This window comes from Malaclemys terrapin, chromosome 17, assembly GCF_027887155.1.
Source record: "Malaclemys terrapin pileata isolate rMalTer1 chromosome 17, rMalTer1.hap1, whole genome shotgun sequence".
Taxonomy (NCBI): domain Eukaryota; kingdom Metazoa; phylum Chordata; order Testudines; family Emydidae; genus Malaclemys; species Malaclemys terrapin.
Genome location: NC_071521.1, coordinates 25,413,944 through 25,985,925, shown reverse-complemented (window position 1 = coordinate 25,985,925; position 571,982 = coordinate 25,413,944). Strand labels below are relative to the sequence as shown.

At 46.7% G+C, this 571,982-nt stretch overlaps 4 protein-coding genes across 16 annotated transcripts; 3 read left to right on the top strand and 1 right to left on the bottom strand.

Moving 5' to 3' along the window:
- The first annotated feature begins 63,572 nt into the window (after positions 1 to 63,572).
- Positions 63,573 to 83,709, top strand: ZMYND19 (zinc finger MYND-type containing 19). 2 transcript variants are annotated; one of them, XM_054007972.1, is made up of 6 exons: positions 63,573 to 63,707; positions 65,857 to 65,916; positions 66,977 to 67,083; positions 79,034 to 79,174; positions 81,384 to 81,564; positions 83,030 to 83,709. In XM_054007972.1, the coding sequence occupies exons 1-6, from the start codon at positions 63,657 to 63,659 to the stop codon at positions 83,171 to 83,173; spliced, it is 684 nt and encodes a 227-aa protein (XP_053863947.1). In that variant the 5' UTR covers positions 63,573 to 63,656; the 3' UTR covers positions 83,174 to 83,709. The 2 variants fall into 2 exon arrangements, with proteins under 2 accessions (XP_053863947.1, XP_053863948.1); XM_054007973.1 differs by lacking the exon at positions 63,573 to 63,707 and adding an exon at positions 66,404 to 66,482.
- Positions 83,710 to 106,827: 23,118 nt separating this feature from the next.
- DPH7 (diphthamide biosynthesis 7) lies at positions 106,828 to 142,975 on the top strand. 4 transcript variants are annotated; one of them, XM_054007698.1, is made up of 10 exons: positions 106,828 to 107,013; positions 107,569 to 107,730; positions 116,991 to 117,133; positions 117,780 to 117,867; positions 118,780 to 118,874; positions 121,258 to 121,424; positions 122,228 to 122,300; positions 134,858 to 134,923; positions 135,131 to 135,303; positions 139,656 to 142,975. In XM_054007698.1, the coding sequence occupies exons 2-10, from the start codon at positions 107,590 to 107,592 to the stop codon at positions 139,658 to 139,660; spliced, it is 951 nt and encodes a 316-aa protein (XP_053863673.1). In that variant the 5' UTR covers positions 106,828 to 107,013; positions 107,569 to 107,589; the 3' UTR covers positions 139,661 to 142,975. The 4 variants fall into 4 exon arrangements, with proteins under 4 accessions (XP_053863673.1, XP_053863671.1, XP_053863672.1 ...); XM_054007696.1 differs by lacking the exon at positions 139,656 to 142,975 and adding an exon at positions 137,036 to 139,097 and having other exon boundaries at positions 106,831 to 107,013; positions 107,573 to 107,730; XM_054007697.1 differs by lacking the exon at positions 139,656 to 142,975 and adding an exon at positions 137,039 to 139,097 and having other exon boundaries at positions 106,831 to 107,013.
- A 2,240-nt stretch (positions 142,976 to 145,215) lies between these two features.
- Positions 145,216 to 146,453, bottom strand: MRPL41 (mitochondrial ribosomal protein L41). 6 transcript variants are annotated; one of them, XM_054007699.1, is made up of 2 exons: positions 146,430 to 146,453; positions 145,216 to 145,796 (listed from the first exon to the last, which is right to left on the bottom strand). In XM_054007699.1, the coding sequence occupies exon 2, from the start codon at positions 145,785 to 145,787 to the stop codon at positions 145,380 to 145,382; it is 408 nt and encodes a 135-aa protein (XP_053863674.1). In that variant the 5' UTR covers positions 145,788 to 145,796; positions 146,430 to 146,453; the 3' UTR covers positions 145,216 to 145,379. The 6 variants fall into 6 exon arrangements, with proteins under 6 accessions (XP_053863674.1, XP_053863677.1, XP_053863675.1 ...); XM_054007702.1 differs by lacking the exon at positions 146,430 to 146,453 and adding an exon at positions 146,337 to 146,423; XM_054007700.1 differs by lacking the exon at positions 146,430 to 146,453 and adding an exon at positions 146,383 to 146,406.
- A 92-nt stretch (positions 146,454 to 146,545) lies between these two features.
- Positions 146,546 to 554,557, top strand: PNPLA7 (patatin like phospholipase domain containing 7). 4 transcript variants are annotated; one of them, XM_054007690.1, is made up of 36 exons: positions 146,546 to 146,686; positions 150,753 to 150,787; positions 164,040 to 164,114; positions 165,576 to 165,663; positions 181,972 to 182,054; positions 186,697 to 186,785; positions 187,773 to 187,913; positions 190,566 to 190,725; positions 194,687 to 194,767; positions 240,946 to 241,074; positions 243,509 to 243,589; positions 257,725 to 257,869; positions 270,800 to 270,892; positions 274,611 to 274,711; positions 275,322 to 275,480; positions 293,930 to 294,007; positions 295,694 to 295,899; positions 336,286 to 336,417; positions 337,747 to 337,870; positions 358,440 to 358,553; positions 377,043 to 377,103; positions 399,750 to 399,899; positions 421,357 to 421,420; positions 422,948 to 423,116; positions 424,106 to 424,288; positions 435,167 to 435,285; positions 489,573 to 489,729; positions 502,811 to 502,927; positions 505,858 to 505,927; positions 513,204 to 513,320; positions 516,776 to 516,924; positions 518,313 to 518,465; positions 529,444 to 529,554; positions 540,077 to 540,161; positions 552,073 to 552,176; positions 553,252 to 554,557. In XM_054007690.1, exons 2-36 carry the CDS (start codon positions 150,755 to 150,757, stop codon positions 553,330 to 553,332), a joined length of 4,002 nt encoding a protein of 1,333 aa, XP_053863665.1. In that variant the 5' UTR covers positions 146,546 to 146,686; positions 150,753 to 150,754; the 3' UTR covers positions 553,333 to 554,557. The 4 variants fall into 4 exon arrangements, with proteins under 4 accessions (XP_053863665.1, XP_053863668.1, XP_053863669.1 ...); XM_054007692.1 differs by lacking the exon at positions 146,546 to 146,686 and adding an exon at positions 146,710 to 146,962; XM_054007693.1 differs by lacking the exon at positions 529,444 to 529,554.
- Positions 554,558 to 571,982: the final 17,425 nt, after the last annotated feature.

Genomic DNA, 571,982 nt, shown 5'->3' with positions numbered 1-571,982 from the left:
CCACCTCCCTAGGTAACCAATTCCAGTGCTTCACCATCCTCCTAGTGAAATAGTGTTTCCTAATATCCAACCTAGACCTCCCCCTCTGCAACTTGAGATCATTGCTCCTTGCTCTGTCATCTGCCACCACTGAGAACAGCCTAGCTCCATCCTCTTTGGACCCCCCTTTCAGGTAGTTGAAGGCTGCTATCAAATCCCCCCTCACTCTTCTCTTCTGCAGACTAAATAACCCCCATTCCCTCAGCCTCTCCTCATAAATCATGTGCCCCAGCCCTCTAATCATTTTTGTTGCCCTCCGCTGGACTCTCTCCAATTTGTCCACATCTTTTCGGGGACCGGGGGGTGGAACTGGATGCAATACTCCAGATGTGGCCTCACCAGTGCCGAATAGAGGGGAATAATCACTTCCCTCGATCTGCTGGCAATGCTCCTCCTAATACAGCCTAATATGCCGTTGGCCTTCTTGACAACAAAGGCACACTGCTGACTCATATCCAGCTTCTCATCCACTGTAATCCTCAAGTCCTTTTCTTCAGAACTGCCACTTAGCCAGTCGGTCCCCAGCCTGAAGCAGTGCATGAGATTCTTCTGTCCTTCGTGCAGGACTCTGCACTTGTCCTTGTTGAACCTCATCAGATTTCTTTTGGCCTAATCCTCCAATTTGTCTAGCTCACCCTGGACCCTATCCCTACCCTGCAGTGTATCTATCTCTCCCCTCAGCTTAGTGTCATCTGCGAACTTGCTGAGGGTGCAAGCCATCTCATCAGAGTCAAATACAAGCCAATGGTTGGAGCATTAGAAATCAGGAGTTTGGAGGCAGGCAGGGACTGACTCTGTAGAGGACAGAGAAGGACGGGAGCAAGGGCTGGACAGGAAGCAGGTCTGGTGCAGCTGTGGGTGTGGAATGCATTTGTAAGGGGACTGTTGCCCCCGTACTAACACTCAGTGGGGGTGTTTTGGTTGGCTGCTCCCAGCACTAAAAGGGGAGGGGTCGATGGCAAATCAGGAGCCTGAGACGGACAGTCCCCAGGAACAATGGGGAGAGGCCAATGCTCCAGATCAGCCTGATTGACAGGGCAGGCAGCTAATCAGAGAATCAGGAGGCTGGGGCGTCCCATCCTCCGTGTGAACTGGAATTGCCTGGGTCAGACAGAGTGGGGCCGAGCTAAGGAGAGCGCAGGGGCCCGAGCTGAGCTGCTGGGAGCAGAGCTGCAGCCCCAAAGCCAGAGCACAGCCCAGAGAGAGCAGAGCTGCCCTGGGAGCAGAGCTGCAGCAACCAGAGCCAGACAAGCAGCCCAGGGAGCTGAAGGCAGAGCAGCAGCAGCAGCCGTGCTGAGACCGAGTGGGGCTGGGGCTGGGGCTGGAGCTGGAGCTGGGGCTGGAGCCGTCCAGAGCTGGGTGCGGTGAGCAGCTGGGGAGAGGAGGGGGACCCTGGGCAGTGGGCCCAGCACAAGGAGACGCCTCAGCCAAGAGGCTCTGCAGGCCAGACTTGGAGGGGGATCGTAACCCCGACTGGGCAGGGGCGATGCTGGAAAAAAGGGTCCTGCCACCTAGAGCCTGAGAGCGTGTGGCCACCACCAGAGCAAGTGTCCGACCCGCAGCGTCTCTGCAGCACAGCCAGGGCCTGAGAACGAGCCTGGGACCTACAAGGAACAGACTGAACTGCCCTGACGTTCCAGAGACACTGTTTGTGATGTTCCCTGCCACAGAGTGGGGTGATGTGTTTTCCTTTAACCTTTCCCATTTTTCCTTATTCTTTTTTAAAATTAATTGTTAATTAAACAACTTGTATTTGCTTTAAATTGTATGAAATGATCAGTGGGTCAGGGAGGTGCCCAGTGCAAAGATAGTACCCCAGAGTGGGGACACCCTAGCCCCTGTTCTGGGTGACCACAGCAGGGTTGGGGGTCGAGCCCCCCAGGAATCCTGGGCCCAGCCTTGTCGGGGTTTATGAGGACTCTGCCAGACAGAAGAGTGGAAGGGGAGTCCTGAAGGGCGGGGAGGCCTCTGGGTAAAGGAAGTGGGAGCGAGGACTCAGATCCTTTCGCTAGCCCACTTCACCGGGGTAGTGCAGAAGCCAGGAAAGTTCCCCACAATAGTGGGACCATTCCCCCGCTTACACATTGAGCAGCCATCAGGGTGTTGTTACTACCAGGCTTAAATAGTGATCTGTTGGCCCTGCTGTCCAATCAGGGAGCACAGTCATTGTGGCCATGTCTACCCTACAAACTCATCTCGATGCAAGTTATGTTGGCATAAAGCCACCACAGTTACTATGCGTGCATACTTGGCTCTGTGTGTGTATGTGTGTGCGTGCGTGCGCTCACCAGGAGTCTCTGTCAATGCACAGTGCAGTGAACCATGACAAGGTATCCCACTGTGCAACCCACCACCATCCAGCACACTGCCTTTTGGGAAGTTTTGGCAATGCATGGTGGGAACAAAATGAGTCACCTGAGTGACTGGAAGTGTTGGTGTCAACTTCCCAGTTTTCAACTGTTGCCATCCCATAATGTCATCTGTATCCCATAATTTTTGTATCTTTTTAAAAAATCCCACAAACCTGTGCAGCCCTCTTTGCTGTCTGCCAGCTCTAACAAAAGCATGGAGCCTGCACAGCTCTGCAATATTGTCATAAGCGTTGCAAGAACTGGGTGCAAGATCCTGGAGTATTTGCAGAGCGGCAAGAAGAACCAGATTAGTGGAGGACATGACAATTTCTTGCAGAACAAATTGCTGTGGGACAGCGAAAACCAATTCATGGTTGTTTGTGGCATTCATGGAGCAGCTGCAGATGGTGGAGCGCCACTTCTAAACCTGAGAAAAGAGCACTGACTGTTGGGATTGCATGGTAATGAAGACTTGGGATGACAAGCAGTAGCTGCAGAACTTTTGGATGTGCAAGGCAACATTTCTGGATCTGTGAACTGAGCTGGCTGCAACCCTCCAGCACAGGGATACCAAAAGGAGATCTGTACTGACAGTGGACAAGTGAGTGGTGATTGCACTGTGGAAACTTGCAACACCAGATTGCTACTGGTCAGTCAGAAATCAATTGGGAGTTAGGAAATCCACAGTGGGGGCCATTAATCATCTCCTGTGCAGGACTGTGACTGGGCAATGTGCAAGACAGCGGATGGATTTGCAGCAATGGTGTTTCCAAACTGCGGTGGAGCAATAGCCACCATGCATAGGGTGACCAGATATCCCGATTTTATAGGGACAGTCCCGATTTTGGGGTCTTTTTCTTATATAGGCTCCTATTACCCCCCACCCCATCCCGATTTTTCACATTTGCTGTCTAATCACCCTAACCATGCATATCCTGAGTTTGACACCAGTCCACCTTGCTGCAGAGTACATCAACAGAAAGGGCTACATTTCTATGGTTATGCAAGCATTGGTGGATCAGCAGGGACGCTTCACCAACATCCGTGTAGTCAGGGAAGGTGCATGATACTCACATCTTTAAGAACACAGGACTGTTCAGAAAGCTACAAACAGGGACTTTTCCAACCAGCAGATTGGGAATGTTGAAATGCCAATAGAGATCCTGGGGGACCCAGCCTACCCCATGCTCCCCTGGCTAATGAAACTGTACATCAGCCACCTCAGCAGCACCAAGGAATGATTCAACTACCAGCTCAGCAGGTGCAGAATGACAGTCAAATATGCTTTTGGTCATCTGAGTATTGTTTACTCATGGCATTGGACCGCAATGAGAAAAATATCCCCATGATTATAGCTGCCTGCTTTGCCCTGCATAATATCTGTGAAGCAAAGGAGGGGGAAACTTTCTGCCAGGGGGTGGAGGTGGCACAGCTGTCTGCTGAGTTTGAACAGCCAGACACAAGGGCAATTAGAAGAGCTCAATGCGGAGCTATATGGCTCAGGGAGGCTTTGAAAGGCCATTTTAACAGTGAGCCATAGTAATGCATTTTGTTATACTGTGCTCTACCTGGTCCTGCTCTTTTGTGGCCTCTTAGGAATTGTGTAGTGATTGCTGTACATGTAGGCGTATAAGATTACACTGCTATACAGCCAAAATGCTTCTGAAATAAATGTAGTCAAACTTTACTAATTCTGGGTCACTGAGAACGAAAATGATGCTTAAAATTATTGATTGTCTCTAGTTTTCAAGATATGCTATTGGGTCAGTATATACGACCCTTGACTTGGGAATGGCGGAGGATAAGTGAGTTATAAAGGGAAGGGATCTCAATTTAAACCAGAAATGACTAAAATACATCTTTGACTGGATCTATGAATAAATCTATGACTGGGTTTGGACAGTACTTGCTTTTTAGGCAAAACAATGAATGATGCAATCTGAAGCTGGTATTGCGACATACATGATATGAATTGCATCATGTTATTCCTAGAAGTCATGGATGATGCAATCATAACGAAGCTTACATCACTCTGCTGAACAAATTGCCCTATATCAGCTCTAGAAATCATACAGTGTCGTGCTCTCTTATTTGTCAGTGTTTGATTTTGCAAAGGGACACATTTCTGTTTAGCCAAAGTGAGCAGAGATGCCTCGTACTTGTGTGAACAGTGCAGATAACTTCTGCTATGTTTGTGGTGAAGTGACTTTTGCATCACATAAGCGCAGTATAACCACTATGGTTAAGAAAGCCTATCACCTTTATTTTGGCTGCAAAATTGGAGATCAGGACAAGAGGTGGTTCCCACACATATGCTGCAACACTTGTGCAACAAATCTTCGCCAGTGGTTGAACAGGAGAAGGCAATCTATGCCTTTTGCAGTGCCAATGATTTGGAGAGAGCCAACAGATCATACCAGCAATTGTTACTTCTGCATGGTGCCTCCAGTTGGGAAAGGTGTGTCAAAGAAGAAAAAGTGGACCGTGCATTATCCCACCATTCCATCAGCTATACGCCCAGTACCCCACGGAGAAGGACTGCCGGTTCCTGATGCACCAGAATCATTCTCACTTGAGTCAGACGAGGAAGAGGATGAAACTTCTGGTCCTGAACCATCAATGTCACAGGACCCACATTTTCTCCCATCCTCCTCCTCTGAACCACACCTCATAATGCAAGGTGAACTGAATGACTTTGTCAGGGATTTGGAACTACCCAAGAGTAAGGCAGAGCTGTTGGGCTCCAGACTACAGCAGTGGGATCTCCTGGCAGGGGTTGTTAGGGTTTCCATGTTCCGTTACCGTCAGAAGGATCCTGTCCCATTCTTCTTCATGGAAGGTGAGCTTGTAGCCTGCAACAACATCAATGGTGTGATGGCAGCCCTCAACATCGTTCACGTTCCAGATAAGTGGAGACTGTTCATTGATTCATCGAAGACGAGTCTTAAAGCTGTTTTACTGCATAATGGCAATGTTTTGCCATCAATTCCAGTTGGTCATGCAGTCCATATGAAGGAAACCTAGGACAACATGAAACGACTTTTGAGGTGCATAAACTATGACCAACATCAGTGGCAGCTTTATGGTGATTTGAAGGTTGTTGCTCTCTTGCTTGGTCTGCAGACTGGATACACAAAGTACTGCTGTTTTCTCTGCGAATGGGATAGTCGTGCAAGAGATTCCCACTACATCAAGAAAGATTGGCCACTCCAACAGTCATTGGAGCCTTGGAGAAAAAGTGTTCAGCATCTTCCACTTGTTGAATCAAGGAAGATTTTGTTACCACCCTTACACATCAAGCTGGGTCTGATGAAGAACTCTGTCAAGGCCATTGACAAAACACAAGCAGCTTTCAAGTACCTCCGTAGAAAATTTCCAAGGTTAAGTGAAACTAAGATAAAGGAAGATGTCTTTGTTGGTCCTCAGATTTGTGAACTTCTTCGAGATGATGCATTTGACCATGCACTGCTTGGCAAGGAAAAGGCGGCATGGAAAGCCTTCCAGTTAGGGGCAATAAATTTTCTCAGAAACAACAAGGCAGACAACTACAGGTTGTTGGTGGAAAACCTCCTCAAGGCATACAAAAGCCTTGGTTGCAACATGTCACTAAAGATATATTTTTTGCTCTCTCATCTAGATTTTTTTTTCCACTGAACTGCGGAGCAGTGAGCGACGAGCACGGCGAGCGATTTCACCAGGACATTGCAACAATGGAGAAACGCTATCAGGGCAAATGGAGCCCATCAATGCTTGCAGACTATTGCTGGACAGTGACAAGAGATGCTCCATTTAATGAATACAAGAGACAAGCCAAGAAGCGCCGAGTAGACACTGAATAGGACTAAACTATGTACATAATAGTTTTTTGCCTTTTGTTTCATAATAAATTTTATTTATATAACCCTTTTGCTGATTTTTAAAGTGTTACATAAACAGGACAGGTGAAATATTATCATGTAAAGCAACCATAAACACATGAAAAGACCTAGGTTTACAATTTATGATTAAAACTCTACTACACAATATATATAGACATAAAATGTAAAAACTTAAATATCTTAGAAACAGTAGCCAATCAGTTGTTTTAATTGTCATATTTGAATTCAGCACATCAAAATACATAATAAATAGCACATTTTATCTCTGAAGAAGACGACTTCTCAAAAATTGTAGACCAGTGTTATCAATCAATACAGCTGTTACTTTTGTTTATGAATGAGCCTATGAATTGTGTGACACTGTGCAATAACAAGTACATGGTTGCTTTCAGACCTGTTAAGCACTTGATAGCAGTTGGTGCAAACTAAAAGATGAGTTAAGTTTTAAATAGACATTTCCTAACAAAGTTCAGGTTTCAGAGTAGCAGCCGTGTTAGTCTGTATCCGCAAAAAGAACAGGAGTACTTGTGGCACCTTAGAGACTAACAAATTTATCAGAGCATAAGCTTTCATGGACTACAGCCCACTTCTTCGGATGCATATAGAGTGGAATAAATATTGAGGAGAGATATATATACACACATACAGAAAGCATAAACAGGTGGGAGTTGTCTTACTAACTCTGAGAGGCCAATTAAGTAAGAGAAAAAAAACTTTTGAAGTGATAATCAAGATAGCCCAGTACAAACAGTTTGATAAGAAGTGTGAGAATACTTACAAGGGGAGATAGATTCAATGTTTGTAATGGCTCAGCCATTCCCAGTCCTTATTCAATCCTGAGTTGATTGTAAGATCTTATAACAGAAAAACTTCAAAAACAGACTCCAACGAGAGACTGCTGAGCTGGAATTGATATGCAAACTAGATACAATCAACTCAGGATTGAATAAGGACTGGGAATGGCTGAGCCATTACAAACATTGAATCTATCTCCCCTTGTAAGTATTCTCACACTTCTTATCAAACTGTCTGTACTGGGCTATCTTGATTATCACTTCAAAAGTTTTTTTTCTCTTACTTAATTGGCCTCTCAGAGTTGGTAAGACAACTCCCACCTGTTTATGTGCTCTGTATGTGTGTATATATATCTCCTCAATATTTATTCAACTCTATATGTATCCGAAGAAGTGGGCTGTAGTCCATGAAAGCTTATGCTCTAATAAATTTGTTAGTCTCTAAAGTGCCAAAAGTACTCCTGTTCTTTTAACAAAATTCAGTGCAAAAAAGAAACCGTGACACTACATTTTAAAACAAATATATTTTAAACTTACTAAAATTTAATAAATAAAAATAACAGAACCTATGAAGGGGAAAGAACATTCCTGTCCATTTTAGCTATACCTACACCATCCATGGCTTTCACAGGTCAGTGTATTTGAGGCTGTGATAGTCTTTAATGTCCCCCAGGATGGAATTGTAGGGATAGTGCAACGGGCCCTGATGCCACGTGGAAGGTTGGAGGGGATAAAGGGAGGTCCCGATATTGAGCTCTCAATGGGCTGCAGAGGGATGGGAGCCTGTGAGTTTTGAACTTGCAGGTCAAGCAGAGTCTACAGTATCTGTGTTTGCTGCCTGAGAAGTGCCGTTATGTTGTGTTGCATCTCCCTCTCCTTTTCCTTCTGGGCATCCTGGGCCTCTCTCCTTTCTGCCCTTTCCTTCTCCATGCTGTCCACTCTCCAGGCCCTGTGCTCAAAGTTCAGACTTGCAGTATTTCATTGAACATGTCAACCCAAGTCCTCTTTCTCCACCTTATCTGGCTCAGGCATTCCACACGTGTAGAGGGGAAGACCCTGAAGGCCGTAATGGCAGAAGTTGCAGATAAAACACACAGGTATCATTGTCAGCATATTCACTATGACCAGTGAAACTGGAGTATGGCCCACCAGTGGTTGGGGAAATGAGAAGGGAATTGCTTGGGTGCATGAAAACTAGTAGCACAGGGCATTGGCACTGAAGACTGGTGCCATTTTCCACAGGTGGTTGTGATTTCAGCTGAGATCTCACTCCTGAGGCCTACACAGGCAGAGAGAGCACAGCTGCTGCTGGCATCCCAAAGCCGTCCTGGCCAGTATGCTGCTGTCCTGGTTATTGTAATGGTGCCCGCCAAAGTTATCGCTGACTGGCATGGGAAAGTGTCCTACCACAAAGGAAGAAATAAGGCAGCCCTCCCTAGAAACCTTCGGCAAAAGCAGGTACCTCCATGAAAGTTTCATTGAGATCAAGGGACATCCCTGTGTACATAAATAAACTGCTCCGCATGGCCCCCACCTCCTGCCTCACTCTTGGGGGGGGGAGGAATGAAAAGCATAGCACCCTCCCTCTTCTAGCACAAGTAAATTGATGAAAAATCAAAAGCTGTATCCTGCTATTCTGGGGGGGAGGGGGGCACCCTTGTAATGGTAAATTTATGTACACTCTTACACTCTTCCTCTCCATTGGGCTCACCTGTGCTTGAGTGGCTGGACTGTGGTGGAGTCAAAAACAGATCCTAGCTCGCTGCACATCTGGATCCCCCCCGCCCATTACCTTCCCCTATACCCCTGCTCCTCATCTGCCTCCTACTCCTCCTTGCTGTACATGGCAGAGGCCTGTAACTTGGGCTTCTCAGAAGTATCAATAGTGTGATGTGTGCGCAAAGTATGGCATGCAACTCATTGTAAAAGCAGCAGGTCCCACACTCGTCCCCAGATCAATTGCTGGCCTTCTAATATTCCTGCTGCAGCTCCTTGGCTTTCATGTGGCACTGCTGGTGGCCCCTGATGTGCCCCTTTTCCTGCATCCCCCAAACAAGCTGCTCATAGATATCCTCATTTCTACAGCTGGTTGGAGCTGTGCCTGCACAGCCTGTTCTCCCCATAGGCCCAGGAGATCCAATACCTCTTGTCTACCTCAGGCAGGAGCACGTCTGGAACACATAGCTGGCATCATTAGCTGGGCAGTTGCACTCAACAGTGGAGAGCTGGTAAGTGTGCTCACCAAACCAGGCAATCAGGAACAGGAATTTCAACAATTTACAGGGCTTTAAAGTGGGGTGGGACAAGGGGGCTTCCAGTCTCTGTGACCCCTGGGCAGTGGAGTTCATAATGGTCACCCTGGAGAAGTCAGTGTGGGGCATTGTAGGACAGCTGCTGGAGAACTGTTAGAATTGACATAGGTACTGAGTCAATCTCCATACATCAACCTTGGCTCAGTGCCTCTCAGGGAAGTGGTGTTACTATGCTAGCGTAACAGGCCACTTACATAGGTGGGAGACAAATTTACATGTAGACACATGCACAACTAGGTCAATACAAGGTGGTGACGTAACTTTGTAGTGAGGACCAGGTCTTCAAAAGGGTTTATTGGGCCCAGCTAAGTACATTAGGTTGCTGGGCAGCCAGGCCTAGAGTTAACTGACTTCCTGACAGCATCCCCCTTGAGGGCTCCTCCTGGGGCCCTTGGCTCTGGCTTGTCAGGGTATATTTGGTGAAATTCCCTCAGGAGATCAGGAATGTGAACGTTTTCTTCTGGTTCCCAGAACTGTTCCTCTGCCTCGCACCCCTTAGGGTTGCCAACCCTTAGGGTTTCACTGGGAGCCTCCTGGAAACAGGCCCTATCTCCCAGAGACTACTGAAGCCAAACTGGGAGATTTTAGATGCTTAAAGTCCAGTGGTGTAGCAGGATTACCTACCTGCCTTGGCCCTGCCCCGCTCCCAGAAGTGGCCAGCACATCTCTGCAGCTCCTGGGAGGGGCCGGGGGTCTCCGCGCACTGCCACCACCCCCAACGCCGACTCCGCAGCTCCCATTGGCCTGGAATTTATGGGGACAGGAGCCAACTCTGAGCATGCCACAGGGGCAGGGAGGGGGCGCTCTGGCTCGCTCGGCCTCTGGCCCCAGAAGCTGAGCCTGGGTGGGGGGCAGCCTGCTACTGCTGCAGCCAGGTGCTCTCCAAGGCAGCTGCTGCGCTGCACCAGGCAGTGTCCCAGTGTGGCTGGAAGAGGTTCTGACCCTTCCATTCTGGCTCTAGCCCTGCTGCTTCCGCTCCCTGCCTGGGCCAGCTGCTTGTGGGGCACTTCACCCTTCCCTTCCACCCCACCCCCCTGACGAGTTGCCTTTGTGAGTATGACCATCAGTCTGTAGATGGTAGGCTGTCAAGGAGAGGAGATTTGTGCCTAGAAGGTGAGGAAATTCCTGCCAGAAATGAAAAATGAATTGTGGGCCTCGATCTGAAATGATGCATGTCTGCATGCCATGGTACTGAAAGACATGCCAGGAAAGCTTGTGTGGTTTCATGGGCAGAGTGTACAGTGTGGCAGGGAATAAAATGGGCTATCTTGTCCAGGAAGTCCATACAGTCAGGATAAATGGGTGCCCTTGAGAGCATGGTAACTCCACAATAAAGTCCATTGAGAGGGTGCAACCAAGGAAGCGGAGGTGTGGGGAAGGGCTGAAGGAGTCCCACAAGCTTGGCTCATGGGTTCTTTGTATGGGCAGAGGAATCACAGGACTGAGCAGTTTTTAATAGCAGTTCTTCGGGTCATCCGCCAGCAGTATCTCGTGATCAGTTACCAGGTTTTAAATTGGCCAAAATGTCCTGCTATGGGTAGGTCATGGCACAACCTTAGCACCTAAAGGCAGGAGCTGCCCTCAGGAATGTAGAGGCGATCCCTCTGATAAAGGAGGTCTTGTTGCAGGTGAAACCTTGAATCCGGGGAAGCACTGTTGGTTCTTGGGCTGGCATATTGGGGCCACAAATGGGTTGCTTGGCAGCAAAGATTGGAAAGTGGTCGTCAAGTGACCAGAGAAATTCCCCAGATTGCATTTTGCATCCCTGACCTCCATTTTGAGTAAGCAAGAGTCACTCCACCATTGGAAGCTGCAGGTCACATGCTATTTACTGAGCATGTACAGTCAAAAGTAGGGGAAAGGTCAGCAGATCATAACTCTGAGGAAAATGATGGCAGTGAGCATGTGTGGAATGTTGGTACTGGGCATGTGCAAGCATGTGTAGTAAAACAAAAATAAAGATCTGATAGAAAGATATTATCAAAAGCATCTAGAATGTTTTGACAGAACTGTATAAAGGTCATTGTGCCAGTGGGCAGCCTTATTGAGGTTGCAGGAACAAACCATCCCGATGTGTAGAAAGAATAGTAAATATGGCAGGCGACCAGCTTGGCTAAACAGTGAAATCCTTGCTGATCTTAAACGCAAAAAAGAAGCTTACAAGAAGTGGAAGACTGGACAAATGACCGGGGAGGAGTATAAAAATATTGCTCAGGCGTGCAGGAGTGAAATCAGGAAGGCCAAATCACACTTGGAGTTGCAGTTAGCAAGAGATGTTAAGAGTAACAAGAAGGGTTTCTTCAGGTATGTTGGCAACAAGAAGAAAATCAAGGAAAGTGTGGGCCCCTTACTGAATGAGGGAGGCAACCTAGTGACCGAGGATGTGGAAAAAGCTAATGTACTCAATGATTTTTTTGCCTCTGTCTTCACGCACAAGGTCAGCTCCCAGATTGCTGCACTGGGCAGTACAGCATGGGAGAAGGTGACCAACCCTCTGTGGAGAAAGAAGTGGTTCGGGACTATTTAGAAAAACTGGACGTGCACAAGTCCATGGGGCCGGATGCGCTGCATCCGAGGGTGCTAAAGGAGTTGGCGGGTGAGATTGCAGAGCCATTAGCCATTATTTTTGAAAACTCATGGCGATCGGGGGAGGTCCCAGATGACTGGAAAAAGGCTAATGTAGTGCCCATCTTTAAAAAAGGGAAGGAGGAGGATCCGGGGAACTACAGGCCAGTCAGCCTCACTTCAGTCCCTGGAAAAATCATGGAGCAGGTCCTCAAGGAATCAATTATGAAACATTTAGAGGAGAGGAAAGTGATCAGGAACAGTCAGCATGGATTCACGAAGGGGAAGTCGTGCCTGACTAACCTAATTGCCTTCTATGATGAGATAACTGGCTCTGTGGATGAGGGGAAAGCAGTGGATGTGTTATTCCTTGACTTTAGCAAAGCTTTTGATACGGTCTCCCACAGTATTCTTGCCGCCAAGTTAAAGAAGTATGGGCTGGATGAATGGACTGTAAGGTGGATAGAAAGCTGGCTAGATCGTCGGGCTCAACGGGTAGTGATCAATGGCTCCATGTCTAGTTGGCAGCCAGTTTCAAGCGGAGTGCCCCAAGGGTCGGTCCTGGGGCCGGTTTTGTTTAATATTTTATTAATGATCTGGAGGATGGTGTGGACTGCACTCTCAGCAAGTTTGCAGATGACACTAAACTAGGAGGCGTGGTAGATACACTAGAGGGTAGGGATCGGATACAGAGGGACCTAGACAAATTAGAGGATTGGGCCGAAAAAAACCTGATGAGGTTCAACAAGGACAAGTGCAGAGTCCTGCACTTAGGACGGAAGAATCCCATGCACTGCTACAGACTAGGGACCGAATGGCTAGGTAGCAGTTCTGCAGAAAAGGACCTAGGGGTCACAGTGGACGAGAAGCTGGATATGAGTCAACAGTGTGCTCTTGTTGTCAAGAAGGCTAACGGCATCTTGGGCTGTATAAGTAGGGGCATTGCCAGCAGATCGAGGAACGTGATCATTCCCCTTTATTCGACATTGGTGAGGCCTCATCTGGAATACTGTGTCCAGTTTTGGGCCCCACACTACAAGAAGGATGTGGAAAACTTGGAAACAGTCCAGCGGAGGGCAACAAAAATGATTAGGGGTCTGGAGCACATGACTTATGAGGAGAGGCTGAGGGAACTGGGATTGTTTAGTCTCCAGAAGAGAAGAATGAGGGGGGATTTGATAGCAGCCTTCAACTACCTGAAGGGGGGTTCCAAAGAGGATGGAGCTCGGCTGTTCTCAGTGGTGGCAGATGACAGAACAAGGAGCAATGGTCTCAAGTTGCAGTGGGGGAGGTCCAGGTTGGATATCAGGAAAAACTATTTCACTAGGAGGGTGGTGAAACACTGGAATGCGTTACCTAGGGAGGTGGTGGAGTCTCCTTCCTTGGAGGTTTTTAAGGCCCGGCTTGACAAAGCCCTGGCTGGGATGATTTAGCTGGGAATTGGTCCTGCTTTGAGCAGGGGGTTGGACTAGATGACCTCTTGAGGTCCCTTCCAACTCTGATATTCTATGATTCTATGACAAGGAGTAGGAGCTGAGGACAGCAGAATGAAGATGAGTGGATGAGAGTGAAGCAAGGCAAAGAAAGAAAGGAGACCTGAAAGAAGCAAACAAGAAGGCAGCAGCACCAGAAGGAGTCCTGTGTCAGCAGACAGTCAGCTTGTCAGTTAATCCTATAGTATAGTGTGTGTATTAATAAAGATGTATATATGTGTGTTGATAGTGAAAGAAATGTATAAGATTCAAAGCGTTTCGCAATTAAAATTAATTACTGTCAACAACCTGTGACAGATTGTCCATCTGTGACAAGGTGCAACCACTTAGAATCATTTCAACTGTTTGGAATACTCTAACTTGTTATAAGGGAATTTCTGTTCTAGATTATTGTTGCGTTAGGCATTATTATTATTATTAACAGCACCAATAAAGAGGTGCCTTGTTTTGGAAGGAACACTGTCTTTGTGTCAATCATTTATCAGAAGGCTGAACCCATGTCCTCTGGGCATTTCCTGAGCCACCCTAGAGACCCATACCTGAAGGAAACAGTTTGGTAGTAAAAAGTGGTGTTTTGAGGGAACTCCTTGTAAACCCAGGAGGAGGCAATAGATTAGTTATATTCTGGGGGTACCCTAAATCTGCTTTCAAAGTAGCAGCCCCCAAACAAAGTGGGAAGGTTTAAGAACAGTGGTGAGGGCTGCCTGCTCCACTTCATGATAGTCATCCTTGCAGGTTCTTAGTCCCAGGATAGTACATAAGCATAAAGTCAAATCTGAAGAGGAAAGAGAATCTGATGTTGGTTGAGTCATCATGTTGTCTGTAGATGCTCCAAATTCTTGTGATCTATCCAGATTTAGGAAGTTTTTCCTAATGTCCAACCTAAACCTGCCTTGCTGCAATTTAAGCCCACTGCTTCTTGACCTATCCTCAGAGGATAAGAACAACAATTCTTCTCCCTCCTCCTTGTAACAACCTTTTATGTACTTGAAAACTTTTATCATGTCCCTCTCAGTCTTCTCTTCTCCGGACTGAACCAACCCAATTTTTTCAATCTTCCCTCATAGGTCATGTTTTCTAGACCTTTAATCATTTTTGTTGCTCTGCTCTGGACTTTCTCCAGTTTGTCCACATCTTTCCTGAATGTGGCACCCAGAACTGGACAAAATACTCCAGTTGAGACCTAATCAGCAAGGAGTAGAGCGGAAGAATTACTTCTTATGTCTTGCTTACAACACTCCTGCTAAAACATCCTAGAATGATGTTCATTTTTTTTGCAACAGTGTTACACTATTGACTCATATTTAACTTATGGTCCACTATAACCCCCAGATCACTTTCTGCACTACTCTTTCCTAGGCAGTCATTTCCTATTTTGTATGTGTGCAACTGATTGTTCCTTCCTAAGTGGAGTACTTTGCATTTGTCTTTCATCCTATTTACTTTAGACCATTTCTCCAATTTGTCCAGATCAATTATAATCCCATCCAAAGCACTTGCAACCCCTCCCAGCTTAGTATCAGCCACAAACTTTATCAGTGTACTCTCTGCCATTATCTAAATAATTGACCAAGATATTGAACAGAACCAGACCCAGACCTGATCCTTGCAGGACCCCACTTATTATGCCTTTCCAGCATGACTGTGAACCACTGATAACTGCTCTATGGGAACAGTTTTCCAACCAGTTATGCACCCACCTTATAGTAGCTCCAGCTAACTTGTATTTCCCTAGTTTATGAGAAGGTCATGCGAGACAGTATCAAAAGCTTTAGTAAAGTCAAGATATACAACATCTACTGCTCCTCCCTCCCACCCCCCATCCACAGTGCTTGTTACCCTGTCAAAAAGAGAGCTACTAGGTTTGTTCTTGACAAATCCATGCAGGCTGTTATTTTTCCACCTTCTAGGTGTTTGCAAATTGACTGCTTAATTATTTGCTCCATTGTCTTTCTAGGTACAGAAGTTAAGATGACTGGTCAGTAATTCCTCGGGTTGTCCTTATTTCCCTTTTTATAGATGGGCACTATATTTGTCATTATCCCATATGTCATAATTTCTCTCAGCAGAAGTCAGTTTTCGAGAGAAGAAGGCATAGGGATGAAACAATTGGCGAGGGCCTGTACATTGTGAGAGGATCACACCTATCAAAGTCTGAGGTGCTGGTCTCAACTATGAAGACCTCTGTAGAGTCTGGATGAGTCAAAACAGGGGCAGAAATAAATGCCCTTTTCAAGAAGTCGAAAGCCACCTATGTGTCAGAGGACCAGTAAACTTAGCCCCATAACAACCCCCCTCAAGAAGGGGGTTAACAGGTCAGAGAATCCTTGGATAAATTACTAGTAAAAATATGTGAATCCAATAAACTGCTGCACTCCGCATGTATTGAAGACTGCCTTCTAGTTGGCGATAGCTGTAATCTTGCATGGGTCCATGAGATGACATAGCCAAGAAACTCCACAGTTTATCAAATTCACATTTCTTGGGTTTCATGTGAAGTTGGATTTTGGTGAAGCCGATCAAGAATGGTGTGCTTGTGGTGGTCATGGAGTTATTGGCTTTCTTGGGGAAGGAGGGGAAAAAAATATCTAAGACAATTATTAAGAATGGGTCGAAGATTTTTCTGAAGACATTGTTCATGAAATGCTGGAGAGTAGTGGGGGTTTACATTGATCAAATAGCATGATCAAGTATTCAAAATGGCAGCATCTGGTTTGAAATGCTGTCTTCCAACTTATCCCCTTGTCAGATTCTGACCAGGTTGTATGCTCCATGCAGATCCAGGAACTAGGGGTTACAGTGGACAAGAAGCTGGATATGAGTTGACAGCATGCCCTTGTTGCGAAGAAGATTAATGGCATTTTGGGCTGTATAAGTAGGAGCATTGCCAGCGGATAGAGGAATGTAATCATCCCCCTCTATTTGGCATTGGTGAGGCCTCATCTGGAGTACTGTGTCCAGGTTTGGGTCTCACACTACAAGAAGGATGTGGAAAAACTGGAAAGAGTCCAGTGGAGGGCAACAAAAATGATTAGGGGTCTGGAGCACATGACTTATGAGGAGAGGCTGAGGAAACTGTGATTGTTTAGTCTGCAGAAGAGAAGAATGAGGGGGGGGGGATTTGATAGCTGCTTTCAACTACCTGAAAGGGGGTTCCAAAGAGTATGGATCTAGACTGAACAAGGAGTAATGGTCTCAAGTTGCAGTGGGGGAGGTTTAGATTGGATATTAGGAAACACTTTTTCACTAGGAGGGTGGTGAAGCACTGGAATGGGTTACCTAGGGAGGTGGTGGAATCTCCTTCCTTAGAGGTTTTTAAGGTCAGGCTTGACAAAGTCCTGGCTGGGATGATTTAGTTGGGGATTGGTCCTACTTTGAGCAGGGGGATTGGACTAGATGACCTCCTGAGATCCCTTCCAACCCTGATATTCTATGATTCTATGACCCTGACAGAGGGCATGGAGAGCAGCTTTTGTGGTACGATCTTGATTAGGGTTGTCAAAGATGCCAACCATTGCCTGTACAAAGTTCTCAAAGTGTGCAAGGAGAGGTCTGGACTCCTCCAGGAGTGGGATGCCCACTTCAGGACCTCTCTGCTGGGCAGACTAAGTACTAATCCCACTTGGGACCGATCCAAAAGGTATGACTGTGGTTGGTTAAGGAACCAATAAAACTTGGCACGATCCCTGTTGAACTCACTAGATAGAGGCATCCCGGGCTTGCATAAAGTGGATGCGAGTGTTGGGGGAAGAGAAGATGCAGCCTGGGGCTGGAGGATTGGATTTGGGTCACATAGTGGGGTGACTTGAGCCTGTGGGACCCAACAATGTCTGAGAATATGAGTTGGGCTCCTGCTGGGACTCTTCCAGAGGGGAGCCCCATGCGATAGGGTGAAGTCACCCCTTATCTTCTAGTGGGCTGCTCAAACGGTCACATACTGATGTGTAAGCAGTGTGACCTACTAGTCAGAGCAAAACCAGAGGGCAGCACTGGAGGCAAGGTCAGGAGGCAAACAATGGTCAGTAACAGGGGTTAGGAGCCAGAACAGAACCAACAGGCAGATCTAGAGCTGTGGCCAGGAGACAAGCCTAGATCTGCCTGTTGGTTCTGTTCTGGCTCCTAACCCCTGTTACTGACCATTGTGGTGCCACTGCACCCCATATTCATTATGGTGATATAATTATGATACGTTTTGTACAAAGTATGCCTTCTGGAGTATCATTTTAAGTCTTAAATCTGTTGACAAATTAACAGGATATTAATTGTATGTGCTATCATTGTATATGAAGTTTTGCTGTGTATGTGCCACTGAAACATTGGGAACAAGGAGGGAGGTTGCTAGATAATTAAGTGGGGAGGTGGTCCCTCTGTGTGGCTTTGCAGAGAGCGGCAGAAGAGGGCACCGGAGGGGTTTGTTGCGGGAAAGTTCACTGGCGCTGAAGATGACCAGGAGCACCCAAGACTCACCACTGGACTGGAACTTTGCTCAGGACCCCTGACCTCTGTGTGCAGACACATTGCTCAGTGTCTGCCCTTTCAGACTGCGCTACCAGTGGGCCCGTGGGGCCTTGGTTTTAATGCAACCCTGTTTTACTGCTCCCCCTATATTTCCCCTTGTTGTTTTTCTCCTCTCATCCCTCTGTAAATAAATATCTCCCTTTCTTATATCCATTGTACTTTTCGTGTGTGTGTGTGTTCACTCTGTGGGGTTTGGAACAGGTGCCCCTGGGGTGGAGGGGATTTTTCCTGCTGCATTCCTGTGTGCACTTTCTCTTGGCCAGAGCTGCCTGCAGAGCAGACTCCATCTTGGCCACGAGGGCACTAAAGTTACACTTGGTGGCCCGTACGGGGACTTTGCAGTACACACACGCACCCTGGGTTCTCCTTCACAGAGCAAAGAAACTCCTAAGTGACTTCCATCTCAGTTTAAAAAAAAAAAAAAAGAAAAATGGAGAGAGGATTACTAGAAGACCTGTGCCAAGGGGCATGAATCCCAGTAACCAAAGCTGTGCTGGTGGTGGTGTTCCCAGAAGAGATGGAACCAAACAAAATTGAGGAGAGCCTAGATACAGCTGAAATACTGGGGAGGGTAAAGGTCCACACCCATATTTACAACCACAAAGTGAAGGACATGGTAGCACTATGTGCTCACTCCAAGGAAGCAGATCTTGATAAAGCGCCCAAAGAGGTACAAGTAGAAGGTATCCCCTGGACAATTCTGGGGGCAGAGCAGTCCCCTCCTAGTGTGCCCCTGTCACTTGAGGTGGATTCTTTGGGCCCACCCATTCTTTAGCGCAGAAATTGCAAGCTCTGATGGTAGATGAGAAGTGGACAAGAGAAGAATTAATTTTGGCATTAGGAGGGGCTCCAACACCTGCAGCACCCAGCCTGGTGGGATGGGCCAAAGAGTTGGGAAACGCTCTCAAAGATGCATTGAAGCCGGCATATGAAAGTGCTCCATACAAGCGGTTACGTTCTTTCTCGGGGGTGTCACCTGTACCCTAAGGGGAGGATAATTACGAGACCTGGAGGGATTTTACGGTGCCACTTGTCCAAGAAGTTCTGATGCTGAGAAGCGGAAACGTGTGCTTGAGAGTCTGAGGGAACCTGCCATGAGAATTGTCCGAGCCCTGAAAGATTCCCAATCAGCTGCCACAGTGCAAGACTATTTAACCACTCTTGAGAGTGTCTACGGTACTACTGATAGCAGTGAAGACCTGTATTATCGTTTCCACCATACCTATCAGGAGCCCCACGAACGATTGTTGGATTTCATCAGGAGACTAGAGGATTTGCTACAGCAGGTAGTGCGGAAGGAGGGCATCCCCACCAAGCGCATTGATTCCGCTAGGTTGGACCAAATCCTTTGGGGCACCCGACAAGATGGGTTAATGTTGTGGCAACTGCAGCTGACAGAGTGGGCCCAAAACCCACCCCCATTCCACAAGCTCATTTGAGAGATAAGTGAAGAGGAGGAGGGATTGTTGCAAGTGGATGCAGTGGTGCAGCCGAAGAAGACAGGGAGTCGCACCACCACAGTGCTTGGAGAGATGGAAGAGGCCCCACCAGTGGCAGCAGCACTGAGAGATTTGACCAGAGAAGTGACCATGATGAAGGCTCAGGGACATACTGTGCAATCCTCAAGAGGGGAGAGTAGCAGGAGGGGTGATAGCCGGCGAGAAGGTTTCCATTCTGTGGAAGATGGTCACTATGCCTTGGACTGCTAAAACAAGACAGATCATGCAAGGGTATCTCAGAGATTGCAGCAAACCATTAGGAAGCTTCAGGGAAACACCAACAGGGCTTGGGGAAGGAGGAACCCAAAGACCCTGAAATTCCAAGGCTCCCCAGAAAAAAAACATAAACAGGGGTTACCTGGATGGGGACACTATTAAGGGCCCAAAAGCAAGCTATTCCGCTGGTTAGGAAAGATAGAAAATGTGGCAAAAGACCACCTTGGCTTAACCACGAGATCTTGCATGATCTAAAAAATAAAAAGGAGTCATATAAAAAATGGAAACTGGGACAGATTACAAAGGATGAATATAGGCAAACAACACAGGATTGCAGGGGCAAGATTAGAAAGGCAAAGGCACAAAATGAGCTCAAACTAGCTACAGGAATACAGGGAAACAAGAAGACTTTTTATCAATACATTAGAAGCAAGAGGAAGACCAAAGACAGGGTAGGCCCACTGCTTAGTGAAGAGGGAGAAACAGTATCAGGAAACTTGGAAATGGCAGAGATTCTTAATGACTTCTTTGTTTCAGTCTTCACTGAGAAGTCTGAAGGAATGCCTAACATAGTGAATGCTAATGGGAAGGGGGTAGGTTTAGCAGATAAAATAAAAAAAGAACAAGTTAAAAATCACTTAGAAAAGTTAGATGCCTGCAAGTCACCAGGGCCTGATGAAATGCATCCTAGAATACTCAAGGAGCTAATAGAGGAGGCATCTGAGCCTCTAGCTATTATCTTTGGAAAATCATGGGAGACGGGAGAGATTCCAGAAGACTGGAAAAGGGCAAATATAGTGCCCATCTATAAAAAGGGAAATAAAAACAACCCAGGAAATTACAGACCAGTTAGTTTAACTTCTGTGCCAGGGAAGATAATGGAGCAAGTAATTAAGGAAATCATCTGCAAACACTTGGAAGGTGGTAAGGTGATAGGGAACAGCCAGCATGGATTTGTGAAGAACAAATCATGTCAAACCAATCTGATAGCTTTCTTTGATAGGATAACGAGCCTTGTGGATAAGGGTGAAGCTGTGGATGTGGTATACCTAGACTTTAGTAAGGCATTTGATACGGTCTCGCATGATATTCTTATCGATAAACTAGGCAAATACAATTTAGATGGGGCTACTATAAGGTGGGTGCATAACTGGCTGGATAACCGTACTCAGAGAGTTGTTATTAATGGTTCCCAATCCTGCTGGAAAGGCATAACGAGTGGGGTACCGCAGGGGTCTGTTTTGGGACCGGCTCTGTTCAATATCTTCATCAACGACTTAGATATTGGCATAGAAAGTACGCTTATTAAGTTTGTGGATGATACCAAACTGGGAGGGATTGCAACTGCTTTGGAGGACAGGGTCATAATTCAAAATGATCTGGACAAATTGGAGAAATGGTCTGAGTTAAACAGGATGAAGTTTAACAAAGACAAATGCAAAGTGCTCCACTTAGGAAGAAAAAATCAGTTTCACACATACAGAATGGGAAGAGACTGTCTAGGAAGGAGTACGGCAGAAAGGGATCTAGGGGTTATAGTGGACCACAATCTAAATATGAGTCAACAGTGTGATGCTGTTGCAAAAAAAGCAAACATGATTCTGGGATGTATTAACAGGTGTATTGTGAGCAAGACACGAGAAGTCATTCTTCCGCTCTACTCTGCTCTGGTTAGGCCTCAGCTGGAGTATTGTGTCCAGTTCTGGGCACCGCATTTTAAAAAAGATGTGGAAAAATTGGAAAGGGTCCAGAGAAGAGCAACAAGAATGATTAAAGGTCTTGAGAACATGACCTATGAAGGAAGGCTGAAAGAACTGGGTTTGTTTAGTTTGGAAAAGAGAAGACTGAGAGGGGACATGATAGCAGTTTTCAGGTATTTAAAAGGGTATCATAAGGAGGAGGGAGAAAACTTGTTCACCTTAGCCTCTAAGGATAGAACAAGAAGCAATGGGTTTAAACTGCAGCAAGGGAGGTCTAGGTTGGACATTAGGAAAAAAGTTCCTAACTGTCAAGGTGGTTAAACACTGGAATAAATTGCCTAGGGAGGTTGTGGAATCTCCATCTCTGGAGATATTTAAGAGTAGGTTAGATAAATGTCTATCAGGGATGGTCTAGACAGTATTTGGTCCTGCCATGTGGGCAGGGGACTGGACTCGATGACCTCTTGAGGTCTCTTCCAGTCCTAGAATCTATGAATCTATGGGCTGATAGGCCCCCAGGCTATAGTACCCGTTTGTATAGAAGGACGATTGTGTGAGGCATTGCTGGACAGTGGATCACAGGTCACCATACTTTATGAATCTTACTACCGAGAACACTTGCAGCATTTACCCTTGCGTCACCTGTCTGGCCTGACAGTCTGGGGAATTGGCTGTGACTCCTGCCCCTATCGGGGATATATCCTGTTAAATGTCCAATTTCCAAAGAACGTTGCGGGGGTAAACCAGGAAATAGGAACATTGGCACTGGTCTGCCCAGATCCAAAGGGAAGAGAGTATGCACCTTTAATCCTCGGGACAAACCTGTTCCAGAGATTGGCATGGAAATGCCGTGAGATGGCAGGGACCAAACTATCTGCAGGAGCTGCCAATGCACGCTTTATGTAAAGCCACATACCAGCGAGCGAGGGAGGCCACATCCCAAGAGGAGACCAAGGTTAGACCTTTTGGGTGGGATAGTTTCCAGTTTGGGGATTCCCCCATTCCTGCTGAGAGGAAGGACCACCTGTGTGAGAAGTTAGTCAAGAAGAAGGCTGTTTTCTCTATGCACGAATGCACATGGCCTTTTCGAGAGAGATCAAGACCATTATGCCCCGCTGATATTAAAGATGTGAGGCAGCACCTACAGAAACTGGCTCAAGCAGGTATCATTGGGGAATCCAGGGAATCTACACATTGCCAATTGTTGTAGTATGAAAGAAAAGTGGAAAGGTGCGCATGTGCATCGACTATTGCACTCTGAATTGGCGGCCAATCCCTGACCAATACACAGTGCCCCGGGTAGATGACGTCTTGGATAGCCTGAATGGTAGCTGCTGGTTCTCTGTCCTTGACCTCCGCAGTGGATACTATCAAGTGCCCATGGCACCAGAGGACCAGGAGAAGACAGTGTTCATCTGCCCTTTAGGGTTTTACCAATTTAATCGCATGCCCCAGGGAGTATCTGGAGCTCCAGCCACGTTTCAGCGACTCATGGAGCGGGTGTAGGGTGACCAGACGGCCCGATAAAATCGGGACCGTCCCGATATTTAGGTATTTGTCCCGCGTCCCGATTGATCTTCGGTCGGGACGCTGCACTCCGCTTTTTTTTTTTTTTTCCCTCCGCCGGCAGCACTCAACTGTTCTCTGTTGGTTTTTTTCCCCCGCTCCTAAAAACCAGAGGCTGAAGGTATGCATACCTAAGGAAGGGTGCATAATCTCCTCTGACTGCCCGCAGCCCTGTGCTGTTCTCAGCTCCCGCCCCCGACTGCCGGCAGCACTGGGTCACAGTAGGGAATTGGGAGAGGGAGCTGTTTGTGTCCTTACACCGGCAGCACTCGGTTTTTTGTTTTTTTTTGCTCCTCGTGTCCCGATATTTTCTTCCTGTCATCTGGTCACCCTAAGCGGGTGGTAGGGGACATGCATCTGTTGGAGTGTCTGGTGTACTTGGATGACATTATAGTGTTCGGGCGCACTTTAGAAGAACATGAGACTCGGCTGTGCAAAGTCCTGGATCGTTTGGTACAGGCTGGCCTCAAGTTATCCTTAGACAAGTGCATCTTCTGCCAGACATCCGTGCGGTATGTGGGACACATAGTGTCTGCAGATGGTATAGCTACAGACCCAGAGAAGGTGAAGGCGGTGACCACCTGGCCGAGGCCCAGAACTCTCAAGGAATTAAAGTTGTTTCTGGGATTCTGTGGCTATTACCGCAGGTTTATCAAGAATTTTTCGCACATCATACATGCACTCACAGAGCTCTCCAAGGGATACCCCCCCACAAATAATAAGAAGGGGAACTCACCTTGGCATCAATACTTTAATGTGAGTACACCTTTTGGAAAATGGTGGACTGCTGAGTGTGAAGAAGCTTTCTGTAAAATCATTCAACAGCTCACGCAAGCACCTGTTTTGATGTACGCTGATCCCACCCAGCCATATGAACTTCATGTCAATGCAAGCTACACCGGTTTAGGCTCTGTCCTTTACCAAGAGCATGAGGGCAAACTCTGACCGGTAGCATTTGCAAGTCGAGGTCTCACACCACCTGAGAGAAACTACCCTGCTCATCAAGTGGAGTTCCTGGCATTGAAATGGGCCATCACAGAGAGGTTCCATGACTACCTCTATGGGGCCAAGTTCACTGTAAAAACCGATAATAACCCTTTGACATACATCAAGACAACAGCAAAATTATCCGTAGCAGGGCACCGGTGGTTAGCGGCACTCTCTGCCTATGATTTCACTCTGCAGTATCAACCAAACATGGATGCAGATGCCTTGTCTCGGTAGCCTCACTCTAAGGATTTATCACCCAATGATCAGATGAATGTGGGGACCCCTGAATTGAGAGCTTTATGCCAACGGGTATCCGTTGTGGAGGAAAAAATCCACAGCCAATGGAGAATGAGAAATTGAATGTCTGGGTGCACCACCAGAAGCCATACCCATAGTCTACTCAAGTTTTACTAGAGTACAGGACCCTCAGCTGCCCAAACTAAAAGATCGAGAGGTGGAGCATGCCCAACGAGCTGATCCACGGATGAAGGACATCCTTTATGCATTGGAAAGGATCCCCGGGCTATTCAACTGAGTCACCCAGAGGAGGCCCTTTTGCTGAAAGAATGGGATCGCCTATTGGTTCGGGATGGACGACTTTACTGAGGGCAGAAGCATCCCCAGAGGCCTCACCATAAGCAATTGGTGCTACCGCAGAAGTACCAGCGAGGCGTGTTAGAGGCCTGCCACGATCAAATGGGGCATCTGGGAGTCGAACGATTGGAGGCCCTAGTTAAGGCAAGATTCTATTGGCCCCGGATGGGAACTGACATCGCCCACCATATTCGCACCTGCACCAGATGTATCCAACGAAAGACTCTGCCTAAGCAGGTGGCTCCTCTTGTCAGTATCACAAGTTCTGCACCCATGGAGCTTGTCTTTATGGACTTTCTGTCATTAGAGCCTGACCACCGGGATACTGCAAATATCTTGGTGGTCACTGGCCATTTTACTTGTTATGCCCAGGCTTATCCCACCTGTGATAATGTTGGGACTCACCACCGCGGCGCCTCCTACTGGTCGTCTCGGGGAATTGGTTCGATCCAGTAGAGCACCCCCTTCTGGTGGGTGTCCTGTCTGTTGTCCCGCCTTTGGTTGGCGCATGGACCCGCGTTGCTCCCGACGCACGGTGTCCTCTTCTGGACCACAGCATGCTTTTGTCCATTCACACCCCCTTCTGGCGACTGGATGATCAACAGTCCTACACCTCCAAGTCCGATCCCTACAGTCCAGGATCTGGTATAGTTTTGGCTGGCCGCTCCCTGCAGCCTATGGCTGGGTGTACTGCCAAGGGGGATAAAGGAGGGGGGGACCCAGGCCCGCCCACTACTCTGAGTCCCGGTCCAGAGGCCCTCTAGCGACAGCCTCGCTGTCCTCCTTCTCCTTCCTCCTCTGTCTGTTCCTCTGGACCGCTTCCCCAACGGCCCTTCTTCCTGCTAAGCCCTTTCCTTTAAGGCCTGCCGCCTGGCAGGCTACGGAGTAGGACCTTCTCCCGCTCTCCAAGGTTGGCCTGCACTGCGCTGTCCATGGTGCTGGCCTCCCAGCTCTGGAGACAGACCTTCCCCTCTGAAGGCCTGGGACAGACTGCTCGCTCCCTGAGCAGTCTTTTATATGGTTGAACTTGGCCCTGATTGGCTTGCAACAAGCCCTTCTCTTATTGGCTGCCAGGATACACCGGCACCCGGGCCTGCCGCAGCCCACACTCTCTGGGCGTGGGGCAGCCGCCCCACCACACCACCAAAGATCAAAAAGCTTCCACGGTTGCCAAGATCTTGTGGGAAAAGTTCTTCGTTCACTATGGGTTGCCCACCAGACTACACTCAGATCAGGGACGGGATTTTGAAAGTTGGTTAATAAAATAACTTTGTAGGATCATGGGGATCAAGAAATCACACACAACCCCTTACTATCCCCAAGGGGATCCACTACCAGAACGATTCAACTGCACACTACTGAACATGCTGGGAACTCTGAAGCCTCAGCAGAAAAAATACTGGAGCCAGCACGTGGAGCATTTGGTACATGCGTATAACCGCACTCGACACGATGCAACTGGGTTCACACCATACATGTTAATGTTCGGTCAAGAGGCCCAGTTGCCGGTCGATCTCTGTTTTGGAGTGTCTTCAGATGGAGCACTCCCAGAAACATACTTGGGGTATATGACTCGCTTAAGAGATCAACTGAAGGAGGCATATTGGATAGCGACGCAAGCAGCTGGTCACCAGAATCAAAAAAATAAAACCCGATAAGATCAGTGAGTGAGGCAACAGGAGATTCAGGTTGGTGACCGAGTTTTGGCCCGAAATCTCAGACTACAGGGAAAACACAAAATTGCAGATCGTTGGGAGTCACACCCATACATTATAGAGAAGAAACTTGGGGATCTACCAGTGTATTGCATACATCCTGAGGGCAGTCTCGGCCCCACCAAAACCAAAAGTATTGTTTCCCCATAAGGATGTTTCCACATGTTGCCCGCCCTAAAGAGCTCGAGGGGACAACAATGGTCCGTCGTCCGGTGTGCTTGGCACCAATAAAGACACCGAGGGGAGAAAGCAAGCCAAGTTTATTTCAGAGCTCTGAAATGGCACTAGGAGACCAGCATGTCTCAAATCTAGTGCAACAAATACAAACAAATTTTACCTTTTATACTCCAAACTATTTGCATACATCTCTTTGTCTGGCTGTTCCCCCTTACCCCTCCCTTCCAGACAACTGTTACAATAAGCTCTACATAAGCTTGTGAGAAAACTTTCCCAGTCTTTGCGACCTTGTCAGGGGCCGCACGGCTGGTGAAGATACCCTTTATAATTGCCTCAGTTGCCTGATCATCTGGGTTTGCACTAGTAGTTTGCCTGATGGTATCCCGAATTCGCTGCAGGAAAACCCCTGGACTTTCTTTCGAGTCCTGGATTAGTTCATAAGGCTGTCCAGTTCTGGGTGCCACATTTCAGGAAAGATGTGGACAAATTGGAGAAAATCCAGAGAAGAGCAACACAAATGATTAAAGGTCCAGAAAACATGACCTATGAGGGAAGATTGAAAAAACTTGGTTTGTTGAGTCTGAAGAAGAGAAGACGGAGAGGAGACATAATGATAGCTTTCAAGTAAGTAAAAGGTTGTTACAAAGAGGAGGGAGAAAAGTTGCTCTCCTTAACCTCTGAGGATAGGACAAGAAGCAATGTGCTAAAATTTCAGGAAGGACGGTTTAGGTTGGACATTAGGAAAAACTTCCTGACTGACAGGGTGGTTAAGCACTGGAATAAATTGCCCAGGGAGGTTGTGGAATCTTCGTCATTGGAGATTTTTAAAGGCTAGTTAGACAAACACCTGTCAGGGATGGTCTAGATAAGTGGTGCACGTAAAACTCATGTCTTACCAGTACAGGGGTGGGAGCACCAGCTAAGGGGGGCATGTGACCTCCCCATGTGACCCTCCATGTGACTCCTCACCGCCTAGCCTGGGGCCCTCACGCTCTTTCCGTCCCCTCCCCACATCCATCCCATGTTACCTGGGGTGGGAGGGGGCTCTGTCCTCCTCCTGCTGCACAGGAGACAGGGCTGGGAGGGGCGAGTCTGGCAGGGCAGTACAGCCACTGGAGGAGCTGCTGGCATTCTGCTCCTTTCCCCGCTGCTGCCCCTGCCAGCGGGAAAGGAGCAGAACTCCCAGCCCTCTCCTCCAGACAGGCTGCTGCTGTATCTTTCTGGTACGCTGTACTGGCTATAAATAGCTTGCTGGTACGGCATACTGGAGTGTACTGGCCTACTTGCACTGCTGATCTAGATAATATTTTGTCCTGCCATGAGTGCAGGGGACTGGACTAGATGACCTCTCGAGGTTCCCTCCAGTTCTATGATCCTATGATTCTCTGAAGCAGGAAGCAGGTATGATGCAGCTTCAGATGTGGAGCACATTGAGCAGCCACTGTGCTGATGTTGGTACCAGGCTTAAATAGGGATCTATTGGCCCTTCTGTCCAATCAGAGAACACGGTCACTTACCGTGATTTATGAACCAATGCAAATGTTATTACCAGCTGCAGGTAGCAGCGTGCATCTGCTAATGGCAGATTGCATGCCATTGGCTTAGCATCCCCCTGCTCCCACCCTCCCCACACGGAATTCAAAATGGAGACTGGGAAGTGCAAACCATGAAACAAGCATTTAAAAATGAAGTTTTAGTAGAAACTTGAACGTTCTTGCTACAATGTGCTGGCGTGTTAAAAATATGAACTCTATATTGCCCTCCCTGTCACTAAGCCTCTCCATACCAGCCCAACAATTTCCTGAGCCACCTGTGAACAGGAGATATGTGTGAAATGTAGTCCATTTACAAAGGTAGTGCATTTAAGCTAACTGTAGTCCATGTAGCCCACGAGTGACAAAATCATTTATCCAAATTGTACTGGAGGAGGGGGGCAGCTGTGGAGGTCTTGTCAAGTCCTTATTAGCTTGTGTATTTGCATGCAGTCATAACAGGCTGTATCAGAAGCCATGTGTGGCATTGCACTCCATAGGCTTTATGGAAATATGATTATGAATATGACATAACTGGAATATGCTTTATGCTAAATACCCCTTGTATGGTGTCATTAGAAAGCTTGTAATCTACTAAGTGTATTCATCCTATTTGTTTGCTTGTATTATTTCTATATCTGGAGTTAGGAGGATAAGATATAAACTTGTATCCCTGATGTAAACGTATTAAGTGGGGGCCATTAAGGGTGCTCCAGAAACAATCAGTTGTAAATATCCTTAGTTACTTGAAAGCCTTCCTGTGAACGAGTGGGCCAGCCCATGGGGAATGGAGACTAGGGGTCTCACAGTGACATGTGACCATGTCACCTGATAATGAAATCCATCTTAAATCTGGTACTTTTCCATTTAGAAGAAGGGGTGGGGACCCAGAGAGACAAAAGATTCCCGCTTTGTGCCAAAGCTATAAAAGAGGGTGGAGCAGTACAAAAGGGGCGGCTAGTCCTGAGAAAACCCCTGCTTACCACCTGAGATGTCTGTTGGAACTAACAAGGACTGTACTGGGGAAAGGATTGGGCCCAGACTAGGAAGGAGTCTAGTTTGTGAAAGAAGCTTATTGGAACATCTCTGAGGGTGAGATATTACCTGTAGTCAGTTTCTTAATGTATTAGGCTTAGACTTGCGTGTTTATGCTTTATTTTGCTTGGTGACTTACTTTGTTCTTTCTGTTGTAACTTAAAGCCACTTAAATCCTACTTTTATACTTAATAAAATCACTTTTGTTTGTTAATAAACCTAGAGTAAGTGATTAATACCTGGGGGAGCAAACAGCTGTGCATATCTCTCTATCAGTGTTATAGAGGGTGAACAATTTACGAATTTACCCTCTATAAGCTTTATACAGAATAAAATGGATTTATTAGGGTTTGGATCCCATTGGGAGCTGGGTTTCTGGAGATAGGTAACCTGCTGAGCTGTTTTTAGTTAAAGTCTGCAGCTTTGGAGGCGTGAACCAGACCTGGGTCTGTGTTGCAGCAGGCTAGCATGTCTGGCTCAACAGGCAGGTTTCTGAAGTCCCAAGCTGGCAGGGAAAATGGGCTCAGAGGTAATTCCAGCACATCAGGTGACAGTCCCAAGGGGATCTCTGTGACCGAACTTGTCACACCATGGAGAGGCATGCTGTTGATTACCCCACAAATTTTGACCCAATCCTGGGTGCTGATAGCCGCAAACTTTTCCTGTAGCAGGAACTCTAGCTAGATAGTCACATTTCAGGGAAGGGCATATTTTGGGGTGCCACCTAGGTATGTGACCAGCTCACACCATTCAATCACCATAAACTTAAAAACTTCTGTGGAATATATGGCTGGCTTGCCACTGAGCTTGGAATAAAATATCCCTTTGCCATTCTAGAACCACAAAAATTGTTATATCCTCCAAAATGTGGAATGCTTGAAATGATAGAGAAGGCTTATGTAAGGCACGCTCCCCCACTACCCCCCAAAGCCCAAAGTGGTCTGCCATTTCTAAACAAAACCAATTGTGATTTTTAACTTACCATTCTTTGTACACTCTTTTCAGCTCCTGGGGTCTGAGGCGTTCCACTCACAATATACTGAAATTCAGTTTTACAAAGTATCATTTTTTGGTCTTGAGATTCCAGAGATGTTTCCTGTGCTTACACACTGAACCATCTGTGAATTACTACAACAATAATGTTCTCTTTTATGTCTGCTTTCAGGTCCCTCAACCTCAACTGGACTTTGTACCCTCGGCAGCCTATGCACACTCTAGCAGAACCCTGGGTCTCCACACCATCACGGACCAGTCCAAGAGGAAGTAATTCCTTAATTAACTCATTGACACTCTGGACAGGACCAACAAGCAGATCCAATACCAATAGGGTGACCAGATGTCCCGATATAATGTACAAATGCCTAAGTGTCAACGATATGAATTTATTTTGGTTATGGTATGTTTATTTTCTGGTTGGATTGAAATCTTTCCTTGTCGCAAGGCTGACTCACTGTTTGTTGCCAAATGTTTGTTAAATCATATTATGCCTGCCAAGGGAATTCCTGCCACTCTGTCCAGTGACCAGGGAACACATTTTACCGGACAACTTGTTCAGCACCTGTATTACATATCACACACCTATTGTACTGTCCCTACCACCCACAGAGCGCAGGTGTAGTTGAAAGACGAAATGGTGTACTTGCTAAAATTTGTGACTCTACAGGGTTAAGCTGGCCAGCACCCTTACCGTTGGCCCTTATGGAAATGCGGTCCACTCCATGCCAAAGGCATAAATTGAGTCCTTTTGAAATTGTTATGGGACGCCCTATGCGAGCTATGGCTACCATTACTCCAGTCCCAGATTTGAACTTGACTCACAGTACGCTCCTTCAATATTGCAAGGGACTAATGCAAACTGTAAGACACTTCCATTCACAGGTTCGAGCCACCTGGCCGATGGAACCCACCTCTGACGCTTGCCACGACCTCGAGTCAGGTGATTGGGTACAACACCACCATTGAAAACACGCCTTGGAGCCCCGGTTGAAGGGTCCTCATCAGGTACTGCTTACTACCCAGACAGCTGTTAAACTATCTGGCATCGCAACGTGGATACATGCTTCGCAGTGTAAAAAGGCACCACCCCCAGCGAACCAATCATCACCTCAGGACCAAGCAGAGTCAATTTTGACTCCAGAAGAAGACGTAGAGGAACAGCCTGCAATCTACCTTACAATCTATGCTCTCGTAAAGGTTGCCAGAAGCAGACGACGACCTAAAGCAAGGCCCAAGAAGGAGCAGTAGTGAGCTAGCGCCTGCTGCCTGGTGGACATAAAACCGTGACTGCGGTTCCCTCAGTTGAGATTGTCAGAACCAGAAGGGCCTTGCCTCCAACATGCGCCTCTGGTGGCGCCTGTTCCTCGGCTGCTGGTGTCTTAAGGTCTGAGGAGTCCACAATGACAATTCTTTTATCCAGCAGCAAGTGTTGATACCTCAGACCCTTAATATCTCTAATTGCTGGGTCTGCAGCCACATCCCAGCCCACTCTCAAGCTGATGTTCCTGTCCTGGCAATCCCACTCAATTCCCCAGACCTCACTGGAGGACCTCGTCTGTTTAACAAAACATGGAACAGCAATGACAATTGGGAAGCAGTGGGAATAAATGTATCTAAATGGATAAGTGTGGTGGAGGGAAAAGGTCATTGGGTGTTGGGTGTATAATGGGACAGGTGACCTGGGAAGGAGCAGTTGCCTTCAGCATATTGTGACCAATGGTGTATAGGATTATTCGAACAAAACTAAAAAGTGGCGGTCCGGGTATGGGGATATGACTTTTTTCTCAACTTGGATCAAATAGAGAAAACAATCTCATGTTCCCACAACAGTAACCTTAGTGAGAACAATACAGTCTTTCAATGTCATGCAAATAACACCACTCCTTGTAAGGAGAATTACCATGTGCCCTTTGGGAGATATTATTCCTCTTTTGCAAGCACCTACATGGCAAATGGGTGCAACCGACCCTTTCTGGCCTTGATAGGGCATCATTGGGTTTGTGGGACCAAAGCTTATACCGTGTTACCAGCTAACTGGTCAGGTATCTGTTATCCTGCCCGACTCTTCCCACAATTCCGAGTGCTAGAGTCCTTCCCATGAGAACGCCTCCGTAATGTCAGGCGGAAAAGAAGGGACTTATCAGATGCCCAATGGTATGTAAATAACATAAGCCCCTTAACCTGGGAAGAGGCTATTGGCAGTTCCTTTATCCCATTTGGGGGAGTAATACACCATGCAAAAAGGCTCCTGAGGTTACAAGCAGTAGTCGAAATAATGGCAAATGAAACTGGAGAACGTTTAAGAGCCCTGGCCAAAGAAACAGGGGCAATCCAACAGATGGCCCTCCAAAACCGTCAGGCATTGGACATAGTGCTGGCAGCCAAAGGAGGGACCTGTGCTCTCATTGGAAAAGAATGTTGTGTGTTCATACCTGAAAACACCAATGAGGTAATAGATCATGCTAGCCACTTAGAACAGATTGCATATCTTCCCCATGAAGAGCCGAGTTCTTTATGGAAGTGGCTAAGTAACCTGTTTAATTTCTCTGGCATAGGAGGCTGGTTGTTTCAGGGAGCCTTAACTATCCTGTTTGGAATCCTAATGATTTTTATATGTTTTCAGTTAATCTCCTGTTGTATCCAAAATTGTGTAAGACATGCCACGCAGGTAGCTGCCCCAAACCAGGATTTGATTATTCTAAATATCGCTGATGAACAAAGAGACAAAGAACGGTTGATATGTGGAACCCAGTCATTGTTGGTCATTGCATAGCTTGACCAAAAGGAGGGATTGTGAAAGAATGAATTATATTGTAGAAGTAGAATGAATTAAAGAAATGCTGTATGTTCCTTTAAGCGGAATGAGGAATGTTGAGATAAAGTTGTCAGGAAGAGGAACATTAAGATATTGAACAATGGGTCCACTTAAGCTGATGGTGGGACATTAACAGGAGATTGGTGAGAGTTAATAAGGACATGAGATATGTGTCTAGCCCCAGGTAAACTTGTCAGTTCTGCTCCCTTTGTAATCTTGTTAATTTCGTGCCCTTTTATCTGTATAAATAAGGTGGTTTGAGCCTTGTATGGCGCTCACATTTTCTGTGTGTATTAGCAGAGCACTTTTGCTAATAAACAGAGTGGTCTGACAAATTGTGAGTCCTGAATCTGACTTTGACACTTGCTAAGCAGGAGGTAGGGATGCCAAATCCCAGTGACAGAAAGAGAGGGGGTGAGGACAGGTGATGCTACCTGGTGTTGTGGACTCTGCCCAAAGAGTCCAAACACCTTTTGACTTTCCCCTCTCTGGTGTTTAAAACAGAGCTAGTTAAACTCAAATGTGAATCATTGTTTCTGTTCAGGGGTTACCAGAGCTGCATCACTGATAAGCAGGTCTAGGGGCTATGTTGGGACAGTGGTAAAAGGAGAGACAACACAGAGGCTGAACTGGCAGTGAGGTTCCCTGCCACCCAGTGAAATCACTAAGAGCAGAAATCACTAAATACCTAGGTTAAATGGTGGAACCTCAGAACATCGTATCGCGAAAGTCGCAGTCTTGTAACCAGTTACTGATTCATCAGAGAACTTTCCCTCTTATCCCATGACTGCTTATTTTGCTTAAGAGCCTTTGATGAGAGAGCTTTTCGAAGGCTTTCTGAAAATCCAAGTTCACTATATCCACCTTTGTCCACGTTTGTTGATCCCCTCAAAGAATTCTAGTAGATTGGTAAGGCATAATTTCCCTTTACAAAAGCTGTGTTGACTCTTCCCCAACACATCATGTTCATGTATTTATCTGATAATTCTGTTCTTTACTATAGTTTCAACCAATTTGCCTGGTAATGAAGTTAGGCTCACCAGCCTGTAATTGCCTCTGGAGCCTTTTTTAAAAAATTGGCGTCACATTAGCCATCCTCCAGGGCTACCTGGGGCCCTGCAAGTCCCCTGAGGGCACTCTCTCTTCATGTGCCCAGGCTCCTTACAGGACCAACATGTTTGGGGCCCCGCTGTTACCCTCACAGGGGGCACTCCCTCAGTTCTTTCCTTGTCAAGGTGGGGTCTCTGTGCCTCCACCCGGTAGGGGCACTCCCGTTGGTAGTGTCCTGGATGCCCATAAGCAAAACAGTCTTTAGGCCCCAGCACTGGCCTCCAGCCCCAGATGCCTGGCCTCTGATGAGGTCCATGTGCCCTCCCCTGCAGCACCTGAAGCAGTCCCACTTGCTGCTCGGCGAGCCAGCCCACACAGGCTTTCCAGTACCAGTCCATCTTCTCCACTCTTGGTCGCTCAAGTTCTGGATCTGAGCAATAGTCCCACAGTTCTTGTCCTGCCCCTTGTATCAGGGGTGGACCACATATGCTCACGTTCTCCACCACATCTAGCGAGGCAACGACTCGCTGGCACAGCACCTCCTGCTGGTTGTCCTGGGAATTAGCTCATCACCAGCTCCAGAGCGCCCTCTGCAGGCCGGTGGCTCGCCTGTCGCTGGCCGCTCCATGTCCCTCCCAGACCGGTAAGTCTAATGTCAGTACCGGGCAAATTAGTTGAAACAATAGTAAAGAATAAAATTGTCAGACACCTAGAAGAACATAAATTGTTGGGCAAAAGTCAACATGGTTTCTGTAAAGGGAAATCATGTCGTACTAATCTATTAGAGTTCTTTGAAGGGGTGAACAAACATGTGGACAAGGGGGATCCAGTGGACATAGTGTACTTAGATTTCCAGAAAGCCTTTGACAAAGTCCCTCGCCAAAGGCTCTTACATAAATTAAGTTGTCATGGGATGAGAGGGAAGATCCTTTCATGGATTGAGAACTGGTTAAAAGACAGGGAACAAAGGGTAGGAATAAATGGTAAATTTTCAGAATGGAGAGGGGTAACTAGTGGTATTCCCCAAGTGTCAGTCCTATTCAACTTATTCATAAATGATCTGGAGAAAGGGGTAAACAGTGAGGTGGCAAAATTTGCAGACGATACTAAACTGCTCAAGACAGTTAAGACCAAAGCAGACTGTGAAGAAGTTCAAAAACATCTCACAAAACTAAGTGATTGGGCAACAAAATGGCAAATAAAATTTAATGTGGATAAATGTAAAGTAATGCACTTTGGAAAAAATAACCCCAACTATACATACAATATGATGGGGGCTAATTTAGCTACAACTAATCAGGAAAGAGATCTTGGAGTCATCGTGGATAGTTCTCTGAAGACATCCACGCAGTGTGCAGCGGCAGTCAAAAAAGCAAACTGGATGTTAGGAATCATTCAAAAAGGGACAGAGAATAGATGGAGAATATCTTACTGCCCTAATATGAATCCATGGTATGCCCACATCTTGAATACTGCGTACAGATGTGGTCTCCTCATCTCAAAAAAGCTATACTGGCATTAGAAAAAGTTCAGAGAAGGGCAACTAAAATGATTCGGGGTTTGGAACGGGTCCCATATGAGGAGAGATTAAAGAGGCTAGGACTTTTCAGTTTGGAAAAGAAGAGACTAAGGGGGGATATGATAGAGTTATATAAAATCAGGAGTGGTGTGGAGATAGTGAATAAGGAAAAGTTATTTACTTGTTCCCATAATATAAGAACTAGGGGCCACCAAATGAAATTAATGGGCAGCAGGTTTAAAACAAATAAAAGGAAGTTCTTCAGACAATGCATAGTCAACCTGTGGAACTCCTTGCCTGAGGAGGTTGTGAAGGCTAGGACTATAATGGGGTTTAAAAGAGAACTAGATACATTCATGGAGGTTAAGTCCATTAATGGCTATTAGCCAGGATGGGTAAGGAATGGTGTCCCTAGCCTCTGTTTGTCAGAGGGTGGAGATGGAGGGCAGGAGAGAGATTGCTTGATCATTACCTGTTAGGTTTACTCCCTCTGGGGCACCTGGCATTGGCCACTGTCGGCAGACAGGATACTGGGCTGGATGGACCTTTGGTCTGACCCAGTATGGCCATTCTTATGTTCTTATGTTCTCTAATCTCCCAGAGCATTTCACAACCACTGTCACCATCCTGGTCAGGTGGCCAGGGCCGCCCAGAGGGGATGGGGCAATTTGCCCCAGGCCCCAGGCCTCACAGGGGCCCCACGAGCCCTGGCCAAGAATCCCTTCCCTGGCTACTCATCTGGCGGTGGTCTGGGTCTTCAGCGGCACTTCGGCGGCGGGCCCTTCAGTCACTCCGGGTCTTTGGCGGCATTTTGGCGGCGGGTCCTTCAGTGCTGCCGAAGACGTGGAGCGAGTGAAGGACCTGCCGCCGCAGACTCAAAGCGCCGCCCGGTGAGTACAAGTGCCACAGCGGGTGGCACCTTTTTTTATGTCCGCTCCCCCACTTTGCCTCAGGCCCCCTGAATCCTCTGGGCGGCCCTGCAGGTCGCCGGTAGTATATTCCTACTGCTAGACTTATGGAATTTCTATCTATAAAGATTCTCTGATACTGTTTGATTCATTTAAGATTTTTACTCTATTTGACTCTAATAAAGATAACAGGGACATTGTAGCACAAGCACTGTATCTATGTAGAACAATCCATAATACAAATGCACAGCACCCCCTACATAAACCATCCACAAGAAAAATTCATAATACGCAACTGCCTATTCACGTCACACTTTCATTGTGTGATGGGACAGTACCTCATGTACTGTAAGCCCTACTGTACAAAAGCTTTCATAAACTTACTATACTCCCTCTTCCATTGGCCCATACAAGTCCATAATGTGGAAGAACAGAGCACCCTGATTTCTGTTGCCCAGGTGCATCCTGGCCCAGGTGCGACAGGTACACTCTCTGGCTGAGTGCACTGGTTAAGCAGTCCATTGCTGTCATGGCCCCAGTCAGGTTGACTGGCTCACCCTGGGCTTCACAAAGATTATGAAGAGCACAGCAGGCCACAATACTGCGGTCATCATTGATGACACAGGTGTCCAAATGTGTCTATAAACAGCACCCAGAAGATTCATTCAGTGGCAATCATCAGCAAACCCTGGCATCCTGAAATTTTCCAACACACCACATGTTGGCATCAATAAATTGGCTTCTGTTGTCCACAAGGGCCTGCTTAACAGTGGAGTAATACCCTTTGTGGTTTATGTACTCATGTGCTTCTTGAGGATTGTAAACTATGGGCACATGAGGTCTGTCAATGGTCACAACAGATTTTGGAAAGCCTACTCTCTCCAAACTGGCAATTACTTCAGCAATATTGTGTATGCCCACCACCACTGGGTAAAGCACACACCTGAGTGCCTCAGAAATCTCTGGCACCATTTTACCCACCATTGATTTTCCAACACCAAACTGTTTAACAATGGACCAGTCCCCACTTCAGGACCAATATGGCCACCCCCATGTGTGTTCTGTGAGACTGGGTGGTCAGGGAAAAGTTCTTACAAAGTTCCACAAATGTAACTTTCTTCATGTGAGAGTTCTGAACCCACTGTCCATCCCAGGTCCATATGATGATGTGATCCCATCAGTCTGTATTTATGCCTTTGCTCCAGAAGCGCCAGTCAATGAAGAGGGCATCAGCAGCTACACCGAGAGCCATGGGCAGTGTCAGCAAATTCAAGTCTCCCATGTTTATACTTGCATGGTGTCAAGTATCAGGGGTAGTCATGTTAGTCTGTAACCACAAAAACAACAAGGAGTCCGGTGTCACCTTAAAGACTAACCAATTTATTTGGGCATAAACTTTCGTGGGTAAAAAAACTCATCTTCTTCAGATGCATGGAGTGAAAATTACAGATGCAGGCATTATTATACTGACACATGAAGAGAAGGGAGTTACCTTACCAGTGTTGATGGGGGCAATTCAATCAGGGTGGATGTAGTCCACTCTCAATAATTGATGAGGAGGTGTCAGTGCCAGGAGAGGGAAAGTTACTTTTGTAGTGAGCCAGCCACTCCCAATCCCTATTCAAGCCCAAATTAATGGTGTCAAATTTGCAAATGAATTTTAGTTCTGCAGTTTCTCTTTGAAGTCTGTTTTTGAAGTTTTTTGTTGAAGGATGGCTACTTTTAAATCTGTTATAGAATGTCCAGGGAGACTGAAGTGTTCTCCTACTGGCTTTTCTATGTTACCATTCCTGATGTCCGATTTGTGTCCATTTATTCTTTTATGTTGAGACTGTCCGGTTGGGCCAATGTACATGGCAGAGGGGCATTGCTGGCACATGATGGCATATATCACATTAGTAGATGTGCAGGTGAATGAGTTCCTGATGGTGTGGCTGATGTGGTTGGGTCCTCTGATGGTGTCGCAATGGACTGCTGAACCAGTGCACTCAGCCAGAGAGTGCACCTGTCGCACCTGGGCCAGAATGCACCCGGGCAACAGAAATCAGGGTGCTCTGTACTTCCGCATTATGGACTTGTATGGGCCAATGGAAGAGGGAGTATAGTAATCTAGATGACCCCTCAGTTTCTCTATCTGTAGAAGATAATACTATTTATCTATCTGACAAGGGCAATGGGAGTAAGTCCTAAAGCTAAATGCTAATGTCCGAAATCCTTAGGCAGCGAGTCCTATTAAAATACAAAGTGCGTGTCACCAAGACTGGAGCTCACATGTACTGAACTACTGAGGACAAGGGCTATTTTTCAGCATTCAACAGCGTTAGTCACTCTTTTCAGTTGCTGTTTCTTTTTCTATTCAAAACACCTGGTCAGTGGAATCTTAACAACTGGAGATAGAGAAGCCCTTGGAGGGCATCTCGTCCTTCCCCCAGCCGGCCAATGCAGAATTATTAGACTACAATATATTCTTGACTACTTTGTCTGGTCTAGTTTTATAGATGGGGCTTTCACCTCTGTCCTGTGGAAATTATCTTGAAGTCAAATGGATTATTAGGGACTGTTTCCTGAGATTCATCCTAGATTTACCTTTGCTCCTGGTTAGATGCTTCTGGTACCACCTTAAACAATTTTTCCTCATTGTTCATAACCTTCATATACACAGTTGTCATATTCACACCTTAGTCGTTGCTTAGCCAATTTATTCAAAGGTAGCTCTTTTGATCTTTCCTTATTAATCGGTCCCTTTAGCCTCTTAACACATTTGTTTGCAATTTGAAGTCTGTTTTCTCTGTCTGTTTCAAATGTTATTTCAAGATGCTACTGCAGTCAACATTTTAATCAAGAAAACAAGTTTTGAGGATTTTTTTTTTCTTTTTCAGGGGCACTCTGGCTTTATATTCTTTATTGAATGTAACATCAGCATCTTTGGTAGTCAACATTTTCCAATTAAATTTTACTGATTTTTGTGGAATAAAAGACAGACTTTTTGCTCTTGTGGTTTTGATTGTAGCATTTTGTCAGATTCATTCATTTCCATGACCTAATTGTGAATAAAATCTAAATGATAATGTTTGGCTTATCTAAATGATAAGTTTGGGTTTTTGTAGTATTTTGGTTGCCCCCTGGAAGAAGTCAAGCATTGAGCCTTGGAAGAGCAATGCTTCCTTGCTGAAATTAAGGAGGTCAAGTGTATGTTGCTTGTCTAACTGCATTAGTGCCCCACATTACGTCTTTGTGTGTATTTGTGTTTATTACCAACTGCTGCCTGTCCCACTAAATAAAGCAACTGCTAGGGATGACTGGAGTGACTCGAGGTTGACACTATACTGTAATGTGTCATTATTCTTACTTTGATATAAATCATCATTAATTGTGTTTGTCTCGGCCTCTGCAGTAACCACTTACAAATGCACGTCGGCAGTGGGGTTGCTTCTGATCCAGAAGGGGTTTTGCCATTTACTTCCTTGGGAGTAGAATTGGGCCGAATGTTTATGATCCCACAGCAACAGAATCTAGGTGAAAACTTAAACACTCACAGATTGTGAAACATAGCTGTGGCCACCTAGCACTTCACAATTGTCACTCTGCTGCAGCCCATCACCTGAGAGAGCTTCACAGTGACAGCAAGGATTCTCCTGCTCCAAAAACATGGGGCATTATTATTTGACCTAAAGGAAAATCTTCATTAGGCATTGGCATTTGTGCCACACTGTACCTCAGAATGACACCTTGTAACCCCCATATTCATCATTCATATATGGTTGTGATATTTCATACAAAGCATGCCATGTAAGATATTATATGAAAGGTCATGGTCTGCTGAAACCCGTGATTCTGTCCAAATATATATATCGTTAGTATGCATAAAGTTATGAGACTGTGCTGTATGGTTGTTTCTGAAATGTGCTGTAAGTTTGCTGGTGGCATACAAAAGATCTCTGCCCAGATGGATGTTGACCACCCACTAATCAACTGTGTGACTCAACTATGCAAGTACCACATAATGGGATTTGGGGGCTGCTTGTTCACTATGACTCAGCAAAGCTCACCAAGACATGCCCGGGCTAGTGTCTGCCAGACACATGGGCCAAGGGTATAAAATAAGGAACAGTTGCAACATGAGGGGACCTTTCTCCTCCCCCACATATGCCAGAAACAACTGGGACGCCAAGAAGATGAAGATCATCAGAGGAGACTGGTCCAGGCTTCAGGGGGAAAGTCTATGCATTAAGGACTGCAACATCCAGTGGGGTGAGAACTTTGCTTGATCTAAATATAATCTAGTGTGATAAGGTTTAAAATTTAGATTGTGCACTTATTTATATTTTCTTTGGTAATCATCTCTGTCCTTCTATGTCTCCCACTTATAATCACTTAAAATCTCGCTCTCTGTAGGTAATAACCTGTTTTATATTTTACCTAAAACAGTGTATTTTGCTTGAAGTGCTTGGGAAACCTCTGCTCAGTGTACAAAGGCTGGTGTGTGTCGTCTCCACATCAAGGGAGGGGCAGACTGGGTAATAAACTTACACTGGTCAGGCTTCTAACCAGGGCAGGACGGTATAGCTCTGGGGTCCTAGGCTGAGGAGGTGGGGGAACTAGCTGGTGCCTTTCTCCATGTGATTCATGAGAGGCTTTGGGAGCCTTCAGGCAATCTGGCTAGGTGTGGGGCTCCACCTGCTGTTGTGCTGAGTGATAATAGCTCCCGAAGGGATTTGCTGCTTGTCACTAGCAAAGCATTGTGAGAGACAGCCCAGGCTGGAGAGTTAAAGGGACACAGCGGTACCCCAGTTCCAGGTTGCACCCCAGGGATCCTGTTACAGCATATAGGGCAAATGACACACAGCTGAGTAGTTGCTAATATCTGCACTCTACAGCACACTTACAAAGATATATTGCAGCCTCTCTATACTACAAGGGTAGATGCAGAACCATTCCAAGGTCAGAAAGACTATGTAGCAGTGGGGAACAGAAAAATAAACGATGAAAGACTAAGTATAAGGCTGTATTTGAGGCATTCAGTAACTACACTATATCCACACATTTCCAACGTGTGCTCAGCACAAAAAATCCCATTTGCTTTGATTCATAAATTCAGACAAGAACTCAGGTGTATAAAAAACATAGGCGTGATCACAAAGGTGGATTGACCTATGGAATGGGTCAGGTCTACGATAATTGTTGAAAAACTGAACTGTAGGTTTGCCAACTTTCTAGTCGCAGAAAACTGAACACCCTAGCCCCGCCCCTGCCTCGAGGCCCCGCCCCTGCCCTGCCGCTTCCCTGAGGCCCCATCCCCTGCTCACTACATTCCCCCACCCTCACTCACTTTCACTGTGCTGGGGCAGGGAGTTGGAGTGCGGGAATGGGGAGGGCTCCAGCTGGGGGTGTGGGCTCTGGGAGTTGGGGTGCGGGAGTGGGGAGGGCTCCAGCTGGGGGTGCGGGCTCTGGGGTGGGGCTGGGGATGACAGGTTTGAGGTGTAGGATGGGGATCTAGGATGGGGGGGTGGGACCGAGGGATTCGGAGTGCAGGAGGGGGCTGCGGGTTGAGGTGGGGATTGGGGTGTGGGAAGGGTTGAGGGCTCTGGGCTTGGGGTGCTGATTCTGGGATGGGGCCGAGGATGAGGGGTTTGGGTTGCTGGAGAGGGAGCTCCAGGCTGGGGGTGGGGCCAAGGGATTTGGAGTGCAGGAGGGGGCCGTGGGTTGAGGCAGGGAGTGGAGGTGCAGGATGGAGTGAGGGGCTCTGGGGTGGGGCCGGGGATGAGGGGTTCAGGTGTGGGAGGGGGCTCAGGGCTGGGGCAGGGGGTTGGGGCACGAGTTTACCTCAGGCAGCTCCCAGTCAGCGCACAGCAGGGGGGACTAAGGCAGGCTGCCTGTCTGTCCTGGCACCGCGCTGCGCACACCCCGGAAACAGCCAGCAGGTCCAGGTCCTAGGCAAGGGGGCCAGGAGGCTCCACAAGCCACTCTTGCCCACAGTCACCACCACCCCCAGCTCCCATTGGCCAGTTTCCAGCCAATGGGATTGTGGAGACAGTGCTTGGGGCGGGGGCAGCATGCAGAGCCCCATGCCCCCCCACCCCCACCCCCGCCTAGGAGCCAGACCTGCTGGCCGCTTCTGGGGCACAGTGTGGTGCCAGCCAGGAGAAGTAGGGACTTGCCTGCCTTAGCACCGCAGCATCGCTGACCGGACTTTTAATGGCCCGGTTGGCGGTGCTGACCAGAGCCACCAGAGTCCCTTTTCGACCAAGTGTTCCGGTTGAAAACCGGACACCTGGTCACCCTACTGAATGACAGCCGATATATCTGTCTAGATGCCCCGAATCTTCACCATGCAGTGTCCAGAGAGTGTTTTCAGGCATTCAGACCAGACGGACTCACTAGCAAGGGCTCTACTCTGCAGCATTTCTTGACAACATTCTATACTCGCTATGGCAGATACAAGTATTTTAGGCTATGCCTACACTACAGAGCCTATGCCAGCACAGCTAGTCTCCTAGTGTAGATGTACCCTACATCAACAGGAGTTGCTGTCAGTGTAGGAACATCGCCACCCCGAATGACGTTAGCTATGCTGGAAGAAGAGCTCTTCTGGTGACACAGCTATGCCTGCAGTGGGGCTTTGTGGGCACAGCTATGGAGCTGAGGAGGATGCTGACCAATGGAGCTATGCCAATATAAGTTTTAAGTGTAGACCAAGCCTCAGGCAGGGCCAACGTCAGGGGTAAGCCATGGAAGGCACAGAAGCTCAGAGGGCATTACGTGCCTAACTTCCATTGAAATCAATGTGCATTAGGTGCCTACATACTTTTCAGGGTCTGGGCTTGAATTATTAGGAGGGCATCGTAGTAGGAAGAGGTCCTGAAACATAAGCCCTGTATCAGAGGCCTGGTATGAGGCATGAACCTGGGCTAAAGTAGTGGTCAAAATTTTGCTGCTATAAAGCGAAGTTAAGCTGTGAACAAGAGGCAGGCTCTGCTCACAGACTCTGGCAAGAACAGGGGTGGTATTGAAGAAACACACATTCCTAAGTAATGTTAGGCCCAAGAAAGAGTGGTACCAGAAAGGTGGTACCAGAACATGTCAATACCAACACATTCCCTAAAGATAACAGCCAGGAACACGCTGACCCATCCTAAAGATAAGGTCAAAATAACACTGTTATGAATAGAGATGTACAAGATGATGGGTGGTAACTGGCTACGTCCGAGGGTGTCAACTAACTACGTCAGTGGGGCAGTATGTTGCTTGTTTGCATTGATGTATAAAATGGAGTCTCAGAGGGCGTGTCTTTGGCCAGCCTAGTGGGAAATGGAAAGTCCTGCAATTCACTGAGCTGTGTCCATTGTAACGGGCATACATGTGTTAGTGGTCCTGTAGAGTCTGTGGAGTACTAGGATTGTGCCTCGTTGACAATAAACCTGGCTGGATGCCTTCGTACCTTTATGGATCTTGTGGTTACTAGGTGGTTTGCTTGAGGTCTGCTGTGCCAGTGTCTGCACAGAGCTGGGATGACATACAGAGCCAAACATCTGATGACAGGCAGTAAGGGAGATGGAGAGAGCCTTCCTTATGAAAATACTCTTTGGCCTAGGGAAGATGCACAGGGTTGGGAGCCCGAAGTCCAAGGCTAGGTCAACATTACAATGTTATGTCAACTCAAGTTACATCAGCATACAGCCATTGCAGTTAATACATCGCTTGTGCGCATGTATACCTTGCTCCTTGTGTTGGCAGTGTGCATACTCACCAGGAGTGCCTGTAACAAAACTTGATTGCCTCAATGGGGCTAAGTCGGGAGGACCGGACGATCTTCATCCGAGAATATTGAAGGAATTGGCGCGGGAAATAGCAGGCCCGTTAGCGATAATATTTAATGAATCTGTAAACTCGGGGGTGGTCCCGTTAGACTGGAGAATAGCTAATGTGGTTCCTATTTTCAAGAAAGGGAAAAAAAGTGATCCGGGTAACTACAGGCCTGTTAGTTTAACATCTGTAGTGTGCAAGGTGTTAGAGAAAATTCTGAAAGAGAAACTAGTTGAGGACCTGGAGGTTAGTGGCAATTGCGATAAATTACAACATGGTTTTACGAAGGGCAGATCGTGCCAAACGAATCTGATCTCCTTCTTTGAGAAAGTAACGGATTTATTAGATAAGGGAAATGCGGTGGACCTAATATACCTGGATTTCAGTAAAGCGTTTGATACTGTACCCCATGAGGAATTATTGGTTAAACTGAAAAACATGGGGATCGATATGAAAATCCAGAGGTGGATAGGGAATTGGTTAATGGGGAGAATGCAGCGGGTCGTATTAAAGGGTGAACTGTCGGGTTGGAGGGAGGTTACTAGTGGAGTGCCTCAAGGTTCGGTTTTGGGACCCATTTTATTTAATCTATTTATAACTGACCTCGGGACCGATTGCAGGAGTGGGCTGATAAAGTTTGCGGATGATACGAAGGTGGGAGGCGTTGTAAATTCGGAGGAGGATAGGGATATCCTGCAGGGAGACTTGAATGAGCTTGTGAATTGGAGTATCAGAAATAGGATGAAATTTAATAGTAAAAAGTGTAAGGTAATGCATTTGGGGATGACTAATAACAATTTTAGTTACAAGATGGGGACGCATTGGTTAGAAGTAACGGAAGAGGAGAAGGACCTAGGGGTCCTCGTAGACCGCAGGATGACTATGAGTCGACAATGCGACGTGGCGGTGAAAAAAGCCAATGCGGTCTTGGGATGCATTAGGCGAGGTATATCTAGTAGGGATAAGGAGGTCCTGCTCCCGTTGTACAAGGCGCTGGTGAGACCTCACTTGGAGTACTGTGTGCAGTTCTGGTCTCCCATGTTTAAAAAAGATGAACTCAAACTGGAACGGGTGCAGAGAAGGGCCACTAGGATGATCAGAGGAATGGAAAACCTGTCGTATGAAAAGAGACTAGAGGAGCTTGGGTTGTTTAGTCTGACAAAGCGAAGGCTGAGGGGGGATATGATTGCTATCTTTAAATATATTAGAGGGATTAATACAAGGGAGGGAGAAGAATTATTCCAGCTTAGTACTAATGTGGATACGAGAACGAATGGATATAAACTGGCCGTGGGGAAGTTCAGGCTTGAAATTAGACGAAGGTTTTTGACCGTCAGAGGGGTGAAATATTGGAACGGCCTTCCGAGGGAAACGGTGGGGGCGACGGACCTGTCTGGTTTTAAGATTAAGTTAGATAAATTTATGGAGGGAATGGTTTAATGGTAAAACATAGTAGTCAAGGAAAACCAAACAATGGTAGGTAAATCGTATAATGGCTGACAGGGGTCAGGCTGGTGACTCTTGCCTATATGCTCGGGGTCTGACTGATCGCCATTTTTGGGGTCGGGAAGGAATTTTCCTCCAGGGCAGATTGGCCGAGCCTCTGGAGGTTTTTCGCCTTCCTCCGCAGCATGGGGCAGGGATCTCTAGCAGGAGGGTCTCTGCCGATTGAAGTCACCTAAAACAGGATTGGGGACTTCAACAGCAGAGTCCAGGGAAGGGGTAGGGACGGTTTTATGGCCTGCAGCATGCAGGGGGTCAGACTAGATGATCATAATGGTCCCTTCTGACCTTAAAGTCTATGAGTCTATGAGTAATGATGCACAGCACGGTGCACCATGGGTAGGTATCCCACTGTGCAACTCACCACCATCCAGAGCATTGTCTTTTGGGAAGTTTTGGCAATGCACGATGGGACTGAAACGAGTTGCACATGGGTGATTGGGAGCATGGAGTCAACTTCCCATAATGTCATCTGTATCCCATAATTTTCATGCCTTTTTTCTCAAAATCCCACAAAACCGCATGGCCCCCTTTGTTGTCCATCAGCTTCGACAGAAGCATGGATTCTGCACAGCTCTGCACTATTGTCGTGAGCATTGCAAGTACTGGGTGCACGATCCTGGAGTATGTGCAGAGCTGCAAGAAGAATGGAATGAGTGGAGAACATGATGATTCCTTGAGGACAGATTGTTGTGGGACAGCGAGAATCAGTTCAAAGTTGTTGGTAGCATTCACAGAACAGCTGCAGATGGTGGAGTGCTGCTTCTGGGCCTAAGAAACAAGCATTGACTGGTGGGATCGCATTGTAATGCATGCTTGGGATGATAAGCAGCAGCTTCAGAACTTTTGGATGCACAAGGCCACATTTTTGGATCTGTGTGCCAAGCTTGCCACAACCCTGCAGTGCAGGGGGACCAAACAAGACCTGCACTGAAAATGGAGAAGTTAGTGGTGATCGCACTGTGGAACCTTGCACCACCAGATTGCTACCGGTCAGTTGGGAATGAATTTGGAGTTAGGAAATCCACCACAGTGACTGTTATGATGCAAATGAGCAGGGCCATTAATTGTCTTCTTCTATGCAGGACTGTGATTCTTGGCAATGTACAGGCCATAGTGGATGGTTTTACAGCAATGGGGTTCCCAAACAGTAATGGAGTGACAGACAGCACTATCCCTATTTTGGCACCAGACCACCTTACCACTGAGTACATCAACAGAAAGGGCTACTTTTCTACGGTTATGCTAGCATTGGTGGATCACTGGGGACACTTCAGCGACACCAATGTGGGCTGGTCAGGGAAGGTGCATGACACTCACATCATTAAGAACACAGGACTGTTCAGAAAGCTGCAAGCAGGGACTTTCTTTCCTGACCAGAGGATTACCATTGGGAATGTTGAAATACCAATAGTGATCCTAGAGACCCAGCCTACCCCATGCTCTCTTGGCTCATGAAGCCCTACACCAGCCACTTTGACAGCAGCAAGGAATTATTCAGCTACTGGCTCAGCAGGTGCAGAAGGAGAGTTGAATGTGCTTTTGGTCATTTAAAGGATCACTGGAGTTGTTTATTCATGAGATTGGACCTCAGTGAGAAAAATATCCCAGTGGTTATAGCTGCCTTCTGTGCCCTGCATAAAATATGTGGAGCTAAGGTGTCTGCAGAGGTTGAACAACCAGAGACAAGGGCTATTAGAAGAACTCAACGCGGAGCTATATGGCTGAGCGAGGCTTTGAAAGAGCACTTTAACAGTGAGCCACAATAACACATTCTTTTGTACTGCTCCTGCTTTTTTGTAGCCAGGTAGGGATCATGTGGTGATAGCTGTACAAGTAGGAATATAACATTATCAATGCACCTATTAATTTTGATTGTGAATAGTCCTATGAGTTGTGTGACACTTAGGGTGACCAGATAGCAAGTGTGAAAAATCGGGACAGGGGATGGGGGGTAATAGGCGCCTATATAAGACAAAGTCCTATATATCGGGACTGTTCCTATAAAATCAGGACACCTGGTCAACCTAGTGACACTGTGCAGTAATAAGTAATTGGTTGCTTTCAGACCTACTAAGCATTTGATTGCAGAGATTGCAAATGAATGGAGAGGAGTTCAGTTTTAAATAGATATTTATTCTGAAACAGAATTCAGTGCAAAAAAAAAAAAGAAATTGTAAAATGAAAAAATATATATATTTAAAACTTACTACAATTTACAGACCTTATGAAGGAGAAGGAACATTCATGTCCATTTCAGCTACTCCTACACCATTCGTTGCTTTCACAGGTCAGTGTATGTTAAGCTGTGATAGGCTTTAATGTCCCTGGGGTGTAGTGGCAGGAGTAGTGCGACATGATGCCATGTGGAATGTTGGGAAGAGATAGAGGGATGTCCCAATATTGTGCTCTCCATGGGCTGCAGAGGGAGGAGACCCTGGGAGTGTTGAACCTGCAGGTCAAGCAGAGTCTGCAGTATCTGTGTTTGCTGCCTAAGAAGTGCAGTTATGTCCTGTTGCATCTCCCTCTCCTTTTCCTGCTGGGATCCTGGGTCTTTCTCGTCTCCACTCTTTTCTTCTCCAGGCTCTCCACAATGTTCAGTCTGCAGGCCCTTCACTCATGGCTTGCAGTATCTCACTGAATGTGTCAACCCCAGTCCTCTTCTTTCTCTACCTTCTCTGCTCTGGTGTTCCACAGGTATGGAGGGGGAGACTCAAGGCTGCAATGGAAGCAGCTGCAGATAAAACACACAGAGGTGCCATTGTCAGCATATTCACTATGGGAAGCAATCTTAAGATGCTGAATTCACTCCCGTTGCTCCCCTAAAGTTTTAAACACTACATTCTCACTTCTGATTGGGATTGTTTGGGCACAGCACCAGTCACTATACCAGCTGTGGTGAGCATGGCCTGTCAGGGGTTGAGGGAATTGCTTGGTTGCACAAAACTAGTAGCACAGCTGCCGCAGCGGGGAAAGGTGCTTCTCCCGCCAATCCAGGTGCTGCTGCAGGGAGAGAGAGCTGGGGGGGAGTCCTCTCTCCCCGCCATAGCCCCGGAGCATCCTCCTGCACCATCCTCTCTTCCCGCCATAACCCCTGAACCCTCACCTCCTGCCCCGAACCCTCTGCCTGAGCCCTGAGCCCCCTCCCACACTCCGAACCCCTCAGCTCCACCCCCACCACATACATTTTGTCACATATCACCTCCGTAGTGGTGCACATAACAAAATGCATTCTGCACATGGTTGGGAAAAATTAGAGGGAACACTGCTCCTGAGGGCAAAAAAGGCAGAGAGAGTATAACACTGACAGGTTGTCACCAGGCGGGACCTTTGGAAGTTTGGTGTATGAGCTTCTAGTACATGAGCTAAAAGCCATGTGGCTATTAGCTAAGGCTGTAGCGCCCCAACCCCGAGCCCCAACCCCCTGCCCCAGCCCTGAGCCCCCCCAAACCTAGAGCCCCCTCCTGGACCCCTAACCCCTCAACCCTGGCCCAACCCCAGAGCCAGCACCCCCTGCCTCAGCCCACAGCCTCCTCCCGCACTCTGAATCCCTAGGCCCCACCCCCAAACCTGGATCCCCCTCCTGCACCCCAAACCCCTCATCCCTGTCCCAGACCCTGTACCCACTCCCATACCCCAACTCCCTGCCCCAGCCTGGAGCCACCTCCCGCACCCTGAACCCCTCATTTCTGGCCACACCCCAGAGCCTGCACCCCCAGTTAGAGCCCTCACCCCCTCCCACACCCCAACCTCCTGCCCCAGCCCAGTGAAAGTGAGTGAGGATGGGGGAAAGCAAGCCACGGAGGGTGGGGGAATGTAGTGAGCAGGGGGCGGGGCCTCAGGGAAGGGGTGGAGAAGGGGCAGAGCCTCGGGGAGGGGGTGGGGTTAGCGTGTTCAGTTTTGTGCAATTAGAAAGAAAACATGTTAACAAACAACCCATAGCCCCTGAGCCTCCAAGTTCAGACCAATAACAATTGGAGTCTAATGGTGAACGATGAAAGAGACTTATATGCTAGAGGAAAGATATTCCAAATCCAAATTTTATAATACGACTGTGCCACTCAACCCTACTGAGTGCCTTTCCTGCCTCAGTTAAAATGGCAATTGTGTGATTCCTCATCTAAGCTTAGTGCAAGGTAAGCACTTTCCTCCACCCATTTTCCCCCTCCAGGGCTGGCTTTAGGCTGATTCCCCCGATTCCCCAGAATCGGGCCCCACGCCTAAGAGGGCCCCAGTGGCAGTCCACTCCGGGTCTTCGGCAGCACTTTGGCAGCAGGGGGTCCACTCCGGGTCTTCGGCGGCATTTCAGTGGCGGGGGTCCTTCAGAGCCGCGGAAGACCCAGAGCGTACCCCCGGCCGCCGCCGAAGACCCGGACCACTGCCAGGTATTCGAATCGGGCCCCACAGTTCATGAAGCCGGCCCTGTCCCCCTCCTTTCTTGAAACATGCCCCTCCCACCCCAGTCACGGTGTACAAGGATGGGGCTGACCTGACTTTTCTAAGTCAATCACTATAGCACAACGGTTCTCAAACTTTTGTACTGGTGACCCCTTTCACACAGCAAGCCTCTGAGTGCGACCCCCCCCCCCTTATAAATTAAAAACACCTTTTTTTTAAATATTTAACACCATTATAAATGCTAGAGGCGAAGCGGGGTTTGGGGTGGAGGCTGAAAGCTCACGACCCTCCCATATAATAACCTTGCGACCTCCTGAGGGGTCACGACTCCCAGTTTGAGAACCCCCTGCTCTAGCACTACCTTCCCACCAGATCACCCCAGCAGGCCTTCCTCCTGAGAAAAGAGGTATGAGAACAACTCCACAAAGCCTAGACATCAGGGACAGAATCATAGAAATGTAGGGCTGGTCTAGTCCAGGCTCCTGCACTGAGGCAGGACTAAGGGCTTGTACACACTAGTGCTTACTTCACTATAACTTAAGTCACTCAGGGATGTGAAACACCCCCGCCCCCCGCAAAAGCTGTAAGTTACCCCAACCTAAGCATCGGTGTGGACAGCGCTGTGCTGGGGGGAGAAGCTCTCCCACTGCCATAGCTACTGCCACTCAGGGAGGTGCACTAGCAGCGCTACAGCAATGCAGCTACATCAGTACAGCTGCGCCACAGTAGCAATTCTAATGTAGATTAGCTCTGCATTATCTAAACCAGTGTTTCTCAACCTTTTTGATACCAGGGACTGGCTTGCTGCCTTCCTAAACTGTGTCAGGGAGATCTCAGGGACTGGTCATTGAGAAACACTGATCTAGACCATCCCTGACAGGTGTTTGTCTAACCTGTTATTTAAAAGCTTCAATGACAGAGATTCCACAACTCTACATGATTTGTTCCGGTGTCCCCGAGCGCAGTGCAAACGGAGAAGGCCCGGGCCCCTTAAGAGCATGGGCCCAGCTCCATGGCACCATTGTAAATCCGGCACTGTCCCCAGGTCCTTTTCTGCAGAACTGCTGCTTAGCCAGTCAGTCCCCCAGCCTGTAACGGTACATGGGATTTTTCCTTCCTAACTGTAGGACTCTGCACTTCTCCTTGTTGAAACTCATCAGATTTCTTTTGGCCTAATCCTCTCATTTGTCTAGGTCACTCTGGGCCCTATCCCTACCCTCCAGTGTCTCTACCTCTCCCTACAGCTTAGTGTCATTGCGAAATTGCTGAGGGTCAATTAATCCCATCATCCAGATCATTAATAAAGATGTTGAACAAAACTGGCCCCAGGACCGACCCCTGGGGCACTCCGCTCGATACTGGCTGCCAACTAGACATCTAGCCGTTGATCACTACCCTTTGAGCCCGACAATTTAGCCAGCTTTCTATCCACCTTATGGTCCATTCATCCAATCCATACTTTTTTAACTTGCTGGCAAGAACACTGTGGGAGACCTTATCAAAAGCTTTGCTAAAGTCAAGATATATCATATTCACCGAGCCAGTTATCTCATCATAGAAGGCAATCAGGTTGGTCAGGCATGACTTGCCCTTAGTGAATCCAAGTTGACTGTTCCTGATCACCCTCCTTTCCTCCAAGTGCTTCAAAATGGATTCCTTGAGTACCTGCTCCATGATTTTGCCAGGGACTGGCAAGTGAGGCTGTAGTTCCCCGGGGTTCTCTTTCTTCCCTTTTTAAAATATGGGCATTATTTTTGCCTTTTTCCAATCATCTGGGATCTCCCCTGATCGCCACGAGTTTTCAGAGTTAATGGCCAATGGCTCTGCAATCACATCAGCCAAATCCCTCAGCAACCTTGGATGCATTAGATCTGGACCCAAGGACTTGTGCACATCCATCTTTTCTAAATAGTCCTTAACCTGTTCTTTCACCACTGAGGGCTGCTCACCTCCTCTCCATACTGTGTTGCCCAGTGCAGCAGTCTGGGAGCTGATCTTGTCTGTGAAGACTGAGGCAAAAAAAGCATTGAGTACTTCAGCTTTTTCCACATCATCTGTCACTATGTTGCCTCCCTCATTCAGTAAGGGTCCCACACTTTCCCTGACCTTCTTCTTGTTGCTAACATTCCTGTAGAAACTCTTCTTGTTACCCTTCACATCCCTTGCTAGCTGCAACTCCAATTGTGCCTTGGCCTTCCTGATTACACCCCTGCATGCTCTAGCAATATTTTTATACTCCTTCCTAGTCATCTGTCCAAATTTCCACTTCTTGTAAGCTTCCTGTTTGAGTTTAAGCTCTCCGAAGATTTCACTGTTAAGCCAAGGTGATCGCCTGCCATATTTGCTATTCTTTCTGCACTTCGGGATGGTTTGTTCCTGCGTCCTCAATAAGGCTTCTTTAAAATACAGCCAGCTCTCCTGGATTCCTTTCCCCCTCATATTAGCTTCCCAGGGGATCCTGCCCATCAGTTCCCTAAGGGAGTCAAAGTCTGCTTTTCTGAAGTCCAGGTATTTTGCGTATTTTGTTACTCTCCTTTCTTCCTTTTGTCAGGCTCCTGAACACATCCATCTCATGGTCACTGCTGCCTAGGTTGCCACCCACTTCTATTTCCAAGTAAGATTTAAGTGGTTCTAAGTAATAACAGACAGAACAAAGTAAATTACCAAACAAAATTAAATAAAACACGCAGTTAAATCTCACCCTCAGAGATGTTCCAATAAACTTCTTTGACAGACTAGCCTCCTTCTAGTCTGGGTCCAGCAATCACTCACACCCCTGGAGTTACTGTCCTTTGTTCCAGTTTCTTTCAGGCATCTCTTTGGGGTGGAGAGGCTATCTCTTGAGCCAGCTGAAGACAAAATGGAGGAGTTTCCAGGTGCTTAAATAGACTTTCTCTTGTGGGTGGAAACCCCTTCTCCTCTCCTATGCAGAATCTAGCTACGAGATGGAGTTTTGGAGTCACACGGGCAAGTCACATGTCCATGTATGACTTAGTTCTCTACAGGACATTCCCAGGAAAGCTCAGATGTGGATTGGCATCTATCAAGGTCCATTGTTAGCCACGTACTCCCAATTACTTGAATAACCCCTTCATACTATGTTGACCAAATCTGCCTTAGGTGCTTCCTACAGCAATACAAAGCATAGAGCTTATGCTCATAACTTCAGATATAAAAATGATACATGCATACGAAATAGGATGAATACATTCAATAGAACATAATCTTTGCAAAGATATGTTACATGGCATATATAGCATAAAACATATCCCAGTTATGTCATATTTACATTCATAAGCATATTTTTATAAAGCATTATGGGGTACAATATCACACTGTCACAGTACTATCCACAAACTATGTAAGTGCACTCTCTATGCCATTATCCAAATCGCTTATGAAGATATTGAATAGAATCAGACCTAGGACAGATCCCGGCAGGATCCCATTCGATACGCCCTTCCAGCTCAATTGTGAGCCATTGGTGGAGTCTCCTTCCTTGGAGGTTTTTAAGGCCCGGCTTGACAAAGCCCTGGCTGGGATGATTTAGCTGGGAATTGGTCCTGCTTTGAGCAGGGGGTTGGACTAGATGACCTCTTGAGGTCCCTTCCAACTCTGATATTCTATGATTCTATGATAACTACTCTCTGAGTACAGTTTTTGTAGCCAGTTGTGCACCCACATTATGGTAGGTTTGTCTAGGTAGTATTTCCCTAGTTTGCTGATGAGACAGTCATGTGAGACTGTCAAGGCTGCTTCCCCACTCTGAACTTTAGGGTACAAATGTGGAGGCCTGCATGAAAACTTCTAAGCTTAACTACCAGCTTAGATCTGGTCCGCTGCCACCACTCCCAAATGTGCTAATTCCCTTCCCTGGGTAGCCTTGAGAGACTCTTCACCAATTTCCTGGTGGATCAAGATCCAACCCCCTTGGATCTAAAAACAAGGAAAAATCAAGCAGGTTCTTAAAAAGAAGGCTTTTAATTAAAGAAAAAGGTAAAAATCATCTCTGTAAAATCAGGATGGAAACTAACTTTACAGGGTAATCAAACTTAAAGAGCCCAGAGGAATCCCCTCTAGCCTTAGGTTCAAAGTTACAGCAAACAGAGATAAACACTCTAGCAAAAAGGTACATTTACAAGTTGAGAAAACAAAGATAAAAACTAACATGCCTTGCCTGGCTGTTTACTTACAAGTTGGAAATATGAGAGACTTGTTCAGAAAGATTTGGAGATCCTAGATTGATGTCTGGTCCCTCTCAGTCCCAAGAGCGAACAACCCCCAAAACAAAGAGCACAAACAAAAGCCTTCCCCCCACCAAGATTTGAAAGTATCTTGTCTCCTTATTGGTCCTTTGGGTCAGATGTCAGCCAGGTTACCTGAGCTTCTTAACCCTTTACAGGTAAAAGGATTTTGGAGTCTCTAGCCAGGAGGGATTTTATAGTACTGTACACAGGAGGGCTGTTACCCTTCCCTTTATAACTACTCTCTGAGTACAGATTTTGCAGCCAGTTGTGCACTCACGTTATGGTAGGTTTGTCTAGGTAGTATTTCCCTAGTTTGCTGATGAGACAGTCATGTGAGACAGTAGGCAAGGCCATACAGGGCAGCACTGTCCCCATTTTCTAAATGCAACAATCCCTTCACCTGGGGAAACACATCCAGCACTGACTGCAGGAAGGTCTTCCTCAGATTCAACTGTCCACCTTCCAGGGGGCAGGGCTGGTACATGAGGGCTGTGGCCAGGGGGATGATGGTAGTGCAGAGGAACCCAGGGGAACAAGGGTAGTGTGGGGGACCCACGGCAGTGCTTTCCCCAGGAATTGAAATTAGGGAGGAGTGTCCGAATTTACAGGGGTGTGTGTCAGGACCGATGAGATATATAAAAGAGATATGAATAAAGTAAATGTTTTGTTAGAATAATGCAAATTTAACATAAGGATAATGCAAGTTACACCAAAACACATAACAGGTCTAGATTTCTAAAAAAATATAAATTTAAAAAAATGTATTTAATTTAAATTGACTTTTGAAAAGTAAGCCATCTTGGGATAAGAGGGAAGTCCTCTCATGGATCAGTAACTGGTTAAAAGATGGGAAACAAAGAGTAGGAATTAGTTTTCAGAATGGAGAGAGATACATAATGGTATCCCTGAGGGGTCAGTACTGGGACCATTACTGTTCAACATACTCATAAATGATCTGGAAAAATGGGTAAACAGTGAGGTGGCAAAATTTGCTGATGATACAAAACTATTCAAGATAGTTAAGTCCCAGGCAGACTGCGAAGAGTTACAAAGGAATCTCACAAAACTGGGTACCTGGGCAACAAAAATGGCAGATGAAATTCAATGTTGATAAATGCAAAGTAATGCACCTTGGAAAACAATTTCAACTATACATACAAAATGAAGGAGTCTGAATTAGCTGTTAACACTCAAGAAAGAGATCTTGGCATCATTGTGGATAGTTCTCTGAAAACATCCACTCAATGTGCAGCGGCAGTCAATGATTCCCAACATTCTGTTTGCTTTTTTAAAAAGAACAGGAGTACCCGTGGCACCTTAGAGACTAACACATTTATTTGAGCATAAACTTTCGTGGGCTACAGCCCACTTCATCGGATGTAGTCCACGAAAGCTTATGCTCAAATAAATTTGTTAGTCTCTAAGGTGCCACAAGTACTCCTGTTCTTTTTGCGGATACAGACTAACATGGCTGCTACTCTGAAACCTTTGTTTTTTAAAGAAAGGGATAGATAATAAGACAGAATATATCATATTGCCTCTATATAAATCCATGGTACATGTACACCTTGAATACTGTGTGCAGATCTGGTCACCCCATCCCAAAAAAGGTATATTGGAAATGGAAAAGGTACAGAGATGAGCAACTAAAATGATTAGGGGTATGAAACAGGAGGAAAAATTAAAATGACTGGGAATTTTCAGCTTAGAAAAGACATGACTAAGGGGGGATATGATAGAGGTCTATAAAATCTTGACTGGTGTGAAGAGTGAATAAGGAAATGTTATTTAATCCTTCACATAACACAAGAACTAGGGGTCACCCAATGAAATTAATAGGCAGCAGGTTTAAAAAAAAAATGGAAGTACTTCTTCACACAACATAAAGTTAACCCGTGGAACTCTTTGCCAGGGGATGCTGTGAAGACCAAAACTATAACAGGATTAAAAAAATAACTAGATAAATTCCTGGAGAATAGGTCCATCAGTGGCTATTAGCCAGGATGGGAAGGGATGCAACACCTTGCTCTGAGTGTACCAAGCGTGTTTGCCAGAAGCTGGGAATGGGCAACAGGGGATGGATCACTTGATGATTACCTGTTCTGTTCATTCCCTCTGAAGCACCTGGCCTTGACCACTGTTGGAAGACAGGATACTGGGCTATTTGGACCATTGGTCTGACCCAGTATGACCATTTCTTATGTAAAAATTAATTATAATAATAAAAATGTTTAGTACAGACACTCCCCAACATAATGACCTCTCAAGATAGCAACAATGTGAGACAACAACTTTGACAAATAATGCATTTTAAAAATCTTGGCCTACTAGGAAACAAATTTATATAAGTTTCATTCCCAGTCACAAAGCTAACATTCTGGAGCAAAGTCACTAAAATATAATCCAACAAACAAATGTTTTTTTAACGTGCCCCTCACTTTTCCCTCCACTGCACCCCACTCACCGGGGTTGTCCTTGGTCAGTGGAGACTCAGAGTTCAGAGGTGCTTTCACGTGAGTACACCTCCCAGGTGGGGGGCAAAAAGGCACCTTGCTCGTTCCTCCAGCTGCTCACTGTTTGCTCTGGCCACGGCTGTTCATTGTGGCACCGTTCACTCCACCACTCTGTTGCCAATGGCCCTGCGCAGTCACCTTCTGCTGCCATCTGCCACTCTGACCTCTGCTAGTTGGTCTCTTGAGGTTCCACCAGCTCTCAGTGATTTCAGCTGAGCAATCAGAGGGGGAACCTCGCTGTTATTGCAGTCTGGGCCGTCTCTTCCACAAAAACACTGTACCCACAGGAACACTGTCCCCCTAGCAGAACTAAGCACTTAGACCTGATTACACTGCTCCCCAGCCAAAATGCTTCTGAAATAAATGTAGTCAAACTTTACTAATTCTGGGTCACTGAGAACGTTAAAACTGTTGATTGGCTCTAGTTTTCAAGATATGCTATTGGGTCAGTATATACAACCCTTGACTTGGGAAGGGATCTCAATTTAAACCAGAAATGACTAAAATACATCTTTGACTGGATCTATGAATAAATCTATGACTGGGTTTGGACAGTACTTGCTTTTTAGGCAAAACAATGAATGATGCAATCTGAAGCTGGTATTGCGTCATACATGATATGAATTGCATCATGTTATTCCTAGAAGTCATGGATGATGCAATCATAACGAAGCTTACATCACTCTGCTGAACAAATTGCCCTATATCAGCTCTAGAAATCATACAGTGTCATGCTCTCTTATTTGTCAGTGTTTGATTTTGCAAAGGGACACATTTCTGTTTCGCCAAAGTGAGCAGAGATGCCTCGTACTTGTGTGAACAGTGCAGATAACTTCTGCTATGTTTGTGGTGAAGTGACTTTTGCATCACAAAAGTGCAGTATAACCACTATGGTTAAGAAAGCCTATCACCTTTATTTTGGCTGCAAAATTGGAGATCAGGACAAGAGGTGGGCCCCACACATATGCTGCAACACTTGTGCAACAAATCTTCGCCAGTGGTTGAACAGGAAAAGGAAATCTATGCCTTTTGCAGTGCCAATGATTTGGAGAGAGCCAACAGATCATACCAGCAATTGTTACTTCTGCATGGTGCCTCCAGTTGGGAAAGGTGTGTCAAAGAAGAAAAAGTGGACTGTGCATTATCCAAACATTCCATCAGCTATATGCCCAGTACCCCCACAGAGAAGGACTGCTGGTTCCTGATGCACCAGAATCATTCTCACTTGAGTCAGACGAGCAAGAGGAAGAGGATGAAACTTCTGGTCCTGAATCATCAATGTCACAGGACCACATTTTCTCCCATCCTCCTCCTCTGAACCACACCTCATAACACAAGGTGAACTGAATGACCTCGTCAGGGATTTGGAACCACCCAAGAGTAAGGCAGAGCTGTTGGGCTCCAGACTACAGCAGTGGAATCTCCTGGCAGGTGATGTTAGGGTTTCCATGTTCCGTGACCGTCACAAGGATCTTGTCCCATTCTTCTTCATGAAAGGTGATCTTGTAGCCTGCAACAACATCGATGGTGTGATGGCAGCCCTCAACATCGTTCACAATCCAGATGAGTGGAGACTGTTCATTGATTCATCGAAGACGAGTCTTAAAGCTGTTTTACTGCATAATGGCAATGTTTTGCCATCAATTCCAGTTGGTCATGCAGTACATATGAAGGAAACCTAGGACAACATGAAACAACTTTTGAGGTGCATAAACTATGACCAACATCAGTGCCAGCGTTGTGGCGATTTGAAGGTTGTTGCTCTCTTGCTTGGTCTGCAGACTGGATACACAAAGTACTGCTGTTTTCTCTGCGAATGGGATAGTCCTGCAAGAGATTCCCACTACATCAAGAAAGATTGGCCACTCCGACAGTCATTGGAGCCTGGGAGGAAAAGTGTTCTGCGTCTTCCACTTGTTGAATCAAGGAAGATTTTGTTACCACCCTTACACATCAAGCTGGGTCTGATGAAGAACTTTGTCAAGGCCATTGACAAAACACAAGCAGCTTTCAAGTACCTCCGTGAAAAATTTCCAAGGTTAAGTGAAGCTAAGATAAAGGAAGGTGTCTTTGTTGGTCCTCAGATTCGTGAACTTCTTCGAGATGATGCATTTGACCATGCACTGTGTGGCAAGGAAAAGACAGCATGGAAAGCCTTTCAGTTAGTGGCAATAAATTTTCTTGGAAACAACAAGGCAGACAACTACAGGTTGTTGGTGGAAAACCTCCTCAAGGCATACAAAAGCCTTGGTTGCAACATGTCACTAAAGATACATTTTTTGCACTCTCATCTAGATTTTTTTCCACCGAACTGCAGAGCAGTAAGCGACGAGCATGGTGAGCGTTTTCAACAATGGAGAAATGCTATCAGGGCAAATGGAGCCCATCAATGCTTGCAGACTATTGCTGGACAGTTACAAGAGATGCTCCATTTAATGAATACAAGAGACAAGCCAAGAAGTAGACACTGAATAGGACTAAACTATGTACATAATAGTTTTTGCCTTTTGTTTCATAATAAAATTTATTTATATAACCCTTTTGCTGATTTTTAAAGTGTTACATAAACAGGACAGGTGAAATATTATCATGTAAAGCAACCATAAACACATGAAAAGAGCTAGGTTTACAATTTATGATTAAAACTCTACCATCTACACAATATACATAGACATAAAATGTAAAAACTTAAATATCTTAGAAACAGTAGCCAGTCAATTGTTTTAATTGTCATATTTGAATTCAGCACATCAAAATACATAATAAATAGCACATTTTATCTCTGAAGCAGACGACTTCTCAAAAATTGTAGACCAGTGATTTCAGCTGCAGTGGTCACTTAACAGAAGAAAATACTATCTATGGAGTCTAATCAGCTCTATCTTTAAACAGTGGAGAGGGACAGGTCAATCAGCACAGGCTAAGTACAGTTCTACTGCCCTTTACTCATACAATAAGAACAACATTTCATTCCCACCCCTCATTCAAGTGATTTGTAACCCAACCCCAGCTAAAATCTATCATTTGGGCAACACAGCTCTGTTTGCTGGATACCTAGGTAGATTAGGTGTGAATGTAAATACAATCTGTTCCTGAAGCCTTTTCCCCCCAGCTCATCATTAGCTGTCAGGGAGAGTTCATTTAGACTTTGCTTACAAATCATCATTTGAAATTATTACGTTGGCCAACATCACCGAAATGAATGCACTGACACTGTCATAAAAAAAACAGCCGTATAAGGAACCTAGTCTATGTTCATACTTTTCAAATCTATTATACTTTCAGATACACATATTTTATCATACACTGTATATGCTTTTAAAGTGTGTACTAATGTTTCAATTTCAATTCAAATTTCCAAACAGGCACTAAATTGGCATGTTTCAGAATAGCAGCCGTGTTAGTCTGTATCTGCAAAAAGAACAGGAGTACTTGTGGCACCTTAGAGACTAACAAATGTATTTGAGCATAAGCTTTCGTGGGCCCACTTCATCGGATGCACAGAATGGAACATATAGTGAGGAGATATATATACATACAGAAAACATGAAAAGGTGGGAGTTGCCCAACCAACTCTAAGAGGCTAATTAATTAAGATGAGCTATTGTCAGCAGGAGAAAAAAAACTTTTGTAGTGATAATCAAGACGGCCCATTTAAGACAGTTTGACAAGAAGCTGTCAGGATACTTAACATGGGGAAATAGATTCAATGTGTATAATGGCTTAGCCATTCCCAGTCTCTATTTAACCCTAAGTTGACTGTACCTAGTTTGCATATTAATTCAGGTTCAGCAGTTTCTAGTTGGAGTCTGTTTTCGAAGCTTTTCTGTTGCAAAATTGCCACCTTTAAATCTGTTACTGAATGGCCAGAGAGGTTGAAGTGTTCTCCTACTGGTTTTTGAATGTTATGATTCCTGATGTCAGATTTGTGTCCTTTTATTCTTTTGCGTAGAGACTGTCCGGTTTGGCCAATGTACATGGCAGAGGGGCATTGCTGGCACATGATGGCATATATCACATTGGTAGATGTGCAAGTGAACAAGCCCCTGATGGTATGGCTGATGTGATTGGGTCCTATTATGGTGTCATTTGAACAGATATGTGGACAGAGTTGGCATCGGGCTTTGTTGCAAGGATAGGTTCCTGGGTTAGTGTTTTTGTTCTGTGGTGTGTGGTTGCTGGTGAGTATTTGCTTCAAGTTTGGGGGCTGTCTGTAAGCGAGGACTGGCCTGTCTCCCAAGGTCTGTGAGAATGAGGGATCGTTTTCCAGGATAGGTTGTAGATCGAGGATGATGCGCTGGAGAAGTTTTAGCTGGAGGCTGTACGTGATGGCCAGTGATATTCTGTTATATTCCTTGTTGGGCCTGTCCTGTAGTAGGTGACTTCTGGGTACCCGTCTCGCTCTGTCACTCTGTTTCCTCACTTCCCCAGGTGGGTATTGTAGTTTTAAGAATGCTTGATAAAGATCTTGTAGGTGTTTGTCTCTGTCTGTGGGATTGGAGCAAATGTGGTTGTATCTCAGGAAGTCGGTGGTGTCTCAAAGATAGCTAGGAGTTCTGGTAGTGTAGGGTCTGAGGAGAGAGTCCACATAGCCAGATAAGACTGCTGTAAGAGTGGCAATGCCTGAGATGATGGGGCGTCCAGGATTTCCAGGTTTATGGATTTTGGGTAGCAGATAGAATACGCCTGATTGGGGCTCTAGGGGTGTGACTGTGCTATAGCAGGGAGTTTCTTGAGCAGTTGGTGTAGTTGCTTTTGGTACTCCTCAGTGGAATCGGAGGATAGTGGCCTGTAGAATGTGGTGTTGGAGAGTTGCCTGGCAGCCTCCTGGTCATAATCTGACCTGTAAGTGAGGACATGCCTGTCTCCCAAGATCTGGGAGAGTGAGGGATCATCTTTTAGGATAGGTTGTAGATCTTTGATGATGCGCTGGAGAGGTTTTAGTTGGGGGCTGAAGGTAACAGCTAGTGGTGTTTCTTTGTTGGGCCTGTCTTGTAGTAGGTGACTTCTGGGTACTCGTCTGGCTCTGTAAATCTGTTTTTTCACTTCAGCAGATGGGTATTGTAGTTTTAAGAATACTTCATAGAGATCTTGTAGGTATTTGTCTCTGTCTGAGGGATTGGAGCAAATGCGGTTGTATCTTAGAGCTTGGCTGTAGACAATGGATCGTGTGGTGTGTCCTGGATTAAAGCTAGAGGCATGTAGGTAAGTATAGCGGTCAGTAGGTTTCTGGTGTAGGATGGTGTTTATGTGACCATCACTTATTAGCACAGTAGTGTCAAGGAAATGGACGCTTATGTGGATTGGTCTAGGCTGAGGTTGATGGTGGGATGGAAATAGGTGAAATCATGGTGGAATTACTCAAGGGCTTCTTTTCCATGGGTCCAGATGATGAAGATGTCATCAATGTAGCACAAGTAGAGTAGGGGCATTAGGGGATGATTGCTAAGGAAGTGTTGTTCTAAGTCAACCATAAAAATGTTGGCATACTATGGGGCCATGCGGGTACCCATAGCAGTGCCGCTGACTTGAAGGTATATATTGTCCCCAAATGTGAAATAGTTGTGGGTAAGGACAAAGTTGCAAAGTTCAGCCACCAGGTTTGGCATGTAACTAGTTCACAAAACTGGGGGAGGGGAGTGTTGGGGAAATTCGGGGGGGTGTACACCCCCCCAGTGTAGGAAATTACTGACCCATGGGAATGGGGCTGGTGCTGAGGGCTGCAGGCCAGGGGAACCCATGGGGATGGGAATGGCGCATGAGGCCTGCAGGCCAGGCGAACCCATGGGAATGGGAATGCGCATGAGGGTTGCAGGCCAGCGGAACCCATAGGGATGGGAATGCGCATGAGGGTTGCAGGCCAGCGGAACCCATAGGGATGGGAATGGTGCATGAGGACTGCAGGCCAGGAGTAGGGCAGGGGAACCCATGGAGATGGGAATGGCACATGAGGGCTGCAGGCCAGGGGTAGGGCAGGGGAACCCATGGAGATGGGAATGGCGCATAAGGGTTGCAGGCCAGGGGTAGGGCAGGGGAACCCATGGGGCCGGTGCATGAGGGCTGCAGGCCAGGGGAACCCATGGGGATGGGGATGGCGCATGAGGGCTGCAGGCCAGGGGTAGGGCAGGGGAACCCATGGGGCCGGTGCATGAGGGCTGCAGGCCAGGGGAACTCATGGGGCCGGTGCATGAGGGCTGCAGGCCAGGGGAACTCATGGGGCCGGTGCATGAGGGCTGCAGGCCAGGGGAACCCATGGGGCCGGTGCATGAGGGCTGCAGGCCAGGGGAACCCATGGGGATGGGGCTGGTGCATGAGGGCTGCAGGCCAGGGGTAGGGCAGGGGAACCCATGGGGCCGGTGCATGAGGGCTGCAGGCCAGGGGAACCCATGGGGATGGGGCTGGTGCATGAGGGCTGCAGGCCAAGGGTAGTGCAGGGGGGCTCAGGGGAATGTGGCTCCAGGCCGAGGCGGCCCATGGGAACGGGGCTGGTGCACAAGGCTGGAGGCCAGGGGTAGTGCGAAGGGCTTCCAGGGGGCCAGGGCTACCGTCTGGGGCTGGGGAACAGGGACTCCGGGCTCGCGACGGGCGCAGGGCGCAACAAGAGGGCGGCAGCGGCCCCTTTAATTCCCCCCCCCGTTGCGTTGCTCCGCTTCAGTGTTGGCGGCACAAAGCTTCCCGCGAGTGTGACGTCATCGTGTGTGGCCGCTGCCCCACGTAACCCCGCCTAGCACCGCCTCCCGATTGGGTGTAAGGGCCGTGTAGGAGGGTGACGCGAGGCACGACGCGTGCCGTGATTGGCTGAGCGCTGAAGGCTGGGAGGTGGTGTGCTGCCCCGCCCCCCGGGTGTGCGCGAGGCGGCGGCGCGTGGCAGTGGCGGCTCCCGGGCTCAGAGTCCCAAGCGCAGGCGGCGGCGCCGAGCCCGGCCCGGCCATGACCGACTTCAAGCTGGGGATCGTGCGGCTCGGCCGGGTGGCCGGCAAGGTGAGGGGCCGCGAGCCGCCCTGGGCGGGGGCCGGGCCGGCGGGAGCGCCCGGCTGGGCCCGAGGGCGGCGGGGACGGGTCGGGGGCGCGGCCGTGGCCGTGGCGGGGGCCGGGCTGCGGGGGGCTCACCGGGGACTGCAGCGGCGAGCCGCTGTTCCCGGCACATGGGCGGCAGAGCTGCGGCGGGCGTGGGAAGCTCGGCCCTTGCAGCTCGGCCCTTGCCTGGCGCGTGGCTCGGCCTCTCGCGTGCAGTTCCCGGCTCGGGCTGGGCGGGGGGCGGGGAGCCGGCGCTCGCGCTGGTGTGTCGCTGGGTGAAGCCGCAGTTGCGCATGGAGCTGGGAGTGCGGGAGCTTTGGGGCCGTGTGGTGAGGGGCAGGGTTGTGCGCTGAGCTGGGAGGTGCATGCGATGGCCCCAGAAGGCATTCATATCCCAGTCGCTTTCCAAGCGGTGTAGTCCGAGGCAGGAGGGTAAGAGTTGGGGTTCCACCCTGGGGTGCTAAAAATCTTAGTCCAGATAATAAATGCAATACGGGCATTGGTGACACCAGCTCGGGCTCAGGTCTCTGGCTTTTGTTGTCTATCTGAGATTGCCTGTAAGGCTGCCATTGGTCTTTGGCTGTGTCCATTGGATCTGTCCATTGGTATCTTGGTCCAGCTTCCGAAGAAGTGGGCTGTAGTCCACGAAAGCTTATGCTCTAATAAATTTGTTAGTCTCTAAGGTGCCACAAGTACTCCTGTTCTTCTTTTTGCGGATACAGACTAACACGGCTGCTACTCTGAAACTTGTTAAGTTTGTTTCACAGAGGCACCTGAATGGTACTAATATTTAATCTGCAATGGATATAGACTGGTGATGACTTAACACATTAGTGTTTTAGTTCGTTAGAGCTATAGTGAATTCAGTAAACTTGTTTATTTTTTTTAGTAGAGTTCTTTCTAAAAGGAAACTAAATTCCCAATTCAGTGTATGACAATTCTATGTACAGCGAACTTTGTAGTAAATTGAGATGCATCTTTGGCATGGTACATGATGGTGATACAGTACTGCATTCTGCTTAGCTAAGTATGTTATACTAAACTGGCCAATGTGGTTTTTTTTCAGGGTTCACCCAGATTTTCGGAAAAGATGTGGGTGGTAGCCCTTAAGTGGTCTCAACTTTGTTCTTCCCTTTGTCTAAGTTAGTGCTGGGGTAATGGAGATTTGAAAGGAATAAGTGTAGATAGAGAATACATAGAATAACTGTCCTAGAATATTTTAGCAGGGAATTGAATAAGCATAGGAACAGTGAAGAAAAGCTCTGTGGAGCTCAAAAGCTTCTCTCTTTTCACCAGTGGAAGTTGGTCCAATTAAAGATATTCTCTCACCCACCTTGTGTGTCTCATAGAAACACTAAGGCATTTTTCTTCACTAAACTGTTGGTGAGCTCTGGAATGTAGACCTTCTGTGAAGGTTCTTAATTCTACAGGGTTGAACATATTTTGTCTAGGTTAGGTAATGAGTAAATAACTTGCTACATCACTAATATTTTAATAACTTCTACAATTCTAGTGGATCCTGTAGTAAGCCTAGGGTCTGGGTGCTTTGCCATCCCACTTCACATGGCAAGTCATGGTTGTGTAAGGCAGTGGTTCTTGACCAGGATTCTGAAGTCCCCTGGGGGGCTGCAAGCAGGTTTCAGGGGGTCTGCCAAAGTAAACTAGAGAGCAGGGCCGGTGTTAGACTCACTGGGGCTCAGGGCAGAAAGCCAAAGCTGCGCAGGGCTGAAGCAAAAGCCCGAGCAACTTAGCTTTGCAGGGGCCCCCCGTCATGTGAGCTACATGCAGTTACCCTGCTTGCCACCCCCTAATGCCAGCCCTGGCTTTTAATCTACTGGATATGCAGAAAAACAGTTGTGGCACAGATGGGCCATGGAGGTTTTTATAGCAAGTTGGGAGGAGCTCAGAAAGAAAAAGGTTGAGAACCCCTGGTGTAAAGAATATAGCTAAAAAATCTGTTCCCAGTAAAGTGATGTCATCAGGAACTGGTTGTGCAGAAGCTGCTTACCTGCGGTGTTAAAATATTGCTAGTTAAATCATACATTGCAGAATAATTTCAGTAATAAAGTTACAGCTGTTCTTAACTGCCTTTAACATGTTTGGTATATTTTAGACAAAGTACACGCTGATAGATGAACAAGACATCCCATTAGTGGAGAGTTACTCTTTTGAGGTAAGTGTTTTGAGCTTTGTTTAAGTTCTCTGAGCCAATGTGGTTATTAGACTCTTGACATACTGTGGCTAGAATAGTGCTAGCAAATCACAATTCCCCTCTCTGGAGAGGATATATAGCTATTAACATTACTACTAGCCTCTAAGTCTACAGCATGACTTCTGAACATGGATATTAACATGTAAGACATACATAGCTACAATTGTTAGGCTGCAACCTTGTTTAAAAAGGTTAAGTTATAGGGTAAATCTATAGAGGCAGAAAAGGTGTATTTTCAATCAAGTTAGCTTAACTCAATTGAAACCCCCTCCCCACACCTGGGTAGACACAACCTTTAAGACTGTGGTGTTCACAGACCAGCTAAACTGTCCTTAAAGGTATTAAACTGTGTATGTGGGTGTTAAGGTGGGTGGGGTTGTTTAAAAAACACACCCTTTTTTGTCTGTGTAGAGAAAGATCATGTTTCCCTTTTCCTTCTCCATTCCAGTCCCATTAGCAGCTGCTGTGGTGTGGTGAGGAAAACATAAATTCTGAAGCAACAAGTGTGGGCACTACATGACTCAATGGTGAATTCTGTCTGTCTTTCAAAAGTACTTCTAAGGCCCCTGTACCATTATATCTGAGTCATTACAATTTTTAATGTACTTAGCCTACCAGCATACCTGTGCGATTGGGAAGTGCTGTTATCTCCATTTTACAAACGGTGACCCGAGGCAGAGAGAGACCAGGTGACTTGTCCATTGTCTGTAGCAGAGCAAAGAACCTAGGCTGGCACCTTAACCACAGGACCATCTATCCTCTTTGCCCATAGCATTTCTGCTGTGTCCAGTCCACCTCTTCCTTCTCCCCAGAACCTTTTGTTCTCTGTCTAATGCAGAAGTATTAAATAACTAAAATCCCATTAAGATGAAGTGGCATATAATCAGTTTCCTGCAGTTGCAGGGGGCAGATGATGTCGGGTGTTGGTCTTTCCTGTCTCCCATTTCCCAAAGGGAATGTTAAGCAATGCTGCTGACAGTTGGATGCCCTTGGTCACAGAATACTCTTTTCTTCTCTCCAGGCTCGGATGGAGGTAGATGCTGATGGAAATGGAGCTAAAATATTTGCTTATGCTTTTGACAAAAACAGAGGAAGGGGATCTGGGCGTCTGCTGCACGAGCTACTGTGGTAGGTGTTGTACAAAGAATTAATATATTAAAGGTTTCAGTCAAGGATGTAGCTTGCAATCTTCAGCTTGTTTGTACGTTAAATAATGCATTATGAACACTAACAGTGGGTGTAATTAGAGATCTTGCTGTGTTAAAAGGCTTAATGCAGAACAAAACCAGTCTCTCTGTAAGAAATGTTGGTCACGGGAAACTAATTGTTTGCCCATCTATACCTATAGGTTAAATCTAGGAGTTACTAAATTCCTAGAAGCTTTGGGTTCTGTTCACCCCATGATATGCAAGTATAACTCCCAGTAGTACCAGTGAGATGTGAAGGTTTTGTGTTTGCTCAGTCTTCTGAATGATTGATTGGGATAGGACAATGCTAAAGGTTCAACAGACTGTTTCAACATAGTGGTGCTTTGTTTGCTGCTGACTTTAAATTTTGCACACTTTATTGAATGCTAGTCAGTGCTTTAGATTCTCTGTCAGGCAAGTCACCTGTGCCTATCTAAACACTTCAGAGGCTGACTTGATATATTCAGTACTTTACAAAGTTAAATAACCAGTTTAAAGTGTGTGTTCTCCTGTCTAGCTATCTTGTAGGAAATTATTTTGCTCCCTTTCATGCACAGAGTAAATCCTTGACTATCATTGGTGACTAAAAACTGAACTTAAAAGTTTGTAGAAAAGGTGAGAGAATCCTGGTGAGAGAATCGTGAAGTAGTCACCGAAAGCCCTTTATTTTGAGACATAAACCTAGGGATATTGTTTGCTGGTCACCTCAATGAGTTTGTATATTGTTGTTCTAAATTGGAGTTGCCCAGAAATTATCCACTCAAACCTATTGCTTAGTGAATTTTCTGGCTAAATATTCATGCAACTGTGGGACCTCCTGAGGCCCTCCCCAATAATGTTTTCACATACTGCCCCTCACTGGTGTCTAAGGCCTGATCTACACTGAAATGTTAGGTCAACCCACCTGTGTCGCTCAGGGGTGTGACATAGCACTGTCTACACCAGAGGTTTATTGTTTAACTATGTCAATAGAAGAGTTCTGCAGTCGACCTAGCTACCCACCTCTCAGGGAGGTGGATTACCTATACTGACAGAAGAAATCCTCCTGTCAGCGTAAGGAGTATCTATGCTGAAGCGTTGCTGCTGTATTGTTTCAAGTGTAGACAAGTCCTTAGCACTCTGCACCAGTTAGGTTTAGTGCCTCTGGCAATGCTGCTAATCTTGTTGCAAAGGTAATTGACTATAATTGTTTGGTAAATCAGATTGCCCACTGCGGTGGACACAAACCTAATGCTGTAATAATTAAAGTCCACAAATAGAATTAATAATTCCATAAAAGGATGCAGCCTCTGTTCAAATGACTGATATTGAAAGTTATCCACATCGTGGTGGTCCAGCTGTTTGCATATTGAGCAGCCCATTCATTCCCTCCTTCAGTAACATGACTACTTTACTGTTTGAATCAATTATAATGAATTCAGTTGAATTGTGTACAAAAAATAGCATCTCTTTATGCTCCCTCCCCATGCATGTGTGCATTATGATTAAGGCTACGTTTTAGTCACGGGCATTTTTAGTAAAAGTCACGGACAGGTTACGGGCAGTAAACAAAAATTCATGGCCCATGACCTGTCTGTGACTTTTACTAAAAACACCTGTGAATAAAACTTGGGGTGGAGGATGCTGGGGGAGGGTGGCCCAGCTGCTTGGGGCAGGGAGTGGGGGGCGCGGGCAGCGGCCCGGGATCTGGGACCCCTGCTTGTGCTTGGGGGAGGGAGGGGCTGCGTGTGGCTGGTGCTGGGGGGTTGGGTTGCTGGGGCCAGCAGGCTCCCTACCTGGCTCCATGCCTCTCCACCCCCCCACCCCCAGTGGCAGAGTTTGGGTGTGGGAGGGGGCAGTGGGTTGGAGAACGGGACGGGGTGAGGCAGGCTCTGGGCAGCAGCGACATCCCCCTCGTTCAGCTGCTAGGCAGAGGCATGCAGGCACCACCACCGCAGCTCCCGTAGGCCATGGTTCCCGGCCAATGGGAGCTGTGAAGCCAGTGCTCTGGGCGGAGGCAGCATGCAGAACTGCCTGGCCATGACTCCGCCTAGCAGGTGAGCCTAATTACTCACACAATGTGGTTGCAGGCACCGTCCAGCTACAGCCTGGTCAGTGGCCTCTAGGGTGACCAGACAGCAAGTGTGAAAAATCGGGACAGGTGGTGTGTGTGTGGGGGGGTAATAGAAACCTATATAAGAAAAAGACCCAAAAATCGGGACTGTCCCTATAAAATCGGGACATCTGGTCACCCTAGTGGCCTCAGTCTTTTTCCTGCCCCAGTAATCCAAGTTCCAGTGTCATTCAGATTGATTTACATGAATTTGGAGTCATTTAAAAAAAAAAAAAAGTGTGTGTGTGTGGGGACACACACGACAAAACCCCATGTTTTCCTTGGCAGGCCAAGCCTGACGTTCTGCCCCCCCTCCAAGTGGGCTGTGAGGCTAAAGCACTTTGAGGTCTTTAAATGAAACAATGAAGTGTTATTGCCCTCATCCAATACCCAGTCACTGTTCCCAACTCCAAGCCTTACCTCTTGTCTAAACCTAATCTCAGAACTGGAGTAAACTGCAGCTGGTAGAAAAATTTAAGTCAGTTGGCATTTTCTGCAAAAATGCAGCTTGCACTGCAAGAGCTAAGCTTGTCTGCCTGATGTTACTGATGAGTTGTTGCCGTATTAAGGGTTGTCTACTTACAATCTTGAGTTAGTACAGCATATTGCGGTTTCAAAATAAGTGTTTGCACTGCCTTTGACACCAGTTTAAATAAATTAGTTTAAAATCAGAGCTCAGCCCTCAGCACAGGAAACTAGCTACTCCCAGAATGCAAAGAGGAAGCTTGTTTCTCTCTATCCTAATTACTTCAATGGAGTGTGATTCGCAGCACTTAGTTGGGACTAAATGGTGACAGCAGCCTAACACTGCCATTGTCCTTTGCAAAAAGGCTCCATACTCTTCCCTGTTGTACTTGACCATGTCCTCAGGACAGGCCCTTTGTCCGTTCATTCCCCAAAGCAGGATTTTCATGTCTCTCTGGCTAGTCTGCCCACAAGATGAGTTTTCCTTCCCCATTCATCCTTTTTATTCTTGGAGGCACGAGGAGTCCTGTGGAAAAAATAGCCTGATCATGTAATTAAAGACTCTCCTAGACACGGGGGCCCACATTAAGGTTGCATGTGCAACTTTAATTCAGGCATTTCCTAACGTTTGGCTGCTTGACTTTGCAACTGTAGTGTTTTTCTAACATATGTATTATTTCATAGGGTTTTTAAAAAAGCAAACTGGAAAAAAAAAAACAAATTCCATCATGTGGCATCCTACTGACATCCATGTACATTAACAGCAGGGTTGGAATATTTAGATCCACGTCACAGGCCTCTACGACTTGAGCTACTGGGGTAACTGATAGAAGTAATAGGTTGTCATCTTATGTGGACCTGCACTCGAAGAGGATGAGCTGCACACTTTCCTAATGGGTTTCACAGATATTTGTTGACAGGAGAGGAATGGAGAGACTCTGGAATCTTGGTCTCTATTCCAGGCTCTGGGCTACCCTAGTAGGCACACGCTCGTCTGCCCATTCTCCCAGGCTTGACTGCTTCTGCCCCATCACTGGCTCCTTGTCCCAGTCTCCACTCCTCAGTCTTCTCATCCCAGTCTGACTCCCCCAACTCTCCCTGGCTCCATCAGATGCCACCAGTTAAGTCATAGAGAGCACAGGAGGGACAGGCTCTTTGCTCTTGGTTCTAGTGCAGGGGTGGCCAACCTGTGGCTCCAGAGCCACATGCGGCTCTTCAGAAGTTAATATGCGGCTCCTTGTATAGGCATCGACTCCAGGGCTGGAGCGACAGGCACCAACTTTCCAATGTTCCGGGGGTGCTCACTGCTCAACCCCTGGCTCTGCCACTGGCCCTGCCCCCACTCCACCCCTTCCCGCCCCTTCCCCATAGCCTGCCATGCCCTCCCTCCTCCCCTCCAGAGCCTCCTGCATGCCACGAAACAGCTTATTGGGAGGTGCGGGGAGGGAGGTAAATTCTGGTTCCTTCTCAGGCTCAGGTTGGCCACCCCTGTTCTAGTGCCTGGCTCCTCTGGACCTGCGTGGGACAATTAAAAGGAAAATCCAGCTTTTGCCCTCTGCAGCCTGGGCTGGAGCATGCTTAGTGGCTGTATGAGGATGACGCATTGCAGTCTGGTCAGCACTGAGAGCAGTGAGGGGCATGTTCATGCTTAGTATGTATGGAATTATCAGAGATCTTTACTGCTAAGTTCTGATGTCTTCATTGAGCATGTGAAAACTGCCATTTTTGAAAGGCTTGTGACCACATTTGGGTGGATTTTCACGGGGAAGGCAAAAGGCACATTGTTGATGCAAAGGCTATCCCTGGTCTAAAGCACGGAGGTGCTAGAGCATTTCAAAGAAAAGGACTCAAGAATTTTTTAACATGGACAAAATATTTTTCCTGATCCCTGTTCTCAGGAACAGTTGAACCTTTTTGGCTGAAATTTTCCAAAAATATCCAGCCTGAGGCAGACACTCAGTGTGGAAAATTTTAGCTCAAACTGTTAAAATTTGGCAAAGTTTTATAAGCAACTGAAAACAGGGACTTATAATGGGAAGTGTGGGGCAACCTGAATAAGCTGTGCCACCATCCCCACATGTAATACCTTTTATGTTCATTGCTCCTACTGTTAAAATTCTCTTATAGTGCTGTAAATTACTCATTACTTTACAAAGCACATAGCCGGATCCAGCTCCCTGCCCTGCAAACTTGCACTCTAAGATGTAAGACATGAAGGAATAATTCAGGACAGGGATGATTTAGTGAGAAAGATTGCTACAATAAATGAGTTGGGAATGGAAAAGGAGGATGGGCCAGGAATAACACTTGCACATGGACAAGGAATAGATTGATGGGGTGAAAGAGAGAAGATGAAAGAAACAGTAATGGGGGGAGGCATGTAGGGAATGAAATGAGTAGGAGGAAATAAATGTTAGTTGCGGGGGGGGAATTTATATAGCAGGGCCTGTACATGCTAATTATCCAACCTCTTTGTTTAAGCAAGTCTCTATTTGTACCTGCTGGTCACGAAAGCCCACAATGCCTCCAAAAAGACGGTTACTCACCGTTGTAACTGTTGTTCTTCGAGATGTGTTGCTCATATCCATTCCATTAGGTGTGTGCGCGCCGCGTGCACGATCGTCGGAAGATTTTCTACCCTAGCAACACCGGCGGGTCGGCTGTGGAGCCCCCTAGAGTGGCGCCTTCATGGCGCTGAATATATACCCCAGCCGACCCGGCGCCCCCTCAGTTCCTTCTTGCCGGCTACTCCGACAGTGGGGACGGGGGGCGGGTTTGGAATGGATATGAGCAACACATCTCGAAGAACAACAGTTACAACGGTGAGTAACCGTCTTTTCTTCTTCGAGTGCTTGCTCATATCCATTCCATTAGGTGACTCCCAAGCCCAACTTAGGTGGTGGGGTCGGAGTGAGACATTGCTGTGTGCAAAACTGCTGATCCGAAAGCAGCATCGTCTCTGGACTGCTGCACTAGTGCATAGTGAGCTGTAAATGTGTGGACTGATGACCAAACCGCTGCTCTACAAATGTCCTGGATCGGAACTTGTGCCAGGAAAGCCGTCGAGGAAGCCTGGGCCCTCGTGGAGTGAGCGGTGAGGTGCGGTGCTGAGACACCTGCCAGGTCATAGCAAGTCCGGATGCAAGACGTAATCCAGGAGGATAGGCGTTGTGAGGAGACCGGTGAGCCTTTCATTCGGTCGGCCACTGCAACGAAGAGTTGCGTCGTCTTTCTAAAGTGCTTTGTGCGGTCAATATAGAAGGCCAGGGCCCTTCGTACGTCCAGGGAATGCAAACGTTGATCCTGGCGAGTGGCATGTGGTTTGGGATGAAAGACCGGGAGAAAGATGTCCTGGTTGATATGAAAAGGAGAAACCACCTTAGGGAGAAAGGCAGGATGTGGACGAAGCTGCACTTTATCCTTATGGAAAACTGTATAAGGGGGCTCGGATGTAAGCGCCCTGAGTTCAGAAACGCGCCTTGCTGAGGTGATGGCTACAAGGAAGGCTGTCTTCCAGGATAGGTACAAAAGAGAACAGGTGGCCAGTGGCTCGAATGGAGGACCTGTGAGCTTGGAGAGAACCAGGTTGAGGTCCCACGTCTGAACGGGCTGACGTTGTTGTGGGTACATCCGGTCTAAGCCCTTGAGGAATCTAACGACCATCGCGTTAGAGAATACCGAGGACGCGAGTTCCCCTGGGTGAAAGGCCGATATAGCAGCCAGGTGAACTCTAATTGAAGATATCGCCAACCCCTGCTGTTTTAGGGAGAGGAGATATTCCAAAATGAGAGGAATGGGTGCCTGCAACGGGGACATGGCTCGTTGTTCGCACCAACAGGAGAACCGCTTCCACTTGGCCAGGTACGTGGTGCGTGTTGAGGGCTTCCTACTGCTCAGCAGAATCTGTTGGACAGAGTGCGAGCATTGCTGCTCTGCCTGGGTGAACCATGGAGCAGCCACGCCGTGAGGTGGAGTGATTGCAGGTCGGGGTGACGCAGCCGGCCGTGGTCCTGAGAGATGAGATCCGGACACAACGGAAGCGGGATCGGTGTCTGAACCGAGAGTTCCAACAGTGTGGTGTACCAATGTTGTCTCGGCCACGCTGGAGCGACCAGAATTACCTGTGCCTGGTCTCTGCGCAATTTGAGCAGTACCTTGTGGACCAGAGGAAACGGAGGGAAGGCATAAAACAGGTGGTCTTTCCAGGGAAGGAGAAACGCATCCGAGAGGGAGCCCGGAGCTCGACCTTGTAGGGAGCAGAACACGTGGCACTTCCTGTTGTCTCGAGATGCAAACAGGTCTATCTGGGGAAACCCCCACTTTTGGAAGATGGAATGTATGATGTCCGGACGGATAGACCACTCGTGCGTCTGGAAGGACCTGCTGAGTCGGTCCGCTAGAGTGTTCTGGACTCCAGGGAGGAACGACGCCGTGAGATGGATTGAGTGGGCGATGCAGAAGTCCCACAGGCGAATGGCCTCTTGGCATAGAATTGACGAACGTGCTCCTCCTTGCTTGTTGATGTAAAACATGGCCGTGGTGTTGTCGATGAGAACTAACACACATCGGCCACGTAGGAGGTTGAGAAATGCCTGGCACGCCAGGCGCACCGCCATCAGTTCCCGAACATTGATGTGCAGGGCTAGCTGGGGTGCAGTCCACAGGCCCTGGGTATGGTGTTCGTTGAGATGGGCGCCCCAACCCAGAGATGAAGCGTCTGTGACCAGGTGCAGAGAGGGTTGTGGGGCGTGAAATGGCATCCCCTCGCAGACCACATTGTGATCTAGCCACCAGGTGAGGGAGGTCAGGACCGAGATCGGGACCGTGACCACCATGTTCAGGCTGTCCCGATGTGGTCGATATATTGACGACACCCAGGTCTGGAGTGGGCGAAGCCGAAGTCTGGCATGCCTGGTTACGTACGTGCAGGAAGCCATGTGACCCAGCAGGGTAAGGCACGACCTCACCGTGGTAGTTGGGAACGTCTGGAGCCCTTGAATGAGGCTCGTGATGGTGCCAAATCGGTTGTCTGGCAGGATGGCTTGTGCACGTCTGGAGTCTAGAACTGCGCCTATGAATTCTATTCTCTGGGTAGGTTCTAGAGTGGATTTGTCCTTGTTGAGTAGGATGCCCAACTCGTTGAATGTGTGCACTATTATGTGGACGTGAGCTTGAACTTGCTCCTTGGTGCGACCACGTACCAGCCAGTCGTCTAGGTACGGGAACACCTGTATCCCTTGCCGACGAAGGTACGCTGCCACGACAGCCATACATTTCGTGAACACTCTTGGGGCCGAGGATAGGCTGAAGGGAAGGACTGCAAATTGGTAGTGCACCGCGTTTACCACGAATCGCAGGAAGCGTCTGTGAGGTGGGTAAATTGAGATGTGAAAGTATGCGTCTTTCATGTCGAGGGCGGCGAACCAGTCTCCAGGATCGAGGGAAGGGATAATGGCCCCCAGAGAGACCATGCGGAACTTCAACTTTACTACGAATTTGTTGAGTCCGCGCAAGTCCAAGATGGGCCGCAGACCTCCTTTGGACTTGGGGATCAGGAAGTAACGGGAATAAAATCCCCTGCCCCTTAACTCTATCGGAACCTTCTCTATGGCCCCCATGGCCAGGAGCGTAGAAACCTCCTGTATAAGAAGTTGCTCGTGAGAAGGGTCCCTGAAGAGGGACGGGGAAGGGGGGTGGGAGGGGGGGATAGAAGAAAACTGGATAGCGTATCCCCTCTCCACCGTGCGGAGGACCCAACAGTCCGAAGTTATAAGGGACCAAGCGCGGTGGAAGTGGGAGAGACGATCCTGAAAGGAGGGGGCTGGATCCTGGGGGATGACTGGGGCGCCGTCCTCGACCGCACCTTCAAAAGTTCTGTCTAGGACCTGAAGGTGGTCTTGGTGGCCCCTGGTTCTGACCGGGTTGAGGGCCAGCCCATCTTCTCCTACCACCTCGCCCTCGCCTCCGGGCCGAGTCTTGTCTCTGACGAGGCGGGGGGGGGTAGAAGTGCTGAGGCTGCGGCCTAAATGGTCTGCGCTGAGGGCCCACAACATGCATCCCCAGGGAGCGCATGATTGTTCTCGAGTCCTTGAGGCTCTGCAGGCGAGAGTCCGTCTTGTCCGAGAACAATCCATGTCCCTCAAAGGGCAGATCCTGTAGGGTTTGCTGCAGCTCCGGAGGCAAACCCGAAACCTGAAGCCAGGAGATCCTGCGCATAGCGATACCCGAAGCCAGGGTCCTCGCAGCTGAGTCTGCTATGTCCAAGGAGGCCTGCAAGGAGGTCCGAGCCACCTTCTTGCCCTCCTCTACCATGGCCCCAAACTCTTCCCTGGACTCTTGGGGAATCAACTCCTTAAACTTTCCCATAGAGTTCCAGGAGTTGAAATTGTAGCGGCTCAGTAGCGCCTGTTGGTTTGCCGCTCTAAGTTGCAGCCCTCCGGCTGAGTATACCTTACGGCCAAACAAATCGAGCCGCTTAGCCTCGTTTGATTTAGGCGCTGCAGCCTGCTGGCCGTGGCGCTCTCGTGCGTTCACTGATTCCACCACCAGTGAACACGGTTGGGGGTGGGTATACAAGTACCCATAGTCCTTAGATGGGACAAAGTACTTCCTTTCCACCCCTCTCGCTGTGGGTGGGATAGAGGCAGGAGTTTGCCATATCGTATCCGCATTGATTTGTATCGTGCGGATCAGGGGTAACGCTACCCTCGATGGGGCATCCGCTCCAAGGATATTCACGATCGGGTCGTGCACCTCCACTATCTCCTCCACCTGCAGGTCCATATTACGGGCCATCCTGCGCAGAAGATCCTGGTGAGCCCGAAGATCTATTGGAGGTGGGCCTGTGCACGATGTGCCCGCCACTGCCTCATCCGGAGAAGAAGAGGAAGATGCCTCCGGTGGAACAGGATCCAAGGGCTGGTCCTGGTCTCTCTGTTCCTGGGCTGGAGCATCACCTGCGCCTGGGTCCAGGGCGTCAGGTGGTGCGGACACAGAAGCCTCCATGCCCCCTGGCGGAGGCCGCGAAATGGTGGACTCCGGGGCCCCTCTGATGGAGTGACGGGAGCGAGAGGTCGAAGCAATTGGAGCCCCTTGCGCCTGATGGTACGCCCACGGGGTCCAAAACGACCAGTGAGATGGGCCATGAGAATGGTCCTCTGCCATCTCCTGCCAATGGCCCAAGTCCTGTTCCTCGGCTTGCCCCTGAGGGGGGTATGCCGATCTCGAGAGGTCCTCCGAGGAGTGGGACTCCGATCTCGATGGCCACGGCGGTGCCGAGAGCGTCGAGACGATTCCGATTGGCTGCGGTGCCGCACGGTGCCGGTCCGGAGATGATCTATCTCTACGCGGTGCCGGCGATCGGTGCCGGGACCGCGACCGGTGCCGGGAGTCGGATCTGGACCTCGACGAGGACCTGGAGTATGCCCGGTGCCGGGAGCGGCCTCTCGACGTCGAGCGTCGACCGTAGCGGTGCCGAGAACTACGTCTCGACGTTGATCGGTGCCGACGATCATAGCGGTGCCGAGACGTAGAGCGGTGCCGCGAAGAAGATCTTGGCCGCGAGTACGACCGGTGCCGAGGCGATATTCGGTGCCGGGACTGCGAGCGGCGTGGGGACCTGCTTCGGGACCTGGATCGGTGCCGAGGTGCCAGCCCTTGCGATGGAGGGCGCATCAAGGCAGGTTTCCCCCTCGACTGGACCGGGCGAGTCAACGGTGCAGTCGGTGCCGGTGGTTGAGGCGGTGCCGGCTCCGTGAGAGCTATTAAGTCTCTCGCCGCCGCGAAGGTCTCTGGAGTCGACGGGAGGCACTGTATCACCGCCGGTCTCGGTGGAGACGCTATCTGCACCGGACTCAACGGCCTCGGCGCCGGAGTCGACGGTGCTGGAGGCACCTGTTTCCGGTGCTCCACCGGCGGACGCGGCTCTACCCCCGGCACTGGGGGAGCCGGCGTCTTCGGCACGGATGTCCCCGTCTTATGGGCTTTTTTATGCCCCGGGGATAATGACCGGCGCCGAGGCACTGCTTGCGGTGCCGACGAGGTCCGGTGCCGGGGAGGCTTGTCTGACGCCACTCGCGTGGTCGTCATAGCCGGTGCCGCCGGGGCACTGCGCACCGAGGTGCTAGGTGCCGGGGCCTGACTTGTAGATGGAGCGTCCGGACTAAGTGCCGCCTCCATCAGGAGTTGCCGGAGCCGAAAGTCCCGCTCCTTCTTGGTCCTTGGTCTGAAGGCCTTACAGATCTTGCACTTGTCTGTTTGATGGGACTCTCCCAGGCACTTCAGACAGGAGTCGTGCGGGTCGCTCGTGGGCATAGGCTTAGCGCAGGAGGCGCACTGCTTGAAGCCGGGAGCGTTGGGCATGAGCCCGGCCCCGCGGCCGGGGGAGAAAGGGGGAGACGACCCCCTTAATCCCCTGAACTACTTAGAACAACTAGAACAACTTTTAAACTATTTAACTATTTAACTATAAACACTATAACTATAACTATAACTATAACTGTGATACAACAAACTAAGCTAGGGAGAGTGGAGAACAGCTAAGCAGCGCTCCACAGTTCCAACGACCGTCAGGGGCGGTAAGAAGGAACTGAGGGGGCGCCGGGTCGGCTGGGGTATATATTCAGCGCCATGAAGGCGCCACTCTAGGGGGCTCCACAGCCGACCCGCCGGTGTTGCTAGGGTAGAAAATCTTCCGACGATCGTGCACGCGGCGCGCACACACCTAATGGAATGGATATGAGCAAGCACTCGAAGAAGAAGGAGTCTTTATAGTGTATACTGTATACAATTACAGGCACTAAAATGGTGCTTGCTGGTCACTGGTGAAGCTCTGGAGCCTTTAAGTCTTTGCTTAGAGACTTCCTAATAAAGAAGAACAGGAGTACTTGTGGCACCTTAGAGACTAACAAATTTATTAGAGCATAAGCTTTCGTGGACTACAGCCCACTTCTAGAAGTGGGCTGTAGTCCACGAAAGCTTATGCTCTAATAAATTTGTTAGTCTCTAAGGTGCCACAAGTACTCCTGTTCTTCTTTTTGCGGATACAGACTAACACGGCTGTTACTCTGAGACTTCCTAATGGAGCTCTAGCTGTAGTGTTGCATGTGCATGTCACAGGTGCACCTAAGTGTAGCTGATCTAATCCATCTCTTGACTGTCCTATCTTCTTGCAGAAGTGCTATAACATTTATTTTGTAATTTTATTTTTCAATTAAGGGAGTAGACTGTGGCCTTACAATGATACACTACTCCTTCTGTCAAGAAACACACCACTTATAGTCTATGGAGAACTGTTCTTTGCTGTGAACTGCAAATTGTATTTAATCTCTTCCAGGGAGAGGCACCGGGGAGGGATTGCCCCAGGATTTCAAGTGGTGCATCTGAACGCAGTGACGGTGGACAACCGACTGGACAATTTGCGTTTAGTCCCGTGGGGATGGAGACCCAAAGCTGAAGACATTTCTAGTAAACAAAGGTATATCAACACAATATTTATGGGTGAGATGTAATGGAGCTCAGGAGTAAGCTGCATCCAACAAATTAACTTGGAACTATCTTCAAAATTCACTTGCCTCTTCCAGACTATTTTCTAACAAAAACCTAAACAAACGAACCTTGATCTAACACCAAGCTATTTGATCTTGAATAGCTCACAATTTCTGTCCCTGCATTTCCCCATCTGAAATGGAGAGAACAATTTATTGTGGTTTATAGATAAAACAGAGCCTGTTATCACTGTGACCAAATGTCTCCCCTCCTTTTCTGTTCTTTGTCTTTTAGAATCGTGGCAGGGACACACAAACCAACAAAATTTCCATTGATGATGATCAGAATTTAGATTGTGTTTTTTTTTTAAACTTTGCCAAACCAAAAAAAAAGGCTTGACCTTATTAGTTTGACTTGCGCATAATTACTTTGTCTATTTTGATGTGACATTGACAATATGTGGTTTAATTATTATAAAGCTTTACCTTTTTGGAGTTTTAATGTGTTCTTTTATTAAATAATTGTCTAACCCTTCCCCCTATAATTTTCCGCAACTGTGAAAACATAGATTAAAATTTAAAAAAAATTAAAATACATCGATATCTACTGAAACAACAAAAAATTGAATTCTCCCAAGACTATATCATAATTGTTTTCTTCTTTCAACAATCAAAATCTTATTGGCTACAAATGTACCTTTTTATTAAACTTGCATACATTCCATTCCACTTGGATTATGGCATTTGGGCATCATAAAACTAAGTCTGCAGTTTTAACTGGATTAAGGATTTCAGTTCCTGTCCTAAACAGTTAACGCTACCCAGCAGCCTCCTAACGTTCCAGAAGTTGCTACAGTGCAGTTGATGAAGTGTTCCCTGTGTGTAGCTTGTAAAGTGCTTACGATCAGGAGTTATGTGACTTGAAGTAGATGGCTTAGGCCATCAGGAGTGCTTATTTGGAGTCATAGTTTGACATCACAATAGTTTTGCAGTAACTACCTGTGATATCAGGATTTCTCAGGTCAAGTAGAAGCATCAGCTGATGCAACAACTATCTAGCAGATGTTTCTGTAATGTCCATCACTATAGTGTCTAATGTTGAAACAATCCTTTCACTTGTGTTGCACTACTAGTAATAAAGATCACTCAATCCCCATAATATGTATTAAAGTGTTGAGTCGTATAACAAGCCAAGCATGACAATATTGGAACTGGCCAATATCAAGCAATAAAAGACAAAAACGTACCTCCTGCAACTTGAGGAAACTAAAATTAAATCAAAAACATCAAGGGAGACGATATCTGAGCCTCAAGTGCAAACTATTTTGGGGGTCTTTCTAACATAGTTTAGTGCAGAGAAAAATCTTGCCACATACCATTAGGTCTGAGAAATCCAGTGCTTGATGTGCAAATATTGTGTTGAAGCCTGTGGCATGTCCTTTAGTCATCTGGCATTTAGCTGCTTATAGGGCACTTGTGGCTCTTATCCTGGGGCACCAAAATACCAGCAAAGCTCATATGAGCCAACAAATGCAGTGGGATTCAAACTTAATATGTATTCAGATTAAACACGAAGTGAGTTACTGGAATCAGATTCCATCCTACTGTGCTAGCATATTATGAGAGCCTGAGACTGTACTCCGCTGCATAGACTATGGCCCAATAAGTTTCAGACCTCACTCATCTCCCTGGGTGATGTTTTGTTTTAATTGTATGGTGCAGCCTGAATAACATTAGAACAGTGTTCGTGTTATGTTAGTGGAGACCTATGGGCTTCAATCCCATTGTAGCACCTTAATTTCTTCTTTGTCTACTAAATTGAAATAGCTGCAGCACCAGTAAGATGATGGTGTTCAGAGCATTGGTCAATTTAAGAAACTTCCTTTCAGAAGCCGGTGAATGGCAAGAGTTTCTACATTAGAGCAGGCCAGAAGAGCTCAAACAGGGGAATAAGCCCTTTGATCGACCCTTATTTAAATACAATGTCCTCAATTAAACATGTTTTGGTGGTGGCTTTTGCATCAGGCCTGAAACAGGAATCCTGAAAAGAGGCCGGTTAAGGGAGGAATGCAAATGGACCCTTAACTCTAATGGGGTTAAAGACGGTGTCTGCACTACCTACTTCACAACTTGAATCAGTTTTAATTTCCATAAATGTCTATTCTAAACCCATGAAATAAACATGTTTTTCCATTAAAGGGAACAAAGTCTGTACTGGCTGGCGATCCAGCAGCTTCCCACAGATCCAATAGAAGAGCAGTTTCCTGTGTTGAATGTAACGCGGTATTACAACGCTAATGGGGACGTTGTGGAGGAAGAGGAAAATTCATGCACATACTATGAATGTCACTACCCCCCATGCACAATGATTGAAAAACAGGTGTGTTCAAAGTGCATTGAAAGTAGCGATGGAAGAGACCCATTAGGCCACTTTGTGTCCAAGAATTGTTCCCTGCAGTGTATTCTCCAGTGCTTTGCCTTGTCTAGTTTTAAGTGTCTCAAGCCATCACTAATGATCTTCATCTGAATCCCTATAGAAGAAAATTCCCTGCCCTAATTAACTGCAAGGTATTTTTTCTAGTAGCGTTAATTTTCTTTTTCATTTGAATTTCATTACTCCCCATTAGATCGCCTTAACAATTCCTTGGGCTTCGGGGTGTTTATACTCTGAGTAATTGGCTGTATACCACAGTTACATGTATAATCCATGCAGACTGAATATCAAAATGCTTTAGCAAGTATGCATGGTGGGAGATACACAAAGTGGGCTATTCCAGATGATGAGCTGCAAAGAAGGCTCTTCTGCTATCAGTGGCAAGGTTGTGAAGGGACAGCAAGGCAGCCAGTGATGGGGAAGGGTTGAGCAAATCCACTGAGGGTTTTAAAAATAGGAAATCTTGAACTGGAACCTGAACTGATCTGATAGAACTTGCTGAGAGGGTGTTAATTCTGCTTTGTATGTCAGAAGATGGGCAGTAGCATTCTGTGCCTGCTGGAGAGCTGCTGAATACTGAAAAGAGGGGAGTTGCATTAGACGAGGTGATAAAGCTGTGGATGAAGATCTGAGCAGTAGAGGAGTCAAAGTAGTAGCATGCCTGGCCATTGCTAGGAAGGAGGTGATAGGCAGCCTTTAGACAAGGGAGTTTTGGAAAGAGAAACTGGCAGAGAGTAGATTGGGTGAGGGGTGGTCTGAGGGCTGAGCCTCGTCTCAATGAAGCAGATGTGTCCTTGTCTGAGCAAGGAGGGATTTTTTTCCTTTTGATAGTGAATGCTGAGCAGGATAATCTTCAAGAGATGCAGGTTACCCCCTGGATCCTCCCAAATTAAGTGCTTTAAAAAAAAAAAAAAAAAAAAGCTTTAAACATGGTGAACCTTTAAGCAAACACATACCTTAATGTATGAGTCTTAAATGTGCTAACTCCCGAACAGGGATCTCCATCTCTTTTTCTCCCTTCCCCCTTTGGGACCAATATCGCAAAGCCCCCTGATGATCCACAAGTTTGAGGGCTGAGCCTCTGCAGTACTTCTAGTCTCTCTTTCCTGATCTGGGAACACTTGGACTGTCTGGCAGAACTATAACACTGTAAGAACAAATGTGAAACTGTGGTCTCAGCTCATTACACCTGTTAACTTCTCAGTGCTGCAATTGCCCTTAGAGCATAAACTAGTGCAATGGTTGCACATCCTGCTGAGTCAGGGAAATCTAATTGTTGGATGTTCATATTTCCCAAATGCTGATAGATTTATGGTGGGGCTTGTCCATGTGTCGGGCTTCTTGGGGAATGGCTTACCTGGACTCTTGGGGCTGAGCTGGCTAACTGATAGTTGTTCTATGTTTTTTCTAGTTACGTGAATTCAATATATGTGGCCGATGCCAGGTAGCGAGGTACTGTGGGTCTCAGTGCCAGCAGAAGGACTGGCCTGCTCACAAGAAGCACTGTCGGGAGAAGAAACGAACCTTCCAGCAAGAGCTCGGACCAGAACGATGACCAGGTGGCACAGGCCTCTCAGCAGCAGGATTCCTTCTCAAAGGCATTGGACTCTTGCTTTTGCACAGTAATGACAGACTGCTTATTGAAGCCAGAGGCACTGAAGAAGACAAACCCTGTGATGCTTGAGTAGAACAGCTGACTGGACTAAGCCAGTTCTGACTGGTGCTGTGGAAAGGGATTGGGTCTTCCCTTCCAGTATTGTATTCTCAAGCAAAAAGACTACTGTGGAGGCTCCAGGCAGGAAGCTTCTCATTATTTATATGTTAATATGTTTGTAAACTCATGTACAGATTTTTGTTAGAAATTCTCAATAGGACTCATTTACTGTAATGTTCAGATGAGAACACATTGTTGGTCTACAAGTAAAAAAACTGTCATGTAGCAAAAGCTTTTCCTCCCATGTGACTAAACAGTATCTGTGGCTGTGCCAAGGCCAGGAGACTGGCTCAGACATCAGCAGTTACTCTGGAGAACTCTGCATGGAAGTTATATTTTAAAAAAGCAAAACAAACAAAGTAAAGGGTTGGAATGAATTGTTGTCTGCTCTGTAGTTTTCTCCTGTTCCCTTTTAGCCATTTCTGAAGCTCAGTAACACTTGGTCTTTACATCTCTTACTAAGCATTTTCTTTCTAGTACACCAAGCCTTGACACTGGGCCAGAATTCAGGGTATCATCAACAAGGAGACTGGAAGGGCATGGAGCTAGTTGATTCCACTTGCACTGGAGAAGGGCTGCTAGAGATCATGCTTTGGGTTTGCAGAAAGTTTAAATCTGGTTTTCTGCTGTCAAACCTTTGCATGCTCATGAATGTGTACCTTTAGCCAAAGGATCTTCTCTTGCTTTTCCAGATGTTTGTAACTGATCTGGTAGGTATAGTGGTTGCTTTGGGATACTCCTTACTTTAAAGAGATGCTATCAATATGAAAATCATATATTTCTGAATTTTTTTACTTAATAGTGCAAATTAACACCAAAAATGTGGGAGGAAATTTTTTTTGACCTGCTTTGGAAAAGAATTATTTTGGGCCCTCTTGCTTTATTATGTATAACAGATACCTGAACATTATGCTTACTTTTCCTTAGAAATACCAGAAACGTCAAATTTGGGTGCTCTCTATTGTTTTTGAGGGTCTAAATGGATGACTCAAATATGCAGTGTAAATGTTCAGTCCTTAATAGAAAGGAGTGAGGTATTGAATTCTTAAATAGCTTTTCTGCAAGTTTTTAGTGAAATAAGTGTTACCCTGAAGAACCTGAAAAAAATCACTTCAGTTGGGTTTCACTTCTTTGGTACATGGGTCAGTCCTCCTAGTTCATTTGTCTCAAGAGTCTGCAATGAAAAACCCAGTAGTTTTACCAGTCATACTTGAATAGATATAAGGGCCTTTTATTCTTGTAGCTTAAACCCCCTTCTCAAGCAACATAAACTAAGCCCAAGAAAAAGCCCTCTCATGGGAATGTGTGTACCTGGAGTTATACCAGTATAACTATACTGGTTTTAATTAACACCTTAGCATATAAAATCGCACATAATTAGTTACTTTAAATGAACCAGTAGACGTTCCTGTGAATGCAAAAAGGGACATAGATACATATGATGCTGGTCCTGTTTTCTGCTTGTTTAAATAGGCAGGTAATTAGCATGACTGACTTTTTTTTTTTTCATGGCACTATCTCAGTGCACTGGCACTAAGGACCACAGTCCCTTTCCACAGCACTTGATTACAAAGGATTTTTAATCACTGTACGGAACAGTCTGTTAGAAATAATGTTTAACTTTTTGCTATAGTGGTAGGTTTTATTTGTAAAAAAAACAAGGTGAGCATAGATGACTTACCTGGATACTGTTAGGGGCTAACTATGAATGTCAGATAACTTTAATTTCAGGATTGCAAAGTTTTGAGAAACGCTAATGAAGAAGATGAGTCTATTAAGTACAGAAAGCTGTGAAGCCATTGGCTCACAGCTAAGAATTAGGAGAGAAAGCCACTTATCTCAAAAATTAAACTCTGCTGTGGAATGGAGAGAGAAGATACTAGAAATAGGAAGAGGCAGTGGCAGGAGTTGTTGGAAAAGGGTAACGGTGGAGTGGTTTCCAGCTCTGGCCCAGTTTCATGGAAGGAACCAGTGAATATGGAGGCTGCTCTGGTGAGTTAGGTAGCAGGAAGGAAGAAAACCTGCTCTGTTAGAAGTGGGGCTGGTAGAACTCCATATTAAAGTGGTCCAATGCTTCTCATTACAAGACTGTTTTCAGTTGCTTATAACTGCCAAGCTGTAGCTGGGTTGACGTTTTTCCATGTTGTGTCTGCCTCAGGCTGAATTTTCTTGGAAAATTTCAGCCAAAATGGTTCAGCTGTTTCTGAGAATAAGGTTAGTGAAAATGTTTTTCACATGTTAAATCCTTTTGAAATACTCTAGCACTCCCTTGCTTTGGAGCAGAGAAGTAAAGTTTGTCAGGGTAGTGGCCTTTGGCAGGGATGTGCCTTTTGTCATCCCTGTGGCAATCCGCTCATTTTTGGCCAAATTAGCCTTTGAGCATGTGTGGACTGATTCCCCCCACGTCTGAGACTTGCTGCATTTTCACAGCTAAAATCTCCACAGATTCTGTCCTCATTGAGCATGCTCAAGCCTCCCACCATGCCTATTGCTGATCACACTGAGTATGTGCCAGCCCAGGGCTACCATGGAGGCAAAGCCAGAGTTTCTCTGTAATGGCTGCTGCTGGCCTGGGTGGGGCTGAGCACTGGAACTGAGACCGGAGGCCTTTCTCTTCTATGCTTTTCAGTGATCCCATCACTGGTGCCCAGGCAGCATAAAGGAAGAAGCTGCATAACTTGAATGCAAAGGGGACAAAAAATGGACCCTGGGCCCAGTGGAGGTAAAGTAGATTTGGACAAGGAGTCTAGTGAGACAAGGACTGTAATGCATGGGGGTGGACAAGGAGAGGGAGGAATGGCCATTTGAGACTATTGTGCAAGGAGAAGGTTATGGAGACTGGGACTGGTTGGGTAAGGAGAGGGACTGAAGCTGATGGGGGAAATGGGCCTGGGAGCCGAGGTTTGAGACTGAGCAAACAGATTGGGATTAGAAACCGGTAGGGGTGAAGGGAGTGAAGGAGAGATAGAGAAAGGAGCTGGGCTGTGGGGTGAGAACAGGCTGGCTGGTCAGAGACTGGGATTAGACTAGATGACCTCCTGAGGTCCCTTCCAACCCTAATATTCTATGATTAGGTGTTGGAAGAGGGAGAGACTTGGGTTTTGTGGGGTGGGGAGATTCTGTCTCAGAGACACGGCAGCTAGGACTGGCTGGGTGAGGAGAGAAGGTAGGATGAGAAGCCTGAGGAGAGGGGACTGGGAAGGTGAAAAGACTGAGACTGGGACAAAGCCAGGGGAAGGGGAAATACAGGACTGGAACAGGTTGAAGGGAATGGGGAAGGAGGAATCAACCTTGTGGGAAACTGGCAAAAAGTTCATTTGGGCAGACTTCTCTTCAGAATCTGGAATGGGACCCAGGATTCCTGAGTCTCCCCATTCCCCTGCTGTCGGAAAACATATGTGATCCCACAGGCAAAGTGCAGGTCTCATCCCCTTCTGGTGCAAAGAGGGTGACTGTAGTGAGTCGGTGTGGCTCCCCTCCTGTCCAGAAGAGGGAGCCCACGTGCCGGCACCGGAGTGGGTGGAACCACCACCGCCTGTCCCCGCCCCCCGGAAGTCAAGGGGCGGGACAGGAAGTATAAAGGCCAGCCGCCAGAGCTCAGTTGGGTCTCAGCCACCACAGGGAGCAGACGTGCGGCCGGTAGCTCCTGGCCAGGAGACCGTCGAAGACCGGGGCTTGGACCCTGGCTGGCCTGAGCTACCCCGGGCCCACTACGAGGAGGAGCCGCCGGAGCCCGTTCACGCCCGCCACTGGGAGAACCCCTGGGAACCGGACCCCACTAACCCTGAGGGTGAGACTGGACCCGAACCCCTTCACCCCTGCTGCTATCCAGAGGAGCCGCCTGAGGACCATTGGCCGGACTTCCCGGCAGAGCTACCAGACTTGCCGCCGAGCCCGGGCAGAGAGGAGCCCATGGAGATGGACTGGCCCGATCCCGGCGTAACGAACGAGGTAGGCTGTGAGGGGGATCACGGAAGTAGCCCAGGGGTAGCGGACCCCGGTCCGGCTGCAACTGAGTGTGAGCCTATGTCAGTGTGTTGCGGTCTGGATACCCCACTGACCAGCAGCGGCAGCAACCGCTGTTAGGGCCCCGGGCTGGAACGCAGTGGAGTGGGTGGGCCTGCGTTCCCCCCTGCCACCCCCTGCACGGGTGGCAGGCTTCCCCCTCACCCAACGCTCGGCTACAGCAAGCCTAGGCGTACCTTTGAACTATTTGCTCGCTCAGCCCCTGCAACAAGGGCCTGAGCCTTACTGTGTTTGCCCCGCCCTGATCCAGGGCCTGGGCTCTGAACTATTTGCTCGCTCAGCCCCTGCAGTCAAGGGCCTGAGCTTTAACTGTGTTTGCCCCGCCCTGATCCAGGGCCTGGGCTCTGAACTATTTGCTCGCTCAGCCCCTGCAACAAGGGCCTGAGCCTTACTGTGTTTGCCCCGCCCTGATCCAGGGCCTGGGCTCTGAACTATTTGCTCGCTCAGCCCCTGCAGTCAAGGGCCTGAGCTTTAACTGTGTTTGCCCCGCCCTGATCCAGGGCCTGGGCTCTGAACTATTTGCTCGCTCAGCCCCTGCAAACAAGGGCCTGAGCCTAACTGTGTTTGCCCCGCCCTGATCCAGGGCCTGGGCTCTGAACTATTTGCTTGCTCAGCCCCTGCAGTCAAGGGCCTGAGCTTTAACTGTGGTTGCTCCGACTCTGCACTAAAGAGCCGGAGTTTCGGGACTAACTGACTACTTGTTCCCACAGTAGTGAGTCGGTGTGGCTCCCCTCCTGTCCGGAAGGGTCGAGCCCCGGCTAGGACCTACTACAGTGACCCATGTGGGTGTCAAGATGCCATATGATGGAATATCATTTTTGTTTGTTTTTTAAAAATGTAGGAAATTACAAAACACATTTACAGAAAATTACTGCTGTAAAATCAAATACTCAAAAGTTAGGAAATGCCAGAACTAAGGTTGCCTGTGCAACTTTAATTTGGCCCCCTGGGTGTATGCATTACAATAGTTTTCTTTACATAACATCAATTTTTTCCCACAGGCTTCCGTCTCATTTTGTGCACATACTAGATCATCTCTGGGGATGAAGCAAGGGTGTGTAGCGAAGGATGCTACTGTTTGTAAGATCCTTCCCTTGTTTGTTGTGGAAGTTGGAAGGTATGCAGGGAATGAGGCAGGGGACTTCAGGAAGACTGTCCCTATGGGTGCTCCGCTGTAGCAGTGCCTCCTGCACCTGGGATAGGCGATCTTCCTCAGCAGTGCCTGTCAGACCACATGTGCACCTCGCGCTGGAAGTGGGATGTATATATAGTGCTGTGCAGTCTGGCCACCTCGCAATTCCTTCTCTGCCACAGAGTCTGTGTTGGCTCCGAAGCAGAACTCCAGGTGTTGTACCAGCGTTAAAGTAGACTTCTTTAGGTTCATGCAGAAGCCTAGATTCATAAACAGGTCCATTGTCACCCAGATGGCCCGGAGAATGTCTGTTTCAGATGGGGTCTTGAGGAGACAGTTGTCTAAGTATGGAAAGATGATGCCTTGTTTCCTTAGGTAGGCAACGACTACTGCAAGAACTTTGGAGAATACCCAAGGAGCTATAGACAGTCTGAAAGGCAGTACCTTGTACTGATAGTGGTTGGCACCCATGGCAAATTGGAGAAATTGCCTGTGGGCAGGGTGTACTGTGATAAGTAAGTATGCATCTTGGAGGTTGAGGGCTGAGAACCAGTGCTGGAATAATAGTGAAGAGGGCAACCATCTTGAAGTGTTGCAGTTTGACAAACTTGTTTAGATTTTGAAGGTCCAGGACGGGTTGCCAGCTGCTGGATTTCTTCTGGATGAGAAAATGGGAGTAAAAACCATACTCTGTGTTCGAAAGGGACTGGTTCTATGGTGCCCAGTTGCAGAAGCTTTATTTCTCCCCATAGAATGGATTAGTGAAAGGGGTCCCTGAAGAGGGAAGGGGGGTGGGATAGATAGGAAGGGGATGGAGTATCCTTCCCTGACTATTTCTAGAACCCACTTGTCTGAGGTGATTAGTCTCCCTGATGGAAAAAATGGAGCTACTCAATCGCCAAACTGGTGGGATATCGAAGATGATTGGAATGACTGGAAGAGGGAGAGGCTTCTTGGGGCCTTGACCACACCTTCAAAATTGTTGCTTGGCTGCAGGTGTGTGAGGTAGCACCTTGAGGAGTGGGCTGTCTCTTTGGCAGGGGGCCTTTGTCTTAGGCGCTGGGTGCCATAGTACCATTGAGGAGTGTACTGCAGTGGTCAGGATTGCAGAGGGAGATGAGACTTCTCTGGGCATCTCTTTGGCACTGGTGTGTAAATGCCAAGAGTGGAGCAGTGGTCCCCAACCTTTTCTGTGGGGCGGGCGCCGGACGACTAGCCGCCGAAGGACTGTGGCCGCCGGACAAGCGGCCGCCGAAATGCTGCCATGAAGTGGCAACGTCAAGAGGCATCATTGAGAGGCGTCGCTGCTGAAATTTGGTGGCATTTCGGCGGTAGTGCTTCTCAACGTTGCCGCTTCTCAATGGCATTTCGGTGGCTGCTTGTCCAGCGGCCAGTAGGCGGGTGCACATGGATGCCCCGGCGGGCACCGCGTTGGGGACCCCTGGAGTGGAGAGTAACTCAGAAGTCTTTAAGGGAGTGCAGGGAATTGTTTGCACGCTCCATGAATAGTTTGAGGCCCTCAAAGGGTAAGTTTTCAACTGAGAACAGGAAAGCCTGAGAGGTGCAGCCATGGAGTTGCAATGGAGCGGGAAGCTGTATCTGCAGAGTCTAAGGAGGCTTGTAGGGCTGTTTGGGCCAAGAAGTGTCCCCCAAATATTAGCATCTGAAATTGTTCTTTCTTGGCCTCCGGAAGGTCATGGCAGAGATCCATAGATTCATAGATTATAGGACTGGAAGGGACCTCGAGAGGTCATCGAGTCCAGTCCCCTGCCCGCATGGCAGGACCAAATACTGTCTAGACCATCCCTGATAGACATTTATCTAACCTACTCTTAAATATCTCCAGAGACGGAGATTCCACAACCTCCCTAGGCAATTTGTTCCAGTGTTTAACCACCCTGACAGTTAGGAACTTTTTCCTAATGTCCAACCTAGACCTCCCTTGCTGCAGTTTAAACCCATTGTTTCTGGTTCTATCCTTAGAGGCTAAGGTGAACAAGTTCTCTCCCTCCTCCTTATGACACCCTTTTAGATACCTGAAAACTGCTATCATGTCCCCTCTCAGTCTTCTCTTTTCCAAACTAAACAAACCCAGTTCTTTCAGCCTTCCTTCATAGGTCATGTTCTCAAGACCTTTAATCATTCTTGTTGCTCTTCTTTGGACCCTTTCCAATTTCTCCACATCTTTTTTAAAATGCGGCGCCCAGAACTGGACACAATACTCCAGCTGAGGCCTAACCAGAGCAGAGTAGAGCGGAAGAATGACTTCTCGTGTCTTGCTCACAACACACCTGTTAATGCATCCCAGAATCATGTTTGCTTTTTTTGCAACAGCATCACACTGTTGACTCATATTTAGCTTGTGGTCCACTATAACCCCTAGATCCCTTTCTGCCGTACTCCTTCCTAGACAGTCTTTTCCCATTCTGTATGTGTGAAATTGATTTTTCCTTCCTAAGTGGAGCACTTTGCATTTGTCTTTGTTAAACTTCATCCTGTTTAACTCAGACCATTTCTCCAATTTGTCCAGATCATTTTGAATTATGACCCTGTCCTCCAAAGTAGTTGCAATCCCTCCCAGTTTGGTATCATCCGCAAACTTAATAAGCGTACTTTCTATGCCAATATCTAAGTCGTTGATGAAGATATTGAACAGAGCCGGTCCCAAAACAGACCCCTGCGGTACCCCACTCGTTACGCCTTTCCAGCAGGATTGGGAACCATTAATAACAACTCTCCGAGTACGGTTATCCAGCCAGTTATGCACCCACCTTATAGTAGCCCCATCTAATTTGTATTTGCCTAGTTTATCGATAAGAATATCATGCGAGACCGTATCAAATGCCTTACTAAAGTCTAGGTATACCACATCCACCGCTTCACCCTTATCCACAAGGCTCGTTATCCTATCAAAGAAAGCTATCAGATTGGTTTGACATGATTTGTTCTTCACAAATCCATGCTGGCTGTTCCCTATCACCTTACCACCTTCCAAGTGTTTGCAGATGATTTCCTTAATTACTTGCTCCATTATCTTCCCTGGCACAGAAGTTAAACTAACTGGTCTGTAGTTACCTGGGTTGTTTTTATTTCCCTTTTTATAGATGGGCACTATATTTGCCCTTTTCCAGTCTTCTGGAATCTCTCCCGTCTCCCATGACTTTCCAAAGATAATAGCTAGAGGCTCAGAAACCTTCTCTATTAGCTCCTTGAGTATTCTAGGAGGCATTTCATCAGGCCCGGGTGACTTGCAGGCATCTAACTTTTCTAAGTGATTTTTAACTTGTTCTTTTTTTATTTTATCCGCTAAACCTACCCCCTTCCCATTAGCATTCACTATGTTAGGCATTCCTTCAGACTTCTCGGTGAAGACCGAAACAAAGACGTCATTAAGCATCTCTGCCATTTCCAAGTTTCCTGTTACTGTTTCTCCCTCTTCACTAAGCAGTGGGCCTACCCTGTCTTTGGTCTTCCTCTTGCTTCTAATGTATTGATAAAAAGTCTTCTTGTTTCCTTTTATTCCCGTAGCTAGTTTGAGCTCATTTTGTGCCTTTGCCTTTCTAATCTTGCCCCTGCATTCCTGTGTTGTTTGCCTATATTCATCCTTTGTAATCTGTCCCAGTTTCCATTTTTTATATGACTCCTTTTTATTTTTTAGATCGTGCAAGATCTCGTGGTTAAGCCAAGGTGGTCTTTTGCCACATTTTCTATCTTTCCTAACCAGTGGAATAGCTTGCTTTTGGGCCCTTAATAGTGTCCCTTTGAAAAACTGCCAACTCTCCTCAGTTGTTTTTCCCCTCAGTCTTGATTCCCATGGGACCTTACCTATCAGCTCTCTGAGCTTCCCAAAATCTGCCTTCCTGAAATCCATTGTCTCTATTTTGCTGTTCTCCCTTCTACCCTTCCTTAGAATTGCAAACTCTATGATTTCATGATCACTTTCACCCAGGCTGCCTTCTACTTTCACATTCTCAACGAGTTCCTCCCTATTGGTTAAAATCAAGTCTAGAACAGCTTCCCCCCTAGTAGCTTTTTCAACCTTCTGAAATAAAAAGTTGTCTCCAATGCAGTCCAAGAATTTGTTGGATAGTCTGTGCCCCGCTGTGTTATTTTCCCAACATATATCCGGATAGTTGAAGTCCCCCATCACCACCAAATCTTGGGCTTTGGATGATTTTGTTAGTTGCTTGAAAAAAGCCTCATCCACCTCTTCCACCTGGTTAGGTGGCCTGTAGTAGACTCCTAGCATGACATCTCCCTTGTTTTTTGCCCCTTTAAGCCTAACCCAGAGACTCTCAACACTTCCGTCTCCTATGTCCATCTCTACCTCAGTCCAAGTGTGTACATTTTTAATATATAAGGCAACACCTCCTCCCTTTTTCCCCTGTCTATCCTTCCTGAGCAAGCTGTACCCATCCACACCAACATTCCAATCATGTGTATTATCCCACCAAGTTTCAGTGATGCCAACAATGTCATAGTTGTATTTATTTATTAGCACTTCCAGTTCTTCCTGCTTATTCCCCATACTTCTCGCATTTGTATATAGGCATCTAAGATACTGGTTTGATCTTTCCTCCCAGTTTTGTCCTGACTCTCCTTTCTCTCTGCCAATATAGCCCACACTCCCTCTCGTTTCCGACCCATCTCCCCGGTCTCCATGTTCCCCACTTACCTGTGGGCTTTGCTCACCTGTCCCCGTCGAACCTAGTTTAAAGCCCTCCTCACTAGGTTAGCCAGTCTGTGTCCGAATAGGGTCTTTCCTCTCCTCGAAAGGTGAACGCCATCTCTGCCTAGCAGTCCTTCCTCGAATAGCATTCCGTGGTCTAGGAAGCCAAAGCCCTCCTGGCGACACCATCTTCGCAGCCAGGCATTCACCTCCATGATGCATCTGTCTCGGCCCGGGCCCCTACCTTTGACAGGAAGAATTGAAGAGAATACCACCTGCGCTCCAAACTCCTTCACCCGTACTCCCAGAGCCCTGTAGTCACTCTTGATCCGCTCAGTGTCACACCGCGCAGTATCATTTGTGCCCACATGGATGAGTAGCATGGGGTAGTAGTCAGAGGGCTGGATAATCCTCGACAATGCCTCCGTAACGTCTTGGATACGGGCCCCCGGCAGGCAGCATACCTCCCGAGATGAAATGTCAGGGCGACAGATGGGCGCCTCCGTCCCCCTCAGCAGAGAGTCTCCGACCACCACTACCCTACGTTTCCTATTCGCAGTGGTGGCAGCAGACTTTCCAGCCTTAGGGGTACGAGGCTTCTCCTCCTTTACTGTAGGGAGTGATTCCTTCTTTCCTGTGTCAAGAAGAGCATAACGGTTACCTATAACCACGGCAGGAGGGTTCGGAGCAAGGGTGGAGCACTGCCTGCTGCCAGAAGTAACCAGCTGCCAGTGTCCACCCTGAGCCATCTCCTCCTCCACCAGTGGTGTATCAGCAGTCCTGTGTACTGGGACAGCTACCTCAGCTGTCTCCACATGGACACTGTCGAGGAATTGCTCATGGATACGGATGCTCCTCAACCTAGCCACCTCCTCCTGTAGCTCTCCCACCTGGTGCCTGACAGATTCCACCAGCAGGCACCTCTCACATTGGATGTTCCCCCCAGCCTGGATATCAGTAAGTGGAAAATGCAAGTTACAGTCTTTGCAAAACCACACCAGGATCTGGGTAGAGGCATCCATGCTTAGGCACTCTGGCTACAGGCACAGGTGGAGGAGACAGTAGCAGTGCTGGCACAGGTGTTGCGGGTCTTCCTAACCATCGTAAGCCTCCCTCTGTCAAACTCCCGTCTGCAGCCCCCTGTCAGCTGAAAGGGTTGTTTAAGCGAAAAGTTATGAATGTAGTTGCTTTATAGGTATTAAGGGGAATCAAGAGAAAACAGATGGAACTGGCAAGGGACCCTCGCCCCCTTCCTGCTCCCCTTCCAAACTCCCTTGCGAAACTCCCTGTTAGCAGCCCCTGGTCGCTTGTGCGCTGCTTTATAAAGCCCTGGCCTGTATGAATGCCCCGCCCACTGATGAAGGCTCAGCCACTTACCAGAGGCTTCTAGCTTTCAAACCTTCCAACTGCCAGCCACAGCTCACGGTCCTTCAAACAACCAAAACAAACAAACAGACTGACAAACACAAGCTCAGCTCACAGCAAGTAACCCTCAAACACAAACAAACACACACATCCTATAACTTGGAGTAGTTAAGGTAGTTATACTTAGTCATAAAAGCCTCGTAATTCAATATTTGAGATTGGAGCATGGCTGATTAATAAATTTAATCATTTCCAGTTTGTGCTGATGGTTAGAATGAGATTGGTATTGTCGGCCTTTCTCTTGACTACCAGAGAATTTGAGGCGGGATGTGAGAACAGAAATTCCTCATCCTTTGCTGGAACATATTTCTTGTTGGTGGGTGTGCAGGTCGAAGGGATGGATGCTGGGGTCTGCCAGAGCACTGTTGTGGGATCAAGGAGAGCCTCATTGATAGGTAGTGAAATTTTGGAAGAAGAGGATGTGTGCAGGATATCAAGCAGCTTATGCTACTGATCTTTCCCTTCCTCCAAAGGAATCTGGAGGGAGTTTGCAATCCTGCGGAATAACTCCTGAAGGTGCCTGAAGTAATCAGCAGTCATAGGAGGTGGGGCATGATAGCTTCATCAGGGGAAGAAGAGCAGAAATATAGTGTTGGTGGAGCTTCCTCCTCCTGTTCATCCTCCTCAGCCAGTACCAGCGGAGGTTCGGTCTCTGGTGGGCGACAGACCGATGGAGAAGGGAGAGGTGTAGGGCTCTGGCTTTGTTCCATGGGAGGTTTCCCGAATTGTGCCCTATGTATGGCCCAAGGGTCCCAATATGGTCTGTGTAGAGGGAGTGGAATGTGTAGTTGCATCCATGGTGGTCCATACTGTGATGAAACATGAAACTGGGGTACAACTGAGCCCTCTAGCTCACCAGCCTGGGCACCCTCTAGCACTGTGCTGCTGTGACAAGCTGCAGACTGCTCCCAGTCCTGCACTCACATAAACTTTTACACAGGCAGGGACACACCCAACTGCAGTTTTATGAATGCTGCTTCTTAGCTACTCATGAATTAACAATAGAGAGATTCCAGCCAGCTCACCCCCCCAGCTCCACAACCTAGGATGCCAAAGCTGTACCCTCTTGCCCTGGTCAAAAGCCTGACCGGTATAAGTTTATTACCCAGTCCGCCCCTCCTTCAAAGTGGAAAGGACCATGCACCAGTTTTTGTTCCTGAGCAGATTTCCCAAGCACTTCTAGCAAAACACCGTTTTAGGTAACAAAACAAATGTATTAACTACAGAAAGATAGATTTTTAAGTGAGTATAAGTAGTAAGAGTATAGATTACCTAAGAAATAAACAAAAACACAATCTAAGCTTTATAAACTAGACAGGATTTGAATCAAGCAGTGTTAGATAGTACAAACAGTCCACCAAGCTTCTGTAGACAGGCAGGCTTTCTTTTTTCCTGTCTGGGACCTCCTTCCCCAGTTCAGTCTTTGTTCCTAAGGTGTTTCCAGGTGTTGTGGTGTTTGGGGAGTGAGGCCAAGTGATGATGTCACTTCCCCCTTTTTATATATTCTTCCAGCTTGCTAGAAAGATCTTTTGCTCTGACATGGGTCAAACAGTCTCGTGCTATCTCTGAGAGGTTTTCATTGTACACAGTTCCTGGGGTAATCCTTGTGAGTGTTTGTATTCTCCTCAATGGGCCATCAGTGTTTTTTGGTCTTTTTATTGTTATACCAGAAAGGCTGCTTGTGGATATTACCAACCGCACAACATGTTTCAGTGGCACATACATCGCAAAACTTCATATACAATGATAGCACATACAACTTAACAGGATATTAATGTTCAACAGATTTAAGATTTTAAAATATCTTACTAAGCATACTTTGTACAAAACATAATTATATCACCATGGTGAATATGGGGTGCAGAGTGTTACTTTGGGGCACTGAGTGCCACACATACCAGGATTGTGCTCCAAATGTGGATTGTAAATAGTGAGGATGTGTAGATAGTTGTTGGAGCATCTTGAATAAGAGGGTGCGATGGAATCGTCGTCATCCTCCTCTTCTTCCTCCTTGTCACTGGAGAAGGGAGGGGCCGTCCTTGGAGGAGAAAAGGAAGAGTGTCGTGAGAAGTGGGGGGAAGTCCTGTCTGAGGAGAGGTGATCAGGAGTGTCAGATACCCTAAAGACCTGCTTGTTTCTGAATTCCTGTGGAGGAGGAAGGAGCATCCTCGATGCCGGTGTATGACTCTGTGCCAAAGGAGAGATGCATTCCCCTGAGCAGCCAGCAGGTGGAGCTAGAGACTTGCCCAGTGCTAACAATTTTGACGGTGCAGAGGACTTGCTTGGCTTCATCGGTGCTATAAAGGACACCGGTGACGGTGGTTTTGTGGGTGTTGTAGCTCCTGCAGCTGGTCTGTCTCCAAAGCCGAGAGTTGGTACCAAGGGCTGTAGGTCTGACCAGTTAGGGTCTTTAGATCATTGTTTTATGTTGGTGCTGAAGGTACTCAAGTGAGTCGTGGAGCCATGTCCCCTGTCAGAGGATGTTGAGGTAACTGACTTCGCAGGGGATGGAGTCCTGGCTGGCTGTGCCTCAGAGTGTAAGGAGGAAGCTTGTTTTTTTTCATCAGAATGAGAAAGATGACTTTCTCTTAGCAGGAGGCAGAGAATGAGGATTGGCGGATGACCTGGCAGATTGTGAAGGCTGCACAAGAGAAGAGTCCAGGCCTGGGTTTTGATGCTGGATGCAGTGATTTCTCCATGAGGATAAGTTTTAACTGAATGTCCCGTTTTTTTCTGGCCCCTGGCAGTCAAGTCATGGCAGTGGGAACACTTTTGTGGTATGCATCCCTCTCCCTGACAGCAAATGCACTGTGGGTGGCTGTCTGTCGAGAAGGCAGCCCCACAAGAGATGCACCTCTTAAACCTGAGAGATCTGGGCATAACAGTGAGGGAAAAAGCTTCCTGGTCAGGAAGGGCAGGAAGTGGGGAAACAAAAACCCTAAGCTATGGAATAACTAAAAAGGTAAAGCTAAAGCAAAAACAAAACCAAAAAAATTCCTTTGATGGAGAAAAGAAGTACTAACTACACTAAACTGACAGGTAAGGCACTATCTACTGAGGGAAAAGGGAGAAGCTGGCTCTGCTGTGGATTCTGTCCCAGACCAAAGGCGATAGATAAGGAACTGGGGGGAGGAGGGGTGGTCAGACCATCCAGCACTGCTGATGATCTCCAATCCCAGGCACAGGGAGCGCTGCTGCACCTGCAATGAAGCATCCATAGGGACATCACTTGAAGAAGAATGGAAAGTTGACTGCTACTCTGGAGAATGAATTTCTATCCCTACCTCTCTCACAGAGTTCATGTGTGATGCTAAGCAAACATTTGTGGTCACTAATTGTGTGTTCCTCATTTTCTGGGTCCCCAACTTCATAGATGCTCAGGCCAGAATGGACCATTGGGATTTAATTTGACTTCCTGTATAACAGAGGCTACGTTTCCCCAAAATAATTCCCAGAGCATAGATGAGAAAAACATCCAATCTTGATTTAAAAATTGCCAGTGATGGAGAATCCACCATAACGCTTGGTGAATTGTTCCAACAGTTAATAACCCTCACTGTTAAAATGTATGCCTTTTTTTCCAGTCTGAATATGTTTAGTTTCAACTGCCAGGCAGTGAATCCTGTTATAACTTTCTCTGCTAGAATTATCACTTGAGACCATAAAAGCTGATTTGCAGAAGTGCTGAGTGCTTTTGACTGCAACTGAAGTCAATGGGAGCTGTGCTTGAATATAGACTCAGCTTCATATCTGTAAAATGGGAATAATGCCATCCATTTGCCTCACAGGGGTTTTGTGAAGATTGATTAAATGGTTGTGAAGCATTGGAATACTATAGTGATGAACACTATACAACAGCCCATGAGAAAATAATTCTGTCATCAGAGCAGGGTTTGAATTGCACACATTATCTAAAGCCACACATTGAACAGGGAGGAGGAAACAAAATATTGAATTACTGCTCATTAATTGAACACTATCCATCTTTTAGTAACCATAATTCTAGCATTTCCTAAATTTAGAGTGCTTGACTTGGCGACCTTATTAATGCAGATTAATGCCCAAATAACAGGCCAAAGCTAGCTGCCTATCTAACCTACCCCCGCTAGGCTCATCAGGATACTAACACCAAACTGCTAATTCCCCAATACTAGGCTGAGATCCTGATGATGTAGTGAGGCGATGTGGCCTCCCTCTGACCCAGACGGGGAAGGACAACCACCACCACCCGCCTACAAGGCCAAATAACCAGAGTGTGATCAAGCAACTGACCATACAATTTATAGTCAATTCTGCATCCAGGCTGCTCTGCTCCTCACTCCCTTTCCACCTGTTAGACAGTGCAGATACTACTGCTGCTTTAAATCTCTGTTCTCCTCTCCTGTGCTGGCTGGAAGGTGAGGATTTTGATGAAACTGGGACTATAGCTCTCAACTTCAAACTTGACAGTGTGTGACAGCAGCAATCAGAATGTGTGACAAATTTTTGTTCTGTGTTGTATCAGTGTTGCATCATCATTTAGAGTCCAGTGGTTTTTAATTATAAAAACCTATTTTGAAGGATATTGTGACAGGGGGGGGACTAGGTCCAGATGCCCCCTGCTGGAGGCCTTGTGGCCCTGCCTCACCTCACCCCAGAAAAGTGCAGAAGAGCATTCCTTCAGTCAGCCTAAAGTGGCTGCAGGGGAGCAGCCAATCAGGGGCCAGAAGGGCCATATAAAAGGAAGCAGCAGAGGCAGAACAGTCAGTTGCTGCCTGGAGCTTGAAGAGGGAGGACTGGGTGCCTGCCTGGCCAGAAGAAAGAATGGCAGGACTGTGGACAGCTCACTGCAGGTAGGACTGAGCCCAGAGAAGGCTGCTAAATACCAGGTGCTTGGCTAGCTGGAAGAACAGCAGTGCAGGCAGGCTGAACCCAGGGGACTGAGCCCAGAACCTAACCAGACTGGGCAAGTGTACTGTGATGGGCCATGCTGGTCTGGTTGAACGTTGAGCCCAGGGAGGGTTCCCAAAAGGACACCAACTGAGGGTATCAATATGGGCTCCTGTTGGGCTGTTAAAGAAAGCGGTGTCTCTAGGAAGGAAGTCGTAGTGCTACGGCCGCATACCAGTGCCGTAAGAAAACTAGAGACTGTATACGCCGGAGGGAGGGACAGTGTGTGAGACTCGGCTGGAGGGCTGAGTCACTGAAGACCTGTTGAAAGAACAATCAGGCATGGTGGGCACTCGAGAGGCAGGGACCACCCCGTTGTAAGAACTGAAAGCAGGCTCACACTTGACCAGAAAAGGGGTGCCCGTAAGAGGTGGGTGCCATGCAGTTCAGAACTGCATGATTGCAGACACGTATTGGGAAGAGAGGGGGCACTCATAAAAGGCAGGTGCCGACGTCATTTCAAGATATTTTCTCATTTGTGTAAATTAAGTAAACCATTTTTTTTTTTAAAGAAAAAATTGGAAAAGCAAATTGCCAACACACATCACCAGCAGTCTGGACCTTAGGGGTATAACTAGGGCCCTACCAAATTTACAGCTATGAAAAATGCATCACGGACCATGAAATCTGGTCTTTTGTGAGCTTTTATTCTATACTATACAGATTTCACAGGGGAAACCAGCATTTCTCAAATTGAGCATCCTGATCCAAAAAGAGTTGCAGAGGGGTCACAAGGTTATTTTAGGGGGGGTTGTGGTATTGCCACCCTTACTTCTGCACTGCCTTCAAAGCTGGATAGCTGGAGAGTAGTGGTTATTCCCTGGGCACCCAGCTCTCAAGGTAGCGCCATGCCAGCGGCAGCACAGAAGTAATGGTGGCAATACCATACCATGCCATCCTTACTTCTGTGCTGGCAGTGGCTCTGCCTTCAGAGCTGGGCTCCTGGCCAGCAGTGGCCACTTTCCAGTAGCCTGTACTGCTCTGAAGGCAGTACCACTGCCAGCAGTAGTGCAGAAATAAGGGTAGCAGTACCACAACCCTTCCTCCCCTCCCCCCCGCCTGGCACAACTCCTTTTTGGATCGGGACCCCTACAATTACAACACTGTGAAATTTCAGATTTAAATAGTTGAAATAATGAAATTTATTATTTTTAAAATCCTATGACCGTGAAATTGACCAACTTGGACTGAATTTGGTAGGGCCCTAGGTATGACTGCACTGTAATATATGACCTGTGGTTGGCCTGGGTCAGCTGACTCCAGCTTGCAGGGCTCAAGCTGTGGGACTATAAAATTGCAGTGTAGACATTTGGGCTCAGGTTGGAGCCTACACTCTGAGACCCCACAAAGGGAGAGGATCCAACAGCCTGGCCTCCAGCTCAAGCCTGAACATCTACGCTGCAATTGTATAGCCTCGCAGCCTAAGTCAGGTGATCTGGACCAGCTGCAGTTGTATCAGAGGTCTTCTATTGCAGCATAGATGTACCCTTTGAATCCCAGCAGACCACCACCACATGAGCTACAACAGTAATTGTTAACCTCTGTACAGACAAGGCACTAGATGAGGTCTTGACACACACTTTATCAGTGGGCATCACAGTGGGGTACACAATTGTCTGCTGGACATGAAAAATTGCAGATAAGGAATCCTGGGTTAAATCCCCATCTCTAGGACAGAAGGTTGATCTAGTGATTGGAGATAGACTAACCAAAGCATATATGGCACATTTAATTTGAAAGGCAAGTTGGTCAGTGGATAAAATTTAGGTCTGCCATTAGAGACCTGGATTCTATTCCTAGCTCTTCCTCTAGTGGTTTTGTGCAACCTCTGTTAACCTGTATGTAAAATAGGGCTAATATCTGACTGTCTTCTAGGTTTGGAGTGTTAGGCCTTTCTCAATAAGGGTTGTATAATGTATGGGAAATATAAGCACCAATTAATGGAGGTGAGATTTGAATTCGTGGTCTTCTGGCTCCGTGCACTTTCCTGTAGGCTACTGTGTCTATGCATACTTTTTTGGTGCAGTACTGCTGTCCCATTTAATCAGAAATGCAGAACATCCTGCAAAATCCAGTACACTTGAAAGCTCTGACTGGGACAAAACCCTCAGACCAACTTATTCCATGCCTCTCAAGTATCCCTCATTTTGTCCCAAAGTTCCTTACATTTGGTGTCGTCTTTTTGTTTCTGATGTGAATAATTTTCATCAATAAGAGTTTTGAAGCTAAGATTACTCATTGACACTAAGGGAAAGAATTCCACTGCATTTTAAGTCCACATGAATAATTTATTTGTCTTGCATATTTAGGTCTTTGTCATATCTTGCATCCCACATTTGGCTGTGGCAGATTAACAGGTATGACTCTGTAAATTGGGACAACTTGTTGGTCTGACTCCTCAGCTGCCATGAGAATTCCTCTCTGCCACACCACTCTTCAGCCAGCTGGTTCTGCTGACTCTCATGTGGCATCAGCTCGGCAACCTGCCCCCATTCTCATGTTCTTGCTTCCATCCTTGTCTGTCTCTTTCCCTTCTTCCCTTTCTTTGCCTCTAGCTGTCCCTCATTACTTTATTTCTCTTCCACACACACACACGGAAATTGTGGAAGAGGAATGACCAGGAGTGGTAGTGATCAGGGCTAGCCTTAGGGAAAATGGCACTGTGGGCAAACTCGTATGTTGGTACTGCTTAATTTGTAATGAAAGAGGTGCCAAAGCCCTGGCACAAACTAAGCACTGTCTAGACAGCTGGAGAGTGGCCTATTGAAAAGGGTGGGAAAGTTTAGAATATTGTCCCTAGACCACTGCACCACAACCATTTATATGGATTTTCTCCTCAAATACAACGCTCCCCCCCCCCAGGGGAAATTCACGATGCCTGGGGTGTTTGCTGGCATGTGGGCTTGCGAAGGTTCCGTGTGAAAGTGATTGCTATGTTAGTAGAGGTGTATTTTACTGCCCTGTTTCAATGCTGTCCATGTACTTAACAATCATGGCTCTGTGTATTGTTCTTTGTTTTGTGCTTCTGCAGATGTGGCCTTGACAGGCACCCCCTATATACCTGCAGAGTGCCTCCAACGGCTAAGAAAGTGCCCGAGATGAAGCAAGGAAGACGTGTTCCTGGCAGTGATGGAATGCTTGGATGCCGAAACGGAATGCAGGCACTGGAGAGAAAGTCAGGAAAGACCAGAAAATGAGGCCTAATCTAGGGCTACAATGGAGATGATGATTAAAGTGATGGAGAAGCAAAACAGGCTCTTATAACGCTCCAGAGTGAGCAGATGCATGCCCACCCTCCCCTTCAGCACTCTCTCCCATGCCCTTCCCAAAATTCACCCACAAATTCCTTTCTGTTGTCTGGCATTTCTCACTCCACCCCCATGGAAACCTTTTTAAATGAGAGCTGGATTTAAAGCACAGCTGTGAAAGTTGGCCCTCCCCCCAAGCATTTGTGTATGTGTGGGGTGAGAAGATTTTTTTTTTTTTTTTTGGGTGCAATAAATGCAAAGTTTTTTTTGAATGATAAGAACTCTTTATTTTCCCCCCAGCAAATTGTGATATCAGATGCCAGCAACAAATAAACAAGCAATAAAATCATTTGCTTACATTGAATCCTAGGCCACAAAAATCACAAGTGCTGCCTTGCAAACATTGATTTCATTAAGCATTGTAGTCCATAGCATAGCAACATTAATTACCGATTCTTATCTTCAAAGTGTTGCCTCAAAGTGTCCTTGAGTTGAATAGCGCCCCCTCCAATGTCCCTCTAATAGCCCTGGTATCTGACTGCTGAAAAGCAGCTGTCAGGTGTTCTGCCTCAGCAGTCCACTCCTGAGCAAACTTTTCACCCTTAACTTCACAAATATTGTGCAACGCGTGACTCTGATCGTGGGAATATTATCCTCATTTAGGTCTAACCTGCCATAAAGGCATCACTAGCACACCTTTAGCTTGCCAAATGCATATTCCACAGTCATCCTGCATCCACTCAGCCTGTTGCTGAACTGCTTCTTACTGCTATCTAGGTTTCCCGTGTAAGGCTTCATGAGCCATGGCATTAAGGGGTACACCGGGTCTCCCAAGATCACAATATCCCCTACTGTAATTTTCTGGTTTGGGGAAAAAAGCTCCTGCTTTCAGCTTTCTGTACAGGCCTGTGTGCCTGAAGATACAAGAGTCATGCACCTTTCCCAACCACACTGCATTGCTGTCAATGAAATGCTTGTGGTGATCCACAAGTGTCTGCAACACCATGGAAAAGTACCGCTTCCTATTGATGTACTATGTCACAAGGTGGTCTGGTGCCAAAATTGGAATAGACATGCCATCTATCACCCTTCTATAGTTAGGGAAAACCATTGCTGCAAAGCAGTCCACTATTTCACACACATTGCCAAGAGTCACGGTCCTTTGCAGCACAATGCAATTAATGGCCCAGCACGCTTGCGTTAACACAGCCCAAAAGGTCAACTTCCTGACTCCAAACTGATTTGTGACAGAACAGTAGCAGTCTGGAGTTGCCGGCTTCCATGCTGTGATCGCCACATGCTTCTCCAGTGAGAGGGCAGCTCTCATTTGAGTGTCCTTGCGCCAGGGTTGGGGCGAGCTCAGCACACAGTTCCAGAAAAGTAGCTTTCCTCATTTGAAAGTTCTGCAGCCACTGCTTGTCATCCCAGACCTGCATAACTACATGATCTCACCACTCAGTGCTTGTTTCATGGGCCCAAAAGCAACGGTCCATCATGTGCAGCTGCTCTGTGAATGCCAAAAGCAATCTAATGTTGATCCTATCAGTGTCAGACAGCATGTCAGGCAACTGTGACTCCTGTTGACTTCAGAACTTCAATATTAACTGCATTGCCATTCGCAATGTAGTACTGACAGCTAGCAGAGCATGGAAAGCAGCGCTGGATCCAGGGCGGGCAAGCAGAAAACAAAGGATGTTGAAAAATGTTGCGAACCGAAGATGGAAGCACATAGAATGCTGGGACGGAAAGCAATGCATCATGGAACAGTAAGCGTGGACCCATGATACGCTGTGATCCACTCCGCCTTCCCACAAGACCTAGCAGCAGAAAGTGGAGAGTTGAACTGTGGGATAGCTTCCCACAATGCATTGCTCTCACTGTTGATGCTACTGACCCACGTGTGGATGTGCTATGATGACAGAGCAAGACAGTGTGAACATGCAACAACAGTTTTCTTTTAGCACTTTTGGATCGTTGAGAAAACTTTTGGCAAAAAAACTCATACAGCCTAAATGTACTACTGGAAGGTGCTCAGAAACTATGGTGATGGGCACAGTATAAGAACTGGTATTGGACAGAAAAATGTGAACTAGTCTTCCACCATGCAGAATTCTTAAGAGTGTCAGCTCAGGAAAGGGAGCTGGGCTTAAGTGTAGACAGCTCAATAAAGACCTCTGCTCAACATGCAGCTGTAATTACAAAAATAAGGAATAGGATAAAGAGAATAATAGAGAAAATATTATTATACCATTGTATGAATCAATGGTTCAGCCTCATCTCAGAATACTGTGTCCAGTATTTGTTACTCCATCTCAGAAATATATATTAAAGAATTGGGGAGGCTCAGAGGAAGGTGATGAGAATGACATGGAAAAACTTTCATAAGAGAAATTCAAAGACTGGGATTGTTTATCATAAACAAGGGATGAATGAGACGATAGGATAAAAAATCCATAAAGTAATGAACAGCATAGAAATGGGAGATTGGGAACTTCTGTTTGCCCCTCTCATAACACAACAAGGAAGTGTTCAATGACACTGAAAGTGAGCAAATTCAAAGCGCAGACAGTAGAACTCCTATTTTATGAACTAGTTGGAGATTGAAGAGTTCATCAAACTGAACATCTCAAAATTACAATATGGTACATAAGTTGCAGTATGGCGCACTGCATCACTTTCTTCTTGTCCTTCAAACCACTGCAAAGCCATTTTCCATGCATCAAAATCATAAGAACATGAAGGGACGTTGACTTACTCTTCATCAACAGCACTTTCACTATATGACTGACGTTCATAAAATGGAGATTATACTGTAAAAGAAAATACAACACAATTAGCATACAGAATTCACTGCCACAGGACATCACTGAGGTCAAGTACCTAGCAGGATTCAAAGAGGGATTGGATGCTTATATGGATAATAAGAATATCCAATAGTTATGCGAAGAAAGAAAAGATCGGGAAAGGATATAAACCCTCCTGCTTCAGGGGGTAAGCCAAACTATTAGAGACCAGGCTGAGGTGTTCATGGGGGCAGACTGTCTCACAGCTGCTACTGCACCGTTCTTATACCTCCCTCCGCACTAGCTGGTGCTGGCAGCTGTCAGAGACCCCATACTGCCTAGAATGGATTTCGGGTTAGACCCAGTCTGGCAATTCCTACGTTCCAGTAGACGGAAAGGGAAAATAAAGGGGTAAGGATTGAGGGAGAGAGGCTGAACTCAGGATGGGGAGCCAGAGAGGTTCCACTTGCGATGAGGAAGGGAGACAGGCTGCGGGTCTCGAGATGGGGAAAGGGCAGGAGGTGGAGGCCGCGAGTCGCTATGCTTGTGGAGGGGAGCAGTACAGCCGTGATCACGGTCCTGCTGGTGATGGGGGGGGAGAAGAGCCGCTGCTTAGCAGCAGGCTGGGCCGAGCCCGCCCGCGCAGGGCCATGGGACCAGCCGTCAGTGCCTGGTGCCGCCAGCTCTCTCACTCGCGCTGGTTTTCTCCAGGCCCCAGCACTGGAGGAGGACGGCAGCCACCGTCTGACCCGGCCACCTGAGGCCTGGGGGTGGAGGACAGAAGCAGGATGAAGAATTGCTTTGTGTTCATCTTTAAAATCTCCGGCCTGGGGCCTGGCCCCCAAGGGCTGGTCGCGGGGCCAGGGTGCTGCAGGTGAGCTGCGAAGAGCCAGCCTCACGCTGTACGCCGCCCCGCCTCCCCGCGGGCCTGCGCTCGCCCCGCCCCGCCTCCCCGCGGGCCTGCGCTCGCCCCGCCCCGCCTCCCCGCGGGCCTGCGCTCGCCCCGCCCCGCCTCCCCCGCCTCCCCGCGGGCCTGCGCTCGCCCCGCCCCGCCTCCCCGCGGGCCTGCGCTCGCCCCGCCCCGCCTCCCCCGCCTCCCCGCGGGCCTGCGCTCACCCCGCCCCGCCTCCCCGCGGGCCTGCGCTCGCCCCGCCCCGCCTCCCCCGCCTCCCCGCGGGCCTGCGCTCGCCCCGCCCCGCCTCACCTCCCCCGCCTCCCCGCGGGCCTGCGCTCGCCCCGCCCCGCTTCACCTCCCCCGCCTCCCCGCGGGCCTGCGCTCGCCCCGTCCCGCCTCCCCCATCAGCCCCGCCTCCCGCTAGCTGAGCGCTCAGGCTGACCTGGAAGCAGATGGGTGGAGCCGAGCTCTCCCCGCCGGTTACTCGGTGTGGGGGTCCCTGAGCGCTGCAAGGCCAAACTGCGGCGCTGTCCCAGCTCGGGGGAGCGGCCCGGGTCTCCCGCTGCGCGCTGAGGTGAACAGCGAGGGGGGTGGGCGCTGCGGGGGAGAGTCTGGCATGTTAGGACTGGGCAGCCCCAGGGTCTGGGATCGTGTTAGTGAATGAACAGATTGTCACTGGGGGCCGTGATTGATCTGCCTGTCTTTGCTCTCCCCCCAAGCACTGATGCCTGTTTCTGGATCCCTTGTGTAACGAGAGAGGGATAGATGTGGGCCTGGTACTCACTGTTCTTTTCTCTTGGGGAGGGACTTTATCCAGCGGAGTTTGATTTCCCTTGTGCCCTTTGCATTGAGCTGCTTAGCTAATGTACTGTGCGGTCTAGGGAGAGACCCTAGCATCTCTGTGGGCCTAAGAGAGTCTTTGTACGGCAGAACTGCCTGGAGCTTGCTGGGCTTGCTTCTCCCAGGATAGTAGCTGTGCTGCAGATGTAGTTTCTCAGGAGATAGGCCACCCTGGGACAGCTTAGCTGTGCTCTGCTCTGTACGCCCCAGTCAGGGTCACTGTGTCTTTCCCCCTGCTTCCTTTCGCTGTTTCTCTTACCTTTGTTTTTTCTGTGCTGTTCTTTTCTAGGCAGGATGAGCATGTGCTGACATGACATTGCAGTGCAAGTCTCAGACTCTTCAAGTGGTAGACACTGAATACAGTGCAGATGCTGTGGAGTGGTGCCCTGTGGAAGGCTGGCACAGCATCCTGGTTTGTGGCACCTACCAGCTAAAGAAACCTGATAGAAAGGTAAGTGATAGAAATAATAGTATCAGGAGGGCTGATTGAACAGCAGTGACATAGGCCAGTCCGGACCTCTCATGCATTGTGTGAACTGAGTTCAGCTTCCTTGAGTTTTCAGATTGCTGCTACCCTATTCTCAGCAGTAAACGGCACAGATGTGAAATCTTGTTAAGACACAACATAAGAGAATAAGAGCCTGAATTCAGGGAAATATCTTCCCGGATTGAAACTGCTTAGCTCACAACCATTTCTGACTTGCATTGTGCATTTGTCTGCACTGGGAGGTGGGGTAGTTCCCTTGAAACGTTTCTCATCTTCTGATTTCTCAGGGACTCTGGGTGCATGTCACACTCACCCTGCCAAGGCCTACGTGTGGGGAAAAAGACTCAAAATTGAGTGAGACAGGCGAACTATCAAAGTTGGCAACTGTAGAGAATGTGGAAGGCATTTCTGTAGCCTCAGTAAAAAGCACACAAAAAAACAAACCCCCAGTTGTGGAAGGATAGTTGTGCTCTAAAGCTAGGCTTATGCCCTGTAATGAGGGACAGTGAAGAGACTGATTAAGTATATCTCTGGTTGTAGTTTTGGGATTTTGTGTTGGTCTTTTCTTTGTTGCTACTTTTTCTGAAAATAGAAAATCAAAAATAAAAAGAACTCTGGACTTGTTAGAAGAAGTCCTCTGTGTTTGCTACTTGCTTCCAGTATGTGAATAACTGTGTAAATACAGTGTTGTGTTGGTCATGGGGTTGATGCATTAGGGCTGGAACTGTAGTGAGGGGTCCACCCATGGGAATTCAGTACAGGATCTGGCCCTTTATATTGTGCTGATCTCTGGTAATTTGGGGATGTTTAATTGTGTGTGTGACGATGTATCCCATAGTGCTTTATGGGAATATGACATAACTGGAGTATGTTTTATGCTACATGTGCCATGTAACATATCTCTGTAAAGGTTATGGTTTACTGAATCTATTCATCCTGTTTGTACACATATATCATTTTTGTACTTGAAGTTATGAATATTGGCTGTATACTTGTTTGATTTCTAAGGCCTTGGCTACACTTGCGCGTTATAGCGCAATAAAGCCGCCAACAGTGCTCTACCTCACTCCCCGTCCATACTGGCAAGGCACATAGAGCGCTCTGACTCCGCGGCTGGAGTGCTCCTGGTACTCCACCTCCCTGAGAGGAATAATGTTTGTTGCACTCTCGCTGGAGTGCCGTGGCGCCAGTGTGGACACCTAATGCGCTCTGATTGGCCTCCAGAAGTGTCCTACAATGCCTGTTCTAGCCACTTGGTTATCACTTTTGAACTATGCTGCCCTGTCCTCAGGTGACCAGCGTCCCTGGGAATTTTGAAAATCCCCTTCCTGTTTGCTTAGCCAGGTGTGGAGTGCTCTCAGCGCATCTTTCCAGGTAGCTATGCCTCCACGCGCCAGGCGATCCCCAGTATGGAGCAATGGCGAGGTGCTGGACCTCATCAGTGTTTGGGGGGAAGAAGCTGTGCAGTCCCAGCTGCGCTCCAGCCATAGTAATTATGATACCTTCGGGCACATATCAAGGGCCATGATGGACAGTGGCCATGACCAGGATGCGGTGCAGTGTTGGGTTAAAGTAAAGGAGCTGCGGAATGCCTACTGCAAAGCCCATGAGGCAAACGGCTGCTCCGGTGCTGCCCCCACAGCCTGCAAATTCTACAAAGAGCTGGACGCAATACTTGGGGGCGATCCCACCTCCACTGCAATGACCACCATGGACACTTCCGAGCCCAGCACAGCAAGGGGGGGGGAGGAGGAAAGCATGAGCGATGGCGCTGAGGCGGGGGGAGACACCCCGGAATCCCTAGCTGCATGCAGCCAGGAGCTCTTCTCAAGCCAGGAGGAAGGCAGCCAGTCGCGGTGTCCGGTGCTTGGGGAAGGACAAATAACAGAGGAGGTTCCTGGTAAGCGGCTTTCATTTTGGGAAGGAAGTTTTTAGGTATGGGCACTTTGGGCGAGGAGGGGGGACCATTCCTGCACACAGGCAAGCTGCGTATGGGCCAGGGCAGAAGCCGCATTGAGGGGGAGACCATCCCTTGCTTCCCTGGTCACCCTCAGCAGCGAGATATCTTCCAGGACGAACTCCTGTGAAGAATTTGGGACAGTGTTCAGTGTAGGTGCCCCCGGCAGCAGTTGGCTCTCCCCAAGACACACAAACCCAGAGGACGGTACAGCCATGAAATAATCAGTCCCCAGGGACCCAGCGCTTACTCACCATTTCTGGGGCTCCCGTGGGCTGTGCGCGCTCGCTTTGGGACAGGCAAAGTATGGTTTTTGTGATTGCCCTCCTTAAGTGTGGGGGAATCGCTGCCTCTGTTAAGTGTTGCATTTTCCTGTATAGGTGCAACCTTGAGATCTCAGCCGTAATTCTTATCGCCGGCTGACAGGCTGAGAAGACTCAGGAAGAGGCCGCGTAAAAGCAAAGAAGACATGCTGCATGAAGTCATGCAGCAGTCTGTAAACGAGAATCGAAAGGCACAGAAGTGGAGGGAGAGTGAAAGGAGAATCCGCCAGGAAAATGCGACGCACTGGCGGCAAAACATGGAACGGCTGATTAGCATAATGGAGCACCAAGCAGACTTTATCCAGGCGCTCGCCGCCATGCAGGCGGAACACTACCGCGCTTGCCCCCTCTGCAGCCCTTGTCCCAAAACTCTTCCCCTTGTGCCCCCATGTCCCCTCCAACCCTCTTTTTCCAACATCCGGGTTCTTAACCGCCCCCAGCTGCCTGCTACACTTGTAGCTTCACCACCCACCCACGAAAACTATGACCCTTATCCACTGCACTCAACCCCCCTCAACATGCCTTATAGCCATCCTAAAGTGCATCACTAAGTGCACAGCACTCCAGACAGGATTCAAGAGTATGAAATCACGACATACACAAGCCTATGAGTGAACTGGTCCCCAACCCACCCCCTTGCCCTTTTGGTATTTCTGTTACTTTTTTTTTTTTTTTCAAGAGAGAGTTTTTTTTACTTTACTTTATTAGTGCATAAAGCAACATATACCTTAGTCCAGGAAAGCAACAAGCACTGCAAGTCAGTGTACCAAACACAGCCACTGCACTTAACTCCAGTGCAGAGCACCAGACATTACTCATGGCTTTCAGCCTCAAATACCTCAAGGCATCCCTAATCCTGCAGCCCTACGCTGGGCCCCTCTAATAGCCCTGCTCTCTGGCTGTGCAAATTCAGCCTCCAGGTGTTGAACCTCCGAGGCCCATGCTTGAGTGAAGCTTTCACCCTTCCCTTCACAAATATGGAGGGTACAGCACGCGGATATAACCGTGGGGATGCTCTGTTCGGCCAAGTCCAGCTTTCCATAAAGAGAGTGTCAGCGGCCCTTCAGACGGCCAAAAACACACGCCACAGTCATTCGGCACCGGCTCAGTCTGTAGTTGAATCGTTCCTGGCTGCTGTCCAGGCTCCCTGTGAAGGGTTTCATGAGCCACGGCATTAAAGGGTAAACGGGGTCTCCAAGGATCACAATGGGCATTTCGACTTCCCCTACAGTGATCCTCTGCTCTGGGGAAAAAAGTCCCAGCTTGCTGCTTCTTGAACAGGCCAGTGTTCTGAAAGATGCGTGTGTCATGCACCCTTCCGGGCCAGCCTGCGTTAATGTCAATGAAATGACCACAGTGATCCACAAGCGCCTGGAGAACCATGGAGAAATACCCCTTTCGGTTAACGTACTCGGACACTAGGTGGGCTGGTGCCAGAATAGGAATATGTGTCCCCTCTATTGCCCCTCCGCAGTTAGGGAAACCCATTTGTTCAAAGCCATCCGCAATGTCATGCACGTTACCTGGAGTCTCGGTTCTTCTGAGCAGGATGCGATTAATGGCCCTGCGAACTTACATCAACACAATTCCAACTATCGACTTTCCCACTCCAAACTGGTTAGCGACCGATCAGTAGCTGTCTGGAGTTGCCAGCTTCCAGATGGCAATAGCCACCCGCTTCTCCACCGGCAGGGCAGCTCTCAATTTCGTGTCCTTGCGCCATAGGGTGGGGGCGAGCTCAGCACACAGTCCCATGAAAATGGCTTTTCTCATCCGAAAGTTTTGCAGTCACTGCTCATCATCCCAGACTTGCAGGACAATGTGATCCCACCATTCAGTGCTTGTTTCCCGAGCCCAAAAGCGGCGTTCCACAGTGGAGAGCATGTCCGTGAATGAGACAAGCAATTTTGTGTCGTATGCATTATGTGACTCAATATCATTGTCATATTTCTCACTGTCACTTTGGATCTTAAGCAGTAACTCAACTGCCAAACGAGACGTGCTGGCTAGACTCGTCAGCATGTTCCACAGCAGTTCGGGCTCCATTTCCGCTGACCGAAAGGGAAGACAAAGTGCGCTCTGCACAGAAACCGTTGAAAGATGGCGCCAAATGTGGATGGAAACACAAGGATTGCTGGGTTGCGAAGCGATGCATCACGGGGCGTTGGGACAGGATCCAGAATGCCCGCACCGCACGCCCCCTTCCCACAAGCCATAGCGCCAGAATGGGAAGAGGTGCTCTGTGGGATAGCTGCCCATAATGCACTGCTCCAAATGCTGCTTCAAGTGCCACGAATGTGGCCACGACAGCACGCTTGCAGCTGTCAGTGTGGACAGACTGGAGTGCTTTCCCTGGTGCGCTCTCTGAAGGCTGGTTTAACCCAAAGCGCTCTACATCTGCAAGTGTAGCCATGGCCTAAGTAAGCTTTGTAAAGCATTTGATCAGCTTCTTTAGAAAGGAATTTGCAAAGTTAAGTGCCCAATCAAAAAGCACTTAAGGAACAATGCATCTTGGAATGCTCCAGTCCACATAAGAAGTCTTCCTGGAGACATACAAAATACCATGTGGGCAATGGCATCTGCCTGTAAAAACTGAGTCATGCATGGACATGTGACTTGCCCAGGTGACTCCAGAACTCCATCTTGGAGCTGGACTTTGCATAGGAGAGAGGAGGGTGTCTACACCCACAAGAGAGAGTCTATTTTAGCCCATGGGAGACCCCTCCATGTGGTCTTCAACTGGCAAAAGAGAGAGCCTCCCCACCCTCAAGGATACCTGAAAGAAACTGGAACAAGGACAGTCCCTACAGGGGGTGGGAGTGATTGCTGGACCCAGACTAGCAGGAGACTAGTCTGTAAAAGGAAGCTTACTGGAACTGGTGAGGTGTTATTTGAATTCAGTTTCATAGGCATAGACTTGCGTGTTTTATTTTATTTTACTTGATAATTCACTTTGTTCTGTCTGTTACTACTTGGAATCACTTAAATCCTACTTTCTGTATTTAATAAAATAACTTTTTACTTATTAATTTACCCAGAGTATGTATTAATACCTGGGAGGGTGGGGGGGCAAACAGCTGTGCATATCTCTCTATCAGTGTTATAGAGGGCGAACAATTTATGAGTTTACCCTGTATAAGCGTTATACAGGGTAAAACGGATTTATTTGGGTTTAGACCCCACTGCGAGTTGGGCATCTGAGTGTTAAAGATAAGAACACTTCTGTAGCTGCTTTCAATTAAGCCTACAGCTGTTAGGGGACGTGGTTCAGACCCTGAGTCTGGGTTTGCAGCATGCATGTGGGTCGGGCTCAAACCAGGCAGGGCACTGAAGTCCTAAGCTGCCAGGGCAGGAAAGCAGGGGTAGAAGTAGTCTTGGCGCATCAGTTGGCAGCCCCAAGGGGGTTTCTGTGATCCAACCCATCACAGTGTGTCTGATATTTTCATGTAAAGTGTGGTTCTACTCTGAAAATCACTGTAAAATTGGCACTGTGACTTTCACATTTGCTGTCTCCTAGTGACTTCAGATACAAGGTGCTTGGTTAATATGTAAAAAGGTGTGTGGTGGTTGTTTGGCTGCTTTCCCCGGCTAGCTGTACAAATTCACTCTGAGAGCTGACATGACCACCAGTAATAAAAATCCTTTGGGCCAAATTATACCTTCAGCGACACCTGTGTGGTCTCATTGGCCTTCAATGGGTTACTCCGGTGTAGCTAATTAAACTTGGTTAATGATTTTGGTGATTATGTCCAACATGGAATAGATAGATCCCAATTCCCCCCCTTTTATAGTTATGTTAGTTGTGCAAGATTATTAGAAGTAAAACACAACTAAAAAAACTACACTTAAAATAAGCAGCTCTGAATCCTTGGAGCTGGCAAAACTGCTGAGTAAGTAGTGACCAATTTTACAGTCACTTTTTTTCAGAGCGGAACAGCACTTTGAATTGCTTCCATCAAGTGGCAGGGCATTACCCTCTTCACTTGCATACTCCCATATTGAAAACCACTTCCACTGCACCCTCAACATAAACTGTGTTCCTGTCTGATCTTGAGAACTAAGCAGTGTACTTGGGTGGGAGACTTCCAAGGAATGCCTGGGTGATGTGTGATGCTCATTCAATAGGTGGTATGCTTTTTTCTGAGTCAGTCTTGAATCAGTGCTCCAACATGGTGTTAAGAGGAGCTGAGCTGTGGGAGGGTTGCCTTTCTGAAAGGTGCAATACAAAGGTATTGAACAGCAGGTACAATACTGCTCATGGACTGGTTATTGCTAAAGAGCCCAGGGCCCTTTTCATAAGCTCTTATTTCCTAGCCAAATATCAGCTTACTCTGTCTCCCTAAATTCCTTCTCAGTTAACTAAATATGGGAATCTAATACTCCTTCCTGCCCTAAATCATTGTCGAGTGTTGCAGAGTCCCATCCCAATGCTGGGTGAAGTGATACAGTTATCCCTTACCTGCCTCCTAACAGAGCTTGGGGCCTGATTTTTTAGAGTTGCTGAGGATGTGTAGATATCATTGGCTTTTCCAGGAATGGTGGCTGCTGGGCATCTCTGAAAAATGACATTCTTAATGACTTTCCAAAGGTCCTACAGCAAATGATTGGACAAATGACCAGGGAGGAGTATAAAAATATTTCTCAGGCATGCAGGAGTGAAATCAGGAAGGCCAAATCACACTTGGAGTTGCAGCTAGCAAGGGATGTTAAGAGTAACAAGAAGGGTTTCTTCAGGTATGTTAGCAACAAGAAGAAAGTCAAGGAAAGCGTGGGCCCCTTACTGAATGAGGGAGGCAACCTAGTGACAGAGGATGTGGAAAAAGCTAATGTTCTCAATGCTTTTTTTGCCTCTGTCTTCACGAACAAGGTCAGCTCCCAGACCGCTGCACTGGGCAGCACAGCATGGGGAGGAGATGACCAGCCCTCTGTGGAGAAAAAGAATTGGTTCAGAAAAGCTGGATGAGCACAAGTCCATGGGGCTGGATGCGCTGCATCCGAGGGTGCTAAAGGAGTTGGCGGATGTGATTGCAGAGCCATTGGCCATTATCTTTGAAAACGCATGGCGATTGGGCAGGGGCGGCTCAGTGTTTTGCCACCCCAAGCACGGCAGTCAGGCGGCTTTCGGCGGCGTGCCTGCGGGCGGTCCGTTGGTCACGCTGATTCGGCAGCATGCCTGCTGGAGGTTCACCAGTCCCATGGCCTCCGCGTAACCGCTGCCAAAGCTGCGGGACCGGCGGACCTCCTGCAGGCATGCCGCCAAAGGCAGCCTGACTGCCGCCCTCATAGCGACCAGCAGGCCGCCCCCCGCGGCTTGCTGCCCCAGGCACACGCTTGCTGTGCTGGTGCCTGGAGCCGCCCCTGCGATCAGGGGAGGTCAGGGATGACTGGAAAAAGGCTAACGTAGTGCCCATCTTGGGAAAAAAAGGGAAGGAGGAGGATCCGGGGAACTACAGGCCAGTCAGCCTCACCTCAGTCCCTGGAAAAGTAATGGAGCAGGTCCTCAAGGAATCAATTCTGAAGCACTTAGAGGAGAGGAAAGTGATCAGGAACAGTCAGCATGGATTCACCAAGGGCAAGTCATGCCTGACTAACCTAATTGCCTTCTTTGTCGAGATAACTGGCTCTGAGAATGAGGGGAAAGCAGTGGATGTGTTATTCCTTGACTTTAGCAAAGCTTTTGATACGGTCTCCCACAGTATTCTTGCCAGCAAGTTAAAGAAGTATGGGCTGGATGAATGGACTATAAGGTGGATAGAAAGCTGGCTAGATCGTCGGGCTCAACGGGTAGTGATCAATGGCTCCATGTCTAATTGGCAGCCAGTATCAAGTGGAGTGCCCCAAGGGTTGGTCCTGGGGCTGGTTTTGTTCAATATCTTCATTAATGATCTGGAGGATGGGGTGGACTGCACCCTCAGTAAGTTTGTAGATGACACTAAACTGCGAGGAGTGGTAGATATGCTGGAGGGTAGGGATCGGATACAGAGGTACCTAGACAAATTAGAGGATTGGGCCAGAAGAAATCTGATGAGGTTCAACAAGGACAAGTGCAGAATCCCATGCACTGCTACAGACTAGGGACCGAATGGCTAGGCAGCAGTTCTGCAGAAAAGGACCTGGGGTTACAGTGGATGAGAAACTGGATATGAGTCGACCGTGTGCTCTTGTTGCCAAGAAGGCTAACGGCATTTTGGGCTGTATAAGTAGGGGCATTGCCAGCAGATCGAGGGAAGTGATCGTTCCCCTCTATTCAACATTGGAGTACTGTGTCCAGTTTTGGGCCCCACACTACAAGAAGGATGTGGAAAAATTTGAAAGAGTCCAGCGGAGGACAACAAAAATGATTAGGGGGCTAGAGCACATGACTTATGAGGAGAGGCTGAGGGAACTGGGATTGTTTAGTCTGCAGAAGAGAAGAATGAGGGGGGATTTCATAGCTGCTTTCAACTACCTGAAAGGGGGTTCCAAAGAGGATGGATCTAGACTGTTCTCAGTGGTACCAGATTACAGAACAAGGAGTAATGGTCTCAAGTTGCAGTGGAGGAGGTTTAGGTTGGATATTAGGAAAAACTTTTTCACTAGGAGGGTGGTGAAGCACTGGAATGGGTTACCGAGGGAGGTGGTGGAATCTCCTTCCTTAGAGGTTTTTAAGGTCAGGCTTGACAAAGCCCTGGCTGAGATGATTTAGTTGGGAATTGGAACTGCTTTGAGCAGGGGGTTGGACTAGATGACCTCCAGAGGTCCCTTCCAACCCTGATATTCTATGATTCTATGTTGGTAGAGCTGGGAACTCAACACAGTGAGTACTGACTCTATCCCCTGCTCTGATTAGTAGAGCTTGGTTCGCTTTCTGACAGGGTCTTTGAGGGAGGAATGTTACAATATATGAAGGAGATGAGAAAATAGCCCCTAAGCTTACAGACATCCTTTTCCCTTGTTTGATGCAGCCTGGTGTAAACCCCAGTGAGAGTGATGAGCCCCACACACGGCTGGGTCGCCTCTACATGTATCACTACAGTGAAGAGCAGCCTTTCATCCCACTGACTGAAATTCAAAGGATTGAAACTGCCGCCATCCTAGACATCAAATGGTAATGCTGGCTATTGAGGGGGGGACATCAGGCTCCTTTGGCACTTGTGGCCAAGGGTTACCTGTGCCTGAGCTGCTGCTGTAGGTATTCTTTCTCTCCGACTGCCAATAGCTTCTACTGCAGTAATGAATAAGCAGCTTCTGGTTATCACAGTGCTGTACAAGGTTTCTGGCTTTTAGTTTAATAACATTTGTATTATTATTCTGTTCTAGGATGAAAAATACCAGTAAGCTACTGCTAGCTCTCAGTGTGGGCATCCCACACTTGAACTGTGCCTGCTGCTTATCCAGCCTGGGGGCAGTTCTTCTGTGCTTGTGGAGCCAGGGGAAGCAGCAGGATAGACAGTAGCAGCTGGGGGTGCTAGCTCTTCATTGGCTTTGAAAACTAGTTTTAAAGCTATGATTCTTTTTAAATTAATTCCTTCCTCTCTCCCCTCCTGCCCCCCCACACAAAAGGGCAGCTGAGGGGAACAGGAGCTATGCAAGTTAAGGTAGTTACAGTTAGAGAGTATGCTGCCTGGCTGAGACTTGTCAAAGAACTTGAGAAAAAAAAAAACAATATAGCTCCTCCTTCGGGACTGTTTTCTGTTCCTCTAATGCAAGACATGGACTTGAGTTCAAGACCTCGTTGTCAATTACTCTTCCAGGTGCCACGTTCCCGTTGCAGAACATCCCATGTTGGGCATTGCAAATGCCAAGGGAACTGTGGAGCTCTGCCACCTGACTGGAAGTGAGGTAGGTGACTGGGATGCAAGTCATTAATGTAAATTCCTCTAGCTTCATTGGTAATGTTCAAAGGCTGTGGTGTTACTGAAAATGTTGTCGGAGGCTCCATGGTGCTTTCAGTGACTCCAGGGCAAATGTGTTCAGTTTACAAGTGAGATTTTGTGTGTGTGTGTGGCATTTTTCCTAAATGCAAATGCCAAAAATTTGTCCCTGATATCTGGGAGTCAAGCTTGCCTCTGTCCATCTGTGAAGAGTGGACGACAGTGAGGGGAGAAATGGGGAAGAGGTAGGGAAATTAGGACAGACAGAGAGCCTGGGGCTCTTCAGTCGCTGGGGAGAAGAAACAACCGTTGAAAGCAGTTGGCAAGATAGAACTGTCATAGAAGTCATAGAAGCCCAAGTATCAGGAGGCCCAACAAAGAAAGTTTTGAGGAGGCGGCATGGGGCATTGTTAAAGGCAGCATAGAGATTGTGTGTGAAGGAGGGGCTCTGTGAGGAAGAGGTTATTGATGACTAGATGGCAATTTCAATGGAGTGGAGAGAGCAGAAGCCAGCATAGGGGTAAGTTAGGACACTGTGGCTAGATGGTCCTCTAGCCACAATGAGGTTTGAAATAGAGGAGCTGCTGGGATGGATAGTTGGGGAGGGAGGGAGGAGTCAGTGAGTTTAAGGACAGGAAATGGGAGGCACCCTATATGGATAGTAGTCCTTGTATCTAGCACTTCAGTGGCTTATATGTTAGGATTTTTCTCTTCTGTAATGCCAAGGATCCTAAAATTCTCCAGGGTATGAACCTACAGCATCCATGGAATGCAGCCACCTGTGGGGTCCCTCAGTGAGGGGTGAAAGAGCAATTAGATACTATCTGTGTGGTTGTTTCTGTCTCCCTGATTTTGATCGATTTCCTTTTCTTTTCAGTAGAAGAACAGCTGCATGTTGGAGCCACTCTGCGGTGTTGATTTAGGAGCACAATGCATTGCCTTGTCTCTGGACTGGTCCACAGGACGGGAGCAGTGGTGAGGAGGGGAATAACTATGGCACTCTGTTGTAGGGGTGTGTGTGTGAGAGAGAGAGTTCATTGTCACTTCCACAGTCCCTGCTCTCAAGAGGCTTAGAATTGCCTTTGAGGCTTCTTCATGTGGAAATGTTTACTGTGGGGTCTCTGTATATGAACCATTAACAAGGAAATGGCTTGGCAGCTTTAGTGCTTATGTAAAATCTAAACTCAACTTAGTCTGAGCCCCAGTAGTCTCCTGTAGTGGGGAAGCTGAGAAACTCAGTCTAGAAGTGGCTGCTCTCCTATCTGCTCCCAGAGTTGATTCCAGGAATGTCATCACCATGTAAAATTAGTTAGATGTCACCCTCAGGCTGAAGGGGACTGTTTGTTTTCAAAGTTGTGGGAGAGAGAAGTGTGGATTGAGCACAGGGCTGGGAACCAGGGGGAGTTCTATAGTTGACATTGTTTAACTTAATTTGGAATCTTTTTTTTTTTAATTGCTTGTGCCCATTATACTGTGTCTATGCACGCTGTTTAATGAATTGACAAAACTTCTGGCCTTGGGCAAGTCCCTTTGTGTATATCTTTTCTTCTCCATCTTTAAGAAGGGATAACCACTATCTGTGTTGATTCAGAGGGGCATCGCTGTAAAGTCTGTCGCTGCTGCCTAATCACTTGGGAAGCAAAAGGCCTTCTATCTCCCATGGGGCTGAATGTGCAGCATCTGCAGCATTCCCAGCCCCTGCAGACCCAGTGAGTGGGAGAGTGTGATGGGTTGGATCACGGAAACCCCCTTGGGAGCTGCTACCCGATGTGCAAAGACTACCCCTGCTTCTGTTTTCCCTGCCAGCTCAGGACTCCAGCACCCTGTCTTGCTGAGCCAGACACTCCAGTCTGCTCCAATACAGACCCAGGGTCTGAATCACTTGTCCAAAGCTGCAAGTTTACCTGAAAACAGCTCACAGAAGTGTACTTGTCTTTAGCACTCAGATGCCCAACTCCCAATGGGGTCTAAACCCAAATAAATCCGTTTTACCCTGCATAAAGCTTATGCAGGGCAAACTCATAAATTGTTCGCCCTCTATAACACTGATAGAGAGAGATGCACAGTTGTTTGCTCCCTCAGGTATTAATACATACTCTGAGTAAATTACTAAATAAAAAGTGATTTTATTAAATACAGGCAGTAGGATTTAAGTGGTTCCAAGTACTAACAGACAGAACAAAGTAAGTCACCAAGTAAAATAAAATAAAATGCACAAATCTATGTCTAATCAAACTAAATACAGATAATCTCACCCTCAGAGATGCTTCAGTAAATTTTTCTCAGACTGGACACCTTCCAGGCCTGGGCACAATTCTTTCCCCTGGTACAGCTCTTGTTCCAGCTCAGGTGATAGCTAGGGGATTCTTCATGATGGCTCCTCTCTCCCTCTGTTCTCTTCCACCCCTTTATATATCTTTTGCATAAGGCGGGAACCCTTTGTCCCTCTGGGTTTCCACCCTCCTCCCCAACCCTCCCCCGGAAAAGCACCAGGTTAAAGATGGATTCCAGTTCAGGTGACATGATCACATGTCACTGCAAGACTTCATTGCCCACTTGCCAGCACACACATATACAGGAAGACTAACAGGTAAACACAGCCATCTGCAGACAATTTTCCTTGTTAATGGGAGTCATCAAGATTCCAAACCATCATTAATGGCCCACACTTTACATAATTACAATAGGCCCTCAGAGTTATATTTCATATTTCTAGTTTTAGATACAAGAGTGGTACCTTTATACAAATGGGATGATCATACTCAGTAGATTATAAGCTTTGTAATGATACCTTACAAGAGACCTTTTGCATGAAGCATATTCCAGTTACATTATATTCACTTATCATATTTTTATAAAACTATTCCAATTACATTATATTCACTTCTTATTATGTTTTTATAAATCCATATAGACTGCACAACGTCACAGAGAGCAGTGTGGGAACATCTTAATGGGTGTTTCAATGGTGTTTTGGACCTTACAGGAGACCAAAGACCTTATTTCAATTAATTGTCCCAAATCACTATGAGCTGATCATTTCCTGTTTGAGAGCAGGGAGCTGGGATTGTGAATATTACCATGCTTCCTGTGCAGTGTAGACTGAAGATGAAATCCAGCTCTTAAGAACAGGGGACTGGTGCACTCTACAGATGCCCAGCATTGGTGTCTGCTTGGAAGCTTTGCTCCCCTAATGTCCCTCCACGTCTGTTAATAGACAGATACTTATCATTTGTGTGTTAACTAGTCTTTTCAGGCTGTAACATGGCTGCAGGTGTGAAGAAGAAAGTCACTGGATTAAATGCTGGGACATGAGTTGTCTTAAACTCTAACATGTTGTCTGTCTTTCCTGCTGTAGTGGGCACCCACTGAGAGTAATCAGCAGTGATTCAAAGGGGAAGCTGAACCTACTGTCAATAGATGAGTCTGCTCCTTCTGTGCACATCCTCAGCCAGTGGAAGGCTCACAACTTTGAGGCCTGGATTGCTGCTTTTAATTACTGGGACACAGACATTGTGTATTCAGGTGTGAACACCAAAAGCCTTTTCTTGGGGGGGGAAGGGGGAGGAGGAGGAGGAGGGGCGGGGCAGGAAAATATCCTAGAGATATGTGGCTATCAAAATAACCATTTCCATGGTGGCTATTTCTCTTTCCCCTCCTACCCTTTGCATGTGGATCATGATGACACTTCTTGCTGCTGCACCAGCCAGCTGACACCTTCTCAGTGTTTGTGCCGTTGCTTGGAAAAATAATCCTTGAAGGAGTGACTGTAGGAAGTTGTGGATATTGAAATGCCCACCCTGACTGTTCATTAGCCAAGCGGGAGTAGTACATTGTAGTCAGAACAGGAGACCAAAGTGAGGGCTCTGGGATTCTAGTTCCAGCTCAGCTGTTGACTTAGAGTTTGATCTTGGCAAATCACTTCACTTCTCTGAGTGTTGATATCCCCACTGTGAAGTGGAGATACCTCCATAGACGGTTTGTGAGATTCAACTTATGTTTGTGAAGTGCTCTGAAATGCTTGGAAGAAAGGTGCCAAATAAATGTTGACTACTATTTACTTCCGTTTAGGTAGGGTTCTTTCTAACCCTTTCCCCTGATCCTACCTCACACTTTTGGATGAAGTGAAATCTTTGTGGTACATGAAACAGCTCTGCCCTTCATTCCATTGAAAAACGCAAGTCCTGCTATGATCTTCTGAGTGCAACAGCAGTAAGGGCATTGTCCCCAACTCTAGTCATGCTCCAGAGCTGTCAAATCTCAGTTTTGTCTATGGTATACTGATTTCCCAACTAGTGTTAATACAGAGACAATCTCTCCTTGTACAGGTGGAGATGACTGCATGCTGAGGGGCTGGGACACCAGGCGCTGCCCAGAAATGCCTATCTTCACCAGCGAGAGGTAACTAAGCCACTCAGACAGATGGTCATAGAATGATGATGCATGACTGACTATGACTAAGTGTGTTCTCTCCCAGAATTCCAGTTAAATTTAAATTTCAGCTTTTAACCATTCAGGGCATGTCATGATCTTGTCCATCTGTGCCCTTTGTTCTCTTAGAGACTTCTCTTAGAGGAGAGTCTATTGATAGAGATTCTCTAGGTTTTAATCAGGAGGAGAGGATAAAGTAGGGGCCAGATCAGACAAGAAACATTCACATAAAAAAGAATCTGACACATCAGAAAAGGTCAGACAAATAAACAGTGACACATTTTTAAAGTGTTTGTACACAAATGCTAGAAGTCTAAATAATAAAATGGGTAAACTAGAGTGCCTCGTGTTAAAGGAGGATATTGATATAATTGGCATCAAAGAAACCTGGTGGAGTGAGGACAATCAATGGGGCACAATCATTCTGGGGTACAAAATATATTGGAAGGAAAGAACAGATCGTGTGGGGGGAGGGGTTAAGTGGCACTATATGTGAAAGAAAATATAGAATCGAAGTAAAAATCTTAAATGAATCCACATGTTCCATAGAATCTCTATGGATAGTAATTCCATCCTCTAATAAGAATATAACCGTAGGGATCTATTATCAACCACCTGACCAGGACAGTGATAGTGACTATGAAATGCTAAGGGAGATTAGAGAGGCTATCAAAATAAAGAATTCAATAATAGTGGGGGAATACAATTATCCCCATATTGACTGGTTACATGTCACCTCAGGATGAAATGCAGAGTCAAAATTTCTCAATACTTTAAATGACTGCTTCTTGGAGCAGCTGGTACAGGAACCCACAAGGGGAGAGGCAATTCTCGATTTCGTCCTGAGTGGAGCACAGGATCTGGAAATAGTGACCATAATATAATAACATTTAACATCCATGTGGTGGGAGGAACACCTCAACAGACCAACACTGTGGCATTTAATTTCAGAAAGGGGAACTATGCAAAAATGAGGAGGTTAGTTAAACAGAAATTAAAAGGTACAGTGACTAGAGTGAAATCCCTGCAAGCTGCCTGGACACTTTTCAAAGATACCATAATAGAGGCCCAACTTAAATGTATACCCCAAATTAAAAAAACACAGTAAAAGAACTAAAAAAGAGCCACCGTGGCTTAACAACCATGTAAAAGAAGCAATGAGAGATAAAAAGGCATCTTTTAAAAAGTGGAAGTCAAATCCTAGTGAGGTAAATAGAAAGGAGCATAAACACTGCCAAAATAAGTGTAAATATGTAGGAAGAAAAGCCAAAAAGGAGTTTGAAGAACAGCTAGCCAAAAACTCAAAAGGTAATAACAAAATGTTTTTTAAGTACATCAGAAGCAGGAAGCCTGCTAAGCAACCAGTGGGTCCTCTGGACGATTGAGATACAAAAGGAGCACTTAAAGATGATAGTCATTGCGGAGAAACTAAATGAATTCTTTGCTTCAGTCTTCACGGCTGAGGATGTTAGGGAGATTCCCAAATCCGAGCCGTCCTTTGTAGGTGACAAATCTGAGGAATTGTCACAGATTGAAGTGCCATTAGAGGAGGTTTTGGAATTAATTGATAAACCTAACAGTAACAAGTCACCAGGACCAGATGGCATTCACCCAAGAGTTCTGAAAGAACTCAAATGTGAAATTGGGGAACTATTAACTATGGTTTGTAATCTGTCCTTTAAATCAGCTTCTGTACCCAGTGACTGGAAGATAGCTAATGTAATGCCAATATTTAAAAAAGGCTCTAGAGGTGATCCTGGCAATTACATAACTCAGTAATGGGCAAATTAGTTGAAACAATAGTAAAGAATAAAATTGTCAGACACCTAGAAGAACATAAATTGTTGGGCAAAAGTCAACATGGTTTCTGCAAAGGGGAAATTGTGTAGTACTAATCTATTAGAGTTCTTTGAAGGGGTCAACAAACATGTGGACAAGGGGGATCCAGAGGACATAATGTACTTAGATTTCCAGAAAGCCTTTGATAAGGTCCCTCACCAAAGGCTCTTACGTAAATTAAGTTGTCATGGGATAAGAGGGAAGATCCTTTCATGGATTGAGAACTGGTTAAAAGGCAGAGAACAAAGGGTAGGAATAAATGGTAAATTTTCAGAATGGAGAGGGGTGTCCCCAAGGGTCAGTCCTAGGACCAATCCTATTCAACTTATTCATAAATGATCTGGAGAAAGGGGTAAACAGTGAGGTAGCAAAGTTTGCAGACAATACTAAAACTGCTCAAGACCGTTAAGACCAAAGCAGACTGTGAAGAACTTCAAAAAGATATCACAAAACTAAAAAGAACAGGAGTACTTGTGGCACCTTAGAGACTAACAAATTTATTTGAGCATAAGCTTTCGTGGGCTACATCCCACTTCTTCGGATGCATAGAATCATCCGAAGTGCGAAGAAGTGGGATATAGCCCACGAAAGTTTATGCTCAAATAAATTTGTTAGTCTCTAAGGTGCCACAAGTACTCCTGTTCTTTTTGCGGATACAGACTAACACGGCTGCTACTCTGAAACCTCACAAAACTAAGTGATTGGGCAACCAAATGGCAAATGAAATTTAATGTGGATAAATGTAAAATAATGCACATTGGAAAAAATATCCCCAACTATACATTTAGTGGTTTGAGCATTGGCCTGTGTCAAAGTTAGAATCAGGACTCACAATTTTGTCAAGACCACTCTGTTTATTAGCACAGCGCTCTGCTAATACATTCAGATAATGTGAGCCTCTATACAAGATTCAAACAGTCTTATTTATACAGATAAAAGGGTGCGAACTAAACAAAGGGACAGAGAGCAAATTGTAAAATTTGCATGGGGCACAATATGCATATCCTGCTTCCTTATTTCAGAGTAGCAGCCGTGTTAGTCTGTATCCGCAAAAAGAAGAATAGGAGTACTTGTGGCACCTTAGAGACTAACAAATTTATTAGAGCATAAGCTTTCGTGGACTACAGCCCACTTCTTCGGATGCATATAGAATGGAACATATATTGAGGAGATATATATACACACGTACAGAGAGCATAAACAGGTGGGAGTTGTCTTACCAACTCTGAGAGGCCAATTAATTAAGAGAAAAAAAACTTTTGAAGTGATAATCAAGATAGCCCAGTACAGACAGTTTGATAAGAAGTGTGAGCATACTTACAAGGGGAGATAGAATCAATGTTTGTAATGGCTCAGCCATTCCCAGTCCTTATTCAAACCGGAGTTGATTGTGTCTAGTTTGCATATCAATTCTAGCTCAGCAGTCTCTCGTTGGAGTCTGTTTTTGAAGTTTTTCTGTTGTAATATAGCCACCCGCAGGTCTGTCACTGAATGACCAGACAGGTTAAAGTGTTCTCCCACTGGTTTTTGAGTATTTAACTCTTATCGATCTAAGGCTAATGCTTCACCAATTGCCCTTAAGTGGGGCAATTCATTAAGCAGTTAATGTCTGCTTTCCTGCACCCTGGCTTGCAGCATTTCTCATTTCTACTTAAAGGTACATACAGCATTCTTTAATTCATTCTATTTCTTTAATATAATTCATTTCATTTTCACACCTGCTAAACCCAGGGTTGTGAGTTCAGTCCTTAAGGGGGCCACTTGGGGATCTGGGGCAAAATCAGTACTTGGTCCTGCTAGTGAAGGCAGGGGGCTGGACTCGATGACTTTTCCAAGGTCCCTTCCAGTTCTAGGAGTTTGGATATCTCAATTACATAAATTAAATTAAAATTAAATTAAATTAAATATACATACAATATGACGTGGGGCTAATTTAGCTACAATTAATCAGGAAAGAGATGTTGGAGTCATCGTTTAGAGCAGTGGTTCTCAAACTAGGGACGCCGCTAGTTCAGGGAAAGCCCCTGGCGGGCGGGCTGGTTTGTTTACCTGGCGTGTCCGCAGGTTCAGCCGATCGTGGCTCCCATTGGCCGCGGTTCGCCGCTCTAGGCCAATGGGGGCTGCAGGAAGGGCGGCCAGTACGTCCCTCGGCCCGTGATGCTTCCTGCAGCTCCCATTGGCCTAGAGCAGCGACCCGCGGCCAGTGGGAGCCGCGATTGGCCAAACTTGCGGATGCGGCAGGTAAACAAACCGGCCTGGCCCGCCAGGGGCTTTCCCTGAACAATTGGCGGCCCTAGTTTGAGAACCACTGGTGTAGAGTTCTCTGAAGACGTCCACGCAGTGGGCAGTGGCAGTCAAAAAAGCAAACTGGATGTTAGGAATCATTAAAAAGGGATAGAGAATAAGATGGAGAATATCTTATTGCCCTTACATAAACCCGCGGTACGCCCACATCTTGAATACTGTGTACAGATGTGGTCTCATCTCGAAAAAGCTATACTGGCATTAGAAAAGGTTCGGCGAAGGGCAGCTAAAATGATTAGTGGTTTGGAACGGGTCCCACATGAGGAGAGATTAAAGAGGCTAGGACTTTTCAGCTTGGAAAAGAGAAGACTAAGGCCTTGGCTACACTTTCGAGTTGCGCTGTAACTCACTCCCCGTCCACACTGGCAAGGCATTTGCAGCGCTGTATCTCCTTGGTTGCAGCGCTGCATGTACTCCACCTCTCCGAGAGGAATAGTGAGTGCAGCACTGCCGCTGCAGCGCTGCGGCGCCAGTGTGGCCACCCAATGCGCTGTGAATGGCCTCCAGAATTATTCAACAGTATCCCACAATGCCTGTTCTAGCCACTCTGGTCATCAGTTCAAACTCTACTGCCCTGGCCTCAGGTAACCAACCATGTGACCGACCCTTTACATTCCCCGGGAATTTTAAAAATCCCCTTCCTGTTTGCTCAGCCCGGCGTGACGTGGAGTGCTATCAGCAAATCTTTCCAGGTGACCATGCCTCCACGCGTCAAGCGAGCCCCAGCATGGAGCAATGGCGAGTTGCTGGACCTCATCAGTGTTTGGGGGGAGGAAGCTGTCCAGTCCCAGCTGCGCTCCAGCGTAGGAATTACGATACCTTCGGGAAGGTATCAAAGGACATGATGGAAAGGGGCCATGACTGGGACGCCCTGCAGTGCAGTATTAAAGTGAAGGAGCTGCGGAGTGCCTACCGCAAAGCCCGTGACGCAAACGGCCGCTCGGGTGCTCCCTCTGCGACCTGCAGATTCTACAAGGAGCTGGATGCAATACTTGGGGTTAACTCCACCTCCACTCCGAGCACCACCATGGACACTTCAGAGCCGGTGTGGCGGGGAGAGGAGGAGGAGGAAAACGGGAGTGATGGTGGTGGGCACACCGGATGGAGACACCCCGGAATCCCTGGAGCCATGCAGCCAGGAGCTCTTCTCGAGCCAGGAGGATGGTAACCAGTCGCAGTGGCCGGTACTTGGTGGAGGACAAACAGAAGAGCAGGTTCCCGGTAAGCGTTATTTTTTTTTTTCGGGAAGGAATTTTTTCAGTGCGGGCTCTTTGGGAGAGGAGGGTTAAGCATGCATGCCTAGATGCGGAATAGTGCATTGATGTGGTTTATCACATCGCGGTAATCAGCCTCGGTAATCTCTTTGAGTGTCTCATCCAGAACATGTGCAATGCAATATTTTTCTTTTCAATAAATGGATTCTTTGGCTTTGAAAACATTCTTTATTATTGCATAATAATAATGCACTCCTTAGCCCAGGAAATAAACAGGCACTGCAAGTCTGCTTAGCAAACACTGATTCCTAAAGATTGGAACTACTGCACTTCACTCCCGTGCAGGGCACCAGATATCACTGATGGTTTTCAGCCTCAAATTGCTCCCTCAAGGCATCCCTAATCCTTGCAGCCCCGCGCTGGGCCCCTGTAATAGCCCTGCTCTCTGGCTGTGCAAATTCAGCCTCCAGGTGTTGAACCTCGGAGGTCTATGCCTGAGTGAAGCTTTCACCCCTCCCTTCACAAATATTATGGAGGGCACAGCACGCGGATATAACCGCGGGGATGCTGCTTTCGGCCAAGTCCAGCTTCCCATACATAGATCGCCAGCGGGCCTTTAAACGGCCAAAGGCACACTCCACAGTCATTCGGCACCAGCTCAGCCTGTAGTTGAACCGTTCCTTGCTGCTGTCAAGGCTCCCTGTGTAGTGTTTCATGAGCCACGGCATTAACGGGTAAGTGGGATCTCCAAGGATCACAATGGGCATTTCAACCTCCCCTACCGTGATCTTCCGCTCTGGGAAAAAAGTCCTGGCCTGCATCTTCCTGAACAGCCAAGTGTTCCGAAAGATGCGTGCGTCATGCACCTTTCCAGGCCAGCCTGTGTTAATGTCAATGAAACGCCCATGGTGATCCACAAGTGCCTGGAGAACCATAGAGAAATACCCCTTCTGATTAACGTACTCAGATCCTATGTGGGGTGGTGTCAGAATAGGAATGTGTGTCCCATCTATCGCCCCTCCACAGTTAGGGAACCCCATTTGTGCAAAGCCATCCACTATTTCCTGCACGTTACCCAGAGTCACGGTTCTTCTGAGTAGGATGCGATTAATGGCCTTCCAAACTTGCATCAACACGATTCCAACGGTCGACTTTCCCACTCCAAACTGGTTTGCGACCGACTGGTAGCTGTCTGGAGTTGCCAGCTTCCAGATTGCAATAGACATATTTACTCTCTGGATTACAGTGGTCTACAATTTTTGAGAAGTCGTCTGCTTCAGAGATAAAATGTGCTATTTATTATGTATTTTGATGTGCTGAATTCAAATATGACAATTAAAACAACTGATTGGCTACTATTTCTAAGATATTTAAGTTTTTACATTTTATGTCTATGTATATTGTGTAGAAAGTAGAGTTTTAATCATAAATTGTAAACCTAGGTCTTTTCATGTGTTTATGGTTGCTTTACATGATAATATTTCACCTGTCCTGTCAGCAAAAGGGTTATATAAATAAAATTTATTATGAAACAAAAGGCAAAAACCTATTATGTACATAGTTTAGTCCTATTCAGTGTCTACTCGGCGCTTCTTGGCTTGTCTCTTGTATTCATTAAATGGAGCATCTCTTGTCACTGTCCAGCAATAGTCTGCAAGCATTGATGGGCTCCATTTGCCCTGATAGCGTTTCTCCATTGTTGCAATGTCCTGGTGAAATCACTCGCCGTGCTCGTCGCGCACTGCTCTGCAGTTCGGTGGAAAAAAATCTAGATGAGAGTGCAAAAAATGTATCTTTAGTGACATGTTGCAATCAAGGCTTTTGTATGCCTTGAGGAGGTTTTCCACCAACAACCTGTAGTTGTCTGTCTTGTTGTTTCCGAGAAAATTTATTGCCACTAACTGAAAGGCTTTCCATGCCGTCTTTTCCTTGCCATGCAGTGCATGGTCAAATGCATCATCTCGAAGAAGTTCACGAATCTGAGGACCAACAAAGACACCTTCCTTTATCTTAGCTTCACTTAACCTTGGAAATTTTCCACGGAGGTACTTGAAAGTTGCTTGTGTTTTGTCAATGGCCTTGACAAAGTTCTTCATCAGACCCAGCTTGATGTGTAAGGGTGGTAACAAAATCTTCCTTGATTCAACAAGTGGTGGATGCTGAACACTTTTCCTCCCAGGCTCCAATGATGGTCGGAGTGGCCAATCTTTCTTGATGTAGTGGGAATCTCTTGCACGACTATCCCATTCGCAGAGAAAACAGCAGTACTTTGTGTATCCAATCTGCAGACCAAGCAAGAGAGCAACAACCTTCAAATCGCCACAACACTGGCACTGATATTGGTCATAGTTTATGCACCTCAAAAGTTGTTTCATGTTGTCCTAGGTTTCCTTCATATGTACTGCATGACCAACTGGAATTGATGGCAAAACATTGCCATTATGCAGTAAAACAGCTTTAAGACTAGTCTTCGATGAATCAATGAACAGTCTCCACTCATCTGGATCGTGAACGATGTTGAGGGCTGCCATCACACCATCGATGTTGTTGCAGGCTACAAGCTCACCTTCCATGAAGAAGAATGGGACAAGATCCTTTTGACGGTCAGGGAACATGGAAACCCTAACATCACCTGCCAGGAGATTCCACTGCTGTAGTTTGGAGCCCAACAGCTCTGCCTTACTCTTGGGTAGTTCCAAATCCCTGACAAGGTCATTCAGTTCACCTTGTGTTATGAGGTGTGGTTCAGAGGAGGAGGATGGGAGAAAATGTGGGTCCTGTGACATGGATGGTTCAGGACCAGAAGTTTCATCCTCTTCCTTTTCCTCGTCTGACTCAAGTGAGAATGATTCTGGTGCATCAGGAACCGGCAGTCCTCCTCCGTGGGGTACTGGGCGTATAGCTGATGCAATGTTTGGATAATGCACAGTCCACTTTTTCTTCTTTGACACACCTTTCCCAACTGGAGGCACCATGCAGAAGTAACAATTGCTGGTATGATCTGTTGGCTCTCTCCAAATCATTGGCACTGCAAAAGGCATAGATTTTCCTTTTCCTGTTCAACCACTGGCGAAGATTTGTTGCACAAGTGTTGCAGCATATGTGTGGGGCCCACCTCTTGTCCTGATCTCCAATTTTGCAGCCAAAATAAAGGTGATAGGCTTTCTTAACCATAGTGGTTATACTGCGCTTATGTGATGCAAAAGTCACTTCACCACAAACATAGCAGAAGTTATCTGCACTGTTCACACAAGTACGAGGCATCTCTGCTCACTTTGGCTAAACAGAAATGTGTCCCTTTGCAAAATCAAACATTGACAAATAAGAGAGCACGACACTGTATGATTTCTAGAGCTGATATAGGGCAATTTGTTCAGCAGAGTGATGTAAGCTTCGTTATGATTGCATCATCCATGACTTCTAGGAATAACATGATGCAATTCATATCATGTATGATGCAATACCAGCTTCAGATTGCATCATTCATTGTTTTGCCTAAAAAGCAAATACTGTCCAAACCCAGTCATAGATTTATTCATAGATCCAGTCAAAGATGTATTTTAGTCATTTCTGGTTTAAATTGAGATCCGTTCCCTTTATAACTCACTTATCCTCCGCCATTCCCAAGTCAAGGGTCATATATACTGACCCAATAGTCTTGAAAACTAGAGACAATCAACAATTTTAAGCATCATTTTCGTTCTCAGTGACCCAGAATTAGTAAAGTTTGACTACATTTATTTCAGAAGCATTTTGGCTGTAGAGCAGTGTAACCAAACGTGACGTGCTGGCGAGACTCGTCAGCATACGCCTCAGCAGTTCGGACTCCATTTCCCGCAGACAGATCGCGCTGCACAGAAACCGTTGAAAGATGGTGCCAAAGATGGACGGAAACAAAGGGATTTCTGGGATGCGAAGCGATGTATCACGGGGCATTGGAACAGGACCCAGAATCCCCCGCACCCACGCCCCCTTCCCACAACCCACAGCGCCAGAATGGGAAAAGGTGCTCTGTGGGATAGCTGCCCATAATGCAGCGCTCCCATAGCGCTGCAATTGCCGCAAATGTGGCCACGATAGTGCGCTGGGCAGCTGTCAGTATAGACAGACTGCAGCACTCTCACTACTCAGCTGCGCAAAGTCAGGTTTAACTCACAGCGCTGTACATCTACAAGTGTAGCCAAGGCCTTAGAGGGGATATGATAGAGGTATATAAAATCATGAGTGGTGTGGAGAAAGTGAATAAGGAAAAGTTATTTACTTGTTCCCATAATATAAGAACTAGGGGCCACCAAATGAAATTAATGGGCAGCAGGTTTAAAACAAATAAAAGGAAGTTCTTCACACAGCGCACAGTCAACCTGTGGAACTCCTTGCCTGAGGAGGTAGTGAAGGCTAGGACTATAACATGACTTAAAAGAGAATTAGATAAATTCATGGAGGTTAAGTCCATTAATGGCTGTTAGCCAGGATGGGTAAGGAATGGTGTCCCTAGCCTCTGTTTGTCAGGGGGTGGAGATGGATGGCAGGAGAGAGATCACTTGATCATTGCCTGGTAGATTCTCTCCCTTTGGGGCATCTGGCATTGGCCACTGTCGGCAGACAGGATGCTGGGCTGGATGGACCCTTGGTCTGACCCAGTAAGGCCATTCTTATGTTCTTTGTTCTGCTGCCTTTGGTTGGTTAGCTGCCACTTTGGGTGCTAGGTCATTTGGATTCAAGTTGTGGTATTTGGGGGAGGTGGTGGGGAAGGGATCTTGCCTCTTTTCCAAGACTTTGGAGTGGAGGTGGAGCAACTTCCTAATCTCTGTGGTATCCTTGTGACTGGAGTAGTCTCCAGCCTCTGTGCAGGGAGGATTGGCTGGTGGATGTCCTGGCTCATCCATGTCCCAAACAATATCATTGCTACATGGTAGCATGTGTGGATTCCTGTGGAGCTGGAGCCCATGGAAACATGGGAGTGCATGGCTTCCAAGATCCCTCCCGTCTCTCTGCCAGTTCTCTTCCCCACCCCCCACTTTAGGCAGAGTTTTCTATACCTGTGGTGCTGGGGCCAAGAGTTCCCCCAGTCATAACTTGTAGATAATGCTTAGTCTTCTGGATGTTAAATCAAGTCAGTTGTTGCCTCCAACTCTGGAAGAATTTGAATGCATCTCATTTGATGTGTAAAAACTAATGTGCCAAAGGGCTCTGTAATGGGTGGGACACCTAGGGTTGAGAAGGGGACATAGGTTTGAAGTACAAAATGACAGAAAAGGGGTCCACCATGCAACTCTGGGCTGCGTATGCAAAGGCCTCACAGAACAGGGAGGGGATAGTCCCTCTCAGCACAGCTGATGATCAGATGATGGTCAACACCTGGGCCTTTCCAGTACCAGAAAGATATTGATACATTGGAGAGAACTTGGAGAGGAGCAATAAAAATTGATCAGGGAGCTGAAGGGACTGACTTGTGCCAGGAAAAATAAGAGCTATAGGAAACATGTTCGGTTTTCCTAAGAAATGTGGGGGGGATATAAAGCTACTAAGATTTGAAAGGTGTAAATGCTAAGTATGGAGTAGAATTAGTATGGTACAAGGAACTGGGATAAAAAGATGTGCCTATCCATAATGGAAAGGAAACTGCTCTTAAGAAAGCTCAAGACATACACGGGCACTGGCAGAGTTTATATTTTCTAAGGCTGGAAGGAACCAATGTGATCATGTAGTGTGACCTTCTGTGTAACACAGGCCATATAAATTTACTGGAATTAATTCCTGTTTGAACTAGAGCATATCTTCCAGAAAAACATGAATCTGGATTAAAAATTGCCAGTGATAGAGAATCAACCACAACCTTTGGTAAATTGTTCCAATGGCTAATTACCCTCACTGTAAAAATGTATGCCTTATTTGCAGTCTGAATTTGTCTATTTTCAACTTCCAGCCACTGGAGTTTGTTATACACCTTTCTCTGCTAGACTGAAGAATCCATTATTAAAAAAAAAAAATTGTTCCCCAGTTAGGTACTCATTGACTGTGATTAACTCACCCCTTAGCCTTCTCTTTGTTAAGCTAAATAGATTGAGCTCCATAAGGCATGTTTTCTAGTCCTTTAATCATGCTCATGGTGGTTCTTTGCATCCTCTCCAACTGATTAACATCCTTCTTGAATTGTGGACACCAGAACCGGACACAGTATTCCAATAGCAGTTGCACCAGTGCTAAATATAGAGGTAATATAACTTTCCTACTCAAGATTTGCCTGTTTATACATCCAATAATCGCTTAAGCCCTTTTGCCCACAGCGTTGCACTTGGAGCTCATGTTCAGTTGATTATCCACCATAACCACAAGTCTTTTTTCACAGTCACTGCTTCTCAGGATAGAGTCCCTCAGCCTGTCAATATGGCCTAGATATAGGACATTACATTTGGCTATATTAAAATGCATATTGTTTGCTTGCGCTTAGCTTACCAAGCGATCCAGATCGCTCTGTGTTAGTGACCATCTTGTTCAGTATTTATCACTCCCCCAACTTTGTCATCTGCAAACTTCATCAGTATTGATTTCAGTTTCTTTCAGATCATTGATTAAAATATGTTAAATAGTATAGGGCCAAGAACTGATTCCTACAGGACCACAGTAGACACACAACTGCTCAGTGATGATTCCCTGTTTACATTTATATTTTGAGACCTGTCAGTTAGGCAGCTTTTAATTCATTTAATATGTGCCATGTTAATTTTGCATTGTTCTAGTTTTTAATCAAAATATCATGTGGTACCAAGTCAAACACCTTACAGAAGTCTATTACATCAATGCTATTATCTTTATCAACCTAACTTGTAATCTCATTAAAAAAAATTAAGTTAGTTTTACAAGGTCTATTTTCCATACCCCATGTTGCTGGGTATGAATTATATTACAGGACTCAATAAATTTAAAAAGGGTATCAATTGTTCCATTATTTTATCTTGAATTGGCAAAAGGACTACTCTCTTCCTGTGTACAGCATTACAATCACTATCCCAGGGTTTAAGGCTGTCCTTAACTCCTTATTATAAGAAGCTTTGTTGCAATGAAGGTTGCCGTAGAACTCTGCAATTTTGAGAACAAAAGAAACTATCTTCTTACTTTGTGCACTCTTTCTTGGTCTCCATTCTCCCGATGCATGTTGTTCCTTTGAAGACATTCAATGGGCGTGTGCAGCATTCAGTGCAGTCCACACCGGGAGTATCTTCTGGCTACAGGAAGGTGAGTTATCTTTAGATATTCTTACCCGATATCCCCCACCTGCCTCATTATTTGCAGTCCATGGCTGCTTCCCCAAAAGCTCTTGTGGGAAGAGCTGACATCAGTGGAGTGTGGTGGAAAGTGCATTGCATCCTCATTCCTTCTGTGCCCTATGCACTAAAATTCCTTTTCTGTCTGTGCATGTTTATTTGTGGTGTGTGTTTCCAGCTATGACGAACATGTTCTCCTGTGGGACACCAGGAATATGAAGCAGCCATTGGCAGACACCCACGTTGAGGGTGGAGTTTGGAGGCTGAAGTGGCACCCAACACGTGAGCACTTGCTGTTGGCTGCTTGCATGCATAATGGATTCAAAATCCTTGACTGCCAAGGAAGTATGGGTGAGTGTTCAATAGAGCGGGAAAGGATGTTCTTCCCTCTCCTCCACACACTGCAGTTCATCTTCCCTGACTACAGATGGAAGGGAAGGCCAGTGGATGCTACTGCACTGAATAAATGGTAGAAATATACTGTCAAGAAGCCTAGGTGTTCAATTCACTTGTAAGAACTCCTTGCTTGACATGTGTACTCCTCTGTACTTCCCCTGATGGACCAACAATTTTATTGTACCATTTTGGAGTGGTCTCGCCAATCATAGTGCAGGGACACTGTAACTACTGATTTGTAACCATTGACTAGTTTTCAGTCATATTATGCAAGCCCGTGCATTCTGGCATGAGGGTAGTAGCCGTTCATGTGGCCACTTCAGTTTATTGCTTTATCCAAACGATAGGAGGACGAGACACTTCTGAATGTGGGGGAGGGATAGCTCAGTGGTTTGAGCATTGGCCTGCTAAACCCAGGGTTGTGAGTTCAATCTTTGAGGGGGCCACTTAGGAATCTGGGGCATAATCAGTACTTGGTCCTGCTAGTGAAGGCAGGGGGCTGGACTCAATGACCTTTCAAGGTCCCTTTCAGTTCTAGGAGATAGGATATCTCCATTAAAAAAATAAAAATGTGTGATTACCTGTTAGATGCTTTGTATTAACTTGGTAATAACTGTATCCTGAGCTAACAGGTCTGCTTTTGAGAAGGCTGGTTGTTGCCTCAAACACCTCCAAACCAGCCCAAGCACAGTTACTGCCCAGTGTTTAGGTCAGGGGTCGGCAACCTTTCAGAAGTGGTGTGCCGAGTCTTCATTTATTCACTCTAATGTAAGGTTTCACGTGCCAGTAATACATTTTAATGTTTTTAGAAGGTCTCTTTCTATAAGTCTATAATATATAACTAAACTATTGTTGTATGTAAAGTAAATAAGGTTTTTAAAATGTTTAAGAAGCTTCATGTAAAATTAAATTAAAATGCAGAGCCCCCCAGACCGGTGGCCAGGACCCAGGCAGTGTGAGTGCCACTGAAAATCAGCTCGCGTGCCGCAGGTTGCCTACCCCTGGTTTAGGTGTTTGTTATAGCCTGCACTTGTGTTCAGGCCATGCTACACAGGACTGCAGTCAGATTCTTGGTTCTGCCAGTGTCTGGCTGTATGACCTTGGGCAAGTCACCTAACCTCTCTGTGAAAAGGGGATAATACTTAATGTTGGAAGGGGTAATGAGGATGAACTGGTTCATATCTGTGCAGCACTTTGAAGTTGAAAAGTGCTATGATTGGTTAGTGCTAAACACCTGATCACTTAAAATGTGCTCTCCACCTCATAGAATGGAAGGTCAGAGGTTCAGTGGGGACAACAACCTGCCATAAAAGAACATAGTGCATAGGTCTTGGCAATTGTAGCATTTTCAGTTTCTGTGTGAGACTACTTTCATGGTGCTTCTCCTCTGAGCCCTTTAAGAGCTGCATGGGCATGCTGATCCTCTTCTCCCCTCCAATGAGCTGAGTGAAGATGAGGCCATAAAGAGGCTGTAGAAAGTCGATGGGGAGAACTTCCTTTTTACCATTGCCTCATATCTCCTTGAAGGTGTCTGATTCTTTTTGTCGTGTGAAGGAGAATGGTAACCAGTAACACTTGGGGTGGAATAGGGGAATTCTTCTTGACTAAATTGTCAGCACTGGAAAAGCTAGTAGACAAGCTACCTGAAACTGGGCTTTGCAGCTTGATTTCCACTTATTCTTTTTAGCAGAAAACACTGAGGAATGCACTGTTGTGTCATCCTACATCTTGCATAACTCCTTGGCTTATGGAGCTGATTGGTCAAGACTCTCCCCAAGGGATTGCGTGGCTGTAAAACAGGACCCACTTTCTGCACCCGACTCGTCTGAGGGACCAGTGGCAAGTTCGGATCAAGGAGGCAAGAAACTGGATCTGCAAATCCAGAACCTGAAGATAGTTTATGAATCTCCTACAGCTACCTTTGATGTATTGTTAGACGAGGAGGGTGAAGGCACTGTCTCCCAGGTCAGACCAGAGAGTGGCCCTGATCCTCAGGCTCAGTGTCTTGATGGAAGGGGATTGGACATCAGGCGTGATCAAACTGAATTAGCAAAGGCTCAGCGAGAGATCAGCATCCTAGCGACTTGTTCATTTTATGATAACATCCTACATGTTTGGAAATGGGAAACAAGTCAAACCAACCCTTCAGAGTAAATTATTAAATATTATTCCTAGTCTGAAAGCACAATTTCACTCGAACAACCTTGAAAAAGTCCCTCTCTTTCAAATGTCCCAGAGGGAAAGTATAGGAGACTTTTTGTATTGAGAACTGTATCTGCAGCCTATACCCAGTGTAACTACAACTGGGGTTTTTCCAGTTTTATTGCCTGGGAGCTCATGGCTCCTGAATTTCTGAAGACCTATACTGTTAAATTAAGGCAACTACATTCTTAGTGTTTTGTGTCTAACTCTGACTAAACCAAAATGAATAGTCTCCTGCCTTTGCTGAGGGACATAGTAAAACATGGGTGTTTCTACTTGGCTGTCCTTTACTGTTGTGATGCAGAGTGATAGTGGTGCATTTCAGGGGATGCTTCTTTAGGCATGAAATGTACCTCCCTTGACAACTAGTCTGTTTGTAAGTCTTGCCTCCAGTTCCAGAGATGTGGGTGGGTGCCACCTTTCCTTGTCCCTCTCTCCCAGCAGAATCCACCCCACCCCCCTCAACCAAACCTTGCTGCAGTACTAAATTATATAAGTCCATTGTTACATAATAGCCACAAAATTTGGATTTAAATGTTCAAGGGAGTTTATATGGGTGTTTGAATACAAGCATAGGTCACTGGCTTGTTTTGTAAACTGCCATATGCTGTGAGGACATGCTGCACAGGGAACCTGTTTATAGTGACCTTAGATACAGAGAGATTCCTTTTAGAATGAAATCCCAGATTGTCTCAATGTACATGATAGAACAGATTGCAAGTGAAGTTGTGTACTGAAAAGTGTCTTAATCATGAGGATTCTGCTGTGGCTGCATATGTGTAATTTTATACCTAATTTACTGCATGAGTACAAGTTGATTTTCAGGTTATCACTTGTCAACAAGCACCACTTGGTTTTGCATGATCACGCAGTGAATCTCATTGTATATTAGTGCTTGCAGCAAAGAAACCTTTTAAGAAAGCAAACTCTGCAACAAACCCATATCCCTCTTATCCAGAGAGTGAGACCTATAATATGAGACTAGGGTCAAATCAGGTTTAAAAAAAAGATGAGCAGCTTTTTCAGCTTAAATCTCAAAACCCTCAAACACTGTTGGTAGCACTTCTTGATGTTCTTTAAAAATATAAAATTATTAATAATGCAGTCCTAAATAGGATGTCTCCAGAATTCCTTGAGGTTGCCCCGTTGGATTCTTACTATGAAATACCAGTAAGGCACTACATTAATGGGACACTACCCTGGTGTTCCTGATTATCATCAACCAAAAACCAGCTTAAAATATTTAAGTAACTTCTAGCTTGTATGGTTTTTCTTTGAGAATCTTAATCCTTAGCCTAGAAGGGAAGAAACACCAGCAGCAACTATAGTTTTTGTAACAGTAAATACATACAGCTATTAAAACACAGTACAGAAATAACTAAGCTTCTTAAGGCGCAAAACCTTGTTTGAAGGTACCATGTGTATTTTGGAACACCTCTTATTTTGAGTGCTGTTTTATGGAGATGCATATCAGCATTGTAAACAAAAGGTTTTGTTAAAATTAAAAAACTATTTTTGGATGTTTCTAAAATAAAAAATTTAAGTGAGTTACATCTCTCTTCTTATTTATCAGTTGAAAAGTTCCAAGGAAACTCAAATATATTGGTCCTGTTCTGTGGTATCTGCTGCTGGATTTCAGAGACAGTTTAGATTATTGTTACAGGTACCCACCAAGCAACACACACACTGGTGCTTTTATTTTGCATGTGGGATAATGCTGCTGAGAACGAAGATTGAAGAACAAGAAAGCGTCTGGGATTAGTCTACCAAATGTGAAATGATGCTGAGAGGTAGTGAGAAGAAATGAGGAATAGAATTGGAGGGATGAGAGATTTTTGGATGCAAATGTGCTATAGAAGGGAGAAGTATTTATTATGCAGACTAGCTTTGATTCTTGACCAGAAGATGATGACTTTTAGATGAGATTAACACAGTGTGTACATTTTTAAAGCTATGGAGTAAGCTATATTCTTGTTATGTGAAATCCAGCTATACCAGTGCGAGTTTGTTCCGTACACTTGTGTTAGCAAGTCTACAGTTAGGTGGCCCAACTGCCAAGTTTCTGACTATTACCCTCATTTACAGTATTAACATTTTGTGTTTAGTGTAGCTACCAGAAAGACATTCCCTTGCTTGAAGAGTTCACTGCCTGACTGACAACGATCAAGACAGGACCCTGAGGAGAACAACATCTGGAAAGAAAGGGATGCAAAAGGTGACTTAGCATACATTGTTCAGTTTAACAGAGATTTGCTGTTGGGGAAACTTCCCCTTTCTCCATCCCTGCTAATAATGATATCCCTTTCTACTACCCAAAATAATCTGAGTCAACTACTGCACCATGCTCTCTAGTGGGTTGCTGAAAGTGCACTGATAGTGATCCTCCTCAGATGGTGGACATTCTGCTCAGCAGCTAGCTCACTCTGTCTGTAGCTTCAATGATGAGTTTAACAGTCTAACCCCTACTTTGATTGGCTCCTATATTCAGCCTTTCAGTTTTTTGCCCAATATGCCCTCCTCATCCTTAAGTTGCTGTATAGCCTGTGATGGCTTTGTCTTCCAAGAGCTGCAGCATTGTCTGAATTCCTACTGTCCTTAGTGCACTGAATAATATCAGTTAAATCCAATGACACTATTCTTGTAGGGCTAGAAGGATTCTGTCCTTAATCTAATTTGAAAGGACTTTAATACTTTTTCATTGGCATGTCAGTGACTTAAGAGCTTGTAGCACATTTGGAGCTTGTGAAGCTTTGCATAGTGTTCACAGAATGTGCTCACATCTATGTAATTTGCTAGAATGGAAAGTGCTTTGTATTGTTCGGTCTTACAAAAACCACTTGATGAATCCATAACAGATGTCCAACCATTTCAAGCTTATAGCAGGATAGCTGTGAGCTGAAAAACCATTCTAGATAACATTTATTTCCCAGGACCCTTGTGCTTCAGAACTCCTGAGTGGAGCTGGGTGATTGGATTTTTTTGTTACTGGCTATTCTGAAAACATTATTTCAGGTTGAACCACAAACAAAGTGTTTCAAAACTTTTGCTGAATCAAAAATTCCAATATTGGGCATTTTGACATGTAAAGGAGTATTAGATTTATAAAATGGCCAGGGCAGGACTCCCCCCATTATAACCTTTACCCTACTGGTTGCAGTGTTTCCCCAATACTGGGTCTGAACAATGGGACGTAGGAAGGGTCAAGATGGTGCCCCACAGGTGCTTCCTGTGACGAAGTGGGGGATTTTCTGGGTTTTTCCTTGTTTTCCAATGGTTTGCATGCAAAGAGGGTGGGACTCAGTTTCCCTGGGTGTTACTGGTTTAACGAAGGAGGGGAGAGGGACTTTGTTGTGACAGAGGACTGGAGAGGGAACTTGAGACCCCAGCCAATGGCCTGGAGGATGGATACCCCAGCGACTGGTGACCCGGAGACCCAGCAGCTGGTTCTGGCCAGTAGGAGGACAATGGGCTATGAAGAGAGGACCACATAACCTAACCAGTTGCTTCCAGCCAGAGGGGGCCAGAGGACAGGAGGCCGAGGCGACCCTGTTTCCTGGAGAGAAGACAATGGACAGAGGCGGGGCTTGGGGCCGGTGATCTTAGATGCCCAGCTGGGAAGCAGGGGGGCTCTGGGCTGGAGATGGGGAGCAGGCAGAGCCCACCTGGATGCAGGGAGAGACTGGAATGTGCTGTGCGGAGAGAGGCCAGGCTTGAGGGTCAGAGTTTCCTGTGCTGTGTTCAATGCTCAATAAACCCTCCTGTTTTACACTGGCTGAGAGTCACTGTGCTCTAGAGAACAGGGTTGCATCAACCCCTTCGGGGGTGGAGGCCTGAGGGGTCCAGAGCGAGTGGACTCCCTGAGGGGGCCCACGGCAGAGACAGACGTGCTAAGGCTCAGAGAGGTGCGGCTCCAGGAGACGGAGGGGCTTAACTCCCGAGAAGGGCTGTCTCACTGAAAGGGGCACCCCCCACGGACCGCACGGGGCCAAGAGTGGGCATGATCTGTGAGTCTGACACTCCCCACCTTTCCAATAGGCAGCAGCAGCATGAAGGAAAGCCTCTGAGACACACATGTGAAACAGGAACAGCTACTGACTATTTGGCTCAAGTCACTTCCTCTGTGCTGCTGCCTAGATCCTGCTCTGGGCAGCAGGCAGTGGGGTGGGAAGAGGTATCTGGGTACTAGCCACACAGAAGGAATGGCAAGAGCCAGCAAGTGGACAGTCAGCAGCCTGGAAGCAATTGCAGTCCAGCTGTGAGGGGAGAGGAGCTGACCAGGGCTGCAGGGAGAGCAAGAGCAAAGGAGAGCCAAGCAGGAGGTTTGGGGGCCAGAGGGCTGCAGGACTCAGTAGGAGGGACAGGACTAGGGGACTGAGGAGAGGGGGAGTAGTAGTAATAATGGTGGGTCCCCCAAAAAGACACAATGCAGATGGTTGGTCACTTTAGTAAAAAGTTTGGGAAATACTGGATTCAGGGTACTCACCTGGGTTCTGTTCCTCTCTCTGCCTGTTGTGGAGAAGAAATTTGAATTTGGGTGTCCCACATTGCAGGAGGATGCCCTAGCCAGAGACTTGGTGGGATAACTCACATGACTGGAGTACTGTCATGGATGGATATAAATTGTTCAGGAAGGACAGGCAGGGCAGAAAAGGTGGGGGAGTTGCGTTGTATGTAAGAGAGGAGTATGACTGCTCAGAGCTCCGGTATGAAACTGCAGAAAAACCTGAGAGTCTCTGGATAAAGTTGACAGGCCAAACCGGACAGTCTTTACGCAAAAGAATTAATGGACACAAATCTGACATCAGGAATCAAAATACTCAAAAACCAGTGGGAGAACACTTTAACCTGTCTGGTCATTCAGTGACAGACCTGCGGGTGGCTATATTACAACAGAAAAACTTCAAAAACAGACTCCAAAGAGACACTGCTGAGCTAGAATTGATATGCAAACTAGACACAATCAACTCCGGTTTGAATAAGGACTGGGAATGGCTGAGCCATTACAAACATTGACTCTATCTCCCCTTGTAAGTACTCTCACACTTATTATCAAACTGTCTGTACTGGGCTAGCTTGATTATCACTTCAAAAGTTTTTTTTCTCTTAATTAATTGGCCTCTCAGAGTTGGTAAGACAACTCCCACCTGTTTATGCTCTCTGTACGTGTGTATATATATCTCCTCAATATATGTTCCATTCTATATGCATCCGAAGAAGTGGGCTGTAGTCCACGAAAGCTTATGCTCTAATAAATTTGTTAGTCTCTAAGGTGCCACAAGTACTCCTGTTCTTCTTTTTGTGGATAAAGTTGAGAAGTGTGAGCAACAAGGGTGATGTCGTGGTGGGAGTCTGCTATAGACCACCAGACCAGGGGGATGAGGTGGATGAGACTTTCAACTAATAGAAGTAAAAAAAAAAAAAACCTGATGAGGTTCAACAAGGACAAGTGCAGAGTCCTGCACTTAGGACGGAAGAATCCTATGCACTGCTAGACTAGGGACCGAATGGCTAGGTAGCAGTTCTGCAGAAAAGGACCTAGGGGTCACAGTGGACGAGAAGCTGGATATGAGTCAACAGTGTGCTCTTGTTGCCAAGAAGGCTAACGGCATTTTGGGCTGTATAAGTAGGGGCATTGCCAGCAGATCGAGGAACGTGATCGTTCCCCTCTATTCGACATTGGTGAGGCCTCATCTGAAGTACTGTGTCCAGTTTTGGGCCCCACGCTACAAGAAGGATGTGGAAAAATTGGAAAGAGTCCAGCAGAGAGCAACAAAAATGATTAGGGGGCTGGAGCACATGACTTATGAGGAGAGGCTGAGGGAACTGGGATTGTTTAGTCTCCAGAAGAGAAGAATGAGGGGGGATTTGATAGCTGCTTTCAACTACCTGAAAGTGGGTTCCGAAGGGGATGGAACTCAGCTGTTCTCAGTGGTGGGAGATGACAGAACAAGGAGCAATGGTCTCAAGTTGCAGTGGGGGAGGTCTAGGTTGCATATTAGGAAACACTATTTCACTAGGAGGGTAGTGAAGCACTGGAATGCGTTACCTAGGGAGGTGGTGGAATCTCCTTCCTTGGAGGTTTTTAAGGCCCGGCTTGACAAAGCCCTGGTTGGGATGATTTAGTTGGGAATTGGTCCTGCTTTGAGCAGGGGATTGGACTAGATGACCTCCTGAGGTCCCTTCCAACCCTGATATTCTATGATTCTATGACTATGGGATATTCTGGTATTGGGCTTTCTCAGTGTCTCCTCTTGAAACTGTTCTGCTTTTTATAAATAAAAAGTCACTGGTGCAGGGACTTAAAGTTTGATCTCCCAAAACCTAGGTGAGCATCTGACCCATCAGGCTATAGTCATTCTGTCTTTCCCTGGCTCAGTGACTATTCATTCTCATGCAACAACGAACAACTAATTTCAGCAGAGTAAGATCCCACTATTTTCATGACATTAAAATAGGTAGTTGATGGAAAAAACCTCTCAGATCTAGAAAAACCAGATGCCCTCTGAAAAAGACTGGACTAGAACTTGCTGCAGTGGGCACTAGTTAACTGCTCCTGCCTACTCCCCCACCTTCCTCAAGCTCCTTTGCTTTTTAAAAAAAATAGAAACAAAAGCTTAGGCACCCAGTTTTCATCATAAGTGAGATGCTGGCAAAGAGTACATTAAAGTTGCCTTCTTCTCCACACAAGAGGACATAGGAACTACATCCTTGTGCTTAATCGATATTTTACATTTGCTTGTACAAACAAACCACAACTAGACATTGGGAGTGAAAGGTTCCCATAAAAGCCATAAAACTGGATAAAGGATTAATTTTTTATAGCAAACTTGCTGTGGGACCTTGAGCAGAGCTAGGAATTCCTGCTTTCTAACACTGTCCATTAAACAATGAAACATCTTGATTTATTACTCCTGCTCATGTCATTGTATATATTTACACATGGAGATGCCTTTTGCATCGCCAATAAAATGAGAAAAACAAAGGTACTTTAATATTAAATCAATTTTTAAAATTCTTAGGATAGAAGTACTGCTAGCTCAGATAAGTTGGGAAGATGCATAGCTGCTAGTAGTGCTTGTTGTGGTTGAGAGAGATAATAACAAAGTTAATTTGATTCCTTACACAAGAGGCTTTAAAAAGTGCAATGTCTGACATTCAATTGCCTGACTCAGGAGCAGGCCTCAGTTGTACATAAATACTAGGGATACTGCTTGCATCCAAAAGAAAGTTGCCTTAAAACTGGGAATAGCCTCAGACTGGTTACAAGTTTAGGTTTAACAGGACAGTCCCAACCTTTGAGACCGCTTATAGCTTAGGCCAAGGATTCCTAGCATTCTTTTTTGAAGTTTCCCCTTGCTCTTGTGCAATACTCCATTTTATATAGGATTGATCTTTGGTGACCTAAGAGCAGGAAGATGGGAATTGCCCCAGGTACTTAGTGGTTGGCTTAATACCCTGAAGGATGAGTGCTTGTATCCCTATCTCATCTAACAATGGAAGCAGATGGCTGACTGCTTTTGACCACAGGCCACAACATGAAAAGCCACAGGTGAGGCCCAGGCAGTAGCTGGTTATATTCAATGCTCTGTTCTCACCCATTTGTAAGTTACAAATCTGGTTACCTTTTTAAAAAGTTTGAGATATCTAAAAGTTACACAAGTCAAGTCGGTAGGATTTTCCTTTAATAGGTACTGAAAAAGGGCAGGATGTTTTCCCCTCTATAGCTGAAATCTCCATATTCAACATTATATCAGATTTAAAAACAATATTTTTGTAAGTTTACTGTGTTGCTGCAGAAACTTTCCAGGGAAGGCTATAATCTTTACTTCTTAACGTACATAGTTCTTGGGAAACAACTGGAAGAGCTTGCCTTCTTGAGTAGGTTCATATCCATATTTCTCAAGGTTATGGGGGTCAAAAGTCCCATCTTTAATATCCTTCTCAATCTGTGGGGCAACAACATCCATGAAAAGCTGTTTGGCCGTTAGTGGTGGTTCTGTCCCTTTAGGAGTCTTATAGGAAACGTAGGGCTTGAGCTTAAACCCTGTCAAATCTGGAACCACAAATTCAGGGACCATTTCCTTAATTTTGATAAATTTCCCACCTAAGGTGACATAACCCAATTTCTTGGCTCCTCTGCCTTTGTTATGGCTTCTGGGTCCACGTTTGCTGGTAAATTCAGCCATTCTGTCTGCACCTCGGACCAGGCCTCGAGCGAGGTTGGTAAGCAATCCCATGCTGAATATCTGCAAGAGGGGAAAAAAAAAGTCACGTAAGAAAAGAGTATGAACAATTGTTCTTCGCATGGCAGTTTAGGTAGGACTCTGACCTACGCTCCACTGAGTTATGGAAGAGCCCGTGAGCTCCCCATCTAGCTGTTATTCACAGCACATGCTTCATGTTCACAGCACCTTCTGAGAACGGGAGCTCCCACTGCAAACAGCACTCTCAGCTCCAGGCGGCAGCCCAGACCCCGAGCACGGCCCGGGGGCACTTTCCTCCCGGGCAGCTGCAGGCTCTACGGGAGCCCTCGGGCTGTTTCTCTCACAGCAGTGGTGCCGCAGGAGCCGGCTCCAGGCGCAGGTGGGGACAAGCCCGCCCTGCCCGGCCGGCACATCCAGCCTAGGGGCGCCCGAACCGCGGGTGGGCGGGCGGGCGGGGCCCTGCGGGTCGCTGAACAGCCCGCCGGGACGAGGGGGTGGCCTGACCCGTCTCTCGGTCGCAGCCCCCGCGTCCCCTGGGACGGGACCCGACCCTAACGGGGCCCTTGGACGAGAGACCCTCACGTGTCCCGGCGCCGCGCTCTGTCCGCAGCACCCAGCCCTCACTCGCCAACATACAGCAGCGGCCCCTCGCTCGCGGCGCAACTACCAACCAACCCGCGGCCGCTGTAACTGCACGTGGCAATGCTCTGGCCAATCAGCGCGGAGAGTCTGGCAGGCGCTAGGACTGAGGGAGGAAAGAAACGTCATTGCGTAGCGCGTGCGTACCCGGCGTGTTTTCCTGGGGGAAGACGAGGAAAACACGGTCCCGTTTTTCGTATGACCTCTGCGCTGACTTTTAACCTCTGACGTCATTTGCACGTTTCTCGCCTCGTGTCAAGAAGAGACACTTTCGAGCCGCCTGGAGCCACTCGGTGAGTCACCGCTTCCCCGGGGGCTGCAGGCACCGGCCTTCTCCCCAGACCTGCTCCCCTGCGAGCAGCGTCTGGCTGGGGGCCTGCCCGCGGCGCTGGACAGCGAGCACCCCCTCTTCGGCTCAGCTCTGAGTATCTCCGTCTGAGCGGTGCTGAGGCCTTGCCTCCCATTCGACTCGCCTCTGCCTACACCCGAAGTCACTGTGGAGCCTGGATACTGCGGCCGTGGGGGGTGCCTCAATGCAGCGTGTCTGAAATTGTTTGGACCCCTTCCCAGTACGTGGCTGCCCTGGGGTTTCACTAGAGTTTTGTGCCAGTTCTGGCCATGGCAGGAGAAGTGAATGACAGTGACACTGATACGTGATGGAGCCTCCTGTTTACTCTCTTTGCTTCTGAAAAGGGTCAGATCTCATGCTGTGTGTCTCATCTTGGATGCAGGATTATTATAGTGAACTCTGGATATCATAGGAGTAGCACTACACTAACCTGCTTAAATGTTTAGTTGGGGTAGAGTGAGAATTATTATTGCTGTTTGCAGTGTGGTTTTCGCTGGTCCTAGGACATTAGAGAGACAAGGTGGGTGGGGTAATATATTTTATTGGACCAACTTCTGTTGGTGAGGGAGACAAACTTTTGAGCTTGTACAGAGCTCTTCGTCAGGTCTGGGAAAGGTACTCCGTGTGTTTGAGTACCTTTCTCAGATCCGAAGAAGATCTCTGTGTAAGCTTAAAAGCTTATCTCACTCACCAACAGAAGTGGGTCCAATAAAAGATATTACCACATCCACTTTGTATCTCTAATTATTATTGTTATTTATTTATATTGCAGTAGCTATTCAAGACCACAGTCAGGATTGAGCATTGTGCTCAGTGCTGTACAAACAGAAAGGAGATGGAGTCTTCTTAGAGAGTTCTCAGTCTAAAGTACAGAGATTTACCTGCTTGCTTAATTTAACTTGATTTACCTGTTTACACATAGTGAATATTCCCATTGATTGTGCCTCAGTAGCCCTTCAGTGTGAGTACTCATAATGCAAAAATTTAAGTCTTTGGAAGATCAGGGCCTAAATAGATAAGAAAAAAACATAAACAAAATGTCAAACTATATTGTGAATCAATTTCCCTCCTCCCCAGCCTTGCAAAATTGTCATGAAAGTGTACCAGCCCAGGCACAAAATCTATTTACCTACACTTTATGATGTTAATAATGAAAGGAAAAGGATTTTTTTAAAAATAAAACTGACTAGCCTTTTAAGTGAATAAACAATAAAACAAAGATGCTGCATCACAAAATGTCCTTCATTTTGACAGCTATAGTTTACTGCAGTGGTTTTCAACCTTTTTTCATTTGTGGACCCCTAACAAATTTTACATGATGGTGCGGACCCCTTTGGAAATCTTAGACCTGGTCTCTGGACCCCAGAAGTCTGCAAACCACAGGTTGACAATCACTGGTTTAGTGCACTACTTAGGATGCTTCATAGTGTACTACTAAACGTAACATTGTGTATTCTGTCAAAAATCAAATAAAATCATAATCATATACAATATCCCAAAGGTGGCAAGAATGCACTACATTTTTGTACAGGATGAAAAGTGTGTAGATTAATGGAATTCACATTTAAATTAATACAAAATCCTATACATCCATTATACTAATAGGGGATGGTTCCTCATATTTAAATAATAAGACATGCATGATAGGGTGAATACTGTGGGTTTTTTTCCTTTTTTTTTCCAGATTTTTAAAATTGAGTTTCATTAGATCTCTGTGTATTTAATATTTTTATCTATTTCAATTTGTACACTGGCAGAAAATGTTTTTTTCATAATTTGAGCAGAAAAACTAAGATTAATAAGACTCAGAATACAATATTATATGTTATACTTTTAAATATTTTACTTTTTCATTGTGGAATATGGAATTATTTGCTAGAGATACTGAAATACTTTAAAAATGTCCCTCAAGATATTTAATTAAACCTTTTTCTGTAAATATTGACTAAAAGGCACAGAGTCAGCTTGAAATCTAGTCTATTTAAAAGAGATATAAGAAATTTAGTTTAAGGCACTTATTGCTGCCTTTGAGTCCCCATCCTAATTTCTGTGGTTTTATTTTTGTTTTGTTTAGTTTTTAATAAATTTGTCTTCCCTGGTGCTGTGTGAAAGACTGACAATATAGGAAATTGACTAACTGTGTGGCTCTTTGGATTAGTCACTGTTACCTTCAACTCAGTCTTTCGGGAAGAGAATTTGTTGGGGTACAAAATAGAGCTGCTGTTTTTTAAGGCTTTGGGAAGAATGTTAGGCTATGTCTATACTAGGCTATGTCTACAATTTTGTCATTTGTGGGTGTGAAAAAAACACACCTCTGACTGACATAAGTTTCACTGACAAAAGTGCTGGTCTGGACAGCGCTATGTCGGCAGGAGACGGTCTCCTGCTGACATAGCTACCCCCGCTCATTGGGGATGGTTTAATTATGCTGACGGGAGAGCTCTCTCCTGCCAGCATAGAGTGGCTACACCGGAGACCTTACAGTGATGCAGCTGCAGCAGTACAGCTGTGCTGCTGTAAGGTCTGCAGTGTAGACATAGTCTTAGTTTCATTTAATTACTAATTGGGTAATTATGAACTGTGCTAAAAAAGCAATCATCTTGCAATGGGATAAGCCAGGCTAATGTTCATTGCAGAAGCAGTATTTTTGGCACATATGTAGTACTTTGAGTTTTTTTGGGAAAAATCCTATAAACTGTTTGCGTAAAGGCATTATGTAGGTCGGATATGGTGACACTGTGTATTAAAACTTCCTAGGTAGACCTGGCTACTGATCGGCAGTTCAGGTCTATGCTTTGAATTGTGTTAAATATTATGTCAGGTCTTGGTTTTCTAATGGTTCTACAAGTGGTAACGATATGGCTATGAAAGTATAAGGGAAAAGAAGCCTGTAACAGCTGATGGTCTTTGCCTGAACACTGCATCATGTTAACAGTGGGGACCTTGCTGGAAAATATTTGTTTTGCTGATTCAATGGTACAATTAACTTGTTATGCCCACCTGGATATAAGGAAAGTGGATATAGCCCTCAAGGATTGAGAGAGCACACACTGCACTGTAGGGTTTGGAGCAAAAAATGAAACCTAAGCCTAGCCTTATGCTCTGGTGAGGTAAGCATAGTGGTAGTTAAGCTTGAAGAGAAGGCTTGGGCTGGGTTTTCAGTTGGAAGTAGTGAGTAAATACATTAAAACCTTAGGAGGGATGACTTTTAATTTTGTTGCCTTGTATATATTACAGAGCCTTGACTTCTCTCTAGGGAAAAAGGTGTATTTTTTAATCTGTATTAAACTAACCAATATTAAAATCTTAAGGTTGACAAGGCAGTTGCAGTTTTAACCTGAGTTAGTTGTTTGAGATGAACGCTCTAGGGTTTACCTTGAGCAGCTAACGCAGATTAAAATTACAACTACTTTATCCATAACTAGGATTTTAACATGGGTTAGCATAACACCAGTAAAACACATCTTTTTTTCTCAGTGAAGATACAGGCCAAATGTTTAAAAACAAATCTCCTTGCTAATAGCAATTCAGTTGCACTGGTATTAGAAACAGTGGGAGCCCTAACATGGAAGGCTCTCTGGCTCCAGCAGACATTTTCAGTATTATGGTTGAGACTTTCTTTGAGCAGGTTTAATTAATTTGGTGGGATGGGGGTGCCGACTTGTTTTCTGTTTGTGCTGTATATGAGACCCTTGATTGAAACCCATAAACACAGCTTGGTTACCATGTAGAGAGCTTCATTAATTATCATTGTTGTACTAGAATATCAGAACAGCAAATCATCACCCTGTTTGCTTTATTTCTTCCTGTATTTTCTCTCAGGAAGAAAAAGGAAGATGGGGGAAAAAAAATGCAATATTTCTATTAACTTGCCTTCTAATGATAAATAACGAAGCTTGGAGGATTAGTTCTCAACCACTTTGCATTATGGTTGTTAACGCTAACTATGGGAATGATGAATGTCACTTATTAACGAGGTTTTCTTCTCTCATTTATTCCCCCCCCAAAAGACATGGGTGATGAGGACAGCAACTCCAGCCTCGAGGTACAGTATGCTGGGTTTTTATATTTATACTCTGACTTATTCAAGCACTTATGGTGTTTCCAGAATCTGGAACTTAACTTGCCCAGTTTAGTAACATCTGGCTAATTTGTTAAAGAATACAAAAATATTGGCTTTAAATAAGAGCTGTTCCACATGTGAGATGTTGAGTTTTTTGTTTTCTCCCTCCAAAATCTTAAAAAGATTGGCCCTGGCTTGCTGTCATTTTTCTAACCCTCTTCGTCCAGTTGCCTTTCTTACCTCCTCCAGCCTTCATTTTAGTCGAAGATATTACCAGAGTAACACAACGTAAGCTGCATATAATATGCTCCCACACTTCTTTGGTTGCCCTGTAGCTTTTAGGTCCCAATCCTGGGTATACTTATGGATGCGCTTAACTTTGCTCAGGTGAGTTGTCCCATTCATTTCAATAATACAGCCACAGACTGAAGAGCTGGAAAGAGGTATAGTCCCATGGCAGCTGTCTTTTACTATAGCTATACCTTGGTGTACTAAAGTATATGATTTAATAGAGCCTTAAGGCAAGGCTCTGTGTTGGGAATTACTTATTCCTAGGGAAGAAAGATAACACACATTAAATGCCCAAACATATGCCATGCAAGCTTTATTCAAATCACAGTTTCAGCGATCAAAGCATAACCACATGGAAACAAATGTACTTGACAAGCCAGGAGGATATCTGGTAATTTGAGTGGTAATAACAGCAAGACAAGGCTCTCTTTACTGGCAACAGCCCAGATTGGACATGCATCACTGTTTGAGAGCACAAGGTAAAATTTGTAAAATTAGTTGTCAAGATAGAATTGTTGATCTGCAGTCCCCGATGGGCCCATAGTCTTTTACAGCTTGAACCCCGAATAACATTCAGGGCACATTACCATATGAATTGTTATGATTTAGTAATTATTGGCAACAGAAGCTTGTGTATATTTGCCAGACATCTAAAGGGTATTGTCCTGGGAAGTAAATCATCTGGACTAATTCCCACAGAAAAGAGACTAGTGGGAAAGAATAAGCAGGGATTTGTCTACTCACAAAACAGAGCTCCCTCTTTCCCAGTCACTACAGTATCATTGGAAAGAGATCGCACTGGGTACAAAAGAGCACAAGTTGTGGTGGGAGAAGAATTTGGGACTGGAACTACTCTTTGAATGAACAGGAAGGAAGGAGACTAGAAATAGCAGTGTAAGGATTAAGCTAACAGTTGTAAGAATTTTTTACCGGTTTCTTTTCTCTTATAATCAATGGTGGATTAATAGATGGGCCCTGTGCCCAGGGGCCCCGGCCAATTTGGGGGCCGCTGCAGGTGTGCGAGAACCAGAACTGTGGCCTCACCCTCTGCTCCTCCTCTTTCCCCGAGGCTCCGCTTTCAGCCAGGCTGGAAGCCAGAGGTGAGCCATGGTAAGAGCTGCTGTGGGGAGCCCTGGACCCTCCACCTGTCCTGGGCAGTTGGCCGGGTGACCAGAGAGCAGCCCTCAGTCTGTGTCCCTGCCTCCTGGGGTGCGCCGTCCATGGTAGGCGGAGAGTCTGGGGCTCCACCTGGTGGCCAAGGTTCCCTGGACAGCTCTTTCCATGGCCCGGCATGCACGGACGTCGGAAACTTTTTCCCTCAGCGGCTCCCATTGAGCCGGCAGGGTCCCCCCTCCCGCCAGAGCTGTGCCCCGCTCTAGAGTATATATATCCCTGCGGGCCCGACCCTCCCTCAGTTCCTTCTTACCGTCCGTGGCGGCGTTGGAACAACTCTGTCTTTCGCCTGAGAGTGTCCCTTAGCATAGTAGTTAGTGTTATCTTTACAGTTATCAGTTCTTTAGTAGCTAGTGTTAAGCTTAGCAGTTATCAGTTCTTTAGAAATACTCAAACTTCTTTGTGTTAGGTGTTTGGTCAACCCCGGCACTGGCCCTGGGCGGCGGGGCATGCCGCACGCCCAAGGCTTCAAGGCTTGTGCCACGTGCCGCAAGCCTATGCCATTAAGCGATCCACACGACTCATGTCTCCGTTGCCTGGGGGAAGCACACCAAAAGGGCGCTGCAAGATCTGTAAAGCTTTCAAGCCCAGGACTAAGAAAGAGAGAGACTTTCGCCTTAAGCAGCTGCTCATGGAGACAGCGTTACAGCCCTCTACTTCGACGGCACCGTCAACCTTGGTGCGGAGTGCCCCGGCATCGGTCCATGATCCGGCGCCGGCCGGGCACACTAAGCCCACGGCACCGAATCAGCGGGAACACCTCCGGCATCGGTCGTCTTTGCCGGCAAAATCGAAGGGCCAACCCAAGGCCTGAGGACGCTCCCCGCAAAAGAGGGTAGCGCCCGCAAAGACCTCAAGTGTGCCTAAGGCCGTTGTGGCCCCGGCACAGATCCCAGTGACAGTGGCTCCGGCGCCAAAAGGCCCGTTCAGCCCCGGGATAGGCGCGTCGAGTGAGGAGGAAGGGCTGGAGGAGCTTTTGGTACAGCCCTCCACCCCGGACACATTTGAGGCAGCAAAGGACCTCATTGCATTGTTCGCTGAGGGCCCCCTCCAAACTAAAGACAATCTGCCGAGACTGCCATCCAGAGGCAAGCCGGCAATGGTGGGTCCATCACGGTCACCATCTCGGCACTGTTCACGGCGCCGGTCCTGGTCGAGCTCCGCCTCGGTGGACTCCCGGCTTCCCTCCGCGCAGAGAGCCGCACAGCCGTCAGGCCCCAATAAGCGCCCGGCACCGACCCAGCAGCCCTACTCGAGTAGGCACCGGGATGTGTCAGTTACGCGATCCCCGAGACCGACCACCTGTAGTCGTTCCCGGGTCCCGTGGTCACCGGTACTGATCCAGGTCCAGGTCGGCAAGACACTACTCCCGGTCCTGGTCACGGAGGCACTACTCTCCAACCCCAGACTGGCACCGCCGTGGCCTTCCAGATCACTGTCCATGGTTTCGGAGGCAGACTCGGGCCAGTCCAGCAGATGTGCCCACAGGGCACAGGCCAGTAGGGAACACGAAGTCGCTTGGCACCCACAATGGGGCCAGCCAGGACAATGGCCATTCTGGACCCCTTGGGCCTACCACCAGCAAGGCCCCCCCGTCCAGGACCTCAAGATCTGGGCCCTCAGGACACCGGTCCCGCTCTCTGCAGTGGCGCCTGCCCTCTCGCAAGGAGGCCACGGTCTCCAGACCACTGGAGCGAGAAAGGGCGGACTCGGCACCGAGCCCGGTACCGTCTCAGACCCACGTCATAGAACGGGGCCCAGAGGAGCGCCCAGTTGGTGAGGAGTTGCAGGAAGAGGAAGACGCGCAAAAGGCCCTGACCTCTTCCTCCTCACCAGACGAAGCCGTGGCGGGCACAACAGCGTCCAGCCCTCCCCCGATTGACCATCGGGCACACCAGGAATTGCTCCGCTGAGTAGCCCTCAATCTGGGGTTGCAGGTGGAGGAGATGGTAGAGCAGGAGGACCCCATGGTCGACATCCTAAGCCCGGAGGGTCCCTCCAGGATCGCGCTCCCGCTCATAAAAACGGTCCAGTCCAACTACAAAACAGTATGGCAAACACCAGCCTCCAGTGCACCAACTGCGAAAGGCGTGGAGAAGAAATACTTCACCCCATCTAAAGGGTTTGACTTCCTCTTCTCTCACCCAACACCCTGTTTGCTGGTCGGCTCTGCGGTCAACGAATGAGAGCGACATGGCCAGCAAGCCCCGGCCCCCAAAGCCAAGGAGGCAAAACGCTTGGACTTATTTGAGAGAAAGGTCTACTCATCCGGGGGCCTCCAGTTGAGGATCGCTAACCAACAAGCGATTCTAAACAGACACAACTTCAATTCTTGGGCATCAGTCTCCAAGTTTAAGGAATCCCTGCCTCAGGGCTCACAACCCGAGTTTACGGCTATAGTGGACGAAGGGAAGGCAGTAGCCGAAACCTCCCTACAGGCCTCCCTTGACTCCGCGGACGCAGATGCTAGGACAGTCACGTCAGGAGTAGTATTGAGACGCTTGGCATGGCTACAGGCTTCCGGCCTTCCCCCAGAGGTGCAAAACACCCTCCAAGACGTTCCGTTCGAGGGGTCAGGCTTGTTTTCGGACCAGACGGATGCCAGACTACATAGCCTCAAAGACTCTCGAGCAACCCTCAAGTCGTTGGGAATGCACACCCCAGTGACACAGAGGAAACCCTTTAAGCCCCAACCACCGCAGAGGCAGTACCACCCTCATCCTCGACAGCAACCGTTCCGCAGAAGGGGCAGGGATAACAGGCGTAGACGTAACAACATGCCTAACCAGGACCAAAATCATGGCCAGGGCAAGCCACAGCCGGGAAATAAGCCAGGGTTTTGAAGCTGCGATCGAGGACAGCGTACCAAACTCTATTCCGGATCCCCCTCTATGTTTCAGGGACCGCCTGTCCCGTTTTTACCGTGCTTGGTCACATATAACATCGGACCGCTGGGTCCTGCGCACGGTTGACTACACCCTTCAGTTCTCCTTGCCCCCTCCCTCTCACCCACCATCCCCGTCCCTCTTCAGGGACCCCTTGTGACGTTATTGACATAAACTGGGACCGTATAGATCATTGTTGCAACCAAGGTCCTGTAGTGGCACCCAAATCTTGTATAAAGGGGGTCAAATGGGGTGTCTAGGACAAGGTTATGGTTTACTGGTTATGATTATGCTGTCTATATGTGTGTATCAGTTTTGTAGTTGAAGTTATGAATATTGGCTCTGTACTGTCTGTATGGCAAACTTATGCTATGCTTCTGGGTGACATCCCAGACAAGCTGAGATTAGCTCTGCCTAGCCTGCTTGATGGCCCATTAAGGACCATCAGCTATACAATGGACTCATTGAGAGAAGGCAGATAAGCCTTGTAACTCAGCAAAGTATGCAGGGACTGGCCCATGTGACTCCAGACTCCATTTTGCTGTAATTTTCCACAGTAAGAACAAAGAGGTGTTCTTACACCTGGAAAAGACTATATAAGGCTGATGCCTCATCTCCATGTTGTCTTTAATCCTGCTTCTTACTTCTGGAGGAACTTTGCTACAAACTGAATCTCTGAACAAAGGACTGAGGACCCATCCCAGCGGGGGATGTATTCCAGAGACTTGATTTGAACCTGCAGTTTATTCCATCGCTGCTGCAAGCCTGAACCAAGAACTTTGCCATTACTGTATATTGATTCCATTTAACCAATTCTAACTCTCATCTCTATCTTTTTCCTTTTATGAATAAACCTTTAGATTTTGATTCTAAAGGATTGGCAGCAGCGTGATTTGTGGGTAAGATCTGACTTGTATATTGACCTGGGTCTGGGGCTTGTTCCTTTGGGATCAGGAGAACCTTTTTCTTTTACTGGGGTATTGGTTTTCATAACCGTTTGTCCCCATAAGATGTGGCACTGGTGGTAATACTGGGAAACTGGAGTGTCTAAGGAGATTGCTTGTGAGACTTGCGGTTAGCCAGTGGGATGAGACCGAAGTCCTCCTAGTCTGGCTGGTTTGGTTTGCCTTAGAGGTGGAAAAACCCCAGCCTTGGGCTGTAACTGCCCTGTTTTAGCAATTTGTCCTGAGTTGGCACTCTCAGTTGGGTTCTGCCAGAACCGCATTGTCACACCCCTCTCAAGAGCAACTCCTCATGCAGGAGGTGCGGACCCTCCTCACAGTAGGAGCAGTGGTAGAGGTTCCTCCGGACCTAAAGGGGAAAGGATTCTACCCCAAATATTTCCTGATTCCCAAAGCAAAAGGGGGCCTCCGTCCCATTTTGGACCTACACGAACTAAACAAATTTTTGGTCAAGGCACGTTTCCGTATGATCTCCCTTGGCGCTATTATCCCATCCATGGATCTGGGGGATTGGTACGCTGCCCTCGATATGAAAGATGCATATTTTCACATCGCCATCCGCCCCGCCCACTGGCGGTTCCTGCACTTCACCATCAACCAGCACCATTTTCAATTTACGGTCTTGCCCTTCGGCCTGGCAACGGCCCTGCGAGTGTTCACAAAATGCATGTCCGTGGTGGCAGCTTTTCTTGGACGACTGGCTCCTCGTGGGCAGGTCGGAGGCCGAGGTCCGCTCCCACGTGACGCTGGCACTACAGGTGTTCCGCAAGCTCGGTCTACTGGTCAATGTGCCCAAGTCCTCATTGATCCCCATGCAGAGACTGGACTGCGGGTCTTGAGGAGGACCTTGTGGATGAGCGGGAATGGAGGGAAGGCGTACCTCAGGCTCCCGCCCCACGTAATCACTAAGGCATCTGCCAACGAGCCCGGGCTGAGGTTCTGGAATGAACAAAACTGAGGGCATTGGCTGTTGCCCTTGGTGGCGAAGAGATCCACCTGGGGAAACCCCCACCTCTGGAAAATTGAATGCAGGACGTCCTGTCTCAACGTCCATTCGTGCATGTGGTAGGATCAGCTGAGGCGGTCTGCTAACCTGTTTTGGACCCCTGGGAGATATGTTCAGAATTATTTATGTAACCTTAAATTGTGATTTCCATAGTCTGAGTTTTTCTGTGCCTGTGTATAATGGTACACCTTTTCTTGAATTGGTTGCTTTACATGATAATATTTCCCCTGTCCTGTTTATGTAACACTTTAAAATCAGCAAAAGGGTTATATAAATAAAATTTATTATGAAACAAAAGGCAAAAACCTATTATGTACATAGTTTAGTCCTATTCAGTGTCTACTTGGCACTTCCTGGCTTGTCTCTTGTATTCATTAAATGGAGCATCTCTTGTCACTATCCAGCAATAGTTTGCAAGCATTGATGGGCTCCATTTGCCCTGATAGCGTTTCTCCATTGTTGCAATGTCCTGGTGAAATCGCTCGCCGTGCTCGTCGCGCACTGCTCTGCAGTTCGGTGGAAAAAAATCTAGATGAGAGTGCAAAAAATGTATCTTTAGTGACCTGTTGCAACCAAGGCTTTTGTATGCCTTGAGGAGGTTTTCCACCAATAACCTGTAGTTGTCTGCCTTGTTGTTTCCGAGAAAATTTATTGCCACTAACTGGAAGGCTTTCCATGCTGTCTTTTCCTTGCCACGCAGTGCATGGTCAAATGCATCATCTCGAAGAAGTTCACGAATCTGAGGACCAACAAAGACACCTTCCTTTATCTTAGCTTCACTTAACCTTGGAAATTTTCCATGGAGGTACTTGAAAGCTGCTTGTGTTTTGTCAATGGCCTTGACAAAGTTCTTCATCAGACCCAGCTTGATGTGTAAGTGTGGTAACAAAATCTTCCTTGATTCAACAAGTGGTGGATGCTGAACACTTTTGCTCCCAGGCTCCAATGACTGTCGGAGTGACCAATCTTTCTTGATGTAGTGGGAATTCTATATGCATCCGAAGAAGTGGGCTGTAGTCCACGAAAGCTTATGCTCTAATAAATTTGTTAGTCTCTAAGGTGCCACAAGTACTCCTGTTCTTCTTTTTGGTACGATCTGTTGGCTCTCTCCAAATCATTGGCACTGCAAAAGGCATAGATTTCCTTTTCCTGTTCAACCACTGGCGAAGATTTGTTGCACAAGTGTTGCAGCATATGTGTGGGGCCCACCTCTTGTCCTGATCTCCAATTTTGCAGCCAAAATAAAGGTGATAGGCTTTCTTAACCATAGTGGTTATACTGCGCTTTTGTGATGCAAAAGTCACTTCACCACAAACATAGCAGAAGTTCTCTGCACTGTTCACACAAGTACGAGGCATCTCTGCTCACTTTGGCTAAACAGAAATGTGTCCCTTTGCAAAATCAAACACTGACAAATAAGAGAGCACGACACTGTATGATTTCTAGAGCTGATATAGGGCAATTTGTTCAGCAGAGTGATGTAAGCTTCGTTATGATTGCATCATCCATGACTTCTAGGAATAACATGATGCAATTCAGATCATGTATGGCGCAATACCAGCTTCAGATTGCATCATTCATTGTTTTACCTAAAAAGCAAGTACTGTCCAAACCCAGTCATAGATTTATTCATAGATCCAGTCAAAGATGTGTTTTAGTCATTTCTGGTTTAAATTGAGATCCCTTCCCAAGTCAAGGGTCGTATATACTGACCCAATAGCATATCTTGAAAACTAGAGCCAATCAACAATTTTAAGCATCATTTTCGTTCTCAGTGACCCAGAATTAGTAAAGTTTGACTACATTTATTTCAGAAGCATTTTGGCTGTAGAGCAGTGTAATTGAAATATTTTTAAAAATTTGAAATAGCTAGCAAAGTAAATAATCACAGCAAGGCATTGAAATATACATATGTATGAATTTTTAAACTTCTGCAATGAATGAGTGGTCAATTGTAAATGGACAAAATTTTTTTACCCCCTCTGTGAAAAATCAGATTTTTGTTTTGAGTCCTCATATAAGTAGTTCTGAAAATCTAAGAATACTGTGTGTTTCTATAACTAAAAAGTTAATGAAGAAAGTAAGCTTTATAATGGAACATAGATTGCCACTCAATAGATAAAATTATACAGTAACTCCTCACTTAAAGTCATCCTGGTTAACATTGTTTCGTTATGTTGCTGATCAATTAGGGAACATGCTCGTTTAAAGTTGTGCAATGCTCCCTTCTAATGTCGTTTGGCAGCCGCCAGCTTTGTCCATTGCTTGCAGGAAGAACAGCTCGTTGAAGCTAGCTGGTGGGGGCTTGGAACCAGCAGGGCCAGTGCAACCTATTAGGCGACCTAGGCGGTCGCCTAGGGCGCTAGCATTTGGGGGGCGGCATTTTCTTCGGTGGCGATCGCGGAGGCTGGATCTTTGGCCACCCCGGTCGTCGTTGGCATTTAGGCGGAGGGAGCTGGGGCAGGGGGGCGCGGGGAGGGCCGCATGCAGCAAGTAAAGGGTGGGATGGCACACAGGGGAACTCCCCGCCCCAGCTCACTTCTGCTCCGCCTCCTCCCCTGAGCACACCGCCCCGCTCTGCTTCTCTCCCTCCCAGGCTTGCGGCGCCAAACAGCTGATTGGCGCCGCAAGCCTGGGAGGCGGGAGATGTGGAGCAGCAATAGCGTGCTCAGGGAGGAGGCGGAGCAGAGGTGAGCTGGGCAGGAGCTGCCGCACGGCTCCCTGGGCTGGTGGGGGAGCTACTGTGCGGAGGGGTGTGCCTCAGGGTGGAGGGGGGGTGGGGAAGTGCCGTGGGGGAGGTGCCTCGGGCAGAGCAGGGTGGGGAGCTGCTGCAGGGCTTGGGGAGGGGGCGGAGCAGAGGTGAGCTGGGGTGGGGAACTGCCGCGTGGGGGGGTGTGTGTCTCAGGGCGGAGGGGGGGTGGGGAGCTGGTGGGGGGTGGGGAGCGCGCAAGGTGGAAGTTTCGCCTAGGGCGCGAAACATCCTTGCACCGTCCCTGGGAACCAAGGTGGACTGGCAGCCCCGCAGCAGCTGCCCTAAGTTCCCTGTGCAGCAGCTGCCCAGCAGGCTAGCAATTGCAGTTCTCCCTCTCCCCACTGCCTTGTGCTGCTCCTGCCCTCTGCCTTGGAGCTGCTCCCCGAGACTCCTGCTTGCTGTGCTGGGGTGGGGGAGGAAGATTGGGGTTAATGTCAGGGTGTCCCCCTCCCCCCTGCTTCTGCACCATGCTTACCCCATCTTCCATAGAGCGGGGGGCGGGTGGGGACACGACAGGGCTCAGGACAGAGGGATCTTGCGGGCAGCAGCAGCTGCGGTCTCAGCAAGCTGATCTAATAAACAAGGCAGTGTACTTAAAGGGGTAATGTGCATCTCTCTCTCACACCCACACACACAATATGTGTCTCTGTCTGCGATGCTCTCTCCCCTCCCTCCATTCCTGCTGCCTTGTAGACTGTGAGAGTTAACCCTTGAGGGCTCAGCCAATTGCTAGTTCATCATTTAGCAGTAAGGCATTCTCTGGAAAATATCCCACCCTCTGACTCCTCCACTTCAACCAAGCTTCACAGTCATCATCACTGTGTACCAGTATTAAATTATTTGTTTAAAACTTACACTGTGTGTGTGTGTGTGTGTGTGTGTGTGTATGTGTGTATATATATATAAATGTCTTTTGTCTGGTGAAAAAAAATTCCCTGGAACCTAATCCCCGTCATTTACATTAATTCTTATGGGGAATTTGGATTCACTTAACATTGTTTCGCTTAAAGTCGCATTTTTCAGGAACATAACTACAACGTTAAGTGAGGAGTTACTGTAATATAATTATAAACCACAGTTTCCGGCCAATGGGAGCTACGGAGTTGGTGCTCGGGGCAGGGGCAGTGCACGGAGATCCCCTTCCCCCTCCCAGAGGCTGCAGGGATATGCCAACCGCTTCCGGGAGTGGCCCAGGGCCATGGCAGTCTGGAAGCCTGCCTTAGCCCCGCTGCACTGCTGGACTTTTAGTGGCCTAAAATCTCCCTTTTTGGCTTCAGTAGCTTCTGGGAGATAGAGCCCGATTCCATGAGACTCCCGGCGAAACTGGGAGGGTTGGCAACCCTTCGTCTAGCTGTAGCATTTCAAGTGTAGACAAGCCCTGAGTCCCTCATTTCTGCCCAGGATGCCTGTCTGTTAGAGACCAATGGAGTTTTTGTGTTCTCCCCTCCTCTTTACTTGACTCAGCCCTTTTATGTTTTAATGGTATATCATACAAGGCATTTCTTCCCGTCCCTCAAGTGGTGTGCCCGGGTGCCTTATGCCATGTCCACTCTCTGCACCCCAAATACCAACAGCTAGAAAAAGATAGAGCTTCAAGCTTATCAGAAACCTACCACTAGCCAGAGGCTGACTTACCCTTCAAGTAGGGTCCTGGGGAAGCAATCTGGTTAGAATCAGAGAAAGTGGGAGGCCTGGGCTTCTTATCAGTGCCTATGTAATAGCTTGCTATTGTGTGTGCCCCTCCTACTTCGCTCATCTGCCACATTTACCTGTGCCTAGAGTAGGGGACTAGTCCATTTTTGATAAATCCAGTGATGCTGCTATTCAAAGAGGGCTCTCCAGGAGCTATTTCTACCTCCCTGAGTAGGACCTGAGGACAGCCTCCTAAAGTTGCAGGAGTGTAATTATGTACATCTACACAGCCTGCGGCAACAAGCCTCTGAATGTGGGTTGACAGACTTGGGCTTTTGGGGCTTGCACTACCATGCTAAAAATAGCTGTGTAGAAGTTGTAGCTCGGGCTCTGAAGCCTAGGCATGCAGGAGAGATTCAGCCTGAGCTGCAGCTTAAAAGCACTGTCTACACTGTTGTTTGTAGTGTGAGCTCCACAAGCCCAAGTCAGTTGACCTGAGCTCAGAGGCCGAGCTGCTAGCTGTGTAGATCAGTGGTGCCCAAACTTTTCCTCTCATGCCTCCCCCTACCAATAATGGAATGTGTCTGCGCCCTTCTTGTCTGAGAGCAGAGTTGTGGCCTGGGGCTGGCGGCCGAGAGCAGGGGCCGACGGCCAAGCCATGGCTGGGGCAGGGACAGGGTAGCGGCCGGCTACTGGGAGTGGAGCTGGGTCACAGCTGGGGTTGGAGTGGAGCTGGGGGCAGAGCGGGGCTGGGTGATGCTCCCTCCACACCCTTCCATGGGGGCTGTCCTGAGCCTCACTGGACGGGGCGCGCCCCACAGTTTGGGGACCACTGGTGTAGATGTATACTATGTGAGATCAGCAGCTAGTAAGGCTGCAGCTGGGATAGGGACAGGAAACAGTTTTCTTATCCCCTGAGGAGGCCCCCTAGAGAGTGGGCTCATAGCTGGAGTTGGATTGGTGATCCCTACAAAATAATAACTTATCCTACCTCTCCTGGAGCATGCTGACAATTATCTGACCCTAACTGAAACCTGTTCACCCCAGAGGTGGCTGCATTTCAGTGGTAGGTATTTGTACAAGGTTTGATCCCAGAGTCCCTGGGTACCCAGATCTCCTATTGACTATAGCTGGAGTGTCAATTGTGCTGTTAGTTACTAGAGTCTGCCATCTCAGGGTATTGTTGGATCACCAGGAAAGCACTTCTTCATCTATATCTGTCCCAGAGCTTGCTATTGTGGGTTTTGGATGTGGGCAAGTCTACCCTTATCTGAGCTTCTGCCATGTTAAGATTTGATTACTGCACTGTACTGCCCTTTATATACAGATGCATCTTAAACTGATCTGGATACTGAAGTTGTTGCTTATTAAGGAGCATATCTTGCTGGGAGCACGAGACATCAGTGACTCTGCATGTCACCTGTTGGTTCTGGAGTAGAGTTTAAGGTGTTTGCTGTCAACTATAAACCCCTAAATGGCTTGGTTCCTGCTTATAGGGCCTTGCAAGTTTCCTCTCCTGGGCCACAGCTGTGGTTAGTGAAGGTGCCTGAATTGAGGTCCCCTTGGTTTAAAAAAGGAGGAGATGCTGACAAGACATTTTCTTTGAGGGTCCTTGACTTTGGAACTCGTTCCTTGTGATGCTTCTTGGGGATACCCAGGGTTCTGAGGCATCACCCGCCCTTAGAGATAAGTTACGCTGTCTGCTCATCTCTGTGAAAGATCCAGGGTGTCTGTTTGTACCCATAGAGATCTCAGAGCAAACCATTGTCCTTATTCATAGGCAGGACATCCTCCTGTTTGTTCTTTTTGTTTTCTGTATACTCCTTTCTTGTAGATTTTGTCATCTCTTAATCGATATCTGGCTCAGTATGCAAATAGGCCTCCATTGTGGAGCAGACACTACAGATATGACCAGACAGGGAGGTCTAAGCATCTGTTACCTTCTGCCTGAAAGGAACCTGTCTGCGGCAGGTCAAGGTTCTTACCTTAAGAACATAATATTCAGTATCGATACATAATTTCTTAACTATTATACTTGCATACATTTTGCAATGATTATGATGACCGTTAGTAGAGACCTTACATGCCACCTTTGGTGAAGTACTATGTATGTCCCTGACCCAAGGGATCCCTGTAAAACCTCATGTGCCCTCTGCCAGTTGGCATCAAGAGGTCCCTGAGTCACACTCCTTCTCCACCTTGGCCTGAAATAGCCCAGGTCTTTTGACCATCAGGGTACCCAGACTTTTGGGGAGGGAGGAACATAAGGGCTGGTATTTGTGGATGAGACTGTTTATTTTATCCCTGGTTGTTTTGAAGTTACTTCACACAATCTGATAGATCCTTAAGCGCCTTACTGTGTGGTTGAAAGGAGGACACTATATAAATGTAAGAAAATTACTTTGGATGCATGAGACCAGATATGGAGAAACTGTTACTGAGATTTCTTGCTATGTGTACAGAGAGTCTTTTAAAGAACCTTCAGTTTTTGCAAGCTTTTTCCTTAATTGTTCCCTTTCCGTTCTTGCTTTAGGCTGGAATCCCAGTGGGCATAGATCTACGAACACGAGTTCTTCAGTTCGTAGAAGACAGAATGCAAACTACTATGGTAATATACAACTTTAATTGATTGGATGCAAGATAAAATGTATGTATAAATAGCCTCCTGTGTATCATTCCTCAGGTACAGTCAGTACTCCTGGGGGAATTCTGTGCCAAAAAATAAAAAATTCTGTGCACAATATTTTAAAATACTGCAAAATTCTGTGTATTTTATTTGTCAAAATAACACAATATAATCATACCGGTTTCAATTATTTTGGTAATTTATTTCCAAAATACCTGTCAAGAACTATGTCTTTAACAGTACAGACAACAAAAAAGATTCAAGAAATGTTTTTGACAAATAGATTCCTTACTAGGCATATTAATACAGAACTTTGAGTAATAATTCATTTAAACGACAATTCAGAAATGTATCTTCTGTACCCCTCAGAAGCAGTGCAAAGGCTTGGGGGAGTCAGGGGTAACGGAGGAGCTGAGGGATAGGGAAGTAATTGCTCAGAAGCAGCCTGGGAGTGAACCTGGAGGGTTGTTGGGTGTGGGTGGGAGAAGTATGGAACAGAGGTTTTTTGGGGAGAGAGATTGTTAGGGAGTTGGGGAGCCTCCCCCATGCTGACCCTGGCTGACCACTAGCCTCTCCCATTCAGTCAGGCACATCTGCCCCTGTTCCCATGTGTCCCTGCACTGCCCCTCAATCACCCTTCCACCACCTGTCCCCATGTGTCCCTGCACTTTCCTTCCCCTGTTCCCATGCTCCCCCTCCCTTGGTCCCCATTTGGCCCTGCACACCCCCACCCCCAGTGTCCCTGCACCCCCACTTCCATTTAGTCTCCACTTTAGTCTACTCCCCTCACTAGCCCCTTTGACCCTCTGTGACCCCCCCCCCCAACAGCCCCGTATGCTCTGCTCTGTCTGTCCCCCCATATCCCATTTTCCTCACTTGACCTCACAGCCAGGTCTCTATGAGAAAATCAGTCTCTGCTTTCTCCCTGTCAGCTGCTGGCTGCTACAGTGAGCTGGCTGCCCTCTGTTTTGGTGCCACAGCAGCCCCTGTTGAGTGAAAGGTGCAACTGCAGTGCTTCTCCGGCAGAATGTATTTTCTGTGGAGAAAAAAAATAAAATCTGTGCAGTGGTGCAGAATTCCCCCAGGAGTAAGTCAGAGCTTGAGTGGATTATGTGATCTCACATTACTGCAATGCATGAAGTGGAGTTTCAATTTCTGGTTTTCACCCCATGTGCTACCTACTTACTCAATTCATAAGTCCTTCAAATAGAAGCAGAGGATCCCTGGTGTATGTGTGTGGGAGGGAGACTGTGAAATTGTTTAAATGCTTCAGTACTTAGTTATATCACAGTTGAGTCACTTTTTTTTCTTTTCCAAAATGAGGATTTCTGAACATGCCCTGAGTTTCCACATTCATACCTTGCTGAGTGTTTGCTGTAGGATTTACCAAAATTTTAAGGAATATTTTAATTATTCACTCTTTTTCCTAACCTCTCCCCACAGCTAACTGGAATAATAATTGGAGCTGCAGTGGCATTGCCCCTTATAGGGATTTTTGTGTTTGTCGTTTACAGAAAGGTGAAGCAATCTAGTAAGTACTCAACTTGCTACACATGTTTTAAAACAGAATCTTCTCAGTGGTTTCTTTTGCCCTACTATTTCCTTAATCTAATATGATAGAGCCAGTGCTTGTTCTGGAGGTAATGATTCAAGCAGGAAAATAGCCTTAAAAGGACACAGAATTTGTGTTGCATTGCTGATTGTGCTAACTGTCCAAGTGCATACAGTGTTCAGGAAGCTTAAAATTAGGTGGGTTTAGTTCCTTTAGCATATAATAAACTCCATGGCATCACAATCAATATGTAAATAACTTGGTGTAATCAGGAAATGTCACTGAGTTTGAGTGGGACAGAGGTGAAAATTGGGGGCATCCTTGTGAGGGACAACTGACAGATCCAGTGCACAGCTATAGAAGGAGTTCTGATCTTTGGGAGAGAGGTGAAAGGCCCTGCATGGCCTTTTAAAAAAATTAAATTTATAATAACTGTTTCTTGTGCTCTGGTATTGGAGACATGTTAAGTTCCTTCTTCAGCTGTCTGTTCTCTGGCCTGGCCTGTCGGAGCAGAAATGGCATAAATGAGACAACATGTGGTGGATCAGAGTCCAAATTCTAGACATTGTATCTCCGTGGCCATCAGGGACTGAAAGTTCTATGGAGGCAGTATCCCTGGTGGCTGGGAGGAGGGCCCTTAGTATGGTTCTTGGGCCAACTTGCGGGCTGTTTTCAGGCTCCACAGAAAGTCTGCTGGCGGGATTCTTAGCCCTTCTCTCTCTTGACAGATCTAGAACTCATTCTCCTTCTCAACTTGCAAACATTCCTGAACTTTGCCGTGCATTTCCCTTCTCTGCTCTCCCTGCTTTGTGTTGAAACTTAGCCCTGGTCTACACTACGAGTTTAGGTCGAATTTAGCAGTGTTAGATTGATTTAACCCTGCACCCGTCCACACGACGAAGCCATTTTTGTTGACTTAAAGGGCTCTTAAAATCGATTTCTGTACTCCTCCCCAATGAGGGGATTAGTTCTGAAATCGACATCTCCAGGTCGAATTTAGGGTAGTGTGGATGCAAATCGACAGTATTGGCTTCCGGGAGCTATCCCAGAGTGCTCCATTGTGACCGCTCTGCACAGCACTTTCAACTCAGATGCACTAGCCAGGTACACAGCAAAAGCCCTGGGAACTTTTGAATTTCATTTCCTGTTTGGCCAGCGTGGCGAGCTCAACAGCACAGGTGACCATGCAGTCCCAGAATTGCAAAAGAGCTCCAGCATGGACCAAATGGGAGGTACTGGATCTGATCACTGTTTGGGGAGACGAATCCGTGCTATCAGAACTCGGTTCCAAAAGACAAAATGCCAAAATATTTGAAAAAATCTGCAAGGGCATGATGGACAGATGCCACAACAAAGACCCGCAGCAATGCCACGTGAAAATTAAGGTGCTCAGGCAAGCATACCAAAGAGGCAAACGGCCGCTCCGGGTCAGAGCCCCAGATGTGCCACTTCTGTGATGAGCTACATGCAATTCTAGGGGGGACCCCTACCACTGCCCCACCCCTGTCCATGGACACCTGCAAGGGGGGAGTCTCATGCAACAGGGATGATGATTTTGGGGACGAGGAAGATAACGCACAGCACGCAAGTGGAGAAACCATTCTCCCTGACAGCCAGGAACTGGTTATCACTCTGGAGCCAATACCCTCCCAACCCTCACAAGGTGGGCTCACGGACCATGAAGCCAGAGAAGGCACCTCTGGTGAGTGCACCTTTGTAAATATAATGCATGGTTTAAAAGCAAGTGTATTTAATGATTAATTTGCCCTGAAGACTTGGGATGCATTCGCAGCCAGTACAGCCCCTCCTTTTAAATGGCCAGCCCAACAGGTGCTTGGTATGGGAAAGGAGGGTGCTGCTGTTTGAAACCATTCCCACATGTTATGAAGGTTGAAGAAGCCGAGAGACTGTGGTTTACCATGGCTGCCTGCAAGCCAAATTCTTCTTCGAGTGCTTGCTCATATCCATTCCATTAGGTGTGTGCGCGCCGCGTGCACGATCGTCGGAAGATTTTCTACCCTAGCAACACCGGCGGGTCGGCTGTGGAGCCCCCTAGAGTGGCGCCTTCATGGCGCTGAATATATACCCCAGCCGACCTGGCGCCCCCTCAGTTCCTTCTTACCGCCCCTGACGGTCGTTGGAACTGTGGAGCGCTGCTTAGCTGTTCTCCACTCTCCCTAGCTTAGTTTGTTGTATCACAGTTATAGTTCTAGTTCTAGTTCTAGTGTTTATAGTTAAATAGTTAAATAGTTTAAAAGTTGTTCTAGTTGTTCTAAGTAGTTCAGGGGATTAAGGGGGTCGTCTCCCCCTTTCTCCCCCGGCCGTGGGGCCGGGCTCATGCCCAACGCTCCCGGCTTCAAGCAGTGCGCCTCCTGCGCTAAGCCTATGCCCACGAGCGACCCGCACGACTCCTGTCTGAAGTGCCTGGGAGAGTCCCATCAAACAGACAAGTGCAAGATCTGTAAGGCCTTTAGACCAAGGACCAAGAAGGAGCGGGACTTTCGGCTCCGGCAACTCCTGATGGAGGCGGCACTTAGTCCGGACGCTCCATCTACAAGTCAGGCCCCGGCAACTAGCACCTCGGTGCGCAGTGCCCCGGCGGCACCGGCTATGACGACCACGCGAGTGGCGTCAGACAAGCCTCCCCGGCACCGGACCTCGTCGGCACCGCAAGCAGTGCCTCGGCTCCGGTCATTATCCCCGGGGCATAAAAAAGCCCATAAGACGGGGACATCCGTGCCGAAGACGCCGGCTCCCCCAGTGCCGGGGGTAGAGCCGCGTCCGCCGGTGGAGCACCGGAAACAGGTGCCTCCAGCACCGTCGACTCCGGCGCCGAGGCCGTTGAGTCCGGTGCAGATAGCGTCTCCACCGAGACCGGCGGTGATACAGTGCCTCCCGTCGACTCCAGAGACCTTCGCGGTGGCGAGAGACTTAATAGCTCTCACGGAGCCGGCACCGCCTCAACCACCGGCACCGACTGCACCGTTGACTCGCCCGGTCCAGTCGAGGGGGAAACCTGCCTTGATGCGCCCTCCATCGCAAGGGCTGGAACCTCGGCACCGATCCAGGTCCCGAACCAGGTCCCCACGCCGCTCGCAGTCCTGGCACCGAATATCGCCTCGGCACCGGTCGTACTCGCGGCCAAGATCTTCTTCGCGGCACCGCTCTACGTCTCGGCACCGCTATGATCGTCGGCACCGATCAACGTCGAGACGTAGTTCTCGGCACCGCTACGGTCGACGCTCGACGTCGAGAGGCCGCTCCCGGCACCGGGCATACTCCAGGTCCTCGTCGAGGTCCAGATCCGACTCCCGGCACCGACGAGGTCATCGGCACCGATCGCCGGCACCGTGTAGAGATAGATCATCTCCGGACCGGCACCGTGCGGCACCGCAGCCAATGGGAATCGTCTCGACGCTCTCGGCACCGCCGTGGCCATCGAGATCGGTGTCCCACTCCTCGGAGGACCTCTCGAGATCGGCATACCCCCCTCAGGGGCAAGCCGAGGAACAGGACTTGGGACATTGGCAGGACACGACAGGGGACCATTCTCATGGCCCATCTCACTGGTCGTTTTGGACCCCGTGGGCGTACCATCAGGCGCAAGGGGCTCCAATTGCTTCGACCTCTCGCTCCGGTCACTCCATCAGAGGGGCCCCGGAGTCCACCATTTCTCGGCCTCCGCCAGGGGGCATGGAGGCTTCTGGGTCCGCACCACCTGACGCCCTGGACCCAGGCACAGGTGATGCTCCAGCCCAGGAACAGGGAGACCAGGACCAGCCCTTGGATCCTGTTCCACCGGAGGCATCTTCCTCTTCTTCTCCGGATGAGGCAGTGGCGGGCACATCGTGCACAGGCCCACCTCCAATAGATCTTCGGGCTCACCAGGATCTTCTGCGCAGGATGGCCCGTAATATGGACCTGCAGGCGGAGGAGATAGTGGAGGTGCACGACCCGATCGTGAATATCCTTGGAGCGGATGCCCCATCGAGGGTGGCGTTACCCCTGATCCGCACGATTCAAACGAATGCGGATACGATATGGCAAACTCCTGCCTCTATCCCACCCACAGCGAGAGGGGTGGAAAGGAAATACTTTGTCCCGTCTAAGGACTACGGGTACTTGTATACCCACCCCCAACCGTGTTCACTGGTGGTGGAATCAGTGAACGCACGAGAGCGCCACGGCCAGCAGGCTGCAGCGCCTAAATCAAAAGAGGCTAAGCGGCTCGATTTGTTTGGCCGTAAGGTTTACTCAGCCGGAGGGCTGCAACTTAGAGCGGCGAACCAACAGGCGCTACTGAGCCGCTACAATTTTAACTCCTGGAACTCTATGGGGAAGTTTAAGGAGTTGATTCCCCAGGAGTCCAGGGAAGAGTTTGGAGCCATGGTAGAGGAGGGCAAGAAGGTGGCTCGGACCTCCTTGCAGGCCTCCTTGGACATAGCAGACTCAGCTGCGAGGACCCTGGCTTCGGGTATCGCTATGCGCAGGATCTCCTGGCTTCAGGTTTCGGGTTTGCCTCCGGAGCTGCAGCAAACCCTACAGGATCTGCCCTTTGAGGGACATGGATTGTTCTCAGACAAGACGGACTCTCGCCTGCAGAGCCTCAAGGACTCGAGAACAATCATGCGCTCCCTGGGGATGCATGTTGTGGGCCCTCAGCGCAGACCATTTAGGCCGCAGCCGCAGCCTCAGCGCTTCTACCCCCCCCCCCCCCGCCTCGTCAGAGACAAGACTCGGCCCGGAGGCGAGGGCGAGGTGGTAGGAGAAGATGGGCTGGCCCTCAACCCGGTCAGAACCAGGGGCCACCAAGACCACCTTCAGGTCCTAGACAGAACTTTTGAAGGTGCGGTCGAGGACGGCGCCCCAGTCATCCCCCAGGATCCAGCCCCCTCCTTTCAGGATCGTCTCTCCCACTTCCACCGCGCTTGGTCCCTTATAACTTCGGACTGTTGGGTCCTCCGCACGGTGGAGAGGGGATACGCTATCCAGTTTTCTTCTATCCCCCCCCTCCGACCCCCCTTCCCCGTCCCTCTTCAGGGACCCTTCTCACGAGCAACTTCTTATACAGGAGGTTTCTACGCTCCTGGCCATGGGGGCCATAGAGGAGGTTCCAATAGAGTTAAGGGGCAGGGGATTTTATTCCCGTTACTTCCTGATCCCCAAGTCCAAAGGAGGTCTGCGGCCCATCTTGGACTTGCGCGGACTCAACAAATTCGTAGTAAAGTTGAAGTTCCGCATGGTCTCTTTGGGGGCCATTATCCCTTCCCTCGATCCTGGAGACTGGTTCGCCGCCCTCGACATGAAAGACGCATACTTTCACATCTCAATTTACCCACCTCACAGACGCTTCCTGCGATTCGTGGTAAACGCGGTGCACTACCAATTTGCAGTCCTTCCCTTCGGCCTATCCTCGGCCCCAAGAGTGTTCACGAAATGTATGGCTGTCGTGGCAGCGTACCTTCGTCGGCAAGGGATACAGGTGTTCCCGTACCTAGACGACTGGCTGGTACGCGGTCGCACCAAGGAGCAAGTTCAAGCTCACGTCCACATAATAGTGCACACATTCAACGAGTTGGGCATCCTACTCAACAAGGACAAATCCACTCTAGAACCTACCCAGAGAATAGAATTCATAGGCGCAGTTCTAGACTCCAGACGTGCACAAGCCATCCTACCAGACAACCGATTTGGCACCATCACGAGCCTCATTCAAGGGCTCCAGGCGTTCCCAACTACCACGGTGAGGTCGTGCCTTACCCTGCTGGGTCACATGGCTTCCTGCACGTACGTAACCAGGCATGCCAGACTTCGGCTTCGCCCACTCCAGACCTGGGTGTCGTCAATATATCGACCACATCGGGACAGCCTGAACATGGTGGTCACAGTCCCGATCTCGGTCCTGACCTCCCTCACCTGGTGGCTAGATCACAATGTGGTCTGCGAGGGGATGCCATTTCACGCCCCACAACCCTCTCTGCACCTGGTCACAGACGCTTCATCTCTGGGTTGGGGCGCCCATCTCAACGAACACCATACCCAGGGCCTGTGGACTGCACCCCAGCTAGCCCTGCACATCAATGTTCGGGAACTGATGGCGGTGCACCTGGCGTGCCAGGCATTTCTCAACCTCCTACGTGGCCGATGTGTGTTAGTTCTCATCGACAACACCACGGCCATGTTTTACATCAACAAGCAAGGAGGAGCACGTTCGTCAATTCTATGCCAAGAGGCCATTCGCCTGTGGGACTTCTGCATCGCCCACTCAATCCATCTCACGGCATCGTTCCTCCCTGGAGTCCAGAACACTCTAGCGGACCGACTCAGCAGGTCCTTCCAGACACACGAGTGGTCTATCCGTCCGGACATCATACATTCCATCTTCCAAAAGTGGGGGTTTCCCCAGATAGACCTGTTTGCATCTCGAGACAACAGGAAGTGCCACGTGTTCTGCTCCCTACAAGGTCGAGCTCCGGGCTCCCTCTCGGATGCGTTTCTCCTTCCCTGGAAAGACCACCTGTTTTATGCCTTCCCTCCGTTTCCTCTGGTCCACAAGGTACTGCTCAAATTGCGCAGAGACCAGGCACAGGTAATTCTGATCGCTCCAGCGTGGCCGAGACAACATTGGTACACCACACTGTTGGAACTCTCGGTTCAGACACCGATCCCGCTTCCGTTGTGTCCGGATCTCATCTCTCAGGACCACGGCCGGCTGCGTCACCCCGACCTGCAATCACTCCACCTCACGGCGTGGCTGCTCCATGGTTCACCCAGGCAGAGCAGCAATGCTCGCACTCTGTCCAACAGATTCTGCTGAGCAGTAGGAAGCCCTCAACACGCACCACGTACCTGGCCAAGTGGAAGCGGTTCTCCTGTTGGTGCGAACAACGAGCCATGTCCCCGTTGCAGGCACCCATTCCTCTCATTTTGGAATATCTCCTCTCCCTAAAACAGCAGGGGTTGGCGATATCTTCAATTAGAGTTCACCTGGCCGCTATATCGGCCTTTCACCCAGGGGAACTCGCGTCCTCGGTATTCTCTAACCCGATGGTCGTTAGATTCCTCAAGGGCTTAGACCGGATGTACCCACAACAACGTCAGCCCGTTCAGACGTGGGACCTCAACCTGGTTCTCTCCAAGCTCACAGGTCCTCCATTCGAGCCACTGGCCACCTGTTCACTTTTGTACCTATCCTGGAAGACAGCCTTCCTTGTAGCCATCACCTCAGCAAGGCGCGTTTCTGAACTCAGGGCGCTTACATCCGAGCCCCCTTATACAGTTTTCCATAAGGATAAAGTGCAGCTTCGTCCACATCCTGCCTTTCTCCCTAAGGTGGTTTCTCCTTTTCATATCAACCAGGACATCTTTCTCCCGGTCTTTCATCCCAAACCACATGCCACTCGCCAGGATCAACGTTTGCATTCCCTGGACGTACGAAGGGCCCTGGCCTTCTATATTGACCGCACAAAGCACTTTAGAAAGACGACGCAACTCTTCGTTGCAGTGGCCGACCGAATGAAAGGCTCACCGGTCTCCTCACAACGCCTATCCTCCTGGATTACGTCTTGCATCCGGACTTGCTATGACCTGGCAGGTGTCTCAGCACCGCACCTCACCGCTCACTCCACGAGGGCCCAGGCTTCCTCGACGGCTTTCCTGGCACAAGTTCCGATCCAGGACATTTGTAGAGCAGCGGTTTGGTCATCAGTCCACACATTTACAGCTCACTATGCACTAGTGCAGCAGTCCAGAGACGATGCTGTTTTCGGATCAGCGGTTTTGCACACAGCAATGTCTCACTCCGACCCCACCACCTAAGTTGGGCTTGGGAGTCACCTAATGGAATGGATATGAGCAAGCACTCGAAGAAGAAAAGACGGTTACTCACCGTTGTAACTGTTGTTCTTCGAGATGTGTTGCTCATATCCATTCCAAACCCGCCCCCCGTCCCCACTGTCGGAGTAGCCGGCAAGAAGGAACTGAGGGGGCGCCGGGTCGGCTGGGGTATATATTCAGCGCCATGAAGGCGCCACTCTAGGGGGCTCCACAGCCGACCCGCCGGTGTTGCTAGGGTAGAAAATCTTCCGACGATCGTGCACGCGGCGCGCACACACCTAATGGAATGGATATGAGCAACACATCTCGAAGAACAACAGTTACAACGGTGAGTAACCGTCTTTTCTGTTGCCCGGCCCTGCGTGTGTGATCTCTCACACCAAACCGGCAGGTCCTCAATATAAGAGGCAAAATGCGACCTTGTACTGAAAGCATCTGTGCTATGTAATGTTAACAGCTTGGTTCACCGTGAAAGAGTCTACCCATTGTTCTCTAAAATGTGTCTTTTTAAATACTACTCTCCCTTTTTTTTCCTCCTGCAGCTGCAAATGTTTCAACGCTCCCCCATCATCTCCGTTCCAGATGCTAGCGCAGATAAGAAGGCGAAAAAAACGCACTCACGATGAAATGTTCTCTGAGCTCATGCAGTCCTACTGCACTGAAATAGCTCAGCAGAATGTGTGGAGGCAAACAATGTCAGAGTCCAGGAAAGCAGAAAATGAATGAGAGGACAGGAGGGACAAGCAAGATGAAAGATGGCGGCAGCGCGATGAGAGGAGGCAGGATGCAATGCTGAGGCTACTGGGGGATCAAACTGATCATAGAATCATAGACTATCAGGGTTGGAAGGGACCTCAGGAGGTCATCTAGTCCAACCCCCTCCTCAAAGCAGGACCAATCTCCAACTAAATCATCCCAGCCAGAGCTTTGTCAAGCCTGACCTTAAAAAGCTCTAAGGAAGGTGTCAAGGCTCCTTCCCCATTCTGAACTTTAGGGTACAGATGTGGGGGCCTGCATGAAAACTTCTAAGCTTAACTACCAGCTTAGATCTGGTCTGGTGCCACCACTCCAATGTGCTAATTCCCTTCCCTGGGTAGCCTTGAGAGACTCTTCACCAATTCCCTGGTGAATACAGATCCAAACCCCTTGGATCTTAAAACAAGGAGAAATTAACCATCCCCCCTCCTCTCTCCCACCAACTCCTGGTGGATCAAGATCCAACCCCCTTGGATCTAAAAAGATAAAATCAAGCAGGTTCTTAAAAAGAAGGCTTTTAATTAAAGAAAAAGGTCAACATCATCTCTGTAAAATCAGGATGGAAAATAACTTTACAGGGTAATCAAACTTAGAGCCCAGAGGACCCCCCTCTAGCCTTAGGTTCAAAGTTACAGCAAACAGAGGTAAACACCCTAGTAAAAGGTACATTTACAAGTTGAGAAAACAAAGATAAATCTAACACGCCTTCCCTGGCTGTTTACTTACAAGTTGGAAATATGAGAGACTTGTTCAGAAAGATTTGGAGAGCCTGGATTGATGTCTGGTCCTTCTTAGTCCCAAGAGCGAACTCTCCCCAAAACAAAGAGCACAAACAAAAGCCTTCCCCCCACCAAGATTTGAAAGTATCTTGTCCCCTTTTTGGTCCTTTGGGTCAGGTGTCAGCCAGGTTACCTGAGTTTCTTAACCCTTTACAGGTAAAAGGATTCTGGAGTCTCTGGCTAGGAGGGATTTTATAGTATTGTACACAGGAGGGCTGTTACCCTTCCCTTTATAGTTATGACAGAAGGAGATTCCACCACCTCCCTAGGTACCCATTCCAGTGCTTCACCACCCTCCTAGTGAAAAAGTGTTTCCTAATATCCAACCTAAACCTCCCCCACTGCAACTTGAGACCATTGCTCCTTGTTCTGTCATCTGGTACCACTGAGAACAGTCTATATCCATCCTCTTTGGAACCCCCTTTCAGGTAGTTGAAAGCGGCTATCAAATCCCCCCTCATTCTTCTCTTCTGCAGACTAAACAATCCCAGTTCCCTCAACCGCTTCTCATAAGTCATGTGTTCCAGCCCCCTAATCATTTTTGTTGCTCTCTGCTGGACTCTTTCCAATTTTTCCACATCCTTCTTGTAGCGTGGGGCCCAAAACTGGACACAGTACTTCAGATGAGGCCTCACCAATGTCGAATAGAGGGGAACGATCACATCCCTTGATCTGCTGGCAATGCCCCTACTTATACAACCCACAATGCTGTTAACCTTCTTGGCAACAAGGGCACACTGTCGACTCATATCCAGCTTCTCGTCCACTGTGACCCCTAGGTCCTTTTCTGCAGAACTGCTGCCTAGGCATTCAGTACCTAGTCTGTAGCAGTGCATGGGATTCTTCCGTCTTAAGTGCAGGACTCTGCACTTGTCCTTGTTGAACCTCATCAGATTTCTTTTGGCCCAATCCTCTAATTTGTCTAGATCCCTCTGTATCCTATCTCTATCCTCCAGTGTATCTACCACTCCTCCCAGTTTAGTGACATCTGCAAACTTCCTGAGAGTGCAATCCATGCCATCCTCCAGATCATTAATGAAGATATTGAACAAAACCGGCCCAAGGACCGACCCTTGGGGCATTCTGCTTGATACCGGCTGTCAGCTAGACATGGAGCCATTGATCACTACCCGTTGAGCCTGACGACCTAGCCAGCTTTCTATCCACCTTATAGTCCATTCATCCCTCCCATATTTCCTTAGCTTGCTGGCAAGAATACTGTGGGAGACCGTAGCAAAAGCTTTGCTAAAGTCAAGGAATAACGCATCCACTGCTTTCCCCTTATTCTCAGAGCCAGTTTTCTCCTCATAGAAGGCAATTAGGTTAGTCAGGCATGACTTGCCCTTGGTGAATTCATGCTGACTGTTCCTGATCACTTTCCTCCCTCTAAGTGCTTCAGATTTGATTCCTTGAGGACCTGCTCCATGATTTTTCCAGGGACTGAGGTGAGGATGACTGGCCTGTAGTTCCCCGGATTCTCCTCCTTCCTTTTTTTAAAGATGGGCACTACATTAGTCTTTTTCCAGTCATCAGGCGATTGCCATGAGTTTGCAGAGCCATTGACCATTATCTTTGAAATCACATCCACCAACTCCTTTAGCACCCTCGGATGCAGCTAGGCAGAAACCCCATGGATTCGTGTTCATCCAGCTTTTCTAAATAGTCCCGAACCACTTCTTTCTCCACGGAGGGCTGGTCACCTCCTCCCCATGCTGTGCCGCTCAGTGCAGCGGTCTGGGAGGTGACCTTGTTCGTGAAGACAGAGGCAAAAAAAGCATGGAGTACATTAGCTTTTTCCACATCCTCTGTCACTAGGTTGCCTCCCTCATTCAGTAAGGGGCCCACGCTTTCCTTGACTTTCTTCTTGTTGCTAACATTCCTGAAGAAACCCTTCTTGTTTCTCTTAACATCTCTTGCTAGCTACAACTCCAAGTGTGATTTGGCCTTCCTGATTTCACTCCTGCATACCCGAGCAATATTTTTATACTCCTTCCTGGTCATTTGTCCAATCTTCCAATTCTTGTAAGCTTCTTTTTTGTGTTTAAGATCAGCAAGGATTTCACTGTTAAGCCAAGCAGGTCACCTGCCATATTTACTATTCTTTCTACACGTCGGAATGGTTTGTTCCTGCAACCTTAATAAGGATTCTTTAAAATACAGCCAGCTGTCCTGGACTCCTTTCCCCTTCATGTTGTTCTCCCAGGGGATCCTGCCCATCAGTTCCCTGAGGGAGTCAAAGTCTGCTTTTCTGAAGTCCAGGGTCCGTATTCTGCTGCTCTCTTTTCTTCCTTGTGTCAGGATCTTGAACTCGACCATCTCATGGTCACTGCCTCCCAGGTTCCCATCCACTTTTGCTTCCCCTACTAATTCTTCCCTGTTTGTGAGCAGCATGTCAAGAACAGCTCTGCCCCTAGTTGGTTCCTCCAGCACTTGCACCAGGAAATTGTCCCCTACACTTTCCAAAATCTTCCTGGATTGTCTGTGCACCGCTGTATTGCTCTCCCAGCAGATAACATGGTGATTAAAGTCTCCCATGAGAACCAGGGCCTGCGATCTAGCAACTTCTGTTAGTTGCTGGAAGAAAGCCTTGTGCACCTCATCCCCCTGGTCTGGTGGTCTATAGCAGACTCCACCACGACATCACCCTTGTTGCTTACACTTCTAAACTTAATCCAGAGACTTTAAGGTTTTTCTGCAGTTTCATACTGGAGCTCTGAGGAGTCATACTACCCTTTTACATACAAGGTAACTCACACACCTTTTCTGCCCTGTCTGTCGTTCCTGAACAGTTTATATCCATCCATGACAGTACTCCAGTCATGTGAGTTATCCCACCAAGTCTCTGTTATTCCAATCACGTCATAGTTCCTTGACTGTGCCAGGACTTCCAGTTCACCCTGCTTTTTTCCCAGGCTTCTTGCATTTGTATATGGGCTCTTAAGATAACTCGCCGATCGTCCCATTTTCTCAGTATGAGACGGGAGTCCTCCCCTCTTGCGCTCTCCTGCTTCTGCTTCCTCCCGGTATCCCATTTCCCCATTTACCTCAGGGCTTTGGTCTCCTTCCCCCGGTGAACCTAGTTTAAAGTCCTCCTCACTTCATTGCCTCTGCAAGTGGTGATCGAAGTGGGGAGGGCGGTTGGCTTACAGGGAAGTAGAGTGAACCAACGGGGTGGGTTTTCATCAAGGAGAAACAAACAGAACTGTCCCACCGTAGCCTGGCCAGTCATGAAACTGGTTTTCAAAGCTTCTCTGATGCGTAGCGCACCCTGCTGTGCTCTTCTAATCGCCCTGGTGTCTGGCTTCGCGTAATCAGTGGCGAGGCGATTTGCTTCAACCTCCCATCCCACCATAAACATCTCCCCCATACTCTCACAGATATTGCTGCTTGGTGTGTGCTCCACAATACTTGTTACGCTGAGGTGTAACCGAGTCAGGAAACTGCGCCAGCACGCTTTTAAACGTCCAAATGCACATTCTACTACCATTCTGCACTTGCTCAGCCTATAGTTGAACAGCTCCTTACCACTGTCCAGGGTGCCTGTGTTTGGCTTCATGAGCCATGGCATTAAGGTGTAGGCTGGATCCCCAAGGATAACTATAGGCATTTCAACATCCCCAACAGTTATTTTCTGGTCTGGGAAGTAAGTCCCTTCCTGCAGCTGTTCAAACAGACCAGAGTTCCTGAAGATGCAAGTGTCATGTACCTTTCCCGGCCATCCCACGTTGATGTCGGTGAAACGTCCTTTGTGATCCACCAGTGCTTACAGCACCATTGAAAAGTACCCCTTGCGGTTTATGTACCGGTGGTCCGGTGCCAAGATAGGGATATGCGTTTCGGCTATCGCCCCACCATAGTTAGGGAATCCCATTGCAGCAAAGCCATCCACTATGACCTGCACATTTCCCGGAGTCACTACCCTTGATAGCAACAGCTCAGTGATTGCGTTGGCTTCTTGGATCACAGCAGCGCCCACAGTAGATTTACCACTCCAAATTGTTTCCCGACTAACTGGTAGCTGTCTGGCGTTGCAAGCTTCTAGAGGGCTATTGCCACTTGCTTCTCAACTGTGAGGGCTGCTCTCATCTTGGTATTCTTGTGCTTCAGGGCAGGGGAAAGCAAGTCACAAAGTTCCATGAAAGTGCCCTTACGCGTGCGAAAGTTTCACAGCCACTGGGAATCCTCCCAGACCTGCAACACTATGCGGTCGCACCAGTCTGTGCTTGTTTCCTAGGCCCAGAATTGGCTTTCCACGGCATGAACCTGCCCCATTAGCACCATGATGTCCAAATTGCCAGGGCCCGTGCTTTGAGAGAAGTCTGTGTCCACGTCCTCATTGCTATCGTGATCGCACTGTCGTCGCCTCCTCGTCTGCTTTTGTAGGTTCTGCACATACTGCAGGATAATGTGCAAGATGTTTACAATGCTCACAACAGCAGTGGTGATCTGAGCCGGCTCCATGCTTGCTGTGGTATGGCGTCTGCAGGAGAGCAGTGTTGCAGCGGAAACGGTGGATGATGACAGATGCCACGAGAATATATATTTATACTGAACGACGAGAGGACCTGCAAGGTGGATTCATGGCACCAGGAGAGCAGAATTGCAGAGGAAGCAGTGGATGACTGAATTCATTTACTCTATTGAGCTCAGTCATCATTTACTCAACTGAGTTCATTTACAACAGCAGGAGAGCAGAGTTGAAGCAGAAGCGGTGGATGACGATGGTTTGCAGACCTACTGCACCGTCTGTTGCCAGCAGCACCCAGGACACAACAGCAGCAGTGATGGTGAGCTGAGCTGAGTGGGCTCCATGCTTGCCGTGGTATGGGGAAAAAAGGTGTGAAACGATTGTCGTCTGTTGCTTTCATGGAGGGAGGGGCGACTGATGACATGTACCCAAAAGCACCCGCGACAATGTTTTTGCCCCATCAGGAGCTTAACCCAGAATTTCAATGGGCAGCAGAGACTGCGGGAACTGTGGTATAGCTACCCACAGTGCACCACTCCGTGAGTCGACGCTAGCCACAGTATTGAGGACGTACTCCGCTGACCTACTGCGCTTAGTGGGGACATACACGATCGACTGTATAAAATTGCTTTCTAAAGATCGACTTCTATAAATTCGACCTAATTTCCTGGTGTAGACATACCGTTAGTGCATTTATAAATCTTATTGCACAAGTGAGGGGTGCCTATATCAAAGGGAAAAGCAGACAAACAGCATAGATTACTGCTGTTCTGTATTTCCAATATCAGGCAGTGCTAACAGCCCTTGGTTTCTTTTAATCCTTTTTTCGATTTCCCTCCTGTGCGTCTCCCGCTCCCAAGAGCTGTCTGAGCTCATCAGAGCTTCTCAAAGTATCACAAATGCTTTTTCAAGAGAGTTAAAAACAAAAAACAAGCCTTTTATCACCTCAATCACGAGGGTGAATGTGAACTGGTCAAACAAAGCTTTAACATCTGACTTTAGGTGAGTGTTTTTGACTGTTTGAAAATAAGACAGAGCTGAGAATAATTTTGGGGGCTTGATAGTTCAGGGGCTACATGGGAAATTTGAATTTCCCTTCAGTGAACTTCAGCTGTTTTATTTTCCTGCATCTCCTTCTGGGCTGCACCCTGTTATGGATAGGTGACTGTCATTGCACATCCTTTATGCTTCAGTAGTAGCCATGTAACCAACATAGGCGCCGACTCTGTGAGTGCTCCAGACCCACGGGAAAAAAAAGGTGGGTGCTCAGCACCTACCGGCCGCACCCCCACCCCCCGATCAGGTCCTCCCCCTAGTGCCTTCTGCCTGCTGGTGGCCCTGCTGATCAGCACATTCCCCTCCCCGCCCAGCACCTTCCGCCTGCTGGTGATCAGCTGTCCAGTGGCGTGCTGGAGGGAAGGGGGGCGGAGCGCGGGCAGGGTGCGCTCAAGGGCTGAGTTGGGGCAGGAAGAGGCAGGACGGAGCCTTGGGGGAATGGGTGGGGTGGGGTCTGGGGCAGAGCCGAGGGGGCACATTAGGAATTTGGCACCTCTGGTGACCAGCGTTGATCTGCCATAGCTGAGAGTTTTCTCTAGGATCTAACCATAGTCTGCTACAGGACTCAGAGAGCATAATTGCAGTCAGCATCTTTCTCACAGACTCTGTGCCTTCCTATGAGAGCAGGCCCTGCTCTAGATAAAGAGAAGCTTTGGAAATGGGAATGGTTCCTAAAATCGCCTGCTGCAGACAGCACGACTGGCAGTTATTCAGCACTATAGGGATTCTGCACCTATGACGTTAAAGCTGCTTGGAAAGTATGAATGAAACATCCTGCAAGGAGTAATACTTAAAAATCCTAATGTGTTTAGAGATCTACCTCTCTGTGGGGAGGGGATGGTGGGAAGAGACTTCTGGTACTGTCCTTATTTTCTCTTCCTCTCCTCACTAAGTATTATGATGACCTTCTCTTCTGAGAAGTAAGCACTGAACTTGGCTCCCTTTGGTCAGTGCTGCTTCCAGGACTGACTAGAAGTCTCACACTCTGGCTTCCCTACCATTTGTATTTTTGCTACCTCCTTAGTAGTTTTTGACCCCATGATATCTACAATCAAGGTTCCTTGGAATATATCCCATAATCAACTACATTGTGAGGCAAAAGTAACACAGGGTTAAATTAGTCTGTCAACTTGAACATAGGTAGTTCATCATCCCAAAAGAATGTTTGGACAGAATAGGTTTCTTTCTTGTCATTCATTTGAAATTGTACTGACAAAGAGGCGTGGGTTTTTGGTCTAGTCTCCAACAGGAACAGTTGAGAGTTTCACGTGAATTTCTATTAGTAATGTAAGTTGGATTCCAACTAGTGAGCAAGGTCAATGCATCTGCATGCTCCTCTTTCCCCTTGTTACAAACTATCTGCAGTTATTTGATGATCCTTTTGTGTTTCAGAACAACCTCAGCCGCAAGTGCCTCAGTACAGATTTCGCAAGAGAGACAAAGTAATGTTTTATGGGCGCAAGATCATGAGAAAGGTAAGTACATCTAATGGAGAGGGAAGGGAGGATGGAAAATAAAGATTAAAATTCAGGAAGATAAATGTGAATCCCCAGATGCCTGACCTGCTTACCATGGTTATTAGACCCAGCCCCACTGCATATTTTCAGAAGAGAAGTCTCTAATACGTTGGGATTGTCCTCCTGGATCAGACCATAAGTTTTGTAGTTAGTATCCTGTTAACAGGTAGTGGGTAATGCCTGATGTTTCAGAGCAAGTTCCTCTTTCCCCTAGGAAAGAATGCACTTTTCTAGTTTTGCAGGGCTGTGTGTGGAAGGGAAAGATTCCTTCCTAACTCTTATGGTTACCAGTTTTATAACCTGAGAGATGAGACATGATTGTCCCTGTCTTAGCATGCATAAGTATAAAACTTCACTAATAGTTCCTAAACTATCCAAAGTCCCCCTTTCTGTCCCTACTTTTTAAAATCAATTTCAAGTGTATGACTTGGTGACCTCCTAAAACCAATCTGTGTGTGAAGTTTTTTTTTTAAAACTAACTTATATGTTAAATGCTGAAAGAGCGAGAGAGACTTTAAAATGAACAATTCAGTTTCTTAGAAAAATGCTCCATCCTTGTTTCTATTTTTAGGGTTCTCTCTGTGTTTGTGGTCTTTTATTTTAAGCTGCTTAGATGGCATGGTGATCTAGAGAGCCAGAAAACTAGTTGACAGGTTTCAGAGTGGTAGCCATGTTAGTCTGTATCAGCAAAAAGAACAGGAGTTCTTGTGGCACCTGTATTTGAGCATAAGCTTTCGTGGGCTAAAACCCACTTCATCGGATGCATGCAGTGGAAAATACAGTAGGAAGATATATACACACACACAGAGGACATGAAAAAATGTGTGTTGCCATACTAACTATAACGAGAGTAATCAGTTAAGGTGGGCTATTATCAGCAGGAGAAAAAAAACGTTTGTAGTGATAATCAGGATGGCCCATTTCCAACAGTTGACAAGAAGGTGTGAGTAACAGTAGGGGAAAAAATTAGCATGGGGAAATAGGTTTTACTTTGTGTAATGACCCATCCACTCCCAGTCTTTATTTAAGCCTAATTTAATGGTGTCCAGTTTGCAAATTAATTCCAATTCTGCAGAGTCTGTTTTTGAAGTTTTTTTGTTGGAGTATTGCGACTTTGAGGTCTGTAATCGAGTGACCAGAGAGGTTGAAGTATTCTCTGACTGGTTTTTGAAGGTTGTAATTCTTGACGTCTGATTTGTGTCCATTTATTCTTGAAAGTTTAGTAAGGTAAATGGGGATTTGCATTTAAAATACTTTTACACTTATCAAAAAAACAAGCTTTTATGTTGCCCTTAAGATTCAAGCTCCTTAATGGGGCATGCATTTGAACTTGAAACTTACCGGTACTGTTACATTTGGAAATAAGATAATTAAAATGACTTCATCCTTCATATGAAAAAAACTGCTAAGACCTTGGTGTGATGGTTTATTCTTGATGTCTATTTAAACCAATAAACCTCATTAATACCCACAACAGCTCCTTACCCTTTAAGCGTAAGTGATGGCAGAGACTCTTGCTATCTTATCTTGCCAGGTAAAGTGTTCTTTATTTTTTAGTTTTAATCTGAATAACGTCATGGTAAAAACGGCATGGATAGGGTTCCTTGATTGTTTTATTTCTAGGACTATGTAATCAGTGCATGAGGTATAAGATAAATCAGGAAATGGAGAAATTAAGATTCTAACAGATGTGTTACACAGGCTGTCTTGTATTTGTGTGTATTATGGTTTTTCATGTAATGACATAAGGGATAATATATTGCGATAGCCATTTAACAAGGAATAGAAAATGTGACATGGGCATTGTGGCTGAGATCCCATTACTGTAGGAATCTTGGAGTTCTGACTTCTTCTTTTAACTGTGCTATCTAATGATCCTGTATCCAAAAAGTCTGTATATGTGGGAGAGAATAAGTATCTGGAGACCTGACCAGGAGGCTGTTCCATGTTCCCTATTTATTATTTATATTACCATAGTGCCTGGGTGGCCCACTCATGGACCAGGACCCCATTATGGTAGGTGCTGTACAAACCCAGAACGAAAAGACAGTTAACAATAAATTGAAAAGTGTGTGTGTCTGGGCAAACAGCATGTGTGTGCAGTGCATCTCTAGATAGGCAAAACGCTCAGGCTTGGTGCTGATTTCTACTGCTCATGCCCACTGTGCAATTTTCAAAAGTTCCTGAATCTTAAGTTCCAGACAGACTTTATTCAAGCTGAATTGTGAATAGACTCTTCAGTGACTTTTTGAGTCTGCATGCTGTGTTTCAAGTTTAAAAATTCACCTGTTTCCTGTATGGGAAAAATTATGACTGTAAGGTTTTACATCACAAACAGAATATGCATTCAACCATACCAAATTCCAGAATGGCGGACTGGATTGTCCTCAAACTTTTCACACAAAGATCAGACACCTTTGGGCAGGATAGACATGAGCACTTCCATCACAGAAGGATTTAAAAATAAAAAAAAAAACACGTGAATGATGAAAACAAGATAATAGTGGAACTGTTTTTCAAGCAGAATGGTAGAACTTGTTATTAAGTGACTCCTGTTATATTTGCAAACAAATTGCCTATTTTCGTATGGAAGCTTTCAGTAGCAGCAACGTCCTACTATTACTGTGACAGGCTCTGGGGTAAATCTTAACATCTCTCTGTGTGTTTTCTGCATCAGTGCTGTTTCCATAGACTTTGCCATTTTGAGACACTTTGCCAGGATTTGCCTTAGAGCTGCTTAACTGTCTGTCTTTGGCAGCTGTTCTATTTCTGGTGAAATGTCTGTCTGCCATGACATGCCTCTCTTGATCTTTGCAGTATTGTTTGTTGCAAATGCCAGTTCTTGCTATCTCACCATGCAGGACTTCTCAAGAGACTGGAGCAATTTCTTGCTTTGTTTGTGGGGAGAGTCCAGATTTCTAAGCCTTATGCCATTCCTGAAAGGACATCCTTAGCCAATTTGGCAAATATAGGTGTTCATTCTGAGTTCAGTCTTCCTAAATTCACTTTGATCCCAATTTTGTTCTTCTGCTGATTTCTTCAAACTGGCCACTCTTTCTCCAGAATGTGTGGTGGCTTTTTTTTTTTTTTTCTTTTTTCTCCCCCTACACTGGGATGGAGTGAATGTCCTATTGTTTCATATTGACATATTTTTGTAAAGAGGACATCTTGATTTTGAAGAAACAGTTTCCTCTCTTAGTAAAGAATGCAATTCAGTTTCCCATTTTTGGCTCACATTTCGCTTAATTGTGTGGTCTTCAACAGGCAAGAGAAAGCTTAACATCCGTATAACTCTATGCAAGGGGACATGGGAGGTATGGAGAAACAATCAGAATAAATACACGAGAAATAACTGTTTGTAAAAAATAAATGTATTATAGGTGGTCTAGTAGTGCTGTCTGACTAACACTTCCCATTGTAAGATCTGCTTTTGCAGTTGCTTTTAACTTTACCATACTTGAATTGTTTGGGCTGAAGTTTTGGATGCTGGGTATTCAGTCATTTCTGGGTAGGCATCTGGGGAAAATGTGTTGTTTTGCCCTTGTTTTTTTTTTTTTAAAGGCCAAAAAAAAAACCCCACAAACAAACCCCTTACAGCCCTTTCACTGAGATGCTCATATTGGAAAGCACTTTGTATTCCATATGGTAAAATCACCTTTTCTTTTTCTTCTGGGAATTTAGACCTGTGTTTATTTTTATTATTTGTCTGAAGGTATAAAGCAGGTGAAAGATAGTAGTTTCTGTCTGCTGTACTTCTGGTAAAGTTAAATTGCTGCATTTCTGATTTTATGATGCTTGGAGATATTGATGGCCCAGAGACCCACTTGTCTGTTGATACAAGAGATGAGACAGAGTCTGAAAATTCTCATTACAGAAGCATATAATGGAATTGAATTTCCTGAGGGATAAACAGGATATTTAAAAAATAAAAACTAGGAAGTTTTCTTGATCTTGCAATGTTTGCGTTCCTCCACTAAGTGGCACTCCAGTTACTGCATTTATTGTGCTATTTCAGTATTAGGACAGGTGTCCTCATTTATATATTTCACTAAAATGTATGAGTCTGTTCTTGGCATTGATTAAGTGTATCAGGTCTCAGTGCATCAGCATTAGTGATTGCCAGACTAATATTTACACTTTAAAAGAAGAACAGGAGTACTTGTGGCACCTTAGAGACTAACAAATTTATTAGAGCATAAGCTTTCGTGGACTACAGCCCACTTCTTCGGATGCATCCGAAGAAGTGGGCTGTAGTCCACGAAAGCTTATGCTCTAATAAATTTGTTAGTCTCTAAGGTGCCACAAGTACTCCTGTTCTTCTTTTTGTGGATACAGACTAACACGGCTGCTACTCTGAACACTTTAAAAGATTACTTCTATGTTTCTGGTGCTTGCAATTCTTGGACAGAAATGGTCTAAGTTTTTTCTGTATTTCCCATCACCATTATATTAATTGCTCACTAAAAAGTACGCATGCACTTAACTTTACATGGATTCCAGTGGTGCCACATGTGTGTGTGACTTTGCAGGATCAGGACCTTTAGCGGTTGTTGGAATTCTCTTGAAACAGATTTTTGTTTTGTTTTGTTGTTTCCTGTAGGTGACAACTCTCCCAAACTCTCTGGTTGGGAACATGGTGCCTCGTCAAAGAATGCGGAAAAGAGCAAAGGTTTTGTCTTTGGCTAAGAGGTACAGTTATGTGGTAATGGAGGTCCTGTGAATTGCTGTGGCCATGTACAGATGCAATTAACTTTATACTACAATTGTAGGAGTTCTAGTTTGGCTTCTGTGGCTCTAAGGGTGAAGGACTTCTATTTGTTTTGTAAACTTAGATTTCCAAGAGGCTCAGTCCGTCTCTGTTCATGTTGGGCTTTTGGATGACCAGCTTTTCTCATAAAGTAGTGAAGGTCTCATGGTTTCCAATGCATTTGCCCACTTTTCTGGCAAACACTGGATTAAAATGGAATAAATTCTACTCTACCCCAATAATGAAAGTTGCACTGGAAGTGGAAAGTGGGGAGGTTTGCAGTAGTTCTTAGCTGCTGTGCAGGTTTGTTCCATAGTCTCTAGAATGCACAGTGGCTCAAGGAGGAGTGCAGGGATAGAGCTGGTGATGAGCTATGAGGCATCAACTCTACCCAGAACTGTTGTGTGCTGTAGTGTCAGGCTTGTGTCTACCTCATTCTGGCTGGGCCCCCACACAGACTCCCTTTATTTGACCCTGGGTTGTGTCTAAGCCCTGAATCTGGATATGCCCTAGGAAATGTTCACTATTTTTTGCATAATGACAGGTTTCAGAGTAGCAGCCGTGTTAGTCTATATCCGCAAAAAGAACAGGAGTACTTGTGGCACCTTAGAGACTAACAAATTTATTAGAGCATAAGCTTATGCTCTAATAAATTTGTTAGTCTCTAAGGTGCCACAAGTACTCCTGTTCTTTTTACTATTTTTTGTGGGGTGGGGGAGGGAAAGGGAGATCTGTTAGAATTTTTTTTTTTTTTAAGTCTGTTGTTGGATTAGAAAAGGGAGGAACTGCATTGGAAATTGAGACCCTCACTGCTTTATAATAATAATAATAAATAATTAATTTTAAAAAAGCTTGTAATTCAAAAGCCTAGCATGAACAAAAGCTGACTGAGCACCTGAATTCTGTTCATTTTGCTTTTTCACTTGTAGGATTTTGCGTTTTAAGAAGGAGTCTCCAACTCTGCAACCAAAGGAGCCACCTCCCTCCCTGCTGGAAGCAGATCTAACTGAATTTGATGTGAAGAATTCCCACTTGCCATCAGAAGTTCTGTACATGCTTAAAAATGTCAGGTAAGGTTGAAGTGAAAGATCGAGGCTTGATCTTGATATGTGCTAAACTGGTGTAAATCAGCAGTAACTCCAGTGAAGTCACCAAGCTTTACCAGTGTGAAATCAGAATCAGACTCTTTAATGAATTTAAGTAGGTGGCGTAAGACTTTTCAAGTGGGGAAAAATAATACTGATTTGCAGTTGCCAAGAAGCGTTAGGTAAGGAAAGGAAGAGGGTGGTCAGATGGACTAGGTTTGGGAGTAAAAATGCTGAGCTCTGCTAGATTGAATAGATTTCTGTTAATGCTCTTTCTGTGCCTTTTGAAACTCTTTTTGGACTTTTTTCTATATTGCTACGGATATGTGTAACAAAGGGCAGTAGGACCATTTTGGTATATTCAGTGTCAGACTGACAGCTCTGCAGATTTGCCACGAGCAGAAGCAGCAGTAGTACAAACTTACACACCTTGCTCCTAGAGGGACCAGCTTCAGGGAAGGAGAGTTCACTTTTCATGTTCATTCAGTCTGGCATCTGCATCTCTTTGCGGAGATAGTTAAAGGAGCCAGTCACCTCGATTATTTTGCTTGTTATATTTTTTTGAGAAGTGATCATAGAATCATAGAAGATTAGGGTTGGAAGAGACCTCAGGAGGTCACGAAGTCCGACCCTCTGCTCAAAGCAAGACTAACCCCAACTAAATCATCCCAGCCAGGGCTTTGTCAAGCCGGGCCTTAAAAACCTCTAAGGATGGAGATTCCACCACCTGCCTAGGGAACCCATTCTTGTGCTTCACCATCCTCCTAGTGAAATAGTTTTCCCTAGTATTCAACCTAGACCTCCCCCACTGTAACTTGAGACCATTACTTCTTGCTCTGTCATCTACCACCACTGAGAGCAGTGGACTTCTGTCCATTAAGAGCTAACCTGAGATAATTCTTTCACTTTATGTAGGTGACTAAACAACCTCTGCATCTTTCCTCTCCTCTCTGTAGGTTTGTGGATGTTTTCATGCCATGACCTTGAAGACTAAATTATAGCATAGTCTTTGTCTTCCTTGGCCATCTAATAGAGTTACTGTTAGTCATCTAGGCTTTTATCTATGGGCTGATGGCACAATTAATATGTGTTATTCTTCACACATTTTATGGGTCAGTTAAATTCCACTGCAACTTGAATTTGTCACAGGAGAATTTTTTTTTTTTAAATCTACATTCTAGATGCTTAGAGAGCCCTTTTCAGTGCTGTGTACTGACAGGAAATGAGGGTAGAGACTGGTGTTGCTGCTTTTGCCTGTGTGAGTGCATGATTTGATTGTGGTGAGAGAGCCTGCTTGCATGTTCCCTGAGAGGGGTGGCTTATCACAAACTCCCAAATACTCCTGTGAAACTGGCATTTTCCTCCTCCTCAGTTCTGACATTTTTTCTGGTGAGTTCGCTGTTCTAGTTACATTAGTGAACAGAGAAGTTCTCTGGGTGATTTTCTTCATCAAGTGTGTGGGTATGTTTCAGGCTTCTAGGGTCACCCAATGAAATAAATAGGCAGCCGGTTTAAAACAAACAAAAGGAAGTACTTTTTCACACAATGCACAGTCAACCTGTGGAACTCCTTGCCAGCGGATGTTGTGAAGGCCAGGACTATAACAGGGTTCAAAAAAGAGCTAGATATATTCATGGAGGATAAGCCTATTAGGCAGGGATGAAAAACAATGCTCTGAAGTGTCCCTAGCCTCTGTTTGCCAGAAGCTGGGAATGGGCAACAGGGGATGGATCACTTGATGACTACCTCTTCTGTTCATTCCCTCTGAAGCACCTGGCATCGGTCACTGTAGGAAGATAGTATCAGAGGGGTAGCCGTGTTAGTCTGGATCTGTAAAAAGCAACAGAGTCCTGTGGCACCTTTAAGACTAACAGATGTATTGGAGCATAAGCTTTCGTGGGTGAATGCCCACTTCGTCGGATGCATGTGACATGCATCTGACAAAGTGGGCATTCACCCACGAAAGCTTATGCTCCAATACATCTGTTAGTCTTAAAGGTGCCACAGGACTCTGTTGCTTTTTGTAGGAAGATAGGATACTGGGCTAGATGGACCATTGATCTGACCCAGTATGACCTTTCTGACATTCTTCTCCACATTCCCACCTTCAAAGGCCACACATCAACTTTTGGCTGAGGAGGGCAGGTTGTGGATGCCTTTAGTAGTTAGTAGTTAATGGAGATATCCCATCTCCTAGAACTAGAAGGGACCTTGAAAGGTCATCAAGTCCAGCCCCCTGCCTTCACTAGCAGGACCAAGTACTGATTTTGCTTCAGATCCCCAAGTGGCCCCCTCAAGGATTGAACTCACAATCCTGGGTTTAACAGGCCAGTGCTCAAACCACTGAGCTATCCCTCCCCCATCAGGCAGAGTGCTGACCAGAGGGCCTTGCTTGAAAGCAATCCCAAATCTTTCCATCCCTGCAAGGGTCACACAGTGCTCCTGCTCTTCTGACTCAGAAAGTTCTGTCCTTCATGTGGCTGCATATGGCATGGGACTGCCAGGTTACCTCATGGATTCCCACAGTATTGGTACCATGAGGCTTTGCTAGTTTAGGGAGGACTGTCATGCACCATGGCATCTGCATGCTTCCTTTTGCAGCAGAGAAGGTGTCACTAATCCTTTGCTTTCCTGCAGGGTTCTTGGCCATTTTGAGAAACCTCTCTTCCTGGAGCTGTGCAAGCACATGTTTTTTGTGCAACTGCATGAAGGTGAATACATCTTCCGTCCTGGGCAGCTGGATAACAGTATCTACGTCGTGCAGGATGGCAAGCTAGAAGTTTGCATTCAAGAAAGTGTAAGGATAAGCCCATCCACTGACTCTTTTGATAAATCTCTTATTAGTATAGCATATGGCTAGAGATAAACATCTCCATCATGTAATAACTTGGAATAGGCTGTATTAGCTCCTGTAAGGCAAGCGTTAAGCTTTCTGGCAGCCTATAATTCATTAGGCCAGTGGTTCTCAATCAGGGATATATGTACCCTTGGGGGTACTCAGAGGTCTTCCAGAAGATACCGGGGGAGAGGAGGGGGTCTACCGGGGGGGAGGGGTAGCTCAGTGGTTTGAGCCTGCTAAACCCAGGGTTGTGAGTTCAATCCTTGAGGGGGTACTTAGGGATCTGGGGCAAAATCAGTACTTGGTCCTGCTAGTGAAGGCAGGGCGCTGAACTCGATGACCTTTCGAGGTCCCTTCCAGTTCTACGAGATAAGATATCTCCATATATTAAAAAAAATGATACATCAACTCATCTAGATATTTGCCTAGTTTTACAACAGGCTACATAAAAAGCACTAGTGAAGTCAGTACAAACTAACATTTCATACAGACAATGACTTGTTTATCCTGCTCTAGAGACTATACACTGAAATGTAAGATATATATTCCAATCAATTTATTTTATAATTGTATGGTAAAAATGAGAAAGTAAGCAATTTTCAGTAGTAGTGTGCTGTGACACTTTTGCATTTTTATGTCTGATTTTTGTAAGCAAGTAGTTTTTATGTGAGGTGTAACTTGGGCGTACGGAAGACAAATCAGACTCATAAGTACATAAGAATGGCCATACTGGGTCAGACCAAAGGTCCATCTAGCCCAGTATCCTGTCTTCTGACAGTAGCCAATGCCAGGTGTCCCAGGGGGAATGAACAGAGCAGGTAATCAAGTGATCCATCCCCTGTCGCCCATTCCCAGCTTCTGGTAAACAGAAGCTAGGGACAACATCCCTGCCCATCCTGGCTAATAGCCAATGACCATCCTGGCTAATAGCAATACTCCTGAAAGGGGTACAGTAATCTGGAAAGATTGAGAGCCAGTGCATTCGGCAACATGGTCATCAACAATGAGGAGTCCGGTGGCACCTTAAAGACTAACAGATTTATTTGGGCATAAGCTTTCATGGGTAAAAACCCCCATTTCTTCAGATGCATGGAGTGAAAATTACAGATACAGGTTGGTGTTTTCAGGATGATCACCAATGCATTGTAGTTTCCTCAGGAAGTCAGTGATGTCTCAAAGATAGCTAGGTACTTGGCACCATGCAAGGCACTGAATTTAGCCGTATGAAGTGGAAATCCATCAACTTAATGAAAAAACTCGCACAGATACAGACAGACATCATCTTCCTCTCCAAGTGCAAACAGATGGACATCATACCAGATGGACTGAAGGCAAAAGATCCATTGCAATCGACATACTACATGGACTGTGGTGAGAGATTGTGCCACACACTCTCAAAGAAACTGAGGAACCACCTGATCAGCATTCTGTACAGCAACCAGGAGAAGATCAAGAATGAGCTCTCAAAACTGGAGACTCTCATACAAAAGACCACCATGGATGTAAAAGATCTTTACACCAATATTCCACACGAGGATGGACTACAAGCTGTCAGGAACAGTATCCCTGATGAGGCCATGGCATACCTTGTGGCTGAGCTTTGTGACTTTGTCCTCACCCACAACCATTTCAGATTTGGGGACAACTTATGCCTTCAAGTCAGTGGCACTGTTACGTGTACCCACACGGCCCCACAGTCTGCCAACATTTTTATGGCTGACTTAGAACAACACTTCCTCAGCTGTCGTCCCGTAGCGCCCCTCCTCTACTTGCGCTACATTGATGACATCTTCATCATATGGACCCACGGGAAGGAGGCCCTTGAAGAATTCACCCGGATTTCAACAATTTCCACCCCACCATCTACCTCAGCCTGTACCAGTCTACACAAGAGATCCACTTCTTGGACTCTACAGTGCAAATAAGTGATGGTCACATAAACACCACCCTATACCGGAAATCTACTGGCCGCTATACTTACCTACGTGCCTCCAGCTTCCATCCAGGACATATCACATGATCCATTGTCTACAGCCAAGCCTTAAGATACAACCGCATTTGCTCCAATCCCTCAGACAAACACCTACAAGATCTTTATCAAGCATTCTTAAAACTACAATATCCACCTGGGGAAATAAGGAAACAGAGTGACAGAGTGAGGCGGGTACCCAGAAATCACCTACAACACGACAGGCCCAACAAGAAAAATAACAGAACATCACATACAGCCCCCAGCTCTCCAGCACATCATCAACTATCTACAACCAATCCTGGAAAATGATCCCTCACTCTCACAGACCTTGGGAGACAGGCCAGTCCTTGCTTACAGACAGCCCCCCAACCCGAAGAAGCAAATACTCACCAGCAACTACACACCACACCACAGAAACACTAACCCAGGAACCAATCCCTGTAACAAACCGCGTTGCCTATTCTGTCCCCATATCTACTCTAGCGACACCATCAGAGGACCCAACCACATCAGCCACACCACCTGCACATCTACTAATGTGATATATGCCATCATGTGCCAGCAATGCCCCTCTACCATGTACATTGGCTAAACCGGACAGTCTCTACATAAAAGAATAAATAGACACAAATCAGACATCAGGAATGGTAACATAGAAAAGCCAGTAGGAGAACACTTCAATCTCCCTAGACATTCAATAACAGATTTAAAAGTAGCCATCCTTCAACAAAAAAACTTCAAAAACAGACTTCAAAAAGAAACTGCAGAGCTACAATTCATTTGCAAACTTAATATCATTAATTTGGGTTTGAATAGAGACTGGGCGTGGCTGGCTCACTACAAAAGCAATTTTCTGTCTGTTGGTATTGACACTTCCTCATCAATTACTGGGAGTGTACTACATCCACCCTGACTGAATTGGCCTTGTCCACACTGGTTCTCCACTTGTAAGGTAACTCCCTTCTCTTCATGTGTCAGTATATCTATGCCTGTATCTGTAATTTTCACTCCATGCATCTGAAGAAGTGGGTTTTTTACCCACGAAAGCTTATGCCCAAATAAATCTGTTAGTCTTTACGCTGCCACCAGACTCCTCGTTGTTTTTGTGGATACAGACTAACACGGCTACCCCTCTGATACATGGTCATCAACAGTAATTTATTTTTCAGTTTATAAAATGAACTTATTGGCATATCAAAGTGTATGCACAAAAATAAAATCCCATGCGTTACAGCCTAGTGTGACATAATGTCATCTCAATCTCCAATTTAAAAGAAGTTAATTATACTTGGTGTAGTTTGCCAGCCTTGTGACTTCCACGTCTGCATTTCTAGTGAGAGAGGTACTGTTAATGACAATCTCTTTCCCTTCATGTGTTAAAACAAATTAAAAGGTATCAGACCTGTGAAGTAACAGCAATGAAACTAAAACAGGTTACCTTTACTGTTTAGCTGTTCTGTGTGTTGCAATGCTCAGCAACATCACAGCCTTTCAAAGAGGGTGGCAAAGTTTCTGCAAAGTGAAGGATAGAAGAGATGATGGGATACAGGGAAAGCAGGGCTGTCACTTGCATCTCACCCCATGTAAATCTGAAATGAATTAAAGTAAATAGTGTTGGTGTTTTTAAATCCTCTGCTAGGTGCCTTTGCTACCATCTGCTGGGTTCCAGTGCCACAGGTGACCTTTGCTTCTATCACTCAAAGTGAAAGTGGTGTTCAAAACCTCAGAATGGATCAGTACAATTCCAGGGGGCACAAGGAGAATCACCCTTGGGTCTAGTTCTGCTGGGTGAATTCCACTGTTAGGTGGTACTTAGGTTATCTTGCAAAATTAGAATGCGAGAGTTGAACAGCCATTTTTTTTGAAGCATGGGCCTGCCTGTATTGGCCCATTTAAACTTGGTGATGGAATACGAGCCGTTAATCTTCTCCCTCTGTCCATCTGTAGGATGGCACTGAAGTGGTCGTTAAAGAAGTGCTGGCAGGGGATAGTGTTCACAGCCTCCTCAGCATTCTTGATGTTATCACAGTAAGTTCCTATGTGCGGGTGATTTTTCTGAGACCTTGCCATATATCAGTGCACCTGTCAGAGCTATGCAGCTTTGGCACATTAGCATTACATTTGTCATCTTGATTCTTTCCTGGCATCTCTTTGGGTAGTGCTCCTCTCCAGGTCTGGTGCAACCTATTAGGCGATGTAGGTGGTCGCCTAGGGCACTAGCATTTTCCTTGGTGGCGGCCGGATCTTTGGCCGCCCCGGTCGTCGTTGGCATTTAGGCGGAGGGAGCTGGGGCAGGGGGGTGCGGGGAGGGCCGTCTGCAGCAAGTAAGGTGGGAGGGGTGGCACACAGAGGAACTCCCCGCCCCAGCTCACCTCTGCTCCGCCTCCTCCCCTGAGCATGCCACCCCGCTCTGCTTCTCTCCCTTCCAGGCTTGCGGCGCCAAACAGCTGATTGGCGCCGCAAGCCTGGGAGGCGGGAGAAGTGGAGCAGCGACAGCGTGCTCGGGGAGGAAGGCAGAGCAGAGGTGAGCTGGGGTGGGGATTTGCCGCACGGCTCCCTGGGGGGAGTGGGTGGGGAGTTGCTGTGGAGGGGGTGCCTCAGGGCGGAGGGGGGGGTGGGAGCTGCTGCGGGGTGGGGGGGCACCTCGGGGCGGGGAGCTGCCGCAGGTCTCGGGGAGGGCGCAAGGTGGAAGTTTCACCTAGGGCGCTAAACATTCTTGCACCGGCCCTGCTCCTCTCACTAATTAACAAGGTACATGCCATAATTGAAAAGCTCTCTGAGTGTACATTTGAATTGACTGTTTACCTGTGATTATTTCCTCACATTTCAGCTGGTTGGCCTTTGAACCCCTCCCTGGGTTTCTTACTTCTAGTTTGTTTAAAGCAAACAGACTGAATTTTGTTTTTCTTTAAGATGTTTGGTTATGTTTCCAGCACTTTAACTCTGGGGGGAGGTAGCTATGGGACAGCTATTGACACCAGGGTGGCACCCCGCTCCCCCACCACTGCTGTAAACTTAGTTCCATGGTATATCAGTGACTGGGGAAACATGCATTTCCCTATGTTGGAGGCTCAAATATGCCCAAGTTCTATATTGGCAACGTGTTGAAAGTTACGAGTACCTAATTGGCATGGAGCAAATAGCAGCTACCTTTATTTTTAATAAGAAGGGGTGGTCTGTGGAGATGACAAGTCCCAGCATGCAGTGCTCCATCTGTAGCAGAGCTGCTTTCTGTGTAGGGCAAGCTGAAGCATTGCATGCTGCATCCTGTAATACCAGCAGGGTGAGTGAATCCCACAAATGCTGAAGAAGGTGGTGGACATTGTCCTGGGCTCATGTAGCCTACAGGCTGCACTTTGACCACCCCATCCTCTCTTACACTTGCCATCATCAGTAGGACACCTGAATAAAACCCCACATCTTGCCATTTTAGGATGTGGGTGCTGTCTACTGTGTATGCATCCTGAAATACCTAGGAAGAGCACACATAGTACCAATGATTGTACTGTAGTTGCAGGCTGCTCGTAAGAACCTACAACTGGAATATAAATTGTTATTGCTATGTTAAATCAAAGAAGTGTGGGGGATTATCATGAAGAATAAATAACCTGTTTTCTGAGACACATTTTTCTGGCTTAATACTTTTGTATTAGAGCTTTTTAGCTATGAGTGTGCTGGTTCAGAGTCCTCTGCTTTTTGGTTTGCTTGTTAAGACTGTGCTATTAAATTCCTTTTATTTGTAATTTATGCCAGTTTCCTGCTGTTTTCCATTATCACTATGCTGTTTGCTGGATTTGACCAATCCACCAACTTTTGCCCATTCTGCATTGTTTAACATCAGGGTCATCTTGTGATTTGAGGTCTATTTTCTAGCCTTTACAGCATTGGTATGTTAATATTTATTATGTTTAATCTAGGGTTACCATACGTCCAGATTTTCCCAGACATGTCCGGCTTTTTGGGCTCCAAATCCCCTTCCGGGGGGAAATCCCAAAAAGCCGGACATGTCCGGGAAAATCGGGACATGCGGGGCCGGCGGTGCGGGTGCTCGGGGGCCGGGCCGGCGGTGCGGTGCGGGTGCTCGGGGGCCGGGCCGGCGGTGCGGTGCCGGGCCGGGGGCTGGGCCGGCGGTGCGGTGCCGGGCCGGGGGTGCCGGGCCGGCGGTGCGGGGCCGGGGGCTGGGCTGGGGGCCGGGGGTGCTCGGCCAGGCCCGGGGCTGGCACCCCAGGGCCCAAGCCGACCCAGGCTGGAAACGCCGGGGGGGCCAGCCTGGGCCGAGCCTCCTCCCCCCCACACCCCCACTTACCTGCTTCAGGCTTCCCGCGAATCAAATGTTCGCGGGAAGCAGGGGAGGGGGGCGGAGATTTTGGAGAGGGCGCGGAGTTGGAGCGGGGGGGCGTGGGCGGGGCTGGGGGCGGGGCCGGGGCCCCGTGGAGTGTCCTCCTTTCGGAGGCACTAAATATGGTAACCCTATTTAATCTAGTACTAGTTAAGGCTGGGTTTATGACAGAATGTTAATTAGAAAGTGTGCTGGTAGAATGACTAGTAAGAATGACATTAGGTTTGGAACTATGCTTTGCTCATTCACTTTTGTATGGAAAATGTCTGTAATTATTAAAACAATATTTTACCTCTGCCCCGTAATCTTTTCTTTTGTTCCTTTGCACAGTCAGTAATAAGGTTACATAGTGACTGTGTAGTTCTTACATCTTCAGAGCTCTGTGAAACATTAACTAGTTTTCAGTTGCTTGTGTGAGTAAGTCAGTGTAATCCTTCTTTTAAAAATGGGGAAACGAAGGCATGAGGTGACTTGCTGAAGGTCATACAGGCAATGGTGGCAAAGCTAGGATTAGGATCCACGAGCTCCTGGCCTTAGACAGTGTGGCCTATAGTTAATTATTTTTACGTACTCTAATTAAAAATAAATCTTTCAGTTGATAACATAGCAATTATACTGTGAAACAAGCTAATGACTTTCATCCTTCTTAATGTTGCTCATACTGCCAGTGACCATATATGGGTTGTGCCCTTTAACTTGTTTTGCTTATATGCCGATGGACTGGCTGGTGAGATACTTTATGCTGATTGAAACAAAATACATGCTACTAGCTAGAATTCCAGGGGGGATTTTCTGGACTATTATTACTACTGCACCTATTTAGGATTTGTTAAATACAAGGTGGTGGCTTTGCCTCTTCCAATAGTAAACAGGCATGTGAGTGTTCATTGGAGGGTGTTGGAAGAAGAGGTGGAAACAGAGTCCAGTCAACGAGCTCTGCTATTAATCATACTAGACCCTGTACCCTGTGTCACGGACTCACAGATCGTGCCCACTCTTGGCCCCGTGCGATCTGTGTGGGGGTACCCCTTTCAGTGAGACAGCCCTTCTTGGGGGTCCACTCTCGGGGTTAGGCCCCTCCACCTCCTAGAGCCGCACCTCTCTGAGACTTAGCACACCCATTTATTGCCGTGGGACCCCTCAGGGAGTCCACTCGCTCTGGACCCCCGGGGCCTCCACCCCCCCCGAAGGGGTTGATGCAACCCTGTTCTCTAGACTGGAGTGACTCTTAGCCAGCGTAAAACAGGAGGGTTTATTGAGCATTGAACACAGCACAGGAAACTCTCAGGGCCTCAGGCCTGGCCTCCCTCAGCACAGCACATCCCAGTCTCCCCTGCATCCAGGTGGGCTCTGCCTGCTCCCTCTCTCCAGTCCCGAGCCCCCCTGCTTCCCAGCTGGGCATCTGATATCACGGGCCCCAAGCCCCATCTCTGTCCATTGTCTTCTCTCCAGGTAAACAGGGTTGTAAACAGGGTGGCCTGGGCCTCCTCTCCTCTCTTCTGTCCTCTGGCCCCCTCTGGCTAGAACCGGCTGGTTAGGTCCCCGGGGTCGTCTCTTTACAGCCCATTGTCCTCCCACTGGCCAGAACTGGCTGTGACTCCTGAGCTGGGCCTCCGGGTCACCAGGTCGTCAGGTCACCAGTCGCTGAGGTATCCGTTCTCCAGACCATTGGCTGGGGTCCCAAGTTCCCTTTCCGGTCCTCTGTAACAACAAACTCCCTCTCCCCTCACCTCGTTAAACCAATTACACCCAGGGAAACTGAGTCCCACCCCCTCTGTATGCAAACCATTGGAAAGACCAGGAAAAAACAAGAAAATCCCCCACTTCGTCACATCTTTATTCCCCCCTTCGAGGCTGAACGGAGCAGGGTAACTTAGCCAGTGACCTGGGGAAGTTCAGGGCCCCCCCACCCCGTGATAAAGCATCGGCTATAACATTGGCACTCCCCCTCACATGGACCACCATGTCATAACTCTGGAGGAGAAGGTTCCATCTCAGCAGCTTGGCATTAGTTCCTTCATTTGGTGCAGCCATGGTCAGTGTACATGGTGAAGCGCCGCCCAAATAGATACGGCTGCAGTTTTTTAAGTGCCCACACCATGGCCAGGCATTCCTTCTCTATGGCCACATAGTGCTGCTCCCGGGGCAGCAGCTTCTTGCTCAGGTACACAATGGGGTGTCTCTCCCCCATAGTATCAGTTTGCATCCGCACCGCACCCAGCCCTGTGTCTGGGGCGTCGGTGAACACCAGGAAGGGTTTGTTAAAATCCGGGTTTACCAGCACCAGGCCTTGGATAAGTGCCCCCTTCAGCACACAGAGAGCCCTCTGGCACTGCTTGGTCCAGACTACCTTGTCCGGCTTTCCCTTCCTACAAAGCTCTGTGAGGGTAGCTACCAGGGAGCAAAAGTGGGACACAAACCTCCAATAGTACCTCGCCATCCCAATGAAATCATGGACCTGCTTCTTAGTCTGGGGAGCGGGCCAATCCCTGATTGCCTCCACTTTGGCCAGCTCCGGCTTCAGGTGGCCACCCCCCACCTTGTGGTCCAGATATGAAACCTCTGCCATCCCCACCTTGCACTTTTCAGCTTTTATGGTCAGTTCTGCATCTTGGAGGTGACCCAGCACCCTCTTCACCTGGGACACATGTTCTTCCCAGGTGTGGCTAAAGACACAGATATCATCAGTATACGATAGAGCAAAGTCCTCCATCCCCCTTAGCAACTGATCCACCAGGTGCTGGAAGGTGGCAGGTGCCCCCTTGAGGCCGAAAGGCAGGACCAGGAACTCGAAGAGCCCTACTGGGGTGGTGAAGGCAGACTTCGCCCTGGCTTCTGGGTCCAAAGGCACCTGCCAGTAGCCTTTGGTAAGATCCATGGTAGTGAGGTACCAGGCACCCCACAACTTGTCTAGGATCTCATCGGTCCTAGGCATGGGGTAGGCATCGGACACGGTGATGGCATTGAGCTTCCGATAGTCCACACAGAACCGGATCAACCTGTCCTTCTTGGGGGCCAGCACCACGGGTGAGGCCCAGGGGCTGGCAGACGGCTGGATCACCCCTAAAGCCAGCATATCCCTGACCTCTCTCTCCAGGTCTTGGGCTGTTTTCCTAAGTGACCCTGAATGGGGAACACCTCATGGGAGGGTTGGCTCCCGTCTCCCCCCCCCGGGGGACAGCCAGGTTAGTGAGCCCAGGCCAGTTGGAGAACAGCTGCCGGTATGAATGCAGCACCTCTCTGATCTCTGCTTGCTGGGCAGGGGTTAGCTGGTCTGAGAGGGGAATTGATTCCAGCGAGGGGTTAGTCCCAGCCTCAGGAAGGAGTCCCAGCAGGGGATCCTCTCCCTTCTCCTCCCACTGCCCACACACAGCCAGCACCAACTTCTCCCTGTCCCAGTACGGCTTCATCATGTTGACATGGTACACCCGGTGGCTGTGTGCCCGGTTGGACAGTTCCACTACATAGTTCGCCTCGTTTACCTGTCTGATGACTTTGAAGGGGCTGTCCCAGGCAGCTTGCAGCTTGTTCTTCCTCACGAGGATGAGGAGCATCACCAGGTCTCCGGTAGCATATGAGTGGGCACGTGCTGAGTGGTCATACCAGACCTTCTGCTTCCTCTGTGCCCTTGCTAGGTTTCCCCTAGCCAAGCCCATGAACTCCACGAGCTTTTCCCGGAAAGTCAGTACATACACACTGATTCCCCATTGGGAGAGGCCTTTCCCTCTCACTCGGCCCTCATCAAGTCCAGGGGCCCCCTCACTCTCCTCCCATACAGCAACTTGAAAGGGGAAAACCCTGTGGATTCCTGGGGCACTTCCCTGTAGGCGAACAGCAAGTGGGGTAAATATTTGTCCCAGGCTTGCGAGTGCTGGTCCATAAAGGTTTTCTGCATCATCTTTAAGGTCCCATTGAACCTCTCCACCAGCCCGTTGGACTGAGGGTGGTATGCTGAGGTCCAGGTGTGTCGGACCCCACACTTCTCCCACAGGCACTGGAGCAGGGTTGACATGAAGTTAGTCCCCTTGTCTGTAAGGACCTCCTTGGGGAACCCCACTCTACTGAAAATGCTCAGCACCGCGTCTGCCATGGCATCTGCCTCGATAGAGGACAAGGCCACTGCCTCGGGGTAGCGCGTAGCGAAATCTACCACCACCAGGATGTATTTCTTCCCTGACTGGGTCACCCTGCTGAGGGGCCCCACTGTGTCCACGGCCACCTTCTGGAAAGGCTCCTCTATGATGGGCAAAGGTCTCAGTGGTGCTTAACACTTATCCCGGGCCTTCCCCACCCTCTGGCAGGAGTCACAGGACCTGCAATACTGTCGGACAGCATCAAAGACCGCAGGCCAGGAAAAATTCTGCAGCAGCCTTTGCCTGGTGTGCCGGATGTTCTGATGCCCCGAAAGGGGGATATCAGGGACCAAGTACAACAGTTTGCGGCGGAACCTCTGGGGAGCCACCAACTGCCTCCTGACTTTCCAAGGTTCAGTTTGCCCTGAACCAGCCCATTCCCGGTACAGGAATCCCTTCTCCCACAGGAATCTCTCCCGGCGGTCCTCCCCCTGGGACCCTGCACCGCCGTGGCCAGCCAGGGCCCTCAGTTTCTCCAAGGAGGGGTCCTCCTGCAGCTCCGTCTGGAATTCAGCTGCTGGGTTTGAGGATACAGCCCTGGCTGGTGGTGCCTCAGTTTCCCCACCTTGGGACGGAGGCTCCGGCCCAGCCCTGTTGAGCCCTACCCTTGGTACTTCGGTCCTCGCCTTGGGAGGTCCTACATTCCTCACCGGCTCTGGCTCTGGATAAGGACCAGGGTGCTCTGAGTGCCATCCGGCCAGTTCTCCAAGTCATTACCCATTAGCACCTCAGTAGGCAGGTTATTGTGCACCCCAACCTCTTTGGGTCCCTCCTTAGCCCCCATTTCAGGGTATCCTCACTACAGGCACCTTGATGGGGGGCCCGAACACTCCCCTCAGGGGCATGTAGGTATTGGGCACTAACGGGTCTGGGTCCACCACCTCGGACCACGCCAGCGTCACCTCTGCACCCGTGTCTCAGAACCCCTGGACGCATCTTCCCCCCCACCTTAATGGGGATGATGTGGCGATTGTCCCCTGAGGCCTGTCCACGCTCACCCGGCGGATTGAGTACGGGTGCTCTGGACCTGGGACCCCACCTTCCCCTGCTGGCCTGGCCTGGCCTGGCGGTCCCCTCCCCCTGGCACAGCCCTCTCAACTGCAGCCCCAGGCCTGGCGGTGTCCCCTCTCGGTGGGCTTCCACCCAGTTGACACCCTGCGGGTTCTGCTTGGCTGCCATTTCCTTCATCTTCAGGCATTTGTGCCACCTTGTGTCCCTTTTGGCCACAGTAATTACAGGGGGGGAGGGATAGCTCAGTGGTTTGTGCATTAGCCTGCTAAACCTAGGGTTGTGAGTTCAATCCTTGAGGGGGCCATTTAGGGAACAGGGGTAAAAATCTGTCTGGGGATTGATCCTGCTTTGAGCAGCGGGTTGGACTAGATGACCTGAGGTCCCTTCCAACCCTGATATTCTATTAGATATTCTATATTTCAGGTCCCTTGAGTTCTACGAAGGGAGTTGGCCTGCCTCGGCATTCCTGGGCACCCCTGAGTTGGGCTTCCTGGAGTCCCACCTTTGAGAGGTCTCTGGGTGACTCCCCTTCTGAATCCCTGATGTGGGTCTCCCTCCTGCTCCCAATCTGCTGTCCACAAACTCATCTGCCAGTGCACCTGCACTGCGCAGATCTTTGGGCTTCTGGTCCACTAGCCACATCTTAAGGTCCGGAGGGCAGATGTCATACAGCTGCTCCAACCCCACCAGGTTATACACGTCCTCTGTGGTAGTGTTTCTTGCGCCCTTCCCCCCCTTGCGGAGATATTCCCCCAGTAGGTTGGCGACTTCCTTGTGACACCTGAGCTCTCGCATACACCCTGGAATCATTTCCTGTACGCCTGGGGGTCAGTTCAAACTTCAGCAGCAAAGCCTGTTTGAACAGGTCATAGTCCCCTGTCTCAATACCATCCATTTGACTGAACTCCTCTATGGCCTTGGGACCCAGCACGGGGGTCAGATAGCGCAGCCTCTCTGTAGGGTCAATCTGGTTCAGATCACAAGTCTTCTCAAAGGCTGTGAGGTAGGCATCAATATTCTCCCCCCCACCCCCCCTCACCCCTTGAACTGGGCAGCAGTTTGGTGGCTAGAATCTCTTGCACGACTATCCCATTCGCAGAGAAAACAGCAGTACTTTGTGTATCCAGTCTACAGACCAAGCAAGAGAGCAACAACCTTCAAATCGCCACAAAGCTGCCACTGATTTTGGTCATAGTTTATGCACCTCAAAAGTCGTTTCATGTTGTCCTAGGTTTCCTTCATATGGACTGCATGACCAACTGGAATTGATGGCAAAACATTGCCATTATGCAGTAAAACAGCTTTAAGACTCGTCTTCGATGAATCAATGAACAGTCTCCACTCATCTGGTTCGTGAACGATATTGAGGGCTGCCATCACACCATCGATGTTGTTGCAGGCTACAAGCTCACCTTCCATGAAGAAGAATGGGACAAGATCCTTTTGACGGTCAGGGAACATGGAAACCCTAACATCACCTGCCAGGAGATCCCACTGCTGTAGTCTGGAGCCCAACAGCTCTGCCTTACTCTTGGGTAGTTCCAAATCCCTGACAAGGTCATTCAGTTCACCTTGTGTTATGAGGTGTGGTTCATAGGAGGAGGATGGGAGAAAATGTGGGTCCTGTGACATTGATGGTTCAGGACCAGAAGTTTCATCCTCTTCCTCGTCTGACTCAAGTGAGAATGATTCTGGTGCATGAGGAACTGGCAGTCCTTCTCCGTGGGGTACTGGGCATATAGCTGATGGAATGTTTGGATAATGCACAGTCCACCTTTTCTTCTTTGACACACCTTTCCCAACTGGAGGCACCATGCAGAAGTAACAATTGCTGGTATGATCTGTTGGCTCTCTGCAAATCATTGGCACTGCAAAAGGCATAGATTTCCTTTTTCTGTTCAACCATGGCGAAGATTTGTTACACAAGTGTTGCAGCATATGTGTGGGGCCCACCTCTTGTCCTGATCTCCAGTTTTGCAGCCAAAATAAAGGTGATAGGCTTTCTTAATCATAGTGGTTATACTGCGCTTTTGTGATGCAAAAGTCACTTCACCCCAAACATAGCAGAAGTTATCTGCACTGTTCACACAAGTACGAGGCATCTCTGCTCACTTTGGCTAAACAGAAACGTGTCCCTTTGCAAAATCAAACACTGACAAATAAGAGAGCACGACACTATGATTTCTAGAGCTGATATAGGGCAATTTGTTCAGCAGAGTGATGTAAGCTTCGTTATGATTGCATCATCCATGACTTCTAGGAATAACATGATGCAATTCATATGTATGATGCAATACCAGCTTCAGATTGCATCATTCATTGTTTTGCCTAAAAAGCAAGTACTGTCCAAACCCAGTCATAGATTTATTCATAGATCCAGTCAAAGATGTATTTTAGTCATTTCTGGTTTAAATTGAGATCCCTTCCCTTTATAACTCATTTATCCTCCGCCATTCCCAAGTCAAGGGTCGTATATACTGACCCAATAGCATATCTTGAAAACTAGAGCCAATCAACAATTTTAAGCATCATTTTCGTTCTCAGTGACCCAGAATTAGTAAAGTTTGACTACATTTATTTCAGAACCATTTTGGCTGTAAAGCAGTGTTATTAGTGATTTATTTATAGTACTGTTGGGCTGCAAGTGTGCCAGTGGTGCCACACAAACATATAGGAAGGCTTAGTCCTTATCTAGAAGAGCTTATAACTGAAGCAGATTTTCCACTGGAAAAGTGGCAGATTCTCTGCTGAACTCACCTGTATGTCTGTCTTTTACAGACTAGATCCAACCCCTTTGAATTGAGTGGCTGATTTTTGTTGTGTTCTTCCTCTTTGTTTTGTTCCTTGTTAATTTCACCAAAAGGAGCGGTATGAAACTGGCATTAAAAGACAAGAAGAGAGGAAATGACATTAATTGAGTTAGAAAAGTACAAAGAGGAAGGACTGATTTATGGCATCCAAAAAAAGTGTTGAATACTACTTGTCAAATTTTTTTCTTAAAATGAAAATCTGAAGTAGGATTCGCAACAATGTCAGACATTTTCCAGCTAATGCATGTCAACAGGGAGATTTCTTAATGATAGAATATTGGCTAATGCTATAGTAGATTCAGCTGTGATCTCTCTTGTTTAAGTACGAGCTAACTCGGGTAACTAAACAAGGTTGGGCCTGGTCACTGATTGGATGGGAGACCTGCAAGGAAAGCTCAGGGTGTTGCAGGGAGTGGTGATGCTTGTGGCTGTTGTGGAAAAGGTGATGAGAAGGTAGAGGGAATGGTTCCAGCTAAATTGTATTAACAAACTCAGCTAATGCCTCTGCTGTGGAAGATAGGCACAATCTGAATCTGACAAACTACATGTGTTTGGTTGGGAAGGGGAATGCTAATGCTTCCCTGCAATGTTCCCTCTAATTTTTTCCATCCATGTGTGGAATGAATTTTGTTGTGTGCACCATATCGAGGTAATGTGCAGATGAACCAGTAGAAACAAAAAAAACTAGCTATAGTATATATTTTTAAAAAGTTACCATAGGGATAATTGTTCCAGCCAGGACAGGTTGGACAATTGAGAACTCCCCACTCAAAGAATTAAATTTAAGCGTAAGAGTGAAATAAAAATTACGAAATACCTAGACGAGTCAAAAAACTAAAATAACACACTTTGAAAGAAGTATCAAGAAGTAACAACAATAATAATAAAACAAGTACGTGTTGGGAGACACACACACACACACACACACACACACACACACACACACACACACACACACACACACACACACACACACACACACACACACACACACACACACACACACTGTATGTGTGGGTGAGACAAGTTGGCCCTTTAAGTTCGCTGCCCTTTTAAGTAGATTGGCACTCATTAGTCTGAAGCCTCCTTGTTCAGACACAGCAGCAGCCTCTCCCTCCGTCCCACTCCTGAGCCCCATTGTATTCCCCCCTCCCCACTCTGTGAGATGGGCCACAGGGGAAGGAGGGGGACACCCTGACATCAGCGTCCCTCTTCCCCACCGTTCTGTGCACCTGAAGTGCACAGCCCTTGATAGAGTGCTGGGCGGCTGCGCAACTTGGAGGGAACTTAGCTTCCCTGCCTGTTCCATCCACCGGAGCCACTATGGCTTGTCCGAGTGGAGAGTTGCTCTAATCTGAGCTGTAATGGGAGCACTGCAAGTGTTCTCTTCCACCGTATGTTGTACACCAGGCAGCCTAGGGACCAGCCAGTACATGGGAGCCTTGGGTCCTGGCCCCTGTCCTATCTGGCGTGCTAGAGGCAGAGGAGAGCTGCTGCCTGGAGCATTGACTCCCCTCGCTGGTGAGCTGCAGCAGGTCTGATGGTGGAGAAGGCAAGGCAGCTACTGCTTCCCTGCCTTCTCCTACCTCTTTCCCCTCCCTTCATATTCCCACCCACTCACACCTACATCGCTCTGCTCACAGCCTTCCTTCCCTCCAGTAATGGGGCAGCCTTCTGGTGCTTAACAGAGTGTGGCTGACAATATTTCCCATGTCCACTGTCTTTCTTTGATATTCAATTGGGCTATGAGAAGTTGTAGCAATAACATTAAAGCTTCAAAATGTCCAGCTTGACTGCTTGGCCTGTGTCTGAGAGACACTATAGCTGAGCTGCTGGGTGAAACTTGAAGGCTGTGTTACACTTATGCTTCAGGTTAGAGGAACTTAAGGAAATCTGAGGAAAATATTGAAGGGTTTCAAAACAGGAACATCTTAAAGTGTTTCCTCCGTAGAACCAACTATTTCTCTTCTTTAAAAAACCAAAAACAAAAAAACCAATTGTCCCATGAAGCATTAAATATCTGGTCACTAATAATGCCTCCAGGGTTAGTAATACTATAATCCAAGCCATTTCGTTCAGAGGTAGCTGGAGCATTTTTCAGGGTTGGTTGTATTTTGAAGGATTTTGTGGTTCTCTTTAAGTGGATTTGCACAACTGGTTCCCAATGATATTGCTGACTAAAGTAGTTTTGATTTTCTAGGGAAAAAAGCAAATCCCTAAACAGTTTCCAGCTCACAAAGAGGAAAACTGCTAGCAAGGGCCCCCATATAAGGGTGGTGGTGGTAGTGGGAGCCTTGGAAAGTGAAGTGCGGTGGGAATCACTCATTCCAGCAGCATAGAAGTAAGGTAAGACTTTCTCTGTAATGTGGTATGAATCCAAAGTTAACATTTGAGGTTTTGTGTTGGAAGCACAACATGGTCCAGTATAATCCACACTGACTTGTGTAAAAAGTACAAGGTACCTCTGAATTGTGAAGTGAGCCAGGCTCCATGGCCTGCTGATGCTTATGCACATTCCAAGCATATTGCCTTCAGTTTGTATTTTGAATCATTTAAACAACCCAGTAATGTTTAAACCTCACTTTGGAAACCAGCAAAACTAAGCGGGATCAGTGGAAAATGGGTGGCCCTCACACCCTGGGCCAGCACTGATTTGTGGCATTAGGAACTGAGATAGAGCTCCGCCTAGTGGCGTCAGCTGCCTTGATTTAATTCTACACGTGGCTTGGGATGGGATATCAAGGGGAGAGTTAAACTCCATCCTAATTCAGCCATCCCCTTCCCACCCGCAGTCCCGATTGCCTCCCTTGATGGAGCAGGCCCCCCTTCTGGCTGGGATGGAAGTGGGAGAGATGCTGGATACCCAGAAAAGGGAAACATTCTGATCCCAGCAATTCAGCAAACAATAATAAACTTCTCCTTACAGTGATAGTTTTGTGTCTGCTCTCCAGGGAAGGTGCTTATGGATTTATTGATCTTTTTTGTTAATTATGGAATATTTTCTCAGTCCTGCATTAGTCCTCTTGTAAACCTTTCCCTAGCAACACAGACTTATCGTGTGCTTCTTGTTAACTTTGCTACTAATTACCCAATAACCATCAAAGAACAGAATGTTTCCTGGGAACTGATGTCTCAAAGGGAAGCCAGATGGTCATTAAACCCAGTGAAATGTCTTGTCAAGGTGGCTGTTGCCATTGCAAGCTCCAGTTTTTGGTTTTGTTTCTGGTTTTTGTGTGTGTGTGTGCATAGTACCATGTCTGATACCACTTCAGCCAGTTATCAAGGCATTTATAGTTGTGATAGACGCAGACCAGTTGGGAACAGCAGAGTAGCAGAAGGGAGATATACTGGCCACTGGATAAGTAGTTTTCTGTTCCCTGAGTGACCAGAGCAGGGGCTGCTCCAGGCTAATAGACCACTTGACTCCAATTAACCTGCTAAGAGTCAGGTGAGGCAGTTAAGCACCTGACTCTAATTAAGGCCCCTCTGATGCTATAAAAGGGCTCACTCAAGTCAAGCCAGGGGGAGCAAGGGAGCCAGAGGAGAGGAAGTGTGTGTGAGGAACTGGGAGCAAGAGGTGTGCAAGAAGCTGAGAGTGAGTAGGCGTACTGCTGGAGGACGGAGAAGTAGAAGCGTTATCAGACATCAGGAGGAAGGTCCGGTGGTGAGGACAAAGAAGGTGTTGGGAGGAGGCCATGGGGAAGTAGCCCAGGGAGTTGTAGGTGTCATGCAACTGTACCAGGAGGCACTCTAAACAGCTGCAGTCCACAGGGCCCTGGGCTGGAACCCGGAGTAGAGGGTGGGCCTGGGTTCCCCCCATACCTCCCAACTCCTGATCAAACACAGGAGGAATTGACCTGGACTATAGCTTCTACCAGAGGGGAAGGTCTCTGGACTATTTCCTGACCCACAGGGTGAATCTGTGAAGCGAGCAAATCCACCAATAAGCGCAGGACCCACCAAGGTAGAGGAGGAACTTTGTCACATAGTGTTAATGCCCAGTACAGTAACCAATAACGAATTTTAGTTATTGATAGGCTCCTGCTACCAGGGAAGAATGGGCTCTCTAGATCCAGCTGAACGGATGATCATGAATGGGAATCAAGCTGTGATTAGGGAAATTCCTGTTGGAGCATTGATTTAGTATTCGCTTAACTAGCGAGAGAGACTGTCTGTGTGAACTTCTGTGGGGACTAGAACCTGGATCTGCAAGGTGTGGGACGACTGATATTGTCACGCCACTATCCGACACCTGTGATAGGGCTGTATGCATTATTGTGTAGACCCTATGGAAATAAACATCACAGAATGTACCACCGCAGAAGGCCAGACGGACAGCTTCTCTTGTGGATGCCGTTTGGTCCAGGTGTGCTATTTAAGCCCATGAGGAGATCCAGGAAGCATCCATCCAACGAGGTGGACACCCAAGCAGTTATAGCAATGGACCTGTCTCTTGGCTTGCCCTTGGACTCATGGCTTCTGACCCCAGCTTTAACTCTTGATTCTGACTCCTGGTCCCTGACTCCAGCTCTGGCCTTCAGCACTGTTTCTGGCCTCTGAGTGCCAGTTCTGTGTCCACTAGGCATGACTGCCCAAGCCCCAGTCATAACAGTCTGTGGCTGTGTGGATATGTGTCTTTCTGTGGGGTTCTTTGTTTCCTAGCTGCTCTTACTCTTACTGTGGCATCTTTCATGTAACTTGACTTGTATGTGTCATAATGGCTGATGATTGATCACGCTGTTGAGTCGCTCACTGTATCATATGAACAAAACCCTTAATTTAATGCCAAGCTCTAGCAATCAGTCTCTTTTGATCTGCTCATTAATTTTACAGCATGTGAGATGAGGCCCTATCATAATGTCAGCAGATTTACTAATAGTTAAATGGTGATAAGAATAGATTTTTATTAACTAAGTGAAGTAGGAATGGAAAAATTGAGTAATGATTCTTGAGCTGAAAATGTATTATGTACTGAGCATTTCATGAATAACTGACTGTTTTCTAGAGTCTATCTAAGTAACCTTTTCTCTTGCTAATCAAATATTAACTCTTAGATGGGTGGCATTTTCCAGACTGCTAGTCCAATGCATATTTTACATAGTGCCACATTTGACCTGAGTGATCCCAATGGGCTTGACAAACTACATACCAAAATGTAGCTGGCTCTGGGGGAGAGGACAGACCGCATTGGGCAAGAGAGGAATTACTAGCCAGGGGCAAATCCTTACTGTAATCAAAAAGTGCTATGGGATTGCTACTGTTCACACTGGATACAAGGATTATCTTTTCAGGTCTCTCTGAAAGATTCTCTCTTGCCTGCCCCCTCCTACTCAACTTATGCTCACTAAACTGCATGACACTCATTTTATCTAAGAAGGTTGAAAAGATGAGTCAACCCTGCTGAGGTTTGAACCTGTGGTTTCAAATAATTGTTCTGGGTACTTTTTGAAGTCTCAGGTTTATACTGCAAAATTGCCTATTTTTCATACGCACAAATAAATCCTATTAGGTTGGGATATGGCAGCAGAAAAGTTATTGACAAAGATAGGAGTAGTTAACATTCCACAAGAATGACTTGGAGAAGGGTGAGAAATCTGATGAGGGTTGGAGCTGTAAAGTTGGAATCTGAAGCTATGACTGGAATGTCAATTTTTCATATGACAGAGACTTAATGAAATAGATTTAGCAAGGTGATGAGCAAATTAGTCATTCGTAGGGACGTAGCTATTATACTGGTGCAGACCAGCAGTGATCCATCTAATCTAGGCCTTGGCTACACTTGCAGCTGTACAACGCTGTGAGTTAAACCTGTCTTCATACAGCTGAGTAGGGAAAGTGCTGCAGTCTGTCCACGTTGACAGGTGCCAGCGCACTGTCATGGCCACATTTGCGGCAGTTGTAGCGCCATTGGGAGCAGTGCATTATGGGCAGCTATCCCACAGAGCACCTCTTCCCATTCTGGCGCCGTGGGTTGTGGGAAGGGGGCATGGGTGCGGGGGATTCTGGGTCCTGTCCCAACGCCCCATGATGCATCGCTTTGCATCCCAGAAATCCCTTTGTTTCCGTCCACCTTTGGCGCCATTTTTCAGCGGTTTCTGTGCAGCTCGATCTGTCTGTGGGAAATGGAGTCCGAACTGCTGAGGCGTATGCTGACGAGTCTTGCCAGCATGTCACGTTTGGCTGTCGAACTATTCCTTAAGATCCAAAGTGATAGTGAGGAGTCAGACGATGCTATTGAGCCGCATAACGCGTACGACACGAAATTGCTTGTGGCATTCACGGACATGCTCAGCACTGTGGAACACCGCTTTTGGGCTTAGGAAACAAGCACTGAGTGGTGGGATCACATCGTCATGGAAGTCTGGGATGACGAGCAGTGGCTGCAGAACTTTTGGATGAGCAAAGCCACTTTCATGGGACTGTGTGAGGAGCTCGCCCCACCCTGCGGCTCAAGCACACGAGATTGAGAGCTGCCCTGCCAGTGGAGAAGCGGGTGGCTATTGCAATCTGGAAGCTGGCAACTCCAGACAGCTACCAGTCGGTCGCAAACCAGTTTGGAGTGGGAAAGTCGACCGTTGGAATCGTGTTGATGCAAGTTTGCAAGGCCATTAATCACATCCTACTCAGAAGAACCGTGACTCTGGGTAACATGCAGGACATAGTGGATGGCTTTGCACAAATGGGTTTTCCTAACTGTGGATAGATGGGATAGATAGATGGGATGCACATTCCTATTCTGGCACCACCCCACCTAGCATCCGAGTACGTTAATCGGTAGGGGTATTTCTCTATGGTTCTCCAGGCGCTTGTGGATCACCGTGGGTGTTTCATTGACATTAACACAAGCTGGCCAGGAAAGGTGCACGACGCACGCATCTTTCGGAACACTTGGCTGTTCAGGAAGCTGCAGGTTGGGACTTTTTTCCCAGAGCGGAAGATCACGGTAGGGGAAATTGAAATGCCCATTGTGATCTTTGGAGATCCCGCTTACCCGTTAATGCCGTGGCTCATGAAACACTACACAGGGAGCCTTGACAGCAGCAAGGAACGGTTCAACTACAGGCTGAGCCGGTGCCGAATGACTGTGGAGTGTGCCTTTGGCCGTTTAAAGGGCCGCTGGCGATCTCTGTATGGGAAGCTGGACTTGGCCGAACACAGCAACCCCGCAGTTATATCTGCGTGCTGTACCCTCCATAATATTTGTGAAGGGAGTGGTGAAAGCTTCACTCAGTCATCGACCTCCGAGGTTCAACACCTGGAGGCTGAATTTGCACAGCCAGAGAGCAGGGCTATTACAGGGGCCCAGCGCGGGGCTGCAAGGATTAGGGATGCCTTGAGGGAGCAATTTGAGGCTGAAAACCAGCAGTGATATCTGGTGCCCTGCACGGGAGTGAAGTGCAGTAGTTCCAATCTTTAGGAATCAGTGTCTGCTAAGCAGACTTGCAGTGCCTGTTTATTTCCTGGGCTAAGGAGTCTTTTACTTTATGCAATAAAAAAAAAAAGTTTTCAAAGCCAAAAAATCCATTTATTGAAAAGAAAATCCATTTATTGAAAAGGAAATTTATTTATTGAAAAGAAACACAACCGCTTGGGAATCAGAAAGGGCACGGGGGTGGAGTGGGGAACGGTACAATCACAGATTTGCGTATGTCCTGTCTGGTGTGCTGTGCAGTGAGTGCTGCACTTCAGGATAGCTATACTGCATAGTGATGGGGGTTGAGTGGAGAGGGTAAGGGTCGTGGTTTTCAGGTCTGGGTGGTGAAGATACTGGTGTTGGAGGCAGCGGGTGGCGTGAAGAACCTGGAAATTGGGGAAAGTGAGTTGGAGGTAACTGGGGCACAAGGGAAAGAGTTTTGGGACAAGGGCTGTAGGGGGAGGGGGGGGGAGTTGGCGTTTGCAGTACTGCTCCTTCTGCATGGCTATGAGCTCCTGGATAGCGTCTGCTTGGTGCTCCAGGATGCTTATGAGCCGATCCGTGCTTTGCTGCTGGTGCTCCGTGCTTTGCTGCCGGTGTGCTGCGTTTTCCTGGCGGATCCTGCTTTCTCTCTCCCTCCAGTTCTGTGCTTTTTCGTTCTCTTTAATAGATTTCTGCATCACTTCTTGCAGTATGTCTTCTTTGGTTTTTCGTTGTCTCTCCCTGAGTCTTTGCAGTCTCTGAGCAGGCGATAAGAGGGACGGCTGAGGTCTCAAGGTTGATGCAGCTGTATAGGCAAAATGAAACATTTAACAGAGGCAGCATTGTTTATACCAGACAGAGTAATGATTTCCCCCGCACTTAGGGTCTACACAATAGCATAATTTTCCCGTCCCAAACAGAGTACACACAACCCACGGGAGCCTCAAAATGGTGAGTAAGGGGGACTGATTGTTTCAGGGCTGTACTGTCCTCTGGGTTTCTGTGCCTTGGGGAGAGCCAACAGCTGCAGGGGGCACCTACACTGAACATTGTCCCAACATTTTCCACAGGAGTTCATCCTGAATGACATCTCGCTGCTGAGGGTGACCTGGGAAGCAAGGGAGGGTCTTCTACTGCAATGCGGCTTCCGCCCTGGCCCATATGCAGCTTGCCTTTGTGCAGCAATGGTCCCCTCCGCCTCTCGCGGCACAGTGGCACAGTGGCGCGGACACGTTAGCCTGGCTGGGACAAGGACCACGGTGGCTCTCCCTATAAACCTGCGCAAGCGCATTGCACACATTCTGGATGAGACATTCGAAGAGATTACTGAGGCTGATTACCGCGATGTGATAAACCACATCAATGCACTATTCCGCATCTAGGCATGCATGCTTAACCCTCCTCTCCCAAAGAGCCCGCACTGAAAAGATTCCTTCCCGAAAAAAAAAAAACGCTTACCGAGGGGGGGGATAGCTCAGTGGTTTGAGCATTGGCCTGCTAAACCCAGGGTTGTGAGTTCAATCCTTGAGGGGGCCACTTGGGGATCTGGGGCAAAATCAGTACTTGGTCCTGCTAGTGAAGGCAGGGGGCTGGACTCGATGACCTTTCAAGGTCCCTTCCAGTTCTAGGAGATGGGATATCTCCATTAATTTAAAAAAAAAAAATTTAATTTAATTTAATTTAACCTGCTCTTTTGTTTGTTCTCCACCAAGTACCGGCCACTGTGACTGGTTACCATCCTCCTGGCTTGAGAAGAGCTCCTGGCTGCATGGCTCCAGGGATTCCGGGGTGTCTCCATCCTCCCCACCACCCTCACTCCCATTTTCCTCCTCCTGCTCTCCTCCTCCCATCCCGGCTCTGAAGTGTCCATGGTGGTGCTCGGAGTGGAGGTGGGGTTAACCCCAAGTATCGCATCCAGCTCTTTGTAGAATCGGCAGGTTGTGGGGGGAGCACCTGAGCAGCCATTTGCGTCGCGGGCTCTGCAGTAGGCACTCCGCAGCTCCTTCACTTTAATACGGCACTGCAGGGCATCCCAGTCATGGTCCCTTTCCATCATGTCCTTTGATACCTTCCTGCAGGTATCGTAATGCCTACGGCTGGAGTGCAGCTGGGACTGGACAGCTTCCCCCCTTCCCCCCAAACACTGATGAGGTCCAGCAACTCGCCATTGCTCCATGCTGGAGCTCGCTTGGCGCGTGGAGGCATGGTCACCTGGAAAGATTCGCTGATAGCACTCCACGCCATGCCGGGCTGAGCAAACAGGAAGGGGATTTTTAAAATTCCCGGGGAATTTTAAGGGAGGGTCACATGGTTTGGAGGATGGTGTTTAATGATCTGGAGGATGGTGTGGACTGCACTCTCAGCAAGTTTGCAGATGACACTAAACTAGGAGGCGTGGTAGATACACTAGAGGGTAGGGATCGGATACAGAGGGACCTAGACAAATTAGAGGATTGGGCCAAAAAAAAACCTGATGAGGTTCAACAAGGACAAGTGCAGAGTCCTGCACTTAGGACGGAAGAATCCCATGCACTGCTACAGACTAGGGACCAAATGGCTAGGTAGCAGTTCTGCAGAAAAGGACCTAGGGGTCACAGTGGACGAGAAGCTGGATATGAGTCAACAGTGTGCTCTTGTTGCCAAGAAGGCTAACGGCATTTTGGGCTGTATAAGTAGGGGCATTGCCAGCAGATCGAGGAACGTGATCGTTCCCCTTTATTCGACATTGGTGAGGCCTCATCTGGAGTACTGTGTCCAGTTTTGGGCCCCACACTACAAGAAGGATGTGGAAAAATTGGAAAGAGTCCAACGGAGGGCAACAAAAATGATTAGGGGTCTGGAGCACATGACTTATGAGGAGAGGCTGAGGGAACTGGGATTGTTTAGTCTGCAGAAGAGAAGAATGAGGGGGGATTTGATAGCAGCCTTCAACTACCTGAAGGGGGGTTCCAAAGAGGATGGAGCTCGGCTGTTCTCAGTGGTGGCAGATGACAGAACAAGGAGCAATGGTCTCAAGTTGCAGTGGGGGAGGTCCAGGTTGGATATTAGGAAAAACTATTTCACTAGGAAGGTGGTGAAACACTGGAATGTGCTACCTAGGGAGGTGGTGGAGTTTCCTTCCTTGGAGGTTTTTAAGGCCTGGCTTGACAAAGCCCTGGCTGGGATGATTTAGTTGGGAATTGGTCCTGCTTTGAGCAGGGGGTTGGACTAGATGACCTATTGAGGTTCCTTCCAACCCTGATATTCTATGATTCTATGATTCTGTGGTTGGTTACCTGAGGTCAGGGCAGTAGAGTTTGAACTGATCACCAGAGTGGCTGGAACAGGCATTGTGGGATACTGCCGAATACTTCTGGAGGCCATTCAGAGTGCATTGGGCGGCCACACTGGCGCCGCAGCGCTGCAGCAGCGGCGTAATACACGGTATTCCTCTCGGGGAAGTGGAGTACATGCAGCGCTTCAGCTACGGAGATACAGCGCTGTAAGTGCCCTGCCAGTGTGGACGGGGAGTGAGTTACAGCGGTGGGGGAGGCTTTACAGCGCTGTAACTCGCAAGTGTAGCCAAGGCCCTAGTGTCCATTTCTTCATTGGCCAGTACCTGATGTTTCAGAGCCTAGAGGCAGATGCAAGACGCCCATAATGGGTAATTGTAGGCAGCTATTCCCCAAGGGAAATTTTCTTCCTAAACCTCATCATTGTTGGTGTTATAAATCCTCTAGAGGAAACATCTTCCGGAGTCTGGACGGACTCTGAACACAGAAAAGGTTCTTAGCTTGTTCATAATTACCTGTGACAGTGCAGGGAGTGCAGAGGTGAGCCTGCACTCTGATTTCTTGGTGGCAAATTAGTGCCCCAGGAGAAACTGATTGAAGCAATGATCTAATCAGGCTAGTGGTCTGGGTGGGGTAAAAACTTAATGATTGCCTCCAGCACAATACATATGCTAACAAACTTAAAACCTATGCTGTTAAAGCCATATAAAGAATGAATGCTCTCCCAACCCATTTTGTGGTTAAAGCACTGGACTGGAACTCTGGGTATGATTCCTGTGTTTTTTGCCAACTTTCTGTGTGACCTTGGGCATGTCATTTAGTCTCTTGATGCCTCAGTTCCCAATCTGTAAATTGGGGACAAGAATGCTTCCATTCTCCCACCCTTTTTCCATCTCTTCTATTTAGATGCTGAATCCTCTGGAGCAGCGATGGTCTCTAGAATGTGTTTGTACAGTACCTAGCACAGTGGGGCCCTGATCTGGCGTGGGGCCTGTAGGTGCCTCCATATTACAGATAATAAATAATATCCCTTAAATCTATTCTAGGGGTGTATATACCAAAAACATAAGATGATTCCTTTGCTTAAGTGACCTTAATAGCTTATAATACTGTATAAAGGGAAACTAGTGAGGGTAGCTTTTTCTTCTGATCCATCCGTTGTGTGTATGTGCTGGGGATGGAGAATCCCAGTGGGAGAGCATCCACTTGTAGCTTCGCCTCTTGAGGTGCAAAGGACTGCTCCCCTACCACTATTGGAGAGGCTGTCATTGCTGCAATGTGTCTCTGCACATCATGAACCTATCAGGAGATTTCTGTACTCTTTTGTTTTAAAGGCAAATCATTGCCACAAAACACAGCACTAATAACTAATGGGATAAAGAGAGACCCAGGGAAAAAATCTGCATAACTTGAGATGCCAGTGCTGACTTTCTCCCCTTCAGGGGCCCCACTTTCCCTTCTGCATCGAAGACGGCAGTAGCCGGAGCTCTGCATATGTGTTGCCAACAAGAAATATTTTAGTATTTTTTTTGTTGCAGCACGTTCAATCTTTCTTTCTGATGACTGTTCTAATAGTCTAACCCAGGGATGGGCAAACTACAGCCTGTGGGCCACATCTGGTCCACCAGCCATTTTAATCCGATCCTTGAGCGAGGTCTGGGGCTTGCCCTGTTCTGGCGCTCCAGCTGGGGAGCAGGGTCAGGGGCCACTCTGCGCGGCTCCCGGAAGCAGCGGCATGTCCCTCCTCCAGCCCCTACATGTAGGGGCAGCCAGGGGGCTCCACCCCGCATGCTGCCACCTCCCCAAGCGCCGCTCCCGCAGCTCTCATTGGCCATGTAGGAGCTGGAGCGGGACATGCTGCTGCTTTTGGGAGCAGCTTGAGGTAAGTGCTGCCCTGAGCCTGCGCCCCAACCCCCTGCCCTAGCCCCGATTCCCCTCCTGCCCTCCGAACCCCTTTGTCCCAGCCTCCTACACCCCAAACTCCTCATCCCCAGCCCCACCCCAGAGCCCACATACCCAGCTGGAGCTTTCATCTTCCTTTCCCTGCACCCCACCCTCCCTGCCCCAGTCCAGAGCCCCCTCCTGCACCCTGAACTCCTCATTTCTGGCCCCACCCCTAGGCTGACCAGATAGAAAGTGTGAAAAATCAGGACAGAAGGTGGGGGGGTAATAGACGCCTATATAAGAAACCCCCCCGAATATCGGGACTGTCCCTATAAAATCGGGACATCTGATCACCCTATGCACCCCCAAGCCAGAGCCCTCACCCCCTCCTACACCCCAACCCCAATTTCGTGAGCATTCATGGCCTGCCATACAATTTCTATACCCAGATGTGGCCCTCTGGCCAAAAAGTTTGCCCACCCCGATCTAATCTACTTTTGTTGCAGTTTTAATAGTGTAGAAATTTGTTAGCTGCTAAATGTGAAGTTTTGTATGACGCTTTTTGTTGATTGAAACATACTTTGCAAGTCTGAAAAAAAAAGCAAAAAAAAAATTTTTTTTTGAGTGGGGGAGGAAGGGAGAGAAGGAACAAGGAAGCAAAACCATTTCTATGCTCAGGAATTTGGTATTTGCACTGTGTGCCTGCAAATTCTGCCAGCTTGCTGGAAAAGTGTTTTTGAAGGTACTTTCTCCATACACACAATGTGTATAGTACTAGGGCTTCAGATCTTGTTATAATTTTCCAATTTGGAATGTGAGCTATGCTGGTCTTTATTTTGCTCTTTCTTCTGTCACTATTATTTATCTGTATTATCATAGTGCCTGGGAGCCTCAGTCTTGGCCTAGGACCCTATTATCCCAGGCAGTCCCCGCCCCAAAGAGTTTACAATCAAAGTATATGACGAGAGACAATAGATAGAGAAGACGGACTGGAAAGGTACAAGGAAACAATGAGACAGTATTAATCAGGATGATGGGCAGTAGTCTCACACCAGCAGCCTGACGGTTGACTAGGTTTTTTTTTAGGTATTTCAGTCTGTCATTTTTGAAGTCTTTTTTTAATAAAATTATAGCCTGTCACTGTGGGGCCCTTCAATGCATAATCCTTGCATCTGAAAATCAGCTGTGAATTAGTTCTCAGAGAAATACCCTAAAATAAAAGGGCCTCACTGCCTGTACCCAAGGAAGCAACAGGGTGAGGAGGGCTGAGCACAGGTCTTGGTCCGAAGGTTTTGTTCTATCTTGGGGCCTCTCATGGATTCACTCTGTGGCTGTGGGTGGGCAAGTCACTTCATCTCTCTGTGCTGCTGTTTTCTCATCTGTATAATTCTGACCTGCCTTGCACAGGGGTGTATAGTGGTCAGTGAATGGCTGGAAAGCACTTAGCACTTATATGGGGTTTGATGCGTTCCAAGGAGTATCGTCTGCCATCAGTCATCGGAGAAGATGACCAATAACTCTTGCAGCCCTTCCATTTCTAGTGGAGGAGAGTCCTTTCTCAGAAGTGTGCCCCCATTTTGGATCACTACAACATGCAAACCCAGAAAGTCTGATTTTTTGAATTAATGCTTTTTTTAAAAAAAAGTTAAAATAAAGCTAAATATAAAAGTACTAGAACTTTTTCCAGAAGAGAAAGGTGAGCCTGTGAGGGGACATACAGGGACTGGTGCACTTTTCCAGACTCCAACCCCAATTGAACCTTTCTGAAGATTCTGAAAGTTTGGTTAATTAGTTTTAATTTTCTGTTGTGTTCTAGCCCTCATGGGCTCCAACTGGGAATGGAGCTTCCAAAATACCATGCAAGACTCTGTTGTGGGGGTATGTATGACCTTACCGGGGGTATGAAGTGCCATAGATCTCTTGACAGAGCCCTGGATGAACAGCCATATGTTTTGGGTGCTTTTCCAGCCGTCAAAATTATGTCCACTAGTAGTTTTATAATTGTAATAATAATGTTTACTTACAGAGTTACAAGAAGGAGCTTTTAAGTTTACACAGTATCTTACAAACACATACACGCACATTCTCTGTCCTGGGGAATTTGCAATATTAGGGTATGTCTACACTACGAGAGTAGTTCGATTGTACTTAAATCGAATATGTGGAATCGATATTACAGAGTCGAACGTGTGTATCCACACTAAGGACAGTAATTCGACTTTGTGAGTCCACACTAACGGGGCAAGCGTCGACATTGGAAGCGGTGCACTGTGGGCAGCTATCCCACAGTTCACGCAGTCCCCGCTGCCCATTGGAATTCTGGTTCAAGCCCCCAGTGCCTGCTGGGGAAAAAAATGTGTCGAGGGTGGTTTTGGGTAACTCGTCATCCAACCGTCACTCCTGCCCTCCCTCCCTGAAAGTGCCGGCGGGCAATCAGTTCGCGCACTTTTCTGGTGAGTGATAGTGCGGACGCCACAGCACTGCGAGCATGGAGCCCGCTGCGACCATCGCTGCAGTTATGGCCGTTGTCAACACCTTGCACCTTATCATCCACCTTTTCCAGAGGCAGATGCTGAGAAATCAGGCGAGGAGGCTACGGCAGCGTGGTGAGGGCATGAAGTCTGAGAGTGGCACAGACCTCTCACAAAGCACGGGACCCCGCGCTGTGAACATCATGGTGGCAATGGGTCATGCTGATACTGTGGAACGGCAATTCTGAGCCCGGGAAACAAGCACGGACTGGTGGGCCCGCATAGTGCTGCAGGTCTGGGATGAATCACAGTGGCTGCGAAACTTTCGGATGCGTAAGGGAACTTTCCTGGAACTTTGTGAGTTGCCGTCCCCTGCCCTGAAGCGCAAGGACACCCGGATGCGAGCAGCCCTGACTGTCCAGAAGCGAGTGGCCATAGCCCTCTGGAAGCTTGCAACGCCAGACAGCTACCGGTCAGTCGCGAACCAATTTGGAGTGGGCAAATCTACCGTGGGGGTTGCTGTGATGCAAGTAGCCAACACAATCATTGAGCTACTGCTGTCAAAGGTAGTGACCCTTGGAAACGTCCAGGTCATCATAGATGGCTTCGCCGCGATGGGATTCCCAAACTGCGGTGGGGCTATCGATGGAACTCACATTCCTATCCTGGGACCGGACCACCAGGCCAGCCAGTACATTAACCGAAAGGGCTACTTTTCAATGGTGCTGCAAGCACTGGTGGACCATAGGGGATGTTTTACAAACATCAACGTAGGATGGCCGGGGAAGGTTCATGATGCTCGTGTTTTCAGGAACTCTGGTCTGTTTAGACGGCTGCAGGAAGGCATTTACTTCCCGGACCAGAAAATAACTCTTGGGGATGTGGAGATGCCTACAGTTATCCTCGGGGACCCAGCCTACCCGCTAATGCCCTGGCTCATGAAGCCTTATACAGGTGCCCTGGACAGTGAAAAAGAACTCTTCAACTACTGTCTGAGCAAGTGCGGAATGGTGGTGGAGTGTGCTTTTGGACGTCTCAAGGGGAGATGGAGAAGCTTACTGACTCGCTCTGATCTCAGCGAAACCAATATCCCCATTGTTATTGCAGCTTGTTGTGTGCTCCACAGTCTCTGTGAGAGCAAGGGGGAGACGTATATGGCGGGGTGGGAGGTTGAGGCGAATAGCCTGGCTGCTGATTACGCCCAGCCAGACAGCCGTGCGATTAGAAGAGCCCAACGGGACGCGCTGTGCATCTGGGAGGCTTTGAAAGCTAGGTTCCTCAGTGAGCACGGTAACCTGTGACTATTAAGTTTGTTTAAAGAGAAGCTGAATCTGCCCCCGTTTCTTTACCCACTTACTGTTGACTATCCTCTCCAGCTACATACCCCATTCACCCCGTCCCCCCCCTTCCAACACACCTTTAAAAATAAAATAAATGAAACTTTGTTCATGAACACCGTTTTCTTTATTACGGATTTCGCGGTAAAGTGTTGAAACTGGAACGCAGACTGTGGTGGGGAGCAGGCGTAGTGATGGAAAGAACGCTTCTAAACTCGAGGAATGACCGGCTCCTGCTCCTAGAGAGGTCCGCAGTGGTGGACTGGTTGTTTCAACGGAGCCTGCCACCCCTCCTTTTCAGGACTCTGTGTGTGGGGGCTATGTGACTTTGTGGCGGGGGAGGGCAGTTACAGATCCCCTGCTGCGTGGCTCTGTGATCCAGGATAAGGACCGCAGCATAAGATCTCTATCCGCCCTCCCCCCCCACAAAGTCACATGCCCCCCCCCCCACAGAACATGAAAACCACCTCCCAGACTGACCAGGGTGCCTAGTGACTGCAATGTGTGGGTGACCTTCTGCTGAACCTGCCCCCGTGTCTGTACCCTGGTAAAGGTGACTGTCCTCTCCAATTACCAACCTCCTTCTCCCCCTTCAAACACGCTCTCCCCTAAAAGAACATGATGGAAACATTAATTAACAGAAACGTATCTTTTATTAGCAACTACACAGTTAGGGGATGAAACTGGGACGGAGGCTTGGGTGAGGCGGGAAGGAAAGGACTTATCAAATTTTTGGGAATGAGAGCCTTCTGGTACTTGAGCAGTCTGCCGAGGTGGAGTGACAGTTTTCACGGCCCCTGCTGCCCCTCCTTCTTGGGACTTTGGGTGATGGGGGTATGGGAGTTTGTGGCGGGGGAGGGCGGTTAGAGATAGAATGCAGCGGGGCTCTGTCCTCCTGCCTCCGGTCCTGCAGAACATCCACAAGGCGCCGGAGCGTGTCCGTTTGCTCCCTCATTAGTCCAAGCAGTGTTTGAGTCACCTGCTGGTCTTCCTGCCGCCACCTCTCCTCCCGTTCACTCTGTGCTCGCTGGTATTGTGACATGTTCTCCCTCTACTGGGTCTGCTGGGCTGCATCGGCTCGGGAGCAGCCCATAAGTTCTGAGAACATGTCGTCCCGTGTTGTTTTCTTTCTCCACCTAATCTGTGCCAGCCTCTGCGAGGGGGATGCCAGGGTAGGTCGGGAGACACTCGCAGCTGTGGGATGGGAAAAAGGGAGTGAATTCCTCACAAAGATCATTTTGTGAACAATGAACATAGTCTTTCTCTGTGAACAAGACCACGCACAGCACCTATCACATGCGCACTCAGGACAAGGTCGAATTTTCGGCCTTCGCATTCAGTGCCTGGGGTCTTGCAGTGGAGATCAGACAAGCAGGGCAGGACAGCGGAATTCGGGTAGAAGGCTAACCTGGTAAGCTGTAGACTTTTGGCTGCTTAAAACTTAAATTAGAGCAGTGCCCTCCTTTCATGTTCAAAGCAATGCTCCTATCGTTGGGCAGTTCCTGCTGCCGGCAATCCGGCAAGCATGAACTCTGCCCCTGTCCCACCCCCTCTGCCCCTGTCCCCGGGAAAGATCCCTGTATGCTGCGCCTCTCCCGCCTCCACCGCGTGGCGGTAAACCGCCGGTGACAGTTATGTAAAGGAACAGGCAAGCAGTCCCAGTAGTAACATTCCCCTAATTCTAAGCAGGTCACCATGAGCGACATCACTCTGCTGAGAATTTCTGAGACCGAGAAAGAACGCATGCTGCGTGAATCCAGCAAAAACCAGGGCCGTATGCCGCCATGCTCTGCAAGGCAATGATCCCAGAGTACTTGATGATAGCCCGGAGAGGAAAAGATTCCTACCACATAGGACACAATAAGGCCGCTCTCTCCAGGAACCTCATGCAAAGGCTTTCCAATTACGTCCAGGAGAGCTTCGTGGAGATGTCCCATGAGGATTTCAGCTCTATCCCCGGACATATAGACTTCTTTTCCAGTAGCTGCACTGGCAAGGACTAAAAAGTAGAGCGCCTAGGGCAAACAAATCATGAAAAACCCATTGTTAATATTCCTGTTCTGTTCAAAATAAATGTTTACATGTTTAAAACACTTACCGACTGATCCTTCCCCTGATTCAGGGTCTGGGTTAATGCCTGGGGACGGTTGGTAGGGGATCTCTGTGAAGGTGATGAAGAGATCCTGGCTGTCTGGGAAATCAGCGTTGTAAGCGCTGTCGACTGCCTCGTCGTCCTCCTCCTCACCTTCCTCATCTTCCCCGTCCGCTAACATCTCCGAGGAAGCGGCCGTCGACAATATCCCATCGTCAGAGTCCACGGTCAGTGGTGGGGTAGTGGTGGCGGCCGCAACTAGAATGGAATGCAGTGCCTCATAGAAACGGCATGTCTGGGGCTGGGATCCGGAGCGTCCGTTTGACTCTTTGGTCTTCTGGTACCCTTGTCTCAGCTCCTCGATTTTCACACGGCACTGCGTTGCATCCCAGCTGTATCCTCTCTCCGTCATGGCTTTTGAGATCTTCTCATAGATCTTCGCATTCCGTGTTTTCGATTGCAGCTCCGAAAGCACAGACTCATCGCCCCACACAGCGATCAGATCCAAGACTTCCCGATCAGTCCATGCTGGGGCCCTCTTTCTATTCTGAGATTGCATGGTCACCTCTGCTGGAGAACTCTGCATCGTTGCCAGTGCTGCTGAGCTCGCCACGATGTCCAAACAGGAAATGAGATTCAAACTGGCCAGACAGGAAAAGGAATTCAAATTTTCCCGGGGCTTTTCCTGTGTGGCTGGTCAGAGCATCCGAGCTCGGACTGCTGTCCAGAGCATCAACAGAGTGGTGCACTGTGAGATAGCTCCCGGAGCTATTAGTGTCGATTTCCATCCACCCCTACCCTAATTCGACATGGCGATGTCGAATTTAGCGCTACTCCCCTCATCGGGGAGGAGTACAGAAATTGAATTTAAGAGACCTCTATGTCGAACTAAATAGCTTCGTTGTGTGGACGGGTGCAGGGTTAATTAGATTTAACGCTGCTAAATTCGACATAACCTCCTAGTGTAGACCAGGCCTCAGTTAGATAAGGGAAATAAAAGGAATAAGCAATGACTTGCCTATATGGCCATTTAGTGCATGGAAAGCTGGGGTGTAAATCTACAGTGCACTAGCTTGTCATAAGAACGGCTATACTGGGTCAGATGAAAGGTATATCTAGCCCAGTATCCTGTCTTCTGACAGTGGCCGGTGTCAGGTGCCCCAGAGGGAATGAACAGAACAGGTAATCATCATCTGATCCATCCCTTGTCACCCATTCCAAGCTTCTGGCAAACAGAGGCTAGGGACACCATCCCTGCCATCCTGGATAATAGCCATTGGTGGACCTATCCTCCATGAACTTTATAGTCTTGGCCTTCACAACATCCTCTGGCAATGAGTTCCACAGGTTAACTGCATTGTGTGGAAAAAATACTTTTGTTTGTTTTAAACCTGCTGCCTATTAATTTCCCTTAGTGACCCATAGTTCTTCTGTTATGAGACGAGGTAAATAACACTTCCTTATTTACTTTCTTCACACCAGTCATGATCTTATAGACCTCTATCTTAATCGTCTTTTTTCTAAGCTGTAAAGTACAAGTCTTATTAATCTCTACTCAGACAGAAGCCGTTTCATACCCCTAATCATTTTTGTTGCCCTTTTCTGAATCTTTTACAATTCCAATATATCTTTTTTGAGACAGGGCAACCACATCTGCATGCAGTATTCAAGGTGTGTGCGCGCCATGGATTTATATAGAGGCAATATGATATTTTCTGTCTTATCTATCCCTTTCTTAATGATTCCCAACATTCTATTCGCTTTTTTGACTGCTGCTGCACATTGAGTAGATGTTTTCAGAGAACTATTCACAATGACTCCAAGATCTTTCTTGAGTGGTAATAGCTAATTTAGACCCCATCATTTTATATGTATAGTTGGGATTATGTTTTCCAATGTGCATTAATTTGCATTTATCAATATTGAATTTCATCTGCCATTTTGTTGTCCAGTCACCCTGTGAACCAAATAGCCATATAGGCAAGCCTGGCGTTAGTTTTTGGAGAGATTAAGTTTGAGATGGCACAGAGCCATCCAAGACCGGACAAAAAGTGAGAGGTTGAGGCTACAAGGGTTCTTGTGTCCTTCATATAAGGGTAGTGGTTGGAAGAGTGGGAGCAGCTGAAGTCTGACAATGCTGAGGAACACCAGTGGATAATGAAAGAAGAGAGTTTGATGAACTGTTAAAAATGATGTGGAAAGAATGAGCTCTCCCAATTCTCTGTCCACCTACTAACCAACGTCCCAGAAACCAGGAGAGAATAGAAAAGGAGAAATGTGATCAGCAGACAGATAAAAAAATTAGGGGATAGAGAAATGACCCTTTGAGTTAGCTTAGAGGTCCTTTGTGCTCTTGGTTAGGATGGTTGTGGTGGGGTGGAGAGGGTGGAAGCCAGACTGGAGAGAAGGCAATCCCAGCAGAAAGAATAGAAAGCATACTCCAGGATTTTGAAGATGGAAGGGGGGGAAGAGTTACCACTCCAAATGAGAGAAACAAAATATCCCACCACTCCACTAAGTGAACAGTTTATTCAAATCCATTTCAGAAACGTTTGACCGCAACCAGGTCCACTTGGGAGGCCTCCACTACTTGTGTTTTGCTGCACATTTGTAACTACAACAAATACTTCCTGTCAACAGTGCTTCAGGGAATGTGCAATTACTCTGCGGGTGACAGAACAATATGGAGAGAAACTCTCATCTCCAACTAGAACAAATAGTTCCCCTTTGTGTGTTTTTTTTTTTTTTTTTTTTTTTTTTTTTTTTAAAGGGGGGGGGGAAATCATAGAATATCAGGGTTGGAAGGGACCTCAGGAGGTCATCTAGTCCACCCCCCTGCTCAAAGCAGGACCAATTCCCAACTAAATCATCCCAGCTAGGGCTTTGTCAAGCCTGACCTTAAAAACCTCTAAGGAAAGAGATTCCACCAACTCCCTAGGTAACCCATTCCAGTGCTTCATCACCCTCCTAGTGAAAAAGTTTTTCCTAATATCCGACCTAAACCTCCCCAACTGCAACTTGAGACCACTATTCCTTGTTCTGTCATCAAGTACCACTGAGAACAGTCTAGATCCATCCTCTTTGGAACCCCCTTTCAGGTAGTTGAAAGCAGCTATCAAATACCCCTAATTCTTCTCTTCTGCAGACTAAACAATCCCAGTTCCCTCAGCCTCTCCTCATAAGTCATGTGCTCCAGCCCCCTAATCATTTTTGTTGCCCTCCGCTGGACTCTTCCCAATTTTTCCACATCCTTCTTGTAGTGTGGGGCCCAAAACTGGACACAGTACTCCAGATGAGGCCTCACCAATGTCGAATAAAGGGGAACGATCACGTCCCTCGATCTGCTGGCAATGCCCCTACTTATGCAGCCCAAAATGCCGTTACCCTTCTTGGCAACAAGGGCACACTGTCGACTCATATTCAGCTTCTCATCCACTGTAACCCCTAGGTCCTTTTCTGCAGAACTTCTTCCTAGCCATTCGTTCCCTAGTCTGTAACAGTGCATGGGATTCTTCCGTCCTAAGTCCAGGACTCTGCACTTGTCCTTGTTGAACCTCATCAGGTTTCTTTTGGCCCAATCCTCTAATTTGTCTAGGTCCCTCTGTATCCTGTCCCTACTCTCCAGCGTATGTACCACTCCTCCCAGTTTAGTGTCATCTGCAAACTTGCTGAGAGTGCAGTCCACGCCATCCTCCAGATCATTAATGAAGATTCTGAACAAAACCGGCCCCAGGACTGACCCCTGGGGCACTCCACTTGAAACTGGCTGCCAACTAGACATGGAGCCGTTGATCACTACCTGTTGAGCCCAACAATCTAGCCAGCTTTCTATCCACCTTATAGTCCATTCATCCAGCCCATACTTCTTTAAGTTGCCGGAAAGAATACTGTGGGAGACCGTATCAAAAGCTTTGCTAAAGTCAAGGAATAACGCATCCACTGCTTTCCCCTCATCCACAGAGTCAGTTATCTCCTCATAGAAGGCAATTAGGTTAGTCCGGCATGACTTGCCCTTGGTGAATCCATGCTGACTGTTCTTGATCACTTTCCCCTCCTCTAAGTGCTTCAGAATTGATACCTTGAGGACCTGCTTCATGATTTTTCCAGGGACTGAGGTGAGGCTGACTGGCCTGCAGTTCCCCGGATCCTCCTTCTTCCCTTTTTTAAAAATGGGCACTACATTAGCCTTTTTCCAGTAATCCGGGACCTCCTCCGATCGCCATGAGTTTTCAAAGATAATGGCCAATGGCTCTGCAATCACATCCGCCAACTCCTTTAGCACCCTCGGATGCAGCACATTCGGCCCCATGGACTTGTGCTCGTCCAGTTTTTCTAAATAGTCCCAAACCACTTCTTTCCCCACAGAGAGCTAGTCATCTCCTCCCCATACTGTGCTGCCCAGTGCAGCAGTCTGGGAGCTGACCTTGTTTGTGAAGACAGAGGCAAAAAAATCATTGAATACATTAGCTTTTTCCACATCCTCTGTTACTAGGTTGCCTCCCTCATTCAGTAAGGTGCCCACACTTTCTTTGACTTTCTTCTTGTTTCTAAAATACCTGAAGAAACCCTTCTTGTTACTCTTAACATCTCTTGCTAACTGCAACTCCAAGTGTGATTTGGCCTTCCTGATTTCACTCCTGCATGCCTGAGCAATATTTTTATACTCCTCCCTGGTCATTTGTCCAATCTTCCACTTCTGATAAGCTTCTGTTTTGCATTTAAGGTCTGCAAGGATTTCATTGTTAAGCCAAGCTGGTCGCCTGCCATATTTACTGTTCTTTCTACACATTGGGATGGCTTTTTCCTGCAACCTCAATAAGGATTCTTTAAAATACAGCCAGCTCTCCTGGACTCCTTTCCCCCTCATGTTATGCTCCATGGGGATCCTGCCCATCAATGAGGTGCTCACTGCTGAATCTGTCCTGAAAGGCAGTCCCTAAAGAGTTCCCTGTGTGTAATTATAATAAACTGATTGAAGTTGCAATTTAAACAGTGTTCTCAGTGCTGTTGATTACAATGTGCTAGAGAGAACTGAGAACATTTTCCTCTGTTCTTCCTTTGTAGCAGCTTTTAGTACGTTCCGGCCCATTACACAGTACAGCCTGCTTTTGTGCTTTTCAAAAAACAAGCTCCTCTCATCATGCTGATTAGTGTTTAAAAAGGAAAATTGCACCCAGGATAAATGGGAGGATGGAAATGTTACAGTTATTCTTCTCTTAAGTGCCCTGCTGGATTAAGAGTCCTCTGCTTCTTTTTGTGTTGTAATCTTTAGAGTATGATTTTCTCAGAGGTCCTTGAATTCTGTTCTGAAAGACTAAGTCTGCACAGCAAAGGGGAAAAAAAAAAAAAAAAAGACACATGCCAGTGAGTCTCAGAGTCCAGGTCAACTGTCTTTAGTTTGCAGGCCTGATGCTGTGGTGTTAAAAATAACAAGTATAGATGTTCAGGCTCAGGCTGGAGCCTGGGTTCTGAAACCCAGTGGGGAGGGAGAGTCTCTGGGTATGTCTACACTGCAGTTAGACACCCACGGCTGGCCCATGCTAGCTCACTCCGCTCGCTGGGCTCGGGCTAAGGGGCTCCTTAATTGCAGAGTAGATATTCAGGCTTGGGCTGCAGCCTGAGCTCTGAGACCCTCCCACCTTGCAGGGTACTAGAGCCTGGACTCCAGCCAATGCATGAGGGTCTACACTGCCATTTTCAGAGCAAACCCAGCCAGCTCGGTTTGTAGTTCAGAGTTGAACATCTGAAGGTGATCTGTAACCCACTCCTTGGTCTTTTGAATTACTTCTGTGTAACATTTTATAAAGTTAATTATAAATCTTTATTGAAGAGAGTTATTTTTATCCAGCAACTAATTTTCCCCACCCATTTGCTTTAGAATCTGGTGGAAAATACACAGATTCTAGACAGTACAGGGACCAGTATCTTTAAAAAGCAAAGAGTGTAATTTTACTTTTTTCTAAAGCAGTTTGGGTGGGAGTAGATGAAAAGCAGAATAATCTCATTAGGTAGGAGCAGGCTTTTAGAGGTTGGCTTTAAGGTGACCTATAAAAGGAAGGGACATTGAGCCCTTTTTGTTTTATGTGAAAAGCCCCGAAAGGCTATGTGTGGTGTCCTTGAAGTACTTTTTATTAAGTGTCGAAATAGTGAAGAAGCCAGGCAATTCCAGGGCACAGACTGAGTAGATATTCAGAATTACAGACTGCACTCAAAACTGTCCACAGCTTTTTTACTCTTTAAATATCATACAGTAGAACACCAGAGTTACGAACTGACTGGTCAACCACACACCTCATTTGGAATCAGAAGTATGCAATCAGGCAGCAGAGACACATACACACACAAAACAAATACTGTACAGAACAGTACTGTGTTAAACGTAAACTACCAGAAAAAAAAAAAGCGGGGAAAGTTAAAACAAACAAACAAAAAAAAAGGTTTGACAAGGTAAGTTAACTGTTTCTGTGCTTGTTTCTTTTAAATTAAGATAGTTAAAAGCAGCATTTTTCTTCTGCATGGTAAAGTTTCAAAGTCAATGTTCAGCTTTTGAAAGAACAAGCAGAACGTTTTGTTCAGCATTACGAACATTTCAGAGTTGCAAACAGCATCCATTCCTGAGGTGTTCGTAACTCTGGGATTCTGCTATACAACTTTAGTATAATCCAGAGATACAGTTTCCAGTTAATTTGATCTTGCTGTCCAAGTCCTGTGCTTTTCTTCATCCAGGCTTCCAGCTGGGCTGATTTTACTAAGAATCCTTCAACTTTCTTTTCCAGAGAGGTGATAGCAGTGCAGAAAGTAACTTGTTTAGTGTTTTTATTCCTCATTCCTTGGGCAGAAAATTCCTCTGAGGCAGTGTCAGTGGGTGCATCTGACTCCATAGTGCTGTGGGAGGCCCTGGTGGTATCTCCACGTTCAGTGTCCTGCGGATTTTATGTAGTTGCTTTATATTGCACAATGGAAGAAAACGTAAACCCTTATGATGACTGAATAAGCAAGAACTCCAGTTTGTTCTTGCACTCAGCTTCCTGCTCAGGCTCCATCCCATAAAAAATCCTCCCCATCCCCCCAATTTTTTTTCTGCTAGTTTTTTTTTTTTTTTTAATCTTGGAAATAGCTAAACCAGGTCTTCATTTTCCTGGATTTTTAGGAGGAATCCACAGAGGACTGACATGCGCTTTCTCAGAACTCAGGGAAGAGGGGGCACTGAATCTTTTGCAATGAGCGTTTTTCTCCCAAGTGTTTAGCAGGAGTTTGAGTTAAACAGACATTAAGAAAAAAATACCCAAACAAAAAAGAACATAAAAATCTGTACCCCCATTTCCTGTCTTGTGATGTCATTCTGCTGGTTCTCCAGTCCTCCAGCAAAAACAGGGACATCTAGACCTTACATTTCTCATGTAAAAAGCTGGATTTTTTAAAAAGTGTTTCACACCTTACTTTTATTGAAGATAAAAAGTGTAAAAAGGAACAGTCCTACAATTAATAATACAAGCCTATCTTCAGAATTTCTCCCCTCCTTCAAGATATGCAGGCAGGTCTTTGTCTTCCCTATCTTTTACAACTTGGTTCCAGAAGGGTAAAAGTTCTCCACACATCTTGAAGGTCTTTTGGTCACTATTGTTTCCCATCCACTGCTCCTGTAGCTCTTAGGATCTAGCCACATCTGGAATAGTGGAACTAGCAGATTCTTCTTTATCTGCAGACTGGGCGAATCCATAGATTGCCATGGCAGCAAATATGCTAAGTGGAGGTTGTGACCCTAAACTCCCTGAATTCACACCCTACTATTATTGTAGCAATATTTGCTCAAAATATGCCTTGTGAGATACCATTTAAAAACTAACACACTGATTGTTAAAATTCTTGTTTAAAGTATGTATAATAGTGTATTGAGTTATGAACACGAGCTGAAATTATGACTAAAATGTGTTTGCAAGGCAAGTCTGAGGAGGGGGTAAACCTGTTTCTCAGAGATACAGGACAAGCTGATGCCTCTAGCCAGGTGTCCTCAAAGTTGATTGGCTATCACCTGTCAACTAGCCATTCTTTTGCAAAGAAGGAGGCAGGAAGAGATTGATCTGCATTTTAGCAAACAACAGCATGGAACCCGATGTGTAGAAAGAATAGTAAATAGGGCAGGCGACCAGCTTGGCTTAACAGTGAAATCCGTGCTGATCTTAACTAGAAAAAAGAAGCTTATTAGAAGTGGAAGATTGGACAAATGACCAGGGAGGAGTATAAAAATATTGCTCAGGCGTGCAGGAGTGAAATCAGGAAGGCTAAATCACACTTGGAGTTGCAGTTAGCAAGAGATGTTAAGAGTAACAAGAAGGGTTTCTTCAGGTATGTTAGCAACAAGAAGAAAGTCAAAGAAAGTGTGGGCACCTTACTAAATGAGAGAGGCAACCTAGTAACAGAGGATGTGGAAAAAGCTAATGTATTCAATGATTTTTTTGCCTCTGTCTTCACAAACAAGGTCAGCTCCCAGACTGCTGCACTGGGCAGCACAATATGGGGAGAGAGTGACCAGCCCTCTGTGGAGAAATAAGTGGTTCGGGACTATTTAGAAAAACTGGACGAGCACAAGTCCATGGGGCCGGATGGGCTGCATCCGAGGGTGCTAAAGGAGTTGGCGGATGTGGTTGCAGAGCCATTGGCCATTATCTTTGAAAACTCATGGCGATCGGGGGAGGTCCCAGATGACTGGAAAAAGGCTAATGTAGTGCCCATTTTTAAAAAAGGGAAGGAGGAGGATCCGGGGAACTACAGGCCAGTCAGCTTCACCTCAGTCCCTCGGAAAATCATGGAGCAGGTCCTCAAGAAATCAATTCTGAAGCACTTAGAGGAGGGGAAAGTGATCCAGAACAGTCAGCATGGATTCCCCAAGGGCAAGACATGCCTGACTAACCTAATTGCCTTCTATGAGGAGATAACTGACTCTGTGGATGAGGGTAAAGCAGTGGATGTGTTATTCCTTGACTTTAGCAAACCTTTTGATATGATCTCCCACAGTATTCTTGCCGGCAAGTTAAAAAAGTATGTGATGGATGAATGGACTATAAGGTGGATAGAAAGCTGGCTAGATCATCGGGCTCAACATGTCTAGTTGGCAGCCGATATCAAGCGGAGTGCCCCAAAGGTTGGTCCTGGGGCCAGCTTTGTTCAATATCTTCATTAATGATTTGGAGGATGGCGTGGACCGCACCCTCAGCAAGTTTGCAGATAACACTAAACTGGGAGGAGTGGTAGATACGTTGGAGGGTAGAGATAGGATACAGAGGGATCTAGACAAATTTAGAGGATTGGGCCAAAAGAAATCTGATGAGGTTCAACAAGGACAAGTGCAGAGTCCTGCACTTAGGACAGAAGAATCCCATGCACTGCTACAGACTAGGTACTGAATGCCTAGGTAGCAGTTCTGCAGAAAAGGACCTAGGGGTTACAGTGGACGAGAAGCTGGATATGAGTCGACAATGTGCCCTTGTTGCCAAGAAGGCTAACGGCATTTTGGGCTGTATAAGTAGGGGCATTACCAGCAGATTGAGGGACGTGATCATTCCCCTCTATTCGACATTGGTGAGGCCTCATCTGGAGTACTGTGTCTAGTTGTGGGCCCCACACTACAAGAAGCATGTGGAAAAATTGGAAAGAGTCCAGTGGAGGGCAACAAGAATGATTAGGAGGCTGGAGCACATGACTTAGGAGGAGAGGCTGAGGGAACTGGGATTGTTTAGTCTGCAGAAGAGAAGAATGAGGGGGGATTTGATAGCTGCTTTCAACTACCTGAAAGGGGGCTCCAAAGAGGATGGATCTAGATCAGGGGTCGGCAACCTTTCAGAAGTGGTGTGCCAAGTCTTCATCTATTCACTCTAATTGAAGGTTTCGCGTGCCAGTAATACATTTTAACGTTTTTAGAAGGTCTCTTTCTCTAAGTCTATAATATATAACTAAACTATTGTTGTATGTAAAGTAAATAAGGGTTTTTAAATTGTTTAAGAAGCTTCATTTTAAAATTAAATTAAAACGTAGAGCCCCCGGACCGGTGGCCAGGACCTGGCAGTGTGAGTGCCACTGAATATCAGCTTGTGTGCCGCCTTTGGCACGCGTGCCATAGGTTGCCTACCCCTGTTCTAGACTGTTCTCAGTGGTAGCAGATGACAGAACAAGGAGTAATGGTCTCAAGTTTCAGTGGGGGAGGTTTAGGTTGGATATTAAGAAAAACTTTTTCACTAGGAGGGTGGTGAAGCACTAGAATGGGTTACCTAGGGAGGTGGTGGAATCTCCTTCCTTTGAGGTTTTTAAGGTCAGGCTTGACGAAGCTCTGGCTGGGATGATTTAGTTGGGGATTGACCCTGCTTTGAGCAGGGGGTTGGACTAGATGACCTCCTGAGGTCCCTTCCAACCCTGTTATTCTATGGTTCTAGGAACTTCCTCACAGCTGGAATGAACTATGTCCCAGGGTAACCCTCAGGAAAATGCATTTAATCTCTCTTTTACCTAAGAAAAAGAACCAGCCCTTTGACTATGGGGGGAGATTCTAACATGGGAATTTGGTCAGCTGTATTGGAATGTGTGATAAGGATTTTATCTTGAACCTAGCTTGTTAAGTTTTAGCTACTAGGAAACGTTTTATCTTTATTTTTCTTGTAACCATTTCGGACTTTCATACCTTATACCTGTACTCACTTGAAACCTATTTCTTTGTAGTTAAAGAAACTTGTTTTGTTTTTTAAGCTAAACAAATTCAGTGTTGTGTTTACACTGAATTATTTGTTAACTCCAGTTAAAGTAGCAAACTGTTGAACGTTGACCCTTTATAGACCTTTAATATCTAAACTGCCCAGGAGAGAGCTGAATGGTGCAGAACACACATTTTTTTGGGAAAACTCAGGACTGGGAGTGCATTGGTGTCACCCTGCAGGTTGTAACTAAGGGTATGTCTAAACTACGAGAGTAGTTCGATTTTACTTAAAGCGAATTTGTGGAACCGATATTACAAAGTCGAACGTGTGTATCCACACTAAGGACAGTAATTCGACTTTGTGAGTCCACACTAACAGGGCAAGCGTCGACATTGGAAGCGGTGCACTGTGGGCAGCTATCCCACAGTTCCCGCAGTCGCCGCTGCCCACTGGAATTCTGGGTCGAGCCCCCAATGCCTGCTGGGGCAAAAAATGTGTCGAGGGTGGTTTTGGGTAACTGTCGTCATTCAACCCTCACTCCCACCCTCCCTCCGTGAAAGCGCCGGCGGGTAATCAGTTCGCGCACTTTTCTGGTGATTTGACATCACGGACGCCACAGCACTGCGAGCATGGATCCCGCTGCGATCATTGCTGCAGTTATGGCCGTTGTCAACACCTCACACCTTATCATCCACCGTTTCCAGAGGCAGATGCTGAGAAATCGGGCGAGGAGGCTACGGCAGCGCGGTGAGGACATTAAGTCTGAGAGTGGCACAGACCTCTCACAAAGCACGGGACCCTGTGCCGTGGACATCATGGTGGCAATGGGTCTTGTTGATGCTGTGGAACGGCGATTCTGGGCCTGGGAAACAAGCACGGACTGGTGGGCCCACATAGTGCTGCAGGTCTGGGATGAATCACAGTGGCTGCGAAACTTTTGGATGCGTAAGGGAACTTTCCTGGAACTTTGTGAGTTGCCGTCCCCTGCCCTGAAGCGCAAGGACACCCGGATGCGAGCAGCCCTGACTGTCCAGAAGCGAGTGGCCATAGCCCTCTGGAAGCTTGCAACGCCAGACAGCTACCGGTCAGTCGCGAACCAATTTGGAGTGGGCAAATCTACCGTGGGGGTTGCTGTGATGCAAGTAGCCAACACAATCATTGAGCTACTGCTGTCAGAGGTAGTGACCCTTGGAAACGTCCAAGTCATCATAGATGGCTTCGCCGCGATGGGATTCCCAAACTGCGGTGGGGCTATAGATGGAACTCACATCCTTATCCTGGGACCGGACCACTAGGCCAGCCAGTACGTTAACCGAAAGGGCTACTTTTCAATGGTGCTGCAAGCACTGGTGGACCATAGGGGACATTTTACCAACATCAACGTCGGATGGCCGGGGAAGGTTCATGATGCTCGCGTTTTCAGGAACTCTGGTCTGTTTAGACGGCTGCAGGAAGGCATTTACTTCCCGGACCACAAAATAACTCTTGGGGATGTGGAGATGCCTATAGTTATCCTCGGGGACCCAGCCTACCCGCTAGAAGCCCTATACAGGCACCCTGGACAGTGAAAAAGAACTCTTCAACTACCGGCTGAGCAAGTGCAGAATGGTGGTGGAGTGTGCTTTTGGATGTCTGAAGGGGAGATGGAGAAGCTTACTGACTCGCTCTGATCTCAGCAAAACCAATATGCCTATTGTTATTGCAGCTTGCTGTGTGCTCCACAATCTCTGTGAGAGCAAGGGGGAGACGTATATGGCGGGGTGAGAGGTTGAGGCAAATCGCCTGGCTGCTGATTACGCCCAGCCAGACAGCCGTGCGATTAGAAGAGCCCAACGGGACACGCTGTGCATCTGGGAGGCTTTGAAAGCTAGGTTCCAGAGTGAGCAGGGTAACCTGTGACTATTAAGTTTGTTTAAAGAGAAGCTGAACCTGCCCCCGTTTCTTTACCCAGTGAATGCTGACTATCCTCTCCAGTTACCAACTCCCTTTTCCCCCCTTCCAACACACCTTTAAAAATAAAATAAATGAAACTTTGTTCATGAACACCGTTTTCTTTATTAAGGATTTCGTGGTAAAGTGTTGAAACTGGGATGCAGACTGTGGTGGGGAGCGGGCGTAGTGATGGAAAGGACGCTTCTAAGCTCGAGGAATGACAGGTTCCTGCTCCTAGAGTGGTCCGCAGTGGTGGACTGGTTGTTTCAATGGAGCCTGCCACCTCTCCTTTTCGGGACTGTGTGTGTGGGGGCTATGTGACTTTGTGGCGGAGGAGGGCGGTTACAGATCCCCTGCTGCGTGACTCTGTCATCCAGGCTAAGGACCGCTGCATAAGATCTGTAACCACCCTCCCCGCCACAAACTCACATAGCCCCCCCCACAGAACATGAAAACCACCTCCCAGACTGACCAGGGTGCCTAGTGACTGCAATGTGTGGGTGACCTTCTGCTGAACCTGCCCCCGTGTCTGTACCCTGGTAAAGGTGACTGTCCTCTCCAATTACCAACCTCCTTCTCCCCCTTCAAACACGCTCTCCCCTAAAAGAACATGACGGAAACAGTAATTAGCAGAAACGTATTTTTTATTAACAACTACACAGTTAGGGGATGAAACTGGGACTGGGGCTTGGGTGAGGTGCTTTTGGAGTGAAGGAAAGGACTTATCAAATCTTTGGGAATGAGAGCCTTCTGCTACTTGAGCAGTCTGCAGGGGTGGAGTGACTGTTTTCACGGCCCCTGCCGCCCCTCCTTCTTGGGGCTTTGGGTGAGGGGGGGATGGGACTTTGTGGCGGTGGAGGGCGGTTAGAGAGAGAATGCATCGGGGCTCTGTCCTCCTGCCTCCAGTCCTGCAGAACATCTACAAGGCGCCGGAGCGTGTCCGTTTGCTCTCTTATTAGTCCAAGCAGCGTTTGAGTCGCCTGCTGGTCTTCCTGCCGCCACTTGTCCTCCTGTTCACTGTGTGATCACTGGTATTGTGACATGTTCTCCCTCCACTGGGTCTGCTGTGCCGCCTCGGCTCGGGAGCAGCCCATAAGTTCTGAGAACCTCTCGTCCCATGTCCTTCTCTTTCGTCGCCTGATCTGCGCCTGCCTCTGGGAGGGGGATGCCGGGGTAGCTCGGGAGACACTCGCAGCTGTGGGATGGGAAAAAGGGAGTGAATTCCTCACAAAGATACAGTTTTGCAAACAATGAATATAGTCTTTCTCTGTGAACAAGACCATGCACATTACCTATCACATGCACACTCAGTACAAGGTCGAATTTTCGGCCTTCGCATTCAGTGCCTGGGGTCTTGCTTTACAGATCACACAAGTGGGGCCGGACAACGGAATTCAGCTAGCAGGCGGACATGGTAAGCCGTAGACTTTTGGCTGCTTAAAGCTTAATTTATAGCAGTGCCCTCCTTTCACGTTCCAAGCAATGCTCCTAGCTTTGACCAGTTCCTGTTGCCGGCAATCCAGCCAGCATGAACTCTGCCTCTGTCCCACCCGCCTCACCGCTGTCCCCGGGAAAGATCCCTGCATGCTGCCTCTGTCCTGCCTCCACGCATGGCTGTAAACCGCCGGTTACAGTTATGTAAAGGAACAGGCAATCAGTCCCAATACTAACATTCCCCTAATTCAAAGCAGGTCACCATGAGTGATATGACTCTGATGAGGATTTCGGAGACAGAGAAAGAGCGCATGCTGCGTGAATGCCAGCAAACACCAGAGCCATATGCCGCCATGCTTTGCGAGGCAATGATCCCGGAGTACTTGCTGCTAGCCTGGCGCAGAAAAGTTTCCTACCATGGAGGACGCAATAAGGCCGCTCTTCCCAGGAACCTCATGCAAAGGCTTTCACAATATCTCCAGGAGAGCTTCCTGGAGATGTCCCAGGAGGATTTCTGCTCTATCCCCGGACATGTTGACAGAATTTTCCAGTAGCTGCACTGGCAAGGACTAAAAACTAAAGCACCTAGGGCAAACTAATCATGAAAAACCTATTGTTAAGATACCATTCCTATTCTGTTCAAAATAAATGTTTAAAACACATACCCTACTGATCCTTCCCCTGATTCACGGTCCGGGTTATGGCCTTGGGAGGGTTGGTGGGGGATCTCCGTGAGGGTGATGAAGAGATCCTGGCTGTCGGGGAAATAAGCGTTGTTGACTGCCTCGTCCTCCTCATCTCCTTCCTCGTCTTCCCCGTCCGCGAACAGCTCTGAGGAAGCGGCCGTCGACAATATCCCATCGTCAGAGTCCACGGACAGTGGTGGGGTAGTGGTGGCGGCCGCACCTAGAATGGAATGCAGTGCCTCGTAGAAACGGCATGTCTGGGGCTGGGATCCGGAGCGTCCGTTTGACTCTTTGGTCTTCTGGTACCCTTGTCTCAGCTCCTCGATTTTCAGATGGCACTGCGTTGCATCCCGGCTGTATCCTCTCTCCGTCATGGCTTTTGAGATCTTCTCATAGATCTTCGCATTCTGTGTTTTCGATCGCAGCTCCGAAAGCACGGACTCATCGCCCCACACAGCGATCAGGTCCAAGACTTCCCGATCAGTCCATGCTGGGGCCCTCTTTCTATTCTGAGATTGCATGGTCACCTCTGCTGGAGAACTCTGCATCGTTGCCAGTGCTGCTGAGCTCGCCACGATGTCCAAACAGGAAATGAGATTCAAACTGGCCAGACAGGAAAAGGAATTCAAATTTTCCCGGGGCTTTTCCTGTGTGGCTGGTCAGAGCATCCGAGCTCGGACTGCTGTCCAGAGCGTCAGAGTGGTGCACTGTGGGATAGCTCCCGGAGCTATTAGCGTCGAATTCCATCCACCCCTACCCTAATTTGACATGGCCATGTCAAATTTAGCGCTACTCCCCTCATCGGGGAGGAGTACAGAAATCGATTTAAAGAGACCTCTATGTCTTTTGATACAGTCTCCCACAGTATTCTTGCCGCCAAGTTAAAGAAGTATGGGCTGGATGAATGGACTGTAAGGTGGATAGAAAGCTGGCTAGATCGTCAGGCTCAACGGGTAGTGATCAATGGCTCCATGTCTAGTTGGCAGCCGGTTTCAAGCGGAGTGCCCCAAGGGTCGGTCTTGGGGCCGGTTTTGTTTAATATCTTTATTAATGATCTGGAGGATGGTGTGGACTACGCTCTCAGCAAGTTTGCAGATGACACTAAACTAGGAGGCGTGGTAGATAGACTAGAGGTAGGGATCGGATACAGAGGGACCTAGACAAATTAGAGGATTGGGCCAAAAAAAAACCTGATGAGGTTCAACAAGGAGAAGTGCAGAGTCCTGCACTTAGGACAGAAGAATCCCATGCACTGCTACAGACTAGGGACCGAATGGCTAGGTAGCAGTTCTGCAGAAAAGGACCTAGGGGTCACAGTGGACTAGAAGTTGGATATGAGTCAACAGTGTGCTCTTGTTGTCAAGAAGGCTAACGGCATTTTGGGCTGTATAAGTAGGCCAGCAGATCGAGGAACGTGATCGTTCCCCTTTATTCGACATTGGTGAGGCCTCATCTGGAATACTGTGTCCAGTTTTGGGCCCCACACTACAAGAAGGATGTGGAAAAATTGGAAAGAGTCCAGCGGAGGGCAACAAAAATGATTAGGGGTCTGGAGCACATGACTTATGAGGAGAGGCTGAGGGAACTGGGATTGTTTAGTCTCCAGAAGAGAAGAATGAGGGGGGATTTGATAGCAGCCTTCAACCCCCTGAAGGGGGGTTCCAAAGAGGATGGAGCTTGGCTGTTGTCAGTGGTGGCAGATGACAGAACAAGGAGCAATGGTCACAAGTTGCAGTGGGGGAGGTCCAGGTTGGATATTAGGGAAAAACTATTTCACTAGGAGGGTGGTGAAACACTGGAATGCGTTACCTAAGGAGGTGGTGGAGTCTCCTTCCTTGGAGGTTTTTAAGGCCTGGCTTGACAAAGCCCTGGCTGGGATGATTTAGTTGGGAATTGGTCCTGCTTTGAGCAGGGAGTTGGACTAGATGACCTCTTGAGGTCCCTTCCAACCCTGATATTCTATGATTCTATGAAATAAATAGCTTCGTTGTGTGGACTGATGGAGGGTTAATTCGAGTTAATGCTGCTAAATTCGACATAACCTCCTAGTGTAGACCAGGCGTAAGACTGGTGGATGCCAGAGGCGGGCTGGAGTGTTGCTGACAGGCTGCTGAGGTCAGAGTTGTTGGACCAGGGCTGCAGCTATACACAGACACTCGGGGTGACCTGCATGCTGGCAGGCTGTTTGTGAGTGGCCCAAGTTGGGAGCTACCACAGCAAAGCATTGTGTGGCATGCAGGTTTGTGGTGCAGGTGGTGACGCAATCTCTCACTGATCTGGAACGCACCCCAGAATGTGACCGAGGGCAGCATAGGTTAATAGACTTGCCAAAAGGCCTTTTCTCAACCTCTTTGGAGAGCTGGAGTATCAATTTGACACTAATTCTGAAGCCTGGCTTTCTCTGTAGCATTACAGAATCAGTAAGCCAGCAGATTCATCTACTTGATGATGAGCTACACTGTGGGGATTTCTCATTTTGCCTACCCCCTTCCTAGGCAAATGGAGTTGACCCTGTGAATGCTGTTGACCATCTTGACCTCTTATATCCCCGACTGGACAATTCACGGAGCATAGGAGCACATCTTTCTCTTGTGGCCGGAGAATTAGGATGGTGTGCATCAAAGGAAAAAGTGGTGTAATGTCATTAGGAAGAATTGAGGCAGGTGGGCAGTGGTACAAGAGGGAGCAAATAGTAAACTTGTTTCTCTATTGCTTTTTTAATAGGGTCACCCTGCTCCATATAAAACCGTTTCAGCCCGAGCAGGAACACCATCCACTATATTGCGACTTCCAGCTAGTGTTTTTCAGGATGTTTTCCAGAAGTATCCTGAAACTCTTGTCAGAATGGTACAGGTAAGACTGATCTGTAGTTTGTTTTTATTATGTATTCCTTATGCCACCTGATCTTATACCAAATTTTGCACCCTTGACAATCTGTACATTATTCCCTGATAACCAGAAACTTCTATGCTCAAACTCTGTTCACTTTTTTTTTTTAACATCATCTTAATAAAATTTTTATATCCATCTTTCCTTTAAAAGGTTTTTCCCTATCCGGCCAGCTAGTCCATCCTTCTGCTGGTGCAGAATTGTTCTCCTTAGCATATTTTCAGGGTTTTGTCCAATATTTAAGTATCCCAAGTGTTGGGGTTGCCATCACATATCCAAGGAGATTATCGCACAGTCTGATTGATCTTTGTTAGGCGGGGATGAGGGAAATCTTTCCTAAATGTGTCTCGGCTTAATTTCATCACATTATACCCTTCCTTGGACCAACATGCCGAAGTTTTCTTCCCCCTTGAGGCCAGATTCTGCCTTCAGAAATATGCAGCTCCTGTTACTGTCCGTGGGGGCTGCCTCTGCTCATCAAAGAGCAGAATTTGGCCCTAGATATTTACTTCCCAAACATCTGCAAACTCTGAACTGCTGTAGCAGTGGGTACTTGGAATAAGTTCTAATCTTTGCTCTTGAATAATGCTACCACTTAATTAATTTGTGTTATTGTGACACTTAAGAATGATATATGACTAACTATTGGACTCTTAAGAATGATATATGACTAACTTTCCCCTGGATATGTGCTGGGCAAAGAATGGCAGAGGGAAATCTAATGGCGATGAAGACAGCTTATTGCCCCTCTGTAAGTTTCCAATGTCTCTAGTTCAAGACATAGTGTCTTTCTTTGGGGCTGGTCATAAGTCATTCCCTCGCTAACCCCCAATACGCTGTCCTTTTTTGAAGATCTTGAAAAAATGGGGACTTAGAATCTGAGCATCTGGGTGCTCAGCACTTCTGGAAATCAGTTTGTTTTTTTTCATTGGTATAGACATAGATCAGCCTCTTGGTGAATAAGCAACCTTATCCATATGCCAGACAAGATGTTGGGAGATAGGGAGAGGTGGGGAAGGAAAGAGGAGTCTAGTTAAAGAGGAGAGTGACAAAGGGGAGATGCCAAGTGAGAACTGATTGCCGTAGAGAATATATATCTCCTCAATATATGTTCCATTCTATGCATCCGAAGAAGTGGACTGTAGCCCACAAAAGCTTATGCTCTAATAAATTTGTTAGTCTCTAAGGTGCCACAAGTACTCCTGTTCTTTTTGCGGATACAGACTAACACGGCTGCTACTCTGAAACCTTCTGTAGAGAACTGTAGATTTTGAATCATATGCTCTTATGAAGGGTGTTTATGACATCAAGATGTCATGATCAATATTATAAATATCATCATTACTTGTTTATTGCCAGCAGTGTATAGGCCCTTTATAGTTCTTGCAAGAGCCTCTAAAATTGGGACACCAGACCCAACTTGCCCCTTGAGATTGTAATTTTATTAAAACAAAACAAAAACACCCCCTCCCCCCAAGTTGGGATTTTGAGGTCTTCATACCAAAGAGGGGTGCCAGACACTGCATCTGCTTAGCTGGCTGCCTGTCTTCCCCGCCCCCAGCCCTAGCCCCCTGCAGCCAGCTGAGAAGCTGCCGGCCTCCCCAGGCTGTCTCCCCCCAGCCCCTGGGGTCAGCCCAGAAGCTGCCTGTGTCCCTGCTTGCCCCAGCCCGGCTCTCTCTGCCCTGGAAAAAGACTCACCTGCTTGCTGAAGTCAGAGCTGGGCTGGGAACTGCTGCCACCACACACGCTGGGAACCTGGCTTCTGGCCAAAACAGCTGAAGATAACTTTTTGGCATGAAGCCGCCTGATTGGCCAGATGGGGAGAGCTGATTGGCTGCAGGGGAGCAAACACCTGATGCGGTCTGCCCATGCAATAGCTGATTCTCTGGTTTGTGCTAAGCACCCACTATTTTTTTCTCCTGGGTGCTCCAATCCCAGAGCACCCACAGAGTTGACACCTATGGTGTCAATTCTTTTGGGTGGCGTCTAGGGTGACCAGATGTCCTGATTTTATAGGGACAGTCCCGATTTTTGGGTCTTTTTCTTATATAGACTCCTATTACCCCCCACCCCTTGTCCCGATTTTTCACATTTGCTGTTTGGTCACCCTAGTGGCGTCTCTGGCTCAGCCACCTACTGTGTCTCTTGGTGAGAGACCCAAGCTTTCAAGCCACACAGCGCTCTTCTTCAGCTGTGTGGAAAGCTATTCCCAGCATCACAGCAAAATGCAAAGTGGAACAGAATGTTTAGCATAAGTAGTTAGCACAAATTGTAAGGGAATATTCAAGGTAGAGTGGCCTGTTAACACTTCTGCAGTCATAGGACAAAAAGAGTGGGTTAGTGGATGTTGGTGTATTTAGTATTCACCTGCTCCCTGTGTTTGATCTCCCGCTCCTAGATCATCATGGTGAGGCTCCAAAGAGTGACATTCTTGGCTTTGCACAACTATCTTGGCCTGACCACCGAGCTCTTCAATTCCGTAAGTGTACAATGAAAGCAATTTACTCTTATCACACTGTATGTATCTGATTCTAACCCTGGCTGTAGGAGTGTCTCTTCTACTCCAGTAGCTCGCAAGCATAATCTCTGTATAAAACTAGCATTAATTTATTGTTTGCAACAATATTAATACCATCATGCTTGAGAGTGAAGCTCTCATGCTATAAAATCTGCTCAGTGCTGAAGCCTGCTGAATAACATTTCATTTGGGCATTTTTATTATGGAGGCTATCATGGCTACCAGGCTAGCTGCATCTCTGTCCCCTTTCTGGTCCCTCTGAGTGCACCCCCTCAGGTGTAGGCTCTTGTGTCTTTACCTATTGTGATGCTCTTCTCCAGTGCTCCCAGAACCATAAGCCAATGTGCAGGGCTCTACCAAATTCACGGTCCATTTTGGTCAATTTCATGGTCCTAGGATTTTAAAAATCATAAATTTCATGATTTCAGATATTTCAATCTGAAATTTCACAGTGTTGTAACTGTTGGGGTCCTGACCCAAAAGGGGGTTGGGGGGGGGTCACAAGTTTATTGTAGGGGGTTGTAGTATTGCCACTCTTACTTCTGCGCTGCCTTCAGAGCTGGGGCCTTGGCCAGCAGCCGCCACGCTCTGGCCACCCAGATCTGAAGGCAGCAGCACAGAAGTAAGGGTGGCATAGCATGGTATAGCCCCACCAGCAGCAGCACAGAAATAAGGGTGATGTTGCCTTCAGAGCTGGGTGCCCAGCCAACAGCCATCATTCTCTGGCCACCCAGTTCTGAAGGCAGCACTGAAGTAAGGGTGACAAACCGTGACCCCCCTACAAATACCTTACAATATCCCCCCCTCCACAGCCCCCTTTTGGGTCGGGACTCCCAGTTTGAGAAATACTGGTCTCCCCCTTGAAATCTGTATAGTACAGGGTAAAAGTATACCAGATTTCATGGTCCGTGACGCATTGTTCATGGCTGTGAATTTGGTAGGGCCCTACCAATGTGTTACTCCACTTGGCCTCAGCAAGAAAGCTTTGCTGGAACTTCAACTGTGTGTCAACTCCCTGCCACACCGCTGTCTGCCTTCCCAGCAAACTCCTCAAGACTCTGCCCGTCTTAATCTAGCCTTGCAGGTAACATTCAGTGAGACCTAGTTTCGCAGACATACCTCTCTGCAGTGTCCAGTCCCTCTCACTGGACACTCGCAGGAATTATGAAGTCTGCAGTCTCCAAAGTAACAGTGCACACACACCAGCATGTTGACTCACTGTGGACACACTCTTCAACTTAATACACAGTACTGAGGTCATTTATAGTAAAATTAAGCATATGTTTATTAATAAAGAACAGAGATTTAAGTAATACTAAGCAAGAGAAAAAGACATATATGGTTACAAACAAAACAAAAGGAAAAATGTGCTTTCTGATGTCTAAAAGCTTGACAGTTCACAATCTGGTCTCAGGCAGTTTCTCACCTACAGTCAGTTCTCCGCATCTTCAGCCCAGATGGTTGAAGGATTCATCTTGTATGGATTCCAAGACCACAGGCCTCATTTGTCCAATTTAAGTGATGATTAGCAAAGGGCCTCCCTCCCCTTCTTTTTATAGTCCAATAAACCTTTGAGATGTATTCTTCTGAAGGGATAAAGTTTTTCTCAACTACTTGTCCCCCAAGAAACTGATGCCATCCTGGCTTCCTTGCCCTCCTCTCAGTTTGCTTTTCAAGTGGACTCAGATGCAAATGAACTTACACTGTCTCTGGTGTCACCTTGCTCAATTTACAATGGCGAAACAGGCAAAACAACATTCCTTGTCTAGGACAAACTTGTTTATCAGATGCTTCCACAGATTATTTTAAGAATATCTTACTGGCCTATATACATAACTCTTTATATGCAACCCGTCCAGTGTTTTACCCAGGAATTGATATTAGGGGTGTGTGTTTGAATTTACGGGGAGGTGGGGTATCAGGGCCAAGAGGGGTGAGACAGTGAGAGTGAAGGTGGGCTGTATGGCACCATAGTAAAAACTGAAAAATGTTTCATGACCATTTTATTAGATTTAACTCATGTTTTAAAATCATCACACAAATTAAAGTTGGCTACTCAATCCTTCTATGAAGCACTACGTCTACATCCTTCTTGATTTCTTGTTATAATTTTGCACAACTCTGTTAATCAACCTCTTGAATGCAATGCGTTCATCTTTGGTGGCTTCTTGTGTGTCCGGTACTTCCATTCCTTCAATTGATATGCTCATTAGTTCATTCACATGATCAGGCAGAAGGCGACTTCTTTCAGAACACAAAATTCTATTCAGTGATGAAAAAGAACGCTCAACTGTAGCTGTTGTGACTGGGAGTAGCAAGAGATGAATTCTTACTTCTTTCATCCCAGGAAACAGAACACAAAGATCGGGTCGAGCCACGAGTGATGATAAAAAAGTTGAAGTCAAATCTTCATTCATTCGTCGTATGATATTCCACTGTGTTCAAATTCTCTATTCTGTCCTGATCACATGGCAGCCCCATTGCTGGTAGTGCCTCACTCCACTCAACTGTTCGTGTTTTATAGGACAGGCATCTGTAAAAGCTACGTAGAGGTTGAGTAGAATCTAGAAGTCACTGTTGTAGATTTTTAAGAATCAAGTCTGTGTACTTTTTCAGTTGTCTTAACAAATACTTCTTGTCTTCTTCACTTAAGGATTCAATATAAATGCCTTCATTAGTCAACTTCTGGACTGAAATCTTTGCTTCTTCCAGTACTTTTTCAATGGATAGCTCTCTGATTTGATCCAAATGTAGCTTCTATTGCTGGACAAAGATCTACTACTGTTGTAGCATTGTTCTTATGTATGTATCAGATGCATAGAATGGAACATATATTGAGGAGATATATATTCTCTACAGCAATCAGTTCTCACTTGGCATCTCCCCTTTGTCACTCTCCTCTTTAACTAGACCCCTTTTTCCTTCCCCACCTCTCCCTATCTCCCAACATCTTGTCTGGCATATGGATAAGGTTGCTTATTCACCAAGAGGTTGATCTATGTCTATACCAATGAAAAAAACAAACTGATTTCCATTCAGATGGCATTGTTTAATGACCCAAGTGGTTTCAACAGTAGACTTACGAGAGAGAGAATGGCAATAGTCTTCTCTGAACGTAGTAGCAAAAGTAATGCACCAGCCTCACTACTTAGATCCATCCCATCATGGTAGATACTTTCCAAAGCCAGTAATAACAGCTGGAGTAATTTTAAGACAACAGCCAAGGATCGCTCATGAGAAAGCCAGCAGGTTTTCACAGTTTGGACTAATCTGAACTTCAGTCCCATTATACCTTCTAGGCCAGCCACGCCTTGGCAGGCCGCCTGGATCGAGGAGCTCCAAGCGGCTGCTTCCTTCGCGGAATTCGACTCGCTCGTCGACAGGCTCACCCGCGAGCTGTCCGCGGAGATTGCCTTCAGGCGGACACCGAACCAGGAGACCACCCAGCCTGCCCCCAGACGGCCCGCCCCACACCCTGACAACAACACCAGGGGAGCTGGAAGGAGGAACACCGGCCGCTGTTTCGACCCGGCAGCGGCGTCAAGGATCCAGAAGCTGTACCGTACGAACTGCCTCAAGGCCGTAAGAGAGATCCTCGACGGGCCCCCGTCATACTGCACGATCCCGCCCGAGCGCCTCTACAACTACTTCCTCGGAGTGTTCGGCGGTGTGCCCAGGAACGACGCGCAGCGCCCGGAGTGCCTCCGCCCCCTGCCCCGCATTCCCGAAGCGGATGGTCTGGAGGCCGACTTCACCCCTAAAGAGGTGACGGCCAGGCTCTCCAGAACCAAGAACACTGCACCCGGAAAAGACAGCATCCCCTACAGCCTCCTCAAGAAGCGGGACCCCGGCTGCCTCCTGCTCTCCAACATCTTTAACTTGTGCAAGCGATTTGGCCGATCCCCCACCTCCTGGAAGAAGGCCATGACCGTCTTGATTCACAAGAAGGGCGAGCGGGATGACCTCAGCAACTGGAGACCCATCTCCCTCTGCTCCACCATGTACAAACTGTACGCCAGCTGCCTGGCAGCCAGGATCACGGAATGGGCGACGACCGGGGGAGCCATCAGCCCCGCCCAGAAGGGCTTCATGCTGTCGGAGGGGTGCTACGAGCACAACTTCCTGCTCCAGACCGTCCTCCAGACGGCCAGGAGAACGCAGAAGCAGTGCTCGATAGCGTGGCTCGACCTGGCCAACGCCTTCGGGTCCATCCCCCACCATTACATCTTCGACACCCTACAGGAGTTTGGGATGCCAGAGACCTTCCTCCACCTGATCCGGGAGCTATATGAGGGCTGCAGCACCACCATCCGCTCGGTAGAAGGGGAGACCACAGAGATACCGATCCACAGCGGCGTGAAGCAGGGTTGCCCCCTCAGCCCCATCGTCTTCAACCTCGCCATGGAGCCGCTCCCAGTCTTTTTGGACTCTTTCTGAAAAAGGAATACAATGAAGACATTAAATTTATAGCTTTTTAAATGTCTTTTGAAGATTCTGCAGCTCATACTAGTGCTAGTTGGAGTAGATGGCCTCTGCAGTGTTTATAGGAGAGATTAGGGTTACAGTTTTCTCTGTCTACACTACGGGATTAATCCGAATTTATATAATTCGGATTTGAAAAACAGGTTGTATAAAGTCGAAATGAATGCGGCCACACTAAGCACATTAATTCGGTGGTGTGCGTCCAAGTACCGGGGCTAGCGTCGATTTCTGCACCGTTGCACTGTGGGTAGCTATCCCATAGCTATCCCATAGTTCCCGCAGTCTCCCGCGCCCATTGGGATTGTGGGTTAAAATCCCAGTGCCTGATGGGACAAAAAACATTGTCGCAGGTGGTTCTGGGTACAGCCTCACCTCCTCCCTCCCTCCCTCCCTGCATGAAAGCAACGGACGGCAGACAACCATTTTCGCGCCTTTTTTCCTGGGTGGGTGAACACTGCAGACTCCATACCATGGCAAGCATGGAGCCCGCTGAGCTCAAGACAGCAGTCATGAATATTGTAAACACCTCGCGCGTTCTCGTGGAGTTTATGCTCAGCCAGGACCAGAAAAACGAGGCGAGGAGGCAGCGGCGGCGGCAGCACAGCGACAAGCATGATGAGGACATTGACATGGACATGGACACGGACACGGATACAGAATTCTGTGAAACCACGGGCCCCGGTGCTTTGGAGATCATGTTGTTAATGGGGCAGATTCTATCCATGGAACGCCGATTCTGGGCAAGGGAAACAAGCACAGACTGGTGGGACCCGCATAGTGTTGCAGGTCTGGGACGATTCCCAGTGGCTGCGGAACTTTCGCATGCGTAAGGGCACTTTCATGGAACTTTGTGACTTGCTGTCCCCTGCCCTGAAACGCCAGAATACCAAGATGAGAGCAGCCCTCACAGTTGAGAAGCGCGTGGCGATAGCCCTGTGGAAGCTTGCAACGCCAGACAGCTACCGGTCAGTCGGGAATCAATTTGGAGTGGGCAAATCTACTGTGGGGGCTGCTGTGATGCAAGTAGCCAAAGCAATCACTCAGGTGCTGCTACGAAAGTTAGTGACTCTGGGAAATGTGCAGGCTATAGTGGTTGGTTTTGCTGCAATGGGATTCCCTAACTGTGGTGGGGCGATAGACGGAACCCATATCCCTATCTTGGCACCGGAGCACCAAGCCACCGAGTACATAAACCGCAAGGGGTACTTTTTAATGGTGCTGCAAGCACTTGTGGATCACAAGGGACGTTTCACCAACATCAACGCGGGCTGGGCGGGAAGGGTTCATGACGCTCGCGTCTTCAGGAACACTACTCTGTTTAAAGGGCTGCAGCAAGGGACTTAGTTTCCGGACCAGAAAATAACCGTTGGGGATGTTGAAATGCCAATAGTTATTCTTGGGGACCCAGCCTACCCCTTAATGCCATGGCTTATGAAGCCATACACAGGCAGCCTGGACAGGAGTCAGGAGCTGTTCAACTACAGGCTAAGCAAGTGCAGAATGGTGGTAGAATGTGCATTTGGCCGTTTAAAAGGTCGCTGGTGATCATTATTGACTCGCTCTGACCTCAGCCAAAGAAATCTCCCCATTGTTATTTCTGCTTGCTGTGTGCTCCACAATCTCTGTGAAAGTAAGGGGGAGACCTTTATGGCGGGGTGGGAGGCTGAGGCAAATCGCCTGGCTGCTGATTACGCGCAGCCAGACACCAGGGCGATTAGAAGAGCACACCAGGAAGCGCTGTGCATCAGAGAAGCTTTAAAAACCAGTTTCATGACTGGCCAGGCTACAGTGTGAAATATCTGTTTGTTTCTCCTTCATGAAAACCCGCCCCCTTTATTGACTGATTTTCTGTAAGGAACCCACCCTCCCCCTTCCCCCAGCTTTCTTTCAAACCAAATAAAGTCACTATCATTTAAAAATCATTTATTCTTTATTAATAGATTATAAAAAGAGGGAGGGAACCCGGGTGGTATTTGGGAGGAGGATTGCTGGGAAGGAAAAAGCCACAAAGAAAAGGTTAAAAAAAATGACAGCCTTTTGCTTGGGCTGTCTACTGGGGTGGAATGGGAAGGTGTACGGAGCCTCCCCGCCCCGCGTTCTTACACGTCTGGGTGAGGAGGATACGGAACATGGGGAGGGGGGAGGGTGGAACAGGGGCTGAAGCGGCAGTCTGTTTTCCAGCAGCCGTTCCTGAAGCTCCACCAGACGCCGGAGCATGTCTGTTTGCTCACGCAGCAGCCCCAGCGTTGCATCCTGCCTCCTCTCATCTTCCTGCCGCCACCTCTCATCTCGAGCGTCCCTCCTGTCCTCACGTTCACTGTCTTCTTTCCTATACTTTGAAACTGTTTCCTTCCACTCATTCAGATGAGCTCTGTCACTGCGGCTGGATTCCATAATTTCAGAAAACATCTCGTCTCGCGTTCTCTTCTTACGACGCCTTATCTGTGATAACCTTCGGGATGGAGGAGGGAGGCTTGAGGAATTTGCAGCTGCTGTAGGGAGGGGAAAAAAGAGAGAATTGTTTAAAAAGCTACATTTTGCAGAACAATGCTTATACTCTTTCACGGTGACCAACACTATTCACATTACATAGCACATGTGATTTCTGTGCAAGGTCGCATTTTGCCTCTTAATGCTGAGTGCCTGTGGCTTTGCTGCTAGAGATCACAGGTCTGGGCAACAGAATTCGGCTTGCATGCGGCCATGGTAAGCCATTGTCTTACAGCTTCTGCGCCCTCCTTTCCCACATACCAAGCATAGCCTGTAGAGTGCTGCGGTTTTTCTGTTAACATTCAGCAGCACCAGAAAACAAACTAACCACCCCCCCCCTCTCGCCATGAATTCTCTGGGATGATCGCTGTACCCCTCCCCCCCACCGCGTGGCTGGTATCAGGGAAGATCCCTGCAGGCACCAAACTAACCACCCCCCCCGCCGCCGCCCCCCTCCCGCCATGAATTCTCTGGGATGATCACGGTACCCCTCCCCCCACCGCGTGGCTGGTATCAGGGAAGATCCCTGCAGGCACCAAACTAACCACCCCCCCCGCCGCCGCCCCCCTCCCGCCATGAATTCTCTGGGATGATCACGGTACCCCTCCCCCCACCGCGTGGCTGGTAACAGGGAAGATCCCTGCTAGCCAAACGCAAAAAGCTCAGGGCCAATTTCCCATCTGCGCTTGGCTAACTGCAGGGAAGGATTTATTTTCCGCCACAGGCAAACAGCCCAGTAGGAACGGCCACCTCTGTCCCCTTAATTAAGTTCCCGTATTTCAACCAGGTTACCAGGAGTTATATCACTCTCCTGAGGATTACACAACAAGATATAGAACGGATGTTGCTTGAATGCCAGCAAACACCGGGACCATACGCTGCCAGGCTTTGTCAGGCAATGATACCAGATTACTTGCTGCAAGCATGGCGTGGTCAAGTGTCCTACCATGGAGGAGGGAATAAGGATGCACTGCCCAGAAACCTTCTGGCAAGGCTTTCGGAGTACCTCCAGGAATGCTTCATGGAGATGTCCCTGGAGGATTTCCGCTCCATCCCCAGACACGTTAACAGACTTTTCCAGTAGCTGAACTGACCGCGAATGCAAAGTCAGGCAAAGTAATCATTAAAAACCGTTTGCTTTTAAAACAAGTTTTATATTTTAAAAGGTAAACTCACCTGAGGTCCCTTCCATGGGGTCAGAGTCTTGGGTACTGGCTTGGGAGGGTACTTCAGTCAGGGTGAGAAAAAGATCCTGGCTGTTGGGGAGAACGGAGTGCTGTGTGCTGTCTGCAAGCTCATCCTCATCCTCCTCCTCCTCCTCTCCCCCATCGGCAGAATCCTCAGGTGTAGCTGATGAGACTATCCCCGACCCAGAATCCACGATCACAGGTGGGGTAGTGGTGGCAGCCCCCCCTAGAATTGCATGCAGCTCGGCGTAGAAGCGGCATGTCCGCGGCTCTGACCCGGAGCGACCGTTTGCCTCCTTTGTTTTTTGATAGGCTTGTCTGAGCTCCTTGACTTTCACGCGGCACTGCTCAGAGTCCCTATTGTGGCCTCTCTCCATCATGCCCTTGGAGATTTTTTCAAAAGTTTTTGCATTTCGTCTTTTAGAACGAAGTTCTGCAAGCACTGAATCCTCTCCCCATACAGCGATCAGATCCAGTACCTCCCTCACGGTCCATGCTGGTGCTCTTTTTCGATTATCAGCCTGCATGGTTACCTGTGCTGATGAGCTATCTGTGGTCACCTGTGCTCTCCACGGTGGGCAAACAGGAAATGAAATTCAAATGTTCGCGGGGCTTTTCCTGTCTACCTGGCCAGTGCATCCGAGTTTAGATTGCTGTCCAGAGCGGTCACAATGATGCACTGTGGGATAGCTCCCGGAGGCCAATACCATCGAATTGCGGCCACACTATCCCTAATTCGAAATGTTAAAATCGATTTTGGCACTACTCCGCTCGTCGGGGTGGAGTACAGAAATCAATTTAAAGGGCCCTTTACATTGAAATAAATAGCGTCGTTGTGTGGACGGTTGCAGGGTTAATTCGAATTAAAGCTGATAAAACCGAATTAAAGTCGTAGTGTAGACCAGGCCTGAGCAAAGCTTGTACTCCACCATGTCTTCCAGAGAAGTTTGCAGCTTCATCAAATGCACAAGCAGCCATCTGTTTGAGGTCCAATTGACAAGCATTTAACTCTTCTAAGATGTGGGTTGTCACAGATGCAGCCAATGTGTCTTCTATAACTTGAACATCTAGAAATGCATCTACTGGCCGACCACTGACATCAAGATCACATACACAGTTACTTGATGCTCATTTGCATCGGTGCTTTCATCAGCCATATATGCAAATTTTTTTAATATGGTGAGAGAGTTCGTCACTTTTTCAACTGTTGAGTCTTTCACTGTTGCACCGCATGCTTCTAGCCAGTCAGTTGAGTTTCTTGCAGAAAGATAGTGAGCATTTGTTGGTCTTGTTCGGAACCAGTGTTCAGCTTGAGGATGAACAGGTGACAATGCACTTAACATTGGCCTCCAGTTTGTAGTGTGTGGTGTCTCTTGCTTAAATAGAAAGTAGGATGCCACAGCCATGTTTATTCACATGAACTGTGTTGTGTCTCCAGCATTCTTAACAGCCTCATTAAGTACTTCTAAAATTGGCTTTGAAAGTGGGCTTATAAGGCTTTCTGCATGTTGATGCTCTCCAGAGGCTGGGTGTTTTGCAGCCTTTTCACGTAGTTTGTCAGCATTGGCTTTGCTGATCGGTTTGACAAACCAAGCTCCTCCACTTTTACCAGTTATAGCATTGGGAAGCTTTCCTTCTTCGTAAGCTTTTTTGCAAGAGGTGCACCAGTAGCCATCTTTTGTAACTTCAATAAATGGGAACACTTTGACCGACAAACATCAGGAACTGCCTTTAGGTTTTGGAGGCACTGTTTCTTCAGTAGGTAGCTGTATTTGTGCTTCGGGCTGGTCGGCTGTAGATATACCACTTGAGCCTTCAGATGACATGTTGATATATTCTTGGTTCTTGATGTGTTCTTCACCTTGGTTAGTTTTTGAGGCCTTTGAGTGGAAAAATTGTTGTATTGTTTTTTGTCTTTTCGTTTTTACTTTGACCTGCAACATATAAAAGAGATATGCATAAAGTAAATGTTTTGTTAGGATAATGCAAATTTAACATAATGATAATGCAAGTTACACCAAAATACATAACAGGTCTAGATTTCTAAAAAATATAATTTAAAAAAAATATGTATTTAATTTAAATTGACTTTTGAAAAGTTAGCCATCATGGTATAAGAGGGAAGTCCTCTCATGGATCAGTAACTGGTTAAAAGATGGGAAACAAAGGGTAGGAATAAATTATCAGTTTTCAGAATGGAGAGCGATAAATAGTGGTATCCCTGAGGAGTCGGTACTAACACCATTACTGTTCAATGTATTTGTAAATGATCTGGAAAAATGGGTAAACAGTGAAGTGGCAAAATTTGCAGATGATACAAAACTATTTAAGATAGTTAAGTCCCAGGCAGACTGCGAAGAGTTACAAAGGGATCTCACAAAACTGGGTGACTGGGAAACAAAATGGCAGATGAAATTTAATGTTGATAAATGCAAAGTAATGCACATTGGAAAACAATCTCAACAATACATACAAAATGATGGAGTCTGAATTAGCTGTTAACATTCAAAAGAGATCTTGGAGGGTGACGCGGGGGAGCGGGGCAAAAAAAAAAAACCTTCCTCCACAAGCATTGGAGGGAGGCCCGGAAGACGCAGGGGAAGCGCGGGGCTGGGGTGAGTAAGAGTCCGGCCTGGCCTCGAGCAGGCAGGACTCAGTTGGGTGGTAGGGAGAGGAGGGGGGTGGCCTGCGGGGCCAGGCGGCGGCTGTTCTCCCCCCCCCCCCCTCGGGGGGAGGAAGCGGCCATGGTGCTCGGCGGCTGCGGCTCTGGCGCCCCCGAACCCCCCCAGCCGGGGGCCTGCTGCGGGGACCCAGCAGTGCGCACGCTGCGCGCGCCCAGCCCCTGGCCAGTCGCGTCTGGGCTGCTGCCCAGCTGGTATTATCCCGCGGCGGCCCCGGAGTGGGGGCAGCAGGCCCCAGCCCCCCTGTCCCGCTCGGGTCCCACAGGGGAACGAACTGGGCTGGGCTGCCTTGCCTCCGCCCCGGGGCCGCCGCGGGATAGCACCACCTGGGCAGCAGCCCAGACACGACTGGCCAGGGGGTGGGCGCAGCGTGCGCGCTGCTGTGTCCCCGCACATCTAAAATCGGGACGTCTGGTCACCCTAACCTGGGCAGGCCTACTTCTTCAGATATCCTCAGAGGGGTCCTGTGTCTCAGCTTGGTTCCCCTGAACAGTTACTCCCCATCTCTGCGGAGAGGGTCCTTTTTAATTCTGCCAGAGCTTCCTTGTTCTTCCATGTTCCCATGCTTCTGCCTGTCCTTGTGCAAACCAGGGCTGTACGTGGGCTGGATAGGAGGCAAAATCATGAAGGCTAATAGTTCAGGTGTTGTCTCTTAACAACTCTTACATGTTTCTGGAAGGTGGCTTATCTTGAGCCATTCTTTTCCTTCCTGCCTGTTGCAGTTCTGGGGCATATTTATGTCTCTGTTACTAAAAAGCACTTTCCTTTAAGTAGTATATTTTATTCTTATTCTGGAATATGAATTAGATATTTTGAATTTTAAAATAAATGGGATTGAAGATGTGATGGAGTGTAGCGGGGTGGTCACCCCGCTCCTGCCCTGAAGGGCTTAAAACAGCCCTGCGAGAGGGCTGTGGCAGGGGAAAAGCTGAGCTGATTGGGGGAAGCAGCCACAGGTGGGGCCATGCCCCAATCAGACCACAGCTGGCCCTATAAGAGGGCTGAGGGCCAGAGACTGAACAAGTGTCTCTCTCTAGCAGTGGAGAGAGAAGGGCTGGCTGCCTGGTAGCTGAGCAGGGTACCTAACTAAACTGTTGCAGGGAATCTCTGCCCTGGAAGGGTTAGGACCTGCTTCAGTTAACTCTGTGTGGACTTTTGCACCCTACTCAAGTCTGCCTTGTGGCTTATCTTGGGCCCTGAAGAGCATGGTCAGAATGTGCATTGACTCATTTTCTCATTAACTTGGGGATCTTACTAAACATTTGATAGTATGGTGTGATGGGTTCGGTCACATAGACACCCTTGGGACTGTCACCTGACATGCTGGAATTACCTCTGAGACCATTTTCCCTGCCAGCTTGATACTCAAGAACCCTGCCTTGTTGAGCCAGACACGCTAGCTTGCTGTAACACAGACCCAGGTCTGGTCCACGCCCCCAAAGCTGCAGACTTTAACCAAAAACTGCTCAGCAGGTCACCTATCGCCAGCACCCAGACCCCAATGGGATCCAAACCCCAAATAAATCTGTTTTACTCTGTATATAGCTTATATAGGGTAAACTCATAAATTGTCTGCCCTCTATAACACTGATAGAGGGAGATGCACAGCTGTTTGCTACCCCAGGTATTAATCACTTACTGTGGGTTAATTAATAAACAAAAGTGATTTTATTAAGTTTAAAAAGTAGGATTTAAGTGGCTTCAAGTAATAACAAGCAGAACAAAGTAAGTTATCAAGCAAAATAAAATAAAACATGCCAGTCTGAGCCTAATACATTAAGAAACTGTTTACAGGTAAATCTCACCCTTAGAGATGTTCCAATAAGCTTCTTTCACAGACTAGACTCCTTCCTAGTCTGGGCCCAATCCTTTCCCCTGGTACAGTCCTTGTTAGTTACAGCAGGCATCTTAGGTGAAAAACAGGGGTGTTCTCATGACTGCCGCCGCCTTGTTCTGCTCTACGCCCTTTTATAGCTTTGGCACAAGGACAAGAATCTTTTGTCTCTCTGGATTCCCACCCCTCCTAAATGGAAAATTAGCAGGTTTAAGATGGTTTCCACTATTCTTCCTGAGCTGGCTTACATGAACACAGGAAGGCTTGCAAGTAAACAGCCATTTACAACCAATTGTCCTAATCAATGGGAGTCATCAAGGTTCTAAATGATCATCAATGGCCCACACTTTGCATAATTGAGTTAGAATCTCTTTCTCATAAATTCAGAGGCTCTGCAGAGCTAATGGGACTGTCACAGGTTAGCCTGAACCAGTGGAGTGTCTCACACAGCAAGCTCACTCTAATTTTAGTTTTTTGTCTTGCCTGTTGGGACCTGATTAGCTTTGGCCTGCACCTGGCCCTACTAGCCACTGGAGGCAGTACCAGATTTACCATGGCACCAGTAGCGCCATGGCATCGGGCCCATGCTCCGAAGGGGCCCTGGCCTGGCTGCTCTTCTCCTCCCCCCACTCTCTCCTGGGGGCAGAAGCTTGGTGCTGCCGGCTCCTAGGGCTCTGTCCTGCTGCAGCAGGGCAGGCTCCGCCGGCATCCAAGCTCCCCTCTCCCCCGACTCTTGTCCCAGCGTGCTGCGTTCCTGCCCTTCCCCCTCTCCCTGCCGCCGATCAGCTGTTTGCCGGAGTGAGGAGGGGAGGAGGTGGAGAAGAGGCAGGGGCGGGGCCTTGGGGAAGGGGGTGGAATTAGGGCAGCCCCCCTCCAGCCCTCTGCTGTGAGATGTTCAGGGCAGGGGGCTGGGAGCACCCCCACGACCCCAGCAGTCTGCCCTGACTCCTGCACCCCCTTCACACACATCCAGCCCCCTGCCCTGACTCCTGCACCCCCCTCACACACACCCAGCCCTCTCCCCTGACTCCTGCACCCCACCCCACCCCGACCCCAGCCCCACCTTTGGATGGGGTGTGCCAAGGCGGTAGGGCCTCCAGCAGGGGGCATCGAATGCCTGCTACACTCCATCAGAGAGAGTACAAATACATTGTGTGTAAGGTGAGACTGAGAAAAGAAAGAAGAGGTATGTCTGGCTAATGATGTTATGTTGGCTGCAGAGTACGTGTGAACCTAGGTTTTGCTACACAAAGATGACACTGAATAATGCATCCAAAGCTGGAAAGCCCAAAGAGACTACAGTTATCTACCCCTTGTTTAAAGATCCTAACATGTAATCTCTCCCATATGCAGCACTGCAAGACACAGGAAACTGTGTACACATGTGAATCTGTGTAAATCTTAATCTCCCATTTCCCTCAGGAGAGCCAGGCCATCCCATTGATATCTGTGGCAAGTGTAACATCTGGAGGAAGTTCATACAAAGAGGTGAAAAGACAGCTGTCTAATGTATCGGAGGAGGAACGAGGAGAAAAGTTGGAGAAAGCAGGGGATACCTCAGAAACAGGTAACGTTTGTGTTCGTGCGTACAGAGCGCCCTTGATGATGCTCTGGGCAGCACAGTATTGTGCTGTGTATCAGCAGCCTTTTGTTTGATTTAGGTAGATGGGAAATGTCTTTACATTTTGGATACAGATTCCAAGTCTTTGGAGAATCCTAAACTTCTTTAATATGAACCAATATTTCATCTTGATTTAAGATCTTGAAAAAGAAAAAAACAAGCCTAATTTTAAAAAATTTAAGGCTAGAAAAAATTAATATTTCATGAATATATTTGCAAGACCAGAGTACTCTTTAATTTTAATTGAATATGCTGTGAGACTATAAGAGAATTACCTGACTTAAGTAGTAGCAGGAGAAACCCTACAAATATGAAGGGGTTTGAGCTAAGAGACCTCCCTAGAATTTACCTAGAATAAATGAAATTAAGGCAGCTAAGTAGTGAGCAGCATCACATGGCTATGATGTAGCTATGGTGGCATGTAGAATGAAGCAGGCTTCCATCTTGAATGGTTGTGCAAGTCATCTTCCTTTGGCAAGACTCAGTAAGGGAGCATTTAGGCTTTTTAAATCCCTCAAAATTGCATCTTCCAACCTTATTTGGGTCGATTTTTTGTGTTCTTCTTCCTTCGACCTCCGCTCTAAGAAGGGAATGTGTCTGAATCTTCCTTACAGAACGAAATGTTCTTCTTTGAGAGATGTCCCTGTGAATACTCCATTCCAGGTTTTGGTGCACCCCTGTGCCTTCGCTTGGAGATTTTTACAGCAGTACTTGTACGGGCCGCTCGTGCGCGTTCCTGCCTCACGCGCTGAATGTGCCTCAATAAGGCACACGCGCGGCCCGAGCTCCTCGGTTACTGCTTTACTGTCCCCAGCCTGAGATGGAGCTCAACAGTCTCACTCAATTATTTCTCGCTTTAGATAGATAGATAGTTAGTTGTTTATACAGTTTATCTAGGGTGGTTTTTTTTTTTTTTAGTTAGATAAGTTTCATTTCCCCCCTCCCAGTTTTTTTCTGTCAGTTAGATAGTTTATACTATGCCTGGCTTATCAGGTTTTAAGAGATGCACTACGTGCAGAGAGACCATCCCTATCTCTGATGGCTATTCTCAATGTGTTCGCTGTTTGGGGGTGTCTCACGTCCCCCAAATATGTTCCCTCTGCACTAAACTGAAGGCTAGGGCACAAAAGGACAAAGACCTGAGATTCAAGTTAATTCTAATGGAGAAGTCCCTCAGACCTGCCTCTGACCTAGGTCAGGAGTCCTACTTGAGACAGAGATCTCCTAAGTTCACCAAGGACAAGAAAACAACAAAAAAAGGCCAGCTTCATCACCTCACAGAGACCAGCCTGTATCCAAATGGTCTCCAACCAGGTCTGTCTCATTGGTGCTGACCGCTCCACGGCTCAGCACATACGATGCTCCAGCATCCGTACACCAGCTGCTGCCAGTACATACCGCTCCGGTGCCGAGGCTACAGGCTTAAAGTTGCCTGCCTCTTCTAATACGGTGCAGCACAGCACCGCAAAGGACTCGGTGCCTATTCAGCTGAGCCTGCCTGTGCCGCACACACTTATAGTTGCTGTCCTGGCACTGACACCTCAACCACCTATGACTCCGCATATGGCGCCATGCCAATCGGCACCGGCCGAACCTATGGCACTGCCACCACACCCAGCGCCATATATTCCAGCTCCTTCTACCTCGTCACCACAATTTATTCATTCCAGCCATTTGCTAATCTCGCCAACTCCAGATTCCCCATTACTTGGTACCAATCTCTGGCACCGACAGATACCCCTTATTCCCTCTCACTTTTCTAGTGATGAGGATGATGAAGTGGAGGGAGTTTTTTTCACCATACCATTCCTCCCCCCCTTCACATTCCCACTAGCATGGGACCAAGGAGACCAAGGGGTTCATATTCCAAGGACTTACCACCCTGGCATGGACACCCGTGGATGGAACCACCTATGCCCTTCCCCGGACAATGGCATTATTGGAACCCATGGGGGTCCTACAGCAGGCACCTCAGTAGCTGGTATAGCCCACTCAGAGGCGACATTAGATCTACTCCTGTACCTGTCCACACTTCTGTGACGGACAGACAGGAGCAACCTGCAATGGTGCATGCAGATGAGGAGGCACCTGAACCCTCTCCAAATAATAATAATAATAATTCATCCACCTCACCAGAAGAGGCTATCATGCCTCCACCCCCAACAGTGGATGATTTTACTCATTTTCAGGACCTCTTCAAAAGAGTGGCTAATGAGCTCAAGATCACTCTGGAGGAGGTATCGGAGACTCAGCGTGAGCTGACTGACATATTACAACCTTCGACCTCCAAGATTGCCCTGCCTGTTAATGGAGCCATTATGGACCCTGCCAAGAATATCTGGCAAACCCCAGCTACCATGCTCCCTACCTGCAAAAGGGTAGACCGGAATACTATGTCCCCTCCAGGGGGCCAGAATTCCTTTTCATGCACCCAGCACTAAATTCACTGGTGGTAGAAGCAGCCAACCAAAAGAACAAACAGCAGCAATTCCAGTCCACTCCCTTTGACAAGGACAGCAAAAGAATGGACCTACTCGGCCGCAAAGTTTATGCATTATCCATGCTACAATTTAGAGTGGCAAACTACGCAGCCCTACCGGCCAAATATGATCACAGAAATTACGGAAAACTCGTGGACTTTATTAATGACATCCCAGAGGACAAGAGGCAACAATTCAAAACAGCAGTTTCTGAAGGACAGATTATTTCCTGCACAACACTGCAGGCTGCTGCAGACACAGCTGCCAGGTCCACCGTGATTGCCGTAGTGATGCGTTGGGCTTCATGGTTTACCGCTTATACTTTCCCATTCAGGATAAAAACACCAGGGAGGATCTCCCCTTCGATGGCAAGAAGTTATTTGCAGCAAAAATCAACAAGGTGCTGCACACCATAAAGTATTCCAGAGCGACGCTCAGATCCCTAGGCATCCATACGCTGGCAACTAGAAGAAGACAATACAGGTACAGTAACTCCTCACTTAACATTGTAGTTCTGTTCCTGAAAAATGCGACTTTAAGTGAAACAATGTTAAGCGAATTCAATTTCCCCATAAGAATGAATGTAAATGGGGGGGTTAGGTTCCAGGGAAATGTTTTTTGCCATACAATACAGTACTATAGTTGGGAGATGCCCTCGCCTTACTCCACGTAGGCACAGCCCACTGGCACTGGAGATAATGAGGCAGGGAAGGAGGCTGAAGGTGCTGTAGGCTAGGAGAAGCATGTTGCGCAGCAGCAGCGGCAGCTTCCCCTACTCGGCAAGCACGAGGGGCGGGGCTCAACCCTCGGCCCGCCCATGCCACCTCTTTCCCCCCCCCTCCCCTTTTACTCCACACGCTACGTCCTCCCTCCTGCCCACAGCAATCAGCTGGCTTGCGATGTTCAGGGGACAGGAGGGAGGGAGGAGGAGCGCAGACTCTGCCGCGGGTAGGAGGCAGGGGAGCCTGCGTGCCATCAGCTGGCTTGCGGCGTTCAGGAGGCACGGGAGGGATGGGGAGCCTCCACGCCGAGTCCTCGCTCCTTCCCCCTCCCTCCTGAAAACCGCAAGCCGGCTGATTGCCGTGGGCAGGAGGCAGGGGGAGGAGGGGGAAGGCGCTGATTCGCGGGGTCTGCCGACGGGCGGGAAGCGCTATGGGGAGCTGATGGGGGGCTGCCAGCTGTGGACAAAGCAGGCAGCAAAACGATGTTATAGTGAAGCATTGCACAACTTTAAATGGAGCATGTTCTGTAATTGAGCAGGGATGTAAGATCGAAACAACGTTAAGCGAGAGGATGTTAAGTGGGGAGTTACTGAATCAACCTTACCAGTGCCCACAATACCTGGCCTACATAACAATAACAGAGGCCGTATGACCAGCAACACCGCCAGAGACCCAGGCATCAACAACGATACCCCACAATATCAGCACCATCCCAACCCCCTCTATCTAATAAGCAGATCTGAAGCCTTGGTCAAGGGTATAGAAAACCTCCCACACACTTCAGGGCTTATACTTCCCATCAAACTTTTTGGTCACCATTTACTCCCATTCTACCGCAACTGGCGAGCCCTCACTATGGACAGATGGGCCCTAGAGGTCATCTGATTGGGCTATTCCATCCCCATCCTGTCCATACCCACCCCCACCACGTCCCTCTTCAGGGACCCCCTCATGACCACTTGCTCCACCAAGAGGTGCAACATCATCTACAAATAGGAGCAGTCGAGACGGTGCCTGGTCAGCACAGGGGAAAGAATTTTTATTCCCACTACTTTTTGACAGAAAAGTGGGGGATGGCGACCCATCCTTGACCTCAGGTGATTCAACAAGTTCATCAAAAGGCAAAAATTCAAAATGGTTACCCTCACAACCATAATTCCAGCACTGGAGCAGGGAGATTGGTTTTCAGCCCTCCACCTGCAGGATGCTTATTTTCATGTAACTATACACCCCGCCCACAGGCATTTTCTCAGATTTGTTATGGGATCAAATCACTACCAGTACAGGGTTCTGCCCTTTGGCCTCTCTACAGCACCCCGCGTCTTTTCCAAGATTCTCGTGGTGGCAACGGCGCACCTATGGAAAAAAGGAGTCATAATTTTTCCTTACCTGGACGATTGCCTGCTCAAGGCACAGACTCTCGAGGAGGCCATCCAAGCCACACCGATAACCATCGACTTCTCCCAGGGTCTTTGCCTACAAATGAACAAAAACAAATCCACATTAACTTCTACTCAACGTCTAGAGTTCGTAGGCACTCACCTCGATTTCACAACCGGACTTGCATCTCTCCCATCCAATAGATTCAACACCATAAAGAATCTTGTCACCAAGTTGCAAAACAGCCCGTAGGTGACTGTCTGCAACTTCTTGGCCATATGACCTCTTGCACTTTTGTGGTCAAGAATGCACGCCTCTACATGCGGTGCCTGCAGGTTGGATGACCACTGTCTACAGACCGAATATGCACAGCCTAAACAGACTTCTGTCCATACCTACCAAAGTCAAGGATTCACTCACATGGTGGACTCTTCCACACAACCTCTGTTCTGGAGTTCTGTTCGTACAGAAGTCCCCCCTCCATTATAATTACCACAGATGCTTCCCTCACGGGCTGGGGAGCACACATGGCCAAGCTATGCTGTCTACAGCTTTCTTACCGGATCTGAAGTCCCTACCTCCTTAAGAGATGCTGCTTTTCAGTCACCTGGAGTGGAGCACCCACAGGGACCTCTCTCTCAAAGAAGAGGAGGTTACTCACCTGATGATTGTCCCTGTAGGTGCTCCACTACCCACCCTTCTCCGCTCTACTTCAGAGTTTGGAGCGGTTTCCGTTGTAGAGAAGGAACTGGGGAGCCTGGGCCACATGCACGCATTATTGAGGCACATTCGGCGTGTGAGGTAGGCACCCCGAGAGTACTGCTGTAAAAATCTCCAAGTGAAGGCGCAGGGGCACAGCAACACCTGGAGTGGAGCACTCACAGGGACACTCATCTCGAAGAACGTCCGTAGTTCTTCGAGTGCTTATATCAATTCCAGTTAGGTGTGTGTGCATGCCATGTGCACAGCTGTCGGAAACTTTTCCGTAACAGCTATCTGTCGGGCCGGCTGTGGAGCCCCCTGGAGTGGCACTGGTATAGTGCTCTATATACGACCCTGCCGGGCCGACACCCCTTCAGTTCCTTCTTACCGCCAGTGATGGTTGTTGGAACAGTGGTCTCTTGCTTGCAAGTGCTCCACTAATCCCTAGCTCTTCTGCTTATCTTTGTGTATAGTTACCCATTGTTAGTTAATCATTCTTTTCTAGTTGTTAATTGTAATCTTTAGTGGTTGGGGAGTTTTCCCCTTCAACGAGTGCCCCATGGGGCTCCGGGGCATGCCATTCCAGGGCTTCAAACCCTGTAGCTCCTGCACCAAGCCTATGCCCACGGGTGACCCCCACGACTCCTGTCTCCGGTGTCTGGGAGAAGCCCATCAGGCAGATTAGTGCGAGATCTGCACAGCCTTCAAGTCTTGCACTAGAGGAGAGGGACATTTGTTTAAAACAACTTCTCATGGAGTCTGCTCTCCGTCCACAGCAGGACCCGGCCCCGAGCGCCTCAGTGCGGAGCGCTCCTCCGGCGGTGCCATCTGCGACACCGAAAAAGGACTCGATACGCCCTCCCAGGGGTTGGCGGTCTCCCGAGACCCAGAAGCGTTCCCCCTCAGCACCGCTCCCACTTGCCAGCTGCCCACAAGAAGCAGGACAAGCCTCCACAATGTCATGATTCAGAAACCGCAGTCTCGGCAGGGCATGCTGCGGAGCATGGCCTACGGCCGACAGACCCTCCGGTCGGGCTCAACCCCCACGAGCTCCCTGTCTCCCCAGGAAGTCCTGTGCTCCTGGACTACACACGGCTGCAGGTGGAGGAGGTCACGCTACGCTCACACTGGACACTTTTGAGGCGGCTAGGGGGCTTATCGAAATGATGGCGCCCAAGTCTCCAGTCTTGGGGCCTCCGCTACCCTGAGGCCCGGCACCTTCAAGAGGCAAACCGGCTATGTTCAGGCCGTCTGCACCCTGACCAGGATCTCTGTGTCGCTCTGAGTCCTGATACCATACATATGCCCCACGCTGGTCTGACTCGCGGCAAAGGTCCGACTCGCGGCACTGGTCTTGCAGCCCTGATCCTCGGAGCCGTTCCCGCTCAAGGTGGTCGTCGGCTGATAGGTCATAGTCCCGCTCGAAGTCCAGATCCCAGTCTGTGACCTCGCAGCACCGCTCCCCAGCACAGCACCGGTCCCGTTCGCGGTGCCATTCCAGATCCTGTTCTAGACAACAGTCCCCCCTTCAGCAAGGGCCTCGATTGTGGTACCGCACCCCATCAAGGCACTGCTTCACCTCGTGGCAGCGCTCCGCATCTCGTCGCCGTTCCCCACAGTGACACTGCCTGTCACTGACCAGCCCTCATTATTCCTCACGGCACTCATCCCGCCCATTCAAGGAAGAGAAAGTTGCCATGGGGCAGTCCCGCACCACTCCCCCTTGGCCGTCCTGCTCAAGGTCCGCCTCCTTCAGCTCAGGCAGAGCATCGGGGACATCGGAAGCGCCCAGATCCGGGCCGGGTGTACCATCAGGCCCAATGTGGCCCCCCGGCGCTCCCCCACTGTCCCGCTCGGGGTCTCGCCTTCCTGAAGCAACCATCAGCCGCCAGCCTCAGGATCCCTCGCAAAACCCGGATCCAACCCCACCTCCAGTGAAGGCTACACTTGGGACTCGGGATGAGCTGGTCCCAGAGGATCAGGAGGCCGCTATGGAACCAGTCCTGCTGGTGGCTTGCTCTGAATCTTCAGAACATTGTGGTCGTAGAAGCATCTCCTGACGTCTGTCCAGGAAATCTTCATTTTCCCTTATGCAACGCAGAGTCGACCCTCGTTTCTCCAGCCCTCGAACCTTCTCTTCCAATATGGAGACCAGCTTGCACTTTGTACAGACAAAGTCGCTTCTGTCCTGTGGAAGAAAGACAAACATGGCACAACCTGTGCAGGTGACAACAGCTGATCGCTCACCTTCCATATCACCGTCCTCTTAAGAACTTCCTCAACTGTTGCAGGAACTACTCAGAGAAACCTGCAGATGAAAGCCTCAGTGCGCTCTCCCCAAGCAAACTCCCAGGCAAACTCCCGCTGTTAGCCTCTGCTGTTCGCCGCTCCTAATAATAGTGGGGGATTTCTATTATCCCCATATTCACTGGAACATGACACCTCAGGATGAAATGCAGAGACAAAATTTCTCCATACTTTAAATGACTGCTTCTTGGAGCAGCTGGTACAGGAACCCACAGGGGGAGAGGCAACTCTCGATTTAGTCCTGAGTGGAGCGCAGGATCTGGTCCATGAGATAACTATAACAGGACCGCTTGGAAATAGTGACCATAATATAACAACATTTAACATCCATGTGGTGGGAGGAACACCTCAACAGCCCAACACTGTGGCATTTAATTTCAGAAACGGGAACTATGCAAAAATGAGGTTAGTTAAACAGAAATCAAAAGGTAGAGTGAAATCCCGGCAAGCTGCATGGACACTTTTCAAAGACACCATAATAGAGGCCCAACTTAAATGTATACCCCAAATGAAAAAAAACACAGTAAAAGAACTAAAAAAGAGCCACTGTGGCTTAACAACCAGGTAAAAGAAGCAGTGAGAGATAAAAAGGCATCTTTTTAAAAGTGAAAGTCAAATCCTAGTGAGGTAAATAGAAAGGAAAATAAACACTGCCTAATTAAGTGTAAAAATTTAATAAGAAAAGCCAAAGAGGAGTTTGAAGAACAGCTAGCCAAAAATTCAAAAGGTAATAACAAAATGTTTAAGTACATCAGAAGCAGGAAGCCTGCTAAACAGCCAGTGGGGCCCCTGGACGATCGAGATACAAAAGGAGCGCTTAAAGACGATAAAGTCATTGCGGAGAAACTAAATGGATTCTTTGCTTCAGTCTTCATGGCTGAGGATGTTAGGGAGATTCCCAAACCTGAGCCGGCTTCTGTAGGTGACAAATCGGAGGAATTGTCACAGATTGAGGTGTCACTAGAGGAGATTTTAGAATTAATTGATAAACTTAACATTAACAAGTCACCGGGACCAGATGGCATTCACCCAAGAGTTCTGAAAGAACTCAAATGTGAAGTTGCGGAACTATTAACTAGGGTTTGTAACCTGTCCTGTAAATCGGCTTCTGTACCCAATGACTAGAAGATAGCTAATATAATGCCAGTATTTAAAAAGGGCTCTAGAGGTGATCCCGGCAATTACAGACTGGTAAGTCTAACGTCAGTACCGGGCAAATTAGTTGAAACAATAGTAAAGAATAAAATTGTCAGACACCTAGAACATAAATTATTGGGCAAAAGTCAACATGGTTTCTGTAAAGGGAAATCATGTTGTACTGATCTATTAGAGTTCCTTGAAGGGGTCAACAAACGTGGAGAAGGGGGATCCAGTGGACATAGTGTACTTAGATTTCCAGAAAGCCTTTGACAAGGTCCCTCACCAAAGGCTCTTACGTAAATTAAGTTGTCATGGGATAAGAGGGAAGATCCTTTCATGGATTGAGAACTGGTTAAAAGACAGGGAACAAAGGGTAGGAATAAATGGTAAATTTTCAGAATGGAGAGGGGTAACAAGTGGTGTCCCCCAAGGGTCAGTTCTAGGACCAATCCTATTCAACTTATTCATAAATGCTCTAGAGAAAGGGGTAAAAAGTGAGGTAGCAAAGTTTGCTGATGATACTAAACTGCTCAAGATAGTTAGGACCAAAGCAGACTGTGAAGAACTTCAAAAAGATCTCACAAAACTAAGTGATTGGGCAACAAAATGGCAAATGAAATGTGATGTGGATAAATGTAAAGTAATGCACATTGGAAGAAATAACCCCAACTATACATACAATATGATTGGGGCTAATTTAGCTACAACAAATCAGGAAAAAAGATCTCGGAGTCATCATGGATAGTTTGCTGAAGACGTCCACGCAGTGTGTAGCAGTGATCAAAAAAGCAAACAGGATGTTAGGAAACATTAAAAAGGGGATAGAAAATAAGATGGAGAGTATCTTATTGCCCTTATATAAATCCATGGTACGCCCACATCTTGAATACTGCGTACAGATGTGGTCTCCTCATCTCAAAAAAGATATCCTGACATTAGAAAAGGTTCTGAGAAGGGCAACTAAAAGGATTAGGGGTTTGGAACGGGTCCCATGTGAGGAGAGATTAAAGAGGCTAGGACTTTTCAGCTTGGAAAAGAGGAGACTAAGGGGGGATATGATAGAGGTATATAAAATCATGAGTGATGTAGAGAAAGTAAATAAGGAAAAGTTATTTACTTATTCCCATAATACAAGAACTAGGGGAGACCAAATGAAATTAATAGGCAGCAGGTTTAAAACAAATAAAAGGAAGTTCTTCTTCACACAGCACACAGTCAACTTGTGGAACTCCTTACCTGAGGAGGTTGTGAAGGCTAGGACTATAACAGCATTTAAAAGAGAACTGGATAAATTCATGGAGGTTAAGTCCGTTAATGGATATTAGCCAGGATGAGTAAGGAAGGATGTCCCTAGCCTCTGTTTGTCAGAGGGTGGAGATGGATGGCAGGAGAGAGATCACTTGATCATTGCCTGCTGGGTTCACTCCCTCTGGGGCACCTGGCATTGGCCACTGTCAGTAGACAGGATACTGGGCTAGATGGACCTTTGGCCTGACCCAGTATGGCCATTCTTATGTTCTTATGTTATGTTCTACTGTGCATGGTCCCTTATTACATCATACCGATGTACACTACAAGCGGGATATTCTATCCACTCCTGCTCCTTCCCATCCCCCTTGCCCGTCCCTCTTCAGTGACCCCTCTCATGAGCAACTTCTCATCCAGGAGGTTCAAACCCTCCTTGCTCTAGGAGCAATGGAGGAGGTGCCCCAGGAGCTCCAAGGCAAGGGTTTCTACTCCCGTTACTTTCTCGTCCCCAAAGCAAAGGGAGGCCTGAGGCCAATTCTGGACCTAAGGGAACTCAACAAGTTCATCGACAGTCTGAAGTTCTGCATGGTCTCCTTGAGCACAATCATTCCCTCTCTGGATCCAGGAGACTGGTATGCCACCCTCGATATGGAGAACACCTATTTTCACATGTCTATCACCCGATCTCACAGACGATTCCTCCACTTCGTGATAAACAAGGTGCATTATCAATTCATGGCTCTCCCATTCAGTCTATGCACGGCTCCTTGCGTCTTCACCAAGTGCATGGCGGCCATGGCAGCCTTCCTTCTCCGCCATCATGGGCATATCTACCCTTACCTGGATGACTGGCTCCTCTGAGGCCGCTCTTGTCAGCAGGTAGAATTGCAGCTGCAAATGGTGAGAGACACGTTTGAACGTCTAAGCATCATTGTCGACGTCAGCAAATCCGTCCTCACCCCGACTCAGAGACTAGAGTTCATCGGGGCAGTTCTCTGTGCCAATCAAGCCAGAGCATTCCTCCCAGAGGTGCAGCGTCTGGCCCTCTCACTGATAATCAGCAGCCTTTGCAGTTTTCTCACCACCACGGCGAGGCAGTGCCTCAGACTGCTTGGCCACATGGTGTTCATCCCAGTGTTTCCAGGCGCTTAGTGTTTGCGCACCCCATCGTGGGACGTTTCGTGAAAGGTTTGGAAAAGATTCATCCCCCGATGAAGCCCCCTGTTCCGGCCTGGGACCTTAATTTAGTCTTTTCTCGCCTCATGGGTCCTTCCTTTGAACAGTTAGCTTCCTGTTCGCTCCTCTACCTTTCTTGGAAGGTTGCTTTTTTGGTGGCCATCACCTTGGCATGACACGTGTCTGAGTTGCGGGCCCTCACGACTGAGCCTCCATACACGATTTTTCATAAGGACAAGGTGTAGCTTAGACCTCACCCGGCCTTTCTTCCCAAGGTCGTGTCCTGCTTTCATGTTAGTCATGTCTAACCAAAAGCGCACAGTAGCTGCATTCGCTGGATGTTAGAAGGGTTCTCGCCTTCTATATAGACTGAACTAAGCAGTTCCGCAAAACAACCCAGTTGTTCGTCACTTTAGCAAAGCGGATGAAAAGTTTGCCAGTATCTTCCTAGCGGATATCATTGCACTTGTTATGACTTGGTGACAGTTCTTCCGCCTACTATTACGGCTCACTCCATGAGGGCTCAAGCCTCGTCGACAGCCTTCCAGGCCCACGTACCTCTTCAGGAAATCTGCAGGGCTGCCACGTGGTCTTCAGTGCACACCTTTATATCGCACTATGCCATCATCCACCAATCTCGGGACGATGCAGCCTTCGGCAGAGTGGTTCTTCTATCTGCAATACCTTGACTCCGACCCCACCTCCACGGTAAGGCTTGGAGGTCACCTGTCTGGAATTGATATGAGCAAGCACTCTAAGAAGAAAAAATGGTTATTCACCATTTTTGTAACTCTTGTTCTTTGAGATGTGTTGCTCATATCTATTCCATTCCCCCCCACCTTCCCCTCTGTCGGAGTAGCCGGCAAGAAGGAACTGAAGGGGGGTCATGCCGGCAGGGTCGTATATAGAGCGTCATACTGGTGCCACTCCAGGGGGCTCCACAGCCGGCCCAACAGGTAGCTGCAAGGGAAAAGTTTCTGACAGCCGTGCACGCGTTGCGCGCACACACCTAACTGGAATAGATATGAGCAACACATCTCAAAGAACAACAGTTACAAAAAAGGGTGAGTAACCATTTTTTACTGTACAGATGAGTAACCTCCTCTTAATTTCTATATTCTTCAGCGCCTGAAACAGCTTGCCCAATTAGCAGGTAATATTGAATGGGGTTCTGCCATTTGTCGCTGTACTTTTGTGACCCCCATCATTATAGTATTTGAGTGTAACACAAACATTGCTGAATTTATCCTCAGTGCCCTCTCTGAGGTATGGCAGTGGTATTGTTCTCCTTTCACAGATGGGGGAATTGAGGCCCAAGCAGACTTGCCCATAGTTACACTGGAGGGCTGTGCCAAGAATTGAACTCAGGTTCCCCGAGTTCCAATTTAATACCTAAAATCCAGGGCTGTCACTGGGGCAGGTCGTTGATTAACTCACCAAAATATGAGGGAAGTGGAATTGACTCTCCAAATTGAGGAAGGATCTAGAGTGTGGATGCTGCAGTCTGGAAGGAATAACCTTCAGAGGAGATGGTTTGAGCTGAATTTTGTTCTTCCTTTTGACTTAGTTGTTAATAAAATCAAATCCTAAGGTGATATGTTTAGACATTGCACAGTATGTACATTGTGTGGGTGAAGGCACCTGTTCTTCGTACTTCGTTTTGTTGGGGTGTACTACATGTTTAAATCTGTGATAACCTTTATTCTGTTCTTAAATGTCAGACACAGTGAAGACTTCAGGTACAGAGAATTCTGAGAACCTTCTCAAAAGAAGAGTTTCTTTGACATCCTCTTCTGGATCAGCAGAGGCTCTTGGTGAGCAGGGGCTGGGGAAAATTGCAGGAAATACAAAATATCTAATTATTATGGAGGGGGACGATGTAAGGTAACCCACTTCCCTTAGTTCCACACCCTTATTGATCTGAAATAACACTCTAATATTTGTCTGCAGAGGAAATAAGAGCTCTTTTCTCAGAGAGCATCCACTGTCACTTTATATGGCATGGACTTTCTCTGCTGCATTATGGGAATGAGTGAAGGGAAAATATTTAAAAGCACTTTATACAAGACCTGGGTTCATTTCCCTATGATTCTGTCTTAGTTGTCTTTTCACTGTGCTCTGTAAAATATACTATCAAAATGAAATTCTGTGGCAAATCAAAGGAATACTTAGCTGCGTTTCAGAATGCAGTATTTATCTTGTGCAAAATCCCAGTGGACCAGTGAGAACAGTCAGTCTAGCCCTGCAGCATATTATTAGTGCCCTTACATTTCTCTAGTGCCTTGTTTTGAAAATTTAATCCGTGGGCGAATGAGAGATGATAGGTAGGGTTGGGACAGGTTGGGAAGATGACAAGTAGCTTATGTTTGATACAATAGACAAGAGGGAGCTAGTGAAGGGATGCAAAGAAAATGGTAACATGAGCTTGGAAAATGATCTTTGCAGTAGCATTCTCAATGGATATGAGCGAGGCAAAATTGTATTTGTGAAGACCAGAGAAAAGGATGTTGCAGTAATCAAGATGCAAGATGATGAGAGCCTGGAGAGAGTTTTAGCTGCGCAGATGGGTAGGAAAGGCTGTATTTTAAAGATGTTATGCAAAAAGAATCTGCAAGACATAGGCATAGCTTGGATGTGAGGACCTACAGAGAGGTCTGAGTCAAAGAGGAGACCCAGATTACAGGCTTGAGGATGGTGGTGTGCTCCACAGGGATCAAGAAAAGAGGTGGGGAAGGGGGGTGAATTTATTTTTGGGGGAGTGGAGAGAGACAATTAAGAGCTGTGTTTTTAGCCATGTTGAGGTTGAGCTGACAGCTAGCCAGGCCATGAGGAGATGTCAGAGACAGACTGAGATTTTAATGTGGACAGAAGGAGACAGGTCTGGAGTAGACAGGTAGATCTGTGAGTCATTTGCATAAAGATGGTAGTTGAATTTGTATGGGGATGAGATTACCCAGAGATAAGCTGTAGAGGGAGAAGAGGATCCTTTGGTCCTATGGAACCACCACAGAAAGCTGGAGGGAGGGATGAGAAAGATCCTCTGAAGCATATGCTGAAGGAGTGATTAGGGAGTTAGGAGGAGAATCAAGAGAGAACAGAGTCATAAAAGCCAAGGTGGGGCAAGATTTCAAGGACAGGAGAATGGTCGACTGTGTCCAAGACATCTGAAAGGTCAAGGAGGATGAGGATGGATTACTGGTTCTGAGAGTTGGCTGCGAGGTCATTGGAGACTTTGAGAGCGGTTTCAGTTGAGTGCAGGAACAGAAGCCAGTTTAGAGAGGATCTAGGATGGAATTGGAGAAGAGGAACTCTAGACAGTGACTGGAAACTGAGTGAGCAGAATGTAATAAGTGTAGTTGCTCTTTGCCCATGGTACTGTGGCTACTGTCATTGCTTTACTCACACAAAAAGTGCCATGAGATCTTTAATAATGACAAGTGATCAAGACCTTGGATTTTACATTTTATCCCAGCAGCATATTGACCACTCAGACCATGTTGGGATGTCAATTGGTGATTCAGAGAAAAGACTGGTGCCTATTAGATGATCAGTATCACACAAAGGGTTTCCCACCATCCTTTATCTTGCTTAGCTGGTGAGAATTGACAAGGTCTCAGCAATCTGTGGGAATAACTTTAGAAGCAGCCAAATCTGTGAAAACCATTTTTCTTTTCGCTACCCCAGTTCCCTGTATTTCTGGGGTGCAGAGCATACTCTGCTCCCAATTCTCAAATTAGGTCATGTACAAAGAACATAGCAAAATGGATTGACACATATATGTATCATCTCCCCGCCCCCCCCCAACCTGTTGTTGAAAGTCAGATTCACATCCTTAATCCTCTCCAGAGGACAGACAGGCAAGTATGTCATATAGAGGATCTGGATTTAAGGACAACAGAAACAGGTGAACCACTTGAGATCCCATGATGGATGGAGCTGTCAAAGTACAAAGTATTATCATCACTTTTCAGTAACTAGTGTCCTTATTCTAAGTGTTTTATAGAATAAGCAATTGTGAAAGTAAAATAGCAACTCTCTGCTTGCGGGTGACAAAATGAAGACTAGATTTTCCTTCCTCAAAACAAACTATGTGTTGTACAGAAGTGCAATCCTACTGATGAGCGAGGCTGCATGGTTGTAAGTGATGGCTTTGCTCTTGTGAATAAGTGTTCAGGAAGGGAGAAGCAGTGAGATATTGTCAGAAGTGTGCCCGTATCCTGACACTTGCACAGTGACTTTCATACCAGAACTGTGTGGGTCAGCAGTGAGCAAGTATTGACCAATAAGGATGAAGCTCCAGTCAGTTGCCTATGTCCTTCTGTTCCTTTGCTTTAAGTTTTCTAGGTAACATTTGCTTCCTTTCTGATTCCCACTTTGGCAGCAAGATGGTTTAATTTAAGAGAGGGGGTGTTCCCAGGCACAAAAAAGGGTTGTGGGAAGATGTGACTTGTAGAATTGTAGTAGAGTAGTACTTTCATCCATGGGCTGCCTTTTCTTTGTGCTCTATGATTTTAATAGAAAGAGCCAAGTATGAGATGCTTCTCATGGCTGTGTGATAAGATGTGCCACATTGCTGGATTCCTTTTTTAGGCCTTGTCTGGCAAAGCACTTAAACACGTGCTTAGATTTACGCATGAGTTTAAATCCTGTGCAGGATCAGAGCCTTAATGTATGCAGTTCAGCTGGTGGCATAACACAAGCATGTAGGTGATCGTGTTCTCTTTGAGGTGCTCTTCTAATGCTCTTATAGAAGTTTTGCTGGAGTGACTGTTTTTGGGGTAGCTAATACTAGTCTTTCATGGGGGTTAATAACTGAATACCATATGGCCCCATTGGAGCTTGGTGGCTTCCAGAACCGCCAAGTTTGCGTCATTGTTAGAGGCAGAATGAAAGAGATGGAAAAGATGTGCCAGAGAGAAAGGGGAGATAACCCATGCCCCTGCCTTGGATGGGCTGGAGTTCCTCAGCGTGGTGGGAGACCATTATGGACTTGGGGGCAGTCCAAGCTTTCACATAGCTCCTCACCCTCAGAAATAAATATATATATATATTTTTTTTAAATGTTGTCTTCAATTGCTCAGAATGATAAAAAATTAAATGAAGTTCTCTCCACATGTCAATTTCTGGCAGTTGTTTTGCAGGTCACTTTGTGTTCCGTTATGGAACCACACAGTCTGTGCAGAAGGCACCAGATAGCCTGGTGAGAAAATGCTGCTCTAGTAAAGGCAAAATTGACAGAGAGAGTAAAAAGTTAATGCTATTTTCCTTGTCTTGCTGTCTGTGAAGCCTTCCCATAGCAGCCCTTGTGGATATATTAATTTCTAGAAGCTGCAAGATGATCCAGCTACATTGCAACATCAGGCCGCATTTTCTTTGCTGTCTGTGCAATTCTTAACTTTAAGAATAAAAAAAGAAAAGTGGCCTATGGTGTCTGCCGTACTTGAGAAGACTGACCAAGGTGCTATAGGGAAGGCTAACCGAGCCATGGTGGTGGGACTGCTTTGAAAAAAACCTCTTTCCTGGTCTTTGCAGGTAGCTCCAGTGGCACTAAATCAGACTTGGATATGGCGTATGAGAGAGCCAGGGTGCATTTCACACCAGATGAATCTCCGACCAGTCCTGTTGTGAGCAAGGTAGATATTCTCTGCATGAGGTCAGAGATACACTTCCCTCCTTGCCCCTTAATGTGGTTCCTCCTCATGCACCTGAATAAGAAATTCGATTGTGCTTATGGATTGCGTGGTCACATAAAATATTCTGCAACCATGCACTTATACATATGTGGATGGAGCTCTGGCCCTCTCCATGAGGGTTGTGTCAGCATCCAGTCTTCATGTAAAGCCAGATGTTTGCAGAAGCAGATCAGTTGTCTTGTGTAAGTGTATTTAAAACTTGTAATTACTCAATAGAATTTAATGGCTCTTTTGGCTCATTAGTCCCAACAAGGACTCTGGTACTGAGGCATGGGATAAAAGTCCTTATGAGACTGCTTTGACAAGTAATAGTGCATATGCTGTAGCTATTTTAGCTTGGATGTTACCCGCATATCAAAAGGGATTACTCTAATAGGTGAATCTTCTACCAGATCATGTTTTATCTGTCAAAACTGGTTCACAGCAACAGGAGTTTAAAAGCCACATGCAGCCTGTGAGATTTCGACAGATGATAATACAATTTCTTTTTCCCAGGTAGATGCTAATTGTAGCATGAAAAATAACATTTGGCATCTCTGCTTTTTTAAAGTCTATATTGAAGAAGACTGTGACCGTGACAGAAACTCCCTCTGCGGTTTTCCATTACATAGAGGGTGACTTAGCTGTGCCAGACTCCTGTGCCGGCAAACAAGTTGATGCCATCTTCGAAGCTGCTAAGAAAGACCTTTTAACATTGATGAAACTCGATGTAAGTTATTAAAGGAGAAATGACCTTGCTGTGCCTTTCATCCCATTCTGCACAATCAGTAAAAAGTAAATCACCTCCCTGATGTACTGCAAACTCTTTAGAAGGGAAATGGACTGGTTGAGTGGATGTTCTTCTATTCCTCAGCCTGTTAAAGTTGAAAGCAGGATTGAAATAGATGTAACTTTACATCTGTAATGCTTAATGTGTGACTGTCGGCCATTTGAGTTTATTTTTGCCTTTGAAGTTGCAGTTGTTTACCTTGCTGGTAGGAATCACAAAGGTTTTTACTGCAGGTAAGTGAGAAACAACTTCTCATTTTTATCTAATCTTACACTTTTTGTTGTCAACAACCCATGTTGACAGTCCTCCTCAGACTGCCTATAGGTGGCAGTGTGATACTCAATTTCCACAAGTGCAAATATCAGTACCTTTGGAAAGTGCTTGCCAGTAGCGGATTTACCATGGAGCCACTGGCGCCATGGAGCCAGGCCCACACTCCAGGGGGGCCCCGACCAGGCCCACTCTTCTCTGCCCCCCACTCTCTCCTGCGGGGGGCAGAAGCTTGGTGCTCCTGGCAGTGAGGCTCCTGCTGCAGTAGGGCAGCCAAGCTCCCCCTCCCCTGCCTCTTCTCACAGCTTGCTCCCTTCCCGCCCTCCCCCTCTCTGCCGCCGATCAGCTGTTTGCCAGCAGGAGGGTGGGGGAGGAGCACAGCCACAGCATGCTCACCTGGGGAGAGGAGGCAGAGAAAAGGCGGGGCTGGGGTCTTGGGGAGGGGGTGGAACGAGCATACCTACTCTGACTACAGAGCTGCACAGCCAGGCTGAAAAAAGAAGGTGCTGCTCAGCTCCCAGGACTTCAGTTGGACACCACCTTCTGGGTGCTAGTGCTGGTTGAGCTCCCTTCTGTGTGCTGGGAGCCATCCTTCATCTTGTACAACAGTGATTGCCCATGGTGGGGCAGGCAGGGGATGGGGACAGAGGCAGTGAGGAAGGAAGGAGGTGGGATGGGGAGGAGATGGAGTGGTGGGGAAGGGGCATGGGATGGGGACGAGAAGGGGATAGGGCAGGGATTGGCAACCTTCGGCATGCGGCACGCCAGGGTAAGCCCCTTGGTGGGCTGGGCCAGTTTACCTGCCGTGTCTGCAGGTTTGGCCGATCGCGGCTCCAGGCAAATGGGGAGCTGCAGGACGAGGGATGTGCTGGTCGCAGCTTCTCGCAGCCCCCATTGGCCTGGAGCGGCAAACCATTGCCAGTGGGAGCCGCAATCGGCCGAACCTGTGGACGCAGCAAGTAAACAAACCGGCCCGGCTCACCAGGGGCTTACCCTGGTGGGCCACGTGCCGAAGGTTACCAATCCCTGGGATAGGGGAAACGGGGGCCCAGCATGCGGATCCCCTTGGCAGCAGCTGGGGCTCCCCTGTTAAGCAGGCCCATCAAACCCTCACCCTGACAAGCCCCACCTCCCCTGCATCTGTACCACCCCAATGAGCCCCCCCCGACACCCTTCCCACTGAGCCCAACCACCTACACCCCCACCCAAATGAACCCTGTAGATAAATCTCTGTATTAAGCACCTTCACATAACTTTCATATGACTTTGTATTATGCCTCTTCATATAACCCTGTGTTAAGCTATTTTCATACAACGTTGTATCAAGTCCTTTGATATAGGAACTTTGTATCAGATCCCTATGTAGAAAAACTTATAGAAAACTTTGTGTTAAGCCTTGGTGTAATGTTATAGCCCCTAAGGATAGTTAAAGTAGAAGAAAAATGTCTTTTTGCTAGGAGTAGAATAAGATTCCCCCTCCCCACATTCCCTTAATCAATTGCCCTGTTGAATGAATGAGGTGTGAATGAGCAAGGCATGGAAGGCAAGCACCTCCAGACAGCTAGTTGGAGAGGGGATGGAAGCCAGACCCAAGGACAATCAAACTTGTCAAGTGGGCTCACTAAAGAAGAGCAGACATATTGACAGCCTCGTGGAGGGGCGGGGGGGTTAGAATCAAGCACCTTCTTTTGGAAACACCCTCTTTGAACAGTATTGGGACAACACTCAGAAGGAAGCAGCACAAAGGACCAACGGACACAGATTTTGAATCTGGTAAATGTGAGGTGTCTTGCAGAGGACCCTGGGTCTTGTCAACATCGGAGCATTGATCCAGATCGGCAGATGCCCGGCTCCACCCCTCCCCATCTAACTCACCTGGCCAGTGAAACTAAGGGGAGCAGCTAGTTGGTAACAACAAGACGGAGTGTGTTTGTGTGTGTGTGTATGTGAGTGCATGAGTGTAATATAGATCATATGCATATGATACAGTGTTGATTGATGCATGTATTACCAATGAATGTGGCGTTTGCCTTATTTCCCCTGAAAAGATCCTGTGCAGTACTTTAAGTACAACAACCCCACCTCCCCTGCACCCAGACTCTCCCCCCCTGCAGATTCCCATTGCCCCTGCACCTGGCACCTCCCTGTGCATCCAGATCCCCCACTGAGCTGCCTGCACCCAGACTGCCCCCCCCCCGAACCCTCTTACCCCCATCTGGATACCCCCACACTAAGTCCCTCTGCACTTGGATTCTGCTGCTGGGCTGAGCCTCCCTGCCCACATCTGGTGTGCCTGGTGCAAAAGGGGCAGGGCCCCAGGGTGTTTCTGTGGCAGGCCTGGCCCTTGTGCTGTGTCAGGGTCAGGTTCAGTCTCACTGTCAAGTCCCTGTCCCAGGGAGGTAGGGGAGGCTGCAGGGTGATCTCCCACCTCCAGGCAGCCAGTGGCCTGTGCTCCCCACTGCTATGGTGGAGCTTCCACATTTATTTATTATAAAAAAAAAAATCAGAATTTTAAAATATTATGCACAGAATTTGATGCAGAATTCCCTCAGGAATATGGGGCACTATACAGCTGTGATGGTGGGACTGTGAAGGGGGTGCTGGACAGTAGGGGATCTGTGGGTGGGGGAGCTGGACAGGGGGTATGGTGTGCAGGGTTGTAGTTGTGGTGGGATGTCAGTGGGAGGGGTCTCTAGGCAGGGGGTGCTAGGCATAGGGATCTGTGAGGGAAGTCTCTGGGTAAGGGGGCACTGGCATAAGAGCAGGGCACTGGGCAGGGGGCAGTGTGGAAGGGGCACGCTGGCACCGCAGGGCTGGGCAGGCCAGTGTGTGTCTAACAGTTTGGGGTTTGTAAATAGTGCCCTTGTGCTGGGCTGAGTGGGACAACTCCTGCTGTGCTGCGTCTCATTGCCCCCAACCGGCCCCTCGCTCTGCGGACCATCCCCCCATCACATGCCCTATTTCCCCAATGGGGGCCCACAAATATGTTTGGCGCCCGGCCCACAAAAAGTTAATCCGGCCCTGGTGCTTGTGTGCAGCTTTTGTGTTCATATAAAGAGAGGAGGCTGCCAGTGGAGCAGATGGCTTTTGACAGTGTATAGACTTCTTGAAATGATACCTGATATATGAATATTAATATGTAAAAACTGATCATGGTATAAGATTGGAAACGGAGGTTCTTGAAATGACAGTAACTGGGGCACACTCCAGAGCCTTTCTTTTTAGTGATATGTGTTGAACCCTGAATACATTAAGATGCACATTTTTTTAAAAAAAAAAAAAGGGTACTAATACAAGCTGTGTCCAACATGCCTGAGCTAACTTTGTTCTGGGGCTTAACTTTTTAATATCCTGATGTTTGAAGGTTTATATTTGTGGCTGAAAATCTAAATAATGTATTCGTGTAACAATTTATGGGGCCCCCATTGTGTTCGGTGCGGGACAACATTACGTAAGCTTTTGTGTTCTGCTTCTGTGTCTCCAAGAGCAAAAGAAAACCTCCAGAACTACTATTTTGTTCAGCATACAAAGTCCTTCCTTGAGTCAGAGTTTTCAGGGCTTGCTGAGTTTATAGCCGTGCTGCTGTGGTACCTGAACATCTCTCACTTGATTTACAAATGGATCCATTCAAATAAATGAGTCATCCACTTGCGTAGCTTCATAAAAGGCAGTAGAGTCCCCTTGCTGCAGTGGCAGGTGGCTAGCTAAAAGCCTGAATGAATAGGTAAGCGGTGCCATGAAGGTGCCAAACTCTGGCAGATTGACAGAAACTGCAAGAGCCCTCAACTGAGGAGGACTGGCACTGTCCTGGATACTTGAATTCCAAGATCTAATAGCAGGAGCAACCCAGTTATCTGTGCCATTTGTTTAAAAAAGTTTATTTTCTGTTAGATCAAATGAGTTCCAAAAGAGGGTCTAAATTGTGTGTGTGTGTGACCGTCCAGATGAAACAGATGTCCTGCACCCCGACCCCATGCCCTGAGCCCCCTCCTGCATATCTGCACCCCTCCTGCACCTTGTCCTGAGCCCCTTTCTGCACACCGCACCCCCCACCGCACTCCCTCCCGCACCCCAACCCCCTGCCCCAGCCCTACATTCATGGCCCTGCATGCAATTTCCCCACCCAGATGTGGCCCTTGGGCCAAAAAGTTTGCCCACCCCCCACTACAGTGTTGGGAGGGTTCTCCTATCACTATAGTTAATGCTCCTCCCCAAGAGGCAGTAGCTAGAATTCTTCTGTTGACCTAGCACTTTCCACACCAGGTTAGCTTACCTGTGTCACTCAGGGATGTGGATTTTTCATGTCCCTGAGGAAGGTAGCTGGGTTGCCTTACCTTAATTAAGGCCAGGTCTACACTAAGACGTTAACTTGATATGAGGTACTCTTAAACCTGTTTATGAATTTCCACATAAGGGAGATGCACTAATTCAATTAACTCTGTTTCTAAATTGATGTAGTTAAATCAATGCAATTTTTGTGTGTTGACAAGTCATGTAGTATATTGACGTTAGAGTTCCGAGTTATATTCTCCTGCCACCCTAAAATATTCAGAGGTTCACCATAAGGGCTTGGTATCTACCAAAAATAGTTTAAGCTAAGGAGTGATTTTGATTTCTAATAGAAAAGGAAAAAATTCTTGCCCTCTACATATATCTTAGGGAGAGAGGCAGCAGGATCCTCTGGCTGTAGCAGGGAATAGGAATTGGAAAAGCTGACTCTTAGCCCTAGAGCTGATCCTGTCTCAAGATGTGGCATCAGGGAAGTCACTTTGCCTTTCTGTGCTTTGGTTTCCCCTTGTTCCGAATGGAGTTAATACTTTCCCCACCTCACCGGGTGTTGTGAAGCGTAATCATTTAGTGTATGTGAAGCACTTTGAAATTTTCCGAAGGAAGGTGCTTTGAAAGTAATTATCTTACCAGCACAAAAATAAATGGCTGTTGCAGTTGATTTTTAAACCAAGAGCTCTGGGTCACCTGTCTTTCCACCCTAACTGGGGGTCAAACTTGGGGTGCAAATGGCATAGCTCAAAGGCAGAAAATAATTCAGTTGAGCAGCTAATCATCAAGTGAGCTCTTGCAGTCTAGCACAGCATAGGGGTAGGGATAGCTCAGTGGTTTGAGCATTGGCCTGCTAAACCCAGGGTTGTGAGCTCAATCCTTGAGGGGGCCACTTAGGGAAGTGGGGTAAAAATCTGTCTGGGGTTGGTCCTGCTTTGAGCAGCGGGTTGGACTAGATGACCTCCTGAGGTCCCTTCCAACCCTGATCTTCTATGATATTGTAAACTATAGCTGGGCCTTAGACATTCTGGGCTCTAAAATTAATGCACATCGTAACACCCCAGTGTCTGAAAGAAGGAGAGAAAGAAAGCTCATTTGAATAGTTCAGGCCTTGTAGCCTTGTGCACTATTATTTATGGAGGGCTTAATTTAGCTCTGCAGAGCGGCATTGACTTCTCTTTTGGGACTCTTAACGTGCCCTATCATTTTGCTTTCAAGGCAAAACAAAAGTCGGTTTCAATGTTTCAAATAGTTATAATAGCCTGGAAGTTGAATGCACCCATTGTTCTCATGATGTCTGATAGAGGCTATCTAGTCTAATTATACCCGTTAATTAGTGTGTTTAAAACAATAGCCTCTCTCCTAATCTATAATTTAAAGAGTGAATCTGCCAGGTGACTTCAGCTGTGCTCAAAACATAGGGCCTGACTCATAGCAGAGAAAATGGCTAGTTTCCAGGCTGCCCATATGGGCTTAGTGAAACAAATGCCAGGCGACTTTATTTCCCTTTTAACTGAATATTGCTCTTAGCTGGGGACTTTGAAAGAACTGGTACTTCCACCTCTTTAACCAGAATGGAGAGTGACTTATCAAGAATGGAATTTGTGACACTGTGGTTATGACCGCAGCTGTGGGTTACGCGTGTAGTGTCTGTTAAGACCATATACCTGGCCAGATTAATAATCTCAAGTTAGTATCTTCTAATTTTTGCTGTAGAGCTTGCTATAGAATATTTAATACTTCATTTGTCTTGGAGACTATCTGCCCGCTGGGAAATGGGTTGGTGGTGTCAGCCCAGCTTGTTGTGGATGTCACAGAAGCACTTCACAGTTGTAGTAATTGGTACTTGCTGGTACTCTTAATAGAGAGGCCAAAGGCAGATTGGGCTATGGACAATAAACTGTTTGCTCTCACCCTTTGTGGCTACCCTACAGGCTCAACAGAGGCATGCTGGTGGGACAGTGTGTGAGTGAAATCCTGCTGTACCTGTTCTGTGATTAGATAGAGACAGTGAGCATTCAAGGCTGTCGGTCTGACATCAGTCTCCTGCATGAAAACTCATTTTTTGAAAAGTAATTTATTACCCCTGCATCCTCCACTGGCATCCAGTTCACTTCCATTACCAGTTCAAGCCTCTGGTCACTGACTTCAAGCCATCAGTAGGTCAGGACCCAGGTACATTAGTGACCATATCTCCTAGATAACTGCTTTCCTCTAGGACATTGCAGTTGCAAAACTCTGGACAAAACATGTGAGAGCTGGAGTTGATGTTCTTGATGAGGAGGATCTCTTGTAAGAATGAGCTACTATAAGAAGTAGGCTGATCTGAAGTCTGGCAACTGCCTTTAGAGTATGCTGCAGAATGCACCATGACTAGAATAGGGAAGAGAAGGAAGGAAAAAAATCTCCCAATAAGAACTTAGAATGCAGTGAGAGACGAGCAGAAGACTCCACTAAGCCCACTGTGTTGACCCTTGTGTTCCAGATGTAATCAACCTGTGCAGTGCTCTCCTACTATGGGGATGACCACTATTGACAACTCTAAGACAGGTAGAATTTGAAAATTACAAGGTGATCAAAACAACCCTTCTTCAATAAGTTACATAGCAGAAATAGTAGTTACATGAAGAAATGCCCCAAACTTTATACTGATAGGAGATGTGACACTTATGCATGTAATAGAAGGGCTAATCATGGTTGCATAGGATAAGCAGAGCTTTGCAATTAAATTAGTTTCAATTACAATGAAATAAAAATGGGTCCTTTAAAAACGTAGCACTGAGTATCAAGATTTTTTTTGGTCCTGAATTATCTTAATAATGGAATAATGCAGACTCTTCAAACTCCTGTGTAGCAGAAACTTGCTGCAATCTGGTGTATTGGCTATATTTGAAAACTTTTTTTAAGGATTAATGGTATTTTTTTTGCCATTGTTCTTCATAACTGAAAGTTTATTTCAACATGGTTTGAAGAAAAATGTTCTCTAAAAAGAATTCCATAAAGACCTGTCTTTTTTGAAAATGGTTACCATCTCCTATAGTCGCAAATAAGACTGAGGTTACACATGTCCTCATTTTAAGATGCTCTCTTTTAAAATAGGCACCCAATGGGAGTAAGCTAAGCTGCCCTGAGATCAGCTTATGGTTTATGACATCATGAGGAAAAAAGAAGAATATGGGGCAGAGTTGAGGTTGCTTGGGTACCTTAACTGTGCAGTTCCAGATCTTAACATGTTTGGATTTCTTTTAAATTAACCTTGACTCTGCTTGTTTTGGGGTAATTACAATACCTATACTGGGTTTTATCCTTAAGTTGCTGGTATGTATTCTCAACCATACACCCACACTGATGTAGCTTTTATCCAGGAGTTACATAGAAAACGGTACACAATGCCTCTGATTCTGACATCCCCCAAGGCACTTTACAAACGTAGGCCTGATCCTGCAACTGCCTCGCATACATGGAGCACCATTTAAGTCAATGGGTCCCTAACTTGAAATGCAAATTATACACACAGGTCATGTCATCTACCACTGAAGCAGAGAAGTTGTTTGATAGCACACAGCCATCATATACAATAGTTAAGGTCCAAAAGGGACTCCAGATGCAGTTGGCGTGTAGCTAGAAGTGGACATTTGGGTGGGCCCCAGGTTACAGTGGATGAGCAATGATTTGTCCCTGGGGCATGGAATACCAAAGCCCTAGCTGGGCTGTGCCCTGCACTTTGCTGCTAAGTGGATGCTGAACCTTCTCATCCATGAGCTGGTCATAGGATCTGTCCAGGTCACTGAAGTTGGACAACTCTCTTTCTCGCCTTGCTCTGCATCTTTCCCACCAGCTGCACTCTGGAGCTGCCCACAAGCCCAGGCAGGCACATCTGCCAAGGTGGGGAGTCTGGCACTGGGATGGGATGGGAGCCCTGGGGCATGTCTACACTGCATTTGGGAGCATGCTTCGGTTTTTCAGCTGGAATAGACACACACTAATTCTGCAGGCTGAAAATAACATGGTAGCTAAGAGTAGCTGAGTACCCTGCTCCTAGCTCCAGTGTAGGCATACATTTACATTTTAACTGAGGATGTGATTCCCAGCTTATGCAGATGTACCCATGTTAGCTCTGCTTTATCTAATGCCTAAAAATGAACGTGTAGCTGCGGCAGCATGCGCAGCAGGAGGGAGTATCCGCCTTGAATATGTACCTGGCATCTCTGATGGGATGTACTCTGTGGCGAGGCTCCCACCCCCACCGCTACATTCTGTTTTCGTGTGCTAGCTCTCATTGAGTAAGCTCAAGTACACTTTGACGTCCCCTCAGGCTCAAATTTGGGTGGGCCTGCGTGCTAATTGGGTGGGCTGTGGCTCACCCAGGCCCACTCATGGCTATGCCCCTCATATGTAGTATGCTGTTGAAAACTAGGGGGGAGGGATAGCTCAGTGATTTGAGCATTGGCCCGCTAAACCCAGGGTTGTGAGTTCAATCCTTGAGGGGGCCATTTAGGGATCTGGGGCAAAAATCTGTCTGGGGATTGGTCCTGCTTTGAGCAGGGGGTTGGACTAGATGACCTCCTGAGGTCCCTTTCAACCCTGATATTCTATGAAACTGCAGGGGGAACTAAGGTAGGTAGGCTGTAATCACTGGAGACTGGGTTTGAGCAGGATACATATAACTATTATGATAAGATATTAATGTGTTTTGTTTCTTCTTGGGGGCAGGTGGAGTGAGATGAAACCAAAAATGTACATAAAATGAGAGATGTGGCACAAGTTGTCTGTTGCTCAGATCTCATTTAGTGTAGATCTCTGTATAATTCACTTTTTCCATGGACTGAAGTTAAGTGGCATCTAAATATGACCTTTTATACATGTCCAAGAATAATTGGCACAGTGTATTTCGGTGCCCAGCTGTGATTCAGAAAACCATCAAATGAATGGCGTCAGAAGGAAGCCAGCAGACCGCATGGAGCCCTCAATCCAAGGCAAGGTGTGGGCTTGCAACCAGAGCTGTGAGGGAGTTTGGTGATTTTATCTCTTTGACTCAGGAATACATTGGTTTGTATAGTCCTGTTCTATTGAAGGGCAACTGGAAAAGCTTTTGAAAATTAAATTTAGGAAGATTTTTAAGATCTCAGTTGGATATTGGGGTATGTGCAGGCTTAAATATGACACACAACCAAATCTGTTTGAAGGAAGAATTTCTTTTCCAGCTGCCTGCCAAGAGCTGCATATGCTTTTCTGTGTTCCCCTCCTCTAAGTGCAGTTGGTATTTGACCTCTAGGGAGAAATGGACCCCAGTGCAGAGGACAACTTGACAGCCTTGCATTAAGGGCTTATATGGGATTTATGTGGTGCTTTGTATGGATGCTCTTGGTGGATCACACCCCTAATGCCGAACTGGATGTTCAAGAAACTACTCTGCTTTGGAGAGTGGTGTCAGCTTTTGGTAGAGGAGTGGAGAACTCAGAACCTGACCTGGGGTTTAGGCAGATGGGTGACTCCTGGATACCATAATACATCTTAGAAACACCTAGATTGATTCTTTTTCTGATAATTCTGTCTTCCAGATATCAGTAAATGTAAAGTCTGCACTTACAGGTAGTGAATTGAGGTCTTTAAAAATGAAGTGAAAAGCTTTTAAAATTAATTCTGAAAAAAACTTTGCATGTGCAAACACACTCCAGCTAACAGTGGTTATCATTAAAAAGTTATTTCCTGTCTAACATCCAGTAGAAGGTTCTAGTAGGAATGGTGACTAAACAGAGCTTTGCTGAGCTTTGCACGAGCCCTTCGAGAAAGTGATCAGCTCCTCTTCCAGTGAGGTTCCTTCCACCCCACCAGGGTTTGCAAATGAGTCATCAGTATTATTGATGCATCCATGGCTGACCTCCGGTATTGGTCTTCTTTCTTGCTTAACACTAGGAGGCTGAGTAAATTACATGCATGGGCCTCATTGACCGTTCTTTTCCCAGGTCCTTGTAATGGTTTGACTTGAGCCAGTTTTCCTTTACTCAGTAGTATTTGTTCCCAAATGGCGGGACATTCTCAGCATTCTTTGGGAGTTCTCACCCTTACTGTGATATGGCTAGCCCTGGATGGCAGACTCCTGTTCTCTTTATTTGGGCCACAGAGATATTTACCCATGTTCCTCACTGTGGAGTCAATGATCAGGATTGCTTACTGTGATGGTTCTTGGGGTACCCAGGGCTGTTACCCTTGAGAGTCATGCCTCTCTGATAGCTGGGTGTTAGTTCCCTAACACCACCAGCCTTTCAGTCACTCAAGCACTCTCCCCGGGGCTATGCCAGCCTTGTCTTTTATTTTGCAAGTTAACAATAGGTGCAAACAAATCCGCTTGAAGTATTCCCCTGTGATATACAGCCCCTGACACTGGCTACTCACAGAAATCCTGGATCCTCTGCTCCCAAACGAACAGTGTACCCCAATTTACTTGTGTTAACTTATATCACTCCTCCTGTACTGTGCTCAGCACTTCTGAGCACTTATAATAAAATGAGAGTTTATTTAAGAAAAAATAGAGGATCCATTACAAACGAGAGAGTGATGGAAACAGATGGTTATAATACAAAATAAAACCGTAAAAGGCAAACTAGGGCTTGCACTTAATAGTTGCCTTTCCTATCTAATAAAGTAGGTTTTTCACCCCGGTTCAGTGTGTTGCAGAGCTGGCTGGCTTCCCAGGAACCAGGGTCCATTCGTTCATGAAACACTCATGCTCAACAAGATGTCTCCTTAGTGAATGGATGCAGAATGTCTGTTTCCAATCTGTGATACTCTTTTGTCTTTTTAACCGATAGTGTGATCCCTATCTGATATAATGTTCCTTTTTACCTCCAAGTGGTTTTGATGTTTATAGCTTACCTTTAATGGTTTTCCATTGACATTTCTGTTGCAACAATGGTCCCAGATTGCTGCATTGGGCAGCACAATATGGGGAGAAGTTGACCAGCCCTCTGTGGAGAAAGAAGTGTTCGGGACTATTTAGAAAAACTGGACGTGCACAAGTCCATGGGGCCGGATGCGCTGCATCCGAGGGTGCTAAAGGAGTTGGCGGGTGAGATTGCAGAGCCATTAGCCATTATTTTTGAAAACTCATGGCGATCGGGGGAGGTCCCAGATGACTGGAAAAAGGCTAATGTAGTGCCCATCTTTAAAAAAAGGGAAGAAGGAGGATCCCGGGAACTACAGGCCAGTGAGCCTCACCTCAGTCCCTGGAAAAATCATGGAGCAGGTCCTCAAGGAATCAATTATGAAACATTTAGAGGAGAGGAAAGTGATCAGGAACAGTCAGCATGGATTCATGAAGGGGAAGTCGTGCCTGACTAACCTAATTGCCTTCTTTGAGGCGATAACTGGCTCTGTGGATGAGGGGAAAGCAGTGGATGTGTTATTCCTTGACTTTAGCAAAGCTTTTGATACGGTCTCCCACAGTATTCTTGCCGCCAAGTTAAATAAGTATGGGCTGGATGAATGGACTGTAAGGTGGATAGAAAGCTGGCTAGATCGTCGGGCTCAACGGGTAGTGATCAATGGCTCCATGTCTAGTTGGCAGCCGGTTTCAAGCGGAGTGCCCCAAGGGTCGGTCCTGGGGCCGGTTTTGTTTAATATCTTTATTAATGATCTGGAGGATGGTGTGGACTGCACTCTCAGCAAGTTTGCAGATGACACTAAACTAGGAGGCGTGGTAGATAGACTAGAGGGTAGGGATCGGATACAGAGGGACCTAGACAAATTAGAGGATTGGGCCAAAAAAACCCTGATGAGGTTCAACAAGGACAAGTGCAGAGTCCTGCACTTAAGACGGAAGAATCCCATGCACTGCTACAGACTAGGGACCGAATGGCTAGGTAGCAGTTCTGCAGAAAAGGACCTAGAGGTCACAGTGGACGAGAAGCTGGACATGAGTCAACAGTGTGCTCTTGTTGTCAAGAAGGTTAACGGCATTTTGGGCTGTATAAGTAGGGGCATTGCCAGCAGATCAAGGAATGTGATCGTTCCCCTTTATTCGACATTGGTGAGGCCTCATCTGGAATACTGTGTCCAGTTTTGGGCCCCACACTACAAGAAGGATGTGGAAAAATTGGAAAGAGTCCAACGGAGGGCAACAAAAATGATTAGGGGTCTGAAGCACGTGACTTATGAGGAGAGGCCGAGCGAACTGGGATTGTTTAGTCTGCAGAAGAGAAGAATGAGGGGGGATTTGATAGCAGCCTTCAACTACCTGAAGGGGGGTTCCAAAGAGGATGGAGCTCGGCTGTTCTCAGTGGTGGCAGATGACAGAACAAGGAGCAATGGTCTCAAGTTGCAGTGGGGGAGGTCCAGGTTGGATATTAGGAAACACTGTTTCACTAGGAAGGTGGTGAAGTACTGGAATGCGTTACCTAGGGAGGTGGTGGAGTCTCCTTCCTTGGAGGTTTTTAAGGCCCGGCTTGACAAAGCCCTGGCTGGGATGATTTAGTTGGGAATTGGTCCTACTTTGAGCAGGGGGTTGGACTAGATGACCTCTTGAGGTCCCTTCCAACCCTGATATTGTATGATTCTATGATAATTGAGCAATACATTATATTATTGGCTAGCCAGGGAGGGTTGACAACTCCCTACCACTTGAAAGGGCCATCTCTGAGGCATATAATTCCTTGGTGACTTACTTTCCCTCCAAGACCATAAGGCATAGTTTTCATTGGATAAGGCAAAAGTTACCTTAAATATTACCTGTAAACATATCTTTCAATGAAAATGAGTATTGTTTAAGTTACATGCTTCCAGTAGAGACTTCACATTGCTACCTTTATGGATAAATACCATGAAAGTGGTGTATTAGGTGTAGTGAGTTTGTCAGGTCTGAGACAGGAGTTGCTTGTAAAGAACAATGAACCCTTTGCCAGTTGATGCCAATGGGCCTGTGTTACATTTCTCTTTTTTCTCTTTTTGTGAAGGCTTCATGTTACTTCTTGCTTCTGGTCAAGCCACTGGCCTGCTCTTAGTCACTGCCTTTTCCTTCCAGGCAGAAATACTCCTTGTTGGCCAGCAGGCTGGCTGAAAAGTTTTATATATGTTTCCCTTCTGCTCCTCTTGCTAGTTGCCACATTCTTTTGCTCCTCCATAACTATCTCACCCGTTGTCAGAAGCTGCTTTTTCTGATGTTTCCTGCCTCGCTGCTTCATCGAGTTTCTCACAGTCACTTTTTGAGTCCCAAAACCTCTTCCTCCAGAAAGAAAGAAGTTTGCAATTGATGCAACTGTAACTGAGAATATATTATTGCCCTTATATAAATCAATGGTACGTCCACATCTCGAATACTACGTACAGATGTGGTCTCCTCATCTCAAAAAAGATATACTGGCACTAGAAAAGGTTCAGAAAAGGGCAACTAAAATGATTAGGGGTTTGGAACAGATCCCATATGAGGAGAGATTAAAGAGGCTAGGACTCTTCAGTTTAGAAAAGAGGAGATTAAGGGGGGATATGATAGAGATATATAAAATCATGAGTGATGTTGAGAAAGTGGATAAGGGGAAGTTATTTACTTATTCCCATAATACAAGAACTAGGGGTCACCAAATGAAATTAATAGGCAGCAGGTTTAAAACAAATAAAAGGAAGTTCTCCTTCACGCAGCGCACAGTCAACTTGTGGAACTCCTTACCTGAGGAGGTTGTGAAGGCTAGGACTAGAACAGCGTTAAAAGATAAATTCATGGTGGTTAAGTCCATTAATGGCTATTAGCCAGGATGGGTAAGGAATGGTGTCCCTGGCCTCCGTTTGTCAGATGGCAGGAGAGAGATCACTTGATAATTGCCTGTTAGGTTCACTCCCTCTGGGGCACCTGGCATTGGCCATTGTCGGTAGACAGGATACTGTGCTAGATGGACCTTTGGTCTGACCCGGTATGGCCGTTCTTATGTTCTTAACCTTTTTGTTTTTTGTTCATCACACAATTCCAACATCTGCTTCCCTTGGCTCTCTCAGTATCCATTCTGTATCCTAATTGGGTTATTTCTAGGAAGGTTGGGACTAGCCTAGTGACCTTGTCTGAGAACTTTTTGGAGAACTCCTTTCTTTGTTGCCATCCCTGCCTATTTTCTCCTCATAGTTTGCTGAACCCCAGGCCTTCATATTCAGCCTCCTCTTTGCCAGCAATAGCTCACAAGACAATAGATGTTCGCTCATCCATCATGTGGAATTTTCAAAGAAAAATATGTAGTAATGTTGCCAGTCACTGGCCAATCTCATTCCAGAATTTGTTGTTCCTTCTGTTATTGCATTGGAGTGAGCTCCTCTTTGGAAACATTGCCCTTGTCTGAGCTAAGTGATAATATAATTATCTAACCATTTAAAATGAAAAAAAATCCTATTAGGGCACTGAGAAATAATATGCCTTTCTCTGTTCCCATCCAGAGTTTGGGGTTCAGTCAGTAAATCAGTAATTAAATTATTCACTTCCTCCAAGCAGATTAGAATATTGAGATTAGTGGAAATCTTGAAACACAAACTGTCAGTTTGCTTCTCCCTCTTTTGGTGGCTTCTTTTATCTAGACAGACCTACTACGGTCCAGTTTGGGCAACACTGGCTTATTTTATTTAGAAGCAGATCTTGCTTTCTCCTCTGCAGCATGAACCGCTAACACGTAATTGATTATTATTTGTTGTTTATATTACTGTAGCACTTAGGAGGTATAGTCATGGACCCCATTGTGCTAGGCACTGTACAAACAGAACAGGGTTTTTTTTTGTTTTTTGTTTTTTTAATTTTTTATTTCGAAAGTACCATTTTTAGTGCAAAAAACTTTATTTAGGACAGATTTCACATCTTCCTACTGCTGAGTTTCTTGCATCTTCTTCTGGAGCAGCTGGTCTGGCCACTGCCAGAGACAGGACACCGTGTGAGATGGTCCGCTGATTGGATCCAGTCTGTGTAGCCCAGAGGGGTGGCTTGCCTTCACTACATCAGCTGTAATGCAAGGAACCTACAGCTCTGTATCTTGAAAGACATTACCTTAAGCAAGTTAGCATAAGTGTAGTCAAGTAAAGTAGGCCTGCGACCTTTGGCATAGATAAATAGTCTGACTGTTACCCCTTAGGTTTTGGGGAACTAGGAATGGCTTGCTCAAAGGTAGGAGTTGAAACCTAACGGTAAATGGCAACCACAGGAATATGGAAGTGATAACCGTAATGTAGCTTGAGCAAGAAGTGACTGGTGTGATAATGAGTTAAATGGCATTAATATGCTAACTTGTAGGATAAGTGTACCCTAATATGATGGGGTGAGGAAGCTATATTTGGGCATGGATGGCTGAGCATAAGCATGAATATTCATGATGGTGCTCAGGCCCTATAATGGGAGAAACAACCATGTAGAGGCTAGGCTTTTTCCATCATTGTTAGCTATCCATCATTTAACCCTTCAGCTCTATCGTTATCTACCATCAATCTTGGGATTGAGGAACCTGAACCATTGGGCTCATTTGGCATGCCAGAGACAGGCTGGTCCTTTATCTCTTACCACCAGGTCCTCAAGAAAGGGTATAAGTATGCAAATCTAAGAGCTTATACAAAGAATGATACAACGGATATCCCCAATACTGTATTACTCCTGTCTTTTTATGGGGCTTGGAGCTTTTCTGGCTTTATTCCTTATTTTAATAAAAATCTCAAAGGCTTTACTTTGCCAACAGTATAAGTATCCTTGCCCTGATGGTCCCTGAGGGTCACTGCAAGATATTAAACTTATTGGTTATAGTTTTGGGTAGCCTGATTCTGGGATTAGAAACTTCTGACAAATTGGCAATTAATATAAATATTATTAACCTTCAAAAAAGATCAGGCAACATCTGGCAATATGTTCCTAAATAGCAGTAGTAATAGTGCTAACGTAATCAAAAATCAAAAAGCCAAATAAAGATGGGTTATAAAAACGGTTTGTCAGGAACTGGAATTTCTGTTCATGGGAAGTTCAGACATTTCAAAAACATCCCATCCCCCCCCCCCCCCCAATTTGGAACAAAAAGCCGAAATTCCAAAATTTCCTATGAAATGAAAATTTGAAAAAATTTCAATTCTGGACCATCAAAATGTTTTGTTTCAATAGTGCTATTTTAATTAATTTCATTTTGACTTTTATATATTAAATATAAAATAATCGAAATGAAATGAATTGAAACACTGTTGAAATTAAGTGTTTAAACATTTCCCCCCCTTGAAAATCTTTCCACAAGCTCTAGTTATAGGGAGCAACCTAGCTCTCTCTGCTTTAATTCGGTAAAATAGAAGTAACCAAACTTTCATGTATCACCCTCCTTCTTCAGGTAATGGAAATGCAAAGCAAGTTAGAGTAACAGAGTTGGCTCAGTCAGTGGTGCCTCCTACAGTTTTGTTGCTAGTTTCTGTATTTTTTGGGTGCTTTAATAATGGCACCTGGCTTGGCATGTTCCTACAGGGAAAAGAACATGATATGGGAGCAGCTGCTTTTCATGATTGAGTCTAATAGGAAATGCACAGGAGAGAGATTGGAGGATTCTGTTTATACATCTTTTTAGGGAAGAGGGGAACCAATCTAATTTGAAAGATTGATCTTTGATCTTTGCACTCAACCTGCGAAGTCTGCTGCTATGCGTGCAGAGATATTTAGAACAGCACCTATGATTGTTCCATCAGTGGAGAGAGGGAGAGAAGAAAAATCTCCCCTCCCATCCCACTGTGCTGTTGCAGTAGGAGGCATAGGAATATTTCTTATGATTCATCAAGATGTTTTATGTAAGGTTACTGAGAAACTTTTCGGCAAAGAAGGAGGAGAGAGGCATTTGGAGAAGAGAGAGAGGCCACCTTTCAATTCAGTTATAGCAGCACATGTAGATGACATTTCAAGATAGGTTGAGAGAATTAATATTGAGAAAGGCAAAGTTAACCTGAATCCAGAGCATTTGAATAAGTAATTCTGATTATCAGCTTTTTCTATTGTGTATTTCATTGGCAGATTTCAGTGTTTTACAATGAAGGTGAGTATCACTATCCCAATTTTATCACTGGAAAACTGAGGAACAGGGAAGTGAAGTGAACAGGGTTGCACAATGGGCCTTTGACAGAACTGGAAATAGAATGCAGGTCTCCTGGGTGCCAGTTCAGTGCTCTGTACACAACCACAAGCAGAAACATAGAAATCAGTGCAGACTTCTTGCTAGCATTCCCCAACTTTTTTTTTTTAAATCATGCACTTACCCTGTGTATTGTTCTCTGTGCTTTGAGACCTGTGGGAGGAAATTTTAAAGGGTGCCTGTAATCCATAGTAAAACTTGCTACAGTTTTTTTGCTTGCTGTTTACTAGCCAAAAGTACTGAAACTGACTACTATTAATATTAATGTTGTGTTAAATGCATATTCGTAGAAGTGGGTGTGGTATGGGAGAAATATACTTAAGTTATAGTGCCTAGAATGCATATATTTAGTGATGTGTTACAAAACAAAATCCCACAATATAGGTATCCTTGAGGGTTGAAATGTTAACCATGTTTTCATTGATGAGATCAACCAATCTGTTCGTTTCATCAGGACATGGAAGGTTTATAGTCTGTTAGGAGTCGAGGCAAAAATGGAGTTAAATAAAGCGCTTAAATGTCTGAATCTATGATGTGAAGACCGAGAGCTACATTATTCCTATGAAGATGTAGATTGGCAGGGAAATGTTAAGGTGTGAACTTGAATTATAGCTTCAAGGTCAAGAGATTTATAACCTTCCTGTTCAGTAGATTGCTTACTCCCTTACATTTTCACCTCTGTTTACATCTGCACAGATGTTTAAATTGTGTGTGTGGATATCTTTTTTCCCTCAGGACCCCTTGTTGCTGAAGGGTAAAGTAACACTGCATCAAGTTACGGCTGGGACTGTGGTATCAAGGCAGGGAGACCAGGTGAGTGCCCTCCAGGAAGGGAAAAGTGAACCTGTAGTTTAAAAACTGTTTGATATTATTACTACTCTCCAGTCATTCAAATAGCGGGTGTCCTGTCAAGACCTTAGTGTATGACTAAAGATGGACTAGAGTTGAGGTGAGTCGCCCTGGACTGGGTTTGGGGAGTTCTGGGATAAGTTCCTCTGACACAGGCTTCCTGTACAAGTTACTTTCACCTCTCTTTGCCTCATGCCCCCACCCTGCAAAATGAGAATGATAGGTACCAACCTAACAGGGGTATTCTGAGGATAAACTCATTAAAACATTTCTGAAGCACCCAGATACTATGGTGACAAGGGCCATATAATGTTCTGGATAAAAACAGGTTGGGTTGAAGAGTGCACGTCAGACAATATGTGGTCTAGAATATGACCTATAAGGAAATATTAAACAATTGGGTTTGTTTAGTCTGTAGAAGTGAAGACTGAGGGGGGACATAACAGATTTAAGTTTATAAAAGAGGAGGGTGATAAATTGTTCTCCATATTCACTGAGGAGAGGACAAGAAGTAATGCGCTTAAATTGCAGGAAGGGAGATTTGGGTCAGACATTAGAAAAATCTTCCTAACTATAAGAGTGGAACCAATTACCTAGAGGGGTTCTGGAATCTCTGTCTAACCTCTTCTTAAAAACCTCCAATGATGAACACCTGTCAGGGATGGTCCAGATCCTTAGTCCTGCCTCAGTGCAGAGGACTGGACTAGATGACCTATTGAGATCCCTTCCACTCCTACATTTCTGTGATTCTGTTGCCTCTTGAATGGAGAGCTGAACAAGATTGAGAGGAATTGGTAGGTGCTTATCCATCTGGGTGCAGAGGCTCAGAATTGCAATCCATACACAGACAGCAGGGAAACCCACCCCCCTCTTTCTCCCTTGCATCTTGTTGAGTTTTTCCTTTGTAATTAAAGAGAAGAGGGGCTCATTTAATAGCAACAGCAATTTTAGCTGCAGATTATGGGTTTTGTTTTGTACGGAAGAGTGCGTAGCTAAAGTTGCAATGTGAATTTAGCATCCTTCTCTATGAGGTTTCAAGTTTATACATATATTGCTTATTTTCCCATGAAATGATGTGCATTACAAATGCCCAGATAACCTGCTTACAAAAACCCAACCCTCAATGCATGATGTATGTCACTCAGTTTTATTAGAATGCCTTCTTCTATTAATACACAATTGGACTTTTTTGTATATTAGTGCATTTTGCAACAGGCATATCATTCAGGGCATAATATTGTTCTGTAATAGCACTAGGAGATTGTTTGTTTGAAAATACCTAACTGTGTGCAATGCAAATTAAGGGAATACATCTTTGCTAATTTCCAGTACTAATATATTCTGTTTTGTCACAATACAGTATTATTCACAGAGTTTTGCTATTAATTCTGTGTCCTCTCCACCTCTTGAGGTCTCCCAGTTATGGTCCCAGTCAGAAAGCTCCATTTTCAATATTGTAACTGGAACAGTTTACAACATTAATAAATGCTTTTAATTATTCATGAATGTGCCTTATTGTATTGTCTAAGTGATTAACGCTACATAGAGCCCCACAGCAAACACATCAGTCGTTGCAGTTCTGTTACAGTTAATGTTGGTTTAAAATCCAGGAGGGTTTATAATGAGGGATTCTCTCTCCATCCTTTTCAGGATGTCAACATCCGGTTTGTGATCTCAGGTTTGCTTCATGTGTACCAGTGGAAGATAGACTCTGAGGAGGAGACCTGTCTATTCATCACCCATCCGGGGGAAATAGTAGGCCAACTAGCTGTCCTTACTGGGGAACCTCTCATTTTCACCATCAAGGCCAATCGAGACTGCACGTTCCTGTCCATTTCCAAATCCCATTTCTATGAGTGAGTTCCCCCATTGAGTGGTGCATTGCTTTCCATTTTTACACCCACCTATAAATCACAGTTATTTTGGACACATTTCAGTGACAGAGGGGGTGAGTATGATGTGCTTTTGCTAGAGCACATCATATAGCAAACTAGATGTTCTGGAGTAGGAATTTAGGAAGTGCCACACTGTATTAGACCCCAGATCTAATTTATTACATCTATTACAAATTCCTGTCTCCAGCAGGGTAAGTACCAATTACTTCAGCGAAAGGTGCAAGAAACTCTGTAATGTTAAGTGATGGAATAATCTGCTGTAAGCAAATTAAATTTCCACTTCGCTCTGAACAGCATTTTAACACCCTGTATTTAGTCCAGACATTCCCTAGACCTGGAATTTGGCTTTATTGATAACTCAGATAATAAGGAAAATGCCACCCTCAGCCCATGTTAACATGTTGGTAGTGTTTCTCTAAAGAGACCTCTCTGTCCTAGACCTTTCACCAGAGTATCACTCCCACTTCTTTTTAAACCAAAGTGGAGTTAATGAGCCTCCACTGCTACATGATTCATAGGGTATAAGTCAGTATCTCCCTGCAGGATTACAGCACTTACTAATAGGGTAGGTCAAAAGAAGAACCCTGCTACACCTGCCCATAGGGCAGGTTTCTTCCTGACCCCTGTTAATTGGTGGTTATCATGAGCTGTGAAGCATGAAGGTGAATATATCTTAGTGTTTTATCCTGTTTAAACATCCTGTAAATGTTCTCATTATTTCATATAAACAACAATCCTGCTATGATCTTATCATCAAGGTTTTGTGACAGAGTTCACACTCATAGTTTATACTAAAAAAAATTATTTCATTTGTTTAAAATGAGTTGCCTTTTATTTATTTTATTATTATTTGTATTGTTGTAGTGACCAGGACTCCATTGTGGTAGGCACTGTACAAACACAAACCCATAACAGCTCCTGCCCCAAAGAACTTACAATCTAAGTAAAGTCAAGAGACAGCAGATGGGTACAGACAGACCAGCAGGGAGCACAAAGAAACAATGAGACTTGGTCAGCAGGACAGGCTGTTGTCTCAGCACACCAGCAGCCTAACCGTTGTCAAGCATTTTGTAGGCGTCATAGTAAAGGACAGTTTTGAGGAGGGTTTTGAAGGGGATAATGAATTAGTTTTGCTGGTGTTTATGGGGAGCCCCTCTTGAGTGTGAGAGGCAGCATGGGAGAAAGCATGAAGGGGCTCATTTGAAAATTTAACAAGTGGGTGATGGAGGCTGGCTTCAGGGGCCAACTGGAGGTGGGAGTCTAACAGAATGAGAGCTGATAGATAGGGTGGGAATAGGCCGGGAAGGGCCTTGGAAGTTAAGGCCAGTAGCTTATGTTTGCTATGATGGAGGAAAAGGGAATGCAAAGAGAAGGGTAACATAGAATCATAGAATATCAGAGTTGGAAGGGACCTCAGGTGGTCATCTAGTTCAACCCCCTGCTCAAAGCAGGACCAATCCCCAACTAAATCATCCCAGCCAGGGCTTTGTCAAGCCTGACCTTAAAAACCTCTAAAGAAGGAGATTCCACCACCTCCCTAGGTAACCCATTCCAGTGCTTCACCACCCTCCTAGTGAAAAAGTTTTTCCTAATATCCAACCTAGACCTCCCCCACTGCATCTTGAGACCATTACTCCTTGTTCTGTCATCTGGTACCACTGAGAACAGTCTAGATCCATCCTCTTTGGAACCTACTTTCAGGTAGTTGAAAGCAGCTATCAGATCCCCCCTCATTCTTCTCTTTAACATGGTTAAAGCAATGAGCTAGGAATATTATTTTTGCAGCAGAATTCTGAATGGGTATGAGCGAGGCAAGATTGCATTTGTCAAGGCCAGAGGAAAGGATGGTGCAGTTATCAAGATGCAAGACTATGAGATTTTTAGCCATGTGGATGATGAGAGAGGCTGTATCTCAGAAATGTTTTGCATAAAGAATCAGCAAATTTAGATATAGCCTGGATGTGAGGACCTAAAGAAAGGTTTGAGTCAGAGATGAACCCCAAGTATGGGCCTGAGTGACAGGCAGGATGGTGGTTTTTTCCACAGTGATTGAGAATGGCGTTAGTGGAGAGGACTTGGTGGTGGGGAGATTGAGAGCTGTTTTAGCCATGATAAACTTGAGCTGAGCTTGAACTTTGCAGTTGAGTCTTGGTGAGCTTGAGCTTTCAGTTTTTAGTGGAATGTCCCCTTGTTATTGACTATGAGCGTGTAAGTAGGAGTTTTTCTGGCTTTTGTTCTCTAAACCATTCATTATTTTGCATAGCTCTGCTGCCTCTTTTTATCTCCTCTCTAAACGCTCCCTATCTTTAGTTTCTCCAGGCTTCTAATCAATTTTGTCTCCAGGCTCCCTATTTCTACGATATCTTTTTTGGAGGTAAGGTAACGAGAACTGAACACAATGTCCTCGGTGATAGTGCACCATCAATGTACATAATAGCTTTCCAACAGATGTCGTATTTTCTACCCCGTTCTTTATACTATATCTCTTTGTTCAAATCACATTCAATTATATACTCCTCTGCTGTCCCTCTCCAGATAGCTGTCATCTACATCTCCCCTACCCTTCCTGATTTTGAAACCTGACTTTTTTTTTTTATTCCTCTTCCCACAGTCCTCCCTTATCATACTTGGTGACTTCAAATTTCACACTGATGCCCACTCTGACCCATGAGCTGTTCCTGCCTCTTTGCCTTCATTTTCTCTTTTGACTTTCAACCTTGGATCATCTCTCCTGTTTGCCAAAGTGGCCACTTGCTTGACCTTGTCTCTGCTCGTCTTTGCTCAAGTGTTCCTTTTCTGATCTCTCAGGAGTGGTGACACTCTCCAAACGCTACCCCATCACTTCTTCCTTATTGCCTATTTCCCCTCTACCAGTGATCTAAGTTCTTATTCTCCACCACTCTCAACTCCTTTATTGTTCCCTCTCCTCCTCCTCTGTAGACTCCATTGTTAGTTCACTGCACTCTGCTCTCGCTACACTTGATTCTTTCACCTCTCCTTCCCACCAAAAGTCTGTTCCAAAACCCTAAACCTGGCTCATTCCCAGCTTCAGCTTTCTCCACACCTGCTCTCATGTCAGTGACTGTTACTGGAGAGAGTCTCAAGACAACATGGATATCCTCTGCTGCAAAATTGATCTTTCCTTCTTTAGTTCTACTGTATCGCTAGCTGAACAACACTGCCTCTCCACTGTCATTGAATCCCCAGCTCGCAATCCCTGTCACATGTGCAATCTCTGATTCCTTCCTGTGCCCTCCATGCAAGATTTTGCTTGATTTCCCTCCCCCACACTCCAGGAAGAGATGGATAAGGGCCACCACAAGTCCACAACTCTCCTTCCTCCCTCTCCCTTTCACTGGCAGATTGCACACTTGTTTTTCTCTTTGAAACCTCTCCATGTGCCCTGTGACCCCAATCCTCTCCTGGCATCCCTATTCCCCACTCACACCCTCTTCCTTGTCCTCCTCCTTTTACCTTTCCTTGTCCTCTTGCTTCTTTTCCTCCAGTATACAAATACATTTGCTTCCACTGTCCCTAAAACAACAGTCCTCAATCCCACCTGCCACGCTAGCTATTGCCCATTGCCACCAAACTTGCTGAATGCTCCATCTACAACCATTGCCTTAAGTTCTTCAAGTGATTCCACATGTGCATTTCACGCTGGGTGTCGGACCCATTGGAGAGGCTCAAGTGCCCTTTACCATAGTGTGCCATCACAAGCCAGTATAAATGGCACAACCGCCCCAGAGCTTCTTCAGTTCTAATGACTGTCACGGGTAGTAAGAAGGAATTGCGTGGCTTGCGTTAGCACATGCTGTCAGTGTGCTCATGGAAATTTCTTGTAAATAGTTTTCTAATTGATTAGTACTTAGAGTAGATAGAATTAGTTTCCTTTTTGGTCGCCACTTCTGGGGTTTCTGTTACATGGTCACTGGGCTTCAAGCTCTGCGTCTCTTGTGCTAGGCCAATGCCCATGAGCAACCCACAATCAAGCTGCTTGAAGCATTTGGGGGAAGCTCATATTTGGGTTTGTTGTCAAATTTGCAAATATTTTAAGCCAAGGACAAAAAAAGCCAGAGAAGCCAGGCTAAAGGTTTTACTCACAGAGGCGGCCCTGAGACTCTAGCCTTCCTGACTTGGCACAGAGTGCTTTGGCATCAGTTAGGAGTGTACCTCCTGTGCTGCCTGAGACCTAGCACCAATTGCTTTCCCCAATGTCTAAGAAGAGACATAAGACCTCTTGTAGCGGGGTGGACACCCGCTCCTGCCTGGGAGGGCTGGAAAGCAGCCCTGGAGAGGGCTGCAGCTCGAAAAGCTGGGCCACACCCCAATCAGGCCACAGCTGGCCTGTATAAAAAGGCTGTGAGCCAGAGGCCCAGAAGAAGTCTCTCTGTGTTCAGAGAGAGCGAGAGAGAGAAGGGCCTGGCTGCAGGGAGATAGAGCCAGGGTACCTGAGTGGAGCAGGGCTGGGGAAAGGCAGAGGAGCTGGGGAGCCCCAGCCTGGAAAGCTCCAGACTGCAGCCTAGCATTGCGCTAATAGATACTGGGGGTTTCAGAGGGCAGCCCAGGGGTAGGCAAAGGCAGCAGGTCCAAACCCAACCTTGCCAGTGATGAGTAGGCTGATACTGCAGTCTGCCCCAGGCGTGGGGGCTAGATGAGGACTGACAGTAGCCTTATACTGAGGCGAGGTGGGGATAGTGGGTGGGGGGTTCCTGGGGAGGGGAGACCCTGAGAGAAAGGGGCTACTGCCAGGGGGCAGCACCCCAGCTAACAGGGCACAGGAGTCCAGGGAGGGACACCGGGGCCAAGCAGTAGTGGATCACTGGTCTGCAGAGGGCGCTCCGGGCTGGAAATTGAGCTAATTCCCTGAGAGACCAGCAGGAGGCGCTGCAGGGGTGAGTCCGCCCAGCTTACACCTCTAGACAGGAAAGTTGCTGGCTCCAGAATCTTCTAAGCATGGGGAGAACAGTAGAGTGCAGCCGAAACCAAAGCACTTCTCGTCACTGGTAGCACTGAAATGGGCACCATTGACTCTGGTACCCGGGCATGTACCATCAAGTCTGATACCTGGAGGGGTGCCTTCTATGTCTGCAATATTGCAACGACCATCTCGGTACTGACCATGTCGGAAGTGTTTGTGTCAGCAAGAGATATGCTGAGCCTATTGGTACTGATGTCCCTGGTAGTGCAGGAGTCTGTGCTCCTGTACCAGCAGACAGAGGGTCGCCAATATTGTCCATGCAGAACTCAGTGCAGTGACAGTCTCCTGTGCCTTGGATTTCATGCCCATCGGTGCATTGAAGGGGAAGCCTGCAACATTGGCTGTTCTACACTCTTCGCCAACTAGGCACTAGTCTCTGGTACCATTGGGAGCAGCCCCTGCTTGGTCAGCAGAGTGTGATTCAGACTCCTCTGCATCAGAGATGGCCTCCTATGTTTCCCAGCCTCGGAGCCTGTCATGCTACCCCCACCTAGGCATTACTACTCTGGGTTGCTTCGAGATCCTACGGCTGGAATGGGATAGGGCTTGGGGCCTGGGAATCACTGGGGCTCACCATTGGCCCTTTTGGAACTTGTGGAGATTTCCCCAGTTTTCAGGTCCTGCTCTGTGTCCTTGGAGAGGCATGGGGAATCTACTCGCTGGGCACTGCCTGTTTCTGAGCCTGGTACAGGTCCTGATGCTGAGCAGGAAGAGGTAGTTCAGGAAGAGCCTACTGGACAGCTAGTGAAGGAGGGGCATTCTGAGCCTGTGCTGGCTTCATCCTCCTCCTCTCCTAATGAGGCAGTTTCCTCAGGGGACATTTCACCACCTCCCGATGATTATAGAGCTCACCAACAGTTGTTGAAGAGGATTGCCTCAGGTTTGGAGATCCAGCTAGAGAAAGTTAAGGAGTCCTCCCATTGCCATAGTGACATTTTGGCCACAACCAAATCACAAGTAAAGGTGTCTTTACTTGGAATGAAGCAATTTTGGAGCTCATGAAGCCACTCTGGCATACTCCTTTGTCCCTTCCTCCCGCCTCAAAAAAGGACCAAATGTAAATATTATGTCCCCCCCACCCCCTAGGATTCTCTGGTGGTGTCAGTGGCCAGTGAAAGGAAATGACAGGGCCAACAGGTGGCAATTTCCAAATCAAAGGATGCTAAAAATTCCTGCAACAGTTGAGGAAGTTCTTAAGAGGACGGAGATATGGAAGGTGACCGATCAGCTGTTGTAACCTGCACAGGTTGTGCCATGTTTGTCTTTCTTCCACAGGACAGAAGCGACTTTGTCTGCACAAAGTGCAAGCTGGTCTCCATATTGGAGGAGAAGGTTCGAGGGCTGGAGAAACAAGTATCAACTCTGCGTTGCATAAGGGAAAATGAAGATTTCCTGGACAGACGTCAGGAGATGCTTCTACGGCCGCAATGTTCTGAAGATTCAGAGCAGGCGCAGCAGGGACAGAAGGATTGTGAGGAGGTTTGGCAGCATGTGACCTCCAGAAGAAGAAAGAGGAGCGTCCATGCACCAGCAATGGAGATACAGGTGAGGAATCGTTTCCATGTTCTCTCTACAGGTGCTAATGCGGAGAGTGGACTAGATGGCCCATCTGAGGGAAGGGAGCAGAAGGAGACTCCACCGATTGGAAGGCAAAAGATGCACTGTCCTAGGGATGGGGGTTCCACGACCACCACTCCCAAGAGGAGGAGGAGGGTGGTGGTGGTCGGGGACTCCCTCCTCAGGGGGACTGAGTCATCTATCTGCCGCCCTGACCGGGAAAACCGAGAGGTCTGCTGCTTGCCAGGAGCTAGGATACACGATGTGACGGAGAGACTGCCGAGACTCATCAAGCCCTCGGATCGCTACCCCTTCCTGCTTCTCCACGTGGGCACCAATGATACTGCCAAGAATGACCTTGAGCGGATCACTGCAGACTACGTGGCTCTGGGAAGAAGGATAAAGGAGTTTGAGGCGCAAGTGGTGTTCTCGTCCATCCTCCCTGTGCAAGGAAAAGGCCGGGGTAGAGACCGTCGAATCGTGGAAGTCAACGAATGGCTACGCAGGTGGTGTCGGAGAGAAGGCTTTGGATTCTTCGACCATGGGATGGTGTTCCAAGAAGAAGGAGTGCTAGGCAGAGACGGGCTCCACCTAACGAAGAGAGGGAAGAGCATCTTCGCCAGCAGGCTGGCTAACCTAGTGAGGAGGGCTTTAAACTAGGTTCACCGGGGGAAGGAGACCAAAGCCCTGAGGTAAGTGGGGAAATGGGATCCTGGAAGGAAGCACAAGCAGGAGAGCGCAAGAGGGGAGGACTCCTGTCTCATGCTGAGAAAGAGGGACGATCGTTGAGTTATCTTAAGTGCCTATACACAAATGCAAGAAGCCTGGGAAACAAGCAGGGAGAACTGGAAGTCCTGGCACAGTCAGGGAACTATGATGTGATTGGAATAACAGAGACTTGGTGGGATAACTCACATGACTGGAGTATGGTCATGGATGGATATAAACTGTTCAGGAAGGACAGGCAGGGCAGAAAAGGTGGGGGAGTTGCGTTGTATGTAAGAGAGGAGTATGACTGCTCAGAGCTCCGGTATGATACTGCAGAAAAACCTGAGAGTCTCTGGATAAAGTTGAGAAGTGTGAGCAACAAGGGTGATGTCGTGGTTGGAGTCTGCTATAGACCACCAGACCAGGGGGATGAGGTGGACGAGGCTTTCTTCTGGCAACTAGCAGAAGTTGCTAGATCACAGGCCCTGGTTCTCATGGGAGACTTTAATCACCCTGATATCTGCTGGGAGAGCAATACAGCGGTGCACAGGCAATCCAGGAAATTTTTGGAAAGTGTAGGGGACAATTTCCTGGTGCAAGTGCTGGAGGAACCAACTAGGGGCAAAGCTTTTCTTGACCTGCTGCTCACAAACAGGGAAGAACTAGTAGGGGAAGCAAAAGTGGATGGGAACCTGGGAGGCAGTGACCATGAGATGGTCGAGTTCAGGATCCTGACACAAGGAAGAAAGGAGAGCAGCAGAATACGGACCCTGGACTTCAGAAAAGCAGACTTTGACTCCCTCAGGGAACAGATGGGCAGGATCCCCTGGGAGAATAACATGAAGGGCAAAGGGGTCCAGGAGAGCTGGCTGTATTTTAAAGAATCCTTATTGAGGTTGCAGGAACAAACCATCCCGATGTGTAGAAAGAATAGTAAATATGGCAGGCGACCAGCTTGGCTAAACAGTGAAATCCTTGCTGATCTTAAACGCAAAAAAGAGGCTTATAAGGAGTGGAAGATTGGACAAATGACCAGGGAGGAGTATAAAAATATTGCTCAGGCGTGCAGGAGTGAAATCAGGAAGGCCAAATCACACTTGGAGTTGCAGTTAGCAAGAGATGTTAAGAGTAACAAGAAGGGTTTCTTCAGGTATGTTAGCAACAAGAAGAAAATCAAGGAAAGTGTGGGCCCCTTACTGAATGAGGGAGGCAACCTAGTGACCCAGGATGTGGAAAAAGCTAATGTACTCAATGATTTTTTTGCCTCTGTCTTCACGCACAAGGTCAGCTCCCAGATTGCTGCACTGGGCAGTACAGCATGGGGAGAAGGTGACCAACCCTCTGTGGAGAAAGAAGTGGTTCGGGACTATTTAGAAAAACTGGACGTGCACAAGTCCATGGGGCCGGATGCGCTGCATCCGAGGGTGCTAAAGGAGTTGGCGGGTGAGATTGCAGAGCCATTAGCCATTATTTTTGAAAACTCATAGCGATCGGGGGAGGTCCCAGATGACTGGAAAAAGGCTAATGTAGTGCCCATCTTTAAAAAAGGGAAGAAGGAGGATCCGGGGAACTACAGGCCAGTCAGCCTCACCTCAGTCCCTGGAAAAATCATGGAGCAGGTCCTCAAGGAATCAATTATGAAACATTTAGAGGAGAGGAAAGTGATCAGGAACAGTCAGCATGGATTCACGAAGGGGAAGTCGTGCCTGACTAACCTAATTGCCTTCTATGATGAGATAACTGGCTCTGTGGATGAGGGGAAAGCAGTGGATGTGTTATTTCTTGACTTTAGCAAAGCTTTTGATACTGTCTCCCACAGTATTCTTGCCACCAAGTTAAAGAAGTATGGGCTGGATGAATGGACTGTAAGGTGGATAGAAAGCTGGCTAGATCGTCGGGCTCAACGGGTAGTGATCAATGGCTCCATGTCTAGTTGGCAGCCGGTTTCAAGTGGAGTGCCCCAAGGGTCGGTCCTGGGGCCGGTTTTGTTTAATATCTTTATTAATGATCTGGAGGATGGTGTGGACTGCACTCTCAGCAAGTTTGCAGATGACACTAAACTAGGAGGCGTGGTAGATACACTAGAGGGTAGGGATCGGATACAGAGGGACCTAGACAAATTAGAGGATTGGGCAGAAAAAAACCTGATGAGGTTCAACAAGGACAAGTGCAGAGTCCTGCACTTGGGACGGAAGAATCCCATGCACTGCTACAGACTAGGGACCGAATGGCTAGGTAGCAGTTCTGCTGAAAAGGACCTAGGGGTCACAGTGGATAAGAAGCTGGATATGAGTCAACAGTGTGCTCTTGTTGCCAAGAAGGCTAACGGCATTTTGGGCTGTATAAGTAGGGGCATTGCCAGCAGATCGAGGAACGTGATCGTTCCCCTTTATTCGACATTGGTGAGGCCTTATCTGGAATACTGTGTCCAGTTTTGGTCCCCACACTACAAGAAGGATGTGGAAAAATTGGAAAGAGTCCAGCGGAGGGCAACAAAAATGATTAGGGGTCTGGAGCACATGACTTATGAGGAGAGGCTGAGAGAACTGGGATTGTTTAGTCTCCAGAAGAGAAGAATGAGGGGGGATTTGATAGCAGCCTTCAACTACCTGAAGGGGGGTTCCAAAGAGGATGGAGCTCGGCTGTTCTCAGTGGTGGCAGATGACAGAACAAGGAGCAATGGTCTCAAGTTGCAGTGGGGGAGGTCCAGGTTGGATATCAGGAAAAACTATTTCACTAGGAGGGTGGTGAAACACTGGAATGCGTTACCTAGGGAGGTGGTGGAGTCTCCTTCCTTGGAGGTTTTTAAGGCCCGGCTTGACAAAGCCCTGGCTGGGATGATTTAGCTGGGAATTGGTCCTGCTTTGAGCAGGGGGTTGGACTAGATGACCTCTTGAGGTCCCTTCCAACTCTGATATTCTATGATTCTATGAAAAAAACAATTTATTTATTTGGTGGAAAAGTTTATTCTATTGCAGTGTTGCAACTCAGAATTGCCAAGCAACAAACCTTTTGGGACATTGTTATTGTAATATTTGGGACTCCACGTTAAAGTTTAAGGACATGTTGCTGGAGGACACTGGACAGGAGTTTTCTTTAGTTGACGAGGGGACATTCATCGTGAGAACTTCACTGCAGGTTGGACTACATGTGTGGTAGACTCGGTTGCTAGGACACTGGCTTCTGCGGTTTCCATTACAGGACCTTCTGGCTGTGGTCGTTGGGGCTTCCGCACGAGGTCCAACAAACAATTCAAGAGCTGCCCTTTGAAGGGTCTTCACTTTTTTCAGAGCAAACAGATTCTAAGCAGTATGGGATGAAGGATTCTATGCTGACTTTGAAGTCTTTGGCGTTGTGTACTCTGGCCCTGTCTAGGAAACATTTTTGCCTGCAGCAGACCACTAATACTCTGCCCCTGCTCCTCATCAGGACTTACAAAGAAAGAAGAGTAGAAGTTATAGACACAGGCCACCTCCTCCTCCTGCTTCTATGTCAATGCCTGCTCCATCCAGATACCGAGGAGTGCTAAATAGATGTTTTGGGGTCAGTTGAGGATGCCATACCAGTTTCCAGGATGCCAGATTCTATCTCCCCCGTGTTTGCAAATTGTCTTTCCCACTTCCTCCAGCTTGGTCCCAGATTACTTCAGACCAATGAGTATTAAGCACTGTAGAAATGAGATATACCCTCCAATTTGTTTCTGCTCCTCTCTCCCTTCCCTCCCATCCTCTCATGAGGAGCTCCTCCTCCAGGAGGTTCAGTCTCTCCTTTGGGTGGGAGAGGGAAGGGGTTCTTGCCTGTTATTTTGTAATCTCGAAAGCAAAGGGTCACTTGCCAGTTTTAGACCTGTGCCAGCTCAACAGATATATCAAAAAGATAGTTTTGCATAGTCACCCTGGCTTCCATTATTCCCTCCCTGGAGACTGGTATGCTGCCCTCGACTTAAAAGATGCCTACTTTCATGTGGTGATTTATTAAGGTCATAGAAAGTATCTCAGGTTGGTAGTGAAACGCTCTCATCAGCAGCTCACTGTGCTGCCTTTTGGTCTGTCAGCATCTCCCCAAGTTTCCACAGAATGTCTGACAGTGGTAGCTGCTTTCCTGAGGAGATCAGGAGTGCAAGCCTACCCTTTCCTGTATGACTGGCTAGTCAGAGGCCATTCCAGGGCTTAAGTACTGACAAGGGTACCTCTCATCCAGTCAGCTTTCGCAGCTCTGGGTCTAACTCTCAACTTTGTTCAGTTCAGAGGACAGAGTTTAAAGGAGCAGTACTGGATTCTGCTCAAGCTAGAGCTTTCCCTCTGGACTCAAGGTTCCAAACAATGTGATCCCTTGTTGCAGATCTCAAGGCTCACCCAGTCATAACTCAAAACTCGTCTCAGGACTCAATTGTCTGGCCTCCATTTATTTGCCAAGTCGTTGCCATCTAAACTCTGTGCTGAATGTTCCCTCTTGAGTATTGACTTCTCTAGATTGGCACACAGACCTGGTCAGTGTATGTGCAGGCATTGCCTTTGTCCGCCCTCAATCTTCACTGACATTGGTGATGAACACGTCTGCTCTGGGGTTATGGTCCTCATGGGATCGGTCTCTACATATCAGTTTCAGGGAGATAGGGGCTGTCCACTGAGCCTTTCAGGCTTTCTTATCTCAGATCAAGAGAGAAATCTTGTTAGTTCTCACAGATAAAACAAACAACTCCAATGCAGAGGAGTAAGAGGGTGGATCATGGAATGCACATGTATGACATATTAAATAACAACCATTACAAAAGGTTAGTACTGTACCTGTTTTTCTTCTTGGAGTTGTCCGGGAAGAAGAAACTGAGGGGGTTCTGGGGTGCCTGGGCCCTTTAAACCAGCACTCTGAGTGTGCTCCAGCTGCCCCAGTGGGTACTATTGAGGGGAAAATTTGATGACTGTGCACGGGGTGTGGCCACTCCAAGAATGGAATGGACATGTGCAACACATCTTGAAGAACAGTTATGTAAGGTTTTTCCTCTCTTGCGACTTATCTTAGAATCTCTCCAATCATTCTTTCTTCCTGGTGTCACTTCACATTGGGCGAATACTGCCAAGGTTCGCTGTGGAGAAGTGACACTAAAAGATTGCCCTCAGGCAAACAATGTAATAATGAAGACAACAGCCTAGTGTTTGGAAATATGTGGCCTAAGGTGCTGGGCAGTGGGTCCCCTCACTAATACCTTGGGGCAGGGAGCTATTGCCTGGTACTTGCACTACTAAACACTTTGTGTAAATGGGGAGATTAAGCATAGGAACGACACAAGCTGATTATATAGTTTCCCCTAAATACTCTGTTTTTTCACCAAATCGACATGCTAAGTGCAGGGTGCTTACTCTTAAACATGTGGTTCTCTTGATGAACAGTGCAATCAAATTGTCGCCAGAGTCTTTTGAGTTTGTTTGTGTGTGTGTGTGTGTGTGTGTGTGTGTGTGTGTGGGCTCTGGAATGCTCTGTCACATTTTCTTCACCAGTAAACCTCGGTTTGGAGTCTGGTGATATGTGATTGCCAAAGGAGCAGAGATGCTCTGCTTAAAAGTGCACTGCCAGTTGGGTTCTGCACTAGAACCCAACTCTCTTTGAAATTCAGTGGGGAATTGGACACCTAACCCCCTTGGTCTCCTTTGAAAAATCTTAGCTTTGCTATTTATTTTGCAGGTGTTGTGAGGCTTAATTAACGTTGAAGCTAGTGAAAGGCAGAGTGGTGGCCAGTAAAAGGAGTGTATTTATTTCAGGGGGTATGCTAATTGAGGAGATTTTCTTGTTTTTGATTTTTCCAATATTCAATATATTTTTTTCTGAATTAATTAATGGTCTTTCTAAGTAAGGTTTGTGGTGTTATTGCAAGTGTGTTTTTCTGTTTTTTTCTGGTTGCTACCCAACAAGAGTTACAGATTAAGACTACGAGGAAGTGGTTGACTGTCCATCCCATGGCTTTCTTTGGCCACACCACTGAATGATGACGATAAAGCTCTTGATCATCTTAATAGTTTTATAAATCTAATCAGGGTTTCTTTGACAATACAAAATTCAGCTTTACTTTGGAAAAGGACCTGGTCTTGACTCCAGTGCTGTACAGACATTATCCATTAGCCTCTGAGTTAGGTTTTAGGTAGCTGTGTTTTACAGTCAAAGTTCTTCACTCCATTCTTGCATTGTACTTGTCAAATGTAATTTGTATGTCCTAGTGAAAGTCTGGCATCAGAGCTTCTCAACCATGGATCTCAAAGCACTTTAGAAACATGGAAGGCGTCATCATCTCCATTGTACAGGTGAATAAACGGAGGCATGGAGAAGTTTTGTTGTGTGCAAGGTCAGAGTCATTGACAGAACCACAGATAGAATGCAGGACGTCTGACTCCCAATGTAACCACTTAGCCCACCCGGCTTCTTGACAGTCATCTTCTGGTGCCTTTGGGCTTTATGCTAATTCTGAATATAGAGCATTATTCCTGTTAGTGGAATACTTGATCATGTCAAGTCATCAGTGACTGTAGTGAGTGACGTCTTAACTTTTTCCAGTTAATTTTGACTTTTTGATGCATTTTTTGTAAGCAGTATTTATGCTTTTGAAGTGACTAATATAGGTATTACTTGTATTACATTAGCACTTAGAAGTCCCAACCAAGATCAGGGCTCATTGGACGAGACACTGTACATACACCTAGTAAGCTGGATATTCAAGATGGACAAAAGGTGTCAGAAGGGAGCTATTTTTCCCTTCATTTTGCAGAACTGAGGTACAAGGTGACTTAGCCACAGTTCCAATGGAAGTCTGTGCGGAAGTTGGGAATTGAACCCAGATCTCCCAAGTTGTATTTAAATTTCAAAGAATATTCCTTTATCTTTTCCAATTCTGAAACATCTGAAATTACCACAAAAGGTGGAATTTAGAGTTTGGATTTTTTCAAAGCATGGGTTAGCATTCCCTTTTTAAAATAGAGGAAACTGCTTCCCCTTCCTCCCTCCCAAGGTTGATAGCAGCCTTCAACTACTTGAAGGGGGGTTCCAAAGAGAATGGAGCTAGGCTGTTCTCAGTGGTAGCAGATGACAGAACAAGGAGTAATGGTCTCAAGTTACAGCGGCGGAAGTTTAGGTTGGATATTAGGAAACACTATTTCACTAGGAGGGTGGGTAAAGCACTGGAATGGGCTACCTAGGGAGGTGGTGGAATCTCCTTCCTTAGAGGTTTTTAAGGCCCAGCTTGACAAAGCCTTGGCTGGGATGATTTAGTTGGTGTTGGTCCTGCTTTGAGCAGGGGATTAGACTAGATGACCTCCTGAGGTCTCTTCCAACCCTAATATTATATGATTCTATGAAATAATAGTGGGTATTGGCTTCTAGTTGTCATCCTTGCTATCCTGTTTCTGAACTGGTGGAACAGTGACTATATGCTGGCAGGTACTCATGCCTTTGCTGACCTGCGGGAGGTGCAGTTGGATGGGCTCAATCTCCCCTTTACACTCAATTCCCAAGGAGCTGAGCAAGTTGTAATTTATGATCTTCTTAGTGCATTGAGCTAACTTGGGCACCTGCCTTTTAACGTGAGACTCTTTGGCGTCACCAGGGTCCGTATTCTGCTGCTCTCCTTTCTTCCTTGTGTCAGGATCCTGAACTCTACCATCTCATGGTCACTGCCTCCCAGGTTCCCATCCACTTTTGCTTCCCCTACTAATTCTTCCCTGTTTGTGAGCAGCAGGTCAAGAAAAGCTCTGCCCCTAGTTGGTTCCTCCAGCACTTGCACCAGGAAATTGTCCCCTACACTTTCCAAAAACTTCCTGGATTGTCTGTGCACCGCTGTATTGCTCTCCCAGCAGATATCAGGGTGATTAAAGTCTCCCATGAGAACCAGGGCCTGCGATCTAGCAACTTCTGCTGGTTGCCAGAAGAAAGCCTCGTCCACCTCATCCCCCTGGTCTGGTGGTCTATAGCAGACTCCAACCACGACATTACCCTTGTTGCTCACACTTCTCAACTTTATCCAGAGACTCTCAGGTTTTTCTATCAAGTATCAGGGGGTAGACGTGTTAGTCTGTATCTACAAAAACAACAAGAAGAAGAACAGGAGTACTTGTGGCACCTTAGAGACTAACAAATTTATTAGAGCATAAGCTTTCGTGGACTACAGCCCACTTCTTCGGATGCATATAGAATGGAACATATAATGAGGAGATATATATACACACATACAGAGAGCATAAACAGGTGGGAGTTGTCTTACTAACTCTGAGAGGCCAATTAATTAAGAGAAAAAAAAAAAAAAAAAAACTTTTGAAGTGATAATCAAGCTAGCCGAGTACAGACAGTGTGATAAGAAGTGTGAGAGTACTTACAAGGGGAGATAGTCAACGTTTGTAATGGCTCAGCCATTCCCAGTCCTTATTCAAACCGGAGTTAATTGTGTCTAGTTTGCATATCAATTCTAGCTCTGCAGTCTCTCTTTGGAGTCTGTTTTTGAAGTTTTTCTGTTGTAATATAGCCACCCGCAGGTCTGTCACTGAATGACCAGACAGGTTAAAGTGTTCTCCCACTGGTTTTTGAGTATTTTGATTCCTGATGTCAGATTTGTGTCCATTAATTCTTTTGCGTAGAGACTGTCCGGTTTGGCCAATGTACATGGCAGAGGGGCATTGCTGGCACATGATGGCATAGATCACATTGGTAGATGTGCAGGTGAACGAGCCCCTGATGGTATGGCTGATGTGATTAGGTCCTATGATGATGTCACTTGAATAGATATGTGGACAGAGTTGGCATCGGGGTTTGTTACAAGGATAGGTTCCTGGGTTAGTGGTTTTGTTCAGTGATGTGTGGTTGCTGGTGAGTATTTGCTTTAGGTTGGGGGGTTGTCTGTAAGCGAGGACAGGTCTGTCTCCCAAGATCTGTGAGAGTAAAGGATCATCTTTCAGGATAGGTTGTAGATCTCTGATGATGCGCTGGAGAGGTTTTAGTTGGGGGCTGAAGGTGACAGCTAGTGGTGTTCTGTTATTTTCTTTGTTGGGCCTGTCTTGTAAGAGGTGACTTCTGGGTACTCGTCTGGCTCTGTCAATCTGTTTTTTCACTTCAGCAGGTGGGTATTGTAGTTTTAAGAATGCTTGATAGAGATCTTGTAGGTGCTTGTCTCTATCCGAGGGATTGGAGCAAATGCGGTTATATCTTAGAGCTTGGCTGTAGACAATGGATCGTGTGGTGTGTCCTGGATGGAAGCTGGAGGCATGTAGGTAAGTGTAGCGGTCAGTAGGTTTCCGGTATAGGGTGGTATTGATGTGACCATCGCTTATTAGCACAGTAGTGTCCAGGAAATGGACCGCTTGTGTGGATTGATCTAGGCTGAGGTTGATGGTGGGATGGAAATTATTGAAATCATGGTGAAATTCCTCAAGGGCTTCTTTTCCATGGGTCCAGATGATGAAGATGTCATCAATGTAGCGCAAGTAGAGTAGGGGCGTTAGGGGACGAGAGCTAAGGAAGCGTTGTTCTAAGTCAGCCATAAAAATGTTGGCATATTGTGGGGCCATGCGGGTACCCATAGCAGTGCCGCTGACTTGAAGGTATATATTGTCCCCAAATGTGAAATAGTTGTGGGTGAGGACAAAATCACAAAGTTCAGCCACCAGGTTAGCTGTGACATTATCAGGGATACTGTTCCTGATAGCTTGTAGTCCATCTTTGTGTGGAATATTGGTGTAGAGGGCTTCTACGTCCATAGTGGCCAGGATGGTGTTTTCTGGAAGATCACCGATGGATTGTAGTTTCCTCAGGAAGTCAGTGGTGTCTCGAAGATAGCTGGGAGTGCTGGTAGCGTAGGGTCTTAGGACAGAGTCTACATAACCAGACAAGCCTGATGTTAGGGTGCCAATGCCTGAGATGATGGGGCGTCCAGGATATCCAGGTTTATGGATCTTGGGTAGCAAATAGAATACCCCTGGTCGGGGTTCTAGGCATGTGTCTGTACGGATTTGTTCCTGTGCTTTGTCAGGGAGTTTTTTTAGCAGATGGTGTAGTTTCTTTAGGTAATCTTCAGTGGGATCAGAGGATAATGGCCTGTAGAATGTGGTGTTAGAGAGCTGTCTAGCAGCCTCCTGGTCATATTCCAATTTATTCATGATGACGACAGCACCTCCTTTGTCAGCCTTTTTGATTATGATGTCAGGGTTGTTTCTGAGGCTGTAGATGGCGTTGTGTTCAGCATGGCTGAGGTTATGTGGCAAGTGATGTTGCTTTTCCACAATTTCAGCCTTTGCACGTCGACGGAAGCAATCTATGTAGAAATCCAGTCTGTTGTTTCGACCGTCCGGAGGAGTCCATGCAGAATCCTTTTTTTTGTAGTGCTGGTAGGGAGGATTCTGTGGGTTAGTATGCTGTTCAGAGGTATGTTGGAAATATTCTTTGAGTCGGAGACGTCGAAAGTAGGATTCTAGGTCACCGCAGAACTGTATCATATTCATGGGTCTGGAGGGACAAAAGGAGAGGCCCCGAGATAGGACAGACTCTTCTGCTGGGCTAAGAGTATAGCTGGAAAGATTAACAATATTGCTGGGTGGGTTAAGGGAGCTACTGTTGTGGCTGCTTGTGGCATGTAGCAGTTTAGATAGTTTAGTGTCCTTTTTCCTTTGTAGAGAGGCAAAGTTTGTCTTGTAAATGGCTTGTCTAGTTTTTGTAAAGTCTATCCATGAGGAAGTTTGTGTGGAAGGTTGGTTTCTTATGAGAGTATCCAGTTCTGAGAGCTCATTCTTAATCTTTCCCTGTTTGCTGTATAGGATGCTGATCAGGTGGTTTCGCAGTTTCTTTGAGAGTGTGTGACACAGTCTCTCAGCATAGTCTGTGTGATATGTAGATTGTAATGGATTTTTTACCTTTAGTCCTTTTGGTATGATGTCCATCTGCTTGCATTTGGAAAGGAAGATGATGTCTGTCTGTATCTGTACGAGTTTTTTCATGAGGTTGATGGATTTCCATTCCATACGGCTAAATGCAGTGCCTTGCATAATGACAAGTTTCAGAGTAACAGCCGTGTTAGTCTGTATCCGCAAAAAGAAGAACAGGAGTACTTGTGGCACCTTAGAGACTAACAAATTTATTAGAGCATAAGCTTTCGTGGACTACAGCCCACTTCTTCGGATGCATATAGAATGGAACATATAATGAGGAGATATATATACACACATACAGAGAGCATAAACAGGTGGGAGTTGTCTTACTAACTCTGAGAGGCCAATTAATTAAGAGAAAAAAAAAAAAAAAAAAAAAAAAAACTTTTGAAGTGATAATCAAGCTAGCCGAGTACAGACAGTGTGATAAGAAGTGTGAGAGTACTTACAAGGGGAGATAGTCAACGTTTGTAATGGCTCAGCCATTCCCAGTCCTTATTCAAACCGGAGTTAATTGTGTCTAGTTTGCATATCAATTCTAGCTCTGCAGTCTCTCTTTGGAGTCTGTTTTTGAAGTTTTTCTGTTGTAATATAGCCACCCGCAGGTCTGTCACTGAATGACCAGACAGGTTAAAGTGTTCTCCCACTGGTTTTTGAGTATTTTGATTCCTGATGTCAGATTTGTGTCCATTAATTCTTTTGCGTAGAGACTGTCCGGTTTGGCCAATGTACATGGCAGAGGGGCATTGCTGGCACATGATGGCATAGATCACATTGGTAGATGTGCAGGTGAACGAGCCCCTGATGGTATGGCTGATGTGATTAGGTCCTATGATGATGTCACTTGAATAGATATGTGGACAGAGTTGGCATCGGGGTTTGTTACAAGGATAGGTTCCTGGGTTAGTGGTTTTGTTCAGTGATGTGTGGTTGCTGGTGAGTATTTGCTTTAGGTTGGGGGGTTGTCTGTAAGCGAGGACAGGTCTGTCTCCCAAGATCTGTGAGAGTAAAGGATCATCTTTCAGGATAGGTTGTAGATCTCTGATGATGCGCTGGAGAGGTTTTAGTTGGGGGCTGAAGGTGACAGCTAGTGGTGTTCTGTTATTTTCTTTGTTGGGCCTGTCTTGTAAGAGGTGACTTCTGGGTACTCGTCTGGCTCTGTCAATCTGTTTTTTCACTTCAGCAGGTGGGTATTGTAGTTTTAAGAATGCTTGATAGAGATCTTGTAGGTGCTTGTCTCTATCCGAGGGATTGGAGCAAATGCGGTTATATCTTAGAGCTTGGCTGTAGACAATGGATCGTGTGGTGTGTCCTGGATGGAAGCTGGAGGCATGTAGGTAAGTGTAGCGGTCAGTAGGTTTCCGGTATAGGGTGGTATTGATGTGACCATCGCTTATTAGCACAGTAGTGTCCAGGAAATGGACCGCTTGTGTGGATTGATCTAGGCTGAGGTTGATGGTGGGATGGAAATTATTGAAATCATGGTGAAATTCCTCAAGGGCTTCTTTTCCATGGGTCCAGATGATGAAGATGTCATCAATGTAGCGCAAGTAGAGTAGGGGCGTTAGGGGACGAGAGCTAAGGAAGCGTTGTTCTAAGTCAGCCATAAAAATGTTGGCATATTGTGGGGCCATGCGGGTACCCATAGCAGTGCCGCTGACTTGAAGGTATATATTGTCCCCAAATGTGAAATAGTTGTGGGTGAGGACAAAATCACAAAGTTCAGCCACCAGGTTAGCTGTGACATTATCAGGGATACTGTTCCTGATAGCTTGTAGTCCATCTTTGTGTGGAATATTGGTGTAGAGGGCTTCTACGTCCATAGTGGCCAGGATGGTGTTTTCTGGAAGATCACCGATGGATTGTAGTTTCCTCAGGAAGTCAGTGGTGTCTCGAAGATAGCTGGGAGTGCTGGTAGCGTAGGGTCTTAGGACAGAGTCTACATAACCAGACAAGCCTGATGTTAGGGTGCCAATGCCTGAGATGATGGGGCGTCCAGGATATCCAGGTTTATGGATCTTGGGTAGCAAATAGAATACCCCTGGTCGGGGTTCTAGGCATGTGTCTGTACGGATTTGTTCCTGTGCTTTGTCAGGGAGTTTTTTTAGCAGATGGTGTAGTTTCTTTAGGTAATCTTCAGTGGGATCAGAGGATAATGGCCTGTAGAATGTGGTGTTAGAGAGCTGTCTAGCAGCCTCCTGGTCATATTCCAATTTATTCATGATGACGACAGCACCTCCTTTGTCAGCCTTTTTGATTATGATGTCAGGGTTGTTTCTGAGGCTGTAGATGGCGTTGTGTTCAGCATGGCTGAGGTTATGTGGCAAGTGATGTTGCTTTTCCACAATTTCAGCCTTTGCACGTCGACGGAAGCAATCTATGTAGAAATCCAGTCTGTTGTTTCGACCGTCCGGAGGAGTCCATGCAGAATCCTTTTTTTTGTAGTGCTGGTAGGGAGGATTCTGTGGGTTAGTATGCTGTTCAGAGGTATGTTGGAAATATTCTTTGAGTCGGAGACGTCGAAAGTAGGATTCTAGGTCACCGCAGAACTGTATCATATTCATGGGTCTGGAGGGACAAAAGGAGAGGCCCCGAGATAGGACAGACTCTTCTGCTGGGCTAAGAGTATAGCTGGAAAGATTAACAATATTGCTGGGTGGGTTAAGGGAGCTACTGTTGTGGCTGCTTGTGGCATGTAGCAGTTTAGATAGTTTAGTGTCCTTTTTCCTTTGTAGAGAGGCTAATAAGCGATGGTCACATCAATACCACCCTATACCGGAAACCTACTGACCGCTACACTTACCTACATGCCTCCAGCTTCCATCCAGGACACACCACACGATCCATTGTCTACAGCCAAGCTCTAAGATATAACCGCATTTGCTCCAATCCCTCGGATAGAGACAAGCACCTACAAGATCTCTATCAAGCATTCTTAAAACTACAATACCCACCTGCTGAAGTGAAAAAACAGATTGACAGAGCCAGACGAGTACCCAGAAGTCACCTCTTACAAGACAGGCCCAACAAAGAAAATAACAGAACACCACTAGCTGTCACCTTCAGCCCCCAACTAAAACCTCTCCAGCGCATCATCAGAGATCTACAACCTATCCTGAAAGATGATCCTTTACTCTCACAGATCTTGGGAGACAGACCTGTCCTCGCTTACAGACAACCCCCCAACCTAAAGCAAATACTCACCAGCAACCACACATCACTGAACAAAACCACTAACCCAGGAACCTATCCTTGTAACAAACCCCGATGCCAACTCTGTCCACATATCTATTCAAGTGACATCATCATAGGACCTAATCACATCAGCCATACCATCAGGGGCTCGTTCACCTGCACATCTACCAATGTGATCTATGCCATCATGTGCCAGCAATGCCCCTCTGCCATGTACATTGGCCAAACCGGACAGTCTCTACGCAAAAGAATTAATGGACACAAATCTGACATCAGGAATCAAAATACTCAAAAACCAGTGGGAGAACACTTTAACCTGTCTGGTCATTCAGTGACAGACCTGCGGGTGGCTATATTACAACAGAAAAACTTCAAAAACAGACTCCAAAGAGAGACTGCAGAGCTAGAATTGATATGCAAACTAGACACAATTAACTCCGGTTTGAATAAGGACTGGGAATGGCTGAGCCATTACAAACGTTGACTATCTCCCCTTGTAAGTACTCTCACACTTCTTATCACACTGTCTGTACTCGGCTAGCTTGATTATCACTTCAAAAGTTTTTTTTTTTTTTTTTTTTTTTTCTCTTAATTAATTGGCCTCTCAGAGTTAGTAAGACAACTCCCACCTGTTTATGCTCTCTGTATGTGTGTATATATATCTCCTCATTATATGTTCCATTCTATATGCATCCGAAGAAGTGGGCTGTAGTCCACGAAAGCTTATGCTCTAATAAATTTGTTAGTCTCTAAGGTGCCACAAGTACTCCTGTTCTTCTTTTTGCGGATACAGACTAACACGGCTGTTACTCTGAAACTTGTCATTATGCAAGGCACTGCATTTAGCCGTATGGAATGGAAATCCATCAACCTCATGAAAAAACTCGTACAGATACAGACAGACATCATCTTCCTTTCCAAATGCAAGCAGATGGACATCATACCAAAAGGACTAAAGGTAAAAAATCCATTACAATCTACATATCACACAGACTATGCTGAGAGACTGTGTCACACACTCTCAAAGAAACTGCGAAACCACCTGATCAGCATCCTATACAGCAAACAGGGAAAGATTAAGAATGAGCTCTCAGAACTGGATACTCTCATAAGAAACCAACCTTCCACACAAACTTCCTCATGGATAGACTTTACAAAAACTAGACAAGCCATTTACAAGACAAACTTTGCCTCTCTACAAAGGAAAAAGGACACTAAACTATCTAAACTGCTACATGCCACAAGCAGCCACAACAGTAGCTCCCTTAACCCACCCAGCAATATTGTTAATCTTTCCAGCTATACTCTTAGCCCAGCAGAAGAGTCTGTCCTATCTCGGGGCCTCTCCTTTTGTCCCTCCAGACCCATGAATATGATACAGTTCTGCGGTGACCTAGAATCCTACTTTCGACGTCTCCGACTCAAAGAATATTTCCAACATACCTCTGAACAGCATACTAACCCACAGAATCCTCCCTACCAGCACTACAAAAAAAAGGATTCTGCATGGACTCCTCCGGACGGTCGAAACAACAGACTGGATTTCTACATAGATTGCTTCCGTCGACGTGCAAAGGCTGAAATTGTGGAAAAGCAACATCACTTGCCACATAACCTCAGCCATGCTGAACACAACGCCATCTACAGCCTCAGAAACAACCCTGACATCATAATCAAAAAGGCTGACAAAGGAGGTGCTGTCGTCATCATGAATAAATTGGAATATGACCAGGAGGCTGCTAGACAGCTCTCTAACACCACATTCTACAGGCCATTATCCTCTGATCCCACTGAAGATTACCTAAAGAAACTACACCATCTGCTAAAAAAACTCCCTGACAAAGCACAGGAACAAATCCGTACAGACACATGCCTAGAACCCCGACCAGGGGTATTCTATTTGCTACCCAAGATCCATAAACCTGGATATCCTGGACGCCCCATCATCTCAGGCATTGGCACCCTAACATCAGGCTTGTCTGGTTATGTAGACTCTGTCCTAAGACCCTACGCTACCAGCACTCCCAGCTATCTTCGAGACACCACTGACTTCCTGAGGAAACTACAATCCATCGGTGATCTTCCAGAAAACACCATCCTGGCCACTATGGACGTAGAAGCCCTCTACACCAATATTCCACACAAAGATGGACTACAAGCTATCAGGAACAGTATCCCTGATAATGTCACAGCTAACCTGGTGGCTGAACTTTGTGATTTTGTCCTCACCCACAACTATTTCACATTTGGGGACAATATATACCTTCAAGTCAGCGGCACTGCTATGGGTACCCGCATGGCCCCACAATATGCCAACATTTTTATGGCTGACTTAGAACAACGCTTCCTTAGCTCTCGTCCCCTAACGCCCCTACTCTACTTGCGCTACATTGATGACATCTTCATCATCTGGACCCATGGAAAAGAAGCCCTTGAGGAATTTCACCATGATTTCAATAATTTCCATCCCACCATCAACCTCAGCCTAGATCAATCCACACAAGCGGTCCATTTCCTGGACACTACTGTGCTAATAAGCGATGGTCACATCAATACCACCCTATACCGGAAACCTACTGACCGCTACACTTACCTACATGCCTCCAGCTTCCATCCAGGACACACCACACGATCCATTGTCTACAGCCAAGCTCTAAGATATAACCGCATTTGCTCCAATCCCTCGGATAGAGACAAGCACCTACAAGATCTCTATCAAGCATTCTTAAAACTACAATACCCACCTGCTGAAGTGAAAAAACAGATTGACAGAGCCAGACGAGTACCCAGAAGTCACCTCTTACAAGACAGGCCCAACAAAGAAAATAACAGAACACCACTAGCTGTCACCTTCAGCCCCCAACTAAAACCTCTCCAGCGCATCATCAGAGATCTACAACCTATCCTGAAAGATGATCCTTTACTCTCACAGATCTTGGGAGACAGACCTGTCCTCGCTTACAGACAACCCCCCAACCTAAAGCAAATACTCACCAGCAACCACACATCACTGAACAAAACCACTAACCCAGGAACCTATCCTTGTAACAAACCCCGATGCCAACTCTGTCCACATATCTATTCAAGTGACATCATCATAGGACCTAATCACATCAGCCATACCATCAGGGGCTCGTTCACCTGCACATCTACCAATGTGATCTATGCCATCATGTGCCAGCAATGCCCCTCTGCCATGTACATTGGCCAAACCGGACAGTCTCTACGCAAAAGAATTAATGGACACAAATCTGACATCAGGAATCAAAATACTCAAAAACCAGTGGGAGAACACTTTAACCTGTCTGGTCATTCAGTGACAGACCTGCGGGTGGCTATATTACAACAGGAAAACTTCAAAAACAGACTCCAAAGAGAGACTGCAGAGCTAGAATTGATATGCAAACTAGACACAATTAACTCCGGTTTGAATAAGGACTGGGAATGGCTGAGCCATTACAAACGTTGACTATCTCCCCTTGTAAGTACTCTCACACTTCTTATCACACTGTCTGTACTCGGCTAGCTTGATTATCACTTCAAAAGTTTTTTTTTTTTTTTTTTTCTCTTAATTAATTGGCCTCTCAGAGTTAGTAAGACAACTCCCACCTGTTTATGCTCTCTGTATGTGTGTATATATATCTCCTCATTATATGTTCCATTCTATATGCATCCGAAGAAGTGGGCTGTAGTCCACGAAAGCTTATGCTCTAATAAATTTGTTAGTCTCTAAGGTGCCACAAGTACTCCTGTTCTTCTTTTTGCGGATACAGACTAACACGGCTGTTACTCTGAAACTTGTCAAAAACAACAAGGAGTCTGGTGGCACCTTAAAGACTAACAGATATAAACTAAACTAAATCTGTTAGTCTTTAAGGTGCCACCAGACTCCTTGTTGTTCAGGTTTTTCTGCAGTTTCATACCGGAGCTCTGAGCAGTCATACTCCTCTCTTACATACAACGCAACTCCCCCACCTTTTCTGCCCTGCCTGTCCTTCCTGAACAGTTTATATCCATCCATGACAGTACTCCAGTCATATAAGTTATCCCACCAAGTCTCTGTTATTCCAATCGCATCATAGTTCCCTGACTATGCCAGGACTTCCAGTTCTCCCTGCTTGTTTCCCAGGCTTCTTGCATTTGTGTATAGGCACTTAAGATAACTCATCAATCGTCCCTCTTTCTCAGCATGAGACAGGAGTCCTCCCCTCTTGCGCTCTCCTGCTTGTGCTTCCTCCCAGGATCCCATTTCCCCACTTACCTCAGGGCTTTGGTCTCCTTCCCCCGGTGAACCTAGTTTAAAGCCCTCCTCACTAGGTTAGCCAGCCTGCTGGCGAAGATGCTCTTCCCTCTCTTTGTTAGGTGGAGCCCGTCTCTGCCTAGCACTCCTCCTTCTTGGAACACCATCCCATGGTCGAAGAATCCAAAGCCTTCTCTTCGACACCACCTGCGTAGCCATTCGTTGACTTCCACGATTCGACAGTCTCTACCCCGGCCTTTTCCTTGCACAGGGAGGATGGACGAGAACACCACTTGCGCCTCAAACTCCTTTATCCTTCTTCCCAGAGCCACGGAGTCTGCAGTGATCCGCTCAAGGTTATTCTTGGCAGTATCATTGGTGCCCAAATGGAGAAGCAGGAAGGGGTAGCGATCCGAGGGCTTGATGAGTCTCGGCAGTCTCTCCGTCACATCGTGTATCCTAGCTCCTGGCAAGCAGCAGACCACTCGGTTTTCCCGGTCGGGGCGGCAGATAGATGACTCAGTCCCCCTGAGGAGGGAGTCCCGGACCACCACCATCCTCCTCCTCCTCTTGGGAGTGGTGGTCGTGGAACCCCCATCCCTAGGACAGTGCATCTTTTGCCTTCCAATCGGTGGAGTCTCCTTCTGCTCCCTTCCCTCAGATGGGTCATCTAGTCCACTCTCCGCATTAGTACCTGTAGAGAGAACATGGAAACGATTGCTCACCTGTATCTCCATTGCTGGTGCATGGACGCTCCTCTTTCTCCTTCTGGAGGTCACATGCTGCCAAACCTCCTCACAATCCTTCTGTCCCTGCTGCGCCTGCTCTGAATCTTCAGAACATTGTGGCCATGGAAGCATCTCCTGACGTCGGTCCAGGAAATCTTCATTTTCCCTTATGCAACGCAGAGTCGATACTCGTTTCTCCAGCCCTTGAACCTTCTCTTCCAATATGGAGACCAGTTTGCCCTTTGTACAGACAAAGTCGCTTCTGTCCTGTGGAAGAAAGACAAACATGGCACAACCTGTGCAGGTTACAACAGCTGATCGCTCACCTTCCATATCACCGTCCTCTTAAGAATTTCCTCAACTGTTGCAGGAACTACTCAGAGAAACCTGCAGATGAAAGCCACAGTGCGCTCTCCACAGGGAAACTCCCGCTGTTAGCCTCTGCTGTTTGCCGCTCAGCTGGTTCGCTGCTGACTGCCCTTATATACCAGTCAGGCCCACTCAAGGCCCACCTGGAACAAAGCACTCCCAATTCACACTTTCAAACAAACAAGCAATCAATCAAGCACACGGTCAAACTGACCAACTGTCCCAGCAGCAGACACTCAGATACTCACCAACTTTATTAATGATCTGGAGGATGGTGTGGACTGCACTCTCTCAGCAAGTTTGCAGATGACACTAAACTAGGAGGCGTGGTAGATACACTAGAGGGTAGGGATCGGATACAGAGGAACCTAGACAAATTAGAGGATTGGGCCAAAAAAAACCTGATGAGGTTCAACAAGGATAAGTGCAGAGTCCTGCACTTAGGACGGAAGAATCCCATGCACTGCTACAGACTAGGAACAGAATGGCTAGGTAGCAGTTCTGCAGAAAAGGACCTAGGGGTCACAGTGGACGAGAAGCTGGACATGAGTCAACAGTGTGCTTTTGTTGCCAAGAAGGCTAACAGCATTTTGGGCTGTATAAGTAGGGGCATTGCCAGCAGATCGAGGGACGTGATCATTCCCCTCTATTTGACGTTGCTGAGGCCTCATGTGGAGTACTGTGTCCTGTTTTGGGCCCCACACTACAAGAAGGATGTGGAAAACTTGGAAAGAGTCCAGCAGAGGGCAACAAAAATGATTAGGGGTCTGGAGCACATGACTTATGAGGAGAGTCTGAGGGAAGTGGGATTGTTTAGTCTTCAGAAGAGAAGAATGAGGGGGGATTTGATAGCTGCTTTCAACTACCTGAAAGGGGGTTCCAAAGAGGATGGATCTAGACTGTTCTCAGTGGTAGCAGATGACAGAACAAGGAGTAATGGTCTCAAGTTGCAGTGGAGGAGGTTTAGATTGGATATTAGGAAAAACGTTTTCACTAGGAGGGTGGTGATGCACTGGAATGGGTTATCTAGGGAAGTGGTGGAATCTCCTTTCTTAGAGGTTTTTAAGGTCAAGGTTGACAAAGCCCTGGCTGGGATGATTTAGTTGGGAATTGGTCCTGTTTTGAGCAGGGGATTGGACTAGATGACCTCCTGAGGTCCCTTCCAACCCTGATATTCTATGATTCTATGAAGAGGATTACTGACACACTGTAGATCAGGGGTGGCCAACCTGTGGTGTTGGAGCTGCATGCGGCTCTTCAGAAGTTAATATGCGGCTCCTTCCATAGGTGCTGACTCCAGGGTTGGAGCTACAGGTGCCAACTTTCCACTGCTCGACCCCAGGCCCCGCCCCCTCCCCTGAGCCTGTTGCACCGTAGCTCCTCCCCCCTCCATCCCAGAGCCTCCTGTACACTGCGAAACAGCGGATCACGGTAGGCAGGAGGCATGGGGAGGGAGGGGGAGGTGCTGAGGTGGCTGGGAGTGGGGTGGGGCTGCTGATGTATTACTGTAGCTCTTTAGCAATGTAACATTGGTTAATTCTGGCTCCTTCTCAGGCTCCTTCTCTAGATTCCCATCATAGAGGTAAAAGAATTGCATCACAAATTATTAGAAATACTGCACATGACCTCCTCATCAAGGATTGTCCTCCCAGTCAATGCGGTGCTTTTGGATCCCACCAAGATTAGTTGATAAACACTGGCTTCCATAGTACTGATATGCAAAAGGGCCGATTAAAAAAATATTATGTCCAAGTCCAAGGATGTGGACTTCTATTTTCACACCCCTCATTGAATTTCATAGTCATATATGCTATAAATGCATGTGGAAGATCGCACCATACTTAGTCTATCCCTTACGATAAGGACTGGAAAAGCCTTGAGCTATTCAGCAGAAAAACGTATTCCTCTGCAACCCTGCAGATCAGGAGTGCAAATTACCAGGCCCTAATGGCCAAATATGACCACACCAATTATGAGAAACTTAATTCCTTTATTGACTTCCTGACAACCAAACAAAAAGAACAGTTTCAAGCCATCATCAGTGAAGGTCAGCTAATAGCGAGGACAGAGCTATAGACTTGTGACATTACCTAGGGTACGATCTGGACTGTTGAACAGCTATGTCCCCTTAATTCTCTATCCTCTGGTGCCTTTTACATTGCTTTGCTGTCAGAACAACCACACCTGCCCTGTTCATACAGCCTTCAGCATGCAAATTCACTCGCAGCTAAATACATGAGCACTATGACCAGTCATTCATAAATTACATACTGGGTGTCATCTGCAAATTCCTAGCCCCAGCCTTGTCCCTCCAAGAATGAGTGTTTTGGACTTCTCTGTATCCTTCTGAATAGTACAAGCTCATAAAAAGTCTATCATTTCATCAGAGGAAAATCATAATGCACCAGCCTCGTTATTCCAAATGGAGGTTCCCACACACTTGAATCCAAACACACTGGTTAAGATAAAACAATAAGATAAGTTTATTAACTACATAAAAATAGATTTTAAGTAATTAGAAGTGATGATGCATAAAAGTCAGGTTTGGTTACAAAAGAAAATAAAAGAAGTAAAATGCAAGCTAATGGCTAACTTAAACTAACATAATTCAAAGTGAAGGTTTTCCTTACCATACACTGCAGTAAATTTCACAGGCTGGGTCTCTTTTCAGCTTGGGACCCTTCCCCCTTAGTTCAGTGTCCTTCAGGTATTCATTGATGTCATGGGCAGAGAGATGGGAGGAGGAGTGAAGACAAGCCTTTTCCTTCCCTCTTTTTAATTCAGTTTCTTGTGCTAGAAACATCCTTGCTGAGTCATGATGACAAAACGTCTCTTGTGGACATGAGGTTTGAACCGTCTCTGTGATGGAATGTAAATTTCTGCTTGTCACCTTTCCCCCTGCTGGAGAATGGCTGCTTAAGCAGGTGATAGCTCTTTAACACCTGGCTGGGGCCAGTGTGTCTTTGTCTCTGAAAAACTGGTTTGTGGACAGCATGTTTCAGTAACAATCATACAGTAGAGTCTGATAACTTCACATATAGTGTTGCTACACATATTTCCACAGGATAATGATATTCAGCAGATTATGACTTTTCAAATGATACCTCACAAGGCATATGCTGTACAAAATTTATCCTAGTCTTGTAAAAGTGGTGAACATAATAGTGTAGACTGCCACAAGACTGCATTATACCCAGCCCCATCCCGGACCTGACGGGGGAGGGACACCTATCCCGCGGCTCCAGCCCCAGAGCTGCCACGGCAGGGAGAGGTGCCTCTGCCCCCCTCCCCCAAGTACAGGTGGTGCTGCAGGGAGAGAGAGCTGGGGGGAGCCTGCACTCCAAACCCCTCATCCCTGACCACACCCCAGAGCCCGCACCTCCAGCCGGAACCCCTCATCCCCAGCCCCACTGTAGAGCCTGCATCCCAACCCTCTGTCCCAGCCCTGAGCCCCTCATCCCTGGCCCCACCCCAGAGCCCATACCCCCCAGCTAGAGCCCTCACAACCCTGCACCCCAATCCTATGCCCCAGCCCTGAGCCCCTCATCCCTGGCCCCACCCCAGAGCCTTCAGCCCCCAGCGAGAGCCGTCACATCACTGCACCCCAAACCTCTGCCCCAGCCCTGAGTCACCTTCCACACTCCAAACCCCTTGGCCCCACCCCCACTACATGAAATGTATGTGCACCAATATGGAGGTGCTATGTCACACACACATCACCTCCATATTAGTGCATATAACAAAATTAATTCTGCACATGGGTGGGAAAAACTAGAAGGAACACTGTCAGACAACCATTCAGTATCTCCCATTCAAGGGTTCCAAGCTCTTCGCTGATAAGACGAATACCTCACTTCATGTGCTGAAGGACTCGAGACACCCTATGCTCAATGGGAATCTACACGCTGGCACAAACAAGAAAATTCAGTACACAATCATCACGTAGATCCCGACCGGCACAGATCCTTCCACCCCAATGGTACTACAAGCCCCAACAGAAGAGACAAAGATTCAAAAACTGAAATGGTCAGCCCCCCAAACTTCAACATCGCAGCCCTTGACCTCAAAACACCAGGCCCCGAGTGACAACTCCCACCACCAGTTGCTGCAGTATACAAACCTTCCACATCCTTTTGGATGCCATCTTGCTGTTTTCTGACAAAGCTGGGAAAACATAACTTTGGACAAATGCGTCTTGGAAATCCATTTCCAAGGAATACTCTATCCATTTCACCTCCCTCCCTCTTATCCACCCTCACTCTCCCCCGTCCCTCTTCAGGGACCTTTCTCACAAGAAACGAATACATGAGAAAATAGATCACCTACTGGGCCTGGGGGCTATAGAACCAGTTCCTGATCAATTCAAGGGAAAAGATTTCTATTTCAGATATTTCCTCATTTCCAAAAAGAAAGGGGGAGGGAAACCCATTCTATGTCTAAGAGCATTAAACAAGTACATAAAGGGTTCAAAAATTCAATATGGTCACTCTAGCAGCAATTATCCCATCTCTAGACCAGGCAGACTGGTTCTTGTCCCTCAACCTACAATATGTCTCAGTCCCGTTTTCAAATGTGAGTTAGGCACTCGTAGCCTAAGGGTATGTCTTCACTACCCGCCGGATTGGCGGGCAGCGATTGATCCAGCAGGGATCAATTTATCGTGTCTAGTCTAGACACAATACATCGACCCCCAAGTGCTCTCCCGTCGACTCCTGTACTCTAGTTCGGCCAGAGGCACAGGCAGAGTCGACGGGGGAGCGGCAGCAGTCAACTCACTGTGGAGAAGACACCACGGTAAGTCAATCTAAGTACGTTGACTTCACTTAGCTGAAGTTGCATAACTTAGATCAGTCTGTCCCTCTCCCCACCCCCCAGTGTAGACCAGGGCCTAGTCTCAGTGAAAGTCAGGTGGGAATTAGGTTCCTAAGTAACTTTTGAAAATGGTCTCTTGTTGATTTGTGTGTGTCTGTTTCAGCCAAAGCAGAATTTTCAGATCATGTAAAAGAGGATTTTCACTGTCATTTAAGAACAGCCATTAGCGAATATGACTACTTATGGATCCAGGTGTTGCTGAGCTGCTGTTTACTCTAATTGTCTCTTTCTTTGTGATTGCATCCATATGTACTGTATCTGGGTTTAATATTTCTCCAAGACAAAATTTAAATACACGTACTGTCTCCAGTATTTACACTGTCCCCTTTGAAGGGAAGTCAGTGTATATTAATTTTTCTAACCAGTTTTTGTTTGAGCAGTAATATGAGTTTAACTTTTGAATTGTAAAAAGAACGAGGAATCCTTGTGGCACCTTAGAGACTAACAAATGTATTTGTGCATAAGCTTTTGTGGGCTAAAACCCACTTCATCAGATGCATGCAGTGTAAAATACAGTAGGAAGATATATATATAGATATATAGATATATACAGAGAACATGAAAAAATGGGTGTTGCCATACTAACTATAACAAGACTAATAAATTAAGGTGGGCTATTATTAGCAGGAGAAAAAAAACTTTTGGAAATGTTTTGAAAAGTTATGAGCAACGGAAAACAAGGGGTTAATATGGAAACATTTAGCGGAATAATCACTTCCCTTGATCTTCTGCTACTTTGACCCTAGTAGTGGTGCTGCAGTAGCTTCCACTACACGTGTACTTTAAAGAGATTTCACTGGTTGCTTGTGGCTTGACTGTGTCATGGTGAATGTATTTGGAGCAAAGCCCTTCTATAAACTAAACACTAATTTCACCAGTGATTTTACCTAGTTGGTAGCTGGCTAATATGACCACTTTGACCTTTGCCAAACATACACCTGCCTTCTGTAATGTGATCTGGAAACTAATGTCTGTCTGTTTTATGGCTATGTGATGGGATAAATTAACACCACTCTAGGCCAGCAAAGGGTTAATGGGCTGCTGTGGGCTCACTGAGTCTTACCCTGTTACACCTGCACTCGCTGTCAGGTGATGAAGGGGCAGTTAAAAAGGGAAGAGAACAGCTCAGTAGGTGGCACAGACTCCTGTCCTTTGCTCCCTGAGGAAAGGACTATAGAATATTCGGTTTGGAAGAGACCTTAGGAGGTCATCTAGTCCAATCCCCTGCTTAAAGTACCAGGACCAATACCAACTAAATCATCCCAGCCAAGGCTTTGTCAAGACAGGCCTTAAAAGCCTCTAAGGATGGAGATTCCACCACCTCCCTAGGTAACCCATTCCAGTGCTTCACCACCCTCCTAGTGAACTAGTGTTTCCTAATATCCAACCTAGACCTCCCCCACTGCAACTTGAGACCATTGCTCCATGTTCTGTCATCTGCCACTGAGAACAGCCGAGCTCCATCCTCTTTGGAACCCGCCTTCAGGTAGTTGAAGGCTGCTATCAAATCCCCCCTCATTCTTCTGCAGACTAAATAACCCCAGTTCCCTCCGTCTCTCCTTGAAAGTCATGTGCCCCAACCCCCTAATCATTTTCATTGCCCTCTGCTGGATTCTCCAATTTGTCCACATCCCTTCTGTAGTGGGGGGGACCAAAACTGGACGCAATACTCCAGGGGTGGCCTCATCAGTGTTGAATAGAGGGGAATAATCACTTCCCTCGATCTGCTGGCAATGCTCCTACTAATACAGCCCAATATGCCGTTGGCCTTCTTGGCAACGAGGGCACACTGCTAACTCATATCCAGCTTCTCATCCACTGTAATCCCTAGGTCCTTTTCTGCAGAACTGCTGCTTAGCCAATCGGTCCACAGCCTGTAGCGGTGCATGGGATTCTTTCTTCCTAAGTGCAGGACTCTGCACTTGTCCTTGTTGAACCACATCAGATTTCTTTTGGCCCAATCCTTCAATTTGTCTGGGTCACTCTGGATTCTATCCCTACCCCCTAGTGTATCTACCTCTCCCCCGAGCTTAGTGTCATCTGCGAATTTACTGAGGGTGCAATCAATCCCATCATCCAGATTATTAATAAAGATATTGAACAAAACCAGCCTCAGGACTTGACCCCCTGGGGCACTCCGCTTGATACAGGCTGCCAACTAGACATCGAGCCATTGATCACTACCTGTTGAGCCTGACAATCTAGCCAGCTTTCTATTCACCTTGTATTCTATTCATCCAATCCATACATTTTTAACTTGCTGGCAGGAATACTGTGGGAGACCGTATCAAAAGCTTTGCTAAAGTCAAAATATATCATGTCCACTGCTTTTCCCATATCCACAGCGCCAGTTATCTCATCATAGAAGACAATCGGGTTGGTCAGGCATGACTTGCCCTTGGTGAATCCATGTTGACTGTTCCTGATCACGTTCCTCTCCTCCAAGTGCTTCAAAATGGATTCCTTGAGTACCTGCTCCATATTTTTGCCAGGGACTGAAGTGAGGCTGTAGTTCCCCCGGTTCTCTTTCTTCCCTTTTTAAAATATGGGCACTATATTTGCCTTTTTCCAATCGTCCGGGACCTCCCCCTATCACCACGAATTTTCAGAGATAATGGCCAGTGGCTCTGCAATCACATCAGCCAACTCCCTGAGCATCCTTGGATGCATTAGATCTGGACCCATGGACTTGTGCATGCCCAGCTTTTCTAAACAGTCCTTAACCTGTTCTTTCACTACTGAGGGCTGCTCACCTCCTCCCCATAACGTGTTGCCCAGTGCAGTAGTCTGGGAGTGGACCTTGTCTGTGAAGACCGAGGCAAAAAAAGCATTGAGTACTTCAGCTTTTTCCACATCATCTGTCACTGTGTTGCCTCCCTCATTCAGTAAGGGTCCCACACTTTCCCTGACCTTCTTCTTGTTGCTAACCTACCTGTAGAAACCCTTCTTGTTACCCTTCACATCCCTTGCTAGCTGCAACTCCAGTCATGCCTTGGCTTTCCTGATTACACCTCTGCATGCTCTAGCAATATTTTTATACTCCTCTCTAGTCATCTGTCCAAATTTCCACTTCTTGTAAGCTTCCTTTTTAAGTTTAAGCTCACCAAAGATTTCACTGTTAAGCCAAACTTGTCGCCTGTCATATTTGCTATTCTTTCTGCACTTCGGGGTGGTTTGTTCCTGCGCCCTCAATAAGGCTTCTTTAAAATACAGCCAGCTCTCTTGGATTCCTTGCCCCCTCATATTAGATTCCCAGGGGATCCTGCCCATCAGTTCCCTAATGGAATCAAAGTCTGCTTTTCCAAAGTCCAGGGTCCATATTTTGCTACTCTCCTGTCTTTCTTTTGTCAGGATCCTGAACTCAACTATCTCATGGTCACTGCTGCCTAGGTTGCCACCCACTTCTACTTCCCCTACCAATTCTTCCCTGTTCGTGAGCAGCAGGTGAAGAGGAGCACGGCCCCTAGTCGGTTCCTCCAGCACTTGTACCAGGAAGTTTTACCCAACACACTCCAAAAACTTCCTGGATTGTCTGTGCATTGCTGTATTGCTCGCCTAGCAGACCAGACCAGCCCCTCTGCAGAGACTGCTGCTTGCCAATCCCCTGGAAGAAAGTAGGCATGGCACAGGGCTACTGAGTTTGGGTTTTTCCATGGGACTGTTTCTTACTACACTATGCCTGTTGGGCCTAATGAAACAGTTCCAGGGAACACCTGCCCAGATGGGGTTGGGAGGGGTGGCTTGGTGTGTGTGGGACTGCTTCAATAAACTCTGGTTTCAGAGTGGTAGCTGTGTTAGTCTGTATCAGCAAAAAGAATGAGGAGTACTTGTGGCACCTTAGAGGCTAACAAATTTATTTGAGCATAAGCTTTCATGGGCTAAAACCCACTTCATCGGATGCATGCAGTGGAAAGTACAGTAGGAAGCTATATATACACAGAGAACATGAAAAAATGGGTGTTGCCATACTAACTATAACAAGAGTAATCAATTAAGGTGGGCTATTATCAGCAGGAGAAAAAAAAACTTTTGTAGAGATAATCGGGATGGCCCATTTCCAACAGTTGACAAGAAGGTGAGAGTAACAGTAGGGGAAAAAAGTTAGCATGGGGAAATAGTTTTTACTTTGTGTAATGACCCATCCACTCCCAGTCTTTATTCAAGCCTAATTTAATGGTGTCCAGTTTGCAAATTAATTCCAACAGCTGCAGTTTCTTGGTGGAGTCTGTTTTTGAAGTTTTTTTGTTGGAGTATTGCATCTTTGAGGTCTGTAATTGAGTGACCAGGGAGGTTGAAGTGTTCTCTGACTCGTTTTTATAATTCTTGATGTCTGATTTGTGTCCATTTATTCTTTTGCGTAGAGACTGTCCGGTTTAGCCAATGTACATGGCAGAGGGGCATTTCTGGCACATGATGGCATATATCACATTGGTAAATGTGCAGGTGAATGAGCCTCTGATGGTGTGGCTGATGTGATTAGGTCCTGTGATGGTGTCCCCTGAATAGATACGTGGACAGAGTTGGCAACAGACTTTGTTGCAAGGATAGGTTCCTGGGTTAGTGTTTTTGGTGTGTGGTTGCTGGTGAGCATTTGCTTCAGGGTGGGGAGCTGTCTGTAAGCGAGGACTGGCTTGTCTCCCAAGATCTGTGAGAGTGAGGGATTGTCCTACAGGATAGGTTGTAGATCCTTGATGATGCGTGGAGAGATTTTAGTTGGACTTTTTAACTTTAGTCGAGTCTGCCCCTAATTTGTCTTGTATACTGATGAGTCACAACTATGATTTTATGTGCCAAGTCTAGTAAAAATACCTAGCTGTTACATAGTGCTTTTCAAAGACTAATTCTAGTCTGTCTCTCTCTAGTGTTGTTGTGTTGGTGCACTGCTTGTCCTCTGACTAGTCCTGCCACTCTGTAAGGGCATGTGAGTTAAGGGTACTCAGAAATGTAGAACTTCTGCACATTCATCTCTACCTGCCAAGCCCCAAGCCTGTGATTAAAACCTCAAAATTAGGGACACCAAGAAATGATTCATGCAGGAAACTTAAAATGCAGAGGGATCTTTCCTTTCGTGTTAAAGTAACTTTCTGTAACGTTAGGTTCATGATTCTTTGTTTCTCGTGAATAATTTTCCACAAAAGACAAGAGGAGACATCAGGTTTGCATGGAAGGTAGGGGACTTTAAATCTAAAATCCCTGATGTCCCTCAACTGGTTTGTCTATGCTGCAGCTGGGAGTGAGCCTCCCAATCGGGGTAGAAAGACTCACACTAGCAGGGCTCAAGCTCGCTCATTAAAAATAGCAGCGTAGACATTATGGCATGGGCTGGGGCTTGGGCTTTGAAGCCCATCTGACCAGCTAGATTTGAGATCCCAAACTTCAGCACAAGCCACAACCTATATACTGTTATTTGCAGCATGCTAGCTTAAGCCCTGCTTTGCAAGTCTGTGTTCCTGGGGTCACTCCTAGCTGCTGTGCAGCCATGCCCAAAGTCAGGGACATTATAGAGGTATGCTGCTTTGTCAGGGTCTGATGGAACTAGCTGTTATCCCACTTCTCCTGTGGATGGCTAACTTTATTGCTCTCAAAAAAAGAAGAACAGGAGTACTTGTGGCACCTTAGAGACTAACAAATTTATTAGAGCATAAGCTTTCGTGGACTACAGCCCACTTCTTCGGATGCATATAGAATGGAACATATAATGAGGAGATATATATACACACATACAGAGAGCATAAACAGGTGGGAGTTGTCTTACCAACTCTGAGAGGCCAATTAATTAAGAGAAAAAAAAAAAAAAAAAAACTTTTGAAGTGATAATCAAGCTAGCCGAGTACAGACAGTGTGATAAGAAGTGTGAGAGTACTTACAAGGGGAGATAGTCAACGTTTGTAATGGCTCAGCCATTCCCAGTCCTTATTCAAACCGGAGTTGATTGTGTCTAGTTTGCATATCAATTCTAGCTCTGTAGTCTCTCTTTGGAGTCTGTTTTTGAAGTTTTTCTGTTGTAATATAGCCACCCGCAGGTCTGTCACTGAATGACCAGACAGGTTAAAGTGTTCTCCCACTGGTTTTTGAGTATTTTGATTCCTGATGTCAGATTTGTGTCCATTAATTCTTTTGCGTAGAGACTGTCCGGTTTGGCCAATGTACATGGCAGAGGGGCATTGCTGGCACATGATGGCATAGATCACATTGGTAGATGTGCAGGTGAACGAGCCCCTGATGGTATGGCTGATGTGATTAGGTCCTATGATGATGTCACTTGAATAGATATGTGGACAGAGTTGGCATCGGGGTTTGTTACAAGGATAGGTTCCTGGGTTAGTGGTTTTGTTCAGTGATGTGTGGTTGCTGGTGAGTATTTGCTTTAGGTTGGGGGGTTGTCTGTAAGCGAGGACAGGTCTGTCTCCCAAGATCTGTGAGAGTAAAGGATCATCTTTCAGGATAGGTTGTAGATCTCTGATGATGCGCTGGAGAGGTTTTAGTTGGGGGCTGAAGGTGACAGCTAGTGGTGTTCTGTTATTTTCTTTGTTGGGCCTGTCTTGTAGGAGGTGACTTCTGGGTACTCGTCTGGCTCTGTCAATCTGTTTTTTCACTTCAGCAGGTGGGTATTGTAGTTTTAAGAATGCTTGATAGAGATCTTGTAGGTGCTTGTCTCTATCCGAGGGATTGGAGCAAATGCGGTTATATCTTAGAGCTTGGCTGTAGACAATGGATCGTGTGGTGTGTCCTGGATGGAAGCTGGAGGCATGTAGGTAAGTGTAGCGGTCAGTAGGTTTCCGGTATAGGGTGGTATTGATGTGACCATCGCTTATTAGCACAGTAGTGTCCAGGAAATGGACCGCTTGTGTGGATTGATCTAGGCTGAGGTTGATGGTGGGATGGAAATTATTGAAATCATGGTGAAATTCCTCAAGGGCTTCTTTTCCATGGGTCCAGATGATGAAGATGTCATCAATGTAGCGCAAGTAGAGTAGGGGCGTTAGGGGACGAGAGCTAAGGAAGCGTTGTTCTAAGTCAGCCATAAAAATGTTGGCATATTGTGGGGCCATGCGGGTACCCATAGCAGTGCCGCTGACTTGAAGGTATATATTGTCCCCAAATGTGAAATAGTTGTGGGTGAGGACAAAATCACAAAGTTCAACCACCAGGTTAGCTGTGACATTATCAGGGATACTGTTCCTGATAGCTTGTAGTCCATCTTTGTGTGGAATATTGGTGTAGAGGGCTTCTACGTCCATAGTGGCCAGGATGGTGTTTTCTGGAAGATCACCGATGGATTGTAGTTTCCTCAGGAAGTCAGTGGTGTCTCGAAGATAGCTGGGAGTGCTGGTAGCGTAGGGTCTTAGGACAGAGTCTACATAACCAGACAAGCCTGATGTTAGGGTGCCAATGCCTGAGATGATGGGGCGTCCAGGATATCCAGGTTTATGGATCTTGGGTAGCAAATAGAATACCCCTGGTCGGGGTTCTAGGCATGTGTCTGTACGGATTTGTTCCTGTGCTTTGTCAGGGAGTTTTTTTAGCAGATGGTGTAGTTTCTTTAGGTAATCCTCAGTGGGATCAGAGGATAATGGCCTGTAGAATGTGGTGTTAGAGAGCTGTCTAGCAGCCTCCTGGTCATATTCCAATTTATTCATGATGACGACAGCACCTCCTTTGTCAGCCTTTTTGATTATGATGTCAGGGTTGTTTCTGAGGCTGTAGATGGCGTTGTGTTCAGCATGGCTGAGGTTATGTGGCAAGTGATGTTGCTTTTCCACAATTTCAGCCTTTGCACGTCGACGGAAGCAATCTATGTAGAAATCCAGTCTGTTGTTTCGACCGTCCGGAGGAGTCCATGCAGAATCCTTTTTTTTGTAGTGCTGGTAGGGAGGATTCTGTGGGTTAGTATGCTGTTCAGAGGTATGTTGGAAATATTCTTTGAGTCGGAGACGTCGAAAGTAGGATTCTAGGTCACCGCAGAACTGTATCATATTCATGGGTCTGGAGGGACAAAAGGAGAGGCCCCGAGATAGGACAGACTCTTCTGCTGGGCTAAGAGTATAGCTGGAAAGATTAACAATTATTGCTCTCAGAGTCAATTGTTTGAGGGTATGGGCTTTAATTACCACTTAAAGCCACTGAAATTCCCATAGTGAGCACTATGTCATCCAGGGTGCAGGTCTCTGTCTTTTTAATGTTATTTTTAAGATCATGATCAACTGCCAAACCCAGTAAGACTCTCAGGGATTGTCTACATGGCACGTCCAAGCGCATGAGGGGGTGAGATTTGTAAAATGCAGTAGAGTGCTGCTCTCCGTAAAGAGAGAGAATCTCCTTAAACACTTCAGCGTGTGTGTGAGGGAGGGACTGGGGAGGCCAGTGTATAATGTACCCTGGAAAACTGGAATCTTGGCACCAAGGGAGCAGTAGTTACTTATTTTTATTCCATTTCTAAAATGAAAACCCATTAAACTCATCCTCCTTGTGAAGCCGTGCGTTCAGGGCCGGCTCCAGGGTTTTGACCGCCCCAAGCAGCCCCCCCCCCCCCCCCCAAAAAAAAAAGCTGCGATCGCGATCTGCAGTGGCAATTCGGCGGGAGGTCCTTTGCTCCCAGCAGGAGTGAGGGACCGTCCGCTGAATTGCCGCCGAATGCCTGGATGTGCCGCCCCTGTCCGGAGCGGCCGCCCCAAGCACCTGCTTGCCAGGCTGGTGCCTGGAGCCGGCCCTGCGTGCGCTGCACCTGCAGCAACTGCGGTTTGCTCTGGGAAAGGTGTCTGTGTTTGTTTCTGTCTGAGTGAAGTGTTTGTTTTTCTCTTCTAGGATAATGCGGGTGCAGCCAAGTGTAGTGCTGGGTGTGGCCCACAGTGTTGTAAAGAGGATGTCCTCATTTGTGAGGCAGATTGACTTTGCTTTGGACTGGATGGAAGTGGAGGCTGGACGAGCTGTTTACAGGTGAGAAGTGAGCAAAATGGCCCATGTTTTGTAAGTCCCAGTACCCCTGCAGGAATGATATCAAAGGTTTCAAAGTAATACATAAATAAATAAGAGTGCTTTGCCTAACTGTCATCCCCCATGGAGTCACACTGCTTACTCACTGGGGCAAGCTCATCAACAGGTGTAGGAAGGGTTCATCTGTTTTTTATCTTTTGAGGGGTTTCTCTTGTGCCAATCAGCGTAGTATTTAAAGACTTTTCAGTTTTGTGGTTTTCATTTATATTAGTGAGAGTGGGATTCTGCATGCTGCTTTGATTTAAATTCTTTGGTACCTTTCTGATGTAGCAGAACAGATAACACACACAAACTAAAACAATAACAATTCATATAGATAGGTTTTGTTTGCCAGTAAAGTCCTCTGCCTCAAGGAGCTTACAGTCTGAAATAAACCAACTGAAAGGGAACTCAGTCGGGTTTGCCTAACAATAAATTAAAACTGACTTTACAGCACTTAATATATGTACTGGGCCACATTCCTCCTTAGATAGCTCCATTAGTTTTATAGAGTTATCTGTGGTATAAATTTGATCCATTGCATGAAAGCAGTGGGTGGGAGGACAAAGCTCTGATTTGCAATTAGTATAAATAGCAGGTAACTGTAATTCTAGTTTTTTGTTACTACTTTTGCAATGTCATTACTAATAGAAATCTCAAATACTTGGTCAGTGCATGAAAACATCATGTATCGATGGGGAAATTTGTTGTAAAGCATATGGCCGGGCTATGCTCTAGTATTAGTTCCAATATCAAAGTTTTAAGCCTGGCTTGTATCCTTCATTGTGCTGGAGACCTGAATGCCAAACAGCATTCTACCATATCTACAGCTGGGCTTGAACCCAGGCAAAGGCTACAGCTTCATACCATTGCACAGGTTCTCCCACCAGAAGAGGAGGCTGAGGTTTGAGTCAAGCCACCCACCCACACAGTTTGTTCTCTTCTCTCTGCACAATTGCCCTATTCCCCTAGTTCAACTATTTTCCTGTAGCCTGTTTGCTTTGCTAGGGAATGTTCAAGTTCCAGCTGTCTGCCTGGTGACCTAAAACCAGCCAGTTGTTGATTGTATATAGTCAAAAATGAAAGGTGTTTGCAAGTTGCATTTGACAAATCTGTGGTCAGGTTGTTTTTTTAATTGTTCAGTAAATGTTTTTTCTCTCATCTCTGCAGAGAACAGAGCTACCAAGGGATGGTGGGGAGGTTTACATAGAGCTGATTAGTTAATTATTTTTGTGGATGTATTTGCTGAGCACAGACACCCACTAATTCATAGTATGGATTGTTCTCTCCCAGGCAGGGTGACAAGTCAGACTGCACATACATTGTGCTGAATGGTCGACTTCGGTCTGTCATTAGGATGGATGATGGGAAAAAACAACTGACTGGTGAATATGGGCGAGGAGACCTAATTGGGGTGGTAAGAACCAGCTTCAGAATTTACTTGCTGAACTTTATAGAAAACTCTGGCTTTTTAAACAAAACAAATAGAAATACGTTAATAGGTCTGATCGTAACAACTTGCTGGTCTTGGCTTGTGAAAGTGAGGCTGTCAGGCTATTTGAAAGGGAGGAAGCTGCTGCTACCAGCAAGCTCTGTGGCAGGATAGTCCATGTGTAGTCTGTTCAGATTCTTTTAAATTTGCTACTATTCTGTTTTGTTTCTGACATTGTAAGGGGTATGGTATATGTGCACTGTGCAGATTTCTTTAAATCAGTGTAATTTGGAATTGAAAGAGCTGGTTTGACGTTAGCGTATATCCCCGTCAGACGACTTTCTCTCCCACATGCCTCTGTTCATTACTTGCTCTTAGTACCCAGGTTAAAATATGAAAAGAATGTCCGGCTTTACACCAGAGTAATGTAGGTACTTTGCCTGTCTTAAACCTAAACCAAGAGGACCTCTGAAATGCTGAGGCTTCAGTTCAAACCCTCTCCTGTTTGTTCTGGCTGTTGAGGACTAACAGTTCTGCCTATAAATAGATGTGCTACTGCAACATACCATCAGGAGGAGTGCCAAGTGTGGAGCTCCCTTGAGACACAGAACGATCAAATGATATTACAACATCTTATTTAGCACTAGTTAAAGGCAATAGTGGCTGCATGCAGACAGCAGGTTAATGAAAATGACCTAGTGGGTATTGGGACTACAAGTGGGTATTGGGACTACAAGTGTAACTACTTGTTACAAAGTATAGCGTAGTGAGGAGGTGTGGCCTCCCTCAGAGGCGGATGTGGAGGGAACGCCGCAAGCAGCCTGGTGGGTGGAGCCAGGATGACCACGCCCTGTAGCAGCTCAGTTTAGAAGGAGTTGCCAAGGGATAATATTTACTTATCTCTGATGCTTCATGTTTTAAAAGTCTTTTGAGATTATCCAAATAAAGGCATTAAACAAAATAGGCAAGTTATGCATCCCCCTCCAGCAGCAGCAGCAGCACTTCAAGGAGTCTGCAACTCTCTTGATCAGATCGTGGAAGAGTCCTCTTGAGGTGAAAGAGCGTTATCATAAGCTGCTTGATATCCTCCACCCACCCTCATCAGTCCATGTTGCCCTGTCTGTTAATGGGGCTCTGCTGGACCCAGTGAAGATCATCTGGCGCACCCTCCCTTCTATACCGCCTACATGCAAGAGAGCGGATAAGAAGTATTATTTCCCAGCAAAGGATTCACAATTTTTGTTTTCCCATCTCTCACTTAACTCCTTGGTAGTTGATGCAGTTAATGAATGTGGAAGACAGCACCATGCTAAAACCACACCTCAATAAAAAGACCATAAGCATCTAGATTTACTGAGGAGGAAATCTTCTTATACCTCAGCTTCCTTACAATTTAGAATTGCCAATTATCAGGCGTTAATGGCAAAGTACAATCACAAGAATTATACCAAGCTGAATTCTTTCATGGACCACCTGTCGACAGAGCACAGGGAGCAGTTCCAGGTAATTGTTGAAGAAGGCCAACTTCTTGCTAGAACAGCCCCATAAGCCTCCTCTTACGTGACTGATATTGCTGCCTGATTGATTGCTACAGCAGTAGTTATGGGAAAGACTTCCTGTCTTCAACTCTCTGGAGTCCCAAAAGAGGTCTAAAGTACTGTAGAGGACCGTCTTTTGATGGGTCTAAGTTTGCAGATAGCACGGATGAGTCTCTGCAAACATTAAAGGACTCTAGAGCTACTTTATGTTCTCTTGGTATTTACACACCTGCTTAGAAGAGAAAGCTCAGCAAGTCACAGATGGCCCAGAGATCCCAGGTTGCCCAATTCCTTTCCTCCCAGAGGTCGTATTAACCACAACAAAAAAGGCAGAGATTCCAGAGAAGGAAACAGCCTCCCACGTTGTGCCCATCCACCTCCAAGCAGCAATTTTGACAATTGATCGAGGGCTGAATTGCCATCTTCATCCTCTTCAGCTACACTGTTTCTCCAGCTTCCTCACTTTGGCAACCACCTTCACCACTTCAGGTGCACTTGGGAGTCAATCACTATGAACAAGTGGGTTTTGGAGATCATCTCTCTCTCTCTGAACACACACAAAATGTTCAACTAGACTATGTTTTTCATTGTCAAAATACCGCACCACAATGGACATAGTGTCCTCTGTCAGTAGTGTCATCTGCAATTATTGAGACCATTTTTCCATGTAGTGAAGACACAATCTTTTGTTGCACAACGTTGTGCAAGGCCACAATTAAATAATTTTGGATGCGATTACTCAGATAGCGTTTTGAGGAGATTGTTGCACATGCTTTGCCATTACGGGATCATATTTTTGGAGCATATTGACAAGATTTAGAAATAAACCTTTCTCAAAACTGTCAGCTTTTTCATTGTGACCCCTGAATGGTCTCCCACCTTCGCCAAACACAGAACAATGTCAATCAGTCACTCTATTACACTTCGGTTATGGCACCGTTGTTCTTCTTGTTTAGACAGATAAACTTGCTTGCCCTCATCCAATAATACATCAATAGGTTTCCCTTCATTAAAACTTGACCATGAAGAACATCTCAACACATTAGATTTTGACAGTTGGTGGTTTTTAAAACATTCATTAGCCCTATGCCAGTTTCTGAATCCCTTATCAATCAATGCTGGATCAGTGTGACCTTTGTTTGCTGCATCATTAGAGGAGAAGAAATAGCAGTAAAAGCAAAATGCTGCAACCTTGATGGGCTATATTCTAACCACCTATTCTTTTCATACCAATTGGACTGAAAACTTCTTTGTTTATTCCCTATTTTACTTCTAGGAAACATGCTCAATCTAGGCTGATAAGGACCTCTAGATAATCGAGACTGGCGTTCTAATCTATTTTTTGGAATATCACAGAACGGGTCATCAGATGGAATGTATGATGGCTTTGAATAGGAACTACACTGACCTGAACTAAGAGACAAAGTCTGTTTCTGTTGGTCATTACTCAGTTTATCGCATGCACTGGAACTGGTGGCGGCATTATCTTCATGTAAGTTCTTAACCGAGGAGTCCGAGGAATTTGCACTACTGTCAGCACATTCATTATAATTCAGTTTGTCTGTTCCTTTTCTTATCTTAACAACGAACCGATCTATATTTCAAAATTAAAGGGGTGTATCATACGATTGAATTAAAACGTAAAGCTACGGGCTTATGCTATTTCAGTAGAGTGCACGCAACAAAGATTACAAACCCTGTAGACACTGTGCTGGGCACGCCTGACGTGGTCACTTATATAGGTCAAAGAATTTTCTAGAATAGTAGTTGGAGGGGGAGGGGACGCATGCTGCGAGCGAACTCGGGCTTTCTATATATTTCTGCAACATCTATATTACGCAATTCGACGCTTATTGCATAATACAACAATCCATACTTTAAAACTAAAAGAGCGTATCATGCGATTAAATTAAAACGCAAAGCCACTTTTTTTTTTTTTTTTGAGACATTAGGTTGTGCTTGGGCACACCCAGCACACCCCGTACGCATGCCTATGAATGGCAGATAGCTAAAAAGTGACAAGTTTTTAAAGTGCTTGTATACCAATGTTTTAAGTCTAAATAATAAGATGGGTGAACAAGAGTGCCTCATATTAAATGGGGATATTGATATAATAGGCATCAAATAAACTTGGTGGAATGAGGATAATTAATGGGATGCAGTAATACCAGGGTACAAAATATATCAGAAGGACAGGACAGATTGTGCTGGTGGGGGAGTGGCACTATATGTGAAAGAAAGCGTAGAATCAAATGAAGTAAAAATCTTAAATGAACCAAACTGTACCATAGAATCTCTATGGATAGTAATTCCATGCTCTAATAATATAGCAGTATGGATATATTACCAACCACCTGAACAGGATGGTGATAGTGACTGCGAAATGCTCAGGGAGATTAGAGAGGCTATAAAAATAAAAAACTCAATAATAATGGGGGATTGCAACTATCCGCATATTGACAGTGTACATGTAACCTCAGGATGGGATGCAGAAAGTTTCCTGACACCTTAAATGACTGCTTCTTGGAGCAACTAGCCTGGAACCCACAAGAGGAGAGGCCATTCTTGATTTAGTCCTAAGTGGAGCACAGGATCTGGTCCAAGAGGTGAATTTAGCTGGACCGTTTGGTAATAGTGACCATAATTTAATTAAATTTAACATCCCTGGGTCGGGAAAAACACCACAGCAGCTCAACACTGTTGCATTTAATTTCAGAAATGGGGAGTACACAAAAATGAGGAAGTTAGTTAAACAGAAATTAAAAAGGTACAGTGCCAAAAGTGAAATCCCTGCAAGCGGCATGGAAACTTTTTAAAGACATCATAATAGAGGCTCAACTTAAATGTATGCCCCAAATTAAAAAATATAGTAAGAGAACCAAAAAAGTGCCACTGTGGCTAAATAACAAAGTAAAAGAAGCAGTGAGAGACAAAAAGGCATCCTTTAAAAAGTAGAAGTTAAATCCTATTGAAGAAAATAGAAAGGAGCATAAAACCTGACAAATGAAGTATAAAAATATAATTAGGAAGGCCAAAAAAGAAGTTGAAGAACAGCTAGCCAAAGACTCAAAAAGTAATAGCAAACATTTTTTCAAGTACGTCAGAAGCAGGAAGCCTGCTAAATAATCAGTGGGGCCACTGGATGGTTGAGCTGCTAAAGGAGCACTCAAGGACAATAAGGCCAATGCAGAGAAACTAAATGAATTCTTTGCATCGATCTTCATGGCTGAAGATGTGAGGGAGGTTCCCAAACCTGTGCCATTCTTTCTAGGTGACAAATCTGAGGAACTGTCCCAGATTGAGGTATCATTAGAGGTGGTTTTGGAACAAATTAATAAACTAAACAGTAATAAGTCACCAGGATAGTTCTCTGAAAACATCCACTCAGTGTGCAGTGGCAGTCAAAAAAGCGAACAGAATGTTGGAAATCATTAAGAAAGAGAGAGATAATAAGACAGAAAATATCATGGGTGGGAAATGGACCCAAGGATATTACATCATATATTACTTCAATGGGGAACCCCTCCAATAGACTTGTTTGCCACAGAGTTAAACAAGAAATTTACCCGGTTTTGCTCGAGGGGCAGACTAGGTCATTAGTCCCTGGGGAATTGTTTTCACCTTCATTTCTCCCCTAATAGCCAAAGTTATGCTCAAAATAAAGACAAAGTCTGAGTCATGCTAATATTTCCAACCTGGCCCAGGCAAATGTGGTTTCTTTATCTGATACAGCTGGCTGTTTGCTCTCTGATCACTCTTCACACCGCTCCTCATCTCTGCTCCCAGGATGGTGGGAAGATCCACTGATGGCCTTGTCACTACTGGATATACTAGACTACAACCTAACTCTAAAAAGCTCGGAACTCTCGATGAGCTCCGTAAGAGTCCACCTGGCAACCCTCATGGTTTTCCACTCCCTCTTGGGGCTGGTCTACACTAGGGGGGAGGAATCGATCCAAGATACGCAACTTCAGCTACGCGAATAGTGTAGCTGAAGTTGAAGTATCTTGGATCGAATTACCTGGGGTCCAGACGGCGCAGGATCGATGGCCGCGGCTCTCCCGTTGACTGCGCTACCGCTGCTCGCTCTGGTGGAGTTCCGGAGTTGACGGTGAGTGCGTTTGGGGATCGATATATCGCGTCTTAACGAGAAGTGATATATCTATCCCAGATAAATCGATTGCTACCCGCCGATACGGCGGGTAGTGAAGACGTACCCTTAGAGGATTATTCCGTTTTTGCCCACCCAACCACAGCAAGATTCCTCTGCGGGCTTGGAAGCCTCTATCCACTGGTCCAACACCCTACTCCAGTATGGGACCTCAATCTGGTCCTTAAATGCCTCACAAGACCCCCCGCTTGAAATGATGACTACCTGCTCAGAGCTTCATTTGTCAATGAAAATTGCATTCCTGATAACCATGTTGGCGCAATGTGTTGGAGACATATCACCCTTTCACAGTATTTTTTAAGGAAAAAGTCACGCTGTGGCCCCACCCCAAATTCTTACTCATAGACTTCAGGGCCAGAAGGGACCATCATGATCATCTAGTCTGACTTCCTGCGCATGTCACAGAACCTCATCCACCCACTCCTGTAATAGACCCCTCACCTCTGGCTGAGTTACTGAAGCCCTCAAATTAAGATGTAAAGACTTCAAGTGACAGAGAAACCACCATTTACACTAGTTTAACCTGCAAGTGACCCATGTCCCACGCTGTAGAGGAAGGCAACCCCCCCCCACCCCCCCGCCCGGGTCTGCCAATCTGACCTGGGGGGAAATTCCTTCCTGACCCCAAATATGATGATGAGTTAGACCCTGAGTATGTGAGCAAGACTCACCAACCAGGCACATGTAGTAACTCAGAGCCTTCCCCATCTAGTGTCCCATCTCTGGTTGTTGGAGATATTTGCTGCTAGCACTTGCAGGTTGGCTAGATGCCATTGTAGGCAGTCTCATCATCCCCTCCCCTCCATAAACTGATCAAGCTCAGTCTTGAAGCCAACTAGTTTTTTTGCTCCTACTGCTTCCTTTGGAAGGCTGTTCCAGAACTACATTCCTCTCCACCAACGGAGGAGAAACTGCTTTTGTAGTTGGCTAGCCATTCATAGTCTTTGTTTAATCCTGAGCTGATGGTGTCAAATTTGCAGATGAACTGAAGCTCAGCAGTTTCTCTTTGAAGTCTGGTCCTGAAGTTTTTTTGCTGCAGGATGGCTACCTTTAAATCTGCTATTGTGCGTCCAGGGAGGTTGAAATGTTCTCCTACAGGTTTTTGTATATTGCCATTCCTAATATCTGATTTGTGTCCATTTATCTTTTTACGTAGGGACTGTCCAGTTTGGCCGATGTACATAGCAGAGGGGCATTGCTGGCATATGATGGCGTATATTACATTGGTGGACGTGCAGGTGAATGAACCGGGGATGGTGTAGCTGATCTGGTTAGGTCCTGTGATGGTGTCGCTGGTGTAGATATGTGGGCAGAGTTGGCATCGAGGTTTGTTGCATGGATTGGTTCCTGAGTTAGAGTTACTATGGTGTTGTGTGTGGTTACTGGTGAGAATATGCTTCAGGTTGGTGGGTTGTCTGTGGGCGAGGACTGGCCTGCCACCCAAGGCCTGTGAAAGTGAAGGATCGTTGTCCAGGATGGGTTGTAGATCACTGATGATACGTTGGAGAGGTTTTAGCTGGGGACTGTATGTGATGGCCAGTGGAGTTCTGTTCATTTCTTTCTTGGGCTTGTCTTGCAGTAGGAGGCTTCTGGGTACAAGTCTGGCTCTGTTGATCTGTTTTCTTATTTCCTCATGTGGGTATCGTAGTTTTGAGAATGCTTGGTGAAGATTTTGTAGGTGTTGGTCTCTGTCTGAGGGGTTGGAGCAGATACGGTTGTATCTCAGCGCTGTGGATTGTGTGGTGTGTCCGGGATGGAAGCTGGAGGCATGAAGGTAGGCATAGTGGTCGGTGGGTTTTCGGTATAGGGGGTGTTAACATGACCGTCACTTATTTGCACCATGGTGTCTAGGAAGTGGACCTCCCATGTAGATTGGTCCAGGCTGAGGTTGACGGTGGGGTGGAAGCTGTTGAAATCATGGTGAAATTTTTCCAGAGTCTCCTTCCCATGGGTCCAGATGATGATGTCGTCAATGTAGCGTAGGTAGAGGAGGAGCGTGAGTGGACGAGAGCTGAGGAAGCGTTGTTCCAGGTCAGCCATAAAAATGTTGGCATATTGTGGGGCCATGCTCAGCAACCAGTTGTGCTGTGTCATCATCAGGTATGCTGTTCCTGACAGCTTGTATTCCATCTGTGTGTGGGATGTTTGTGTAGAGAGCCTCTACATCCATGGGGGCTAGGATGGTATTTTCTGGAAGGTCACCAATTCATTGTAGTTTTCTCAGGAAATCAGTGGTGTCACGGAGATAGCTGGGAGTGCTGGTGGCATAGGGTCTGAGTAGGGAGTCCACATATCCAGACAGTCCTTCAGCGAGGGTGCCAATGCCCGAGATGATGGGGCATCCAGGATTCCCGGCTTTGTGGATCTTAGGTAGTAGATAGAATAACCCCGGTCGGGGCTCTATGTTGATTTGTTCCTATGTTAGTGTAGGGAGTGTCCTGAGTAGATGGTGCAGTTTCTTAGTGTATTCCTCAGTGGGATCTGAGGGAAGTGGCCTATAGAATTTGGAGAGTAGTCTGGCAGCCTCCTTTTGGTAGTCAGACCTGTTCATGATGACAACAGCACCTCCTTTATCAGCCTCTTTGATGATAATGTCAGGGTGGTTTCTGAGGCTGTGGATGGCATTGCATTCTGCACGGCTTAGGTTATGAGGCAAGCGATGTTGTTTTTCCACAATTTCTGCCTGTGAACTTGGTGTTCACACCTCAACTGCTAGAAGAGGGCCTCATCCTCCCTGACTGAACTAACCTCGTTATCTCTAGCCTTACTCCCTCTTGCTTGCATATTTATACCTGCCCCTGGAAATTTCCACTACATGCATCCAAAGAAGTGGGTATTCACCCACGAAAGCTCATGCTCCTATATGTCTGTTAGTCTATAAGGTGCCACAGGACTCTTTGCTGCTTTTAAAGATCCAGACTAACACAGCTACCCCTTTGATTCTCATAAGGTAGGTTTCCCATTTCTAGACAATCATAGTAGCCCTTCTCTGCACCTGTTCCAGTTTGAATTCATTTTTCTTAAATGTAGGAGACCAGAATTGCACACAGTAATCCAGATGAGGTGTCACCAGTGCCTTGTATAGTGGTACTAACCCTTCCCGGTCTCTACTGGAAACACCTTACTGAAGGTTTCTTCCGAGTTTCATGTCAACCAGCCCATTTACCTGCCTGTCTTCCACCCCACACTGCATCTAGATAACAAAGAGACACTGCTACACACCCTTGATGTCAGGAGGGCCCTGGCCTTCTATCTGGATAGGACAAAGTCCTTCAGAAAGACCAATAGTCTGTTTCGCTAGCAGATAAAGCAGAAGGGTCTGCAGGCTCTAACCAGAGGCTTTCCAAGTGGATATCAACCTGCATTAACTCTTGCTATGAATCTTGCACTATTCAATCACCTTTGAATATATGCGCTCATTCTACAAGTTCCATTGCCACTTTATGGCCTTCCTCAAGAGCATGCCCATTATTGAGATCTGTAAAGCTTCTACTTGGGCATCTATATGTACATTCACCCAACACAATGCTATAACTCACAATTTTGCTTCTGATACTGTGTTTGGCTCAGTTGTACTTTCCTTAGTACTGGACTTGACTCCGAAGCCTCCTCTGCCTCTGTTCGGTAGTCACCTAGTCTGTAGCACCTGTAGGAACACGGCTCAAAGAAGAAGTAATGGTTACTGATCCTGTGCAATAACAGTTTTTTTGAATTGTATGTCCCTATGCATGCTCCACTACCTGCTCTTCTTCCCCTTTGCTTTGGAGTTCTCTGTTGGGGAGCTCCTCAGTAGAGAAGGAACTGAGGGCAGTTCACCCATGCAGTGTTATACAATGGCACGAGGCACAAGACAGACTGGCATGCAAGCACAGGCCAAACAGACACTGCTATGAGAAATCTCTATCAAGAGCATAGGGGGCTCTAGCACATCTAGAGTGGAGTACCTGTAGGAACACACATCTTGAAAAACCAGTTACTGCATGGGGGAGTAACCATTTCTTTCTGTACTTCAATAAATGGGCACAGTTTTCCACGTCGGTTCCTAATGTTAGGCCCACGAAAGGGCTGATTATCCAGTAGTTCTGTCACTGGGGGAGTGGGTTGGGGGGGGGGGGGGGGCGCCGCTGCACCCCAGTTCCAGGCATGTGCTCTCATGCCCAGTCGCAGTCAAGGAGGTTTATTTAAAAAACCACAGTTTTAAGTCAATACCTTTTCCCTAGGCTTCAAGGCCACCCCTCCCAGAGTCTCAGCTCTCCAGCACCCAGCAGCTTCCTTGTCTCCTACATCTCTGCTCCCCTCTTTGAGCTGCAGCTGCAGGCTTGCTTCCTTGAGCCCCTGGCCCCTTTGCTCCAGGGACCCACCACAGGAGTTAACTTAACTCCACTCCTGTGTGGCCTCTGCTGACAAGGGCTCAGCCTGTCTCAGTCCTTTTCTTCCAGCTGCCTACAAATGGCCCTTTATAGCCCTGCTCTCTTTAATTAGCTGGATTGGGCTCATCTGCTCCAGTCCTGGGCACTGGGCTCAGTCTAAGACTCTAAGAGACCAACTACCCTGTGACAAGATCTTGTAGAAGTTAATCAGAGCAACTGGGTGCACAGCACTTTTGAAAATTCATGCCACTTATCTAGGCTCCTAAGTACCAAACTGTGGATTTACCTGTGGTTACCTGCCTCTGAAAATCTTGGTCAGAATCCAGAAGGCTTCTTTAAATGTTTTATTAATGAAAAAACGAACAGGCTTCATGTCCAGGAAAGTTCTGCACACTGTTCTCTAGCACATGGCTTATCCATGGAAAAGAAACCCAGCTCTTGCTACAGTTTTTACTCCTCACAAAGAGGGAAATAAGTATCTTTTAAGTAAACCATACAGCAAAACCTGTACAAACACATTTCTGCAGCCGCACTCTCATTAACCACACTGAGAGCCAATGATTAATTACAGTGGAGATTAAATTAAAACAGCAAATGATGCAGTGAGCCACATCTGCCATGCAGTGAATTTCATTTTACACTCTAGAAATTATGAATAATCTAGTCTGTTTTAAATCTTGTAGTCTTTAGAAATGCAGTTCAACTCATAAATATTGATATGGTAAAGTTAAGAAATGTTCAAGACCAATGATCAGAATGATTCTGAAATGGATTGTGGTTTCTTTGGAGATTGAGAGCATATTCCTTGTCAGTGTTTTAAATTAAATGTTAGTAACCTCTAATCTCTGTGCAGTCCCTAAAGGAAATGGCAGTATTGGTTTTTTTCTTCAAGCTTTAGTTCTTTACCAGAATCCACATTGTCACAAGCTTGTTTCCTTTCACAAAAATTACAAAAGCAGCTAAGTGTTTAAAAAATGTGCTTGACAGCAGTGCTATAGTAGCTATAGCTTGGTGCCTTGGAGCGCAAATGGATATTTTTTAATGTGCAAATGTGTGAAATTTTTGCCAGTTAACTTCATGTTACTTTGTATCCCTATTTCCCCCCTTCCCTCATTAAAAGTTAGGGCACTGAAAAATTCACATAGGCAGGTGAACACTTGAAAGGCCCTTTCAGTGCAGAGTTCACACTTATGAATGGAAGAGATGGTTGATGCTCAAAAGGTGGTCTATGGGTTTGAGCAGAGTAATGGCAGCCAAGTGTTCCTGAGGTCTGTTCCCATTTCTGCCATTGACTTGCTTTGTAGTACAACTCTCTGATTTGCTATTGGCATAACACTTTGCAGGCATTACTTAGCTGTGAAGTTGGTAAATATCATTATCCCCTTTTATACAGGGGTATTTTAGGCTTAGGCAAAACTGAAGTAACTAGTTCAAGTTTGAACAGCAAGTTAGCGTCAGAACTAGGATTAGAACTGGTGTCCTGATTCCCAGGTGCTGTTGCTGTAGCAGTACCCTCAAGCCTTCTAGTGCCAGCCATCCAAAACACTTGCCAAAATCTGTGTTTCTTGCCTATTGTTTCATCCACGTCATCCTGTTTTTTTAATTGCTTTGCTGCATGCCCTTGCTTTCAAAGCCTTACACCATGCAGCCCCTGCCTGTATGTCTGACATGGTCTCCTTTAGCATCCCTCTTCCCTTAGCCCTCCTCGGCTCCACCCGTGATCCAGCATTGCTACCTCATCCTCAGCTTCTTTCACTGGTATCTCTACACTTTCTTCCATGGCCCATTCTCTCCAAACCTGTTTGCCAAGCCACCCCCAGATTGCTCCTAAAACCTTGTTCTGTTGTCCTGCTTATGCAATGTGAGGGTGGAGGTTGGTAATTGAATTTATTTTAAAGTTAAGGGATCAAGTAAAGCCATCAAGGTGTGTCTGTCTTTGCTGAGTTACTGCATGGCCTTAGGCCTGGTGTATAAGGTAGACCCAGCTACGTCACTGAGTGGTGTGAAAAATCCAGCCCACTGAGTGACTTAGTTAAGCTGACATAACCCCCGGTGTAGACAGCACTAGGCCAATGCGAAAAATTCTTCCACTGTCCTACCTACCGCCTCTTGGGGAGGTGGATTACCTATAATAATAACACCTCTGCAAATGCTGACAGCACTCATCTGTTGGCAAAACTGTGTCTGTGCTTGGGGTTTTGACTGCATAGCTGTCACTAGGGGATGTTTTTTTTGCAACCCTAACTGACATAGCTACACTGGTAGTTTTAAGTACAGTAGAACCCCGTTTAACCAAGCCTCCATTAACTGACTCTCTGTATTAACTGAACCACCAGCTGCCAGGGGCACCCATTCTCCGGTTTATCCTGATTTTTGGTTATCCGATTTGGGCCCCAGTCCCAGTTAGATCGGCTAATAACTACTTTATTGACCAGGCCTTTTTCTCTTTGACCCTCCCTTGTGCCCTGCCAGATGCTCTTTGGACTTGTTTCATGTGGCACCTGGCAGGTTTGGGGCACTCTGATAATGATGGTGCTCTAAAGGTACGTTGTGTAAGGAGATGCAATGGCAGCTGAGTGGCAGCATCCAGGACTCTGTCCATTTTATTTATTTATTTGGTGTTTTATGTGTGGTCTAGAGGGGAATATTTAAATCCTGTAGCTGCAATATGTTCTTGCGAGGAAGCACCCTTCTTGAACATCGTGACAACTGGTGTCTGCTTCTCACTGACACTACTGAGCTTTATATGAGTGGTGAAAAAGAGAATAAAAACATCACCTTGCTATATCGGTATTATCTCTCCTTTAAATCTCCTCCCTTTTTCTCTTTAAGCAGGCTTCATCTTGCTTTCACTGAAGTGTCTGACAAAACTGTTGATTTCAGGACTGAGCTTTTTGTCCTCTCCAATCTCCCTTTTGTTTTGTGCCACAACAGACCATGTGTTCCTAGGCTGTTAGTGCATTGCTCAAGTGTCTGAGGAAACTCTGCTGTTGTAAGCTCTCAGTGTTTGCATTCAAAGACACTATATAGACATTATCCATAGTAGCCCTCATTAATGGGGCTCAGGGGAGGGAGAAACCAATTCATATAAAAAGTTATTTAATTCAAAAAACAAAAAACCAAGCCACGTCCAAATGTTTCTATTGTAACTAATCCCATCATTCTCATATCTGCTTGTTACTCATGCTCATTGTCTTATCCAGTAGGTGGCAGTACTGTGTCTTAAACTACATCTGTTCTTGCTGGTATAAAAGCCACTATTTTTTATAAACCAGAAATTGGTGGAGATTGGTGTGTAAGACTGAAAGATGCAGGATGGGGAAAATGAAGAGACTAAAAGAATCTCAGAATGGAACGCGTGGCCATGAGGGAAGATCCTGAAAAAATCCTGAAGGGGAGGGGAACACATGGAAGACTAGAGAAATAGCAAAAACGATTAAATAGCTGGAAGGATTGGTACATGAATACAAACACTGTTTAGCTGGCCTTGGATCAGTAATTCAGACATGCAGTTTGGTAAGCTGGTACTGCTCAGTTTAAACAAATCTGATCTGTTGGATAAATGGATACTATATACATGCTGGCCCTGCACAGTATATAGGATATAGCATTGTGTGGGTTTAAAATATGTATTAAATCCTGCATGAAAAGCAATGAATTGTCCTACATAGAAACTACCTTTCAAAACCATTACATCTGCTGCTTATTTTGGCTACAATCCAGTGACACACCTATGCTCGTGCTTAAAGCTTAGTTCTGTTTACTGGGCTATTCATAGGCTTAAAGGTAAGCGGTTCTTATAGGCTTTGCTGGATCAGGGCTATTGTTACAAAAAAGAGAATTCAGACCAGTTGAGCCAAATTATAGATCAGCCACTTGCCAAATTTTACTTTAGAAATGTGACAGTTGGAGGTCTGTCAATGGAAAAATGTCAAGAATGGATCCCTTCATCTTTATTTTTATACTCATGTAAACAGGGCCAAACAGATATTTTTCTTTCAAAAGACTGGAGTAAGAGCTTTTGTGCCAGGTGTGATCATGAAGTGAATTTATCACCATTTAGCAGGTGAACTGTCGGGTGAAAAACATGGTTTTGTGGCCCTTTTTTTGCTGCTTTATGATGCATAAAGGAGGTCTTAAAGGTGTCTCCTCCTCATCATCCTCCTGCCCCAAAAGTAAATTCAATTAAATGAAACAAGTAAATAAAATCACACTTCCAAATGTCTCTTGGTGTTTCATACAGGACACTTAGGTCCCTTTTAAAAAAAAAAAATCTGTTTTTTCCTGAACTCTGGAGCCAACTGGAGACCAAGTATTATGATATAACTGGCAACGGAGAGGGGAAAGAGAATTTTTATTCAGACTGTTTTGTCTTTGACTTTTGTTCACACACATTGAACTCAGACAAGTGACAAATGGTGGGAGAGAAGGTTTGTTACTAAAGGTAACACTCTTGCTTATATATACTCTCTCGTAAGGGTTGAGATTGAAGTTGAATTACAGGTCCAACAAAACCGCCAGCACAAATAGTAGACACCAGCCTTATGTTTGATATTTAGGCAAGAAACAAGGAGAAGTCTCATCCATTTCTGTGTGGGTAAAAGGGACTCTCAAGTCTTTATAAAATCATAAAAAATCAAAGACAACTCATTTTTTCTTTTGCTGGTAATTTTTTTACAAACTTCCCAAAATTTCACTACTTTATGACAAACCACTGGCATCTGAATGCAAAGGCAAATTGTAGTTAAACATCTATGCCCTTTTAAGTGCACACTTTATCATCACAGCTAGTGTTTGTTACCCTCCCCATACCAGCTGAACTAATATTTGTATGGCCCTCCTGATAAAGGGTTACAAGCAAGCTACATCTCTGTCTCTTGTGCACTTTCTGGGACCTAGACAGTACTTAGACATTTCAGTTTTCAATTTGCAGTTTTCAATGTTGACACACTGGGAATGTCTACACTGCAATAAACCTCTGCAGCTGACTTGGGCTCTTGGGGCTCAGACTAAAGGGCTGTTTAAGTGCAGCATATATATTTGGGCATGGGTTGGAGCCCTGACTCTGGAACCCCATGAGGGGGAGGGCCCCAGAGCTCAGGCGCCATCCCAAGTTTAAACATCTGCACTGTATTTAAACAACCCTTTAGCCTGAGCCTGAGTCAGCTGGCATGGTCCAGCCATGGGTTTTTAATTGCAGTGTAGACATATTAAGTATGTCTATATGCATATAGAATATCATGGAGAGGGTCAGTAAAAGCAAAGCACATCTTAGGAAAATTCCTTTTTTTCCAAATTGCATACAAAATAGTCATTTTAGCACACACAGTAATGTACATGCCGTCCAGGAAATGGGAATGGTGAGGATGAAAACACAGCCTTAGCTCTTATCCCTTAATCACATGCATTATGATACAGTCCTTAATTATATGATCACATTTTCAAACAATACAGTGTAATAAAAAACATTCTGCAACTTTAGATACACGTGTAGGATGGTGCATTATGCTTTTCTCTTCCATACTTATTTATTATTACATTGGCAATTTTTGTGTATTTGGACTATTGTGGGTTTAATGAAACTTTGATATATTACCATAGATTTTTTGGTAGTGATATGTAACAAGCTATTGCATAAATATTCCTGTAGTTACAGGCATATTTGTGTTTTAAAAAAATCTATCTGATTAGATGAGTTAATTCTGATGGAAGAATTTAGTGGAATCTTCAACATTGGAACAAATTATGAATAACATAATGACAGATAAAAACCTGTTATTCTATTTGTGTTTCCTTTGCTATTGGAAAATAGACCAAGATGGAAAGTGACGTACCTTTTTATTGTAGGTGTCTGTTAGTTGCTAAGCCCTGAGAAATTTTTATTATACAATCCATAGTAATTACAGCTGCTACTACATCTGCTGTTTCTTTCTAAACAAATGATGTGTGGATTTTAATCTCAGCAAACTGCTCCCATTGCTGAACCAGACAGAGCTAGGCACCAGGCTGTGTTACTAAGCAATGAAATGTCATGGCACACCCCTGGGTCCTGACTGACAACATCTCGCACAGTGGGTCGTCTTATTAAGCATCTGATGGTTTTTCAACACGAGAATCCAGTTCTGGATTTCAACAAAATACAAATGAAAACTGGTCATTGTTAATTATTTGCTAAGTAGCAGAATGGACAGGAATCCAAACTACTTTAATGAAAAGCTGCACTTTGCAGGCCAGGACCCAGAAAGTAACCTGTTGGAGTTCCCATATGAAATATAGTGTCCCAGCTTCCATTTTCAACTCTCAATCATTCTGTTCTCTGTAAAAATTCATCTTAATCCAACATAATAAACAGGGGTGTTTGAGTGCATGTACCTTGTTTGTACTTATATAGTCATCTGCCTTGTATCCAATGTGTGTAATAAGTGTCACGGAAATATTGGGGGGGAGGTCACTGCTGACTGTCACATAAGTATATATCTAAAATTGTCTGAAAACAGTAACGAAGTCTGGGGCACACATGGACATGATTTAATGGCTTGCTCCCCATTACTTTCTTTAATCTTGTAGGAAGCTTCTGTTCTTTCGCAATGCTGTTGGTGCCCCATGCTCTGGGAAGAAGGCTGAAAGCTTAGCAGGAATAACGTGTGCACCTTGAGGATTTTTTATGATTTTGTTCTTATATTGGGGGGCTTTGCAAATAAGAACTGTGGCTATGGCAAATGACAGAGCCTTGGCATGCTTCGATGTATGACGGGCTGGTTCTCCCTGTCACAGATCCACAGCCCCAGCTTTTAAACAGTCTCTTGGAGGAATCCCTTTAGTGAACCAGACCCCCATGGGCCCTATTCTTCCTTAAGGATGGGCCACATGACCTCCCCACCGAGACTAAGCATCTGAACTCCATCACTCCCGTTTCTCGCTGTGAGCTCTGCCAAGTGAGGCCAAATGAGATAGGCTCTTAGGCCTTGTCTACACTACAAAGTTTTGTCGTCAAAAGCTGCCTTTTGCCAACAAAACGGGAGGTGTACTCACTACAAAGTTACTTTTGGCGGCAAAACTCTGCTGTTTTGCCGACAAAATAAAACCACCTCGACGAGAGGCATATAACTTTTTGTAGCAAAGTTAAAGCGACAAAGCGTCAGTGTAGACACTGCTGTTTGTTTTGTCGACATAACTGGCTTCCACCAGTATCCCACAATGCCTGCCATGACTGCTCTGCTCAGTGTTTTGATCTCTGCTGCCCTGCAGGCATGTGCCCCTCCCCTTTCAAAGCTCGGGGATGCTGCTCCCTTTTGGGGAACAAAGAGCAAATCATTAGCATGGAATTCTCCTATTCTGCCCTGCACTAGGAGCACAGCTGCAGGCGGGGGGCTGCTGTGACATTCCTCAGCACGGAGAGAGCTCACAGAGCTGCTCAGGATGCTGCTCCCAGCAGCCAAGGAGGCTGTGGGAGAACTCAGAGGGAATCATAGAACCATAGGCAGGCAGGCAGAGCGGGCTGCTTCCGTAGAGACTGCTTGTGCCGAGCAGAGGGAGCTGACGTGGGGTGGGAGGTGTCCCCCTCCCCCACCTCAGGATAGGTCAGTCAGCCTGCTGTCTCCCCTCCCCCAGACACACCACTCTCCTCTCCCTCCCACCACACACTTCAGTTGAAAAAGCGGCTAACAATCTAGTAGGATGCCCCTGGAACTATGGGATTGAGAAACCTGCATCATGTGATGCTGAACCAGCCCCATGAGGCACTGCAAACCCTTTCCAAATCACCCTGCAGCCAGTTGCCCAGTGGGATAGCCAACCCACAGTGCACTGCTCTCTGTGTCGATGCACTCTGCCGATACAAGGCGTTAGTGTGGACATGCAACAGCAGTTTTAATTAATTTAATTTAATTAATAACTTTTACCGACAAAACTTCATAGTGTAGGCAAGGCCTTAGTCAGAGATGCTCTGCAGGGACTAATGTGCCTCAGCAGGAATTTGCACTGACACCAGGCAGCCTTTTCAAAACAGAGTAGAGTTTTAGTCACCCAGAACACAGTATTGAAAGTCCTTAGGTTAGCAGAGAGAGGGTTAAGACATAGTCCATCTGGCCTAGCCAAGCTGCTTCTTGACTCCATTTCAGGCTCTGTCTCTCTGCCACTTTCAGTCCCAGGTGAAAACAGCCAAGCCTCTTCCAAAAAACAACTCTTATCCCCTATCCTGTCTGTTCTTTGTCTTCACGTAGTCACACTGAGTTCACATATCCCCCCACCCCTCCACTGGAGCTTCCCACTGTGAAGTGTTGATTGTTCAGTTATTAGGAGTTTTCATTGTCTCTCTGGATCTTCCATTGATACGGGTCAGCTTAGGCCAGTCCTTTAATCACCCATTATGTAGCCTCAGACAGCTAGGCAACACACCAATCTCATGTCTCCGGCACTGCCCCAAGAGCAGACTGTGACAGTGTACCCCATAAGGCTTTATGGAGGGGGTGCTTATAAATATATGTAGGACATAACTGGAATATGTTTTGTGCTGCCTGTGCCATGTAATATATCTCCGGAAAGGTTATGGTCTACTATATCTATTCATCCTATTTGTACATATATATCATTTTCTACTTGAGGTTAAGAATATGGGCTGTATGCTTGCTTGGTTTCTAAGTAAGCTTTGTGAGGCATTTGGTCAGCCGGTGATGTTGTAGCACAGGATGGGTTGTAGATCACTGATGATGCGTTGGAGAGGTTTAAGCTGAGGACTGTAGGTGATGGCCAGTGGAGTTCTGTTGGTTTCTTTTTTGGGCCTGTCCATCCTGGACAATGATCCCTCACTTTCACAGACCTTGGGAGGCAGGCCAGTCCTCGCCCACAGACAACCTGCCAACCTTAAGCATATTCTCACCAGCAACCACGCACCGCACCATAACAACTCTAACTCAGGAACCAACCCCTGCAACAAACCTCGATGCCAACTCTGCCCACATATCTACACCAGCAACACCATCACAGGACCTAACCAGATCAGCTACAACATCACCAGCTCATTCACCTGCACGTCCACCAATGTTATATATGCCATTATGTGACAGCAATGCCCCTCTGCTATGTACATTGGCCAAACTGGACAGTCACTATGCAAGAGGATAAATGGACACAAGTCAGATATCAGGAATGGCAATATACAAAAACCTGTAGGAGAACACTTCAACCTCCCTGGCCACACAATAGCAGATGTAAAGGTAGCCATCTTACAGCAAAAAAACTTCAGGACCAGACTCCAAAGAGAAACTGCTGAGCTCCAGTTCATTTGCAAATTTGACACCATCAGATCAGGATTAAACAAAGACTGTGAATGGCTATGCAACTACAGAAGCAGTTTCTCCTCCCTTGGTGTTCACACCTCAACGGCTAGCAGAGCACCTCACCCTCCCTGATTGAACTAACCTCATTATCTCCATACTGATATATACCTGCCTCTGGAGATTTCCATTACTTGCATCTGAAGAAGTGAGGTTCTTACCCACGAAAGCTTATGCTCCCAATACTTCTGTTAGTCTTAAAGGTGCCACAGGACCCTCTGTTGCTTTTTATCTGTATTTAGTTTGATTAGACATAGATTTGTGCATTTTATTTTATTTTACTTGGTGACTTACTTTGTTCTGTCTGTTACTACTTGGAACCACTTAAATCCTACTGTCTGTATTTAATAAAATCACTTGGGTCTGTGCTGGAGCAGACGGGAGTGTCTGGCTCAGCAAGACAGGGTGCTGGAGTCCTGAGCTGGCAGGGAAAACAGGAGCAGAGGTAGTCTTTGCACATCAGGTGGCAGCTCCCAGGGGGTTTCTGTGATCCAACCCGTCACACAGACTTAACCCTTTAGCCCTCATTGGGTAGCAATGTAAAGTACAGGGGGAAACTGAGTCATGCATGGGATTAATAAAAATATTACAGAAAATTCCTACTTCATCACACTCCCCTATCTATTCATCTTTTCTGACTCTGATAATATGATCACTCATATAGTTATAAGCTTTTGCACTGATGAAAAAAGTGTAATTACCAAACTCTTTTCCTTTTGCACGTTGTTCTTATATATGTCAGTGTGTGGGAATTTATCGAAGTTCAAAGGGAATTTTTCTCCTTTAACATATTCAGCCTAACTTCCCACTACTGTCGAATTTAGTTCCATGAAGAACAGCAATCTACCTAGATGAGGAAATGCTCATTTGTCAAAGACTCTGATTAACTGAAAGGTTTTCCTGCAGCTGGATGTGGGTACCGTAAGGTATCAACACAAGACCACTCACTAGCACTGGGCAGCTTGTTCTACTTAAGTACATGTTATCAAAAAATTAGGGGGGAAGGGAAAGGCCAGAGATGGGTAAAGCTGATTCCAGTGATCAGGTGGTTCTGTTCTGCTTTGTTGCATTTTTATTTGGGCAATGCTCTAAGATTTACCTTTGAAGTCTTCACTGTATTTTCTCTTTCTCCTCTGGCAGGTGGAGGCATTAACCCATCAGCCTAGAGCCACAACAGTACATGCAGTCCGAGATTCTGAACTGGCCAAGCTACCAGAGGGAGCCCTGACATCTATCAAACGCAAATTCCCACAGGTAAGGAAATTGGCACTCTTCTCTCTCCTGCATGCTTCCAAGAGCCAGAGCTTAGTTGTCTCCCTTTTAAAGAAAAGAGTAATCTTCCATATGCAGATGTATTTCTTCAATCTTGTTAGCTGTAAATAAGGTTTGTTGTGGGGGTATCTCTGAGCCCAGGGTTGAATTCTCATCTGCTGTTCAGTGAAATACACGTTGCTTAAACATGAGGATGAATTCATGTACCGCTCACCGGGTGGAGCTGAATAGAGGTACTGATTACTAGAAAGCATAAATATTGTCTAAATAAGACACACCTTGTTTCAGAAGATAAACTAGCAAAGGGAGTTACATGCATAACACAGGTTATTTTTAATGGGATATAAAGAAAATGAGGTCATGAATACTTGTAGTTTCTGAACTGGTGACTATAATTAGTGATATAAAACAGTTATCTGCTCATCGGACAGTGCAAGATCGTTCCCTATTGTTTAATTTCTAATGCTTTGTCCAGGCCTATGTTAAATATCCCAAGTGAAAGGAGCTGCCTTCACTTCCTTTGGGAGATGATTCCCCAGCTGAACAAATCTTACTGTCATGGTATCTTTCCTGATTTAAACTCAAGCTCTCCTTATTTCACCTCATTGCTCAGAGCAATACTTCTATACCAGTCTCCATTGTCCTTCCCTTACCTTTGTATTTACAGATTTTGCTTTTCTCCTAGTCAAGTTCCTTTAATCTTTTCTTAAGTCTTTTTCCAGCCCCCTGATCATTCTGTTGCTCAACACTGAATTCCTTCCAATTTAATATCTGTCTGAAGCAATGTCCAGAATTAAACACACTGTTCCAAGGGCAGGTTCATCAGACCTTCAAGCATTCCCTCATAAAGACATATTTTATTTTCCCGCTCCCCCAGACACACAGAGAAGTTGTATCTTTTGTTTTAATTATGGTGTTTTATAATTTTTCAGCCTTCCTTTCATATATTTTGGAATGTAATATTTTCTCCCATTGCATCATGCTCCAATTGGACGTCCTTGAAATCTAATATGTTGGCTTTTCTTCAAATATAAAATTTCCTTTGATAGATAGATATTGCAGAACAATGGTGATGCATTAACTGCATGCTATATGGGAGATCACAATGGCCCAAATTCTTATGCCCTTATGTTGAACAGTACCTTACTCCAAGAATGGCACATGTCAAGTCAGTGGGATTACTCATAAGTTAGGTGCTACCTTTACTCATGCTAGGCATTGGACTGTGGCCCAATATTATTTCTATGTAGATTTCAGAAGCTGGGGGCTAAGGAGATAAATGCTGAGTTAATGGAGATACCCATTGAATGAACTCCTCCATTAGTGATTGTTACTGCTGTATTCTTTGTGTGTTTTATAGTAACATTTTTAATATATCTGGAAGCAGTACACAGTTAAATGTTGTCTATATGCATCAATTTAGCTGTTCAGAGACCACTGGCTCCATTGATATTGAATGGGAGCCTGTCTTCTAAAGCCACATATACTACTCCTGGGGGAATTCTGCACCACTGTGCATGTGCAGAATTTATGTCCCCTGCAGATTTCTTTGTTTCCCTGCAGAAAAATAACTTTCTGACGGGGAAGCAAAGGGAAGCCACAAAAGCAGTCATGCGACCCTCCCCAGCAGTATGTTTCAGGTGCCCAGGACAGCCAGCAGAGAGGTAAATCAATGTGGGGTGGGGCGGGGCTGGGGAAGACGTGGTTGGTGGCTCCTACCCTGCGCTGGGCTTAGCTGCCAGTCCGGGCTGGGGAAGACGGGACTTCCTCTTCCCCTGCATGGCATCTGGGGCTGGGTCAGACCCACTCCCAGATTTCTCCCCTGGCTGTAGGAAGCTCTGCAAATTCCCCCTTCCTCTCCCCTCCTCCCCCCCCCCGCTTCCTGCACCCCCGCGCTTCTTGCACCCATTGCTCCTCAGCTGCAGGGCGAGGGATCGTTGTACAGGAAGCTGCTCTCCCATCCGTCCAACCCACATGCATCCAAACCCCCTCATACTCAGACTCTCCTGCCAAGCCTCACACCCCTCCCCCCCGCACCCAGAAACCCCCAGACGAGTCCCACTCCCCTTGCACCTGGACCACCCCGATGAGCCACCCGCACCCAGATCCCCCTCTACCAAGCCCCAACCAGCTGCACCTGGATCCCAACCCTATTGAGCCCCACTCTCCCAGCATTTGGATCCCCCACACCCAGACCCCCCTGCTGAGCTCTATCCCCACCCACACTCGACCCCCCCCCCGAGCCCCAACCACCTTCACTTGGACCCCCCGCAGAGTCCCATTATCGTTGCACCCAGAACCCCTCAACAAGCCCCTGTGCTTCCAGATCCCCCTGCACCTGAATCTGAGCCACCCACACCCCGATTGCCCCACACAGAACCCTCTCAACCCACACCTGGATCCCCCACACTTAGCCCCTCCACTCTTGGATCCTGCCTTGCTGAGCCTGCCTGCCCACACCTAGTGCACCTGGCATGGAGGGGCAGGGCTTTGAGGTGTCTCTAGGGTAGGCCCGGTCCTTGCGCTGTGCCAGGGATGGGTACAGCCCCACCGCTGAGTCCGTGTCCCAGAAGGGGAGCTGCACAGTGATCTCCCACCTCTGTGCAGCCAGTGGCCTGTGCTCCCCAATGCCATGCTGGAGCCTCCACATTTATTTGACCAATAAAATTTGCAGAATTTTAAAATATTGTGCACAGATTTTTTTTTTTTGGCGCAGAGTGCTCTCAGAAGTAATATACCACTTTGACTGGTGAATTCTCTCAGCTACTGAAGACTGGAAGTCTTTGCTTTGTTACATCCACCTCTGCCTCTGGGGTTTTGATGTTTGAGAATCTGATTCCATTTTCCCTTGAGTCTATCAATACTCTTTCTTAGCCAACCTGGGCTGAATTTCTTCTATCCCCTGTAAGCCTGAGGAATGGGAATCTAATGCTGGTATCCCTAAATGTGTTGTGTGCATCGTGCTAGGTCATCCCACCAGCCTCTTGTCGCCTCTTCTTTTGTACTATTAATATTGATTTATTTAAATTTCTCCCCTTCATAACACTGGTGACTCCCTCCCTCCAAAGCTCTGTATTTTTGTATCTGGCTGTGTATTATTTTTTAAAAATTGGACTGTATCAAAAATGTAGCAAAAATGTTTAAAATATTTGTGTTGTCCCTTCCCCAAAGCCTGTGAAAATGTTTTATGAGATTATTCTCTGAATTTTAGAATGTGTGTTCCTGCATTTAGATACCACGGAGATTGTTTTGTATTGGTATTATTGTTATGGGAGTATTTTATCAAGCCGCTCCAGCAAAGCTTCCAAAATTCTACTGCTTAAAATTCATCTTCTTGGTCTCTAAGTAGATGGCAAAAACTGGTGCTTATGTAGAAAGGTGTTTTTAGAATTCCTGTGCTTGGTTATTAGTAAGATTAAGATTTTGTCATGGTTATTTTTAGTAAAAGTCATAGACAGATTGTGGACAATAAACCAAATTTCATGGAAGCCCGCGATCTGTCCATGGGGGAGGAGGGAACTGACAGTCCAAGCCTTGCCGCTGGGACAGGGAGCAGCAGCTGACAGCTCCTCCAGTCCTGCTGCTGCAGGTAGCGGGGGCTGAAGCCTAAAAAGTCTCAGAGGTCTGTTAAAGTCACATGACCTCTGTGATGAAATTGTATCCTTAGTTATTAGGCATTGGGGGCCACTGGATGTCTCTTGCATATTCTTTAAGGCTGTTCTTGTGTCATCCAGACATCTAAATTCAATATACCATGTTACCTGGGATGCTCCTAGCATGTGGCTACTATTGTCAAAAAGGATGCCACTTGGGGATGTTTAAAAGCCACTGCCATTCAGCTAGCCACAGTGTATAGTAGGGATGTAAATATCCCGCCAACCCACCTGCCACAGCCAGGAGCCTGCTCTGGCCTGCCCGCCGGGGCTGGGGTCCTGCCTGTCTGCTGCGGTCGGGGTCCCGCCAGCCTGGCTGGGACTGGGGTCCCTCTGGCCAGCAGGCCCGACATGGCCTGGGCTGCTCTAGCAGGCCGGCCACCGGTGTTAACAGTTAAGGTCTGGTTAATGGTAAGCCTAATGCAGAGAGCAATTAACCACTCAGAGACTTCAAACAGCAGGGCTGATCCAGCTCGCCAATGGTCAGAGCCATACAGCCCTTACCAAGCCACCAACAAACAGACTTGTCTCAGCTGGCACAGAGAATTCTCCTGTCAGCTGCCTCCCTTCCTGGCTCTTGAATCGCTTAGCCTTTCAAACTGAGAGCTGGAATGGTATGAAAATCCTAGCTGGGTGCTGAAGGTCTGGCACTGAATGTTGGTGTTCTTGGAAAAGGCAGAATGTTGGCACTTTAAGAAATCCTCATGACAGACTGTGTACCCAGCTTTAGGTGCGATAAATAGACTAGCTTGCCCTCCACGTGTTTGTTCTAAAGGAAAGAGGTAGGGTGATGTTGATCTGCCCCTGTCTGTGGTGCCAAAGCCAAAAGGTTTCAAGTTCAAAGAAAGCAGAGATTTAAGGTGAGTCTATAGGCTTTCAATGGGAATCATAGGACAGGAAGGGACCTCGAGAGGTCATCTAGTCCAGTCCCCTGCACTCCTGGCAGGACTAATTATCATCTAGACCATCCCTGACAGGTATTTGTCTAACCTGCTCTTAAAAATCTCCAATGATGGAAATTCCACAACCTCCCTAGGCAATTTATTCCAGTGCTTAATCACCCTGACAGTTAGGAAGTTTTTCGTAATGTCCAATCTAAACGGCGCTTCCTGTAGTTTAAGCCCATTACTTCTTGTCCTGTCCTCAGAGGTTAAGGAGAACAAATTTTCTCCCTCCTCCTTGTAACAATCTTTTATGTACACCTCTACCCCGATATAATGCTGTCCTCGGGGGCCAAAAAATCTTACCGCGTTATAGGTGAAACTGCGTTATAGTGAACTAGCTTTGATCTGCCGGAGTGCGCAGCCCCACCCCCCTTGGAGCACTGCTTTACCGCATTGTATCCGAATTCGTGTTCTATCAAGTCGTGTTATATCGGGGTAGAATTGTACTTGAAAACTATTACAACTCCTCTCAGTCTTCACTTTTCCAGACTAAACAAACCCAATTTTTTCAATCTTCCCTCATAGATCATGTTTTCTAGACCTTTAATCATTTTTGTTCCTCTTCTCTGAACTTTCTCCAGTTTGTCCATATCTATCCTGAAATTTGGCACCCGTAATTGGACACAATTCTCCAGTTGAGGCCTAATCAGCTTGGAGTACAGAGGAAGACTTCCTTCTTGTGTCTTGCAGATAACACTCCTGTTAATACATCCAAGAATGATATTGGGGTTTTTTTGTTTGTTTGTTTTGTTTTTTGCAACAGCGTTATACTGTTGACTCATATTTAGCTTGTGAGCCACTATGACCCCCAGATCCTTTTCTGCACTATTCCTTCCTAGGCAGTCATTTCCCATTTTGTATGTGTGCAATTGATTGTTCCTTCTTAAGTGAAGTACTTTGCATTTGTCCTTATTGAATTTCATCCTTTTTACTTCAGGCTATTTCTCCAATTTGTTCAGTTCATTTTGAATTTTAATCCTATCCTCCAAAGCACTTGCAACCCTCCTATAGAATCATAGAATATCAGGGTTGGAAGGGACCTCAGGAAATGGGGTTGAATGGGGGCAGGGGTCCCGGAGGGCCAGTCAGGAAGGAGGGAGGGTTGGATGAGACAGCAGAGGGCAGTCAGGGGCTGGGGTTCCAGGGGCAGTCAGGGGACAGGGAGAAGGGGTGGTTGGATGGAGTAGAGGCCCCGGGGGGGGGGAGGGGCGTCAGGGAATGTGTGTGGGGGGTTGGAGCAAGAGTCCGGGGGGGGGGGGAGGGGGGCAGGCTGATAGGAGGTGGGGGCCGGACCACGTCCCCCTCCCCTAACCGGCCCTCCATACAATTTACGAAACCCGATGCAGCCCTCAGGCCAAAAAGTTTGCCCGCCCTGCTCTATAATAATAATAATAATTAATGGAGATATCCCATTTCCTGGAACTGGAAGGGACCTTGAAAGGTCATCGAGTCCAGCCCCCTGCCTTCACTAGCAGGACCAAGTACTGATTTTGCCCCAGATCCCCAAGTGGCCCCCTCAAGGATTGAACTCACAACCCTGGGTTTAGCAGGCCAATGCTCAAACCACTGAGCTATCCCTCCCCCCTCTATGCCATTATCTGAATCACTGATCACGATATTGAACAGAACTAGACTCAGAACTGATCCCTGCGGGACCCCACTTGATATGCCCTTCCAGCTTGACTTTGAACAAGTTATGCACCCACCTTATAGTAGCTCCATCTAGCTTGTATTTCCCTAGTTTGTTTACAAGAAGGTCATGTGAGACCATATCAAAAGCCTTACTAAAGTCAAGATATACCACATCTACTGCTTCCCCTCCTATCCCCAAGGCTTGTTACCCTGTCAAAGAAAGCTTGACATGATTTGTTCTTAACAGTCAGCATGGATTTGTCACGTATCACCTTATTGTCTTCGAGGTATTTGTAAATTGATTGTTTAAATATTTGCTTAATTAATACAGAATAATAAGATATGGATATGGATACTTTCACCTTTAGGTTACCAGTTTGAATCCAGTCCAGGTGTGTAGTGATTGAATGTTGTTACAGCCTCTCCTGAGTGTTCAGTGACTTGTGTGAAATAAGTTGCTTTTGGTGGAGAACCTAGTTGGACAAATGAAAAATTGCCATTGCTTTTGGCATTCCTGTTGGCAGCCTCAGCAGAGGATCAATGGGGCATATCTCATCAGCCAAGGATTGCATGCTTATGGAGATGGAAATACCCTTAAAGATGGACTTTCCTGGTTAGGTTGAAGTGATTAGAGAAGGCCATATGTGGGATGCTGCTGCTTTCCATGGGGCATCTGTTCTGGGACAAAAACAGCTACAACTACAGATGTCGTTCTGGACCTCTCTTTAGCTTTTAATGCCCTTTAAAGAAATGATGCATTCAGCATTTTTAAAGGAAATGGATTTTATCTACTTATTTTAGAATCTGCTTCCAGGCATGCCATAGTGAATTCCAGCGACATGACTTGTATCAAAGGACACCATGCAAGAGTGTGATGCCAGAGATTAGGGCAGTAATCTAGGACCTGAGTTGAGAGTGGTTTCACAAGTGTACTGCTTGGTTCTGAGTCTGTTCAAAACAATCCTCCATCTGGGATGGTGAGCCGTACTACACCCATTTTAATATTTCAACTATAAACTTTTCCTAAGTGGATCAAGCCTTCCCTGGGGGTTTCTGCCATGTGCAGTTATTTCAGTGATGTACTCCTATCTCAAGACACTTCCCTCAAGCAATGTGTATACTGTTGTGTGCATTCATTACGCTTGGTACGGTGGCTATGTTCAATAGGGCAGGAGAGGCCATTGGCTTTCCTGGATTCACTATACTGTGTGTTCTCACAAGCCATTAAAATCAATTCTTTTTTACCACGGGAGGGATGGGGTGGGGGGAGAAAGGAGAAAGCAAAACCTACAGCTGAACCTTAATCACCAGCTGTGATCAGTCACAGTGATACTGGGAAACTGACAGTTTTCTGCAAGACACAATAAATCACAAGCAATCAAAGTCCAGTGGGTCTCGGGCAGTGCTTTGACACCTCTGGTACTTGCGAAGGTGCTAGGAATGGTTGAGGGCAATCAGAGAGTGAACAGCTAGTACTTGTTTTGACATTACTGTTGTCAAACCATTGGAAGTTTTCATGTGAAATCTCTTCTGAGGCTACTCAGTTTTGTGACAAGCAGGGTATCTCACAGGCTAAATGTTTGCTTGCCTTTGTTCATGTTCTCTGAGCTGCTGTCTGTCCCATTTGAAAAACAACATCTTGGCTGCTCTCTACAAATGTTCTTAACAGGCCTGAACTAAATGCTATAGAAGTGATCTAGATATAGTGGGAACTTAGTACAGGTAAGGCAGCCAGTATTACTACTTCACGATAATCTGAATTATGCCCTGCCTACCAGTAAACCCTTGGCAGCCCCTCAAGTCAATTTCTTCAGGTTTTTTTGAGTAATGGATAGGCAAAGGACAGGGAGATGGGATAAGCCACCAATGTGTTCTAGGGTCTCTAATATCCTGCAGTATAGGATTCAGTAAATTATCATTTAACATGGTTGAAATAAAACTGACTTAATGGGTTGGTTACTGGCTTTTAAACTCTAAATACCTTAACTGATATCCTGAAAAAGTCACAGGTGAAAATGTTTGGCTTTGTCCTTATCTCTCTGTGCACATCCCAACAATACTGCACCGTTGGGCGTGGCTGGCAATGTTTGGAGAGGTGTTGTATTGGGTGTTGTTGGTTAGGACTAAGCTGCATTGGCAGAGCTGTTATATTGGAAGCATGTACAATGCCTGCATGGGGGCGAGGGGCGCATCAGATTGGGGAAAAAGGAATAAGGGACAGGGTCCCCTCAAATTATACTGCCATCATTCTGGGTTGGCCTAATGGACCCCTTGCCGGCAGGCATGGTGTTGCAGGAGAGCCCTTAATTGATTTCCCCCTAGCCCAGGGTATCATAAAGTCTAACCAGACGGCTAGATGCAAAAAAGCACCCTGTTGTGGAGGATCTTATCTATTAATAGAAAAGCCAATGCAAAACATAAACAAAACTTTCTCCCCCAACATCTCAGCTGGGTGAGTGGGTCATGTTTTAGTCCATCTCTCACCCGCCTGAGTCCAGGGCTCACCTCTACCCAGGTTCTTCCCCAGGGGTTCTGGTGTTAGGCCTCTTGCCTCCACTGGAGTAATATCCTTCTCTGGAATTAGGTGTCTGGGGAAGTCCGCCCACTGTGACTCTTCTCCTGGGATAACAGGTGATCCTTGCCAGGCTGGACTTCTGGCCAGTGTCTGGGAAACCCCTGGCTGACACTAGGCCCTCTTGGATGCTTGCTGACTGCAGCCGTCCAACTAGGAGCCTCCCCTCTCTAGGAGCATGTCTTACAGGCTTTCTATTCTGGTGGGTTCACACTCTAGGCTCTCCCCCTCTAGGCCCTCTGCTCTGCCCTCTCGCTCAGGCCTTCCCTTAGATAGCTTCTCCGCAGGAGCTTCCTGTGTTCCTTTGGAGTTCCCTTCTAACTGAGCTTGGGGTAACATTTATTAGGTCCAGGTAAGGGTTACCAGGTTAGGGTTACCATATTTGAACACTGAAAAAAGAGGACACTCCACGGGCCCTCCCGCCCCGCCCCTATTCCAACCCCTTCCCCAAAGTCCCCGCCCCAACTCCGCCTCCTCCCTGCCCCCATTGGACCCCTTCCCCAAATCCCTGTCCCGGCCCCGCCTCCTCCCCTGAGTGTAGGGTGACCAGATGTCCCGATTTTATAGGGACAGTCCCGATTTTGGGGTCTTTTTCTTATATAGGATCCTATTACCCCCCACCCCCTGTCCCGATTTTTCACACTTGCTGTCTGGTCACCCTACCTGAGTGCACCACATTCCCCCTCCTCCCCTCTCCCTCCCAGCCAGCTGCCTCCTCCCCGGGCTCCAACTTTCCCGGCTCCGGCCGCTCTCCAGCCCCCGGCCAGGAGCTTCCCCCACGCAGTAGCAGCCGGAGTTGGGAGAACGGGAAGTTGCTTCGGGCTCCGAGCTGGGCATCCCAGCCTCCCACCTGCGAGGCTGCATCCCAACCGCGGGCTACCTCTCTGGCCGGGCTGGAGCAGAGAAGTGCTGCGTGCGTGGCCCAGGCCTTGCCTGCGGGCTCAGGGGGGCCTCCACCCCACTCCCAGCTGGACCTGGCAAGGCTGCGGCAGCTCAGGCCGGGCAGCTGCAGGAGACGCTGCAGTGCGGGTCCTTCCTGGGGGTGGGGGGGGGGAGGGCGGGGAGCTCGGGCTCCTGGGAGTCGCCATCATGCGCCGAGAAACTTTCCCCTGCGCCAGGACTCTCGGGCAGTGGCTCCGCAGAGGGGTTGGGGGGGGGGTGGAGGGAAAGGCAGCCCTGGCTGCACGGACCGCTGGTGGGGGGACTCCTTGCACAGCTGGGGTGGAGGGGAGAGACTGAGGCTCTACCAGAGCTGCGGGGGATGCTTGGAGGAGGGAGAAGCGGCCGTGGGTCCCCCCTGACCCGCAGCTGTCTGCAGAGACGCCACCACTCCTAGCCGTGGGGCACGGGGTTGCAGCAGCACTGGGCGGGAGGGGAGGTTGCAATCCACAGGCTGCAGCGAGCTGACACCCCAAGAGGAGAGGGAGCAGTGGGTAGGGTTATCATACGTCCATATTTTCCGTACGTTTTTATGTATTTAAAAAATCTTCCCGGACGGCGATTAACAACTAAAAAGCCGGACATGTCCGGGAAAATACGGACATATGGTAACCCTAGTCCAGGTGTTTGTTTGCTAATCTGCCACCTGGGGCAGTCAGTTACCCCCCAGGTGCGGCCTTCATAAGGCATTCATGGGCAGACTGGGCCCTAATTCCCTGTAAAGGGCAGCTGCCCTGGACACATACCCAGTTATGATGCCAAAAGAAGGGCCAGAGGTTTGCCTGTTTCCAGGGCTGAGAAGCTCTTGGCCAGGCTGCTTCAAAGTGCAGATTCCTGCACTTAGGATGGAAGAATCCCATGCACTGCTACAGACTAGGGACCGAATGGCTAGGCAGCAGTTCTGCAGAAAAGGACCTAGAGGTTACAGTGGACGAGAAGCTGGATATGAGTCAACAGTGTGCCCTTGTTGTCAAAAAGGCTAATAGCATTTTGGGCTGTATAAGTAGGGGCATTGCCAGCAGATCGAGGGACGTGATCGTTCTCCTCTATTCGGCATTAGTGAGGCCTCATCTGGAGTACTGTGTCCAGTTTTTGGGTCCCACACTACAAGAAGAATGTGGAAAACTTGGAAAGAGTCCAGCGGAGGGCAACAAAAATGATTAGGGGTCTGGAGCACATGACTTATGAGGAGAGGCTGAGGCAACTGGAATTGTTTAGTCTGCAGAAGAGAAGGATGAGGGGGGATTTAATAGCTGCTTTCAACTACCTGAAAGGGGGTTCCAAAGAAGATGGATCTAGACTGTTCTCAGTGGTAGCAGATGACAGAACAAGGAGTAATGGTCTCAAGTTGCAGTGGGGGAGGTTTAGGTTGAATATTAGGAAAAACTTTTTCACTAGGAGGGTGGTGAAGCACTGGAACAGGTTACTTAGGGAGGTGGTGGAATCTCCATCCTTAGAGGTTTTTAAGGTCAGGCTTGACAAAGCCCTGGCTGGGATGATTTAGTTGGAAATTGGTCCTGCTTTGAGCAGGGGGTTGGACTAGATGACCTCCAGAGGTCCCTTCCAACCCTGATATTCTAAATCCTGGAGTGTTTAAATGAAGACTGGTGTCTCTTTCTAAAAGATATTCTCTGGCTCAACCAGAAGTTATGGGCTTAGTGCAGGAATCAGTGGCCTGTGCTATGCGGGTAAACTGGATGATTGTAATGGTCCCTTCTAATCTTAAATTCAATTAGTTTAGTTTGTGACCCAGCAAGTCTGTGCCATTACATGGCCATGTCTATCCATCGGGCAGCTTTGGGAGGAGATGTATGCTCACCTTGAACTTGCATTTGTTAATGTCAATGTTCTGAGCAAAGCTTAGCCACTCTTTCAGGTGAAACCTACTTTTCTAGGTAGAGGTGAAAGTTCTGAAATATTGGCTAGGGCAGGTACACTCGTAATATCATGTGATTCTTCTGTGCTTGAGATTTAACCAATGAAAAATGATTGCTACTGCCAAAGACTTATTTTTTTCGAAAGCATCAGGTAGGGACTGATTATAAAATATCCTAGCAATGTAATTTTTCCTGCACAAAAATTGCTGTAAAGTGATATGTATTTCTTTTATAGGACAAAGAGCGCAACTTTTCTGGGATATAATTCTATTCATTATCATTGGTTTGTATTTTTTTAAATGAAGATTGCTTTTCTGCTGTGAATCAACTTACTGCCAGTAAATTAATAGTGATGGTCTCTGTATGTGGAAATCTACTGTTGGGATGTTTTTTATGGAAATGATCAGTGAGCAGTATTTTTAAAAATTAAGTTATCTAAAGTGGAAAATTAAATGTAGATGCACTGATGGTGCTAAACAAGTTGTAAATTTTCCCAGAAGTCCAAACTATAGATGAAACAAAGAAAAGACAACATTTCCCACTGATTCATTTTTTAGAACTGAATTCTCATTAGAATGAGTTTTCAGGATGGTTTACAGTAAATTAAATTTCACAGATGAGTGGAAATTTTTTTTAGCTAAAACTCTGGTCTTGAAAGATCATATAGGTAACTCATAGATGGAAATGGACCTAGAGAATTACAGGTTCCTTGAAATATAACAGTGCAGATAGTCGAGTGTAGGGACTGGAGTAGCTGTTAAACAGAGCTCTGGAAAAGAGGGATAGCAATGAAATTGAAATCATATGAGGTGGATGGAGTGCACAGCTGTGCACTTGTATTAGAACTGGAACAAATTATATATAATTGAAGTACTGTTTAGCCCACTGTGTTGAAGGGTGTTCAGTTCTGAAGTTGAAGTAAGCCAGCTGAGAGTAGGCAAATATACAGCTCAGAGGAGGAGAGCTGGTGGGGTTAATCTATGAACATATTAAGAGGGCCTGGGCTGGGAGCATTTGGATATTAGGCTTCTGTTTAAAATTTTGCAGTGCTCGAAAGCACATTGCCAAATTATTAGGGGTACAGTTATCAAAAGCACCTAAGAGCCAAAGTGTCATTGAAAGTCAGTGGGACTTAGGCCTCGGCTACGCTACAGAGTTAGTTTGATATAACGCTGCTTAGGTAAAATGCAACTCCTACTGATGTAAGTTGCCCGCTACATCGACTTAATATCTCTGTGCTCACTAGAAGTGTAGCATTTAGGTCTATGTAGTTAGGGTGACGCAGTGTCCATATCGACACTGCACTGCTTACATCACCTGTTGACTGACAGCAGGAGCCCCCCCCCCACGTGGGGCTGACAGCTGGAGCCCCCTCCTCCATGGGGTTCCAGCTGTCAGTGCCCCACCATGACAGTTAATTTGGTGGAAGTGCTCCTGGTGAGGATGTGCATCGCCAAGAGAAGGAGCATAGTGTGGACATGAACCACTGTTTTAATTACGTATCAGAGGGGTAGCCGTGTTAGTCTGGATCTGTAAAAAGCAACAAAGAGTCCTGTGGCACCTTATAGACTAACAGATGTATTGGAGCATCAGCTGAATGCTCCGTCTGACGAAGTGGGTATTCACCCACAAAAACTTATACTCCAATACATCTGTTAGTCTGTAAGATGCCACAGGACTCTTTGTTGTTTTAATTACTTAAGTCAACTTAAATTTGTAGTGTAGACATGCCCTTAGTCTCTGAAGTCCCAAAGTCTCTCCTGAAAATTGGACTTAAGCTCCTAAGTCACTCCACATGCTTTTGAGAATTTTTACCCTGGTATATTTCTTAACCACCTCTATGAAAAGGAGTTCCCTGGATCATAACTGTAGTAGCATTCAGTTTGACAATCTTGTTCTGATATCACAGTTAGTGTCATCAGTGCAGGCTTCCGTTCTGATACTTTTACTCTCCTAGTCACAGTTACCAGATCCTGTCCAGCTCCACAAACACAATGGTTACTCAAGTGCACATCTAACCTTTTTCAAAAGTTGTCTGATGTTTTAGAGAGTCTCAATTCCAAATCAGCTGACATTTAGACGTATAGATTTTCCATGAGTAGTGGTGCAAAGACTAACTGACCAGTGTACTGACCGGTGATCTGCCAACAGCTGTGATTGTAAACTGGTTATGTGTTAGGAGGTCTGTTGAGTAGAATTGGATGTGGGTTAGCAGGTGCCATGGTGACTGTAGTGTACTACGGATATTGCAACACGCCAGAGATGTTACACTCTGTGCTAGTGGAGTCTACTGTCTGGCACCAGATGATGCACATCACAATAGAGATGAGTGAATGCTGCATTCCCAGGTGCATTCTTCTGCCTGCAAAGAGAAGACAGCTCACTCTCCTCCAGCCTGTGTGGGGGTGGGGGGGGGGGAGAGAACCACCTCACTGAGATTTCTAAGTCTTGTCTACATTTTCAAAAATGGAGCCCAAAATTGATCACTGGTTCAGCTCTGCTGGTGGAAGTGATGCTGGAATCTGTAGTGTACAAGAAGACTCAGGTGTATTTCCCACCATGCCATCTAACTTGTAATCTGTGTAAAAAATGGCTGAGCTCTGTCTTCACTACAGGATCTACTGTTGCTATGCATAGTGAAGTAGCCCTGGTGGAAAGTTACAAGTTCCAATTCTGTCAATATAGAGGCAGCCCTAGATGTGCTGAAAAGTTCTAGACTCTTGTAGCCTCCTTTAGTCCAATTGTACTGTCCTGAGTGTTCAGGAGGCCCTTTGCTTCCCAGATCCCTGCCCCTGGGCTCCCTGTCCCTGATGCCCCATCTCTCTTCTTAAAAACAAGGCTGTTCTGCTACTTGCTCTCTACTCCTCTCCTGGCGGAAGTATAGCAGCTCCAGCTCCTCATGCTACTCATTTCTCAGGAGGAGCAAGAATGGTTTGTTCCTTGGCATTCCCCTCTCTATCAGAGAAGAAACCAGTGGTTCCCTGGTTGCACTTGGCCAGAATTGCTCCTGGACCTGAGGGAGTAAGTTGACTAAGTTGTGTTGTCATTGTGGTGCAGAATAAAGGTGGTTGGAAATTAACTGAGAATTTCTTCACCGTTAGTATTAGAATTCTTCCCACGGGCTTTGTATTAACTATGTTCTTCGCTGTGCGAGGCTATTACAATGCATGTTTTGACTGCTCTGAGTAATCTCAAAAGAGCTCAAGTCTCAGGTTGGGAATAGCAGCAGCTGTGATTTATATTGGCATCTGAGAAGACTGAGGGCCAAGTCTTTTTCTAAAGAGCACAGTACCTTTTTATGAGAAAATGCTTGGCATATTTTAAAACTCCAAGGAAATCTCAGACCAGTTCCTATCTTAGATCCACAATTGATGTTCTTGTATGTTTCCATGACAGCAGCATGGTGACTCATCCTATGATGGTAAGCAGCCTGCTTCTCTCGCACAGGGCATTGGAAAAACAATTTTTTCACAGCTATTCCAGGGGTGTAAGGATTGATTTAACTAGTAAGGCAAATCACGTCTCCTGGTGGTAGGAGCAGCAGACTGGGAATCAAGATATTAGTCGTTTGCTAACCTCCTTGAGCTCCTCTGGTGAAAGGTGCATTAGAAGTGCAAAATATGGTTAAATAGTAACTCCATAACTGTTATAGTAGATTCATATTTTGTAGGTGCAAGTTGATACTCCAGCATGCCTGCTAACTGAATACAGTATGTATAGACATTATCTTAAAAAAATTCTCAAGTCATGGGGCATTTCCCTTGGGAGGTGGTTTCACTGTCTAATAGATTTCACTGTAGAAGGAATTTTTTCTACAGTTGAAGCAGTTAGCAGGATTGGGTTTAGCTGTGGAAAACCAAAATCCACAATTGCAAACCTAGGAGCTGTAGTACTGCAGCAGGTTCTGCTTGTAGCTGGGTGAGTAGTAAACTTTGTTATATTTGCTGCAGAGTTAGTTGATTTTTAATTCTAGCTGAGATTCCAAAATAAATGAGCTTGGCAGTCAGTTCCCTTGTGAGCAACAGCCAGTATTACTTAGCCACTGTACATTAATAAATGCTATTCTGCTTTATTAGTATTCTCTGCTGAGCAAGGTTCGAAGATTGAGTTAGTTATGGACACTGATGGTAAGAGGTAACTTACCGAAGCAATCTCCTTAGGTCACTGCTAGTATGAGTAGGGCCCTACTAAATTCACGGTCCATTTTGTTCAATTTCACAGTGGCAGGATTTTTTTAAAAATCATACATTTCATGATATCAGCTATTTAAATCTGGAATTTCACAGTGTTGTAACTGTTGGGGTCCTGACCCAAAAGGGGTTTGTAGTGGGGGTTGTGGTACTGCCACCTTTACTTTTGCCCTGCTGCTGGCAGTGGCGCTGTTTCAGAACTGGGTGACCACCTAGTAGCCACCACTCTCCAGCCACCCAGTTCTGAAGGCAGCACAGAAGTAAGGGTGACAATACTGCAAACTCCCTACAATAACCTTGCAACCCTCTCTGCAACCCCCTTTTGAGTTGGGACCCCATTTTGAGAAATGCTGGTCTCCCCTGTGAAATCTGTGTAGTATAGGGTAAAAGTACACAAAAGATCATATTTCACGGTCTGTGATGCATTTTTCACATTTGTAAATTTGATAGGGCACTAAGTATGATTGTTTGAAAGCTTCCTCAAGATGCTTTGTCAATGTGATTGTCTGGGCTTAGTTGGGGAGTGGCTTGAGTACAAGGTCAAAAAACATCTTTGGATTGGTTGGAATGTTCCTGGAAATCTCCTCTACCCTGTCTTGGCATGCATACGCCTAAATATCTGTCCTGTAGCTGAATTTTGTTTTGATATTCTGCAATATTCAACTGACCGTATGGGGCCCATACTTCACACTGGGGCTGTGGAATACTCTCCCAGTGGGGGAGGTGGGAATCCCATCACTTGGGACTTTGAAAGCTGTATTGAATAAATTGTACACTAGGGAACAAACCTACACTGGTAGAGAGGTGGGAAAAGATGATTTAATGGGCCTCTTCCATCTCTGGCTTCTGATTGTAATATATGCTTATTTTTCCATTATATTCTATATGGACTATTTGCCTTGACTGTCCCTGATACTGGAGGTAGGAGACATACAGTTCTGTGCAAACTTATTGTTTGAATACGTTGGTCCTGTCTGAAGTTCAGCCATTACTCTCAGTTCTGACATTAGTAATTGATATTGTGTTGGAGACGCCCCGAGTTTTTCTCCAAATGCTCTTTAAATCTCACATTTGTTAAAATTATGGGATTCCATGAACTATGAAAACAACAAGGAGTCTGGTGGCACCTTAAAGACTAACAGATTTATTTGGGCATAAGCTTTCGTGGGTAAAAAACTTCACTTCTTCAGATGCGAAGAAGTGAGGTTTTTTACCCACAAAAGCTTATGCCCAAATAAATCGGTTAGACTTTAAGGTGCCACCAGACTCCTTGTTGTTTTTGTGGATACAGACTAACATGGCTACCTCCTGATACATGAACTATGCAGGCTTAATCAATGGTATTGGCTGCCTAGGACAAAACTGCTTTAGACAGGATGCATAAAACAATACTAATTATCAAGCTGCGATGTCTTACAAGGTTTTCCACTTTAAGGTTAAATCTTGAAGTGCTTACGTTTGGGAGAAATTTATGTTTTATTGTTTCAAGTTATTGATTTTTTACAACATGGAGGGAGGAGACAGGGAAGGGGCATTCACAGATGTCATTAATATTGGCATGCTAGTGACGGAGGGGCTGTGTAATTGCCAGTCACACACCAACACGCCAACAGAAAATCATGCTCCGCTTGCCACTTAGTTCCTTCTTGTCAGACAAACAGCAATAGTGTACAATACATTTATCTTGTTGATGAATCAAGTCAAAATGAGGGGTGGTTTTCTCTTTAACATCTTCATGAGGTTCAAAGCTACTCTTATTTACCAGGAAATGTCTTTTATTTAAAAAATCCAAGTGTTTGTATTTTACTACATATTAGCAGTTATAGTTTACTAGAATTTTACTAAGGCAGATACTGCCTTTATTTTACTTAGTGATAAATTGATAAGTGTCAAAACCAACTGAAGTATTTTCCAGTTCAGCTACTCCTTAGTGTTACAACTGTTAGCTTTCCATTATTGCTCTTGTTAGGAACTACTGATTACTTCTTGTAAAGATAAATTTATCACTTTTGAAATTAGATTAAGGGCCAGATACTGATTTCACATCCGTATAAATCCCAAGTAACTCCATTGAGATCAAAATCTGGTCCTTGGAATGAGCCATGCCTGTTTCCTGTGCCTCCAGATCAGTTTCATGAAGGTAATTCAGCTTCCCAGGATGTATACAGGGCTTTGAATATGTGTGTGTTCCACCTCTTCACCCATAACACCTTGTTGTATATGAGGAATCTGATCTGAGTATGGACCAGGGTGATTGTACAGTATACAAATAAGATGGTATTCAATAACTACCACAAGACACTTTATTTCTGAAATACTCACAGTATGTGCACATTGGAGATATAGTGAAAATGTGACACTGAGTCTTTCCAGAAAAGTTTTTTTTTATAGCAGAATAGATTGTAAACGACCTATTTTTTTTAAGTTTTAAAGGTTAGTGTAAAATAAAAATGACACAGGTAACTTTATACAAGAAAAATGAGCTGTCACTATATCACAGAGTGGAAGTAATTGCTTCCCATGGAGAAGCTGTGCTTTGTAAAACCCTTAGCAAGTCTCAGCAATGTTCTATTTAAACCCTTCTCTTATTTTTTTCCATTATCTGTTTGAATACATTAAAATAAAATATCCTGTCTGAAATGTTCATTTCTTTCCCCCTTCCAGGTTGTGACTAGACTGATCCATTTGCTGGGTGAGAAGATTCTTGGCAGCCTTCAGCAGGGGGGTAAGAAACAATTCCTAGGCCATTTGCTTAATTTCCAGTGCTCAGAAAATATGTCTGAGGGACAGATTCAGATCTCAGTTACACCGATATATTTTCCAAGTAATTCTACTGAATTCAGTGGAGTACTGCTGGATTTACACCAGTCAATTTGAGAACAGAGAATTCCTGTCAGAGATAAGAATTTGCCCCTGATTATTCCACTTTAGCTAGAGTCACAAGGGAGTAACAATTTCATAAGTACAAAGAATGAGTGTGCATAGGTAAGATAAATGGGGTGGGGGAATGGAATGAAATGTAATTGATACCACTGAGTCCCAAAGGTACTTGTGTACATGCACGGTGAAATCTGCTTCAAATATTTGTTGGGGGCAGGGGGGGGGGGGTTGCAGGGACAGGGAGCAATACTGAATTTAGTAACCTTGCACAGAATCACATCACACCAAATGGAATCTGTATGCAGGATGACCTAATGAATCTGTAGTTTGCTTATCTTGCTGTGTTGCCTAATAGCAAATTATTCAGTATTTAGGTGTTCCCAAGTTTTTATCTTGAGAAATTTCTTGTGAATTGCCTTGGTTGAATTAGTTTAGATTACTAATTGGATTGATAGTGGGTGGGAGGAAACTTCCCTTACTGTTTGTTCTTCTTGGACTATAAAACTAAACCAGTTTTAAAATAAAATAATGTTCTAAGTACTGGTAAATTTATAAAACCTCTGTGCTATAATGCTAATTTATAAGATTTAAAACTATTTACAGAAATGTGTCTGTTTCCATACAACCCATTGCTACCAGTGTGGTTGGGGTTGTCAAAGGATAAGAGAGTTAGGCAAACAGCTCGTATTGAATTTCAGTTGTGTGCTTTGGACCAAGTACTTTGAAGAAGGGCTAAAAAAATGATTGGGGGCATGGAACAGCTTCTATACAAAGAGAGATTAAAAAGACTGGGACTATTCAGTTTAGAAAAGAGACGACTAAGGGGGGGTATACGATAGAGGTCTATAAAATTATGAATTGTATTGACCAAGAGAATTGTTATTTACCCCTTCACCCAATGAAATAATCAACAGCAGGTTTAAAAGAAATTTAAGGAAGTACTTCTTCATACACAGTCATTTCCAAGGGATGTTGTGAAGGCCAAAAGGATAAGTGGGTTCAAAAATAATGAGATAAGTTCATGGAGGATAGGTCCATCAATGACTATTAGCCAAGATGGCCAGGGACACAAGCCAATGCTCCGGGTGTCCCTAAACCTTCAACTGGCAGAACCTGGGACTGGATGATGGAGGATGGATCACTTGAAATTGCACAGCTCTGTTCATTCCCTCTGTAGCATCTGGCACTAGCCACTGTCAAAAGGCTGGAGTTTAGGCTAAATAGACCATTGGTCTGACCTAATATGGCTGTTATATGTTCTTATGATGAACTTTGCATTGTGTCACAGCTTAAAAACATCAGTACATTAAAATTAACCTATAATCCCCACTAGACTACTGGATATTTCTTGCTTTGCTATTTTGTGAAACAAGCAGAGAGTAAAAGTAACAACCAATTTGTAACTTCTTAGGGCCATTTTAATCTCTCTAATTGTAAGTGACAGCCAGTTAGGCTGGAAATCATCCTAACAAAGTGACTTGTGCAGTTATGATTGTCCCACTGACGCGGAAAGAATGTTCAGCACTTCCAATACGTGTCAGTATGGCTTCCATTGCAAGGGGCACATGGGCCTTATGCCTGTGAGACTAGATTCTTTTGGCTAGCAGTGTCTGGGGTGTGCAAGTGTCTGTGAGGGCACAAAGGGCAGAGTGGTCATATATTCCTTCTGGCCTCAGAATGTATGAATCTGTGAAAGGCCAGGCAGTCTCTTCCCTGAAACTTTTAAAGTGGATCACACAGTGCACATCCATCTGGTAGCAGCTGCCTGGTGTGTCTTTTCCGCCTAACATAAATGCACGCTCCACCAGAGCACAGGCAGCATTGTTGGCTTACTTCAGAAATGTGCTGATCTTGGAGATTTGCACGGCAGCTGTGTGGAGTAATCCTGTGACCTTCATTAAACGTCATGCGCTTGACATGGCAGCCAGGGCAAATGCCAAGCTTGGATGAGCAGTGCTACAATCTTCATTTCCCTGATCAGCTGTGACACCTCAGTCCCACCATCCAAAGATGCTGCTGCTTGCCAGTCACCTATAGGGGAATCCACACTGACATTCTCGAAGAAGAGAGAACAGTTACTTAACCTACGCTAATTGTGGTTCTTCAAGATGTCATAGTATGTGTGGATCGCATTACCCACCATCCATCCCTGCTTTCAGAGTGCTCAGCAAGCATGGGCTTCGAACTGTGACGGAGCTGAAGGAGGGATGCAACCATTTTGTCCTTCATGCCTTTGAAGAGTTACTCCTGGGGGAATTCTGCACCACTGCACATGCACAGAATTTATGTTCCCCACAGATTTCTTTGCTTCCCTCTGAAAAATGACTTTCAGATGGGGAAGCAAAGGGAAGCCACAAGAGCAGTCATGTGACCCTCCCCAGCAGTATGTTTTGGGTGCCCAGGACAGCCAGCAGAGAGGTAAATCACTGTGGGGCAGGAGGAGGGACTGGGGAAGGAATCCGCCTGGTGGCTCCTACCCTGGGTCGGGCTCAGCTGCTAGTCCCGGCTGGGCTGGGGAGGACAGGACTTCCTCTTCCCGGCATCCGGGGCCAGGTCAGACCCACCCCCAGATTTCTTCCCCAGCTGCAGGAAGCTCTGCAAACTCCGCCCCCCCCCTCACACTTTCTGAACCCATTGCTCCTCAGCTGCATGGGGAGGGATCCCTGTACAGGGAGATGCACCCCCATCTGCCTAGCCCTTGTGCATCCAGACCCCCTCATATCCAGACCCTCCCGCCAAGCCTCACCCCCTACACACACTCAGAACCCCCATGATGAGCCCCACTCCCCCTACACCTGGACCACCCCAACAAACCACCCGGATCCCCACCAGAATGAACCCCAACCAGCTGCACCTGGATTCCTCCCCCCCCACACACACACTGAGCTCCACTCCCCCGGTGTCTGGAGCCCCCACTGAGCCCCCGACACCCAGACCTCCCTGCCAAGCTCTATCCCCCCACCCCATGCACAGACACCCCCCCCTCGCTGAGCCCTAACCACCTTCACCTGGACCCCCTGCAGAGTCCCATTGCCGTTGAACCCAGAACCCCCCAACAAGCTCCTGTGCATCCAGATCCCCCCCCGCACCCGTATCCCCCACTGAGCTGCCCACACACAGATTGCCCCACACAGAACCCTCTCAACCCACATCTGGATCCCCCACACTAATCCCCTCCACACTTGGATCCTGCCTTGCTGAGCCTGCCTGCCCACATGGAGGGGCAGGGCCCTGGGGTGTTTCTGGGGCAGGCCCTTTCCTTGCGCCTTGTCAGGGTTGGGTGCAGCAGTCTCACTGCTGAGTTCATGTCCTGGGGTCAGGGCTGGCGCAACCCATTAGGCGACCTAGGCAGTCGCCTAGGGCACTACAATTTGGGGGGCGGCGACCGCAGCGGTATTTCGGCGGCGGGGCCTTCCGCCGCCTCTGTGGGGGGCTGTATTTCGGGGCGGGACCTTCCTCTGCCTAGGGCAGCAGAAAAGCTGGCGGCGTTCCTGCCCAGGGTGTGTGTGTGTGTGGGGGCTACACAGTGATCTTCCACTTCTATGCAGCCAGTTGCCTGTGCTCACCACTACCATGCTGGAGCCTCCACATTTATTTAACAAATAACATTTGCAGAGTTTTGCAGAATTTTAAAATATTGTGTGCAGAATTTTAATATGTTTGGTGCAGAATGCCCTCAGGAGTTACAGGGTGCATGCTGTGGATGCAAAATGGGACAGCTGAAGAAATTTAGCCTTCAGTTCTATCTGGTGGCTCTTTTAGCTTTGATTTTTAGATGTATATATTGGGTCTGACACTTCCTCTAACTGCTGTACGGTATGTACTCAGTGCAAAATAGATATCATAAACCATGGAAGATATTTTCTGCCCTCTGCCTGAGCTATATTTAAGCAGTATTTGCCAACCAAACTCAGCTGTCCAGGAAGGATCCTTTTATACACTGGCATGCTGTGCTATACAGCACAATGCCATTGTATCTAGGACACGATTCATCACAGATATGTATACTTCATCTGGTTGAAGAAGTGTTCTCATTTTACTAAACACTTCAAAGTTTGCTTCCTTGGTCTTGGAGCTTTAAGTGTCCACTTTTAAATTACTGGTAGCAATTGCCAATCTTTTGGTTGATAGTTTACAGTTCATGTCATTGGTAAGCAGCCATCTGGGTCCATATGCCCTTGCTGTTTCCAGTCCTCTTGATAAAACTTTGATACCGACTATACTGCAGTGTTTCTGAACTGGGACAGTGTCTTTCCCTCGCGCAGACTTTCTCGGCACCAAAGTTATTTTCTTTACCAAGTAATCTTGCATTGACCACACAGCCTCGTCTGTGAGAGTGTCCTGTACAGTACTAATTACCAGTACATTCAAGGCGCCAATTAGCTTTTCAGCTCTAGTGATGGTCAATACTCAAGCTTTCCCTACATCTCCAGTTAGGGTAGCCCCACCATTAGAGAAGGAGTCATTTTCTTCCTCCTCCCAAGCAAATAGGGAGGCATCCCCCATCCGCTCATCTCATTCCCATTCATATGACCCCTTCAGGTCTGACAGGGAATCTAGACACCATTAGTGTAGGCATTGACCTATGTGATCTCCAGGAGAGCACTCTCCTAGGTATCCACCCTTGTAGCTCCCAGCTCCCCTAGTGAGCCTATTGGGCTACATCAGCTGTCCCTCTGTGACGGGATCCCTGGGGTACAACCTGGAACTATGGGACCACTATGTCCCCTTAATTCTACAGCCTGGGCTGACTTTTCATAATGCTTTGCCAGTTACAAGCAGCAAACCCCCTCGAGGTGCTGTGATCACTCAGTCACCTGCATGCTGAGGCACACCCAGCTAAATTGCATGCATACTCTCCAAGGCATTCATGAACTATACACAGGGAAACACCAGCAAATCTCTCAAGCCCCCAGCCTTGGACCCCAGAAATATACTGTCTTACACTGATCAAGACCTTCTTTTGAACAATGCAAGCATATTAATTAGGGGCAGTGTCTTTCCCTCACATAGAATTTATTTGTGAAAGGAAAGTGGACATGCACCAGCCTTTGTAACCTGAGCAGATTTCCCAAGCACCTTAGACAAACTCACTGGTAAGGATAAAATATTAAAATAAGTTTATTAACTACAGAAAGATAGATTTTAAGTGGTAGGAATAAAGGTCAGAAAATAAATACCTTAAGAAAATAAAAAGTAAACATGCATTCTAAATCTTAAACTTTTAGACTAAGTTAGAGTTGAATCAAACAGCTTTTCTCACCCCGCTGGATGTTGCAGGTAGGTTACAGTTCTTAAGACACAGGCTGAATTTCCTTCTCAGCCTTGGACCAGTCTCTTCAGTTCAAGTCTTTGTCTTCCCAGCATTCTTGTTGCCTTCAGTGTAGGTAGGGGAGGGGAGAGAGGTGGTCTCAGGATGCCACTGTCCATCTTATACCCTCAGTCCATGTGCCTGTAAAAATACTGGCCCAAATATGTCCTGGTGGGCCTTGCTGAGTCTCAGAGTTGAGCAAGCCCCGTTGCATGGGGCTTGAGCAATAATCTCTTACAGAATTTGTAAATTTCTTATTTACAATTCCCCTGCTGGTCAATGGCCCAGAATGGTTGCGGGTCACTGGAGAACTAGCAGTGAGCGACTCCCAGACTCACAACATATTTCAATAACAACCATATAGCAAAATCTCATAACTTCATGCATGCTACCAATATACATATTTTGACAGAACAATGAGTTTCAGCAGATCATGACCTTTCATATAGTATCTTACATGGCATGCTTTGATGAATATGGGGGTTACAGGGAGCTTCTTTGAGGTACAGTGTGTCACACCCTCCAGAGTTAGATTTCCTTCTCCTATGAAGCTTCGGAGAGTAGCTCAAGAAGAGTAGATAATGTGGGACTCATGCTATACCCCAGGAAGAACAGGAAACTGAGGAATAACACCTGCAGATGGAAGAGTGTTTCTGTGTCACATGGCAGACACTTTAGAGATCTTTGGCAGTAGTGTAGGAAAAATTGCACATCCTGCATTCCTCCATGTTCGAAAATGTTGCCATTCCAATTAACAAGGGGCTATTGGAACCAGTAAACATTTATGGCAGACCCCAGTGTCTGTGGCGCCTACCTCTACAATGACAGATAGGCGCTATTGAGTCCCTTCAAGTGGGTTTGAATGTTTCCTGGATCTCTGGAAGTGATGGTGGTGCATGAAAGGTCCAGGCAGCAGGGACCACAAAAATAACTCAGAGACAAAAGATCTGAAAAAATTAGATCTATCTGGCAGGAAGAATTAATCATCATGAAGTCTGCAGATGTGCCTTGCAAAGTATTTGGCACTCCTGTCAAAGTATGTATCTGAGGGACTATTTGTGGCTCATCCATCACTGCAGGAGGTGTTGGATGCATCGGCCACAGCATGATCAACAGCCACCTCAGTCGTCATTTGCAGGGCTCCGTGGTTGCAATCTTCAGGAACACCCAAGGAGGTCCAGACAGCAACTGAGGGCCTCCCATTTGGAGGTTGTGACATAGTCAATGCAACAACTAATGAAGCCCTGCACTCTGAAAGATTTGAGCCTCTCTCTGTTTCTTGGGAGTCTGCACACCAGCCCCGTGGAGAAGGTGATTTTGCTTTAGACAAAGAACTCTCCACATGTTATTGTAACCCACAAAAATCATCAGAATTGCTGAGGAAGAAGCAGAAGTTCCCAAACAGAAGACCCTCTGCCTCTTTGTCCTCTACTGCACATTCTGTGTCCACCGCACAGCAGCAAGCTTGATGCCATCATCAAGAGCCATATAGAGTCTTTGGATGGTTTTACCCTCCTTCCCTCCCTCACCCCTTTTGGCATTTTGGAGTGGTTGGGAATCTACTTAAGCCGGGGGTCTTAGAGATCATCAACGTGGGGTGTTCAGTTCAATTCCAGTCCCTTCCTACCAACTCACCCCTCTTCCCCATTCCTCTTCAGGGATCTCTCTCATGAGATACTGTTAAATCAAGAAGTGGCCTCCCTTCTAAATTTCAGAGCAGTAAAAGAAGTGGCTCTGGATTTCAGAGGGGAAGGGCTTTTACTCATATTGTTTTCTGATCCCAAAGGGAAAAGGGTGTTTTCAACACAGTCACCTGCGATTATTTCAAGTTCAAGATGGCAGCTCTGACCTCCGGGAGCTAGCAATGGGATTATGAAGACTGGTTCACAGCTGTTGATGCATATTTTCAGGTATCATGTCATCTGGCACACAGAAAATATCTTGAGGTTCCAAGTGGGAGACTCTCCCTGCCAGTACAAAGTCCTGCTTTTTGGTGTTTTAACAGCAGCCAAGGTATTCATCCCGTGCTTTGCAGTCATTGTGGCTCATCTAAAGAGACTGGGGATTCAGGTATATTTGTACCTCTGTGATTATCTCATTCAAGGAAGGTCACCATAGCAGGTGAAAGACTCCATTCACCTAATTGTACTTTTCACCACACTCGGTCTCAGGAACTTCAAAGACTGTCATCACTGTTGCTGACCCAGAGAATAGAGTTCATAATGGCATGGCTACTAGATTCCACATCAGCAAGGGCTTATCCAGCACAGGAGAGATTCATGACCATGGTGGTGTAGACCTCATCTGCTAGCTCCAGGCTCACCCACAAACAGTTCTGGTCTCCAATGTTTAAAAAAGATGAACTCAAACTGGAACGAGTGCAGAGAAGGGCGACTAAGATGATCAGAGGAATGGAAAACCTGTCGTATGAAAAGAGATTAGAGGAGCTTGGGTTGTTTAGTCTGACAAAGCGAAGGCTGAGGGGGGATATGATTGCTATCTTTAAATATATCAGAGGGGTTAATACAAGGGAGGGAGAGGAATTATTCCAGTTTAGTACTAATGTGGACACGAGAACGAATGGATACAAACTGGCCGGGGGGAAGTTTAGGCTTGAAATTAGACGAAGGTTTCTGACCATCAGAGGGGTGAAATATTGGAACAGCCTTCCGAGGGAAACGGTGGGGGCGACGGACCTGTCTGGTTTTAAGATTAAGTTGGATAAGTTTATGGAGGGAATGGTTTAATGATAAAACATAGTAGCCAAGGAAAACCAAGCAATGGTACATGAACAGCATAATGGCCAACAAGGGTCAGGCTAGAGACTCTTGCCTATATGCTCGGGGTATTACTGATCGCCATATTTGGGGTCGGGAAGGAATTTTCCTCCAGGGTAGATTGGCTGAGCCTCTGGAGGTTTTTCGCCTTCCTCTGCAGCATGGGGCAGGGATCACTAGCAGGAGGGTCTCAGCCGATTGAAGTCACTAAAACACAGGATTGGGGACTTCAACGGTAGAGTCCAGGGAAGGGTCTTGCGGCCTGCAGCATGCAGGGGGTCAGACCAGATGATCATAATGGTCCCTTCTGACCTTAATGTCTATGAGTCTATGAGTCTATGAACATCTGTAAATAATAGCCTTATACTTCTGGTTTGCAATGTTGTCATAGCTGTGTTGGTCCCAGGATACGAGAGTACAAGGTTGGTGAGGTAATATCTTTTATTGGACCAACTTCTTTTGGTGGCAGGTGCAAGCTTTTGAGGGTATGTCTACACTACGAAATTAGGTTGAATTTATAGAAGTTGGTTGTTTAGAAATTGTTTAATACAGTCGATTGTGTGTGTCCCCACATAAATGCTCTAAGTCAGTGGTTCCCAAAGTGGGGTTCGCAGAACGTTTCAGGGGGTTCGCAAGAAAAATTTCATTAATGGCAGCCAGAGGACTCTGCTGGAACCCAGTTGCAGGGCAGACAGCCTGAGCCCCAGGGAGACCGGGGCTGGGCAGTTTAAGCGGGCAGCCCAAGCCCTCCCCTGTCAGCCAGGGAACCGGCAGCCCGAGCCTCGTGGAGAGCGGGCAGTTTGAGCGGGCAGCCCGAGCTCCTCCCCTGTCAGCCAGGGAACCGGCAGCCCGAGCCCTCCCCGTCAGCAGTGGAGCTGGCAGCCCAAGCCTCGTGGAGAGCGGGGCTAGGCAGTTTGAGCCGGCAGCCGGCAGCCCCAGCCCTCCCCTGTCAGCGGGGGAGCCAGCGTCCCCGAACCCCAGCACTCCACGCGGGGTGCAGGTGGCAGCTCAGATCCCTGTCCTTGTCAAGCAGGGGAAGTTTGCATCCAGGGCAGTCAGCAGGGGGCCATGCTGAACGTGGGGGGTGGTCCAAGCTAATTTGTCCCTCCCAGGGCACCTTCCTCGGAGGAAGAAAAGCTGTTTGCGAGCCAAACCAGCCAGAAGCACGTTGTAGCCAGTGTAGGAGTGTTAAGGTGTCTCAGTAATTGTCCTTTTCTCTGGAGTGCTGATTTGCTTCAGTGAGTGAATCTTCTCAGTTTCTAGTTTGTTGGTTGTTAGCAGTCTCTCTCTGTTATTTTTATTAGAACTTTTGTACACAAGTTCAATGTATAAGTGGCTGAAAAAGGAAAGTGTAAAGACGCTGGAATCAGCTAGTGTTTCCACAAGTCCACACTGTGGAAAATCTAAGTCTAATGATCATAATGGTCCTGGAAAGTCACTTACAAAGAAAAGAAAATATGACGATGATTATATAAAATATGGCTTTACATACATTGGTGATCAAGAACATCCAAAACCACTGTGTGTGATTTGTGGTGATGTTCTAGCAAACAGCAGCCTCAAACCTTCTCTACTTCGGCGCCATTTAGAAATTAGGCATCCTGCACAACTTGACAAGCCTGTTGATGTTTTTCAAGCGAAAATTAGCTGAGAAGAAAAGTGACATTACCAGTTTTATGTCCAAAGCAAGTACTGATAATGAAAATGCCCTTAAAGCATCATACCACGTGAGCTACCGAGTAGCAAAAGCATCGGAAGCCCATACCATAGCAGAGAGCTTGATTGGTCCATGTATAAAAGATGTCGTTCATTGCATGCTCGGAGAAAAGGCTGCAAAAAGGATTGACATGGTACCTTTGTCCAATAATACGTTGTCACGAAGAATTAATGACATATCAAATAATGTAGAGACCACAATTGTACATAGAGTGAAAAATAGTCCATATTATGCTATACAGTTGGATGAATCAACTGGTGTAGCTAATCTAGCTATTTTGCTACTGTTTGTACGTTATGTGAATGAAGGTATGGTTGAAGAAGACTTGTTGTTTTGCTGACCATTGGAAGAACGTACAACTGGAGAAGATATCTTCAATCTGACTAATGCATATTTTCAAGAAAAGGAAATAGATTGGTCTCGTTGCCTAGGCATTTGCACTGATGGGGCCACGTCAATGACTGGGAAGTATACTGGATTTGTAGCTCGAACAAAAAGGTTGCATCAAAAGTCTCTTGGACTCATTGCAGCATCCATAGACAAGTTCTTGCAACAAAACGCATGCCAGAGGGACTGAAGGAAGTGCTGGACAATGCAGTGAAAATGGTGAATTTCATAAAGTCATGGCCAACAAATTCCAGAATATTTCACGTACTTTGTGAAGAAATGGGTAGTATACATGACTGTGTGTTGACCCATACTGAAGTTAGATGGCTCTCAAGGGGTAAAATCCTTGTGCGCTTGTTTGAGGTTAGAACGGAAATCCTAGTTTTTTTTCAACAGCCACCCTTTCCACCTTGCCAGCTGTATGGAAAATAATGTCTGGCTCCAGAGCCTAACTTATTTAGCAGATATTTTCTCAAGAATTAATGACCTAAATTTATTTCTTCAAGGCCTCAATATAACAGTTTTCAATGTGCAAGAGCGAGTTGAATCCCTGATAAAGAAATTGCAGTTCTGGGAAAGTTGTTTGGAAAACAATCAAACTGAGTGTTTCAGTAATCTTCATGACTTCCTGGCAGAACATAAACTTCAGTTGGATCAGTGCACTAAAACCAATATAATTGCACACCTAAAAGGACTTTGAACAACTTTCAGGGAATACTTTCCAGCTATATCAGGCGATAATGACTGAATTCGCAACCCTTTTGATGATACCACTTTCTCAACACAGATATTAAACACCAGGAAAAAGAGAAATTGATTGAGATCTCCTGTGATTACAAACTGAAAAGGAGTTTCAGAAATCTATCATTGATCAACTTTTGGCTGAGTTTAAGAAACGAGTACCCCTTTCTGGCAGAAAAAGCTGCTTCAGTTTTGTTACCATTTTCAACAACATACTTATGTGAGAAAGCATTTTCCTCGTATGCACATCTGAAAACCAAATACAGAAACAGACTTGATGCCGAACAGGACCTGAGACTTTATCTTTCTCCAGTGGTTCCAGACTTCCAAGAGCTATGCAGAGCAAAGCAAGCGAATCCATCACACTGAGGAAATTTAAACTTAAATCCCTGGAAATATTCATTTTTAGGAGGGGGTTCACGAGATGTCACAATTTAGTGAAAGGGGTTCGCGGGCTATTAAAGTTTGGGAACCACTGCTCTAAGTGCATTAAGTCGGTGGACTGCGTCCACAGTACCCAGGCTAGCATCAACTTCCAGAGCGTTGCACTGTGGGTAGCTATCCCACAGTTCCCGCAGTCTCCGCCACCCATTGGAATTCTGGGTTGAGATCCCAATGCCTGATGAGGCAAAAACAGTGTTGCGGGGGATTCTAGGTACATGTCATCAGGCCCCCCTCCCCACGAGAGCAACGGCAGACAATCGTTTCACGTCTTTTTTCCTGGGTTATCTGTGCAGACGACATACCACGGCAAGCATGGAGCCCGCTCAGCTCAGCTCACCATCACCATATGTTATCTGGGTGCCGGCAGACGTGGTACTGCATTGCTACACAGCAGCAGCTAATTGCCTTTTGGCAGTAGACGGTGCAGTATGACTGGTAGCCGTCATCGGCTATCTGAGTGCTGGCAGACATGGGACTGCATTGCTATACAGCAGCAGCTCCTTGCCTTTTGGCAGCAGATGCTGTATTACAATTGGTATCCGTCGTCGTCGTACTCCTCAGTGAGTTCAGTCAGAGGCGCCTGGGCAGACATGTTTTGTCTCCTGGAGACTCAGACCTGCCGGCAGTCCTATTGCACCGTCTTGATGATGATGGCTAGCAATCGTAATGCAGCATTTTCTGCCAAGCACCCAGAAGATGCCGATGTCTGTCAGTCATGCTGCATCGTCTGCTGCCAGCCTAAGATGTAAAAGATAGATGGACCAGATTTGTTCTGTATTCATTTGCTATCAACGGCCTGCTAAACCCAGGGTTTTGAGTTCAATCTTTGGGAGGGCCATTCTGTGTGACAGTTGTTTGTGTTTGTGTTTCTCCCTGATGCACAGCTACCTTTGTTGATTTTAATTCGCTGTAAGCCATGTCGTCAGTCGCCCCTCCCTCTGTTTCGCGGCTTTTTTGAGACCAGATGCCATAGCACTGGGATCATGGAGCCCGCTCAGATCACCGCAGCAATTATGAGCACTATGAACACCACGCGCATTATCCTGGAGTATATGCAGAGCCAGAACCTGCCAAGGCAAAACCAGGTGAAGAGGCGACCGCAGCGCGGTGACGAGAGTGATGAAGAAATAGACATGGACATCGACCTCTCACAAAGTACGGGACCCAGCAATGTGCAAATCATGGTGTTAATGGGGCAGGTTCATGCCATGGAACGCCGATTCTGGGCCCGGGAAACAAGCACAGACTGGTGGGGACAGCATCGTGTTGCAGGTGTGGGACGATTCCCAGTGGCTGCGAAACTTTCGCATGCGTAAGGGCACTTTCATGGAACTTTGTGAGTTGCTTTCCCCTGCCCTGAAGAACAAGAATACCAGGATGAGAGCAGCCCTCACAGTTGAGAAGCGAGTGGCGATAGCCCTGTGGAAGCTTGCAACGCCAGACAGCTACCGGTCAGTCGGGAATCAATTTGGAGTGGGCAAATCTACTGTGGGGGCTGCTGTGATCCAAGTAGCCAACGCAATCAAAGAGCTGCTGCTATCAAGGGTAGTGACTCTGGGAAACTTGCAGGTCATAGTGGATGGTTTTGCTGCAATGGGATTCCCTAACTGTGGTGGGGCGATAGACGGAACCCATATCCCTATCTTGTCACCGGAGCACCACGCCAGCGAGTACATAAACCGAAAGGGGTAGTTTTCAATGCTGCTGCAAGCCCTGGTGGATCACAAGGGATGTTTCACTAACATCAACGTGGGATGGCCGGGAAAGGTACATGATGCTCGCGTCTTCAGGAACTCTGGTCTCTTTCAAAAGCTGGAGGAAGGGACTTTCTTCCCGGACCAGAAAATAACCATTGGGGATGTTGAAATGCCTATAGTTATCCTTGGGGATACAGCCTACCCCTTAATGCCATGGCTCATGAAGCCACACACAGGCAGCCTGGACAGTAGTCAGGACCTGTTCAACTATAGGCTGAGCAAGTGTAGAATGGTGGTAGAATGTTCATTTGGACGTTTAAAAGCGCGCTGGCGCAGTTTACTGACTCGGATAGACCTCAGTGAAACCAGTATGCCCATTGTTATTGCTGCTTGCTCTGCGCTACACAATATCTGTGAGAGTAAGGGGGAGACATTTATGGCGGGGTGGGAGGTTGAGGCAAATCGCCTGGCCGCTGATTACACGCAGCCAGACACCAGGGCGGTTAGAAGAGTACAGCAGGGCGCGGTGTGCATCAGAGAAGCTTTGAAAACCAGTTTTGTGACTGGCCAGGGTACGGTGTGAAATTTCTGTTTGTTTGTTTCTCCTTGATGAACCCCTCCCCCAACTCTACTTCCCTGTAAGCTAACCACCCTCCCCTCCCCCCTTCAAGCACTGCTTGCAGAGGCAATAAAGTCATTGTTCTTCTTCGAGTGATTGTTCACGTCCATTACACATTAGGTGTGCGCGCGCAGCGTGCACGGACGTCGGAAACTTTTTCCCTCAGCGGCTCCCGTCGGGCCGGCAGGGCTCCCCCCTCCCGCCAGAGTGGCGCCCCGCTCTAGGGTATATATATCCCTGCAGGCCCAACCCTCCCTCAGTTCCTTCTTACTGTCCGTGGCGGCGTTGGAACAACTCTGTCTCTCGTCTGAGAGTGTCCCTTAGCATAGTCGTTAGTGTTATCTTTACAGTTATCAATTCTTTAGTAGTTAGTGTTAAGCTTAGCAGTTAACAGTTCTATAGAAATACTCAATTAAAGTGCATCTGGCTGCCATATCGGCGTTCCATCCTGGGGAGTTGGGAGTTTCGGTGTTCTCCAACCCCACAGTAGCCCGATTCCTCAAGGGACTGGAAAGAGTGTTTCCCTATTCGCGCCCGCCGGTCCCTGCGTGGAATCTCAACCTGGTCCTAACTAAACTCATGGGGCCCCCCTTTGAACCCCTAGGCTCTTGCTCCCTCATGCACCTTTCATGGAAGGTAGCGTTTCTCGTGGCCATCACATCGGCCAGGAGGGTATCGGAGTTGAGAGCCCTCACTTCAGAACCTCCTTATACAGTTTTTCATAAGGATAAGGTGCAACTGAGGCCGCACCCTAAATTCCTTCCAAAGGTGGTCACGCATTTTCACATGGGCCAAGACATTTGTCTACCGGTGTTCTTCCCTAAGCCCCATACGGACCCAAGCCACCACAGCCTGCATATCCTCGATGTCCGTAGGGCCCTAGCATTTTATCTAGAGCGGACCAGGCCATTCCGCAGATCAACTCAACTGTTTATTGCCGTTGCGGAGCGAATGAGAGGCCTGCCTACCTCGACACAACACTTGTCAGCATGGATTGTGCTTTGCATATGCCCATGCTATGAGCTCGCCAACGTACCAGCCCTGGGGATCCGGGCTCACTCGACTAGGGCCCAAGCATCCTCGGTGGCTTTCTTGGCGCAGGTTCCACTCCAGGAAATCTGTAAAACGGCCACCTGGTCATCAGTGCATATGTTCACAGCCCACTACGCGATCCATCATCAGACCAGGGAGGACGCGGTGGTCAGCAGGGCTGTGCTTCAATCGATTGTTCCTTGACTCCTACCCTTCTCCAATGGTAAGCTTGTGAGTCACCTAATGTGTAATGGACGTGAACAATCACTCGAAGAAGAAAAAACGGTTACTTACCTTCTGTAACTGTTGTTCTTCGAGATGTGTTGTTCACGTCCATTACATTTCCCACCCTCCTTCTCCTCTGTCGGAGTCACCGGCAAGAAAGAACCGAGGGAGGGTCGGGCCTGCAGGGATATATATACCCTAGAGCGGGGCACCGCTCTGGCGGGAGGGGGAAGCCCTGCCGGCCCGACGGGAGCCGCTTAGGGAAAAAGTTTCCGACGTCCGTGCATGCGGCGCGTGCACACCTAATGTGTAATGGATGTGAACAACACATCTCGAAAAACAACAGTTACAGAAGGTAAGTAACCGTTTTTTCAGCTGATTATTCATCACGAACCCCGAATCTTGTTCAGAGTCACTGCTTCCCAGGATAGAACCCCCCATTCTGTATGTATGGCCTTCGTTCTTTGTTCCTATATGTATATGTTTACAGTTAGACATATGAAAACACATATTGTTTGCTTGTCCTCTGCTTACCAAGCAATCCAGATGGCTGTATATTAGTGACCTGTCCTCTTCATTATTTACCACTCCTTTGGTGTCATCTGCAAACTTTTCCAACAATAAGAAGAACAGGAGTACTTGTGGCACCTTAGAGACTAACAAATTTATTAGAGCATAAGCTTTCGTGGACTACAGCCCACTTCTTCGGATGCATACAGAAGTGGGCTGTAGTCCACGAAAGACTCATAGACTCATAGACTTTAAGGTCAGAAGGGACCATTATGATCATCTAGTCTGACCCCCTGCATGCTGCAGGCCATAAAACCGTCCCTACCCCTTCCCTGGACTCTGCTGTTGAAGTCCCCAATCCTGTTTTAGGTGACTTCAATCGGCAGAGACCCTCCTGCTAGAGATCCCTGCCCCATGCTGCGGAGGAAGGCGAAAAACCTCCAGAGGCTCGGCCAATCTGCCCTGTAGGAAAATTCCTTCCCGACCCCAAAAATGGCGATCAGTCAGACCCCGAGCATATAGGCAAGAGTCACCAGCCTGACCCCTGTCAGCCATTATACGATTTACCTACCATTGTTTGGTTTTCCTTGACTACTATGTTTTACCATTAAACCATTCCCTCCATAAATTTATCTAACTTAATCTTAAAACCAGACAGGTCCGTCGCCTAATAAATTTATGCTCTAATAAATTTGTTAGTCTCTAAGGTGCCACAAGTACTCCTGTTCTTCTTTTTGCGGATACAGACTAACACGGCTGTTACTCTGAAACTTTTTCAACAATGATTTTTTGTTTTTTTTCCAGCTCGTTAATCAAAATGTTAAATGGCATAGGGTGAAAAACTCAAACCCTGCAGGACCCCACTAGTGATAGTTCCCTATTTATAATACATTTGTATCAGTTTAATACATTTTAATCAATTTAATATGTACCATATTAATTTTATACCTTTTTAGTTTTTTAATTAAAATATCATGCAATACCTTACAGAAGTCTAAATATGTTACATCAATACTATTACTTTTATCAACCAGACTTGTAATCTCATCAAAAAAATATCGTTAGTTTGATAGGCTCTGTTTTCCATAAACCCGTAAGTTAGTGCTGAGCCATCCAGCTAATGTAAAAGGAGCATAGGCAACATGTGTTAACTATTTTCTGAACTGCGTTATTTGAAATTTGAACCCTCACGATTTTCAAATTAATCAGAAACAAAAATAAAACTATCTAATTGTGGTGTGTGTGTGTGTGTGTGTGTGTGTGTGTGTATTTGGAAAGGGACCCGGGTGTTTAGATTGTTGCCTAAACGATAAATGAAATGTATATATGGTCAAATGAAAAATTGAATGCAGTGAATACTCTTATTTAGTATCTACTGTGTGTTATGTTTATATATTTATGATGATTTTCCAGGCTATTTTACATTAGCTGTTCCTTCAGAATTTTCCATAACCAGGGGTCTAGGGACCTGTGAAATGGGATAGAGATCATTAGACAAAATTGATGCTTTTGACAAAGAAATAGCTCATTGCCATGCTGGCTTGTGCTCCCTAAGCAACAGACCAATTGGGCCTCTAAAGTTAGGGCCAGTGTTAAGAGGCAGGGCAATTGCCCAGGACCCCACCCCATAGGCGGCTCTGCGAAGCTAACTTATAGGTGGCGGTGCTCGGCCTCTGGCTCTCACCCCAGGTGGTGGGGCTCTGGGAGGGAGAGCTACCTCCACCCCCTGGCTCACTTCAGTGAGCCACCCACCCTGTGGGTCCGTATCAACTCCTCTGCACCCAGTGCTGGCCCCACCTCAAAAGACTGTTGCACACACCTCCCCTCCCCGAAAACCTGAGAGGGGAGGAGTAGGTATTGGGGGAGCGCAACCAAAATTGTAACTCAAAGGGGGGGCTTGGCGCAAAACATTTGAAAATTGCTGTACTAAAGTCTAAAAAAAAAATTAAAACTGTAGTGCAGAACAATTTCTTATTGCATATTTTTTGCAAAGTCATTTGCTTACTGAATTGCAGCTTCATCATGTTTCTATGATTTGTTACATCTGCACTTTGAAAGAACGAATTGGTCGCTGTAATGATCTCTCGTTCTCCCGCTCAGAGGGAGGCCATTCAGTCCAGTCCTGTCTGGCCAGGACCAGAGTCCGCAGGACATCCATGAGCCCACAATAGGGCTGGGCGATCAATAGTCCCAGGCAGGCTTTAGCCTGGTTTTGGGTGGCTCAAGCGGTCAGCCCTGAAACCAAGTCTATCAGGAGGGAAAAGTAGAGCCAGAGATGAAACGCTCATATCCCAGTGGTGCTTAAAAAAGATGTGCTTCTGAGGAAAAGGCCAAACTCTTGGGAAAATATCCTACATTAGCTACATTCTTCACACCATAAGAGGCAGAAAGTGGGGAGTGTTTGACTTCTGTCACTCTGTCCACTGAGAAGTCACCTTTGAATTTTGAGGAGCAAGCTGAAACTGGGGAAAATGTTCAGGCCAAATCTGAGGACACTGATCTGCGAGGTGAGTCCACTGAGGTCATTCTGACATTGTCGCCAGAAAGAATAACTGACAACCAGAGACGTGAACTTGTTCAAAGCGGTCCAAACAAATACTGGATATTGAATTACCAAAAAAAAATGCCATTCCCTGATGCTTTACAAAGGCGAACTATTAGATTAACCTTAAAAATGGTGACACAATTCTCTGATCATGGCTTCTGTTTTCAATGTCGGAAGATAAAAGTATTTTTTGTTTTTGTTGTACTCTTTTTGGCAAATGCAATCATTCCCTTTTGAAGGACAGCTTCAATGCATGGAAGCGCATTCGTTCTTGTCTCAAAGAGCATGAACGCTCATCCGCATATTTATGCAGTATGGCAGCATGGTGGAATCTGAAAGCAGGGATCAGTGGCGATAAAACTGTTGACAGTGTCGATATGGAGTTAATTGCAATGGAAAGGAATTATTGGGGAGCTGTTGTAACGAGAGTCATTTGCATAGTCTGTTGTTCAGCAGAGTGGAACCTGTATTTTCGTGGAACTACGGAAAAACTACATGATCCAAGCAATGGAAATTTCCTTGGTCAGGTTGAACTGTTGGCAAAATTTGGCCCCATAATGAATGAACACCTGAGGTGAATTGAGAAAAGAGAAATTGCTGATCATTACCTCAGCAAAGATATTAAAAATGAATTGATTGCTAGAATAGGAAAGCACATCCTTCATGCCATTGTTAAGAGTTAATCATACAGAATGTTTTGATGTGATCATGGACAGAACTCCTGACAGCAGCCACACTGAGCAATTGTCAGTTACACTCCGTGTTGTTAATTGTGAACTATCTGTTGGGGCTTCAGTTACAGAACATTTTATTGGATTTGTCATAACTATAAAGGGAAGGGTAACAGCCCTCCTGTGTACAATACTATAAAATCCCTCCTGGCCAGAGACTCCAAAATCCTTTTACCTGTAAAGGGTTAAGAAGCTCAGGTAACCTGGCTGACACCTGACCCAAAGGACCAATAAGGGGACAAGATGCTTTCAAATCTTGGTGGGGAGAAGGCTTTTGTTTGTGCTCTTTGTTTTGGGGAGAGTTCGCTCTTGGGACTGAGAGGGACCAGACATCAATCCATGCTCTCCAAATCTTTCTGAACAAGTCTCTCATATTTCAAATTTGTAAGTAAACAGCCAGGGAAGGCATGTTAGATTTATCTTTGTTTTCTCAACTTGTAAATGTACCTTTTACTAGGGTGTTTACCTCTGTTTGCTGTAACTTTGAACCTAAGGCTAGAGGGGGGTCCTCTGGGCTCTTTAAGTTTGATTACCCTGTAAAGTTATTTTCCATCCTGATTTTACAGAGATGATGTTGACCTTTTTCTTTAATTAAAAGCCTTCTTTTTAAGAACGTGCTTGATTTTTCCTTGTTTTTAGATCCAAGGGGGTTGGATCTTGATCCACCAGGAGTTGGTGGGAGAAAGGAGGGGGGATGGTTAATTTCTCCTTGTTTTAAGATCCCAGGGGTTTGGCTCTGTATTCACCAGGGAATTGGTGAAGAGTCTCCCAAGGCTACCCAGGGAAGGGAATTAGCACATTGGGAGTGGTGGCAGATCTAAACTGGTAGTTAAGCTTAGAAGTTTTCATGCAGGCCCCCACATCTGTACCCTAAAGTTCAGAGTGGGGATTGAGCCTTGACAGGATTCCTTGCTGTTGACGCCACTACTGGCGACATGCTATGTGACACTTTTTTGGTCCACCTTTAGAACTTGAAAATTAGTGTTTTTGACTGCAGAGGACAAAACCATAACAACGGAAGCAATATGAAGGATAAAAGACAAGGTGTACCAAAAAGAATATAGGACATTAACAAAAAAGCGCTCTTCGTGCCCTATGGCAGTTACAGAATTTGGTCAACTTGGATGCTGCTAAATATCTGTGCTGTATGTGACATTTTTTGGGGTGTTACAGTGTGTTTTTTTGTTTTCATTTCTTCTACTCAGCGCTGGTCCATACTTAAACTGTACATTACCCAGCTTACAGTCAAACAGTTGTCATACACTCACTGGAAGTCTCGTATTGACCATGTTAAGGTGCTTCGATATCACCTAACCGAAGTGCAGTGAGCTCTTGAAGCACTCGTAGATCATGCAGTTCAGAAAAGAGATGGTGTGACAGCCTCAGAGGCACGGAGCCTTCTATGAGAGATCTCTTCAGGGCACTTAATAATCTTCATTGTTGTGTGGCATGACGTTTTGTTTCAAATCAGTTACGTAAGCAAACTCTTTCAGAGCCCCACTGTAAGGATGGAATCCCTTAAAAATGAAACCAATGGAGTGTTAACATTTCTGCAAGATTTCAGACAAAATGGGTTTGCTCACGCCTTTGCACAAGAAATTGCCGAACAGATTGGGATTGAAATAGCATTTCCTGAACAGAGAAGCCAAAGGAAGAAATTGATCTTTGATTATGGATATTCAAATGATGTCGCCATAACTGCAGAGGAGACCTTAAAGCAAGATTTTTCCCCCCACTAGTTGATGCAGCTGAAATTAGCTTGAATGACAGGTTTTCTCAGCTGGATTTTTTCTAGTTTGGTTTTCTGTTTAGCACCAGGGAGATGAGGAAGGCTATAGATGCAAACGCATTAAGTGAAAGTTGCAAGCATTTGGCTCAAAAAGTGGTGACATTGATGCTGATGACTTGACTCTCGAGAGATGCTCAGCTGTAAATACTTTGTCAACTGGGGTGTCTAATTTGCCTCTGGCGATGTTAAACTACATCTATGCTGAAAAGTTGGTGGCTCTATACCCAAACCTAAGCATTACATTGCATCTCCTTGTGACTGTACCCATAACCGTGGCCTCAGGAGAGAGAAGCTTCTTGCATTTAAAGTTACTGAAGATCTATTCACAAGGTCATCTGAATGGTCTGTCTGAGACTTCAGTTGAACACGAAATTTGTTGCAAGTTTGACATCTCTAAAATAATTGAAGAATTTGCCTCCTCAAAAGCAAGGAGGGTGCACTTCTAAGTGATTTAGATGAGTTTGTCAATGTGTTCTGATTTGGTTATTTTCTTGCATAAAAGTCATTTTTATACTGTATTATTATGATTATTATGAATGGCAGTAGTAGCAGTAATCATAGTAGTATGCTCCTGGAGGAATTCTGCACCACTGCAGTTCTCAGTACAGCCTGAAGGAAGGAGTTGGCACGCAGGAAACTCCCTGGGACCCAGCATCAGGCTGTTTCTCCCTCTGGATCCCTAGGCTCTGGGGGGTAGGAGTGCAGGTGTCTGGCCTTGGGCGGGGGCATCCCGCAGCTAGAGGGGGGGTGGGTATCTGGGTTGGCTGGGCACTCCACAACTGGGCTCTGGTGGTGAGGGGAGGGAGCAGAGAAACAGGAACTGGGTTGTTGTAGGGGTTTCTTTAACTCTACTCCTGGGGGGATTTTTGTGTGTGTTTGTATTGTTACAGACATACTTGCTGACAGGTATTTTGAAATCAATTACCCAAAGACTTGAAACTAGTGTGATTGTATAATGTTATTTTGACAAATAAAATACGCAGAATTTTGCAGAATTTTAAAATATCGGGTGCAGAATTTTTTTGTCACAGAATTCCCCCAAAAGTAGTAGTAGTAATATGACTGTTACGATATTGATAAAACCAAAGCATTCCAGAAATCCAGTGAGTAAGCAGGTAAGGAAGGCAGAATGGGGTCCCACTCCTTAGTTTCTGTCCTGGGCCCCAGTGAGTCTAACGCCAGTCTGTGTAAAGTAGGAATCTTCACGTTTAATACTAAAAAGTAAAGTACTGCAGGGTTCTGGTAAGATGTGCTTGTTCACTCACATTAATGTAGATATCAAGAAAGCTACTTAATAGGAACCTGCAGTTTAGTGTGAAAAGTGTGAGAACACTTTCTTGTTGTGGAAATGGTCCCTTCCTTATCAGGTTCCCTCAGTGGTCTGGCATTCCCCACCACAAATGCAAAAAGAAAGGACAATGGAGATTTTAAATGCTAATATGGACCGTATCTGAAATGACCTCCTGGATATTTGTTTATTTCCCTGATTGGGAAGACTATACAAAGTGCGTGTTGATTCCTAGAGTCCTTTGACCCATGGAAATAGGTTGTTACTTTTTGTTAACTAAATGAGTTCGTTCCCAGGCCAAGAGGATGCCTGCTGTCTAAATTCATTGTGCCAGGGCTGAGCTCTGATAGGTTGAGAAGCATCTTCCGTCTCTCAGGAGAGCCTGGATTAGTTGAAAATGCATCCCACTTCACCTAGTCTCAGAATCTGAATTCTGACATTGCCTGAATTTTACCCACAGCCTGCCCCTTCAGTAATTGAAAATAAGAGTCTGCATGCAGCCTGTCTAGAATGGAATAGTCTGTAATCTTCGCCTTGGCATAAATAGAGGATATTGTGCATCTAATAGATTAAATAATTTAATAATTATTTCCCTGTAGCCTGACAATTGAAAAGGAGACCTAGTACCAAGTGGGCATGCAGCTTTCTGGTTGGCTAATTACATAATTTTTTTGGCAGGTCATCCTCTTGGATTGCATACCACTGGCAGCAAGTGGGATGCTGGAAACCCTGCCAGCAACCTCTCCACCGTAGCAATCATGCCAGTGTCTGAAGAGGTACCACTTACTGCCTTTACTTTGGAGCTCAAACATGCTCTCAGCGCTATTGGTAAGAGCTTGTCTGTATGTTACTGCAAATCATAATGTTCTAGCAAAGCATCAGTCAGGCTGTCTATCACAATGTATGACAGCCTGCTGCTTGGGCTTGGAAGGGAAATTGTACAATGAGGGCACAGAATGAGGCATTTTATTAGGTAAAACAAAATCATGTCTGTTGTCATGAAAGTCTTTTCCCAGGATTTTAAAAACTGTAATCGTTGCTTCTTTTAATTAATCCTTTCTCTCCTGCTTTTAATGTAATTGGAGAAACTCCATGGTACAGTGCAAGCCTTGTGATTCCTGAGAGGCATCAGAACTCACCCAGTAATATGCATTAGTTATTGTAATCATGGGGGTGTTCCAGGAGTTGCTGTTCCAAACAAGATTGTCCTTTGAAATGCACGATCTTGTGAATATGTAACACCAAATTCTTGTTTAGAGTTTTCAAAAGTTGTGGAGCTGCCCTTGAGCCTCATTTGTTTTCTTCACCCTGGTTCCTAGCCCTGTGTATTGTGGGCTTGTGCCTTCTCAGTGCTGGATGGGTTAGTTTTCATTTGTCTGGAGAAATTTAACTAGGAAAAATGGGCATGTTGGTAGCATGTCTCAGCATTGGAGCCAACTGGCACCGCAGTTACCAACCTGCTGTTGAGTGTTTTGGGAGTTACTGTAAGCTTTCCTGCAACTCATGCCCATCTACAGGTTATTTCCACAGAATAAAATATAATGCGAGGAAAACATAAAGGTTATGTGCCATTCCCTGCTTACCTCGTCTCCTTTTTTACTGGGCTCACGATTGCACATGTTAGAGCTGCTGACCCCATGTCATTTTATTCAAAGGAAAGAGAAGGGGATGGCAGTACAGTGGAGATAGAGCAACTTATGTGAAAGATGAGTTTTTGCTGCTAAAGAGACATTACTGTCATGCCTTTCTGAATGCTGCTGTGAATTAATATAGTAGACTCTGTTCATTTAAAACTTGTGTTTGCTGGTCCAGAAGATATGGCCTGATAGACAGCCGGTGCTGGGAGTGCTAACACTCCAGTTCCCGTTAAGTGCTGGGATTTTTATGGTCCTATGCTGGTAACTGCAGTTTCAAAGGCAGACTGCATAGTTCACTCTGTGCTTTGTACTTCATTTCATGTACAGATCTCCAGAGCTACCCTTCTTGTTAATACATATAAATACATGTCCTAAGCCGGACAAAGGAGAAGGGCTCTTGGCTCTTTAAAACAGAAAAGACACTGAGGGAGGTGTGGGGCTGGGGCTGGTATTCGTACTTTGAAGGCTTAGTGCACCTGAAACTCTGCTGGAGAGCAGAGTCCCACTGCCCTCCTGCTGGGCTCCAGAACACAGCAATGAAAGGGGAGAGAAGTAGCGGAGACTTCCAGTTTGTGTGGAGTTCCTGGGATGCCCTTCTGCTGCAGAGGTGAGGAGCAGGAGCTTGTGAGCTCCACATGGCAACTGCCAAGGAATCCAGGACAAGTTTTGCAGGGTGCTGGGAGGAAGCCCCCCACCTTATGGAACCGCAGACACTTTTATGTTTCAAAAGCCTAGTAATCAACCAATTTAGCATCTCAAACTTCTATGTGCATGAAACGTTAAGTGCTGAACTGTTAAGCTGGACAGTTCACTAGGCTTTTTCACCTCTTCAAGCATAAAACTTTGTGCAGTCCAGTGTGCAGATGTGTGAGCATGTGTGAATTTGTTAACATTGTAAAGGGTTTACTCCTGTGTGAAAAGTGGCTAAAGAATCCTGGGATACTTGATTAAAAATAGTAACAGCGAATCACTAAAAAACTCTTGTATCAGAGGGGTAGCCGTGTTAGTCTGAATCTGTAAAAGGCAACAGAGGGTCCTGTGGCACCTTTAAGACTAACTTCTGTTAGTCTTAAAGGTGCCACAGGGACCCTCTGTTGCTTTTTAAAAAACTCTTGTAACACTGCACTACAGCCAAAATGCTTCTGAAATAAATGATGCCTAAAATTGTTGATTGGCTCTAGTTTTCAAGATATGCTATTGAGTCAGTATATACGACCCTTGACTTGGGAATGGCGGAGGATAAGTGAGTTATAAAGGGAAGGGATCTCAATTTAAACCAGAAATGACTAAAATACATCTTTGACTGGATCTGTGAATAAATCTATGACCGGATTTGGACAGTACTTGCTTTTTAGGCAAAACAATGAATGATGCAATCTGAAGCTGGTATTGCGTCATACATGATCTGAATTGCATCATGTTATTCCTAGAAGTCATGGATGATGCAATCATAACGAAGCTTACATCACTCTGCTGAACAAATTGCCCTATATCAGCTCTAGAAATCATAGTGTCGTGCTCTCTTATTTGTCAGTGTTTGATTTTGCAAAGGGACACATTTCTGTGAGCAGAGATGCCTCGTACTTGTGTGAACAGTGCAGATAACTTCTGCTGTCTTTGTGATGCAAAAGTCACTTCACCACAAAAGCGCAGTATAACCACTATGGATAAGAAAGCCTATCACCTTTATTTTGGCTGCAAAATTGGAGATCAGGACAAGAGGTGGGCCCCACACATATGCTGCAACACTTGTGCAACAAATCTTCGCCAGTGGTTGAACAGGAAAAGGAAATCTATGCCTTTTGCAGTGCCAATGATTTGGAGAGAGCCAACAGATCATACCAGCAATTGTTACTTCTGCATGGTGCCTCCAGTTGGGAAAGGTGTGTCAAAGAAGAAAAGGTGGACTGTGGATTATCCAAACATTCCATCAGCTATATGCCCAGTACCCCACGGAGAGGGACTGCCGGTTCCTGATGCACCAGAATCATTCTCACTTGAGTCAGACGAGGAAGAGGATGAAACTTCTGGTCCTGAACCATCAATGTCACAGGACCCACATTTTCTCCCATCCTCCTCCTCTGAACCACACCTCATAACACAAGGTGAACTGAATGACCTTGTCAGGGATTTGGAACTACCCAAGAGTAAGGCAGAGCTGTTGGGCTCCAGACTACAGCAGTGGAATCTCCTGGCAGGTGATGTAAGGGTTTCCATGTTCCGTGACCGTCAGAAGGATCTTGTCCCATTCTTCTTCATGGAAGGTGATCTTGTAGCCTGCAACAACATCGATGGTGTGATGGCAGCCCTCAACATCGTTCACGATCCAGATGAGTGGAGACTGTTCATTGATTCATCGAAGACAAGTCTTAAAGCTGTTTTACTGCATAATGGCAATGTTTTGCCATCAATTCCAGTTAGTCATGCAGTCCATATGAAGGAAACCTATGACAACATGAAACAACTTTTGAGGTGCATAAACTATGACCAACATCAGTGGCAGCTTTGTGGCGATTTGAAGGTTGTTGCTCTCTTGCTTGGTCTGCAGACTGGATACACAAAGTACTGCTGTTTTCTCTGCGAATGGGATAGTCGTGCAAGAGATTCTCACTACATCAAGAAAGATTGGCCACTCCGACAGTCATTGGAGCCTGGGAGGAAAAGTGTTCAGCATCCATCACTTGTTGAATCAAGGAAGATTTTGTTACCACCCTTACACATCAAGCTGGGTCTGATGAAGAACTTTGCCACGGCCATTGACAAAACACAAGCAGCTTTCAAGTACCTCCGTGGAAAATTTCCAAGGTTAAGTGAAGCTAAGATAAAGGAAGGTGTCTTTGTTGGTCCTCAGATTCGTGAACTTCTTCGAGATGATGCATTTGACCATGCACTGCATGGCAAGGAAAAGACAGCATGGAAAGCCTTCCAGTTAGTGGCAATAAATTTTCTTGGAAACAACAAGACAGACAACTACAGGTTGTTGGTGGAAAACCTCCTCAAGGCGTACAAAAGCCTTGGTTGCAGCATGTCACTAAAGATGCATTTTTTGCACTCTCATCTAGATTTTTTTCCACCGAACTGCGGAGCAGTGAGCGACGAGCACGGTGAGCAATTTCACCAGGACATTGCAACAATGGAGAAACGCTATCAGGGCAAATGGAGCCCATCAATGCTTGCAGACTATTGCTGGACAGTGACAAGAGATGCTCCATTTAATGAATACAAGAGACAAGCCAAGAAGCACCGAGTAGACACTGAATAGGACTAAACTATGTACAGAATAGTTTTTTGCCTTTTGTTTCATAATGAATTTTATTTATATAACCCTTTTGCTGATTTTTAAAGTGTTACATAAACAGGACAGGTGAAATATTATCATGTAAAGCAACCATAAACACATGAAAAGACCTAGGTTTACAATTTATGATTAAAACTCTACTATCTACACAATATACATAGACATAAAATGTAAAAACTTAAATATCTTAGAAACAGTAGCCAATCAGTTGTTTTAATTGTCATATTTGAATTCAGCACATCAAAATACATAATAAATAGCACATTTTATCTCTGAAGCAGACGACTTCTCAAAAATTGTAGACCAGTGTAATTTGAAGTGTTTGTCCTCTCCTGTTGGGAATCATAAGGCAGGAATTGCTGTCCTCTCCGTGAATCATAATCTTTTCAGGACAATCCCTATCCTGGGAAAAGTTAGGGAGAAAATGGAGATGAGACAGAATGGAAGCTAGATTGCAACCTAAACTGCTATTGACCTCTCCATAATATCATCTCGTTATGATTTACTGCAGAAAATTACAGCTGGATCCTAAGTGACTGGCAGATAACTTTAGTATGTTTAAAAAAAAAAAAAAAAAAAAAAAAGGCCACACTGCCTATTTTTGAAAAAAAAATGGCTGCTCAGGTTGAGACCCTACCGTAACAAAGAGGGGCAAGTTTTCCTATGTGACCATCTCACTTTTCCCTTTTGTCCTTTTTACTTGCTTCTTGTGAGCAGACAGTACTTACGTTAACAACCTCATCAGCTGAAGAATGGAGCAGACGGCCACAGTGGGAGGGTGAAGTGCCATAAACACAGACTCTGGTCTATTGGCTGTGTTTATGCAGTTTTTTAGCTTACTGAAATTGAAATTATTCATTCATCAGGTCTTGTTACTGTTTATCCAACCCAGAAATACTCTGAAACTATAGTTAATCTTCTGCCCATGTTATTTCTGTATATATAAAAAAACCCACAAGTGTACAGTATAATCCACCCCTCTCACACATTCTATTTTTCAAGGGATTTTAATCCATCCATTTTAATTAGGATTGTGAACAGGAGAGAGGTATCATCAAAAAATTCCCTGGAAGCATTTTTTTCCCATTTATAAAATGTAATTGTAAATAATTTGTCTATTCCTTAGTGGGCACAGAGCAGAAGCTATACTTCGTGGCGTCTCAGGTTATTGATAGTGCACTCCAGTGACAAAATTAGTAATTCAGAGTGATTTGCATCCCTCCTCTCCCCATTTTTAAAAAAAATTAAGTTTATAGTAAATCCTCCAATTTTATCTACATTTCACTTCACTTGTTTGTTTTTAGAAAATTTGGGGATTCAACCCAACAATAACTATCTGCTTTGATACGCTCCTTAGCGATGGGGGAACCCAAGCAAAGATAGGGGAAGCGACTTGGCCAAGGTCACACAGGGAGTTAGTGGCAAACTGGGGCTAGAGCCATCCTCTCCCTGAGTGTAGTGGTGATGAAAATATTGCATTTATCATGCATCTCTGAACTCCACACCTTCCCTCCTTTTTTCCTATAAGAAAGGGTACTGTAGCGGGGCGGCCTGGCTTCCAGGCGCCCCAGGAAGCGATGAGCCAGAAAAGCCGCCAGAGTGGGCGGAGCCACCACGGCCTGTCCCCGCCCCCCGGAAGTCAAGGGGCGGGACAGGAAGTATAAAGGCCAGGCCCCAGCGCTCAGTAGCTGGCCGGCAGCGGGAGAGGACAGACGCTGGTGCCCGAGCTCCCGCGGACCTGAGCCTGCCGAGAGCCCGGTATCCTGAGGAGGACTGGCCGAGCCTGCCGAGAGCCTGGTATCCTGAGGAGGACTGGCCGAGCCTGCCGAGAGCCCGGTATCCTGAGGAGCAGTCTGAGCTTCCCCCCGCCGAGGGCCCAGAGGGAGCGACAGACCTACCTGGTGCTCGGGGCCCGGAGGAGCCCATGATCTGCGACCCAGCAGACGGAACTCAGGAGGAGCAGGTACCCATGGAGGAGGAGATGGGAAGTGGCCCGGGGATAGCAGACCCCGAACCCATGTCAGTGTGTTGCGGTCAGGATCCCCACTGACTGCGCGGCAGGCGGACTGCTGCGGATAGGGCCCCGGGCTGGAACACAGTGGAGTGGGTGGGCCTGTGTTCCCCCCTGCCACCCCGCGCCGGGTGGCAGTCTCTCCTCCTCCTTGTCCAAGGGGCCTGGGCCCCTGACAGACTATCCGTTGGCTGCCCTGCCCTGACCTAGGGCCTGGGCTAACCCAAACTGACCCAGCCCCTGCTACAGGGCCTGGGCCTCTGACTGACTACTGGTTTGTTCCCCGCCCTGACCCAGGGCCTGGGCTAACCCAAACTGACCCAGCCCCTGCTACAAGGCCTGGGCCACTGACTGACTACTGGTTTGCTGCCCTGCCCTGACCTAGGGCCTGGGCTAACCCAAACTGACCCAGCCCCTGCTACAAGGCCTGGGCCACTGACTGACTACTGGTTTGTTCCCCGCCCTGACCCAGGGCCGGAGCTGTTAATTGTGTGCTCAGTCCCTGCCTAAGGGCCTGAGCCCTGAACTGTTAATTGTGTGCTCAGTCCCTGCATAGGGGCCTGAGCCCTGAACTATCAATTGTGTGCTTAGCCCCTACCCAAAGGTCGGGGCCCTAACTGTTATCAGCTTTGTAGCGGGGTGGCCTGGCTTTCAGGCGCCCCAGGAAGGGACGAGCCCCACCCCGGACCTACTACACGTGGCAAGCCAGGCAGGAGTTCCGCCCAGGATGTGGGCGCGAACCCTCGACTCCGGGGAGAGAGGGGCCGGGGGAGAAAGATCCCCCTCCCGAGACATGGATCTGTCCCAGCTCTTGGCCCTGGTGACAGAAACCCAGGAGCGGCAGCAGGCGGCCCAGCTGCAACAGCAAAGGGAGCAGCAGGCCGCACAGCTGCAACAGCAGCAGCAGCTCATGGAGCAGCTTGGAACTCAGCGGAACCAGCTCGTGCAAGACCTGGTCACCCAGCAGCAGGAGTTCCAGCGGGAATGTCTCCAGCAACTCGCAGCGACGCTGGCCCAGCCTGGAGGCGCAGCCGGGACTATGCGGCCCAGCCCCCCGATCCGGCTGACGAAAATGGTGCCCGGCGATGACCCCGAAGCCTTCCTCGTCACCTTCCAGCGGGTGGCCGTCGTCGCCGGTTGGGCCCCGGAGCTATGGGCCTCCATATTAGCCCCATACCTGACTGGGACGGCGCAGATGGTCTACCGAGGCCTGTCGGTAGAAGCCGCCCAAGACTACAGCCAAGTAAAGGCTGCCATTCTTGATGCCCTGGATGTGAGCCCCGAGACTTTCCGGCAGCGGTTTAGGAGTCTGACCTACCCCACGGGGGCCCGACCTTGGCAGGTGGCCCAGGAACTCCGGGAAACCTGCAAGCGGTGGTTACAACCCGAGCACCGAACATCGGAGGAGGTAATGGAACAGGTGCTGCTAGAGCAGTTCACCCATGTTCTTCCACCACGGGGGCGGGCCTGGGTCCTCCGGCACCGACCAGCGACCCTGACCGCCGCCGTGTCCCTAATGGAGAACTTCCTCGCGGCTGACACGCCGATAGGCCCGGGACTCCGAGGGCCCCCACCCGGGGCGGAGCGCCCTACCCCCGAGAAGAAAGGAACACCCGCTTGAGCGGATTCACGGATTTCTTCCCGGGGAGCCGAGGGTTGGACTCGGGCCCCGGTGGCACCCGGGCGACCCGCTCGGACCCCGACCCCCATAGGGCAAAAAGACCACCGAAGTCCGCCGGGACCCCCCCCCGGCGTCCGGCCCCGGACGGGGCGGGCCACCCTGGGGCCCTGTTTCTCCTGCGGGGAGTACGGCCATCTCCAGCGGGATTGCCCAGGGCTGGAGTGTACCTTTGGCCAGGTCTGTGCAGGGGAGGCTCGGGCCCGTCCTTCCCAGGCGGCTAAGATCACCGTGCCGGTGGTCCTTGAAGGATACCCAACGGTGGCCCTCCTCGACTCGGGCTGCGGACAGACGCTAGTCCGCCAACGCTTCGGTCCCCCGGCTGATGCCCGATTGGGTGAAATTCGCCTGCAGTGCATCCATGGAGACGTACGGCCCTACCTGAGTACCCGCGCCCAGCTGACGATCGAGGGGGTCACCCGATCAATGGTGGTGGGACTGGCCCCACGACTGGCATACCCCGTGATCCTGGGCCGAGACTGGCCGGAGTTTCCAGCAATCCTCCGCCAGCACGCAGGAGACGACCCGCGGGCCATGCCCGCCCTAGAAGGGGAGACCCCCGAGAGTGAAGGAGAGGAGAGGGAAACCCCCGAGCCAACCAGCTCGGCCGGAGAACCAGAGGATGCTTCCCGAGGGGCGGCGACGGATTCCTCGGCCACCATGGACTTCTGCCGGGACCAACGGGCCGACCCCACACTTCAGCGAGTATACGAACAATTGGCCATGGCGAATGGGACTGTCCTCGACCCCGGTCGAGCGGCCCAGTGGCCACACTTTGAGTTGCGGCAAGACCGCCTGTATCGGGTCGAGCGGGACCCCCACACGGGGGAGACCCGAACCCAACTCCTCGTTCCCCGGCGTCATCGACAGTCCGTCATGAAGTTGGCCCACGACGTCCCCGCGGCTGGGCACCTCGGTCACGAGAAAACCCTGGCCCGGATTTTGGGACGCTTCTTCTGGCCAGGGGTGTACCAGGAGGTGAAGAATTACTGTAATTCCTGCCCGCGCTGCCAGTTGGCCGCCCCGGCCCGGATTCCCAAGGCCCCGTTGATCCCGATGCCCCTGATTGAGACACCCTTCGAGCGCGTGGCCATGGACCTGGTGGGGCCCCTTCCCAAAAGCAGTGCAGGGTTTCAATACATCTTGGTGATGTTAGACTATGCTACCCGGTTCCCCGAGGCAATTCCCCTCCGGAACATTACAGCCCGCACCATCGCTGATGAGCTAGTGAAGATTTTTGCCCGTGTCGGCCTACCCCACGAGATCCTCATGGATCAAGGGACAAACTTTACGTCGCGGTTGCTCCGCCAGGTGTGTGAGCTTCTGGGGGTCAAGCAACTGCGAACGTCAGTGTATCATCCCCAGACGGATGGGCTGGTCGAGAGGTTTAACCGGACCTTAAAAGACATGCTCCGTAAGTTCCCCCCGGAGGACCTTCGCCGATGGGACCAGCTACTCCCACCCTTGCTCCTAGCGGTCCGAGAGGTCCCCCAGTCGTCGACGAAATTCTCGCCGTTCGAGCTGCTCTACGGCCGTCGACCGCGAGGCCTATTGGACCTAGTGAGGGAAACTTGGGAGCAAACCCCCTCACCGGCCCAGGGCCTCTTAAAGTACGTGATCCAGCTCCAGGAGCGTCTTAAGCAAGCTGGAGACCGGGCCCAAGAGAATTTGAAAGCCGCCCAGGAGACGCAAGCCCAGGCCTACAACCGGGACGCCCAAGCACGGGACTTCTTACCCGGAGACCGGGTATTACTCCTTCTCCCCTCCAGTGAGTCGAAGGTTCTGGCTCGCTGGCAAGGACCATATGAGGTGGTCCGGAAAGTGGGCCCGGTTACATATGAGATCGACCAGCCCGACCGGAAGAAGCGGATACAGCAGTACCACATCAACCTGCTCAAGCCCTGGCGGGAACGGGAAGGGCTTTTGATTAACCCCTACCCACCAGAGCCCGAGCTAGGGCCCCAGGTAGCCCATACCCGGGACCCTGAGGAACCCCAACTTGGGGAGACCCTGACGGAGGAACAACTCAAGCAAACCCGGTGCCTCCTACGAGCATTCCGTCACAGCTTCACTGCCCAACCAGGAGCCACCTCCCTGGTGTACCATAGGATCCAAACGGAGCCGGGGGTGGTGATTCGCGGCGCGACCAGACCCTTGCCTTATCACCGGAGAGGCGCCGTGGATGAGGAAGTACGGGCGATGCTGGACCTGGGCGTGATTGAACCATCGCACAGCGAGTGACGAAGCCCCATCGTGTTGGTACCGAAGCCCGACGGCTCCCAACGGTTCTGCATCGACTTTAGACGTGTGAACGCCATCTCCAAGTTCTATGCCTACCCCATGCCCCAGATAGACGAGCTGTTGGCTCGGTTAGGAGGAGCTCGTTACATCACGACCCTGGACCTCAGCAAGGGGTATTGGCAAATCCCCCTGGATCCTACTTCAAGGGAGAAAACTGCGTTCGCCACCCCTACGGGCCTATACCAGTTTACTCGAATGCCCTTCGGCCTCCACGGAGCCCCGGCCACGTTTCAGCGCCTGATGGACCGCCTCCTCCAACCCCACCAAGACTACGTGGCAGCCTATTTGGACGACGTAGTCATTTACAGCCCGCAGTGGGAAAACCATCTGGAACAGGTCGCCACCGTCCTGAGGTCCTTGCGGGCCGCCGGGTTAACGGCCAACCCGAAGAAGTGTTGCATCGGCCGACAAGAAACTAAGTATCTGGGGTGCGCTATCGGGCACGGCCAGGTGAAACCACTGGTGGACAAGGTGCAGGCCATTGCGACCTGCCCCCCGCCCACCATGAAACGGCAAGTACGCCAGTTTCTGGGGCTAGCGGGGTATTATCGACGCTTCATTCCCCACTTTGCGGCGATCGCAGCCCCCTTGACGAGACTCTTAACGAAGGAAAGCCCCCGGCAAGTGGTCTGGACCCGTGAGTGTGACGAAGCCTTTCAAGCCCTCAAGACAAGCCTGTGTCAAGAGCCAGTCTTATATAGCCCCGATTTCAAGCAGGCCTTCATCCTGCAAACCGACGCTTCGGAGGTGGGTCTCGGGGCAGTCCTCTCCCAAGAGGTTGGCGGCGAAGAGCACCCGGTCCTTTACATCAGTCGGAAGCTCTTCCCCCGAGAAAAGAACTATGCCGTGGTGGAAAAGGAAGCCCTAGCCGCGAAGTGGGCTTGTGACGCCCTGCGGTACTATCTCCTGGGAGCCCCTTTCATCTTGTCACCGACCACTCTGCTCTCCAGTGGTTGGCCCGCATGAAGGACCATAATATGCGGCTGCAGCGGTGGTACTTAGCGCTGCAACCTTATGCCTTCACCGTTCGCCATCGGGCTGGGAGAGACCACGCAAACGCCGACTTCCTTTCCCGCCTAGGAGGTATGGAAGGGTCTGGCCCCGGTACCCGGGAGCCAGCCTTGAGGGGGCGGGTCGTGTAGCGGGGCGGCCTGGCTTCCAGGCGCCCCAGGAAGCGATGAGCCAGAAAAGCCGCCAGAGTGGGCGGAGCCACCGCGGCCTGTCCCCGCCCCCCGGAAGTCAAGGGGCGGGACAGGAAGTATAAAGGCCAGGCCCCAGCGCTCAGTAGCTGGCCGGCAGCAGGAGAGGACAGACGCTGGTGCCCGAGCTCCCGCGGACCTGAGCCTGCCGAGAGCCCGGTATCCTGAGAAGGACTGGCCGAGCCTGCCAAGAGCCCGGTATCCTGAGGAGGACTGGCCGAGCCTGCCGAGAGCCCGGTATCCTGAGGAGCAGTCTGAGCTTCCCCCCGCCGAGGGCCCAGAGGGAGCGACAGACCTACCTGGTGCTCGGGGCCCGGAGGAGCCCATGATCTGCGACCCAGCAGACGGAACTCAGGAGGAGCAGGTACCCATGGAGGAGGAGATGGGAAGTGGCCCGGGGATAGCAGACCCCGAACCCATGTCAGTGTGTTGCGGTCAGGATCCCCACTGACTGCGCGGCAGACGGACTGCTGCGGATAGGGCCCCGGGCTGGAACACAGTGAAGTGGGTGGGCCTGTGTTCCCCCCTGCCACCCCGCGCCGGGTGGCAGTCTCTCCTCCTCCTTGTCCAAGGGGCCTGGGCCCCTGACAGACTATCCGTTGGCTGCCCTGCCCTGACCTAGGGCCTGTGCTAACCCAAACTGACCCAGCCCCTGCTACAGGGCCTGGGCCGCTGACTGACTATTGGTGTGCTGCCCCGCCCTGACCCAGGGCCGGAGCTGTTAATTGTGTGCTCAGTCCCTGCCTAAGGGCCTGAGCCCTGAACTGTTAATTGTGTGCTTAGCCCCTACCCAAAGGTCTGGGCCCTAACTGTTATCAGCTTTGTAGCGGGGCGGCCTGGCTCCCAGAAACCCCAGGAAGGGACGAGCCCCACCCCGGAACTACTACAGGTACATTCCCAGCTTTCCAAAGGGATGACTAGTACTTGTTTCTAGGCTGATAGATCCTTAAAGATGTGATCTTAAAACAGGGCTGCACAGAGGATTCAGGGGGCCTGGGGCAAAGCGGGGGAGCTGCGGCGCTTGTACTCACCTGGCGGCAGTCTGGGTCTTCGGCGGCTTTTCGGTGGCGGGGGGCCCTTCAGTCACTCCACATCTTCGGCAGCACTAGGGTTTCCATTCGTCCGGATTCCCCCGGACATGTCCGGCTTTTTTGAGTTAAAAATAGCGTCCGGGGGGAATTTGTAAATGACTGGATTCCCCCCCACACACCAACATGCAGAGCATGCGCGGCTGACAGGGCAGCTGGCTTGATTGTGCCACTCTCATGGGGCTCTGGCAGCCAGAGCCCCTCCTCCGCTTCCCCCTTCTCTCCCCTACAGCTTGAAATCACTCCCCTCCTCTCTCTCCCTCCCTCCCCCTCCCTGCATTCGCAGATCGCCGGCTGGCCGTTCGCATCGGGCCTCCGGCAGTCTGGAGCTCCTCCCCCTGCTCCTGCTCCCCCTCCCCTGCTGCCCAGCCCGCCGCTCCGCAGCACTCTGTGGGGGCAGGGACCGGGCTGTGCCGCTCTGCTGGGGAGCGCAGCAGCATGTTGGGCTCCGTGGGGAGCTCGACACGCTGTTCTGAGCGGCACAGTAAGGGGGCCACGGGGTAGGAGAAGGGGCAGGGAGGTTCTGGAGGGGGCAATCAAGAGACAGGGAGCAGGGTTGGATGGGTCGGGAGTTTGGGGGGGGCTGTCTGGGGTGGGGGTGTGGATAAGGTTTTGGGCAGTCAGGGTACAGGTAGGGGGTAGGGTCCTAGGGGGGCAGTTAGGGTGGGGGGGCCTCAGCGGGGGCAGTCAGGGGACAAGGAACAGGGAGGCTTAGGTAGGGGGTGGGGTTCTGGGGGACAGTTAGGAGCAGGGGTCCCAGGAGGGGGCAGTCAGGGGACAAGGAGCCGGGGAGGGTGTTGGGAGTTCTGGGGGCGGGGCTGTCAGGGGGCAGGGGTGGGGAGAGGGATTGGAGCAGTCAGGGGACAGGGAGCAGAGGGGTTTAGATGGGTCGGGAGTTCTGGGGGGGGGCTGTCATGGGGTGGGGAGTGGTTGGATGGGGCGTGGGAGTCCTAGGGGTCTGTCTGGGGGTGTGGATAAGGGTTGGGGCAGTCAGGGGACAGGTAGGAGGTAGGATTCTAGGGGGCCAGTTAGGATGGGGGGAGGGTCTCAGGAGGGGGCAGTCAGGGGACAAGGAGCAGGGAGGCTTAGGTCGGGGGTGGAGTCCTGGGGGGCAGTTAGGGGCAGGGGTCCCAGGAGGGGGCAGTCAGGGGACAGACAAGGAGTGGGGGGGAGGGTTGGGGGTTCTGAGGGGGGCGGGAAGTGGGAGGGAGTGGAAGGGGCGGGCCTAGGGCAGAGGGGGGCGGGGCTAGGGCTAGGCTCCTCCCATCCTCTTTTTTGATTGTTGAAATATGGTAACCCTAGGCAGCACTGAAGGACCCGCCGCCGAAGACCCAGAGCGACTGAAGGGCCTCCTGCCACCAAAATGCTGCCGAAGACCCGGACCGCCGCCGGGCCAGGGCTTGCGGGGCCCGGGGCCTGGGACAAATTGCCCCACTTGCCCCCCCTCCGGGCGGCCCTGCCTTAAAATAGTGGCACTTAGTATGAAAAAAGTATTTTACACACACACACACACACACACACACACACACACACACACACACACACACACACACACACACACACACCTGAAAGTCTCAACCAGAAAACTTTCCATTTACTATGGATGTGAATTTCATGAAACTTAAATGTGAAGCAGAAATGAGGTTAGAACTCCAGAAAGAAAAGATTCACGTGTGAGCCAGTTAGGGAGTTCTCATTAGCAGAAACAATTTGCTTAGTTAACTTTACTTTAGACCAAAGGATTTACCTCTAAGGAAGTAAGCAGAAACTTTCTGACTTGTCATGAAACAGTAATAGAACTCAACCAGCTGATAGCCAGTGTTCTTTTCCTGTGTACCTGGTGGAAAGCCTCTGATGAAGGGCACGCTAAGAATTATTGCCCAAGCCAAAAAAGAGCCAAAGATACACCCTGCCTAAATGGAGAAAATTTTACTAGCAACACAGAACATGAAAGGGTTTTTTTAAAGTAAGATTGATAATTGACAGCGTCCCTTTTAAATTATACTGTGATTTTCTACAATAATTGTGCTGATTCATTCCAGCGTGCTTGAAATTCTTTGGAATAATCACCATTGCACATTTGTCTAAACTGCTTTTTCTTATTCTCTCTCTTAATCAAAACTAGGAAGGTAAGTAAACAGCAGCTACTCCCAATAGGCTGAAGCTCTGCTGTTAAAATGGGAGCAGATTGGAGATGTAAGCAAATTCTGAAAGAAGTTAGGTAACTGTTGGGCTGTCAAATTAGGCTGCTGACAGTGAATTGTTATATAATATTACATTGAAAGGGTAGGGAAATCCCTACGCAGGTGAGAACAGGCTCATTTGGTATCTGTGACATATGGTTCCTTTGTACAGATTTGATGCTGTTCATCAGTATCACTTGTTTGGTCAAAAAAATAAAACATTTCTCTTTTTAATAGAATAGTTGATTGCAAATTATAACTTGGAAGCCACTTCGGTGGTTTCACCACTGTTACAGAGGAACAAAGTACTCTAGGTATCGCATTATGAACGATGCATTGGTGCCGGCCCCAGGGTTCTATGCAACTATGAATGAAGTGGAGCTTCTCACTCTCTTTGCCTGAGATGGAGGCATTCTGTCAGAAGGGTGTCAGAAGCCTTTCTCTGTATTTTTTGCAATTCTAATATATCTTTTTTTGAGACAGGGCAACTTTTCCACCTCACCATTTATCCCATTTTCCCAGATCATTTATGAATATGTTGAACAGGACAGATCCCTGGACAGATCCTTAGTGGGCCCAGCTGTTTACCTCTTTCTATTGTGAAAACTGACCATTTATTTCTACCCTTTGTTTTCTATCTTTTAAACTAGTTATTGATTCATTAGAGGACCTTCCTCTTATCCCATGACTGCTTCCTATGCTTAGAGTCTTAGCTGTGGGTCTTTGTCAAAGGGTCTCTGAAAGTCCAATTACACTATATCCACCCGATCACCCTTGTCGTCCTGCTTGTTGACACCCTCAAAGAATTATAATAGATTGGTGAAGCACGATTTCCCTTTACAAAAACCATGTTGACTTTTCCCCAAAGAATTGTGTTCATCTATGTATCTGATAATTCTGTTCTTTACTATACTTTCAACCAATTTGCCAGGTATTGAAGTTAGGCTTACCAGCCTCTAATTGCTAGAATTGTCTCTGGAGCCTTTAAAAAATTGGCATCACATTAGCTATCCTCCAATCATCTGGTACAGAGGCTGATTTAAGCAATAGGTTACATACTACAGTTAGTAGTTCTACAATTTCATATTTGAGTTCCTTCAGAACTCTGAGGTGAATACCATCTGCTCCTGGTGACTTATTACTCTTTAATTTTATCAATTTGTTCCAAAACCTTCTCTATTGACATCTCCATCTGGGACTGTTCCTCAGATTTGTCACCTAAAAAGAATCTCCCTCACATGCTCTGCAGCGAAGACCAATGCAAAGAATTCATTTAATTTCTCTGCAATGGCCTTGTCTTCCTTCAGTGGTCTTTTAGCACCTCGATTACCAGTTGCTCCACTGATTGTTTGACAGGCTTCCTGCTTCTGATGTACTTTAAAAAAAATGCTGCTAGTTTTTGTGTCTTTTGCTAGTTGTTCTTCAAGTGCTTTTTTGGCTGCTGAATTATACTTTTACACTTGATTTGCCAGAGTATATGCTCCTTTCCATTTTCCTCCATTAGGTATACGTATTAGGGCAGTAAAGCAATTAAAAAAAAGTAATCATGATTTAAAAAATTAATCGCGATTAATCACACTGTTAAACAATAATAGAATACCACTTATTTAAATATTTTTGGATGTTTTCTACGTTTTCTATATTTTCATTTGTACTGTAGTACACTTTCTATCATTAAAGTTGAACTTACACATGTAGAATTATGTACAAAAAAATAACTGCATTCAAAAATAAAACAACGTCAAATTTTAGAGTCTACAAGTCCACTCAGTCCTATTTCTTGTTCAGTCAATCACTCAGACAAACAAGTTTGTTTACATTTGCAGGTGATAATACTGGCTGCTTCTTGTTTAGAATGTCACCTGAAAGTGAGAACAGGCATTCTCATGGCAGTGTTGTAGCCAGCGTCGCAAGATATTTACATGCCAGGTGTGCTAAAGATTCATAGGTCCCTTCATGCTTCAATCACCATTCCAGAGGACATGTGTCTATGCTAATGACGGGTTCTGCTCGATAACAATCCAAAGCAATGTGGACCGACGCATGTTCATTTTCATTATCTGAGTCAGATGCCACCAGCAGACAGTTGATTTTCTTTTTTGGTGGTATGATTTCTGAAAGCAGGCTCCACACCTCATCCCTCTCAGATTTTGGAAGGCACTTCAGATTCTTAAACCTTGCGTCGAGTGCTGTAGCTATCTTTAGAAATCTCACATTGGTACCTTCTTTGCATTTTGTCAAATCCGCAGCAAAAGTGTTCTTAAAATGAACATGTGCTGAGTCATCATCCGAGACAGCTATAACAAGAAATATATGGCAGAGTGCAGGTAAAATAGAGCCAGAGACATACAATTCTCTCCCAAGGAGTTCAGTCACAAATTTAATTAATGCATTATTTCTTAACAAGCTATATCAGCATGGAAGCATGTCCTCTGGAATGGTGGCCGAAGCATGAAGGGACATATGAATGTTTAGCACATCTGGCACGTAAATATCTTGCAATGCCAGCTACAAAAGTGCCATGCGAATGCCTGTTCTCACTTTCTGGTGACGTTGTAAGAAGCGGGCAGCATTATCTCCTGTAAATGTCAACAAACTTGTTTGTCTTAAGTGATTGACTGAAGGAGAAGTAGACTGAGTGAAAACTAAAGTTTTGCATTGTTTTGTTTTTGAGTGCAGTTACGTAACAAAAAAAATCTACATTTGTAAGTTACACTTTCACGATAGAGATTGTACTACAGTACTTGTATGAGGTGAATTGAAAAATACTTTCTTTTGTTTATCATTTTTACAGTGCAAATATTTGTAATAAAAAATATAAAGTGAGCACTGTACACTTTGTATTCTGCATTGTAATTGAAATTAATATATTTGAAAATACAGAAAAACATTTAATACATTCCAATTGCTCTTCTATTGTTTAACAGTGTGGTTAAAACTGCGATTAATTGCATTTAATTTTTTTAATCTCAATTAATTGTTTTGAGTTAATCGCATGAGTTAACTGCGATTAATCAACAGCCCTAATAAGAATCTATCTAAGGCTAAGCCTACTGGAGAGCATAAAGTCTTACTTTTTTTTTGTTAGTGTTCGAATAAATTAACACTTTAAAATATTTGACCATTTTAGACAATATTTGACTGGACAATTGACCACTTATTTTTGGATATTCAAATGCCATCCCTTAGTACTTTGGCACATTGGAATCCTGTAGTGAGGTTCACTGTAATATAAACAATAATGAAATCTGATCTCCCACTGTGAAATCTGGTGTTTTGTATTCTTTTACCCTATACTAACCAGATTTCACAGGGGAGACCAGCATTTCTCAAATTGGGGGTCCTGACCCAAAAGGGAGTTGCAGGAGGTCACAAGGTTATTTTAGGGGGTCATAGTATTGCCACCCTTACTTCTGCGCTGCCTTCAGAGCTGGATGGCCGGAGAGCGGTGGCTGTTGGCCGGACGCCCAGCTCAGAAGGCAGTGCCCCACCAGCAGCAGCACAAAAGTAAGGGTGGCAGTACCATACCATGTCATCCTTACTTCTGCGCTATTGCCTTCAGAGCTGGACAGTCGGAGAGTGGCAGCTGCTGACTGAGTGCCCAGCTCTGCAGGCAGCAATGCAGAAGGATGGCAATATCCTACCAGTCCATCCTTACTTTTGTGCTGCTGCTGGCCAGCTGCCCAGCTCTGAAAGCAGCAGCGCAGAAGTAAGGGTAGCAGTACCACAACCTCCCCCTACAATAGTCTTCTGACCCCACACAACGCCTTTTGGGGTCAGAACCCCTACAATTACAACACCATGAAATTTCAGCTTTAAATAGCTGAAATCATTAAGTTTATTATTTTTTAAATTCTCTGACCGTGAAATTGACCAGTATGGACCATGAATTTGGTAGGGCCTTAATCGTGCGTAATTAAAGCTAAAAGACGCAGTGTTAAGGAAGTGCACACCACTTTGCCATTGTCATTTCCCATCTTTTCAGTGCCTAGCTGTGTACTTGTAACATTTTCTTACCATCGTGTGGTTTCTATGGGTTACATAGAGAAACTGTGTGACTTGTCTAAGGCCATATAACAAGTTATGACAGAACCAGAATTAAAGTCATCAGTGCCTGGTTTCCAGCACCTTGCTCACTGCACTAAACAATACTGCTTTTTAATGTATTAAGAAATAGCATATAATTTTTAATAGATTCTGTTCTTGCATTAACAATAAAATGAGTGCTTACAATGGGAAAATGTTAGTGCAGTGGGATTTTTATTTCATGTTTTGCTAAATTTTAGCAAATATCTCTTTCAGTATGTGAGAGGACCTTTCTTTTCAGCATGAGATTAATTCCTTGAATTTCTCTCGTGTCTTGAGTGTGTAGGCGCAGTTATTCTGGTGGGAAAACATTGTCACCTACAACATTTATTGCAACTAATAAAACAGAGCAGCTAATAAAAATATTGACTAAAATGGCAGCAAGAAAAAAATCTTATTAATTATGTGCATTGAAATGTTGCTTCAGTGGCATAATGGTGCTGTTCTACTGTCCATGTGCGAGACCTTAACTATGACCCAATAGTCCAATTTAGGAGCAACACTGACATACGGTGAAGGACTGCCCATTGCTGTCTTTTTGTGCTTGGAGGATGGTGACTTGGAAATAAAGCCTTGTTGGGGATTGAACAGGGAAATCTTTAGAACTCCATCTGAGGGAGGCCCCAATGCCTGTGGAAGGGGGCCCCCAGTGCCCATCTTATGGGGGCTAGGTGGTTCAATAGGTTGATGATTTAGCTTGTCATTCTTAGAAACCAGGGTTTCCACAACCGAGAAAGGTGTTTGATGCTTTTAATCCACATACCTGGTCAACATTTTTGTTCATGTCACAAAAATCACTGTCATACTGAAAGGTGAACTGTCAGGCTGAAGGGAGGTTACTAGTGTAGTTCCTCACAGACTGGCCTTGGGACTCATCTTATTTAATATTTTTGTAATGACTTTGGCACAAAAAATGGGAGTGTATTAATAAAATTGGCAGATGACACAAAGTTGCGAGGTATTGCCAATATGGAGGAGGACCAGACTGTCATATAAGACGATCTGGATGGCCTTTAAAACTGGAGTAACAGAAATGGGATGAAATTTAATAGTGCGAAGTGCAAGGTCATGGATTTAGGGACCGTGATGGGGTGTACAAACCGCACACTAAGCAACAAGGGCTTAAGGGCTCATTTTGGGCTCAGCCAACCCTGCACCACCATACCTGCAGCAAATGCTCCATCTGCTGGAGGAATGAAAAGTCAGCGAATTAGCTCAGTTGGTTAGCAGCGCTAAAGGTGAGCAGACCTTCAGCCCATAGATCCAGCAGAGCAGAGTGAAACCTAAAGGCTCTAACGCAGCTGCCCAAAGGGGCCCTCTGTGAGGGAAGGGAGGACCCTCCATAGAGACAAGCAGAGAGGGAAGTATCCTGTGGCCCTGGACAGTGGCAACTCCCTCTTGTTTCTTTTTGATTTGGATTTTCCTAGCAGGCAAAGACCTTAGACTGAGCTGACCCCGGGGAGGAGACGAGAGGAAGACGCCCAGGGAGGACAGCCTTAAATAGCCTTGGTTGCCAGGTTACTGGTAGCCCAAAGGGCCCTGGGTCAGAGCCTGGTGGAGTGGAAGGGCCCGGGCTCCCCTCCCCACAACCTCCTGGACAGTCTGGGGTTGTGGCCATGACCACTAGGCCACGCTTCCCAATCAGACCCTGAGTAGAGACTATTACAAACTGGTGGAGAACATGGGTATTCGATTCCACCCCTGAGAGAAGAGGAGATTGACTGACCTAGGCGGCCAAACAGCCTGATTTAGAACAACATGGGCTGGTTGGCCAGTGACGATGGAGAACAGCGATAGCTTGGTTGATGGTCAGGGCACTTACCTGGGATGTGGGATGTCCAGGTTGAAATCTCTGGATTGAATGAGATAAATTCTCTTGCTTTCTCTTTCTCTCATGTTGCCCTGAAATTTCAAATATAAAATAAACAGGTATATGGCTGCAAAAAGTTTCTGTGTTGACAAATTTGCATTTTCAGATTGAAAAAACTGTTTTGTTGAAAATTTCATGATCAGCTCTAGTCAGGAGTGATGTGCATTAGCAAAGCTCTGGGGTTTGGGGAGTTTATAGTAGGGGGTCATTGTAGGTTAACATGAATCATAGAATCGTAGGACTGGAAGGGACCTTGAGAGCTCATCTAGTCCAGTCCCCTGCACTCATGGCAGGACTAAGTATTATGTAAACCATCCCTGACTGGAGCTTGTCTAACCTGCTCTTAAAAATCTACAATGAAGGAGAACCCACAACCTCCCTAGGCTATTTATTCCAGTGCTTAACTACCCTCACAGTTAGTAAGTTTTTCCTAATGTCCAACCTAAACCGCCCTTGCTGCAATTTAAGCCCATTGCTTCTTGTCCTATCCTCAGAGATTCAGAACAATTTTTCTCCCTCCTCCTTGTAACAAACTTTTATGTACTTTTATGGAAGTGCTTTGTCAGAGCTGTTTGCAGGAGCCGACCCTTCTATTCTGCGTTGACTCTAGTCCAGTGGTTCTCAACCAGTTTACCAATGTGGGCTGCATATACAGCTTTCTATGTGTTATGTGGGCTGCATCCACACAATATACATACCTGTATGGCCCTAAGGATATCACGTGGGCCGCAGCTGTGCACTGATTGGGCCACAAGCAGCCCGCCGGCCATGGGTTGAGAACCACTGTGTCAGTGCTGTTGTCCTTTAGGAACTTGAAATAATGTGGATTCATGCTGCCTTTTGATAAAGTAGTGTGTATGTTCTTTTTTCTCTGAATGACTTGTCAGTAACCAAACTGCAGGCGTTTGTGTATAACAATTTTTTATTTTCTTAGGTCCTGCTTTGCTGCTCACCAGTGATAATATCAAACAGCGGCTTGGTTCTGCTGCACTGGACAGGTACCCATTTCCCTTGACCCACTACTTACTGAGCAATGCTAAGGAAGGCCCAAGATGCACTTGTCTAAAAATCACACACTCAGCATGGGGAATATTTGCTAAAATATTTACGTTCCCATCAAAAAATAAGTCAGGCATACTAACCTTTTTAAAATAGAGCTAAGTTGTTTTTTTAAACTTTATTTTCCACAGACTCTCATTTTTCACTTGTCAAGTATATGCTTTTGAAATAGGTGTCAGGTTAATTATCCTAGTTCTTGAATGAGTGGATGTTTTGCATTCATTTGTAAAAATGTCATGAAATGTCTGATTAATGTTAGGTAGAGGCATATCCTGGTTCTTCAGTGCGTGTGTATTTAATGGAACAAATAGCAGGAAAATAAATGGCCTGGAAATGTTAGCTGAGACATAGACTGAACCCAAATATGAGGAATTTCTCAAGCTTGTCAGTTATAAATGTGTTAGGCTTTCTTTTCGCTTAACTTCTGTGCTCAAATAGCTTAATTTCCAGTATTGTGTATTGCTTGTGAATCTCCTTACCCAGCCGGCCTGTCTGGGAGTATAGAACCTGGGTCTTACCTGATTCTACAATAGCAACTTTGGTAAAGGCTCATTACAACTGGACCTTCTAGCTCAGCTTTGGTTCTGAGAACAGGATTCCTGAAAATGGCAATACCCTGCTAGTTTACAAGAGTAAAGCAGAAGAACAGTGCTGCTTCTTTGCAAAGCCTGTGATGACGGCAGAGTAGCTTAGCCCTGGATTTGTTAAGGTTGTGGCCGAACCCTGAAGGTTTTAGAAATTTGGTCGATGCTGATCCAGACTTTATAAATGTTTGTCTGTACTTCCCTCTAAGAGGCTCTGGCTTCCACCTCCTCCATGACCCCTATTAAAACTGCCAACCTTCCTCCTTCACTTCTTGAAGACCCTGTTGCAGAGCAAAGCTTCTCTGGTGGCATTGCATTCAAAGTGCACATGCTCTGGGGCTGGGCACCCCAGAGAACATTACAATCCCAGGAACATGCACTCTTAGATATGGGCAGTGGCCAGGGTTCAGCTGCACCGAAAGCATCCTCCTAGGGGAGAGGGCTGCGGGGAGGGTGCTTTGGCTGTGCGTGAACTCTAAGGGATTGAATTTCTTATTCACATGTGAAGAGTGTCTCACATTTAACTCGGAGGATGGAGGAAGGTTTGTTTTGGCTTCTGTTTTTTCCAGACTGGCTTTTCCCATACCAAGATGATAGTGGAGCTGAGCAGCTGGGATTCTAGCAGAGGTTCAGTGGATGGAGGGACAGATTTCCCCCCTTCCCCCATGATTAGGAAGACAGTGTTTTTAAAAAAAAAGAATATTTAGCTAGGTTAGATTTCAGTCCTTTCAGTCATTAGACGTGTCCCATTTAAAAAATGTTTGGGTGACCCCAGCTTCTGTTTATAGCCTCCAACATTTCCCCTCTGGGCTCAGTCCTCCACTCTGGCTGAATTCTTGCTGTGAATTGATCATAATTGTTTTGTTTGTTTGTGTCCCCCAGTATCCATGAGTACAGGCTATCTAGCTGGCTGGGGCAGCAGGAAGATATTCACCGTATTGTGCTCTACCAGTCTGACAGCACCCTTACTCCTTGGACACAGCGCTGTATCAGACAGGCGGACTGCATCTTAATAGTAGGGTTGGGAGAACAGGAGCCCACTGTTGGAGAGGTGCGGAATGTCTTTCTTTTTATCTGACGGTGGGGGGCAAAATTGCAAAACAACCTATTGTGTGACTGAGGCCTTGTTCTGGCTTTGGATTTGATACCCCTTGGGCATAAAATAGTGCATTATCATTATCATCTCCCTGGAAGTTTCTTTGAACTCCTGGGACTTTGGGAAACCTACCACCTGCAATCTCTGTATACATCACCTCCCTGGCTTGTCTCAGCCTTGGAACAGAACTAGTGAGTAGATGGAGAATGGGAGTGCTGTAAGTTAAGCTATGATAATAATGAAAAGTAAAGAAGACAAGGAGGGAAGAATGGAAGAAGGAGAAAAGAATATTTGAAAAAAGTGTCCTCATGTAAAATAGGCTAAGAACACCCTAAGCAGCAGTAAGCATTTTTAAACCTTTACTTTTTATCAGCTTGGGAGTAGATTTCATTTTATATGCGCTTCGTATGTCCATCTTGTTTAGATGTACAGTAGGCATTATATGGAAATAGTCAAAAAAAACCAGGAGTTTTTATATATATATATATGCATCCGAAGAAGTGGGTTGTAGCCCACGAAAGCTTATGCTCTAATAAATTTGTTAGTCTCTAAGGTGCCACAAGTACTCCTGGTTTTTTTGAGGATACAGACTAACACGGCTGCTACCCTGAAACCTATGGAAATAGTGTTCAACTTGTTTACTTTAAACGGCTCTTTATAAGTTCCTGCTAATCTTCAAGCAGGGAAAAATTAACTAGCTAACATTGTTAAGAGTAGCCACATAAATGCAAAGGAAGGTGAAAATATATTAGCCTAAATTACCTTTGTGCGATTCGTCCTAGTGTGCACATTTACACAGCTCTCTGCACATGCAGATGACGTGAGGAGCAAGATGGGAATGAGGAGGAAAGTAGAGGTGGTGTACTTTTGTAAGAAATACTGTACTCTGTTAGATTGGCCCTGTACTAGTGGATGTCTGACTGTGTGAGTGTAATGTGCTTCAGCTAGAAAGGATGCTGGAGAACACAGCAGTCCGAGCCCAGAAGCAGCTGATCCTGCTCCATAAAGAGGATGGGCCTCTCCCTTGCCGAACTGTGGAGTGGCTCAACATGAGAAGCTGGTGCTCAGCTCATCTTCACCTCCGCTGTCCCCGTCGAGTCTTCTCCCGGAGAAGCCTGCCCAAGCTGGTAAGGATACCTGCCTCTGTGTGTTGGTCTTCTGTCAGCACTTTCAATCCTAGCACCACATTTACTGTTCATTAAAGATAACCTAGGATAATGTCAGTGCATCATGCTGTGACCTGCAGTTGGGAAAGGTATTACCAAGATATTGTCTCCATTAATTGAGGACCTAATTCATTGTAGAAATCTAGTAGAGATCCTTGGTTTACAGCTGATTTAGGGATTGAAGGATGTATGTAGGGGTTTTGATCTGTTGGAGCCAGTGAATATGTATAACTGTTGCAGATGATACTAAACTGCTCAAGATAGTTAAGACCAAAGCAGACTGTGAAGAACTTCAAAATGGCAAATGAAATTTAATGTGGATAAATGTAAAGTAATGCACATTGGAAGAAATAACCCCAACTATACATACAATATGATGGGGGATAATTTAGCTACAGCGAATCAGGAAAAAGGATCTTGGAGTCAGCGTGGATAGTTCTCTGAAGACATCCACGCAGTGGGCAGCGGCGGTCAAAAAAGCAAACAGGATGTTAGGAATCGTTAAAAAGGGGATAGAAAATAAGATGGAGAATATCTTATTACCCTTCTATAAATCCATGGTACGCCCACATCTTGAATACTGCGTACAGATGTGGTCTCCTCATCTCAAAAAAGCTATACTGGTATTAGAAAAGGTTCAGAGAAGGGCAACTAAAAGGATTAGGTGTTTGGAACGGGTCCCATATGAGGAGAGATTAAAGAGGCTACGACTTTTCATCTTGGAAAAGAGGAGACTAAGGGGGGATATGATAGAGGTATATAAAATCATGAGTGATGTAGAGAAAGTAAATAAGGAAAAGTTATTTACTTGTTCCCATAATACAAGAACTAGGGGCCACCAAATGAAATTAATGGGCAGCAGGTTTAAAACAAATAAAAGGAAGTTCTTCACACAGCACACAGTCAACCTTGCCTGAGGAGGTTGTGAAGGCTAGGACTATAACAGCGTTTAAAAGAGAACTGGATAAGTTCATGGAGGTTAAGTCCATTAATGGCTATTAGCCAGGATGGCTAAGGAAGGTGTCCCTAGTCTCTGTTTGTCAGAGGGTGGAGATGGATGGCAGGAGAGAGATCACTTGAACTGTTATGTAGCCCTGTCACGGGGTGGTCCCCCTGAGAGTCCTTTCAGGCCTTAATCACAGACCGCACTCACCCTAGGTCTCTTTCACCACCATGTTTTCTTGTATTCTTCTAGCAGGCCACAGCCAGTAGTGCTATTTACATCTATTTTCCATCCGTAGCCAGCCCTCCTTGCTTGCTTCTAGGGAAGAGAACTGTAGTAGCAGCATCTAGTCCTGCCTGCTTCAGCCTTTCTTAAAGCTTCCTGTTCTCCCCCCGAACTACCGTCCTGCTTAGCTCAGAGGTGGGCAAACTACAGCCACATCCAGCCCACGGGACTCCCCTGCCCTGCCCCTGAGTTCCTGGCCCTGGAGGCTAGCCCCTAGCCCCATCCCTGCTGTTCCCCCTCCCCCGCAGCCTCAGCTCACTGCGCCACAGCCAGGGCCAGCTCCAGCTTTTTAGCCGCCCCAAGCGGCAAAGAAAAGAAAAAGCTAAACAAAACCCAATTGAGCTGCCGTCGAAGAGGAAGAGACGGGGTGAAGGACTCGCGCCCGAATTTCCCCCGAAGACTAAAACGGGGTGCTTGAGCTGCCGCCGAAGTGCTGCCCCAATAATGGACGGACTGCTGCCCCTTTCTATTGGCTGCCCTAGGCACCTGCTTCCGTCGCTGGTGCCTGGAGCCGGCCCTGGCCACAGCCTGACCTGGTGCTCTGTGCTGCGTGGTGGCGTGGCTGGCTCCAGGCAGTGCGGTAAGGGGGCAGGGAGCAGGGGCGTTGGATAGAGGGCAGGGGAGTTCCGGTTGGTTGTCAGGGAGCGGGGGTGTGGATAGGGGTTGGGGCGGTCAGAGGGCGGGGAACAGGGCGGGTTGAATGGGGGCAGGGGTCCCAGGTGGACAGTCAGGAATGAGAGGAGGGGTTGGATAGGGTGGCAGGGGGCAGTCAGGGGCGGGGGGTCTGGGGGCAGTCAGGGGACAGGGAGGGGTGGATGGGGCAGGGGTACCCGGGGGGGCCATCATGGGACAGGGAACGGGGGGGTTGGATGGGGCAGGAGTCTGGGGAGGTTGAATAGGGGGTGGGGGCTGGGCCACACCTGGCTTTTGGGGAGGCACAGCCTCCCCTAACCGGCCCTCCATACAATTTCGGAAACCCAGTGTGGCCCTCAGATGAAAAAGTTTGCCCGACCCTGTCCTAGCTGTTGGGGGTACTTCTGCCCAGTTAGCCCCTCAGCTGTATTTCTATTCAGTTAATTGGTCTCCTCTGCCAACTACCAGTTAGGTCCCAATTAATATAGCCTGGTGGTGGTAGAGTGACAGGGTGCTGCGTTAGTGCCGGACTCAGTACACCCTGTTCCAAGCCCTTAGGCCTGGTCCACACTAAGCCCCCAGTTCGAACTAAGATACACAACTTCAGCTACGTGAATAACGTAGCTGAAGTCGAAGTATCTTACTTCGAACTTAAAAGTACTTACCGCGGGTCCACACACGGCAGGCAGGCTCCCCCGTTGACTCCGCCTACTCCTCTCGGAGAGCAGGATTACCGGCGTCGACGGCGAGCACTTCCAGGATCGATTGCTGGCTGCTGAACCAGCGGGTAATATAAATGTACCCTTAGTGTTATCATAAGGCTCTCAGTGTTTGAGGAGAGGGTGCAGAGAGCCAAGCAGGCTGAAATCCTGCATAAATTGAGGAATTTCTTTGTGGAATACAAGAATGAGGCTTTCTGATGGTTAGTTGCAACTAGTTGCATTTTCTTAGTGGTTGAGTTCAACATTTGATGTTTTCCTTCCTGTTCATTTTTGGATACTTCATGTTATTTTTGTTTTGTTTTTTAGGAGGTTGGGTGGGAGGAAGGTATGTCATGACTTGGTCTTTCCCAAGAAGTTGCACAGTGCATATCTTGTTATGCAGCGCAATTGCACATTCTCAACTCAGTGGAAGAGGGAGCCTTTTAAACATATGGTCAAAACTGGTGGCCACCTTAATACAGTGAAGGCCAAGTAGCTGTTTCTCTTACAAATTCCCCCAGCCTCCAGGTTTTGTAACAAAATGTCAGAACAATTGGAAATGGCATCAATGTGAAGCTTGGTTGTATATCATGGGATTCTGCCTAGTTGAAGTTGTAACTTATTTTGCAGGCAGGTCCATCTTTAAAGTGGATAAACTGCTGTAGTGTTAGAAAGAGAGCGAGAGAGCTTCAGCTCTAGTTAGCTGTTCATTTAGGGATCAGTTCTATCCCATTGATTACACTGGAAGCTTCCAGTGCTCTGCAACTTTGAAAATTAGGCCCCCTCTCTTTAGTACCTAAATGTGGGTTATAGGCCTAATATTTTGTCCTTATCCTCTTTGCCTCAGTGTCCCTGTTTACAGATGAAAAATGTGACAGTGCAAAATGTTATTTCCCTGGGTTTGGCTGGCAAACCTTCCCTTAGCTTGTTTGTTGACCTAGGTCCCCTCTTTAAATACCATGGAAGCGAACATCCCTTAACATTGGTTTGTTTTGAAATGTTGAAGGAAACAGGTTTGTGGGCTACATTCTGATTATGACATCTAAAAGAAAATTAAAATCCTGCTCAGTTTGTTTAATGATTTTGTTAGTGACACAAGCTGAGCCAATTCTCTGTGTCTGAAGGCGTAATCTGTCAGCCATGACTAGGAAGGAGGGATGAGGACATGTTTGTGCCTTCTTGTCCTTTGGTTCACCCCCCTCTCCACATGGTTCTCCATAATGGACAAATGAGTTCTAGAGACAGTCATCCGAGGTTGCAACCTTTAATTTCCTTTAGCTCCTATCCTCTGACAAGGATACTTACAAGCTACAGGGTCAAAGGATTACCCAGACACTGCCACCATGCTAAGAGCCGTGCAGCATCGTCTGAATATCAGGGCTATAAAGCACGTTCTCCCATCCATAACTTTCTATGGAATGTATTTTTTTCATAGATTCACACACACACACAAAATCAGAGGCTTCAGAGCAGTTGGGAACCTGAAATCCTTGAGCAGGCTCTAGCTCTTGGTGGGTACACTGTTATCTATTCTGGCACCTGTTCACCCGGGAGACTACATGTCTTCGATTGACCTCTCTCATATGGATCTCTGCTGCCACATACAAGATTCAGAGCCACTGATTAAGGGCCAACCCCCCTCATCTGTTGCTGCTTGGATGGGTCTTGTAGGTCCATCTGGGTCTGTTCCTAATTGCATTGTGTCTGTAAGGGATTAGGGAACATATCAATGAAGAAGAGAAATATTTGGCTTTTGCCTGTAAGTTAGTTGTCTTCAGTTATGCCTGTGGCCCACCCTGCATTGGCCAGCATTAATGCTAACATGTAAACATTCTTAGAGGGAAACAAATGTACACACTTCAATTTTCTTAAATTTTAAAAAGGAACTTGCATTATTTTTAGCTGTGTAAATTACAGCCTTCTGGGTGGGGGTTTGTGAGTGGGTCTTCGACACTGCAATATGAACAGCTTTGATCTGCCTCCTGATCTTCCAGGAGAAAACCACCCATCAGATGTGTGTCATAATATTTCTATGATCTTTACCTCCTACATGCAGACAGTACCAGTTGTGCAAGTGCAACTGTTGACAGCACTGGCATTAAAATCATTGCTTGTATTAAAGCCCAGACTCTTAATATCGTAGTAACATCATGTCTGTGATTACTGCTGTCCACATCCACCATTTTTCTGCCTTCCCCCCTTTTGGCTTATGAACTCTGAATGCAGCTTATGGAAGCATCATCTGCTTTTGTTTATGTCTTGTATGCTGCAGTTTTTCATCAGGAGGAAACTCAAGAATCTTACTAATCTCAGTAATTAATTAGTGGAGATCTGTTGTGTTGGCTCATCAGCCCAGAGTTGAAGGTGTTTAGCAGGACCTTCCAATTGCTCATTTTGCTGTGAAACAGGTGCATCTGCTGTTTCTCTTCATGTTTTTATCAGATGCTTGAGTTCTTCTATTCTGGGTGGGAGGGAAAGTGTTAATGCATGAATGAAAGCTTCTGTTTTTCTTCTAGTAGTGTCCCTACGGGTGCTCCACTCTAGGTTTTCTAGCACCCCCTGCGCCTTTGATTAGAGATTTATCGCAGCAATGTCCGTTTGGCCTGCATGTGTGCCCTAGTCAGCCTCGTGCCCCATGCCGTTGTTATATAGTACTGCGTGGGTGAAGCACCCTCAGTTCCTCAACCACCTCAACCTTAGATGGAGCTCTGGCAGTTGTTCCCATTGAGATTTCCTCAACTTGTCCTCATTTCTTGTGCTAATAGATAGTCTAAGGGCTTGTTTCCACTTACCAGGGGATTGATGCACGGCAGTCAATCCACCTAAAGAAGACCCGCTAAATCGACCACTGATTGGTCTCCCGTCAGCTCCGGTACATTATTCATGTAGGGGGAGTTGCGTAACTAAGGTCAACTTAGCCCCATAATGTAGACCTACCCTTAGTAGCTCTTAGCATGTGACTAATTAGTTGTAAGTAGTAGTAGTTTAAGCGTCCTAGTTTTAAAAAAATGTTTATTTTTCTTTCATATGTGTTATATATTATGGATACTAGATAGTAGTTATGCCTGGTTCTCCCAGCTTCAAACATTGTCTGTTATACCAGGAGGTGATCCCGGTAAGTGACGGATACTCCCGCTGCATATGTTGACATGGGGAATTGCACATTGCCCAGGAAAGCTACATCTGTCTGGCGCTGAAATCAAGAGCCTGGAAAAACATAGAGATAAAACTTCATTTCCTCATGATGGAGAGCTCTCTATGCCCAGCTTCTGACCCATGCCAAGGGACACCCCCTGTACTCTGGTCTCTGAGCAAATCTGCTGTCTCCACAATATTGGAGCCCCATATCTCTGGGTCACTAAGAGGAAGACCCAAGACTCCTCTCATAATTCCTTAAAGGCCCATGCCCCTGGATCATCAGGTAGAGAATCTACCTCAAAAAAACCAAGGTTGTCAGTGTCTTGAACCACTAAGGCACCATATGCTCTCCAGTCAGGTTACCCGCAAGGCAACTGGTTCCTCCGATACCAGGGCATCACTAGATTGAAAGATGACAAAGCCTTGGTCCGGAGAGATTGCACTGTTAGCAGACCGAGGTGGCAAGAAGAGCACCTCTGCTTCCTTGGTACCGAAGTTATGCTCAGAATAAAAAAGGACAAAGCCAGAGTCATCCTAAGAGTTCCGACCTGGCCCAGATTTCTTACCTGATTTAGCTGGCCGTTTGCTCTCAATCACTCTCCACGCTGCTCCTCATCTCCTCTCCCAGGAAAGCGAGATGATCCTTCACCCCAATCTCGCAGTGCTTTGTCTCAAACCATGGTTGATGGTTCATGGGATTAGAGGCAACCTGCTCAGAGGATGTAAAATTAGTACTATTGCACAGCAGGAAGCAGTCCACTCGCTGCACGTACTCTCAAAAATGGAGGAGATTTGTCTGTTGGTGTGACTTCAAATATATGCCACCAATGACCTCATTGCTGCTGGATATACTGGACTATGTCCTAACTCTAAAAAGCTTGGGACTCTCGATGAGCTCCATAAGAGTTTACCTGGCAGCCATCACGGCTTTCTACCCCACAATAAAGGGTTATTCCGTCTTTGCCCACCCAACCACAGCGAGATTCTTCAGCCAGTCCAATGCCCTACTCCTGTTTGGGACCTCAGTCGAGTCCTTAAATGCTTCACAAGACCCCCGTTTGAACCAACAGCTATCTGCTCACTGCTCCATTTATCAATGAAGACAGCATTCCTGATAGCCATCATGTTGGCACAGCAGGTTGAGGAACTAGTAGCCCCGATTACATGCCCCCCTTTCACAGTAGTTTTTAAGGACAAGGCCATGCTGCAACCCCCTCAAAATTTTTACCCAAAGTTTCTTATGAGTTCCATATTAACCAACCCATTTACCTGCCTGTTTTCCACCCCACACTACATCTAGATAACCAGGAGGCACTGCTGCACACCCATGAAGTCAGGAGAGCCCTGGCCTTCTATCTGGACAGGACAAAGTCCTTCAGAACGACCCACAAGTTGTTTGTTTCAGTAGCAGATAGTCAAAAGGGTCTGTAATCTCTAATCAAAGGCTTTCCAAGTGGAGATCAGCCTGTATTAATTCTTGCTACAAATCTTTCAATATTCAAACACCTTTGAATATATGCACTCATTCTATTAGGTCCATTTTCACATCTATGGCATTCCTCAAGAACGTGCCCATTATTGAAATACGTAAGGCCACCACTTGCTCACCTAACAGAATGCTATAACTCACAACTCTGCTGCTGATACTGTGTTTGGTTTGGCTGTACTTTCTTTGGTACTGTACTCCGAAGTCTCCCCCATCTTAGAGGGAACTGCTCAGAAGTCACTTAGAGTGCAGCACCCAAAGGGATACTGCTGGAAGAGGAAATAGTTCCTCATCCTGTGCAATCACTGTGGTTATTCGAGATGTGGCCCCCTACAGGCACTCCACTACCTGTCCTCCTTCCCCTCTGCTTCAGAGTTCTCTGTTGTGGAGCTTGGCAGTAGAGAAGGAACTGAGGGCAGTTCTATAACAACGGCACAGGGCACAAGACTGACTAGCACACATGTGCAGGTGACACGGACACTGCTATGAAATATCTCCAGTCAATGCGCACCTAGATTGGAGCTCCCATAGGGACACACATCTTGAAGAACCACAGTTACTGCACAGGGTGAGTAACCATTTCTTATGTGAAAGATTTTACTTTTGGAGTTGTCTGATAACTCCAAAAGTTGTTTTGTCCTGAAATATTGAGAGCTGAACAAATACAGTAAACAAACCACATGGGACATATGGTGAGCTATTAAGATACCAGGAAAAACAACGAGGAGTCCTTGTGGCACCTTAGAGACTAACAAATTTATTTGGGCATAAGCTTTTGTGGGCTAAAACCCACTTCATCAGATGCATGGAGTGAAAAATACAGTAAGTAGAATATATATCATAGCACATGAAAAGATGGGAGTTGCCTTACCAGGTGGGGGGGTCAGTGCTAACGAGCCAATTCAATTAAGGAGCCCAGCCCCACTTTGCCCCCAGCTCTGCTCCAGCCCAGCCATAGCCCTGACTCCCAGGCCAGCTGTGGCTATGCCACGGGTCTTTTATTCCAATGTAAAGATACCCTAAAATTCTTTGAATAGATGCTGGATACAAAAGTGCTTTCAATGTATCCGTAGCTTCCTTGGCTCTAGGTACTGAGAGCCCCCTTCTCCCTGGGCAACCCTTTGCCAGGTAATTAGAGAGCCAGCAAGCAGGCTTCCCCCACTACCTGAACCCACTATTTATTAGTTCCTTTGTTTTCTGGGAACAGAACTTTGATCCAGACGAGTGAGATTTGCGTAAGTGATAAGAGAGGTTTGCAATATCCCAGCTGCACTGTGCTTGTCATAAAATTAAAGCAACTTTAATTTGTGTAATGTCTTCCATGTCAAAGGCATCTCCAGGTGCTTCCCAGAGTTAAATAATAAATGGCCGAGGGAAAAAAGGAATGGAAAGATACATGCAGGGGAGGGGAGAGATTTTCAGATAAAAAGAAATGGAAGAGAGCTGATGAAGCAAAGGAACAGGGGAGTTTTTCTGTGCAGTTGGAGCTGCAGACAAGGTGGTGCTTGCCTGGGCAGTTGCAAGACAGTATGAAGGAATGGAGGCAAACATTCCGCGACGGGAGGAGCAGAGAAGAGGGGCAAGGACAGGGTAGGCTGATGGTGCCTGACCTTGGAGCAGTGTTCTGAAACGAACGGGGAGAATTTGAGGTTGGGGTAAAGTTGTTGCACTTATTTGTACAAGTGTGAAATTGGTTAGCAGTACCATGCACATACTAGAGACTTTGAACTTGGTGAGCCTATATTGAAAATTATTGTAAGAACTGTGGCAACAGGAGATGAAGGTCTGAATGAGGGTCCAAGCAGTGGTGGACACAGGCATTGTTCCACAGATACTAAGCAGCAGATATACAGACATAGAAAATGTGGAAGATATAGAAAAGTGTACAAATTGAAGGCATGTAAAAGGTCTGGGAAGAGGAGATATATAGTGTGTCCCTAGGTTGCTTGTAGGATTGTTTTTCAGGGACACTTGAAGTGGTTAAGGCATGTTATTGTTAGTGAAATTAGACATTTGTTACTATTTTGAACAATTGAAGCTCTACAAATCCAGGTCCCTGTCCAGGACAGGAATGTTCCTAGTGGTGATAATTGGTAGTTTCTTGAAGAATGAAGTCTCTGTTCAAACACACATGATCTTCCTCCCAAGGGCAACTTCCTCATTTAGAGTATACCATAGCTGCAAGTGAAGATGTAATTGTAGCATGCGTAGATGGAACAAGATGAAAACTAGCCCGGGTAACAATAGCAGTGAAGACCAGTGGCACAGGCTTCAGCACAGGTTAGCAACCTGAGGATGTATCCAAGGTCCCTGGTGGGCCTGTACTTAGGCTAGCTGCCCCAAGTACAAGCCTGTGCCATCATGTCTTCACTTGTGTTGTTACTTGTGTGTGACCCCAAGAGCCCCTTCATGCCCTCTGGCAGGGGGCCCACTATACAGTAACTCTTATCAGGCCTGACACACTCAGAAACCCAACACACTGTCGTCATAATATGTATCCAAAGGATATCTTGTACGGTATTGTATGTAAACTGGTGACACATTGTGTATAATGAATTATGTATGTGCTGGAAGTATGTTCTTCAGATGTGTTTGGACGGCAGTGCATAAACCCAGTCTACCCTAGACAAAGGAATGTGCATTGACCAGTCTGTCCGGCTTGCTTGCAGGCAGAGGACAATGAAAGCACATGTACATGTAAGATAATCACAGCAATCAAGTTAACAAGGGGAAGATAGCTTAGTGAGCATGCTAGGGGACAGAGTCTGTATCCCCAGGAAGTTTTTCTGGCTCTTGAGGAAAGACAGTGGACTTTGGGGAAATATAAGGAGACCATCATTTAGGGAACAAAGGAGACAGCACCCTCTGATTCTGTGAACATTGGATCCTCTTGCCAGAAGGATTGGAGATGCTGGTGGCTTGAGGTAAGTGAGAAAGCTGTTTAGGCAAAGTTAGTAGTAGACATTGGAAAGCATGTTTCATATTGTTTTGTTAGTAGCCATGCCTGTCTATTTTACTCTTGCTAAGTATCACTTACATCTCTTGTTTTTGTTAATAAATGCATTCTTAGTTGTACTATAAATCATCTCAGTACTGTTATATTGAAGTCAATGTGAGTCTTTAGCTAAGCTAGCAGACTGGTGTGTGCTGTGTCTCTTTGGAGACAGGGAACTTAACTTCTGTGAGTGTCTAGTGAGAGGGACAGCATGCTCCATGGAGATGTGTCTGGGGAACTTAGGAATTGGGAAGTCACTGATTGTTACCTGCAAGACAGGGTTTAGATTGGTAGAGTGTTGAGGAGCTGGCTGGCAAGGCAGACAGGCTGCAGTGTCAGGGAGCTGACACACATGCTAATCTCCAGCAAAGTTCATGCTCACACTTGCTAAGGCAGAGTGGTAACACGGTGGCTTGTGGTTCTGGACTGCCATGAAGAGAGCATCTAGTGGTGGCTAGATTAAAACCAGCATGGGGATCCTACCCATGCTACAGTTATACCTTCACTTGAATCAAGCTAGCACAGGTAACAATGGTAGTGAAGATTTGGCTATTGTTACAGTGTTAGCTTTAATCTAGCTATGTCTGCCTACTTCCTAATGGTGCATTGCACATGTGTGATAAACCATGCTCTAAATTGCCCTTTCTCTGCCCTGCAGATAGAAATGTATGAACGAGTATTTCAGAAACCACCAGACCGTCACTCTGACTTCTCTCGACTAGCCCGTGTTTTGACTGGAAATGCTGTGGCCCTAGTGCTCGGAGGTGGTGGAGCCAGGTAAGTCCCATATGGTTGTTCTGTGTACTCTGATAAGGCCTCTTACCAGACGTGATGCAACATTGTCATCAGGTTGTATTCTGAAATGATCCTATGGGTTGAGACACAGTCTGGAAAATCACACTTGTCCTGTGAACCCTGGGGCAGGTGGTGACTTCTACACTTCCTGCACATATGCGTGAAGCATCTGGCACTGATCACTCTCAGAAGACAGGATATGGAGGGCTAGCTGGACCTTTAGTCTGTCCCAGTATGGACATTTTTATGTTCTTGTGAGCACCTATGTAGGGGAGACTCAGGAGATGCTGTCATCATTGGCTGTAAGTGTGGATTTATGCAACAGAAACCACAAATGTTTTGGCTTGTTCCAAAGGGAGAATTCTCTCTTCCCTATTCTCTTCTGTCTATTGGCATATGACAGAGGGAAGCACGGAGACTTTCTCGCCGCTTTTGGCTTGCAGTGACGTAGAATCATAGAATATCAGGGCTGGAAGGGACCTCGGGAGGTCATCTAGTCCAACCCCCTGCTCAAAGCAGGACCAATCCCCAACTAAATCATCCCAGCCAGGGCTTTGTCAAGCCTGACCTTAAAAACCTCTAAGGAAGGAGATGCCACCACCTCCTTAGGTAACCCATTTCAGTGCTTCATCACCCTCTTAGTGAAAAAGGTTTTCCTAATATCCAACTGTCATAACTATAAAGGGAAGGGTAACAGCTCTCCTGTGTACAATACTATAAAATCCCTCCTGGCCAGAGACTCCAAAATCCTTTTACCTGTAAAGGGTTAAGAAGCTCGGATAACCTGGCTGACACCTGACCCAAAGGACCAATAAGGGGACAAGATACTTTCAAATCTTGGCGGGGGGAAGGCTTTTGTTTGTGCTCTTTGTTTTGGGGGGAGTTCGCTCTTGGGACTAAGAGGGACCAGACATCAATCCATGCTCTCCAAATCTTTCTGAACAAGTCTCTCATATTTCAAACTTGTAAGTACAGCCAGGCTAGGCATGTTAGTTTTATCTTTGTTTTCTCAACTTGTAAATGTACCTTTTGCTAGGGTGTTTACCTCTGTTTGCTGTAACTTTGAACCTAAGGCTAGAGGGGGTTCCTCTGGGCTCTTTAAGTTTGATTACCCTGTAAAGTTATTCTTCTTCGAGTGATTGTTCACGTCCATTACACATTAGGTGTGCGCGCGCCACATGCACGGACATCGGAAACTTTTTCCCTTAGCGGCTCCCCCCCCCCCCCCCCCGCCAGAGCGGCGCCCCACTCTAGGGTATATATATCCCTGCAGGCCCGACCCCCTCAGTTCCTTCTTACCATCCGTGGCGGCGTTGGAACAACTCTGTCTCTCGTCTGAGAGTGTCCCTTAGCATAGTCATTAGTGTTATCTTCACAGTTATCAGTTCTTTAGTTGTTAGTGTTAAGCTAGTAGTTAACAGTTCTTTAGAAGTACTTAAGCTCTTGTAGTAGGTGTTTGGTCAACCCCGGCACCGGCCCTGCGTGGCGGGGCATGCCGCACGCCCAAGGCTTCAAGGCTTGTGCCACATGCCGTAAGCCTATGCCATTGAGCGACCTTCACAACTCGTGTCTCCGTTGCCTGGGGGAAACACACCAAAAAGAGCGCTGCAAGATCTGTAAGGCCTTTAAGCCCAGGACTAAGAAAGAAAGAGACTTTCGCCTTAAGCAGCTGCTCATGGAGACGGCGTTACAGCCCTCCACTTCGACGGCACCGTCTGCCTCAGTACGGAGCGCCCTGGCATCGGTCCGGGACCCGGCGCCGGCGGGACACCCGAAGCCCACGGCACCGATTCAGCGAGGACACTTACGGCACCGGTCGTCTTCGCCGCCGAAATCGAAGGGCCAACCCAAGGCCCGAGGACGCTCCCCGCATAAGAGGGCAGTGCCAGCGAAGATCTCGAGTGCGCCTAAGGCCGTTATGGCCCCGGCACAGGTCCCGGTGTCAGTGGCTCCAGCGCCGAAAGGCCCGTCGAGCCCTGGGATAGGCGCGTCGAGTGAGGGGGAAGGGCTGGAGGAGCTCTTGGAACAGCCCTCCACTCCGGACACATTTGAGGCAGCAAAGGACCTCATTGAATTGTCCATTGAGGGCCCTCCACAAACTAAGGACGCTCCGCCGAGACTGCCATCCAGAGACAAGCCGGCAATGGTGCGCCCATCACGGTCGCCATCTCGGCACTGTTCATGGCACCGGTCCTGGTTGAGTTCCGCCTCGGTGGACTCCCGGTTGCCCTCCGCGCAGAAAGCACCACAGCCGTCGGGCCTCAATAAGCGGACGGCACCGACCCAGCAGCCATACTCGAATTGGCACCGGGACGCGTCGGTTACACGATCCCCGAGACCGACCACCCGTAGTCGTTCCCGGTCCCGTGGTCACCGGTACCAATCCAGGTCCAGATCGGCGAGACGCTACTCCAGGTCCCAGTCACGGAGACACTACTCTACACTACTCTACTACCGAGGCACTGTCCCACGGCACCGCCGTGGCCTTCAAGATCACCGTCCGTGGTGTCGGAGACTGACTCGGGCCGGTACGGCGGGTATGCCCACAGGACACAGGCCAGTAGAAACTACAAAGCCTCTTGTCATCCTCAATGGGGCCAGCCAGGCCAATGGCCATTCTGGACACCCTGGGCCTACCACCAGCAAGGCCCCCCATCCAGGGCCTCGAGATCTGGGTCATCAGGGTACCGGTCCCGCTCTCCGCAGTACCGCCCGCCCTCTCGCAAGGAGGCCTCCCTTGACTCTGCTGACGCAGCTGCTAGGACAATCGCGTCAGGGGTAGTGATGAGGCGCTCGGCATAGAATCATAGAATATCAGAGTTGGAAGGGACCTCAAGAGGTCATCTAGTCCAACCCCCTGCTCAAAGCAGGACCAATTCCCAGCTAAATCATCCCAGCCAGGGCTTTGTCAAGCCGGGCCTTAAAAACCTCCAAGGAAGGAGACTCCACCACCTCCCTAGGTAACGCATTCCAGTGTTTCACCACCCTCCTAGTGAAATAGTTTTTCCTGATATGCAACCTGGACCTCCCCCACTGCAACTTGAGACCATTGCTCCTTGTTCTGTCATCCGCCACCACTGAGAACAGCCGAGCTCCATCCTCTTTGGAATCCCCCTTCAGGTAGTTGAAGGCTGCTATCAAATCCCCCCTCATTCTTCTCTTCTGGAGACTAAACAATCCCAGTTCCCTCAGCCTCTCCTCATAAGTCATGTGCTCCAGACCCCTAATCATTTTTGTTGCCCTCCGCTGCACTCTTTCCAATTTTTCCACATCCTTCTTGTAGTGTGGGGCCCAAAACTGGACACAGTATTCCAGATGAGGCCTCACCAATGTCGAATAAAGGGGAACGATCACGTCCCTCGATCTGCTGGCAATGCCCCTACTTATACAGCCCAAAATGCCGTTAGCCTTCTTGGCAACAAGAGCACACTGTTGACTCATATCCAGCTTCTCGTCCACTGTGACCCCTAGGTCCTTTTCTGCAGAACTGCTACCTAGCCATTCGGTCCCTAGTCTGTAGCAGTGCATGGGATTCTTCCGTCCTAAGTGCAGGACTCTGCACTTGTCCTTGTTGAATCTCATCAGGTTTTTTTCAGCCTAATCCTCTAATTTGTCTAGGTCTCTCTGTATCCGATCCCTACCCTCTAGTGTATCTACCACGCCTCCTAGTTTAGTGTCATCTCCAAACTTGCTGAGAGTGCAGTCCACACCATCCTCCAGATCATTAATAAAGATATTAAACAAAACCGGCCCCAGGACCGACCCTTGGGGCACTCCGCTTGAAACCGGCTGCCAACTAGACATGGAGCCATTGATCACTACCCGTTGAGCCCGACGATCTAGCCAGCTTTCTGTCCACCTTACAGTCCATTCATCCAGCCCATACTTCTTTAACTTGGCGGCAAGAATACTGTGGGAGACCGTATCAAAAGCTTTGCTAAAGTCAAGGAATAACACATCCACTGCTTTCCCCTCATCCACAGAGCCAGTTATCTCATCATAGAAGGCAATTAGGTTAGTCAGGCACGACTTCCCCTTCGTGAATCCATGCTGACTGTTCCTGATCACTTTCCTCTCCTCTAAATGTTTCATAATTGATTCCTTGAGGACCTCCTCCATGATTTTTCCAGGGACTGAGGCTGACTGGCCTGTAGTTCCCCGGATCCTCCTCCTTCCCTTTTTAAAAGATGGGCACTACATTAGCCTTTTTCCAGTCATCTGGGACCTCCCCCGATCGCCATGAGTTTTCAAAAATAATGGCTAATGGCTCTGCAATCTCACCCGCCAACTCCTTTAGCACCCTCGGATGCAGCGCATCCGGCCCCATGGACTTGTACACGTCCAGTTTTTCTAAATAGTCCCGAACCACTTCTTTCTCCACAGAGGGTTGGTCACCTTCTCCCCATGCTGTACTGCCCAGTGCAGCAATCTGGGAGCTGACCTTGTGTGTGAAGACAGAGGCAAAAAAATCATTGAGTACATTAGCTTTTTCCACATCCTCGGTCACTAGGTTGCCTCCCTCATTCAGTAAGGGGCCCACACTTTCCTTGATTTTTTTCTTGTTGCTAATATACCTGAAGAAACCCTTCTTGTTACTCTTAACATCTCTTGCTAACTGCAACTCCAAGTGTGATTTGGCCTTCCTGATTTCACTCCTGCACGCGTGAGCAATATTTTTATACTCCTCCCTGGTCATTTGTCCAATCTTCCACTTCTTGTAAGCTTCTTTTTTGCGTTTAAGATCAGCAAGGATTTCACTGTTTAGCCAAGCTGGTCGCCTGCCATATTTACTATTCTTTCTACACATCGGGATGGTTTGTTCCTGCAACCTCAATAAGGATTCTTTAAAATACAGCCAGCTCTCCTGGACCCCTTTGCCCTTCATGTTATTCTCCCAGGGGATCCTGCCCATCTGTTCCCTGAGGGAGTCAAAGTCTGCTTTTCTGAAGTCCAGGGTCCGTATTCTGCTGCTCTCCTTTCTTCCTTGTGTCAGGATCCTGAACTCGACCATCTCATGGTCACTGCCTCCCAGGTTCCCATCCACTTTTGCTTCCCCTACTAGTTCTTCCCTGTTTGTGAGTAGCAGGTCAAGAAAAGCTTTGCCCCTAGTTGGTTCCTCCAGCACTTGCACCAGGAAATTGTCCCCTACACTATCCAAAAATTTCCTGGATTGCCTGTGCACCGCTGTACTGCTCTCCCAGCAGATATTAGGGTGATTAAAGTCTCCCATGAGAACCAGGGCCTGCGATCTAGCAACTTCTGCTAGTTGCCAGAAGAAAGCCTCGTCCACCTCATCCCCCTGGTCTGGTGGTCTATAGCAGACTCCAACCACGACATCACCCTTGTTGCTCACACTTCTCAACTTTATCCAGAGACTCTCAGGTTTCTCTGCAGTTTCATACCGGAGCTCTGAGCAGTCATACTCCTCTCTTACATACAACGCAACTCCCCCACCTTTTCTGCCCTGCCTGTCCTTCCTGAACAGTTTATATCCATCCATGACAGTACTCCAGTCATGTGAGTTATCCCACCAAGTCTCTGTTATTCCAATCACATCATAGTTCCCTGACTGTGCCAGGACTTCCAGTTCTCCCTGCTTGTTTCCCAGGTTTCTTGCATTTGTGTATAGGCACTTAAGATAACTCATCGATCGTCCCTCTTTCTCAGCATGAGACAGGAGTCCTCCCCTCTTGCGCTCTCCTGCTTGTGCTTCCTCCCAGGATCCCATTTCCCCACTTACCTCAGGGCTTTGGTTTCCTTCCCCCGGTGAACCTAGTTTAAAGCCCTCCTCACTAGGTTAGCCAGCCTGCTGGCAAAGATGCTTTTCCCTCTCTTCGTTAGGTGGAGCCCGTCGCTGCCTAGCACTCCTTCTTCTTGGAACACCATCCCATGGTCGAAGAATCCAAAGCCTTCTCTCCGACACCACCTGCATAGCCATTCGTTGACTTCCACGATTCGACGGTCTCTACCCCGGCCTTTTCCTTGCACAGGGAGGATGGCATGGTTACAGGCTTCAGGCCTTCCGCCAGTACCACCCTCGTCCTCGGCAAGAACCGTACCGCCGTCGTGGCAGAGATAACAGGCGGAGACGTAACAATACGCCTAACCAAGGCCAAGGTCATGGCCAAGGCAAGCCGCAGTCAGGAAGTAAACCAGGCTTTTTAAGCTACGCTCGAGGACAGCGTACCACATTCCATTCTGGATCCACCTCTATGTTTCAGGGACCACCTGTCCCATTTCTACCGTGCATGGTCGCACATAATATCGGACCGCTGGGTCCTGCGCACGGTGAAGGCGTGCTATACCCTTCAGTTCTCCTCGCCCCCTCTCTTCCATCCCCCTTCCCCGTCCCTCTTCAGGGACCCCTCTCACGAGCAACTTCTCATGCAGGAGGTGCAGACCCTCCTCACAGTGGAAGCAGTGGAAGAGGTCCCACCAGACCTAAGGGGAAAAGGATTCTACTCCAGGTATTTCCTAATTCCCAAGGCAAAAGGGGGCCTCCGTCTGCGCAGACTAAACAAGTTTCTGGTCAGAACACGTTTCCGTATGGTCTCCCGTGGAACTATTATCCCATCCCTGGATCCAGGGAATTGGTACGCTGCCCTCGATATGAAAGATGCGTATTTTCACATCGCCATCCGCCCGTCCCACCGGCGGTTCCTGCGCTTCACCATCAACCAGCGCCATTTTCAATTTACGGTCCTGCCCTTCAGCCTAGCAACGGCACCACGAGTGTTCACGAAATGCATGTCCGTCGTAGCAGCCTTTCTTCGGAAGAGAAGGATGCGCGTGTACCCGTACTTGGATGACTGGCTCCTCGCGGGCAGGTCAGAGGCCGAGGTCCGCTCCCACATGACGTGGCCTTACAGGTGTTCGGCAGGCTCGGCCTACTGGTCAACGTGCCCAAGTCCATGCTAATTCCCACGCAGAGACTGGACTTCATAGGTGCAATCCTGGACTCGGTGACGGCGCGGGCAAGTCTTCCAGAGTCGCGGTCCTTGGCCATTCAAGGGGTCGTAAGCTCCGTCCAGCAATTTCCCACGACTATGGCAAGGTGCTGCATGCAGCTCCTGGGGCACATGGCAGCCTGCACACACATAGTCAGACATGCCCGCCTAAGGCTCAGGCCATTGCAGTTGTGGCTAGCCCAAATGTATCGCCCCTACAGAGACCCCTTGGACCAGGTGGTGACGATCCCGGCTCGGGTGTTAAGCTCCCTCCGCTGGTGGCTCGATCAACAGCAGGTTTGCAAAGGGATCCCCTTCGCTGCCCCACAACCCACTCTGACGTTAGTAACAGATGCATCGGACCTGGGTTGGGGGGCGCACCTGGGGGAACTGCGGACCCAGAGGTTGTGGTCCAGGGAAGACAGGTTGCTTCACATCAATCTGAAGGAGCTGAGGGTGGTTCGCTTCGCCTGTCAGACCTTCCACGCCACCATGGGAGGTCACAGCGTGTCAGTTCTGACGGACAACACTACCGCCATGTTCTACATAAACAAGCAGGGCGGGTCCTGGTCCTCTCCCCTCTGTCACAAGGCACTCCGCCTATGGGACTTCTGTATAGCCCATTCGGTCCATCTAATCGCAACGTATCTCCCAGGGGTCCAAAACGGGTTAGCAGACCGCCTCAGCCGATCCTACCACATGCACGAATGGGCTTTGAGGCGGGACGTCCTGCATTCAATCTTCCAGAGGTGGGGGTTTCCCCGGGTGGATCTATTCGCCACCAAGGACAACAGACAATGCCCTCAGTTTTGCTCTTTCCAGAACCTCAGCCCGGGGTCGTTGGCAGATGCCTTCACGATTCCGTGGGGAGGGAGCCTGAGGTATGCCTTCCCTCCATTCCCGCTCATCCACAAGGTCCTCCTCAAGACCCACAGGGACAAGGCAACAATCATCCTCATCGCCCCGGCGTGGCCACGATAGCATTGGTTCACGACCCTGCTGGAATTGTCCATAGCCGTCCTGATTACCCTCCCCCTCCATCGCGACCTCGTCACACAGGCCAGGGGTCGCCTGCTCCACCTGAACCTACCGTCGCTACATCTCACGGCGTGGTATCTCTCTGGCTGAATGATGCGGAACACAAGTGCTCCCACCAGGTCCAGCAAATTCTCCTTGGTAGTAGGAAGCCCTCCACAAGAGCGACATACCTGGCCAAATGGAAGAGGTTCTCCCACTGGTGCGAGCCTCAGCACATACAGCCTCTGCAGGCCTCAGTCCCATCAATTCTGGACTACTTACTGCACCTCAAGCATCAAGGGCTCACCCCCGCCTCAATTAAAGTGCATCTGGCTGCCATATCGGTGTTCCATCCGGGGGAGTTGGGAGTGTCAGTGTTCTCCAACCCCACAATAGCCCGATTCCTCAAGGGACTGGAGAGGGTGTTTCCCTATTTGCGCCCACCAGTCCCTGCGTGGAATCTGAACCTGGTCCTAACTAAGCTCATGGGGCCCCCCTTTGAACTCCTAGCCGCTTGCTCCCTCACACATCTTTCGTGGAAGGTGGCATTTCTCGTGGCCATCACATCGGCCAGGAGGGTATCGGAATTGAGGGCCCTCACTTCGGAACCCCCTTATACAGTTTTTCATAAGGATAAGGTGCAACTAATTCCTTCCAAAAGTGGTCTCGCAGTTTCACATGGGGCAAGACATTTGTCTACCGGTGTTCTTCCCTAAGCCCCATGCAGACCCTAGCCACCGCAGCCTGCATACCCTCGATGTTCTGAGGGCCTTGGCGTTTTATCTGGAGCGGACCAGGTCGTTCTGCAAAACACCTCAGCTGTTTATTGCCGTTGCGGAACGTATGAGAGGCCTACCTATCTCAACACAACGCTTGTCAGCATGGATTGTGCGTTGCATACGCACGTGCTATGAGCTCGCCAACGTACCAGCCCAAGAGATCCGGGCTCACTCGACTAGGGCTCAAGCATCCTCGGCGGCTTTCTTGGCGCAGGTTCCGATCTAGGAAATCTGTAAAGCAGCCACCTGGTCGTCCGTGCATACGTTCACAGCCCACTACGCAATCCATCATCAGACCAGAGAGGACGCAGTGGTTGGCAGGGCTGTGCTACAATCAGTTTTACCTTGACTCCTACCCGCCTCCAATGGTAAGCTTGTGAGTCACCTAATGTGTAATGGACGTGAACAATCAGTCAAAGAAGAAAAAACGGTTACTTACCTTCTGTAACTGTTGTTCTTTGAGATGTGTTGTTCACGTCCATTACACTTCCCACCCTCCTTCCCCTCTGTTGGAATCACTGGCAAGAAGGAAACGAGGGGGTCGGGCCTGCAGGGATATATATACCCTAGAGCGGGGCGCCACTCTGGCGGGGGGAAAGGAGGCCCTGCTGGCCCGACGGGAGCCGCTAAGGGAAAAAGTTTCCGACGTCCGTGCACGCGGCGCGCGCACACCTAATGTGTAATGGACGTGAACAACACATCTCGAAGAACAACAGTTACAGAAGGTAAGTAACCATTTTTTTTCCATCCTGATTTACAGAGACAATTTTTACGTTTTTCTTTAATTAAAAGCCTTCTTTTTAAGAACCTGATTGATTTTTCCTTGTTCTAAGATCCAAGGGGATTGATCTGGACTCACCAGGAATTCGTGGGGGGAAAGGGAAGAGGGGGGGAATGATTAATTCCTCCTTGTTTTAAGATCCAAAGGGTTTTGGATCAGTGTTCACCAGGGAGTTCGTAGAAGAGTCTCTCAAGGCTACCCAGGGAAGGGAGTTAGCCCATTGGGAGTAGTGGCAGCGGACCAGATCAAAGCTGGTAGTTAAGCTTAGAAGTTTTCAAGCAGGCCCCCACATCTGTACCCTAAAGTTCAGAGTGGGGAAGGAGCCTTGACACCAACGTAAACCTCCCCCACTTCAACTTGAGACCATTACCCCTTGTTCTGTCATCTGGTACCACAGAGAACAGTCTAGATCCATCCTCTTTGGAACCCCCTTTCAGGTAGTTGAAAGCAGCTATCAAATCCCCCCTCATTCTTCTCTTCTGCAGACATGTTAATCCCTGCATGGATCCTTATTTTTGGAAACAGCATTTCAAAACTTTCCAAAGCCATTAATTAAAAATTCTGGCAGCAAGGAATGACTCGTACCCTAATGGGAAATTATGTTGGTGTTTACAGTATTCAAAACCTCTGCCTCATCTTTGCTTGTGAGAGGTTTCCTATAGCAGAAAGGGCAGAACACCCACCTGGAGTTCTTCCCTTTAGAATTCTGGCCAAAGTCCCAGTGGGCTTTTAGAAATAGATCACCACCTGCACTTTTTTTTGCAGTTTCTTCCAAAATAATTCTGTTCTTTGAGAACTTTCTCCTGAGGCAAACATTCTGCAAAGGAGAGTTCCAAGGTCCTGTGGTTCAAGAAGTCTGTGCCCCAACCCCCTACCCCATCCCTGAGCCCACCCCCAACCCAGAGCCCCTCCTGCACCCCAAACCCTTCATCCCTGGCTCCACCCCAGAGCCTGCACCCCCAGCCCTGAGCCTCTCCTGCACCCCAAACCCCTTCCACAACCCAGAGCCCCCTCCCACACCCTGAACCCCTCATTCCCAGCCAAACCCCTCAGCCCTCACCCCCGCACCTCAACCCTCCCCAGCCCTGAGTCCCTCCTACACCCTAAACCCCTCATCCCCAGCTCCATTGGGTCACAGGCATCAATACTTTTCTTCAACTGGGTCCCCAGAAAAAAAGTTAGAAAACCACTGATCTAGTCTAACCCCCTGCCAAGATGCAGGATTTGTTTTATCTAAGCCATCCAAGGCAGATGGCTATTCAGCCTCCTTTTGAAAACGTCCAATGAAGGAGTTTCCACAATCTCCCTAGGCAGTCTATACCATTGTCCTGCTGTTCTGACAGGTAGGAAGTTTTTCCTGAGATTTAATCTAAATCTACTATGCTGTAGTTTGAACCCAGTCCCTCTTGTCCTGCCTCTGTGGCAAGAGAGAACAACATTTCTCCATCTTTTTATGGCAACCTTTCAAGTATTTAAAGACCGCTACCATGTGCCCCCTCAATCTCCTCTTTTCCAAACTAAACATTGCCAGTTCCTTCAACCTTTGCTCATATGGCTTGCATTCCATCCCTCTGATCATCTTTGTCGCTCGCCTCTGGATCCTTTCCAGTTTCTCCACATCCTTTCTATCCATTGGTGACCAAGGTTGGACACAGTCCTCCAGCTGAGGCCTAACCAGCGCCGAGTAGAACGGTACTATCACCTCCCGTGACTTACATTCTATGCCTCTGTTAAAGCAACCTAAAATTGCATTTGCTATTATTGTGATAGCATCACATTGCTGACACATGTTGAGGTGTGATCCACCACAGCTCCCAGATCCTTCTCAGCAGTGCTGCTGCGAAGCCAGTTATCCCCCATTTTGTATTTTTGTATTTGGTTTTTCTTACCTAAGTGTAGCACCTTACATTTGGCTTTGTTGAATTTCATTTTGCTGTCTATAGCCCAAATTCTCCAGTTTGTCAAAAACCCACTGAATTTTACCTCTATCTTCTAAGGTATTGGCAACCCCCCCAGCGTTTGTGTCATCTGCAGATTTGATCAGTATGCTCTCTCTTCATTGTCCCTCCATCCTTAGAGGTTTTTAAGGCCCGGCTTGACAAAGCCCTGGCTGGGATGATTTAGTTGGTGTTGGTCCTGCTTTGAGTAGGGGTTTGGACTAGATGACCTCCTGAGATCTCTTCCAACACTAATCTTCTATAATTCTATGATTCCTACATCCAGATCATTAATAAAGCTGTTAAAGCACATGGGACCCAGCACAGATCCCTGTGGAACCCCACTGGAGACCTCCCTCCAATCCGACATCATTCTATTAATAGTTACTTTTTGTTTGTAGATGTTTAACCAATTATGTATCCACTTAATGGTAGTTCTGCTGAGCCCACATTTCTCCAGCTTACTTATCAGAATGTCATGTGGGATTTGTCAAAAACCTTGCTGAAGTCCAGGTATATTATGTCTACTGCATTCCCCCTATCCACCAAATCAGTTACTTTGTCAAAGAAGGAAATCAAGTTGGTTTGGCTTGATTTGTTCTTGGTAAATCTATGTTGGCTGTTAGTGATCACCCCTTCATTCTCCAGGTATGCGCAAATAGAATGTTTTATACGTTGCCGTGGTAGCGTCCCAGGTAGCGTCCGAAGTCAGGCTGACTGGTCTATAGTTTCCGGGCTCCTCCTTTTACCCCTTTTTAAAGAGGGTCACTACATTAACCCTTCTCCAGTTTTCTGGGGCCTCTCCTGTCATCCATGAGTTTGTAAATATTATTGCCATGTATATTTCCTTGGTGACATGCCCCTCCTTCCATTTCCTGGATGGATCCCTTTTTAGATAGCTAAAAAGCTCCTTGTGCAGCCACATTGGCCTCCTCTGGCTCTTCTTATCTTTCCTCTGCGTGGGATTGGCTTGACCCTCTAGTATTACATCTTTTAGGAACTGCCAACCCCCTTCAACTCCTTTTCTTCCTAATTGGTCTTTCCACGGGACCTTGCCTGCTATTTCTCTGAGTCTGTTGAAATCCACCTTTCTGAAGTCCAGTGTCCTTGTTTTGCTGTTCTCATGGCCCCTTTCCATAGGATCTTGAATTTTATCAGTTCATGATTACTTCCTCCCAAGTTCCCGACTACCTTCACATTCGCAACTAATTCATCCCTGTTGGTCAAACCAGATCCAAAATGGATGCCTCAACATTCTGAATCAGAAAGCTGTCCCCTACACATGCTAAAAGAATTTGCAGAACATACTATGTTTTGCGGCAGTAGTCTTCCAACAGATATCTAGGAAGTTAAAATCCCCCATTATTACTAGCTCATGTATGTTAGCTAATCTTGTTCCTACTTGAAGAATGACTCATCACCTTCCTCTTCCTGATTTGGTGGTCTATATGGGTATGTCTACACTACCCGCCGGATCGGCAGGTAGCGATCGATCTATCGGGGATCGATTTATCACGTGTAGTGTAGACACGATAAATCGATCCCCGATCGCTCTCCGTCGACTGCTGAACTTCAGCTTGGCGAGAGGCGGAAGAAAAGTCAACGGGGGAGCCGCGGCCGTCGATCCTGCGCCACGAGGATGCAAAGTAAGTAATTCTAAGTCGATCTAAAATACATCGACTTCAGCTGCGCTGTTCTCGTAGCTGAAGTTGCGTATCTTAGATCAATCTCTCCCCCCCCAAGTGTAGACCAGGCCTAAGAGACCGTAACATCGCTGCTGAGATTCATTTTATTTAAAGGTAGCCATCCTGCAACAAAAATATTTCAGGAGCAGACTTCAAAGAGAAACTGCTGAGCTTCAGTTCATTTCCAAATTTGATACTATCAGCTCAGGATTAAACAAAGACAGTGAATGGCTAGCCAACTACAAAAGCAGTTTCTCCTCCCTTGGCATTCACACCTCAACTGCTAGAAGAGGGCCTCATCCTCCCTGATTGAACTAACCTCATTATCTCTAGACTGATTCTTGCCTGCATATTTATACCTGCCTCTGGAAATTTCTACTACATGCATCTGACGAAGTGGGTATTCACCCACAAAAGCTTATGCTCCAATACGTCTGTTAGTCTATAAGGTGCCACAGGACTCTTTGTCGCATTTTATTCCTTCTTGCCCCGCATCTATGCACTCACACCCCTTTTATAAATAGTAACTTGGACATTTCTGCTCTCATGACTCATAGGAAATTATTGACAATCAGAATCATAAAGCATGTTGTGGTCTATTTAAAAACCTGGAAATGTCATACTTTTGTCCATAGGCCAGTGTATTCATGGAGGGAGTATTCAGCGTAATGAAGGTTAGAATTTTCCTGTCTCCTGTACAGTCATCTAATGTTCTAGCTGCCAGCCCCTAAAGCTTTATTCTTAGTGTCAGTTAAGAATCATTATCTTGCTCACCCACACAGTTTTCTGACCTGGAGTAGTTCATTTTCTCTTATTTATTAACACGTTAAATATCATCCTTCCTAGGTCTCTTGCATACTATTGAAACACTGAGAGATGAGAAAGAGGAGAGCATTGGCTATGCTTGGGGAGCCAAGGAGAGATTTTATTCTGTTAGATATTTTAGACCTGAGGATTTCTTGCTATATAGTGGAGAGCACTCATTTTGTTACGTGATATTTTATGTTGCTTTTCTACCCAACAAGGCCCGTGTCACTCCAGAATATTGTATGATCTTATATACTCTACTCCAGAATACCATGATCCTCTTGGAATTTTACTGTTCTAAACAAAGCCCACAGCCCAGGTGCATGGAAAATTACTGGCCCAAGATGGGGTCCAGGGTCACATAAACATATAACATGCCTTACATGCTTTGATGACTCTCAGAGGCAGCCATTGCCTATATTCTTTCTGAGGTGTCCATCTAGTGAGGAGGGCTTTAAACTAGGTTCACCGGGGGAAGAAGACCAAAGCCCTGAGGTAAGTGGGGAAGTGGGATACCAGGAGGAAGCACGAGCAGGAGAGCGCAAGAGGGGAGGACTCCTGCCTCACACTGAGAAAGTGGGACAATCAGCAAGTTATCTTAAGTGCCTATACACAAATGAAAGAAGCCTGGGGAAGAAGCAGGGAGAACTGGAAGTCCCTTCATAGTCAAAGAATTACAATGTGATTGGAATAACAGAGACTTGGTGGGATAACTCACATGACTGGACTTCAGAAAAGCAGACTTTGACTCCCTCAGGGAAATGATGGGCAGGATCCCCTGAGGGAATAATATGAGGGGGAAAGGAGTCCAGGAGAGCTGGCTGTATTTTAAAGAATCTTATTGAGGTTGCAGGAACAGACCATCGCGATGTGTAGAAAGAATAGTAAATATGGCAGGTGACCAGCTTGGCTTAACAGTGAAATCTTTGCTGATCTTAAATGAAGAAAGAAGCTTATAAGAATTGGAAGATTGGACAAATGACCAGGGAGGAGTATAAAAATATTACTCAGGCATGCAGGAGTGAAATCAGGAAGGCCAAATCACACTTGGAGTTGCAGCTAGCAAGGGATGTTAAGAGTAAAAAGAAGGATTTCTTCAGGTATGTTAGCAACAAGAAGAAAGTCAAGGAAAGTGTGGGCCCCTTACTGAATGAGGGAGGCAACCTAGTGACAGAGGATATGGAAAAATGTACTCAATGCTTTTTTTGTCTCTATCTTCACAAACAAGGTCAGCTCAGACTACTGCACTGGGCAGCACAGTATGGGGAGGAGGCGACCAGCCCTCTGGAGAAAGAAGTGGTTCAGGACTACTTAGGGTATATCTACACTACAAAATTAGGCTGAATTTATAGAAGTCGTTTTTTTAGAAATTGTTTTTATACAGTCGATTGTGTGTGTCCCCACACAAAATGCTCCAAGCGCATTAAGTCAGCAGACTGTGTCCACAGTACCGAGGCTACCTTCGACTTCTGGAGCGTTGCACTGTGGGTAGCTATCCCACAGTTCCTGCCCATTGCAATTCTGGGTTGAGATCCCAGTGCCTGATGGGGCAAAAACAGTGTCGTGGGTGATTCTGGGTACATGTCGACAGGCCCCCACTCCCTCTCTCCCTCCGTGAAAGCAACGGCAGACAATCATTTCGTGCCTTTTTTCAGCCCAGACACCATAGCACTGGGATCATGGAGCCTGCTCAGATCACCGCGGCAATTTTGAGCACTATATGCACCATGCGCATTATCCTGGAGTATACACAGAACCAGAACCTGCCAAAGCAAAACCAGGCTAGAAGGCGACAGCAGAGCGGTGACGAGAGTGATGAGGAAATAGACGTGGACATAGATTTCTCACAAAGTGCGGGCCCTGGCAATGCACACATCATGGTGTTAATGGGGCAGGTTCATGCCATGGAACGCTGATTCTGGGCCCGGGAAACCAGCACAGACTGGTGGGACTGCATAGTGTTGCAGGTCTGGGACGATTCCCAGTGGCTGCAAAACTTTTGCATACGTAAGGGCACTTTCATGGAACTTTGTGACTTGCTTTCCCCTACCCTGAAGCACAAGAATACCAAGAGGAGAGCAGCCCTCACAGTTGAGAAGCGAGTGGCGATAGCACTGTGGAAGCTTGCAATGCCAGACAGCTACCGGTCAGTCGGGCATCAATTTGGAGTGGGCAAATCTACTGTGGGGGCTGCTGTGATCCAAGTAGCCAACGCAATCAAAGAACTGCTGATATCAAGGGAAGTGACTCTGGGAAACGTGCAGGTCATAGTGGATGGTTTTGCTGCAATGGGATTCCCTAACTGTAGTGGGGCGATAGATGGAACCCATATCCCTATCTTGGCACCGGAGCACCACGCCAGCGAGTACATAAACCGCAAGGGGTACTTTTCAATGCTGCTGCAAGCACTGGTGGATCACAAGGGACGTTTCACTAACATCAACATGGGATGGCCAGGAAAGGTACATGACGCTCGTGTCCTTCAGGAACTCTGGTCTGTTTCAAAAGCTGCAGGAAAGGACTTACTTCCCAGACCAGAAAATAACCGTTGGGGATGTTGAAATGCCTATAATTATCCTTGGGGACCCAGCCTACCCCTTAATGCCGTGGCTCATGAAACCATACACAGGCAGCCTGGACAGTAGTCAGGACCTGTTCAACTATAGGCTGAGCAAGTGCAGAATGGTGGTAGAATGTGCATTTGGATGTTTAAAAGCACGCTGGTGCAGTTTACTGACTCGGATAGACCTCAGCGAAACCAATATTCCCATTGTTATTACTGTTTGCTGTGCGCTCCACAATATTTGGGAGAGTAAGGGGGAGACATTTATGGCGGGGTGGGAGGTTGAGGCAAATCGCCTGGCCACTGATTACACGCAGCCAGACACCAGGGTGGTTAGAAGAGCACAGCAGGGCGCGTCAGAGAAGCTTTGAAAACCAGTTTCATGACTGGCCAGGCTACGGTGTGAAAGTTCTGTTTTTCTCTCCTTGATAACCCCCCACCTCCCGCTTGGTTCACTCTACTTCCCTGTAAGCTAGCCACCCTCCCCTCCCCCCTTCGATCACCACTTGCAGAGGCAATAAAGTCATTGTTACTTCACATTCATGCATTCTTTATTAATTCATCACACAAACAGTGGGATAACTCGCAAGGTAGCCTGGGAGGGGTGGGGGAGGAGGGAAGCGTGGGGTGGGGTGGGGGAGGAGAGAAGGACAAGGACACACTGCACTTTAAAACTTATTGAAGGCCAGCCTTCTGTTGCTTGGGCAATCCTCTGGGGTGAAGTGGCTGGGTGGCCAGAGGACCCCCCACCGCGTTCTTGGGCGTCTGGGTGAGGAGGCTATGGAACTTGGGGAGGAGGGCTGTTGGTTACACAGGGGTTGTAGCGGTGGTCTGTACTCCTGCTGTCTTTCCTGCAGCTCAACCATACGCTGGAGCATATCAGTTTGATGCTCCAGCAGCTGGAGCATCGACCCTTGCCTGCTGTCATCAAGCTGATGCCATGTATCATCTTCAGCCCGCCACTTACTCTCTTCAGCCCACCACCTCTCCTTGCGTTCATATTGTGCTTTCCTGCACTCTGACATTGTTTGCCTCCACGCATTCTGCTGTCCTCTGTCAGTGTGGGAAGACAGCAGCAGCTCAGAGAACATCTCACCCCGAGTGCGTTTTTTTTCACCTTCTAATCTTCGCTAGCCTCTGCGAAGGAGAAACATTTGCAGCTGGTGGGGGAAAAGGGAGAGTGGTAGCTAAAAAGCCACATTTTAGAGAACAATAGGATCACTCTTTCCCGTTAAACCTTGCTGTTCACATTACACAGCACATGTGCTTTCGTTACAAGGTCGCATTTTGCCTCTTATATTGAGGGCCTGCCGGTTTGGTGCGAGAGATCACTCACGCAGTGCCAGGCAACAGAATTCGGCTTGCAGGCAGCCATGGTAAGCCACAGTCTTTTGGCTTCTTTAACCTTCATAACATGTGGGAATGGTTTCAAACAGCAGCACCCTCATTTCCCATACCAAGCGGCCGCTGGGTTAGGCATTTAAAATGGGTTGGCAATTTAAAAGGAGGGGCTGTGGTTTGTGGGTTAGCGTGCAGCATAAACCCAAATAACTCCCCCACACACGCAATTCTCTGAGATGATCACCCCTCCCCCCACCGTGTGGCTAACAGCGAAGAACATTTCTGTTCTGCCACAGCCAAACAGCCGAGCAGGAACGGGCACCTCTGAATGTCCCCTTAAAAAAAGCACCCTATTTCAACCAGGTGACCATGAATGATATCCCTCTCCTGAGGATAACAGAGAGAGATAAGGAACGGATGTTGTTTGAATGCCAGCAAACACCAGGACCATATGCTGCCATGCTTTGTTATACAGTGATTCCAGACTACGTGCTACTGGCCTGGCATGGTAAAGTGTCCTACCATGGCAGACGGACAAAGGCAGCCCACCCCAGAAACCTTTTGCAAAGGCTTTGGGAGTACATCCAGGAGAACTTTCTGGAGATGTCCCTGGAGGATTTCCGCTCCATCCCCATACACATTAACAGACTTTTCCAGTAGCTGTACTGGCCGCGAATGCCAGGGCAAATTAATCATTAAACACGCTTGCTTTTAAACCATGTGTAATATTTACAAAGGTACACTCACCAGAGGTCCATTGTCTGCCCTCAGGGTCCGTGAGCACGCCTTGGGTGAGTTCGGGGGTTACTGGCTCCAGGTCCAGGGTGAAAAACGTATCTTGGCTGTTGGGAAATCCGGTTTCTCCGCTTCCTTGCTGTGAGCTATCTTCAATCTCTTCCTCATCATCTTCCTCATCCCCAAAACCTGCTTCAGTGTTGCATGATTCTCCATTGACGGAGTCAAAGCACAGGATTGGGGTAGTGGTGGCTGCACCCCCTAGCATGGCATGCAACTCAGCGTAGAAGAGGCATGTCTCCGGCTCTGCCCCAGACCTTCTGTTTGCCTCTCTGGTTTTGTGTCTGTAGTGTGTGTTACTGTCTATAGTGTGTGTCTGTTTGTGTTTGGGGGTTACTTGCTGTGTGCTGAGCTTGTGTTTGTCTGTTTGGTTGTTTGAAGGACCGTGTGCTGTGGCTGGCAGTTGGAAGCTGTGAGCTTCAAAGGAAGGTTTGAAAGCTAGAAGCCTCTGGTAATTAGCTGAGCCTTAATCAGTGGGCGGGGCATTCACACAGGCCAGGGCTTTATAAAGCAGCGCACAAGTGACCAAGGAGCTTTTGCGAACAGGGGCTGCTAACAGGGAGTTTCGCAAGGGAGTTTGGAAAGGGAGTGGGAAGGGAGCAGGGGTCCCCTGCCAGTTCTATCTGTTTCCCTTTAGTCCCCTTAAAACCTATAAACCAAACTACATTCAAAACTTCTTGCTTAAACAACCCTTTCATTAACTAGGAGACAATGCAGGCAGAAGCCCAGGTGCAGAGTGGGGGCTATCCAGTTTATTGCACTGAGTGCAGCATGTATGATTACCTGCCCTGTGGGCAGGTGGTGTATGTGTGCATTCGGTGCAAGGTGCTCCTGGCCCTCAGAGACCACGTATGGAGTTTGGAGGCCAGGGTAACAGAACTGGAGGAGCTAAGAGAGGCAGAGAGGTATGTTGATGAGGTTTTCCAGGACACTGTAGAATTGTCCCACCTCCGGTCAGACAGCCTCTGTGCTGTTGAGGAGAGTGAAAAGCCCAGGGAAGCAGTGCAGTCAATGGGAGCAGAGGGAAACCTTCCCATAGTTGGGACCCTCCTTCCAGATGGTGCTGGGGTTGCCTCTTGCACTGAGGTTACCTCTCCGGGGGAGGGAACTCCAGTTTGCTAGGAAAAGGCAGGTGTTAGTAATGGGAGATTCTATCATTAGAAACTTAGATAGCTGGGTTTGTGATGACCAGGAGAACCGCATGGTGACTTGCCTGCCTGGTGTGAAGGTAGCGGATCTCTCGAGGCATCTAGACAGACTTATGTGTAGTGCTGGGGAGGAGCCGGTGGTCGTGGTACATGTAGGTACCAATGACATAGGGAAGGGTAGGAGAGATGTCCTGGAGGCCAAATTTAGGCTGCTAGGGAAGAGACTGAAATCCAGGACCTCTATGATGGCATTCTCAGAAATGCTCCCAGTTCCACGCGCAGGGCCAGGTAGGCAGGCAGAGCTTCAGAGTCTCAATGTCTGGATGAAACAATGGTGTAGAGAGGAGGGGTTGGACCTTTGGTCTGACCCGGTACGGCCATACTTATGTTATGTTCTTACGTGGTAGGCTTGCCTTCGCTCCTTAATTTTCACGCGGCACTGCTATGCGTCCCTGTTATGGCCTCTGTCCTTCATGCCCTTTGAGACTTTTGCTAATGTTTTGGCATTTTGTGTACTGGAACAGAGTTCAGCTAGCACGGATTCGTCTCCCCATAGGGCGAGCAGGTCCCGTGCCTCCCATTCGGTCCATGCTGGAGCTCTTTTGCAATCCTGGGACTCCATCCTGGTCACCTTTGCTGATGAGATCTGCACTCACCTGCACCTTGCAACGCTGGCCAAACAGGAAATGAGATTCAAAAGTTTGCGGGCCTTTTCCTGTCTACCTGGCCAGTGCATCTGAATTGAGAGCGCTGTCCAGAGCAGTCACAATGTAGCACTCTGGGATAGCTCCTGGAGGCCAATACCGTCGAATTCCGTCCACACTACCCCAAATTTAACCCAGCAAGGCCAATTTCAGCGCTAATCCCCTCGTCAGAGGTGGAGTAAAGAAATCGATTTAAAGAGCCCTTTACGTCGAAAAAAGGGCTTCATCATGTGGACGGGTCCAGGCTTAAATCAAAGTAACACTGCTAAATTCGACCTAAAATCGTAGTGTAGACCAGGCCTTAGAAAAGCTGGACAAGCACAAGTCAATGGAGCCAGATGCACTGCATCCGAGGATGCTAAAGAAGTTGGTAGATGTGATTGCAGAGACATTGGCCATTATCTTTGAAAACTCATGGCGATCGGGGGAGGTCCCGGATGAGTGGAAAAAGACTAATGTGGTGTCCATCTTTAAAAAATGGAAGAAGGAGGATCCGGGAAACTACAGGCCAGTCAGCCTCACCTTAGTCCCTGGAAAAATTATGAAGCAGGTCCTCAAGAAAACAATTCGGAAGCACTTACAGGAGAGGAAAGTGATCAGGAACAGTCAACATGGATTCATCAAGGGCAAGTCATGCCTGACTAACCTAATTCCTTTCTGTGACGAGATAACTGGCTTTGTGGATGAGGAGAAAGCAGTGGACATGTTATTCCTTGACTTTAGCAAAGCTTTTGATACGGTCTCCCACAGTATTCTTGTCAGCAAGTTAAAGTAGTATGGGCTGGATGAATGGACTATAAGTTGGATAGAAAGCTGGCTAGATCATCAGGCTCAACTAGTAGTGATCAATGGCTCCATGTCTAGTTTGCAGCTGGTATCAAGCGGAGTGTCCCAGGGGTCGGTCCTGGGGCTGGTTTTGTTCAATATCTTAATTAATGATCTGGAAGATCATACAAAAACAAAAAGGAGTCTGGTGGCACCTTGAAGACTAACAGATTTATTTGGGCATAAGCTTTCGTGGGTAAAAACCTCACTTCTTCGGATGCATTACATCATCCGAAAGTACAGTACTTTCACTCTATGCATCCGAAGAAGTGAGGTTTTTACCCACGAAAGCTTATGCCCAAATAAACCTGTTAGTCTTTAAGGTGCCACCAGATTCCTTGTTGTTTTTGTAGATACAGACTAACACGGCTACCCCCTGATACTTGGAAGATCATAGAATATCAGGGTTGGAAGGGACCTCAGGAGGTCATCTAATCCAACCCCCTGCTCAAAGCAGGACCAATCCCCTTAAAAACCTCTAAGGAAGGAGATTCCACCACCTCCCTAGGTAACCCATTCCAGTGCTTCACCACCCTCGTACTGAAAAAGTTTTTCCTAATATCCAACCTAAAGCTCCCCCACTGCAACTTGAGACCATTACTCCTTGTTACCCTCCACTCCTAAAGACCAGCAGGTGATGGTCAGGCTTGACAAAGCCTTGGCTGGGATGATTTAGTTGGGGATTGGTCCTGCTTTGAGCAGGGGGTTGGACTAGATGACTTCCCGAAGTCCCTTCCAACCCTGATATTCTATGATTCTATGAAAGGCTTACTGGGTGGGATGAGTTTCTTCTATGGTCCACTGTGAGCTGAGTGTCCTTAATAGGCCATCAACACATAGCTGTCTGACCTTAATGTAAATTCTATCTGGGGGATGTTACCCAGGAATACAACATGTGTAAGATACCAGTACATAGCCAATATTCATAATTTCAGATACAAAGATGATACATGTATGTAAACAGGATAATCATACATAGCAAATCATTACTTTTCCATTGACACCTTACATGACATACTTTGTACAAGATTTGTTGTAATTGTGTAACGGTGGCAATATCAATGATATAAATGGTCATATTCAATTATATAGCATCACAGTCTATTTCAGAGTTTAAATATCCTCTAGGGTTAGAAAATTTCCCCATATATTTAACCTAAATCTCTCTGCAGATTAAGCTCATTACTACTTGTCCTATCTTCACTGGATATGAAGAACAATTAATTACCAACCTCTCGATAACAGCCCTTAACATATTTAAAAACTGTTATCTGGTCCATCTCCCAGTGGTCTTTTCTCAAGACCAAACATGCCCAATTTTTTAAACCTTTACTCATAGGTCAGGTTTTCTGAACCTTTTATCATTTTTGTTGCTCTCCTCTGGACTCTCTCCAAATCTTTCCTAAAGTAGGGTTCCCAGAAATGGACACAGTACTCCAGCTGAGACCTCAAAGAAGAAGTAGACTGGGACATTTAACTCCCATATCTTACATAGGACTCACCTGTTAATACGGACCAGGATGATATTAGCTATTTTCTCAATTGCATCACTGGTCCTCCATGAGTTCTCAAGAAGGGTTTCTACAGGTATTTTAGCAACAAGAAGATGGTCAGGGATGTGTGGGACCCTTACTGAATCGGGGAGGCAACATAGTGACAGATGATGTGGAAAAAGCTGAAGTACTCAATGCTTCTTTTGCCTCTGTCTTCACAGACAAGGTCAGCTCCCAGACTGCTGCCCTGAGCAACACAGTATGGGGAGGAGGTGAGCAGCCCTCAGTAGTGAAAGAACAGGTTAAGTACTATTTAGAAAAGATGGATGTGCACAAGTCCATGGGTTCAGATTTAATGCATCCAAGGGTACTGAGGGATTTGGCGGATGTGATTGCAGAGCCATTGGCCATTAGCTCTGAAAATTCGTGGCGATCGGGGGAGGTCCCGGACAATTGGAAAAAGGCAAATATAGTGCCCATATTTAAAACAGGGAAGAAAGAAAACCCGGGGAACTATAAACCTTCAGTCCCTGGCAAAATCATGGAGCACGTCCTCAAGTAATCCATTTTGAAGCACTTGGAGGAGAGGAAAGTGATCAGGAACAGTCAACATGGATTCACCAAGGGCAAGTCATGCCTGACCAACCTGATTGCCTTCTATGATGAGATAACTGGCTCTGTAGATATGGGGAAAGCGGTGAATGTGATATTTCTTGACTTTAGCAAAGCTTTTGATATGGTCTCCCACAGTATTCTTGCCAGCAAGTTAAAGTAGTATGGATTGGATGAATGGACTATAAGGTGGATAGAAAGCTGGCTAGATTGTCGGGCTCAACTGGTAGTGATCAATGGCTCCATATCTAGTTGGCAGCCGGTATCAAGTGGAGTGCCCCAAGGGTCGGTCCTGGGGCCAGTTTTGTTCAACATCATTATTAATGATCTGGATGATGGCATGGATTGCACCCTCAGCAAGTTCACAGGTGACACTAAGCTGGGGGGAGAGGTAGATACGCTGGAGGGTAGGGACATAGGCGCCGACTCCGTGGGTGCTCCAGGGCTGGTAGCTCCCCATGACCCCGCCCCGCCCGCCTTCTCCGCGAACGCGCTGCCACGTCCTGCTTCTTCCCCCTCTCTCCCAGTGCTTGCGCCGCAAAACAGCTGTTTCGCGGGGCAGGGAGGGAAGGGGGAACGTGGCAGCGCTGGGGGAAGAGGCAGGGCTGGGGTGGGGATTTGGGGAAGGGATCCAATAGGGGCAAGGATGGGGTGGAGTTGGGGCGGGGACTTTGGGGAAGAGATTGGGATGGGGGCGGGGAAAGCGTGGAGTCGGGGCGGAGCCAGGGGCGGGGGGCATGAGCACCCACCGGCACCGGAGAAAGTTGGTGCTTATGGGTAGGGATAAGATTCAGAGTGACCTAGACAAATTAGAGGATTGGGCCAAAATAAATCTGATGAGGTTCAACAAGGACAAGTGCAGAGTCCTGTACTTAGAAAGGAAGAATCCCATGCACCGCTACAGGCTGGGGTTTGACTGGCTAAGCGGCTGTTCTGCAGAAAAGGACCTGGGGATTACAGTGGATGAGAAGCTGGATATGAGTCGGCAGCGTGCCCTTGTTGCCAAGAAGGCTAATGACATATTGGGCTGTATTAGTAGGAGCAGATCGAGGGAAGTGATTATTCCTGTCTATTCAGCACTGGTGAGGCCAAACCTGGAGTATTGTGTCCAGTTTTGGTCCTCCCGCTACAGAAGGGATGTGGACAAATTGGAGAGAGTCCAGCGGAGGGCAATGAAAATGATTAGGGGGCTGAGGCACATGACTTACAAGGAGAGGCTGGGGGAACTGGGCTGTTCTCTATTTTAAGTCTGCCGAAGAGAAGAGTGAGGGGGGATTTGATAGCATCCTTCAACTACCTGAAGGAGGGTTCCAAAGAGGAGGGAACTAGGCTGTTCTCAGTGGTGGCAGATGACAGAACAAGAAGCAATGGTCTGAAGTTGCAGTGGGGGAGGTCTAGGTTGGATATTGGGAAACACTATTTCACTAGGAAGGTGGTGAAACACTGGAATGGGTTACCTAGGGAGGTGGTGGAATCTCCATCCTTAGAGGTTTTTAAGGCCCGGCTTGACAAGCCATGGCTGGGATGATTTAGTTGGTGTTGGTCCTGCTTTGAGCAGGGGGTTGGACTAGATGACCTCCTGAGGTCTCTTCCAACCCTGATATTCTATGATTCTATGATTTTAACAGCAAAATGCGACCATATGAACTACGCCAAATTTAACACCTTTATTGACCACCTTCCAGAGTCACAACAGGAACAATTTCAGGCCATTATACACAAAGGGCATTTAGTGGTGAGAACAGCACTCCAGACCACACTAGATGCCGCAGATATAGCAGCCCACTTGATTTCAACAGTGGTCATGATGCGACGGGCATGGTGTTGCATCTTTTGGGGCTGCCGAAGGAGGTACAGATGACAGTCAAGAACTTTCCTTTCGAAGGCTCCAAATTGTTTGCAGATAAGACCAATGCAGTGCTTGACACTCTTGAAGACTTCAGGGCCATGCTACGGTTACTGGGGATCTATACACTTGGACAGAAAAGGAAATTTAGTCATAGCGGAAAAAGTCCAAATTTCAGAGGTGTAAACCATTAAGCCCTCAGTCCTCAACATCACAACTTTCCCCTCTGAAACACCAGTTTTGATACCTCGGTTGAGGCCCGGAGAGACCACTCCTTGCAACATCAGCTGCAACTTTCTCACCTCTCGCATCCCTTTGGATGCCACATCGCTCTGTTCCAAAATTAGGAACACATAACAACCAACAGATGGGTTCTGGAGATTATCTCCAATGAGTATTCTATTCATTTCACACATACCCCCACCCTCCCTCCCCACCTCTCTTCAGGGACCCTTCTCATGAGAGACTGTTAAGACAGGAAATAGATCACTTCATATGCCTGGGAGCCATCGAATCCATACCTGTACATTTCAGAGGCAGGTTTTTTATTCTTCATGCTTCCTTTTTCCCAAGAAAATGGGAGATTGGAGACCCATACTGGGACTCAGAGCACTAAACAAATACATGAAGGCTCAAAAATTCAAGATGGTCACACTAGCAGCAATTGTTCCATCTCTGGAACAGGGAGATTAGTTCTCGGCCCTCAACCTCTAGGACGCATATTTCCACATATCCATTCTACTGTGCCACAGATGATTCTTCTGTTTTACCCTAGTTCAGGACCATTACCAGTACAGAGTACTCCCCTTCAGCCTCTCATTGACTCCCAGTGTATTCGTAGATTCATAGACTCTAGGACTGGAAGGGACCTCGAGAGGTCATCAAGTCCAGCCCCCTGCCCTCATGGCAAGACCAAATACTGTCTAGACCATCCCTGATAGACATTTATCTAACCTACTCTTAAATATCTCCAAAGATGGAGATTCCACAACCTCCCTAGGCAGTCTATTCCAGTGTTTAACCATCCTGACAGTTAGGAACTTTTTCCTAATGTCCAACCTAAACCTCCCTTGCTGCAGTTTATGCCCATTGCTTCTTGATCTATCCTTAGAGGCTAAGATGAACAAGTTTTCTCCCACCTCCTTATGACACCCTTTTAGATACCTGATATTCTCCAAGGTCCTCTCCATAGTAGCAGCTCATCTACGCACCTTGGGGATCAAGATTTACCCATACTTGGTCAACTGTCTCCTCCGGGCCTGTTCCTTTAAAGATGCCCTATAGATCACCCATGGAACTATGGACTTATTCACAAAGCTGGGTCTACAAATCAATGTCCAAAAATCGACCTTAACTTAAAGTACTTGGAGTTTATAGGGGCCGATCTCGACTCTCGGCAAGCGAGAGCACTCTGCCCTCCACGCGGATAAAACAGCATGGCTATGCTCATTTAGACAATTCAAGCCAGCCCACAAACATCAGCCAGACACTGCCTCCAGCTTCTGGGACACGTACCGGCAGGTAATATCTCATGCCAGACCACACATGAGGGGTCTACAGGCGTGGTCTAGATCTGTTTACAGACCAACATGACAGGTTAGAATTAGACAAACCTCTCTCACCCTCTAGTGTCAAACACTCCCTGGATTGGTGGAAAGACCCAACAATTGTCTGTATGGGGGTCCCATTCACACAATCACCACCCTCGACATTGCTTCAAACTGTGGATGCATCCCTAATTGGCTGGAGAGCGAATTTCAACAACCTCAAGTCTCAGGGCAAGTGGTGCCCCACAGAGATAACTCTCCACATCAACCTCCTCTAACTCAGAGCGGTCAGAAGTGCTTGTGCTCACTTTTTTCCACTGATCGGACAATATGGTGTTTACATATCACATAAATCGTCAAGGGATGCCAGATCATCCTTCCTGTGTATGGAAGCGCTAAAGCTATGGAATTGGTGCATTCGCCACAATGTTTTAATATCAGCAGCCTACCTACCAGGAGTGCAGAACATAACAGCAAACAGTCTCGGTTGCAAGTTCTCACACAACCACAAATGAACCCAACAGTGCACCAGAGCATATTCTAGCAGTGGGGGACCCCAACAATAGACTTGTTCACTATTTACCTGAACAGGAATTCCCACTCTATTCCTCCAGAGCCGATCTCTGGAAACACTCATTAGTTTTGAAGAGCCTGACTAGACCACCTTTTGAACCTATGGCTGCTAGTTCCCTTACATATCTATTGATGAAGATGGTATTTATGGTGGCCATCACCTTGGCGAGAAGACTAGGAGAGATAGCGGCATTAATGGTGCACTCTCTCCTCCTCCCCCCACCCCTTTTACAGTATGCTTTAAAGACAAGGCTTCTCTTAGGCCACTTCTGAAGTTCAACCCCAAGATGATTTCGTCTTTTCACATAAACCAACTGATTCACCTCCCAATCTTTTATCCTAAGCCTCACTATGGTAACAAGGAGGCTATACTGCATATGTTGAACATTAGGAGACCTGTAGCCTTGTATCTGGACAGAGAAATCTCCTAAGCTTTTCCTCTCCATTGCAGAAAGGTGAAAAGGCTCCAAAGGGGTCTCGAACTGTATTAATCACTGCTATCATGCTCGCAGTGTGTTACCTCTATTTGGAACCCGCACACACTCTGTGAGGTTGGTTTCCACCTCTGTTGCCTTCCTCAAGAACGTTCCTAGCTCTTAGGGAGGGGGGAAGGGATAGCTCAGTGGTTTGAGCATTGGCCTGCTAAACCCAGGGTTGTGAGTTCAATCCTTGAAGGGGCCACTTAGGGATCTGGGGCAAAATCAGCACTTGGTCCTGCTAGTGAAGGCAGGGGGCTGGACTTGATGACCTTTCAAGGTCGCGCCCTCATCCCCTCTACTTCAGAGTTCTCAAGAGGGGCTCTGCGGTAGAGAAGGAACTGAGGGTGGTTTGCCCATGCAGCGCTAGTTAGCCTCGCAGCAGAACATGAGGTGGGGGAGAGCGCATGTGCAGTCTGAATGGACACTGCTACCAAAGATCTACAATCAGCAGCGCAGGGACACAGACACGCCTAAAGTGCAGTACCCATAGGGGCACACACATCTCGAAAAACCATCGTTACTGCACAAGGTGAGTAACTTCCTCTTTCCCAGTAAGCTGTTTGTAATGAGTTTATCTTGAAGCCCTCCACCATTTTCCTTCCTTTCAGCCTTGTCTGATGGCTGCAGCTGTTCTGCCCCACCCCTTCTCTCCCCAGAGGGTGTGTGAACAGCCCAAGCACCAATGTGTCTGTGAAATAGATGGGTAGGAGACATTAGGGATAAGTGTTGTACTGTCTCCTTCCCCTGAGCTCAGCCACCCTGAGTGAAGAAACTGAAGGCAATTCATGCTACAGCGCAGAACACTGCTTCCAGGATCTCAGGCTGGCATGCACACATGGGCTGTACGTGCTGTGTTTTGAATGGAAAGGTACTTTGATGCAGTTTCAGCAATTGGATCATTAGTTAAACTGTAGTTTGATGAAAAGCACACCTTGTATTTTAAACTGTGAGAATGTAATTCAGACTCTTTTTCTGCCCTGTGAGTCAGGGCAAAGTTGCTTTGGGCTTTGTAGGACTCTTTATTTTAAAGATTCATAACTAGTCCAGAACTCAGCAGTCAGCATTAAAGCAAGTTTCCAGGTGTATGTCTCCACTTGCAAGGAGATTTCAGAGACATTGTACAGTAGATATTTATAATCTGCTTCCTGTGGTTGAAGTCCTTTACAATTAAATTTGCCTTGAAGAGAAGCTACAGAGGCTTTTGACAGCTGCTCAGTCTTTGTAGAAGATGATACATTTAGTATCTCTTTCCTTATTTTGGGAGCATGGATCACGTCAGCCACAGACACATGAAGACAGCCACCTAGTAAAGCCACAGGGGATTGGTGAAGTGTTCTGTATCTCAGTAATCAAAATTGCTTGGCTATTTGTGGAATGTTTGCCTGGCTTCTTCCGTGACAGTCTGTTTGGGAGGATTTACCCAGCCCCCCTCCTAGTAATTATCTGTGCGGCTTGTCATGACAAAGGGAGTGCAGAAACAGCTTTTATTTCTCTTTTTAGTATAAAATATAACAAATCAAACAGATACTGTGCTGAAATGGTAGCATTTTCTTCTGTTAAGTGGTAACTTTATTTTGATTAGAAACTTCCTGGTGTTTGAAGGGAAGTAGGGGATTTTGTTATTTTTAATAATAAAACATCCTCGTGCAAGTTCTGTTTCAGGAGTAATGAGAGATTGAATACTGTAACAAAAACTCGGACCCTCTGCCCCCCCACCCCCGCCACTACCATAAACTGTTTTTTGGAGCATTGTTCTTCCCACACACAGCCGCAGCCTGCCTTTGCTTTTCTACAGCTGCGTTAGCAAAGCCATTAGAAACTCACATTTCAATAGCTCATATGGTGATGAAATACTAATATACAGGCATCTTGGGAATGTTTTGAAATTCAGAGAGCAGTACTTTGGTTTTGGTAGGGATTATTTTACTGGTAACGGATGCAACAAAAGACATTTAAACAAAACCACGATAACAGGTCAAATTCATTCTTGATTTTAATGAAGTTAATTCAGGGATGAATTTGGCCCAATATATCTATCTTTGATGATCTGAGAACGTGTCTGATAATGACAAAGTCCAGTTTTATTATTCTGTGGGGATTCTGAGGAAAATAAACATCAGGTCTAATTCAGCTTGAGAGTTTTGATAAGAGGCTGCTTTTCTGGTAACACACATGATACAAATATGTTAAGTTGTGCATATCTATTGAGAGAGACTCCACTAAAGGACACTAGGAGTGGATTGGGATAGCAGTGGCTGCACAAGAGCTTGTTAGGTAGGGAACAGGTTCCCAGCTCTCACCCTGTCCCCCTTTGGATTGTTGAACAATCACACTAGAGAAGGGTTGATATTATCAGTAACTGAGGAGGGCTCCTGGCTCCCCTTAGTTGTGTGTCTCTTCAGCCAGGCCATTGCCCTGCTGAGAAGGACTGGGTGGAGCCATTTTAGAGTTGGGAAGGTTTTTAGGAGAGCCATATTCTGTGCTCTCTGTTGACACAACGTCCTGATCTCCCTCACTGTGCAACGTAAAATCTTCCTTACAGTCTCTGCTAACGCGGTTGACAAAGGGGTGGGCCATCTGGACGACCGCCCAGGAGTGGCATGATCAAGGGGCACCATGTGGCAACACAGTAGTGCATGCTGCCAGTGTAGAGTCAGAAACTGCTCTTGGTGGGCAGGGGAATTCTGCGTGGGGGCTGCCCAGATTTCTCCCTGCTTCCTGGGGGGGTTGCAATGATGTACAGATACTACTCATCTCCCTAGGGTATGGGGTGGTGGGGAGCGAGAAACAACACAAAACGCTCCGTGCATCCAGGTCACTTTCCCCACCTGGGATGTGCTGTGCTGTGAGGCATCAGGAGCTGCTGCTCTGCTGCCCTCCCCTTAGGCAGCCCAGGTGGGGAAAGTGACCTGGATGCAGGGAGCCTTGATGTTGCTCCTCGCCCCTCTTCCCCCCTCCCCCCGCCCCAAACCCTGTAGGGATGCATAGAAGAGCAGCATTCGAGGTGGGAATGAGCAGCAATGCCAGCTGCTCCATACATCAAGGTCAGTTTCCCCATGTGGGTGCAGGAGGAGGAGTGCAAGGGTTAGGGGAGCAGGGATTGGGGTGCAGAAGTTACAGGCACAGAAGGGAGTGCAGGTGTTAGAGGCGGAGAAGGGGAGTGCAGGGGTTAGGGGCAAAGAGGGGTGGGGAGCCTAATGAGCTCTGGGGAGCCAGGGGAAATGGGGGGGATCACCGTGCCCTCTGGGGTAAGGGGACCAAAATACAAGTATGCCCAGGATGCCATTTTCCCTAAGGCTGGCCCTGCCACTGCAAAGGCCACATGTGCTGTGTGTTCTTTGTTGCAGGGGAAGCGTGAGGTCATAAGGAAGGTTTTGTGAAAGGGCCAAGTGCTCTATGCCATTCATTTCCGAATATACCTCAATTGAGTGTTCTCTCTACACAGGAAACTTTTCAATCTCTCCTTGTATGGCAGCAGCCCCTCTAGGCTTCTGGTGATTTGTCACCCATCTGGGAATGGAAACCTTGCTATTCCTGTTGCCTTTTTTTTTTTTTTTTAGTAGGTTAACCCGAACTAAACACAGCTTTCCAGGGAAGGAGGTACCAGGCATTTATATAATGGCATTACAGTATTTTCAGGATTGTTTTCTGTCCTATTCTTTAGACATCATAATATTTTGTTTTCTTTTCTGAGAGCTCTTGCACATGAAGCAGAGGGTTTCATTGGGATGGTCCCAGTGATTCCAAATCTTTCTGCTGAGTGCTTAGGGAAACTGAGGCATAGTTGTACACGATCTTAAAAATGAGGCTAATGATACTGCCCCCTTTGTAAAGTGCTTTGAGAGATACTGATGAAAGCCCTAGGTAAGAGCTAGGTGGAATTTATTTATTCAAATTATTCCTTCCAGTGTGCATTCCCTTGCATTTGTCAATGCTGAACTTCATCTGCCATTGCACTGTGCACTCACCTAAGTTGTACTGCAGTTCAGGAAAGCATCCCCATTCAGGAGAGCACTTTAAACGTGTGTCTAAGTGCTGTCCTGAATCAGGGCCTATGCTAGGTCGCTGTGCAGTTCCTCATAGTTTCTCATGTTGATGAATATAAATAATTTTGCCAGGTCATTGCTCACTCACTTTTCTAGATTATTATAGGGGGATCTGATAGTTACCCTTATATTTAAATTGCCTAACATCTTACATTATAAAAGATTTTTGCAACTTTGTCTTTGAGAAGCTCTCGTCTCCATTGTGTGCAGTGGGCCTTTGAAATTGGCGGGCCATAGTTCACAGGCTACGGAAGGGCTCTTCTTTGTCCTGTGAAATTCTGTGGAGCTTTGGCTGAGGTATAAATTGTTTAAAAATCTCTGGTTTTCCTGTCTCTCTTACATCGCTGAGGAAAACTTTGGCAGGCTGTCAAAATAGTAACTAACCACACGGATATTCTGAGACTGAGCTTGCAAAGCTGCTGCTGCAGCAGCACACGCTGTAATGGGAACTCAGAGGAGCTGTAGGGTGAAGAGAGCTGGGCTGGTCTCCCTCCATTGGACTCAGCACATGGTCCAATGATCCCTGTCCCCCTCAAGGGGCATCACATAGAGAAGTATCACTAATCTCATGGTGACAGGGCACAAGAGAACTGGCCAGGCTCCCTCAACCACCCTCTAAATGCAGCAAATGGTCCCAGCGACCAATCTGTCCATCCCCCCAAACCTCTCCCGTCCTCTAGGTGCACCACCACATGGGGCTGGAGCTCCCCTAATATGTGCATGGGGGGGACGAGATAGAGAGAGAAGGTGGGACTCGACGCTCCTCTCCCAGAGTACTCTCCAGGACTAGCATCTGGACACAGTGTACATTCTTGTCCTGTTGCCAGCTCCTGTAAGGTTACCCTGTAGCTCAAGCGGTAGCAGCTTGTGCTGCAGTGCTGAAAGTTCAGAATTCAAACCCTGCTGATTATGCATGGTGGATTGTTACAGTTGCACACAACAGAATGTCATGTAACTTTTTTCCTTTTAAAAAAATAAACTAGAAAATTACATACAAAAACCTTGGTTAAAAAGAACATTGTTTAGGTGGCAAATTCAAACATTCAAAGGGCGCAAATGTCAGATTTATAGTTTATGTATTATAATACAGTCTTTAATGACCTCATCACGGGCTATTTTTTTCCACAGTACCCCTGGCTCATAGAGTGCATGGGATGTGCAAGGGGGCCCAAATAAGGTTGCACAGGCAACTGTAAAACTTGTATTTCCTAACTTTTGAGTACTTGATTTTGCCACCTAAATAACTTTCTTTTAACGTAATTTTTGTATGTATTTAATAAAAATACAGAACACTGGTCCTAGTACGGAATCTTGGGGTACCTCATTGTTAACCTTTTGCCATATTGAAAACAGTCCTTTTCTGCTTTCTTCTTGTCTTCAGACTCTTAGCCAGTTTCTAATTCATGACAAAACTTTATATCTCACCATGTAACCATAGGCGCCAACTTTGTGGAAAAAAATTAGTGGGTGCTTAGCATCCAGCAGCAGCCAGCTCCCTCCCTCCCTCACTTCCAGCGCCTTCTACCCATTGTGATCAGTTGTTCCGTGCATATAGGAGGCACTGGGAAGAAGGAGGAGGAGCCGGGACAGGACGGGGCGTGCTCAGCGGAGGGGGCAGAACTGGGTGGGAAGAGGCGGGGTTGGGAACAGGTAGGGTGGGGGGCGGAACGGAGGTGGGAAGAGGTGGGGTGGGGCCTGCGGCCAAGGGGGGGAGGGGGAGGCTGAGCACTGCTGGAGCCCGGAGGAAGCAAATGCCTGTGCATATAACTGTTTAGTTTTTTAATAATCTCTTGTGAAGATCTGATCGTGAGTTTTTCATGGTCCTTCTTAATTATCAGCCACTTCTGCTGTATTTGTTGTTCCGATGACATGCTGAAATGGTTCTAGTAGAACAGAGGTATGCTTTTTCTTTTCGGAACCTGTGCAGGTTTGTTAATCTGGGTGTTTTAAATAACATTCTATTTTAAATGATCATTTCAACCAATTTACCTGGTACTGAGGTAGAACAGGAGTTCTTAAGCTCATATCTAGCACCGTTTTTTGTTTTAGTTTAAAGACCAAATTTGCTACACTCTAGCCCTTTGAGGCACTGGCTGATTCTAAGGCCATGTCTACACTACCGGTAGATCGGAACAGTGTGTGTCAATTTAGCAGGTCTAGTAAAGTCCCACCAAATCAATCGCAGAGACTTCTCCTCTGCCCAGTGGGTGCTCGACCCCCCCCCCCCGGCCCCGTCTCTTCCCACCCCCATTCCACCCCTTCCCCAAAGTTCCAGCCCCTGCCCTGCCTCTTCTCCGCCTCCTCCCCTGAGTGCGCCGTGTCCTGGCTCCTCCCCCTCCCTCTCGGAAAGTCCTGAGCACCGCCAAACCGTTGTTAGGCAGCAGTGGGGCAGCAAGCGCAGGGAGGGAGGGAAAGGAGTGGGGACGCAGTGCGCTGGGCAAGGAGAAGGAGGGGAGATGGGGGGAGCTTGGCTGCCAGTGGGTGCGGAGCACCTGCTAATTTTTCCCCGTGGGTGCTCCAGCCCCGGAGCATCCACGGAGTTGGCGCCTATGCGCCGGTTCGACTCTGGTACTCCACCGGAACAAGAAGAGTAAGGTAAATCGATAGGAAAGTGTCTCCCATTAACGCAGCGCAGTGTAGACACCGTGGTAAATCGACCTAAGTTATTCACGTGACTGGAGTAGCGTAACTTAGGTCAACTTACTGCGGTAGTGTAGACAAGGCCTAATAAGAAATTGCATGCTTAGTAGTAAGGGACTAAGGCCTGGTCTACGCTAAATAGGTCGATGTAAGGCAGCTTATGTTGACCTTATTATGTCAGTGTACACACTACATCCTTGTCCCACTGTTGTAAGTGTCCTATTACACCCACTTAATAACTCCATCTCCACGAGAGACATAGGGCTTGGTGTAAATTAGGGCAACACAGTATCTGGAGCCCTGAACTTGACAAGAAAGCCGGGCAGCTAGAGCCCTCTGCTTCTGGTGGGGAACAGGGAGGCGAGAGGCCAGGGAGCAGCTGGGATCCCAGCAGGGAGCTGTGTGGAGCTGAGAGTCCTGTCTCTCAGTCCGTGGAAGTGCTCCTGGTGAGGACGTGCACCACCAACAGAAGGAGGGTAGTGTGGACATCAGCCTGCAGTGCGGCTGTAAGTTGACTTAATTCTGTAGTGTAGACGTGCTCTGAGATTCAGAAATCCTGAACATTCTAATATTCTCAATTACTTGTAATGGGAAATAAATTGGCTACGCATCCTAGGAATTGCTTTTTGAATCACTCCTCTGGTTTTCCCTTTCCTTCTGTGCCATGGTTAAATGTCTTGTCTCTTTCAAGACTCTGCACCACTCCACCCCGCTGCCCTCCTCCTGCCCAAGTCTTCTACTTAGCCAGGCTTTTTGCAACTTTCTCCCTTCCACTCTCATGTTCCCACTTGTTTTCTAGCAGTCCCTTGCATCTGTCAGCCCCACTCTTTCCCAGTGCACCAGGTCTCCCCACCTTCAGATACCTCCTGAAAGCACACTTTCCCCATGATGTCTTTTGCTACTAATCCTCTGCACTAAGCAGTGTCTTTTTTGTTTTTAAGTACACCAATAATGTGCCCTGCTTTTCAACAAATCTCTCTTCAGATCGTGCAATGTATTTTCGGACTGCACTGTATTGTTTGTCTAGATTATAAATGCATAGTGCTGGGTCCCCCTCAGTACACATAATATTACATACAGAGGGCTATATATCTAATGCTCCAAGCTGCTGAAGTTTAATAAATAATATCCCCTTCATTAAACTTCTGTTCCAGACAGAGCATCCAATGAAAAATTCTCAAGTAATGGAGGAGCTGATGATATTGAAAATAGAATGCAAAACTTAGAGACTAGCTCTTTGAATTGTTCAAAAATACATGCTAATAAATATGACCATTTTGTGCACTGGCTCAGTAATTTAGCTTTGCGTAAAATTGCCACTGAAATTTCACTTGAGACCATTTTACATGTGTGAACTTACAGTATAGAACCTGAAGAGAATTAAAAGTCTCTCTGCCAATGATGCGTGTGCTGTTATGAATTGCTCTGTCTGAGGAAGTCTTTCCAGTGGCTAGAGCAGGGGACTGGGCGTCAGAAGCACTGGGCTCTATTTTTTACTCTTCCACTGACTGAGTGCAACCTTGGGCAAGTCACTAAAACATCTGCACCTCAGTTTTCCTTTCTGTAAAATGGGGAAGATAACAGTTGTCTGTGGGAAGTTGTGAGGATCAGACTTTGCAAAGTGCCTTGAGATCCTTACATGAAAGGTGCTTTCTAAGTGTGAAGCACTGTCACAATGAATTATTTAATAGAGATCCTGTTAGCTGGGATTTGAAATGTTTCAGTTTTATGGCCCTAGCTCACTGGGTTGACATGAATGTATTCTACAGAGTCTAGTTGAAAGCTGTGCTCAGGCCTCACTGTCACAGTAGTTAGCTTTGTATTCCTTTTTCTGAGTTTGACTGGCTTATGGGTTGTGTGACTGACTTTGTCTCCAAGATATTATCACTTCATTTCAAACCACTCATCCAAGATCCTGAGGTGGTATTTAGGAGTGTCTGCTTCAGCTTTTGATAATAGGGTGAACAAGCTTTGGAAAGTAAGTACTTGCTACTTCTTAAGGTTATCAGGAAACTGTCAAATACCAATTCATTCTGTGAATTAAAGAATGAAACCTCCCTCTTCTGTTCTTACAATCTGTTAGTAGCATAGCAAATTGTGTGTGAGCATCAGCTGCAGCACATCCTGACTGGGGGACGTGTCAAGAGGGCATGGAAGAGGTTGAGTCCTGTAAGACCCATTAAATGAAGCTGAGAAGTAACAAGCATCATGGACTCCTCCCTTTCCCAAATCTCCAGCCTTCTAAGGAAACCCATTATACTTCAAGTCAGAGCTCAGTCTGACCATTTTGGAAAGGTGGCAAGTTAGCACACCCAAGGTTAATCTTGACTGACCTCTGCATTTATCAGCTTGAAATTCTGTCCAGTCTCCTACGTGACTAAATTACTACTACTCTGAAAGATGAGGTTCAGTTCAGCGGAAATTGCTTGCTGTGGTGGTGTTGTGAGTTATTGTATTTGATATATATTGCCCTCTGCCCCCCTTCTTAGCCCAGATTGCTGCGTGGACGGTCACTTTGGGGTTTCATGTCTATTCATACTGTAATTAGAAAATGTGGTACCTAGTGGCAGACTGTGAATGCACATGCACGGCTCTCTTATGAGCAGCTGAGGACCATGTGACTCCAGCCTGCTTATGCCGTTCTGATCTTTCAAATCATTCTCTGTTGTGACTGTTAGGTGACTCAGGTCACTACAATGCACTTTATTTAGACCTCTGATAATGTTGCACTGCATTTGTGCCAATTAACCATACACAAAACTGACAATTTAGAGTTTAAAGAGACAAGATGGGTGGGGTAATAACTTTTGTTGGACCAACTTCTGTTGGTGAGAGAGACCAGTTGGCCAAGTAAAAGCTATTACCTCACCCACCTTGTCTCTAATATCCTGGAACTGGCACAGCTACAACTACACTACATACAATTAGAGTTTAATTAAATTTTAAAACATTCCTCTGAAAGAGCCATGGTATTGTGTGACCGGATGGACTACCCTTTCTATTTAGACAAAGCTCTGGAGTGCTAAAACAATATAGTATGATTTTAATGTTAATTCATGTTAATTGAGCCTCTTGCTTGGGAGAGAGAGAAGCCCTCAGACTATTAGAAAGGTTTCAGATTTTATAAATGCAAATTATTATGATTATACATTTTCACAGTGTAGCAGCACTTACCATTCCAGATCACTTAGGAGACATAACTATGATTTCTTCAGGTAACTCAAGGACTCTGCCCCTTGAGCATTACCTGAATGTTGAGGCTCATTAACTTTATTTATGCACCGCATTCAGAGCTCTACCTCGAATGCAAGCTTCTTGACAGCCGTCAGCACTGAGAGTTTTCCTGTCCCAATGAAACTTGCCACATTTAAATTCTAAATAACTGAGTAGGCTGTGTCAGAAGGTGGATCACTATATGCACAGAACATCTTTTAAAACAATGATCCAGCCAACCCATTCAGCAATTTGTTGTTTGCAATTTGGCATCTTCAATTTGGGTTAATGATCTGACAGTTTTTGTAAAAGGCATTGATGTTGCTTGTTCTGTTCACCGTGGTGCAGCAGAATGGCAACCTGCCATCTGCCCAGCTAGGTCATCAGCTTCCATTTGACATGATAGTGGAAGATTGAAATGGCCTAGATAGCAAAGATTAACCTTTTGGAACCAATTTCAGGGTTTCCAGCTGTCACGAGCTCCTGCAGAACATCAAGCAGCAGAACTCTGGGTCTTGTTAATTTAAAAAATAATGGATGGAAGTGGTTGATTTGGGCTAGCCTTAGCTCCAGTCTCTATCCCACCAGACTCTCATTAAGCTCATATTGTGTAATGGTAATGCTTTGATATGCAAGTGAAATTAAATTATTAGGCAAATCGGGGGCTTTTCAGAGCAACACACATTCTTAAGGTTTCATATGCCTCTAGCAGCTGAAACAAAATGTCTGGTTTTGTACAAAGAAATACACTGTGAGACTCAAGTTGGAGATGGCTCTTTGTAGGTAGCACTCTGTGAACAGTACAGGAGAGCCCACAGAATTATCCTGCATGTCTGTTAGGGATGGCACAAATTCTCTGAACTGCAGCGTGTCTATACACTAATCCACTTCTCTCTCCAGCTGATGATTCAGCTTTTTGTAGATGCAGTATTTAGGGTTCACAGTTAAACTGTAGCTGATAGGGATCTATAAAACTTCTGAGGAAAGAGTAAATTGGAAAACTGATAAAACAAGAATACGTACTTTCTTAAAGTGTCTTGTTCCAGTATCTGCTTTGCACTCTTTTATTTAACTCGTAAAGTACTGACTGCTCTCGGACACCTCTGTGTGACAGATTTTTGTTACCAGTCTGCCTGGAGCATCAGGTGATCAGGCTGATGCCGCAGGATTGTTTGGGGAGGAGATGACGTAACACACCAAGTGTTTAAATTTTAAAGCTTTATTATGCTCCCACGTTACTCAGGGGAAGAAAGAAAGCATTAGAGCCCCAAGCCCTAACCCACTTTCATACTCACACGCGCACTACCCAAAACTGGCCAGACCTGGGTGTAACGTAAGAAGAAGAGGGGGATGGGTGGACGGGAGTTCTTGCCCTGGGCCCAGGTCGTCTGGGGAATCCGCTGTAATCTCCGAATTGCTCCAGTTCTCGGGAGGGTTTTTAAGTCCTGGGTTCCTTTGGGGGTGGTGTCGTCCAGGGCCCTCTGTGCCTGGTACTCTTTGTACCAGTCCCAATCGGCTTGCTGTGGCCTTCTTGGCTGCCCAAAACACACTGGCTTTGGAGAATTTGTTTCCCCTTCTGTTGGCCTTCACTGTCGCTGCCTCATTCGCTCTGTTTTCGCTGCTATCTTTGCAGATTTGCTTAACTTAATTCTTCTCTTTTCACGGCCACTTGGGCACATTCAAGCCCTCGTCTTTCTCGGCTGTCAACCAAATCTCAGCTGTGAGTAGTGTCCTTGGGTGGGGGTCAGCGTCTTATCTTCGGACTGAGCTTGCTAGCTGCCCTGTTGAGTTAACCCGTTCTCTGCTTTCTTCTTTCTTCTCCCCCTCTCTTGGCCTTCCGTACTTCTGCAAAGGAATCTTTCATTCCTCACTCACATGCCTTTGACCCTCCACAAAATGCTTTGCGATGCTTGCAAGCGTTAGCTGATCTGCCTTCCCAGGGGACTCCCTAAGGGGAGGGGTCCATTGGCTTGTGACATTCCCCCCTTTGACCCTGAATCAACATTTTGTTGGGAGGGGTCACCACTTAGGTTTCCCCCCTCCCCCGATATGGTGGCAAGGGTTCATAGAATCATAGAATATCAGGGTTGGAGGGGACCTCAGGAGGTCATTTAGTCCAACCCCCTGCTCAAAGCAGGACCAATCCCCAGACAGATTTTTTACCCCAGTTTCCTAAATGGCCCCCTCAAGGATTGAACTCGCAACCCTGGGTTTAGCAGGCCAATGCTCAAACCACTGAGCTATCTGTTGGTCTTTTACCTAAACAGCTATACAGCATGCACCAGATTGTTAGGACAGCAACAATTGCATATACCAGTCAATAATGACTTTTGGCTTATTAGTAACAGCATAACACATTTTTTGTTGACCTAGATGGTCCATTTGGATGGCTGTGGCAAAAGCATTTTTTTTTAGGTTAAATGTGTGTTTTAACACCATGAAGGAGGAGGCGTTTGTTTGGAATACGGAAAGTTGCTTTTGGGTGTGCGCCAATGGGAGAAATGCGTTGGGTGTTATTTATGAAAAATTAAACACAACATAGTTAGAAACATGAACAGTTTGTTGCAGAATGGCAGGCCAATGCACTGAAAAATGTTGTGTTTGTGATTTTAACCACAAGTAGAGAGGCACCCTGGGATAGGTGGTCCTCCAAACACATGCAGAGGTATTGGTAAACACATGGGCTTTAGTGGGGGCATATTTCGATGCCTTTCCTTTTCAGCAGATGTGTTGACCTACCTTATAAAAGCGGCTTGGCACTGCCTTTTTTTTTTTTTTTTCACACCATTTGAGGGGGCTTTATAGGCCACAACTGCCAACTGTTGCCCTTTGCAATTCATATGTGCTGGTAGAAGATGTAGTCAGCACAGCACATACCGCTTAGCCATGTTATTGGAGGGAGCCACCTTTCACACGTCGTGATGGACCACCCAATTTTAGATAACACGTGATGCCAGCCGGGACTACGCTTTTCTCTTTACTCGAGGGTGTGAGATCAGCCACACCCTCCTACTGCCTCACCCAAGATCTATGGATCATTTTCTGTCCTTTATGTTACTTCCAGATTCATGCTCAGAGTGAGCACTTTGGAGGGTTTTTAAAGTATTTAACACAATAGAACTGATTCCTGGAAAAAATATTTGTTTGTATTTAAAGTCAGTTTTATGCACTTATGACTGGATCATGGCTCTGCCCCAAGTAAGGGGGAGGTGCCCCATGCCAGGACAGTATCTGTCGAGCAATGTCAGTCCTAGGAGGGCATGCTGGGTGTGTACAGAGAGGTTTGGGGCAAGTAAAAATTACTGATGAAATGTGTGAGATTCAGTTCTCTAAGGGAGTTTGAGTCTCTGGATCGGACTTGTGTGTTGCATGCTGTCTGTGGGCCAGATTCTGATATATTTAGTCGTGCTGAGAAGTACTTTACTCATGAGCGCTCCCACTGATTTCAATGCAACTGCTTGTAGAGTAAGGCACTACTCAGTGTGAGTAAAGGTGACAGAATCTGGCCCTATGTATATAATATTATGTATGCCCTGTATGTCGGTATAGAAATGGCAGCTGTCCAAAGCTCCACACATCCGCACAGCACGCGGTTTTGCTAGGTATGATCACAAAGCAAAAATTCTTTAATGTTTTCCCCTCACATGTTTTCACTGTTTTTGTTTTTCCCTGCTAGTTTTTTTTATTGATTTATTCATACACGACATTTAAGGCTCCAGGATTCCATTGATCCATCTGCCTTCCCATGACACCTGAACCATGATAAGGAGTACTTGTGGCACCTTAGAGACTAACAAATTTATTTGAGCATAAGCTTTCGTGGGCTACAGCCCACTTCATAAGATGTAGCCCACAAAAGCTTTATGTTCAAATAAATGCCACAAGTACTCCTGTTCTTTTTGCAGATACAGACTAACACGGCTGCTACTCTGAAACCTGAACAATGATGAGGCTTTTGGTCATTTCAGCCAGCTTTATGTTCCAAGCACAAATACATGACAGTTTAGTTCTTCAGGAAGTTGGAATTAAAAGAAGAAACTGGATTGCTGATGTCATACTGAGAACAAACTTTGTGTTCTCCTTTAGGAAATGAGTTGTACTGGGGATTTGATCAGTAGGAGACTGTAGTACTCACTTCCCTTCCTTTGTAGATAGTGCAGAGTGGCGATGTACAGGGGTCTCAGGCTGACTTTTGCATCTTGCCCAGTACAGTTGAGTTAGAGGGTATGCCATTTTTCACCCCTCCGTTGAGAGGAGGGGATGTCAGGAGGATGTAATCAGGTGGGAGGGTGCAACAGGGCTCTTGCCTATTGGAGAAGGCAGAGGGAGGACTTTGGGATCTGCTGTATGTGTTAGATGAGGGTGTTAGATGAGGGAGGGGAGCAGATGTCTCACAGCAAAGCAGTTGGTAGGGAAAGTTGAGCTTGCAGACAGATGCTGGGAGGGCATTCTGACGATGTGGCGTACTACATATGCCAGATATGCCTGGGGGAAGGCGTGTATAGATGCTGCGTGCCCAGCTAGCATGGGTATAAATAACAGTGTAGACAGTGAGGTACGGCCAGTAGACTGCCCTACGTAGTTCTCTACATACCCAAACAGTGCTCTATGCTGCTGGTAGCGGAAAGGCAGCAGGGAAAGGCTCTGGCCACTCCTCCCTGCCAGAGCCTTACCCTCCATTTCCTCCTGCCTGAGCCTTCCATTGCTATTTATAGCTACACACCGCGGTGAGTGTGGAGGACACAGCCTGCCTTTCACTGTGGCATGTAGCTAGACGTATCCTGCCTGCTCTGCAAGTGTAGAGACGGTCTAAGGCTGACTCCATATGAATACAGCAAGTAACATGAGCTACTATAGTATCCAAGTACTTCACCTGGTCTCCCCCTCTACTTTGCTTTTAATAAGGCTTAATTATTAAAGGCTTCCTAACTTCCTCAACACTGCACCTACAGTACAGTGGAAAGGACAATGTGATAGTTTCATCTCTTCCTCCTTTGAGCTGCATAGCTTGAGCTGTGTAATTCACCAGGCAAACTTCTTATATAGCAAATTGTTCTCAGATAATGAGCTGGGAAGTAATCTTATCATAGAGGAACCCAGGGACAGAAGAGTGATTAGATTTCAAAGCAAAGTTGTATATGCTGATGGCAGCTGTATAAGCCTTAAGGTGCCCAACACTGAGGTAATAACTTCTGGTTCTATTTGTGGTAGGTTTGCTTTGTTTCTTTCTATGTCACTTAAAGAGATAGGAACGTAGTGTTGTGGAGACGAAACTATGAAGTGTTTGAGTAAAGCACATACAGACACAGCTTCCCTTTATCTCAGAAATTCCAGTGTCTTCTTCAAGTGATGGTCCCTATTGTATTCTACTGTGGGTAATGCATGCACATCATGTTCCTGGAGTCAGAGAACTTGAAAGTAGTGTCTGCTGGTCTGCGCATACAGCCTTCTTTCACCTTGTGTTCCCGACAAGATGATAAAAGGCAGGGCAGACTGCCCGCCTCTTCAGTTCCTTCTAACCACCACATGGTCTGGGTTGGAACCTTTATTGTCCTCAGCTCTGCTGTCGTTTCTGAAAAACAGTAGTGTTTTAGCTGTAAATAGTTCACCCTTTTAGACGTTTCATAGATTTAATAGTTTTGACAGTTTTAATTGTTTTAGAATTAGTTTAGGCTTCTGAGGTTGTTCTCCCATTTGCTTCCCCCCATACCTCATTCAGGCACCAGACTATGCCTAGAACTCTGGGTTTCAAACGCTGTGCCTCCTACTTGCAGTACTTCTCGGTCAGTGACAGCCACCATCGCTGCCTTAACTGCTTGGGAGAAGCTCACCTTGCAGCTTTGTACAGCATTTGTCAGTCCTTCCCCAGCCGTACCCAAGAGGGATGGGCTCTTTGCCTCCATAAATACCTCTTGGAGATGTCCATGAGGCCTCAATTGGACCCAGTCTGGTCCATATATCAGCCTGAATCAGTGAGGAGTGTGCCTCCTGCTGTTAAGTTGTCCTACTCTGGTGCTGGAGGATCCACTCCCAGAGACCCAGAGCGGGGCCGAGTCAGGAGATCAGGAAGCACTCCCATAAGCATGGGGCTAAATCTTCCTCTAAGTCCATTCCGAAGATACCAGATGTGCCTACGAGCAGACCCACCAGATTGGCCCAGGAGGATGTCATACATCCTAAGTCCCATAAACCTGATAAGAAAGCCCTGAAACATAGGGCTGTGCTGGCTCCACACCGCACTCCATCAGTACCATTGCCCCTGGCTCCTCCCAAGACACAAGGCACTGTAGCTGCCAAAGGCAGACCATCAGCAGCTACCATCCTTGTCACCAGCACTGGTAGCCCAGACAGAAAGAGAGGTCCGGATCCGTGGCCACACCTCAGAACATTTTCACTCTCCCTGATCCTGAATCCCCTCCTCCATAAGGACCCTCCATTTCCAGAGAGCTTATCTCACCTCCTAGAGACCTGCCAGAGGGACAGAGCTTATCACCCCTAACATACAGAACTTACACATCCCCATCAGCACCAACTGTACTGCCATTGGAACCTGAGTCTGCTCTTTTCCTCCTCAGGAGACTCGGAACCATCGGAGCAACCACTCCTCCTGTACTGCCACTCCCCAGGAGACCCACAACCTTGGGACCAACCAACGCCTCACCTGATTCAGAGTCATTGGTACCCCATGCCATGGGGACCCCCGCCACCACCTGTCAATCCCACCTACTGGCTATATTGGAGACCTTAGCACCAGTATCCCCCTTCACAATCTATCTGATCCACTAGAGAGTTGCCACCTGCCTCCCCTACAAGGGGGACCATTGAATTTACGGCCCTAATCCGATGGAAAAGAAGGAGCACTACTCTCCAATTCCAGCAGTTCTGCCGGAACTGATCAAGCTGCCATCATCATCACTGAATGAAGCGGTGGTTTAGGTATTCTCTTCCCTCTCCTCTCCCCGCCCCCTTAGATAGTTCCAAGACCTTCTCCGTAGAGTCGCCAGTAACTTCAGATTCCACTAGAAGAGATCCAGGACTCCCAAACACAAGCTCTTGGACATCCACCATCCCTCTGGACCTATAAGAATAGCCCTCCCTATCAATGAGGTCATACTGGAGCAAGCCAGGACTGCGTGGCACATCCCTGCCACCTGTGCCTCTACTACCAAAGGAGCAGAGAGACATTATTATGTACCAACTAAGAGTTTAGAGTTCTTGATCTCTCACCCAGCTCCCAACTCATTGGTGGTTCAGATCACTTCAGAAAGGTCCAGGCAACAACACGCCAGCTCTACCCCTGCAGACAAGGAATGTAAATGCCCAGACCTGATGGAGAGAAAGGCTTTCTCATCCTCCAGTCTTCAGTTCAGGATAGCCAATTATGAAGCGCTACTGCTAAATATGATTTCCTGAACTACGTTAAGTTTGAGGAATTCGCCAAGAGCCTCCCACAGCAGGATTGTTCTCATTTCCAGGCCCTCATAGAGTAAAGAAAACGAATAGCTAGTCTGCAGTTGATGCAGCCGATACCTCCTCTCGAGCCCTGTCTACCATCCTCATTACGTGGTGGGAGTCATGGCTCCATGCCTCAGGGTTCCCCAGGGAGGTTCAGAGTACCACTGAGGACTTTCCCTTCAATGAAACTCAGCCCTTCAATCAGAATATAGATGAGTCCTTACATACCCAGAAAGACTTTAAGGCTACGCTTTGACCCTTGGGTACATACACACCTTCCCCAAAGAGGAAGTTCCTGCACCAATCCATCTCACTGAGATACAGGACCCAACATTTCTACCATCAGAGACCTTACGAACCACTGTGTAAAAAGCAGAGATTCAAAAGTCCAGCTTCCCTGTGCCCTCTGCACCAGCCTTGACATCCCAATCCCAGCCCCCGACTCAATGGTATTTTTGACATGACCTTGAGAGCCGTGAATCACTGAGAACAATACCTCCCAATTCCAATACTCCATTTGGAGATCATTTAGCACTGTTTTTCGACACCTGGAGTGCAATAACAACGGACAAGTGGGTGCTGAACGTCATCCACTCTAGCTATACAATCAAGTTTGCAATGCTACCACCTCCAAAACCCTCCTCCCCATCCCTCTTTGAGGACCCTCTCATGACAGTATTCAAGGAACAATAGAATGCATTCCTCTACAATATCAAGGGACAGGTTTTACTCAATCTACTTTCTCAGACCCAAGAAGAAGGGTGGGTGGAGATCAATCCTCCACCTCTGCCACCTCAACCACTTTATTCGCAAACTCAAATTTTGTTTGGTTATATTGGCAGTGATAATTCCATCTCTAGAAAAGGGCATATGTTTCACAGCTCTTGATATGAAGGATGTGTACTTTCATGTCAATATTCATCCCGCCCACAGGCGGTTTCTCAGATTTCCAGTGGGCTGAGACCATTTCCAATATAGAGTTTGACCCTTTGGGATAGCCACTGCCCCCAGAGTCTTTACCAAGGTATTTTCTGTGGTAGCAGCTCCTGTCAGATGTCCTGGCCTCCTTGTCTTCCCTTACCTCAATGACTGGGTCCTTTCTGCCAGATCTTGCTGGGAAGCCTTTTCGCCAACCTCTATGATGCTCTGTCTCCATTCCTCACTGGGGCTCAGTGAGAACATCAAAAAATCTGTTCTTACCCCCACACAAGCTTTGAACTTAATCGGGGCAACCTTGAAGTCTATCACTGCCAGAGTGTATTTGCCCACAGACAGGATAAAGACCATGAATGACATCATAGCTTACATCACAAGTAACCCTCAAGTAAAGGTCAAAACATGTTTGTCCCTCCTCAGCCACATGGCCTCATGCACCTATGTCACTCCATTCACAAGACTCCAGCTTCATTGCCTTCAGGCATGGCTACAGTTGGTTTACTCCCCAAGCTGCTAGTCTATGAACCTCACACTGACTTTCCCTCCAAGGAACTGTCTTCCAACCTGTGGTAGACAAATCCTCATCACGTATGCATAGGGGTCCCCTTTCTCCCCTCTTCACTGGACAAGACCATCATTACGGATGTGTCCGTACTAGGTTGTGGAGCCTATATGGGCAACCACATAGCACAGGGAATGTAGACATCTTGAGAGTCCAGAATGCACATCAATGTCCTGGAACTACAGGCGGTAGGGAAGACCTGCGAGTCCTTTCTTCATTTAATCTGCTCTCACCATGTCCTCATAATGTCAGACAACAAAATCTACATCAACGAACAGGGGGAGCGAGATCTGCCTCCCTGTGTGCAAAAGCAGTCAATCTCTGGAGCTGGTGCATCAGCAATCAGATCACCCTATCTGCAGCCTACCTTCTGGGGACGCAGAATGTGCTCATGGACTCCGTCAGCAGGCACTTCGCAATCAACCATGAGTGGGAACTTCATGACACTTTGCTTAATGATATTTTCACTCAATGGGGAAATGAAACCAGGGATCTGTTCGGTTCCCAGGCCAACAACAAATGAGTCTCATTGCTCCAGAGGAGTCCTAGGTTACTGTTCCCAGGGTAATGCTCTCCTTCTTCCCTGGTCAGACCAGTTCAACTGTGCCTTCCCTCCTCTACCGCTTCCGCCACAAGTGGTACACAAGATCTGATAGGACAGAGTGACAGTCATCCTGATCATCCTTTTCTAGCCCAGACAGTTTTGGTTCCCCAACTTCCTGCGCCTGTCATCTCGTCCCCCGATTACCCTCACAATATTCCCTGAGCTTCCGATCCTGTGCAATGGAAGGATCAAACACTCAAATCCCCTACTACTTCACCTCAGGGCGTGGTATTTGGATAGTCATCAGCTCTAGAACAGGTATGCTCCTCTCTAATAGCAGAAAGGACTCAACTAGGAAATGTTACCAAACTAGCTGGAAATGCTTCTCATCCTGGATGCAGCAGAGAGGCGTTCTACCAGAACTATGGGTATCCCACTCATCCTAGACTATATCCTATCTCTGTAGACACTGGGCTTATCTCTCAGTTCCCTGCAAGTCCATTTGATGGCTATCAGTGCATTCCATCCCCCTACAGATAGCTACACTGTTTTCGTGTACCTGCTAACTACTCAATTCTGGAAAGGCCAGATAAGTATTTTCCCACCTCTTTGAAAGATAACACCCCAAAGGGACCTGAATCTCATTCTTTCAGTTCTGATATGGCTCCCCTTTGAACCCTTGGTGACTTGCTCCTTGTTGCTCCTCTCCATGAAGGTCATCTTTCTCATAGCTATCACATGGGTAAGGAGGGTTGGTGAACCTGGAGCAATGATGGCACACACTCCATATACTATATTTCACAAAGATAAGGTTTCTTTACACCTACACCCCAAATGTATCCCTAAAGTGGTTTTGGAATTTTACCTTCACCAATCCATTCATTTACCTGTGTTCTTCTCGAAACCACAAGTGTTTGCAAAAGAGCCTAGGCTCCACTCTCTGTTCAACAATCTTTGGCCTTTTACCTGCAGAGAACGAGATCATTCAGAAAATCCCTGAGGCTGTTTGTTGCTATAGCGGAGCGTCAGAGGTCACACCATCTCCACCCAGAGAATGGCCAAATGGATATCTGGTTGCATCCTACCCTGCTATCCGCTCTCAAACCTTCCCCCCCGCTCCCTCATGGGGGTACAAGCACACACTACAACTATAGTCTCTCTTCAGGACATATCCCTCCTAGACATTTGTAAAGCGGCCACATGGAACTCCGTCCACACATTTGCAAGACATTACACTTTGGTACAAGACTCGGCTGCTGACGCCTCATTTGGGGCGGCAGATCTCCGCTCGCTCCTACTGTCCTCATCCTCACACCATCCACCTATTTAGGTACTGTCTGTCAATCGCTTACAGTGGAATACAATAGGGACCATAACTCAAAGAAGACGATGAGGTTACTTACCTGTAACTGGAGGTTGTTTGAGATGTGTAGTCCCTATATATATTCCACTACCAGCCTTCTTTTCCCTCTGCTTTGGGTCTTATCTGATTCATGGTGGAGAAGGAACTGAAGAAACGGGAGGTCCACCCCACCCTTTATCGCCTCGGTCGGAAGCACGAGGCAAACCAGGGCACATGCGTGGACCAACAAAGATTACTTTCAAATTCTCCAACTCCAGGCACACGGTGCAGATGCGTAACCCACAGTGGAATACAGGTAGAGACCACACATCTTGAAGAACCTCCAGTTACAGGTAAGTAACATCTTCTTTTATATTAGGTGCTGTTAGCAGCTTACTCCATTATCCTGTGGAGAGGTGCGTTCTAGCCTCCTCTCTGCAGCTGTTAATCAGTTCTTGTTATGCTAATTTTGTATCTTTTTTCTGTTCAGTGCATGTGCCCAGAGAAACTGTGGCAGGGGCATCTGAAAAACACTAAAATAAATAAATATTGCTGAGTTCTGGCACTGGGCTCCCTGTATTTACTACTCTTAGTCCTGCTGCTGCAGTGATAAACCAATTCTGTTTTCAATACACCAAGCTGACTGACCTAAGCTGTGCACAAATGCAGTAGCCAGACCTCTTTTCCAAGAACTATTACTGCTTTGTCCAGAAACAGAGCGTGGACTAAAGGTTAAAGCAGTGGACTGGGAGCTCAAGACTCCTTACTTCTATTTTCAGCTCTGTCATTGACTCATTAAAATTTTGGGGACTTTTTTGTGCCAGGTTTTCCCATCTCTCCAGCGGGTATAATATATCTATCTGTACTTAACCTCACACACATGTTGTGAGGCCCAATGAAAGTTTGTAAAGTGCTTTGGGATTCTTAGATTAAAGATGCCGTAGAAAGGCCAAGTTGTTGTTATTGTTACTCTTATAACCGTACATGGCCAAAGTTTGTAAGGTTGTGGGAGACGTTTAATTCAGATGCTTTAGGCTATTGTATAGCCCATTTTAGTCTCCTTTGGGCAATTTCCTTTTCAATGTACTCTCTCATCTAATTACCTCGGGAACTTCGTGTAGCAGACAGTATTTCCAAATCCAAGATGGCTTTTGGTAGAGACACAATGCAGTTCTGCAGCATCCCTAACCTTGATTTTATCTTAAATGATGATTTGAAAGGAAATGGTACCTGCTTATTTCACCTTGATGAGTCTATTGGAGGAGAGTGAAATAATGTGGAGACTCAATTCTGAGTTATAATGGCTCTTCCCTTCCGAATTGAAATGGACTTTGAAAGCTAATACAGTATTAGATTGCTGCATTTCTACCATGTTATGTCAGTAATCGCAGGCAGCGTAGAAAGTGAGTGACCATTCTGCTCAGCATATGCTGCCTTGTATATTTTTATTCCCTCTGACAGAGAACATCCTATTGAAGTTTAAATGTAATTTAAGGAAGAGAAAATCTTAGCATGTGGGATCTGTTCTGTATTAATTTTGTTCCCTTCAGTTATCTGACCTCAGCCCAGAGGCCAGTCTATATTCCTACTGACAGTTTAATCTGAAATGTCCTGCTCTATTTGCTCATTTTTCCAGTGAGCCGTAACTGATTTGTAGCATGGCTGGGCACGTGTGTAGCATACACGTGTACTTGTCTCTGAAGGATTTTTTTTCCTTTTACCAGTTAAGCTCTTTCTTCACGCATTTAAAGCTTCTAACAAATGCTGAGGCATTTACCTCTGGGGACTAAGAAATTTGTGACCAGGAATTTTTCTGCAAGACCTTCTGCCAGAAAGGCGAAGTTAGCTCCATGTTGATCCCCCCCGCCCCCCCTCCCAGTACGTGAAACTCCAAATTTGAAGCCAGTGGCTGAGGTGGTATGTTTTGGGGTGAGAAAGGCTTGCCCTGAGAATACTGAGAACATACCTTTATCCCTCCCTCACACCATGCTTCTTCCCAGAAAATAAGAATGTAACCTCTTTGTAATTATCGCTAGGGGGACAAATAATACTTTGCAGTTGCAGCATGTAACACCATTTATTTGAGATCCCTCAAGCACTTTGCAAGCATTGACCCTGAGAGGACTGCGCCCCCTCTTCAGGGAAACTGAAGCCCAGAATGGTTAATCACTTGACTTGTTCAAGACAGACAGCTAGTTAGGATGAGAGCTGAAAACGGAATCCAGGAGTCTTACTCCTGGGTTCTTTGCATTAACCATTTAGACCCATTTCCTCTCAACCAGAGGAATTCCTTAGGGATGCCCTTTGGAATAATCCAGCAGTAGCTTAACATGTAGGGGAGAGGTGGAGCGAGAAGGAAAGAGCTTTTATTTGATACCCAGAGTCCTGCATGTGCTGAGGTGCAAGTGTAAGATATAACCGAGGGAAAGCACTATTGAAGTATGCCCATACCAATGGCTTTGATGTTAAGGACAGCTGTCTGAGAGCTGTGTGGTCCTTTCTGCGACATAGCTCACCCCCCAGATCTATCTAAAGTAGTGCTGGCCTGATTTCATCACTCCCACTGACCTTGATGGGAGTAATGGGTGCTCAGCCCTCTGGCAGTTAGGGGAACAAGGCTTTCCTAATGCATTCCTAATGTAGTGCATACCTCTGCTGCTTGTGGTATGTGCAGTGCTGGCTCAAGTTACCTGTGTCCCTCCACAATGGGTATGTTGTATTTGTTGGTGTTGCCATGAAACCAATAAGGATCCCATGTGAAACTGCCTGATCCCACAAGAGGTGTGCAGTGACTGCTGTCCTGCCCTGCACTTTCTTTCATCGTGTTGTTGTTGTTGTTAGCTAGCTGAAGGTCTTGCTCCTGACTTGAATTTTTACTATTCTGTCATAATATGCAGATGGCCTACTCTGGATATACAGGGTAACTGCTAGCTGTTAGCGAACAGAACACGTGCTGCTTGGCTGACTGCCTCCTTCTGCATGCAGCTTGCTTTGGCAGGCTGCCCTGGCTTATGTGGACTGTAGGTTTTGAAGATCCAGCTCTGACTAGCTGTTGAAAAGTTTCATGAGGTATTTTTAATTTTAAATTAAATAGCAAACCTGCATTCGGACCTTTCACTCTGGGGGGTTGGGAATCGGAAGCATCATCTGGTCAGTCTCTTGTGAAAAAAGCATAGTTCAGCATGAGTGTCTATACACAGTCCCTTCAAAGCAACAAAACCATACTCACCACTCTCTTTTACAGGCCCTTGCTTCAGAAGGGATGCCTCTGACCCTTTCACTGCTGGGGTAGCTAACTAAATGTATAACCTCTGTGTAAAGGGAAATCCTGTTCATTTTGTTTGGGGTGGGGGTCCTCCGTCATTACAAGGCATATGGGTGATGTAGCTTGTCCATAGAAATAATATGTATGCAGTGTTGTTGTAGCTGTATTTGTCCCAGGATATTAGAGAGAAAAGTTAGGTGAGGTAATGGTCCAGTAAAAGATATTACCTCATAGAAATAATACTAATGTTATTTATATGGACCCAGGAGGCTCAGGGAGCCATACAACAGAATAAAAACAAATCCAGAGTGATAAAAACAAAATCAAACCCCACACTCTTCATATTGTGACAGACCCAGACCAGTGGGGTACAGGAGTCTGGTAGAGGGCAAATATACTGGTCACTGAATGAGTAGTTTTCTGTTCCGTGAGTGACCAGAGCAGGGGCTGTACTAGAGTAATCAGGAACCTGCTAGAACCAGTTAAGGCAGGCAGGCTAGTTAGGACACCTGGAGCCAATTAAGAAGAAGCTTCTAGAATCAATTAAGGCAGGCTAATCAGGGCACCTGTGTTTTAAAAAGGAGCTCACTTCGGTTTGTGGTGTGAGTGTGAGGAGCTGGGAGTAAGAGGCACAAGGAGCTGAGAGTGAGAGCTGCTGGAGGACTGAGGAGCACAAGCGTTATCAGACACCAGGGGGAAGGTCCTGTGGTGAGAATAAGGAAGGTGTTTGGAGGAGGCCATGGGGAAGTAGCCCAGGGAGTTGTAGCTGTCATGCAGCTGTTACAGGAGGTACTATAGACAGCTGCAGTCCACAGGGCCCTGGGTTGGAACCCAGAGTAGAGGGTGGGCCCGGGTTCCCCCCAAATGTCCTAATTGACCTGGACTGTGGGTTCTTCCAGAGGGGAAGGTCTGTGGGCTATTCCCCTACCCACATGGTGAATCTCTGAGGCAAGAAAATCCGCCAATAAGTGCAGGACCCACCAAGATAGAGGAGGAACTTTGTCACAATACATACACACATGAATGAGGGTATCTGATTATACAGGGAAAATCAGAGCGGTTAGAAGGAAAGAAGACAGACCTAGGGCCAGTACTGGTCTTTCTAAAAACAACCTTTGAGAAAGACCAGCTTTAAAATACTTCATTAACATATTTTAGAAAATCCACAAAGGCTGTGGATTTAAGCAGATAGCAAGTTCCACACTGCAGGACCTTCTGCTTGTCAAAAGCAACGTTGGCAAAAGCAAGTTGCTGACTTCAGACATGAGGTTGAAGTGCAGGGCAGGTGTGTGAGCGTGGAGACTCATCAGTACCAGGTGCAGGGAACAAGTCTTGAAGGCAGCCACCATTTAGAGTTTTAAAACCGATAGGATTCTCTGGCAGTGGTGAGACCATCGCTAGAATACTCTGCTTAGTCCCGGGCAAGAAGGTGTAGTGATGGATGAGTAGGGAGGAGAATTCAGAGAGGAGCAATAAAAGGGTCAGATACTGCCCTTGTTTACAACAGTGTATCTCTACAGTGACTCCAATAAAGCCATTTTCACCAGTGTAAATGAGATGAGACTGCCTCAAAGCATTCCAGCATTCGGGGAGATTAAGGTAGGCCAGGTCTACAGTAAGAAATTATGTTGACTCAGCTACGTCACTCGGATATGAAAAATCCACCCCCCTGAGCAACGTAGTTAAGCCGACCCAACGCCCAGTGTAAACTGCACTAGGTCAATAAAGAATGTTTCCATTGACTTAGCTACTGCCTCTTGGAGAGGCTGATTAACTACGCGGACAGAGAAACCTCTCCTGTTGCTGTAGTGAGTGTCTAAGCTGAAGTGCTCCAGTGGCATAGCTGCTGCTGGAGCAGTTTAAGTTTACACATGGCCTTAAATGGAAAGAATTAAATACGTGTAGCTGTTTGAAGTACGTGTAGGATGTGTAGCGAGGAGGGAGAGGATTTGTGTAAAGTGATCCAAGGGGCAGTGACAGGAATGGGATGAAATTGAGCATAGGAAGTTTGTACAACTGAGATTTATAGATGGTAAAAGAGTCTCCCAAGGAAATGGCACTCACTTTATCACTAGGATATTTAAAACTAGACTGGGCAAAGCACTTGAAAATGTAGAGAACAATTCTACACTGGTGAGAGGATGGACAGATCGGTGCCTTTTTCATTTCTAATTTCTGTGCTTCATATAGTGTCACAGATGGTTTGGTGCCACAAGTACTCCTGTTCTTTTTGTGGATACAGACTAACATGGCTGCTACTCTGAAACCGCACAAAACATGTGCTTTCCTGACTCTTTTCCCTTAAAGGGTAATAGTTTGAATTTTCCTTTAACAATTCTGCTTGTCTGATAGTGTTTTTTTGTTTTGTTTTTTCTCTTCTGACACAGGGGGTGCTCCCAGGTGGGAATTATCAGGGCACTGATCGAAGCAGGCATCCCAGTTGATATGATTGGAGGAACTTCCATTGGCTCATTCATGAGTGCACTGTATGCTGAAGAGCGTAGCTATAATCAAATGAGGATCAAAGCCAGGCAATGGGCAATGGTAAGAACGTAGAATATACATTTATGTTCTTTTCCACTTTTAATATATAGGAGTTTTGACATTAGCCACAGCACACCTGGCAATGCAAAAGCAGCAGTCCAAGGTCAGAATACAGCCTCTGGATATTAGGAAAGGTGAAGAAGGGTGTTTGAAATGCCTCTGATGTGTTTGTTTTACCAATAGTGAAGGATGAGAAGCTGCTAGTGCCTTATGCAAAAGTGTACAGTCCTACAGAGCATGAGATGCTTTGTGGGCAGAGTATAGGATGCTTCCTGTAGACAGAACTGGTGGCAACTGCAGTGAGGCATGTCAGCAGCTCTGTACAAAACTAATTTCCATAAATCAGGAACCTGGTGTTTTGATCATCGAGCATATTTACCTATGTCTGTTGGAAAAACAGATTGCTCTTAGGGCACTTTGCTGGACTTGATCATATTTTGTAATATTACACTGCATCAGTAGGACAAATGCCTCACTCCGGGGCTGTACTGAGCTGACTTCTTGCTGTGGATCTGGCTTTTCTTTCTCTCATTGTACAGGTGGGTTTGGGGTGGATGTGTGATGGGGAAGGATCACATTAATGCATTCTGTGCAGTGAATAGACAGTACAGGAGCTTGAATTTAAAGTAGGGCTGTCAAGCGATTAAAAAAATTTAATCACAATTTAAAAAATTAATCGTGATTAATCGCATTGTTAAACAATAATACAATAACATTTATTTAAATATTTTTGGATGTTTTCTACATTTTCAAATATATTGATTTCAATGATAAAACAGAATACAAAGTGTACAATGCTCACTTCATATTTATTTTTTATTACAAATATTTCCGTTGTAAAAAAGAAATAGTATTTTTCAGTTCACCTCATACAAGTACTGTAGTGCAATCTCTTTATCATGAAAGTTGAATTTACAAATGTATAATTATGTACAAAAAATAACTGCATTCAAAAATAAAACAATGTAAAACTTTAGAGCCTACAAGTCCACTCAGTCCTACTTCTTGTTCAGCCAATCGCTCAGTCAAACAAGTTTGTTTACATTTGCAGGAGATAATGCTGCCCGCTTCTTGTTCACAGTGTTACCTGAAAGTGAGAACAAAGTGTTCTCATGGCACTGTTGTAGCCGGCGTCGGAAGATATTTACATGCCAGATGCGCGAAAGATTCATATGTGCCTTCATGCTTCAACCACCATTCCAGAGGACATGCTTCCATGCTAATGACGGGTTCTGCTCGATAATAATCCAAAGCGGTGCGGACCGACGCATGTTCATTTTCATTATCTGAGTCAAATGCCACCAGCAGAAGGTTGATTTTCTTTTTTGGTGGTTCAGGTTCTGTAGTTTCCACATTGGAGTGTTGCTCTTTTAAGACTTCTGAAAGCATGCTCCACACCTCATCTCTCTCAGATTTTGGAAGGCACTTCAGATTCTTAAACCTTGGGCCAAGTGTAGCTATCTTTAGAAATCTCACATTGGTACCTTCTTTGTGTTTTATCAAATCTGCAGTGAAAGTGTTCTTAAAATGAACATTTGCCAAATCATCCTCTGAGACTACTATAACATGAAATATATGGCAGAATGTGGGTAAAATAGAGCCGGAGACATACAATTCTCCCCCAGGGGTTCAGTCACAAATTTAATTAACGCATTATTTTTTTTAACAAGCGTCATCAGCATGAAAGCATGTCCTCTGGAATGGCGGCCGAAGCATGAAGGGCCATATGAATGTTTAGCATATCTGGCACGTAAATACCTTGCAATGCCAGCTACAAAAGTCCCATGTGAACGTCTGTTCTCAATTTCTGGTGACACTGTAAATAAGAAGTGGACAGCATTATCTTCCGTAAATGTAAACAAACTTGTTTGTCTTAGCAATTGTCTGAATGAGAGTAGGACTGAGTGGACTTGTAGGCTCTAAAGTTTTGCATTTTGTTTTTGAGTGCAGTTATGTTACAAAAATAAATCTACATTTGTAAGCTTCACTTTCACGATAAAGAGATTGCACTACAGTACTTGTATGAGGTGAATTAAAAAATACTATGTCTTTTGTTTATCTTTTTACTGTGCAAATATTTGTAATAAAAATAATAATATAAAGTGAGCACTGTACACTTTGTATTCTGTGTTGTAATTGAAATCAATATATTTGAAAATGTAGAAAAACACCCAAAAATAATTAATAAATTTCAATTGGTATTCTATTTAACAGTGCGATTAAAACTGTGATTAATTTGTTTGAGTTAATCGTGTGAGTTAACTGCGATTAATCGACAGCCCTAATTTAAAGGAATGCCTCCCAGTCCATTTTTGAAGACAGGCTGTATGTTAATCACCCAAAGCTACCCATCAAGCAGTCAGTCTGTCACTCCAAACTTGTTATGAATTTGGCACGTTAGTCTCAGGATATTTGCCTAGTGCGGGAGGCAAAGGCAAGAGAATCCTCAAGTCCTGGAAAATCTTTTCTCCTAAGGAGACAGAGAAACCTGCACAATGATAACATTGTAACACGCAAGGCCCTACGCTGCCAGAGAGGGACTGTTAAGTTTCCACTACCATAGTGGTAGGTCGGATCTGTGTGAGTTCCTGAGGACTACAGGGCTGAAATAGACACCCATTACTTCTGCATGTACACCAGCCCTACTCTCAGTGTGAATGTACATGTTTGCACAAGTGTTAGCTGGTGTTTCATTGTTTGTCTTTTTATGTGCTGGAGTCTATTTTCTTTCCAAGTCTGACCGTATAACTTTCTCTCTTTCACTTTCACATGCTGTCATCTTTTGAGTAGAAGTGATTGACTGAGGTAATTCTTCTCTAAACTAACTAAGAACCAAATGTCTGATGTAAGATGTAGCCCCAGCGTTCCAGAGGTCAGGTACTGCATTAGGGAGGAAAATGTTAATTATTTTTTTAAAATATATGAAACTCCAGATTTTTTAGCTACACTTAGCTGTGTGCTGACTGTTTAAATAACAATTTATAATTTGGGAAATTAAAAACACCAAAAAACAGCCACAAAACTGCCGTACCACCAAGTACTGCTGGTTATAGATGACTGGGATCTTCCAAATTATAAAGTGATTTAATGTATTTATTTTATTTCTAGTTTTCATATAAAAATTGTTTCCAATTTGTTTTTTCTAATGAAAGGAAAGTGACCTGATGAAGTCAAGGGGGGAGGGGAGAGCTCAGTGGTTTGAGCATTGGCCTGCTAAACTCAGGGTTGTGAGTTCAATCTTTGAGGGGGCCACTTAAGGATCTGGGGCAAAATCAGTACTTGGTCCTGCTAGTGAAAGCAGGGGGCTGGACTCGATGACCTTTCAGGGTCCCTTCCAGTTCTATAAGATAGGTATATCTCCATATATTGGACTGAGATATTGAAGTTTCCAAGCTGGATTGAAACTAACAGTCCTCTTAGATCTTGTGAGACTTAAAGTGGGAGACAGAGAAATCTGCAACTGGCATCTATTCTAACATTGCCTTTTGCAGGTGGCTTTTCCAGCTGTAGTCAGCTATGAGTTTAGCTACTTTCCAACAGGTATAGCTTATTATGGTTCCCCCCACTCACCCAGTTACACTTCTAAAATTGGATGGACTGACAATCATTAATTTAAATAAACCCCTACATTGTGGGTTCCAACCTTTACCAAATACACACACACACACACACACTCTCACTCACTCACTCACTTCAAGGGGAGTGTCCATATAACAAAGCCCACAAACTTCCCCACATTTTCTGCTTGGTTTTACTACCATAGCAATCTCAGGCCCTCCCTTACATCCCACTCTCTCTTTAAGTTCAGTTGTTCCGTGCCCTCCCAACTCTAACTCTGCATCCATTTCCCAACATGCCATGATCACTGCAGCAGTCTTGCCTTCGCAGCACCATCACTAGAGGGCAGGGGTGTTATTCTGGGATCCTATGGAGGGATTTAAGAAAGGTTATGAAGGTTTTGTGGATTAAAAAAGCTTTCAGTAACTTCCTGTAACTCTTACATCTCTGCAGCCTCTTGGAATGTTAGCTCAAGTTTGGTGTCTTTAGAAAGCAGAGATTCTGAGCTTCTTGGTGATTACAGGTGCTGGATCACTAGATTTAGATGGCTGCAGAGGCCACACAATTAAAATAGCACTCAGTAACTTTGTAGAAATAAACTTAATTTTAGTAAAAATAGATCAGCCTTCCCACACCTCTTAAAGGGTTGGGAGGGAGCATGCTAATCTCCTCCAAGGCACACAAGTCTAACCAGGGCCGGCTCTAACTTTTTTGCCACCCCAAGCAAAAAAAAAAAAAAAAAAAGAGCGCTGCCCCACCGTAACACCCTCCCCCCGAGCGCCACGCCGTGCCGCCAAAACACCCCTCCCAGCACCGCCCGGCTGAAACAATAACAACAAAAACCTTGACCGCCGCTCCGCTGAACCAAAAAAATCCCAAACCCCCGAGCGCCCACCACCACCCCAAGATTAGCCACCCCTTACAAGGTGCCGCCCCAAGCACGTGCTTGGTCGGCTGGTGCGTGGAGCCGGCCCTGAGTCTAACGTAAGAATGGCTGCTGGGTTGCACCTCCAAGAGAACTGAATTATAGTGGAGGGACAATTATCCTCTCAGTCTGAAAAGCCCTTTCTTTGCAAGGCTTTGAGATGAAGGGAGCTGTATCTGTCAAATGTTATTTATCATCCAGGTGGGATAGACTTTTAAATTGTACATGCAGATTTTAGTCTAGTTTTATTGATACACAAAGCATATGTTGTCACACTGCTCATTCCTAGCATTGGTACTGTTCTATTAATCCAGTGTGGAGTGGCCCCACTTGCTACCCAGACTGTCTTATTCCTGCAGTGTACAAATAAAAACTAGGGGTATGTCTACACTACGAAATTAGGTTGAATTTATAGAAGTCGGTTGTTTAGAAATCGTTTTTATAAGGTAGATTGTGTGTCCCCCCCCACACAATGCTCTAAGTGCATTAAGTCGGCAGACTGCGTCCACAGTACCGAGGCTAGTGTCGACTTCCGGAGCGTTGCCCTATGGGTAGCTATCCCACAGTTCCCACAATCTCCGCCACCCATTGGAATTCTGGGTTGAGATCCCAATGCGCGTGATTCTGGGTACATGTCGTCAGGCCCCCACTCCCTCCCTCCCTGCCGTGAAAGCAACGGCAGACAATCGTTTCATGCCTTTTTTCAGCCCAGACGCCATAGCACTGGGATCATGGAGCCCGCTCAGATCACCGTGGCAATTATGAGCACTTTAAACACCATGCACATTATCCTGGAGTATATGCAGAGCCAGAACCTGCCAAAGCAAAACCAGGCAAGTAAGTGACGGCAGCGCGGTGACGAGAGTGAAGAGGAAATAGACATGGACATAGACTTCTCACAAAGCAATGTGCAAATCATGGTGTTAATGGGGCAGGTTCATGCCATGGAACGCCAATTCTGAGCCCAGGAAACAAGCACAGACTGGTGGGACCGAATAGTGTTGCAGGTGTGGGACGATTCCCAGTGGCTGTGAAACTTTTGCATGCGTAAGGGCACTTTTCTGGAACTCTGTGACTTGCTTTCCCCTGCCCTGAAGCGCCAGAATACCAAGATGAGAGCAGCCCTCACAGTTCACAAGCAAGTGGCAATAGCCCTGTGGAAGCTTGCAATGCCAGACAGCTACCGGTCAGTCGGGAATCAATTTGGAGTGGGCAAATCTACTGTGGGGGCTGCTGTGATCCAAGTAGCCAACGCAATCAAAGAGCTACTGATATCAAGGGTAGTGACTCTGGGAAATGTGCAGGTCATAGTGGATGGCTTTGCTGCAATGGGAATTCCTAACTGTGGTGGGGCGATAGACGGAACGCATATCCCTATCTTGGCACCAGAATACCAAACCAGCGAGTACATAAACCGCAAGGGGTACTTTTCAATGCTGCTGCAAGCACTGGTGGATCACAAGGGACGTTTCACTAACATCAACATGGGATGGCCAGGAAAGGTACATGACGCTCGCGTCTTCAGGAACTCTGGTCTGTTTCAAAAGCTTCAGGAAGGGACTTTCTTCCCGGACCAGAAAATAACCATTGGGGATGTTGAAATGCCTATAGATGTCCTTGGGGACTCAGCCTACCCCTTAATGCCATGGCTCATGAAACCATACACAGACAGTCTGGACAGTAGTCAGGACCTGTTCAACTATAGGCTGAGCAAGTGCAGAATGGTGGTAGAATGTGCATTTGGATGTTTAAAAGCGCGCTGGTGCAGTTTACTGACTCAGATAGACCTCAGCAAAACCAATAGTCCCATTGTTATTACTGCTTGCTGTGCGCTCTACAATATCTGTGAGAGTAAGGGGGAGAAATTTATGGCGGGGTGGGAGGTTGAGGCAAATTGCCTGGCCGCTAATTACGCGCAGCCAGACACCAGGGCGGTTAGAAGAGCACAGCAGGGCACAGGGCGCATCAGAGAAGCATTAAAAACCAGTTCCATGACTGGCCAGGCTACGGTGTGAAAAAGTTCTGTTTGTTTCTCCTTGATGAACCCCCCCCCCCTTTGGTTCGCTCTACTTCCCTGTAAGCTAGCCACCCTTCCCTCCCCCCTTTGATCACCACTTGCAGAGGCAATAAAGTCATTGTTACTTCACATTCATGCATTCTTTATTAATTCATCACACAAATAGGGGGATAACTGCCAAGGTAGCTCGGGAGGGGTGGGAGAGGAGGGAAGCGCCGGGTGGGGTGGGGGAGGAGGGAAGGACAAGGACACACTGCACTTTAAAACTTATTGAAGGCCAGCCTTCTGTTGCTTGAGCAATCCTCTGGGGTGGAGTGACTGGGTGGCCAGAGGGCCCCCCACCGCGTTCTTGGGCATCTGGGTGAGGAGGCTATGGAACTTGGGGAGGAGGTCTCTTGGTTACACAGGGGCTGTAGCGGCGGTCTGTGCTCCTGCTGCCTTTCCTGCAGCTCAACCATATGCTGGAGCATATCAGTTTGATGCTCCAGCAGTCGGAGCATCGACTCTTGCCTTCTGTCAGCAATCTGACGTCACCTATCCTTTTCAGCCCGCCACTTACTCTCTTCAGCCTGCGATTCAGCCCACCACCTCTTCTTGTATTCATATTGTGCTTTTCTGCATTCTGACATTGTCTGCCTCCATGCATTCTGCTGTGCTCTGTCAGCGTGGGAGGACATCTGGAGCTCCGAGAACATGTCATCCCGAGTGCGCTTTTTTTGCCTTCTAATCTTCACTAGCCTCTGCGAAGGAGAAACATTTGCAGCTGGTGGAGGAAAAGGGAGAGGTGGTAGTTAAAAAGACCCATTTTAGAGAACGATGGGTATACTCTTTCACATTAAACCTTGCTGTTCACATTACACAGCACATGTGCTTTCGTTCCTCTTATATTGAGGGCCTGCTGGTTTGGTGTGAGAGATCACGCACGCAGTTCCAGGCAACAGAATTCGGTTTGCAGGCAGCCATGGTAAGCCACAGTCTTTTGGCTTCTTTAACCTTCATAACATGTGGGAATGGTTTCAAACAGCAGCGCCCTCATTTCCCATACCAAGCGGCCGTTGGGTTGGCTATTTAAAATGGGTTGCCAATTTAAAAGGAGGGGCTGCGGTTTCCGGGTTAATGTGCAGCACAAACCCAACTAACCCCCCCCCCCCCCCCCCCACACACACACACACACTTCTCTGGGATGATCACTTCACCCTCCCCCCACCGCATGGCTAACAGCGGGGAACATTTCAGTTCAGCCAAGCAGGAACGGGCACCTCTGAATGTCCCCTTAATAAAATCACCCTATTTCAACCAGGTGACCATGAATGATATCACTCTCCTGAGGATAACAAAGAGAGATAAGGAATGAATGTTGTCTGCATGCCAGCAAACACCAGGACCGTATGCTGCCATGCTTTGTTATGCAATGATTCCAGACTACGTGCTATTGGCCTGGTGTGGTAAAGTGTCCTACCATGGCAGACGGAATAAGGCAGCCCTCCCCAGAAACCTTTTGCAAAGGCTTTGGCAGTATATCCAGGAGAGCTTTCTGGAGATGTCCCTGGAGGATTTCCGCTCCATCCCCATACACGTTAACAGACTTTTCCAGAGTGATAGCATATACAGCTGAGAGGTAGCAGAAGTTGGTAGTCAGACATGAGTGAGTGCTCTTATGTTAGCTTCAAATCTAACATGGACATAGCACATGCCAAGGAATGTTTAAGGTGAACTACAGAGTTTTTAAAAAGTCCCTGATCAGTAACAGGCTGTCTGTAAACAAATCATTCTGCAGTTTAAAATAGCAGCAGCAGGGCACACACATTTCATGTGTGCTGTAGCCTCCTGTCTGTGGACATGAGCAGCCTGCTCATGAACTCTCTGGTGCGATTTGCTGCCATCAGCACAGCTCATTAATTTTAAATTGCATTAAAAAAATCTTTGTAAGCAATGGTGGGGGTTTTAGTCACTGCATTTTCTCAGGGTTTCTACTCCATTTGGACAAGGAAAGCAGGCTGATCAGTTTCTCCTTTATAGTGCATTTCAAGTCAGCTTGCTTTGATTCAAGTGCTGGTGCATTTGGGTCCCCACACTAGAAGGGAACATTTAAGTATTGAACATGTTTTTTGTGGAAGCCTTTAAAAAGCAAACATGAAAACACTGCTATTTAATAGTCACAGGAACTACAGTATTATGGAGTTAGGGTGGAGAGGTCTTGTCTGTCAGGGTAAAATGCCTTATGTAGATGTTGTAACTATCCCCAAACCAAGTGTAAGTGGGGAGCTTTCCTGGCTCCTGCAATATCCCAGTGGAATTGGCTAGTGAAAGGATCTGTGTCCTCTCTCCCACTACCTTTACCCAGAGCCCTGCCTGACTTTGAGGGCTCCCCTTCCGCTCTCCTGTGCGGCAGAATCCTCGGAACCCTGACAAGGCTAGGCCCAAGATTCCTGGGAGGCTGAACCGCCAATCTTGTCGTGGTCACTTAGGACAGGGGTTAGGGTGTCCCCACTCTGGGGTGCTCTCTCCTACTTCCCTGGCCTAGTGAGCACTACATTAAGTTCAAACCAAATATAATTTATGAAACAGAATCTGTAAGAAAAATAAGTATAAAATGGAAAAGGGTAAAGGAAATAAGGAATCCTCCCTTATGGACACAGGGAACACCACAAACAGCCATCTCAGGGATGTATGGAAAGTTCACAGACTGTTCCTCACCTGTCTGAGGCCTCCCTCTCAGGACTTGGCTGCACTGCGGTGATATTGTGGATCAGACGCCTGCTCTGGCGGTAGCCACACGCCCTCAAGCGCTAGGTGCCAGGGACCCTTCTCCCCAGTACTGGCCCCTCCCCCTGTCAGCTTCACATTGGCTTCCCTCCTCCCTCTCCTCCCCCCGCCCCGGCAAGCTTTCAAGGCCCTCTTGTGTGGCAACGTCTCCTTCCACTCGGCCCTCTATCCAGGGTCCCACTTCACTCTCTCCAGCCCCTCACTGCGCTCAACAGTAGTGTTAGTTGTGGCATGTCTGGCTTCTGCCATCCAGCCTTTGGCCCCACAGCTCCGCACTGTAGCTCAGCCCTGACTCACCATAGGCACGGATGATCTGTGCTTCCCCAGCTCCCTAGCTCTGCCTCTTCTGGCTCAGTGCTGTTGCCCTGCCTCCAGCCCAGCTCTGGCCCCAGCCCCACTCTGCCTTCTGGGCTGCTTCTCTGGCCCCTCTGATGCTGGCTGCTGCTCTGCCTCCAACTCAGTTTGGGCTGCTGCTGTCCCCTTAGCTCTGCCCTATCCTGGCTGCACCTGACACAGAGGAGGGGACTCAGGCTCCTGACTCTCTCATTGGCTTGCCCACCCTGTCAATCAGGCTAACCTGGAGCGTTGGCCTCTCCCCATTGGCCCTGGGGACTGCCAACTCAAGCTCTTCATTTCTCTTTAGCTCTTCTCCTTTCTTTTGGTATTGGGAGAGGGCCAACCAAAAAAAAACCCACCCCACTAAATTTCAGTAAGGGGCCAACACAAGCATTATAAACCCAGGAAATATAGAGCTAAGGTTCAATTTAAAAAAAATCTAAACATGCCTATGATCTGGAAATGCACCAAAGTAACGCAAACAACCTTAACTGTCCCCTGTAGTGAAACTATTTCAATGTTTATAGTCCCAGAGTAACTTAAACTGATTTTAAAAAAACATTATATAGTCTTCTCCCCCCCCTTCATGTCACTACAATGTTGTTAAGGTGTTTTGGATGCTCTAGTCATGCATTTTCAGGCCTTGAGCTGTTTGAACTTCTTTGAAGTTCAGTCTTATTTCCTGGGTTTATAGTGGTTGGTTTTGGAATAATTACAACGTCCATGCAATGTAGTTTACGCTAAAATATTGACATGTACGCTCAACCATTAATCAATCTTAATTTATACTTTCCCTGGGAATTTCTTTGCTTGATGGGTTTTTTCAAATTATTGAAGTATTATACATGAACATTAAACAAGAAACCTGAAGAGAATATAAATATGTAATATTAACTTTGAATCATTTTTTTAAAATTTTAGCTCATACAGCTAGATTAACCCAGTCACTCTGGTTGCCAGTGTTGTGGTCAGTTAAGATGAGTTTATGCCAGTTTTATATCTCCAGAGCCAAACAAAGTAGCTGGTGTGTGCACTTCGGTGGTGCCCCTATCTCCTGACTTCCATGTTACCCTGCACGCAGTTTCCTCTCACTTCTGCACCCCATACATTCCCCTGTTCACAAACCCTAGTTTTCCTCTGCTCATTGAGTAGATCTGGTAGATAGTTTTTGAAAATACCTGTTTTAGGATTAATTATCATGTTTGTTGTTTTTTAAAAGTGCAAAAATATCCCTCAACAGAGGGTGAACAATAAAATCTTCTCTCTGATGAACTCAAGAAGAATTACCATCTTTCAGAATGGCTGCCATATCCTATCAGTTGAGACTGAGGCCACAGGCTGTACACAGTTAAGATATCCTCTTTACAAACAGACACTGCCTTGGGAGTGAAGCCAAGCTACTTTCAGGGAAAATAGCAGCCTTCTTTATTTTTGGAAAGTAGAGAAAGGAGCACTGTGAGGAGCAGCTGAAGGCAGGCAGTGAGCCATCTTTGCTAAGGGCAGCCTGTACCTTCAGCCCCATGAAGAGCAATAGGAGATGGCAGCTACTTTGGAAGAGGGCAGTTCAGCTAAAGGAGAAACTTTCAGTTATGAAGAATAAGAATATGTTGTTAGGAAGTAGAATTAATTACCATTAATTCTAAAATATTTCTTCCACAGTACCTTATGTACAAGATTTCAGTGAGTATTTACTCTATGGGAAGTCTGCATTGTTAAGACCAGTAGGGACAAAAACAGGCAGGACACTGGACACTAAATTTCTTGAAGGTTCTATTTAACAATTTACTTATAACTCAAACTAATGGATTTTCTGTATATTCCCAAAAATCATTTTATACTTTATTTTTTTTAAGTACTTTAATTTTGGAAGGATTCACTGTATTTGTCACATATAACAGGTTGAATCCCTCCTTGAAGTGTAAAACTTACCTCACTATTAACTCTGGAGCTATGACCATCATGTTCATAATTAGGTTTGGCAAACTCTCTCCACCCTCTCAAAGACTGAAGTGTGCAATGATGTGAAGCTGACAGTTCTGTTATCTTGTGCTAAGGCATTTCAGCTGTTTTAGGAGTTCCCTATTCAGCTTCTTTTAGCTGACCTGTTTTTATAGAACTTTGTTTTAACAATCACACTGTCTCAGAGCAGGTAGTATATGGATAGAGGAGAATGGAAATCATGATGTGGGCTAGTTCTGCACTTTCTTAAACCCTTGCTAAGGTGAAGAGGCAACTAGATGTTGATTACAAATCATTTAATGGACTGCAGCCATAGAGGCCTTGTTGGTGCATTAGCCTGTGTTAATCCACCCCAGTTCCTGCCTGCCTAAGCCCCATTCATTAAGTCATAGAAAAGATGTGGACGTGAAAAAAGATTTTTGTCTAATAAAATGCTATTTAATTTAGAAAAAAAATAGTGGATTATTCTCTTGGTGTGGAATTTAAAATTGACACAGTAACTAGGATGATATCATTTGGATATTTAGATGTCTTGCATTGAATTTTAATTTAATTTGATATAATATACTCAGACATTAAGCTTCTTTAGTCCTGTATTTCACTCAAACCCAGATAACGCAGCTATGCTAATGGATAGGATGCTTCCTGATTTTCAAATTAAATTAATAAACTAGTAAATTAAATGAAGGAAACATTGTTTAACACAAAGATTTAGCAAATCTGAAACTAAAAGAAATTCCATGACAGCTTAATTCTAGTTTGGGCCTGTTACACTGAAGATAGAGAGAGACTCTGGAAGCTCTTTAAAATATGAATTAATTAGGCATGACATCACCCGTGGAGGTTGAATTATATGGATTTAAGAAGTGTTACACCGAGGCACAAAGAGGTTATAGATTTGCCCAAAACCGACCCAATGAGCAAGTGGTAGAGCCAAGAATACAGCCAGAAATTCTCACACCCAGCCCCCTGTTCTAGCCACATACACCATATCCCCTTGCATCTCAGCCATGATAATCTAGCTTTATATTGTCATTTCTATGTAAAAACAGGACATATACAATATAGTCAAACTTACTCATTTTAGTGTCAAGCTTAAACAGATAAAGATGGGAAGGGCTGAGGTCCTCTAATCTTTCCACACTCCACAGTCTCCAGAAATAGATTGCGTGGGAAATGCCTACCTAATGGCAGTGACCATGTTTTTCTGCTGTAGAGATTTTGCTACTTTAGGGTGGACTTTTGCATAAGCTAAGTAATGCAGATGCATATTTTTCTGCATCCGTAATAGAAGCTAAATACAGAGTTTAAAGTTATTTTAATCTGTGACACCCAACAAAGCAGATATTGTTCCTTGCTGTTATGTTTTTGGTTCTTTTGATGACTGTGTTCACCAGAGTAGCTCACTCATCTTTGCTTTAAAAATTGGAACAGAACCTCACTCCAAATGCAGATGAATAGGATTTCAGTGGGTTTCCACCATATAGCTCACCTTTGAAATGTTTTCTTCCTCCTTTTAGGATATGAATTCAGTGTTTAAGACTGTGCTAGACTTGACATATCCAATAACCTCCATGTTCTCTGGAGCCTCATTTAACAGTGGCATCAGCAACATCTTCAAAGACAAACAGATTGAGGTAACTTGCTTGTTTGCTATAATGTGTAATAAATGTTCTCCTCCTGTTGAACTGTAATAGAAAGGTTTGTTTTTTCTATGCTCGTAATAGTTTAGGTATTCTGGCCTGATGTACAGCCTACTGTAACTGTTAACTTACCATTGCACCAGCCTGGGGGGGGAGGATTTACCTTTAATGCCATTTTAATGGAATTTGGACCAACCATGTGTTTAATCACTTCTGTTTGGATTGCCAATTAAACCTGTTTGGCTGAGAGCCTGAGTCAGGGCCATGTCACTCACTGCTGGGTTGTGCCTCCTTTTGGTGTTCTGGGGATTAGCTCTGCCCAGTTCAACGCCCCCTTCCTTCTCTTCCACTGTCTGCAGCTCTCCTCCCATTCACAGCTTCGCAGCACAGCTGCTTTGTGACTCAGCCCTCCAGCCAGGTCACACTGTAAGTCCCCTCCCAGTGGGGAGTCCTTCAAAGTCTTTCTGCTCATGTGCGTCAGGCAGTCCTCCTCATGCCCACAGCCTTGACCCTGTCACTCCTGCAATGACCCAAGCAGTCTTCTAGTTCGCTGCCCCAAGCAGTCCTACTCTGCAGTGGTTGGTAGGAGAACTCAGGACTGCCCTCTACTCTGGGTTACAGTCCAGGGCCTTGTAACAAGTGGTTGAGGTCTGCAGGGCACCCACCTTACTGCTATAGCCCCTGGACTACTTCCTACTGTGTTTCTCCAGGCCGCCTAATCAGATCTGTCTAAGGCCTACTAGGTCTCAGGGGTTCCTTCCCCGCTCCAAGGAGAGAGGCTACAGACTTCCTCCCTGCTGCCCCCTTACACTTTTGCCAGCTTCCTGGCTTTATAGAAGCCCCTGGCTGATCCCTCACAGGTGTCCTCCTTTCTAATCAAGGCTCTCCAGCCTAATTCCACCTCATTTGCTGCTTAATTGGCTGATTGGGCCTGCCTAGCCTAATTCAGCTCTCTCAGGTTCGGTGTGGGGAGTACATCTGATCACAAACCTAAATGGTTTTTCACTATTGTCTTTCTAGTCCAGTTGGTAATTCTTTTAAACTAGTCTCTCTTCTGGAAGAAGAGTTTGCATAACTATTTGAGATGCATTCCACAGAAAGGGCTTAAAAAAGTGCAGTGAACATTTTAAAATGTGCATTGACTTTTTAAGAATGACCACATTGAATGTTAAATAAACCCATTTCTGCTCTTTGTATTGTAGGTCAGGACCTTTTTTGTCATTTTTAGGCACTGTGTAGGATGCCTGTGAAACTACTGACATGTGAAATGTCACCTCATCCTCCACTGTCACCGTCATAAAGCACATGATTAAAAACTCTCCTCCCAGCTACCCCAATCAGGGGAGCATTTGTCTCGTTCTGGGGTCGTATCCCATTTTGCTCTACTGTAATCCATATATCTGCGTGTTTGTCAGAGATGCTTCTCTGAACATGAGCTCCCAGTGCAACGCCTTGGCCAAAGGGCTAATACAATCCTTAGATGTATAAATGGGAATCTCGAATAGGAGTAGGGAGGTCATAGAACCTCTGTTTTTTGGCACTGGTGCAGCCACTACTGGAGTACTGTGTCCACAATTCAAGAAGGATGTTGATATATTGGAGAGGGTTCAGAGAAGAGTCACAAGAATGATTAAAGGACTGGAAAACCTGCCCTATAGTGATAGATTTAAGGAGTTCAATCTGCTTAGCTTAATGAAGAGGTTAAGGGTGACTTGATCACAGTCTATATGTACCTACGTGGGAAACAAAAATTTGCTAACAGGCTCTTAGATCTAGCAAAGAAAGGTGAATAAGGACTGGGAATGGCTGAGCCATTACAAACATTGAATCTATCTCCCCTTGTAAGTATTCTCACACTTCTTAACTGTCTGTACTGGGCTAGCTTGATTATCACTTCAAAAGTTTTTTTTCTCTTAATTAATTGGCCTCTCAGAGTTGGTAAGACAACTCCCACCTGTTTATGCTCTCTGTATGTGTGTATATATATCTCCTCAATATATGTTCCATTCTATATGCATCCGAAGAAGTGGGCTGTAGTCCACGAAAGCTTATGCTCTAATAAATTTGTTAGTCTCTAAGGTGCCACAAGTACTCCTGTTCTTCTTTTTGAAAAAGTCTCGATGTCGGAGGTGGTAAGACTTCCACCAAAAAGTGAGGAAGAAAACTCCCCCTTCCCCCGTCCCCAGCAAGTTATACCATATACATCAGCTGTCACCACCTCAGAAATAGACACAGATGCAAAATGGAAAGCTATAGACCCCATCTACCCCTTTATCACTGTTATACCTGTCCTACAGACAGACACAAATTAACTTTGCCAGCACTTGTTCATGACTCATGCCAGTAAAGACATTGAGACTGAAAAATGAGTATCTGTAGGTATGTCTCCTAAAAGTAACAGTGAGACTTGCACTAAGGAGGACTCCCACTGGGCAAACCCTTGTCTTACAGGATTATTTCAAAGCATCCCCAAAGTTTCCAATATAATTTTGTTTGCCCTTTAAAAACTCACTTCTACTTGGCATTCATATTTTCTCCTCTGTAATTCTGTAAGATGGGTTTTGCTGTCAAGAGTGCTAATGCTGGAGATTAACATAACTCCAAAAGGAGTAAGTACGGCTTTTACAAACATAGGTTCTGGATCTGCTATATCCTATATTGTATATTAAGAATCTCAAACGCCTTCTTATTTTCCTGGAAATACTATTTCACTAGTATTAGGAAAAGAGAACATGGCTTTTCATCCCAGTTGGTTATACATTAAGTGTTTGCTTTAGAGCTAGATTTTTAGCCACCCACACAGGGCTGGCATTTTCATCTCTGTGTGCAGGCATTTATGCGAGTATGTCCCTGTGTTAAAATTGCTTGTCAGCTTACATCCAGGGTTACTGATGACTGTAAAACTGACACTTCCTATATTGCAGGATCTGTGGATTCCTTATTTCACTATCACGACTGACATTACTGCGTCAGCCATGAGGGTCCACACAGATGGTAAGTGTGTCCAGTCTTCTGCAGGAAAGGGTGTGTCTCTGAGCTTGCAGTGATGTTTGAATGCCAGGCTTTCTGTATAGTTTCATTCCTTTCCATCCCTTTACTTTTCCTTCCTCCTTCTCAGTGCTACCTGCTGAACACCAGGATCCACAGTTGCACACAGGTAACAAGAAGCTATAGCACCTGGAGGAATTGAAACAGGCGAGATGATTCACTTCATGGACACCAGTGTGTTCATAAAAACATGCATGGAATACAAAAACTCCCCCATAAATCAAAATTAATTGTAAAAATCATGCATTTAAATAAAAGCCCTCGTGAATGTAGCTGTTCTCCCCAGGAAGAGACATGGGGTCAGATGCTTATTTACAATCAGGCCCCTTTATTGCTCTGGCACTAGGCTGTCTTACATTGCCAAAGCAGTGTAAATGAGCCCATTGCTTTGTTGACCATTTTTGCTGATGCAATATTAGTTTCACCTCTGTTTGGCTCCAGGTTATTGTCCTTTTCTGTGGTTTTTCCCAAAACCATTTAAAAATATGGCTGAGTTCTCCCTGCTTCTTTTAAACTGGGCTGTTGGAGAACTTGCCTCTCAGTAGGGAAGTGACAAACTTGCAAGTATGCTACACCAAGCTGGAGTGTTCCAAGACAATAGATTAAAATTTAGCCACTACTCAGAGCACAGTGCTCATTTTCTATACTGAACAGGTGATTTTCTCTTTGAAAGAAAATAGTGACAAGTTTTGCACTTTACCAGCCATTGCGCCATGTGGCTTTGATCACTTCTGTTCTTCTCAGTAAAACATACCCGTCTGATTCCCATGTCTTCCTTCTAAACACGTACAATAGCAAAGGGATAAGAGAAAGCTGTGAGCTTTCCCTTTTAGTTCTCTCATTCATCATTCCCTTGCAGTCTCCTCTTCTAGGGGATCATAAACAGGGGCGGCTCTAGGCACCAGCAAAGCAAGCACTTGCTTGAGGCAGCCCATTTGCAGTAGCGGCACGGATGCAGCCTGGGAGCTGTAGTTCCTTGGTTAGCTCCCTGCCTATAGAGCCAGCCCTGGAGCAGGGAAAGAACTACATTTCCCAGCATTCCCTTGGCCACTACCAACAGGAAAGAGGGGGAGGGAGTGAGGTAGCTGAGACCTCATGCTGCAGCCTGCTGTGAATGGAGAGCTGCACTGTGCGTAGGGATAACATATTTTAACATTCAAAAAATAGGACACTCCACAGGGAGGGAGGGTAGCCCCCTCCCGGGACCCCTGCCCCTAACTGCTCCCCAGGACCCCACCCCCTATCTAAGCGCCGCTGCTCCTTGTCCCTGATTGCCCCCTCCTGGGACCCCTGCCCCTAACTGCCCCTTGGGACCCCACCCCCATCTAAGCCTCCCTTCTCCTTGTCCCCAACTGCCCCCTCCTGAGACCCCCGCAACTTCCGCCCTAGGACCCCACCCCTTACCTGTCCCCTGACAAACCCATGGGACTCTCATGCCTATCCAACCGCTGCCTGTCCCCTGACTGCCCCCCCAACCCCTGACCCATCTAACCCCCCTTCTCCCTGCCCTGACTGCCTCCCTGAACCTCTGCCCCATCCAACCCCCCAGCCCCCTTACCGTGCCACTCAGACCAGCGTGTCTGGCTCTGCGCAGCACCAGACACACTGCTCCATACATGCTGCCGTGCTCCCCTGCAGAACCACAGCCCCCTCCCCGCACCTGCCTTCCAGATTTGAATACCTCAAAATTCAGGAGTGCTCAAGCTCAGTTTGGGCAGCTGTTACTTCATTTCTCCCAAATCAAATATACTGATCCACTGTAACTTGCTATAGAAAAAGTAGGATAAAATTGAGCAAGAAATGCTTCCCAGTGGTTATTAGGACTGGAATTGCTATTTTCAACAACCATTGCCTTTTTTGTTTGTTTGTTTAAAAGGAAGACAGTGATACTGCATTGGCAAATTCCCCATAGAAAGAAAGAGTGGAACAAAAGAATAATAAAGGCACCTCAACTTTTCCTCATTTATGTAGGACAGTCTTATAATATGCATCCAGATATCCTCCAATCACACAAGCTGAAAATTGTTCCACTTTACTGCAGTTCTGTAACCATATGGGAACTAATCCTGTCTGTGTTCTGTGCACATCTAAAATTTCTGCTGAATGACCTGCCACAGGAGCGAGTTACCAGTGACCCAGGGCTGCGGCGGAAGGAGGGTGCAAGTGGGGGGGGGAGAGAGCCCAGGGCTGGGGTGGCAGGAGGTGTGTGTTGGGGGCAATGGTGGGGAGGAATGAGGGAGCCCATAGCTGGGGCAGCAGGGGGTGTGGATGGGGGGGGGGAGAGCCCAGGGCTGGGACAGCAGTGGGGTACGGCGAGGAGCCCAGGGCTGGGACGGGGGACAGCCAAAATTTTTTTTGCTTGGGGCGGCAAAAAACCTAGAGCCGGCCCTGATCATAAATGGGCTCTTCAAGTGCCAAAAATCTCTCTTAGGAATTGCTTCCTATTCATTGAGATGTAATGAGTTACAACTTGACATTAATAATCTTATGGTCAAATTTTGTTCAGCACCAGCGGCCTTATCTTGGTGGAGTAGTTTGTGGAGAGGCCTTTAATATTATAGAGCAGCCTATCTCTGAAATACCAGTTAAGAAGACACCTTGTAAAATCAACAGGCAGCCACTTATCAGTGCTGGCTCCTGCCGGCACATCTTTCTGCTTTCCTCCTCCCCCACCAGTGTGTCTGTTTTGTTAATTCAGCTACATCCTGCATGGCATTTGAGAACACAGATTCCTTTTTCCAGGAATAAATTTTAAAATAAACCCCCCCAAACACATCCATCTCAAGCATTAGTCAGTCTTCAGTATTCTATTGACGAGATCCCAAAAGCTAATCTTTTCCCCATCTAGAGATCCCAAGTAAACCTATAACCAGAAGTAGTGAAGAGCAAATGTCCTACCAGCATTGACCTCTGATAGACAAAAGAAACACTGTTACAAATCCATACCCAGCTCAGAAGAACCATTAATGAAAAATCCTAGATGCAAAATTCTCTAGACTCAGTTTGACCAGCAAGATTTGAAGTCTGATGTGCTAAGGGCTAACTATTGAGCGCTGAGCTTGTGGAGGGAAGATTGCAACTCCAATTTAACATTAATATAATGAAACTTTACCCCTTGGTGTGAGAGTGACATTTGTACTTGGCTTATTTGAAAATGCAATTTGCAGCAAACCTGAATAGGGAAGAAATTATAAGGAGGAGAAAATAACTAACTAGAAGCTTTAAAGCAGTACATTTTGTAGGAAGCAGATCCAATCAATTCCTGCCTGATTAAATCTCTCTGGTTCTAACCAGTCATAATTGCCTTCATTTCAGAACTATTAACAGAAATAATTGGCACCATTCAGGGAAGATTTGAGGGTATGTCTACAGTGCAGTGTGTGCCCACATTCTGGTTCACCCACAGGCAGGCACAAGTTAGCTAAGCTTCCACACAGCAAGTCGCACATGCCCCGTACCCACGTCCATGTTGGCGTTGCAGTTACACGTGTTTAGTGCTAGGATTCTGGGGGTGTATCTTAGCATTCTTAGTATCTTACCAACTGGAACTGCTCTAGGAATTGGTTTGTGGTGTATTGTGGGAGAACTTGTCTGCTCTTCCTGGCTCCCCATGCAGAAGTGGTTGTAGCCTGCCATGTTTAGCTGAGACATTTCCGGCTCTGCACATTACTCACACGTAAGGCATGGATCCAGTGGATGAGCTGCTCCAGCTTGGAGGTGAATCATTTATCCAGCAGGGCAGTCATTCGGCAGCACTGGATGGCATTTGGAGAGCATTTTCTGAAATGCAGAAGGCGGCTGGACTTAGAGGGTCATTCACAGCAGACTGGACAGACCTGATGAATGCTGCAATTATTGAGGATTCAACATATGTAGATTGGTGCTTCCGGTGCAAAAGAACTGGCACAATGTGATGGGGACACATAGTCATGCAGACCTGGGATGACCAGCAGTGGCTCCAGAACTTCCGAATGACAAAGCAGACCTTCATGGAGCTGTGCAAGGATCATGCTCCAATTCTTCAGTGTCAGACCACTTGATTGAGGTGGGCCATACCAGTCCAGAAGTGGGTTGCAACTGCCTCCTGGAAGCTGGCTACCCCAGACTGCTATAGGTCATGGCTAACCAGTTTGGTGTTGGCAAGTCCACTGTTGGGCTTGTCTCAGTGAAGGTTTGTGAGGCGATTCTCACTGTGGTTTACCTAACAGGTTGTGGGCATAAGAAATGTGCCTGAAATAGTAGCTGGCTTTCCCAATTGAAAATGGGGTTTCCCAATTGCACTGGGGCCACTGATGGCAGATGTGTGCCCATAGTTTGCCCTCCAGAAGAACCAAGTGAATATATCAACTGCTAAGGGTTCTATTCCCAGGTTCTACAAGCCTTGGACAGTCACAGAGGCAGATTCTTGGACACCACCGGGGAAAGGGGAAATGTCCAGGATGTCAGGGTGCTAAGACGATCTGGCCTTTACCTGCTGGGAGGAGCAGGGACTTTATTCCCTCCTAATGACATAATTCTCAATGGCATGTCTGTGCCCACTGTCATTTTTGGGGGTCCCGCCTTCCCATTCCTGCCATTGCTCGTGAAACCATCCTCTGATATCAGACGGCCTGGCAAGAGAAGGTGCAGTTACAGATGGTGGTGGAGTGCCCATTTGGCAGGCTGAAGACAAGGTGACGCTGCATATAAAACTATATGATAATGTGGCCAGTGCCTTCTGTTCTCTAGCTTGGGGCCTTTTCTCTACTTCTCTGCAGAGAGGTGTGGGGGGAAGGGAATCTCCTTCCTCTTGGCTGTTATTGCTAGGTGTGACTGTCCCAGCCATTGGGATTTCCATTGTCTCATCTGCATCCTCCAGTCACATGTACAGACTTTAAGTTTGTTAATGTCTCTGGTCTTCAACCAGGTTGCTGTGTGAGTCAACCACCTTTTGCCTTCCCTTTACACTCAGTGCATAACAGTGCAAAGCCCAGGGGAAACTGAGGCATGCAGAGGAATAAAAAATATATTATCAGAATTTCCACATTCATCACCCCCTACTGTTGGACAGTCCTATCCACCAGAGTCCTGGCGGGGAGGCTCGGTCCATCTGAGGTGGAAGTGCTTGCCAAGGCAGTGAAAGAGCATTTTTTTGGTCATGGTTAAAAAAGGAAAGAGTCCCTCCCTATATGTTCTGCATCAATACCAGGCTACAGTTTTATCACTTTGGAATGCTTTTATTACAGCTAATGTTGGCAGTCCACAGACACATTCTGGTAAGAATTAGATGAGCATTTCATTAACCGGGTTTTAAAAATTTGGGCTTGGCTGAGAGAGGGTGAGGTGTGAAGTCCTAGGAAGGGCAGAGTTACCAGTGTTAGTTGTAACATTGTTGCAGGCCAGAAGATACAAATCTTCTGGAGGTTCCAGAATGGAAAAGAGAACCTGTTTCCCAGACCTGTGGTGGGATTCCATCCATCTAGGCAAAGGAGATGTTTTGGTATCTGCTGATTGAACAAGTGGAGAGGTTTAGTAAATTCTGGACAGCCATAGCAAGTTTGCCCTGTCCAGGTATCTGACTGATAGACTAGAGTTTCTGCTGCAGGAAACATTTTCAAGCATCACCTGCAGGTAGTGAAGGAAAATTCAGGTGAACAACAGGATGCCAAACTAGGAAGCAGAGGATTGCTAGCAGCAGAGTGGATTCTCCCCACTTTCCCGCATCCCATCCCAGACAGCTTTCTGTGAATAGCCAGAGCAAAAAGGACCTGCACTGAGGTCCAAAAGGGACTTTACCACTTGGTGCAGCCCAAGGGACTTATAAGCCATGGTGTTTGGGACAGTGCTTTGCTAGTCAAGGTATAAATCTATATCATTACATTGATGTGACAGAGGTGTTATTGAGCAGAATTTGCAAAGATTTGCGCTCATGCTTGCAAAGCCTGTACTCTTTTAATTGTTTTGCAAGGAATAATTATAAAGGTAGTTTGAAAGAGTCACTACTTGTGTGTTTAAATTTAATTTTCCCTGCTTTGCATTCAGGCTGGATCACACGTGAGATCGCCCCTGGTCAATATTATGTCATGGAGGACAGTGGGCTCAGTGCTCAGGGTGGGGCAAGCAGCCAGTCTGGCTCCTCATAGCAGGGGCATGTAGACGGTACATTGCCTATCAAACCTGCCATTTGCATCCTTCACCTTGTAGTACAGCTGCTTCAGGTGCTTGATGCACTTCCTGCACTGCTCACCAGTCTGGTAGGTGCCCACCTCCACCAGTCTCTTCAAAATGGCCTCATAGAAGGAGCTATTTCTGAAGCTCCAGCTGGAATAATGATCCCTGGTGTATCTACACTAGAGGTTAACTAGGACCCTGGTGTGCTCCTCCAGCCAGCTAGCAGCATGCTGGGTGGTGGGCCTCCTTGATGCTGTTTGGCAGAGCTGGACTGGAGCAGGCTGCATGGAAAATGAAGGGTTAAACAGCAAGCAAGGCAGATAACTTTGGCGTATAGAAGATGAGTGGGAAGTGAGTTGCTAGAAGGGCTGGAAGCTAGAGATACAGGGAGTCCTTGGACTTCCGACACAATTCATTCCTCAGAATTGCGTTGTAAGTCGAAACATTGCTTAAGCAAAAAGGGTGTAGGGGTGAATCCCACATCTTTATAGTGATGTCTCTGCTGTCCTGTTAAAAATCTAAACACGGGTAAAACTTGGGGGGAGGGGAGGGAGTCAAATGAAGTGAGGTTTTTACTCACGAAAGCTTATGCCCAAATAAATCTGTTAGTCTTTAAGGTGCCACCAGACTCCTTGTTGTTTTTGTAGATACAGATTAACACGGCTACCCCCTGATACTTGACGTATTCCATGTGTTCAGCTCTGCTGCATGTGGCATTTCCTGGGGGCTAATGGCCTTCAGCACAGTTGAGGCTAGTGATTCCTCCCCATCATTTGTTCGCAGAAGAAACCTTGTTCTTTGGTGGTGGTGGAGGCTGTGATACAGGAAAGTGCTTAAGATCATGGTTAAAGTTAAGTGTGTGCTTAAGTGCTTTGCTGAGTTGGAGACTGAGTAACCCTTTGCCTAGCCTGCATTATAATTTGGGAGTCATTCAGGTGCTTTAATAGCATTCTGCAATCCAACCCTCGGTATATTATCTGTCACAAAATTACATGTAATGACTCTGAAAGCTGCCCCCGCCCATTCCTGCTATACTGGGTTAGTATGGATGTCTTCCCTCTCATTGCTGTAGGTTCCCTTTGGAGGTATGTCCGTGCCAGCATGTCACTGTCTGGGTACATGCCCCCTCTCTGTGATCCAAAGGATGGACATCTCTTGATGGATGGAGGTTATATCAACAATCTTCCAGGTATGTTTGTAGATAGTTGTTTGGAATTCACCAAGAAGACAGATGGTAAAACTCCATCTGCACAGGCATATGTCAGTGTGATTACCTTCCCAAACAACTCCATTCTGATCTCTTGGAGGCTAGCAGAGCTGCATTGTCCTCTGGATACAAGGCCTTTGCTTTGTTCATAGATCCTTAGGGTTGAAAGGGACCTCAGGAGGTCATCTAGTCCAACCCCCTGCTCAAAGCAGGGCCAATCCCCAAATGGCCCTTTCAAGGATTGAACTCACAATCCTGGGTTTATCAGGCCAATGCTTAAACCACTGAGCTATCCCTCCCCCCAAATGGGCTCAAAGTCTGTTGTTATACAGGCTTTTTCAAGATGGCCTCTTGGGATGGAATGTTTCCTTTCAAATCATGTGCCAAAAATATAATGTCAAGCTAATTATTAGAACATATTCTCATGTGTATTTTTAAAAAAGGGTTGGGGAGGAGCGAAGGAATAAAACTATAAACATATGGTTGTATTTTTTCTTGAATCTGTTGGAAGAACAGAGCATAAATATGAACTGATTTCTAAATATGCAACAATGGTGAAATATTAACTGCTGTTAGTGTCTAAGATTCAAAGCAATATCATTCTTAACAGGAAAAAGAACAGGAGTACTTGTGGCACCTTAGAGACTAACAAATTTATTAGTCTCTAAGGTGCCACAAGTACTCCTGTTCTTTTTGCGGATACAGACTAACACAGCTGCTACTCTGAAACCATTCTTAACAGGAGAATTCATGAAACATTAAAATCAATGATAATCAATCTCAAAATCAATCTATTAAAATGTTTTTCTCATTAGCCAACTGTACATTGGCCCCACTGGTTGTTTAGCAGGCTTCCTGCTTCTGATGTACTTGAAAAAATGTTTGCTGTTACTTTTTGAGTCTTTGGCTAGCTGTTCTTCAACTTCTTTTTTGGCCTTCCTAATTATATTTTTATACTTCATTTGTCAGAGTTTATGCTCCTTTCTATTTTCTTCAATAGGATTTAACTTCCATTTTTTAAAGGATGCCTTTTTGCCTCTCACTGCTGCTTTTATTTTCTTGTTTAACCACAGTGGCACTGTTTTGGTCCTCTTGCTATGTTTTTTAATTTGGTGTATACATTTAAGTTGAGCCTCTATTATGGTGTCTTTAAAAGGTTTCCATGCAGCTTGCAGGTATTTCACTTTTGGCATTGTACCTTTTAATTTCTGTTTAACTAACTTCCTCATTTTTGTGTAGTTCCCTTTTCTGAAGTTAAATGCTACCATGTTGGGCTGAGGTGGAGTTTTCCCCACCACAGGGATGTTAAATTAATTAATTATGGTCCCTATTACCAAGCGGTCCGGCTATATTCACCCCTTGGACCAGGTCCTGTGCTCCACTTAGGACTAAATCAAGAATTGCCTCTCCTCTGGTGGGTTCCAGCACTAGCTGCTTCAAGAAAGAGTCATTTAAGGTGTCAAGAAACTTTCTCTCTGCATCCCATCCTGAGGTGACATGTACACTGTCAATATGGGGATAGTTGAAATCCCCCATTATTATTGAGTTTTTTATTTTTATAGCCTCTCTAATCTCTCTGAGTATTTCACAGTCACTATCACCATCCTGGTCAGGTGGTTGGTAGTATGTCCCTACTGCTATATTCTTATTATTCAAGCACAGAATTACTATCCATAGAGATTCTGGAATTACTATCCATAGTTATCCTGGATCTTGCGCTTTTTCTCCTCCCCACATTTCTCTTTTCTGTGAGTTGCTCAGCACCCCAAATCCCTCCTTTAGCATTGTCATAACTATAAAGGGAAGGGTAACAGCCCTCCTATGTACAATACTGTAAAATCCCTCCTGGCCAGAGACTCCAAAATCCTTTTACCTGTAAAGGGTTAAGAAGCTCAGGTAACCTGAGTGACATCTGACCCAAAGGACCAATAAGGGGACAAGATACTTTCAAATCTTGGTGGGGGGAAGGCTTTTGTTTGTGCTCTTTTTTGGGAGGGTTGTTCGCTCTTGGGACTGAGAGAGACCAGACATCAATCCAGGTTCTCCAAATCTTTCTGAACAAGTCTCTTATATTTCCAACTTGTAAGTAAACAGCCAGGCAAGGCATGTTAGTTTTTATCTTTGTTTTCTCAACTTGTAAATGTACCTTTTTTGATAGTGTTTATCTCTGTTTGCTGTACTTTGAACCTAAGGCTAGAGGGGGGTCCTCTGAGCTCTTTAAGTTTGATTACCCTGTAAAGTTATTTTCCATCCTGATTTTACAGAGATGATTTTTACCTTTTTCTTTAATTAAAAGCCTTCTTTTTAAGAACCTGCTTGATTTTTCCTTGTTTTTAGATCCAAGGGGGTTGGATCTTGATCCACCAGGAGTTGGTGGGAGGAAGGAGGGGAATGGTTAATTTCTCCTTGTTTTAAGATCCAAGGGGTTTGGATCTGTATTCACCAGGGAATTGGTGAAGAATCTCTCAAGGCTACCCAGGGAAGGGAATTAGCACGTTTGGGAGTGGTGGCAGCAGACCAGATCTAAGCTGGTAGTTAAGTTTAGAAGTTTTCATGCAGACCCCCACATTTGTACCCTAAAGTTCAAAGTGGGGAAGCAGCCTTGACAAGCACCTTCCTAAATTCCTACTCCTTAAACTGTCAGGCTCCTGAATGTCATGGCCAGACCACTCTGTCCCTTCAGGAAGTGGGAAATGCTCCTCCATCCCGTCACCATCACTAATCTGTCCATTTCTAAATCTAAGCAAAATTTTCCTCCTTACTTTCAAAGCTCTTCATGGACTGATATTCTCCCAACCTCTGACCTATGTCAATTTCTCTCCCCAGTTGGTCATTCTGCCTTGACCTCTTCTGTGTCCTCTTGCATTTGTGCTGCTTCATTCAAGTATCAAGCAAGGCAACTATGCAGCTAGTGATCATGTGGGTGCAAGAAGCTTTGGTGGTGCAATAAGATTGCCTGTGATGGACCTAAACTGAATATACAGCTAGGCCACCTTACGTACCTAGCCAGAGAGTAATCTGGGTGGTGCTTGATCTGCAAGGAGGACATGTCCCTTTGGGATTTGCCATGATAAGGATGATCCCACAGGCCTTTCTTTTAATGATCAACATTTGTGTTGGTTTCTGAAAGAAAATTATTAGAATAAATAGGGATTATAAAGAGATAGTTATACCCAGGTACTATACATCACTATGAAGAGTATAATTAGTATAGTATTATTCTGAGGTAAGTAATTCTCTCTGCAAAACATTCATAAATGTCTGTGCTGGAAGCTGTATGAAAAGGAATCCTGTTGTACTGTCCCATGCTGTGCTTGCGTGGTCTGTCGTGATCCTTGGAAATCCATTTCCCTGCTTCCATTGGCCAGCTCCAGAAAGGTGAGTGTTGTAGAAGAGAGGAGTGATGAGTAATGATGATGTGGCTTTGTTCCCAATAGCGGATGTTGCAAGATCCATGGGGGCAAAAGTGGTGATAGCAATTGATGTGGGCAGCCGGGATGAGACGGACCTCACCAACTACGGCGACGCTCTGTCTGGCTGGTGGTTGCTGTGGAAGAGATGGAATCCCCTTGTTGAAAAAGTGAAGGTACTGTAAGCTTATGTTAAAATCGCAGTGATTTTTCAGTAAGCAGAAGGGAACTATCTCACTGTGTATCTGAGAAACAAGACTGGGAATCGATTGCTCGGTCACCTGCATCTTGGGTTGCAAGATGACATTTGGGGTGTGGGAAAGCTGGGCAAGGTCCCAGCATAAAAGAAAATACAATGTTATGGGAGAATTCAGTTGTCTGAATCTGGGGAGGAGCTAGGAGTGGCACTCACACAGCCAAATACCAATCATTTGTTCCTCTAAGGAGTCCAACTCCAGCTCTCCACGCAAGAGCAAATTCCTCTGGGGGCTGAGTGGGGGACTACAGAAATACAATATTATTATTATTCGTTATTTGTATTGTGGAGGCACCTAGGAACCCTGGAAATGGACCAGGACCTCATTGTGCTAGGTGCTGTACAAGCTCAGATACCTTTTCCCAAACTGCTCCCTGAATATAGCGAAGAGCCGGTGACCTGGCTTTGATAGGGGTGAAAGAGCCCCTCTCCAATTGGAGTGAATTTGGCACAACTAATCTTGACGCAGTTAGGATTTGGCTGCTTTAGAAATTAAAGTGAGTGGAGCTTTATCCACTTCGCTATGTTTCTTTGCTGCTGAACATAGGGATTTTTGCATTGGGCAGAAATAATAAATTCTTAGATGTTTGTTTTCATGACCGGCTGCATGAGCTATGGATTTCCTTCCTGGGTGAAGTCAGATCAGCTCGAATTAATGTTTCATTTCCTCCATTTTCCTTCAGGTTCCCTGTGTCCCTGCTGTAATCCTTAGGGTCTCCCTCTTTAGCAGTCCCCCTCCTCGAAAAGGCCTGGTCTGAGGACTGGACAGGATTCCTTTTCAGAGCTCAATAATACTGGACTCCCCCAGTGGGTATCTGTTGTGAGTGATGCAGGGTGGGGTTGAACATGCTGCCTCCATAGCACACTGGGATGTTCTCTGTCCCAAGGAATGCGGGGCTATGACAGCGAAACAAATCCAGCTGTCACCTAAAGCAGTGTCTGGCACCAGAAAATCAAGCTGGCTCATTACTCATCCCCACCCTAAGAGAACTTCGCGCCCCTTCTGCGTCACGCTATATATCTCCTTCTAGGTGCCAGTATTTCCTGGAATTAACGACCAACTTCTGCTTGAATTGCAGAAAGGTCTCATATGTTAGATGGAAGCTGAGTCTCTGCCATTGATAACAGATTGGCTGGCGGTCAGCAGTGTGCTCCTAGGAGGCTGAGGGAGGTGGGATGTGAAAGGCTCTGCAGATACACCTGAGTCACTGGAGTGCATTTCTCCCTTTTACCGTTGCCAGTTCAGGGCAAGTGGTGCTAATGAAAGTCTTGCAATGCATTTGATGGCTATCTGGGGCTGATTGGCAGGTGCTGAACATGGCAGAGATCCAGACCCGGCTTGCGTATGTGTGCTGCGTGCGGCAGCTGGAGATGGTCAAGAACAGTGAATATTGTGAATACATTCGGCCGCCCATCGACAGATATGGCACCCTGGACTTTGGGAAGTTTGATGAAATCTGTGTAAGTGAATCTTGAGGGTGTAGGGGGCCCCTGATGTAGCTACTTCTGTGCAGCAACAGAGTCCTATGAACACTGCAGCAATACAACCCTAGTGCTAAGGGCTAGTTCTAGGCTCTTTCTTGAGGAACCTGTTCTCAAGAACTAGATTTCTTACTACTTAGCTCTCTGTAGGCTATGTACATATTAGAGCTGAGCAAAGAAGTCACACTGAATAATACCATGGAAAGACATATGGTGAGCAGCTCAGGATAAGAACCTGAATAGAATCATTTACTCTGTTTGTGTAACACCCATGAGCAGATTGCAACTTCCTCTCCTTTTTTTTTGCCAGCAACTTTACTCTGGGGATCAGACATGTACTGTTCACTATAGGTATTTGAAATCTGAGTTGTTTTGTTTAGTTATAATTGGTACACAAGTCACATGGCATTGTTTCTTTTCCCTGATTGGGTGAGAATAGCTCATAAAGTCAAGGGGAGGGTGGGAATAAGCTGGTAGGGCTGTGAATTGTTCAGGCAAAGGGAGCAGAATAGTAGAATGTCTGTGACACAGTTAACATTCCAACACTTCTATTAATATTATGGACCGTCTGCACTTCCTTTGCACCTGATATAGTATCAGCAGAACAAAACCAATGTCAGTGGAAGGACTATTAATGAAGGGATAGTATCAGGTTCACAGGTCTTTGGGGTTTAGTTTTGTCTGTTTGTATATATCATAAATCAGCATGCAAAGTATTGACACCAGATGTGCAACTGATGTTTTTCAGAGAGAAATAATTCAGCAATTTAAAAAGGGTAGAATCAGGGGCAGCTCCAGGCACCAGCGCAGCAAGCGCGTGCCTGGGGCAGCAAGCCGTGAGGGCAGCATGCCTGTGGGAGGTCTGCTGGTCCCGCGGTTTCGGCGGCAGGTACGCCGAAGGCACAGGACCGGCGGACCTACTGCAGGCATGCCACCGAATCCGCGTTACCAGCGGACCTCCCACAGGCATGCTGCCGAAGGCTGCCTGACTGCCGTGCTTGGGACGGCAAAATACATAGAGCCGCCCCTGGGTAGAATAAGGTTTCTTTCCTTTCCAGTGGACTGTTGTTTAGAAGCTTATGCTCATTGTCACTGTTGTAGAGCTGTACTATTGTTCTCCACCTGCTGCTCACTAACATGCTACAGTACAGATCTGTTTATGCGCGGATGTTGGGAGTCAAGCTGTCATGACCACGTGTTAACGGACCGTGGGTTAAGAGGGCCATGCTGAAAAAAGTGTCTATGATTCACTTAGGAAAAAAACAACAAGGAAAAGCCATTATTTTCTGCTCTTTCATGCTCACATTTTTTTCTTTCTTATGAAGTTTGTCATTCGCTGCTGATGAATGATTTCGATATTTTCCGCATTTTGCTCCTCCATAAATCTTACAAAAGTTTCTACAGCACTAAGGGCTTCTGTGGGCAAAATTTTAACCTTTTCAACAACATTCTCGTCGTCATTGTCATTTAGGCCTGCATTAGTAGAATTCTCGCCATCGCCTTTGTGGTCTAACGTAGCCTCGCATGAGCCCATTAATATTTCTTCCTCGGACAGAAATTCTGAAGTCGGGCAATCTTCACCCATCTCCAGCCACTCGGTAATGATTTCCGGTGATGTATCCAAACTAAAATCTTTTATCATTTGAAAGAGAAGTTTACCTTTATCCTCTTTTGTCTGCATGCCTGTTTGTAGGACGTCTTTCCGAAAATCCTTCAAAGTCTGGCTCTGAATCAGTGCCACTGCTGGAGTTTTCCAAGTCTGAGCCGTCTTTGACAGAAAAAACATCACTGAGAGCCTTCATCCAGCAATTTTCAATGGACTTTAGTTTTACTCTGTCCCAAGCTTTTTTAACTAAATGAATAATTTCCTTCATGTTTAACTGTTTCAGGAGTTCGGAAATGCCTGAAGTCGTGCATGACACAATCGCCAAAATCCGCTCCCATCGATAATTATTTTTAAAATTCTGAATAATGCCCTGGTCTAAAGGTTGAATTTTTGATGTTGTGTTGAATGGTAGGTATAGGTATAGCACTCGAATTTTTCCATCTCTCGATACCAGTGATTTGGCTGGAGGGTGGGCTGGACAATTGTCAAGTAGCAAAAGTGCTTTGGCTTCAAGTTCCTTCGACCGCAGATGCTTACGAACAGCTGGAACAAAGCTGTTGTGAAACCAGTCATCAAAAATGTGTCTCGTCATCCAAGCATTTTTGCTGTTAGCGTATATTACTGGCAGTTTGACTCTATTGAGGTGGTTAAAGCAGCAAGGGTTATGAAAGTGGCCAATGAGAAGAGGGATAAGCTTGTGGCTGCCCGTCTTATTACTACAAAAAAGAAGAGTCACACGATCTTTTCTTTTTAAATCCAGCTGTTTTCTGTGTCTCGTAATTAAAGGCTAAAGTCTTATCAGGTAGCAGTTTTGTAAATAAAGCTGTTTCATCACAATTATAAAGTTGTTCTTCGTGGTAGTCTTCATTTTGTAAAATAGATTTTAACTCAGTGGGAAACGCGTTCACGGACAATTCATCGGCTGATCGGCTTTCTCCAGAAATCGATACCTGCGCTATGTCATGATGCTTTTTAAAATGACTTATAAACCCCTTGCTGGCTTGGAATGATTCATCCCCCGTTAAATTTCCAAATTTTGTGGCTTGGGCTTGAAGAATTGGCCCACTTAGTGGCATTCCTTTCAGCCTTTCCTGAGCAAACCACAAGCGTATGGCTTTGTCTATTGTGGGTTTTGCTGAATAGCGCACACATTTTCGCTTAAGCCCCGTGGCAGAATCAATATTTTGTACAAAGCCATTCAGTTTAGATTCAGTTTTTAGCCATCCTCGGAGAGTAGATTCGTCAATCCCAATATCTTTTGAAACTTTGGCCTGGCTTTCTCTGCTGTTTACTTGATCTATTGCAGCTAGCTTTTCTTCTACAGTGTAGGATCGCTGACGCTTGCCCTCTGCCATTATATGAGGCCTACAGTTAAAATTTTCTAATGTAGTATATATATATTGTATTACTATATAACTACAGTACTACTGTATATATTATCTCTCTCTAGCGTGACAATGACTAAGCATGCGTGATACATCTTTACCAATATCGGTAAAGACGTACAACACATTTCCGCTCCGCACTTCCTGTCGATTTCTGTGTCAGTGAGTTAGTGAGCAAATCTTTGGCGCTACATAGCAAGTTCCTGTACCACATGTTAACGAGTCTCGCGTGTTAAATAGGTAGCACTGGGAGGCATGGCGCTACCTCACTTTAAGCGGATTCGCGCGTAAATGGGTCTGTACTGTAGATGTTTGCTTACATGCGTGTTCACCCTCATCCATTTCCTTAGTTCATAAAGACAAGTTATTCGTTCCACTGCCCCAGTTGTGTTGGGAAGGATGGAAGCTTAGAGCTGAGCATCATCAGCAAACTGGATTCCTACATGTGCGACATGTTTCCTCAGTAACTCTCCTAATACCCTCTCGTACACATTCCACAAGAGACATGAAATCAGCCCTGCAGACAGTAGCGTAGCTGGGGGGGAGCGGGGCAGCGGCCGCTCCCCGACTGAGCACAAGTGGCGCCTTGTCAATTTCTTGGTGCCTTTATACTCACCCGGGGGAGCGATTTAAAAAAAAAAAGGTGCCACCCGCTGCAGCGCTTTTATTTTACTTACCAGGCGGCGCGCCGGGTCTTCGGCGGCACTTCGGCAGCGGGACCTTCACTCGCGCCGCGGGTCTTCGGCAGCATTTCGGCAGCGGGTTCTTCAGTGCCGCCGAAGACCCACGGAGCGAGTGAAGGGCCCGCCGCCGAAGACCCGGAGCGCTGCCGGGTGAGTAAAAGCACCACAGCGAGTGGCGCCTTTTTTTTTAATTGCTCCCCTTGTTCCCTGGCTACACCACTGCCTGCAGAGCCCCACGTGAGAGTCCTCTCGGCAGAAGAGCAATTGTCCCAGACCATTCTTTCCAACCGCCCAGAGGGATCTGAACACTCAGCAGCATCTTATGTCTTTAGATGACCCAATCAAACCTTATGGCTCGTGGTGTCAGAATGTGATTAAAGTGAGCATGGACACTTCTTTCTTGTTCATTGCTAGGAGAAAATCCTCACCCTGTGCAACCAGTGCAGTTCCTGCTCAAACACCTGACTAACCAGAATGTAGGAAATCTGAGGCGAGTTGAACTTCCCACACCATCTCCTGGATGGGTTGTGAGCTGTTGAGACTGTCAGTGTCAAGTGGTGCTTTATTAACCAGGGGCTGCATGATAGCTTTTTCAATCAGGCATCCTGCTACCCATGGGCAGACTCGGATCATCTCCACCAGCAACGGACCCAGGACTTGCCCTGGTGCTCCCTTCACCAGTCAGGATGGGCATGGATCCAACTCACAGACTGTGGGATCAGGGGCGTGGAGAAGAGAATCCAGCCCCTCCAGAGCCTCAGTGGATGAGACTGGCCGACACTAAGAGATGAACAAGCATTGACCCCTCAAACCATTGTTCTCTGTCTGTGGAAGCAGACAGTTTAAGGCCAAGTGAGTGATTTAAAGCCACAAAGTAACTTCATATTCTTCACTACGAGAGAAGCTTGACAGTAGATGATTGGCAGCTGTGCAGGTATACCAAGCTGTCATCCTGCTTTAGCAGATCTGATGGAGACACATTTCTTGACTTCCTCCACTGGCATACCAGCCAAACACCCTATGGCTTCACCTGTTGCAGGGTCTCTATAAACCATGGTTACCTGAGTGGGCATTCATGAGCTACTGGGTCAAAGGTTTTTATTTACCTATTTATTTAGATTTATACAAAAATAAAAAGGGGGTGTCTATCCAACATTTCAGGCACCTCTGCCAAACAAATAAATTTAATTGTAATAGTCATTGAGCATACAATTCCTTGCTGATTCCCCTCAAAAATCCACCTCTGCGGCAACCCATGCACCTAGATAGGCATTGCCATATGTCCTGAAGGTCATCTGATCCAGGCTATTTGGGACTATTCTAAGCAAACACAGAATGTAGGTCATATTGATAGGCTGGGGAAGTAATGACTCTGAACAAGAGTTGGGGGTCATGGTGGATAATCAGATGAACATGAGCTCCCAGTGTGATGCTGTGTCCAAAAGGACTAATAGGATTTTTGGGTGCATAAACGGGGGACTCTTGGGCAGGAGTAGAGAAATTATTTTATCTCTATATTTTGCACTGGTGTGACTGCTGCTGGAATACTGTGACCAGTTCTGGTGTCCACTGTGAGAGGGTTCAGAGAGTAGCCATGCGAATGATTAAGGATTAGATTTGAGCTCAATCTATTTAGCTTAGCAAAAAGAAGGTTAAGGCGTGACTTGGTTACAGTCTACAGTACTTATTTGGGGAACAAAAATGTGATAATGGGCACTTCAGCCTAGTAGAAAAAGGTCTTAGCATGATACAATGGCTGGAAGTTGAAGCTAGACAAATTCAGAGAGGAAATAACCTGTAAAGTTTTGACCATAAGGGTTGTCAATCACTGGAACTATTACCGAGAGTCATGGTGGATTCTCCATCACTGACAAGTCAAGATAAGATGTTTTTCTAAAAGATCTGCTCTAGGAATTATTATGGAGCAGTTCTCTTGTCTGTGCTATACAAGAGGTCAGACCAAATGATCACAATGGTCCCTTCTGGCCTTGGAATCTGTAAAACCATTGACAGAATAGTCTGAAGGCTGAACAGTATTCTCCCTCTGGCCTGTCCGTGATCTCCCAGGCTCTATTCACCTCCAAGGGCAGCTCTCTAAACAGGCCTTTTTTCCCCATCAAGATGTGTCTCGATCCTAGACCACAAGAGTCAGTCGTCTGTCTGGGAGTTCCACTCCCCCGCGACCTCCAGTGCCATTCCAGACACAAGATCCAGAGTGTGACCTACAGAGCTAGGAACCACTTGGGGCAGATTATGGTCGCTATGAAACCTTGAGCTGTTCCTGACACTTATTCTGCCTGTTAGTGATAGACCTGGGAATAGAACCTGGACTCCTAACAACCACTGCTCTAAGCACTAGAATTCAATTCTTCCTGGAGCCTTTTCTGCTGCTTTGTAGGAAAAAGAATAAGGCCATGTCTTCACTAGCAATGTTAAAGTGCTGCAGTGCTTTAATGTCGCAGCACCAGCCCCACAAAAAAAAACCCACCCCCAGAAGGGGAGTAGCTACCAGCGCTGTTTTTTTCCCACTCCTGAGCAAGGTGGCCATGCCTGCTCCACGCACCGGGCGATCCCACGCTTGGAGAAATGCTGAGCTGTTGGTCCTCATTGGCATTTGGGGAGAGGAGGCTGTCCAGTCCCAGCTGCACTCCAGCCATAGGAATTATGATACCTACGGTCAGTTTTCATGATGCATGACAGAAAGGGGCCATGAGCCGGGACACATTGCAATGCAGGGTCAAAGTGACAGAGCTGTGGAACGCCTACTGCAAGGCGCAGGAGGCAAACTGCCACTCCGGTGCTGCGCCCACGAGCAGCCGGTTCTACAAAGAGCTGGCTGCAATACTCGGTGAAAACCCCACCTCCACTGCGAAGGACCCTGCGGATACTTCATTGGCTCGCATGCCCGTTGCGAGTGGACCGAGCCAGGAGGAGGCAATCTTGGATGAAGAGGGGGAGGGGGACCCAGAGGCAGAGGATGACTCAGAGGCCAGAGATGCATGCAGTCAGAAGCTCTTTTCTACCCTGGAGCAGCCTAGCCAGTCATAGCAGTCAGAGCTTGGCGAAGAGCAAACAGGAGAGGAGGCCCCTGGTAAGTGGATCTGATTTTGGGAATTGCTGAAGCGAGTTGTTGGGGGCAGGAGGGTTGCATAAAGCAGGCTTGTCTCCCACCTCATGCCTAGTCTGAGCGGCAGAACAGGCTGTTGATACACTACCTCACTTCATTAGAATCTCCCTCAGAGATCTCCAGGAAACTCTCATGGAGATACTGGGCAATCTGCTGCCGTAGGTTCCTCGGCAGATCTGCTTTGTTATTTGCCCCATTAACAGTAACTTTCCCACTCCACTTTGCCGGGAGGGGTGCGGGACCATTGCTGCACTCAGGCTAGCCGCATAGGGGCCAGGGCAGAAGCCACAGGCTTGGAGAAGACCCTCCCTAGATTCCCTCCTCACCCTCAGCACCAAGATATCTTCCATAATGATCACCTCCTGTGGAAAGTGTGGGGACAGGAATGATTATCAGACCCACCCTACAGTGCTGGCTCTCCCCAAGTGCCCAAGAGGCACGTGCCCAGTATACAGTGATTTACCCTGCCCCTGCAGCAACTCACCATTTTGGGGGTCTTGTGGCTCATGTGTGCTTGCCTGGGGTCAGCCAGTTAGTGACAGGAGTGTGAGTACTTGCTGTGTTTTAAAGCACTGAAACAGTGTTGTCTGTGTTGCAAACAATACTGCTTCTGTAAAATGTTGCATTTAAACTTCACAGAGATGACCTTGGGAGGCCAGCCTCCCTTATCGGCGGCAAAACGGCTGTGCAGAATTAAACAGCGTCCAAGAAGAACTAAGGAGGACTTTATGTGTGAGATTTTGATGCACTCCGCCAATGAGAAAAAAGAATTGAAGGAGTGGCAAGACAGCAAGAAAAGGGACCAAAAAGAGAACACGGCACACCAGAAAGAAGCCACGGAGCAGCTCTTAACAATTATGGATCACCAAGAGGACACGCTCCAGGCGATACTAGTTCTTTAAACCGAGCAGCTCCGCGCCCGCCCTCCCCTGCAGGCACTGTCACAAAACTCTTTCCCATGCGCACCCCCACATACACCCCGCCAACACACTGCTAGCAGCCTCCTGGCTTCACTCTCTTCCCGCAGCATTCCACTCCTCCCCCATCACAGTCCAGCACTGCGGACTCCCACTGCACTCAACACCCATCCCTCTGCAGTTTGGCCCTGCTGAAGCCCAGCACCCGCTGCATTGTACTCCAAAGGAGAAGGTTGGGTATGATCCCTGGACATACACAAATCCCCATCCTCCTCTTGAGACCTTCCCTTCCCCCACCCCCATCCCGCTTTCCCCATTCCCCCGCCCCCCCCCCCCCCCCCCCCCCCGCTGATGATTTTTTTCGTTTGACTCTCTCCTCTGGTTGTTGTCTTTCAATAAAAGATTTGTGTTGGTTTGAAAGCAATCTTCATTCTATTAAATGAAAGCAAAAAGAGCCCTGCAAAGCAATAGACAATTATGTTAAGGTCCCTTCTTGCATCATGGGCACCAATCACCTCCTAGCATTACAAGCACTGCAATTCCAAGCATAGCAACAAATATTACTGGCTTTCAGCTTGAAATTGCTGCCTCAAAGCATCCCTGATCCTTATGGCTCTGCGCTGTGCCCCTCTAATAGCCCTGGTCTCTAGCTGTTCAAACTCAGCCTCCAGGCGCTGAGCCTCTGTGGTCCAGCCTTGAGTGAAGCTTTCACCCTTCCTTTCACAAATATTATGGAGTGTACAGCACGCAGCTATAAGCATAGGAATATTGTCATCGGCCATGTCCAGCTTCCCATACAGGCATTGCCAGCGGGTTTTTAAACGGCCAAATGCACAGTCCACGGTCATTCTGCACTTGCTCAGCCCGTTATTGAACCGCTCCTTGCTGCTGTCAAGTTGCCCTGTTTATGGCTTCATGAGCCATGGCATTAAGGGATAGGCGGGGTCTCCCAGGATCACAGTGGGCATTTCGACTTCCACTACCCAATCTTCTGATCAGGGAAGAAAGTCCCTGCTTGCAGCTTCCTGAACAGGCCAGAGTTCCGAAAGATGCGTGCGTCATGCACCTTTCTGGACCAGTCTGCGTTAATGTCTGTGAAATGCCCATGGTGATCCACAAGCACCTGGGGAACCATTGAGAAATACCCCTTGCGATGAATGTACTCGGTGGCTAGGTGGTCTGGTGCCAGAATTGGAAGGTGCCTGCCATTGATTGCCCCTCCGCAGTTAGGGAAGCCCATTTGTTCAAAGCCATCCACAATGTCACGTATGTTGCCCGGAGTCATGGTCTTTCGAGCAGGATGCGATTAATGGCCCTGCACATTTCCATCAACACGACTCCAACGGTCGACTTTCCCACTCCGAACTGGTTTAGCGACCAATCGGTAGCAGTCTGGAGTAGCCAGCTTCCACAGTGCAATCGCCACGCATTTCTCCAACGGCAGGGCAGCTCGCATTCTCGTGTCCTTGCGCCGCAGGGCTGGGGCAAGCTCATCACACAGTCCCATGAATGTGGCTTTCATCATGTGAAAGTTTTGTAGCCACTGCTCATCATCCCAGACATGCATCACGATGTGATCCCACCACTCAGTGCTTGTTTCCCGAGCCCAAAAGCGGGGTTCCACTGTGGTCAGCACCTCCGTGAATGCCACACGCAATCTCATGTCATAGCTACAATGCATGGTGAGATCAACGTCGCACTCCTCTTAGAATCATAGAATATCAGAGTTGGAAGGGACCTCAAGAGGTCATCTAGTCCAACCCCCTGCTCAAAGCAGGACCAATTCCCAGCTAAATCATCCCAGCCAGGGCTTTGTCAAGCCGGACCTTAAAAACCTCCAAGGAAGGAGACTCCACCACCTCCCTAGGTAACGCATTCCAGTGTTTCACCACCCTCCTAGTGAAATAGTTTTTCCTGATATCCAACCTGGACCTCCCCCACTGCAACTTGAGACCATTGCTCCTTGTTCTGTCATCTGCCATCACTGAGAACAGCCGAGCTCCATCCTCTTTGGAACCCCCCTTCAGGTAGTTGAAGGCTGCTATCAAATCCCCCCTCATTCTTCTCTTCTGGAGACTAAACAATCCCAGTTCCCTCAGCCTCTCCTCATAAGTCATGTGCTCCAGACCCCTCTTGCCTTTGTAGTTTAAGGAATAACTCCACTGCCACTCATGACGTGTTGGTCAGTGTGAGCAGCAAATTGATCAACAGTGTGGGATCCATTCCTGCAGCCCGAAAGAAGCAGGGCAAGGCGCACAGTACACAAACCATTGAAAGATGGCTCCAAATGCGGACGGAAGCACAGGGATTGCTGGGATGCGAAGCAATGCATCACGGGGCATTGGGACAGGACCCAGGATGCCCCGCAACTGCTTCCGCCTTCCCACAAGTCTTAGCATCAGAAGAGGAAGAGATGCTCTGTGGGATAGCAGCTTAGAGTGTGCCCCTCCTAATAGCACCACAAGTGTGAACACGCTATTGCGCAGGCAGCTGTCAGTGTGAACACACAACAGCAGTTTTCCTTCAGCACTCTCTGAGCGGCACTCTAACTTTGGCAGTGTAGACATTCCCTAAGACAGGAGCTATTTTTAATTACTTTCGTGCAGACAGTATGGGTGCCAAGTTGTCATTCCCACTGCAAATAAGAGTTTTAAAGGGCTGGAAAATGGGGTATTCGCATTCAAACTCCCCCAGGCACTTTAGCAGTAGTTGCTCATATCACCTCTAACAGAACCTGAAATTTACATGTAAAAGCAAGAGCCCCTACGTGCTGGTCAGCTTGTGTGTATTCATGAGTCACATGTACAGGTCATTTGACAGCAGTGCCGATAGTAATTCCTGTGTCAGACCTGGCCCAGCAGAGGAGTCCCATATTAATTGGCTTTGCTGTTGTCTTTTCCCATAAAGAGATGTTTCGTTGGTGTCTCCTTATATGCAGCACTGTCTGATGTGCAGTACTGCACAAAGCTGTTCCAGAAAGATGATTGTAACATGTGACCAAAGGTCACGTGAGCTTGTTGATGTAAAATAGCACCTTGCTACAGTTAATGGCTCCCCATTTCATAGGCTGAGTGTTCGGAGTAACTCAGAGCTGAAGCAGTAGATACTGTATTCTAAATCCCGGGCCCAGAGGGTAAAGCTGTGCTTAGCACTCTGGTTGGTAGAGGAGGTGGCATGAAGCATGGTGTTGTCCAGTTGTTATTGATGATGAGTTTTTATTTCTGATTGTCTCTTTCCAGGAAGTGGGATATCAGCATGGGAAGACAGTATTTAATGTCTGGGGCAGGAGCGGAGTCCTTGACAAGATGTTAAAAGACAGGCAGGAGATCTGCAAATCCAAAACATCTGGTGTAAGTGTTCAGTTTAAAAGTACTCTACTTATTACGTGATGTCACCCAGCAGCCAGAGCACAGCTGAGCAGAGCTCTCTGACCCAGGCATTGCTGTATAATGTGTTAAAGGCTATCAAAGGGGGTGGGATTTTTCATGGACCCTTACTGGGAATATAGGCACATTCATTAAAAATACATTGCAGTAAAGTTAGTTATTCTCAGATTTTTAGCATCTTGAGTTACTTTTATCACGTTCAAACAATACTCAGACAGGCGTCCCTCCTGCTTATTGATGATGGTTTACTAGGCCAGTGACTCATCTCTGATCAGCTGAATGGTACTCAGCACTCAGGCAGCTGAGCAGGCACCGTTGGCATTTTAAAAGCCTAGCTGTCTATCATATCCACTGATCGGTTGTCATGAATGTTGTATTCAGTCAGTCAGAAATCTTGCATTATGCCCTGTGTGTTCAGTCCTGTACCAAAATGCCTGCACGGCCTATTTCAGGAAAGGAATTTAATACAGCAGGCATCAAAGACTCTGTGAAGGCATGAGACATTGCCATCAATGGTAGTTAAAATACAAGTTTTACTTGTACCATCTTCTCTACTCATGCTATCTGCTTCAGCACATCTGAGTAGCCAATGTTTAGGTTGCAGAACTGAGCTGGTCCTGACAAACCTAAGCGTTACTTTAGTGTGGCTGAGTTGTTATAACCATATTGAGAGTTCCATTTAGAGCCAGAGACAGGATTTTTTATGGCTCATTGGGGAAGGGAATCCCTATGCTCCACGATGGGAGTTTCTTTTCTTTCTCAGCCCCCGTCCCCCTCCCAACATACTATAAAAACTCCAGGGCCCAGTGGGTGTGGGGGGCCTCGGGGCAGGGACCTTGGGCATAGGCATAGTTTGACTTCTATTTGGGGGGAGGGCAGGGGCCAGCGGGGCTTGAGCACACGACAGGGTCCAAGGAGAGAGTGACACCTCCATCCCCTGACTCACCTCAGCAGACCACCCAGCCTGTCTGGGTTGTGGGGGTGTTGCAAACAAAAATTATCAGCTCAGTGCAAAAAGCTTGAAAATAGCTTAGGGTGCAGGGAAGGAGTAACTAGGGGCTGTGTGCAGGCACAGGGTTGCTCAGGGTACAGGGAGGGGGTAGCTCAGGGTGTAGGGAGGGGGATAGCTAGAGACTGTGCAGGCAGGGCAGTTGCTAAGAGCTCCTGAGGTTACAAAAATGATGGATTGACGAGAATGGCTAAGAGCTGATTGGATGCATGCCTGCATTTTTGGTTCCTTAGTGAGGACTACCCGCTTGGAGTGTATGCTCCAAGGTTCTACGCTTCTGCCTGAGCAAGGACCAGTGTTCAAAGGGATTAGCAAGGATTTCATTGTAGCTCACCACAATGCTAAAACTTCTGAAATTAAGTCAAGAAAAGCAAAACAAAGCTGGGCTTGACATCTAACTTCTCTTTTAGCAGCGTCTTCTGTGTCTGAAGGAACTGGCTCTTGATGTGTGTTTGAAGAGTACTTTTTAATCACCTGTTTTTTTTAAAGTTCTTTGCTAACTTTGAGCAATATTTTACTTTCCTATTAGGCGTTTCTTTAACAGAGGTGCCAGTGCTGTATATGGCTTCAGAGTAGCAGCCGTGTTAGTCTGTATCCGCAAAAAGAACAGGCGTACTTGTGGCACCTTAGGGCTGGTCCACACTAATCCCCCAGTTCGAACTAAGATACGCAACTTCAGCTACGTGAATAACGTAGCTGAAGTCGAAGTATCTTAGTTCGAACTACAAGGTACTTACCGCGGGTCTACATGCGGCAGGCAGGCTCCCCCATCGACTCTGCATACTCCTGTCGCGGAGCAGGAGTACCGGTGTCGACGGCGAGCACTTCCGGGATCGATTTATCGCATCTAGACAAGATGCGATAAATCGATCCCAGAAGATCGATTGCTTACTGCCGAACCCGGAGATAAGTATAGACCCGGAGGTAAGTATAAAGTATAGTTTGTTCAAACTAACAAATTTATTTGAGCATAAGCTTTCATGGGCTACAGCCCACTTCTTCGGATGCATAGAATGGAACATATATTGAGGAGATATATATACAGATACAGAGAGCATGAAAAGGTGGGAGTTGTCTTACCAACTCTGAGAAGCTAATTAAGTAAGAGAAAAAGCTTTTGAAGTGATAATCAAGATAGCCCAGTACAGACAGTTTGATAAGAAGTGTGAGAATACTTACAAGGGGAGATAGATTCAATGTTTGTAATGGCTCAGCCATTCCCAGTCTCTATTCAAGCCTAAGATGATTGTATCTAGTTTGCATATCAATTCCAGCTCAGCAGTTTCTCGTTGGAGTCTGTTTTTGAAGCTTTTCTGTTGCAAAATTGCCACCCTCAAGTCTGTTACTGAGTGACCAGACAGGTTGAAGTGCTCTCCTACTGGTTTTTGAATGTTATGATTCCTGATGTCAGATTTGTGTCCATTTATTCTTTTGTGTAGAGACTGTCCAGTTTAGCCAATGTACATGGCAGAGGGGCATTGCTGGCACATGATGGCATATATCACATTGGTAGATGCGCAGGTGAACGAGCCCCTGATGGCGTGGCTGATGTGATGTGTGTCTATCTTCAGCCACTTATGGGGTGGAACACAGCAGCTGTTTAACAGCAACGCCACACAATGCTTTAGGAAACAAAGTACAAAATGCAGAGCACAGAATGTCTGGTAGTAATACCCCAATTTTGGATGCAGCCAAGATACCAGATACCTCTACTCTGGAGAGAAATACTGTGTTGCTATGGGGGTCTTTAAGGACAGCAGGCATTCCTCAGTTTCAAGCTCATTGGAGCCACAGCACTATGCCCCCAATACCAGTTTTGGAGAGAAGCGTGCTACAACAGTCCAGTTGTACAAGTGTGCAGATAGCGGAATGAGAAAATAAATCTCTCACTCCTATTGCTGGCCCAAATTAAAATCTGCTCACAGTCCACATGTTCTGGGGCGGCAGCACAAGATACAAGGGTCCTGTGCCTGGGGATAGCAGTAGCAAACCAAGGGCCCAATTCAGCAAAGTGCTGCGTGCCTTCATCTCCCTTGTACCCCCAGGGTTGGACTTTCCTCCTCCCTATTTCCAGCATGTCAAGGTTGAATTTATAGCATGAAGGGTCCCCAGATCTCTAGGATTCTACTCTGTACACCCTTACTCTCAGGGCCAGTGTAACTACTAGGCAAACTAGGTGGCCGCCTAGGGCGCCAAGCTTTGGGGGCACCAAAAAGCGGTGTCCAAAAATTTTTTTTTACACTACAGTGGAGTCACATCTTGCGCGGAGGTTAGGTTCTAAGGTCAGCGTGTGAAAGGAAAATTGCGTATAGTGAAAATTACCATAAAGTACAGTACACACAGTATACACTGTATACACTAGAACAGGGGTCCTCAACCTACAGCACGCAAGCCACTTTTTATTTTTTAATGGCAGGCTGCGGGTCCCGGCCACCGCTGAGCCTGCTGCCGGCCTGGGGTTCCATTCACTCAGCCAGCAGCAGGGATAAATCGATCCCCAAACGCGCTCCCGTCGACTCCGGAACTCCACCAGGGCGAGCGGCGGTAGCGGAGTCGATGGGGGAGCTGTGGCCGTCGATCCCGCGCCGTGAGGATGGGAGGTAAGTCGAAATAAAATACGTTGACTTCAGCTACACTATTCCCGGAGCTGAAGTTGCGTATCTTACATCGACCCCCCTCCCTCCCCCAGTGTAGACCAGGCTCAGTGTCCCACGTCAGGAATCCACAGTGTGTCTGTGTTCCTCTCCTGTTCTGGGAAGTCACTCCCTGGAAGAGCCATGGCCTCCATCCTGTCAAAGGCTTCCCACTAGGGCCCCTGACTTCCTGTACCCAAAACTAGGATTGAATGACTCATCCTTCTCCCCAGCTCTTCAGCTGTGTAACTTCCCTTTGAGCCTCCTCCCCTTTTTCTACACTGAAACCTGCCTCTTGAATCCCTGACGTCTCATTTCACTTAATTTCTTAATTCCTACCTGTCCAGAATTCCATCCGTCCATTGTGTCTCCAATTGCCCTGTGGAGCTGTTAGTCCAGGATCCTCACTGTGCCTTAGTCCATATCAGAATTACATACTGACTGAGTTATAAATTCAGTGTCCAGAGAGATCCATCTGTCACAGCCCTCTTGGGAGAGGGGTGACTCAGAGGTCTCTCCAGAAGGGCAAAGCCATGGGGTTATGGAACCCCATCAAAAATGTCATAGCACTTATACTGCTAAAAATGTCATAGCTTCTCAGTGGTATGCAGCTGAGGGGATGGAGAAGTACTGTGCTGGCCTATCTGCAGAGTGTGTATTCATTGCTTTTACCTTTTCTGCATTACATGCATTTTTGAAAAGGAGATTGTAAATTTTCTGTAAATTCATAGAAATTAAATGTAGGAAATCATCTCCTAAACTTTTTATCCACATACATATTACACACACACTATGCTAAAAGAACATTTATTAAGATTGCAAAGTCAGGAAATGCCAAAATTAAAGTTGCCTGGTGCAACCCTAATTCAGCCCCCTTGTGCATATACATTAGGTTACAGTCTTTAAATTACATTATCACATAGCATTTTTTCCACGGGTTCCCTGCCTCATTCAGTGCACAGGGTAGGCCTGCTCTGGGGATGAATCAGCATTGTATTTAGTAAAGGAGGTTGTTTTTTCTAGGACCACTGTGCTTCATTTCTTGGGCCTGGTCTACACTGGGTGGGGTGTGGGGGATCGATCTAAGATATGCAACTTCAGCTACGAGAATAGCGTAGCTGAAGTCGATGTATCTTAGTTCGACTTACCTCATGTCCTCATGGCGCGGGGTCGATTGCCGCGGCTTCCCCGTCGACTTTGCTTCTACCTCTCGCTGAGCTGAAGTTCAGTAGTCGACAGGAGAGCGATCAGGGATCGATTTATCACGTCTACACTACACACGATAAATCGATCCCTGATAGATCGATCACTACCCGCCGATCCGGCGGGTAGTGTAGACGTACCCTTGGAGAAATTGGCAGTTGTGTAATGAGTAAGGCAAGGACTGCAGGCAGAAAGAGGAGAGTCTCGTGGCTGAAGCAGGTGAATGCTGCCCTAGAGAATTGCATTCTATCCCTACCTCTGCCATGGAGTTTCCATGTGAGTTCCCATGTAGTGCTGGGCAAGTCACTTAAACCAAACTTTTCCCAGGTGCTTTGAACATAAAAAGTGCTATATAATGCTGAATACTCCAAAAAATCAGATCCTGTGTGTCTCATATTGGGCACCAAAAATAGTGGAAACTTTTGACTTTGAACTTTCTGTGGTTCAGTCCCCCATCTATAAAGTGGGACTAATCCCCTGCCTGCACTTCATAGGGGTTGTGAAGAGAAATTAATGTTTGTGAAGAGCTCACTATAGTGACGAGCACCATAGAAAAGCCCTTGAGGAAGTTAATAACTCTGTCTTCAGAGTGGGGTTTGAATAATGCACAAAAAATAATGCCTAGGGCTACCCCAAACTATACCATGTGATAGTACTGAGCATGCTACTGTAGGGGGCAGAAACTTGGCTGATGACAGTGGCTAGCAAAAAGAGACTGGAGTCTGTCTATCACACATGGCTGAGGAAGATGCATAGTTTTACTGGAAAGACAAAATGTAACGTATGTGAGAGTAAACTAGCTGACAGAGCAGGACGTGTTAGGAAATCTCGCCAAAGAAAGACTGTTTGGGACATGTCCTTCATCTAGTGAACATGCTAAGCAAGCCCTGATTTGGGTACCCAAGGGAGGAAAGAGAAAGCGAGGAAGGCCGAGGAAGAACTGGCAGAAGACTGTGACAGAGGATATTGACTGCACTGGCATCACCTAGGAACACATACCACAACTAGTGAGCAACCTTAATCAATGGAGGAATTGTGAACCCCACGTGTCAGAGGCATAGGAGGAACTGAGGTCTAAGGTGGACAGAAAAAGGAAAGTGCCACCTTAACAAAGAGGTATTAAAAAGACTTAGAAGGGTCTGGGTGGCAGTAAGATGTAGTTGTGGAAAAAGAGAACCTTTCACATCGGGTCACTGCTGTGACTCAGGCCCAGGTGAGCAGTAAATGACAGTTCTCGTTTCTGTCTTATGGCTGTTTGATGACCTGTGTGAATTGAGCCAATGTTCACAATCTACTTTCCATGTGTTCGGGGAGGGGTGTTCAGTGGTTTGAGTATTGGCCTGCTAAACCCAGGGTTGTGAGTTCAATCTGAGGGGGCCATTTAGGGAACTGGGGTAAAAAAAAATCTGTCTGGGGATTGGTCCTGCTTTGAGCAGGGGGTTGGACTAGATGATCTCCTGAGGTCCCTTCCAACCCTGATATTCTATCATTCTATGATAAACCACCATGGCAGTGACCACTAATTGGCCGCCTTGTTGTCTTGTCACAGCAGAGGCCAAGGATCGAAGGGGACTGCAGACTACACTGTTGTCTGCCCTCTGTAGGTGGGTCCTTCCGTGGGCGGGGACAGGTTGGGAACAGATTGAGCTACACATTGACAGTGAAAATGAAACAAAATATTGAATAGCTGCTTGTGAAGTGAGACTCCTCCATCCTGTGAACTGAATGGGGCAGGTGCAGTGGGGAAATAGTATGCGCTTATGTAATTTAAAAATTGTCATAATGGATACACGCAAGGGGGCCAAATTAAGGGTGCACAGGCAGCCTTAATTCTGATATTTTCTAACTTTTGAGCTCTTGACTTTGCAACCTTTATGGCCTTTTTTGTGTATAATTTCCTAGGGGGTTTAAAAATCAAACTGAAAAAACAGACATTTCATTGTGTATCATCATTGACACCCACATAGTTCCTCAGCTGGTTTGGAACATTTAGATCCACCGCATGGATCTCTGCCACTGAGCTAATGGAGTACCTGATAGCAGTAGTAGGTTGTCATACGCTATGTGAACCAGCAATGGAGGTGAATGAGACACAACTTTGCCAGTAGGTTTCTGACAGCAAAGGAGGAGTGAGACTCTGGAATCTTAGGCTCCATTCCAGGCTCTGTAGGGGAATGTGTGCTAGTGAGCACAGATTCTTCTGCCTGCTTTCCCCCAAGCAAGTCCTCTTCTGCCCCATCACTTCCAATCTATCCCAGTACTGTCTCTTCCCCAGTCCTGTCTTCCTTGCTTTCCAGTCCCAGGCTCCTTGTCCAACCAGTCCTAGTCTCCCCCTCTGGGCTTACTATTTAAATCACAATCTCCCACTTCCCACACTCACTCGCAGTCTCCTTGCACAGCCAGTCCCAGTCTCCTCCTATCCCACCAGCTCCTCATCCAATCTCAGCGTTTTTTCCCCACAGCCAACAGGCTTCTAGTCTCCATCCCCCCATGTTTCTCTCATCAGCTCTCAGTCCTAGTCCTGCCCACCTCAGCTCCCAGTACTAGTCTCCTTACCTTACCAGTACCAACCTCCCTTCCTCACCCCAATGGCCTTGCCCAACCATTCCTAGTTTCTCTGCACACCACTCGAGTTCCAGTCTCACCAGATGGCTTGACCTAATCTACTCCTTTCCCTCTTCCCTGTTCAGCTTTTGTTCCCTAAAGTTTGGTAAAGTTATGAGCGATGGAAAACAGGGTTTTATAATGGGATGTGGCAGGCAGCTTTAATAATAGGCTTGTGCTACCCACCCCACCTGTAGTAATGGGGATTGAATTATAAATTTCATAAACAATAAAAAAGCATTTGTAGATTGTCTAGTGCTGTGTCCAGCTCTTCCTCCACACTTGGGCTGTAATGGGAGGCTCTGCTGAAGGGGAATCTCTTCATCTGGCCTAAAGAGCCCAGTGTCCTCTGAATTCTGAGAGAAGTTAAGCTCAGCAAGATAAAATTCTGATTCCCAACTTTTAGGACTCCTTGGGTGCTGATCGGTAGGTGAGGAGAATCATAGAATCATAGAATATCAGGGTTGGAAGGGACCTCAGGAGGTCATCTAGTCCAACCCCCTGCTCAAGGCAGGACCAATTCCCAACTAAATCATCCCAGCCAGGGCTTTGTCAAGCCTGACTTTAAAAACCTCTAAGGAAGGAGATTCCACCACCTCCCTAGGTAACCCATTCCAGTGCTTCACCACCCTCCTAGTGAAAAAGTTTTTCCTAATATCCAACCTAAACCTCCCCCACTGCAACTTGAGACCATTACTCCTTGTTCTGTCATCTGCTACCACTGAGAACAGTCTAGATCCATCCTCTTTGGAACCCCCTCTCAGGTAGTTGAAAGCAGCTATCAAATCCCCCCTCATTCTTCTCTTCTGCAGACTAAACAATCCCAGTTCCCTCAGCCTCTCTTCATAAGTCATGTGCTCCAGACCCCTAATAATTTTTGTTGCCCTCCACTGGACTCTTTCCAAGTTTTCCACATCCTTCTTGTAGTGTGGAGCCCAAAACATTCACATGGAGATCACGTGATTAAGGCCCTGTTTAAACTACAAATATAACTGTGCCAGAGAACCTTCTTACAACATAGATATTCCCTGACCTGGTTACAAACATGGTATGAACATGGTTTTATAACCAGACTTAGCCTTGGTCATACCTGCTCATACTTGGTCATACATGGCTGCTTTACTTGTAGTGGAGACAATGTTAATGAACTACTGACCTGGAAGCTGTAGTGATAAAACCCAGATTTTAGACTGAGTGTTTGATTTGTGAGGGTTTTTTTTTTTTTTTTTTTTTTTTTTTTTTTTTACAGTTTTGACTGTTCTAGCAAAATCTGTCTGAAATTATCTGAATCTCTAACTGAGCAAACCACTTGAATTAGACTTAAACTCTGCCCAGCTCACTGTGTACGTTTTTCACTTCTGAAAACAAGTGATTTTGCAAGGTAGTAAAAGAAGCTGCTGCTGTTAGCTAAAGTAGTATTAAGTCCAACTCCAAGAAATAAAGCTGTTTCTTTTTGCTGCTGCTGCTTTCCTATCTATCCTAAAACATCCTGTATTGCATCAAATATTACCAGCTCACTGGATAACTTTAAAAGTGCATGAGGTGATGACCATCAGACAAGTGCCCCCAGTTCTAAGTGTGATTTCCCCAACACAATGGATTTTAGGGCTGTGCTGGGAGCCTCCCTGTACATTTCATAAAGAGACAAGGTGGACGAGGTAATATTTTCTATTGGACCAATTTTTGTTGGTGAGAGAGACAAGCTTTTAAGCCACACAGAGCTCTTCTTCAGCTCTGGGAACAGTATTTCCAGCATCACAGCTAAATGCAGGGTGGAACAGATTGTTTAGTATAAGTAGTGAATACATATTCTAAAACAGTGGTGCCCAACCTTATTACACAGAGGGGCCACATAAACCTAAGCACAGATTTAAAGTCACTTTGTATTGATTGAGATTTTAAGTTCAGCTTGTTTTGTATGTATTTAGATAGGTTGTTTCTGTGTACCGTATTGTCTATTTACACACTTGTGTAAACTAAAATGATATAAATATGATGACAAAATGCTAATGAATAAGCCATTCGAATATTGTGTTGAAGCAGGCTGTGGGCCGTATGAAATGCTCTGATGGGCCACGTACAGCCTGTAGACTGTAGGTTGGGCACCCCTGTTCTATGGGACCATTCCATCTTGCATTTAGCTGTGATGCTGGGAGTACCTTTCCCAGCCCTGAAAAAGAGTGCTGTGTGGCTTGAAAGCTTGTGTCTCACCAAGAGAAGTTGGTCCAATAAAAGATATTGCCTCTCCCACCTTGTCTCTCTAATATCCTGGGATCAACATGGCTACAACTACACAGCATGTATGTTTCATAATAGTATTGTGCCAGTTACAGCTATCATTATGGATTTGTCAGCTTTTTGCTGGCAGCCCCCATGCTGCAATACTCATGGTCTTCTCTTGGGAGCCCCCCACCAATGAGTATGAGCCATAGTGTGTATCTGAGAGAGAGGCAAAAGAGTGAATGAATCTCCTGGCCCTGTCTACGGTCCCTATCTTTGATATGCACATTCTGGTGCACAGGCTGGGAAGCATCTAGGCAACGCTCCCAATGTGCTGGGAACAGAGGGTATAAAGAGAACTGGCCGCAGCAGCCCTTCTGAGTGCCAAAGGAGTGGCAGGATCCGAACACAGTTCATGGCTCTCCCCCGTTTCTCTGTTCGTTAGGCTGTTTGCTGTCTGTCCCACTTCTCTGAAGTCTCTTCTGATGAATTCCAGGAGTAGTGGAAGGAGGTAATTAGGGTAGCTCCCCTTTTTACTCTCTCAGATCCCAGTGTGTGGGGAAACGGTGCATGTGCACATGGGCCTAATAGGAACTGCTGACTGTAACCCAAGCACATGTCTCCCAAGACTGGGGCTCCATAAGGGTAGTCATTTTGGAGAACCCTGTTACTATGGTAAGGCTCCATGGCAACAATCACTGAGAATTTCCATTTTTGTGGCTGTGTGTCTGATGTTTAATACGATTTCAGTGTCTTGTATTTCTTATTTCTGTGTGTGCATTTGAATAATATACATGTACTTTGCGTTGTATTTCAGATTGTGACCTGTCCTAGTACCTCTTTCACTGACTTGGCAGAAATCGTGTCCAGAATTGAGCCAGTCAAAGCAGCCCTGGTAGATGGTGAGTTGGCTTATCGAGACAGTTACATGAGAGACGATACACTTTTCTGGGTGAAGATTATTGCTACAATATACAATGTACATAGTGCCACCCACATGCTTGTCTCTCCTCAATAGCAATCCAAGGAATACTCTCAAATCATCCCTGTGTTCTTGTTTGCTCTCACTTGAGCTCTGTTCATTAAGTAGGAAATTATTCCTCACTATTATTAACCTCAACTTGGGCATCCCATCCTGGAGGAACTTAGACTTTAGTGATGAGGAAAATTATTCAGATGCTTCTTGGATTCATCTTAATCCACCTTCTTCTGCTCCACCCTGCCTTGAGTCTACCCATTCCCCATAGGCAAGACTTCTGAAATTAATCCTACTGTATTTATACTCTTTCAGTTGCATTTCTTGTGAGTCTTTCAGGGATGTGAAGTGACACGGCCTGTACATGAAGTAGGTCTGCTCGGTGCCTTATTTTCTCCCTTTCCCCTCAGTGTTAATGTTTTGACAATGCCCCAGTGCAGCCTCAGCCAGGCAGAAGCCAGCTCTCCCTCAAACCCTCCTCCCCGCATTGTGGGGAAAGTGCTGAGTTGTAGATTGGGGCTTTGCTGATGTGGCCACCCTAGTTGTCGTGTCTTCACATTTTGGCTTGGTCATCTATAGCCTTGAAATGGGGAAGGAGGGTAGTTTGGAGGCCCAGTGCAGGGAACTTTTCCTGCTCTTATTAAAGCAGTGCTGAGTGAATCACTGGCTTACATTTTATCCCCCCCCCCCCTCCATTATTGGGAACATCAGCACATTAGAGGCTTTTTCAAGCATTTCTTATTTCCCATTCCCTCTCTCACTTAACCCAGCTCTCATGGGCAATGCTGCATGCATGCTGCCGAGGAACAAGTAATGGCTGCTTTGCTTCTGCACACAGTTGCTACACTCCCAGGATCTAATGCAGTGGTTCTCAACCTGTCTGTCATTGTGGGCCACACGTTGAGAAATTAACAGCCCCTCCATCTACGACTCTGTTGAGATGGCCCTGCAGCTCTTTGACATGCTAATTCCCATCACTGTGCCTAATGAAGAAAATATTAATCAAATATATTTAAACAGTCATTAAGAATAGGAACAAAAGGTTCTGCATAACACGGTTACTAGTGGCATGACTATTTAGACCAGTTGTGATTTAAATGCTTTATTGCAGCAATCTGATCCCCAATACACCTCTTGCTCGCCTGCCAGGTAAGATTTGCCTTTAGATGAGAGAGCCAGTTAAATAGAGCGTTAGTATTAAGGTACCTTAAAAGTAGGTTTGACAAATTTTGACCAAAGCGAGCTGTTCTGCCGTCAGTGCCATGCTCAGTTGCCATTGAGGTAGTTACTCATGTGGTGCAGGGAGAACAGAGCCCTGAGAAGGAAAATCCAGCTGCCAGGCTGCTGTGCTCAGGGATTCACACATGCTCACTTTTTAAAGTGAAGTTAATGAGTCTGACTTCAATCTTAATTTTCCTCACTTGTGTGCTCTTAAGGCTTCTGTTTCATCTAGAACTAGCTCAGCAGTGCTCGGATGTTAAAAGGGCCAAAGGTCAATGCAGGAGACATTGGGAGACCCAGTGTGCTTTAATCCAAGGTGTAATAGGGCAAGTGAAAAATAGCACAGCTCAGTTCTGACTTCATTTGCCTTTGATGTCTTATTGCACCTTTAACACAATTTTGTATGTTTATTTTCTTTGTCTTTTCTTTGTAATAGCACTGGACATATATAAAAGAACCACTCTTCTCCACTGTAGATCACTGGTACAGAAGACAGCTTAAAAGAGTGTTGCTGTCCGTTATGTCAATATATACTCTTGGGGACACACAATATTATTGTAGCTGCATCATTGTCTCTAGTAGCATTTAAGCAATAAAATGGTGTGTAATCTTTTTAGTGCACTAAAGACATTCTGAAAACCCTTAGGAAAAGGAATTACTGTGCATATGCAGCAGCCTCAGGATCTGGCTATTTTAAAAAATAATTCAATATAAATATCTAAAAAGTACCAATCCACATAAGATTGTGGCAGACTGCCTGATTCCATGATATCCATCAAAGCTTGGAGAGTTATTGGCACACAAACAATCTAATCCATAGAACCTTATACCTTCACATCAGCTGTATCACCTGCAAAAATGGAGTTATAAAAGAGAAACAAAAACCACACCGAATTAGCAAGAATGGGCCTGTGCCTCCCCGAGCAACAATGTGATCTTTTCACCATCGTCCTTGTCTTTCCCCGCCTCTCCTGCTTCTGTTTCTCTATTATACTCACCTGTTGCCATGTGTAATATTTGGATTGTTCGCTCTTTGAGGCAGGGACCACACCTTCCTGTTCGTTCTCAAGAGCACTGTTGTTGAGTGCTGTAGAACTACTGAATAATGAAAACCTTGGGGAATTACCACATTGGAATAGCCTACTGCATGTGAACGCATTCCAGTCTGCAGCAGTGGCTATTGCCATTTGTTTTATTTTTCGTCTTTCTGAACCAAGATGATCAGAAGTGGGTAACACACCTCCCACAGTGGGCTCTGTTCCTGCTTATAGCCTCTGAGGGTACGTCTATACTTACCTCCAGGTCCGGCGGTAAGCAATCGATCTTCTGGGATCGATCCCGGAAGTGCTCACCGTCAACGCCAGTACTCCTGCTCCGCGAGAGGAGTACGCGGAGTCGACGGGGGAGCCTGCCTGCCGCGTGTGGAACTAAGATAAGTTATTCACGTAGCTGAAGTTGCGTATCTTAGTTCGAAGTGGGGGGTTAGTGTGGACCAGCCCTGAGAGTTCTTGAAATACAAATATGCAATAACATTAGTGACCACACTGCTATTGGAAACATTTGTTTAGAGAGCCATCTCAGGCTGTTTGTTCACTTTTAGCTCAAAGTAAGTTTTAACAATAAAGTTGTAAACCTCTGAAAATACTGTCATCTGTGGTAAACTACAGATGCAATGAGTTTAATTCCAGCATTTCCTCACCAAGTTTATATCAAGGGCCTCCTTTTTAATCATAGCCATTATATTTAATTAAAGCTACAAATTACTCTCTGAACAACTACAGGAAAAAGTAATGGCCAAGTGTTTTTAATCCGTTTTCTGCCAGCTTATAGCCATTGTGTTAGAATAAAATGCTAAGGAACAGAATGTACTGTCATCTGCAGAATGCAGCAGATGCTATCAACTGTTCCAACGCGAGCAATACTTAAGTAATCAGCTAATTCATTTTAAGTACAAGACCTGTTCCTCCGAACCTAGCTGAAAAAGACTCTTCTTCTTCTTTATTCTGTGTATTCTGTATTTCCTTTTATACACAGTCCAGTGGTGTCTGTGTTTGCCAGGACTGTTGGGTTCACAGGTGGGATTACTCTTACACTGCTGCATAGCAATGAGTATGCCATCCTCAGAGGCTTTAGCATTTCTATTTGGGCAAAATTGGCCTTTGCTTATAAATAGACACCAGGCTAAACCTTTGAGTTACGTGGTCCCTCGCAGCCGCTGAGTATAAGCTGTTGCTCATCCGCTCTTTAGAAAGATTTCAAGTAAATCATTAATTGTGTACATTTCACTTAAACCTACACCTGCTGTGAGAGGGTTCAGTTTGACATTACTGATACTGGAGTTAGATCCCCACTGAAATCAGTAAGGCTCCGCATGGGCTCAGGGTTCAGTTTGCACAATGCTTATTACAAGGCTGAGGCCCTAGAGCCTAACAAAGTCTCAATTACGATGGCGGTGCTCTAGCACCATCACAGGAGGGAGTGGGAATTAGGGCAGAAATGCAAACCTCATGGAAACGTAATAAACAGACAAGCCAAATGTCACGGATGTTTTAAACCCAAGATAATCTGAGGTTACCTAGGTGGCTAATAGGGAGCAGGATTCCACACACAGGCCAGCGCTGGGGACACTGAGATGTCTGTCCTGACAGCCCCCCATGGGAATGGGGGCCAATTGATTTAACATGTGGAGAGTTAGGTCACGGTTGTAGGGGTCAGCTAGGAGAATCCAGCAACTCCCATGTTTGAAGGTATTCAACCATCTCACAGCATATGCCCCATACTTGGTATCTACACAGATAACTTTGTAGCTGTTAAGCGTCTCGGTGAAGCTGGTTTAACTGCTACTGGCACATCTGCTCCATCTCCCTGCCCACTCTCTGCAAACCCACCAACATTTCAGACATCACAAAAGGATGGTTATTTTCCCAATCCCCCAAAAGCAGGAGTGGTGATTTAGTGACACAAATAGAAACCCAGGTCTCTGCTTGCACTGTATATGTAGCCATGATGGATCTGTCTGATTACCATGTACGGCCCCCATCAGTGAGTTATCTGTGCACTTCACAAACAGGAATTGGTTTATCTTCCGAACCATCCTGTGAAGTGGAGCAGGATTTTACAGATGGGGAATTGAGCCACAGAGAGACCCAGTGATTTGTCCAAGGTCACAAGGGGAGGCAGGGGGAAAAGCTGGAAATGGAATCCAGCTCTCCTGAGTCCCAGCTGGCCTCGTGAGTAGAGCACTGTGCTTCCTCTTAGCTGTGATGTGTTCAGGCAAGAAGCAGTAAACAGAAGGCTGGGGTGCCGGTGAACAAGAGTGGAGTAACACATTGGCATCATTACTTTGCTGAGACGTGCGATGGCTCAATTAAAAGTGCTTGCTTGTTGTGTTTAGTTGTGATTATTGGCAGACTCCTTGCAAGCACTGCAGAAGGAACCAGTCTAAAACAGGGCTTTTTGATCAACTCTATGCAAGGTGGATCAATGCCCAACATGAGCAGTTGAGATTTGTTTAATTTTGCTGCATATGCATCTTGTTTGATTTTTGAGGGAAAAGGCTGGGCATGAGAGCAGGAATAGCTCAAACCCATGTGACAATGATGCCATTGCTTTGCTGGTTTATTACCCCTGCTGGTTGTCAGTCAGAGCATTTCAGTTGGCGTGGCTTCACAAACTGCCACAGTCTAGAGAGTAGAGCTGTATGTGGCTTCAGTATTGATTTATAAGGTAGGAGCTGGACAGTAGCTATGATGGATGTGTACAGTAATGCAGGTTCAGGGAGTTCACTGGACTCCTTCTGATCAATATTCTGAAAGTATCTGAGTTCTTAAATAGAATGGTGAATTGATATGGAGGCAACATGAATGAGTCTGTAACAGTCTCTTCTTGTCTATCTTGTGACATATCTGGAGATTTCTTTGTGGTTATTTGAAAATGATTAAATCTTCTAAGTAACATTATCCTGTTTCTAGGCTGGAGTATTGTCTAGCACTTAGAACATGGGAATGGCATTGGGGTTTGTAGGGGGACTGTTGTGCCACTGGTCCCGCTGGGCCTCAGTTTCCCCATCTGTAGCTGATCAAACAGACCTATAGGCAAAAGTGAGGAAATTAAAATTCTTAGACTCAGTGTGGAGGCTACTTAAGCAACCCATAACAGAATACCAAAAGGCACGCATACCTCTAAAGAAGAAAGGAAGCAGGAAAGCTGGGGGTGGAGGGGAGCATAATGTAAATGGTTCAGTGATTTAACTTCAAGAGTTTATTCAAGCTAAACAGGGAATCCCTCAGAAAAAGGCGCACCAACTCTACTGACACTAAGAGAAAGGAGCATAAACTATGGTGGATGAAATACAAAGTCAAAATTAGGAGGCTAAAAGGGAAGAGCAAATAGTCAAAGACAAAAATCAAATAAAGAATTGTAAGTTCTTTGGAAGCAAGGCAGTCTGTGAAAATCTAAGGGAGTGGTCCAAAATTTTGTGCACTTTTCAGAGAAGCAAAACAATTTCTTTGCATCAGTCTTCACCACAGAAGATATTGGGGAGACACTCCATGCCTGTGCTCTTCAGGTAATAAAAGAGGTAAACTAAGCAGGTCAAATGGAAGTTGCTGGAACAAACTGATAAATTAAGGATCATCAAGTCCCCAGGACCAGATGGTATGTCCAAGAGTTCTGCAAAAGTTTAAGATAAAAGGGACTGAACTGGTGACATAAATAAGCAATCCTTCAGTTAATTCAGTGGCTCTGATTCCAGATGGTAGCTAATGTCTTACCTAACTCTCTAACTGGCGCTAGGGATTATCCTGATAATGTCAGAACAGTGAGTCATACTGCAAAACTAGGAGTATGGATTGAAACCACATTAAAATAGTAAGATAAAACACCCAGGTAATTGTGATATGATCAGAACAAGCCAGTATGGGTTTAATAGGAGAATATCACACATCCCTAGTACATCAACAAAATAGTGAATATCATTTATTTATTTCAACTTTCAAAAAGCGTGTGACAAAGATCTTTTTAAGAGGAAACTTCTGTAAGCTGGTGGTGATGGGAAGATCAGAGGCTGGCTAAGGGTATGTCTACACTAGGAAATTAGGTCAAATTTATAGAAGTCGATCTTTAGAAAGTGATTTTATACAGTCATAGAATCATAGACGATCAGAGTTGGAAGGGACCTCAGGAGGTCATCTAGTCCAACCCCCAGCCCCCAGTAGATCATGTATGTCCCCACTAAGCGCAGTAGGTCAGTGGAGTGCATCCTCAATACCATGGCTAGCATCGACTCACGGAGTGGTGCACTGTGGGTAGCTATCCCACAATTCCTGCAGTCTCCGCCACCCATTTGAATTCTGGGTTAAGCTCCCAATGCCTGATGGGGCAGAAACGTTGTCGCGAGTGGTTTTGGGTACATGTCGCCAGTCGCCCCTCCCTCCGTGAAAGCAACGGCAGACAATCATTTTGTGTCTTTTTTCAGTGCAGACGTCATACCACGGCAAGCATGGAGCCCGCTCAGCTCAGCTCACTGTTACCACGGCTGTTGTGTCCTGAGTGCTGCGGGCAGCAGACGTTGCAGTAGGTCTGCAAACCATGGTCATCCACCACTTCTGCCTCAACTCTGCTCTCCTCCTGCTGTTGTAAATGAACTCAGTCTCAATAGAGTAAATGAGCTCAGTCATCCACTGCTTCCTCTGCAACTCTGCTGTCCTGGTGCCATGAATCCACCTCACAGGCCCTCTCATTGTTTGGTATAAATATCTAGTCTCATGGCATCCATTGTCATCCACCACTTCCGCTGCAACTCTGTGCTCCTGCTCTCCTGTAGACGCCATACCACGGCAAGCATGGAGCCCGCTCAGCTCACCACTGCTGTTGTGAGCATTGTAAAAGCCTTGCGCATTATCCTGCAGTATGTGCAGAACCAGAGCCTGCAAAAGCAGGCAAGGAGGCGACGACAGCGCGATCACAATAGCAATGAGGACATGGACACAGACTTCTCTCAAAGCACTGGCCCTGGCAATTTGGACATCATGGTGCTAAGGGGGCAGGTTCATGCCGTGGAACGCCGATTCTGGGCCCGGGAAACAAGTACAGACTGGTGGGACCGCATGGTGTTGCAGGTCTGGGATGATTCCCAGTGGCTGCGAAACTTTTGTATGCGTAAAGGCACTTTCATGGAACTTTGTGACTTGCTCTCCCCTGAAGCGCAAGAATAACAAAATGAGAGCAGCCTTTACAATTGAGAAGCAAGTGGTAATAGCCCTGTGGAAGCGTGCAATACCAGACACTACCGGTCAGTCGGGAATCAGTTTGAAGTGGGTAAATCTACTGTGGGGGCTGCTATGATCCAAGTAGCCAACGCAATCACTGAGCTGCTGCTATCAAGGGTAGTGACTCTGGGAAATGTGCAGGTCATAGTGGATGGCTTTGCTGCAATGGGATTCCCTAACTGTGGTGGGGCGATAGACAGAACGCATATCCCTATCTTGGCACCAGAATACCAAGCCAGCGAGTACATAAACCGCAAGGGGTACTTTTCAATGCTGCTGCAAGCACGGGTGGATCACAAGGGACGTTTCACTAACATCAACATGGGATGGCCAGAAAAGGTACATGACGCTCGCGTCTTCAGGAACTCTGGTCTGTTTCAAAAGCTGCAGGAAGGGACTTTCTTCTTCGAGTGATTGTTCACGTCCATTACACATTAGGTGTGCGCGCGCTGCGTGCACGGACGTCGGAAACTTTTTCCCTTAGCAGCTCCCGTCGGGCCAGCAGGGCCCCCCTCCCGCCAGAGCGGCACCCCGCTCTAGGGTATATATATCCCTGCAGGCCCGACCCCCTCAGTTCCTTCTTACCGTCCGTGGCAGCATTGGAACAACTTTGTCTCTCGTCTGAGAGTGTCCCTTAGCATAGTCATTAGTGTTATCTTCACAGTTATCAGTTCTTTAGTTGTCAGTGTTAAGCTAGTAGTTAACAGTTCTTTAGAAGTACTTAAGCTCTTGTAGTAGGTATTTGGTCAACCCCAGCACCGGCCCTGGGTGGCAGGGCATGCCGCACACCCAAGGCTTCAAGGCTTGTGCCACGTGCCGTAAACCTATGCCATTGAGAGACCCTCACGACTCGTGTCTCCGTTGCCTGGGGGAAACACACCAAAAAGAGCGCTGCAAGATCTGTAAGGCCTTTAAGCCCAGGACTAAGAAAGAAAGAGACGTTCGCCTTAAGCAGCTGCTCATGGAGACGGCGTTACAGCACGCCACTTCGACGGCACCGTCTGCCTCGGTGCAGAGCGCCCCGGCATCGGTCCGGCGCCGGCGGGACACCCGAAGCCCACGGCACCGATTCAGCGAGGACACTTATGGCACTGGTCGTCTTCGCCGCCGAAATCGAAGGGCCAACCCAAGGCCCGAGGACGCTCCCCGCATAAGAGGGCAGCACCAGCGAAGACCTCGAGTGCGCCTAAGGCCGTTACGCCCCGGCACAGGTCCCGGTGTCAGTGGCTCCGGCGCCGAAAGGCCCGTCGAGCCCTGGGATAGGCGCGTTGAGTGAGGGGGAAGGGCTGGAGGAGCTCTTGGAACAGCCCTCCACTCCGGACACATTTGAGGCAGCAAAGGACCTCATTGAATTATCCATTGAGGGCCCTCCACAAACTAAGGACGCTCCGCCGAGACTGCCATCCAGAGGCAAGCTGGCAATAGTGCGCCCATCACAGTCGCCATCTTGTCACCGTTCACGGCACCGGTCCCAGTTGAGTTCCGCCTCGGTGGACTCCCGGTTGCCCTCCGCGCAGAAAGCGCCACAGCCGTTGGGCCTCAATAAGCGGACGGCACCAACCCAGCAGCCATACTCGAGTCGGCACCGGGACGCGTCGGTTACACGATCCCCGAGACCGACCACCCGTAGTCGTTCCCGGTCCCATGGTCACCGGTACCGATCCAGGTCCAGATCGGCGAGACGCTACTCCAGGTTCCGGTCGCGGAGACACTGCTCTCCAACCCCGGACCGGCACCGTCCCACGGCACCGCCGTGGCCTTCAAGATCACCGTCCGTGGTGTTGGAGACTGACTCGGGCCGGTACGGCGAGTATGCCCACAGGACACAGGCCAGTAGAGACTACGAAGCTTCTTGTCATCCTCAATGGGGCCAGCCAGGCCAATGGCCATTCTGAACACCCTGGGTCTACCACCAGCAAGGCCCCCCATCCAGGGCCTCGAGATCTGAGCCATCAGGGTACCGGTCCCGCTCTCCACAGTACCGCCCGCCCTCTCGCAAGGAGGCAACGATCTCCAGACCGCAGGAGCGTGAAGGAGTGGACTCGGCACCGAGCATGGTACCGTCTCAGTCCCACACCGTGGAACAGGCCCCAGAGGAGCAACCAATCGATGACGTGTTGCAGGAAGGCGAAGATGGGCAAAAGGACCCGACCTCTTCCTCCTCGCCGGACGAAGCCGTGGCAGGCACAACAGTGTCTGGCCCTACCCCGATTGATCATCGGGCGCACCAGGACCTGCTCCGCTGTGTAGCCCTCAATCTGGGCTTGCAGGCAGAGGAGACCATAGAGCAGGAGGACCCCATGGTTGACATCCTGAGCCCGGAAGGCCCCTCCAGAATCGCTCTCCCGATTATAAGGACGGTCCAGTCTAACTACAAGACGGTATGGCAAACACCGGCCTCCAGTGCACCAACTGCAAGGGGCGTGGAGAGGAAATACTTCACCCCATCTAGAGGGTTTGACTTCCTCTTTTCGCACCCGTCTCCTTGTTCACTGGTAGTCTCTGCGGTCAACGAACGAGAGCGTCATGGCCAGCAAGCCCCTGCACCCAAGGCCAAGGAGGCAAAACGCTTGGACTTGTTCGGGAGGAAGGTCTACTCGTCTGGGGGCCTCCAGCTGAGGATCGCTAATCAGCAGGCGATTCTGAACAGACACAACTTTAATTCTTGGGCATCAGTCTCCAAGTTTAAAGAATCCCTGCCTCCGGACGCACAACCAGAGTTCACGGCCCTAGTGGACGAAGGGATGGCGGTGGCCAAAACTTCGTTGCAGGCCTCCCTTGACTCCGCTGACGCAGCTGCTAGGACAATCGCGTCAGGGGTAGTGATGAGGTGCTCGGCATGGTTACAGGCTTCAGGCCTTCTGCCAGAGGTGCAGACCACCCTGCAGGACCTTCCGTTTGAAGGGTCAGGCTTGTTTTTGGATCAAACGGATGCCAGGCTACATAGCCTCAAGGGCTCGCGAGCGACCCTAAAGTCGTTGGGAATGCATACCCCAGTGACACAGCACTGCTGCGGGTCCCTGTTGTAGCCTCTGTCCATCATGCCCTTGGAGATTTTTTTCAAATATTTTGACATTTCATCTTTTGGAATAGAGTTCTGATAGCACGGATTCATCTCCCCAAACAGCGATCAGATCCAATACCTCCCATTTGGTCCATGCTGGAGCTCTTTTGCGATTCTGGGACTGCATGGTCACCTGTGCTGATGAGCTCGCCACGCTGGCCAAACAGGAAATGAAATTCAAAAGTTCTCAGGGCTTTTGCTGTGTACCTGGCTAGTGCATCAGAGTTGAAAGTGCTGTCCAGAGTGGTCACAATGGAGCACTCTGGGATAGCTCCCGGAGGCCAATACCATCGAATTGTGTCCACACTACCCCAAATTCGACCCAGCAAGGTCAATTTCAGCGCTAATCCCCTCGTCGGGGAGGAGTACAAAAATCGATTTTAAGAGCCCTTTAAGTCGACAAAAATGGCTTCGTCATGTGGACGGGTGCAGGGTTAAATTGATCTAACACTGCTAAATTCGACCTAAACTTGTAGTGTAGACCAGGGCTAAGAGACAACAAACACTGAATAGGAATACAGCTCAATTTTCAACATTGTAAAAGGGGGACAGAGAGGTCCCAAGGTTTTGTCCTGCGAGCAGCATTGGCATTGCAAGGACTGGTGTTGACAGAGGCACCTCTGCAACTGAACATGGACATCACTTGTCATTGTACCTTGCTTTGTTCTGACCTCCCCAGATTCAGATCTTCCCAGATCCTAATAGAGTCAAGCTGGAGAATATATAAGCGGTGGGGCTCTTCCATACTCAATCCATGGCATATGCCAAAAGTAGATTGTGCAGATCTGCCGAACAAGATTGTCCCTTTTCTTGCATGTTTGCATGAATTAGTGGTATTAATATTTGTGTGTATTAATCAGTGGTGATATTTGTGTGCAGTGATCAGTGGTGTTAATATGTCAACATTTTACATTATCATTAGGTTGAAAGCGAAGGCCCCATTGAGATGAATGGGACATTTCACACCTCTTTTACCAGGCAATTTTAACGCAGTTACTAGCAGACATTGAAACATCAGTTTACATCTAGTTTTTGAAGGTTATCTCTGCAACCAGACAGGCTAGAGAACTGATACTTCTAAAATGAGAGCTTGATTTGTGGTCCCCAGGGAAAAGTAATTAGTTCGTTGAGTTGCCATTAGTTGGTCAAACCTGACTCTCCTTCCTGGCTGAGTGCTTTGTAGCTCAGGATGTGGTTCGCAAATATTGTAATCCTCCTGCAATGCCCTCTGTCCATTACTGGTGCCAACTAAAATCAATGATTCTCTTTTCCCTCCTATTCAGATGAATCTGACTATCAGACTGAGTATGAAGAAGAAATTCTGGACAATCAGAAGGACGATTACGCTAATTTCCTAAGCAGCCAGGTGGAAGAGGATTCTGACTCCGTAAGAACTGTGCTCTAGATTAGCTCTGTGTGTCTTTTTGCCGGCCTTTAGTCTGACAAACATGTCAAAGCCAAATGTTTTCCTGCAGACATAGAGCCTTATCTAGGTTAGATGGTGGGATCACAATCTCGTGGGAAGGTGAGAAAGGGCAATTGAGAGAAGCAGCCTGTAAGACTGGTGCTGAAAGGAATCTGGTAGAAGAAAATCAGATGGTCTGTAGTGCAGTGCAGGTACTGAGTGCATTCCTAAGCCACGTTCCATCCCTCTCAGGCAGACTGTGTACAGCAGCTGCTCACAGAGCAGCCTATCCAAGCTATTTGATATTTTAGGTTACATGTAACCTACAACCCTGCAAGGCCAAACCTTTCCGTCTTTAGGGAAGATCGTTGGAAGGAACCAAGCCATAAACAGGAGCTTTTGTGTGACTGAAACTTGTCAGCCTCCTTTAAAGGATCCATAATTTAGCAGGGTGTTGACATAAGCTTTGTCCCTTCCTAGACGCATAGCGGGGAGAATGCATGTCTCATGGCCAGAGTTCACAGACTGGCATTTAAATAGTTATAATCTATCTCTAAGTTGTGATGACCATGACGTTTTTCTGACCTCCCATCTTGGAGCAAAGCATAAATTGGATCACACAGCTCCACTTAGGTAATGAAAAACTCTACAGCAAATCTGCATCCCTGCTCTCTCTCTCTTACGGGGAGAGTCCTGGCCAGCTACAAATGCCTGCTAATATTTGGAAAGAACAGTTCTTGGATGGGAGCATGTGAACAGGTTTGAGAAACTACACAAATAAGATATACAGGGAAGGACGTGAGGTGACTTCAGTGTTTCCGAGTGAGATAGCAGCAGAGTGCGAGGGCTGTCTCGTAGATCCACACAGATTCATGTTCCTGGATGTATTTAAAATCGTCATCAGCCAAGCTAATCCTTCTGAGACTGAAGTCTGATATGCAGAAGGCTTCTGGGGAGGAAGGAGAGCGAGGAGTGTCTTTGTTTATCTGGAACAGTCTGCTAAATCATGTCAGATCAGATATCTCCTGCTGATGAGTATGTTTGTTTCCTCCTTCAGGATGAAGATGTACAAATAAGAAAACGCATCACCATCCCCAAACAGGAGAGCCGATCCAGCAGCACAGGGGAGCCCAGCTAATCCCTAGGGGAGCTATCAGGACTTGTCTTTCATTTGATCACATAACTGTAGTTTCACTGACTAGAGCCCTTTTTATAAAGAGATTGCCTGGTTGAGATGTTGCAGTTACTCAAACCTCTCTGATCAGGATGGAGGGGCTATTTAACTGTCCTTAGTGAAGCACAAGACCTGCCAGTGCACTACCCACATCTCCATGCCCAGTGAGATCTCATGCCATGGAAATTTGCAATGACTTTGCTCCTTTTTCCAGGTGCCATTGTGGGTTGTGAGTCATTGATCTCTCTGGGGTTTGTATAATGAAGGGGTGTGCTGGGAGTTGTCTGTGGTTAGAAGTATGTTCAGATGCTGCTTTGGCTGTCTGCCACCATGGGTTCTGTTTGCTGTTCTGGCCCAGAAGGCTCAAAAAAATGAACATTGCTGGAAAGTATGTGCACTGCCACTGCTGTGAAGGATAAATACATGAGCATTAGAGTGCAGAGGTGTTTGTCACAGGAGCCAGGCAGCCATGTTGTTAACTCAGCTCTGTATTTATTTTGCAACTGTGTAAGTGGGAGTATTGCTGTGATAGTAGGATAAAGGGTCTCTGTCTGCATTTCGCTTGAAGACTTAACGGGAAATCTAAATGCTACAAGTTAATTACTCTGAATGTTACTCATTTGCTTCAGATACTGTATAATCAAGCCATCTGCAGGAGCATGTAATGATGGTGCATTTAGTTGCTATTTGCCAGGCAGTTACAAAGTAGCTACATAGCTGTAGCTACCTTGTGAAACGAAGTGGTAACTGCTGAAATGAAATGCCTGTACGTGGTTGTCAGTGGGTTACAAGATTTTGTCATTAATCAGTAACTGCTTTGTGGGGTGTGATAAAATACCAGGCAGGTTATGTTGAGTCCATAAGAGTTCATGTTTTAAAGGCCTCATTGCCGGCATGCAAAACTTGCCCAACTTTTCAGGAGCTCCACAAAGGCTGCAGCCATCTAAAATGGAGCAGTCCAGGTTCCATTCCCAGCATGGTACGCTCTGTCACGACCCCAGTGGAAGGTATTTGAATGCTGAAGATTTTTGGGAATGCACCAGTAGCCCAAAGATCTTAAGTCACTTCTGCTGAGATCAGAACCTTCCAAGGTGACACTTGTACTTTTGAAGACGCCCTCAGTTTATAACCACAGCTGGAGTCCTTATTATATATGTATTTTAAAATAAAATTGCAGCAGAGAAATCGATGCTTGCTGTCGTCACTTACCAGAAGGCTACAGGAGATGTGGATGGCTGCACCAATCCAGTACACGTGGTCATTCACCCATTCAGGGCCCTGCAACATCTAGAAAGTTGGGGCAGCATCCAGGATTGTTATGGATCCGGAGGGCAAGTTGCCTTTGAGCTTTGTACCATCTCTCAAGGAGTTGCATAACTTCTAATATGAGGCATTAGCCCTCAACGGGTAGTGATCAACGTTTTGATGTCTAGTTGGCAGCCGGTATCAATCGGAGTGCCCCAGGGGTCGGTCCTAGGGCCGGTTTTGTTCAACATCTTTATTCATGATCTGGATGATGGGATGAATTGCACCCTCAGCAAGTTCGCAATGACACTAAGCTGGAGGGAGAGGTAGATACGCTGTAGGGTAGGGATAGGATCCAGAGTGACCTAGACAAATTAGAGGATTGGGCCAAAAGAAATCTGATGAGGTTCAGCAAGGACAAGTGCGGAGTTCTGCATTTAGGAAGGCAGAATCCCATGCACCGCTACAGGTTCTGGATTGACTGGCTAAACAGCAAGTCTGCAGAAAAGGACCTGGGGATTACAGTGGACAAGAAGCTGGATACGAATCAGCAGTGTGCCCTTGTTGCCAAGAAGGCCAACAGCATATTGGGCTGTATTAGTAGGAGCATTGCCAGCAGATCGAGGGAAGTGATTATTCCCCTCTATTCAGCATTGGTGAGGCCACACCTGGAGTATTGTGTCCAGTTTTGGTCCCCACACTACTGAAGGGATGTGGACAAATTGGAGAAAGTCCAGTGGAGGGCAACGAAAATGATTAGGGGGCTGGGGCACATGACATATGAGGAGAGACTGAGGGAACTGGGGTTATTTAGTCTGCAGAAGTGAAGAGTGAGGGGGGATTTGATAGCAGCCTTCAACTACCTGAAGAGGGGTTTCATAGAGGATGGAGCTAGGCTGTTCTCAGTGGTGGCAGATGACAGAACAAGGAGCAATGGTTTCAAGTTGTAGTCGGGGTGGTCTAGGTTGGATATTAGGAAAAACTCACTAGGAGGGTGGTGAAGCACTGGAATGGGTTACCTAGGGAGGTGGTGGAACCTCCATCCGTAGAGGTTTTTAAGGCCCTGCTTGACAGAGCCCTGTCTGGGATGATTTAGTTGGTGTTGGTCCTGCTTTGGGCAGGGGATTGGACTAGATGACCTCCTGAGGTCTCTCCCAACCCTAATATTATATGATTCTATTCTATGATTCTAAGCCTAAACTTATTAATGGTGAAGGGTGGATTTTATCCATAAAAACAACAAGGAGTCTGGTGGCACCTTAAAGACTAACAGATTTATTTGGGCGTAAGCTTTCGTGGGTAAAAACCTCACTTCTTCAGATGCATAGAGTGAAAGTTACAGATGCAGGCGTTATATACTGACACATGGAGAGCAGGGAGTTACTTCGCAAGTGGAGAACCAGTGTTAACAGGGCCAATTCAATCAGGGTGGATGTAGTCCACTCCCAATAATAGATGAGGAGGTGTCAATTCCAGGAGAGGAAAAGCTGCTTTTGTAATGAGCCAGCCACTCCCAGTCCCTATTCAAGCCCAGATTAATGGTGTTAAATTTGCAAATGAATTTTAGTTCTGCTGTTTCTCTTTGAAGTTTGTTTCTGAAGTTTTTTTGTTCCATGATCGTGACTTTTAAATCTGTAATAGAATGACCAGGGAGATTGAAGTGTTCACTTACTGGTTTATGTATGTTACCATTCCTGATGTCCGATTTGTGTCCGTTTATTTTTTTGCGGAAGGACTGTCCGGTTTGGCCAATGTACATGGCAGAGGGACATTGCTGGCACATGATGGCATATATAACATTAGTGGATGTGCACGTGAATGAGCCCTTGATGGTGTCTGTAAGCGAGGACTGGCCTGCCTCCCAAGGTCTGTGAGAGTGAGGGATCATTTTCCAGGATAGGTTGTAGATTGTGGATAATGCGCTGGAGAGGTTTTAGCTGGGGGCTGTATGTGATGGCCAGTGGTGTTCTGTTATTGTCCTTGTTGGGCCTGTCCTGTAGTAGGTGATTTCTGGGTACCCATCTTGCTCTGTCAATCTGTTTCCTTACTTCCCCAGGTGGATATTGTAGTTTTACGAATGCTTGATAAAGATCTTGTAGGTGTTTGTCTTTGTCTGAGGGGTTGGAGCAAATTCGGTTGTATCTTAGGGCTTGGCTGTAGACAATGGATCGTGTGATGTGTCTTGGATGGAAGCTGGAGGCATGTAGGTACGTATAGCGGTCAGTAGGTTTCGGGTATAGGGTAGTGTTTTAAATAATGGAGATATCCCATCTCCTAGAACTGGAAGGGACCTTGAAAGGTCATCGAGTCCAGCCCCCTGCCTTCACTAGCAGGACCAAGTACTGATTTTGCCCCAGATTCCCAAGTGGCCCCCTCAAGGATTGAACTCACAACCCTGGGTTTAGCAGGCCAATGCTCAAACCACTGAGCTATCCCTCCCCCATGTTAAAATAAGTTTATGTGACCATCACTTATTTGCACTGTAGTGTCCAGGAAGTGGATCTCTTGTGTGGACTGGTCACAGACCTTGGGAGGCAGGCCAGTCCTCGCTTACAGACAACCCCCCAACCTGAAACAAATACTCACCAGCAACTACACACCACACCACAGAAACACCAACCCAGGAACCAATCCCTGTAGCAAATCTCGTTGTCTACTCTGTCCCCATATCTACTCTGGCGACACCATCAGAGGACCCAATCACATCAGCCATACCATCAAGGGCTCATTCACCTGCACATCCACTAATGTTCTATATGTCATCATGTGCCAGCAATGCCCCTCTGCCATGTACATTGGCCAAACCGGACAGTCCCTCCGCAAAAGAATAAATGGACACAAATCGGGCATCAGGAATGATAACATACATACGCCAGTAAGTGAACACTTCAATCTCCCTGGTCATTCTATTACATATTTAAAAGTTACTATCCTTGAACAAAAAAACTTCAGAAACAGACTTCAAAGAGAAACAGCAGAACTAAAATTCATTTGCAAATTTAACACCATTAATCTGGGCTTGAATAGGGACTGGGAGTGGCTGGCTCATTACAGAAGCAGCTTTTCCTCTCCTGGAATTGACACCTCCTCATCTATTATTGGGAGTGGACTACATCCACCCTGATTGAATTGGCCCTGTCAACACTGGTTCTCCACTTGCGAAGTAACTCCCTGCTCTCCATGTGTCAGTATATAATGCCTGCATCTGTAACTTTCACTCTTTGCATCTGAAGAAGTGAAGTTTTTACCCACAAAAGCTTATGCCCAAATAAATCTGTTAGTCTTTAAGATGCCACCAGACTCTTTGTTGTTTTTGTAGATACAGACTAACACGGCTACCCGCTGATACTTGACACCATGCAAGGTTAAAATCCATGTGCATTTTATATAACAACCTGGTATATGGATTGTGCCAGTTCTTTTCCCGACCCAAAGTCCAGAGTATGGTCAAGGGACCAGAGGCCTAGCAAATAGTGATTAGCTAAAAGAAGCAAAATAAACAAAAGATAACCTTGCTTTGCCAAAATAAGCCTAGTCAGCAAATTGCCAGGTGTTAGAGCTAAAAACTAAATATGGAGATATACCTATCTCGTAGAACTGGAAGGGACCTTGAAAGGTCATCGAGTCCAGAGCCCTGCCTTCACTAGCAGGACCAAGTACTGATTTTGCCTCGTATCAGGGGGTAGCCGTGTTAGTCTGTATCTACAAAAACAACAAGGAGTCTGGTGGCACCTTAAAGACTAACAGATTTATTTGGGCATAAGCTTTCGTGAGTAAAAACTTCACTTCTTCGGATGCATAGAGTGAAAGTTACAGATGCAGGCATTCTATACTGACACATGGAGAGCAGGGAGTTACTTCACAAGTGGAGAACCAGTGTTGACAGAGCCAATTCAATGAGGGTGGATGTAGTCCACTCCCAATAATAGATGAGGAGGTGTCAATTCCAGGAGAGGCAAAGCTGCTTCTGTAATGAGCCAGCCACTCCCAGTCCCTATTCAAGCCCAGATTAATGGTGTTGAATTTGCAAATGAATTTTAGTTCTGCTGTTTCTCTTTGAAGTCTGTTTCTGAAGTTTTTTTGTTCAATGATGGTGACTTTTAAATCTGTAATAGAATGACCAGGGAGATTGAAGTGTTCACTTACTGGCTTATGTATGTTACCATTCCTGATGTCCGATTTGTGTCCATTTATTCTTTTGCGGAGGGACTGTCCGGTTTAGCCAATGTACATGGCAGAGGGGCATTGCTGGCACATAATGGCATATATGACATTAGTGGATGTGCAGGTGAATGAGCCCTTGATGGTGTGGCTGATGTGGTTGGGTCCTGTGATGCTGTTTCCAGAGTAGATATGGGGACAGAGTAGGCAACGAGGTTTGCTACAGGGATAGGTTCCTGGGTTGATGTTTCTGTGGTGTGGTGTGTAGTTGCTGGTGAGTATTTGCTTTTGATTTTGCCTCAGTTCCCTAAGTGGCCCCCTCAAATAATTGTGTCTTATTCAGAGTTGCAGATTGAACAAAGAAGCCTGTTTCGGTTGTTAGTTTCTTTTGTAGGGAGACATTGTTCCCACAGATCCAACCTTGAGTTGATAAAAGGTTGGCACATGTCAGTATAAGATATGGCATCCTCCCACCTCCCTTTCCCAGGGACCATTGCCTGCCTTCAAACACAAAGGAGACAAGCTTTATTGCCATATATTTTCACTGTTTCTTTGTTTTAACCCCTAGGAATGTATCTGCTGGACAATCAAAGGAGTTGCTCCATTCCTATGAACCCCAAATCAGAATTCAACATATATATTTTATACTAATAACATTTTATCAAAGTATTAATTAAATGTTAACTTGCTAACTTGAGACCATGGGCGGAGACATTATGTAACCTGTTAACCATTGGCTAATGTGCTATCTTGTCTTGTGCCTAGACCTATCCCGGGGTGTGAAACTGCCTACCCCATCACTTTCCCCCGCCCATGAAAAATCCATATATTCCATTGTAATCAATTGATTAACAGTGTCTCTGAGCGTAATAAGCAAGGTAACACTCCACCAGCGCTGTGTGTAATAAACTCCTATGCTTAACCTCTACACGGTGTGAATTTATGTCCTTCAAATGGCCATTCTATACCCATTTGTTCTTGTGTCCACATTAGTGCTTATCTTAAATAACTCCTCTCCCTATCTGTATTTATCCCTCTGATGTATTTATAGAAAGCAATCATGTCTCCCCTTAGCCATCTTTTGGTGAGGCTAAACAAGCAAAGCTCTTTGAGTCTCCTCTCGAAAGGTAGATTTTCCATTCCTCGGATCATCCAAGTCGCCCTTCTCTGCACCTGTTCCAGTTTTGAAATCATCTTGCTTAAACATCGGAGACCAGAACTGCACACAGTATTCCAGATGAGGTCTCACCAGTGCCTTGTATAATGGTACTAACACTTCCCTGTCTCTACTGGAAATACCTCACCTCATGCATCCTAGGATTGCACTAGCCTTTTTCACGGCCACATCACATCTCCAGATCTTGTATGATATTCCAGTTCTCCTCTGTATTGGCAATACCTCCCAACTTTGTGTCATCTGCAAATTTTATTAGCACACTCCTACTTTTTTGTGTCAAGGCCATTAATAAAAATGTGAAATAAGATTGGGCCAAAGACCAATCCCTGAGAAATTCCATTAGTAACCTCCCTCCATCCTGACAGTTCACCTTTCAGCATGATCCGCTGTAGTCTCCCCTTTTACCAGTTCCATATCCATCTTTCAATTCTCATATTAATCCCCATCGTCTCCATTTTAACTAATAATTTCCCAAGTGAAACTGTATCAAATGCCTTACTGAAATCCAGGTAGATTAGATCTACTGCATTTCCTTTGTCTAAAAGATCAGTTCTCTTCTCAAAGAAGGAGATCAGGTTGGTCTGGCACGATCTACCTTTTGTATAACCATGTTGTATTTTGTTCCATTTACTGTTCACCTCTGTCTTTTAACTAACAGGCCTGTAGTTTCCCAGATCACTTCTTTTCCCTTTCTTGAAAATAGGAAGTATATTAGCAATTCTCCAGTCATAAGGTACGACCCCTGAATTTACAGATTCATTAAAAATCCTTGCTATTGGCTTGCAATTTCATGTGCCTTCTCTCCTAAACTTCTGTCAGAACAAAAAAACCACACATACCACACACATCCTCCCCCAAACTCCCTCTCAAGTTTCCCTGTTTTCAGCTCTTGTTTGCTAGTCCTTTGTTGCTCCTCCTTACCGCTGTCTGGCCATCTGGCTCCCTTCATAAACCTGCTGCCTAGGAAGCCTTGTTCCCAGTCAAGTTTCAGCGGTGATCAAAGCCCTGCTTCTCACAACCCACTGCTCCCTACCAGATGTTGCAAACTGAACTCAAACACACACACTCCCAAGAGCTCACTCGCTGCCCCTAATGCTCTTGCCTGCCTTCTTCTCCAACAGATTCCAACCCAAACTCCTCTGAGTTCAGCTCTATTTGCTGGCTCCTGTGCCTCTGCTCCTGGCTGCCAGTCATTAAAAGTTACGTCTGGTCATTGGGCTTCCATTGCATCTCCAAGGTCTTTCCATTCATGTGTGGGCAGTTCTTGGCTCATTCTTCCAACTCAGAGACCTACACGACAAACTCCCCACTATTATGCCCATCCCAGAGAAGAAATTAACCCATTCAGTCCTACTAGGTCACAATGCAAAAATGATTGTGAAAATTATCTATCTATATTTTTCATTAAAATAATGCAGATATTTCCCACATTCTCCACAAAATTTCACCTGGATGCTCTTTCTTTTTGCCTCATGTTTGCTGTTGTCAACAGTTCTAGTTGACTAGAGAATAAAGCTAGTAAGTTCTGCTTCATGTGGACCCTTCTGAACAGGAGCTGTGGGAGCTCAGGTTGCAGTATGTGCAGCTATCAGTTCTGTGAGTGGGTCATTCAAGCAACATGTTAATGGTACTTCTGAGAAATATCTCACAACAGGCAGTGCTGACTGTCCACTGACTGAACCCCATAACCATATGGAGGTTATGATTCCAGGACTAGCCACAGCAGTCAGTGTCTCCATGGCTCTGGTGAAAATATCTGCTGGGACTCTTGTATCTGGGTATCTGCTGGGAATCTTGTAGGTGTGAGTTGTTTTGGGGTTAACTCACTTTGTGTGTTCATTTTAAATGTTCCCACGTATACATCTGTGATACTTCACCAGTTGCACCCTGGCAGTTTTCATTCTATTTAAACATCCCATATCACATTCCCCTCTTTTGACACTCTGCGCTTGTGAATGTGGAGCCTTTATCGGAGGAAATCATTCCTATAGCAACAGGCAGCCCAGCATTCGCAAACTTTAGTACCTCAGGTTAGTGTTCTTGTTCCAGGGGTGCTGAGCTACCTGCAGCTCCACTGATCTCAGCAACACTGAAAATCAGGGTGCTCATTTAGATGTCCAACTTTTCTGCACCCAGGTTTGGAAATGATGGCTTTAGCCCAGTCTCACTGTTAACAAACTTGGGACTGAAACTTTCTCTACATGAATATTCATGCTGAACTCTGATTCTCTTGTAGTTGAACAGATTAACTTTCCAAAGAGCAAGTATCGGTGGAGTCGCTCATTTCCTGTGTCCAGAGATTTACCTTTTTAAAATAAAAACCTTGCAGTGTTTGAAATGGAGTTAGAGTAACTCAAAAGGTTCCTTTTGTAAAGACACTTTACTGTGTCCTTACTGGACTGTAGCTGTTTTGTATAGTACCGTGCCTGTATTTGTTGAATGATAAAAAGCCTACTTGTTAAGCATAAAAAGAATGGACTATGAATGATATACACATGCTCATGCACACAATGGTGCATTTATTGTTTGCTTAATTTATGCAGTACTGGCAGGTTGCTGATAACTGTATCTCTGACTAATGAAAGATAACAAACTTTAATTGGGGAAATAGGTCCATGCTTGTTTCTGCCTCCTATCAATTGTGCCTATGATGACAGGGTACAAAGGAGATAATGTCTGTTCACCATCCATTTATAGCTGGGTTACAGAATAGAAGTGATAAAATTGCCAATGATGAACATAGACTGAACATCCTGCCAGACCATCTTAATGACCTACCTAGAGATCGATTCCTGCAACGCTCTCTCTACAAGGAGACTACGTCCATTTGGGATTTACCAGGATGAGGATGAAGAGAAAGGTAGAACATGCTCCAAGGGCTGGAAGTTGAAGCTAGACAATTTCAAACTGGAAATAAGGTGTTAATATTTAATAGGGAAAGTAATTGCCCTTTGGAACAATTTACCAAGGGTTGAGGGGTATTCTCCATCACAGACAAGTTTAAAATCAAGGCTGGATGTTTTTCGAAAAGCTCTGCTCTAAGAGTTATTTTTGGGCAGGTCTCTGGCCTGTGTTATACAGGAGGTCAGGCTAGATGATCACACTGGTCTCTTCTGGCCTTGGAATCTACAATGATGATACAGAACCTCTTTTTCTGATGAGGAAATTAGACACATACCCAGAAAGTTTATGCTAAACGGCAGAGATGGCTAAGCTTTCTAAATAGAGCTCACTGCAGCCATGATCCTCTTTAAAATGAAGGTATGCCCTATGGATACTAACAATCCCAGCATGCCCCCTCTTTATCTAAGCAGAAACGGGTCTGTATAGCTGCAAGCCAGCCTTCGGGGTGACTGACTGCTGTGTGCCGAACTCTGAGAAGTGTGTTTGCTCCAAGAGTGGGTCCTTGGTCCTCACGCTCCACCCAGGACCCTGCAGTGTTATGTTTACAAAGGAAACCTTGGAATCATAGAATATCAGGGTTGGAAGGGACCTCAGGAGGTCATCTAGTCCAATCCCCTGCCCAAAGCAGGACCAACACCAACTAAATCATACCAGCCAGGGCTTTGTCAAGCCAGGCCTTAAAAACCTCTAAGGAAGAAGATTCCATCACCTCCCTAGGTAACCCATTCCAGTGCTTCATCACCCTCCTAGTGAAAAAGTTTTTCCTAATAGCCAACCTAAACCTCCCCCACTGCAACTTGAGACCATTACTCCTTGTTCTGTCATCTGCTACCACTGAGAACAATCTTGATCCATCCTCTTTGGAACCCCCTTTCAGGTAGTTGAAAGCAGCTATCAAATCCCCCCTCATTCTTCTCTTCTGCAGACTAAATACACCTCTACCTTGATATAACGTGACCTAATATAAGTCGAATTTGGATATAACGCGATAAAGCAGTGCTCTGTGTGGGGGGAGGCTGCGCACTCCGGCGGATCAAAGCAAGTTCGATATAACAGAGTTTCACCTATAACATGGTGAGATTTTTCGGCTCCTGAGGACAGCGTTATATCGGGGTACAGGCATAATGCCATTTCTCTCAGCCTCTTCTCATAAGTCATGTGCTCCAGCCCCCTACTCATTTTTGTTGCCTCCGCTGGACTCTTTCCAATTTTTCCACATCCTCCTTATAGTGTGGAGCCCAAAACTAGACACAGTACTCCAGATGAGGCCTCACTAATGCCGAATAGAAGGGAATTATCACGTCCCTCGATCTGCTGGCAATGCTCCTACTTATACAGCCCAAAATGCCGTTGGCCTTCTTGGCAACAAGGGCACACTGTTGACTCATATCCAGCTTCTCGTCCACTGTAACCCCTAGGTCCTTTTCTGCAGAACTGTTGCCTAGCCACTCGGTCCCTAGTCTGTAGCAGTGCATGGGATTCTTCCGTCCTAAGTCATCATGTGTGAATGAGTTTCCATCCGAAGTTGGGGTTACTAGTTTAGACAGCAACTGTCATTAGCCACTGCAATCACCTGAGAGTTGTCTAGATTAGGGCCAGCTGCCACTCTTGTCAGTTGGTTGAAGAGCTAAACACTGACACAAGAATATCAGTAAAAGCCATTGCAGTCTAGCTGGTCAGAAAGCTGGTAGTGTTTTATTGGGAACAAACTCATAGACTTTAAGGTCAGAAGGGACCATTATGATCATCTAGTCTGACCTCCCACATGATGCAGGCCACAAAAGCTGACCCACCCACTTTCCCTTAACTCAGCTGTTGAAGTCCCCAGATCGTGATTTAAAGACTTCAAGTTGCAGAGAATCCTCCAGCTAGCAACCCCTGCCCCATGCTGCGGAGGAAGGCGAAAAACCTCCAGGGCATCTGCCAATCTACCCTGGAGGAAAATTCCTTCCCGACCCCAAATATGGCGATCAGTAGAACCCCGAGCATGCAGGCAAGATTCTCCAGCCAGACCCGCATTGACCATTGATACTATTTACCAGCGATGGCACGTTATTGACTAATTGACTAAAATCACGTTATCCCATCAAACCATTCCCTCCATAAACTTATCAAGCTTAATCTTAAAGCCAGAGAGGTCTTTTGCCCCCACTGTTTCCCTCGGCAGGCTGTTCCAAAATTTCACCCCTCTGATGGTTAGAAACCTTCGTCTAATTTCAAGCCTAAACTTCCCCACGGCCAGTTTATATCCATTCGTTCTCGTGTCCACATTAGTACTGAGCTGAAATAATTCCTCTCCCTGGTATTTATCCCTCTGATATATTTAAAGAGAGCAATCATATCCCCCCTCAGCCTTCTTTTGGTTAGGGTAAACAAACTGAGCTCCTCAAGTCTCCTTTCATACGACAGGTTTTCCATTCCTCGGATCATCCTAGTGGCCTTTCTCTGTACCTGTTCCAGTTTGAGTTCATTCTTTTTAAACATGGGAGACCAGAACTGCACACACAGTACTCCAAATGAGATCTCACCAGTGCCTTGTATAACGGAAGCAGCACCTCCTTATCCCTTATCCCAAGACCGCATTAGCTTTTTTCACGGCCACGTCACATTGCCGACTCATAGTCATCCTGCGGTCAACCAGGACTCCGAGGTCCTTCTCCTCCTCTGTTACTTCCAACTGATGCATCCCCAGCTTATAACTAAAATTCTTGTTAGTCATCCCTAAATGCATCACCTTACACTTTTCACTATTAAATTTCATCCTATTACTATTACTCCAATTTACAAGGTCATCCAAGTCTCCCTGCAGGATACCCCGATCCTTCTCCGAATTGGCAATACCTCCCAACTTTGTGTCATCTGCAAACGTTATCAGCCCACTCCTACATTTGGTTCCGAGGTCAGTAATAAATAGATTAAATAAAATCGGACCCAAAACCGAACCTTGAGGAACTCCACTGGTGACCTCCCTCCAACCTGACAGTTCACCTTTCAGTATGACCCGCTGCAGTCTCCCCTTTAACCAGTTCTTTATCCACCTCTGGATTTTCATATCGATCCCCATCTTTTCCTTGCTAATCCCGCCCCTCTTCCACTCTTTTGTACACTTTCTGTTTTTTCTTAATCACCCCTTTGAGACGCTCGCTCATCCAGCTCGGTCTAAATCTCCTGCCTACTAACCGTTTTCCCTTTCTTGGGATACAGGCCTCCGACAGCTCCTGCAACTTCAACTTGAAATAATTCCAGGCGCCATCCGCCTTTAGATCCATAAATATGTTAGCCCAATCCACTTCCCTAACTACTTGTCTTAATTTATTAAAGTTAGCTTTTTTGAAATCGTAAACCCTAGTCTCCGATTTAATTCTGTTAATCCTTCCATTTAGTTTAAACCGAATTAGCTCATGATCACTCGAGCCAAGGTTGTCCCCTACAACCATTTCCTCAACGAGGTCCTCACTACTCACCAAAACCAAATCTAAAATGGCATCCCCCCTCGTCAGTTCAGCTACTACTTGATGAAGGAATTCATCAGCTATTACGTCTAGGAACATCTGAGCCCTATTATTGTTACTAGCATTTGTTCCCCAATCTATATCCGGGAAGTTAAAGTCTCCTATGATTACCCAGTTCCTATTAGTATTTACTTCCCTAAAAACATTTAATAGTTCTCTGTCCGTATCCTGGCTAGATCCCGGCGGTCTATAGCACACCCCAAGCACTATCCCAGGGGAGGCTCTAGTAGTTCTTTTACCCAGTGTGAGTATTGCCCAGACAGACTCCGTCTTATCCATTCCATCACTTATTATTTCGTTACAGTTTATCTCATTATTGACATACAATGCTACTCCCCCACCTTTACCTTTGTTCCGGTCGTTCCTAAACAGCACATACCCTTCCATACTGTACTCCAGTCATGACTACCGTTCCACCATGTTTCGGTTATTCCTACGATATCTGGTTTCATTTCTTGAACCAGGAGCTCCAATTCCTCCATTTTGTTACCTAGGCTTCTCGCATTGGTGTATAAACATCTTAATGTATGCTGTTTTGCCTCTCTCCCATGAGTTTTGCAATTTGGTACGGACCCCGTACTGTCCATCCCCCCGCTCCTTCTTACGTCCAACCCCTTCCCCCTAGCTATATCTGTTCTTATCTCATCACCCTCCTTTTCAATGTTGGAGTCTGGCGTGGAGATTAACAGGACATCTCCCAACCGTCTCCCCCAAATTCCAAGTTTAAAGCTCTTTTGATGAGATGAGCCAGCCTCCCTCCCAGAAGTCTATTTCCTTCCCTACTCAGGTGAAGTCCATCCCGTGAGAACAGTTGTCTGTCCCTGAAAGCCTCCCAGTGGCCATACATCCCAAAGCCCTCCTAATAGCACCACTCCCTTAGCCAACTATTTATCATCACAATTTTGTCAGCGCTTTGCTGCCCTTCTCTAGGAACAGGCAGAATCCCACTGAAGATAATCTGAGCCTCAATTTCCTTAAGTGTCTTCCCCAGCCTGGCATAATCTCCCTTGATTCTCTCTAGCGAGAACCTAGCCGTGTCATTCGTTCCTACGTGAAGGATGATCAAGGGGTTCTTACCTGCTCCTTTTAGGATCCTTTTCAACCGCAGGTCCACATCGCGAATCTTTGCGCCCGGTAGACAGCACACCCTTCTGTTTTCTGTGTCTGCCCTGGTCACAGGCCTGTCTAACCTCCTCAGTAAGGAGTCCCCAATCACATAAACCTGCCTTTGCCTGGTGACAGTGCGATCTACTAATCTATCCCCTGTTCCCTCTAGTCGCAACCCCTGTCTGTTCCTATTTTCCCTTATAGTCCCCCTTGTGCCATCCTGTATCCTCCCGGGGCCCAGAATTGGTACTGTCTCCATCAACTCCTCCCTTCTCTCTATTGGACTAGCTGCCCTTCTCTTATTCCTCACCCTCTCACCTTCAGTTACCTCCTGCTGCCCCCCCTCCTTGTTATCCAAACAGCCTAACCTGTTCCTGAGTTCTATTTCCCCTTCACTGGCCCTCCTTTTCCTTGGCCTGCTTCTCACGGTCACATGCTTCTACTGCTCTTGTTCTCCCCCCGACATTCCCCCCTCACAGACCTTAGCCCCTGCTTCCACCTGTACCCCTGAGCATTCCCCTTCAGCCACTCCTTGCCTTTGCTCCATCAGCTGCTCGAACCCCCTTCTAAACTCTACCAGGGTATCTACCTGCATCTCCAACCCTCGGATCTTTTCTTCCAGCAGCTCTATTAGGCGGCACTTCATACAGACATACCTCTGTTCAGGCACCCCCGCTAGTACCATGTACATACCACAGCTGCCACATGTAATCATCTGCATTGTGTCCCCCGCTGCCTGGCTCATGGCCGCTGTAGTCTCTGCCCACTGCACCTGGGGAAACACAGCACACGGGACACCGTGCCCTCCTGCCTCCCCTTCCACCTCCCCCTGTAAACTCCCACTCAAACTCCCCTGTTAGCAGCCCTGTTTACCGGCTCCAATGCCACTGCCTGGCTGGGTGGCCGCTTTTATAGGCCCCCTATTCAGCCAAGCTCCGCCCCCTAATCAGGGCTCGGCTGCCCTCCCAGCACACTGCCCCTACAGGCCTCTACACACACAAGCACTCCAAAGACAGACAAACTGGCCATCTGTCATTTTGGGATATCATCTGGTCTGCCCAAGCTGTCTGCTGACAGTGCTGATGAGACCTCTGGGGTAGCTGGCTCACAGCCGTTGCTGGGGCTTGGTCAGGGGTTTTAATAATGCCTGTTTAAATATAGAAATAGTGCTGTGTATTTTGTATCCTTCACATTTATTAAAGCCTCTCTTGGCCCCACTTCTTTGCTGGGGCCCCTCCCCTATGGAAAATGCACAGCAGAGTTCAGTGTAGAGGCCTCCTCCCTTTATAACACGCTTATCTGCCAGCTGGCCGGAGGAAAGTGACCCCCTAAGGCTACCTGCACCCCTCAGCCCTGCCCCCTCACCAAAAGCCTGTGGGAAAAGGGGGCTCTGCAGCATGCCCTGCAGCCACCAAATCCATGTTCTGGTTCACGGTGGATGTGAGTTCCTGAAGAACACCCTGCAGGCTACTCTTTCCTGACTCTGCTCAGCAGCCTCCCCTGGTTGCAGCTCTGGTCCAGCCTCGGGGGAGCTATGCTCACAGATAGGCGGCAGGTCTCCAACCATTCTGGGGGTAGACGTGAACCCCAGCCCACTTTGAATTCCACCAGAGAACCTGTTGGCAATCAGGCCAGGTCCTAGGAGCCTGGTGTGATCTGCTTGGATAGCATTTGGCACAAGGCGCTCACTCAGACCCTGTGCTATCCTGGCTACATGGCTATTTTTGACATGCTAGCTTGAGCAGAGCTAGCAAAGGTACATCTACACAAATGGAATTACGCCTCTCAGAGCTCAAATGTAGACATACCCTGTAACACATGTCATGGGTTTAAGCCAATGTCTTGCAGCTTAATAGCCTGGAAACAAGTGCTGTCTCGCACTGGAACAGGGTACAAAGCAGGTGTTTCCAGCCCTAACCGGTCGCATACTCTGAAGTTCTGCACTACCAGGAGCAGCTGGCATACAAAGGGCCTGATTCTCATAAGCCTTGCTGTGTGGATGCACCTCTTTTCCCCCTGAATCTTCACTTTACATTTTGTGTATAATAAAACCAACCAGCCCCCTCTTCTGCCTCAATTCTGTGTAGTGGTGAGATTCCCAGGGAATTAATAAGACTCAGTATTTGATACCAGTTACTATGCAGATGGTACAGCCTGGATGAGAGCATATTGCACCATCATGCTTATGGTACTTGGTGGCTAACTCTAACTGAGCTAGATGGAGGGCACCATGTATCAGGCAATCTGAATGATTCTATCTTGCTGCCTGAGCTGCAACTGACACCCTCCCACGCCCCCCACCCCCAACTGAATTAAACTTCTAAGTGTAGTAGAAACATACACATACAAAGGGGTGATTTTTCCCCAAGTAATCGTAAGAATTTCCCCCAAGAGGTTGGTCCCAGTTTTCTCTGGTCTGGTGCATTTACAATGGAATGGTCTATTTCTTTTGCAATGTGTGTTATATTGTCAAAGCAACTGCTTTTTAATTTTGATGACTGCATAGTCAATTAACCAGTTTGGCTGTCTGAACCTTTTAAAGCCTTTTTTTAAGCCTATTGGAAAGTTCGTTCAAATCCTGCTGTCCTGTTCTTTCCTGTATCAAGCTGCTCCTGCTAGCAAATGATCTGTACTGCAAACACTGTGGGCTGAATGCTCAAAGCACTTAGAAGCTGAAGTCCCAGTTTTGGGACCCCTGTGATGCACAAACTTCCTGCTGAAACCCTGCAGGCACCTGAACTGTTTGTAGTAAAATTTCTGCAGAGCCTGTGTTTCTGGGCTGCCTCCCTGTGTGCCTCCAGATGCCTGTCTCTTGTCTGAGCCCCAGAGCAATTCCCAAAGCAGGAGAAGGCAGGTGTTTGCCTGCCTAATGCACAGGGAGGGCCCGATCCGGTAGGTGTGCTCTGAGGCTGCCTACTGGATCAGGCCCCAATAGGTGAATCTGAGGAGGAAGGTGAGTGGTGGCAGAGGAGCTCAGCAGTTAGGGAACTCACCTGGAGCTGGGAGACTCCCAGTTCAAGTCCCCACTTCCCCTTAGAAAGGATTTGAACCTCCCAGGGGAGTACCCTAAACTCTGGGATATTCTCGCTGGCTCTTGTTGAAGCTGCTGCACTGAGGATAGAGAGTGAAAAGGTCAATGGAGCAGGGGGACAAGATCCTGGGTCTCCCACACACTGGGCGAGTGCTCTCTGCACCAGGCTGCACGGTTCTCTCTCCTCCTCCCCATCCCCCTCCAGAGAGAGGGAGAGACCTGGGAGGCCATTGGGATGGAAGGGCTTGGAGAAGGGAAGAGGGGTGCTTGGCAGGGACTGCTGCCAGCCCAGGGAGTTAGAGAGAGGGAACAGGAGTAGTTGCGGGAGGAGTGGGTGTAGAAAACGAGCAGATGTGGTGGGGATGCAGGGCCCATCCTTATTCTCACCTTGTACGTGATGTGCTGGAGCCCAGGGAGCCAGTGAAAAGGTCCATGTGCAGGGCAGGGGGCGAAGTTAACGGGAGGGTTCTGGACAGACGGAAGGACGGGGTGGGAGATGGCAACCATGGTCTGGTGAAAGGCAGTGGTGGCAGTGATGGGAAGGAGCAGCCAGACATGGTGGTGGCTGAAGGAGAGCACTAGTGAGAACCAGGATGGGAGGAGGATTGACAGCACACCAGATGCTGTAAAAGACAATGCACAAGACACCAGTCCCTGGCTGAGATTAGTCAGACTCTGGGAGCTGATACAAGGGGCCGCCCGGGGGGAGGGTTATTTCATGGAGTGACTCGAGGCAAGTGTTGGGCTCTTTCCCTTTTGCTCTTATGTCTGACTTGGCTCTGGTGGGTTTGCAAGGGGGCGTTTGAAGTTGTGCCCTGGCTCTTTTGGGAGCCCCAGAATTGCGCACACACAGAATAGCAATAAGAACACTTAGCCCTATCCTCTAATCAGCAGGTGGTTATGTTTTCTAGTGCACTGGCTGCCTGTCCAGTGTAATACCTGTAATTCCCATCACTCCAGTACCCAGCAGGCGAAGGACCTGACTGAATTCCTTATTACCACTAGTTTACGCTCATGTCATCACGCCGAAGTTTTACTTTGTGTTACATACACCTGGCCCAGATGCCAGTAACCTGCACGGCTGAATTGCTTGTATTCCATCCCAGAGTCAACACACATCACTACATACGTTATAATTTCTCTCATTAATTTGCAGTTAGAACTCTTGGATGCTTTTTTAGGATAGTTACATGTAGCAGAGAAGCTATCCATATCTTTGAATACCTAATTTGGAGGGTGGGGCAGTGGTTAGAGCACTAGCCTAAGACTGGAAGGAACAGCATTCAAGGCCTTTAGCCTCTGGGGGGAAACTGGGCATAATCGCTCAGCCCAGCCCTGCCTCACTGAAGACTGTGTGGTGCTCTAATATTGTGGTAATGTAAAGCATCTTAGACAGACAGTGCAATTAATGAGCCTGCACTCGACAGGACATGAATGAGGTATGCAAGAATACGGAATTCAGGCCACTCATGTATCA

What these genes read in the sequence shown, in the direction of transcription:
- DPH7 (XM_054007696.1), top strand. Translation starts at nt 107,590, where the DNA reads ATGACATTGCAGTGCAAGTCTCAGACTCTTCAAGTGGTAGACACTGAA. An exon ending in GCCATCCTAGACATCAAATG is followed by an intron (nt 117,134 to 117,779) that starts GTAATGCTGGCT and finishes TTACTCTTCCAG; the next exon opens with GTGCCACGTTCCCGTTGCAG. An exon ending in TCCACAGGACGGGAGCAGTG is followed by an intron (nt 118,875 to 121,257) that starts GTGAGGAGGGGA and finishes TTCCTGCTGTAG; the next exon opens with TGGGCACCCACTGAGAGTAA.
- ZMYND19 (XM_054007972.1), top strand. Translation starts at nt 63,657, where the DNA reads ATGACCGACTTCAAGCTGGGGATCGTGCGGCTCGGCCGGGTGGCCGGC. An exon ending in TCGGCCGGGTGGCCGGCAAG is followed by an intron (nt 63,708 to 65,856) that starts GTGAGGGGCCGC and finishes GGTATATTTTAG; the next exon opens with ACAAAGTACACGCTGATAGA. An exon ending in TGGAGAGTTACTCTTTTGAG is followed by an intron (nt 65,917 to 66,976) that starts GTAAGTGTTTTG and finishes TCTTCTCTCCAG; the next exon opens with GCTCGGATGGAGGTAGATGC.
- PNPLA7 (XM_054007690.1), top strand. Translation starts at nt 150,755, where the DNA reads ATGGGTGATGAGGACAGCAACTCCAGCCTCGAG. An exon ending in TATCAAGGCAGGGAGACCAG is followed by an intron (nt 294,008 to 295,693) that starts GTGAGTGCCCTC and finishes CATCCTTTTCAG; the next exon opens with GATGTCAACATCCGGTTTGT. An exon ending in TGGCAGCCTTCAGCAGGGGG is followed by an intron (nt 377,104 to 399,749) that starts GTAAGAAACAAT and finishes TTTTTTTGGCAG; the next exon opens with GTCATCCTCTTGGATTGCAT.